This window comes from Leptodactylus fuscus, chromosome 1 (genome assembly GCF_031893055.1).
Source record: "Leptodactylus fuscus isolate aLepFus1 chromosome 1, aLepFus1.hap2, whole genome shotgun sequence".
NCBI lineage: Eukaryota > Metazoa > Chordata > Amphibia > Anura > Leptodactylidae > Leptodactylus > Leptodactylus fuscus.
The window spans coordinates 172,364,866-172,880,940 of NC_134265.1; the positions used below are offsets into that span (position 1 = coordinate 172,364,866).

The following is a 516,075-nucleotide window of genomic DNA, read 5'->3' on the forward strand; positions in this document are numbered from 1 at the left end:
GCTGAAAAATCGCCTGGCCATTAAAACTAGAAAGAAAACTTCTGTCAAACACAAAGATCCTCCTTAAGAGGACGCATCACACGAATGAAATGCTCAGGCCGTAGCACGCCCCTTGTCGCCAGCGACAGCCAATCCTGCAGGCCGAGGAGATACTGCATCTGATGCAGAGTAACTTTCTTCGCTGAAAGAAAATCCTTTACCAGACATAGGAGACGGTCAAGCTTGTCAGGCGGGAGCCTGAACACCATCTTGACCGAATCTATTTCTATACCCAAAAAAGACAGCCGAGTAGAAGGGCCTTCCGTCTTCTCGGCTGAGAGGGGAACACCTAACTGGGACATCAAAGCCTGAAATGTAGCTAACAAATATGGGCAAACGGTCGAACCACCCAGGCCAATGAACAAGAAATCGTCAAGAACCGATGCAAAACCGATGGGATGCCCGTCTCGTACTGCAAGGACCACTCTAACAAAGAACTAAATAGCTCGAAATAATAGCACGAGATGGAGCACCCCATGGGCAGGCACATGTCGACGAAAAAACTTTTCCTAACCATACAACCCAACAGATGAAAACAATCCGGGTGCACTGGCAGCAACCAAAACGCCGACTCAATGTCGGACTTGGCTAGCAGGGCACCCGGACCCGCCCTTCTCACTAACAAAACGGCCCTGTCAAAAGAGGTGCACGACACAGCCGCATCCTCTTTTAAAATGCCATCATTGACTGATGACCCGGGAGGGTATGAGAGGTGATGTATGAGCCAGAACTTGCCTACCTCCTTTTTGGGAACCAAACCCAAAGGAGAGACCCTCAAATTGGGTAAAGGAGGGTCAGGGAAGGGGCCAGCCATCCGGCCCAACACCACCTCCTTCAATACCATCTCCCAGGCCATGTCCTCATTGTCTCTAACTGATTTCAAATTGGGAGAGAGAAACATAACCGAAAAGGGAACATGTGGGATATAAAAACCTACAGAAAAACCTTCAAGCAGAAGGCTTGCCACCCACTTCTTGGGTTACAGTGTGAGCCACTGCCCCAACAGCTGCAAGTTCTCCGGCGTTCTCTGCTTGCCACGCTGCCGGTTACGGCAGAAGCGGCACAGTGCTGAGTGTGACCCGCCACAGATGGAGCACTCATGTCGGAAACGACATGATGCATGGAAGCGGCAGTGGCCCTCATTGTAGAGCCAGCACGTTCCACTCTGACGCTGTGCCGTTGCTGCGGGCTGTTGCCCTGCACCGGCGGCACCAGACAGAAATGGCCGCTGGTGGCATGGAGAAAGGATGAGCTGTATGCAAACGTCGGTGGCCTTAGAGGCTCAACCGAAGGAGGGGGTAAGAGCCAGGTGACGAGGATTTTCATATTCGTATTGCCACCAGGTCGTGCCCCCATGCGATTTATGCGCACTGTATATGGTGTTTATATAAATAAAGAGCTCAGGGCCCTTCGCCGGACAAGCCTGGCATGTAATGTAAGCTAAGGTAGAGAAGGTCTGCAGCCAGTTGCCGAATGTCTTGGCCACCTTTGTCAACAGCAATGTGTTCTGCCGGCAGTAAGAACCAAATGTCCACATTCTCCCCTCTAACTATTCTATCCCTAAGCTCCATCGGGACATGGGTTTGAAGCCAAATCAACGGCCGGAGAGGGAGCGACCCCTCCGGTTGCAGCAATTGTCTCTGAAACCTTTCCGACTTTAGAACTATCCGATGCTTCCAAAGACTGCCTAAGAAAGGATGAGATGTCCTGTCCTGGTGAGGGTGTGGGTGTAATGTGAGGTGCCCAAGCCGGACAGCAGGTGTACTCACCATGTCGCAATCCAAGTGGGACCTGAAGAGGTTCGACCGGAACCGATGCGGTAGGTAGAGGCTGTAGCTCCAGATGTCTCATGCAAGAGGAAGAAAAGGCAGCCCTCTCCGGACGATCAGCCGCCGGAGTCCCCCGACGACTGCCACGGTATGAGAAAGAAGGATGCAACCTGCCCTGCAGCCTTCGGTCTTGACGGCTGTAGCTCCGCCTGGCCCTGGAGGACGATCGACTGCGCGGGGTGCGACGTCTGCTGTACCTCCTGCAACTGTGATATCTTCTCCAGCTATCGTGTCTTCTTGAAGACTCCACGTGGTGCCCACTGCTGCGGCGGCACCTGCTGTCTTCTGATGAAGAAGACTCGAAAGTAGAAAACACATTAGCACACCTGTCAGCGGCACCAGCTCCCCACTCCCTCCCCACAACCCCCGACAACACGCCTCTGCGCCTGTGAGCGGATGGACCTATGCGAGACATGTCCGCATAATTATGTACCACAGCGGCGCTCGTCCGAGTGGGAACAGAAAACGCCGCCCCTGAAATTAAACCACCAGACCCCGCACCCACGACAAGACTGGAGGCTTTGCCCACACCGACCCCAGAACCCAAGCCGCCAGTATGAACCTGCACAATAGCCCCATGCCCACTAGTAAGCTGAGTAGTAGCACCCTCCCTGGAGCCGAAACCTTCATTGGCAGTATCAGGGGGAAAACCTGTCAGGGAGAGAACAGTGTCCTCCCCAGCGTGAACAGCGCCAGGCTCCGCCCCTTCCGCCTCCCAACTTCCGTGTCCATCGCTGACGCTCGGGCCGCCATCAAAGAGGAGAGGGGAAGCCCCGCCCACCGAACACACAGGAACCGCCACCATCATTCGTGCCCGCGTGGAGGCCGCCATATTGGGCCCGCCAGAGCAAGCCTCCGACATGGCCAGGTGCCCCTTATCTGCCCCCACCCCCTGTGACCGCTATTCTGCCCAGCCCGAACGCTCACCTCTCCTGACGACGTCCCCCGCCGCCTGCCACGACCACGGACCTCTTTCTGCTGCCTCACCCCCCCCCCCCAGCACTGCCGCAGGCTGGGGCTCAGACGCGATGGCGGGCGGGACACCCGCTGTGGACGGCCCCCCTGGATGCTGGTTCCCCAACCGCCGCTCCGCTCGTCTGCTGCAGAAGGCCAAGCAACCATCCAGGGCCCTGGCTAGTTACCCGCTCCCGGACCAACAGCTCCAGAGGGTCTGCCATAGCAGGTACTGTACCTCTCACCAGCGTTTTGGTAGAATGTGAGCAGCCTGCCTATGTGCCCCCTTTTATATGGACTTACCAAAACGTCCCCATATTTACTAAATAAACAGAATCTCAGCCAATGAGTCCACAGCCCTTTCCTTAGCCAGTTTAGGTCTTTCTAGTATGACATGGTTATTAGCATCTTATTGACATATACTTGTGTGCTTTGTAACTCGTTCTCCCATCTTGTCACGAAGGAGTTGTTTTCATGTGTCACAGTACAGTCACCAGGCCAGCCCTGCGCTATGTATTCCTCAGAAGCAGCAGAAGAGAAGACGTCATCTGTTTACCAGAGCTCCTCGCAGTATATAGCACATACACACGGCAGAAACCATAGCCCTGACCAAGACACCATTAGGTCATTGTCGTCCATAGTATAATGAGTGTGAAGCAGGACAATACAAGGAGCAGTGCAGCAGCCGGGTCGCCGTCTTAAGGGGCGGGGCCTGGGTACACGTGCTGCTGGCAGGGCAGACTGAGGCACATAAACAGAGCACGGCTCTCATATGACCGCTAGTAACCTCTCTGTACTGCGCTGCTCCGTCTATAAAAGGAACTCCAGCACATAAACCCCGGGCTGCCGCTGCTTTATGTGTTTTCTTTTTCTCTCTCAGGCAGAGAGGGGGAGACAGTGTGCAAGCAAGCAGGGGATGCTGACAGGACATATCCAGTCACTGCACGCCAGGGGAAGCATCACATCTGTTCTGTCCGGACTGGAGTCTACACTAGTCCTATGAATGTGCCTGCTCTGAGGGGCTACAGCGGAGGGGCTTTCTTCTGAGGAGCCATTAAGACTGAGGAGAAGAAGGTAAAGACATTTCCAGCTCTATTCTAAGCAGCATTGTGGACTTTATGGAAGCACTTGGATATACTTGGCAGGTTTACCCTTAGCTGGTGTATGTAGTACAGAGATGTCACCTTATTGTTCTATAATGTCCAGGTCTCCAGGGTTGTCACCAAGGTCAGGGTCGCCTTACCTACTATATATATATATATATATATATATATATATATATATGTATATATATATATATATATATATATGTATACATATATATATATGTATATATATATACATATATATATATGTATATATATATATATATATATATATATATATATATATATATATGTAAACGATTGGCTTCTGCATACAGCATACAGTCTATTTTCCTATGTAGTCTTTGTTTACTTGGAGCTTCTTGCCTTGTACTCATGACTCGAGCCTGGTATTGTATAATCTTGACTTTCATTCTATCCATTTCCACAGATCAGAGATACCTGATCAATAACTACTGTGTATGGACAACATTATTATGATAGAAATGTCTTTCATGTGATATTTCCTCCATTTAGCATATCTCCATCTTAGACTTTACAATAAGGTTTTGGAGTGCAGAAGGAAAGCCATAGACTAACTCCATGCAGATGTTGTTCTTTGTGAGATTCAGCCCCAGGTTCTGCAAGACAACAGCGCTAACTTCTATTTACATGCATTGTAGCCCTGGCATGCACAACATTACCGCCTAATACCAATGTCTATAGGATCTGTTATCCTACCAATATCAATGTAACTACATAATTGTCTAGAAGTGCCAAATATACCCAAATGCTGGAGTGTAGGGACAAACGCAATTCCAAAACATCTCCTTTTGTCGTCTCCTAAACTGAGCATACAATAGTCAGGATTATATACCTCCAACTGCCACCATTTCCATTCATTTTTCAGGATTATGCCATAAGACTGGATGTATACTAATTTTAGTGCTTTTCACCATGGAGATGTGGTGTTTTGTGCAGTAAGCTTCCTTTTAAGAGTCCTTTTGTTGACCCTAGAGCTGTGATTTCTGTTGTCTTACTTGATGTGCTATATTAGGTGTGATCACCCATCTGCAGCCTGTATGATTATGGGCTGCTTACCATTATAGCCAGGCGTTGGAGCTGTTGAGTGCTTTGGAGAGGAATGACCGACAGTAACCTTTCTGAGTCTGAGTAGTCACTGGTAAAAGATAAAGTGCTCAGGAAAAAGTGGAACAAGCTTAAAACCTTAGGCAGAAAATGCTAGCCAGATATGCCTGTCCTCCCTATGTATTCTTTGTCTCCTTATTTACCACCTTGCTTGTACTTCTTGTATATAGGGCCACATGAGCTGTGACTCCCAGATCTTTTTTATTTAAACATTCCCCAAGACACTGTGACATTTTATACTGTTATATATACATGAAATATAAGTTACCGTCATGTCTTATTTTATAGGCAGTGTCATCAAATATAGATTCAGGCTAGACCAGTTTGCTGTATATTGACTCTTATCAGATAGATGATCATCACTGCACAAAATTGCAACACCTTTTGTCTGTAGTGTTTGGGTATGATGTGTGCCACACACTTTCACGCAGAGTCACTTTACTGGAATGTCATAAGATTTGCCTGGTGTAGCCATATGATCTGGTCTATTCAATCTTTATATAGCTGAATAAAACAAACTCAGGTAAGTTAGATCTTTATAGCCTTGTGATTTATATTTGATTCATGTTTCTTATGGTGAGTTAACATACTGAGACTTTGTGCACTTGCAAAGGGCCGTATTATATATATCATATAGGTTCATAGGTCTTCTACCATAAATATTCATACCTCATATTAAATATATGCCCTGTGTGCTTGGACTCTATACAGTATAGAGAAAGCTATAGGGATACTTGGAAAGGTATGTATAGGGATACATAAGAATACTTCCATACATATGAAGAGTGGCCGGTACAGTAAGGACAAGTTGCAACATAACTATGTGTCACAAACACATACAGTGTTATCATTTTTATATATGAGCTGGGGCTGGGCAATTCATCGGAAAATAACCAAAATCGAATGCCAGCTCAGTTAATTGTTGTAAACTTTCTGACATTCATTATTTCAGTCTTTGTCTTTTCATGTCATCCTGCCTCACGCTGACATTTGCTACGGCACTAACTATACACTATCTAACCAGTATTGCTGATATATGAATAACCGGAACCAGAATTCAGTGGCATGGTGTGGCCTATAAATAGGATGTGTGGCATATAAAAAGAGGCATGTCCTAAAATAATTATTCATGAATCCTAATCAAGGTAAATTGTTCAATTAATTTTGACTTGGATTTGGGTCATTTGTCCAGCCCTAATATAAGCCATCCTGTTTACCATTTTTGGTTTTTATTATTTACACCCTGCAATTACTGTTATGACTACTGGTAATTTGCATTTTGTTAATTGCCACATGTAATACACTTATTACTTTGTTTTGTATATGAATGCTGGACAGACAATTCCAGATGGCATTTTATTGGTTTCAGAGGCCATTTAACATGATTTGTAGCTAGCAGAGTATATTTGTGAATCATATGTTTCTGTAGTTTATTTATGGCTAAAGTCTACCTCTAGTAGGGCTGATGCAAGTTACCATCAATTGAACATGATTAACACGATTAATGAATAATTGTTTTAGGACACTCTTGTTTTTTATATGCCATGCCCCCTCTATGCCATACCACATCATTTTGGTTTCTGTTATTCCCATATTAGCAATTCTGCCTGGACAGTGTATATTTAGTGACATATTCTTTAGCATTGGCAGTGTGAAACAAGATAGCATGGGTGTAAAATAATTATTCTATTGGATTGTGAGCACATTCATATCAATTAATTAATGCTGACTTGCAGTTTTGGTTGTTTTTCCATTAATTGCCCAGCCCTAACTTTTAGTAAGTGAAAAAGGATATCCGAAAATTAGTTTGGTTGGGTCCATGCTCTAAGGCCTCCATTATACTCTTGAAAGAAGCATATAGAAGCTCTGGTTCCGGTCAGCTTCTTTTGACTTCATTTGGAAGATGGCAGAAAACTTGCATTATAAGTGCTACAATGTGCTCTAATTAGCACTCTAAGGGCTAGTTCACACGGAGTCTTTTGGCAACGGATTTTGACGCAGAATCCACTTCAAAATCTGCTGCCAAAAATGGCACCCATTGACTTCAATGGGATCCTGTTGCTTCTTTTTTCTGCTAGCTAGTAGTGGAAAAAAGAAGTGAGCTGCTCTATCTTGCCACGGATTCCACAGCGTATGTGGCGGGAGGCTCTGTCCCATTCATTTGGGCCTAATCCGGAGCGGAATGCCGCAATGGGATGCCAGTGAGAGCCTGGATCTAACCATTGAATACTTGTTGTATACCCTCTAGGTAGATTTTAATATACTTACAGTATAGGACTTATTAGTCCTATACAAACTAATGTAGCTTGTATTTCACAGTAAATAGTTTCTATATGTACATAGCCAATTCTAGATTGAACAAATATTAAAAGAGCCAGGTGTTCATAGCCCCTGCAAATCCTTTGATAATATATTTTTTGGCCTCTTTTCCATGGCTTTTAATGCTTGTAAAAGTTCCTATTAAGACATTAAAATTGGCTTTTTGTTGTTCTCACTGGTTTTCCCCATCACTGTTTTTTGGATACTGTATATTCAGTGTTTGTGTATAGAAATCCACCTATTTAGGAAGACCACCACCTTATTCAGACCAGAGTTCAAGTGACAGATTTTCAGTCCCCCCATATGTTATGCTTACTGCGTTCTTTGATAGGAGCAGCACCCTAGACCACCTTTCAGTGCAATTTTGGGTGGTCACCTTATAGAGGTTTGCCAAGGAAAAGACAGTGGAAGACGCAGTATCAGCATAGAACTGCTCTGCATGCAAATAACATGAAGCCCTTTGTCTGCTTAACAAGAGCAAAGGATGTTTTTGTGAACAAGAGGAAGCCCTGAAGGTTGTTGGAATGCTGGATATTTCTATGATTTATTATCATTTTACAGCCATTATCTCTACCTATTTTCCTTAATGGGCTCAGCAATTTCTATACAATGGTGGGAATAGACATGATACTGATACATTTGCACTACAAGTGGTTTTAAAATGGAGTGTCTGTTTACCATAGTGATCCTGTGTTTGACTAGCACACATGAAGCCTCATGAGCATACCTACATGTGATTGATGAATAAATAAATAGTATATACAAATCCTCCTGGCACTTTGTTATGTGCATTTTAATGAGCCATAGGCTGAATGTTGTAATTGTATAGCTTTATTAGAGAACAAAGAGGTTTCTCGTTTTCTAATGTATTTATACTGTATTTAATATATACAGATAATAGTTTTATGGAACATTTCTGCCTGCATACCTAGTGATCACTACAACTCACAGCGTCCATATATACTTTGAAGCTGACACTAGACACTAATAGATATGTCATTTGGAACAAACCCCACAAATGCGAATATGGTGGAAAACAATTGCAGGTTTGACTTGTTTTTTCAACGTCATGTTGCACCAAGTTCGTGGGATAGAGACTGGCTCAAAGTATAATGGTGAACTGTCATTACTAAAACTCCCCCATTGTATTTAAATATACTTCTTCATGCTGAATCATGGGGCCACTGCTGTGTCAAGAGGGGTATATTCATTTTGTGCTTGTGTATGTACATAGACAGGATAAGTGTTCCCATTCTAGCTTACATTCTAAGCAATTTTGCAAGGCCCAAAACATGCTGTCAGGTTAATTTGCTTTACCTTGTGTGTTTAATAGTTTGACTCCATTGCAAGCTGGGGCAGGAATCTATATCTGTTATATATACTTTCCAGGTAACACTGTCAAGTTCAGAGATTTCAATGACACCCATCAACTTTAGTTGGCTGTAGTACTACTTGTGGGTGACAGGTGGCGATATAGAGCCAAATTCTCTTTTCAGTGTTTGACATGGCCCTTGTAGATTGAGTTGAGCTGGTTGCTGAAATGTACTTCGGGGCAAAGTAATATAAGTGTCTAAATTCGGGCCATTGATTCAGTGTAAACAGTAAGGGCCCCTTCACACGGCGTAAGCGCTCGGCTCATTCCGAGCCGTACACGCGAGCGCTTCTAAACACTTCCCATTCACTTCAATGGGAGCGTTCGTAAAGCTCGTAATTACTTCATATCTACTGGGGGTGCTCATTTAGAATACCTCCACTCCCAGACCACATTGCTTTCTTTTATCTGCTGGCTCATGTGAAAAAGGGTATCTCTTGGTAGTAGGCAGAATGGAAGTGGTACTGGAAATCCAGAACTAGAACCAGAGGGGCCGCTTAGTTGTACTACATTATGGTAGAAGGAATGTTGGCAGCAGAGGAGCATGGCTGACCCTTGGTTGGTGGTTTTCCATGAGTATTTTCATGGATTCTGTTGAGTTTGCTGATATTAAGTGACTGAATTTTATATGTGGTCATGGTGGCCTGGATTCTTTGTGACTTTGTTTGGGTAGCTTCTGGGTAACAGACAGTGCTATAGTTTTTGTTTGTAGTCCCCTTTATTTGCCAGACTTTCCCCTCTTTTTTCTTTTGTTCTTTTACTCTGTGTTATGCTTACTTTGTTGCTTCTTATTTCAATTCTTGTAACATTTTAGTGGCTCCAAGAGATGGACCTGATTTCTGTGCTCTTGTGTGATTCTGTCTATGTTCTCCTTTCTATCAGTGACTTTTCACTGGACATATTGCTATAAAGATGGACTATATATGAGCTGTCAATGTTTGTGGTTTGATAAAAATTTTGAAACTTGAATAAAAATGGATTATCTGTACATATAGCCATTAGTCAGTGCATAGCTCTCCCCAATGGTCAGCTAGACACCTGCTTTCTGGCCTGAAATAGCTGCGTTTTGGGCACACTGTTTTGAGTCTATTTAAGACCATTCTTTCTATCAATCTAACAGTGGGAATGGTTTATAGATAAAGTAGCCATGGATTAAGATGCAACAAATTTTGGCATACAATTCTGACACAAAGTAAGTCAATTAATTGGTGGTTGAAACAGACAGTCTAAAGATACATTACATTACACAAGATTTTCTTTTTTACTTTAGGATTCTTGTACAATGTCTTCTCTCTTTTATAGACTTAGTGTTTTCTGAGTTATCCATAATAAGTTCACTGTGTTCTTTTCTTAGACACTGTGACATCACAGACCTGGACTGCCAGGAGTAATGGCCCCATTCCAAAACTCAGTCCATCATGTTTACAAACTGACAATTAAAAACAACTTAAAATGACTCTGACATATCAGATCTCCTGACTGTAAAGGTGTTAATGATCCTACAGTCATCCCAGAAATCTCTCACTAGTATTAGATCTTTTGTCCTGCACAGAATATTGGCTGTTGGAGCAGATTTACATGTTGCATTTTTATCCTTTGTTCACACTCTGCTCTCTCACTTTTGCTGGCACTAGGCCATTTGATATCTATACACAGCAGTACAGCCAGCTCTAGGATATCATTCACCCTATGTACACACACGTGACCAGGCACAGTATGCCACTAGCATTATAGCTGTCCTAAGTTATGGGAGGCATAGACAAAGCCATAGGCAATGCAATAAGGTATTCCCATGTACATAATCATATGTATATTTGTAGATACGGTACTTAAAAGTTAAACATTTTTGCAAATATCAGTAATTAAATATTCTGCAGAGTTTTAAAGATTTTCTCTAACCATCTTAGTGGTGACAGTCTGTTGTCTTGATCAGATGCCATTGGATACGACCACCAATGCAGAAACTTCCTATGGTCTGGGACTTGTCAGGAACCCAGCTATGATTTTCTTATTGTACCTGGGTTATCAGGCAGAGACACTACATGTATCATAAGATATCCCGGCCACAATAAGGAAATCATGGCTGGTTATCTGACCTTAGAAAGTTCCGGCACTCATGGTCGTATCTACTGGAAACTGATCAAGATAACAAGACAAGATATTTAGAGAATATCTTTAAAACTCTGCAAAATGTTTAATTACTTACATTTACAAAAATGTTTAACTTTTAATTATCTACAAATTTAAAAATCATTATGTTCATGGGGATACCCCTTTAACGTAGTTTACTAGTCTATAGTCGACTATAGTAGGTACATATGGTTGATTTTGTTCACAGTTTTGCCTGGACATGTTCTATAGTCACGTAATACAAATTGAAGCCATGTTTACTGGAATACTGTAAGCCTTCAGTCTCTCTAGAGTACTGCTATCTGTTTCCTCCCTAATGACATCCATGAGGGCTCAATCATTATTACTATGTATACTCTGTTGGATACAAATAAATAAAACTGTCTGCTTGCCAGACAACTAGGAAAATTGTTATTTTTCTGCTATTTGCTCATCTCTCATTGGAAATTTAACAAATACTGGACTTTTAATAGCATTATTATTAATACATCTGTAATTGTTTGCATTAGTTACAAAGTCATCAAGTTGTTAGTAGTAATACAATAAGCATATGTATATTACAAGCACATTTTTGTACTAAACACTATAACTGATGATGTGACTCTATATAAGTTACAACTTACCAAGAATGATAGGTATTTGCTTCCTTACTATTTACAGTACACCGCAATGTAGCATCCACTATGGAATATGTGAATTGTGCAGAATGGCCTCATGTAAATTATTTGAAATATTACCCTCAGGCCCGCATAGTTATCTCCTCAGTAATATGAGCTATATGCTCTGTGTTGTAGGTGTACATATGAAAGGAAAGGTGGGTGCACATATAAAATGCACACTCTATTATACTATATACTGTAGTTTATCTTTGCTATTACTTTTCCAATATGCCATTGTATTAAGGTGATTAGGTTATTAAAGGCTTGTCAGCTACTAACATGCAGTTATTTCATAAAGGTATTTTGTAATGGTGTTTGCCTTTCAGTAGACCTCTTTACCACAGATAATATTTCTACTAATTGATGTATAAGCAGTTGGTATTGACCCCATTGTGAGTCAGACATTTATTAGACAGTCACTGACAGTCACATACATGTAAGAGGTTAGGACTGCTTTTTCCTGCTGAGCCAAAACAGTGTTGTTATTATTATTATTATTATTATTATTATTATGTTTACTTGTATAGTGCCAGCATATTCCAGAGTGCTTTAGAGTCAAAATCCCATATAGGGCTCTCACCGTACATTCCCTATCAGTATGTTTTTGCAGGAAGAAACCGTAACATTGCGCTCTGAAATCTGACCTGCAGCCTTGCCTTCTGTGGTCAACCGGCGGGGCTGTATCTGCTAGGCAGTGTTGTAATTGGCGTGTGCCATAAATTTTGGCTTTTAAAAAACACAGAAAAGTGTTGGACTTAATTTGATAAATATGCCCCAAAGTGTTACAGAGTTGTAATGTTCACAATATCAGTTGTGCTAAGTCTGTGGTTATAATGGAATCAAAATACTTGGATGTAATGCAGTAATAATTCTGATGTTTCTCTTCTGCTCGAGTAACATAAAATACACTGAACACATGGGTCTCTCCTCTCTATCCATACTCTACAGAATATCACACACAAAATGCTTCTTATCTCCTCTATTCCCCTTCCTGTCTCCTAAGTAATTGTGCATCACATGCTGGGCAGCAGCAAAGTCAAGTATTCAGAAAAAAAACAAAACAAACCAGAGGTCAGATGCACTGGAGTTATTCTTGATCAATAGCAGATGTAAAGGCAGGTAGAGGAATGAGATATATATGATGTCTACACAGGGTTAAATACTCTTTGGAGAATGGGTTTAGATTATAAGGCACAGGTGACACTTTTCCCAAAAAGAGTGGTAGTGTAGAATTATAATTTGTTAACTTTTTATTTGTTAGTTTATTAAATTCAGGGCAATAGCAATTGTCTACAAATCTTAAGCGGATGCCATCACCACAACAGTATCTAAATTATATGTATGCTGTAGTAGGCGATGTTAGCAACACATGAGGACTAAAAACTTGATTTTCTCAGCTTTTTGCCACTAACTGACCCTATAGCAGCATATAAGTGGTTTAGCATGGACGTAACTACCTGGGTAGCAGACATAGCTGCTTCTATGAGGTCCAACAACTAAGAGGGTCCATTTTCAGTGAGACCTAGGGTGCAATGTGTGGATGATGGAAGGGAATGTGGAAAACTGAATGTGCCTCTATTACTTTACTCTGATATCATGATGTTTGCTTGTGACATGATGAGAATTGTTCTCTTCATATATTGTAATGTCACAGTGTACACAGTGAGCGTTTAGTGTGTGCATTATTCTTGTATAATTATGTTATTGAGGTTACTATCCCTGTACTGTGTCATCACTATGTTTATTATCTCTGTACTGTCACAATACTGTTAGTTACAATATATATATATACTAGCTGGTACCCACGACTTCGTCTGCGGTGATTGTAGAAGTGGGTATATACAGTCGCGGGTAAGGTTTTCGTAATGTGTATAAGGTATGGGATATAAAACGTAACTGTGTATCTTGTTGTTGCTGTAATTCTGAGAGCACATGAGACTTTTGTGTTGAATGTAATTTGTATTTCAGCCGCTATACGGTGTTGGTATAAACTGTACATAGTGACTTTGGGACAGAGGTATTTCAGGTTAATATACTTCGATATACGACATTGTATGATTTGTTATTTTCCGCCAGTACATGTAAGTTTTGGGCACAGGATACTCTTGAGTACGCAACATAAAGTCTGGCCCTGTGCATGACAGTTTAGTAACTCCATGTGCCTCTTATTAATAGCAATTAACCCCATCATGTCCCTCACATTAACCCCAGTGTAAGAGTTACTGATAGAGATGAGCGAGTACTGTTGGGATCAGCCGATCCGAACAGCACGCTCGCATAGAAATGAATGGACGTAGCCGGCACGCGGGGGGTTAAGCGCGCTGGCTACGTCCAAGAGGAAGTACCAGGTGCATCCATTCATTTCTATGGAGCGTGCTGTTCAGATCGGCTGATCCCAACAGTACTCGCTCATCTCTAGTTACTGATATGTGAGAGACTTGGAGGTAATAATTAAGTATCTTCATTACTGAGGTCTTTTATTAGTACCTCCATATGTCTCACATATTAGTAACCTTTATATGGGGCACACAGGGGTTAATATGAGGGACATGATGGGGTTTATTCCTATTAATGTGAGGTACATGGAGTTACTAACACTAAACTAATAACCCCAAATGCCTGACATTAATGAGAATAGGAAGTAAAGGAAGGGAGCTGTGTGCTTCTTACTTTCAGTTTGCTAGCAGCTTCGGCAGGAGCTATCACTATAGCAGGCAGAGACTTGAGCAACTAAGCTCCACCCCCTGGGTTTCCTGCACCCCTCTCACAGGGGAGTGTCCTTATGCCTCAGCTCTAGAAGAGACTTTATTTAACTCTTGCAGGTCCTGTGCTGCTGGCATGCCAGTGAAATATGGCAGGAGTGCCACTCTTGGCATGTGTGCCAGGGGTTGCTGACCTCTGCTGTAGGGGGTAATATGAATTTTGTGGCTTGCTATGGTCCAAAGTGTGTGAGATTGAAGAGATAGTGATGTGAGTTTGGGTTTTGTGGGGGTCCTGGGAAAAACGTATGTGTGCTATTGTGACGAAAAGTAGCCTATTGCGCAATCGAGTGTAGGGACTATGTTTGTGGAAAATTTCAGCCAAATCGGTGGAGCGGTTTTTGCGTGATTGACCGCCAAAGATCCGAACATCCAAAGGGTCCTGGGAAAAACGTATGTGCGCTATTGTGACGAAAAGTAGCCTATTGCGCAATCGAGTGTAGGGACTATGTTTGTGGAAAATTTCAGCCAAATCGGGGTCCAAAGTGTGTGAGATTGCAGAGATAGTGATGTGAGTTTGGGGTTTGTGGGGGTCCTGGGAAAAACGTATGTGCGCTATTGTGACGAAAAGTAGCCTATTGCGCAATGGGGTGTATTAACTATGTTTGAGGAAAATTTCAGCCAAATCGGTCAAGCGGGTTTTGCGTGATTGACTAACAAACATCCGAACACACAAACCCACAAACATCCAAACTCACAAACTTTCACATTTATAATATTAATAGGATATATATATATATATATATATATATATATATATATATATATATATATATATATATTAGTCTATAGGCCACAGAAAAAGCTAAGTATATAGTGTTATTGATCAGCAGGGTGAATGCTGCCCGGAAAATGTTTCAAAATAGAACAGTGAATGTGTCATGTGTGAGAGTCATCTCTTATTGATTTTCCTGGGTGATGTTTGCTGATAACATGTGAATGAGTAATCTACCAGAACAGCATTTTCATAAAAATGTTAAAAAAATTTAAAAAAATCGTAGCATCTCAGCTCAACATCTTTAATTACCTATAGTAGTATCTATTGTAAAAAAAAAAAAAATGGAATGATTTTAGGCTAAGACCCCACATAGCGAAATGCAGCAAAAGACACTTCTTTTTGGACCCCTTCACATGGAGTATACACTGGCTGATTCTGAACGTGTAAACGTTCCGAATCAGCGGCGTTTAAAACAGATCCCATTGCTTTCTATGGGAGCCGGCATACGTGCGCTCCCCATAGAAATGAATGGGCTGTTTTTTTCCATTCATTTCTATGGGGAGCGCACGTATGCCGACTCCCATAGAAAGCAATGGGATCTGTTCTAAACGCCGCTGATTCAGAACGTCTACACGTTCAGAATCAGCCAGCGTATACTCCGTGTGAAGGGGCCCTTTCATTGCGTTTTTGCAGAGTTTTCCTTTGCAGACTTTCTGCACATATTATGGTATATCTATACAAAATATATCTATACAAAAATTACCTAGAAGAAAATTTCTGGCACATTATGTAAATTCGGATGTAATAAAGTTCTATACTATTTGGAAGTTTATACCTTGAGTGCCAGAAATTTTCTTCTATGTATTATGGCTGTGAGAGGCCATTTCTGTGCACCAAAGATTTGACCGAGTGACGGTACATTATTACTATACAAAAATGACCAGCGTTTCTGTAGGTATAAATGACATGCTGCAGCAAGCGTTTTTGGAAATGCACTTTTTTGCTGTTTTTTTTTGCAATGTGTGGATGAGTTTGCCACAAACCCATTTACTTTGCAGGTACTGTAAAATGCAGCATTTTCGCAACATGGGGCTTCTTCTTTAGGCAAATTTATCAGGAGAGAACAACCACTACTATGTAATATATATTTTTTATATAAATTCTTTATTTCTAACAAATATATAAATTAGAAAAACAATACAAAAAGTTCAAAAACAGAACAGGGCCAAACAGCAAGGGCCTGTAAACATGCCAAATAACAGGGAACCACTATGCAATGTTTTATAAAAAGGGATTGTGTTTTAGAACTGAATCTTAGCAAGTATATTTAGCAAGTTTGCACTTGTGCAGAATGCGACCAAAACTTGGATATTATGTAGCGTAAAGTTTTTTCTTTATTTACTGTTTTTGTTTGTGTTTTCTCATCCTCCTCCCCTTGTAGTGTCAGTATAAATGTGAATAATTGTCAAACACTTTCAAGAACTTTAATTGCTGAGTTGAAGGTGCAAAATACCATTAAACATCATTAAGCTATCACATTTATTGCACGTCTGCGGATGTTTAAGTAATATGTCTGACAGGGAATGTGTATATTACGCACTCACAGAATGCATCTATTTATGATGCCTGCTTCATGTTACCAACTTTACATTCTTGTGATGGAACCTTCTTCCCACATACTGTTTACCGCAGATAACCTTTCACTCCCATCCACTTTGCCAGACAAGCAATGCCACTAAGATACAAACTTGCTAGTGTAGTAGAAATTTTGACTATGGCAGTGAAGCTAACAAATGGAAATATTTTTTTTTTAGCTGAAAGGGATATTGTTCTGGAGTTTAATAAGCAGTGAAATATTAAACATCTATCTGAAATAAATGGGATGGGGCAGTAACATGCCAACCACCCCATCTACCCAATCCATGACCATTTCCTCAGTGTGAAAATACCCTTAGGCTTAGTTCACACGCAAATCCGTGTGTGCATATTCTGTCGTAGCATCCGCGACAGGATGCTGGTGCAGTGCATGGCATCCCGTCGCGGCTTTCCGCTCCAGATTAGGCCCAAATGAATGGGCCTAGCCCAAAGGGGGTTGCCACGAGGCTTTAGAGTATACCATAGACTATACCATGAATGGAAGCCAATGAAAATAAGAACATGAAAAAATTCCAGTATTTTAGGAAAGTGAGGCCAGGGCAAAGGCATTAACACCGGAGCAAAAACTGCAGCATTGTACATTCCCAGCAAAGTGGATAGGATTCACATGCTGCAGACATGCTCCGATTTAAAAACACAGTTGCGTTTTTGTAAATCACAGCTTGTCAATTATACATACGGAAATGCTGGTGCTTTCCATATAGATATAATTGGAGGAGAAAGTCCTCAGAGGTAAACTCTGCAGACTTTCTGTGAAAAGCACGTCAGAAAAAACTTTAAGGGTGCAGGTCACGTAAATAGAATATTGAAACAATTGTCAATACCATTTTTATTATTATTAGCATTATTATTATTAGAGATGAGCGAGTACTGTTCGGATCAGCCGATCCGAACAGCACGCTCCATAGAAATGAATGGATGCACCTGGTACTTCCGCTTTGATGGCGGCTGGCCGCTTAACCCCCACGTGCCGGCTACGTCCATTCATTTCTATGCGAGCATGCTGTTCGGATCGGCTGATCTGAACAGTACTCACTCATCTCTAATTATTATTATTATTTTTTTATTTTTTTCTCAATACGTTACTTATTGAGTAAGAAAATGAAAGGTTACAGCATAGAAATGTTTCCAGTGGACATGCACAATAAATGATTAAGACATACCAAAGATAGAAGGCTTAAGACTACATCTTCCAGTTGGTCACAAATAAAGGTAATTCTAGAGCAAAGTGATTAAACAAATTTGTCATATTCTTATAAACTTTACAGAAAAAAAAATCAAAAACTTGTAATATTATTTTCAGTTATTATTATTGACATTATTATTATTCTTATAACTTTGTAATAGTCAAGTCTGAAGTAATTCTTTGGACTGTCTGTATTGAGGTTACCAGTATAAGTGACTAGAATAAATGGCTGAAATAGGTGACCACGTGTAACAGAACAACATTAACATTCCACAGCAGATGTCTCATGTAGCCCCAATAACGTTAATAGGATTTGTGATCTAATCCTTATTAATACCATCCTTACCTGAAATACCTGGTGAACAAGTCTGATGATGAGTACACAATACTAGATGTTGTCATAATGATGATGGTCGGGGCACCAGAACTAAACTAGAGATGAGACATTGGTCATTGATTTTAAAAATGCAGAAATGTTATTTGCTCTTTATAATTACTAAAACAATAATGATAGGCTTACTGAAGCTGAATAAAGATATCCTCTGACCTTTCACCTTTACTGTTTTGGGATATGTACTTGCTTTCAAGGAGATAATCTAAAGTGTTAGGTAGGACTCCCCTTTCTGCTTTACAGTCATTGATAGAGATGAGGCAATACCAAGAGGGCTAGTCAAAGAGAACCTGCGACTAGTATGCAGTCCTTAGAAAGGGTGACCCTAACATAATTCAAGTTAAGACACAAGTCAGGCTAAAGCTACATGGCAAAATGTAGCTGTGGGACCTGAGATTGTAAAGTGGTGCTACCACATTGGGCTTAGTGATTGTATTGTGATCTGCAAGATGTCAAGCCACCACCATGCCGTTGGAAGAAGTAAAACCTTACTGCAATTCCATTTACGAACACTATGTACAATTGGCAGCATGACCGTTGCAACCTCAAATGGGTATTTTAGTAATTTCAAGTTATCCCCTATCTACAAAATATGGTAATATGTCAAATTACTGAAATAACGCTTAATGTTCAGTAGTCGCCTTAGGAAGGGGAATCATGCTGCCCTTCCTGCCAAATGAGCATGTTCATCGATGCCCATTTTATTGTATCTGTGTTTCATACTGTCATGTATGAGATCGTATATTTATAAGGATTCAGCACATGGACAAGTTATATTCCCCAGTTCACATTGCTGTTGAAATAAGAGACTCCTTTACCAGTTACCCAAAAAGTGTGTGGGCATAAATGTAGAATGCAGTTTATAAGTTCACTGCTTTTCTCTTAGATGGTTGGTTTTGCCTGCGTTTCAGCTCCCTGTGCAGTAAAATTATACGCTCTACTGAAGGCTACAAAGTAGGTCATGTCATGTGTCCCACTGCAAAAAATATAAAATTGGTTAAAAAGTAGAAGAAAAAAATCTACATAATATGGTCCTCTATTACTATGGTAACACACTGTATGTCCTTTCTGCATCGAAAGATTTAGATCATCCCAATAGTAGAAGGGAACGTGCATTTTATCTGTGTGCAGTGTCACATGCAGGATTGTGTTTTGTCATGAATGGTATCTTTATTATTGGGATTAGGTATACACTTATATGTACTTAGAAGAACACATATGTATATATAAGTATGTGTTGTTCATATATGTATAAGATGCCTCATGGGATAGGTGACTAGGACTTACAACAGAAGACCTATATCCTCCCATAAGACAGAACTCTGGCGTGTTTTAAAGTTAACACACTGAAGATAGATAGATAGATAGATAGATAGATAGATAGGATAAAATAATCCTTTAATAGTCCCACCATGGGGAAATTCAGTGTGTTACAGCAGCATAGATAACACAATAATAATACAAGATACAAAGACAAAAGCTCCAGTAGAGACATTACAGTGACAGTAGGTACAGATAAAAAGATAAAGGTAAAAAATAGTAGAAGGGATATCACAACTTAAGGCTTCTTCAGTTCTCTGTATGGAATGATCTCCGCTTAGCTCGGTATTGGTTGTACAGCCTAACCATGACGGAGAGGAAGGACTTCCGATAACGCTCCTTCTCACACTTGGGGTGACGCAGTCGGTTACTGACGGTACTGCCCAGGGCTGTCACGGTCTCATACATGGGGTGGGATTTGTTCTCCAGCATGGCGTTCAGCATGCACAGTATCCTCCTGTCACCCATCAGCTGCACTGGGTCCAGGGGGCTCCCCAGGACAGAGCTGGCCCTTCTAATCAGCTTGTCGAGCTTATTCCTATCTCTGTTTAATATGCTACTTCCCCAGCAGGCCACTCCGAAGAAGATGGGTGATGCCACTACAGAGTTGAAAAAGAAGATAGATAGATGTCTCTTATAGCTCACCAGTTAGTTATTCAGTCAATTTTCTTCTTAAGTTTTTTTTTTTCCGTGTACATAAAGCATGTCAGTACAGTACATCACCTAAGGGAACGTCTAAAAGAATGCAGTGCATTTACAGGAAGGGTCTTGAACATGTGTTAAAGCTAGACCATGTCAATTTGACAAATCTTATAAGATGGTTAGTGATGTTATTACCAGTAATTTTTATATCTCCAGCTAAGTGTTTTTATTTTACCCCAAATTCAGTGTTTAAGGTGTGTTCCTTAGCACTGACGATTTTCTGTATTATCAGCACACAGTACATTGCATGGGTGAACAGTGAATTAGCCCAATGCTGCAATGTTTCTATGGTTCAGGTGCATTATACCATAATTAGGATTTTCTTTGATGATATTTTCATAACTATCTCCCCATTAACGTTGACTGTATAGAAGGAAAAAATAAAGGAAATAATTTTACAATGGGACCTATGTATTTTTTTTTGTTATACAAGCTAGAATGCCAATGTTTATAGCTGAAATACTAGGAAACAATTTTGGCATATCATTGCAATTGAGTTTACAGGGCCAAACACAAAAGTAAACATTTCTAATTACTTCTTTATCCAAACTTACATGTACAGTCTTTTATGGCCAGGATATATAAAACACATGGCAGTGAACGGAACTATTCCCTACAAGTAAAGAAAGAACTAGGAATGTATAAAGAATATGCAAATACGTCCCCCATAGTGGAAAAGAAAGACTTGCTCTAGTGCCATCTTTTGGAAGGTAGCTCCCTGCATGATCTGGGATTAAAGTATGAATCCTCTTTTTCATTGATCTATGGATAGTCCAAGATAGAATAGACTCTGAGCAGGCTACAGACCAATCTGCCAATCTGAATATAAGCCAAGGCCCCTAATTTTACCACAAAAAACTGAGAAAACTTATTGACTCGAGTATAAGCCGAGGGGGGGGGGGGGGGGGAATGCAGCAGCTACTGGAAAATTTCAAAAATTAAAATGGTCGGAGTTTTTGGGTGCAGTAGTTGTTGGGTGCTGGGGAAGGGGAGGAGGTGTTTTGGTTGTCTGTCTGCCCCTTCCCTGAGCTTGAGGACTTTTTTTTTTCCCCCACTTGGAATTCAGCCTGGCTGAATATAGGGTATCTACAGTGCTCCTATTAACCCCTTTCCGACGGAACAGGAGCACTGCAGATCCCCTATATTCAGTAGACCGGGCACTTTCAGACACAGGGATACCTAATGTGTATGTGTTTCACAGTCATTTTCTACTTTTATATGTATTCTAGGGAAAGGAAGGATTTAGAACTTTTATTTACATTATTTTTGTATTATTTTTTTTTTAAAGCCTCTTTTTTTTTTCTCTTCACCATTTTATGGGAGATTCTATATATTACTATTGCGGTTGGTATTTTTATTTATTTATTTATTTATTTTTTGCTTGTCTCGAGTATAAGCCGAGGGGGGCTTTTTCAGCACAAAAACTGTGCTGAGAAATTCGGCTTATACTCGAGTATATACGGTACATCCTGTCCTAGTTCATTACCAGGCATTTTCTGGCAAGCCACCAGACTCTGCACACTACAAGGTGGCCGGAAAAGACAGTAGACTTTTTAAGGAGACATAGTACCCCTTCTGACTAGCAGTGTGTGTAACATAGACAGTATCTCTAGTAGTAGCGCTTGTTTGTGCAACTTCTCTATGGTTAAATGTTTCTGATGTGTATTCTTACGTCTTCATGAAGAAACAGCCCCCCTCCACCACCAGATCATCTAATTTGATCATTCTCACAAGAAATTATAACATAGATTTCAGTGTGTGTTAGTGTGTCCGTGCTTACACATTTTATGTGGTCATTTTCCTCTCCAAAGAGCACTTATGACCCAGTCATTTGCATACATTTTGCAGAATTCAGTCCCCTTAAGACACTGTTAGACCATACATGTGTATGTTATCAAAATACGGCTGCCATAAAGTGTCCTTCAGTGATAACCTGTTGTCTATATCTGTTTTATGTTTCCCATCTATTCTGTGTGTTCAATAAAAAGGTCAATGGGAAATAAAGAATACATGACCAAGTACAAAATTGTCTCCAGTATCAGATGGCTTCTTCAGAGTATTGATGTAAAAAAGCAAAAATCTTTTTTTAGGCTTGTTCAATTTGCCAATAGCATTACTGAGCTAAAAATAGTATGTTATCCTATTTCACTGTCTTGGTATGATGTATTACTGGATGAACCTAGCCACTGGACAGTAATGAAAATCTGAGAGTAGGAGCATGGATCACAATGCTTTCATTTTATAATGACACTGTACCATTTGCCGCTCACTCAGAGTTTCATTGAAATGCCATTTACGTCCTGAACCATGCAAGCGGATAGGCCTACTTAGTAAGCCATAGAAAGTAGAAGTGAACCAGGAGAAATAATATTACCTGGCCACTGTATTAAAGGGGACCTTTCACCACATCCACCCATCTCAGGATTTGCATCATTCAATAGGTTCTGATTCCAGTGCAGTTTGAGTTTTTTCTCTAGCCCCTACCATTCCTAAGCAATCACTGCAGCTACTTTTGTTGCCTGATGTAATAATAAGGCTCTTTGGGATATATTTACACAGGGTTTTTTGTCAGGCAAAAAAAAAATCATTTTTAGAATCTTTTAAAAATCGGATCCAAAAAAATTTACTGTAAAAATACCCTTAATGTTAAGTGGACAGTCTTGGGCCAGAGAAGACAAGGGAGTAGCTCGCTTGGCAATAGACAACCAATTTAGCATATCAGCACCAAAACTAACTGCACTGATTGCTCAGGACTGGAGAGGGCTACAGAAAAAAATTCAACTGTGCCAGAATCAATGGAGCAGCACCTATTAAAGCATGCAAAAAGCTGGAATTGGTGGTTGTGGTGCTTATCAATAGAAAATAGAGGCATTCAAAGTACATGGAGATGGTTGGAAGTAGTAATGTTTGTTTAGTGCTACCAGTTCTACAAGAGTTTATTGCACCTTTCTTTTTAGTGTGCTTTGTAAAAAGCTTAAGGAGTAGTTTGATCTGTGACGTCTGAACAAAGGTCCACTGAATTGTTCTTGCAAGCAGATGGTGGATAAATGGCAGACATGAAATCTCCTTATTTCCTAAAGGCAAATGAACTCACCAAACCTCAATAATGAATTTGATTACACTTGGATTGAACTTCCAGTATGATTCAAAATAATTCTTAGTGTCTCTATTAGATCTTATGACCAGCTCATTGTTTTTTTTTAAAGTGAAGTAAATACTATACTGTATACGTTGGGTGTACATTTATATAACCCATGACCTTTTCAAGTTTTACCATGCTGATACCCTGCTAGGCCATATATGACATCTTAAAAATGTGACAAATACAGCGCATACTTACAGACACTCTCAGTATTCCTAGCAAAGTATAGAATGGATGGAAAGCGTTAGACCTTACCAAAATAATCTACCACAGCAGTGTCTGACTTATGACAGAGCAAGCCTGATTAAAGAGAAATGAAATGTTTACTATGTATCATGGCTAGAAAACGTTGTTAAGCTGCAGTTTGCAATGTTTCGGAAAATATTAGGCAATTTAATGTATGAAATGTGGTGCTAGTAGGCTCATTGGTTTACTTTAGTTAGATTCTGCGAATAAAGCAGAAAAGGTTCGATATCTAATATACTGTAAATAAATATATTGTGCAGACAGGGCATCAGTTTTTTGTGTCCCCCACCACTGTTATCTGTACTGTTCATCATTGGGCCTATTGTCGTGACATGATAATGTGTCCCAATTAGCTCTTCTACCTACCAGTGTGCCATGTACCCATTTATATTATATCTGCACAACTGGATACCAGTGATATAGCTGTATCCTGAAAACAGCCAACAATATGTCATTGTTCTCCTGTGAGAAGCACTTAGTGAAGTGACAGATACCATCATTTCCCACTAATAGTGTCCCATTTTCTGGTTGTCATCCAGCAGTTTCTCTACATTGACCGCTGTCATTGTCCTGTATCTGTCCGTACTTGTATGTGTGAAGCTTTGCTTACCTCAGGAAAAAGCTTCTGATCATTTCCCTTTCTGACTCTTCCAGTTAATGAGCAACCTAAAGTCTCTGGTACTGCAACAACTTCTGCCTGAGCTGCAGAGGTGAAGCAGTGTGGACTCTCAGGGAGAAGATGTCGTACTGTACACAACTAGGACTGCTGCTCTGGAAGAATTTCACCTACCGGCGGAGGCAAACGGTGAGTTTATGTCTAACCCTATTTCACTTACAGCTCACAAATGTAAATTCTGGTGAACAGGAGTCTCATTTACTTTATTTTTTTTTTAGCTGAGTGCAAGGGCTTACTCATACAGACCATGCCAGTTTGCAGTTCTGCACCAATGTTTTCCTCTCCATGGCTTGCAAAGGCACAACAGATGTTAAAAAAGACCATGTGAATTAGGCCTTACTCTCTTAATTAATATTGGAAATGGAATTGATGTATTTCTCTCCATCTGCTTTCTGCTCTCGTAACTCCCGAGTCCTCTATACACATGCTTGTCAGGGGATGTGCACATCTGCAGATGGTTGTATTCCCAGTTATGCCATGAACTGCTGAAACTCTGTGTAGTTTAGTACTTTACTAATATTCCTGGAACAATAAGGCTGCTGCTGGCAGAGACATAGTGTCCTTAAAGCTGTAATCTCCATAAACGTTGTAGGATAGCAATTCATGTGCTATATAGCTAATTCCCGGTGTATTATTCTTTTAACGTGTCAACTTGTGCATGTCTGATATCCCATTTCAGCTGGTAGCTTTTCTACTTATACTATAACAGCCGGGATGGCTGAATACAAGACTTGTCCTCCTTGTATATAACAATAATATTATAGCAACACTCTCAAGTGCACCCATTTTACCATTTTGGTATTTATATCCTTACCCCTCATCCCAGATTGGCCTAATTCATAGCCATAGTGCAGTATACTACATGTCTTAAAACATATTCTCTATAATATTAGCGTAAAAGGATTTAGTGTGATTAAAGACATGTCTGGTCTGGTCAACGTGCCATCTGTTTCCAAGATTAGATAAAAAATAAGACCAACTGTTTCTTTGTGAAATACGGAATGGGTCAGTGAGTTGCTCCAGATCTTCATGTATTTGGTATCAGTGTAATATATGGTGGTGGAAAGTCTCTTCTGTCCTTCCTTCGCTTTATTATCATTGCTTACTATATAATATGGATATGGCATCAACGAGTTAGAGCTCACCACCAGACAGCAGTATTGTCACCAGTAGGCAATGTTTTATTTGTTATTGCAGTTTATAAGAGCCTAATGTTAATATGTTTTAGGTTATATTCACACCAACAGTTAAGTAAGGTTTTCTGGGTTATCTTGTTATTGAAAAAAAAAAAAAAAAAAAAAAAAAAAAAAAGGATAAGGTATTTTGTGGTAGCCACTGGCAAATATAAAGTCATCACACGGTAGGTTGATGTATGCAAAAGAAATATATTGATTTATTTTATAATTTTTAAAATGTTTTCTGAAAATGAGAGCTGGATTATGATTGGTACTATGGGTTATTGAGCCTATTTTCTTTTGCACCAGTTTATTGTAGCATTTTAAGGGCCTTTTCCATCCACAGACCTCAATTTTAACAAAAAATTAAATTGTGTGAACGGTGTGGTTTTAGGCACATTTTATGTTTTTTAAACACACATTTTTTTTTTTTTTAAATGGAAGAGAATGAGGTCTTAGGTTATGTTCAAACTATACTTTTTACATTCTGATTCTAATGCATATTCTGTGTTGGAGACTGCCTTCCATTGTTTCTAATAGGAATCTGTTGCAGGGTTCATATGGCAAAAAATTTTCATTCTGCTAATGCTAGATCAGTGGCATTACAAAGAAGTCGGCTTACATTGCTAAAACAGAGGAACTGTGGCAGAAGGTCACACTGTTAGAAGCCCTGCTGAATGGTCATGAGGAACCAGCATGGCAACCTGCGTCAGTTCCTTGCCAGAAACACAAGGCTCAGCTTTAGATTTCTGCTGCAGGCTTGCATTTTCCTGACATGTTTTATTGCTATGTGAACACAACCTGAGGCCAAAGAACCACGTAGCATAAAAGCTGCAATTTTGCCTTCTACAGCCCCTGCAAACTTTGACTGCCATCCACATATTGCAGCTAAATATACACAGCGAACATGCTGTGATTTCAAAAACCATTGCATTTTTGGAAATTATACCTACAGAAACGCCAGCAGTTTCCCTATAGGTATAAGTGAAGCAGAAAGTGTGGAGAGGAAAACTCTGTGGACTTTCTGTGCAAAGTGCTGTAGGAAAAACTGTGATACATTTCTGCTGCAGTTTTGCCTGCATCTCTTTTTGGCTGAAGCCTGATATTTGGGGCCTTAGCAGTAAAGGTAGTCTGTCATTAGAGCCCAGCATATCAACCCAACCCTACAGATAGGTTAGGGTAACCTGAATCAAACAGTGTTTTCTCCTTGTGAATCTGTGCCTCTGTTGCAAATGAGTTATTTGAAGCCATGAGGGCATTGATGTTGTTCCAAAGAGACAACACCCCTGTTTCTCCAAAGAGCTAATTTGCATATTGACAAAAACTGTAGTAACGCAGCGATTTGTGGCGGAAACGCCATGGGAAAAATTGCGGTGTTTTACAGTAAGTGCAAAGTGGATGGGATTCTAGCGAGTCCCATGCCCACTTTGTGGTAAATACCACGGTGCAGACACGCCGCGATTTCCAAAACTGGCGTGGTTTTGGAAATCACAGCATGTCAATTATATCTACGGAAACGCCAGCTGTTTCCCCATAGATACCCATAAATATAATTGTAACAGAAAGTCCGAGGAGGAAAACTCAGCAAACTTTCTGTTAAAAGCGCTGCAAGAAGAATCACAATATGTTGCCGCCGTGGTTTTTCACACAGCACTTTGTTGCTGCGGGATGTCCCATGGAGCCTTAGTCTAACAGAGCCACTGGTTTACAGGAGAAAACACTGATTCTGGTGATCCTAACCTATCTCTCTGCATGGCTGGGTTGTTATCCTGAGTTTTGTTGACAGACTTCATTTAAGCTGGCCATATGCATTCCATCATCATTTGCCAGGTATTCTGCCTGACCTCTGCATGTGCTTGTTGATTCTAGTATTTCTAATATAAATCAATAGATTGATACTGCTTTCATTAGCGTCCAAAGTTCACGTTACACATGGATAGATATGACCATGCAATTGAGTAATACTGTGTTCTATACTTTCCACATTCTTCCTGAATAACCTTTGAAACATTGATGTTAGATAATATTCACAACAGTTCCCACATCCAGCATGCCCACTATATGGATGGAGTTCTTCAATCTGCATATATTGGATGCATGATGCTAGTATCCTCAGATATAAATTAAAGCAATTGGATAGTTTTTAATTAGGTTTGAGAGAATTCTCTTCTAAGGTATAAAAGACTGCTTGAGAAGGTGCCCATAGTAACAGCCACATGTTGGGGTTGGTACGGGTCAGTATTGCAGGGCTCATTATCTATAGGGAGTAGAGATGAGCGAGTACTGTTCGGATCAGCCGATCCGAACAGCACGCTCGCATAGAAGTGAATGGGCGTAGCCGGCACGCGGGGGGTTAAGCGGCCAGCCGCCGTCAAAGTGGAAGTACCAGGTGCATCCATTCATTTCTATGGAGCGTGCTGTTCGGATCGGCTGATCCGAACAGTACTCGCTCATCTCTAATAGGGAGGCAAGTTATTGGACACTGTTGGACCTAACAGCTGCAGTAAGTGGCAGCAGAATAAGCTGCAGTGATACATCTGTAGGCCAGTATGCCCTCACAGCGTGTAGCCAAATGGATTCATACAGCTGCTTTATAACCATGCGTCAGTAGATTGCTTTGTACTGGATATACAAAGTTAAACTGGTATTATGGAAGTTAATGTTAAAAGACGTAAATCCTGAGCCGTATTCACAAATTTAATGAGGTCTATTCCTTTTATTAGTTTCTAGATCTTTGTTTTTTTATGGATTACCTCATCTCCTTACCTTATCTCATTGTCTTCAAAAACTTTCTCAAATTATTCTTGATTATATATTTACTGTAATGTAATACCCTCAACCCTCTGTTATTTTCACGTACCGCATGCCATAGCACTCACCAATATGATAGACTATGAATGTGAAACTGTCTCAATGGAAATTTAGGGCAGGACATTCTTTTCTGAGTGTTTGTTTTGTCTATGTTTTCTGTGTAAAGATAAAGGAAAACGAATTGTAAAAATTGTTAATTCCAAATACAGCAGCCCTGTATCTGCGTTCTAGAAAGCATCGTAGGGAGCAAGTCCTGAAAAACTCTGATGATGGAAATGTACGGAATTAAAAAGGCTTGTAGATTTGTCTATATGTAAGAGGCCACCTACCCTCTGGGTGCACTTCCTGGACAATTGGGCTTTCCTCCTAGAAACAGACCTCTACTTCTGAGCAGCCCTGTGTAAGACATACTTTATGGGCCCAACTCTGTTTCTAGGAGACTTTAGTGAAGTGAATGCAGAGCACAAGAAAAGATCTGAAATGAAATTGGCAGGAGCTCTGCATATGTAAGAGTGCTTTTCTTTTTCCTCAAAAAGTCCCCTAGAGAGATCAGACTAGCTCAGTTAACCTTCACACAGTTGACGGGATGCAGTTCTTGGAATTGAATTATACTGGGGCCCCTCTGTGCTGAATGCTTTATGCCGTCCTCTCATCTTGTTGTTTAACATGTTCATATCCAGTGCATATTATACACATAGTAAAGTAGTGTACGTTTTTTTTTCTTACAGCTGCAGCTACTGGTTGAAATAGCTTGGCCTCTTTTCATCTTCTTCATTCTGATCTCTGTACGACTTTCTTATCCACCTTATGAACAACATGAATGTAAGTATGAGGGCTGAGGAAATACTTGTCAGTTCTTGCATCACTTTCAGTAGTAGTCGTGGAACATCCACCTACTTTTGTCTATTGAAAGTTGAATGTTGAATGCGATGGACCAACCAGAACAACCATTTGTTGTTAAATATCACCTGATACACATTCATTGTAGATGGAATTGCCCATTTTCATCAACTAGTCTGATGTACAGTATATAGACAGGCACCTTTTACTTTATTCATATACTCCCAGTGGATAAAAATAAGTCCATGGTTAGACAATCCATGGCCATGTGATAAACAGTCCATAGTTATACAGTCCATGGTCATGTGATATACAATCCATGGTCATGTGATAAACAGTCCATAGTTATACAGTCCATGGTCATGTGATATACAATCCATGGTCATGTGATGAACACTAAGGCATAACTCATTATAGTCACAGCACATTGATCAGAAATCCGCCTGGTAACGAGCTGTGCATCTGAGTGCTCATCACATGAGCATACACCGTATATCACATGAGCATGGACCGATATACTTTATAAACTATTCTAAATGGCACAAGTTACATAAGGATCCCATTGGGGGCCCAGGATCTTCAAGGTATTCCTGTGATGTTCCTATATGGTTTTATTTGAATGCCAATGCAGACTTTTCAAGAAGAAGTAGTATCCTAGAATATTTGAGACATTTTGATTTTTATGTTAGTATTGTAAAGAGGTGCAATGCTCACATACGTTATTATTTTTGTAGATCTCCAGATGGTTCTTTGGACTACGAGTTATTTTTTTTGCATTTTCTAGCATGTACAGTACAGACTGCTGTTTCCTATTGACTCTGGCACAAAACAGAGGTTTCAGGACATTAAACCTTGACAGAGAACCAAAAAGCACTGATTTCTCTCTCCGTAACAACATGACCTAGTATAAAAACTATTATCTTTATTATCTTATACAGCCACCTGCAGTGTGCCAGGTTCATGGCTCTTTGGTAGGTCATCTGTGTGCCTATCATTTTATGCTATTTTGCCTTTTAATAGCCTTGTAATCCCATCCATTCACCTGGAGTACTCTATATGTAGCAGAGCAGTAGTAAAGAAGTTATTACTTATAGAGGTCCACAAAATACATCAGAAAATATAGTGGTCAAAATGTAAACATTTTTTTCTGTTTTTACAATACTTAGTATCAAATCAGTCTCTTTCCAACTTTTGTCCTTTCAAACAGCTGACTGTCAGGAGTTGACAGTCAGCTGTTTGAAAGGACAAAACTGAAGCCATAGCTGCATGATGGTGTGTAGGTAGATGGACCCATGTAAGCAATGAAGTGGATGCAGAGGTCATCCAAGTGTTTTTTTTGTTTTTTTTAATTCAACAAGTTTTTATTGGATTTTTCGAAAATATAAAACATACAAGTGCAAAAGTAACATTAAGAAGCGTGGGTAAACAAAACACAAAAAGAGAAAATCAAAAACATCGTAAAATTAATATACAAGTAGTATGTGAACTTGTGTGTCATCCAGTAACTGCAGCAATGCATAGCTTCACAGGAATGAGGGGGGTATTATAGCGGGTATTGGAAGGAGGAAGGAGGGTGAATAAGAAGCCTACTAAGAGTGGAGACGCGGGCCCCGCAAGGGTCCCATCAGGTTTCCCAAGTTATGGGAGGGGGGTGGGGTGGGAAGGGAGGGGGGGAGTAGGAAAAGGCAGACGAGAGATGATAATAGGAAGGGGCAGGAGAAGGAAAGGCACATGGGGGGGGCAAGAGGGGGGGAGGGGTGGCGAAAACACATAAGCAAGAAAGGGTAAAGAGAGAGCAGACAGACAAGGAGAAAGAAGGTTGAAGTGAGAGGAGAAAGAGGTCGTAGGTTATAGAGAAAGGAAGGAAGGAGAAGGCCAGAGAGACACAAAAGATGATGACCCAACACGAGAGGAGAGGAAGGGTGGGGTGGGGAGGCGAGATCAAGTCGAGCGATCCAGCCATGATGTTCAGGTTTGAAGAAACTTGTCATGAGACCTGTTGGACCAACTAAGAAGCTCCCCGAACATTTTTGTAATATATTTAATTAATCTCTAACATCTAAATATTCTTTTAATAGAAAACAGGTTATAAAGTTCCACTAGCAATGCTCTAGCAAAATGGATTATACTTGGCCATTAAACAATGGAAAAACTAAATGGATGCAAAATGGAAATTAAAAATGGACATTTATGCCTGTTTTAAATAGCCATTAGATCCATCAAAAATGTCACTTTTATGTGAACCCGTGTGTCTTTCGTGTTTTTCACTGGCCCATACAGTCAAATGAATTGATAGAGTCGCAATTACGGAAAGGTATAGGACCTGCTCCATAATTTGTAGCTCTTCAATTCAGCCCGGGCACTCAGGTACAGAGACTACTCCTGTGTTTCTGTGCCCATTGAAATACATGTCCGTATTTTGCAAATCAAAAGTATGTTCATGTGCATGTGATTTAAGGCCTTAGGGTAAAAAATGATAAACTATTCATGTATTAATATCAGCAAGTTTGTAATGATTGTGATTCTTGTATTGGTACTGGTCAGCGAATGATTAAACTAGCAGGGCAAAGGGTAATACTTTACTTGATGACCAACTTGCTTCATTTCATTTGAGGCTGCCCTATTTGTTTAAGAGCTTTTATCAGTTCTCTGTTCACTCTGACCTGTGTAACCACTAGGTATCAGCTGTTTGTAGAGAAAAAATAATGCTCAAGGTCTATTAGTGTGGTTTATGCAAACATCCTATGCAATAAAGTGCACCTCTTGCATCTTCATGGGGTGGTCCGAGAGTGGAAAAAAAAGCATCAAATGTTCTAAAAGTTAAAAAGTTGAAAAAAAACTGGTGGTGGTCATGTGCCAGTCTTTATGTGCAGATTACCATTTGGCTTCATATTTGCAGGCATTCGCACTTATCCCAGTGATTTTAGGACACTTGCTGATATTTTTCTTTATTTATTTTTTTATTTATTTAACTCTTAGACAACACTTTCACCATCACTTGAGTTGACTGTAACTTGTGCTCAACATTTTTTTTCTTCTGATAGATTTCCCCTGAAAACTGCTTGAATATGCAGTAAAGTTATAAACAGTGGACTTTTCTTAGTAATACAAGTGACCCCAGGTGACAGTGCTAACTCTTTAATCTCAGGTATAGATCTGGTGCTGTCACTTACATACGGATGACATGTGAGTTAGTACTCAGAGGGCAAGAATTTGGCAGCCACTACCTAGTTCTAGATCCTGGGCTGGTCCCTTCTTAGGCTTGGAGATTATGACAGACCTGTTATTATCGGTTAAAAAGGCAAGAAGAAACCCAGCAGAATAAAAATATCTGCAAGTGTTAAAACAGAGCCTCATTACTTATAATAACTCTCTGGTTTGGAGGAGACTAATGTCAAAAGGGTCCAGTGCACAATTAGTATTCCCTTGCGTTTTTAGCAAGCACAGGCAGGAGAATGGGAAATATATAGGAGATACTTGTACTTGTACCTTCTGCTGAAACTACTCCCGGCTGCAAAATCTGAATAAAAAAAACAACTTTGTTTCCGCAACATAGGACCTCAGCCTTAGGCTAAGGCAAAAAACGCGGAAAAAGCCATGGTGTAAACATATCACGTTTTTTTCCTACGCATTTTTTTATAAAGTCCTCTTTGGACTTTCTACCTCTATTATATCTATATGGAAAATGCCAGTGTTTCCGTAGGTATAATTAGCATGCTGCGATTTACAAAAATGCAAGTGTATTTGAAATGTGTGGATGGGGTTAGCCAGAATTCCATCCACTTTGCTGGTAATATAAAATGCTGTGGTTTTTTTTTGCCACAATGTTCTCGCAACGTGGGGCATCAGACTTAAGATGAAATCACATAACCAATTTTTGTTCAGAAATTTTTGCTTCGTCTTACTTCTAACATGCTTGGCACCAAAATCACTTAATTCATATGTATGGAACATATTTTCTGCCATGTATAAACATACTCTTTGGATGGCCATACACTTTAAGCCCCAGGATCCACATTGAGCTGGATTGGAAATGCTGCAGTAAAAAAACACTACATTTTACTGTACCTGCAAAGTGAATGGGATTCTGCCTAATTCCATACACACATGTATTTAGCTACATGGGGCCTTAGCCTAAGGGCCCCTTCACACGGAGTATACGCTGGCTGATTCTGAATGTGTAAACGTTCCGAATCAGCGTCTTATAAAACAGATCCCATTGCTTTCTATGGGAGTCGGTATATGTGCGCTCCTCATAGAAATGAATGGAAAAAAGCAGCCCATTCATTTCTATGGGGAGCACATGTATGCCGGCTCCCATAGAAAGCAATGGGATCTATTTAAAACTCCGCTGATTCAGAACGTTTACACGTTCCGAATCAGCCAGCGTATACTCCGTGTGAAGGGGCCCTGAATGTTGGCTGAATCCAAGCAGGGTCAAACAAGTTTATGGAGCCTGTGGGTAATTGCTTTCTAAGTGGATTTCCATTTTTCTGGGTACCCAAGCGATCCTGAAGAATGGAAAACTGAGTGCAGGTGTAAACCTAGCATCATTGTGCGTAATTTTCAGACATGTTCAAGATAAATATAATTTTACAGGCGGTTCCGTAGAAGCTGACAAGCATAGAACCTAGATAAAATTAAGGAGAGTTATCGGCTGTAGAAGCTGGAGTCCCTGTCTTGTAATGTAAGATTTTTAGAACTGGCCCTCTTTATATGCAGATATTTTCTTCCTTCAGCAGCCTGCAGCGGACATCATGGTAATGAGACGCAGGCCCTTCTAGCTGTGTTACCATGAAGTGCTTTAACTTGTTGTCTCCCTTGTACAGCTGCTATCCAGAGGGGTTATGTATTTTCCTAACAAGACTGTTTATGCCCAATACTATATTTTATATTTAACTCTTTGTATTATTTTGCTTTTCAACAGGCCATTTCCCAAACAAAGCAATGCCATCTGCTGGGACATTGCCGTGGGTACAGGGGATTATTTGCAATGCCAATAATCCATGTTTTCGATATCCAACACCAGGGGAGTCACCAGGAATTGTTGGAAATTTCAATAGGTCCATGTAAGTTTCTGGATTGTTCTATATCATTATTATTACTCTTCTGCTATTTTAACGCTTAAGTACTATCATGGTGTCTATCATACACCACTACCATACACATATCATTATGATAGAAACCATGATAGTACTTAAGGGTTAAGCATGTGTTCTGATATGTCTTGCTTTGCATGGCATTCATACAAACCAAGTTATGTAAAAAAATGTTTTGTGATGTATACAGTATGTCATATTAAATGAATATGAAAGGGCGATCAGATTTTCTAGTACTGTACGTGCAGTTTTGAAAGCTATAACATTTATTTTTAAATTTGGGTTATTTAAGTCTAATACTACTCCTTGCAGAAAAGTCGGTTTTTGTTGCAGTCTTTTTGAGCCTAAGTGAGGAGTGGGCTTAGCAGAAGGAAGAGGTTTAAGGGTCTATTCACATGGAGGAAAATGGCGCTAATTCTGTCACAATAACTTGCGGCAGAATCAGCGCTGATAAAAAGACTCCAATTGAGTTCAATAGCTTCCGTCTTCCGCGCGGAACACATTGAAATCAATGGGAGGCATTTTAACCCATTGATTTCAATGTGTTCCGCGCGGAAGACGGAACCCATTGAAGTCAGTGAGAGTCTTTTTATCAGCACTGATTCTGCTGCAAGTTATCGTGGCAGAATCATCGCCACTTTACACCGTAAGTGTTTCTTTTATATTACCTATTCGGTTTCAAGGCACTCTTGGCTGTGGCTCAAAAAAAAAAAAAAAGCTGCAAAATCAGCAAAAAGAAAAGCAGCTTTTTCGGCAATGTGTCCTCAGCCTGAATGATTTTTTTTATTTTGTTGTATTTCATAATTATTTTTGTATTTATATTATTGTGTTGCCTATAATTTCATATTAGAACTTTGGGAGACATTTTAATATTACATTAATTTTTTGTTGTTGCTGATTTTCCCTGTGATTGGGGCTGACATATTAATCCTAGGAAGGCCATAGATGCTTTCTGAATTCCCCATTGAGCACCATGTAAAAAATGATCAGGAATTCAGTAACGGTAATATACTGCTTTCTCTATGGGAAGCCTGGCTGTCATTGAAAGCTGGTTCCCTTCTCCTACAGCTGCATGATCTCCACAGAACTGCTAGAAATGCTAGACCAGGGGTAGGGAACGTATGGCTCTCCAGCTGTTGCAAAACTACAACTCCCAGCATGCATATTTGCTCTGCTGTCTTTGGAACTCCCATGGAAGTGAATGGAGCATGTTGGGAGTTGTAGTTTCACAGCAGCTGGAGAGCCAAAGGTTCCCTACCCCTGTGCTAGACCATTCTTAACTTCAAGCACCTGGGAAGTATGAGACAAAGACATTTTAAGCAAGCATCTATCAAAGTTATACTAGCAGTGGCTAGCAGTTACAACCATATAGATACAAAAACCAAAGTTTGAAGGTATTAAGCTGAAAATGACATTTGAGTATTGAGAGAAGTGCTCTGATTGTTAGCTCCTTCACCAAATAATATGCCATAGCGAAATGTTCCATTTTTTTGTACATAGTTCTTATGATTTATGTTTGCATTATTTTAGAGTTTCTCGGTTGTTTTCTGATGCAAAGAAGTTGCTGCTATACAGTCAAAAAGACACAAGTGCTAAGGACTTGCACAAGTTTCTGTCGAGTTTGCATAGATATCGGGGTACAGGTAAGTTACCATTTGCCTGCTATTCTATTATGAAAGGTGTACAAGAGTCCTTGTGGAATTGTGAAAATCCGAGAAACAACCTATAGTGTTCTGTTAATCTATTAATTGCTAGATTTCTGGATTATTTAAATAGGTATTTAGTAATCTATTACTGTAAGTAGACTGGTAGAAAAGTAGAAGAAATCCATATGTGAGTAAATGAATGTATATTTAAAGAGATTATCTTGTGTCCTTGGGCACATGTGGTTTTATACACCGCTAGAAAGCTGACAGTGCGCTGAAGAGTACCGGGTGAAGAGATGTTGGTGCACTTACCAATAGTTCTTCACTGTAAGAAGGGCATTCCTGACAGTCTAGCTGGGAACACCTCTCCTGACAGTCTGTCCATAGCTCTGTGCTGTGAGGGGGCATTCCTCACTGCTCAGCCATGACGCTGAGTGGTTGGGAACGTGCCCCTCCTGAAAGTACTCGTCCATAGACGAGTACTGGGGGGTGTTCCTCACCGCTCGGCGTCATTGCAGTTTTTTTCCACAATGTTTTCCTCTCCACACTTCCTGCTCTTATTATACTTATATGGAAAACGCCAGCAATTCTGCTGGTATAGCTGACATGCTTCGATTATAATAATAGAGCTAATTATAATTAATAATAAGTATAGAGTGATATACAGAAAGAGGCAAAGATAGATAGATAGATAGATAGATAGATAGATAGATAGATAGATAGATAGATAGATAGATAGATAGAGAATTTATATGTTTTATGTATTCTTCATCTCTTTGATATTTGGATACGTAGCTCAGCAGCAGTTTTTGGCTTAAGGTCAGCTGAGTTGAATGTCTTTCTTTATCAGCCATTGATAACCAGTTTACAGCAATATGCATACAATGCAGCGTACAATCTGTACAGGGCAAAGGGCTATTGCTGTAACAGTTATAGACTTCAACTACAGTCGTGTTCTTTCCTATGTGTACTCATATAGATTTGTAAGTTCAGTTGAGAAATCTAATTTTACTTATAAAAGTTTTTTTCATAAGCAATATACTGTTGTACATAGCAACACAATAAGAAAAACCTACATTTGTATTTAGGTTGGGTATAAAGGGTAGAATATTGTGGGAAGTTAATCTCAGATGGCATATTATATTTATTTAATACGACACACAGAGGTATATTATTATAAGAATATGAGAATTGTAACTGTACATAGTAAAATATTATAGTAAGCATACTCTAGGGAACTACACCAATGTAGATATTCTTGTGGTAACTAGTAAGGGTTGAAATAAATAGTTAATAAAAACAGCAAAGTTTTGCATTTTGTTTATTATTTTACATATATTGGACAGTTTTGCAGATTCTAAGGTCATTGGTCACACGATAGTTCTGCTGAATGAGATCATTTTCTCTTCTGCTTTCAGTAGACTATTAGGAAATACATTTTCTTTGGATCAGGGGTTACTGCTTCTGAAAACCACAACTCATGTTTTTATGTTAAACATATTTTTTAAAGAATTTGATGGTGATTTTTTTTTCAGTTGTCAATATCTGTATTTATGAAAAAAAAAAGAAGAAAACTAAAATCCTGCAATTTTTATGCTAGCTATTAAGCCCAATCACAAGCTGACACTTTCTGATCTGTAGAGTATTTCTTTGTAGTGGCCACCACAGCCACTCTCATTGCAGTCCTACAACCTCACGTGTGGGAATTCAATGATAGTTATCACCTATATATAGATAATATAGGGATCATCATTAACAATAGTTGATGGTCACATCTTAAAGCATCCGCTCCCTGTGACTGTAACGTGAGCTTTGCTCTCTCTCTCATAGGCCACAATGGACATCTCCAGACTATTGTGTCAATGGTCCATATGGTCACTGCGTTCTGTATTGCTCCTTTGGTTGGTCTGTATTTTAAAAGGAGTCTGTCAGCAGCATACCATCAGCTTTGCAGCAGTACATAACACTTACAATCTTAAGGGTGCATTCACACGGAGTAACGTGCTGCGTGATGTGGCACGTATACAGCGTGTGAGACTTTGCGCGCTGTAAAAGCTCCCATTGATTTCAATGGGAGCCTGGATCGTATACGCCGCAAAATAACGCGGCGTATACGATCCAGGCTCCCATTGAAATCAATGGGAGCTTTTACGGCGTGCAAAGTCTCACACGCCGTATACGTGCCACATCACGCGGCACGTTACTCCGTGTTAATGCACCCTTAGAGAACATGAAACGTCCTCTTTAAAGACTTTTTTATGCTTTTACCCAATGCTTGTCACTCTGCTTTCTTGACTGTGAAAGTGGGTGTGAATTATCTGGAGCAACATGTTACAATGGATTTATAACATGCACCTTTAGGGTAAGTTCATACTGAGTAAATGCTAAATACGCTAAATTGTAGAGTAAAATTACACTTGTAAATTTTGCTATCCCATTGACTTCAATAATATTTTTTACATGTGTAAAAATACGCCTGTAAAAATACGCCTGTAAAATGTCATTGAAGTCAATGGGAGTCTTATTTTTACATGTGTATTTTGCAAAAATACACGCGCGTTTACTCAGTGTGAATGCACCCTTATAACAAAAGGCACGAAAGAAACTGCACTCTACTACATGGGCACCATTAAAAATCATATCTGCCAGCAGTGAAATCACAATTTTATCTTGAGGTGAATTTCACAAGATTTGTACATTTTAGATTTTAATGAATTTATGGAAATACACCGTAAAAAAAAATTCCCCCAGTGTGTGTTTACTTTTTAAAGCAAATCCAATGCTCTTGCGGAGATAGATCAGTGCATAGTGTAGATCACTGGATGCAATTATTCTATTCTCCGTAATTCCAAAGGTTTTATTACTTCCATGTAGTAAAAGACTTTGACTGCCAGCCTTTTAACAGTTTTTACAGGGTTCAGAAATCCTCAATAGGTAGATAATTCCGATCAGATAAATTGGATTCTCTTCTCACAAATAGTTATGAATCTGGAACTGAAGACATGGACAGGATAAGGAGAATTACACACACAGCAGAAATAAAGCTGTGACTCGTTTCATTAGGTTGGCAAATACGGTTTAATTTTTGCTAACGACAATGCATTTTTATTTCCTCCATTCCACATTTTTACACTTTACACATGTTTGGACAGTTACTTAATATGTTTTTTTCATATGCAGGCTTGGAGCTGAGCTGAACAGCATTGCACAACTTTTGCCTTTTGACACATATAACTTTTTGAGCTTTTCTGAAAAAAAGAGTTGTCTGAGGTCATTTAATACCACGCTTTATTGTATTAAGTTTGCTGTTGTCTTAAAGCAAACCAAGACTGAAGAGAGACAAACGGGCAAGAAGAGTCCATGAAAATAAACCTATCTAACACTATGAGACCACACAGTTTGACTTTTTTGGTCAATATGTGGTTTATCTCTACTTTCTCTTTAACTTTTGAGAGCTTTGATGAGCACATAGGTGGCGCAGAGGTTGGTTTGCCTCCCAGCTTCATCTTCAAAGCATCAATTTCTTCCACACTGATCTCCATGCTGTGTGGTTATATTTATGCCTAAATAATGAGATGTTATATGATAGGAAATATGCAAATGGATCGTAAATTATTTTGGAGTTATGTGTGCTGGGTGGCCTTAGGACCTTAATGCATACACAAAGCTACAAGTATATATTTTCTTATGAGAATTAATGGGGCGTTATCGTAGCCCACATTTAATTGCATCACTGAAAAGTAATGTGTAAAGTAGTAATGTGTAAGGGTATGTGTAAGGTAGTAATCTGAAACAATATAGTGATTTTATGATTAGTGGATGAGCATTCCAAATGTTTCATAAAGGAATAATAGTAGTAAGTTCCAACCTAAAGGACAAAGCCTTTTGGGAATACGTTAAAAAAATTGTTATACCGGTTGTTTTTGTGATACAGTGGTGCCTGAAAATTGGTGAGCCCTTCAGAATTTTCTATATTACTGTACACATTTGACCTAAAACTACATCATAGATAAAGAGAAGCAAACCAAACAAATGAATTTAAAATCTTAGATTTGTTCATTCATTTGATCCAATTAAGTCATCCAATTATACATTTCTGTGAATTGCAGAAGTATGTGAACCTTTGCTTTCAGTCTCTGATGTGCAGCAATAATTGCATCTAAATATTTTTGGTAATTGTTGAATACCTGCACATCAGCTTAGAGGCATTTTATCCCATAAACCACTTCAACTAAGTTGTTAGGTTTTCTCCAATGGACTGCTCACTTCAGGTCCCTCTACAATATTTGACTTCTGCAATATTTGACTTTGACTTGGCCACACCAAAATTATAACTTTGAAAATCGGATGGCTCCTCTTCCCTTTCTATTGATTTCCATGGGCAGCATGTAATCTGATCCTTCTGTGAACATCTTATCTTCCATGATGGATTTAGCAGTACATTTAGAGTGAGTTATAAGTGGAGAACAAGGCATTTTTTTCTGAAAAGATACATTGCGTACTTTCTTCGATTCTTTTGTGCTATTGATGTATGCAAAGTTTGTTGAAATGACAGTGACTATTGAAGAATAACTGGAATGCATCTTTCATCTAGAAGATCTCATTTAGTTTCTACATAGATCAATGTAGATAGATCAATACTTTTGTAGTATAGTATTTCCAACCTCAGTCTTTTTGATGACGATGGAATTAGCAATGCACTTGTGTTAAAAGGTCGTAGATTGATCTTGCGGTTTAGATGAGTATGCGGTAATTCTTATTAGATATATTTTAGTCTTTCTCAGCCTAACATCACTTACACATTGAGTACAATGTGTAGCTTCACTTACTAAAATTATTTTGTCATGTGTCTAAGGCAGCATTTAGGTTGGTATTATATTTCCAGTAAGGTATATATATATTAGGTTGACTGGCCAGTTTTGTCTGCCCTACTGGTCTTTCTATGACCTTTCTGATCATCTAAGGAAGAATTTGTCTAGCACAGCAAATATGGACCGGTTTTCTGTTACTTACAAAACAGTACAAGGTCTGTAGTTCAGCTCCCGGCAGCATTGTGAAACAAGTGGCATGCTAGAATGAAGTCTATATAAATGCACATTTGTTTTCTACATACATTTTGCTATGTTTACATATGCTATCATAGTCATGTACATGCTTTTCCAGCAACCAGGTTTGTTTAGGGTTTCACCACTCACCAGTAGTATTGCAGTTTTTCACAGAATGGTGCAGTTCTATGAAGTTGTTACATTTAATGGACTAGTCAAAAAGTGCAATTATTCAAACATATTGAAAAATGTGAAATATCTGCGCTCATCTGTTTCCTAATCTAGTGTTTACTATTTTTGACCCTCATATGTGTGGCTGGAGGGGATATTGTTTTCCCATTAAAGCAATTTATCCCCTATTCAGCCAAGCACTATACTTCGGCTACTTCCAGCACTACCTTATAAACGAATGGAACAGTGGATACATTGTGAAACCACCACTCCATTCAGAACAGGGGATTAAAGTCCTTCATTCTCCTGATGAGTGGGGGTCTAAGTGTTTGCACCCCACTGATGTTCAAGTTATCCCCTATTGATAAGGGATAACCTGAGTTAGTGGGAAAACCCATTTAAAGAGGACCTGTCACCAAATAACTTTCATCATTTGATTCTTGCTGTTGCTCTGAACAATTTTGTGTTGAATCTCTGATTCTCCATCTTGGAGGGAACCTTTTATTTTCTCATATGAATCGGTGGACTGATGTTAAAAAGAAAAACAGCAAATTGATCAGGGGAATAGCAAGGATAGAACGATGAATGTTATTTTTTATTTTATTTAAGCTGACCATATGCTTTAAATACCGTAGCTGTCGACCATACAATGATGACTCCTTTTCACATGCACACTTAGCTTGGCCAAGCAGCACATGTGTGATGAACTAGGAGAGGGGAGAAAGCCACCTGTCAGACACCTTTGCCAGTGGCTTATCTTCCTAACTGTAACCTGTATGTCCTCTGACATTTGCTTTCAGGAGAGAGATAGAAGGCTGCATACACATTACTTAGCCATACCTGACTAAATCAGCAGGTATGGCCCATGCAAGTAAATACACTTCTAGTGCTCATTATTTTGACTACATCACATGTATTTTCCTAGAGTAACAACAACTCTGCAGTTTTTCATATTTAACAGAGTAAAGCAAACAATATTTAAAAAATGGAATAAATATGTGACTAGTAGTAACCCGGTGATCTCACCCATTACAGAAATAATACTCCTATGGCATTTTCTAAATGCATGTGGTAGATCTGATACATAGCCAAACTGGCTGTAAGCCATAAACTGTGTACTCATTTTGTTGTCCTGTCACTCATGTTATAATTGTACATCCTGAAGGGCTCATATGTTCTATTTCACCATTAGACACCGCCTGTCTGCTATTACAACAAGGGGATTATGTAAGACATTTCTCTAGTGCCAAAGGGAGGCATCGACATACTGAACACTTTGTAAAAATAGCACTTATTTGTCTAAGTATATAGAGGAGAAAGAAATGGTTTGTCATGAGCATCAATGGCAATGTTATTGCACTTCAGGATAGATAGTCTTCAAGTACACTATCCAAGCCTTTCAATTGAGAAGCCTTGACCGCAGGAGAAATCTACCATAAAAGACTGGATGTAGACTATTATTTCTCATATTCAGTTTAACTGGAGGATTGTGTGGACTGGAAATCATGAATATGTGCACAATACAAGCCTAAGTCTTAGATCAATGCTATTTAAAGCTCTTCTAATGTGTACATATCATGAGTATATACCATAATATAAGCATTCTGGGCCATCTATTCTTATAACTCTGTGTTGTACCTCTGTTATTCCTACTAGTACTATGAATCTGAATAAATTATTATCCTGTCCAATCACTGCTGACAGTGTCAGACTGTGTAGAGAGACCCTAATAATAATAATAATAATAATAATAATAATAATAATAAAAAATAATAAATTTTTATATGGGGTGGTAACGCCCAGTTGTCAACTTATTCATGCATTTCCAGGAGTCATAACATAGGAACAATACAATGCATAATTCTAAGAAAAGATGCTGCAGAATTGTTTTTATCTTTGGAAATTAAACTACTTAACAGATTTTTCAGTAGTGGTGAAAAGTCTTTTAGAGAGCAGACCAGTTTTATATCTGTTTAACTGTAGCATCTGTAACAATGGAGGTGCAGGATGTGTTATTTGGGTCTCCTGTTTGTCATAAATCATTTTCTATTCCTAAACAATGGAACACTGAAACTTGGGTGTTACACATCATACTTACTAAACAAGTCAAATTGCTAATCTTATTAGCAAACCCTTGTAAAGTCTTTGTTTTCAGCATATAATCTCTGTGGCAACTTGCTTATCTGCATACAGGGTAAAACCAGGTCATTCATGTCATCTGCTGTTTATGAAAACTGCAAATAGGCTTGTTGACACTGAAGCCTGACAGATCTAGTCACAAACATGGTGTTAAAAAATGCCTTTGCTTTAAATCTGACAGACGTGTCATCTAGCTGTAGAATTTTGTCTACATTATAATTTTGTATTACAATGTTGAATAAGTTTGGGCATAAAAATAGCCGGTTACTATTGGAATCCCTCAGACCCAATAGACTATCATGGGAACCACGTGGTTACCATTCAGTTATTGCCCGACTAGGGCGAAAAATGCAGGTAGGGGATCGGAATCCCCTACGGAGTCACAAGCACAGATGTGAACAACAATTTAGATCATAAATAAATTGTACTTTTACTTTACATTCAAGATATGAAATATTTTATAATATCTAATTTGCTAATATCTCATATGATTGGATGATGTGCCAGACCCAAAGCCTGAGTTGCAGGTACCATCTGATTTCCTGTGATGTGTATTACCCCTGATTTCCTACATATACACAGATACATATAACTACCATTATTTAAGCAAATGTACAAAGGATATAGATATTACTTTCTTGTGATTTAGATTAGGAATGGATATTAATAATAGCTGAAACTATTGAACAATGGTTATTTACAAGGAACGCATTTTGTCTTGTCTTCTAAATATTGCTTTTATGCTTATTTGTTAGCAATGCAGAATGGGTCAGGGTTTTGGTAGCGGATTCCACACCCGAATTCATGGCAGATTCCGACCCAAATCTGCCTCCCATTAATAAAAAGATCCTTGCAGGATAAGGAACAAATCAGCATCCTGCTCAAATTCTCCATGGATTCCTTGGCTTGAGAGTCTCTGTTAATCTGGTCCATTCATCTGGGCCTAAGCAGCAGAGGAAATCCGCAATGGAATGCCAATGCCCTCCAACTGCTTTCTGGTGTGGCCATCCCATGACAGAAAATGAAGTCTAATTTTGCTCATTTTCCACTGCATAAACTTTTCCTTAGGGTTTGTTCACACAGTGGAATTTGCCACCAGCATCCATAACAGAGTCCTCCTGGAATCTGTCTCCCATTGTTATCAATGAGAACATACTAAAGTTAAGCCATGCTTAAGCCGTTTCTTGCACCAAATACTGCAGTGACACAAGATTTTCTGCTTAGAATGACCCAGAATTTTGTCTGTCATGTAAGAGGACACATTAGTATAAATGGAAAATGATGGGGCGTGGGGCTCACAGATTTCCATTTAGACCTCTGCACCTTTTCATGCTAGTTTATCCTTCCAGTGTTATCAGGTAGTTCAGAATCATATATATTAGGTGGGGCAAAACCAAAAGAAAGGATAGACAGTGACGTGATTGTCAAGATAAACTTTGTACTTTGTCCTATATGTTATCTTTTTTCTCGGAGAATAGATACTGTTCATCCACCAGTTTCTTGTCCTGAAATGATTGAAAACCTAGGTGTAATTTTTGTTTACCGGTATACTAGGCTACAGTTCTAACCTGCATATAGCCTAATTTTTGTTAGAATGGTTTCAGGACATTCATGAATTGGTTTACCAGTATCAAGACCATGTGGCTGTACACTGTAACAATGTTGCTAATGTGCAATTATAGGATAAGAACCTAATTTCCATACACATCACAAGAGGCATCTGCAAGTCACGTTGCACTTACATGAGTACAAGTAACATTTATTGACCAGAAATTTCTAGGATATCTGAAAGATATATGAATAAAATTGGTGGGACTATTGATCCTGTTACCCTGCTGTTTACCATAACTCCTATAAACTTCATGAGAGAGAGAGAGAGCCATGTACAACCAATTGTAATAGAATGTGAATGATACCCCTTTCGGTAGTTTTATAGAAGTACACCAATTATTGTATTAACTCTTCACAGGTATTAAACTTAGGGATTGCTTATTGGATAATGAGAAATTCACCACGTTCCTACAGCAGAACATAAGCATGCCTTCCATTGTGGTGGAGGAAATACTGAATGCTGACCTCAAAGTGGAGCAGGTAATAATATTCACATCAGCTTTTTTATGATAAGCAGTGGACATGTTTTATGGGTAGATCTTGCAATTTGGCATTTAATACTTAGGATTTATGTAAACCATGCCAAAGAGAGACTCAATAACTTATATCCAAGGTCCCAGCAAGCAGACAATAGGTTACCAACAAATCTATCATTTTTCTATCAGTTTTCTAAGTAATTTTTGTTTCATCTGAAGAGGCTTAAAATAAAAAAGAAATAAAAACATTCATACTCATCTCTTCCTTTGGCTGGAGATCCAGTGCTCAAGTCCTTATGTCAGCCAATCAGCAGCTGAGCCACAATGTTCTGCTTCAAGGGGGCATCTCATCACTGCTCAACAACTCAATTTCTGCTTTGTTTATATGTGGGTCAAAGGTCAGGAAGCCATTGGACTCAAACAGAGAATCTCCACTGGTTCCTTGGTTTTAAGCCTCTTAGCAGATGTATTGGAAATACATGGAACAAATGTATTGGAACAACCATTTGCCGCTATGCATGTGAGCTTGAAAATCTGATAGTTCCTTATTTGTAATATTTAAGGGCCACTTTTGCTAATTTTTAGCACATGCAAACTATGCTTTTCTCACTATGGATTGTGGATGGCTCATTGTAGTCAGTTTGTCAGAATATTTAATGTCCTGTAAAAAATCTCTCAGATATATAAAAATACTAACACTGTATACTGTATCTAAAGAAATCTATTAAATCTCAATGCATTTATTTGTCAACTCAGGTCCTGATATCTGGATTTCAAATACGCTTGAAAGATTTGTGCAATACCTCTAGATTGGAGGAATATGTGACCATTCACAATGAAGACATTGCAAAATTCAGCCAGTCCGTGATCTGTGCGCTTCCTGAAGACAAGCTCAACCTTTTGGAGCACCAGTTTCGCTCAAACATTGACCTTCTGAAGCCAATAACTGTAAGCAAACTAAGCCTGCTAAATATAGATTGGTAAAACTTTAACAGTGCTATACCATCAGTAATAAAGAATATGACACAATATGAAGTCATTTATAGCAAATATTTGCAGCCATTATATTACATGGGGGTACTCTATGCTGCTGAAATCCCAGCAGTTATCTGTGACAGGCTGTTCACTTTTGTATATTGTACCATTGAAACCTGAACCAAGATAAACATGTAGACATGTATTATGTGGTTGACTGTCAGACCCACTCTATGTGCACTTCTATGATATCCGTATACCTTTTTAAGGTAGTTATCCTCTTTAATACCAAAGATCAAGATACATTATGCTGCTCAAAACATTATTTCTACTGTTTGTGAAGTATATCTGTAGAACTACTCTACCGAATGGCAACAAACGTTTGGTCAAAACCAAAGAGCTATTCATTACATCCATTTTGACTATTACAAGTAACTATGTGGAAATGAACTTGTTACTAAGGTCATATGCTTTAGCAATGCTTAGCAGCTTGATAAGAAAAATGCAAAGCTCATGTCCTTCACTGGACATGTGGTATATAAGTGTAAGATAAGCTGGAGTGACAGTGCCAGATATGAAAGCACCAGGTGCATGGAGTGATCCCAGCAGCTCGTCCTGTAATGGCATATCTCACAGTGTTATGTTTATTATGTTACTACGACCCTTCTTTTGCTCATCTGTCAGTGTGCCAGGTATAGAGGAACAATAAGCAGCATGCCAGGGAAATAAGCGTCAGTGCTGTGTATTACATGTGTTTTTTGTCTGCTGATATAAATCTGGCATCCAGTGTGAATCTTGTTACTGGTTTCTCCCCAGTGACAGCTGCATACCGTGACTGTGCTTGGTGACGTGGCCTCCTTCTATTGGATCACCAGGCAGCAGTACATTGACCTACTATATTGTTTTCATTAGAGTTCAATAGCTGGAAGCTTAAAAGCCAGCTTTGTTTCCACATGCGTGCTCTGGGAATTGTCCCACTGAGATATTCAGGGATCTTTAGGAAATAATATAAACATTTCTGGGAATTTACAGCACACAATTTCTTTAGGGTTTAAACTTTTCAAGAACTGAAATACTGGTACAATTTTTCTTGGTGTGAATTTGTGATGCCTTTTGTTATCAGAGAATTTAATATCTGTGATAATACCTCTTTAAGCGGTTTACATTTCACAGCACATTTCTGTTATGGTGGATTCTAACATAACATAATGTAAGATGCCATATAAAGCACACCTCCACTTATAAAACAAATTTCCATGTGTTAATAGTACATGTGACTATAAGAAACATTGTAATATAACTTGTTAAAGAAATCTGTTTCCTTGTCCACTTATTAAGCTGCTCTCCTCCTTCTTATCATCACTCAGACTGTTTATCTGTATAGATCATCTCCATACACAGAAGTCTATGGAGAGGGGGAGGAGAAAGCTGTTAATTGATTTTTTTTGCCTCACTCTGTGCTCTGGTAGACTGTTATGTTGAAACATAGCAGTGTTGAAAGATCTCCCCAAATCACAAAGTAGCAGAGAGCAGGAGCTGCAGTTAACTGTGTGTTTTACAGCCACCACTTCCTCCCCTACCCTCTCCATAGACTAATATGGAAAAAGTAACTCAGCTTGATGAATGGAGAAGAAAACTTATTTCATTATTTTTTTTTTCTTACATTCACAAGTCTTATTCATTTAAGAAAAGTTGTTTTATAATTGAAGTTACTTTACAGATACACATATTTTATAGACAATTTGCAAATGAACAGTAGTAGACGTCTTTCAGCTGGAGCTTCATATATTACAGTGATAATTGGAAGCTGGAAGTGTCAAGCCACTAAGGCATTAGCATTGCCTGTAACAGTTGTGTCTTGTGGTCACTAAATGGCAGATGCCCGCTTAACACCTGCTATATGTTCTGAGTGTTCTGGAAGTTAGAGTGCTTCACTGTTACAAACTGTAGATTACAGTATTGCTTCATATCTATTGGTTGTGTGATAAGTGCACCCCCAACCAATCTACACAGAAAAGTATGGGCAGGTTTGCTGCAACTATAGTTCATACTGATCCTAATATTATCTACACAGATCTTGTGTGACGTCACATATTCATGTGGGTATCATCAGACAATAGGGATATTAGAACCAATAGACATTAGGCAGGAAGCTGGTTATATAATAGATTTATGTGCAGAAATGTATACTATATAACCTATAGATATTCCCAGATAAAAGAATGTTTAAAGCCCTCTAAACATAACCTGAATAATTAGAGTTTATACAGCTAAATTCACAACCTTTTCATTGTCAGTGCATTACACTTTTTCTTGCTTGGTTTTACACCTTGAGATCTAGCCTCCATAATGGTGTTAGAAATATCAGACAAGCGATAGGAGTACATAGCTCCCTATTCATTACAGCACAAAAATTGCCAGAACCACACAAAACTATCCATTTGCTTTGCAAACATTGAAAACTTGTGGTTGTGTCCTTCATCCAGTCACAGTATGTGCTTTGGCGTGTGTGTGAACTGTGATCTGAAGCATTCTTTGACACATTACCCAGAGTTCACTGGGGGAAGTTCCAAGAATCTATAAAGTCACTGTGCTCTGTTGCAGTCAATAATATGAGTGAATGCCATTGTTCTTCCTTCAGAAACATGACCTGATGTAATAGTTATTGAATAATGGCAGACAAATTCTCGTAATAAGCAAGCTTTGCTTCACAGTGAGATCATGTCCAGCTTTGACCTTCATAACACAGTCCAACAAAGGCTAGACTTGTTAAATAACATATATATATTATGGAAATTTAGTGGACATACTTTGTATTTACTGAAGAACAAGTCAGGGTGTTACATGAAGTCGTTTATTTCAACAGAATCAGGCCACACACTATGTATTAGGGCCCCTTCACACGGAGTTTACGCTCCGTGTATTCTGTATACGCTCCGCTCATTATGTTCATTTTACACGTGTAAAAATACACATGTAAAATGTAGTTAGCCATTGAGTTCAATGGCTTTTTCGTATAACGTGCGTCTTTTTGGCTAGCTATATTTTACACGTGTAATTTTACATGTGTAAAATGTTCAGAATACACGGAGCGTAAACTCCATGTGAAGGGGCCCTTATAATGATGTCTAATACTTGCCTTTGATGGAATCAAGGATTGAGTAGTATTTGACCACGCTGACCCTGTGTTCCCCATAGGAGATAAGTGTCATCAGTGGTCTCTAATAGCCGCTTATCTACAGCCTAATAAAATAGACATGCACATCTAGCCTGCCTCTTTATTTTATGGAGTTATGAGAGATTACTGTCAGCCAAATAAATGGCCTCATGTGTATGCCCAGATTCATGTAGTGAACTACTTTACAGGTGATAAAGTAATTATTTTACAGCTCAAAAGGGTTAAAAATAAATAAGATATTCGCATCCCATGAATCCCATGCTAGTCCCATTCTTTTACTGACAAGGTCCTGCACTTATCTCTACTTCTTGGTCCCACCAATCACACAGAAAGTAACTACTTTTCCAGTCACTGACCACAGAAGTGACCTGCTTCAACTAATGTTTATCTTAGCAGCTTTTTCTGTGCATTGAGAAGGACCAGGAAGGAGAGACCGGTGGAGAACCCAGGTAGCATGTGTAAAAGACTCCTATATAGGAACTTATAAGTATATTTGCCAACTCTCCTCTTATAGGCTTCCAAAATAATAGGAGACCTCCTGGACTCCTAGAAGATCTGGCAAATTTTCAAAACCTGATATGTGTCAGGCACGTCATAGAAAGGGGTTGTGGCATCACTCCAAAATGGGAATGGTATTATGGTAGGGATGCGCCACTCATCCAACACATTGTCCCTCCTGGACAACTGCCAGACAATGTTGGCAAGTATGTTTATAAGGCATTTTGTAACTATTGATTACAGGAATATGAAGTATGTTTCTTATTTTACCTTTTTTACCTAAAATGCACTCCTAAATAAGAACAACTTGCGCTTGTAAACATGTATTTTTGTGAAGAAGATTATGGGCTGTTTTTTAAGTAACCAGTGTTTTCTCCTTTCGACTCTTCTAATTACAGAAAGAAATGTCATCAAAGTCATTCCCTGTGCTAAGAGAGGTTACAGAAAACCTACTGCACAGCATGGGAGAACTTGCCAAAGAGGTAAGTATAGGGCGATGCTCTGTCTCTGCTAGTATTCATTTTCTAAGCCACAAAACAACAGCTCTGAACTGTGGTGGACCAAGTTTTGATATTATTTAAAAAGTGCCATCTGTATCTTTTTCTTAAATGCAACACTTACCAGCTTTGTTGAGAAAAATGGTTAAAAAGACTTAGCAGGACTTTTCTTTTAGTTTGGATAAAAGGTAGACAACCAGTCCAGCAGTTGCCAGAAAGTCCTGGATCAAGGTTTGTTTTGAAGGTGGATCAGTATCCATCACCAGAACACAACTGTGTGAATTTGCACCTTTTAATGCCTTATTGTTTTAATGTGCAGAATTCTGTACTGATTTGTTTTTTTATAATTTTTTCTATAGCAGTTAGAGCTTTCATATCCTGATACATACGAGCAACAAAATCCCCTCATGTATAAGATGTATATACGGTATATGAGTTTAAAGATAAAATTGTGTCTCCTGTTCCTGCCACTAGCGGAGACTAAGTTTATTAATTTGTTATTCAAGTCAGTGCATAAACAGTATGTGGTTATCTCCTACACTCCCTCTAGTCATGGCTACAGGTATCTTTTTAGTTAAATGCAACATAATATTCAAGTGTGAATATCCAGTATATCATCTATCTTATTGATAAGTGATAGACGTTTGTATGCTATGGTTGTCCTTTTCATCATCTTTAGCTGTTGCTGGCAATTATAGTAATTTAATGATATCCTTTCATCATTTCCCTAGTAGTACCACTATGTATATAAGCAGAGGTGTGGCATGAAGCTTCTGGGACCCAATACCAGACCCCCCAACTATAATGTATTATTTATAGTACCGGTCTACTCATATTGGGCACAGACTCCCGATGCGACTGTACTCCCTCAAATAACATCCCTACATATAGGTTTTCTCTCTTTCAGTAGACAATAAATTGCACTATTGCAAATTTGTCGGCTTCAGTTAGACCAATTTACACGACAAATGCACATAAAAAGAAAAAAAAGCTTAGAATCAAATATTGACTACATGAGTAGAATTAATTAAAGTATATTGAAGGAATCCATAGAGTGAAGAATTTTCAGAAATTGTGCCTTCTCTTCAGGGAATATCCCCATTTACACTAAGCAGATGCTTAGGGGCAGATGGCTGCCAGGTTGGATGTCTCAGCAGATAAAGGCCAGGCTTCATAAAACTGATTTGCAGGAAACTATTAGAAGTATTTCTCTTACGTGATACACATTTAGCAGTGATTCATATATATGTGTTATCTGAAGTATCTTAGGGAACATCCCTAAACCACAGACTAGCATAAACTTGTCTTATGTGATTTTGCTTCAGCTGCTCCCTTTACTAGGGGGCCCCCAGGTCTGGGGTAAGAAGAATAGAAGTGATCTACAGAGCATGCGGTTCCCATCTTGCTGATGTGGCTAAATAATACTTTAGTAAAATAAAGTTGGCAAAAGTCCCAGTGTGGGCGGCACTCACATTCTCATGCTCTAGAGGGAACCTCAGACTTCTCTTTCCATTGTACAGAACAATCTGTGCTGTTTGCGTCTGGAGTCATACTCCTCCTCACTGTTTGCTGACTTGACCCCTACACAAGTTGTTTTTGTTGTCTTACTGGAAGAAATAGGATGGTTAATGTCTGCAATGTATGATACAGACAGAGCTGTATTTCACATTTTTATGATTTCACCCCTATCCACATGCCCAATTTGCTATGTGCATTTTCTGGGTTAGTTATGTACAAGCTCTGTGTATATCTATTTCAGTGTTTATAGTGGTGCAGAGTTGTATTTTCCCTTCCATTACCATTTATTTGTTCCTAGCATTTACACTCTATTTCTCCACTGATCTGTTCACTTTAGCGTATACATGTTTATTGATAGTTTTATCAAAATTATGCAGTCATTTCAGTTGTTACAAATGTTATATTGTAATATATTCTGGACATTTTCAGTTAAATGACTGTGTATTTTAGTAGCTCATTGAGCTAGTTTTTGAGCATTCAAAGTTTAGTTCACATCTGAACTAGGAGTCCATCTGGCACAAATCCATAATATATTGCTGAACGAAAAAGTGCTTCAAGATTTCAGTTGCAAAAAAATGTACATCAGATGGACCCTATTATAGTCAATGGGGTCCCTCAGGCTCCGTTCTTGTCCACCATAGAACTGACCCATTTTTGCCCGTTTTTTCTCCAATGGGCCAGAAGAGTGGAAGGTAAAATATATGTGTAAATGTAATGCTATACACTATTGACAATGAATCTGTACTTCTTTTGTAGTGATACAGGTTAATGGTGAGTTCCTTTTCACAACTGCAGGTTATTGCTATGAAGAGTTGGGCAGACATGAGACAGGAGGTTATGTTTCTGACCAGTGAGAACTCAACAGCTTCACCAACCTCCTTATATCAAGCCGTGTCCCGAATTGTGTGTGGTCATCCTGAGGGAGGGGGTCTGAAAATCAAGTCCCTCAACTGGTATGAGGATAACAACTATAAAGCACTATTTGGTGGAGGCGAAGGAAGTGAGAATGGCACGGAGGAAGAGTCTTCATCCATCTATGATAATTCTACAAGTATGTGTCCATTCCTCTAACATTATTTAGGCAGTATGAGGATAGTAGTCAAGTGTTTTACATAAGTGAAAAGTAATAATGCAAAGTGCTCATTAATAAAAACACATCTGTGTCTAGACAATATACTTATGTTTTAGGAACATTTGTGAGCATTTCTTTAGCCAGAACAATGTTAAGTATTTGTTTATCTATATATAGTTATGCCTTTCACATGTTGCAGGGTTGCTTTGAAACCTCTTTTTTTATATTTAAGTAGATACTAATACAGTACTAATACTCTGCCTATTCCACTAGCTCCTTATTGCAATGAACTGATGATGACCCTGGAATCCAGCCCTCTGTACAGGATGATCTGGAGAGCACTGAAACCTTTACTCATAGGCAAAATCCTCTATACCCCAAGCACACCAGCGACGCGTGCATTAATGTCTGAGGTAAGACTACACATTGTACACTGGAGACACTGAGGCATGTATGTCAGGAGTTTTCCCAGCACACACTAAACAAGGATGTGAACAAAGACTGATTTGTATTAGCTGTGTATGATATGCCTTGTGTGTATTCATCAAACAATGTCATGTTGACTTCACATACGTTTGTTTGCCACTTCGTGTTATACTAATGCTTAGATCCTGACAGCTGCCTTCTTGTATATAAATGCTGGATGTATATATTATATGTTTGTGTTACAAATCACATGCTTATGTCTGACTTTACCTATTTATTATAGGGCAAATCCTCTATAAGTTCATACATTTAAAACCTGCCATTATTTCCCACCTGTTTTATTTTTAGGTCAATAAAACTTTTCAAGAGTTGGGTGTATTTCGTGATCTTGGAGCAATGTGGGAAGAAATTCGGCCGCAGATCAGAACGTTCCTGGAAAGCAGTAAAGAGATGGATCTTGTTAGGGTTAGTTTATTAGTCAATTATATATTTATAACGTGTATATATCAATAGGTATAGTAGATTCCTTCATGTATGAAATATGTTTTTCATAATACCATTTTGATATTCTATGATTAAAAAGCAGCACACCAATTATGTTCACCTTTCTAAGAACACCACTGCTATCGATCATTGACAGATAACCATTTTTACAAGATTTACATGCTCTTCTATGCCTTAAATTCTGTTACCTGAGACAACCCCTTATAAGAATGTAGGCTTCCCTCCATTATAACTGGCCCTTTGTCCTCTTTCAGCTGAGCAGTATACAACTGATGTCTTAGCTTTTGTTGGTGTTAAGAGTATAGGATATACCACAGACATAGGATCTGATCGCACAACTGCATGACACATCTGATTCTTTTGGAAAGACATGGCTCTATTGTGTCCTGTATCAGGACTCTGCCGAATATAAGTCAATACTGTTAAGTTGAATTCAGAGGCAATCCAGGGATTGGGGTGGTGTAGTAGTGGGGGGCCCGGACATGAACCTACTTTCCCATTGCTCCCTTTCCCCACTATCTATTCTTTCTTTTGTTTTCACTTCTCCTCCCTTTTGTATCTCCCTTTATAGGTCTGTTCTGTTATTCTATCTCTTTACTGGCCTCTTATGGGGCATGATTTTTGTTTGTTTTTTCACTAGTTACAGGGGCTCAGGGCCTCTTAGAATCTGTTACTTTGGGGACTGGTAATATGTACATTTAGTTTAAGGGAAGCCAAGGAAGTGTTTCTGCATTTTGGAGAGTCCTGATTGTGGGACCTCCCATCATCTGTGATGTCCATATACTCTAATAGGGTACATGTACAGGAGTTATCTTCATAATACAATATATTGATCTTCCCTATGAGTTCCAGGACAAATTTCTATTTTTAACTGTTTTTAGCTTTTGGATAATCATTCCTGTGCCTTTTCGTGGAACAACTCTCCATCAAAAGCAGGATATGTTTTTTGCTTATTTACTATGGTAATTTGATAAGTGATAAACACGTGACCATATGATATTGAAGTGAGGCAGCACATTCCAAACACAGGCAGTGTCTGCCTAATAATCACATTGTGTAGCACAACTCCACCCTAAGGATGACATGACTGTCATCGGCGTGATAAGAATGTTGGTTCTTATTTTGGAAGGTAATTCATGTAAGATACATTGTAATTTTATTTTTGTTATAAAACATATCTACAGCAGCTTTGTATGCTATACTGAATAATACATCTGAGCAGTAAGTAGTGGGAATAAAACGCTACTAGGTCTTATTGATTGATACCTTTGCTTGTAGTGAATGAGATGTAGGCAGTTTCTTTGACTGATTTTTTTTTTTTTTTTTTTATCAAATGCTCCTGAATGAGATGAAATACTTGGTTCTATGCAATGAATAAATGCGTTTTTTTAACAATCCTTTTTTAGACTCTACTTACCAATAAGGGCAGTAAACACTTCCTGGATCGCCAACTAAATTCAACAGGATGGACATCAGAAGACATTGCAAGATTCCTGGCCAAAGAATCAGATGGAGAGGGTGAAAATGAAACGTACACCTGGAAAGAAGCTCTCAATGAGACTGACCGCGTTGTATTGACCATGTCACGGTTCATGGAAGTGAGTATTGCAGAATCTAACAATATTGTCCACTTATTTCTCTTTTATTACCTTGTTTTTCATGTAGCAATAACACAAGGGTTCTTTAACAGACACAAGTAACCTCACTATGTGTCCTAAAAGAAACTTAGTCATTTCTGCAAAATGGCTTCTTGCTTCTCAGACAATACTATACATACTGTACTATGGTAGACTGAGAAAGTTTTCCCTGCTGTCAGCTGATAACTTTAACTTAAAAAGTAAAAACCTACACCAAATATATTCCTGCCAAAAAAATTCTTGACAATGTTAGCTGTCACAGTTATAAATGTTAAAACCAACCAAAATCATTGTATTTATTTGTCTCCAGTGTGTCAATCTGGACAAGTTAGAACCAGTGGACAATGAAGAAATCCTTATTGGCAAGTCCATGGAGCTTCTTAATGATAGGAAGTTCTGGGCAGGTGTCGTTTTTTTGGACTTACCCGAAGATGATACCGTACTACCTCAACACATCAAGTATAAAATCCGAATGGACATTGATAATGTGGAGAGAACCAACAAGATTAAGGACGGGTGAGTTGCAAAACTATTTATATTATTTTTCTCTATTTTTATGTACAGTGCCTACTCACAAGTCCAGAGTTCATCTGATCAATGTTTTCCATGTCATTTTACAAGGACTTTAGTAGCAAATAGATAAAAAAAAACAGCTGTGACCTTCAAAGGTTTTTTTTTTTGCAGTTCTCTAATGATCAGAGTAAGTTTTGTGGTTGTTGAAGGACTAGAGTCAACTACTTACACTGATATACTGTTGTTTCAGGACCCATATTACAATCGTGAACAATCTACTAGCCACATAACCTGTCTAGAGGTGGTAACAGTTTGGATAGCTGAGAGTTGTCCTATTGTATTGCTTACATTTTTGGCCTCAATAAAGGGAACATGTCATTTGTACACTGTCTACCAATAAGTATTTGGACACCTGTGGTAGAATAGAAAAACAACATTTATTCATATTCAGTAGTTGGTAGAACCTCTATGAGCAGCAATATGACTGCAGATATCTTCATTTGCATTTGCATGGGTGTCCAAATACTTATTGGTAGACAGTGTATTTTCCACCCTAACCTGATCCCAGGGTGTGCAGCATCAAGCAATACCTTCCCTATGGTTTCTATCATGAAGCTTTCTATAGCTAAAAAGTCAAGTTATAAACTTTTAAATCCTTAGATTGGAATATGTAAATTTACCTAAAGTAGTTTTGGGGGCGGGAAGCAGCTGCATCTAGTCTTGCAAACGCAGCTATGCAACATGACATTTTCCTCAATGTCTGAACTAACTGGGTTTAATTTAGCACATTGACTGTATGACTAGATGAAGCTACTCCCAGCCTTCATGTCTAGGTAAGGTAAATTTGTATATGGCGATCTAAAGTTTTATAAGCTTGACTTTTCAGCTACATAAAGCTTAGTGAGAGACACCATAGTAAGGTCATTATTTAATGCTGCCATTTTGGGATCAGTTTGGAGTGGAAAAACCATCTGAGAGGTTCCCCTTAAGCAGTGCTGCTTTTTCATGAGACCTGTCTAGGTGTAAATCTTTATACATACCGTCAATTTGTCAACAAATGTTGTTCTTCATGCACCAACTAAAGGATGTAAAGTTTTATTTAATGCTTACCCTACAAAGTTGCAAGCTATTTAATGCACTTATTTCTTGTTTCTGCATAGTTACTGGGATCCTGGTCCCCGTGCTGATCCATTTGAAGACATGCGCTACATCTGGGGTGGATTTGCTTACTTACAGGATGTTATTGAACAGGCAATCATTAGAGTACAGACTGGAACGGAGAAGAGGACAGGGGTATATGTTCAGCAGATGCCCTATCCTTGTTACGTAGATGACATGTAAGTAAGATCTTTGTCTCTATAGCATAATATCAACATAATATAATGCTAGAAATGACATCCTAATATTTGATCAAAGACCATTTATAGTAAGTGTAAGAAGTGGCAAAATAAAATGCTAGTGTGAACCTAGCGTAAGTTGTATATTATATGCAGTAGTAATTTAATCTTCTAGCATCCTTTAACCTCATTATTTATTTATAATGTATTTCTTCTTGGATTCAGATTTTTACGTGTCATGAGTCGATCCCTGCCTTTGTTCATGACATTAGCTTGGATCTATTCTGTTGCTGTAATCATTAAGGGAATTGTATATGAAAAAGAGGCTCGTCTCAAAGAAACAATGCGAATCATGGGACTGGACAATGGCATTCTGTGGCTGAGTTGGTTTATTAGTAGCCTCATTCCCCTTCTTATGAGTGCTGGCCTGTTGGTGCTGATACTTAAGGTAAAGCATAACTTAATTCATTATTTTGCTTCTGACTAATAATGGCAGCCATTAACCTAGCGGTCATGGCCATTGCTAATGTATTACTCACAATGTGAAGATGTACAAAATGACCTTCATTAGCCATTATGTAATATGCTAAAAAGTGAACTTTGTTTATTTTTTCAGACTGGAAACCTTTTGCCATACAGTGACCCAAGTGTGGTATTTGTCTTCTTGTCTGTCTTTGGAGTGGTGACCATCTCACAGTGTTTCCTGATAAGCACCATTTTCTCTAGAGCCAATTTAGCAGCAGCTTGCGGTGGCATCATTTACTTTACACTTTACCTACCCTATGTATTATGTGTTGCTTGGCAAGACTATGTGGGCTTTACTCTCAAGATTTTTGCGGTAAGAATTTGATTTTCTTTCAATAGCCTTTCATAAACCCAATAGCCTCTTTCTAAATCCATTATAATTTGTAGACAGAGTAAATTTTACAGTAGATAGTGTTAAAATAAGCCAATGCAATGCTGTGCACCAAAGAGGTGCCACAATAACACCTATCTACATAAAAAAAACTGATGGGTTGATAAATTCCTCCAATGTGTTTTTTTTTCTCTGTAGTCCCAAAATGTCCTGCTCCCTTTCTAGATCAGTAGCATTTGAAATTAATACAAAATGTTTTGCCTCCATATTTTCCTTGCAGAGCTTCTTATCGCCTGTTGCATTTGGGTTTGGTTGTGAAGTTTTTGCACTTTTCGAAGAACAAGGAGTTGGCGTACAGTGGAGCAATCTTTTAGATAGCCCTCTGCAAGAAGATGGATACAGTCTTACTACCTCTTCCTTCATGATGCTCTTTGATACACTTTTATATGGACTCATGACTTGGTATATTGAAGCCGTCTTTCCAGGTAATTTTACATCTTATAATCACTACAACCAGATCGCCTGGCAGAACAGACATTGCCCATAATAACATTAAACTAACTAATTTAGAGCTGTATTAAATGCATAATGAAATGCTACATGATGCCTTGTTTTCTGCAATTTCTTGAGTCAGTCTGAATGATATGTCCCTCCTCTTTCTAACAGTATTCCAATCTAAAAAGGGATTATATTAACATGATATAACTTTGTATAAATGCATATAATTAACAGAAAATTATGGAACAAAATTATCTTTAATGGTTTAAGCATATATATATATATATATATATATATATATATATATATGCATTCTCCATAGTGTTTCCCATAAAGCTGTAATACAGTGTATAGACAATAATAGCAGGTCCATAAAAAATGTAACTGACAGTACATGGATGACATTGTGCTATTTATGATTTCCAAGAATCAGATCAATTGAATAGATGAGACCAAGCTGCAATAACAGAGAGGAATAAGTTGCTCCATAATTTGCAACTCATTTCAACGGCCCACACACAGATCCTTAAAAAATACATCCACATGTCTGAGGCTATAGCAATAAATAGTTCCATTTGTTATCTGTTATTATAGATCTGTAATAGCGGATAGCACACAGACTAAAAATCTGCTCAGGTTCATGAGGTCTAAGGGAGCATTCACACTACCGTTGGTGTCCGCTGCTAATGTCTGTTCAAAATCTTGTGCGGACCCTAGCATCAGACACTAGCTGTGTCCATGACATTTTGCATTGATTTAAATGGACATCCGGTGTGTTCTTTTACAGTCCGTGCCTGTCCTTAACTGTCTGTTCCCAAAGATGTCCGACTTTTCAAGTGGACAGCAAAAACCTACATGTCGGGTTTTGCTGTCCGCTTGAAAATCAGACATCTTTGTGAACAGACACTTAAGGACACCCACGGACAGTAAAAGAACGCACCCGATGTCCATTTAAATCAATGCAAAATATCACGGACACAGCTAGTGTCCGATACTAGGGTCCACACAAGATTTTGCACGGACATTAGCATCGGACACTAGCTGTCGGACACTGACGGTAGTGTGAACGCCCCCTTACATGTCAAGAGCAGTGAATATGATGTATTCAAAATACTGTACCAGATCAAAACTAAAAAGTAAGATATTTACTTTTTTTTTTACAAATCATTGAATAATTGGTCTTTGATGTGCAATTTAGGCCAGTATGGAATTCCCAGACCATGGTATTTCCCATTCACAAAGTCTTATTGGTGTGGAGAAGAACCAAGACAAATACATCACAACAGTTTTTTACATAAGCAATCGTCTGAAGGTAAATGGTTGATTTTATAATTTTATGCTTATTTACAGCCTACAAAATCTAAGGGCTTTCCTTTAAAATACATCCTTAACATGGCGCTTCTTTTTCTAGTTTGTATGGAGGAAGAACCTAGCCACCTTTCACTAGGAGTCTCAATTCAGAATCTGGTAAAAATGTACAGAAATGGTAAAGTAGCAGTGGATGGCTTGTCACTAAGCTTCTACGAAGGACAGATCACTTCATTTTTGGGCCATAATGGAGCCGGAAAAACTACAACCATGTAAGAAGCTTACATTGATTAAAAATATCATAGTACAAAATGTGTTTATATAGTGAGATATAGAAAGGTAAAAGTGCAATTTACCCGTCACTTCTTTATTCTAGGCCATTTTCTAGATACTAAACTCTAAAATGAAGACTAGTTGGTGCCAGTTAGCATTTAACATAATTATAATTTATGAAAGTAAGGCTAAGTTTACATCTGTGGTGGAACCAAAAATCGGCAAAGAGAAAAGTCCTGCACGGAGGACATTTATCTCTCCCAGGTATTAAAATGGAGGACACCCAGTGGACCCCATTATAGGCAATGCGATCCACTGTTGTGCATGTGCAACCCCTGTTGTAGCAGTCCAGATCTCCATCATTCAGGTCCGCCAGGAGCACATGTGAACCTAGCCTAATTGTTAGAGTGGTTAGACATATGATATTGGAGAAAGTAAACCATTTTATATTGTTTTGTCATTAAAGGTCCATATTAACGGGTTTGTTTCCACCAACCTCTGGAACTGCCTACATCATGGGAAAAGACATCCGCTCTGAGCTCAACTCTATCAGACAGGATTTAGGAGTTTGTCCACAACATAACGTCCTCTTTGACATGTAAGTAGTCATGTTAGGACAATTTGATATACGCAATCCTGAAAAATATAGATATAGATGTGAGTGTTGTTAAAGGGAATCTGTCATCAGAACTCAGAATATTAGCCCAGCCCTGCATATAGATGGGTTGGGGTCACTTGAATCAAACAGTGTTTCCCCTTGTGAACCGGTGCCTCTGTTGCAAAGTTATCATGGTTAAAAAAAAGCTTTTTGGAGCAATGAGGGCATTGTTGCCTACCTCTTTTTAGCTTTGACCAGGTCCTCATTGCTCCAAAAGGTCATTTGCATCTATGCGGACCTGGTTGATTGATATGTTGGGCTCTGGCGACAGAATCTCTTTGTGAAACTTTCATTTTGCAATAATAAACATCTGTTTGCACACCGCCCCAAACTGGCACAGTGAATATTTCTTTGACTGCTATGTCTATATCTATATGAATTTATAACGTATTAATGTTGTGCAAACCTAAATAAAAATTTATGTAAACTTTTAGCAGTGTTTAATAAATATATATATTTTATTATATTTCATACAGCCATTTTACTGTAAAATATCAGTGCTAAAGTGTGTTAGTTACATTATAAATATTTAAAGAATGCCACCTATACTTATTTATCCTGTTAAATCATGTTCACTGAAGACCGAGAAGCTCGGGGAAATGTACATTAGACACCTGCATATTTTTCCCATGTCTTCATAGCTGATCATTTGTTTGGCCTTTTTTAAGGTGAATCTGAAGGATTGTGATGAATCAGCAATAAAAGCTCTGGGTTTATCTGTGTCACTTTATAATTTATGCAGTCGGCAATAAACAATTTCTGATAATGCATTGATCTAGAATTTTTATGTAGTGACTGACATCTCATATCAGATAATGAGCTGGTATAAGGTACTAAGTAGAGTACTTACGAAAACACCCTCATAAAACACTATTTTAATGGAGCATAATTTCTGATTTATTTATTTTTTCTGCTGATTTTAATTTAATTAGGAAAGAAATCTGATAGGGTTGTTCATAGTATTATATTGTTGAGGAATTGTGTAATAACTTTGCTTTATTTGTTTAATGTGAGTGGTGATCATGCAGTGTTGTAATAATAATGTGGAATATAACAATAGTATAGAAATAGTATAGAAATAGCCTCCCCATTTGTATCCAGTGCTGAGGACCTATAGGTGATATTTGAGCAGGCGAGTATGGGGTTTTACTGAGGCATGCAGATATGCTTCCTCATCTGTGCCTCTCTACAATTTCCCTCCAGGCTCACTGTTGAAGAACACATCTGGTTTTATGCTCGACTAAAAGGGCTTTCTGAGGAAAAGGTAAAAGCAGAGATGGAGCAGATGCTAAATGATGTTGGCCTCCCCAATAAGAAAAAATCTAAGACAAGTCAACTGTCAGGTAATGCACAATTAATATGTAGATGCATTGTAGGTTCTGCTAGAACAGGGGTAGGGAACGTTCGGCTCTCCAGCTGTTGCAAAACTACAACTCCCAGTATGCATACTGGCTCTGCTGTTCTGGGAACTCCCATGGAAGTGAATGGAGCATGCTGGGAGTTGTAGTTTCATAGCAGCTGGAGAGCCAAAGGTTCCTTACCCCTGTGCTAGAAGGTTCAGTATTCCAAAAAATAGCTTGATCAATATAGTGTTGTCTTTTTATGGAATATTACATAAAGATAGTCGTTCAAGCTATTTTAACCAACATTTAAAAAAAAAACCCAGGGTATTCCTGAAAAATGATGCTACTAAACTCCTACCTGGTACTGGGCTGTAAAATTGTTTTCCTCACTATAAGCTGCACATATTCTATGTACTGTATGTATAAGACCTTTTTGCACTTGTATTGAGTATCATATGCATCACCAGTTGCCTGTGAAATGTGTATGTGTTGTTTATTTCCCATTACCATCTCTATAGATTAGCTTGAAATGTTGAATTACCCATTGCATCAGAATTACAGCAAACTGTTTCATCAGTTATATGGCTTTTGTGTTATAGGTGGTATGCAGAGAAAACTCTCTGTAGCTTTGGCTTTTGTTGGTGGATCAAAGGTTGTCATTCTGGATGAGCCCACAGCTGGGGTTGACCCATACTCAAGGAGAGGCATTTGGGAGCTGCTAATTAAATACAGACAAGGTAAATACTAAATGCCCCATGTCTATGTTTAGTGGGCAGGAAAAAACTTGGAGCAGTGGAGCAATCAAGTATAATAACTTTAAAGTTAAAATGTGATTTATTCCTTTCGACAAAAATGTCAGACTTCTAATATGAGTGTGGACATATTGTGAATTTAGAATATTTTTGTATTTCAGGAAGAACAATAATCCTTTCTACACACCACATGGATGAGGCTGATATCCTCGGAGACCGAATTGCTATAATCTCACATGGCAAATTGTGCTGTGTAGGATCTTCCCTGTTCCTGAAGAACCAACTAGGCACTGGCTACTACCTTACATTAGTGAAGCGAGACACAGACTCTTCTCTTAGCTCCTGCAGGAACAGCAGCAGTACAATGTCTTACTTGAAAAAGGTATGTTCAGTTCTTATGAAGATGATATTTACTAAAATTTGACCACAAACCTACCAGTTTCCAGCACAAGTTTTCCATGAGCTGTAGCGTGGAAGTAGATGGTTAATCAATGAGAAGAATATTATTTAAATTCATTAAAGGGGTTTTCTGGGCTTTTGATATTTATGCCCTTACTTTATGGGGTCTGGCACCCCCACCGATCTGTTGTTCTCAGCAGCCACCAGCCATGGAAATATACCATGGACAAAGCCAAAAGCAAATTGCTCCATCCATTGTGTAGTAGCAGTACCAAGTTACTTCAGCTATTTATTTGAATGATAGCCACTGTGGATAGAGCCAGTTGCTTCCAGCTCTATCCGCCCTATAGATCTGGTGGCTCCTGAGAACAGTTGATTGTGTTGCCAGATGCTAGATCCCCTCCAATCTCATATTGATAACCTAAGGATTACCTTATTACCTAAACTTCATACAGGTGAACTTTTAGAATACAACACTCTAGAACACTCACTATGTTTGTTGTACTTTTTACAGTAACATATTACACATTGTTATTACTGCCTAATTGTTATAGAATAGTTAATGTTCTAAATACCTGGGAATTATCATTAGTTAGATTACTGCCTCATAAAGGAGCTACTTCATTTAACATCTGGGATGACGGTACCCCGTCATTTATAAGCAGGAAAGCAGCAGATCAGCTCTTGCCTGCAAACACAATAGGAGCTCGATGCTGGCAACGCCAACAGGAGCGGGGACCACAGGAGCGGTGATTATTAAAAATAGCAAACATACCAAGGATCGGAAGAGAGAAACCAAGAGTAGGGTAATTATTGTCAATGAGCTCCTTTTCTAATCCTACACCTAACCCTCCATTCTATCCAATCAGAAATGTAACTGTAACTCTTGTAATCACCGCCACTGTTGCCCCTGAGCCTGATATTGGTAGGGTCAGAATCACAAGGCAACCACTTGCATAGTGGCTACTGATTTATATGCTGCTGGATTATATCTTTTTTATGTAAGTGACTTGCTTCCTGCACAGTACACATCTATAAAAACTAACAATCTCCCATTGCCTGTTCTTCTGCTATACAACTACTTAAGTCACTATGTTTGCCGCTGTAAGGAAACTCTTTGCCTCTGCCGCGTGGACATCCTCTTTCACAATAGCCATAGACTCAGGCCTGTTTGTTCACCAATTTTATCTGTATTTATGTTGCAGGAGGATAGTGTATCTCAGAGCAGTTCTGATGCTGGACTAGGCAGTGACCATGAAAGTGATACTTTGACAATAGGTAAATCAAACAGATTTTTCATTCTAAATTACATAGAAGCATATGCATGTTGTGTACTATGTAATCTCTAGTAACATGTACATGAACCAAATATAAAGGTATTACCACAGGCTTTTTTTCTTGTCTTGTATGGGTCTCACAGATGTATCTGCTATATCAAATCTCATCAATAAACATGTACCCGAAGCCCGTCTGGTAGAAGATATTGGACATGAGCTCACCTATGTTTTGCCTTATGAAGCTGCAAAAGAAGGAGCATTTGTTGAGCTTTTCCATGAAATAGATGATCGGTTATTTGATATTGGCATCTCCAGTTATGGTATCTCTGATACTACTCTTGAAGAGGTAACATTTCAGTTCATGGTGTATACAAGTACACTCATTTGGGGCTGAATTTTAGAACACAGATTTCAGAATATATTCTATTTGTGTCTTATAAAACCTTTACTGAGTGTGCTAATAACAGAAAGGTAAATTCTGAATACTACATATAGCATAATAACAGCTGAGGTGGCTGTATTAGGGCCCCTTCACACGGGGTAAGCGCTCGGCTCATTCTGAGCCGTACACGCGAGCGCTTCTAAACACTTCCCATTCACTTCAATGGGAGTGCTCGTAAAGCCGGCTTTATGCACGCTCCCATTGAAGTGAATGGGAAGTGTTTAGAAGCGCTCGCGTGTACAGCTCGGAATGAGCCGAGCGCTTACGCCGTGTGATGGGGCCCTTAGTGTGTCTCAGCTGTGATGAATTCAACCCCAATAAAGTAACAGCAAAGCCACAAATAAAAAAAAGTACATAATTAGAGATGAGCGAGTACTGTTCGGATCAGCCGATCCGAACAGCACGCTCCATAGAAATGAATGGATGCACCTGGTACTTCCGCTTTGACGGCGGCCGGCCGCTTAACCCCCCCGCGTGCCGGCTACGTCCATTCATTTCTATGCGAGCGTGCTGTTCGGATCGGCTGATCCGAACAGTACTCGCTCATCTCTAAACATAATACATCTTTATTGAATACCAATTACGTTAAAAACATACAGATACCTGGAGGAAAAAAAGGGGAGCACAGAAAAACATTTGGATATGTTATCTCAAGTATCTCAGAGAACTTCCCATAAATATAATAATAAGCCTTCTAGTCACCAGAACAAGTTAGCACCTATAGTACAAGTATAACTAGCTGTAGTCTTACTAGTCCATAACAAGGGATTATCTGTGATGAAGATAAATTAAAATCGATGTGAAGTATACTATACATTTTGATATTTTCTGATTTGTTTCGTGATACAGATATTCTTAAAAGTGGCGAACGACACAGGTGTGGACGCAGAAACTTCAGGTAAACAGCAATATGCAGCATGACGTTTTTTTGATTGATTTGCTTATCATATTTCAATACTTCACACATTGCTGTCTTCCATTTTATAGATGGAACTCTGCCTGCTAGGAGGAAAAGATATGCTTTTGGAGACCACCAGAGTTGTCTACGACCATTTACAGAAGATGATAATTTAGAAACCAATGACTCAGATGTGGATCCAGGTAGAAACATATTCTTTTGTTCTCCTTATGTAACATTCAGCTATTAATAAAGTCCAGTTTAAGTTTATCTTCAGAAGGAAAGCATTGTTACTGAAATCATATTGTTTTATTCTAAGTAGAGATGAGCGAGTACTGTTCGGATCAGCCGATCCGAACAGCACGCTCCATAGAAATGAATGGATGCACCTGGTACTTCCGTTGTGACGGCGGCAGGCCGCTTAACCCCCCGCGTGCCGGCTACGTCCATTCATTTCTATGCGAGCGTGCTGTTCGGATCGGCTGATGCGAACAGTACTCGCTCATCTCTAAATCTAAGTTACATCCAGGTTGTGACCTTGCGAGTGCTTTTTCCTGCAGAATCGCGAGAGACAGACTTTCTCAGTGGCATAGATGGAAAAGGATCATACCAACTAAAAAGCTGGAGTCTGATGAGGCAGCAGTTTACAGCATTACTGTGGAAGAGGTTGCTTTATGCTAAGCGCAGTAGAAAAGGCTTCTTTGCACAGGTCAGTAAAAATCAGAAATGAAACATTATGAATGTACGCTCAACAGCATGTCAGCTGTGATATGTTAATTCCAATGGTGTACCTACAGTGGAGGTAGGGAAGGCAATTGGGGCCCCTGGAGGAAGGCTTGCAGGTCCCTCTCACATCACTTTGATCTGTTTTGATATCTGAAATTCCAAGTATCATAAATCATTTCACCCACTGCTCAGTTTACTGAGATATATGATAAAGTTTGTCAGGCATGTCCTCCCTCCCCACCCTGCCAGAGTCTAGCAATAAGAGTATAAGTAAATGATCTGTACTGATAAATATCATATGACTATAATGAACCGGACATGTTAAACACAGTGACATTATGTAAGATGGATTCTGATAATTACTGTATTTTTTGTGGTGATCTTAAATATAGCATAGGACAGGCATCCCTCTGATCAATGTTATAAGGAATTGTTCACAGCTGAATATAGTCACTGTTTATAAACACTCTTCATATTTATGACAATAGTCATAATCAACATACTAATCACATTGCCAGTCAAATCTTGTGTGTAAACTCGATGTTAGATCGGTTGGAGGCAAGTGTCCAGCACCCTCACTGATCAGCTGTTTAAAGAGGCCTCAATGTTCAGGCGATCATTGTGGCCTCTTCACTGTTCACCAAGCACAGTGATGTACATTGTATAGTAATTGACTGAGCTTGGTATGCAGCTTTGCTTCATTCAGCTGAATGGGACTGAGCTGGAGCTACATAGCTAGTAGAGCTGAAGAAAAACATGTCCATGTGACAAAACTGGGTTAGAATTTTTGTAACAGCTATAAGTTTTGTAGCTTTGTCCCATTCACTTGAATGAAGTTCTGGGGAATTTATTATAGCTTCTCTTTAAACAGGACCTTTCACCACCTCCACCAAGTCCAGCCCTTTAGATCAATTGATAGGCACTCTTCCACTGATTCTAGCACAGTTGGAATTTTTTCTCTAATGCAAACTGTTCCCGGACAATCAGTGCTGTTAGTTTTGTTGCTTGATATGCTATTTAGGGTCAGGAGGGCGCTGTCAGGCAGGTAAGGGTCCCTTACCTGACACTGCCTTTCTGACATTAAAGGGCTTAAACAGTGCATCAGACACCAAAACTAACTGTGCTGTTGCTCAGGAATGGTGGGGGCTAGAGATAAAATTCCAACTGTTCACAGATGCTAACATGAATTGGTGGAGGTGGTGAAAGGTCCTCTTTAATATCAGTTCTTTCAGGCATACAGATCTTAACGTATTGCTAGTCATATGTCTTCAATGTAGATTTAACAGCACGGTAAACATGGAGGTGTTTACCATTTCAATAATGTTTTAATTTTACAGAAATTATCTAAGTAACTGACAGCTCCTCTACTTTATATTTGCAGATGTTTAAATATATCTCAATATATATAAGTTTTGTAATAAATTACTAAAGATTCCAGTTTGTTATTAGAACAGACTTTGCATCTAGTGCTTGGAAATGCCTATACATAGCATGAGACTCCACAGCCTTTTCAAGTAACTCAGTATCCCTCTATTTCCAGATTGTATTGCCAGCTGTTTTTGTACTCATTGCACTGATGTTTAGTCTTATTGTGCCACCTTTTGGGAAATATCCCAGTCTTGAGCTACAGCCGTGGATGTATGATGAACAGTATACCTTTTTCAGGTACGTTTGTTTAAATATCAACATTTTTTTTCTTAGCTTTATACTGATATAATGTTAAAGCTTTTTTAGGCTATTTTTTCCTAATAAAAGAACACTGAAGCTTCACTAGAAATAATCACCTGCTGTACTCGTGTCTCTAGTTTATTATCACTGCTGCATGAGTAATGTTTATTATGTATCAGCGCATCTGATATCTTATGAGCTCCGGTTTCTGGTATGCATTATATTATTAGTCATTAGTCTGCCTGTGAGACAGAAATTTTACGGTATATTTATTTGTCAACGATATTGATGCATGATTTAGAGGGTTAGATGACTTGCTGATGGTATTATAATGGCTGGCTGTGAATTACTGACTTTGTGTTGCTCATAGCAATGATGCTCCAGAAGACTCTGACACCCAAGCTCTGTTAAAAGCTTTGCTACAGAAGCCTGGCTTTGGAACGGCATGCATGGATGGACATTCCATTCCGTAAGTATTAACTTCTGCATTTTACATCAAATTTATTTATTTTTCTTATTTTTTTGGGGAAGTAGATGGAAGGGTTGACACTTAATGCAGTTAAATTTGCATTATACTTTACAGGGGTGTTCCTTGCTCAGGAGAGGACCAAGTATGGAGAACTCAGTTTGTCTCACAGTCTGTGGAGGAGCTATTTCTTAATGGTAATTGGTCAATGGAAAACCCCTCTCCAGCCTGTGAGTGCAGCAATGAGAATGTAAAGAAGATGCTTCCAGTTTGTCCCCCTGGCGCCGGTGGCTTACCACCTTTTCAGGTATTTTGTTTAGAATAGCCATAACTTTAGCAATATATAAAATAAAGCACGTTATTTATGATGACTGGTGAAGAGGGGATAAAACTAATATTTAATAAAAATACTAATAAAAAACTATTGTAAAAAATACAATATTAGCAGATTTCCCCAATGATATCATGGCTGTTCATTTGAAAATTCGTGGGTCCTGCATATTGTACTTCATAACAGGGAAATTTTCCTGCAGGCATCAAATGCAGAAATGTTTATATGCAGTGTTTTTTTTTTGTTTTTTTTTGCTGTTTGACCAACATTACTTAAAATTACATAGGTTTAAGTTTATATTGGATTAAGCAGTATCAAGCAAATATATCCGTGTTTGTGGTCACTGGAAACTCCAAGCAGATAGATAACAAACTGGAAATGCATTACACCATATCCTGTTATGTAGTACATTATGTAGGGAACAGACAATTCCCTGAACAATTTGGCACAGCAAGCAGCCATAGATTATTAATGTTATTCTTTAGAAGCAGATCTTAAGCAAACAGTAATTTCATCATTCTAACGGTAACACTGCTAGTCTAGTGGTGCAATAGCTATTTGGTTCTTGTGTGATGTAGTTGGTTATGAAAAGGATGTTATAAAACTAAAGGGGAGCTCTATAAAACTGTCTAAAAAAAGTCTCTTGCCTAGACCAGCCAATCACAGCGCAGATCTCAGTTTCCAATAGGCAACAAAGATCATTTTTGTTTTTGGCAATTTCATAGATCTGCTCCTTTTGTGTGCAATACTAATACTAGGAAAAAGTATGTTTTTGTACCGTGTTAGCCAGTGGATATGAAATATGAAAAAAACAAAAAACTTGAGTCTTCAATAGTTGATACCTTTTTTTAATGGCTAACTAATAATGATGAATCATCACTGATCAAAAAGCAGCCATAAAAGACCACTCTTTGAGCTGATAAGGACCTTGTGCACTGATATTTGTTTCCTTGTATGTACTAATGACCATCCGCCCTCCCACCTTACATTCTATTCTTATATGCCTCTTTGTACATAAATATGCATCCTTCAGAAATTGGTTTTATACTATAGCTGAGGAAGAGGCCGAGAGCTTCGAAAGCTTGTAATCTGTCATCATTATGAGTTAGCCGTTAAAAAAGGTATCAACTACTGAAGACTCTCAAGTTTTTTTTTGTTTTTTTTTATTTATAATACTAATACTGTCAGTCTTTAGGCTTGGTTCAAAAAATCAGTATGCCATCCGTTTGAATTCAGTTTGAGACTAAAAACGGACTGATGCACATACTAATTGTATACTGACAACTTTTTATGCTGATAGTAAACACTGTCCTTCCCCTAGAGGACAGATAAGGGGATTAAAAGTAGAAAATTATAAACAGAGTAGAGATAAGTACATTTATTATATGATATAAGGACAATTATTATATGTCCTTATCTCTACTCTGTTTACAATTGCTACTTTTAATCCCCTTATCTGTCCTCTAGGGGAAGGACAGTGTTTACTATCAGGTGTCAGTATACAATCAGTATGTGCATCAGTCTGTTTTAAGTCTCAAACTGAATTCAAACGGACAGATGGCATACTGATGTGTGAACCAAGCCTTACACTGCACCACATTTTTCACAGTATCTAATGCTTATTGATAAACATGGTGCACCTTTAGACTGTGTATTCTAACTTTACCCCACTTATTACTTGACTTAATTTCAGACAAAAATGTGCCCAGATTTTTTTGAGCATAGTGTTGCATATTAAGTCCAGCTCCTTATCAACAAGCCCCACTTTTTTCCCAATAAGCCTCGCCCTCCTGTTGGTCAAGGTGCATAAACTATAATACTTAGAAAATGATGTGTAAAGCATGTAAACCAGTATTTTGCGACACATTATGGCACAGTTTTCATTAGCTTATCAGCTCCAGTGCAAACACTCCTATGTGCTGTGCAGTTATTCACGGCTGTGATTTTTGTCTGACTTTTTTCAAACAGAAGAAACAAAACACTTCAGACATCCTGCAAAATTTGACAGAAAGGAATATATCAGATTATTTAGTGAAGACGTATGCTCAGATTATCGGCAAAAGGTAAGTGACATCTCAGTTATAATTACTGTACAGTAATCAATTCTTTTAATTAGGCGTCTTCTAATCCTGCAGTGTGATACAGGCTTTCAACACAAACCTTAAAATAATCTGGAAACTCACAAAAACAGAAGCAGGGAATTTAGCAGACATAACCATAGTTATAGATAGTAACATATTTATTGTGTATAATGTCTGCATAATCTATTGTCATGCCAATAACTATTACACTTTAGTAGTATCTTTTGTACTTTCTCTAACAATCCAGATGATTTGATAATTCAACCTACTGTATTCATTTTCATTAAAGGCTTTTTCCAGCCCCAGTGTAATATTTCCTAATGAGTGCATATTAAAATAATAAATCTTTACTCAACCCGGCCAGGATTCCCCATTGCTCTGGTCCATAGAATACCTGGCTCTTAGCTGTTTTCTGGTATCTCCTGATGCTTTATTCAGCATCTCAGATTGTCTCCTGTGGTGTGAATAGACATCAGCGGTTGACCATTGCCCCTATAAAGCATTATTACACTTTATTTTCTCGGGCTGTAAAACCCTTTTAAAGGCTAGGCCCCAGATAAGGCCCCACTTTGTGAAAAAACTAAAAAAGAAGCATTTATGCTTCTTCATTCTGATAAATCCACTCCTGGCTTTGACTCAAAAAAGAAAACAAAGAAACAAAAAAAAATAAATACTGCTTTTCTGCAATGTGGGGGCTATCCTAATGCAAAGGCGCCACACAGCGAATCACTGCCAAAAAAACACTCCAGAACCCCATTTTTCACAGAATATCCACAGTTTTTCTCTGGAGACTTTCTGCCCCTATTATACTCACATGGAAAAGGCCAGCGTTATCGTAACTATAATTGACATCCTGTCACTTTCACAATTGTGTGCGGCTTGTGAAATCACAGTTTTCAACTGCAGAGTTTTTTATGCAATGTGTGGATAGGATATGCCAGAATCCCATCCACTTTGCAGGTAATGTAATATGCTGTGTTTTTCACAACATGGGGCCACAGCCTAAGGGGGCATTCACACGGAGGAAGTTGGCGCTGATTCAGCCATGATAATTTGTGGCAGAATCAGCGCTGAAAAAAAGACTCCCATTGACTTCAATGGGTTCCGTCTTCCGCACAGAAGACATTGAAATCCATGGGAGGCTTTTTAACCCATTGGGTTCCGTCTTAACCATTGGTTTCCCATTGGGTTCTGTCTTCCGCACGGAAGACATTGAAATCCATGGGAGGCTTTTTAACCCATTGATTTCAATGTGTTCCACACGGAAGACAGAACCAATTGAAGTCAATGGGAGTCATTTTTTCAGCGCTGATTCTACCGCGAGTTATCATGGCAGAATCAGCGCCAACTTCCTCCGTGTGAATACCCCCTAAAGATATTTTCTGACTCCAAATCTATAAGATAATGTGATATCATCTGTTGGGGTTCAACATCAGGACCCCGAACAGATCACTTGTTGCATCAGCCTCACGTCGGAAGCTACCAGTAGATGGACACCATGTGCAGTGCCATTCGTAGCCAAGGAATAGGAGCGGTGCTTCAGATCCCCAGAACCACCACTATGCACTGGACAGGGGTGTAGATAGGTGTTCAGGGTCAAAACGTGATTTGGGGATGGAAAAGACCTTTAATGTCAGATTAAATGAATTTCAATGTTTGATAGTGTTCGTTTATTTATTTTATTGTTATATTTGCAGTTTAAGGCTATATGTAATCTGAAACTATTTGTAATACTTTTTTTCTCTCTTCTTTAGCTTAAAGAACAAGATCTGGGTTAATGAATTTAGGTATGTAATTGTTTGTGTTTGTACTGTTTACACCAGGGGTAGGGAACGTATGGCTCTCCAGCTGTTGCAAAACTACAACTCCCAGCATGCATACTTGTTCTGCTGTTCTTGAAATTCCCATGGAAGTGAATGGAGCATGATGGGAGTTGTAGTTTCACAGCAGCTGGAGAGCCGAAGGTTCCCTACCCCTGGTTTACACTATCTGTGTGTATAGTTGGGTGAAATAACATTATTAGTCTTTGTTAACGTATGTGTTACACATTGCCTGTGTTTCTGCTTCTGATATCGTTTAACATTTTTCCTGTTAAACATACTGGTAGGACCTGATGGACATCCTTAAAGGGATTCTACCATTAAAGCAACTTTTTATCTAATTACCACGTCGGAATAGCCTTAAGAAAGGCTATTTGTCTCCTACCTTTAGATGTGGTCTCCGTCACGCCGCTCCTTAGAAATACTGGTACTTACCGGTATGCTATTGAGGTCTCGGCAGAAATGGGGGCTTCCTTCTTCTTCATCTGCCTCCTCCCCTTGTCTGTCGTCTTCTTTCTTTGTCATGTCTGACTCCTGTGCAGTCGGCTCTGACAGCGAGACCCTGTAAGAGCCGACTGCGCATGCTCGGTAAGGTTTGTACAGCCCTCCGACGCGCGAGTGAACTCATCCAGGCGTCGGAGGGCTGTACGGACCTTACTGAGCATGCGCAGTCGGCTCTAACAGGGTCTCAGAGCCAACTGCACCAGGAAGAGGTGTTACAATGGCTGGCGGACAATGCTTCCAGCACGTTCTCCACCAGACAGTCAGCCTCTACCTCAACTCCTCCTCCTACCCAACAGTCTGGTCCTACTTCCTCACAACATGCCCAATCTTCCCAGCAACCTTATCCCACCTTTCCCACCTCCCAGGAGCTGTTTTCGGGTCCATTCACTGTCCCTCTCTCTGTCCCACTACGTCCTGAATCACCAGAGGTAACAGATGAGTTGCTGTGTCCTGATGCACAAACACTGCAGCATCCGTTATCTCCTGTTGTTGTTGTTGACCAGCAATCTGCCCTCAGTGATGACAATGACGACACACAGTTGCCATCAGGGCAGCCTGTTGCCATCGTCTGTGTACAAGAGGAGGAGGATTTGGAAGAGGAGGTGGTGGACGATGAGGACACTGACCCGACCTGGACGGGGGGGATGTCAAGCGGGGAGAGCAGTGTAGATGTGGAGGGAAGTGCAGCACCAAAGAGGATGGCTAGAGGCAGAGGCATGTCCAGAGGCAGAGGACAGCTGCTTCACCGAAGCCAAGCCACAGCCAGCAGGGCCGAAAATGTTCCCTCTTGTAGCCAGCCTAAAAACACTCCCACATCGAGGCCACGGTCTTCAGTGGTGTGGAATTTTTTTAATGTATGTGCGGCAGACAAATATACTGCGGTTTGCACACTCTGCAACTCCAAACTGAGTAGGGGCTCTGAAAAGAGCAACCTTACGACCACTGGCATGCGCCGTCATTTGGAAGGCAAGCACTGGGCTCAGTGGCAGAGAGCAAACGCAGGACAATCATCGTCCGGCGTTGCCGCCACTGCCTCTCCCACTGTTGCCAGTGCTGGCGCTGCAGTCCAGACCAGCAGCCAGGAAACCTCCACATCTGCCTCCACCACTTTGGAGACTTCTCCCTCATCCTCCCCTTTTCCTGCCTCAGCTCTTTCTCCTGCCTTAGCTCCTTCTCCTGTACCATCATGCGCCTCTTCACAGCAACCCATCTCCCAGACTTTTGAGCGCAGGCAAACATACAGCGCTACCCACCCCCATGCACAAGCCTTAAGCGCGCACATCTCCAAACTCCTGGCCCAGGAGATGTTGCCATTCCAGCTTGTTGAAACCCAGGCCTTCCATGACCTGATGGCAAGTGCCGTCCCTAGCTGTCACTACTTCTCCCGCTGTTCCGTTCCAGCTTTGCACCAGCACGTTTCACGCAACATCAGGCGGGCCTTAAGTTCTGTGATTTGCACAAAGGTCCACTTGACCACCGACGCGTGGACAAGTGCATGTGGACAGGGACACTACATTTCACTGACGGCACACTGGGTGAATGTAGTTGAGGCTGGGACCGGGTCACAATCTGGGGCAGTCTACCTCATTTCCCCACCCAACATCCCTGGCAGGGGCTCTGAACCACCACCCTCCTCCTCCTCCTTCGCCATCACATCGACCCCGCTACCTGCTGGAAATGCTGCAGCACTGGCGTGGGGAGATGTCAGCAGGCCGTTATGAAGCTCATCAACTTGGGGGACAGACAGCAAACTGCCTCCGAGGTGAGGGATGCCTCCTCGATGAGACGCCAACATGGTTTTCGCCACTGCACCTGGGCCCAGGCATGGTCGTGTGTGATAACAGCTGGAACCTGGTAGCAGCTCTGGAGATTGCCAACCTCCAACATGGTCCATGCCTGGCCCACGTGCTCAATTTAGTGGTGCAACATTTTTTTAAAACGTACCCAAATGTACCGGAGCTACTGGTGAAAGTGCGGCGCTTGTGCCTCAGTGTGCAGTAGCCGCTGCTAGCCTCCGAAGCCACCATATGCCAGAAAACCGGTTGATGTGCGACGTCCCCACACGCTGGAACTCGACATACCACATGTTGAGTAGAGTGTGTGAGCAGCAGAGACCCTTGATGGAATACCATCTCCAAAACCCAAGGGTTCCTCAGAGTCAGCTACCGCAGTTTCTGCACCATGAGTGGCCATGGATGGCAGACTTATGCGAGATCTTGCGTGTCTTTGAGGAGTCAACCATGAGGGTCAGCTGTGACGACGCACGCGTGAGTGTCAGAATCCCGCTCCTGTGTGTGATGCGAGAATCCCTCATCGCCATCAGGGATAACGCATTGGACGCTGAGGAGTCGGGCATAGGAGCACAACCATCCCAGCAGGATAGTCAGGGCACACTCCTGTCCGCTTCATAGCGTATATTGAGGGAGGAAGAGGAGGAGGAGGATGACGAAGTTGCAGATCTCATTGTAACACAGGAGGCTAGCGGGGAAGTTCAGTGCGTCCCATTGCTGCAGCGCGGATGGGGCGAAATGGAGGAGGAGGAGGAAATGGAGAGTGACCATTCCGCTGGGGGCAGCCAAGTGAGAGTGTAGAGTCTCAATCCACCCTGATTCCCCCCAACTCTGCTGGTTAGAGTCTCAATCTACCCTCATTCCCCCAAACTCTGCAGGTTAGAGGCTCAACTCACTCCAAGGGACAAAAACACTGCCGGTGCAAGGCTGTACTCACTCTAAGGGCCTAAAACTCTGCTGGTAAGAGGCTGAAGTCACCTAAAGGGCATCAGTCTCTGCTGGTAGCTCAGCTTAAGGGCCTGTAACTTAATTTTGAAGGGCTCACATTAAAATAAAGTGTGCCATAAAAGGGCCACACACACACACACACATCCACAATGACAGTTAAGGGTGGGGCTTTTGGATTTCCCATTGCCTATTCTATCTGTGGTTGTCATGGGCAACGTGATTTAAAGGGGTGCTTGTTAAGGTTTCATTAGAGTAAAATTTGGGTTTCTGTCCATACAATTGGGGAGTAAAGAAGGTTTCCGGGTATTTTCCCACTTTGATAGAGGTTTTTTTGAGTGTGGAAATTGTGTAGTTGATGGGCTGTGATAGTGGGGTAAAACTGTGACTTGGGCTTGTTAGATGTCCCTGGGCATGCTTCCCCTGCTGTCCCAGTTGCATTGCAGAGGTGTGATAGTGGACTTGGTGACCCTCCTGAGTCGAATGGTGGTTTCCCCTGAAGCGAAGCATTTTTCCCCATAGACTATAATGGGGTTAGATATTCGATCAAATAGTCGAATATTGAGCGGCTATTTGAAACAAGTAACGAATATCGAATATTTTACTGTTCGCTCATCTCTAATTATTACTTCCTGACTATTACATACTGTTTCTAAGTGAATATGTGTGCAAATCTGAAAAGCTACTTCATTAACTTTGAACCTACTTTACACCATATATTAATATATACTTCTTTATTCCTAAGGTATGGCGGTTTCTCTTTGGGTGCAAGCAGCTCCCCAGCATTACCCCCAAGTGAAGAGGTTTTGGCCTCCATTAAACACATCAAAAGACGACTGGACATAGCAAAGGTACCTTGTGATCTTGTGTTTTTTGTTTCACCATGCCTTCTCATCCTATTTACTGCATGATTGGACCCATTCCAGTAGTGAGTTTTGTAAAATAGAAATGGGTTTTATACAACGCTAATTCAAATCATATTATACTTAGAGGCTCACATAAAGAGCAATTTACTCTTATATGTTCTCATTTTGTAGTTGTGTTTGATTAAATATATTTTTTTATCTAAGTATCATTTACATGTCTCAGATCATTGTACTAATAGTCATGTCTTGCTTTTCCTTGTCAGAATGGGGCTGCCAACCGTTTCCTTGACAGTTTTGGGAAATTTATGAAAGGTCTTGATGCAAAAGATAATGTGAAGGTAATTACCATTTCCATAAGTAAAGGGGCTATCCCACTTCCAACCGTGATCCCCTGGGGGTTAGACCACCAGCTGTCATGGGAATGCTGGTCCTAAATACCCATGGTAATTGGAGTGGTGGTGCATGACCAGTGTTTGATTCATTTCTATTGGACTGCCAGTTGAAATTTTAAATAACCCCATAAGCTGCCATATTTCTCAGTTATTTTATACACACTATCACCCTGGTTCAGTTACTAGACATCTCATAATTGCATGTAATGCTTGAAGAATGTAAGATAATTGTGATAAAATATTAATCTGTGTGTGGTTGGCTGTGTGATTGCACAGGGTATATTGCTTATCACAAGTGAACTGTGCACCTTTAGACCCTGATGGCCTGCAAACCTAGACTTTCCACCACTGTCACACATGTAGTACTTGAAGATAAATGAATCTAGTAACATTACCTGGTTTTATAGGTTTGGCATAATTTGGGATTTACTCAGCAACTTTCAGTATCTTCTGAACATTGTGTGTAAACGTTGGTATGTTTACTTGCAAATTGTAAAGAACTGTTACATCTTTGTTGTATTTGGGCACTATATGGTATACCACAATAGAGAGTGGTAACTGAAGGTTCTACATAGATCAATATTTAACCAATGACTGGCCTAGTTTTTCTATGGGGCATTACCTAAGTGACTGGAACAATTTCTATCTAGTGACATTGTAATTCTGTATCTGGTGCAATAACAAGTTGGTACTCTATGTTTTCAGGTGTGGTTTAATAACAAAGGCTGGCATGCTATCGGTTCTTTCCTAAATGTGATGAACAATGCCATCCTCCGCTCCAGACTACCTGAGGGAAAGGACCCTGCCAAATATGGCATTACAGCCTTCAATCATCCTTTAAACCTCACCAAAGAACAGCTATCCGAGGTTGCACTGTAAGTATTACCCTTGATATTCCTGAGTAACATACAAGTCATTTCAGTAGACTGTACACATGGAATGTTCTTTGATGATTGATTCCTTCATATCTCCTCATCTTTATGTTCCTCAGGATGACCACGTCAGTGGATGTCTTGGTTTCCATCTGTGTCATTTTTGCCATGTCATTTGTGCCAGCCAGCTTTGTAGTTTTCCTGATCCAGGAGAGAGTAAGCAAAGCCAAACATTTGCAGTGTATTAGTGGAGTGAAGCCTGTTATCTACTGGCTGGCCAACTTCGTGTGGGATATGGTAAGAAAACAAAAGTTGTCTGTTGTTTATAGACTTTTGCTGAATATGAAATTAGTGCCCAAAAGCTAATGGTTTATTTTTATTTCCCCTTCTAGTGTAACTATATTGTGCCAGCAACTTTGGTCATCATAATATTCATCTGCTTCCAGCAGGACTCCTATGTGTCTTCTTCCAATTTACCAGTGTTGGCACTTCTACTTTTGCTATATGGGTAAGTTAATTTTTAGATTTCTTTTGTAAATAGGGTGTAACTCACAGAGCACACATGTGATGTGCTGAAAACACTTTATTATGTTTCCTTATGAGCATATCTTTGGAGCCACTTGCTCCTGTCATTGTGGTAATGTTGATAAATGTGTACATTATTATTTTTAGTGCAGTATAGTGTGACAGTCTTTCTACGTGAATACATTTCTAATATTTGGTTTATCTTTCAGGTGGTCCATAACTCCTCTGATGTATCCGGCTTCCTTTATTTTTAAGATCCCCAGTACAGCCTATGTGGTGTTAACTAGTGTTAATCTTTTCATTGGAATCAATGGCAGTGTGGCTACATTTGTACTTGAACTTTTTACAAATAATGTAAGTACATCATTCATATATGTACACCATGTATGTTATTCAGTACAATTGACATGATCGAAAAAGTATTAAAATGGCTGTACAGCTCATTTTTATTGATGGTCTATACGGTACTCAGGAGTGCCGTGCCCCTTCAAACAATTGATTGGCTGGTTGGACCCCAACAATCTCTTATTGATGAGCTATCCTAAAGATAGATCATCATTAAAAATTACCTGGACAGTACCTTTAACCCCTTCCCAACACTCACTGTACTATTATGGCGGATGTCAGGTCTTTAAAGATAGTGGCCGCCATAGCCACCAAATCTCCTCTGTAATGTACAATGGAGATCTGGAGTTAATACCCACAGTCAGAGACCAATCTGATGGCAGGTATTACTAACTGTGAAAATGTACCCCATGGGGCCATTCCTCGCCACCCCCATACTTTTTTCATTGCACGATGGGTCCCACGCCATGAGTTCACAGGAGCCGTCCTGTATCTATGGCATCTGGGAGCCTTATGATGGCTGGGAAGCATATTGAGGCTGGTCTGTGAATAAAATTTGATCAAAAATGATCAAAATATTAGTCCAAAACGAACTAACTAAAAAATACATCTGGACATGCAAAAAAGATGTCTTATGCATCCCTGTACATGGAAATCTTACATATACATAGTTACATAGTTGATGAGGTTGGATAAAGACATTAGTCCATCAAGTCCAACCTATAACCCTACAATCCCCTACAGTGTTGATCCAGGGGAAGGCAAAAAAACCCCATGAGGCTCATGCCAATTGCCCTATTTCAGGGGAAAAAATTCCTTCCCGACTCCAAATCTGGCAGTCAGTACAAAAACCCTGGATCAATGTGTCCTCAAAATCTAGAGCCCATAACCGTTATATTTTTCTCTTCAAGAAAGGCATCCAGGCCCTCTTTGAATCTAAAAAACTACAGGTGTCAGAATATATAGAATATATTTCCAAGAATTCTTTTCTTTTGCAAAGTTTTGTATTTTTTTTATAGAGGCTAAAATGGAAATAAACCTATATAAATTTGGTATCACTGGAATTGTACCGATCCATAGAATACAGGTGATATGTAATTTTGGCAGCACAGTGAACGCAGTAAAAACAAAACCCGTAAAAGTTACACAGATGAAGTTTTTCTCCAATAGTACCCCATTCTGAATTTTTTTTCGGTATAATGTACAGAATAATAAATGGCACCATTACATGGTACATTTTTTCCCACAAACATGAAGAGCTCATGTGGCTCTGTGAATGGAAAAGTAACAAAGCTATGGGGTTTGGAAGATGGGGAGTCAACAAAAATGAAAATTGAAAAATGCATGCGGCAGGAAGGTATTAAATAACTTCTGATGTGGCCATTACATAACAAGATGTTATTTCTTTCCAGAAACTGAACAACATCAATGACATTTTGAAGTCAGTGCTGCTCATCTTCCCTCATTTCTGCCTGGGAAGAGGACTGATTGATATGGTGAAAAATCAGGCCATGGCTGATGCTCTAGAAAGATTTGGTGAGTAGTCTATTGTATACTATGCATAAATACAGGCTGACACCAACCCAAAATCCTGCAGAATTAAATGACTTTTCATTGTGTCAGAATGAAGTATATTAGCAAATATGACAAGCAAACCTAAGTTGATATTTTCTAGACTATTGCATAATGTCACAATTTAGTCAATTCTGCAGGCTTCATGTTGTAGACCAGACTAGAGTGATATATAGTTTTATGGGAAAAGATGCAGAATAAGTTGTTTATAGAGATATAGCTGGTGTCATTGTTAGGACTGCCCACTGAACTCAATTACTCCTTCTAAGTATAGACAGAACACAGAAATTAAGGGATAAATGGTAAGTTATTCTGCATCTATGCCCACAAAACCATATATCAATCTTCTCAGCTCTTTTTGCTCTATATCATCGTGCAGATTAGACCACATTGGTGACAGGTTCCCTTTGTAATACATTCTCAGCGATTGACAGTTATATCAGTACACTCATGGAAGGAAGGCGCTCAGTCCCACTGGACTCCTAAGCATGGAGGCAATGGAGACTTTAACAAATAAATCAAATAAATGACAAGCTAGCCTGAACCTTATTCCTACAAAACTATATCAATCTGTTCTGCTCACTCCTATTGCTGTATAACTTGCTGTCAGCAGATTAGACTGCATTTTCAATTTGATGTTTTGTGTTAATATGGTAGGTTATGTTGGCAGATATTTAACTAACTGGGGCCTTCCCCTAACTTTACAGGAGAAAATCGTTTTGTCTCTCCTATGTCCTGGGATCTGGTTGGGAGAAATCTCTTTGCCATGGCTGTAGAAGGAGTGGTGTTCTTTGTTATCACTTTGCTGATTCAGTATCGCTTTTTCATCAAACCAAGGTAGGTGACTGTAGTATCTCAAATCATTGACTTTCAGCTTTGACTCTGATACTCTGTAGGTATTACTATATTATTTAGTGAATGAAATATCATTTTTTAGCACAGGCACTATTTCAGGAAATGCTAGAGGGATTAAGAGGTCTTAGAAACTTGATAATTTCCCTGCATTATAGTACAGACAAAAAAATGTGATACAAGTATCTGAGCACATGACAAAAAACTGTTTCTCTTCAGGCCAGTGACTGCAAAGCTTCCCCCTGTAATAGACGAGGATGAAGACGTGGCAAGGGAGCGGCAGAGAATAATGAATGAAGGAGGTCGGAGTGACATCTTAGAAATCAAGGGACTGACAAAGGTATGGACATGCTCGCACCTGTTTAGTATAGTGATGCTCCCTGTGGCTGACTCGTGGTTATGTTTCCTCAGGCACATAACAGGCAAGCGTCACACCTGCTGCACATCGTATTTCAAATTCAATTCAGTCTTGGAGGCCGCAAGGCCATACTCTGTACATTTTCTGAATATTTTTATTAGGGCTCAAGCTGGCATTCACAGCTAATAAGTTATGATAGCATGTTTTATACAATTGTAGGAAATAGCTTTAAGCTAGAAGTGAATTCTTCTGTAGCCTGAATCTTTTTGCAGAAGCAGTAGTGTCACACAAGATGGCGTGGTGTCATTGTGCTGTAATTGGGGCCCAAAAGAGAATGAAGTGCCAGAAAGAATTGGGGCAGATTTATTTAGACTTGTATACCAGCTTCTTCATAAATCACCCACACATTCCCAATGATAGAATGGAAATCTATGCCAGTTAGGATCTCCATTATAACTCATGCCAGAAAACTAGCGTGACTTGAATATGTTGGGCCATTTGTGTTGTGCAAGATGCAGAATGGGGGTTGTGGTGCACAATAACGATCTTGTGCCAAATGTCTGCCACATTATCAATAAATCTCCACCATTGTGTTTAGAAAGGTTGTTCTACGGGATAAAACCCTGCCTTGGCAAAATTAAGGAGCTGCTGGAAGGAATGGCTCCTGTTAGGGTCAGCTGTAGGTTCTATCTTAATTTCAGCATCTGGACCTAATGCGTGGGCAGCCTTGTTTAGAGAAGCAGTTGTCTAGGAACAGTATTTTTATAGTTAAGCTTACAGTACAATTTTCTTTTTTGCATTCTGGTGTCTAGAGCTGAGTATTGTGCTGTGAAATATGCCCATATACAATGCATATACATTCATTTATTTAATATGGCCTGGACGTTCTTTGAATCAAACCTTTTATTTTTAGATCTACAGAATGAAAAGAAAGCCAGCAGTTGATAGACTGTGCGTGGGAATACCCCCAGGAGAGGTACTGTTCTATCCTATGAATTATTACTATACCTATCCATCTGTAATACATTTTTGCTACTCATTTTTAGAAAACGTCTCTTATTATTTTCTATTTCAATACTTTATATTCCAATCTACACAACAGACATTTCATTTACATGGTCTCTACGTATATTGCTAGTAGAAAGCATTCCAGAGATTGTGATTAATAAACTTTTCTTTTTTTATTTAAAATAATCATATGAAACTAGTAAACTATAACACACTATCTGTACAGTATAGGTGGCACAGTGTGAACTTTATTACAATAATTATTTACAAGAATATTAATAGACTCTCCTTTGCTTGCAGTGTTTCGGCCTGCTGGGTGTTAATGGTGCTGGGAAGACTACTACATTCAAGATGCTCACTGGAGATACTGATGTAACTGCTGGGGATGCCTTCTTGAAGGGACACAGGTAAATTTATTCCCAGAAAGGAAGTATAGCATACAGTAATTGCAATGAATGAGTCTGTATACTGTTAGCTTACAGAGGTAAAAAGCTAAGGTTCTTTTCAGCAGCATTTTTACTCCACTCTACGCACTTTTCCTGTTTCCACATTATAAGAGATAAGTATTTGCTCTCTAGTGGTGTGACCATTATGTAACCAGCAGCAAGTAAAAAAACAGGGTACTCCTTGTGATTGTAACGGTGGTACACATGCATGTTCACTGTGACAATCATTTTCGTAGATTGCTGTAGATCTTAGCAAGCAGCTGATGACAACCAGTGTCAGTTTTTATCATGTGTGACTGATCGGTCCAGAAATAGTGTTTAACATTTACTAAAATATTATAGTTTTGAAGATAAATTACAGTAGGGTTATGTTATGTAGGGTTTAATACTGATTAAAATACAGCAGCACCATTTTGGCATCCTCTTTTATTCCTTGGATCTATTAGATTAGTGTGTCTGATCCTTCAAAAAGCAGAGCATGTTTGCATCTTTGCACCCTATACCAAGTAAAGCTGGGGTCCAATCACAGGCCTCACTAGTCCCTGACATCAGTCAGCAGGCCTGAAGAGGTTTTGAAGCAACGCCGGGGAGGTGAACACAATTTTTTATCTTTTCTCACCTCCTCTGGGCCTCCACTAATTATATTCTAAGGGCTGAAGAGACCCCAGAATATAATAGCAGTACTGGTTCAGACGTGTTCAGTGCGTACTAAATCGCCGGGCAAACCTTGCAAGATGATTCTCACTAGGTTTGCCCCAATATATATTCATACTTAAAAGAGGGTGTGTTTTAAGGAGCAAGTCCTAATAATCACCATTAATCCGTAATCAAGGTAAAAATCGTCCAACCCTACTATCACTTTCTTCTGAACATTGTCAGTGCGAATAGAGCTTAAGTGAGGGCATTTTGAGATGTAATTTTTTTAAATTATTATAAATTTATATTTGCAGTATCTTGTCCAATATTCAAGAAGTCCATCAGAATATGGGATACTGTCCTCAGTTTGATGCCATCAATGAGCTGCTTACAGGACGGGAGCATCTGGAGTTATATGCCCTTTTGCGTGGGGTTCCAGAAAAGGAGGTTTGCAAGGTAAGATTTCTTGTAGTGTTTCCATGAAATCTGTAATGTTTGTCCACAATAATAAAAATATATCTTCTTTCTTCCAAAACTTCTGTCACACTTATTCAGTTTTGTTTGGTATTGCAGCTTAAAGGGGCTCTATCAGCAAAATTATGCTGTATGAGCCCCACATATGCGTGAATAGCAGGCACTGCTAATGTTATTTTAAACACACACACCGTTTTAAAATAAAACTATAAAAACATATATGTAAATCATACTTATCGTGCACCCTGGGTGATGATGCACGATCCGACGCAATCTTCTGGCACGCCTTCCTCTTCTTTCTTCTTCTTTCGGCGATGCCCTCCGGTCCCGGCTTCATCGTCATCTTCTTCCGGCGGTTCGAATCTGATTGTATCAAATCAGGCACATGCGCACTGCCATTGAGAAAAATGGCGCCGGAGAGTGCACAGTAGCTCCGGAGGGAGCGCTACTGCGCACGCGCCGGATTTCAACCAATCGGATTTGAACCACCGGAAGAAGACGACAATGGAGCCGGGGAAGTGCCAGGATCGGAGGGCGTCGCCGAAAGAAGAAGAAAGAAGAGGATGGCGTGCCAGAAGAGGACGTCCGATCATGAATCACCGCCCAGTGTGCACGCTAAGGTATGATTTACATCTATGTTTTTATAGTTTTATTTTAAAACGGGGGGGAGGGGGTTTAAAATAAGATTAGCGGTGCCTGAATAGCCTTTTTAAAGGCTAGTCACGCATATGTGGGGCTCATACAGCATAATTTTGCTGATGGAGCCCCTTTAACACCAGTCACTTCAATGGAGCTCATCTGCAGTACTAAACTCAGGAATTTTATTTAAAAAAAAAAAAATGTTGGACAACCTCTAAGTATTTACTGTAAACCTTATAACTTGTATCACAACATGAACCCTTGATATTTATCCACTGCTTTATGTTTAGTGATACCCGCTCCTGTAATATCTTATTCACTGTTGCGTACACTCGGTTGTGAACTCCCAATTTGCATGTGTCTGGCAGATTTATATTCTCTGTACTTGAAGCTATTACCTTTTGAACCCAAGTACCATCCTGGGAAATACTAGCAGTCTCTGTATTCCTTAAAAGATCTGTAATCTCTGGTGGCATGTTGTCATTGCAGATATTATCAGCTTTACAGAAAATCCCTGGCAACACATTTCAGAATCACAGTCCACATCTTCTAGCGCCACACTTGAAAAATAGACTAGCCTCAATGTTATTTACTGGATATTATATGTTTCAATTTCTAATAACATGAGGTTAAAATTTCTTTCAACTATGTGATGGATATAGAAACATAGCAGATTGGTGGTAGAAAAAGAGCGCAGAGTCCATTTAGTCTCTCCTTACATTATTACCATTTTATCTTATTATAGACATGTGTTTATCCCAGGCATGCTTACATTCACTTCTTGGAGATTTCTCAATTACATCCACTCGAAATTTGTTCCAAGCCTGAACTACTGTTAGTGAAATAATTTCCAGGCATTGCTTATGATCTTTCCCCAACTAATTTCAGATTGTGCCCTCTGTTCTTGTGTTTAGTCTTTTATTAAAGGGATCATATCATTAAAACTCAATTTTTTCTCACTAACACATTGGAATAGGCTTAAGAAAGGCTATTCTTCTCCTACCTTTAGATGTCTTCTTCGGGCCGCTGTACGGTAGAAATAATGGTTTTCGTCGGTATGCAGCACTGGGGGTGTCCCCAATGCTGCGAGAGAACTCTCCAGCGCCACCGCCATCTTCTTCAGGAACATCCTCTTCATGCGACTTCTTCCGGCACAGGCTTCAAACTTCTAGGCCTAGGGCAAATACTGTGTAAGCGGCGATTTTCTTGTGGCCGGCGGGCATGCGCAGCTGGCTTTGCCCTAGGCCTGAGGCCTAGAAGTTTGAAGCCAAACCCCCTGAAGAAGACATGTGAAGACCCCATTCTTGTAGAAGATGGAGGTGGCGCTGGAGAGTTCTCTCGCAGCATTGGGGACGCCCCCAGTGCTGCATACCGACGAAAACCAGAATTTATACCGAATGGTGGCACAGAGAAGACATCTAAAGGTAGGAGAAGAATAGCCTTTCTTAAGCCTATTCCGATGTGTTAGTTAGAAAAAATTGAGTTTTAATGATAAGATCCCTATAAAAACACCTCTCTCCTGAACTTTATCTATACCTTTTAATATATTCAAAAGCTTCAGTCACATGCCTCCTTTTCCTTCTTACCTCAAGACTACACAGATCAAGTTCTTTTAGCCTCTCCTGACATGCTTTAAGGAGGAGAAGCTTTAGTAATGTGTAATAAGTACCATTTAATAACGCGTGCTTGTTTTATTTCCTCTTCATAGGCCTGGTTCACATCTGCATTCGGTGTTCCGTTCGGGCAGTCCAAACTTGCAGTACTTTTCTGTCTGTATGATTCATGCAGACACATTACGGAAAACACAGGACCCCATTATAGTCTATGCGGTCTGTGTGGTTTCTTAGCAAACTGCTTTTTAATGTGTTCAGTATTCCATCCGGGGTCCCCAAGCAGACTTCCCGAACGGAATACTGAACACAGATGTGAACCAGGCCTCAGGTAATGACCTCATAACTGTTGGTCACTTGGCCAAGCTGCATCTCAGTCCCTTTCAAATGAATGGGACTGAAATGTATCACGGTCATAGTCCTAGACAGACACTTTTTCCTATTAGGTTATTATCATTGTATTAACAATATGCTGAGAGACTTATCTACCACTGCACCAACAGTAGAAAGCTGACAGTGTGTTTTTTTTCCACGTTAGGTTGCCGAATGGGCTGTGCGGAAGCTAGGCCTAGTAAAATACTCTGAAAAATGTGCAGGAGGGTACAGCGGTGGAAACAGGCGGAAATTATCTACAGCTATTGCCTTAATTGGAGGACCTCCAGTAGTGTTTCTGGTAAGTTTCACTGTGCCTTTTACCTACAGTCTTGTTGTATTACTTTCCTTCACAATTTCTAAATACTCTATAGAACATACTACTAAATTAGCAACTATATTTCCAAAATGTTATGTTGAACTCTTAAAGTAATTTTAGAGCATCTCAGAAATATTTAATCTTTAAAATAACAGGATGAACCAACCACAGGAATGGATCCTAAAGCTAGGCGCTTCTTATGGAACTGTGCTCTGAGTGTTATTAAAGAAGGCAGATCCGTTGTGCTAACTTCACACAGGTTAGTGTTATTTCTGAGAATACGTTCCAGGAAAGTGTGGTCAGGAAGTATTACAACTTGAGCCTTATATTTGTGCATTTTCTAAAACAGTCCAGGGCTTATGTAAAAGAAAGATAGCAAGAGATTAACATGTTAATAACAATATCTATCTATAGTAGTACTCATATAGGAGCTTGACGTGAGTAAGGACCTCTATACAAAGGGAAGATAATATAGATTGCTACCGACCATTGCTTTATGTAAAACGCCCTTAACTCTCTCTGCATTGTCAAAGAACCATGTTTATTAACTGCAGTTATTGTTTCTTGCCTTATACAGTATGGAAGAATGTGAAGCTCTCTGCACAAGAATGGCTATAATGGTTAATGGCCGATTCCGGTGTCTGGGGAGTGTACAGCATCTAAAGAATAAGTAAGTCTTTTCTTTTCACATTAACTAACTGTGTTGTTCAAATGACATCATTTTATTAATCCAGTTCCATTTAGTTTTGATTTTTTTTGCATACATTTTTTGTCTACAGTTGGCCCAAAAGACACTAGGCAGAAAGAAATAGATTTATTAAATTTGTTATTTTTCATACCAATTATGCTTCGACTAAGTTCACAGCAGTGCCAGATCTCACACAGAGCACTTTTCTCTCCACTGGTCTCAGTATAAAAACAGCGGACACCAGACAGACACTCGGCAGACTCCATTATAGTCTGTTGGAACCTCCGGTATCTGGGGGTAACCGCCGTATTAGTGGCAGACCTGAATGGCAGAGAGTCATGCACAGATGTGAACCTAGCCGAAGAGTAATGTAAATAAATCATATCATAAAACACATACTAAGAATGCGAGAATAGTAAATGATTTGTTTTGCTCAACAGGTTTGGTGATGGGTATACCATCATAGTAAGAATATCTGGTTCAAACCCAGATTTGAAGCCTGTGGAGGACTTTTTCAGTCATGCTTTCCCAGGGAGCGTATTGAAAGAGAAGCATAGAGGAATGTTGCAGTACCAGCTGCGCTCTTCGCAATCCTCCTTGGCCAGGATCTTCAGCATCCTTTCCAAGAACAAGAAGAAACTTCACATTGAAGATTATTCAGTTTCTCAGACCACTCTTGACCAAGTAAGTGCTTGCAGAATATGCAACAGTAGTTTGGATAATACATAGTATACTGCAGTATGTCTATGGCATATCTTAACAGCTTGAAATTGAATGTTTTCCCTCTTTTCCCCTAGGCCTATAAAATGGACAATGTCTATAAGGGGTTGCTTATTTAGTCCTTGGTTGATATATGATGGTTTAAACCGCCATCTAGTGGTAGAAAAAATAAAGTGTTTCATTGTAAACACATTGGAAACATGCCATGCTACTTTTCGGTCCATATAGATACCTTAATATCAAATAAGATTCTATAATGTAAAGTTAAAAAAAAAAATCCTGTATTTATAATTTTACGCAAGGATTTCTAAATTCATTCACAGGAGAAGCCTGTTCATACTTTATAGTTACTGTATTACTTTTATGTAAAATTGTAAAAATGACCAAATATTCTCTATTCTTTCTAGGTGTTTGTTAACTTTGCCAAGGACCAAAGTGATGATGATCTTTTGAAGGACTTGTCATTACACAAAAACCAGACTGTAGTAGATATGTCCGTCCTGACATCTTTTCTTCAGGACGAGAAGGTAAAAGAAAGCTATGTGTGACAAGCCAAACTGGAGAAATCTGGAGGATTTGTATGAAATTCCTTGCCTGGCAGCAGTTTGGACATAAATGCCAGGGGTGTCAGGTCTCTCGAACCTGAACAGGGAGGCATCGTATACTGGACAACTAGAGCTACCACTCAATGCAATGCAAATCAATGCAATGAAAGACACAATTCCATAATGGAGGCAGTGCCTCTTATGTTGCCTTGTTGTACTGTACGCAAGTAGAAGACTTGAACGTAGAGGCCAACAGTATGACAATGTGAATCTCTAGTGTTGGACCCACTGGATTCTGCTCGAAAGTGGGTGTGAAACAATAGCTATTGTGTACAATGTAAATTTTGTATTGTTAATTGTATTCTTTTCCAGGATCGCAACAATCTTACCACTGACAAATCAGGACTAGTAACTATTTATTAGTGTTTAGGGCTTCTACATGTGTCAGGAGATCCAGACGTGGTTTGCCCAGAAGGACTAGCTTTAATACCTTGTGATATTCTCAGTGGTTCAGGTTATCTTAGTGTTACCATTTAAGCTACCGTGGGTACATTTTGTATGTGCTATTTGTTGAAGCACAGCTTACCATTTTGTAGTAACTCCTATCTGTGTTCATGTATCAGCAATAAGGCCGTAAAAGCAAGTGGCAAAACAAGCCAGGCCAGTGTAAAATCCAGAAAAGAAAAGCCATTGCATCCAGCATTATATGTTATGTTAAAGTTTATATCAAATACGGTGGAGATTACACAATATTACTTTTTTGATTTTCCTCCTGCGGACTGTCCAGCTTTTGGAAATTTGTTTCTGGTAGCATTGTTACACGTGTCCTGTGGTGTTATTTTTGCATTTTACTATTTTCTATAGTACTGTTTGTATTATTTTTGAACCTCAATTAACATTTTAGTTTCCTGCGTCTTAATTTTCAGACTACAAAGCCCATATTTTCATTTAAGGATAATTCTGTACTCCTAAAGTCTTGTCTCACATTCTTTTCTATACTGAACCAATGCACTCCAGGATAATGGGACTCCAGTGCATTTTAATTACAGTTACTTGCCATTGTGGTTGCATTCTTTTCCTCTAGTAAAGCTCAGCTATGAGGACGTTGGGTAATAGATGGCAATATTAGTATAACAGAGAAACTCAACTCCAAATGTCAATGTCTGTAAAACCATATTACTGTTTTGGATTGGCCTGCCCTTTACATTTATTTACATTTGTATTACTTTCTCTATGTGACAGGGCAAAGGATGACTTACATTTACTCTAGAGGATTGTACCAATGCTTTGTTTCAGAGTAAAGAAAAGAAAAAACTAAACTTTGTTAAAAAGTCTGCAACATACTTATTTTGAAGCCATACTGACATTACACCTTCTGTTCTGATGAAATAAAATGTAATTCAGATACAACAATAGAATACAGATGAAGAAAATTTTGTAGAAAGGTATGAGAATGCAGAAAGAGCTGTAACACACAGTCGGCTCTGCTACATGTGTACAGTAACTACATCCATGACACCATGGTATACAGTACTGCCGCAGTGTGCACTTGTTGCACATATACATAAGGAGTGCAGGGAGTGTTACTGCTGTGAGGAAGCATAGACGTGCTAGAAATATATGGAGACAAACAGGTAATGGAAAGTTTACCCCTGCACTGACACCACAGCCCACTCCCTCACTTTCCCAAGTTCAAGCCCATTGCCCAACTTGTCTTCAGATATGTGACCATCACGATTAGAAATTGAAACTTCAACCATTAAATTAATATTTGACAGACATTATATTCTATAGTGACCTGCAGAAACAATGAGAGTGCTGAAGGTGTGGTTTACAGGTACCCTCTCTAAGGGCATTAGTAGTGTGCAAGTCTAGATAATAAAGGTTTTACAAAACCTATCTGAAAAGTGCTTCCTGTAATATTGATAGCAACATTCATGTTACTGACTGTCACTACCAACAAAAAGTGCATGTCCGCATATTGGTTTGTGAAGAGGTCATAACATAGAATTTGTTTCCCTACATTTTCTCACTAGAAATGCCACTAAATCCTTTTCTTAGTAATACAATGACATAAGAACATGACATTGAGAAGCGCTTGTTACACAGACAGTTTGTTGCAGTGCTTGTACCGTCAATAAGCCTTCCCAGATTAATACAAAGTGCTAGGACAAGCTTACCCTACTTATCAATGCAATTTCTGTGGTTTTTACCTCATTCTATGCAAGAAGCTTTATTCCTGTACCTGCCGTGTTACTATTTTTGTTTTTTTTCGGCATTGCCTTACCAGATGGCAATGACATTGAAGAAAATGTCAACATACCATAAGTGATAAATGGGAAGAAATTGTAACTTGTGTTACGTGCCTATATTATGTCATGGGTATGGTGCCAAGTTAGTGATATCTGTACCATACTGGTTCACTGTACTAGATTACTGAAAGATACCGTATTATACGCACATACATGTCAGTGGATATATATCTACATCTGTGCCTGTGGTATGTATCATCTGGAACCTGGTAAGAATAGGACTCAGGTCTTACAGTTTGGTCAAGTTTCTCCAGCTTTTTTTTCCTAAAAGGAACTATTGTAATAGGTAAGAATTCAGACATACATTCATTTTGTGAACCAACATGCTCTCCAGAAATCATGTGCCACTAAGTCATCCACATTCTGGTTAGCTAAAAATCCACAAGTGTTGTAGGAGCTTTTCATGTGTATGCATATTTGTGTAGCTCCTAACTAGAAGCATTTCTCCCATGTGATGTGATGTTTTACATACATTGTGTTTCATTATTTTTGGTCCTTCATTCCAAGCACTTTAAGCTGTTTTTAATGGGATCTATTTTTGCACTGGAATACCCATTAACATTGCAAAAAAATGTAATAAAAGAAAAAGAAAAAAAAAAGTTAAAGGTTTTACAATATAGTAGTTTCTAAGTTAAATCCTTATGTTGAAATTTTCATGACTGAAAAAAATATTTGTATTGTTATTAACTGTATTAAAAAGTATAGACCTAGATCTATGTTAATTGCCTTGTATTATGTCACGTAAAGTAAAATAAAAAAGTGACACCTACAGAAAGTTTTGCATTTTGTTTTGTGTCTTAATTGTTTGGGCTTTCTGTTTTGAGGGAGGCTTATGTAAAAAGTTTATCATTGACGTTATACATTATGGGGCCGCGATGGTCCATGAAAAAGTAGTGTATGCACTACACATTACACTGCGCTACACACGGCCAAGCAGTTCGGTCATGTGAATATAGCCTTAGGCTAAGTCCCAATGTAGCAAAATGCAGCTAAAAGTAGATTTTTTTTTTTTTCTTCTATTAAATCTATTAGGAAACCATTTCGAATTTTGCAGCTAATATTACCATGCACACATTTTTAGAAAAAGCAGCTTTTCCACAGCCTTTGTATCTGCAGAGTGTGGTTGAGATAGGTCACCGCCGCAATTGAAGCATGTAATAAACAGGGTAGAAGGCAGTGGAGTAACTAGGAATGGCTTGGCCCCAAGGTGAACATTTGAGACCAAAGTGAACATTTGAGATGCCCCTCCCCAAACAAACCGCGTTCCTGCACACACTGTTATGCCCCATAGTGACACACACACTATTATGCCCCATAGAGGCCCCTACACACACTATTATGCGCCATAGTGGCCTCTGCACACAGTATTATGCCCCATAGTGGCCCCTGCATACACTATCATGCCCATCAGTGACCCCTACACACACTATTATGCCCCATTGTGGACCACCCATGAACAATTATTATACTCTGGGCTCTTTTCAGACCCCAGAGTCTAATGATTTGAGACCCTGGGAAGGATACAAACATAAAAAACATAACTTACCTCTCCCTGGCTATGGCACACTCCCCTCTACTTTCAGCCATCTTCAATGTTGAACCAGATGTCACGTTAGCCAGGTCGCAACGCATAAGGATGCTGGCCTGACCAGCTTGACGTCTGTGAAGTCACCAAACAGGCTCGAAGCCTGCTGGAGTATAGGAGAGGTAAGTAACAGTGTTTTTTATGTTCTCTCACCTCCCTTGGCCCTCTGATCATTATACTCGGGAGTCTCAAAAGACCCCCCCCCCCCGAGTATAATGTATAATATAATATATACTATAATATATATATCATCAGAGGGTTGGAGTCCGCCCACAAGCCGTGCTCTCCAAGAAGCCTTTACAACATGTTACAGGGTGAGCTGAAACGTTTTTTTTCTTGTTACTTGTATAATATATACACTCACCGGCCACTTTATTAGGTACACCTGTCCAACTGCTCGTTAACAGTTAATTTCTAATCAGCCAATCACATGGCGGCAACTCAGTGCATTTAGGCATGTAGACATGGTCAAGACAATCTCCTGCAGTTCAAACCGAGCATCAGTATGGGGAAGAAAGGGGATTTGAGTGCCTTTGAACGTGGCATGGTTGTTGGTGCCAGAAAGAAAGATTATGAATGATAATCTGTTTTCCCTTAGCCCAAACAGCAGCACAACTGGGGTATTCCTGCCCCTATGAGCTGTTAGGACAGGTGGAATTTTTAATTACCTAACAGCTTTTGACCTCTATAAGAGGCCGGAAGACCTGCTCCTCCCTTGTGTTAGTAACAAGTATGATATACAGAGCAATCTATGCCAAGAGCTACACACATACACAAAATCTGTACAATAGCACCTCTTAGGGAGGGAGCCTTGTGCTGCTGTTTGGGCTAAGGGAAAACAGATTATCATTCATAATCTTTCTTTCCCCCTACGCCCAACAGCAGCACAACTGGGGATTTAGCAAGTATTATCTCCCCTAGGGCGGGACCTCCTGGCAGGCTGATGCCAAGACGGAGTGCCCAAATGCTGTAGCATCGGCCGTACGCCAGTCCAATCTGTAGTGTTTGGCAAAAGTCAGCTGTGAGCTCCAAGAGGCTGCAGCACATATCTGCTCTAGAGAGAGGAACCGTGTCTCTGCCCATGATGTCGCCACTGATCGGGTGGCATGGGCTCGTAGGAAATCTGGAACAGGAAGATTCTGAGCCCGTAGGGAACAGCTGATAGCTTCTCTGATCCATCTAGACAGGGTTACCTTTGATGCTTTAGCGCCTCTATTGTGGCCAAACACATTAACCAGAAGATTCTCTGATCTTCGGAACGGTGCTGTACGGTCTAGGTAAATACGTAGTGCTCTTACCAGATCCAGTGTGTGTAGCTTCTCCTCCTGCTCAGTGGCAGGGGAGGGAAAGAAGCCCGGTAGGGTGATCACTTGATTGGTGTTCTGAAGTGTGGGTACCTTCGGCAAGAATCCTGGGACGAACCTTAGCTGTACTCTGTCAGGAAAGAAAGTTATGAAAGGTTCGGAGGCTGCTAGAGCCTGCAATTCGCCAACCCTCTTGGCGGAGGTTATTGCCAACAGAAAGGTCACTTTAAATGACAGGTACTTCCAGTCCACTTCAGATAATGGTTCGAAGGGGGGCGCACATAGCCCTTGTAGAACCGCGGCCAGGTCCCACCTGGGGACAGGGGGCCGTACCTGGGGGCGGAGCCTGGCAGCCCCCCTAAGGAACTGTTTGACAAGAGGATCTTGTGATAACCGTGTCTCCAGGAGAGCAGATAGAGCTGACACTTGAACCTTGAGGGTGGCAGGTGCTAGTCCTCTCTCCAAGCCGTTCTGTAAGAACTCTAGGACTGCATCTCTGTCTGGATCGCGGTGGCTGCCTGTACACCAATCTCGGAATATCCGGGCGATCCTTTGGTAGCTCTGATTGGTTGCCTCTACTCTTGAATGGGCTAAGGTACTTAGCACTCCCTGGGACAATCCTCTGTCTGCGCGTATGGCGCGGTTAGCCTCCAGGCAGTGAGGTTGAATTTGTCTAGGCCCAGGCACGGCCGACTGTTCAGTGACACCAGGTTCCTGACTGGTGGAAGCCTCCAGTAGTTCCCCCGACTCATAAGGATAAGGTCGGTGAACCATGCCCTTTTTGGCCAGAACGGCATGATCACTATTGCCGAAGTCTGGTCCTGCCTGAGTTTCGCCAATACCTTTGGTATCATCGGGATGGGAGGGAACACGTATGCCAGTTCGAACCTCCATGGTATTGACAGGGCATCCACAGCCAAAGGGTTGTCTTCCCGGTACAGGGAGCAAAACCTTTCTACTTTGGCATTGTGTTGGGTGGCCATCAGATCCACCTCGGGGAGACCCCACCTCCTGGTCAGGTAGTGGAAGATGTCCTGGTTCAGGGACCATTCGCCTGCGGTCGGCCGGCCTCTGCTGAGTTGATCCGCTAGGATGTTCAGGCGGCCCTGGATATGTACCGCGGCCAGCTGGGAGAGGTTTCGTTCTGCCCAGGAGAAGATCAGGTTGGTGACTTGCATGAGCGAGGGGGACCTGGTTCCTCCCTGCTTGTTGATATAGTGGACTGTCGTCAGATTGTCTGATCTTACTTTGACCGCTTTCCCTCGTAGAAGTGGTGCAAATGACAGAAGGGCTCGATGAACTGCGGTAAGCTCGCGCCAGTTGGATGAGTGCGTCCTCTCCCGCTGATTCCATGTACCTTGAACCGGGGTCTCCCCCAGATGAGCTCCCCAGCCTGTGAGGGAGGCATCTGTAGTCAACAGGGTCCAGGCGGGCTGGACCGAGGACTTCCCATCTCGCAGATGGGTCCACCAGGGCAAGGTTTGCCGGGTGCTGATGGTTAACTGGATTGGCTTCTGTAAACCTGAAGGACTGTGATTCCAGACTCTCAAGATCTCGTTCTGTAGAGGGCGCATATGCCATAGGGCCCAAGGAACTGCATCTAGGGCAGCGGACATCAATCCGAGGACCTTCATCGCCGTCCTGATGGTGACCTTCCATGTGGAAGACAAATGATGTGTCGCCCGAGCAATTTTCCTTTTGCGAGGAGAGGGTAGAGAGACCGTCATTTTGAGAGAGTCTAGAATAAGTCCCAGGAACTGAACTCGTGTTGATGGCACCATCACTGACTTCTGCCAGTTTACCAGCCACCCCAGCTTGTCTAGTAGAGCTACGACGGTCTGCACCTGCGTGGTAAGAACCTCCTTTGAATGAGCCTTCAGAAGCCAGTCGTCCAGGTACGGGACTATGAATATGCCTTGAAGGCGCAGGGCGGCAGCGACCGGAGCTATGACCTTTGTGAAGGTGTGGGGGGCGGAGGATATGCCGAACGGGAGGGCTGCGAACTGGAAGTGCGCCTCTTTCCCCTGTATGTCTACGGCAATCCTTAGGAACTTTCGGTGTGCCAGAAAGATGGGTACGTGGAGGTAGGCGTCCTTCAGGTCCAGAGTGACGAAGTGATCTCCAGGGTGCATGAAAGGTAGTACTGACCTTATGGTTTCCATGCGAAACCGCAGCCTGCGGATGAAGTGATTCAGATACCTGAGATCGATGATCATACGCCACTCGCCTGATGGCTTGGGGACCAAGAAGACTGGAGAGTAGACGCCTGTGCCTTGTTCTGCACGAGGAACCATCTCTAGCGCGGCTTGTCCACGTACTCCTGAATCAATCTCTCCAGATGAAGTTGTTTGGGGCCCTGAAGAGGGCGGGTTCTTACCATCTTCTCTGGCGGCTGGGAAACAAAATTAATTTTATAACCTTCCTGGATCATCTGGATGACCCAGGGGTCCCGAATATTCTGCCGCCAGGCCTCCACATAGTGGGAAAGACGACCGCCCACCCCAGGGGAGGGGGGGGAGTAGGAAGGGGGGGGTGTACTGAGAGGGAATTAGAAGGGGGCATTCTTACGGCCACGAGATGAGCCCCGACCTCTTCCTTTCCCGGATCGCCGCCGGCCTCTGGTGCCTCTTCAAGTGCCTCTTCCTCGAAAGGAGGTACTCCGACCTTCAAGGGGCTGTGGCAGGTTCTTGCTCTTAGAGTCGGCCCAGCCTTCCATGATGTGGTCGAGCTCCCTTCCGAACAGCCGTCCGGGCTCAAAGGGGAGACCACAGAGGCTATTTTTGGAAGTAAGGTCAGCCTTCCAGGGCTTCAGCCATAGGGGTCGGCGAGCCACAGTAGCCAGTGCCATGGATCTAGCCGCCAGACGGGTCTGAAAATGGGTAGCTTCTGTCAGGTGATCCACCAACAGCGTGATGTCGGACACTGCCGCGAGGAGATCATCACGATCCATGCCGGAATCAATGTCCTTGGCCAGGGATGACAGTTCTGCGCGTAAGCCAGTTGCTACCTCATTCGCGACCATGCCCAAAGAGGCCTGGGCAGAGGCGGACGAATATACACGCCTCAAAGATCCTTCGACTCGGCGATCCATGGGGTCCCTGAGGCCCGAGCCGTCCTCTGATGGAAGGATGGAGCGCCTTGATAACTTGGCCACGGCGACGTCCACCTTTGGCGGGGGACCCCACGCCTTTAGTTGACTCTCAGAGACGGGAAAAAGTGCCTTGAAGCGTGTGGATGGCGCAAAGGATCTCTCCGGGTGCCTCCATTCGCCCTCCATCAGGCGGAGCATCTCCGAAGAGGGCCTGAAGGTACGAGACCTACGGCTAGAGCCTTCCCCGCCTTCCTGGTCTCTGATTCTTAGGGTCTTGAATACTCTGGACATTTTGTCCAGGGGAAAAATCTCCTTCTCCTCCTCCGTACTAGAAGACGACTCCACATCCCTGAGGCGCAGCTTTTCCAGAGGCCGCAGGGACAATTCGCAATCCAGCCGTGGCCTCTTGGCCAGGGAGACGGCTTCCATTCTTTTCATGGAGTCCTGGACGTACCCCTTCACCCAGGACACCATCTCTCGCATGGGAGTTGTTTCAACAGAGGGGGCCCTGCACCCCTGACAGAAGCGATATTGGGAGTCATCAGGCAGCTGCACTCTACAAGAAGCACACGCCAGATGCTTCCTTTTGGAAGTAGCCTTCCTTCTAGGCGGAACAGTGGAGGAAGAAGAAGACATTCTGAGGAGGAAGAAAAGGGATACACTAACTACTTACTGCACTCAGAGATGCAACCCCCCCCCCCCCTCCCCGGCCATGTCCACCAAACCTTAATCAATGAAGACAGTTCTCCAGCACAGAAATTGACCAGGGAGCTTCACCAACTGATGTGCTTGCAACCGGAGCGACAAGCACTAACTGAAGCTCTAAGGGGACTTAAATAGGCCAGGGGGCGGGGTTTTGCCCGGAGCCCCGCCCAAGGGGTAGGGGCTACAACGGAGCCAGAATCTCATGAAAAAAAGGGGAGGGGAGAAGACAGGGGGAGGGGGATCTGACCCAGGTATGGTCCCCAGGACCGGGGGACCCCCCTCCCGAACTACCGTGCAATGCTCGTGTCTAGGGGTTGTTCTCTTCCCGTCCGCCGCGAGACCCGCGCACTGCACATGTGCGGCGGACCCTGTTAGACGGCGGACCGGAGGAACCTGAGAAAGGTTCCTAGGTCTAGCGTTCCTAGGGGAAAGCCCCGACCCGGCGCCCCAGCCGGACAGGAGCGTGCACGAGCCGGCAGGGTCCCCGCCGGGAGAAGGGGACCTCTGCTGAAAAAAGAGGATGTCCAGAAAAAGATCTTCTGCTGTCAGGTACCGGTGGGGGAGAGTAGTGGACCCCTATAGGAGGTCAGAACATCTGCTCCCCCCCTGACCACCTGTCCTGTCCCACAGGACAGAAAAAAACACAAGGGAGGAGGTCTTCCGGCCTCTTATAGAGGTCAAAAGCTGTTAGGTAATTAAAAATTCCACCTGTCCTAACAGCTCATAGGGGCAGGAATACCCCAGTTGTGCTGCTGTTGGGCGTAGGGGGAAGGGCTGGTCTGAGTATTTCAGAAACTGCTGATCTACTGGGATTTTCACGCACAACCATCTCTAGGGTTTACAGAGAATGGTCCGAAAAAGAAAAAACATCCAGTGAGCGGCAGTTCTGTGGGCGGAAATGCGTTGTTGATGCCAGAGGTCAGAGGAGAATGGCCAGACTGGTTCGAGCTGATAGAAAGGCAACAGTGACTCAAATAGCCACCCGTTACAACCAAGGTAGCCAGAAGAGCATCTCTGAACGCACAGTACGTCGAACTTTGAGGCAGATGGGCTACAGCAGCAGAAGACCACACCGGGTGCCACTCCTTTCAGCTAAGAACAGGAAACTGAGGCTACAATTTGCACAAGCTCATCGAAATTGGACAATTGAAGATTGGAAAAACGTTGCCTGGTCTGATGAGTCTCGATTTCTGCTGCGACATTCGGATGGTAGGGTCAGAATTTGGCGTCAACAACATGAAAGCATGGATCCATCCTGCCTTGTATCAACGGTTCAGGCTGGTGGTGGTGGTGTCATGATGTGGGGAATATTTTCTTGGCACTCTTTGGGCCCCTTGGTACCAATTGAGCATCGTTGCAACGCCAAAGCCGACCTGAGTATTGTTGCTGACCATGTCCATCCCTTTATGACCACAATGTACCCAACATCTGATGGCTACTTTCAGCAGGATAATGCGCCATGTCATAAAGCTAGAATCATCTCAGACTGGTTTCTTGAACATGACAATGAGTTCACTGTACTCCAATGGCCTCCACAGTCACCAGATCTCAATCCAATAGAGCATCTTTGGGATGTGGTGGAACGGGAGATTCGCATCATGGATGTGCAGCCGACAAATCTGCGGCAACTGTGTGATGCCATCATGTCAATATGGACCAAAATCTCTGAGGAATGCTTCCAGCACCTTGTTGAATCTATACCACGAAGAATTGAGGCAGTTCTGAAGGCAAAAGGGGGTCCAACCCGTTACTAGCATGGTGTACCTAATAAAGTGGCCGGTGAGTGTATAGCATATATATATATATATATATATATATATATATATATATATATAGTGTTTGTGGGGTTCGCGGGCCTTACTTACCGATCCCTGCTCCTGATCACAGCCACCTCCGCTTCTGCAGAAGGGGAAACGCTGGCAGCCGTGAGCAGGAGTGAGAATCGGTAAGTAAATATGCTGGGGTTACTCCAGCAGGTAATGGCCTATTTAAAAAAAAACAAAAAAAAAAACAACGCAACAGAGGCTTACTGGGCCCCCTAATATCCCAGACCCTGTGGCAGCAGCTACCACTGCTACGGCGGTATTTACGCCACTGGTAGAAGGTGATGCAGCAGGATCTTCACCACAAGGAAAAGTAATCCAGGTGTCAAGTAGTCATCAAATATCATTAGGTCAATAAGATCCATCAAAGCAAAAATAGAAAGTAATAGAAAAAAATTAGAAAGTATTATCACAGGAAGCGGAGATTCGGAGTGTATAGACATCTCCTGAAACCATAAACATATGTAAAAATATAACCAGTATAAAGATAAATAAATAATGGTAGTTCTATAAACTGCACCATAGAAAGGTGGAAGTCTTCTGGGAACGTTGGTTAGAAGCACATTCCTAACTACATGAGCTAGCTGATAAGTTCACAAGTGTGCCCCTAAAGGGTCAGTGAAATTCACGTATTCCCTTAAGTCCTGCCACCAGCACAATATGGGGTATTTCTGCCCCTGTGTTCTGGTAGGACAGGTGGAATTTTTAATTAGCACAATTAATTGCAGGACAACAAAAGAGACCCCCTCCCCTTGTGTTTTTTTTTCTGTCCTGTGTGGTAGAACAGGTGGAGGGAGACTCTTTTGTCCTCCCATTTTTTTCCTAAAAGGATTTTGAGGGTTAACTACTCACTTTTAGTAATTTTCTCCTCTTCAGTTGCTAATGGTTGTGCCTGCCCTTGTCGAATCGCTGATACTAAGCAGAGTCTGGTCTGGCTGGGCACTTCAGCAGAGCTTTGGCCATGGAAAGTGACGTTGTCACTTAAGTCTCCAGAACCATTATGCAGGTACTTTTTCCAGGGGAGCCTTTTTTTCCTGTTACACTTTAGCAGCCTACTTCCAATAGCACTAAATTGCACTACTAGCCTAGTTTTAAGGCCATTCTCTTTACCACTGTAGTGGTATTAAAGACCCCATTGTTAAGGGTCTCTTAAAGAGTTTGTGTATGTACATTTTATGGGCAAGTATGGTTACTCTGCCCTACCAATTCAAACCTTTCCTCCTTGAGACAATGGTGGCTTGACTCTTAGGGAGCCTTCACATGGAGTAAACGATCGCTTATTTGGGCAAAATACACATATAAAAAATACACGTGTAAAAATAAGATTCCCATTGACTTCAATGACATTTTGAAGTCAATGAAAGTCTTATTTTTACACGTGTATTTTTACATGTGTATTTTGCCAAAATGAGCGATCGTTTACTCCGTGCGAAGGCTTATTCAGCTAGTGTCCGTTGCTAAAATCCTGTAACGGACAATGGCTATGAACATTATTGACGGTCACCAACAGTAGTGTGAACGCCCCCTTAGATATATATAATAAGTGAATAAAAATAAGTGAGCAAAACTTCTTCACCATAAGTACCGTGAACCTATGGAATAGCCTCTCTCAAGAGCTGGTCACGGCTGACAGCTTCTAGAAAAATGTCTTGGATGTCTTTTTACAGCAAAGCAACATGTAAAGATTTCTTATTTTCCCCCACCCATTAGTTGAACGTAACGGACATATGTCGTTTTCAACCATATTTTGATATTAGACATTTTGCCTCCCCCCCCCCCCCCAACCATGTGTGAAATTGACTCTGTATAATTTTTTTTTTTTTTTTTTATGTAGATTGTGAGCCCCATATAGGGATCACAATGTATATTTTTCCTATCAGAATGTCTTTGTAGAATGGGAGGAAATCCACGCAAACATGGGGAGAACATACAAAATCCTTGCAGATGTTGTTCCTGGCGGGATTCGATCACAGGACTCCAGCGCTGCAAGGCTGCAGTGCTAACCACTGAGCCACCGTGTTGCCCCGGCTTTGTATAATTCTTGTTGCTAGTGTTGCACAGTAGTTTGATTCAGATCATTTGATTCACAATTTCTACAGAAAATCTACAATAAATCCTTCATATGTGAATGTGTTCATAGGCTCAAGATATGAGCTTTATGCTTAGAGGACCAAACCGGTTCATATGGGTCATAAAAGTATGATGTGAGGTCTGTAAACAATACTTTCAAAAAAAAGGTCCTTCAACCATAGACAGACTTCTTCCAACACAATACTTCCTTGGGTTCATGTTAGCACTAGTGAAAAGCTAGCAAACCCAGTATAGTTGTCAATGCAACCAGTCATGTGAAATGTACATCCATTACAATTATTATATGCGTACAGTCAAGGAAACCAATTCCTGGAAATCCACAATTTCTGCTTACGCCTTGTTAAAGTCTTATTAACCCTGACCGTAAAATATTACAGAATCTTTTTCAAACAGAAATGCTTTCACACAGTTATCTTGTAAAGAATTGCAAACATTATGCAAAAAGTTTATTTCAAATTTACACAATGTATAATCTGTCCTCATAGCTCAAAATGGTAACAGACTCAAATGTGTCTATATGGTAAGAGTCCATTAATGGCAGTCTGCTCCAATGTGTCCATGAAGAATGGCGGGAATTACTTCAGTGGGGAGAATGGAGCTGGAACCATAAGTACGTTCCTCTGAGAGACGAGAAAGCTCACACTTTCTCTCACTGAAAAAGAAGGCAGAATAAGTGTTTCAGCATATGTGGCGTTAAACCCTTCAAGAGCATTGGCACTACAGTATTCAGAGGCGGACTGGGTGAAGACGACTGAGGCACAATATGTTACAGTGGCATTAGTATTTGCAAGCTAAAGCCACTGTCACTGTAACCCCCCCCCATCCATGATACACACCCTGCACTGTTAAATGCTGAGCTACTTGAACCATGTAAGATATAAAGTTTGTCTGTTAAAAATGCTATCGTGTCCAGAGTGATTTTTTTCTTATGTAGAATAGAAAAGTCCAAAGCAGCACAATATAGACCTTATCGAGGTCAAGGGTGCAAAATCCAAAAGAGGGGGGAGAGGCTACTTCCACCACCTTTTGAAAAAGAAAAAATGGCAGAACTTCAAATGCTTAAGCGTAAAAGTGAATCTTTAATCCAAGGCATTGGATTAAAGATTCACTTTTAAGCGTGAACATTTGGAGTGCTGCCATTTTTCCTCTTTTTTAATTTTTTTTATGTAGAAATAAAGGTGAAAAAAATATAACTGAATAAATCTGCGAAAAATTTTGAGATTTTAAGGAAATAGGTCACCAGAAAATGACCTATTTTTAGTCAAGGTTTATGTAACATGTTTTTTTAAGCAATTTTGTTGAGGATTTTAAACATTTTCCCCATGTTATCTATACTTTAAAATAATTCCTAAAAATCCTACAGTTCTGACTCGGGCCGCTAAACCAATGAATAAGCTGAGAGACATCTTTGCAGAAGTGACCTCACTTATCAGCACACTGATGATCACAGCTATTATGTATATGGAGATAAGACACAGAATCTACCAGTCACAATAAGTACTATCACAGCTTATCTACTCACAGAGGGGGAACGTTATGTATACAGGGACCACTACCCTGTAACATGGAAAATAGGAACCACCAACAAAAAGTCCTATAATATATGTTTAATATAAAAATGTGGCTTAAACATTAGGTTATTTCCTGGTGAACCTTTCCCTTTATGGGCTTACAGTCTTACATACACAATATTACTGCTGTTTATACATTCTTTAAGTCTGGTATTAAAAGAAGATTTTTTCCTTTTATTGGGACTTAACTTACTGAGTACATATGACATTTACAAAATGTGAATAGCCAATTTAGCCAAAACATAGAAATCTACACATTAATCACAAAAAGGTATTTATTACCTGCTGCCACTACCCGGGCATCCTCATGAGCCAAATGTCTTCCTGCAGCACGACTGTCTGCATTCTCATTCCACCACAAGACATGAACTGGGTAGACAGAAAATACACTTGTTAACTCACATATACATATCACATATATCGTATAAAGCTTTCTGCCAGCAGAGAGCTCACTTTCTATGTGCATTTGAGAAGAATATAAGGATGAGGTTCCAAAAACCAAAGCAAACTCTACAACAAAAAAGCTGTGTTTCCGCAATGTAGGGCCTCAGCCTAAACAAGGAAAGTGACAGCTGCTGTGACGACTGGAGACAGGGTGACCACTCCATACTGGAGAAAAGGGAAAGAGTTGCTGAAAAAAACTGAAAGAGGATCTATCAAGTACAAAATGCTAAATCTCATACAGAATTTGATTCTTGTTATGCCCCGGAACAAGTTGGTGTCTTTTTAAAATCCAACCACCCACTGAAAAGATAAGGCCCTGCTAGGTAATAGCTCAGGTTCCCCAAGTGGGCAGTCACCTTTTGCTTTTCTCGGAGAAGATATTAGAGCTAGTTCACATAAAACCTTCCCTACCTTTAGAATGGGTGGGCAGATTTAAAATATAAAAACATAACATTGTTCAGGGGAACAGCAAAAATAAAAAGATGTATGTTATTAAAGGGATTCTACCACTAAAACACTTTTTTTTCTAGTTACCACATCGGAATAGCCTTTAAAAAGGCTATTCGTCTCTTACCTGTGGAAGTGATCTCCGCCGCGCCGTTCGTTCAAAATACCGGTTTGTACCGGTATGCTAATTAGTTCTCTCGCAGCGATGGGGGCGTCCCCATCGCAGGAGCAGCGATGGGGGCGTCCCCATTGCAGCTCCTGCGATGGGGACGCCCCCATTGCAGCTCCTGCGATGGGGACGCCCCCATCGCTGCGAGAGAACTAATTAGCATACCGGTACAAACCGGTATTTTGAACGAACGGAGATCGAACGCGGCGGAGATCACTTCCACAGGTAAGAGACGAATAGCCTTTTTAAAGGCTATTCCGACGTGGTAACTAGAAAAAAAAGTGTTTTAGTGGTAGAATCCCTTTAAAGTAAAGGGAGGATAGAAATGTAGAAGCGGGCACTGAATACTGGGTAAAGGGAAGGATAAGGGGTGTAGCCATAGGGGAGCAAAGGTTTCTATCACAGATGGGCTCTAAAGCCTCATGGTGTCAACCACATAAGGCAATAGTAGTGTTTGTTCTGTGTGCGATGAGATCACTGATGTGTAGATCTTTTCACTTTAATCACATTAAAAAAAACAAAAAAAAACAGCCTTGAGCAGAGTATCATTTAGGAAGATATTCTTTATTATTCTTTAGGGAATGTATCTTTTAATGCATTACCTTGGTTAAGTAATCCATATTCAGTGTTAAAAACACCAATAAGTTTTGTATAGCCAGTATTAACATGAGTAGAAATGGCAGCTCGAAACGCCTGACCCCAAACTGCTGGTCCTCCAGGTTTAAATTGAAAAGACACCAATTCATAGATCCCTAGTATAAAGAAAACACAGAATCATATTATACATTTCATGGCTTACATCTATTGTACCTCATAGCAGTATGTGAGCATGCTGAAATATCCATTGTCTATACGTTTGTGTTCAAAACTGTGCACAAGGAAACAACTAAGAACTGAAGCACCGCATCAAGTGATCTGCTAAAGGACCTTGTTATTGATTACGCTAGGTTCGCACTAGCGTTCGGGTTTCCATCCTTCGGGTTTGCTTGGGGACCTGAAAAACAGAAACCTATCTGCTTAAAAAGTATATAGACTATAATGGGGTAGGCTGTGTTTCCACTGAAAATGGTGGAGAGAAAAGTCCTACTTGCAGGACTTATCTCTGCCTATGTTAAGCGGAATGGGAGACAGAGTCATGTACAGAGACACAAAACGCTAGACTTACACATGTATACATAATACATAATATATATATATATGTACTTTCACCAAGTAGTGCTCTGCTAGGGTCATTTCAAAGCCTTCAGTTGGTGGTGGTTGTTTAGAGGGTTAAGATATGTAAATTAGGGGGGGTTCACACCAGCACCCGTCCTCTGTTATGCAGGTTTCCGTTTTCTGTCAGCAGAAGACGGAAACCAGCACTCAGTGTCTGCCGGTGAGCGTCTTCTGCTCTCCGCGGCGAAACTGATTTTTTTTTTTTTAATCGGACACAAAGTCCTGCATGTCCGACTTTGTGTCCAGTTAAAAAAAAAAAAAAAACACGGTTTCAAATGAATGGGTTTGAAAAGTAACTGCAAGTTTCCGTCTCCTGCCCAGTTTCTTGGGCAGGAAACGGAAACCTGCATAACGGAGATTGGGCGCTGGTGTGAACCCGCGCTTAGACACATTATTTGGATTACAGTATGTATAGAGGGGAAGGAATATTATATTCTTATGGAAAACCCTACTAAATTTGCATGCACAAAATGAGGTGCCATATTTCTTTAATTTTGCAAAGTACATTTTGTTGGCAGAAAGGGGTTTCTTGAGTGTGTACTTTAGTTGCAAATTTGATCTTTTGTGCACTTTTTTGCCTTTAAATTTCTGTGTTGGTGCAAAATTGCATTTGAAATACACAACACTGGTTATTTATGAAGATATGTGCAGGCAGGTATAGGCCTAAGTGATATGTGAACTTGAATTTATAGGATGTGTTGAATATAACCTTGTTTGACTTACACACTTGGCAACCAATATAAATTTTTATTGCATTTTTTAAAGTTAAAGGTTTTTTTTAAATGAACTTTAAACTTTTTTTTGTTTTTACATAAAATATATATATATATTTTTTCTCTCTCCCACAAGAGGACTGGAATCTAGGTTTGGGAGGTAAAGCAATACTTCTCTAATGTAGTACAACAAACATAGCATCCCTATGTACAATCGGGAAAAACAGCCTGGAGGCCACTGATTGACCTCCTGACTGCCAAGGCAACTCATTGGTCTGCACAATCTCATCAATCAATCTCATGCTTGCTACTGATCACTGCATCAGAGAGGTTAAGCTGCTGGAGTTGGGACATTTCCCTGCCAGCGGAAAGGAAGTGGAATTCTTTCTGAAATAACAGCAAGCATTATTGTAAACCTAAATCATTTTTTTTTTTTATATAGGATATGGTTAGAAAGATAATATTATACTCCTATATTACATTGGCAATTTAGCCAGGAGTTGGTAATATTGATTAATTATTAATATTTCTCCTTTTAGATCACTGTAATTAGGAGATATTAATATAGAATATACAGCGGGGGCCAAAAAAACGCACCACCAGTGGATTTTGCCAAATGTAAGTGATGCGTATAAATTGAGTCCCTGCAGATGATATGTCTACCTCCTACTACAAAATCAACTGAAAAATGTCACGTGACATGTACAAAATTGCCAAATACTCGTCATCCAGGAGAGAAGAAAATAGAAATGGAAAAAGACAAGAAATCATTTTCGCTACAATCAATACGTTTTGTGAAATGGTGCAGGTTTTTTTGGCCGCTACGGTAGATACAAATACTAACATTTATTAATATTTTTCCCTTTCATAGTGGTATGCGTACTACCCTATGGGATTCTGCAATATTCTAGGCATACAATGACACCCAATTGCCATAAGGATCTTTTCCTCTTTTTTTTGCCTCCTTATAGAATTTCAGAGTTATCCATCCCAGGCAGTTGGGGTAGAAATCCCGCTATGAGTGTCAGACAGGATACTTATGCCAATCACAAGTACATATTGTCATTGCCTGCGCAATTTACTTGACATATATATCCATCATAGGGCCCTAAATGACCGTTATTGATGACATATTTTTGGCATTGCGCACAAAAAGGGTCCAATTAAAAAGAAAGCTTGTTTTATGAACTGGACTGAGACACAGTACAGGATAAAGGACACTGTTTAGGAAAGTATTTAATCAAACAGTTTGGAAATCTTCAGCAAAATCATGAAAAATGCATGGCACTCACCAGGTTTTTCAGGTTTCTCAAGCTTACACCATGGTACCAAGTAAGCTACCTCATTGTCCTGTGTGTCCATCATGGGCAGTGCTTTAGACATGAAATTTCCCTGCCATAATTTGTCTTGAGCAATCTTGGCGCGTACTGCTATCCGATGTGCAAAGCTATCTGTGAAAGAAGTACTTATATTAGATTTCTATATCAGATTAAGTTAAAACAAGTAAGGCCGGGTTCACATCTTCCAACAGAAGACGGAAACTTGTCAGACAGTGTGAAACAGTTTTTTTTTTGTTTTTGTTTTTAACCAGAGACAAAGTCCTGCATGTCTGACTTGTGTCCGGTTAAAAAAAAAAAAAAAAAAAAAAAAAAAAAAAAACACGGTTTTGCCACAGAGAGCACAAAACGCTCACAGGTGCTCACGGCCGGACAGTTTCCAAACCCATTCAAATGAATGTGTTTGAAAACGGACTGCAGGTTTCCATCTCCTGTCCACTTTCAAGGGCAGGAAACGTAAACCTGCAAAACGGAGAACAGGCGCTGGTGTGAACCTGCCCTTATTAACTGAATTTCTATATACAGAAGTATACTGCACCAAAAATAGACAAAAAACCCAAAACAAAACACACAAACACGCATGCTCACAATAACCAGTACTTGGTTTACTAAAACACCCCTGACTGAACCACCAAGATCATCCCCCCCCCCACGATAAACTCTATATATGATAAATCATCAGCATCAGACTGTGGGGTTTATTGGGTGGCAGAACCCACCAATCAGCTGTTCGATGGGGCTGCAGAGTTTGGACAAGCACTGCGGCCTCTGCACTGCACACCAACATTCCTTTTACAACAACTGTACTTTGTAATACAGCTCAGTTCCATTTCTCTGGCAGCACCAGTTGGACTATGCCCAAATTATAGTAGGATTAAAAGAGGAATGGCATACAATTCAAGTGCTTGCAGACAGTAAGACGGACAGGTCACTGCTAGTAAGATCATTAAAGGTTCTCTTTAACAACACCTATAGATATAAAACAGCTGAAGTAGTGTTATACAACTAAGTAAATACTCATTTACAAAATGCTTTGTCCCTCCCACACATGACCGATGAGTCCAATCATGTGACATTACGACCTGTAACATCCCAGGGTCGTTTCCACTCAGGCCTCTGATTAAGAAAGCAGCTAAGGAAAGCGCCATGGGAAATCATAGCCGGTGAACATTTTCACCGCAAGAAAACATCAGAGCCACAAGAACGTGTTGTGTTGGGAGAAACTGAAGCATTGGGGACAGGAGAGTTTTGGGTTTTTTTCTCTCACCTTATCCTGGACCACCTCTTTAAAAAGTCTTATGGAAGGTTTTATCTATCAACATGCAACAAGCATCGTTTAACTGATAATAACTCTTAAATAGTGTTGAGCGAAGAGTATTCGAATCCTAGATTCCAATACCTCCGCTCCCATAGAATTGCATGGGAGCGGCCGATCGCGAAGGGGTTAAGCGCCAGTCAGCTTCAATGCATTCCTATGGGAGCGAGGTATTTGAAACTAGGATTCGAATACTTTTCGCTCAACACTACTCTTAAGCATGCTCGATCATGTCTGATGTAAACTGACTGAAAAAAAAAAAAAAAAATGTAATGATGATATAGGTAAGTGATTACAATATTACAGCTAAAGGATAGAAGTTTAGTAAGGAAAACTGTACAATTGAAAGGAGGCTCTAGTACCCTGCTGGTCTATCTTTAGCTGGGGATACAAAATGAGATACGGCTCGGTATGGAGATATCTGGCCACAGATATAGCTAAGCTGTTTTGTATATTAGTACTAGGGATGAATGTCATATGTAATGCCACCCCAGATTATCACACCAACAGCTCCATAGCAAAAGCAGAATTGAAGCACTTGCCACAAGACCTACCTAGGCCTATCAAGGCCTATTTTTTATTTATTTTTTGTCAATTATGTAGAAAGAATGGAAAGAACTTTCATAAACCAAGATAGAGGAAAGGTATTGGAATGTATTAAAATACACTGCTCAATAAAATAAAAGGAACACTACAATTTCACATCCTAGATATCAATGAATTAAATCTTCCAGTTTCGACTACAACTAAGGAAGTGTTTTCCGAAATGCGTCAGTCACAATGTGGTTCATTGCGTGAACTAATCAATGCATGATGCTTGTTATCATGAAGCTTGAATTTTAAATAATTTTTTCCATTAAAAGTTATTTTTTATCGAAGAAGGTGATGCTGGATCTTTTACGCTTCAATTTCTCTGTACTACACATGCGCCAATTGTGTTACAGTACAACTAGAAACAGCTTGGCTAAAGACTTTTTGGCTGTGGTCCCGTCGCTTCCGGGTGTACTGTGATACAATGCTTTTCAAAGTATTTATATACAAAGGCAAGAAATTAGATTTTACCCAGTCCCATCATCATTTAGGTTCGCTACTTGAAAGACACATTATGAGCTTCAGCTTCAAGGAGAATAGTTTTGTAGAAACCAACTACAAAATTATAGGATCCACCCTGATCTTAGCTTGAATTTGGAATTATATTTTTTTATTAAACCGATTATATGCAATAGGTTGTAATTCACAACACAACCACTGTGTGACCACAGTATCAGGTTATCATGTGATGCATATATTTGTACAGCAATAAAGGGCAAACCTGTGCCTGTTTTGTTTTTTAATGTGTGTGCAAAAAATGCAAGCAGAACCAATCATGCAGATGTTCTCATTTCGGCCACAGATATACAATGTCCATCTCCTTGACTACAGTGCAATTCGCAATTTTAATCTCAACTTTTATTTTGCTTAGGCAGGGTTCACACTACCGTTGAATTCCGTTATGAAGGTGTCCGTTAAAAAAAAAACAAAGAAAAAAAGGACACCTATTATAACAGATAATTGATGTAAGGGGGCGTTCACACTACCGTCGGTTTTTCTGTCCGCTTGAGAAGTCGGACATCTTTACATGCGGACAGGGAAGGAAGGGCACGGAGTGCAAAAGAACGCACCCGATGCCCATTTAAATAAATGACAGGTGTCACGGACACAGCTAGTGTCCGCTCCTAATGTCCGTGCCAGATTTTGAGCGGACACTACCCGTCGGACACCGACAGTAGTGTGAACGCCCCCTAAATGATGTTGTGTCCGTTTTTTTTAACTGATCCATTTAGTCACTTAGCATCAGTTACTGTCAGTTGGTGTCTGTTTTTTTATACTGTCTTATTTTTTGTTTTGTTTCCAGTTTGAGCATGCACAGAAAAAAAGACAAAATAACGGACAGTAACTGATGACTATCAGTTACTGTCCAGTTTAAGTGTGTTGCCAATAGACTTCAATGTTAAAAAATAACGGACACTTGCTGTCCATCAAGAATCCGTCTTTTCAAATGAATACAAAAGTCCTGCATGTAGGATTTTTTGTCCACTGGAAAAAAAACAAACAGACTTCTGACAGATTGGGTGTAAACAGACACTAACAGACACAAGATAAAATCCCATTGAAATGAATGGAAATTTTAATGGATTACTGATGGTTCAGCTCGTGTCTGTTGCTAAAATCTTGTAACGGACAATAGCTACTGACACTGCTGATGGTCACCAACGGAAACAGAGAAAATAAAAATTGATCAGTGAGTTGGAACAGGGAGAAGTTGTCAAATATATTTCATGTAGTCTTCCTTGTCTTATCACCCATCTGCTGACTACAGTGAACATATTGTTGATCATAGTTTGCAGCAGGCAGGAGAAAGCCTGCGTGGAATATATTGGAGTTCATGGAAGAAATAGTCCAAGTAGTAGAAGCCAAGCTGCAGTGCTCCGGCACCAACAACATAGACTGGAAAAGGCTGCAGGTCCACTCCTATTACTTAAATAGAAGCCGACTGTTTCTGCTTTCCATCCAGCCTGCTGGATGTAAACTGCATTTGGGGTAAGAAACCCCTTTCTGCTATAAATTTGCACATTTGTTTTTGAGTGTGTGTGAAATAATAACTACTTACAACAATTTCACAGTTGCGTAAAATGTACGTTCCCATGAGATCATATGTTAACCTGACTAACTCACAGCTGGGTTCCCAATGCAACAGCAGGGTCACCGATAATACAGACTGCAGCCATCTAAGGCTTTTGCTAGAAAGTATGACACTACAATCAGGACACCCAAGGCTTCCATGTTACTACAACAAAGAGAGTCTCAAACGTTGCTCATCAATTTTGTTCTTAAGGTTAATATACTGTTGGATTATACAAGTGATGCAGTGCCCAAGTGATACGGTACCTTGACTTAGAGAGGCTAGGGGGTGGGGGTGTAAATGGGGTTATCCCATTCTAGACACTTATCTCCCTTTTTCCTCCACGTGAATGAAGGTGCCAGTACACTTGTGCGACTGGTACTTCATTCACTGCTATAGGGTTGCCTGATTCCGCAGTCTCTGGCAACCCCGTAGAAGTGAATGGAGAACCAGTCACACATGCAAGAATATAAAGATAGCTGTCAACCACTATATTCTTAAGTCCAAATACAAAGATTAAGTCCATAAATTCACCATGTCAAATTCCACTGAACACTTTCACACAACCTGTTCAGCTTCTCTTGCCGTATAGCATGCTCTCCACAGGTATTACGAATTCAAGGTGACAGGTTTCTTTCAAGGCTTTTCTTGGTTCAAGAGACAACCTGTTCAAGTAATGATGATGTCTGACAATTTTAGTATATCTTAGATCCCTTAACACATGACAGTCCTTATTCTTACTAAGGCTTGTAGAAAACCTCTGCCAGATAAGGATCCTGCTGTGACATACTAGTTAAACTGGCTGCACTTGAACCTATGACTAGCTTTAATAGATGTAAGAAATAGAAACAAAAGTTCTTTTATATAGCTCGAAATTCCTGCACAGCTGAACGACAAGAATAAAACGCCAGCTGCCTAAAACTTGGCCCAGACAAAACTGAAGTTCTCTTGGTTGGAGGTCAGTTCTTCACAGCAAAAAGGCAACTTGCACAACCACCACCTCTATCCCTAGAAAACACAAGTATTCAGTGCTCAGAACACAAGCAATCTGAATAAATTATTAATCAAATCCATTTAAAGGGATTCTATCATTAAAATCAAATTTTTTGTAGATCACACGTAGGAATAGCCTTAAGAAAGGCTATTCTTCTCCTACCTTTAGATGTCTTCTCTGTGCTGCCGTTCCATAAAAATCCCGTTTTCCGTCGGTATGCAAATGAGCACTGGGGGCATCCCCAATGCTGCGAGAGAACTCTTCAGCGCCACCTCCATATTCTTCAGGAATGGTCTCTTCATGCGTCTTCTTCCAGCGCTGCGGGGGGTCAAGCTTCTAGGCCTCGGGCAGAGGCGACTGCGCATGCTCACAGGCCACAAGAAAATGGCTGTTTACTGTGCAATGGGTCTTTTTTTTTTTTTTTTTGCACGCGGGCATGCAAATTCGGCTCTGCCTTAGGCCTAGAAGTTTGACCGGAAGAAGACGCGTGAAGAGACTGTTCCTGAAGAAGATGGAGGTGGTGCTGGAGAGTTCTCTCGCAGCATTAGGGACCCCCTCAGTGCTGCAAGAGAACTCATTTTCATACCGACAAAAAACGGTTTTTCTACCGAACGGCAGCGTAGAGAAGACATCTAAAGGTAGGAGAAGTATAGCCTTTCTTAAGGCTATTCCTACGTGTGATCTACAAAGAAAATGGATTTTAATGGTATAATCCCTTTAAGGAATTTCACAAAACTGGAAAATCCGAGTAACACGTGTCAAGACTTGGCTTGTGCTTTGTCCGACCAGTGGCGCTTATATAGCCATAGAAAACTAATGAGAAGACGAGGGCTTGAAGTCTCCTCTAGAATATACCAGAGTTTGAATGGAATGGTGCCAATACTGGATTGGCGCAGCAAACACAATTAGGTAGTACTGTGTGCAGTCAGGGACTGTCAAGACTTCTCTACTTAGACCTTACTATAGTGCAATTGGCGATTCTGGGAGGTTTTGAGGCCTAGATGAATTTAGAGAAAGTCCTCTGGAGTGAGGATAAGAGCTCTTTAGGGATCGCTTGGAATAGGTAAAGGAACATACTGCTCAGTTCTCCAGCGAACTACACAAAAATGGCCATCTGACATGCGTAGTACCTTATTATATGCTCCATTCATAAAATAAGGGAGCAGGTTTTGCTGTGAATACTTTTGTCATCTAAGTCTTATTGGGTTGTGAAATTATTGACATTTAGTTTTATGCTGCTTGCAACGGAATATTGGATGAAAGCCCATCATGTCCAAGGTATTTTCAATAACATTGCTGATTCACTATCTCGCTTACAGTTAGGGAAATTTCAGGAGTTGGCTCCAGAGGCGGAAGCTGTCGGAATTCCCTGTCCAATACATCTATGGGACATTATCTGGGATTGATAAAGAGATTACGAAAAGGATCGCTAGCAGAAAGAACATGGGCCGATTATTCAGCTGCATGGAAGGATTTGCTTCAATTTTGCAATACGCGTCAAACTGATTATGTGAAGGCTGGTCCTGAAATATGTTACATTTTTGTTTGTGATTTAATTGACAAGAATCCATCTTATTCTTCAATTAAAATTTTAGCGGGTATTTCATTTTTTCTAAAATTAGCTTCTTGTTATTCTGTGTTATGATTTGTGCCATATGACTTTAGTATAGGGGCACAGCACTCCGAGGAAATCATATTTGATTTTTTTTTACATTTAGGGAGCCTTCACACGGAGTATATGCTCCACTCATTCTGAAAGTAAAAGTCGTTCAGAATGAGCACGTAAAAACCAGCTCCCATTGATTTCTATGGGTGTCGGCATACGTGTGCTCCCCTTTGAAAAACAATGGGAGGCTTTTTTCTCTATTGCTTTCAATGTGATACGCGCATAATAGGGAAAAAAGCCTCCCATTGATTTCAATGGGGAGCGCTTGTATGCCGGAACCCATTCAATGGGAGCTGGTTTTTACGCGCTCATTCTGAACGACTTTTACGTTCAGAATAAGCGGAACGTATACTCTGTGTGAAGGCTCCCTAAATCGACACACCAAACAAAAAAAAGGTTGCCAACCCCTGGTCTAGAAGATTCTGTGGGAGCTACTTATTCCCATTATAAGTAAGGGATTAAGGGATTAAGTAGCTCCCTTTTTGATTAGCTGTCAAGTCAGTATGTTTTCAATGGACTATGCTGGCGGGTTTTTTGAATGAACATAGTAGTGTGTTCATTTGTGTGTCTGTGTTAGAAGTGCGGTTCTCCTTTAAGTCCGCCTATTATAAGGAGCAGAGCAAAAGGTTCTTTTAGCCTGTTAGAGGTTATGAAAAGCTTAATAAAGTTTAAAAAGTTTCAAAGTTTGAAATAAAGTTAGCAATCAGTAAAAAATGTTAATGTATAATGATGTAATGTATTGTGAAGTTGTTTTAACATGTTTTAAATGCTTTTTGTGGTATTTAAATTGTATTTATTTTTGTGGTGATATGGGTGTGCCCCACGGCTGGTATATATGTCGGCTGGTGACAACTGAATTTTGGGAAGCCTGATGAAGTGCATTTAGCACGAAACGGTCGTCGCTTCATTTCTTCTACATTCCATCTACCCTACCCCCGTCTGTATATGCTGTTCAAGTGCCTATTTTTATGGAAGATTATTAAAGTTTGGTGAATTTTACTACTGGCTGGTGAGTGCCCTGATTTTTTTCTATTTTTTTTGCACTATATTGGACTATTTGTTTAACAGTGAGCACCACCTGAATGCCAGATCATCTAGTTTGAGATCCAGTGATTTGGTGTATGTTCACACTCACAGAACGGTGCCGCTGCTTTTGAACTTTTTTGCATTTTTAAAGTAGTGTTATGTATTGTTTATATATTATGGGGTATCCTAATTTGGGGTCTGTGCCACCATGTTCACATGCAGAATTAGGTGATTTAGATGCCCTGCTTAGGACCCTCCCCAGCTCCCATCTATGACCCATGACAGGGAGTTGTCGCAGGTGTGGCTGACTCAGTGACAATGGCTGATCGCTTTGGGTTAGCGAAGCAAGATTTGTGCTGTTTACCTTTTAAGAAGGAAGCTTATGCAGGTTATGTACAAAACCTACATAAAACAACAGTTTAAAATGAACCTGAAGGACAACAAGCAGTCAAAATACATTAAATGGGCCACATCATTGGAAAAAGTCCTTTTTAACTAATCACATACTTCCATAGCCTTTAGAAAGGCTATTTCACACCTACCTTTTGTATGTAAATTGCCTCCGTATATTTTTAATAAGTCCGTTTTTATTCATATGCTAATTAGCCTCTCCGTGCACCCCGTAAGTCTCTTCGGGCACTGTCTTCTGTATATACAGCACAGGCTGCTGCTGACTCCTCCTCCCTGCTCTCATACACAGCACACAGCATAGAGAGGAGAGCTGGCTGACAACGTCCTGTACACAGAGGAGGCTAATTAGTAGAGATGAGCAAATAGTATTCGAAACTCAAGTTTCGCATACCTCGTTCCCATAGGAATGAATAGAAGCAGCCGAACACCAAGGGGTTAAGCGCTGGCCGCTTCCATTCATTCCTATGGAGCGAGGTATTCGAAACTAGAGTTTCGAATACTATTTGCTCATCTCTACTAATTAGCATATGAATAAAAACTGACTTATTCAAACACTACTAAGGCAATTCCCATACAAAAGGTATGTGTGGAATAGCCTTTCTAAACGCTATGCAAGAATGTGATTAGTTAAAAATTACTTTTGCCAATGATAATGCCCCTTTAAGCTCTAAATTTACAAACCTTCTATAAATCTATAGGTTTTTGATAAAGTAGTTGGTACTTACCATATTTCCATATGTGGAAAACCTTATTCATTCCACCCAATTCAAACGACCAGAAGCCAACCAACTCTGAATGTGCAGTACGCAGATGAAGATTCTCATTTGCAAGCTGCATAAATGAGCTCATCATTGAAGGCTTGATAGCATAAGTGCGGAGTTCATATAAAGTAGTGTCATGTTGGCGGGGGCCTGTAGCAAATGTAGCTTTTGCCTAACGAAGAACAAGATATAATATTTGTTAAGAGCTCAAAGAAATCTTCAGGACACTTCCCAAGACAAGCCTAAAGTTTCTAACAAATATGTTGTAACTTGAATAATGGGATGTTTCATATCAATAATATCATCATATGGAATAAAGACTAGAATAAAACTTGACATTTATTGATAATATTTAAATAATGGAGCTCCATGTGAACAAGACACAAACAGACACAAAAGAAAAGGGGTATCAAGACCATGTGTATGTCTGCTAAGGGTATTGATGCAATAACAAATATTGAATAAGACTCAGGGAATTAGGGAAGAAGATCTGGAAGACTTCCAGATACAGATACATCTGTCTACGACAGAAGTATCCTAACTCAGTGGATACTGTCGAATGGGTATTTGGGCTCATTGTAGCACAATTTTCAATTATTCCTTGTAGCGGGGCCACACGGTGGCTCAGTGGTTAGCACTGCAACCTTGCAGTGCTGGGGTCCTGGTGTTCAAATCCCACCAAGGGCAAAAAAACATCTGCAAGGAGTTTGTATGTTCTCCCCGTGTTTGCATGGGTTTGCTCCCACACTCTAAAGACATACTGATAGGGAAAATAAATAAAAAGTCTAGGCCACACCTCTGCGGCAGCTGTGACATGGCGGTCCATATTGGTCATGCCCACTTATGTCACTCATGGGGCGGCGCTGAATGATGAAGTGTTGGTGCCGCCTAGACACTCCTATTGAGTCAGACCGCTTTGACAGGATGTCGGACTTGTCACATGTAGGAAGGATACTCGATCACAGTAAGTATAATTAGAATAGTCAAATGTTATTTAGTCCCACAACACTGCACAGTACGTAGTACAGGCCTCAAGTCTGAAATCCCTACTGTTCTTCCTCAAGTTGACCAATGAGGCGCACATTATAAAGCCTGCTAATACTGTGAAAAGGGAAGGGTGGCAGAGGGGAAGAGGTCATGTTCTCTGATAACCTTCAGTCAGAACTTCAAGGATACCTGTACCTGACCTCAGTTAAAGAACACTGAAGTCACTGGCACAGATTCATGAAGGTAAATAGGACATAGGTCAGATGTTACTACACAACTGCTCTTACACACTTTATGAGGCAGCAAGACCCTGAAACCACTTGTATTACAGAAACAGTATTTAGTGGAAATTCTGTAACATGTACCGTATATTCTCGAGTATAAGCCGACCTGAATATAAGCCGAAGATCTAATTTTACCACAAAAACCTGGGAAAACTTATCGACTCGAGTATAAGCCGAGGGGGGGGGGGGATGCAGCAGATACTGGAAAATTTCAAAAATTAAAATGGTCGTAGTTTTTGGGTGCAGTAGTTGCTGAGTGCTGGGGAAGGAGAGAGGGTGTTTTGGTTGTCTGTCTGCCCCTTCCCCCACTTGGAATTCAGTCTGGCTGAATATAGGGTATCTGCAGTGCTCCTATTAACCCCTTCCCGACGGAACAGGAGCACTGCAGATACCCTATATTCAGTAGACCGGGCACTTTCAGACACAGGGATACCTAATGTGTATGTGTTTCACAGTCATTCTCTACTTTTATATGTATTCTAGGGAAAGGAGTGATTTAGAACTTATTTAATTTTTATTATATTTTAATAAAGTTTCTTTTTTTTTTTTCCACTATTTTATGGGAGATTCTATACATTACTATTTCAGCTGGTCATAGACCCCCCCCCCTCCAAAAAAAAAATGGTTTATTTTTTTATTGCTTGACTCCAGTATAGGCCAAGGGGGGCTTTTTCAGCACAAAAACTGGTCTGAAAAACTCGGCTTATACAATAAGTTGTGGGGGTAACCCTATATTTCCTACCCTTATGGAAAATTGTGTGCATACTCCTTTACTACTTCTTTATGTAATGTACTGTACATTGTATGATTTTGTATAACTAATAGCTACAATCTAAAGAACAAGGCCGAAATGTAGCCACAATGAAACAAGACTTTGGACTAAGAGCTGTCTCGTTGTTAAAAATTACTAGCAGACAATAACAGGCCTACTGAGAAACTGGTTAATACAATTCTACGTATGAGAGTTGGTGGGCAAAGAGAGAGAGTAAACAAATCACCAAGTGTGTTATTGAAAGACAAATTCAAGTATAGGGCTAGTTCACACAGGGACATGGAGGAGGATTTTGACAGCGGAATCCACATCATAATCCTCCTTCATACAAGTCTATGTAGACTGCTAGCTTTTTTTTCTGCTAGCAGTTTTTTCTGCTAGCAGAGAAAAGTAAGTGACATGACCTTTCTTCAGGCGTTTTCTGCCTGAAGAAAGCAATAGAAGTGAATGGGAGGCGAAAAAAAACGTGACGCTTTTTTTTACAGCCCATTCACTTTACAGGAGGGGAAAACAGCCTGGCTTTTTTTTTTTTTTTTTTTGCTGTTTTTACAAAAAAAGCTCCAAAAAAAGCTTGGCAAGGTCCCAAAAAAGCTTCCTAATTAGGAATCTTTTTTTTCCGGTGCCAAAATAAGCTTATTTTATTTGGCACTGGAAAAAAAGCTTCCTAATTAGGAAGCTTTTTCTGGACCTTGAGAAGCTTTTTTTTTTTTGTAAAAACAGCTTTAAAAAAAGCCAGGCTGTTTTCCCCTCCTGTAAAGTGAATGGGCTGAAAAAACCACGTCACTTTTTTTGCAAAAAAAAAAAAAAGTCGCTTATTTTTGCAAAAGAACGTGCAGAAAAAACGCGCGGTTTTCGCCTCCCATTCACTTCTATTGCTTTCTTCAGGCGGAAAACGCCTGAAGAAAGGTCATGTCGCTTCTTTTTCTCTGCTAGCAGAAAAAAAAAAAAGCTAGCAGTCTACATTGTATGGAGGAGGATTATGACGTGGATTCCGCTGTCAAAATCCTCCTCCAAGTCCCCGTGTGAACTAGCCCTAAGCAAGTTATCCCTCCTCCTGCGTGTAGATAAAACTGTTGCAGAATGTTCTGAAAGTCAGGATACTTTGTGTAAAGTTACTGCTGACAAATTAATGTAGTGTCCCACTGGGAGCACTACAAAATAAATAAATAAATATATATATGTTTATTCATACTCTGTAAAATGTGTTTCTCCTGCAACTTGTACATAGTTTGTAAATAGGATAGATTTTTTTTCCCTTGAATAGGATGTGCCACCTTTAGCCTGGGGCACAGATACACAACAACCCAAGCAGATCTGGAACAAGGAGGAGATCAGGGGTTTCTCTAGTCCTTTGGAGAGTAAGAAAGTACATAGAGACTAAGTGGCCGGGAGATCAACCAGCCACTCCAGACTGCACGTAATCGTTCCACAGGAGTATATGTATGCCAACCTAGTATATGAGGATTCTGCCTCAGCACAGAACAGATTGGCACTCTATTAAAGGGGTTTTCTGGGCAGAAGGTCTTAGCTAAGCTATCCTGCCCATTACTAGCCCTTCTCACCCTCCTCCAGTCTCCCTAGCTAAGCTATCCTTCCCACTACAAGCAGAGAGGAAGAGGGGAGGAGCCGTTGCTGGGAGAACTGGTGACGTTTTGTTTCGGAAGCAGTGAAACGGACCATCACCGGATTATCAGAAAGTGTAATTGCACTTTTTTTTTTTTTTTTTTTTTTTTTTTAAATTGAAATAAATTAGAAGTTAAGTGGAGGGAAGGTGTTTAGGGGTTAATTCTTATTTTATTCTGGACAACCCCTTTAACCGATAACCTCAAGAGGGTATTGGCTAAAACTTTGTAGAATTTCTTTGATAGAACCTCCGTTCATTTCCTCCCTCATCTCTGTCTACCGCCCAACCCGTGCTCTCTGTTCACTCAATGACCTAACACTTACACTATTATCAGAACCTCCCACGCTCGTATACAAGACTTCTCCCGAGTTGCACCACTTCTCTGGAATGCTCTATCCCGGACAATCAGATTAACTCCCAATTTCTACAGTTTCAAGCGCAAACTAAAGACACATCTTTTCAGACAGGCCTATCACAATTTCTAATGTAAACCTTTCCGATCTGTAATTAGAAACCCTAAAACAAACCCTCCTCTGTTCCAGCTCCCACACTTCCCCACATGATATGATGCTGTTTCAGGCTAACTTTATATGTCCAGGCACCATTCAGATGTTAAAGGACACGACTGGTGAAGGCTCATACAGCTTTATGTTTGTGTAATGACAGTCACCTCTATTACAAAATTGTCTGACCTCTGTATAAGCAATGTTACCTCCAATGCCACCCCCGCTACCTCTTGTGTCACCTCCTCTATCTCATAGATTGTAAGCTCCTGCGAGCAAGGCCCTCAGTCCCAATGTGTGAAGTGACTATTTCTTTGAAATGGATCTTTTTTTTTGGCACTATATAAATAAAATGTATTATTATGTTATTGTCAATTATAAAACATAAGATAAGATGACTACTTTACTAACACTTTATTTTTACATAATCATCTCACTCTGACAATGCATTCTATACTCAGCATTTACTGACACTATGTTAAAGGGGCTCTATCAGCAAAATCATGCTAATAGAGCCCCACATATGCGTGTATAGCCTTTAAAAAGGCTATTCAGGCACCGCTAAAGTTATATTTAAACTACCCCCCCCCCGTTTGAAAATAATAACCTAAAAAAGAATGTGATTTACTTACGGATCGTGCACCCTGGGCGGGCATTCAGGGTGTGTCTTCTTCATCCCCGCCTCTTCTTCCTCCGATGTCCTCCGGTCCCGTCCTCCTCCGGCGTTCGCGAGCGGACACTGATATTAAAAAATAGCCTGGGCGCATGCACAGTAGCATGCGGCTTCTACTACGGCTACTGCGCAGGCGCCCAGGCTTCTTTTTTTTTATCAACGTCCATTCGCGAGCGCCGGAGGAAGACGGGACCGGAGGACATCGGAGGAAGAAGAGGCGGGGATGAAGATGAAGACACACCCTGAATGCCCGCCCAGCGTGCATGTTCGGTAAGTAGATCACATTCTTTTTTAGGTTTTTATTTTAAAAAGGGGTGGGGGGGTAGTTTAATATAACATTTATGGTGCCTGAATAGCCTTTTTAAAGGCTATGCACGCATATGTGGGGCTCTATCAGCATGATTTTGCTGATAGAGCCCCTTTAAAGAAGCACTCCCATAAAAAAAAATTTTATTCTCTGACCAGTTAGAAAGATCCAAGATGTAACTTGTAGTGAAGGTAATCTTACCTGGGGCTGTATTTCTGGTCCTGTTGGATCCTCAGCTGACACAGAACCTCAGTTAAGAACTAAAAGGGTCACTAAAGGGGCTTTATACGGTGTGGGTGCAAACCAGGGTGTGACTTGGAACACATACATTTGCAGATTTTAGTCCTCTGATAGCTGGGAGGTATAATGAATGTGAGTCTCATAGGCAAACTAGACACTAGCAGCATCAGGGTCCAGTTACACAGAGGAATTTGATGCAGATTCTGACTCGAAACTCTTCGCGTCAGAATCCGTGCGCAAAAATAAACCTCCCAATGACTTCAATGGGTTCCATTTTACGCGCGGAACACATTGAAGTCAATGGGGGGAAAAAAGCCTCCCATTGATTTCAATGGGTTCCGCGTGGAAAACGAAACCCATTGAAGTCAATAGGAGTCTTTTTTTCAGCGCTGATCCTGACGATGGATTCCGCGCCAGAATCAGCGCCAATTCCCTCAGTGTGAAAAGCTGGAAAACCCCTTCAATCCCTTATAAGTAATTATACTGGCAAAATGCACCACATGATATACAATATGGGGGAAAGGGAGGCAGGGAAGGAGTGAGTGGCACATTCCATGCCCATGCCACAACCCCAAATGGGCAGGGCTATACCATACAGGGCCACTATATAACAATTTTCACTCGCTGCATGTGGACTCTAACGTTACATAGGTCACTTCACCCACCAGCTGTCCTAGGAAAGTGCAGTAGAGCATTTTGGCCTCTGGATATGGTTGTGCCCTGTATAGCCCTATTCTGCACTTATGTTCCTGTCACTAAGGAAGACCTGAGCATATATGCAGCCCTGAACTCTTGGATTATGAAGTCACCAGAGCTATACGGATTATCTACATAATGCACCAATAATGTCAGTGCATATGACCTCACCTGTATACTTCTCGTGACGTTACTCCGTGCACAGGCAGGAGGAAGTTTCCCTTTTAAGAACAAGGTCCGCAGTGAGCACATCATCTTATCCGCACGTCCAGCAGCTTCCTGATCCCCTGAGGACACAGACAAGTAGAAGACGCTTATGTTATTGATTAGCAGACCGTAGTGACACCACGTGACAAGGTCACTGACTACAGCGAGCGCTACAACAAATAGACGTGCAGAACTGCCTGCTCTCCGTAAGCCTCTAGCCTGGGTAGACCACACCCCCGGCCTGTACCACCGCAGCGAAGATATAGGGAGTGAAGACTATACCAAACGCTCCACCACAAAACAGTACTAACCATTGCTAGTCCAGACTGTGTGCCACAAATACAATGAGCACAATATATCTCTTAAAAATAGATTTGCAAATAAAGGGATATTCCAGTCTTAATTCGTTTTAAGAAGAGGAAATCATACAAAATATTGATATACATAGCTCTCTTGCATCAGTGTGGTTAACCCCTGTCTGTACAGTGTACACCAGTGTATACTTGAATAGTATACCCATGCTCCAGGTCTCCTCCCACCAAGCATACATCCCAACCGTCCCAATTTCCGCGGGACATTCACGATTTCAGTGTCCTGTCCCGCAGTTCCGGTCGGTGGGAGGTATGTCCCGATTTCAACTCAGATCTGCGTCCAGAGGACGCAGATCTGAGTTGAGTACATACGCAACTGAAGCAAGGAGCTGTCACAGCTCAGCTCCTTGCTTTGCCGCGGCTCTCCGGCTAGTGGATGTGTAAGCGCGATGTGATGACATCAAGGGGGGTTATCCGAAACGCGTCAGTCTGATATTAAATTCCTGTTACATGTGTATGTTACTGTTGTCCTGAAGATTTTTAAACAATAAAGAATAAGATTCTGGTTTTCCACTATGACCTGGCTGGATTCATCTTTTATTTTATGGATTTATCGTTTCTGCTTTGAACCGAGGGAGCTATATTTCTGGGCCAAGTCTAAAAAGGATATAGAGTGGATACTGCGATTGGAAGTCACAATCATAACTGCAAATGGCTGAGTACTTCTCCACTTTCCCCTATTTCCTCATTATGCATACAGTATATAGGGCCTAATGTACGCTCAATATATATAGCCTCTGTGCATACCAAAAAAAAAATTGTATACATCACAAAATGCGTAAAGCTAGCGCTAAGGGACGTGGACGTGCCCGGAGGCCTGGAAATGCAGCTGGGGAACAAGGTTGTGGCATACCTCCCAACCGTCCCAATTTCTGCGGGACATTCACGATTTGGGTGACATGTCCCGCGGTCCCGATTGGGGGGGAAGTATGTCCCGATTTCAACTCAAATCTGCGTCCAGAGGGCCACGGCAAATTGAGCTCCACCCACTTCTCTGCTGACTCCGCCCATTCTCAATCATTTTTCCATGTGCCCTACAAAGTAAAATCCTCCTACAGTCACCCTAACATTATACCCCCCATATTATAACGTTTCCCTCTAAATGTCCCACAGTATTAAGTCCCTCTCCTGGTGCCCCAGTATAAACCAGCAGAAACTAGAGGGGACATTAAACTGGAGCAGCTACCTCCATGGTTTAATATCCTCCTCCATCTGCCCCCTAGTTTAATGTCCCCCCTACATGTGCATAAAATTTAACTGCCCCTAGTTCCCCCCTCTTGCTCACACATACTGTCTCTTCTCTCTATCATCCAGCAGCCTCCATTGCCGGCAGCTTGCAGCAAGCACACAGTCCCGTGTGGCTCCGCCCACTAAGGAGTCATAGCCTATCCTGGTGATAGGCTGTGATGACATCATCACAGGTCCTTGAAAAACCTTCCACTAGCTATGCAGGCCGGACAGAAGCAGTCAGAGGGCCAGATGTGGCCCACGGGCCGCACATTGCCCAGGTCTGTACTAGTGGTATATATACACTCATCAAGCAGTGTAGCTGTGAGAATGTTTCCTGCCTGCCTAGCATAAGCTAATCCCTCTCTAGCCCTCAGCAGCACGTCAGTCCCTATCTCACCAAGCCGCAAATGGCACGAACATGGCGGCCACTATTCTTATATATCCGAGGTCACCTGATTTAGCCAGCCAATGACTTTTTCCTTTTTTTTTTTTTTTGATGCCTACGTTTTCCTGCTTCCTGTCCCACCTTCCCTGCACAGTTATTGGTGCAAAAAAAGCGCCAGGGAAGGTGGGAGGGGATACAAATTCTTAGTGTGTTTACCGCGTGGTATTCGATCGAATATGGCGATTACACTGATATTCGATCGAATACCTACTCGATCGAACCCTATTCGCTCATCTCTAGTCTGCACCGCCATGAGCTCTATGAGGTCCTCAGTGAAAAAAAAAATGAAAGAAATTAAATTCACTGAATCCTGTTGGGTCAAATTTAATCCCTGGGGTGCCTGTGTACTCAGGAATCTGAGGAACATAGTTTTCAGGAACCGAAGTCCAAATGGGGTCACTTTGCACTGGACTTTGTACAGTGCTTGTGTCACCCCATTCAGGGATCTCAAGTGCAGTGGGTCTAGGGCGTCTTCTAGGAGGTCTCTCATCATGATCATGACTTGATGAGGATGATGATATATAAAAACGTGTGGTACCATCAGAAGATTTGCTGTCAGAGGCGAGAAATGCATACACCTGTTCAGTGGTAAAGGAGCACTGAGACAGTTTGATGTGAAATGTAGGTGCGTAGTAAACTGTATATACAGTAACTGTATAAATAAAAAAATATATACACAAACAATTAGGTATATAAATGAAATGTTTGGATTTCTCTACACTACACTAAACTACGCAGGGTCGGACCCACACAGGTTTTTTTAAAATAGGCAGTGGAGGTGTGGTAAGGCCCCTATCCCCCGCTTCTAGCCAGGGACACCCCCCCCCCCCTTACACTGCGCATTACGTAATCACCATGTTATGTGCAGCGAACAGGGCTCAGTTCGAAGCGGGAAGATGAAAGACCGCGAGCAGGAGCGGGGAGAAGGTAAATGATGCAGCCAGGTTCTCCTCGTTTTTGCCATCTGGTTTTAATAGCCTGTGGCCTACAAGCTAATCCCCAATACTTACCTGTCTGCTCCAGTGCCTCCTGCTTCTTCATGATCCGAGCACACATGATATCACATTAGTGCGCCTGGAGCAAGAAGGAGCAAAACCGGGGACTAGACAGGTAAGCAATCATCCAATACTGCTATAGGAGGGACCAGTGAAGGGGCTCCTGTATGGGCAGTACAGTACAGTGACCCCTTTACTATTCCTCTCCCCCATACAGTGGCCAAGTCACCTGCCCATGCACTCCCCATACAGCCCCTTCATTATTCCCCTCCATACACTCCCCCCCCCCCCATACAGTTCCCTTTCACTGGTCCTCTATACTGTATGGGGGCCATTGATGGGATAATATTGTGGGTGAGCGGGGCAGTGATAGAGGCCAATATCCTGGGGGACATTAAAGGGGTTGTCCAAGCAAAAATGGACAGCCCTTTTAAAGTTTAAATAAGATGGGGGCAGTGAAATAAAAAAAAAAAAAAAAAAAAATGTATGCTCACCTGTCCCCATTGCCCTGGTGTCCTCCCAATTCTACTGCTCTGGCAGTGTCTTCCAGTGTTGTCCTAAAGCCGCTGATTGGCCTCATTAGCAGAGGCGGATCCAGAGCCGGGCAACCGCCTGGGGCCCCGCGCTTAGCGGGGCCCCGCAGCGCGGCCCGGACCTAACAAAGTGGTCCCGGTCGGCATGTCCCGATTTCCGTAGGACGCCGATGAGCTGAATACATAGGCGTTTAAAGCAGGAGCTGTCACAGCTCAGCTCCTGCTTTAACGCTGAGCTCCGGCATTTGTAGCCGCGATGTGATGACGTCACATCGCGGCTACAATATGTGTATGAGGGAGAGAGCTGCGGGGGAACGAGGAAAGGTGAGTGTGTGTGTGTGTGTGTGTGTGTGTGTGTGTGTGTGTGTGAGAGATCAGCATGACACTGGGGCAGATGGAGGGGGAGAGAACAGTATGACGCTGGGGCAGATGAACGGAGGGAGAACGGCATGATACTGGGGCAGATGGAGGAGGGAGAACGGCATGACACTGGGGCAGATGGAGGGGGGAGAACGCATGACACTGGGGCAGATGGAGGGGAGAGAACGGCATGACACTGGGGCAGATGGAGGGGAGAGAACGGCATGACACTGGGGCAGATGGAGGGGAGAGAACGGCATGACACTGGGGAAGATGGAGGGGGGAGAAGAGCAGGACACTGGGGCAGATGAAGGGGGGAGAACGGCATGACACTGGGGCAGATGAAGGGGGAGAGAACAGCATGACACTGGGGCAAATGAAGGGGGGGGAGAACGGCCTGACACTGGGGCAGATGAAGGGGGGAGAATGACATGATACTGGGGCAGATGAAGGGGGAGAGAACAGCATGACACTGGGGCAGATAAAGGGGGAGAGAACAGCATGACACTGGGGCAAATGAAGGGGGGGGAGAACGGCATGACACTGAGGCAGATGAAGGGGGGAGAATGACATGATACTGGGGCAGATGAAGGGGGGAGAACGGCATGACACTGGGGCAGATGAAGGGGGAGAGAACAGCATGACACTGGGGCAAATGAAGGGGGGGGGGAGAACGGCCTGACACTGGGGCATGTGAAAGGGGAGAGAACAGCATGACACTGGGGCAAATGAAGGGGGGGGGACGGCATGACACTGGGGCAAATGAAGGGGAAGAGAACGGCATGACACTGGGGCAGATGAAGGGGGGGAGAATAGCATGACACTGGGGCAGATGAAGGGGGGAGAATGGCATGACACTGGGGCAGATGGAGGGGGGAGAACGGCATGACACTGGGGCAGATGAAGGGGGGAGAACGGCATGACACTGGGGCAGATAAAGGGGGAGAGAACAGCATGACACTGGGGCAAATGAAGGGGGGGAGAACGGCATGACACTGAGGCAGATGAAGGGGGGAGAATGACATGATACTGGGGCAGATGAAGGGGGGGATGGCATGACACTGGGGCAGATGAAGGGGGGGAGAATGGTATGACATTGGGGCAGATGAAGGGGGGAGAACGGCATGACACTGGGGCAGAGACGGGGGGGACATGAAACTGTGGGCAGATAAAGGGGGAGAATGGCATGAAACTGGGGACAGAGATAGAGGGGGGGACATGAAACTAGGGGTAAATGAAGGGTGTATATGAAAATGAGGGAGAGATGGAGGGGGGGCATATAATTTACGGGTGACTGTAGGACGATTATACTGTGTGGAATCACATGAAAAATGAATGAGAATGGGCGGAGTCAACATAAAAGTGGGCGGGGCCTAATTTGCTGCGGCGCGCTGCGCTGAAATGACGGTCAAATGCGAATTATAGGCACTTTTGATGAGGCACACCACATGGTACGAAATGTGATCCAGGAGGCCTGGGAAATTCTTTTGGTTGACCCAGCTATAGGCCCCCAGTTAAGCCCCCGACCATTGATCACTTATAGACGGGGGACAAATTTAAGGGACAAGTTGGTGGACAGCCACCTGGCACCTACTGATACAACAACTTGGTTGGATAAAAAGGCAGGGGACCTTGTAGGAACTTATCGATGTGGCTCCTGCAGTGCGTGCCCGTTTATGAATCGCAGTAAGAGCTATGAAAGTACGGCTAATGGACGTCAATTTCAGAATAGGTCTTTCATAAATTGTAAGACAGCGGGTGTTGTGTATTTGATCACCTGCTCCTGCGGAGTACAGTATGTGGGAAAAACCACCAGAGAGCTTCGCAGGAGGGTTAGAGAGCATGTTACAGGGGTGAACAGGGGTGATGACACCACAGTTGTGAGACATATTATTGAAAACCATGGGGGGGATGTGTCCCATCTTACCTTTCAAGGCATTGAGAGGGTATTCCCCTCCTCTAGGGGAGGTGACCTTGACAATAAACTCCTACAAAAAGAAGCAAGATGAATTTTCACATTAGATACGGTGAAACCTAAGGGGTTAAATGAGAACATCTCGTACGCGTGTTTTATCTAGAAGTTAATAGGCACTCCACAATAAATAGGATCTGTCAAGTTAAATGGAGTGATCTTGATGCATTAAGTTGACCATTCCTGTAACTGAGGGACAAGAGCGATATAACGTATCGAGAGGGATGGCAATGCATCATTATGGTTGTCCTGGAATACAGTATGATAGGGAGGTTGTGGACAAATGGTAATAATATTACTTTGAAATAACATGAATATGTGAACACTGAGATAGGAGATCACGGAGTAATTTGTGATATATGCTGAGACACTCTCCCTCGCTGATGGAAGGCTCCTGAGGAGATAGAACGCCGTTCTTAGGCATTGCTGGAATATTCTTACCTGTAATCGATAGCCATGCTGGTTTGTTTGTTGTTACTCGCCGGTGTGGGCGGGACTTGGGGAGGTTTGGTCGTATGGCCTCTCTCTATTGGCCACCGGTCGGCACATGCTCATGGGATTAAGCCTCAGGTGAGGCAGTGATCAAGCTGGACCTTCAAGCTCCCTGATTGGTTAGAGCTTGGATGAGGGGCGGTCCCTGAGCTTTAAAATACTGGGCTCCTAGTTTACTCGCGTGGCTGTTATCAATGCGGCTGGGGGCTATAGGGCTATAGGGCTATAGGGCTATAGGGCTATAGGGCTATAGGGCTATAGGGCTATAGGGCTATAGGGCTATAGGGCTATAGGGCTATAGGGCTATAGGGCTATAGGGCTATAGGGCTATAGGGCTATAGGGCTATAGGGCTATAGGGCTATAGGGCTATATTGAATATACAAAGCATACTCCAGTGTCAGAAAGAAACAATAGAAATTACACCTCTGATGATGTGTCCGATAGTAAAGGGACATTGAAACTGGTCAGGTGACAGATGGAGGTGGTAGAATGGACGAGATAAGAGATAAGTGTCTAGCTTGCCCTATTGTTAGTTCAATGATTCCCTGATAGGTGTGAGTCAGTAAACTTCTCCCTACTCAGCTATACAAACAAGTTATATCGGCAGTGCACTATTAGCATGAGAAAAGGGTTAATACAATAGTGGTTAAGAAGGAGGAATTGGCTATCACTAAGCAAGGATTAGCCTAGCAGTACACCGATACCAGTGAACAGCCAAGTGTTAATGATATGGACACAAGTGCAGTCTTAGGAGTGTTGTGAGATTCCACACAAGTAAATCAGATTGCTCACTGTGGTTCTCTAGTAGCTGCTAGTTGTGAATGCTATACAATTGACATGGCAATTTCAGAGACACGCTACTCTGTCTATTCTCCTTTCCTTTCTTTTTTAATGGGGAAATTTTTGTTTGTTCCTTTGGGTATTTTAATTGAATCAATAAAGGCTATATTTTAAAATGTCCCATTTTGGGTAGGTTATATTCCCCTACTCTGAGTTTACACACTATTAGGGTGCATTCACACTGAGTAAACGCTAGCTTATTCTGAACGTAAAACACGTTCAGAATAAGCGGCGTCTAAAGCAGCTCCATTCATTTCTATGGGAGCGGGGATACGAGCGCTCCCCATAGAAATGAATGGGCTGCTTCTTTCACTCCGTGCAGTCCCATTGAAGTGAATGGGGAGTGCCGGCGTGTACGCTCCGGCATGAGCAGAGCTTGCCGTATACGCCGGCACTCCCCATTCACTTCAATGGGACTGCACGGAGTGAAAGAAGCAGCCCATTCATTTCTATGGGGAGCGCTCGTATCCCCGCTCCCATAGAAATGAATGGAGCTGCTTTAGACGCCGCTTATTCTGAACGTGTTTTACGTTCAGAATAAGCTAGCGTTTACTCAGTGTGAATTCACCCTTACTGGTTCTCTAAGTGCAATTACACCATTATGCACTAGATGGCAGCACCAAGATGTCAAACTGCAAGAAGTCTCCAGTTGCCCGTTCCTTTGCATTGCAAGATACAGTTCATACTCAATAGTCAGGCCCCATTCAGAAAAGAAGTATTTGGGATCTGTATTACATGGATGCAGAGTAGGATACTGATGTATTTTAATAGGGCCATGCACTGTATATATGCACAAAGTCTGCAAAAGAAACAAAGCAGACTTTGTGCATATGTACAACTACACTTTTCCCCCTACGCCAAACAGCAGCACAAGATGGGTATTCCTGCCCCTGTGTGCTGTTAGGACAGGTGGAACTTTTAATTAGCTAACAGTTTTTCCCCCTATAAGAGGCCAGAGCGACCTCCTCCCCCCTGTGTTTTTTTCTGTCCTGTGCGACTGGACAGGTGGAGGAGGCTGTGGCCTTCTCTATGGTTTAGAATAAGGTGTCTTAGATCCTTTCTTCTCTTTCCCTTCTTTCTGAGTGAAAGCTCTATGTTTATACTGCAGTCTTTTGTCTTACCTGCCTTGTGCAGGTTACTGACTTTTTCAGCTGCAGTTCATTTACTGCCCTGCAGTAAGGTAAGCCGTGTCCTCTTTCAGCTTTCCCTCTGTGTTCACTGCAGAGACTAAAAGCACTAATTTCCATTTGCTATGGGCACTCTGTCAACTTCACAATATCGAAGTCGATTCACCGCCATTATGGTAAGATCCAACCAAATTTTTGTATTTCTTGCGGTTTTTCAATGTGCATTTAATTCCTAAGCGGGGACTATATGCTGTGAACCTAAAAGAAGGGTTCATATACCTATGTACTATCATTACTTATTAGGTGCATATTTGCTTATTGCTCACATGATGGTGGATGCTCTAAGGCAATTTGTTGTAAGGTTATGCATGTCTGCACTGCTGTCAGTACGGGGTCCTCCAGCTAGGAGCCCTTCATTTATTGTTGTCATCTCCTGGGTGAAGGAGTACATGCAGATTTCTGGTAAGGTTCCCTCTCCCAGTTTTCATAAGAGGTCTTACTTAGAAATAGAAGCCCTAGTGGCTCAAGCTGTAGGGTTACAGACTTGTATGCCTGAATCCACAGTATCCTGGGTTCAATCCCAGTTGCACTTTGCTTTTGTGATATATATATATATATATATATATATATATATATATATATATATATATATATATATATATATATATATATATATATATATATATATATATATATATATAAAAAAGTTAATAAGGTACTTGTGGTTCTCATGGTCCATTCACATGGAGAAAGTCTCTAAACTTCATGCTGGACTCTGTCTGCTTGAAAATCTCCCTCCTCTAGGTGGGAAAAGATCATATCAGCAGTGCATTATTTATAGGTAATACAGCGGGTTTCCATCCTAACTGCCAAAGGTTACTGGATCTTATGTCAGGGTCTGCAGTTGCAGTCCCTTGGGCCATATAGCGCATGCGGCCTGCAGAAGGTAAGTCTGAGGCCTGGAATCACAACCCGTGGGGCCTGGAGGGGCTTCATTTTAAGGGCTGGATGTCCATGTCTAGATAGTCTGGACCCTGTTGACCACAGAGACAGCCCTCTCCGGTAGAGAGCGCATCTACAGGAGATTCCCATACGGGCAATGAGGAATTGGATGGAGGAGGCTGTGTCATCCAGCTGACAAAAAACTCAGCAGTCTGGGTCAAGCCAATTTAGTTATTCCTCAAAATTTGTCTTTCATCCAGGTGGTGTTCCATCTTAAGGACGGGATGTCCATGGTCCAGCTAGCGCTGGACCCTGTTGACTATAAACGCCTCTCTCACTAGTGGGGCGAATCTAGAGAAAAGTTCCATAGGAATAAAGTGGAATTGGATGAAGAGTTCATGGTCCAGTTTACCTGGACCCTGTTGCCCACTGATGCATCCCTCTCTGGTGGAGAGTGTCCACGGTCCAGCTAAGGCTGGAACCTGTTGACTACATATGTCTCCCTCTCTGGTGGAGAGCACATCCAGATAAGCGTTCCATAGGAGGAACATGAAATTGAATGTAGAGTCCACGGTCTAATTTATCTGGACCCTGTTGACCACTGATGCATCCCTCTCTGGTGGAGAGTGTCCACGGTCCAGCTAAGGCAGGACCCCGTTGACTACCTATGTCTCCCTCTCTGGTGGAGAGAACATCCAGATAAGCGTTCCATAGGACGAACATGTAATTGAATGTAGAGTCCACGGTCCAATTTATCTGGACCTTGTTGACCACTGATGCATCCCTCTCTGGTGGAGAGTGTCCACGGTCCAGCTAAGGCCGGACCCTGTTGACTACCTATGCCTCCCTCTCTGAGGAGAGCACATCTAGATCGGCTGGGTAGGCTATTTGGTCTCATCATATGTCCGCCTGATCACGGCTTATCCAAGATCCATCGGTCCTTCAACTTGTTCAAGCCAGACAAATACGTAAGGACCCTCCCTCTCCAGGGCATCAAGCAACTTTATCTAGACAGCTCTCCCATTCGGCAAATCCTTGGCCCCCCACACCTTCACAAAGGTAGTGGCCCCGGTCGTAGCCGCCCTGCGCCTCCAAGGGATCTTATTGTCCCATAACTAGACGAATGGCTCCTAAAAGCCCGGTCAAAGGAGGTGCTTGCCACACAGTTGGAATCCACTGTGGCTTTCCTAAATGAGCTGGGCTGGCTAATAAACTGGCAGAAGTCGGTAGTGGTTCCATCTACCCCGATTCAATTTCTGGGTTTATCTTGGATTCTCTCAGCATGATGATCTCCCTGCCTCCTCCTTGGAAGGAGAAGATTGGTCAAGCGGCTCATCACCTATCCACAACCCGGAAGGTTACTATCAGGACCGCCATGAAGGTCCTAGGTCTCATGTCCGCAGCCATCAAGGCAGTTCTGTGGGCCCTATGGCACATGCGCCCCTTACAGTGCGAGATCCTGAGAGTCGGGAACCACAGTCCTTCGGGGCTACAGAAGCCTATCCAGTTATCCATCAGAACCCGTCGATCACTGGCTTGGTGGTCCCAGCTCAGAGACGGGAAATCCACGGTCCAGACATCCTGCACCCTGTTGACCACAGATGCCTCCCTCACAAGATGGGGAGTGCTTCTGGGGGAGACCCCGGTACGTGGGACCTGGAACCAGCTTAGAGAAGGCTCATTTGTCCAACTGGCGAGAGCTCACTGCGGTGCACCGTGTGCTTCTAATGTTTGCACCCCACCTGCAAGGGAAAGCTGTGAGAGTGAAACAGACAACTTAACAGCAGTCCGATATATCAGCAAACAAGGGGGGAACCAGATCCCCCTCGCTTCTGCAGGTGACAAATCTAATATTCTCCTGGTGGAGAGGAATCTTTCACAACTATCAGCGGTTCATATTCAAGGTGGGCTGAACATCCTTGCGGATCAGCTAAGCAGAGGCTTGGTGATGACAGGCGAATGGTCCCTAAATCCGGACATCTTTCATCATCTCACTGAGATGTGGGGTCTCCCCGAGGTGGACCTGATGGCCACCCAGTACAACGCCAAAGTGACAAGGTTTTGCTCCCTCTACCGGGAAGACAATCCTTTGGCGGTAGATGCCCTGTCAATACCTTGGAGGTTCAAACTGGCATACGTTTTTCCTCCTATTCTGATGATTCCGAAGGTATTGGCGAAACTCAGGCAGGACCAGACTTCGGCAATAGTGATCATGCCGTTCTGGCCAAAAAAGGGCATGGTTTACCCACCTCATCCTAATGAGTCAAGGGATCTACTGGAGGCTTCCACAAGTCCAAAACCTGGTAATTCTGAACTGACAGCTCTGCCAGGACCTGGACAGGTTCAACCTCATGGCCTGGAGGTTGACCGCATCGTATACGGAGATAGACGATTATCCCAGGCCGTTCTAAGAACGTTGGCCCATTCAAGAGCGGATTCAACTAACAGGAGTTACCAAAGGATCTCGGATAGGCAGCTTAATAACTCTGCTATCGAATCGGTCTTGGAGTTCCTACAGAGTGACCTGGATAAGGGGCTAACTCCAGCTACCCTGAAGGTTCATGTTTCAGCACTTTCCGCTCTTCTAGGGACCTGGTTATAACAAGATCCTCTATTAAAGTAATTCCTTAAAGGGGCCTCCAGGCTCCGCCCTCAGATGCAGCCCCCTGTCCCGCAATGGGACTTGGCTGCGGTTCTTCAGGGGCTTTGTTCTCCCCCCTTTGAACTCTTAACAGAAGTGGACTGGAGATATCTCTCCTACAAGGTAACCTTCTTGTTGGCAATTACCTCTGCCAAAAGGATTGGAGAATTACAAGCTTTGGCTGCCTCGGAGCCATTCATTACCTTTTTCCCTGATAGGGTTCAACTTGGGTTCATCCAGGGATTTTGTCCTAGGGTCGCATATATCTGCGCATATATTTGGATTGTACAGCTTCCTTTCGAAGAACCTGCTCATCAATACCTACGGCCGTAACAAAGGTGTTAAAGCCACCCTGTCAAGATGGATCAGGGAGGCCATCGCTTGCTCTCTTCGCGCTCAAGACCTACCAGTACCGGAATTGGACCAACTTCCCGGTCAGAGAGACGCTCGCTCTCCTTAGAGCAGATATGTTCCGCTGCTTCCTGGAGTTTTCATCTGATGTTCGCCAGACACTGCAGATTGGACTGGCGCAGCTCAGAGGCCACAGCCTTCGGACATTCTGTCTTGGCATCTGCTTGCCAAGATCACCCCCCCTAGTTGGGATTTTACTTGCTAGATCCCCATCTTGTGCTGCTGTTTGGCGTAGGGGGAATGGAAGATTATAAGGATAATCTGTTTTCCCTTAGCCCAAACAGCAGCACAAGGCTCCCTCCCATTGTTTATGGTAATGTTTGTATTGTTATATTGCCTTTTATACTTTTTGACTAACACAGGGGGGAGGAGGTCGCTCTGGCCTCTTATAGGGGGAAAAACTGTTAGCTAATTAAAAGTTCCACCTGTCCTAACAGCACACAGGGGCAGGAATACCCATCTTGTGCTGCTGTTTGGGCTAAGGGAAAACAGATTATCCTTATAATCTTCCATTCTCACATTAGACTCAAAGTGCAGAATGTCGCTCTTATCCTATGACGGATGGGTGCAACAGATTGTAGTAATGGTAGTGTGAACATACATTTAGTGGGTTTAATAAAAGACAAGTTTACCGGCTTTATATCTGAAAACCCCTGTATTACTGACAAAAAAGGTTTTTTAAAAAATTGTTCCCTACTGACTATATGACAAATGTCTGGATCAACATTAATACCAGTAACCCTGAATGTTTTAGATTATAAGGCAGCTATCTATCTCTGTAACTAGAGGGACACTCCGGTGATTTTTTTTTTTTCTTGCGTCATTATATTGTCTGAAAGCCCATCCTCTCGATAGTAATAGTTGTCTACTTATACACTGTCTATCAATAAGTATTTGGACACCCATGCAAATGAAGATATCTGGGGTCATGATGTACGTCACGTCCTGGTCCCAGTGCATGGTCATCTCAGCGCGGACGCCTATTGCACTATTTTAGATAACAGTGTGCTTCCTACATTCCTACATTATGGCGGTTCTATAGGTCGGACCAATGTTACTTCCAGGATGACAACGCCAGCTGTCATGTAGCGAGGTCTACCATGGATTGGTACAGTGACAATCAGGTTAACCAACTGGACTGGTCTGCCCAGTGCCCAGACTTGGACCCTATCGAGCACCTCTGGGATGAGTTGGATTGCTGAACTAAAATGCACCAGCCGTCCAAAATCGGTGAAAGAACTTACCTGTCTTCTCCAAGCTGAATGGAATAAAATACCACTAGCCATCATACAAGGACTTGTGGAAAGCATGCCCCAGTGGGTTGGGGATGTAATTGCTGCTCATGGAGGCTCTACCAATTATTGAATATGAAGAAATATTGTTTTTCTATTCTAGCACAGGTGTCCAAATACTTATTGGTAGACAGTGTATATTTCTGTATCCTGCTTTCACCATCTTCAATAAGCCACATTTTTACTGTTTGACCTCTTTTTTGTAGTATGGATTGCTGTTTCAAACAGGAATTATCTCTCTGCAGATATTGAGCGGAGAACTAACAGATTTATCACAGTCCTGTCCCCTGTTATTATGCCTTATGTGTTTTGTGCAAGTGTCTCCATTCTCCTCCCCCGCCTTCACATAATCTGTTCCCTGCTTTACCACCCGGCCACTGTCTTTTCTCCAGGTGTCCTGCGACTGTTGATCCTTGAAGACTCCAGGACCAGAGAGGAGTGAACAGGGTAATGGGGAAAGGTAAGTGTTAAGGTTTGTTTTTATATAAATAGTGGGGGAAATGAAACTGTGGGGACAACCGGGGGGGGGCGAAACTGAAGGGGAAGTGTTTTTTAATGTACAAAAAAACCTAAATACATAAATACATTATACTCATCTACCAATCACCTCTCTTTTTGTCCACACATCATTGTGACATCATTGCACCACTTGTGATAAGGTACATATGACTTTTTGTCTTCATTGAGTCTCCCTGCCAGAAGATGAGGACCAATTCAGGACAACTCTTCTCCCTGCTTCTGCAAACAAGTGATATTTTTAACAATTGGGTCAGCAGAACAGAGAGAACTGGTTGCATCCCAGCCCTGACTACACAACCTAGAGCTTAAAGACTGCTACAGATGCTGTGGTACATCAGAAGGTGTCTTCAGCTGCCACTTTTCCTGCAGCAATGCACTTCTACTGTATATGGGTATTGCTGTGTTTGTTTATTCTATATATTCACTTGATCAATTGAAGTCGGCTCCACTTAACACAGATAACCTCATGTTGTTAACCCCATCCTCATACGGGTAGCTCCCTCCCCATATAGCTCACATCTAGCGTTGGCACATGTATGAATGTTTGAGAAGCAGTGGAAGTACATGATGTGTTCAGGGGGTGGGCTTCATGTATGGGACAGATTCTGGAAAACTCATGACGCAAAGTGAGCTGATGGGTGGAATTGAGTGAGAAGGAGATGGCAGAAGGAGCTATGTTGTTTCATATGGTAGATACAGTGCTCAATGAGAATAGTTATTGAGTCAGAGGATGGAACGTCACAGCCGCAGTCACATGACCTGAAACAGAATCTGAGAAATGACAGGCTGTAAAATGGAATAATTCTTTTAATAAGGGTTATATTCATAACAGCAGAAATATAGAAGTTTATAATGCTATTCCCTGTTTATATTTGTACATTTTCACACTATGATGGTAACAGTCAGTAACAAGTAGGAGGCCATTATTTATGACTGTGATCCCACAGGGACCTTCCAGGTCATGAGTCACGACTAGAGCAACCAAAGATGAGTCTGGATTAAACATGGTGATGTTGTTCTTGCCTTTATCTGCTACCAGAAAATTTCCATTTACATCCACACAAACTCCAGATGGGTTTACAAAATTGAATTGGTTGCCATACTTGGGTCCAATTGTTTTTTTTATTGCACGTTCATTGTCTATGATCTTGAGGCAACAACCTGTGTGTTGTCCAAACAGTTGTCCCTCTGTCACCAGCAGGTCTTCATCCTACAAGAGAAACAAGTTATTACAGCATTTTATGAACATAGGAATAGATGAGCTATTTACTATTTCCTACAAATCTAGCAGTATGTAGTGTATAATATTTATATATAAAACTGATAAAAGTCCATGGGAAGATTTATCATAAGGGAAATTTGTAAAGTCCACTCGGCTTGAGTGTCTGTTGGTGTAATTTGTGCCAAATTAATTCAATGTTGCACAAAGATTCACACTCCATCACCCCTGGTAGGAGCTGCGCCCCTAGGGGGTATTGACCACCTAAGATGATTGACTGCAGGATCAAGGGGGTTTTAGCACTTTAATATCCCCTTCGCACACCGACCCCACACCCAATGTATCTATGACAGCCTGGGGTCTGATCAGTGGCCAAATAGATTCCACCAGGTACATGGCTCTGGAAGCCCCCGGGTTTCCAGAGCCACATATCTGATTGGTCCTGCCTGGTGAAGAGGAAGACAGCCTATACAACTACAATTCAAGTGTATTGTAGTGTATACTGCTGAACTTTATTTTTTTTAGAATTTTTTTTTTAACTTTATTTTAATTTTTTTTGCATTTATTAGACCCCCTAGGGGTCTTGAACCCCAGGGGGTCTGATCACTAATTCAATACATTGCAATGCTACTGCATTGCAAAAATCTGGCATTTCTATTGCAGGCTACATAGAATATTGAAACAAACCTCATGGAGAATGTCAAAATGGGGGTCAGCCGCAATAACATGAAACACCTAACTCAGAAAAGAAGACCCCAAAGAAGGAATCATCACAATAAGTATAAATAAAATATATAAATGTTTTATTATACAAAAATTACATAGATTAAAATAAGAAAGATAGCAGCCGGGCAGATGATATTACCATGTGACAGAGACACAGAGACAAAAAATAGGTGCCAAGACCAATGTACCATCCGTGTTAATAATACCACATACAAAAAGCCAGTGAGAACCAGCAATTCAAAATGACAGATTAATAATAATTAGTAATAAATACTATTGCTGAGAAACATTACTGTGTAGATGGTGTATATTTGTTCGCTGGAAGCTATTACGGAGACAGGGCGCTTTTTTCATTTCATCTCCTCCCACTTAAACTGGCATTATAAATGGCAGTAGCGTTTCCATGATTGTCCAACACTCAGCAGGTGAATACGGTTAGGGGGAGGTGATAGACTTCCTTTTAATTCCCCTCTTGGGATCTCCTCTTCTGGAAACCTGTTGCATCATTAATAATTTATCATTTGTATTTTATTTTATAGGAGTGGTTTATACTGACTAGAAGATCAAGATGTATCTTTATTGTAGCAGATCCTGACTAAGTCAACTGACCTACACAAGATTCACATCTGCACTGGGCTCTCTGTCGTTGGGTTCACTGGGGAGCCAAATGACGGCGTAGCAAACCACTAAAACGGTGATTACATGCAGATATAATCAATGGGGTCCACCAGGTGTCTGCTGGGTGTCTGCTGTTATCATACTGAAAGTGGCAAAGAGAAAAGTCTTCCATGTAGGAGACTCCTGCGTAGATGTGAATTTAGCCATAGAATCAATCAAATTTCTGCTCCTCCAGTTACTGCCATGCTATGGATGGGAGTGCAGTCAATAGAAGACGGGAGGCTGTCAGAATGAGGATTGGTGGTCCATCAATTGTAATGATAAACAGCAAAAGAGAAAAGAGCACTGCTGAGGAAGAGTCACTATATTAATATAAAGACCCATTGAAGAAAAATTTAAAGTGGGCAACCCATGTAAAGGGACATTCCATTTTTAATCACTTATGGAATATATTAAGTTATGTGGTAAAACTGTATGATAGGAATACCCAATAGATAAATAAGGACTATGTCTTTCTATCAGGGGTCAGCAACTACAACTCCCAACATGCTCCATTCACTTCCATGGGAGTTATAACAACAGCAGAGCAAGTATGCATGCTGGGAGTTGTAGTTTTACAACAGCTGGAGTGCCGAAGGTTGCCTATCCCTGTAAAATGTAATTAGTAAAAGGCAGTCCGCCACTACCAAAAACCACACTAAATCACTTAGGTGCTCTTGATGGTCAGTTAGTGTCATAGTGAACATACACAGTCCAGTCATATTAATGTGACCACCACCTACTTTTGACGTCAACGTTAAATAACCAATCGCAGAAGGTACGTGTTATCAGCCATCTGGGTGCACTCATCATTGTGGAAGCCACGATGGATCAACACAAGTATTCATCTATCCTTGCGGACCATGTTCACCTCTACATGCGAATTGTTTTTCCTCAGGATGATGGCATCTACCGGCAGGACAATGCGACGTAAAGCTAGCAGCGTACGTTCGTGGTTCAAGGAGCACCAGGATGAGTTTATCGTGTTGGCCAACAAATTCCCCGGACTTGAACCCAATCGAGAATCTGTGGGACCACCTCGATCAGGTTGTTCGCGCCATGAATGCTCAGCTGCATAACCTCGCATAGCTGGACACGGCACTGGAGTCGGCATGGCTCAACATCCCACTGAACATCATCACAACATCCCCTCTCTTCCTGCACGTCTCGCAGCGGTCCGCTCTGCCAAAGGTGGTTATTCTGGACATTTATTTTGACAGGTGGTCACATTAATGTGATTGGACTGTGTAACTTTCTTATGTCAAACTGCAATCCTGCAGTAATCAACTTATATTGCTTATGAAAATGACCTGTTTAGTGCACTTGGGGCAGGAAAATCACTGTCTATTGTAACGTGTCATTCTGATGTTGGCACAAGGAGGCGACCACAAACAAAAATGTATGCTCCATCAGATTTGGTCCAGCCGTGAGAGCACAGAACATTTACACATGGTATAAAAGTTTATTTTTTGACCGCAAGATTGCACATTGACATAAAAAAGGCATGTTCACTTTGCCACTCACCGACTCTACGACAGCATACAAGTTTTATTGAGGTTATTTTGGTGGTGGTAGACTTTTTTAATATCAATTCTTCAGCATGGTCTGTATATTGTCATATTCATACATGATGAAGTAGTTAACAGTTTTTTTTTTTTTGTTTTTTTTTTATAAAGCAGGTAACCTACGTTCACAGGTATCACTAGGGCCCAAATCAAAATCTGTAGTAGGGTCCCTTGTCTAACATTTGCTTTTTCTTAATTTTGATGTCTTCATACATATATGTAAGACGAGCCTTTAAGCTACCTCCTATAGGAATCCCACATTCTTCCAGCTTTGCCAATCCTTCCTGTAGCTGTTATATTGTGTAGCAGAGACAACAGTGTGTCTGTTGTGCAGATTTTTTGTTTGCATTTTATGATCTGACTGCTAGAACATTCAGATTAGCATAAGTAATGTATTTCTTCATCATTAGGGAAGCATGTCACATTTTGTATGAGAACACAATACCCACAGGCTTTTTATTGCCCATCCCAAGTATGATCTGCCTTAATAACACGTTTTTCTGCCAAGTTAAAAATGCTATACAAAGCAGATGGTACAAAAGACGCGTTATAACAAGTCTCCCCTCTATCAAGTAGGGACGGGTAAAAAAACAACAGAAAACTGCAAACACTTTAAAAATATCAGTTTGACAACACCCTAGACAAATCATGTAGAAGATATTTGACACTACCTATAAAAACACCAAATACTTTGCAGTAAAGAAAAAATTCAAAATGTATTGTTCAGTTAAATTACCGTAAATGGAATATATGTTCTGAACCTTCTTTCACACATCAGTGATATGCAATGGTGCAATACAATCAGCAGGGTAAGGCTGGGTTCACACCAGCGCTTAAGCTCTGTTTTGGGTTTCTGTCCCTGAACCCTTTTAACCCCTTCCCGCCGATGGCATTTTTTGATTTTCGTTTTTCGTTTTTGACTCCCCTCCTTCTAAACCCCATAACTTTTTTATTTCTCCGCTCCCAGAGTCATATGAGGTCTTAATTTTTGCGGGACAATTTTTTCTTCATGATGCCACCATTAATTATTCTATATAATGTACTGGGAAGCAGGAAAAAAATTCAGAATGGGGTGGATTTGAAGAAAAAATGCATTTCTGCGACTTTCTTACGGGCTTTGGTTTTACGGCGTTCACTGTGCAGCCAAAATGACATGTCCCCTATATTCTGTGTTTCGGTACGGTTCCAGGGATACCAAATTTATATGGTTTTATTTACATTTTGACCCCTAAAAAAAATTCCAAAACGGTGTTAAAAATTTTTTTTTCTAAAAGTCGCCATATTCCGACGGCCGTAACTTTTTTATACGTGCGTGTACGGGGATGTATAGGGCGTCTTTTTTTGCGGGGCCAGGTGTACTTTTTAGTTCTACCATTTTCGGGAAATGTTATTGCTTTGATCACTTTTTATTCAAATTTTTATCAGAATTAAAACAGTGAAAAAACGGCGGTTTGGCACTTTTGACTATTTTTCCTGCTACAGCGTTTACCGAACAGGAAAAATATTTTTATAGATTTGTAGAGCGGGTGATTTCGGACGCGGGGATACCTAACATGTATATGTTTCACAGTTTTTAACTACTTTTATATGTGTTCTAGGGAAAGGGGGGTGATTTGAACTTTTAATTCTTTTTATATTTTTTAATATTTTTTTTTTTTTTTTTTTTTTTTTTTTGCATTTATTAGACCCCCTAGGGGTGTTGAACCCCAGGGGGTCTGATCACTAATGCAATGCATTACAATGCTAATGCATTGCAATGCATTGCAAAAAATCATCGTCTCTTTTGCAGGCTGCATAGACCAGCCTGCAAAAGAGAGAATTTGCAGACCGGCTGGGAGCCTTTAACAAGGCTCCCGGCTGTCATGGCAACGGGGGGTCGGCCCTGGAGCATGCTCCAGGAGCCGGCGATCCCTGCCAAAATGGCGGCGCCCATGCGCCGCCGGGAAAATGGCACCTCTGGCGCCTTTGACAGCAGCGCCGGAGGGGTTAATGCCTCCGGAGGCATCAGAGCCGGTTGTCTACTGCTTAAAGCAGTAGACACCCGGCGGCTATGACGGCCGCCCGGCTCCCGGGCGGTCGCCATAGTTACAGACCCGACACGCGCCGTACTATTACGGCGCATGTCGGGAAGGGGTTAAAAATGAGAGAGAAAGTGCTGCATGCAAGCCTTGTCATCCATTTCAGCGCAGCCTCTGCCTTCTACTCCTGACACGTCTCCTCCTCTTCACTTCTCTTACACGAGACCACTGCAAAATGGCTGATGGAACAGTTGACTGTGCATGTTCTGTTGCCATTTTGTGGTAGTCTTGTGTAAGAAGAGGAATGAAGCAGTGGCATAACTACCAGGGTAGCAGATGTCACAGGGCCCGGGACATTAGGGGCCCAGTGACAGCTGCTACCCCTGCGTTTTTTTTCTTTTCTTAATAGACCGTTACTGGCTGGAGTTACGCCAGCCGGTAACGGGCCCTATTTAATTACCGATCCTGGCAGGGGCCAGGATCGGTAAGTGACGCCGCGGGCCTCACAAGCACTATCATTATACTCGGAGGTCTTTTCAGACCCCCAAGTATAATGATCGGAGACCCCGTAAAGGTAAAGGAATATAATAAACAAAATACTTACCTTTCCACACTCCTAGCAGGCTTCGGGCCTAGTTGTGTGACGTCCCTGATGTCACATGACCGGGGCTTGCGTTCTGGGTCATGTGACAGGAGTACGTCATTAAAGAAGGCCGACACCGCCGAAGACTGCAGCAGAGCGGCAGATAGGTAAGTAATAGTGTTTTTTATGTTTGTATCCCCCCGGGTCTCCAATTATTATACTCTGGTCTCTGATAAGATCCCAGAGTATCATAAATTGTTCATGGGTGTCCATTATGGGGCATAATACTGTGTGCAGGGGCCACTATGGGGATAATACTGTGTGCAGGTGCCACTATGGGGATAATACTGTGTGCAGGGGCCACTGTGGGGCATAATACTGTGTGCAGGGGCCACTATGGGGATAATATGTGCAGGGGCCACTGTGGGGCATAATACTGTGTGCAGGGGCCACTGTGGGGCATAATAGAGTGCGCAGGAATGCAGCGGGGGGGGGAGGTCGAGGTCTTCGGTGTCAATCAGGAAGGGGGGACCCTTGTCAAAAGTTCACCGCGGGGCCCCGCTATTCCTAGTTACGCCACTGGAATGAAGAGTATGAGACGTGTCAAGAGCAGAAGAGAGAGGCGGCGCTGGAACCTATAATGGCCCCTAATACTTTCTGAAGACCAATTTGCATAATGAAGAAAGAAGACAAAACTCAAAAACAGTGGTGCGGACCCAAAAAATTAAGGTAGGAGAAGAATAGCCTTTCTAATGGTTTTTCAGACATGCTTTTAGTTATAAAAAAAAAAAAAAAAAATCTATCTTTTCATGATAGAATCCCTTTAAGAATCAGCACAGATTTTACCCTGATTCAGCTATTTAGTGTGGGAGAGAAAATGAAGAACAATCTGAAGAAGTCTGCCTCATGTTTCTCTTTAATATCCACTCTATGAATATACCCGGAGTGTAAGACCCCACTTAAAGGGGTATTCCCACGTTGCATACTCACCAGTCTTCGTTGTTGTAAAATCTTCTGTCTTCCGGCTTTGTTGCGTCATTGGTGGGCGGGGTCACATATGCAAAGCCAAGCGGCGAGATGCCGCTGGCCCTGCGTGCACGCTCATAGACCAGTCTAGCCTTCACAATGCAAATACAGACCCGGCATCCGCCTCTCTCTATGAGCGTGCACGCAGGGCCAGCGGCATCTCGCCGTTTGGCTTTGCATATGTGAACACAGACCCGGCATCCGCTGTAATAGAGAGGCGGATGCCGGGGAGTGTAGACGCCAGCACAGATGCACAGATGCCAGCAACATCGCTATGCTTCTGCCCTGCATGAAGCCAGCAGCGGCAGAAGCGATGCTGTTATTCCGCTCCTCCGCTCCTCCTCCTCAAGGTAATGCCCGCCAATAATGCTGTGTATAATCATTAAGTTAGCAACAGCTCATTAACAGTTAATGAGCCGTTGCTCATTATATGAGCGTTTGCCTGAGTATATGAACTGTTGGCAGAATACTCAGCATATGAGCTGGTACTTTTTTTTTTCTGACAAACGAGAGGTCCGATTATTCAAAGCTGCTTGCAAGTGATGAGTGGTGTGCAAAGCTGGCATACCTGGCTGATATATTTCAATATCTGAATGAACTGAACACACGGATGCAAGGCCGAAATGAAAACCTGCTTACAAACACTGATAAAATTAACGGATTCCGTTTAAAGGTGCAGCTCTGGCAACAACATGTGCAGGGTGGCAACCTTCAGATGTTCCCGCTCACCGAGAAACTGCATGATGGCAACACTGCTGCAATGTGCGAGGTGATTGGCAGACATTTGAAAACTCTTGAGGAGAAGTTGTCGTTTTATTTCTCTTCAGCCTTCACAGAATGCCTTGACTGGGTTAGGGACCCATACAGGTTATTATCCATTTCTGGAAAGGACATGACTATAAACTTGAAGCAAGAGGAACTCATTGAACTGAAGCAAGATCGCGGTTTAAAGCTAAAGTTTGCTGATCTTCCTTTGGACAGTTTTTGGTTATCTGTTGCCAAGGAGTTCCCTATTCTGGCCTACAAAGCTATTTTGACATTGCTCCCATTTTCAACCACATATCTATGTGAGCTGGGCTTCTCAAGCTTGACTGCGATAAAAACTAAAAACAGGGAGAGACTGAGAACTGTTGAGGAAGAGCTTCGTGTGTGTCTTTCCACCATTCCTGCCAGGATATCCCTTTTGTGTTCATCGAAACAGGCCCAGGTTTCACACTGAGTGAGTATAAATACATTTAGAATCTATATTATTAACTATATGTATAATATGTACTGTTTTAGTGTCATTTTGTGCCATTTTGGTTGGTGGTGTGTCCCGGGATTTTTTAAGTGTAAAAAGTGTGTCACGGCTCAAAAAAGGTTGAAAATCACTGGTCTGAGGTACTGAGAGGGGAGGGGGATGTGAGATGCAGGATGGAGAGAGTGTCTGTGTATGTATGTGTGTATGTATGTATGTGTGTCTGTGTATGTATGTATGTATGTATGTATGTATGTATGTATGTGTGTCTGTGTGTGTGTGTGTGTGTCTATGTTAATACAACATTGAATATGATTAGTATAAGATAAATTAATGCTGCTCTGGATGTGACTAGTGTAAGATGTGTAAATGCTGCTCTGGATGTGACTAGTGTAAAATATGTAAATGCTGCTCTGGATGTGACTAGTGTGAGATATGTAAATGCTGTTCTGGATGTGACTAGTGTAAGATATGTAAATGCTGCTCTGGATGTGACTAATGTATGACATGTGAATCCAGCTCTGGATAAGGCATGTCAAGGGAATGCCACTCTGGATATGACTAGTGCAAGGTCTGTGAATACAGCTCTGGATGTGACTAGTGTAAGACATGTATATGCTGCTTTGGATGTGACTAGCAGTATAAGGTTTGTGTGTGTTTTAACAGTAACCTAGGAGCAGAGATGGAAAGGCAACGTTATACTGAGGACAGAAATGAGGGGGACATGAAACTGGGGACAGATGGAGGGGGATATGAAACTGGGGGAGAAATGGAGGAGCGACATGAAACTGGGGGTAGATGAAGGGGGCACTTAAACTAGGGGGACATTAAACTAGGGACAACTGGAGGGGGCATTAAACCGCAGAGGTAGCTGAAGGGGGACCCGTCTGCCTCTAGTTGCCCCCATTTTATTGTCACCATCCAGCTACCCTTACAGTTTAATGTCTTCTTCTAGCTGCCCAAGTTTAATCTTCCCTTCTAGTTGCCCACAGCTTAATGTCCCACTTCAGCTGCCATTAATTTATTGCCCCCCTACAACTATCCCCACTGCTAACGTCCCCTCCAGCTGCACCAGTTTCATGTCCCCTCTAGTTTCCCCCAGGTTAAACTGGGGCACCAAGAGATGGACTTAATACTGTGGGGCAGTTGGAAGGAAACATTACAGTGTGGGGGCATATAATGTACGAGTGACTGTAGGAGAATGATACTGTGTGGGGGCACATGGAAAATGAATGAGAATGGGCGGAGTCAACACAAAAATTTACCACGGCACGCTATTCCCTCTTTCTGTTCTTCAAAGGTTGGGAAGTTATATATATATATATATATATATATATATTATATATATGGGTTGGGTGCGTGGAGAAGTGAGAGGTCAAAGATGTCTGTGTTTCAAACTTTACAGAGTCAAGTCACAGCTGGAAGAAGAGGTCATGGCGGTCCCAAGGAAAGAGACGGGAACTGTGGGAAGACGTCTCCTTTGAGTATTACTGCACAAAATATTACTGCATTGTATTTATTGTAAAGTTACCGCTAGCACCCAAACCCCCCACTGTCTGAGGCGGATACTCCCCCGGATTCAATAGGGGAAGGGGGGGGGGTGCCATCTTTTGATCCTCCGCCTCAAGTAGCAGAGAGGCTAGGTTCACCACTGCACACAAGATTTGAGTTTATATACACAATACATATATACAGAATAAGGGCAAAAGCTGAAAATTATACCCAACACACAAGTCATGTGACGCTATACTCAATGCATATATACAGAATACATTCAGCATACATTAGGCATCAGACACAACACTCTTATATAACACACAGACTTAAAAAGGTTTCCTCACCTATGGGGTAACTTGCAGATGAGTGGGGGGTTCGACCACTCAAACCCCCACTGATAGAGAACTTGGACTTTCATTCCCCATACTGAATAGAATGGTGGTGGGGCAGAATGTGCACTACTTAGTTCTTTCCATGCCCACTTTGCGGTAAAATACGTGGTACAGGCATGCTGTGATTTCCAAAATCGTTGCGGTTTTAGAAATCGCAGCATGTCAATTATATCAACGTAGACGCCGGCGGTTTCCCTACAGATATGATTGAAGCAGAAAGTCCATAGAGGAAATCTCTGCAAAATTTCTTCGCAAAGTGCTACAAGAAGAACCACGATGTGTTGCTATGGAGGCTTTTCCTGCAGCGCTTTTTTGCTCCGGCGCTACATGGGGCCTTAGCCTAAAAGTATTCTTAATGGGGATTCTTATTAAAGGGATTCTACCATTAAAATCACATTTTTTGTCGATCACACGATGGAATAGCCTTCAGAAAGGCTATTCTTCTCCAACTTTTAGAAGTCTTCTCCGCGCCGCCGTTCAGTAAGTAAGCGGCCATTTTCGGTAAAATCGTGGCAATTTAAAGTACTTGCAAAGTGGATGGGATTCATGTAACATAAAATCATTAAAAAAAACTCTGTGAACTTTCTGTTCAAAGTGCTGCGGGAAGAACAGCGATGAGTTCACGCCATGGTTATTCCCGCATCGCTTTAGCACGGTGTTTCCGGCCTGTGGGGCCTTAGCCTAAAGGTATGTTCACACAAAGTTTTTTTGCAGGCTGAAAGAATCTACTTTATGAATTAGGACATTTTTTTTTTATTACGTTTTTCGTTGTGTTTTTTTGCTCCAGCAGAATGTATGGACATGGGACCTTAAAAAAAAATGCTTCTGGTGTTTGATGTGTTTTTTGCAAAAACCACGTCACATTTTTTCCGCCTCCCATTGATTTCAATAGGTTTTTCATGGAGGAAATCTGCCTGAAAATAGGTCATGTCAATTTTTTTCCCCTCTAGCTTAAAAAATCAGCTAGAGGAAAAAAAACTGCTAGTGAATCCCATTGAAATGAATGTGAAGGCGTTTTTTGAGGCACATTCCACGTCAAAATTCACCTACAAAAAAACGATGTGAACATTGCAGGTACAGTGTAGCATAATGTAAACAGATAGTGTAAACAGCAAACAATGCACAATAAATCCCAGAATGATAGTGAAGACCTCAATATGGACCCACGTGGATGGCACAAACCATCTATACTTTTGAGTAGCTCCCCCCACTTGCTCTCTGAGGCTTTGTCTCACCTAAATTATTACAGAAGAACTAGCAGGAATCATTTTGTGTCTTTCCACAAAAGGACCCAAAGAACAGAAACCCGAACGCTAGCGTGAACCTAGCATAACAGTCAGCATTTAGGGTGTGCAATACAACATGGAGACAGATTTTCCTTAGTAATGCTAAATTTTGTAATATACTTTATTAAACTACTTCATTTACTTTTAATAAAAAAAAAATGGGCTCTAAAGTTTTCCCTAGTAATACTTTATCCAGGTAGGGTAAACCCTGTACTCACTGTGTATTGCCAGTATGCCCAGGTGTAGCAGTTGCCAAAAGGAGGCGGTACTTCAAACTACTTGAGTTCTCAGCTTTCATATGATACCAGCAGGGCCGGTTTTAGACAAAATGTGGCCCTGGCCAAAATTAAAAGTGGAGCTCCAAATCCTGACATACCAACAAGAGCGTCATATTTAGTCATTTCAGAAGTCAGTGCTGCACTTCCAGCGGCATTGATATAGTTTTAAAAGATTAGGGAAAAAAAGTGTAAACATATATATACATATATATACTGTATATATAGTTGTGAAACCACCATACGCATACCGCTATACTGGGGAGAATTACTGTATTACCACTATACAGACAATTACCAAAGAAAACACATGATATAAAGACCTCTAACACCTCTATATTAGGACCAGGTAGCTCACAACTTCATGGAGGTAGTCACCGTGTTGAGGCATTTGTGTACTGCACATCAGTGGCGGATCCAGGGTTTGCGGGGCCCTGGGCAATTGACTTTGGTGGGGCCCTACTTACTGGGGGTCTCGCACTTCTAACCTGTACTTCCCAACTGTTGAAGACTAGAAAGAGGGAACAAAACGTGCGCCGCAACAAATTAGGCCCCACCCACTTTTATGTTGACTCCACCCATTCTCATTCAATTTTCATGTGATTCCACACAGTATAATCCTCCTACAGTCACCCGTAAATTATATCTCCCCCCCATTTTCATATACACCCTTCATCTACCTCTAGTTTCATGTCCCCCCCTCTATCTCTGTCCCCAGTTTCATGCCATTCTCCCCCTTTATCTGCCCACAGTTTCATTTCCCCCCCGTCTCTGCCCCAGTGTCATGCCATCCCCCCCCTTCATCTGCCCCAGTGTCATGCCGTTTCCCCCCCCTTCATCTGCCCCAGTGTCATGCCGTTCTCCCCCCCTTCATTTGCCCCAGTGTCATGCCGTTCTCCCCCCCTTCATTTGCCCCAGTGTCATGCCGTTCTCCCCCCCTTCATTTGCCCCAGTGTCATGCCGTTCTCCCCCCTTCATCTGCCCCAGTGTCATGCCATTCTCCCCCCTTCATCTGCCCCAGTGTCATGCTGTTCTCCCCCTCTTCATTTGCCCCAGTGTCATGCTGTTCTCCCCCCCTCCATCTGCCCCAGTGTCATGCTGTTCTCCCCCCCTCCATCTGCCCCAGTGTCATGCTGTTCTCCCCCCCTCCATCTGCCCCAGTGTCATGCTGTTCTCCCCCCCTCCATCTGCCCCAGTGTCATGCTCCCCCCTCCATCTGCCCCAGTGTCATGCCGTTCTCCCCCCTCCATCTGCCCCAGTGTCATGCTGTTCTCCCCCCCTTCATCTGCCCCAGTGTCATGCCGTTCTCCCCCCTCCACCTGCCCCAGTGTCATGCTGTTCTCTCCCCCTCTTCATCTGCCCCAGTGTCATGCCGTTCTCCCCCTCCATCTGCCCCAGTGTCATGCCGTTCTCCCCCCCTCCATCTGCCCCAGTGCCATGCCGTTCTCCCCCCCTCCATCTGCCCCAGTGTCATGCCGTTCTCCCCCTCCATCTGCCCCAGTGTCATGCCGTTCTCACACACACACTCACCATTCCTCGTTCCCTCGCAGCTCTCTCCTCTCTCATACACATATTGTAGCCGCTATGTGATGACGTCATCACATCGCGGCTACAAATGCCGGAGGCCCGGAGCTCAGCGTTAAAGCAAGAGCTGAGCTGTGACAGCTCCGGCTTTAAACGCCTATGCATTCAGCTCATCGGCGTCCTACCGCCGATGAGCCGAATACATAGGCGTTTAAAGCAGGAGCTGTCAGCTCCTGCTTTAACGCTGAGCTCAGTTGGAATCGGGACATGCCGACCGGGACCATTTTGCTAGGTCCCGGCCGCAGCGCGGGGCCCCGGGCGGTTGCCCGGCTCGCCCGGCCCTGGATCCGCCCCTGCTGCACATACCTCTATGTTAACCAGCATCAGATCAAGTAAGGGCTCGTTCACATCTGCACCTGGCACTCTGTTCTGCAGGTTTCCGTTTCCTGCACAAAACAGGGCAGGAGAAGGAGATCTGCCGGCATCTTTCCAAACCCATTCATTTGAGTTGGACATGCAGTACTTACGGTTTAAAAAAAAAAAAACAGTTTCGCCACAGAGAGCTAAAAACGCTCACCGGCGCTCACAGCCGGACTCAGCATGACAGGTTTCCGTCTTCTGCATGCAGAAGACGGAAACCTGATAACGGAGTCCAGACGCTGGTGTGAACCCAGCGTAAAGGGTTTTTTCCGGCCAATTTTTTTATACTGATAATCTATCCACTGGACAGGACATTAGTAGGTCAGTATATAATTGGTCATGGTTAGACACCTAAACCCCACACAGATAAGCTGATTTAGCAACTTTCAGGTGACATACTGCTTGTGGACAAGATTCTGCGCTACTCCTATTCAAGTAATAGGAGCTGCGCTGCAATTACCTAGAACCACCGCTATACAGTGGGTGGTGCTGCTGTGCCAGTCCTATTACTTGAATTGTTAATGTTTTTGCATTCTGTCCACTACCAGTTATCAGCACATGTAGGGCGCTCGAACAGTTGGCCCCCAATAGATCACATACTGATGTTCTATCCTGTCCCGACAGATCACATTCTGATGTCCAATGTTGTGGACAGGTCATCAGTATTAAAAATCAGTTTGCGGTTGGAAAACCCCTATAAAATAGTGATTTAATAATAGTGTTTTCTGCCCCCAGTAATAAGTCCTCCTTATAAATCCCCACATATATTAGTTCCCCTAGCTCATAGTAAAATTACGTCGGCACTGACAGGTCCTTCCTGACTGCGCTATAGTAACATTATGTCGGGCAGTCAGGGAAGGATTCCCTGTCAGTGCCGACGTAATTGGAGCAGATCTTAGCTGTATCTGACAGCTAAGACCACTCCATAACCCCCCTCCCCCCATCTGAGAGGCTCCGATGGGGTATTTTTTTAACCCCTTCAGTTCCATGATCAAACATGATCACGGAACTGAAGCAGTTCCGTGATGTTGCCGGCATTATCGGCACCCCCTGCGGCGAGATCGGGGGGGTGCCAATATGTCGAACATGCAGCCTGGGGTCTGACCAGTGACTCTGCCTGAACACCCCCCCCCGCCCACCCAATTATCTGGATGATCCTGCCGGGTACTAAGGAAGTCAAGCAATGCGTCTACATCAATTGACTTCCTGTTACAGACTGGAGACACATGCAGCGTGTGTCTCCCAGCCTGTAACTGATTCAACAATGAAATCATTGCTGAATAGAGATTTTGAATAGCATGCTCCCATAGAAATGAATGGATGTAGCCGGCATGCAGTGGGTTAAGCGGCCGCCAGCAAAGTCGGCGTGGCGGCCGTTTCCATTCATTTCTATGAGAGCGTGCTATTCGAAACGGCACAACACAACAGTACCAATAAAAAGAACAGGTTATCCCACAAAAAAAAAAAGCCCTCAACCAACTTTGTCAACAAAAAATAAAAAATGTTACGCCTCTCAGAAGATGGCGATGCAAAAATAACTGATTTATGTCCCCAAATGTGTTTTTATTCTACAGAATTAGTATCACATAAAAAAAAATAATATAAATGAGGTATCGCTGTAACCGTACCGACCCACAGAATAAAGGCCACATGTTACTCATACTGTACGCTGCATGGCAAAAACTTTCAAAACTAAAACGCAATGCCAGAATTGATTTTTTTTGTTTTTAAATCCAGCAAAAAAAAAAAAAAGAGTTAATAAAATGTATTCAATAAGTTGTAGGCACCCAAATATGGTGTCATTACAAAATGCATCTCATCCCGCAAACAATAAGCCCTTATATGGCCACGTCACCAGAAAAATAAAGAAAATATAGCATCTAGCAATGTGAAGACAAAACCCCCAAAAAACGCCAAATCATTAGAACATAACTGGCGTCAGGAAGGGAATATATAAACTGTGCGAGCGAATATCAGGGGACACCCCAGATTTACAGCTTATGAGGGAAAGGACACCAGAAGTGACCTCCAAAGTGAGCCCCAGAGTGACTCCCCCAATCATAGGAGCTACTGGGACATAGTAGGGAATTTGGTGTCTGCAATGTCCTCCGCACCGCTTATATATTCCCTCTTCACCATCCGCAGTGCAGTCACGTCCGGGATACTAATACTCACTACACCCCCTGATAAATTCTTTTAGGGGTGCAGTTTTCAAAATGGGGTCACTCCTTTGGGGAATCCGCTTTTCTGGTACCTTACAGGCTCTACAAACATGACATGGCGTCCAGATACCAAAAATCTGACACTGTACTCCAAAAGCCGCATAGCGCTCCTTCCCTTTTGCGCCCTGCTGTGTGCCCAAACTGCAGTTTATGCCACATGTATGACACATATATGATACTGGTGTACCCGGGATACCGTACGAAATGTCATATGTGAGTATAAACTGATATTAGGGCACAGCCGGACATAGAAAGGAAGATGGGTTCTTGGAGCGAAGACGGTTTGGTTTTTGGATGCCATGACACTTTTGCAGAGCTGAAACGCCAGTAAAGTAGAATCCCCTGATATGTGAGCTTATTTTGGAAACTACACCCCTGAAGGATTTCTCCAGGGGTACAGAGAGCATTTTTAACCCCCAAGTGTTGCTATAACTTATTATCCATAAATGAATATGAAGCTGCTTGTGAAAGGTGAAAATGACAATTTTTCCAGGAATACGTCATTTCAGTGTGTCTTGTATCTTGTACGTCCAACTTGTATCAGAGATGAATGCTCTAAAAGCTGTTGTGCCCGGGATACCCGCTTAGCAGTTTTTGGAGTGTGTATCTCTGCTGACATACGTTGGGCACAACATATCGGACACTAAAATGGCGAATCTCTGGAAAAATTTCATATTTAACTTCTCATTATCAGCTGCGATTCCATTTCTGGAAACTAAATAAAGGGTTAAAAATGCTCGCTACGCCACTTAATAAATGCCATCAGTGGGGTAGTGTCCAAAATGGGGTGACATGTCTGCAAATTCCACTTTATGGACAATTCAGGGGCTTTGCAAAAGTGGCATGGTGTCCTAAAACCAAACTGTGCTCCAAAAACCAAATTAGTGCTCCTTCCTTTCTGTGCCTGGCTGTGCCCAAACAGCCATTTCTACCCACATATGGCATTAAGTACATTATCTGGGGTACACCAGTGTCATACATGTGGGCATACACTGCCATTTGGGTACACAGCAGGGCGCAGATATAAAGGAGCGATATGTGCTTTTGGAGTGCAGATTTAGATTCTTCGTTTTTGGACACCAGGTCACACTTGCAGAGACCCTAAAATTGCCCCTACAAAATGCGGCCACTTCTTGGGGAATTCCAGTTTACTGGCACCTCCAGGGCTCTGCAAAAACAACATGGCGCCCAGAAAGTCCCTCTAAATCTGTACCCCAAAAGCTAAAATGTGCAGGACTCCTTCCTGTCTGAGCCCTGCTGTGTGCCCAAGCAGCAATTTACACCCACATATATAATTTTTTGCCCCTCGGGATGGCCCACTTAATAGTTTTAGGAGTGCAGGTCTCTGACAACACAAGGTGGGTGCAATGTATTGGGCACCAAAATGGCATATTTCTTTAAAAATTTAAATTTTCATTTTGTACATGACTTTTTGGGAAGCGTTTTTAGGCTCAAAATGATAACACGCCTTGATACATTCCTTGATGGGTGTAGTTTTTAAAATGGGGTCACTTTTGAGGGGTTTCCATTGTATTGATACTTTAGGGGCTCAGCAAAGGCGACACGGGACCTGAAAACTATTCCAGCAAAATCTGCCCTCCAAAACCCAAATAGAGCTCTTTCCATTCAGAGCCCCGCCATGTACCCATATAACAGATTATGGCCACATATGGGGTATTGCAGTGTTCATGAGTAATTGTTTAACAAGCTGTGGGGGAGTTTTTCTCCTTTAACCCCTTGCAAAAATGAAAACATTGGAGATAAAGGGACATTTTAGTAATTTTTAACCTACATATCCCAAGTTTAGTAAAATCTGTGAAACAGCTATAGGGTCAAAATGTTCATTATACCCCTCAATGAGTACCTTAAGGGGTCTAGTTTATAAAATGGGGTCATTTATGGGGGGTTTCAATAGTTTTGGTAACTCAAATCTTGTTTGAATGTGCAATGGGCCTGAAACATTTTGAAGCAAAAATTGTGTCTTGAAACCCAGTTGGTGCTCCCATCTTTTTGGGCCCTACCGTGCACGGGAAAAATGGGGACATCTATTTTAGGGTGTTTTTCTTCATTTTCATGTGTTATGTGAAAGAAAACTGCCTATAAAATGACAATTTTGTATTAAAAAAATGGAATTTTTTTGTTTGATGCAAATTTTCTCAAAACCTATGGGGTCAAAATACTCACTATATCCTCTCAATGAATAACTTAAGGGATCTAGTTTATAAAATGGTGTCATATATGGGGGGTTTTTAATTGCTTTGGCAACTCAAATCTTATTCGACATTGCAATGGGCCTAAAATATCTGCAAGCAAAATTTGTGTTTTCAAATCCAATTGGCCCTCCCTACCTCTTAGGCCCTACCAGGGCCGCCACCAGGAATTTTGGGGCCCCATACACCTTAAGTGACTCCCCCCCCCCCCCCCCCGCCATTTTAACACTACTTTATTTTGTGACATATCAATTATGTATTACCTCCCAACTTTTGAAGAGTAGAAAGAGGGAGAAAATGCGCAACAAATTTAGCTACGCCCACTTTTCTGTTGACTCCACCCATTCTCATTCATTTTCATGTGCTCCCACACAGTATAATCCTCCTACAGTCACCTGTAAATTATATGTCCCCCCTCCATCTCTCCCCTAGTTTCATATACACCCTTCATCTGCCCCTAGTTTCATGTCCCCCTCTCCATCTCTGTCCCCAGTTTCATGCTGTTCTCCCCCTTTCAACTGCCCACAGTTTCATGTCCCCCCATCTCTGCCCCCTACCATCTCAGGCTTTAGGCCTCAATAGGGGAGGGGGCGTCTTTTGATCGACCGCCTCAGGCATCAGAGAGGCTAGGTTCACCACTGCTACAGTACCATATAGTATATTAATGTGCAGTAGAATATGAGCTCTCTCTTTAACCCCTTAGCGACCTTTGACGTACTGTTACGTCATGGACGCGAGGTACTTCGCGCACCATGAAGTAATAATACGTCATGGTTATAAACAGCCTCCGTGTCTCAAGACACGGAAATTGTAAGAAGGTTGCTGCTGTCCATGACAGCAGACAACTTTCTTTACATGAATCGGAAGATTTAACCCCCTCCCTGCCACGTGGATCGCTGCAATTGGACGATTGCTTCGCAATGTCCAATTGCAGCTTGCCGGCACAGATCCAATGATCTGTGCCGACAGATCGGTACAAAAGTGACAGTGATTGGAGCTACACCTTGCACCAATCCCTGTCGAGTGTTTGGGGGGCGTACAGTGGTGCGACCCCCTCCAGATGTTTTAATTGGTCAATCTGCCAGCATCATGGCAGATTGACCAATCAATGGCATGCAGGGCAGTGTAAACTTCGGGCACTGCTCTGCTTACATCACTCCCTCTGGGAATTGCGAGCAGAGCAGAACCCGTGCTGCCCTGTGAGCCCTGTGCGTGAGATTGCTGCGTTACCGCTGCGTCATACCTCGATCAGATTCTGCCAGATGTCCTAGGTCCTCTCCCAGCCAGCCCTCTACTGCCCATCTCTCCCCTCTGCCGTCTCCCGTCCCCCCTCCCATCTCCTCTCCACCCTTTCCTGACCGAGGCATCTGAGACTGTCTGGCTCCTCCAGCTTCTGGGTCCTAAACTCTGCATTCTGTGCAGAAAAGAGACTCACCTCCCTCCCCTTTTTGAGAAAGCCCTTTTTGGCATTTCTCCAAATTTTATTTTATTTTTTTGTTAGGTTTTTTTGCATTTTTGCATTTTTTTTTTTCCTTTTCTTTTTTTTTGTTTGTGCACAAGCTTTTTTTTTTTGTAAAACTCGCCACCGCAAATTGACCAGTAATAAAATATACGTTATTGGTCACATTTGTGATTTTTGGCTCAGTTTTTTTTTCTAGTAGGTAGAAAAGAGAATTTTGTTTGTGCACAAGCTTTTTTTTTTGTAAAACTCGCCACCGCAAATTGACCAGTAATAAAATATACGTTATTGGTCACATTTGTGATTTTTGGCTCAGTTTTTTTTTCTAGTAGGTAGAAAAGAGAATTTTGTTTGTGCACAAGCTTTTTTTTTTTGTAAAACTCGCCACCGCAAATTGACCAGTAATAAAATATACGTTATTGGTCACATTTGTGATTTTTGGCTCAGTTTTTTTTCAATCTATATATAGCTCCATTTTTGATAGAAGGGAAGGTTTTTTTTTTTTTTTTTTTACATAAAATACACGTGTTAAAGCACAACACACACCCCACACTGAAAAAGTTTCAAAGAAATAAAGTTTCAAGAAATAAAGTTTTATATACTCAAGTAAAACACCACACATACACAAAAATGTCCCAATCATCCCAAAGAAGGTTTTCAGTAGAAGAGGCGTACGCCATACTGGCCTCTGACACTGATACCGCCAGTGAGGGAGAAGAGGAAAATGCCCCATTCCTTTATTTTTCCTCTTCTTCCTCCTCCTCCTCCTCCAGTGATGAGCAACCCCAAAGGAGGCGCCCCAGAACAATTGCTGAGTTAGTTGCCCCACCTGTAGAGCCCATGTGGACCCCACCCCCAGAAAATTATGAGCCTCAGCTTCCTGACTTTGTTGCCCGGTCAGGAATACAAATTGAGACTGAGGGCTTCAGAGAAAATGACTTTTTCAAAATCTTTTTCTCTGATGAGTTTGTAGATCTTATGGTGGCCCAAACGAATTTGTACGCTGAACAATTTTTGGAACAAAATGCCACCTCTTCCTATGCCAGGCCACAGAACTGGACCCCAGTAAATGCAGCAGAAATTAAGATTTTCTGGGGTCTTATTCTGCATATGGGCATAGTGAAAAAACCTAAAATTCGTCAGTATTGGAGTACAGACGTCTTGCACAACACTCCAATCTATCGAATGGCTATGTCCAGGAAGCGGTTTGAAAGTATCCTAAAGTTCATTCATTATAATGATAATTCCCAGTGCCCGCCCCAAGATGCCCCAAATTTTGACCGCTTATACAAAGTTAGGCCAGTCATTGACCACTTTAGTTCCAAATTTGCAGAGTCCTACATCCCTGATCAGAACATTGCAATTGATGAGTCTCTGATCAGTTTCAAAGGGAGGCTAAAATTCCGCCAATACTTGCCCAGTAAGCGGGCACGGTATGGCATTAAAATGTATAAGCTATGTGAGAGCAGTTCAGGATACACTTATAAATTTAGGGTGTATGAAGGAAGGGACACAAGGATTGAGCCCCCAGACTGCCCCCCAATCCTAGGAGTTAGTGGGAAAATTGTGTGGGATTTGATGCACCCACTGCTGGACAAGGGTTATCACCTCTATGTGGATAACTTTTACACCAGCATCCCACTCTTTAGGTCCCTGAGTTCTAGAGGAACTGCAGCTTGTGGGACTGTGCGCAGAAATCAAAGAGGCCTCCCTAGGGCACATATTGAGCAGCGCCTCAGAAAGGGTGAGAGTAGTGCCGTCTGCAACGAGAATATGCTGCTGGTCAAGTATAGGGACAAGAGGGATGTCCTTGTACTGACCACAGCTAATGGCAGTGGCAGCACCTCTGTCCCTCTGCGTGGCACCAGTACCACTGTCTCCAAGCCAGACTGCATCCTGGCATACAATAAGTACATGGGAGGGGTTGATCTATCTGATCAAGTCCTAAAGCCCTACAGTGCCATGCGAAAAACAAGAGTGTGGTACAAAAAGCTGGTCGTGCACATGGTTCAGATGGCATTGTATAACTCTTACGTGCTATCACGATGTGCAGGCCACACAGGAACTTTCCTTGAGTTTCAGGAGGCAATTATCAAGTCCCTGATATTTGGGGACCTAGAAGTGCCAGGCCCCAGTACTTCTGAAACTCATGGTTCCCGTATTGTACCAGGGCAACATTTTCCCGGTGAAGTCCCCCAAACTGCTAAAAAAGGGAAAACTCAGAAAAGATGCAGAGTGTGTTACAAAAGAGGAATAAGGAGAGACACCACTTATCAGTGTGACACCTGCCCTGATAAACCTGGCCTGTGCATGAAGGAGTGCTTTAGATTGTACCACACTTCCATGGAATATTAATTTTAGAATTTATTTTCCATGGAATATCGCCTCCTTATACCATCACGTATTCTGCACACAATTACTTTCATCCGGTTATGCAGTAATTTCTGGATAATAAATTATTGCCATACAAGCTGCATCCAAATGTTTGCTATACTTCTTGGTAAATTTTTTAAGAGGTGTAATTTAACACTAACGTCACTGAAGTCAAGGGGTCTAGTTTCCAAAATGGGGTCACATTTTGGGGGTTTCCACTGTTTTGGCACTTCAAGGCCTCTACAAATGTGACATGGTAACTAAAACCAATTTCAGCCAAATCTACCCTCCAACTATTGTTCTATCCCACTGTGTGACCATACATCACTTTACGTCCACATGTGGGGCATTTCTGTAGTTGGGAGAAAATGCTTGACAATTTGTGGGGTGCATTTTCTCTTTTAACCCCTTGTGGAAATGCATAATTTGGGGTTAAAGCTACATTTTATAGCAAAAAAATGTCACTTTTCCTTTTGTTGGGCCAATTCTGTTACACTCCTGTAGGGTCAAAGTGCTCACTATACCCCTTGATAAATTCCTTGAGGGGTCTAGTTTCCAAAATGGGGTCACATTTTGGGGGTTTCCACTGTTTTGGCACTTCAAGGCCTCTACAAATGTGACATGGTAACTAAAACCAATTTCAGCCAAATCTACCCTCCAACTATTGTTCTATCCCACTGTGTGACCATACATCACTTTACGTCCACATGTGGGGCATTTCTGTAGTTGGGAGAAAATGCTTGACAATTTGTGGGGTGCATTTTCTCTTTTAACCCCTTGTGGAAATGCATAATTTGGGGTTAAAGCTACATTTTATAGCAAAAAAATGTCACTTTTCCTTTTGTTGGGCCAATTCTGTTACACTCCTGTAGGGTCAAAGTGCTCACTATACCCCTTGATAAATTCCTTGAGGGGTATAGTTTCCAAAATGGGGTCACATTTTGGGGGTTTCCACTGTTTTGGCACCTTGGGGGCTCTGCAAAAGGAACATGGTGCCTGCAATCTATTTTAGCAAAATCTGGCCTACAAAATCCAATTAGCGCTCCATCCGTTCTGAGAGCGACCGTGTGCCCGTACATTAGGGTACCAGCACATATGGGGTATTGCCGTGTTCGGGAGAAATTGCGTAACAAAATGTGGGGTGCAATTTCTCCTTTAACCCCTCGTGAAGATGAAAAATTTGGGGCTACAGTGACATTTTATTATAAAAAAAAGTAATTTTTCATTTTCACTTCTCAATGGTAAAAAAATCTGTGAAGCACCTGTAGGGTTCAAGTGCTCACTATACCCCTTGATAAATTCCTTGAGGGGTCTAGTTTCCAAAATGGGGTCATTTTGGGGGGGTTTCTACTGTTCTGGCACTTCAGGGGCTCTCCAAATGCAACATGGTGCCTTGTACAAACTCAAGCTAAATTTGCCCTCCAAAATCCCAATAGCGCTCCTTCCGCTCTGGACCTTACAGCGTGCCCATAGATCACTTTACATCCACATGTGGGGCATTCCTGTTTTTGGGAGAAAATGCTTGACAACTTGTGGGGTGCATTTTCTCTTTTAACCCCTTGTGGAAATGCATAATTTGGGGTTAAAGCTACATTTTATAGCAAAAAATGTCACTTTTCCTTTTGTTGGGCCAATTCTGTTACACTCCTGTAGGGTCAAAGTGCTCACTATACCCCTTGATAAATTCCTTGAGGGGTCTAGTTTCCAAAATGGGGTCACATTTTGGGGGTTTCCACTGTTTTGGCACCTTGGGGGCTCTGCAAAAGGAACATGGTGCCTGCAATCTATTTTAGCAAAATCTGGCCTACAAAATCCAATTAGCGCTCCATCCGTTCTGAGAGCGACCGTGTGCCCGTACATTAGGGTACCAGCACATATGGGGTATTGCCGTGTTCGGGAGAAATTGCGTAACAAAATGTGGGGTGCAATTTCTCCTTTAACCCTTAGTAAATGTGTAAATTCTAGGGCTAAATGAATATATTAGTGATAGAAATTGAAAAATGTAAATTTGACCTCCATTTTGTTTTAATTGCTGTGAAATGCTGAAAGGGTTAAGAAACTTTCTAACTGCTGTTTTGGATTCTTTCAGGAGTGCAGTTTTGAGAATGGGGTGACTTATGGGGGTTTTTACAAGAGAGGCCTCTCAAGTTCCCTTCAAAACTGAACTGGTCCCTTGAAAAATGTGTTTTGGAAATTTTCTTGAAAATTTGGAAAATCACTGCTTGACTTGTAAGCCTTATAATATCTGAAAAAAATGAAAGGGTGATTAAAATTTGACTTCTACATAAATCAGAGACATGGTTAATTATATTTATCAAAAAATTTGGGTAGTATGGCTTTCCATTTGAAAGGCTTGCAATTTCAAAGTTTGAAAACTGCACTTTTTTCCAAATTTTCATCAAATTTCCTATTTTTTCATAATCAAAGGCAAAAAATATCGACAAATTTTCTACTAACATGAAGTACAATATGTCACAAAAAAACAATCTCAGAATCACTTGTGTAAGTTAAAGCGTCTCAAAGCTATTGCCATTTAAAGTGACACATGTCAGTTTTGAAAAAAGAGGCCTGGTCCTTAAGTCACTTTTGGGCTGTGTCTCTAAGGGGTTAAACTCACCAAATAATATTATATTTGGCAAGGGACAAATTTCCCAATGCTATTGCAGGGTCCCGTTGAAGTCTATAAGACAGTGCTGTAGTATCTAAATCTTCTACTAAACATTGTACAGAAAGTGAGCAGCATGTTAACATTACTGGTAGATACATTGTCTCAAAACAACTGATCTTCTGGGGTAGTGACTGCTACTGCAACATTGTATGGGCCAGCAATTTTGTACAATGTATATATCTTGGTGTGTGGAACTGCATAATCTGAATAGGAGCAGGGCAGCTTTCAGCAGTATACTTAGTATATGTCTGCCAGTGGCCGAAAGAGATGATCAGGAGACGATCCGAGGATGGAAAAGTTATCAGAATCAATATTCCTCAGAGCCTGGACAACCCCTCTAACTCACATAGCATTGTCTAATCTAGACTGGATAGAATTGTATCTACTTATGAGCTGAGAGCAGGACTAGATCTGTACAGTTGTGCAGCCTCCGTTTAGAAACCAGACAGGAAAAGTTCTAAAAATACCAAATATATGGACAAAATGTTTCTACAACTAAATTTAAATCCGTTAACATATTAATTTAAGTATCAAATATCAATAAGAAATAAATACCTTAGTAACTGCGATATACTCTGGTCTTTGAAGACCATCCACCACATTGGTTTTCACAACAGCATTCATTCTCCAATCCACTCCAACAATGTGTACTTTACCCCCATCAGTCCAATCTGTCACAGCAATACTGCTGGATTTTAGTACAGCCAGCCCGTAGGAATGTTTCCAATCTGCCTTAGAAGTCTTCAAAAGTTGGATCATTTCTCCTTCTTTAGAAAAAACTTTAATCCCCTTATATCCATTGGACACCAGTAGTAGACCTTCTTCTGTACACACCACATCTCCAAGGCAGTTGCTATTCTCAGAACCATATGAGAATGTTTGCTTGTGTTGACCTTCAGGAGAGAAGATCTGTATTCTTTGATTGCCACTGTCTTTTATAGCAAAATCACCATCTAAAGTAATTGTTACACTGGTTGGCCAAATAAACTTTCCATCCTCAGAGCCGTAACCTCCCAGCTCCTCAACTAGACTATTGTAGTAAATTCTTTGAATGCCCGAAAGCTTCCAGTCCTTATTAAATTCATGCATGGCTTTCTAAAACACAAATGAATGTTATTGCAATAAAATGCATTTACAAATGATAAAATAATAATTCTGAATCAACACTCTCTCACATGCTTTATAAAGAAAGTGGTACCATTTATAGGTAGTTTACCACCTCCAAGCCTATTCAACTGTCACCTCTATGTTACAGAGCGCATTACAGTAATAAACAACATCGCTTTTCTATGGCATATTGTTTATCACGGTTATGTGCTCTGTATATAGTGGAGAAAGTTGACTCTGCTCAGGGGAGGTGGCAGAGTTCCTTTAAAATGACATGCAAGTATAAAATCTAACATAAACTAGTGCTAGAAAGCATAACAAAATGGAAAATGCATGCAGGAGAAACAATACCTCTTCTTCATCCAATTCCTGCAAATAGTAAGAATCTAACATGGTTTAAGCTCAGCTTCCTTAGGGAGGGCATGAAGAAACACAAAAAAGAAGAATACCAAAATGGAAACAGCAAATAGGAATAAATAAAACTGCTCTAGAAAAAAAAGATACCATATAAAAATATCTCTGGCAAGTATCTATACAATTAAAAAGCATCTTTTACCACCTCTGCCATGTCCAGATCTTTGCTCCAATGATTCTGGCACTGTTGGAATTTTTCTGTAGCGCCCCCCCCCCCCCCCACAACTCCTCAGCAATAAGTTTTTAGTTTTGGTGCCTCATATGCTATTTAGACTCTGTACTGTGAGATGCGCAGTGTCAGACAGGAGCAGATAAGAGGTGTGATTGGAATTCTGAATCCTGCTTCCTTTCTTGTTGCACACACTATTATGCCCCATAGTGGCCCCTGCACACAGTATTATGCCCAAAATGACCCCTGCATACAGTAATTTTCCCCTATAGTGGCTCCTGCACACAGTATTATTCCCCATAGTGTCCCCTGCACACAGTATTATGCTGCATTGTGAACCACCCATGTACAATTATTATATTCTGGGGTCTTTTTAGACCCCAGAGTGTATTAATCGGAGACCCAGGGGAGGATACAAGCATAAAAAACAATGTTACTTACCTCTCCTGGGCTCCTAAAAAGACCCGCAGGTATAATGATAGCAGTGTTTGTGGGGTTCTTTATACTGGAACATTGAAAGACTGTTTGTCTTTATGCCGGAACCGAGTTCTTGCACATTACGGCCCAATTTAAGCACTGGACATAGGAATCAATTCTGTACTACCATTGCAATTGAACATCACATATCAGCATACAGAGCATGCGTGGGATTTCATTCATGCTGATGAGAAAGGCTGCTGATGACGGCAGTGAAGAAGAGGAGGTGTCCACTGTGGAAGAAGGGACTGTCAGGAACAGACATTGGGGATAAAGTGAGTGTGCTCGCAGCACTGGGGTAACGCCTCCTGTGCGCTGAGAAGATTAAATTACATATACCAAAAAACTTTTTTGGGCAAAATGGAAGAATTGATTTCTTTAGGACAGGTATGCTCAGAATAGCCTTTCTAAAGGCTATATAATGGTGTGATTACTTAAAAAAAAAATGATAGACTTCCTTTAAATCACTTAGATTGGTTGAAGTTATTTTAGCATTAGGCATGATAAACCTAATAAATCCCAGGAACTAGGAGGCCTGTGTAGTTAAAGAGGACCTTTCACCATATCTGGGCACAGGCAGTGTTATATACTGCCAGAAAGCTGTCAGTGCGCTGAATTCAGCGCACTGTCGGCTTTCCCGATCCGTGCCCGGTGTAAAGCGCTATCGGTCCCGGTACCGTAGCGCTTTACAGTCAGAAGGGCGTTTCTGACCATTAGCCAGGAACGTCCTTCTGCCTCGCGGCGCCAATCGCGCTGTGCTGTGGAGCGGGGAGGAACTCCCCCTCCCTCTCCTGATAATGCTCGTCTACGGACAAGCTGTGTGAGCAGAGGGAGGGGGCGTTCCTCCCGGCTCCACAGCACAGCGCGATTGGCGCCGCGAGGCAGAAGGACGTCTCTGGCTAATGGTCAGAAACGCCCTTCTGACCATAGAAGAGCTACGGTACCGGGCCGTAAGCTCTTCACACCGGGCACAGATCAGGAAAGCCGACAGTGCGCTGAATTCAGCGCACTGTCAGCTTTCTGGCAGTATATAACACTGCATGTGCCCAAAAGTGGTGAAAGGTCCTCTTTAAAAACCTCCTACTGGTGTCGATTGATGATGTAAAATATATTACTAGCAGGTCAAGGAAAGTGACTGTAGGCCCTGGATTTGTCTAATAGGCTCCTAGTGCCTATAGCCAAACCTTTATTTTACCGTCAAAAGACACAAAATAATAATATGGTTTTATTACATTTTGTTAAAGTGAAGACACTAGAGACAGAATTAGGTGCATGGAATGATGTCACTATGTAATAACTAAAAAGTGTTTTTTTCATTGAGCATATCAAAAGGGAGGGAGTCCTTTTGTTTTTTAACTTAGCATGTGTATTGTAAGGCTAGGTCCACATCTGTGCTGGAGTCTCCGTAAAGAGACTCTGCTGCAGATTCTGCCTAAAACCATCAGAGACTATAATGTCCTCGGGTAGCTGCTTTTTATCTACAGGCTCACCATCTTTTGGGTCCCTGAACGACAGAGCCGAACGCTAGTGTGAACCTAGTGTAGGTGGTAGTATGGGGCGAATAGCAATTAATTGGTATTTTACATTATTTACATACATACATAATATTTCACAACAAACACTGAATGGATGACATGATAGCCCACATTTTATAGGGAAAAATCATAGGGCTATCACAAGGTTAGAATCAGTGAAGGCTATGTCTTTAAGATTCTAATGATGCTTAATAAACCCAAATAACTATAAACCTATAAGAAGAGAGATTGTAAACTTTTGCTACTCTGTCACTATAACATATTACAAGCCAGATCTACAGAGTTACACTGTGCATGATTCTATGTAAATGACTATAATATATTATATTTTATGCTACAATCACTTACCTATTCTGCTGATAACATCACCTGCCAGTAAGAGTTGTGAATGAGCCAGCTCCGACAGTATCTCTGCCTTAACCCAATGCAGTTACCATGGAGCAATACCTAAGAGAATGACCCTGCACGGTGCTGCTAAAGAGCAGAATATCCAATTTGTTCAGCTCAGATATATTTCACATTCCCCGCTGACAGAGTAACAACTTGTTTGTTGTTTCTCTTCAGGTCATGGTTCCCTGGAAACTCACAATGTTGTATTCACTGACAGTATTGTCAATATGGAATTATTTGCACAAAATGCTACTCTTTCTGGATGATGTAAACAATAAGAAACCACAGACAGACAGGGTGTTGGCTTGTTACCATGTGTCCGCTTTATGAATACTGTAAAATACAGTATAGTGTTATATATTAGTCTTGAAATTTACAGAATGCTTATTTCCTCCAGTAGGATTTCAGTGCCATTTGTATAAAAGTTTACTAAGATTTCAAGCATTCAAGGATTGTATATAAAATAGAGAAGGCTGTCCATGGGTTTTGGGGGCTATCCTTCTTTTTGGGGGCTTCTTCCAGTTCCATGCCTTGTATAGTAGAGGGATCAGAAACAACGCTGAACAGCTGATCCCTGAAGGGTCCAACTGTCAGTCCACCCAATCAGATATATATGCCCTATCTTAAAGAGGTTGTCCAGGATATAAAAAAAAATCATACTAGGCGAGGGAAGGTTGAAAAAAACTCACCTGTCCCAGGTGCCCCCAGTATCTCCCGATACAGTCCGGTTTGCCAGAAATTTCTGGTGCACAGTGACAGCCTGTGTCCCTCTCCTTAGGTTACTGATTGGCCTTAGCAGTCATGTGCAGTGGGGAAGAAAACAGGGGAGCAACAGGATCAGACCACACTGGGAGAGAATTAGGGATGGATGAGTATATATATTTTTTATTATTCTTTTTCCCAGCTTAACATAAAAAATATATATATATATATATATATATATATATATATATACAGTGTATATATATATATATATATATATATATATATATATATATATATATATCTCCTGGACAATCCCATTAAAGGGGTATCCCCACGTCGCATACTCACCAGTCTTCACTCCTGTAAAATCTTCTTTCTTCCTGGTTTCTTGCATCATTTGGTGGGCGAGGTTTCACATGCAACATGCCGTTTAGCTCCGCCCCCAAATTTGTGTGTAGCTCCGCCCATCCATATTGGACTATGAAGTACAGGCAGCAGCAACTCCATTCTGTGTTACATACAGAGACTGCCTGTCTCTGCCATAATGAACACAATTGAATTAGCTAGCCTGATAACTGGGAGAACAGAAGAAATGAAAGCAGCTCCTCTATCTGAAAGCAGGAAGCTAGATCACGTGGTGTAGACACAGGAATAGCTAGATACACAGGCTTGCTCCCTGCACTTAGCCCCTCCTCTCTCCCCCCTGAGAGCAGCAGAGACATCACTTGACTCATGAGCAGCTAAGTCAGGGCTGTGTCAACAATGAATTGAATAAAGTAAGATAGTGGACAAACAAAGCAGTTTTGCTGAAGCAGTGTATTTAGGAAAAGTCTTACATCCACATTAACAAGCAGTATAGATAGGATCCTTGTGATGGGACAACCCCTTTAAGTATAGGCAATAAATATATATAATGGATAAGCCCATTAAAGGAGAAGTCAAAGCAAAAATGAACAACCATTTTAAAGTTTAAATAAGTTGGGGGCAGTGAAAAACATTAGGAAATGCATACTCACCTGTACCCGCCTCCTGCTTCATCTGCTACCGCAGCAACTTCTGAGGTGCTGAAGCCGCAGATTGGCTAATCAGCGAAGGGCCTGAATGTCACTACCTGTGACATCACAGGTCCTCTTACTGCGGCTGTGACCACTGAGGCAAGTCAGTAGGTTCAGCACAATGCCAAAAGAGACCCAGGAGAGCAAATGAACCGGGAGGTGAAGGACGACAATGGAGCTACTGGGACAGGTATATATTTTTTATTTATTTCACTGCCCCCATCAGATATAAATTTGAATAGTTTAGACTGGACAACCCCTTTAAGCTCTTCCCAGAAATATCCCAACCTGCCCACTTTTGGACAGAATTTACATAAGCCATATTTATTATGAATTTCTGCCAAGTGAAGATCTGCTAAGAAAGGCTCTTACATTGTATTATCTGGTGCTTAGAGTAAGAACCTTTCCTTGTATGTATTATAGATCTATATATATGACTTACATTCAAACTGCACTTATGCTTCAATTTCATCACCAGATTTTATCAGTTGTAAGCAAAGGGAAGAAAATGCTGAAAATAGCTTACACAATTTATAAAATTGTTACATCTTTACAAGAAATCAAGTAACTGGGCTTATACAGTACAGGTAACACCTGTGAAAAATTATATCAATAAACCCCCAGGGTGCCTCGAGAGACAAATCATAGTTTCTTTAACATCACATTGACAATTGGCTGTATTTGGGTCATTTACCTGAGAAAGAGATGGCACCAGGATACCCTATAGGAAGAAGGAAAGCCAGCGGAGGCAGTGGGATGCTCAGGACAATATTCTTCTGAAATTACTATATTTTAGTGACACAAGTTAGACCTATCTTATATTAGGCAGGCAGTTTTTAAAGAGGACCTTTCACCACATCCACCAATTCACATTCTTAGCATCTGTTAATAGGCGCTGCCCCATTGATTCCAGCACATTTGGAATTTTCTCTAGCCTTCAACAGCTATTCCTGATGCCTGATGTGCTATTTAGGTTGTGTAATGTCAGAAGGGCGGTGTCAGGCAGCGGGTGTGATTCAGAACACCAATCAGAGGCAGCCAGAGTCAGAGCTCAGAATCACACCTCTTATCTACTGCTGCCTGACACCGCCCTCCTGACAGTACAGACACTCAATAGCATATAAGATACCAGATATAGCACCATTGATTGCTCAGGAATGGTCAGGGCTAGAGAAAAAAATTTGAACTGTGCTAGAATCAGTGGAACAGAATTTATTAAATGATATAAGTAGCTGGACTTGTTGGAGGTAGTGAAAGCTCTTCTTTAAGCTGTGGATTTATGGTCTATATACTGTAAATGTATGAGTATATAGAAATATATTCATATATAAAAATGTCCTCTACAGAACAATCTAAACAAGTATTATAGGCAGAGAATTTATAATTTGTCAGTGTTAGAAAAATAAAACTCAATTTCTGATACTAACTTAATATCATGACTAGGCGTAAGCGTTTTCATCCTGCTGGTGGTCGCATTTATGCTTTGCATAGAGTCTCCATACTTTCTACTTGCTGAGTTCTGGACAAAGCTTGTCCCTTTACTAATTTAATATATCAAATGTCAAAGTCAATAAAATTAATTTAAGTATTAGAATTTTTCTCTGTAATATTCCTAAATAGTAATACATACAGTATATCTACATGTACATACACATTATATTGCAATAATCACATTACAATGCAAAAGCCAGTATTTAGTCACCACCATTCAATCAACAAGAAGCATAAGAAAATAACATAATACATTATGTGACCTCAGGATGAAAAGAAATACAGGAGGAAGGAATATTGTAAGTGGTGTGATATCTGTGTACAATGGTGACATTGTATAGCAAGCAGTCATAGGCAGTAAATTATTTTTGACAAGTGGCATATGGCCAGTGCTATTCCAGTTTGCTCTGTTCCATTAACCAAAGTAAAGGCGAAGGTTATCCATGGCTGAATAGATAAGAGGTAGCTAAGTAGACACTATTTAGATGGATCCTATTTGTAAAGCTACTCTAGGTATCTGGTGGCATTTCCCTCCAGCAGTTGAGTTTCTTCTGGTGAGATCATCTGACATTCCCCACTTGCATAAATAATGTTAGGTGATACTTCCTAGAAACCGTAAAGTTTTAATACATCACTCTTTAGTATCTAGCCCTTATTAGGAGGGTACAGTATATTGATAGGAAATATTTATATTTGCATTATTCATATCTATCTCATGCTCTGTAAATATTGATGATCTTCCCCCTGGAAAGTAAGGTGGGATCTGACCCTCTACGTAAGAACATAAATTCTTCAACACTGAAATTGAATGGCCAAGAAGGAAAAGTTTTGGAATTATGTAAATCAAAATAGACATATTAATGATATGCAAATAATATAAACATGTAAATAAAATATTCAACACATCTTGATTTATTCAGTATCAAGCATTGCAAAAAGAAATACATGTTGATTGGCCCTGTTGCTTTGCAGCACGGGAGTCCTGAGTTTGAATCTAGCCAAGGATATCTGCATGGAGTTTGTATGTTCTTCTCTTGTTTGGATAGTGTTCCTCCAGGTAATTTAGTTTCCTCCCACACTCCATATACATACTGATAGGGTGGGAATTTACATACAGATACTGATTTGGGAATATACATTGTGAGCCCTACTTGGGACCATGACTGTTCATAGTATCTGTAGAGCAGTGTGGAACATGTGGGCACTATGTAAGCAATGCCTCGTTCACATCTGCATTGGTAATCCGTTCAGGGAGTCCACATAAGGACCCACAAATGGACTACCGAACACACTGGCAAACGGTGTGCAGTGAAAGCACAAGGATCCCATAGACTATAATGGGGTCCGTGTGCTTTCCACGTGCTGCTCTCACGAATCATGCGGACAGGAAAGTAGATCATGAAGTACTTTTCTGTCTGCATGTTCCGTGCAGACACTAAACAGAGAGCACACGGACCCCATTATAGTCTATGGGGTCCGTGTGTTTTCAGTGCTCATCGCTTGCCAATGCAATTGGTCTCCGTTCGGAGGTGGTCCCCATGCAGACTCCCTGAACAGATTACCAAACGCAGATGTGATCGAGGCATAAGTACAACTTTCACGCCTTGGCTGCTGTCAGTTAAGTTATTTGTTGTCTGAGGAATGTGAAGTCATGCACTTGGACATGCAAATCATCCAAATCATTGATACTGCTGATCAATGACTACCCACAGATGCATAATGGGAGACAATGCAGGCTATAGTAGCATTGCAGGCTTCTCATAATAGCACAAGCAACATGCGGCCTGGGGTTGTCCTGTTGGAAAATGGCTCCTGACTAAAACAATGTAATACTGAGCTATTAGTGTACATGAAATGACGACTAGATGGGTCCGCTACCATACATTATGCCGCCTTACACCATAATTCTGGAAGTGGAGCAGCATGACATTCTTTTGTGAAGGCCTCTATATGGTATTGCCCAAGTGGTCTCCAGACCAATCTTCGGCTACCATTGCATTTGAGACAAAAGCAGTACGTGATGCTGAAGAGATAGTGCCATGTTATTGTGCACCATGATAGGATTGTTATGGTCTGGGGATCTCTGACCAAGGACTGGCTCCTGACTGATAACTTCTCAGTCAGAAAATAAAAGAATCATAAAAGACAAAAAAACAAACAAACAAACAAACAAACAAACAAGAGTAATGAGCAGTTTGGAATAGCTAGTGTGTGATACTCCTATACCCTGTCTTGCACACTAGAAGTAGCCGGGGGGCCAACTAACTTCCCTGACTGAGCGCGGACACAACCGGAGAAATAACTCACCTACCAGTGAAACAGAAACCTGACTAGTTTCACATTTATGAGAGGGAAGATACAGAAAAGCCCCCCACAGATGTCCAGACTGGACAAACGGTGACTATGAGGAACAAAGTATAAAACAGAGAATAAATGTGAAACACAGAATACTGACACTATGCAAAGGGATAGGATGAACAGAACTTAGCATCACACACAAAATACCCTACAAAAATCCAAACCTCCAAACAGAAAGATAAACTAGGGCTCACTGCGCCCGGAACAACTAGGTTTGGATAAGGATCTCAATACTTAACAAAAGATTCAGATAGTGGGAACAGGCAGCTATGGAAGCTGAATGGGCCAGGACTCAGATGCAGATGGAATTGCAGGCGACCGACAGACAGACAGACAGACAGACAGACAGACAGAGAGACAGACAAACAGACAAACAGACAAACAGACATTGGTAGGCACTGACGATTAAGACCAGCAACTGACAAAATGCAAGGCGGAGTATAAATAGCCAAAAGCAGGAGTGAAAAGAGGGCCAATTGGATATCAGAACCACCTGAATGGAGTCCTAGCACAGCAGAGAAACTTAACCCCTTCCGAGGCCAAGACACACTAGCAATGGTCAGCAGTGCAGCTAATAGCACAATCCATGCCAGAGTGCAATCGCTGATACCACATGCCAGTGTGCACATTCCCCTACTGCGCATCGGACAGTTCACACCCAAACCTGACAGGCTGAGATAGTCTAACGCGCGTAATACATTGAAAGCAATAGGGAAAAAAGCCTCCCATTGTGAACGTGTTTTTATGATCAGAATGAGCGCAGCATAACTCCGTGTGAAGGCTCCCTTACTGTAATTTAACATGACTGCAGGTATTCGTGTCTCTGTTGACAAACATATTGGGCACTTAAGTGTTATTTTTGATATTGCTGTTTTTTGTGTGTTCTTGTTTTTTGTCTTTTAGATTACACTAGATTGTTTGGAATAGATTGGACTCCATCCACTTTTTTTTTTTTTTAAATAAAACGGCTACTAAGGTGGGGTTAGTATTAGACAATGAAAAGGCTAGCACTACTATTACCCCCCCCCCTCCCCCAACACACACACACTAAAAAAAGCTAGAAATATTGCCCTGGTACCCAATGCCTTCAGGGATGTTTAGAAAGAGCTGGATATCATCTGAAATAACAACTGTGGTCCTGTCTGCCTGCTGGACTGAACACCCTGCTTCATCACCTGCATGTTTCTGCCACCTGAACCCATTATCTAAGGGCTCTCCTGCTACAATCAGATCTGCTTCTTCCATCTCACTGATGCTTCCAACATAACTCAGCTCTGCTCCATCTCTGCTTGCTGCTATTATCATTCATATTGTTGGCATTCACTTCCTCCCTCCTGCCCCTGAACCCTGTTTGCTTCTTCAGCTGCATACCAAACCATCAGCAGCAGCACAGGAGGCTCTCAACCTGTCAGCTGAGTGACCATGGTCAAGATTGGCCGGGGTAAGGCTGGTGACTCTCCGGAACCAAAGGACAGGCCACTCCAGTCAGTGGGAATGCAAAAATTCCTTAAAAAACAGCAGGCTTCGGGATCTTCTTCTTCTCCAGGGAAGTTGGCACCTGAGGAATCGAGCGGACAGCGTGCAGTGCCACTTGACTCCGACGGGGATGACTCCTTGCAGGATAATTCCTCGTCATCTATCTCTAAGGGGTATTTAAAAAAGACTTTGTCTCAATCTCTCTCGAATGCTATGGCCCCTGTGCTGAAAGAGCTCACTGCTCTTCGCGAGGACTTTGCTAATGTGACCCACCGGGTGGATAGGCTGGAGACCTGTCAGGGAGAATTGCAGCATGTGGCTTCCTCCGTGTCTGAACGCTTAGATACCCATGCTGCTCACTTTAACTACACTTATTTGGCACTGGAGGACTTGGATAATCGCTCCCGCCGTAGAAATCTGCGTATACGGGGTCTCCCAGAAACCTACATTCAAGAACAGCTTCCCTCTATTGCAGCCAGTGTCTTCTCCTCATTGGTGGGTGTGGATGTCGCTTCAAAAATGAAGTTGGAGAGGATCCAGAGAGCTGCTCGCCCCAAACCTAGTGCAGAGGCCCCGCCACGGGACGTGGTGTGTGCCCTTTTTTCCCATATGCATACTGTGGATCTTCTTTGTGCAGCCAGGGATGCAGCTGATTTATCCTATGAGGGACACTTGCTGAAGCTGTATCAGGACTTGGCACCTTCTACCCTTCAGAAGCGCCGGGTGCTGAAGCCACTTTTGGATTACCTGCGAGCTAAGGGGTTTAACTATGCCTGGTTATTTCCCTTCGGCTTTTCGGTTCCTCACAATGGCAAGAGATTGGTGGTCCGTATGCCTCAGGACTTGGAGTGCCTATGGGGAGCTCTGAACATCCCTCCTATCACTGTTCCCTCTTGGATGCCGGTGCAGGAAGAGGCGCTACAGTTACCGGCGACTTGGCAACTTCCACCGAGTTGCTCTGAATCCCTGGATGCTGCGTCGACCTCTGCTGAGAGTTGATAGCTCCGTTTGCCGTGTTCTTTCCAGATGGTTGCGCGGACTTTACTTGTTTTCATATTGGAGTTTTTTCTGGTTTGCGCCTCATTTCATTTTGCTCTTTTCACTCATCTCCCCCCCTCCTCCCCCCTCACTCTTTTTTTTTTACCTTTTCCTTCCTACCCTCCTGTCTGCCTCACCCCCCTCCTTTACCTTTCTCTATTTTCAAATTTTATATTGATATTGTTATTTCTGGCCTCTTTATGCTGAAGCGCATCTTTGCGCTTGGGCCTGGTCCTGACTGTTTTTGTATACCATGGACAGCTGTTATTCTATGGATGGTCATGGTCTTTGGTCTTATGCTCATTTTCTCTGCTGTTCTCTTATTTTGCCTATGGTACTGTTGTTGTTCTCTGTACTTTGAAAAAATTAATAAAGTTTGAATTAAAAAAAAAAAAAAAGAAATAACAACTGTGACTCTTCCCACCCTGGCAATGTCAGATCTTAAGTTTGCCCATCTAGTGTCAAGCTGCTGTTTCTTTTATATCTGTCTGGTTCTGAAAAATTCTGATGGCATTGTTCTTCCCAGAGACCCTGAGGACAACCCTTTTTGACCATTTGATTTAAGAAAAAAAAACCCAAAAAAACCCAATAACAATCAACTATAGAGTTCATTAAATCCATCATAATTCAAGTGATCTAGAATAACAGGAAAGACAAAAACAAAAAAACTGCAGTATTAAAAATAAAAATAAGTCACCTATAGCCTTCTGTTGAATAGAAACGACGAATCAATATATAGCAATCTTCTGACAAAAAAATATACAAATTTTGCTACAACTTTTTCAAAAGTTCATAGTTGGTTTAAAGGGGTTGACCATGATAACTGGAAATCCCTACACTAATCTAAATACCCTCCCCCCTCCTACTTTCTAAATAACATAAGTAATCAAACATGTATAGTGTGACCGCCCCAGGGACATTTCCTGATTATCCAGTGATGAGCCGTTTCCTCATTTCTGGAAAAGGATTGTCACTACTACTTCTCCCATTCACCCCATTATACTTACCCTCCATACTTCTTCCTGTGAGATGGCTCCTCCTCCTGTACTGATTCTGTCTGTGCACACTCTTCTCCAAGAGCTGTGCACACTGCTGCCGATAGTTCTCCTCTACTGCGCATGAGTAGTTGAGATGGATCATTGCTGCATAGAACAGAGCAGAGATGGAGAAGAGCGCACAAAGACAGAATCAGTACAGGAGGAGGAGCCATCTCACAGGAAGAAAAGTGAAGGGTAAATATATACTATGGGTCAGGGGTTGGGCTGAGTAGGTAGGGAAGGGCGGGATAACTAGAGAGACAGGGAGAGGGTGTATGGGAGGGAGGGAGGGAGGAAGGTGGGGGGAGTAAGGTGAGAGGGGTTAGTGATGAAGTTATATAGCAGGAAGCTGATGCAAATAAACAAATGCAGGAGATACCAAAAGCTCCCAGAGACACCCAGAAATCACTCAAAACACAGCTAAAGGTATATGGGTGCATTTATTAACCCATTAATAGCTCTAACAGACATTATTTTTTTTTTAAAGATTTTTTTGCCCGGAAAACCCTTTTAAGTTTTCTGGTGCTCAGACAGGCGAACATACAACACGTTTTTAAGAGATATATGACATGTGAAATAAATTTATTCCACCTTATTAATGCAGAGTTTGGACTAAGAACAGGATATGAGATGGTGGTCTTAGTAAGTTCCCGCTATGTTTTCCCTAAAACTGCATAGTAAAATATATATAATATAGCTCATTAATTCCTGTTTAACTATATGGGAATTACAGTAACTATTTAAAAGAACCAAGTTATTTCCGTTGTATTCTCATTGTTTGGGAATACCCCTTTAACACCAATTTGTGATCATATGTTGGCAGTAGTGAGACGTTAACCACCAATAAATTGTAACAATTGATTTAATTATTATTATGACTAAATTATACAGATACTAGGTGGCATATTAAAAACATGTTTGTTATTCAGCTAGATTCTTCTCTTGTTGTTATATTTTCTGAGATTACATTTAATCTCTATGATTCACCAGAACTAGGTCAACTTCTGTATTCCTAAAGACTTTTTCCTTGTTAAAAAAGTTGCACGTGTAGTAAGTTGACATTCATTATCCCAGCCACGCCCGATACATCTGAATAGTTTACATAGCTGTGACTGGTGATGAATAGTGTTCCTGACTCTCTATGAACCTCCATGGAATGAAGCAGATTGTTCCAATCATACAACAGGGCAGACGCTGACATATCAGCAGTCCACGTCTATGGCTATGTATGGATATGTACTGTCTTTTGTCATTTGATGCAACAAATTTTTACACTGAATAATATATTATTATTCTCTGCTTGTATTTTCATTGTTTTATATCTCTCAAACATTTAATTTCGTAAACTATTAAAAGTTATACATTTTGGTAAATTTAAGTTTAAAAAATCTAACAGTTTGAAAGATTTTTTCTATCTTAGTGATAACCATCTTCTGTGTTAATAAATTGCCAAGGAATACAACCATGAATGCAGGTCTGGTGTAGATTCGCACTAGCTTTCGGGCCTCCATTCTTTGGATTCGCTCGGGGACCTGAAAAATAGAAACCCTGTCCGCTTAAAAAGTGGCTACCCGTGGACGCTCACAGATTCCATATTTTAAGTTGAACAGGGGAATTAACAACAGGGATGTCCCCCGTGTGCTGCCAATACACGGGCCATGCTTCCGCAGCTCCTTTCATTAAATGAATAGGAGTCACAGAAACAAGGGCCGCAGAATAGGACCTGTTCTATATTTTGCGGCCCAGACTGTCGGCCCACACATGGGACTGTGAAATTCACGGTTGTGTGTATGTGCCCTTTGAAATGAATGGGTCAAGTGTACTGTCCGTGAAATACATGGATAGCCACTGAACACAGCCTTGGCCATCTGCAACCGGCCTTGTAATTTTCTTATTGTTACTCTGAAATCTTGGCTGGTTTCTGACAAGTCCCAGTCCATAGAAAGTTAAGTTACTACTAAGATAATTAGAAGAAATCTTTAAAAATCTGCTAAATTCTCAATTATTTAAATTTTCTAAATCTGTTAAATGTCTGTCTACAAATTTAACCCAGGTTAGTTTTTATGTTAATGCAACTTTATTCATACTTTTGTTCCCTGCATCTAAAATTCATAACTTTTTTGTCTGTCAACATAGCTATGTGAGGGCTTGATTTTAGTATGATGAGTTGTACTTTCATTTTGCGGTACATATAATGTTTTGATTAGCTTTTATTAACATTTTTGTGTGAAAAAAAAACCCAATTCTATCATAATTGTTTGTATTTTTACGGCATTCACTTTGCATTAAAAATGATATTACGATTACACGGATACCATATTTATATTGGTTTTATTACGTTTTACCATTTTTACAAATAAAATATCACTTTTGGATTCAGTGCACTGTCGGCTTTCCAGTTATGTAACCCTGGACTGGATATATCTTTCCGTTAGTTTCCTCACCGATCTCTGCGCACCATCAGAAAGGTGTTCCTGACAGTCTAGCAGAGCAGTGAGGAACAACCCCCTGACAGTTCTCGTCCATAGCCCTGTACTGTCAGGGGGCATTCTTTACTGTCCAGTGATGATCCTGAGCTGTGAGGAACACCCCCCAGTACAGTGGCGTAACTAGGAATGGCGGGGCCCCATGGCGAACTTTTGACATGGGGCCCCCCCGACACCGAAGATCTCGACCGAGTCCCTCCTACATATTCCTGTGCGCTCTATTATGACCAATAGTGGACCCTGCACACAGTATTATGCCCCATAGTGGCCCCTGCACACAGTATTATGCCCCATAGTGGCCCCTGCACACAGTATTATCCCTCATAGTGGCTCCTGCACACAGTATTATACCCAATAGTGGCCACTGCACACAGTATTATGTCCCTTAGAGGCCCCTGTACACAGTATTATGTCCCATAGTGGCCCCTGCACACAGTATTATGCCCCATACTGGCCACTGCACACAGTATTATGTCCCTTAGAGGCCCCTGCACACAGTATTATGCCCCATAGTGGCCCCTGCACACAGTATTATGCCCCATACTGGCCCCTGCACACAGTATTATGTCCCTTAGAGGCCCCTGCACACCATATTATACCCAATAGTGGCCACTGCACACAGTATTATGTCCCATAGTGGCCCCTACAGGACTAAATACTGTCACGTCACTCGCTGACCGCTATACCAGGACAATTGTGGATAAAAAAATCTGGTCATGTGCATTACAATTTAGTAACTCCATGTGCCTCATATTAATAGCAGTTAACCCCATCATGTCCCTCACATTAACCCTTGTGTACCTCACATAAGAGTTACTGATATGTGAGAGACATGGAGGTAATAATAAAGTATCTTCATTATTATTACCCCCATATGTCTCACATATTAGTAACTCTTATGGTGAGGCACACAGGGGTTAATGTGAGGGACATGATAGGGTTAACTGCTATTAATATGAGGCACATGGAGTTACTAAAACAAAAGTAATCACCCCAAATGCCTGATATTAATAAGTATAGTAACCCCAGTATGTACCTGTGTATCTTTAGTTTCATTTTCCTGGAGCAGCTTCTTCTTCTTCTCCTCTTGTGTGCAGGACGGCAGGAGCTCGGCAGGGATAAGCCCCGCCTCCTGGGCTCTCCTCAGCCCTCTCGTTGGTGGGCAGAGGACAGGCAGAGAAAGGGAGGGGGGAGGGGGAGCGTCCTGAAGCGTTGAGAGGAGCCAGACCTGCAGCTCCTGTGTGTCAGCCGTTGCTGCTGCTTTGGGGCCCCCTGTTGGTGGAAAGTATTCCACCAACAGGGGGCCCCAATCATTATACTCGGGGGTCCGAAAAGACCTCCGAGAATAATGATAGCAGCGGTAGCAGCTGTCACCGGGCCCCTAATGTCCCGGGCCCTGTGGCAGCTGCCTCTGCTGCTATGGTGGTAGTTACGCCACTGCCCCAGTACAAGTCTATGGATGAGTACTGTCAGGAGGGGTATTCCTCACTGCTCAGCTAGACTGTCAGGAAAGCCCTTCTAACGGTGGACAGAGATTTGATGAAGAAACTAATGGCAACGATATCTCCAGCCCAGGGGCACAGAATGGGAAAGCCAACTGCACTGAATTCAGCACACTGTTGACCTTCTAGCGGTATATAAAACTACACATGCAGGAGGACATGAAAGGTCCCCTTTAATAACTGTACCGATGCAGTGACTCCTATGCATATGGCTGAGTTCAGTCTAGGAAATACAGTCCACGCATGGACCGTTTTCTATGGATGGGGCGGGTTGTGTGCCTTACATGTATTACCCATCCTCTGATTGGAAGTTAAATGTTTTGACTGGGATAACACTTTGTAGCAATCATTTGTGATTTGTTTAGTGAATATTGATATTGTAGATTATATTAATGACTTTATAATCTGGCACTGGAGTGAATGCTGAGAACAAGATTGTTATCAGCGCCTCTGGTGAAGTATAAAACATGTTGGTTACCTAGGAGGCTGCGATATATCACGTACGCATTGGCACAGACACACACAAACATAAGCTTGCTTCCCTGTCGTCCTTACCAGCGGCACAATGTGGGGTATTTCGTGCCCCTGTGTGCTGGTAGGACAGGCGGAGTTTTAATTAGCCATGTATTAATTTCACATGGCTCGTTCCCTTTAAGAGGGCACAGATACCTCCCCCCTGTGTGTTTTTTTCTGTCCTGTGTAAAGGATCGGACAGGTGGAGAGGACTCTGTGTCCTCCTAAAGAGAAAGAAGGAAGAAGTTGTAAGTTGCAGGTTCTCACCTGTTCAAATCATCTTCAGTGAAGCACTCTGGCCTGCTGGACTTCTGTGTCAGTCCTGCAGGGAGAAGAGGGGTAAGTTTAAAAGGCTCCTTTATCTCGTCATATATCCCTGCCTCCCTCCCACAATGTTTGCCTCATGTATCCCCGGCAGTTCCGTCTTGTTTGGGCTTTGTGGAGCCGCGCACCGCTGGCGTGTACGCACGGCTCCAGGAAGGGGAACTTCCGTTTTCGTGGAACCTTCTTTGTCTAGGAGGTTCCCGGCCGGGCGCTCATAGAGGTGACACCGGCACTTCTGGTTTTGGCATCCGCCGCTCCGGGACCACGCAGACAGCGGTGCAGTGCGGCTATAGAGGCAAGGTATGTGCCAAGGGTCTGTTGGCTAGGGAGGGAGCAACTCATAAGGCCTGAGAGTGCTCTCAGGAGGGCAAGGAACAGAGCTCACATATTTTTTTGTTTAGCCACGCCCCTTTCCGGATACAGGGTTGTAAACAGGGGCATGGTTGCTTCCCTCATTGCCTGCTAGTTTAAACCACTAGCTGGTTCCGTGTTGTGGCTCGTGTTATTGCTTCAACTACACTTGTTCTAGTGCAAACTCGACTGAAGTTTGGTAAGTTGTCTGACTGAAGCTGGGTGAGTCTCCCTATATGGTTCCTTGAATGTACTCCTTTATGTTCCATATCCTATGCTTAGGTATCACTGAAAGCTAGTTCTTTGCCATGTCTTCGTCTTCCACCCCTCCCGGGGATCAAGTGAGATGGAAGAAGTCTTCAAAAAGGAGACATCTGGCTTGTATTGAATGTGACGTTCTACTACCTGATAGTAGGTGCGGTCTTTTTCATCTGCTAATTCTCCCAATAGTGGGAGTGTCCTGAATGTCATTTTTTGCCTCTAGGCTATGACTGGTCACGCTGCCAGCAATGCAGGGAACCTCTGCGGGAGGAACCCGTTACCAGTGATCTGGTAGCATGGGTCAAGGAGTACATGGTGAGTACGTTAGCCGCTAAAAGGGGTAGGGTCCCCTCTGGCTTCTAAGTATCCTTGTTTTTGCAGGATGATTCCTTAAAGGATATCCGTACATCACTGGCTCAGCTCACCAAGAAACAGTGTGTGAGAGGCATTTTGTTTCGCTGCCCTCCCTGGAGCGCCTCCAGGTAGAGGATGAGTCCATATCATCGGACGACCAGTCCTCCTGTTCCGGCAGACCCATTTTCATTGTGAGAAGACTAACAAGCTGCTGAAGGCCATCTGGTCGTGGACCAGGTTGGCGAGAGGGAAGCCTCTGCGTCCACCTCTGAAAAGCGAAGGGTTTTTCAAGTGGACGCCTCCATGGCCAGTTGAATGGAACAAGAATGGAAGCAGCCGGAGAAAGCTTATGTCACCACCAGGGCTTTTAAAGCGGTATATTCAATTGATTCCTCCCAGCTGGATCACTGGGGTCCTCCGCCCAAGGTGGATTTGGCCATCTCAAAGCTCTCCCGTCGCACTGTCGTGCCTATCGATGACGGGTCAAACCTCCAAGATTTGCTCAATAGGAGAGTGGATTCAACACTCAAGAAGGCATATTCGTCTGCTTCAGCCCAGATGGCAGTGGGCATCACCTCCACAGAAGTAGCTGATGAGCTTCAAGCCCGGTTGGACCGTCTGGAGCGGGACATCGACTCCGGGGCCAACAGGGACGTCATCCTGGCGTCCATGGGGGAATTCCGTCTCGCTACGGATTTCCTGAGAGAGTCAGCAAGACAGCAGGTGAAACTGGCTTCCAAGGCCATAGCTCTGAATACTGCTGCCAGGAGGCCCTTGTGGCTCAATCCTTGGCGGGCTGATGTCACCTCCAAATTTTCTTTATGCTCCCTCCCCTTTCAACCAGGGAAGGTTTTTGGCCAGGGGCTGGACGACCTGATGGAGGGGCTGGCTGAAGGTAAAGGCAGGTCGCTACCACAAGCGACCAGAGGAAGAAGGCTTTCCCCTTCTAGGGGTCGAGACTCTACATCCCAATACAGGCCTCAGCAAGGTAACCAGAGACGCCCCAGATACTGCCCAAAGGGGCGGGGCGAGGGGTCCCCAAGGAAGACCCTAAGAAGTAGGGGTTTTGAGGAGGCTTCGCTCTCTCTGTGTCCAGCTCTCCCATTGGAGGGCGCCTTTCCAAATTTTTCCGTGGCGTGGCATCTTCACATTTTGGATCCATGGGTCCTTCAAGTCGTTCAGCGGGGGTACGCAATAGAGTTCTCACACCCTCCTGTGGACCGGTTCATCACTACACGGGTTTTACCAGCTCTACAACAGGTCTGCCTGGAGGCTTCCGTGGCAGAATATTTCGCAAAGGGGGACCTGGAAAGGGTCCCTCCCTCAGAAGTGGGATAAGGAGTTTATTCACCCGTATTCCTGGTTCCAAAGTCCACAGGAGGGTGGCGGATGATTATAGATCTTCAGTTCCTCAACCTTTTCATAAAGGGAAAGCCATTCAGGATGGAGTCCATAGACTCAGTAACCAACTTTCTATTGCGCGACGAGGTCATGGTCACCCTGGACCTGAAGGATGCCTACTTACATATCCCCACCTTCCCGCCACACAAGAAGTATCTACGCATAGCCGTTCTTATGGCTAGTCACAGAGAGCACCTACAGTTCACTGCTCTGCCATTCGGCATATCATCAGCTCCGTACGTATTCACCAAGATGGTCGCACCAGTTACCGCCACCCTCAGACTGCAAGGCCTCTTCGTGGTTCCCTACCTCGACGACTGGCTTATAAAAGCTCAGTCTACTTCAATTCTCCATCACTACCACCGGATAGCCATCTCCTTCCTTCAGGAGTTGGGTTGGCTGATCAATTGGGAGAAGTCAGAAATAGTGCCATCCACCCGGAAGAAATTCCTAGGGTTTATTCTGGATTCCCAGAGCATGCAGATTTTCCTATCCCGTCCAAGGCGAGCAAAAATAGAAGCTTCAGTGCAGGGCCTTTTCAGGACCCGGCGGGTCACCATCCGCACCGCCATGCGGGTCCTAGGCCTAATGTCGTCTTCAGCCAAGGCGGTCCCTTGGGCTTCATGGCATTTGTGTCCCCTTCAGATGGAGGTGTTGAGAGCCTGGAAAGGATCTCCACGGGGACTGCACAGGAAGATCTGCCTTTCTCCCGGTACCCATCTTTCCCTCAGATGGTGGAGACACCTGAAAGACGGAAGGTCCTCGGTCCAACCTCATTGGACCCTGTTGACAACAGATGCGTCCCATACGGGATGGGGAGCCCACCTAGACGGCGGGACCGTCCAGGGTCTGTGGAGGAATCCAGAGGTAGGAACCTCCAACCTAAAGGAGCTAAAAGCAGTCTATCTGGCGCTGAAGTACTTTGCCCCTTTTCTCGAAGGGAAGGCAGTCAAGGTCCGGTCAGACAACATGACGACGGTAGTATACTTGAACAAGCAAGACGGCACCAGGATTCCAGCCCTACTGAGAGAGGCGAACTTGATTTTCACGTGGGCAGAGAAGAATCTGTCCCACCTATCCGCTGTTCACATCAAGGGCTCCCTGAACATAGTAGCGGATCAGTTGAGTCGGGGTATCCCTGTATCAGGAAAATGGTCTCTCAATCAAGACAGATTCCAACAGATTGTCCAAGCATGGGGCCTTCCAGACGTCGACCTCATGGCAACCCGACTCAACGCCAAGGTGGAAACCTTCTGTTCTCTGTACCAGCAGGACAATGCCTTGGCAGTGGATGCCCTGTCCATCCCATGGAGGTTCAGGCTGATATACATCTTCCCTCCAGTTTCCATCATACCCAAGGTATTGATGAAAATCAGACAGGACCAAGTCTCGGGAACTGCCATAATCCCGTTCTGGCTGAAAAGGACTTGGTTTGCCCAGCTCATGTGGATGAGTCAAGGCAGGTATTGGAGGCTTCCCCCCTCCCAGATCTGGTGACACAAGGAGAGCTGAGACACCACGATCTGAGGAGATTCAATCTGACAGCCTGGAGGTTGACCAGTCCCTATTAAGGAATAGAGGACTGTCTCAAGGCGTCCTAAGGACTTTAGCCAGCGCCAGGGCCAGCTCTACCAATAAGAATTACCGTAGGGTCGGTAATATTTTCCAGGCCTGGTGCACGGATCACGAAGTGGACTCCTCCGATTCCCCTGTGAGGGCGATCCTGGATTTCCTTCAGGACGGCCTAGACAGAGGGCTTGCAGCTTCTACCCTGAAGGTACATGTGGCCGCTCTGTCCGCCTATCTGGGGAGGCGGTTGTCTCAAGATCCTTTAGTGAGCACCTTTATCAAAGGGGCAACTAGGCTGAGACCAGCAGTATCTGCTCCTGTCCACCAATGGGACCTCAACATGGTCTTAAAGGCACTTTGTGTGGCTCCATTCGAACCTCTGGAGGAGGTGGATCTAAAGTGGCTGACCTATAAGGTATCTTTTCTCCTCGCTGTCACCTCGGCAAAAAGAGTAGGGGAGCTTCAAGCACTCTCATCGGAAGCTCCTTACATTGCCTTCTTTGAAGACCGTGTTCAGTTAAGATTTCTGCCAGGGTTCAGGCCTAAGGTTTCTTCTAGGGCAAATGTGAGTCAGCTCATTTGCCTGCCAACCTTTTTTCCACTACCCACTTCCCCTGAGGAGGAGAGGTGGCATACCCTGGATTTAGTCCGGAACCTGCAGATTTATCTTCAGCGCATGCGCGCTTTCAGGAGATCTGAAAACTTATTAATGAATTATGTAGGTGGCCATAAAGACCGCAAGGCTTCTAAAGCAACCATCTTCCGCTGGGTGAAGGAAGCAATCAAGTTGGCGTTTGTGAAACAGAACTTACCTCCGCCCACTGTCCTAAGGGCCCACTCGACACGGGCAGTGTCAACCTCTTGGGCGGAAATCAAGGCTCTTGCCTTGGATCAGATTTGTGCAGTAGCATCCTGGTCTTCAGAATCGACTTTTGTGAAGCACTACCGACTTGATCGGTATAGCTCAGAAGCTACTGCCTTCGGGCGCACTGTATTACATTCTGCTTGTGTTTAATGTCCCACCCTTATGGGGATTACTTGCTATTTCCCCACATTGTGCCGCTGGTAGGGACGACAGGGAACGAAGGATTATGTAGATAATCTTGTTTCCCTTAGTCCTAACAGCAGCACAAGGATTCCCCCCCTATTGTTGTTTATTTGAAATGTATGTATTACTAGCTGGTACCCGCGACTTCGTCTGCGGTGATTGTAGAAGTGGGTATATACAGGCGCGGGTAAGGTTTTCGTACTGTGTATAAGGTCTGGGATATAAAATGTAACTGTGTATCTTGTTTTTGCTATAATTCTGAGAGCACATGAGACTTTTGTGTTGAATGTAATTTGTATTTCAGCTGCAATACTGTGTTGGTATAAACTGTACATAGTGTCTTTGGGACAGAGGTATTTCAGGTTAATATACTTCGATATACGACATTGTATGAGTTGTTATTTTGCGCCAGTACATGTACGTTTTGGGCACAGGATACTCTTGAGCAAGCAACATAAAGTCTGGCCCTGTGCATGACAGTTCAGTAACTCCATGCGCCTCTTAGTAATAGCAATTAACCCCATCATGTCCCTCACATTAACCCCAGTTACTGATAGAGATGAGCGAGTACTGTTGGGATCAGCCGATCCGAACAGCACGCTCGCATAGAAATGAATGGACGTAGCCGGCACGCGGGGGGTTAAGCGCGCTGGCTACGTCCAAGCGGAAGTACCAGGTGCATCCATTCATTTCTATGGAGCGTGCTGTTCGGATCAGCTGATCCCAACAGTGCTCGCTCATCTCTAGTTACTGATATGTGAGAGACTTGGAGGTAATAATTAAGTATCTTCATTACTGAGGTCTTTTATTAGTCCCTCCATATGTCTCACATATTAGTAACCTTTATATGGGGCACACAGGGGTTAATATGAGGGACATGATGGGGTTTATTCTTATTAATGTGAGGCACATGGAGTTAATAACACTAAACTAATAACCCCAAATGCCTGACATTAATGAGAATAGGAAGTAAAGGAAGGGAGCTGTGTGCTTCTTACTTTCAGTTTGCTAGCAGCTTTGGCAGGAGCTATCACTATAGTAGGCAGAGACTTGACCGATTAAGCTCCACCCCCTGGGTTTCCTGCACCCCTCTCAAAGGGGAGTGTCCTTATGCCTCAGCTCTAGCAGAGACTTCATTTAAAGGGATTCTACCACTAAAACACTTTTTTTTCTAGTTACCACGTCGGAATAGCCTTTAAAAAGGCTATTCGTCTCTTACCTGTGGAAGTGCTCTCCGCCGCTCCGTTCGTTCAAAATACCGGTTTGTACCGGTATGCTAATGAGTTCTCTCGCAGCGATGGGGGCGTCCCCATCGCAGGAGCAGCGATGGGGGCGTCCCCATTGCAGCTCGAAAACTCACCGCAGCGCCGCCTCTCTGGTCTTCGGTGTCCTCCCCTTGCTTCTTCAGCGTACTGTCGGACGCCTGCGCAGTACGCTGTGTTCGACGAAGATTGCCGAACGTACTGCGCATGCGCGAAATTGCGATCCCAGCCATAGTGCGGGCACCGAACTTTTGCGCATGCGCAGTACGTTCGGCAATCTTCGCCGAACAGAGAGCATACTGCGCAGGCGTCCGACAGACGCTGAAGAGGCAAGGGGAGGACACCGAAGACCGGAGAGGCGGCGCTGCGGTGAGTTTTCGAGCTGCAATGGGGACGCCCCCATCGCTGCTCCTGCGATGGGGACGCCCCCATCGCTGCGAGAGAACTCATTAGCATACCGGTACAAACCGGTATTTTGAACAAACGGCGCGGCGGAGAGCACTTCCACAGGTAAGAGACGAATAGCCTTTTTAAAGGCTATTTCGACGTGGTAACTAGAAAGAAAAGTGTTTTAGTGGTAGAATCCCTTTAACTCTTGCAGGTCCTGTGCTGCTGGCGTGTCAGTGAAATATGGCAGGAGTGCCACTCTTGGCATGTGTGCCAGGGGTTGCTGACCTCTGCTGTAGGGGGTAATATGAATTTTGTGGCTTGCTATGGTCCAAAGTGTGTGAGATTGCAGAGATAGTGATGTGAGTTTGGGTTTTGTGGGGGTCCTGGGAATAACGTATGTGCGCTATTGTGACGAAAAGTAGCCTATTGCGCAATCGAGTGTAGGGACTATGTTTGTGGAAAATTTCAGCCAAATCGGTGGAGCGGTTTTTGCGTGATTGACCGCCAAACATCTGAACATCCAAAGTCACAAACTCACAAACATTTCACATTTATAATATTAATAGGATTACTTGTTATTTACACACAGGGGGGAGGTATCTGTGCCCTCTTAAAGGGAACGAGCCATGTGAAATTAATACATGGCTAATTAAAACTCCGCCTGTCCTACCAGCACACAGGGGCACGAAATACCCCACATTGTGCCGCTGTTAGGACTAAGGGAAACAAGATTATCTACATAATCCTTCGTTTACATGCCAGAAAATAAAAGGACAAATAAGAAACTGGATATTATTTATAATCACTTTATTCCTTAAGTAAAAGAAATCTCTGCACGTTGTTGATGTATAAATACTCTATTGTGTAAGGAAGTACAGGTGCAGTAAGGTGACCGAATTACTAATGCACGTGTATCCACATATTTGTGTTATTCATCACCTTTACTTTCGAAATGCATTGTGGGAAATCAGAAGTAAATCCAGATTGATAAGGGCAAGGCTCACGTTTACTCATCAGTCCTGACACATTAATACAATCAAGAAGTTTTCTTCCTTGTAGTATCATTTGGTTCTTGACATAGAGGAACTATTACACCCACTTCTGTGTGCATGACAATGAATCACTGGTATCAAACTATCATGTCCTCTATGTCTCAATAACCCACAAGGTTTTATTGCAGTTTCCATTAGGGCATGTGAGTTCCTTACAAATAAATAAACCAAATAAATTAAAGGGCCTCTATCAGCAAAATGATGCTATATGAGCCCCACATATGCGTGACTAGCCTTTAAAAAGGCTATTCAGGCCCCGCAAGTGTTATTTTAAACTCCCCCCCCCCCCATTTTAAAATAAAATCATAAAAACATATTTGTAAATCATACCTTAGCGTGCACAGTGGGCAGTCCTCCAAGGTCCGACTGTCACGGGATGGTTAGAGTCTATACTATAGGCAATGTGTAATATATATTTCATGTGGAATGTATTCTCTAACCTGTTGTAAACATCAGTGTGTAGTTGGCTGATTCGGGTCTAGTGTGTTAGCACATTGTATGCAAATCCCTCTAACTAGTGAGGACCAGTGAGGACAATGGGTGGAGATAATCTGATCAGTGTCTCCAAGAAGATGTTGGACTGTGCATTGTTCAAAAGAGACAGGGAGTCTGCTCTCCTTGGTATAGGTGAGGGGGGAAGGATCTGTGACTCAGCCCTTCCCCCCCACAGATATAGGTTTAACAGTTTAGTATATAGATATAGCTAGCAGTTAGTATGTGTTAGCCGGCCTGTGCACAGCTCTGCAGAGAGCCAGGACTTAGTTACAGGACCAAGGAACCAAAGTTATCATTGGATTGTGACTTCTGTGGACTTATTGTTATTACGGTTGATGTGACCGCCACCGGCTACTAACTTTGTGGATTACAATAAATTGCTGTTGTCTCCCGACCTCTTGCGTCCGTGTTGATTCAAAAGACCATCCGGAGGAAGACGTATACTTTTGCTCCGTTACAACTGGTTGGCAGCGGTGGGATCAACAGCGGACAGCGAGATGGACTACAGCAGCTCAGCGATTAATGGAGCCACAACCTCAGAATACAGGAACTGGACTATGGCAAGTCTACAAGTAAGGGCCCGGGAACTAAACCTGAGTTACCAGGGAAGAACGAAAGAGCAACTGATCGAGGCACTGGAGGAGATGACCCTGCAAAGCGACCATGAGGAGGGCTGCCCCCAGGAGACAGTAGAGATACGGGAGTGGCAGGTACAGACCCAAAAGAGCAGATGGGTTGTTTTGTATGAGGAGGAATTGGCAGTGCTGGGGCTAGGAGCAACTGCAGAGCAAAGGAGTAGAGCGTTACAGAGGGCTCAGGAAACGGAGAAGGAGGAACAGAGAATGGCGCATGAAAAGGAAAGAATGGCGCATGAAATGCGAATGGCTGAGATAACTGCGCGGAATTATAATCAAACGTCGACCCCCAGCCCAACAGTGAGAGAACCACCATATGTCTCCCATAAACACTTCAAGACCTTTGATGAAGCGGCTGGGGATGTTGATGGATATTTTCAGGACTTCGAACACCAGTGCCACCTGATGGAAGTCCCAGAGAAGGATTGGGTCCGGTATCTGGTGGGGCACCTACGAGATGGGGCTGCGGAAGCTCTCAGAGCCATGGACCCTAGTGATCAGCGGGACTATGAGGCCATTAAAAGAGCGGTGCAGAAGTATTATGCAGTCACTCCAGAGTCCTACCGAGTTCAGTTCCGCTCTTTGTCTTACAATGGGGGAAGCTCCTTCCACATGTTCGCCCACAAGTTGAAGCAAGCATGCAAGCGCTGGCTAGAAGGAGAGGAGGCTGTCACAGTCGATAAGATCCTCCAAGTCATACTTAAGGAACAGTTCTTTTCCCAGTGCCCCGCTGAGATCCGTGAGTGGGTGCTGGAACGGAACCCAGCCACAGTTGAGCAAGCTGCTTCTCTTGCAGATGAGGGCCTGACCATCAAGCCGCAGTGGAAGAGGTTGTTTGCAGAGGAGCGGAAAACTACCACAGTCCGCCAGACACCCTTCAGCCAGCCACCCACCTTTCGTGCCCGGCCTCAGGATTACAATTTCCCCTCTACCCTTGCCCCAGCCCATCGGCCTCCAGCTATGAACAACCCTGTCCCTAGACAACGACCTACTGGAAGAATGCTAGAGCGCAGATGTTTTGGTTGCGGGCGGCCTGGACATTTGCAAGCTAGTTGCCCTGTTAACATGGGGGCACGGGCCACCGTGGCATCTCGGCCTATTCACTACCTGGGAACCACCCCTAGGACAGAAAGTTTGGCCCCATTTCCAGGTGACTCCATGAATGACCCATCTGTTCCACCTCCAGGGGTCTATGGGATTCAGCCTTCTGCCACACATCCCGCAAACCCTCAGCGGAAGCACTTGCAGGAGGTCCTACTGGATGGCCGAACAGTTGTTGGATTCCGGGACTCGGGAGCTTTCCTAACGGTAGCGGACCCCCGAGTGGTTCGACCCGAGGCCCTAGAGGAGGGCCCTGGCATTTCTATCGAGTTGGCAGGAGGTACTCGGAGACGTATTCCTAAAGCTACCGTGGAACTCGACTATGGTTATGGACCAAAACGATGCACAATTGGTGTGATGAGCGGGCTGCCGGCCGATGTTCTGTTAGGCAACGATGTTGGAAATCTACAGTGCCACTTTGTGGGAGCAGTGACCCGAAGCCAAGCTCAGGGAGAAGCCAACATGGATCCACCGGATTTTCTGACAGATGCCAGCCCTTCAACCCTACAACTTTACCATTCAGCACCGCCGAGGGAACCAACACCAGAACACAGATGGGTTATCCCGGCAGGAGGACGTATGAGCTATAGAGACTGATGTGCATTCCCCAATTTACCTGTGTAGGCCAATTGTGTCATGCACATGTTTTGAGAGGGGGAGGGGTTGTCACGGGATGGTTAGAGTCTATACTATAGGCAATGTGTAATATATATTTCATGTGGAATGTATTCTCTAACCTGTTGTAAACATCAGTGTGTAGTTGGCTGATTCGGGTCTAGTGTGTTAGCACATTGTATGCAAATCCCTCTAACTAGTGAGGACCAGTGAGGACAATGGGTGGAGATAATCTGATCAGTGTCTCCAAGAAGATGTTGGACTGTGCATTGTTCAAAAGAGACAGGGAGTCTGCTCTCCTTGGTATAGGTGAGGGGGGAAGGATCTGTGACTCAGCCCTTCCCCCCCACAGATATAGGTTTAACAGTTTAGTATATAGATATAGCTAGCAGTTAGTATGTGTTAGCCGGCCTGTGCACAGCTCTGCAGAGAGCCAGGACTTAGTTACAGGACCAAGGAACCAAAGTTATCATTGGATTGTGACTTCTGTGGACTTATTGTTATTACGGTTGATGTGACCGCCACCGGCTACTAACTTTGTGGATTACAATAAATTGCTGTTGTCTCCCGACCTCTTGCGTCCGTGTTGATTCAAAAGACCATCCGGAGGAAGACGTATACTTTTGCTCCGTTACACCGACGCCATCTTGCTTTCATGCCTTCCTCTTCTTTCTTCTTCCAGCGACGTCCTCCTGTCCTTGCTCTTCCCCGCCTTCATCTTCTTTTCTTCCGGAATGCAGTACGCTCACATGGTTCTAAGGGGTACTTAGAACTACAACAGAAATGGCGCCAATGCGTGCACAGTAGCACTCCGGAAGGAGTGATACTGCGCACATGCGGGATTTGAACACATCTCGCCGGAAAAACAGAAGATGAAGACGGGGAAGAGCCAGGACAGGAAACGTCGCTGGAAGAAGAAAGAAGAGGAAGGCGTGACAGCAAGATGACGTCGGACCTTGGAGGACCGCCCACCATGCACGATAAGGTATGATTTACAAATATGTTTTTATGGTTTTATTTTAAAACGAGGTTTAAAATAAAATTTGAGGTGCCTGAATAGCCTTTTTAAAGGCTATTCACGCATATGTGGGGCTCTTACAGCATAATTTTGCTGATAGAGCCCCTTTAATCACAAAAAAAGACATAAGAGACTTATCATCCTCTAGCTATATTTCAATGAAAGGGATTCTATCAGCAAAATACATTATTTTTGTCCAATCTAATTGCCCTAAAAACTTTTAATTTTTATGCAAATTAGCACTCTGGCCTGCCAGAGCCCCTGATTTTGCTTGTAGTTGCTACAAACCCCATCCTGTAGCATAAGATTGATACCAATGTCAACACCAATTGGTACCAATGTCCTGCAAACACAAGTGAAAAATGAATCTTCTTCGCAGCAAGACTGCACTGTAACATAAAAAGATACATTGCCACTACATACTACACTTACTTAATGGAGTTGTCCACTTTAAGATCAATATTCAGAGACAAATGTTATTGTTTGTATAATAAAAATGTCAGGATACGGAGTTGCCGCGGTCTCCTTGCTGCGCGGCGTCTCCCTGGGAGACGTGTTAGGAGTTCTATTGGGTGTGCTTAGGTCATTAAGGGTTAATCTTTTCCTTGCCTTCAGTCTCCATGCCGTTAGCCATCAGGTGTTTCTCTGCTGCTATTTAAACCCCACCCAGGCATGGATCCTTGCCAGCCATTCACTTTGGGTTTCCTGGTCCCCCTGCTCAGTCTGATTCCCTGTCTGTTTGTATTCCATATGTTTCTTGGTTTTTAGACCCGGCTTGTATTTTTGACTATCCCTTGTCTTTTGATTTGGTACCTTTTATTATATCTCCTGGCTTGACCTCTTGCTCGTCTGACCTCGCCTTCTCTTCTGTGTCTTGCTGGGACTTGTGGTCCTCCCTGGTTCCATGCTGTTTAGTCTTTTGTTTTGCATTGCATTTACACTGTGCTTTCTGTTTAGGTGTGACCCCGTGACTCCAGTCCCTAGGACTTTCAGGGCCTCCTCTCCCCTTATCCTAGCCGCCGGATAGAAGGTTAGGAGCCGTGGTAGGCGCACTTCAATTAGGAAGTGCATTGGTCTGCCTCATCTCAGATATTACAGCATAGTTATAGCTGCAGGGCCTGCGACCCCTTTTGTCATTAGTTGCACAGTGTTGCTTTCCCAGTTGTCATCAATAATGGAACGTCACACAGTAGGATGTGCCAAAAAATTCTCAGTGTTTTATTCAATACTCAAGTAGAGTTAAAGTGGTTTAACTCTACTTGAGTATTGAATAAAACACTGAGAATTTTTTGGCACATCCTACTGTGTGACGTTCCATTATTGATGACAAACAGGGTTGGGACCCTACGCTCACACCAAACCGCATCTCCTACTGTAACCCTCTTACCATTGCTTTCCCAGTTGTGTCACTTTGCACTGCCTGACCCTGACTCCAGTCCTTACAAAAAAGTTGTACAATTTTTCAATATACTTTCTGTAACAATTTCTAGATCTGCACTCGCTGTTATTTTTTCTGCTTACCTCTAGTGGTCATGTGATATACAGTCCATGGTCATGTGATGTACACACAGGTGCACAGCTGATTACCAGGCAGATGTCTGATTACAGTGCTGTGACTATAATGAGTGGCACCTGTGTACTCATCACATGACCATGGACACATTTTTAACCACTAGAGGTAAGCAGAATGAATGACAGCAAGCAGAAACCTAGAAAACTGTGAGGAATAGATACAGAAAGTATGTTGGAAAAGTGTACAACTTTATTATACAAACAATAAGATTTGTCTATCAATATTGGTCTGAAAGTGGACAACCCCTTTAACCACTTCAGTACCAGGCGTATTTCTGGTCCAGGACCAGGCGGATTCAACGTCAAAATCAGCGCCAAAAACTCTGTGTGCACTGACCCTTAAGTTACAGCTGGTTCCTGATTTGTCCACAGCAGAAGCTTCTTCTGGCCATATTCAAACATCACTCAAATGAACCACTTAGCAGTTATAGTATTATCATATTACTAGTTTCCCTTTAGCTAGAGGCTTGTTCGCAAATGGCTGCCTATCAATACCTTTCTAGATATATCACTTACTGTGTAGCATTTGATTAAGGTTGCAGTGTAAAGAAAAAAAGAATGTCATCAGTCATCAATGTTTTTGTACATTTTTACTTATACTGTATATCTTCCTGACGCTGCCTAATAGTAATTGCATCAGTAGCTGAAATAGCGTTCTCTTGACAATTTTCTTAGAGGTCTGGACTTTTTAGATCTGCGAGATTTCATTTACAGTATTCAAAGACCTAATTAATTGTCACAGTATTTACTGATGTTTTGTGGGCAAACACCCATTTCTCTTAACAACAGGTGTCATACTTGAATTGTATGCCCTTCTTCAGATCTAATGTACAACCTTTGATCTATAATTGCAGATGATTCTTGTAACAATGAGAAGATTACAGTCCATAACAGTATTGTGTACTTGCAGCTTTCATGTGGTTTTCTCCTGGAGACACAGAACAACATTATATCTCACATATGGCAATTGGTGGTGATTTCCAATTAATATGGCAAATGTCCCCTTTAGCATTTTATTTTGCTTTTATGTTTTGAGATGATATTTGCTGAAATACAGAATACTGTGCTGAATGCTGAATGTCCAGGGTATGAACAATATGATATAAAAATATAATGTATTATATACAATGCCATAATATAATCAGAAATCAGCAACTTAACTCAAGTACTATCATGGTGTCTATCATAATGATATGTGTATGATAGTTGTATATGATAGACACCATGATAGTACTTAAGGGTTAAGATTGATGGGTTATTGAGCTGCATAAATGTAAGAAAAAAAAAAAAATGCTGAAATGCAAAAATAATCAATTAGGACCTTTGGTCCAAAACTAGTGTTCCTACAGCAGTATAAGTGGTTAATACCTATTTTCAAATGATACTATTTTAGTATTACTCTGTGCTGTAGGTTCTTGAGATCTTCCGTTGTATAAAGAACACCTGCATACAAAGAGAGGGGACACTTTGACCTAGACAGCTAGAGTTTATATTAGCATGAAAGAAGAACAGTAATCCCAAAGCAATTGACAAGCCTGATCTGAGAGCAAGTTTTTCCTGTTTGTGTCATGTAACGTGTTCCTAGCTGGGCTGGGCAGAATGCTTCCTTTAATGTGGGTGATTAGACAACACATGAAATCAGTATGTAGACATCAGTGCGGAGAGATCTCCAAGAGAGGAACAATTGATCATGAGAGGTCAGGCTGGACCCTGCACGGTACCTGCAAATTATCCAGCAGCAAGAAGATATGTCCGAAGCAGGAAGCCCCCACCTATTATCCTGTGGGCTATTGGCATCATTACCTGTTTACTTTTCATCGGCGCCATAGCCATGCTGACGGTAGGATACCTTAATCCTTTTGGAACAGTTGGTCTTGCTATATTAGGAGTTGGAGCAGTTGTCTACTTTGGAGCAATCATTTTTTTAGTACTGTCATGTTTATGGGTGGAAAGGAAATACCCTGGGATGCAGCCACTGTCCTTCAAAATATATTCCAGAAAGCCTAATAGAATGCCTCCTACAACTTTTGCTAATCCTAATATCAGTGGGCAAATGCCAACAGACACCTCACCAACTTATAGAATGCATAATGAATTACCTGCTCAAATACCAGGATTCAATGATGAGGGTGGAAACACAGATAACTCACAAGAGAAAAAAGATAATAACCCTCCAGGTCAGGAGTCCTCATCAGCTTATGATGAAAATTCAAAGGATCAAACTGCAGTTCCAGGTATTTTACATCAAAATGAACATCATGGTGGAATAAGTAGAGATGACAACCCTGATATTCATCATGAGGCTCAGGCAAATAGTGACAGCGTGAACATAAATGAGGATGCAAGAGGAGTGGAAGAAAAAGCTCAATCTCAGCTAAAGACTGCACAGGGTGAGGGATCTGCAGAAGCATCTGGTATGGACCAGAATGAAACCATTCAACGTAAGCAGAATGAAAATAATGACAATGTATCTGCCAGTCCAAAAAGAAAAGTGAAATTTAAGACCCATCATATAGAGGTTCCATTTGAAGACTACACTTCTTCTAACAGTGCTTCTTCTCTGAGTACTCAGAAAGACAAATCTGAAGACATTAAGGAAACTAATGCTAAAGATATGGAAAAGAAAAAAGAGCCATCTCATGCAACAGATGGCCATCCACATCAAAAACCACAAACAGCAGCACATTTACCTGTCAAAGACAATAAACAGACAACATCAAGTCCTTCTAGAACACATAAAAATAGATTTATTGAAAAGAATGAAGCACTTCAGAATGCTCCTCAGTCATTATCAAGTTTTCAACCTACACAGTCTTCTCCAAGCCAAGCAAGAAAGCAAAGTCTTGAAAAACAGCAAACTAAGAGAGGTTTAACAACTACAAACTCTGCATCACCTCCTGCTGTTAGGAAAGCTAGAGAACAAGAAATCCAGGCACTTAAACCTACAAATCCAGTACAAAAGGACTCTGTACGCACGCCAAAGTCCTCTCCTGTAACTGCAAGAAAACTTTTGGATATTCAGAAAAATAATACTTCAAACTCTAAACAAAATCCCGAATCTGTTCAAGAAAAATCACAAACATCTTCTTATTTGAAGACTGAAGAGAATGTCTTACAACACAAGTTTAGACAAGATCAACAAAATATTGCAACATCACCCAAACACTACAGACAGAATCCAAAATCTCCAGGTGGTTCACCCACTCGTGCCCACAAGGTGCATTCACCAGAAAGGGCACAGAAAATAAGGAAGGAAAATCCAGTGTCAAATTCTCCACCAACAAATAGAAGAGCAGAAGTTTCATCATCACCTCCAAGGCATCATCAAAAAAGAACTGATAATGTTCCTAAAGCTGAAAGGACTCAAGAACAATCTATAACAATACAAACTTTTTCACTTAGTGGAAGAAAAGAAGAAATTCATAAGAAAAGAATTATTCACTCTTCACCCTCTTCACAGTCGAATGCCTCCCCATCTTCTTCTTCCTCATCACCTACAAGGCAACGTCAAAGAAGTCCAAACAAATCTCCCAGACTGCCTAGGAATGGAGATCATACTTCAAGAACAGACTTTCATTCCAGCTCTAGGAATGAGGACATTTCTAACAGACATGGTCGTCACTCTTCACCATCTTCAAAGTCAAGTGATGGTCCATCGTCCTCATCATCATCGCCACAAAGAACTCATCACAAAAGTCCTGATCTGTCAGCTAAAGTTCAGAGACATAAAGACATACCTCTAACAAGTATGTTAACATCTAGTAATAAGAAAGATGAACTACCTAAAAGTCTTAGTAAGCCTTCTTCACAATCCAGTGATGTCTCCTCTTTACCTAAGTCCTCTTAATGTAGTGCAAAAGAATTGCTATAAAATAAGAAGTAATACAATAGTCAAAATAAATCTGGACAAAGAAATGACTCATCTAGTTCTAGAGGTCCATATGAGAACCTTCACCACATTCCCACAGAATGAGACCTCAGCAGTCTAAGATTCTCGGACTACATTCTTCTCCATTACATACTATTTCGTAACAGCTGACTTTACATGGATCATCTGCTAATGAACGTAATTGTAAGCTCAAGGTTTATGTTTGTGGATTGTGTGAAAGTACATGTGATTTTTCATGCTATGCAGGTAAGGTGACATATTTTTGATATACTGTATATATGACCTCCAGAATGGACTTTGTAAAGACTTACTTCATATTACGGAATACATGGTCAGAGTTTGCACACCTTTTCCTCAGAACTAAAAGTTCACTATATAGAGTAACTTCATCTTAACTGTCAAACATTACACATACAAATCCTGAGAAATTTTAGCTCTGGATGTTACACAATTGTATTTTTTTTTATTTTAGTCTTTGTTTTATATATAGCCTGACAGTATTATAACTAATGCTTTATTTATATCCTATGCCATGTTGTGCAATAATACATTTATGACCTGTCGCCTTCTACATTTATATGATCATTTTCTATTAGTTTACATAATAATATTAAGTTATAACGCATCCTGCACTTTTCACTCAGAAACAACTTACAGATTTAACCATTTCCTGTGACTCCTCATGTGACCCCAGGTTGTGAAACTAGTTGACTGCTGTCTTTATTTCCTGTATACTGAGCCATATAGTTATACTGTGTCATAAAAGTAAATCCTGTTCAAGTATAATGTAAAATTCTTATAATGCTGTATTATACTGTATATTTTAATATAGTAAATTGAAAGTTTAAGGCCTGGTTCATATCTGCGTTCAGTATTCTGTTCAGGGAGTCCTCTTGGGGACCCCCTGACTGTAATACTGAACACATTAAAAAGAGGTGTGCAAAGAAAGCACATGGACCCTATAGACTATAATGGGGTCCATGTGTTTTCAGCACGGTGTCCACATGAATCATGCAGAGAGAAAAATACTTCAAGCACTACTTTTCTCTCCGCATGATTCATGTGGACACCGTGCGGAAAACACACGGACCCCATTATAGTGTGCTTTCATTGCTTACCACTTTTTTAATGTATATAGGTTTCTATTTTGGGGGTCCCCAAAAAGACTCTTCAAACAGAATACCAAACGCAAATGTGATTATCACTATATCAAGTACCAATAAGGTTCACAGTGTCACTCTTTTGGGGTCTCCTTTTAAACAAGTTGATAGTCAATAATGACATTTTTACATTTTTACAATGTGTTGTGCAAGAAATGTATTGGCCCTTAAAGGCATGATTTGTTTCCATTAAATTAATGGAGCAACATATTACAAAGATGTTACAACTTTGTTTGACCAAAGTTTTTCATTTTACGCTAGGTTCACACTGGAGTTCAGCTTTCCGTTCTTCAGGTCTGCTTGAGGACCTGAAAAATGGAAGTTAGCCCGCTTAAGAAGACCATAATGGGGTCTGACATGTTTCTGCTCGGTTTCCTTCTGAAAAATGCAGAGAGAAAAGTCTCCCTTGCATGACTTTTCTTTCCGCATTTATTAAGCAGGTTTGGGGATGGAAACCCTGAACAGAGTTCAAGTGCTGGTGTGAACCTAGCTTTACCCTGTTTGTTTATGACATGGCTGTATGGTTAGAAAATGACATTTTGCTTAATTCGGCTCCTTTTGCTGTTTAGTCCGATTCTGTCTGGAGTCTGTTTCCTTATTCATTACTGTGAGACTGACTTTGAGCATCTCAAGGAAAGGGAAAACAGGATATCCGTTCACACATAAAATGCAGTGTGTAACCACAAGTCTGTTTTTCGGTCGTGTGAAATTACCAGGCACCAGATAAGACAGCAAAACAACAAAAGGAGATGAATAAGCAAAATGTAAGTTTTTACAGCCATATCATAAACAATGGGGGAATGTGGGGAGCAGTAGTAGAATAACTATGACTGTAAGGCCTGGTTCACATCTGCATTTGGTATTCCGTTCGAGGAGTCTGCTTGTAGTAGTACTTCAAGAACTACTTTTCTCTCCGCATGATTCATGTGGACACAACGCGAAAAACACGCGGACCCCACACTGTTACAGTCTATCCATTTGCCATTTAGTTGCGGTCATAGTCTAGCCACTGATGTCACATTGATGCTGTATATTCAGTGAGAATCCAAGGCCTCATACCCCCAGTTATCAGTTCTTTGAAATGGCAGTGGTCCTGGGTGAACAGTTCATAATATTCATTAATCGCATGGTCTGTTTGAAGCTCAGTCTCATTCAAGAGAGTGGGGATGAACTACAATACTAATCAGAGTTATACCATGTATAGTATTGTGTTTGGTAAGCAATGGAGAAGCCACAGTGCACACCTGACTTTTTATAAACTACTGATCAGTGAAGGTTTTGTGCATCAGACCCCTCCGATCTGGTATTATGTAATATGGCCAATACTGGTGGCCATATAACTGTATGCTCTTATGCACACATAGTGAAGTGATTCCTGCCATACCTTTCATCATATGACAACCCCTTTAGAAAGAGTAATAATTTAAAGTCTGTCTGTATTATTTATTTATTGTTCTAAAGATGACATTTAATTAATCCAAACTATCCAATTAGCCGTTTATTACATTTTATTTTGATCCTGCACATAATTTATTGTATCACCTTAAGGTAAATGACACTGTGTTTGGTGTAAATTGTATATTTGTATACACTTTGTATATGTTTCCTACTGTCTGTTTTTGTATATGTGCAATAATAAAAAGTTACTCTGATAAATTCATATCACCACAACGGTTGATGTAATATTCTGTTTGGGATGAGCCATGGAGAGAGTTTTTTGTGATGTGGAGTAATACATCATAGTTGTGTCAAGTGTCTTTATAACTTATAACTGTATTCCACACAATGTAAAGCATAGGTCATTATGGGGTGGAAGCATTTCCATATAGACTAGAGCAGTGAGGAACAAAATCCGTACTACTCCCAGCTAAACATGGCTGATATCTTTTCCTTAGGAAGTGACATCACGTTCGTTGGTCAAATGGTCAAGCTGCAGTTCAATCTCATTTATTCTAATGGTACTGAGCTGTAGCATTTCCATGTGACTAGACATGAAGTCACTTCTTGTAATAGCAGAATGTGTTATTGTAGAGTTCCTGGAGCAATTCTCAGACAGTAGCAGGATCTGGCTGATAACAGAGAGCAGTAGAAATAGCTGCTTAGACACTATACAGTGCTGAGATATAGGTGCCAGGCACCCAAATGTCTACACCAGTGCCAGCCACATGGCCAGATGGACTTTGCTAAATATGCGGTCCAAGTTTTCACCACAGAAACCATACAACAAATAAACGCTTAACTGTCAGAAACAAGATCCAGAAGCTACGATTAACTTACAAGGCCAGTAGTCAGTTCAAGAGGAAATATTTGCACCAGGATCAGAAGACAATCGGTTTTACGGTCGGCAAGGTAACCTTAAAGCAATAATTGCAGAACTGAAATTCCTAAACCAACTTTTGGCCTAGAATTTGTTTTGAACTCTACCAAAAGTGTCCTTGTAACACTGCTTCTATTCCACCATCCTCCAGTATTCTGTCTCTATTCTGTTGTCCTCCTGAATTCTCCATATATTGTGCCATCTTCTATTTTTCTGTCCTCTTGTATCTTCAGTCCTAGCTGTCTATGCTATGACAGTTGTAGTGGTTTGCACAATGACTATTATGGGCACTGCTATTACCATTACAATACACACAGGGGCGTAACTACCGTGGTAGCAGCAGTAGCAGCTGCCACAGGGCCCGGGCCATTAGGGGGCCTGGTGACAGCCGCTACCGCTGCGGTTTTTTTCAATAGGCAGTTACGGGCCCTATTCACTTGCCGATCCTGGCTGGGCCGGGATCGGCAAGTGACACCGCGGGCCCCGCAGAGGCTATCATTATACTCGGGGGTCTTTGCAGACCCCCGAGTATAATGACCAGCGGATCGGGAGAGGTAATAAACATAAAAAACTGTTACTTACCTCTCCGCGATCCTGCCAGGCCTCCGTCCTACTGCTGTCTGACGTCACATGAACCCGGCATGCTTCCCGGGTCATGTGACGTCCGACGTCATTAACGAAGGACGCGAGAGGAGGACAGTACAGCACAGGAGCCGGGGAACAGGTAAGAAGCAACAGTGGGGTGTTTTTTTTAATGTTTTTATTCCCGATTTAGTCTCCGATTATTATACTCTGGGGTCTGAAAAGACCCCAGAGTATAATAATTGTTTATGGGTGTCCACAGAGGGACACTATTGGGGTTAACACTGTGTGTGCAGGGGACACTATAGGGGTTAACACTGTGTGTGCATGGGACACTATAGGGGTTAACACTGTGTGTGCAGGGGACACTATAGGGGTTAACACTGTGTGTGCAGGGGACACTATTGGGGTTAATACTGTGTGTGCAGGGGACACTATTGGGGTTAATACTGTGTGCAGGGGCAAGTAAGTAAGGGACATAATAGAGTGCGGAGGAGGGGGTCAGTCAAGGTCTTCGGCGTCAGTTGGGATGGGGGGGGGCCCCATGTCAAAAGTTCGCCACGGGGCCCCGCCATTCCTAGTTACGCCACTGAATACACAATTGCTATTTCAGGCTGATGAAATGCATATCACATGAAACGATCATAGCTTGAACTTTTTGTGTCTTCATCCACTTTGTTCTGATGCACTGGAACTTTTAGAAGATATGAAATAAAAATTTCTGTTCCCTGTCGTCCGTACCAGCGGCACAATGTGGGGTATTTCTGCCCCTGTGTGCTGGTAGGACAGGCGGATATTTAATTAGCCAATAAGATGCGTGGCAGGCCCTATAAGAGGGCACAAGAACCTCCCCTCTGCGTGTTTTTTTCTGTCCTGTGTGGACAGAGGACAGGTGGAGGACTTGTGTCCTCTTATTGGGCTCAATAGGGTTACTTACCCTTTGAGCACTTTTCTTAGCTTCTTACTCCAGGGCCCTTCTTGATTGAAGGTCTATCTTCTGGCCCTGTTGAGGGAATTAATGTTATTAGCCTGTAAGTGGCTTACCCCCCCCCCCCCCTCCTTCCTCCATCCTCCTTCCTACCTTCTCTTCTCCTAGGCTGCCTTCTGCTGCTGCCGGTGAACCTGTTTGTTTCATCTTACGCCGCATCCCCGTCCTCCGGCCACTTCGCTGATGCGGTGGCTGTATTAGCTATGGAGCGGCAGCCGGAACTAAGAGTTCCCGGCGATTTTTCGTGGCGACCGCTGGCCGGGTGCGCACTTCCGGTTGGGAAGCTGGAAGTACGGCGGCGCCATTGCTAGTACTGGCGCCGGCGGTCTCCAGGCTCCGGCAGGGCTCTGGCCGCGTTTTGGGCCAGGAATTGGCCTTAGGAGGCTGAGGTAGGTGCCCTTGTTGGGGCTTGCTGAGGGGGGGAATCTTGCCTTTCTAACCCTGTTTGGGTTAGACTTTTGGAGCTGTAGCTCCGCCCATTTCCGGCCGGGTTAAAGGTCAGGCCGGCCGGCTAGCAGTTACCTTCGGCTTCCTAGTGGCGCTGAAGGCTGGGTATTGTGTAACCCTAAAGCTCCTGTTGCTTCTACTGCTGTTTCTACCAACTTGTTGGATGTCACCTTGCTATCCGGTCTTCTGACCTGGTAAGATCTACCCTTTTTATTCTTGACATGTCTTGGTAAAAGGTTTGCATGGTCTGTTCTCTCTGTAGGATATGTCATCCTCTACTACCCCTCTGGGGGATTTTAGGAGGAAAGCTACTGCTAAAAGGAAGCATCTTTCCTGTTTTGACTGTGACACACCGCTCCCTGATGGTAGGTAGCGGCTTAAAGGGTCATCCTCTCTGGGGTACCACTGGTCCTATAACCCGCCTATTATTTTTAGGCTACGAATGGGCCCGTTGTCGCGGTTGCAGAGGCCCTCCACCAGAGGAGCCCTCTCCCAGAGATATGATGGCCTGGGTCAAGGAGATGGTGAGTTTGGGCATCGCTCGGGTAAATGTAATTCCCTTGCTTGTACTCTCCTTTTATTTTTTTGCAGGATGATTCCCTTAAAGGCATACAGTCTACCTTGTCTCAGCTCACCAAGAGACCATGCACTGAGCATCGTTCCTCGTCCCTCCCTCCCCTGGAACATCTACGGGTGGCAGAGGATGATTCCTCCGAGGACGACTCAGTAGTTTCCAGCAGACCTGTGTTCCACTATGAACAAACAGGCAGGCTGCTGAAGTCCATCCGGTCTACAGTGGGCCGAGATGTTGACGGGGAAGCCTCCACGTCTGCCTCTGGGGGACATATTGCCTTCCATGCGGACGCCACGCTGACCGACCTTATGGGGCAGCAGTGGAAACAGCCAGAGAAGGGACACTCCCTTTCCAGGATCTTTAAGACCTTGTTCCCTATGGATTCGGCTCAATGGGATTCCTGGGGGCCTCCCCCGAAGGTGGATCTAGCCGTGGCGAAGTTGTCTCGTAGAACCCTGGTGCCCCTTGAAGATGGATCAAATCTTCAGGATCCTCTGGATCGTAGGGCTGACGCCACATTGAAGAAGGTTTACTCTGCTTCCTCTGCCCAAGCTTCAGTAGCCATAGCCTCTACCACTGTGGGCGATTTTCTACGTAGCCGCCTAGCTACCTTGGAGCGGGATATTGATTCCGGCGTGGACAGGGATGACATCTTGGCTTCCATGAAGAATGTTCATAGGGCTGCAGATTTTTTGGCGGAGTCTTCCCGCCATCAATTAAAAATTTCAGCCAAATCGATGGTGTTGTCTACTGCGACCCGTAGACCCCTGTGGCTAAAGCCTTGGCGTGCAGACTTCGCATCCAAGGCTGCTCTCTGTGCTCTCCCCTTTGAGCCAGGAAGAGTGTTTGGCCGAGGCTTGGATACCATCATGGAGGGATTAGCAGAAGGTAAGGAGAAGTCCTTACCTCAAGCTTCCAGGGGCAGACGTGCCCCCTCTAGAGGCAGAGGTTCGGCCTCCAACTATAGACGCCCGGCTCAGCAAAGGCGTTCCAGATATCGCCCTAGGGGAACTGGACGAGGTGCTTCCAGGGAAGACACCAAGAGGAAGCCGGAGTTTTGACGCGGGGCAGCTCCCTGTGGCCCCCCTTCCTGTGGGAGGACGTCTTTCCGCTTTCTTCAGAGCATGGGTCACCCATATTCAAGATCCATGGGTGTTAAGAATTATACAGCACGGGTATCTTATCAATTTTCAGCTTCCACCTCCAGATCGGTTCGTTGCCACCAGAACCCTTCCACCTTCTCAACAGGCCAGTCTAGAGGCCTCGGTCGCCGAGTATGTTGTGAAAGGCGCCCTAGAGAAGGTCCCAGCCTCAGACCTCGGTCGGGGAGTTTACTCCCCCGTCTTTCTGGTCCCCAAAGTCACCGGGGGCTGGAGAATGATAATAGACCTGAGGTACCTCAATCGCTTTATCAGGAAGAGGTCATTTCGTATGGAAACCGTGGATTCCGTGACTGCTTTTCTCCAGCCAGGAGATGTGATGGTCACCCTCGACCTGAAGGACGCCTACCTTCATGTCTCTATTGCTCACTCCCACAGGAAATTCCTCAGGATTGCCGTTTCTATGGCCGGCCACAGGGAGCACTTTCAATTCACAGCTCTGCCATTCGGCATCACATCCGCCCCCCTGGTATTTACCAAGGTGATCGCTCCGGTCGCCGCGGCCCTCAGATTGCAGGGTCTCTTCATCGTTCCTTACCTAGACGACTGGCTACTAAAAGCTCAGTCTCCTGCTGCTCTCCTCCAGCAGCTCAACCTTGCCATCAGCTTCCTACAAGAGTTAGGATGGATCATCAACTGGGAGAAGTCCGAAATCGTTCCATCCACACGGAGGAAATTCCTCGGGTTCATAGTGGATTCAGAAGCGATGCAGATCTTCCTCTCCAGCCCAAGGAAGGAAAGGATCCAGGCCAGTGCACGTTTTCTATTACACACCCGGCGGGTAACTATTCGCACCGCCATGAGAGTCCTCGGCCTAATGTCATCCTCGGCCAGAGCAGTCCCTTGGGCTTTATGGCATTTGCGTCCCCTGCAGATGGAAGTGTTGAGAACCTGGAACAGGTCTCCACGGGGACTGCACAAGAAGATCTGCTTTTCTCCCGCTACCCGTCTTTCCCTCAGATGGTGGATACACCTGAAAGACGGAAGGTCCACGGTCCCGACATTGTGGACCCTGTTGACAACAGATGCATCCCAGTGGGGATGGGGAGCCCATTGCCAGGACAAGACTGTACAAGGACGATGGAGATGTCCGGAGCTGGGGTCATCCAATCTCAAGGAACTCAGAGCAGTGTACCTGGCCCTAGTACACTTTGCCCCGGAATTGAAAGGCAAGTCTGTCAAGATCAGGTCAGACAACATGACGGTGGTAGTCTACATAAACAAACAAGGGGGCACCAGGTCACCAACCTTACTGAGAGAGACGAATCTCATATTCACCTGGGCAGAGAAGAATCTGGTCCAGTTATCCGCTGTTCACATAAAGGGCTCCCTGAACATAGTAGCGGATCATCTGAGTCGGGGTATTACCGTATCAGGAGAATGGTCTCTCAATCCAGACGTATTCCAACAGATCGTCCAGAGATGGGGTCTCCCGGAGGTCGATCTAATGGCTACCCGACTCAATGCCAAGGTAGGGACCTTCTGCTCTCTATACCAGGAGGACAATCCCTTGGCAGTGGATGCCCTGTCCATCCCATGGAGGTTCAGGCTGTTTTACATATTCCCTCCAATTCCAATCATACCGAAGGTATTGATCAAAATAAGACAGGACCAAGCCTCGGGAATAGCCATAATCCCGTTCTGGCCAAAAAGGGCTTGGTTTGCTCAGCTCATACAAATGAGTCAGGGCATATATTGGAGGCTTCCCCCTCTCCCAGACCTGGTAACCCAAGGAGAGCTGAGATGCCAGGATCTGAGGAGACTCAACCTGACAGCCTGGAGGTTGACCAGTCCCTATTGAGGAATAGAGGACTGTCACAAGCCGTCTTGATGACCCTATCCAGCGCCAGAGCGGATTCGACTAACAGGAATTACCGTCGAATTGGTAACATCTTTAATGCCTGGTGTCTGCAGCATCAAGTGGACTCCACTGATCCCCCGACGGAAGCGATCCTGGACTTCCTTCAAGACGGACTAGACAGAGGTCTTGCTGCGGCCACACTCAAGGTACACGTAGCGGCCCTGTCCGCCTATCTGGGGAGGCGTTTGTCTCAGGATCCTTTAGTGAGCACCTTTATTAAAGGAGCAACTAGGCTGAGACCGGTGGTGAACACCCCTGTCCACCAATGGGACCTTATTCCGGTCCTGAACGCTCTTTGTGACCAACCATTCGAACCCCTGGAGGATGTCTCCCTTAAGTTACTGACCGGCAAAATGGCACTGCTATTGGCAGTTACAACTGCCAAAAGAGTTAGTGAGCTACAGGCCTTATCTGCTGAAGAGCCATATACTATTTTCTTTTCGGACCATGTGCAGCTTAGGTTCCTCCCAGGGTTTCGTCCCAAGATACCATCCGCTGTTAATAGGAACCAAACAATTTCCCTTTCAGTATTTTGTCCTTCCCCCTCTTCACCTGAAGAGGAAAGATGGCACAAGCTGGATGTAGTCAGATGCCTGCAAATTTACCTGCAGCGCACTCGCCCTTTTAGGCAGGCCGAAAACCTGCTAATTAGCTATACGGGGAAAAACAAGGGCGCCAAAGCCGCCAAAGCTACGATATCCCGCTGGGTTTCCGAGACTATAAAGGTCGCCTATACCGCCCAAGGGCTGCCGGCCCCATCTTTTCTTCATGACCACTCAACCAGGGCAGTGTCCACCTCTCGAGCTGAGAGGAGTGCGTTGTCTTTAGATCAAATATGTGCAGCTGCTTCCTGGGCATCCGAGTCCACCTTCATTCGGCATTACCGCCTGAAGGACCAGGTGGCAGATTCCTCTGCCTTTGCCCAGACCATTTTAAGCTCAGTCATGGAATAATCCCACCCATCTTGGGGCCTACTTGCTATATCCCCACATTGTGCCGCTGGTACGGACGACAGGGAACAAGTGATTATGAAGATAATCTTGTTTCCCTTAGTCCTAACAGCGGCACAAGATTTCCCACCCTGGGAATCATATCTTATGTATAAAACTGTGTATAAATATGGAGGTACTTTTGTATTGACACGCAGAGGGGAGGTTCTTGTGCCCTCTTATAGGGCCTGCCACGCATCTTATTGGCTAATTAAATATCCGCCTGTCCTACCAGCACACAGGGGCAGAAATACCCCACATTGTGCCGCTGTTAGGACTAAGGGAAACAAGATTATCTTCATAATCACTTGTTTTAAGACACGTTGCCTGGTGAGTGCCCTGCTCTTTGCTCTATCTGTGTTGAAAAATATGTTGCAAAGTTTGTATCCTTAACTTGCAATATTGATTCATGAGAAAATAAATAAAAGTTTTCTTATGATTAATATCTAGACCTAACCGGGTGGGTAGAGTTGCTTCTAGGGAATAGAAACAATAATTCTAGGCTGCAACTGGTAAAACTGGTTGACACAGGCACATGATGCCTGGGAAAGGTAGTTCAGTGTATTACAAAATGAGATCTGCTGTTATATATTATCAGTAGTAAAATCCTGAACACACTGAATCTAGCCCATGCATTTACTTTATTAGATATATCACTAAAATACAGTACATTATAATAACATGGTTACCTCCACTACTCTCTCTACATTACTGCATCATCAAGTCTTTGAACATTTGGAATGTCTAAACCTATGTTCACACAGGTTATATTTATAATGAAAATTACAATGCAGCACTGGATGAACCAAATGCCACATACTATGTCCTTACAACGGGCCTCATTGACTTATAGTTCAATGTCTCAAGTTGCGTTGTGGTGTCTGTCATTTTGATGGGCACTGTATACATCTGACAAGGCTGAAAGTGAGGGGTACGTTTTCTGGAAGGCACAAGTTAGACATGCTGAGTATGGGTACAAACAAAGCAGTTATTTGTTAACAGTTCTTCTCTGGAACAAAGAGGTCACAGCATAAAGTGGTTGCAAACAGAAAGCAGATTCTGCCTGCAGATCAGGTTGTGCTCACTACTGTAATGGCCTGACTTCTCTATCAGGACCTGTGCTTTCCCTGGGATATTACTCTTAGCACTTTGTTCTTTCGGTCTTCTTACAATTATCACTTTGGTCCTCGAGACTTGACCCTCTGCCATGGGACCAATCTCGACCCCAACTTCTGCCCCTGTCTGCTGGTGGGAAATCATCCACTTCCTAATAAAACTATTTCCACTGCCTCAACACCATCATAGACAGTCTCACTCTACATCCCTAACAACCCCTCTACCCAGTTGCTCAGTGCTCTTCATCTTTCTCCACTGTTAGTGATGAAAAGTTCTCCATCCTTATCTCTAAATCCCACCTCACCTCCTGTGCATTTGACCCGATCCAGTCACGTCTCATCTCCACCTCATTGAAGTATTTACTCCTGCCCTAACCCATCTCTTTAACCTATCCCTAACCAGAGGAGCCTTTCCTTCCACCTTCAGACATGTTACCGTCACACCTATACTTAAGAAACCGTCCCTTGACCCGTCCTCTCCAGACAGATCACCCCATCTCACTGCTCCCGTACGCCTCTAAATTGCTTGAACAATATGTCCACTCTGAACTATCCTTCTATCTGTTGTCCAACTTACTGTTTGACAGACTACAATCAGGCTTCAGACCTCGTCACTCCACAGAAACTGCCCTAAAGTCACTAATGACCTTCTAACTGCCAAAGCCAAGCGTCATTACTCTGTCCTCCTCCTCTTTGAGCTCTCCTCTGCCTTTGACACAGTTGATCATTCCCTCTGCTTAGAAACACTCTCATTCCTTGGTATCTCAGACCTGGCCCTTTCCTGGATCTCCTCATATCTCACAAACCATACATTCAACATTTCCCACTCACACACCACCTCCTTGCTATGCCCTCTTTCTGTAAGTATCCTCCAAGGCTCCATCTTAGAACCCCTCTTGTTCTCCATCTACACCCTTGGCCTAGGCCAACTCATAGAACCCCATTGTTTTCAATACCATTGCTATGCTCAAATATATCTCTCTGGAGCAGACATTATCTCTCTGTTATCCAGAGTTCCAGAGTGTCTAGCAGATGTAGCCTCCTTTTTCGCTATTCCCGCTTTCTCAAACTCAATATGGAGAAAACAGAGTTCATCATCCACCTCGCACGGCCCCTCTACCTGACCCATCTGTCAAAATTAATGGAAGCACACTTATCCCAGTCCCACCGGTCTGTTACCTTGGGATGACCTTGAACTTTGACCTATCCTTCAAGTTGCACATCCAAACCCTCAATGCTTCCTGCTGTCACTAACTTGCGCGTATCACATTGAAACCAATAGGGAAAAAAGCAGCCCATTCATTTCAATGGGGAGCGCTCGTATGCCAGCTCCTATTGAAATGAATGGGATCTGCTTTGTACGCGCTGATTCTGAACGTGTTTTACGTTCAGAATCAGCTCAGCGTATACTTAGTGTGAACGCACCCTTATGGTCCAATTCTGTGAAAGACCTGTAAGGTCAAAGTACTCACTATACCCCTTGATAAATTCCCTGAGGGGTCTAGTTTCATGTGGGGTATTTTGGTAGTTGGGAGAACTTGCATAACAAGTTGTGTGATGGATTTTCTCCTTTAACCCCTTGTGAATGTGTAAATACTGGGGCTAAATGAACATATGAACATATTTGCAAAAGAAAATGAAGAGTGTAAATTTTACCCTCATTTTGTCTTAATTCCTGTTAAACACTTATAGGCTTTAAATACTATGTACATGCAGTTTTGGCTCTTTTAAGGGATGCAATTTTGAAAAAGTGGTGATTTATGGGGGGGGGGTTTTCTAATACAGGGGGCTTTCAAAACCCCTTCATAACTGGATCAGTCCCTTGAAAAATGGGTTTTGGGAATGTTCTTGAAAATTTTGAATACTGTTTGACTTGTAAACCTTATATATAGATTTATGATATGATATAATTTTGGTGTTATGGCTATCTGTATGCAATGCATATCATTTCAAACGTTAGAAAATGCATATTTTTAAAAAATATCCAACAAATTTCCTGTTTTTTCATAAATAAAGACTAAACATATCTATCAAAATTTACCGCAGATATGAAGTACAATATGTCACGAAAAAACAATATCAAAAATCAGTTTGATGAGTTAAAGTGTTCCGAAGTTATTACTGCATAAAGTGACACGTCAGATTTGAAAAATAGGGCTCTGTCAGGAAGTCAAAAACTGGCTTTGGCGGGAAGGGGTCTCGGCATAATAGATTGTACAGATTTCTATTCCAGTTGGAGTAACAGCAATATCTCTCAACACAACATGATAGCATGTCTTCTGTCCAAATAGTGTCAGTGTGTCTGTGTTAATTTAATGGGAAAAATAAATTGTCACGCAATGCCAGCAGTAGTTTATCCCATTGAAACTAAAGATTCCATATCTTTTGCTTGACCCTTCTTTTTTCTCCTGACATGTGACATTAGTGGGCACAGTTGTGAATGCACCATACACATTAGATCCTTGGTCAGTTTTTATCTAATGCAACAGTATTGCTCATGAGTAGGGTTGAGCGATTGTGTTCGGAAAAGATCGGATTCACAATCACGATCGGAATTCCAAACACGATCTTTTCTGGCGGGATTGAGGTCAGAGGTTAAGTTCCAACAATGCTTGGCTACTGGCCAATCATTGTGGGAACAGCTAACATGACGCCTGAAACTCAGGCACCATGTTAGCTGTGGGCAGAAAGCTCATTAGTTGCCGGCAGCATCATCACACCCCTCTATATAAGGGCAGTGATGATGCAGACGCCACCATTTTGCTGCACATACTAGCTAGGGAGAGGATCTCAGTGGTAGCTAGGGTCAGTGTAGGTAGGTGTTTAGCTGTGCTAGTGAGGGTGTTATACTCTATATACCTTTCACAAAAGGCATCCGTTTATTCCTGTCAACCAGTGGCTGTCTATAATCCAATAGGCAGTCCTGTCCTCAGAAAGATATATATATATATATATATATATATACCTTAGCCAACTAGGTATACATCCACTCCTGACAACCATTGGCTGTCTATAATCCAATAGGCAGTCCTGTCCTCAGAGAGATATACCCTGTTTCCCCGAAAATAAGACAGTCTCTTATAATTAATTATCTAACAAAATATATGACCTTTCTTATTTTAGGGGGATGTCTTATGCAGCGGCTGGAGCGGGGAACAATCAGCAGTCATGCTGATGCTTCCTTAGCGGAGCGCCGGCATGACTGCTGGTTGTATGTGATCCAGAAGGTGAAGGGGGGGTGTCTTATTTTCGGGGAAACAGGGTATACATACCTTAGCCAAGAAGGTATACGTCCACTCCTGACAACCAGTGGCTGATATAGTCCAATAGGCAGTCCTGTCCTCAGACAGATATATATACATACCTTAGCCAAGAAGGTATACGTCCAATCCTGACAACCAGTGGCTGTCTATAATCCAAACGGCAGTCCTGTCCATATATATATATATATATATATATATATATATATATATACCTTAGCCAACTAGGTACACGTCCACTCCTGATAACCAGTGGCTGTCTATAATCCAATAGGCAGTCCTGTCCTCAGAGATATATATATATATATATATATATATATATATATATATATGTATATATATATACCTTAGCCAACTAGGTATACGTCCACTTCTGCTGCATTATTTGATCATTCAATGTCCAAGTTCACAGACATACTTCTGTCATCTGACGATGATGAAACACAAATTCAAGATGCGACTGCTTTCACCATCATCCAGGCCAGTCCATGCGTTAGTGTGGAAGATTGTTCTGAAGAGCCAGTGGATGATGACTATGTTGACAAAACTTGGTCTCCACGTGAAGAGGATCAGGGAACTAGTTCTGATGATGCGGTTCAAGTTCGTTTGCCAGTGCCACCAAAATGTCCTCCAATTAATGCACAAATCCCAGTTATAACACGAACACCAGTAAACGCTTCTCCTGCTGGCACTCTGCGACCCAAAGCGCCTTCTCTGAAAAAGAAAGGCTCCAAACAAACTGTGTGGTTATATTTCACCAAAGATGAAAATGACCCAACGAGGGTGATATGCAAGACTTGCAAGCAGTCACTTAGCCGAGGAAAGGACACTAGGCACCTCAATACAAATGCTATGCCTAGGCATTTGAAATCTGTACACCCATCACTTTTTAAAATATTTAATCAACAAGAAAGTGAAGAGAGGGATGTGCCTGTGAACATTGACCCACCACAAGCTTTGGCTAGTTCTTCAACCTACTTGTCCAATGCCAGTGCCACATACACACCAACTTCATGTGCGCCAGGCAGCAGTGCTGGGCAACAGTCAAGCAATTTGTATAAAAGAATTACAGGAACCACTGGCCAAAGAGCCATGTCTGAATTTCACATGCCAATTGCTCCAACATGTTCCTCTCTTTCTGGCTCTAATATTCAGCCCACCCTCCAACAAGTATGAAAGGAAAAAAACCTATCCAGCCACACATGAGCATGCTAAGCTGCTTACCTCCAGCACTTCAAAACTACTGGCCTTGGAAATGGTCCCTTTCCGCTTTGTGGAATCAAAGGCTTTTCGCTCCCTCATGGCCCATGCTGTGCCCCAATATATTGTACCCAGCCGCCATTACTTTTCACGAAAGGCGGTCCCTGACTTGCAGGAACATGTCAAGCAACAGATAAAGCGTGCCCTAAAGCAATCTGTTAGTGCATGTATGCATTTGACAACAGACACGCGGACTAGCCAGCATGGGCAGGGCCATTACCTATCTCTGACCGCACATTGGGTCAACATTTTTGACCCTTGTCATAATATGGACGGCAGTTTCTCGTCTGTTCTTCCAACCTGAAGGAGGGTCCTTCCAAAATTCATTGGGGGTTCCAACTTCCCCTTCAACTAATTCAGAAACTTCATTTCCTGAGAGTTCCGGGGACGGAATGACTTCCACACCAGAACCACCATCACATCATGGGTCTGGAAATGCACCTAATTTGTATCGGCGTGCTAGCGGGAGAAGGCAGCAAGCAGTACTGAAATTAATTAGTTTGGGGGAACTGAGTCACACTGTCAAAAACATCAAAGATGCAATAATTGCTGAAACTGAGTTATGGTTTGGTCCACTAGACCTCAAAATAGGCAACGTGGTCTGCGACAATGGTAGAAATTTGGTGGCGGCCCTGGATTTATTCCCATTGACACATATACCTTGCCTTGCGCATGTATTCAATTTGGTGGTGCAAGCGTTCTTGAAACACTATCCTGATCTTGCACCCCTGATTGACAAAGTACAAACATTGTGTGCCCATATACGGCGGTCCAAGGTAGCTTCATCTCTCATGGCTCAGTTTCAGCGCAAACACCACTTGCCCATTCACAGGCTCATATGTGATGTGCCCACCAGGTGGAATTCGACATTGAATATGTTGCAGAGGTTTGTCGAACAGAAGCCAGCAGTAATTGATCTTTTGATGACAAGAGGAGCCCGACGTACAAATGTTGCCCCAGTAAACCTCCATCTTATGGCTGTGGAGTGGGCACAGCTGCATGACATCTGTTTGGTTCTTCAGTGTCTGGAATACTGCACAAAAGTGGTCAGCGCAAACAACATCAGCGTCAGCATGACTGTGCCACTGCTGTGCACATTAAAGTCAGCCTCATAACTTTGAGGGATCAGGTATGTCCAACAGAGGAGGAAGAGGAGATTTTCTTGGAAGACAGCCAGGACTTGGAAGACCAACATGGCCACCATGACTCCAGGGCTGGACGGATCAGGCAATGGTTGAAGACTTGGTCACAGACTCGAATAGCCTCTGTGCAGGGCCACCATCAGGAATTTTGGGGCCCCATACAGCCCAAGTGTCTGCCCCCCACCCCCCCGCCATTTTAAAACTACTTTATTTTGTGACATACCGATTATGTATTACCTCCCAACCCAACTTTTGAAGAGGACAAAGAGGGAGAAAATGTGCGCCGTGCTCTGCGCGCTGCAACAAAATTTAGCCCCGCCTACTTTTCTGTTGACTCCGCCCATTCTCATTCATTTTTCATGTGCTCCCACACAGTATAATCCTCCTACAGTCACCCATAAATTATATGCCTCACCTCCATCTCTCCCCCAGTTTCATATACACCCTTCCTCTGCCCCCAGTTTCATATCCCCCCGTCTCTGCCCCATTGTCATGCCGTTCCCCCCCTCATCTGCCCCAGTGTCATGCCATTCTCCCCCCTTCATCTTCCTCAGTGTCATGCCATTCTGCCCCAGTGTCATGCCATTTCCCCCCCTTCATCTGCCCCAATGTCATGCCGTTCCCCCCTTCATCTGCCCCAGTGTCGTGCCATTCCCCCCTTCATCTGCCCCAGTGTCATGCCGTTCCCCCTCTTCATCTGCCCTAGTGTTATGCCGTTCTCTCCCCACCCCCTTCATCTGCCCCAGTGTCATGCCGTTCTCTCCCCACCCCCTTCATCTGCCCCAGTGTCATGCCGTTCTCTCCCCACCCCCTTCATCTGCCCCAGTGTCATGCCGTTCTCTCCCCACCCCCTTCATCTGCCCCAGTGTCATGCCGTTCTCTCCCCACCCACTTCATCTGCCCCAGTGTCATGCCGTTCTCTCCCCACCCCCTTCATCTGCCCCAGTGTCATGCCGTTCTCTCCCCACCCCCTTCATCTGCCCCAGTGTCATGCCATTCTCTCCCCACCCCCTTCATCTTCCACAGTGTCATGCCGCCCCCCCCCCTCTCCCCTTCATTTGCCCAACCAGTTTCATGGGCCCCATCATTATGTTCCATCTTAATGTTAAACACAAAACAAACACTTACACTTACCTCTTCCATTGCTCCCCCGACGCTCCTCTCTCTGCTCACTCCACTGACATAATTGTAGGCGTGATGTGATGACGTCATCGCGCCTACACACGCCGAAGCCGGGCAGCAGCGTTTAAATCAGGAGCTGAGCTGTCACAGCTCCTGCTTTAATCGCGTATGTATTCAGCTCATCGGCGTCCGACGGACGCCGATGAGCTGAAATCGGGACCGGCAAGTGCTGGGGCGGGCAAGTGCCGGGGGGCCCCCAGAGGCTCTGTTGTCCCCGGCACTTGCCCGACTATGCCCTGCGCTGACGCCGGCCCTGAATGACTGTTGCGGGCGCACGGTGGCGGGCCAAAACCGGGCCCCCTCCATTTTTCAATTTTGCCGGGCCCCTGATGCCAGTACCAGTAGTACTGGCCTATCGGCGGCCCTGCCTCTGTGGGTACTTATTCAGAGGAGGAGGAGGATGAGGACAATTTGGATCAGGAGATTGATGTCACTGTGGGGGAGTCATTGTAGCAGTCCTAGTCAACAGGCATTGTGCGTGGATGGGGGGATGCAGAAGAGACTATAGTCCGCTTAGATGAGTTGGACACTGATGAATCGCCACCAGGTACATTAGCACACATGTCATTTCATACTTAATTGTCTTCTAAACGTGTGAAAAACATCCTGGCAGATCCTGAATACTGGGTGGCAACCCTACTTGATCCTTGCTTCAGGGATAAAGTTCCAGGCTTCATTTCCATCACACCACAGGCTTATAGGGATATCGATATGTACCATCAAACACTGTTGGACGACTTAATGGACACATTTTCTACAGAAAGCAGTGAGTCAAGATCATCTCCAACTCCTGCACACCTTTCACAACACCGTGGTGGTCCCAGAGACAGAACCACAGCCTGTTGCAAGGGAAGTGTGGGCATAATGGCTAGTGCTTGGCTGTCTTTGTTGAGGCCTACTACAGCAACATTAAATGTAGAGGTATCAGACCGGAGACAGCATTTTTTGTTGCAGGTGCAAGACTATATGAAAACGCACATAGACATCTTTCCACAAGAGTCTTTCCTGCTGGACTACTGGGTGTCAAAGATGGAAATGTGGCCTGAACTTGCCCAGTATGCCCTGGGGTTACATTCCTGTCCAGCAGCTAGCGTCTTTTCTGAACGACTGTTCAGCACTGCAGGTGGTGTTGTGACAGAGCTTCGGACAAGACTCTCTACTGACAATGTCGATCGCCTGAGTTTTATAAAAATGAATGAGGCCTGGATTGAGAAGGGCTATAACACACCATTGGCATTATAAAGAAATCGATGTTGTTAAAAAATGTATCATCGGTTTTCTGTAGCTCCTCCTACACATATTTATTTATTTTTTTAAGTTACAATTTTTCAGACGCTCATGTGCTTCAATTTTTAGACTCCATGCTGTGTAGTGATTAGAAAACAATGTTTTTATGGCCATTTAAGTGTTCCTTTTTTTTAAATGTAGATTGTGAGCTCACATAGAGCTCACAATGTACATTTTTTCCCTATCAGCATGTCTTTGGAATATGGGATGGAAATCCACGCAAACACGGGGAGAACATACAAACTCCATGCAGATGGTTTTTTGCCCTTGGTGGGATTTGAACACCTGGACTCCAGCGCTGCAAGGCTGCAGTGCTAACCACTGAGCCACCGTGTGGCCCCTCCCTTGCTGTTTCTATGCATTCTAAGGGCTCGTTCACAAGTGAACAAAGGGGCAGATTTTGACAGCGGATTTCGCTTCAAAATCCGCCCATTTACAATGGTGGTCTATGCAGACCGCCGGGCTTCTTTTTTGTACTAGCGGCGGGCTGCTGCTAGCGGAGAAAAGAAGCGACATGTCCTTTCTTCAGGCGGAAGCCACAGCGTGCTGGACCACGGCTTCCGCCTAGCGGCAGCACCCTCCTATGTCGGCTCATTCATTTGGGCCGACATAGGAGGGGAAAGCTGCGACCGCGATGGTCGTGGCAGGCGGGTTTTGACCAGAGAGAGACGTGGCTCGCCGCGGCTCTCTCTGTGTCAAATCCCGCGCAGGCGCCCCACGTCTGAACTAGCCCTTAGAACTTGTATGTGTTTTGGGGTACCTTTTTTTTGCTTTTAAAAAACGATCTTAGAAAAAAAAAAATCCCATAGACTTGCATTGGGATCAGAATTGGGATCGAGATCGGGTTCAAATGAAAAATGATCGTAAATTGGATTTCAAAATCGATCCTGAAAAGTCAAGATCGGCTCAACCCTACTCATCAGTGTTTCCATTACCTTTTCCCCAAAGAAGTATATTTGCCTGCCATTACAGGTTGACCATGTGAACTTGTGGTGTTTCTCAGCCAGGTGACTATAGAGTAGTAATGATATAGTGTCTATGGGTTATCATTACTGTGTGATAAATGTGTCTAAAATGTAGTCAAGTATTTTTGTTTTCTTCCCGTACTTAACTTTGACATACATATTATAATGAACACGTTATATGATGGTTCATTGTCCTCTCCTGTCAAATGAAACTTACTATGACTACTAGTAAGGATATGTATTTTATAGCTACCATTTACTTTACTATACTCTTCTCTATGTGCACAACCTGATGTCAGTAGAGAACAGTATTGCTGTCTTTGGTATTCAATAACCCATCATTAAGTCCCATTAATGGACACACTCATATGCTCAACTTATAGGACTTATATGACTTCTAGGAATACTGAGGAGGATTAAAAACTGTGGTGTGCCGAGCATTATCTGTTAAAATTCAAGGAGGGTGGAGTAGGTTTATTCTCACAAAGAATGTCTACAGAATATCAAAATGAATTGTAGTACTGACTTCATCTGAACTTTATACCTTCCTAGTTGTGGCACTATCTCTGATCTTTTTTTATCAATGGGTAAGCCTACGTTCACACTATCATTATTAATGACAGGCAATCAACATTAATGGTAGCTGTCTTCCATCATATCTGTTTACTTTTGTAACAGAAAGAAAAGTCTTTATGTGAATTTATATGATCTGAATGTAAAATATCAGACTACATATAGCTTTTTTATGCCATAGAAAGGTGTTTAGTACATCTGTACTGTAATATCGTTAGATCTGTTGCCTTGTAGCACTGAGGTCCTAGGTTAAAATTCGACAAAGGCTGCCATGTTGCAATAAGTAATGGAGAGTATAAAGGAAGCTCTTAAGTTCCATTCATACTGAGTTTTTTGGTGCAGCTTTTGACGCGGAATTTGCGGCAGAATCCGCGCGGAAAAAAAGCCTCCCATTGACTTCAATGGGTTCCTTTTTCTGCTCGTGTCAGAAACCGCGCACGGAAACTCCATGTGAATGGACCCTTATACTTCTCTCTTCTGTTCAATCCACTCCTACAACTAAAAAAACCCCAGTTTTTCCTACAACGTAGGAACAAAGGGTTGGTCAGATATGAACCTAGGACATCTATGCTATAAGGCAACAGATCTAATGATATTGCAGCACAGATGGACACCTTTCTGAAGGCATAAGAAAACCTATATGTAGTATCATATATTACAAAAGATGATTACGATTATATAAATTCACACTTTTTGGTACAAATCTTAGCCCAAGGTTGAAATTTGCATGACTTTTGTATGTTCTCCTTGTACCTCTTGCGTTGTGCTGTGAGAGCCGGGAGGAACGCCCCCTCCCTCTGCTCGCAGTACTCGTCCATAGACAAGCATTATCAGGGAGGGAGGGGGCGTTCCTCCCGGCTCTCACAGCACAGCGCAATTGGCTGTGCTGTGAAGAAGGACGTCTCTGACTGAGTGTCAGAAACGCCCTTCTGACCATAGAAGAGCCACGGTACCGGACCGTAAGCTCTTCACACTGGGCCCACATCGGGAAAGCCGACAGTGTGCTGAACTCAGCGCACTGTCAGCTTTCCGGCAGTAAATAGAACTGCATGTGGGCAAAATGGTGAAAGGTCCTCTTTAACCGCCTGTTACCATTCCTTAAAAGGGACACAGCTGGTTATGTCACTAACATTTTTCATTGTGATGTCATCATCTCTATAAAGGTACCAACTAATCTGTGTCCCTGACAACCGCTTTAAAAATGTCATCAGCAGTGACATGACCAAGGTTGTGACCACAGCAAGGTCTCAATGTATAGGGTTGTCACCTCTTGTCTTATCACTGCTCAACATACCCCTATGAAGTCATAATGTGTAATTATACCCACATTCTAGGCACTTCAGGCACTATTGTACACCATGCGGTAATTGCATTTTCAGTTAAAGGCTATGTATACCTCCATGGTCATTTTTAAAAAAAAAATTATTACATTAAATCCATTATTGGCTAAAAAAAGAATTCAAATATAGTTTTATTTAAAAAATCTGCTTGCTTTTCCATCTGAAGCTCTCATATAGTGCAAGTTGCTGTCCTCAGTATTGGGGAAAAAACATAAAATGAATGTTTGGTCATTTATTATCAGCAATTTACTGACTGTATTAAAAGCTTCAGTAAAACAGTTTTACGTTACGTTCACACTAGCGTTCAGGAGCATCCACCCGAGATTCTGCCTAAATCGGCGGAGAGAAAAGTTCTGCAAGTAGGACTTGTGTCTGCTGATTTCAGTATAAAATCATTGGAAACTAGGCAAAGGTAACCGATTTTTAAGGCGGATAGGGTTTCCATCCTTTAGGCCCCCATGCAGACCCGAAAGACGAAAACCAAGTCTGAGAAGTGTTTAGGAAAGAGTTTATGACATTAGTTGAGGAGCTCTCCAGATAAGGATGTATTTACTGTACTACTGCGCCATCTGGTGGATGATAATTGTTAAACAAACATCTACAGACCTGTAAATAAGAATTGCTTATAAAGACTAGTTGCCTAGATATTATAGTTTAATATAAATAAATATTATACATTTTTGTTTGCTAGCAGGCTGGATGAATTGAACTTAGGAAATATCACTTTGCTGGAAGGCTTTCGTAAAGCATCATTTTAATACTAAGGTTAGATTAGTTCAGTTCTACCAAACTAGTATCTATTTTGGCCAATGAACAGCACTTAGGCTGACTAAGACCCCATGGAATAGTTGTCAGATGCCATGTTGCATTTGCAGAGCCTGTAAAGTATAAGCAGGGCCACTTTAACCATAGGTTCAATGGTGCACTTGCACTGGGCCCTATGGTAGTGGGGCCACTTTTGGACAGCAAGACCAGGGGCGGACTGGGGAGTCTAGGGCCCACCAGTGGAATTGTTTCTAGGGGCCCACCGTCAGGTCCCTGCAGATCAGCGGTACCGAGACACGACAGCTAAAGGTAATAACATGTTGGGAGCCATGCTGCTCACTCACCATACCATATGCACTACCTAAACCTACTGTTACACCTTGTATGTGATGGGGTAATATCCTGTGCAGAAGGGGGACAATAAACTGTGTGGGACATATTAAAGAGGTTGTCCAGGGTTAATCTTTTTTATGGCCTATGCGTGCGCATCTAAAAACATGGCCTGTTACTTTCAGCTGCACAATCGAGAGAAAGTACAGGGAAGATGCATCAAAACCTCAATGAGGGTCCATTCACATGGAGGAATATGGTGCTTTATTTGGCGCTGAATTTTCAGCGCTGAAAAAAAAAAAGTCTCCTATTGACTTCAATGGGTGCCACTAGCTTTTTTTCCACTAGTGGAATTTTCCACAACAAATTTTTCACTGTTTTCCTCTGTGTGAATGGACCCTTAAAAACACTGTAGAAATATACATTGGGATTCACCGCTATTTTTTCCACAGGGTTTTTTTTTTTTAGCTGCGTCTCACTGTAGGGCCTAATCCTTATTACCTCAATATATTGTAGCTCACACTATAAGGATAAGGCCTAACACAGCGTCCTGCAACAAAAAAAAGGCTGCAGGAAAACCCCCCGGCAACACATCAGTTTTTCCCACAGCGCATAATGGAGAAACTCCACAGAGCTTTTCTCTGAGGACTTTCTGCTTCCATTATACCTATAGGGAAACCGCCGGTGTGTCTGTAGGTATAAGTGACATGATGTGATTTCCAAAACTGCAACAGTTTTGGAAATTGCAGTGTGTCCGCCACGTGTATTTTTCTGCAATGTATGGATGGGACTGCACACACTATATACCTACACACTCAGGCCTGGTTCACATCTGCGTTCAGTAATCCAATACTACTGCTACTGTGCATGCACCCACGCCATTTTTTATCAATGGCAGTTCGCGAGCGCCGGAGGAAGACGGGACCCGAAGGACATCGCTGGAAGAGGAGGCGTGGCTGAGGATGACATCGGACCCTGAATGCCCACACACCGTGCACAATAGATAAGATTAACATATTCTTTTTAGGGTTTTATTTTAAAACGGGGGGGGGGGGGGGGGGTAGTTTAATATAACTTTAGCGGAGCCTGAATATCCTTTTTAAGGGCTATTCACACATATATGGGGCTCTATCAGCATAATTTTGCTGATAGAGCCCCTTTAATATGTAGAATCTATTGCACAGTATACTTTTCCTTTAAGCCAAAGAGCTAAAAACTCAAGACAGAATTGAAATTCATGTTATCTTGCTTTTCACATTCTCTAAATTCTTATCAAGCAATGGACATTCCTTCCTGACTGATGAAAATAGTCTCAGTCATCTGTAGAAATAGAACATATTTCATGCTAGTTTTCAGTTATATGGAGGCAAAAGAAATTGAACTGGTTAATAAAATAAAATACATTTATAAACAGTCACAAATATAATACGAGACATTTTTGAAGTTTTTTTGTTTTTGTCATTGCAGGGTGAGAATTACTAAATGTACATCATAACTTATTCACACAGAAATCTCTAGATATCTCAGGTGAAATGATTACATCTCTCCACTGTAGTCTATGATAGTCTTGGAAATGGTCATACTACTACTACTGCTGTTATTAATGTCCATTGCTCTCATCCATCACATTATCTGCAGAAAGCAGACAAATCCCCCTCCTTCTGGTGTCCATCTGTATTCATTCTCTTGTTAAAAAACATGATGAAATCTTTCTTCAGAAATTCTATATCATGTCTTTTTTACTTTTCTCATGGAAGAAAAAGTCCTGCGTGCAAGCCCTAGTCTTCTCTTACAAAAGTAAACAAACATGGCAGAGTGAATGCAGGCGGACACCAGTTGGAGGGGGGTTCCATCTGTGTCTGTCACTATCACTGTAAAAGTCAATTGCTTTTATCGCATGACAATCCCTTAAGTGTGAATGTCCCCTTAAAACTGCAAAAAAGAACTACATGTGTGTCTATCTCTTCTTGGCTGGATAGGATGGCAAACAGTCATTCCACTCAATTTTCTTGAGGGCTACTCAGTCTTTTCCTATTGGGGCCTTAGGGAGCGTTCACACTACTGTTGGTGACCGTCAGTAGTGTCTGTAGCTATTGTTCATTACAAGATTTTAGCAACCGACACTAGGTGAACCGTCAGAAATCCATTAAAATGTCCATTCATTTCCATGGGATTTTATCCTGTGTCCTTTAGTATCCATTTACACCAAAGTCCATTTTTTTCCAGCGGACAAAAATATCCTACATGCAGGACTTTTCTGTCCATCAGGAAAAAAAAAATGGACAGCAAGTGTCCTTTATTTTTTTAACTTTAAAGTCTATGGGCAACGGACAGTAACTGATAGCCATCAGTTGCTGTCCATATCCGTTATGATCAGTGTCCGTTTTTGTTTTTGTTTTTTTAAACGGACATCTTCATAATAGAATCCAACAGTGATGGGAACCCTACCTTACAAGTCAGAACATGATGGTGCTTTTTTTTGTTGCAGATTTTGCTGTTTTTTTTTTTTAACCAAACCCAACTAGGTGGCTATAAAAAGGAGTGAGAAATATAAAGGAAGCATTTAGACTTCTCCCATGTGCTAAATCAACTCCAGCAAAATCTACAATTTAAAAAAAACTGCTTTTATACAATGTGGGGCATTTACTGTAGCATTAGGCTGATCAGGCTGGGCTCACAGGTACATCGAGGTCTCTGTTGGAAACATTGTTGAAGAAACCACTGAAAATTGGCAGCCTACCAGCACACAGAGGCAGAAATACCCCATATTGTGCTGCTGTAGGACGCAAGGGAATTATAATGCAAAATCCACAGCTCGGTCTACAGAGGAGGAACGAAGTTCCAGGTGCTAATTCAATTGAGGTCACTCTACGGGCTGGTTCACATTAGCGTTTGGCTTCTGTCCAGAAGGAGTCCGCATAAGGACCCCCCCAAACGGAATACCAAGAGATTTGTGCGGGCAGTGCGCGGCAAGCACACGGTTCCCATTATAGTCTATGGGGTCCGTGTGCTTAACTGCACAGCGCTTGCATTAGTGTTAGTATTCTGTTAGGGGGGGGGGGGGTCCTCATGCGGACTCCTTTCCGGACGGAAGCTGAAAGCTAATGTGAACCGGGCATAAGAAAGTCAGATGTGCTGATTGTAGCGGACATTGCTATTCATGATCATCTGAGAGCTTGTCGATCAAAAGCCTTACATTTCCAACAAAGGATTTATTATAACTCACACCAATTTTCTAGCAGCAGTCTTAATAAAACCGAACCAGAAATATAAGCCTAATACTTGGATTTCTGCCACAGATGTGCACCATTCAGAGGGGCTTATAACTATATATCTATTCTGCATGTTTTCTATGTGACTTACAGTCCTATGAAAAAGTTTGGGCACCACTATTAACCTTAATAATTTTTAGTTCTAAATATTTTGGTGTTTGTAACAGCCATTTCAGTTTGATATATCTAATAACTGATGGGCAAAGTAATATTTCAGGATTGAAATGAGGTTTATTGTACTAACAGAAAATGTGCAATATGCATTAAACCAAAATTTGACTGGTGCAAAAGTATGGGCACCTCAACAGAAAAGTGACATTAATATTTAGTAGATCCTCCTTTTGCCTCTAGTCACTTCCTGTAGCTTTTAATCAATTCCTGGATGAAGGTATTTTGGACCATTCCTCTTTACAAAACAATTCAAGTTCAGTTAAGTTTGATGGTCGCCGAGCATGGACAGCCTGCTCCAAATCATCCCACAGATATTGCATTAGCGCCCATAACCACCACTATCAAGAATTCGCTCTAGTAAGGGGATAGGGGACCACGGACAAAAGTTTGTATCCATGCCCACAAAACTTTAGTTACACCAATGACAGCTGCTCTGGGCCCAGGCACCGCCATTAATATACCTTATTTTTAACTAGATCGACTGTGCTGATACACAGACGTCCTGCACTTGGATGTAAAGTTGGCGACTCCGTTCATCAGGATCGCAGGTAGGTGAGTATAACTTTTTTTTTTTTTTTTTTTTTTTAAGCTTAGGTGTGGGTATTTTAATAGTACAAGGGGTTGTTTGGAGAGGGAAATTATAATTATAAGGAGGGAGCATTATGGACATAAGGGGGGGGTCACTTATATAAGGGTTATTAGGAACATTAGGAATACAAGGGTAGGTTATATTAGGAGGCATTATGAACATAAGGGGGTGGTCATTGATATTAGGGGTCATTAGGGGTGCAGTATTTGTCAGGTGGAATCAGGGGCATACTATGAGGGGGCAATTAATTTAATGAATGTGGCACTTGGGCTTTATTAAGACTAAGGCCTCACGTTGCAAACTGCAACAAAATGCCGCTGCAGGAAAAACTGCAGCAGCAACGCATTGTGTTTTTTTCCCGCAGCGCTTTTCACTTTCTGTTTCCATTACACCTATAGGGAAACCATCAATGTTTTCGTAGGTATAAGTGATATTCCAGCGATTTCCAAAACCCCAACGGTTTTGGAAATCGCAGCATGTTCACTGCACATAATTTTCCGCAATGTGTGGATGGGATTTGCTAGAATCCCATTCACATTGCAGGAACTGTCGGGTTTTCCCGTGGTGTTTTCGCCATATGAAGCCCCATCCACACTTTGCGGTAAAATAAGATACAGTCCTATGAAAAAGTTTGGGCACCCCTATTAATCTTAATCATTTTTAGTTCTAAATATTTTGGTGTTTGCAGCAGCCATTTCAGTTTGATATATCTAATAACTGATGGACACAGTAATATTTCAGGATTGAAATGAGGTTTATTGTACTAACAGAAAACGTGCAATATGCATTAAACCAAAATTTGACCAGTGCAAAAGTATGGGCACCTCAACAGAAAAGTGACATTAATATTTAGTAGATCCTCCTTTTGCAAAGATAACAGCCTCTAGTCGCTTCCTGTAGCTTTTAATCAGTTCCTGGATCCAGGATGAAGGTATTTTGGACCATTACTCTTTACAAAACAATTCAAGTTCAGTTAGGTTTGATGGTCGCCGAGCATGGACAACCCGCTTCAAATCATCCCACAGACGTTCAATGATATTCAGGTCTGGGGACTGGGATGGCCATTCCAGAACATTGTAATTGTTCCTCTGCATGAATGCCTGAGTCGATTTGGAGCGGTGTTTTGGATCATTGTTTTGCTGAAATATCCATCCCCGGCGTAACTTCAACTTCATCACTGATTCTTGAACATTATTCTCAAGAATCTGCTGATACTGAGTGGAATCCATGCGATCCTCAACTTTAACAAGATTCCCGGTGCCGGCATTGGTCACACAGCCCCAAAGCATGATGGAACCTCCACCAAATTTTACAGTGGGTAGCAAGTGTTTTTCTTGGAATGCTGTTTTTTTTTGGACGCCATGCATAACGCCTTTTTGTATGACCAAACAAATCAATCTTTGTTTCATCAGTCCACAGGACCTTCTTCCAAAATGAAGCTGGCTTGTCCAAATGTGCTTTTGTATACCTCAGGCGACTCTGTTTGTGGCGTACGTGCAGAAACGGCTTCTTTCTCATCACTCTCCCATACAGCTTCTCCTTGTGCAAAGTGCGCTGTATTGCTGACTGATGCACAGTGACACCATCTGCAGCAAGATGATGCTGCAGCTCTTTGGAGGTGGTCTGTGGATTGTCCTTGACTGTTCTCACCATTCTTCTTCTCTGCCTTTCTGATATTTTTCTTGGCCTGCCACTTCTGGGCTTAACAAGAACTGTCCCTGTGGTCTTCCATTTCCTTACTATGTTCCTCACAGTGGAAACTGACAGGTTAAATCTCTGAGACAACTTTTTGTATCCTTCCCCTGAACAACTATGTTGAACAATCTTTGTTTTCAGATCATTTGAGAGCGGGCTGTCCATGCTCGGCGAACATCAAACTTAACTGAACTTGAATTGTTTTGCAAAGAGGAATGGTCCAAAATACCTTCATCCAGGATCCAGGAACTGATTAAAAGCTACAGGAAGCGACTAGAGGCTGTTATCTTTGCAAAAGGAGGATCTACTAAATATTAATGTCACTTTTCTGTTGAGGTGCCCATACTTTTGCACCGGTCAAATTTTGGTTTAATGCATAATGCACATTTTCTGTTAGTACAATAAACCTCATTTCAATCCTGAAATATTACTGTGTCCATCAGTTATTAGATATATCAAACTGAAATGGCTGCTGCAAACACCAAAATATTTAGAACTAAAAATGATTAAGATTAATAGGGGTGCCTAAACTTTTTCATAGGACTGTACATGCTGTAATTTCCAAAACAGTCTTGGTTTTAGAGTTAGACATTGCAGCATGCCTACGGAAATTCTGTCTGCTTCAATATAATTGAAGCAGAAAAAACAGAGGAAAGCTCTGCAAACTTTCTGTGCAAAGAGCTGCAGGAAGAAACGTGATGCGTCATGGACGCGGTTTTTCCCGCAGCGCTTTTTTGCTGCAGGACACCCCGTGGGGCCTTAGGCTTATGGAGTTTTCCAGTTCATTTATATTGATGATCTATCCTCAGAATAAATCATTAATAAGAGATAGGTGACCCCCTGATCAGCTGTATGAAGGGGCCATGGTGCCTGTGTATATCACATGCTGTCTGTTTATAGTGACCGTGTGGTGTAATTACAGCCTTGTCACATAGACGCTTATAGGACGAGGCTGTAGTTACATGACATGGCCACTATGAGATGTATGATACTGTGTACACAGAGAAGGGGTCATGGCGCTTGCACAGATGCCACGATTCACTCAAACAGCTGATTCATCCCTCATTATTACACCTCAGCCACGGAGTTGTAAAAATTAAAAAAAAACAAAAAACAAAACACACTCGCCTGTCCCCAGCACCCTGTTGTCCTCTGTTGTCCTCTGTTGTCCCCAGCACCCTCTGTCTGTTCGGTCTCATGGAAACACCTCATTTCTGGAAATTCTGTACCCAATTCGTCTTAGCAGTCACATGAGGTGCAGGACTCCCAGCAAGAAGGTGCCAGCACGAGACTGAATGGACACTGGCAGAGGACAACGGGTTGCTGAGGACAGGTGAGTATGCTTTTTTATTTTAAACCTCCAGCCCGGCACATGAGTTGCTCCAATTCCTGGAAAATATCTTTAAAGGATTTATCCATGTTTCTAATATTTATGGCCTGTCCTTAGGATAAGCCATCAATATTACATCTGTGGGAGTCTCACAGCCAGGACCTCTGCAGATGAGCTTTTTCATTACAGTGCGGCTACAGGTAATGGTGACAAGTCTAGGAGCCACGCTGCTCTCTTGCCATACAGGATGTAGCAGTGGGTTTAGGTAGTGCAGTGGTACACATCGTATGGCAGGCGAGCAGCCGGCTCCTGTTATTACCTTTAGCCATCCTGTCTCTGTACAACTCATCTACAGGGGTCCTGGCGGTGGGCCCCTAAAAACAATTCCACTGGTGGGCCCTAGACACCCTGATGTACTGTATATATAGGACGTATAGATGGATGACACTCAGGGCTGCACCTCTAATGAGACGACGTGAGGCAGCCGCCTCAGAGCGGCAGTTTGAGAGGGGGCGGCAGCCACGGGACTTTTTTTTTTTTTTACCTAAACAGTATTAAAGTTAAAGAGGACCTTTCATCAGATTGGGCACAGGCAGTTCTATATACTGCTGGAAAGCCGACAGTGCGCTGAATTCAGCGCACTGTCGGCTTTCCCGATCTGTGCCCTGGGTAAAGTGCTATCGGTCCCGGTACCGTAGCGCTTTACAGTCAGAAGGGCGTTTCTGACACTTAGCCAGGAACGTCCTTCTGGTCTAAATATGAATGGGCTGTTTTTTCCCATTCATTTCTATGGGGAGCGCGCGTATGCCGGCTCCCATAGAAAGCAATGGGACCTGCTTTAAACGCTGCTGATTCGGAACGTTTACACGTTCCGAATCAGCCAGAGTATCCTCCGTGTGAAGGGGCCCTTAGGCTGAGGGTGCCAATACTTTTGTCCGGCCCATTTTTGGAGTTTTGTGTAAAATGATCAATGATTTGACTTTTTTTTCATTCTATTTTATGTTTTTTCATTGCAAGAAAAATAAATGAAGCTATTAATACCAAAGAGTTTGTGCTTGCAATCATTTTCTGGAAGAAAACGAGTATTATCTGACAGAACTGCAGGGGTGCCAATACTTTTGGCCAACACTCTATCTATCTATCTATCTATCTATCTATCTATCTAACTATCTATCTATCTATCTATCTATCTATCTATCTATCTATCTATCTATCTATCTATCTATCTATCTATCTATCATTACTTTGACAAAACTTTTGCTGTTGGACTTAAGAGACCTAGAAATGGACTCCATAGAGTCCTCAAAGCCATGGCAGTGTCAGACACTATATTTAAAGCCAATTTAAGCTCAAGTTCATGCCAAAGTTATTCAACACAAAATAAATCTTTGGACCAAGCCTGAGGGTTGATTATTTGTAAATACCACACAGACATATAGATATTTTTTGTCACAAATCATTAACATATTCCTGGGAACTGGCCAAATTGTACAGTAAGAGTCCAAATTGTACAATACAATGCTCAATGTACCCATTACAGGTACTGAAAGTTGTCTCATTTGTTTCACTTCCGTGTATTCGTATGTCTTCACTGAAAATCTTGAAGAGAGAGAAATGTAATGTAATGTAAGCCTTTCTACCCACATAGGTTTATCTTATTAGACAGGCCCAGCATTTTGTAGAAGCCTTTGAAAAATCGATGCAAGTCTTGACACTCCCCAAGTTCGGAATCCCTAAGTCTCTCACTAAATATCAGTCAGATAGAATCAAAGAAATAAATTTATCTTACGCTAGGTCCACACCTGTGCTTGGGTTTCCGTTCATGGGGTCCCCTTGGTTCAGAGCCAAGGGATCAGAATTAAATGGCATGCTGTCCCACAGTAAAGTTTCATTTTAATAACTAAAGCAAAGAAGAAGATGCCAAGGAAGCACATGAGATACCATTTGGTTGCCATTCTGAAACTGTTGGAGTTTAGGCATCTCCGGGTCATTCCATTCCAACTGCATGCTATAGATTCGCAAGATACATTGTACCAGAAACATGATAAGTGCAACTTTAATACATGAATTTTAGCTCTATCAGAGGGAAAAAAAAGATGGGCCTAGAAATCAAACTGAATGGTGCATGTCTTAGAATTGCCATCATAATGTGGAAGCATTGGCAAATAGAATGTGGGGCCACAAAAAATCAGTTGAGGAAGCAGGACCTGGACTGACATAGATGCAGGCGGCATCTATTGCATACCTCCCAACTTTTGAAGAACCGAAAGAGGGACAAAATGTGCGGCGCGCTAAGCTCGCCGCGGCAAATTTTAGCCCCGCCCACTTTTGTGTTGACCCCGCCCACTCGTTAATTTTTCATGTGCCCGCACACAGTATAATCCTCCTACAGTCACCCGTAAATTATATGTCCCCCTCTATCTCTCCCCCAGTTTCATATACACCCTTCATCTGCCCCCAGTTTCATGTCCCTCTCCCATCTCTGCCCCCAGATTCATGTCCTCTCCATCTCTGCCCCAGATTCATGTCCCCTATCTCTGCCCCCAGTTTCATGTCCACTCCATCTCTGCCCCCAGATTCATGTCCCTCCATCTCTGCCCCCAGATTCATGTCCCTCCATCTCTGCCCCAGATTCATGTCCCACATCTCTGCCCCCAGATTCATGTCCCTCCATCTCTGCCCCCAGATTCATGTCCCTCCATCTCTGCCCCCAGATTCATGTCCTCTCCATCTCTGCCCCCAGATTCATGTCCCCCATCTCTGCCCTCAGATTCATGTCCTCTCCATCTCTGCCCCCAGATTCATGTCCCCCATCTCTGCCCCCAGTTTCATATCCACTCCATCTCTGCCCCCAGATTCATGTCCCTCCATCTCTGCCCCCAGATTCATGTCCCTCCATCTCTGCCCCCAGATTCATGTCCCCACATCTCTGCCCCCTGTTTCATGTCCACTCCAACTCTGCCCCCAGATTCATGTCCCCCATATCTGCCCCCAGATTCATGTCCCTCCATCTCTGCCCCCAGATTCATGTCCCTCCATATCTGCCCCCAGATTCATGTCCCCTCCATCTCTGCCCCCAGATTTGTGTCCCCACATCTCTGCCCCCAGTTTCATGTCCACTCCATCTCTGCCCCCAGATTCATGTCCCTCCATCTCTGCCCCAGATTCATGTCCCCTCCATCTCTGCCCCCAGATTCATGTCCCCTCCATCTCTGCCCCCAGATTCATGTCCCCTCCATCTCTGCCCCCAGATTCATGTCCCCTCCATCTCTGCCCCCAGATTCTTGTCCCCATCTCTTCCCCCAGATTCATGTCCCCCATCTCTGCCCCCAGATTCATGTCCCCCATCTCTGCCCTCAGATTCATGTCCCCCATCTCTGCCCCCAAATTCCTGTCCCTCCATCTCTGCCCCCAGATTCATGTCCCCCATCTCTGCCCCCAGATTCATGTCCCCCATCTCTGCCCTCAGATTCATGTCCCCCATCTCTGCCCCCAGATTCCTGTCCCTCCATCTCTGCCCCCAGATTCATGTCCCCCATCTCTGCCCCCAGATTCATGTCCACTCCATCTCTGCCCCCAGATTCATGTCCTCTCCATCTCTGCCCCCAGTGTCATGTCCACTCCATCTCTGCCCCCAGATTCATGTCCCCACATCTCTGCCCCCAGTTTCATGCCGTCCTCTCCTTCATCTGCCCCCAGATTCACGTTCCACCTCCACATTAAACTTACCTTCTCCTCCGCTCCCTCGCCGCTCTCTGCCCGCCTCTCTCGCTGACACATGCGGCTGAAGCAAGGAGCTGACACAGGTCAGCTCCTCGCTTCGCCGCTGCCCGCCTCTCTCCCTGACACACGCGGCTGAAGCTGCTCGCGTGCTCGCTTCGCCGCTGCGTCTCTCTCTCTCGCTGACACATGTGGCTGAAGCGAGGAGCTGACCTGTGTCAGCTCCTCGCTTCGCTGAACAAGCCAGGAGCCGGCGGCAGCAGCGAAGCGAGGAGCTGACACAGGTCAGCTCCTCGCTTCAGCCGCATGTGTCAGCGAGAGAGAGAGACGCAGCGGCGAAGCGAGCACGCGAGCAGCTTCAGTCGCGTGTGTCAGGGAGAGAGGCGGGCAGCGGCGAAGTGAGGAGCTGACCTGTGTCAGCTCCTTGCTTCAGCCGCATATGTGTTCAACTCAGATCTGCGTCCTCTGGATGCAGATCTGAGTTGAAATCGGGACATACCTCCCTCCAACCGGGACCGCGGGACATGTCACCCAAATCGTGACTGTCCCGCGGAAATCGGGACGGTTGGGAGGTATGGACTAAGGCCTGTTGGACCTCTTTCCTGCTAAGAGAACATAAGTGTTCCCAGAAGATGTCTTGAGAAAACCCATGATAGAAACTCAGTTCTCAATGAGGAATGTCTGTACGATAAGTTAGACCCAAACCTCAAAGAAAGGGCTGGCACATTAGATAAGCTCCAAGAAAACCTAGACCTCCAACATCTACCTAGACAACTAGGACCCTGCCTAAAAAGTCCTGGACACAGACTAACAGATATGATTATAGATAAAATATTGTTTTCAGAATGTACATACTAAAAAAGAACCCAGCTATAAGCACCAGTCGATGAGCTATACACTAGGTAGTATTATGCTGTGTGGACAGCACTAAGGTGGCATTATACTGTATGGAGGGCACTAGGGAGCATTACACTATGTGGGAGCACTAGCTGGGAATTATATTGTGCGTGAGGGCATTGAGGTGCAGTATATGGTGTAAAGGGCACTAGTGGAACTAATATTGTCCCCCCACACAGTATAATGGTCCATTAGTGCCCCCACATTATACACATTTATTACGCACATAGCAAAGTATCCTCTCCCCTGCCATAATCTGACAGATCAGTGTGGGGGAGGGGGAGAGCTGTGCAGATGCACACACAGGTCTCTGATCAGCGCTTCTCCCTATCAAGTAACCATTCAGAAGGGTCTGCCATTCACAGTGACATTTTAGCAAGTTTTTCCTGGCTAAAAAAATGCATCTTATAGTCCAAGAAATACAGTAACCCTAAATGAATGCATTCTACAATACTAATCATATATCTCTCCAAATACAGCTTAGAAAATTCCCGTGCCATGTAAAAGATATTTGTTCCAATATATCAGTGCTGTTACTATCATAACTTCCATGTATCTGAAGTATTATTACTGCTTTTTATGATTGATTTATATTAAAAATATTTTTATATTTATTATTTATAATATTTTTTATTTATTATATTTTATTTAAAAGTTATTCTTTTAGGTGGAGATGAATGTGTTGCTGGGCTGCATTTACCCACCAGGATCATCTTTGTATTGTAACTCTGAAACGCTTCCTGCTAACAAATGAAGGGTCGGTAACAGTAAACTCAAGTAGATGTGACTAGTACAAAAAGAGGGAAAGGAAAGTAGGAGGGAAGTAGATTGAGCTCCACATTCTTGATAGGCGTCTCTTCCTCCTCCCTGCAATACAGTGTAGATTTGCAGAAACTTGTACATTACTCTTAGCTCTATCCATCATTGAAATCTTGCTTCTGCTTTTCTATTACAAAGTAATGGAGGTGGTGACTCTTACTCCTAGAATGTGAAGTGTAAGGACTCCTAAAGAAGTCACATCTGCATGTGGATTGAGATCTCCGAGAACAGAGCACCTCTGCATAGGAAAATATCAAAAACAGCTTGTCCCCCTATAATAGGTAAGTCTATGGAACTTTCTCCTTGTTGTTGTAGCTAGGGAACTGTAAATGCTCAATGTAAAGTGTCATTTCTAAAGTTTTACATCTATCAATCTGTTCCAAAGAGTTAAGACTTCTACGTAATGTGGTCTAAAGTAACAGATCCTGAAAACAAGAACAAGCTGCTGCTGCTGTCACTGACAGGCCCTGTGCCAAGATAGTTTGTAGAGAAAAACAAGATAACTGTAATAGAGGCAAATACAATGTGAACTGGAAACAATTCATTCATCACTGAATATTATATGTGCTTTATTATTATTGTTTTGTACCTTATACACTCAAATCTATTTAAAGAGGACCTTTCACCATATCCGGGCACAGGCAGTTCTATATACTGCCAGAAAGCTGACAGTGCGCTGAATTCAGCGCACTGTCGGCTTTCCCGATCTGTGCCCGGTGTGAAGAGCTTACGGCCCGGTACCGTAGCTCTTCTATGGTCAGAAGGGCGTTTCTGACCATTAGCCAGAGACGTCCTTCTGCCTCACGGCGCCTATCGCGCTGTGCTGTGGAGCCGGGAGGAACGCCCCCTCCCTCTGCTCACACAGCTTGTCCGTAGACTAGCATTATCAGGAGAGGGAGGGGGCGTTCCTCCCGGCTCCACAGCACAGCGCGATTGGCGCCGCGAGGCAGAAGGACGTCTCTGGCTAATGGTCAGAAACGCCCTTCTGACTGTAAAGCGCTACGGTACCGGGACCGATAGCGCTTTACACTGGGCACGGATCGGGAAAGCCGACAGTGCGCTGAATTCAGCGCACTGTCAGCTTTCTGGCAGTATATAACACTGCCTGTGCCCAGATATGGTGAAAGGTCCTCTTTAAAGGAAGTTGCTGGTAGAAACCGTAAAATAAAAATACTCCTCACCTCTCCCTGATCCTCTGTTTTCAGTGGTATCAGGCCATGTGTTGTATGCAGGTCGCCAGTGATATTCTGTTTGTGCCAGGTGACATCTGAGCAGTGGCGAACTTTTGACATGCCCCCTCCCCCCCGAATGACCCCTCCTACGCATTCCTGCGCACTCTATTATGCCCCATAGTGGCCCCTCCACACAGTATTATCCCCCATAGTGGCCCCTGCACACAGTATTGTACCCCATAGTGGCCCCTGCACACAGTATTATGTCTCACTGTGGACACCCATAAACAATTATTATACTCTGGGGTCTGAAAAGACACCCCAGAGTATAATAATCGGAGACCCAGGGGGAGAAAAACGTAAAAAAAACCTCTGTTACTCACCTGTCTCCCGGCTCCTATGCTGTCAGCCTCCGAAATAGTCCATCTTCAATGACGTCAGGGGGTCGGAAAAGACCCTCAAGTATAATGATAGCAGCAGTAGCGGCTGTCACCAGGCCGCTAATGTCCCGGGCCCTGTGGCAGCTGTCTCTGCTGCTACGGCGGTAGTTACGCCACTGCATCTGAGGATGGGGACTGGCTGAAGTGGTCACCTGGCACAAATGGGATGTCAGTGGTGACTTCAGCTAGGGACCTGTAAATAGAACACCAGATCGATCACCACGAGAAGCAGAAGACTGGGAGACATGCTTTTTGTATTTTATTGGCCCTACCAGTAGAACTATTACATTTTTTAAGAATGAGCTGGACATCCCCTTTAACAGTAATGTATAATCCACCAATTAACAATCTCTTTACCATATAGAAACCCCTAGCAACCCCCATCACCAGAAACCCCTAGATCTAACTCTACTGCTGTTATTTATTTTTTGCAGCAGCAGCAGTAGGGCTAACCAAATTCCTAGGGTACCTAGAGATATTCAGGAATATTATTGTAATTTATATTAAATGTTGTAATACTGTATGTGGGATAACAATCTTTGTTGATGCCAGAAAGAATATGGGAATGAATGAGTTAAAGGGGTTATTCAATGTTTATTAGAACCGCTGAAAAATGAATGAACATAATAAAAAAAAAACTTACTCACCTCTCTCTAGGATCTACTTTCAGCAATGACTACTCCAGTCTTCTGTATGGAGGTCCCCAACTATTGTTATCATTGATATCCCATTTATGTTAGGTGACTGTGGCAGCCAATCACAGGCCTCAGCAGTGACTTCATGACAATTCGCCCTATTAAATATTTTAATAAAGGGGTCAAATAATCACTTTAAATACTTTCATGTTCTGGTGATGCCCAAGTAACTTGATAGCAAGGTGCATGTCACAAAGTGTCATAATACTAGAGCAAATAGAAATAGAAATAGGAATAGAATAGAATAGAATAGAATAGAATAGAATAGGAGTAGAGTAGAATAGAATAGAATAGAATAGAATAGAATAGAATAGAATAGAATAGAATAGAATAGAATAGAATAGAATAGAAATGGGCTGGTGCAGGTTATCATGCAGTTTGCATTGGAGTTTCTGAAGGCCGGATCATGTCATGGCTCTTTATAGGTGTAACCAAGCTGTGCATTGTGTTGCATCATGGAAGAAGTTGAGTGTTGCTCTCCCAAAGTGCAACCTACAAAAGTCAGAAGTTGCCCAGGGCTACCCGTGATGGGAAGGAGCAAACAATTTTAGGGCCCAATCCTGTGTTTAAGTGAGTGGGAAGAGGAGCTCATAAAAGTTGCTTAAGAAAAGAGGTAGCTCGATGCTCTTAGCTCTGTACAGAAGGCTTGGTCATCTTGAGGTGAATACATCTCGCAACCCTTGAGATGTCAGCTGGTTCTCAGAACCGGGTCCCCTTCAGAACTCTATCCAGCAGGAGTCGCACCCTCCCCAGTGCTAGCGGATGTGCAATGTCTGTTGCCAGGCCTGGACAACTACCCGCTGGTTTGACTACTATGTTCTCCAGTTCAGCTACTGTAACACATTGTGTGCTGTGCTGTGAACATCTTCAAGAGCATCACAGCAAACTTCTGGTGTCTAAGGTCTTCTTCCCCTTCCTAGCAAAGAGCTTCAGTAGGTGACCTCCTAGGGGTAGGTGAGACAGGGTGGCTTTGACCAGGCAACCCACACATCAACCACAGGAGACTGCAGCCCTGCTTGCCGTCAGATAAACCCCATATTGCTCAGCCTTCCCACATGTGCACCGGTAACATTTGGTGGTTAGTTAACATTTTACTTGGCATGAGGACTGTGAGGGGAACAAATGTCCAAAGGGCTCAAGCCAATTGTCATACAGCATTTGGGAACTTTTGTTAAGAAGTCATTCCATTTTGTTACAAAATATACATAAAAGACAATAAAAATCATGACACAAAATTGATCACAAGAAACTAAATAAGGTTCATTCATTAATATACAAAGAATAAATTGATTGATAGAATTACTATTAATTAATTACAATTAATAGAAACCTAAGTATAATATTTTCTCTCTTTGCAAGTACAGGATGAAGACTTATCTCTCTCTCTATTACCTTATACAATTCTGTGGCCATTCATGGATTTTCACCAATATGACTGCCAGGCTGCTTTTCTTTGGAAAAGGTATGTAGTAAGGTAATCTTATGACCCACTGCCCAAGAAATTATTTATTGAAATGTTGCTCAGTTTCATAACCTCCAATGTACAGGGTATATATTCTACTGACTATAGTTTTACCAAAATAAATGGTCATATTGACAGAATGTAATATCAGGATTACTGTGAAACACAAGATTGTCAGCATGCATACAATACATCCATATAAGAAAGATAAACTCATAGGGGATATATGTGCATACTTCTAACTCACTAATGTGCTCTATTCACACTCAAAGCTTTAAATTACAGAAATATTATGTCTGAATGTTTTAAGGGGTTTTATATAATTATTATTATCCTTATTATTAATCCAGGGCTGCATAGGATAGAGGGGGAGAAACAGAGATTGTAAATATACAGAGGTTTCCTGTAGCTTTTCTTCAGTCATCTATCCTGTCCTCAGACTGGGGAGCATAGTTTACAGGCAGATCTATATCACATGTTTCCAACAAGGACAGTGACTTACATGACATTTGTATGAGATTCAGGCCCTCTGTTCCTATTTTGACTGCTCCAAGTTCCTCTTTTGCTAGATAAAAGCAGAAATCCTGTGTGTAGCTCCAAAACTGTTTGAAGCTGTGTATACACTTACCACTTATGCACTAAATATCCATATGGTCCATACGGGGTACGGTCTGCCTTCACTCCTGAATGAGGTAGATAGGAGCCGCAGGAGCATGTTGTTTAACATAACCTTCCATAAGCTACGACATCAGAGACCTCACCAATGAGCACTTCATTGGAAGAACACAATGATACTGTAAAATCCATTAAAGGGGTTGGCCACTTTGAAACCAATATTAAGAGACAAATATTATTGTTTGTATAATAAAAAGTTGTACGATTTTCAAATATATTTTCTATATCAATTCCTCACAGTTTTCTAGATCTCTGCTTGCTGTTATTTATTCTTCTTACTGCCAGTGGATAAAAATCCATCCATGGTCATGTGATATACAGTCCATGGTCATGTGATATACAGTCCATGGTCATGTGATGAACACACAGGTGCATGGCTCGTTACCAGGGGTCTGACTACTGTGCTGCGACTATAACGAGCTGTGCACCTGTGTACATCACATGACCATGGACTGTACATCACATGACCACTGAGTCCTTATCTAAAAGATTACGTTGCATGATTGCTATATGTTATTTCCTGTTAGCAATGGCAGTGGTTTTATTGGTGGGAACCCCCTTATTATACGTAGTTCATGGCCTATGTAGGTTCCTTCTGTTTCTTGTGCCTAGATAGCTTGGAATAAATTCATTATATTCTATAGTTCGTTTTTTTTTTTTTCCAGAAGATTTAGCCAACTTTAGTACATTTTACAGTTGCATGTACTGTTTAATATAACATAATGATTTATGTTAATATTCTTCCATTATGCTATTAATCATGTCATGTCTTCCAGCTTGAAGCCATAACCTTAATTCTTAGCAGCTCACTTCTATTCTGAAATAAATCTACAATCTTTTGTGAACAGATTCTTTTGCAGATACATTCTATTCCATTGGACTAGTAATGCAGGTCTGCCAGTTACTCTCTGTCCTAGAGCTGCTACATATTTTACTGGGTGTAGAGCAACAATCGTTTCTCCCAAAATTTTCTCAGGTATATAACATTTTATTACCTTTTCTATTTAATACCATAATACATTGCTACATATCAGCTCCATGCAACCTTCAAATTGTACAGATCTATAACAGGGAAATGATAGACTTCTGTAGGTCCCTACTGTACCTTTGTATATGGAGGTATTTTTTCGGTCTCATGTGTCAGTGACCTAACCATGCTGAGCAGAAAAGACCCTAAGACTCAATGCACAATCTATAACAGCACCCCTGCCTCGACAGCACCCCTGCCTTGACAAGCCATTTATAATACTAGTGTCCATATACTGTATGTGGCAGAGAAGTTCCATGACGCATCAAGACCTGGTAGCAGTTCCTGGCTCCAAGTATTGTTTTTGCCTCCTGTTTTAAAACATGACAATAATATATTTTTTATCCTTTTACATGCTGGTACAATGACCTATAGAAGTTCTCATTTTTCCTAACGATACTATAGTCAGATATTATACTGTGGATTCTCATGTAATTGTGCACATATACCCTACTCTTCCTTTACAGGTAACAGAAAGGCTAGTTATCTTATTTTTGGTGATCACCAGCCAAGAAGAAGTGCAGAGCAAATGTATAGTGTGTCTTCTGTTCTTCCTCTGGAATCTGTGGGATGTTATCAGGTAATAAGATTTATCATCAGAAGACAGAGGACTAATCTCTAAAATGATTTACACTGCCAAAAGTGAGCTCGTAGTTTTCAAAGAATGTTTGCAATAAAACACATTTTGCTCCAAGGTGTTCTACATTCAGAGAGACAGTTCCTGATTTCTAGCTCTGCAGTATGCAGCAAGTTTTTGTGTTCTAGAAAAGCAGTGTCCATACTGTAAGTCATCTGCCAGACTTCTTTAGAGAATTGCTTTAGATTATGTTTTGGCAGTAGCTGTCTAAAAGATCATATAGCCATTTCATGCTGATGTTAAAGTGGACCTTTCATGTCCTTGGGCACATACGGTGTAAAACACCGCTAGAAAGCCGACATTGCACTGAATTTACCGCACTGTCGGCTTTCCCATTATGTGACCCAGGTGAAGAGCTATCGGATAGGTCTTCACTGTCAGAAGGGCGTTCTTGATAATCTAGCTGGGAACGCCCCTCCTGACAGTAGAGTCCATAGCTCTGTACTATCAGAGGGGACGTTCCTTACTGCCCAGCCAGGACGCTGAGTGGTGAGGAAGGCCACCCCAGTACTCCTTCTATAGAGGGGGTGATCCTCACCGCTCAGAGTCATAGCTGGGTGGTAAGGAACGCCCCCTCACAGTATAGCACTACACATAGAACTGTCAGAAGGGGCATTCCCAGCTAGACTGTCAAGAATGCCCTTCTGACAGTAAAGACCTATTGGTAATAGCACCGATAGCTCTTTATCCGGGTCACATAACGGGAAAGCTGACTGTGCACTGAATTTAGTGCATGGTTGGCTTTCTAGCAGTATATAAAACTGCATGTGCCCAAGGACATGAAAGGTCCTCTTTAAAGGGATTCTACCATTAAAACCTCTTTTTTTGTGGATAAGACGTCGGAATAGCCTTTAGAAAGGCTATTTGTCTCTTACCTTTAGATATGATCTCCGCCACGCCGTTCCTTAGAAATACCGTTTTATATCGGTATGCAAATTAGTTCTCTCGCAGTGATAGGGGCGGACCCCAGCACTGAAAATGTGATGGAGGCGTCCCCACTGCTGCTTGAGAACACGATCCTCTATCTTCGGCTGGATCCTCCCCTTCTCTGTCATCTTCCTCCTGCGTCACCTCCAGCAGGAAGACGGCGGCCATTTTTGGGAGGCTGCTCCTGCATTGAACTACAAGAGCAAGAGCGGCTTACTAAAAATGGCCGCCGGCCGGCATGCGCAGTCGACTCTACTAGTGTCTCACTGGCAGAGCCAACTGTGCAGCCATCGGAGGTGACACAAGAGGAAGACGACAGAGAAGGGGAGGATCCAGCCGAAGATAGAGGCGTCGCAGGATCGTGTTCTCGAGTAGCAGTGGGGATGCCCCCATCGCATTTTCAGTGCTGGGGCCCGCCCCCATCGCTGCCAGAGAACTAATTTACATACCAGTAAAAACCGGTATTTCTAAGGAACGGCGTGGCGGAGATCACATCTAAAGGTAAGAGACAAATAGCCTTTCTAAAGGCTATACTGACGTCTTATTTACAAAAAAAGAGGTTTTAATGGTAGAATCCCTTTAATGGAAGACAAAGCAGACTGAGTGAGGAGGTGCTGCTTTATTATGGGGTATTGATTCTATTGCTCGTAGTAACATAGTAGATAAAGTTGGAAGAAAGCACAGGTCTATGAAGTCCAGCCTATAATCCTATAGAGTTGATACAGAGGAAGGAAAAAAAAATACCATGAGGCTGATACCAATTATCCTGTGTCAAGGAAAAAAAAAATCATTCCCAACTCCAAATTCGCCAATCAATATAAAACCCTGGATTAACTTGTCATCTACAAAAATTTAAAACCCATAACCTATAAAATTTTTCCTTTCAAGAAATATATGCAGGCTCCTCTTGAACTTACACAATAAATCCACAATACCCTGTGGCAGTGAGTTCCTTACGCTGGGTTCACACCTGCGTTTGGGGTCTCCGTTCTATGGTTTCCGTCTTCTGCATGCCAGAAGACGGAAACCATAGACCGGGTCTGGCCGTGCGCGGCGGTGAGCGTTTTAGGCTCTCCGCCGCGAAACCGGATTTTTTTATCCGGACACAGAGTACTGCATGTCCGACTCTGAGTCCGGATTATAAAACCCGGTTTCGCGGCGGAGAGCGCAAAACGCTCACCGCTGCGCACGGCCGGACATCTCTCTCACCCATTCAAATGAATGGGTGAGAGAGACTCCTGCAGGTTTCCGTATCCTGCCTGTGTTTTAGGCAGGAAACGGAAACCTAAGTACGGAGTGCCGGGCCGCAGATGTGAACGAGCCCTTAGCCTCACTGCACTTACAGTAAAAAAAACTCTGTCTACGGTATGTTGTATAGAGGATGTCCTCATGTCACTGTCACAGGGCTTTGAGTAAAAAGATCATTGTACAGTCTGTTCATGTGTTTGTGCATTGTGATTCTGACTAACTAAGTTTTTTAATCTTTCTCTGTACTCCAATCCACCATTCCCATAATAATGTTGATTGCTCTCCTCTGTACTCACTTTAGTGACCAACATGAACACAATTCTCTATGTATGGCTCTGCTAGTGATATGGATAGTGGCATAAACATATTCTTGCCATAAGCCTGTATAACACTTTTGATGCATCCCATAATTTTATTTGCCTTTGTAGCAGCTGCCTGGCACTGGTCACTAAAGGTAAACTTACTGTGCATCTAAGCTCCTAAGTCTTTTTCAGTGGCAGTCTTACATTGTATTTTATTATTATTATTATTATTATTATTAATAATAATAATACATTTTATTTATATAGCGCCAACATATTCCGCAGCGCTGTACAATTTGTAGGGTTCAAATACAGACAGAAAGATACATTACAAAGAAAGTCATTTCACACAATGGGACTGAGGGCCCTGCTCGCAAGAGCTTACAATCTATGAGGTAGAGGGGGTGACACAAGAGGTAGCAGGGGCGGCATTGCTTATACAGTGGTCAGACAATTTTGTAATTTTGAAAATTTTGTCATTACACAAACATAAAACTTTATGAGCCGTCACCAGTCGTGTCCTTTAACATGTGGATGGAGCTTGGACATATAGAGTTAGCCTGAAATGGCATCATATCATGTAGGGTAATGTGGGAGCTGGAACAGAGGAGGGTTAAATTTTGGGGATTCTAATGACGGTACAGAAGGGTTTACATTAGGAATTGTGATAGGTCTGTCTGAAAAGATGTGTCTTTAATTTGCACTTGAAGCTGTAGAAATTGGGAGTTAATCTGATTGTCCGGGGTAGAGCATTCCAGAGAAGTGGTGCAACTCGGGAGAAGTCTTGTATACGAGCGTGGGAAGTTATGATAATAGAGGATGTAAGTGTTATGTCATTGAGTGAACAGAGAACACGGGTTGGGCGGTAGACAGAGATGAGGGAGGAAATGTATGGAGGTGCGGCATTATGGAGAGCCTTGTGGATGAGAGTGATAACTTTATATTTTATTCTATAATGAATCGGCAGCCAATGTAACGACTGGCACAGACCAGAGGCATCGCTGTAGCGTGTAGCCTGATAGATGAGCCTGGCCGCTGCATTCAGAATAGATTGTAGAGGGGAGAGTTTAGTGAGGGGAAGACCGATTAGTAAGGAGTTACAGTAGTCAAGACGAGAATGAATCAGAGAGACAATAAGTGTGTTTAGTGTATCTCTGGTAAGGAAAGGGCGTATTCTAGAGATTTTTTTGAGGTGGAGGTGACATGAACGTGCGAGTGATTCAATATGGGGAGTGAAGGAAAGGTCTGTATCAAACATGACCCCGAGGCAGCGGGAATGCTGCCTAGGAGTTATAGTAAGGCCTGAGACTGCAATGGATATATCAGGGACAGATCTATTAGATGGTGGAAACAGTAGTAGTTCAGTCTTAGAGAGATTTAGTTTCAGATAGAGTGAGGACATGATATTTGAGACAGCAGAGAGACAGTCACTGGTGTTCTGTATGAGTGCAGGGGTGATGTCATGGGAAGATGTGTATAATTGGGTGTCAACAGCATAAAGATGGCACCGGAAGCTTACCTTTAGGTACACAATAATACATTTTATTTTGACAACCAAAATGCATAACCTTACTTTTGTCTATATTAACCCCATAACACAGTGTGACATAATACTACATCATGGAGTATTGTGACTTTATGCACCGTGACGTACTATTATTATATTGCTTGGCAGTTTACGTGACTTATAAAATTCAAAGGAGAGAGAAGAGCAAATGCATAGCCAGCTCTACTTGGCTTCTCCTCCTGTCTGCACCTGCCTTCTACTGTAACACGTTACTGAACCCCCATTTTTACATCATCAGACCATTGAGACATTAACTCTTTGGTTAGAAGACCTTAGCTGTTTTAGGCTGGGTTCACACCAGCACCAGTTCAGGGATTCTGTTCCCCTCTCTGTTTTCTCTCCACAGTTTTAGTCCTTTTTAGGCGGAAACCCGGTGGACCCCATTATAGTCTATGGAGTACCCGGGTTTATGTGGGTAACCGCTTTTAAAAGTGGATTAGGTTTCCGTTTGGACCCCGGAATGTAAACCCAAACGCAGGTGTGAACCTAATATTCATTTATTAAAAGATATATACTAATTGCAACCATCTTTATAATTGTACTGAATGGATTTGATTCTATTGTACATTGTTTGTATTGTTCTTTGTTTCAGATACCCATACCTTTTGTTATCTGCAGTAGGAATAGACTACCCATCTCTGACATGGCTCTCTCATACATTATGGATTCTAGTCTACCCTTTGTCACTGCTAGCTGAAGGTACACCACCTACTACGTGATCTCATTTCCTTTACTGCATGTGTAGCACAGCAGGTATTTATACACCACAAATAATTATTCAGTCTGTTATACATAATGATATTTCATGAGATCGCACTGGTTCATATTACATTCATACTTGTATTGCATTACTGTAATAACAGGGCTAACACTACAAAATAAGAAAATTACCTTTAGAAAAAAATTAAAATATGATAAAGAGAAAAATCTCATTGCTGAAAGGATATAGAGCTGCAGACCTAGTAAGGGGTAAAATAGTTTTTGGCTGTGCTGCATTGGCAGTGCCTATGATGAATGGAGGCACAAAGACTCGGTATTCCTCATATCACTTATTACTGTATATAAGCTCTGAAGTTAAAATATGGCATGTGGAGTACACTGCAATTTTTTTTTCTTGTGGATTCTTATATATGTATTGTGACGCACACACACAAAAACCCCAATACATTTCCAAAAAAGTTGTAATACTGTAAAATGTAAAGAAAACGAGATTGCAATGACTTGGAATCTTATATAACAATATTATATTCACATTAATTAACTCATTTAGAAATTGATGGCAGAAACACATCTCAAAAATGTTGGGACAGCGCTATGTCTACCATTGTGTAGCAACCCCTCTACTTTTTACTACAGTCTGCAAATTTGTGGAAAAGGAGGAAACCAATTGCAGGAGCTTTGGAAGCGGAATGTTGCTCCATTCCTATCTAGGATGCCAGCTACTCAACAGTCTTGGGTCTTCTTTGCTAGATTTTTAGTTGTATAATGCAAAGAAGAAGCCATATATCAACACAACACAAATGTTTTCCATAAGTAAAAGGTCTAGACCTCAGACGGGCCGTATGAGTACCCAAACTCTACTTAAGAGCCATCAATTGCTGGTCCAATATGTAGTTTAGCATTGTCTTGCTGAAATGTGTAAAGCCTTTCCTAAACATTACATGGATTGGAACATGCATACCTCCCAACTTTTGAAGAACAGTAAGAGGAACAAAATATGCAGCGCGCTAAGCGTGCTGCTACAAATTTAGCTCTGCCCACTTTTATGTTGACCCCGCCCCCATTCTCATTCATTCTTCATGTACCCTCACACAGTATAATCCTCCTACAGTCACCTGTACATTATATGTCCCCACATTATAATGTCACCTCCAACTGCCCCACAGTATTAAGTCCCTCTCCTGCTTCAGATTAAACTGGTGGAAACTAGAGGGGACATGAAACTGGGGCAGCTGGAGGGGGACATTAAACAGTGGGGGTAGTTAGAGGGGGACAATAAATTAATGGCACATAGAGCAGGAGATTAAACTGGGGGTAACTAGAGGGGGACATTAAATCATAGGGGTAGCTGGAGGGTGACATTAAACTGGGGGCAACTAGAGGAAGACAGGTCCCCCTCCAACTACCTCCACAGTTTAATGCCCCCTCCAGTTGTCCCCAGTTTAAGTGCCCCCCCCTTCATCTATGTCCCCCCTCCATTTCTCCCCCAGTTTTATATCCTCCTTCATCTTACCCATTTCATGTCCACCCCTCCATCTTCCCCCAGTTTCATGTCTACCCCTCTATCTGCCCTCAGTTTCATGTTCCCCCCTCCATCTGCCCCCAGTTTCATGTTCCCCTTCCATCTCTGTCCCTAGGTTACTGAGAGACAGACACACACAGTGTTGGACTGGGGTGTTTAGGGCCCCACCATCAGGACCCCTGCAGACCAGCGATACCGAGACAGAGCGGCTAAAGGTTATTACATGTCGGTAGCCATGCTGCTCACCCGCCATACGATGTGCAACAACACACTACCTAAACCTACTGCTACACACTGTACGGAAAGTGATCAGCATGGCTCCTAGAAGTGTTACCATTACCTGTAGCTACGCTGTTCTAGAAGAGCTGATCTGCAGAGGTCCTGGCTGTTGCATCATCACAGATGTAATATTGATGGCCTATCCTAAGGACAGACAATCAATATTACAAAGATGGATAAACCCTTTAAAGATTTGTCCAGGAATTGGAGCAAACCATGTGCCGGGCGGGAGGTGTAAAATAAAAAATAAACAAAAAGCGCCTTCACCTGACCCCGATACTCCATTGTCTGCCACCAGTGTTCATTTAGTCTCGTGCCGGCCCCTCCTTGATGGGAGTCCTGCACCTCATATGATCGCTGAGACTATTTAGGTACAGAATTTCCAGAAATGAGGCCATGAGACTGAACAGACACAGGCAGAGGATAACGGGGTGCTGGGGACAAAAACACTGTGGAAAAAATAAATTGAGATTCACTGCTATTTTTTTCCACAGTGTTTTTTAGCTGCAGCTCACTGTTGCTCCTAATCCTTAAAGAGGACCTTTCATCACTCGGGGCACAGGCAGTTTTATATACCGCTAGAAAGCCGACAGTGCACTGAATTCAGCGCACTGACGGCTTTCCCATTCTGTGCCCCCAGTGAAGAGCTATTGGTGTCGGTACCGTAGCTCTTCACCGTTAGAAGGGCGTTTCTGAATTCAGCGCACTATCGGCTTTCTAGCTATGTATTAAACCGCATGTGCCCCAGGAGGTGAAAGGTCCTCTTTAACTTCTCAATATACTGTACATCACACTATAAGGATAAGGCCTAACACAGCATCCCGCAGCAAAGAAGTGCTGCGGGAAAACCCCCAGCGGCAACACATCAGTTTTTCCTGCTATGCTTTTTGTAGAAACTCCACAGAGGTTTCCTCTGAGGACTTTCTGCTTCCATTATACCTATAAGGACACTGTAAGTGATTCTGTAGGCATAAGTGACGCTGGCAGACAGTGAGCACCGGTGAGCATTTTGTGCTCTCTGTGGCGTCCGATTAAAAAAAAAAAACTGCTTTGCCGCAGAGAGCACAAATCGCTCACGGGCACTCACGGCCGGACATTATTCAAACTCATTCAAATTAATGGGTTTGAAAAATGCCTGCAGGTTTCCGTCTCCTGTCCAGTTTCGGACAGGAAACAGAAACCTGTATAAACGGAGACCCGGGGTGCAGATGTGAATGAGCCCAGTTGCAACAGTTACCTACACACTCATACATATACATTCATATATACTCGCATATATATACAGTACAGACCAAAAGTTTGGACACACCTTCTCATTCAAAGAGTTTTCTGTATTTTCATGACTATGAAAATTGTAGCTTCACACTGAAGGCATCAAAAATATGAATTAACACGTGTGGAATTATATACTTAACAAAAAGTGTGAAACAACAGAAAATATGCCTTATATTCTAGGTTCTTCAAAGTAGCCATGTCAGGATACGGAGTCGCCGCGGTCTCCTTGCTGCGCGGCATCTCCCTGGGAGATGTGTTAGGAGTTCTATTGGGTGTGCTTAGGTCATTAAGGGTTAATCTTATCCTTGCTTTCAGTCTCCATGCCGTTAGCCATCAGGTGTGTTTTTCTGCTGCTATTTAATCCCCACCCAGGCATGGATCCTTGCCAGCCATTCACTTTGTGTTTCCTGGTTCCCCTGCTCAGTCTGATTCCGTCTGTTTGTATTCGGTCTGTTTCTTGGTTTGTATACCCGGCTTGTATTTTTGACTATCCCTTGTCTTTTGATTTGGTACCTTTTTATATCTCCTTGCTCGACCTCTTGCTCGTCTGACCTCGCCTTCTCTTCTGTGTCTTGCTGGGACTTGTGGTCCTCCCTGGTTCCATGCTGTTTAGCCTTTTGCATTTACACTGTGCTTTCTGTTTAGGTGTGACCCCGTGACTCCAGTCCCTAGGACTTTCAGGGCCTCCTCTCCCCTTATCCTAGCCGCCGGATAGAAGGTTAGGAGCCGTGGTAGGCGCACTTCAATTAGGAAGTGCATTGGTCTGCCTCATCTCAGATATTACAGCATAGTTATAGCTGCAGGGCCTGCGACCCCTTTTGTCATTAGTTGCACAGTGTTGCTTTTCCAGCTGTGTCACTTTGCCTGCCTGACCCTGACTCCAATCCTTACAAGCCACCTTTTGCTTTGATTACTGCTTTGCACACTCTTGGCATTCTCTTGATGAGCTTTAAGAGGTAGTCACCAGAAATGGTCTTCCAACAGTCTTGAAGGAGTTCCCAGAGATGCTTAGCACTTGTTGGCCCTTTTGCCTTCACTCTGCGGTCCAGCTCACCCCAAACCATCTCAATTGGGTTCAGGTCTGGTGACTGTGGAGGCCAGGTCATCTGGCGTAGCACCCCATCACTGTCCTTCTTGGTCAAATGGCCCTTACACAGCTTGGAGGTGTGTTTGGGGTCATTGTCCTGTCGAAAAATTAATGATGGTTCAACAGTCACCAGACCTGAACCCAATTGAGATGGGTGAGCTGGACCGCAGAGTGAAGGCAAAAGGGCCTTTCGCCACCATACAAGGGCCTTTCGCCACCATACAATGTGTCCTGGATAAAGCATCTGCATTCCCCTGTAATTTCCCGGATCGGTGTTCGACCTTAAATTTAAAATTTTGTAAGGTAAGGAACCATCTCGTAACCCGGGCATTTCTCTCTTTAGCCTGAGACATCCATGTGAGAGGGGAGTGGTCAGTAATCAACCGAAACTGTCGGCCTAGCAAATAATATCGTAGGGACTCCAGAGCCCATTTGATGGCCAAACACTCCCTTTCTACAATACTGTAATTTTTCTCTGCGTGAGTGAGCTTTCGACTCAGGTATGTGACTGGATGTTCCTCACCTTCAATCACCTGTGAAAGGACTGCCCCTAACCCTACATCTGAGGCATCAGTCTGTACCACAAACTCTTTGGCATAATTTGGAGTGACCAAGACCAGTTGTATACAAAGGACCGATTTTAACTTTTGGAATGCCCCCTCAGCCCCTTCACTCCATTTGATGAGGCCAGTTCTCCCTCCCTTGGTCAGGTCAGTCAGGGGAGCTGCGATGGAGGCAAAATTGGGTATGAACCTCCTATAGTACCCCACAATTCCCAGGAAAGCCCTCACCTGCTTTTTACTTATGGGACAGGGCCAATTCTGGATAGCCTCTACTTTATTCACCTGGGGTTTGATTACTCCTCTTCCTATTGTGTACCCCAAATACCGGGCTTCCTCAAGGCCCAATGCGCACTTTTTGGGGTTAGCAGTTAATCCGGCTGCCCGAAGCGAATCTAGTACCGCTTGGACCTTCGGCAAGTGGCTCCCCCAATCAGGGCTGAAGATGACAATATCGTCATGGAAGGCTGAAGCATACCTGCGATGTGGCTTGAGGATTTTGTCTATCAACCGTTGAAAGGTGGCGGGAGCACCATGTAATCCGAAAGGCATAGTTACGTACTGGAAGAGACCATCTGGGGTGGCAAATGCAGTTTTCTCTCTAGCACTCTCCGTAAGCGGCACCTGCCAATACCCTTTTGTTAAATCGAGAGTCGAGAAATACCTAGAAGTCCCTAACCTCTCGATCAGCTCGTCTACTCTGGGCATCGGATAGGCATCAAACTTTGAATTTTCATTTAATTTACGGAAATCGTTACAAAATCTGATTGTACCATCGGGTTTGGGAATCAGAACAATAGGATTTGACCACGCACTTTTTGACTCTTCAATGACCCCAAGAGCTAACATATTGGTAACCTCTTTTGTTATGGCCTGTCTACGAGCTTCAGGTACACGGTAGGGCTTCAGACTGATTCGTACCTGTGGCTCGGTAACAATATCATGCTCTATTAGATTAGTATGCCCGGGTATCTCTGAAAATACATCAGTGTTTCTCTGTACTAGTTCCTTTGTCTCTTGTGCCTGTACCTTAGACAGAGTCACCGCTATCTGTACATCAGGACAATGATTATCACTTGCACCTCTGCCTTTAATGGCACTCTCTCTAGGGGTACTTAGGGCCGACAAGGATTCCCTCTCTTTCCAGGGTTTTAACAGATTCACATGGTAGATATGTTCAGGTTTCCTCCTGCCTGGTTGGAAGACCTTGTAGTTTACAGTTCCCACTTTTTCAATTATCTCATATGGACCTTGCCACTTGGCTAGAAATTTACTATCTACGGTGGGCACGAGCACTAACACCCGGTCACCTGGGTTAAAGGATCTGAGCTGAGCCTTTCGGTTATAAACACGGCTTTGTGCCAACTGAGCATGCTCCATGTGCTCCTTTACGATGGGCATTACTGCGGCAATTCGGTTTTGCATTTGGGTTATGTGCTCTATAACGCTACGGTAGGGAGTGGGTTCCTGTTCCCAAGTTTCCCTAGCAATATCTAATAGACCCCTTGGATGTCTTCCATACACTAGCTCGAATGGAGAGAATCCGGTGGAGGACTGGGGTACCTCTCGGATGGCAAACATTAAATATGGCAGCAAACAATCCCAGTCCTTACCATCCTTGCTAACCACCCTTTTCAACATTCCTTTAAGGGTCTTATTAAACCTCTCAACTAGGCCATCGGTCTGGGGGTGGTAGACAGAGGTTCTCAAGTGCTTAATACCCAGGAGCTTACACATTTCCTTTGTAATTTTGGACATAAAGGGGGTACCTTGATCCGTCAGGATCTCTTTAGGAATACCAGTCCAGGAAAACATATAAAACAACTCCTTGGCGATTAGCTTTGCTGAGGTATGTCTGAGGGGCACGGCCTCAGGGTATTGGGTAGCATAATCTAATACTACCAATATGTACTGATGTCCCCTAGCCGATTTCACCAGGGGTCCCACCAAATCCATAGCTATACGCTCAAAGGGCACCTCTATAATTGGGAGGGGTACTAATGGACTCCTGAAGTGGGAGACTGGTGCAGTCAATTGGCACACTGGGCAGGAGCTACAGTAATCTCGTACATGTCTGTCCACCCCCGGCCAAACGTTGTAATATACACTCACCGGCCACTTTATTAGGTACACCATGCTAGTAACGGGTTGGACCCCCTTTTGCCTTCAGAACTGCCTCAATTCTTCGTGGCATAGATTCAACAAGGTGCTGGAAGCATTCCTCAGAGATTTTGGTCCATATTGACATGATGGCATCATACAGTTGCCGCAGATTTGTCGGCTGCACATCCATGATGCGAATCTCCCGTTCCACCACATCCCAAAGATGCTCTATTGGATTGAGATCTGGTGACTGTGGAGGCCATTGGAGTACAGTGAACTCATTGTCATGTTCAAGAAACCAGTCTGAGATGATTCCAGCTTTATGACATGGCGCATTATCCTGCTGAAAGTAGCCATCAGATGTTGGGTACATTGTGGTCATAAAGGGATGGACATGGTCAGCAACAATACTCAGGTAGGCTTTGGCGTTGCAACGATGCTCAATTGGTACCAAGGGGCCCAAAGAGTGCCAAGAAAATATTCCCCACACCATGACACCACCACCACCAGCCTGAACCGTTGATACAAGGCAGGATGGATCCATGCTTTCATGTTGTTGATGCCAAATTCTGACCCTACCTTCCGAATGTCACAGCAGAAATCGAGACTCATCAGACCAGGCAACGTTTTTCCAATCTTCAATTGTCCAATTTCGATGAGCTTGTGCAAATTGTAGCCTCAGTTTCCTGTTCTTAGCTGAAAGGAGTGGCACCCGGTGTGGTCTTCTGCTGCTGTAGCCCATCTTCCTCAAAGTTCGACGTACTGTGCGTTCAGAGATGCTCTTCTGGCTACCTTGGTTGTAATGGGTGGCTATTTGAGTCACTGTTGCCTTTCTATCAGCTCGAACCAGTCTGGCCATTCTCCTCTGACCTCTGGCATCAACAACGCATTTCCGCCCACAGAACTGCCGCTCACTGGATGTTTTTTCTTTTTCGGACCATTCTCTGTAAACCCTAGAGATGGTTGTGCGTGAAAATCCCAGTAGATCAGCAGTTTCTGAAATACTCAGACCAGCCCTTCTGGCACCAACAACCATGCCACGTTCAAAGGCACTCAAATCACCTTTCTTCCCCATACTGACGCTCGGTTTGAACTGCAGGAGATTGTCTTGACCATGTCTACATGCCTAAATGCACTGAGTTGCCGCCATGTGATTGGCTGATTAGAAATTAAGTGTTAACGAGCAGTTGGACAGGTGTACCTAATAAAGTGGCCGGTGAGTGTACGTTCTTTAGTTTTCTCATACCCCAAATGTCCTCCCAGTGCATGCTTATGGGCTAAGTCTAGAACCACTTTTTGGAAGGGTTGGGGTACCAACAATTGCTCAATGACATTATCTCTTATTTTGCTTACCCTATACAGTAAATCCTGGTTCATAGCAAAATAAGGAAATTCTTGATCAGCCCCTGGATATTGGGACTGACCATTTATCACCTTTACATTTTCTCGTGCCCGAGACAAGTGTGGGTCCCTGAGTTGGACAGTACCAAAATTGTCATGGGACACCTCAAGTTGTGGTAGGTCAGACACCTCCTGCTGACCTTCAGTGTCACCAGCTAACACAGTAAGTGGCGAGCTAGTTTCTTCTGGGACAGCGGCTATTGCTGGCCCACCACAGTCCGGGTCAAAAGGTTCAGGATCCATTTTTGGCACCCTTTCACACCCATCCTGCTCTTTATCTTGGTTTTTCCACAGGCTCCAGAACCCAGGAAAATCTCTTCCAAGAATGACACTGTGGAACAGGCTTTGCACTACACCGACCTGGTGACGGACTACCCCACAGGTAGTCTCGATGAGGACTTCGGCTATTGGGTACTTTCTGATGTCACCATGGATGCACAAGACCCCCACCGTACGTCCATTGTATTGGGCAGGGTCCACCAGAGTTGCACGTATCAGGGTCACCACACTACCAGAGTCCATGAGAGCAGACACAGACTGTCCTCCCACAGTTACCACACACATTGGAGGATCCTCATCCGTCGGCAGTTCGGCTAAACAGGCAGGTTGAGAAAACAGCAAGACTTGCCGGACACTGCTACAGTCCATTGGCTCACTGGTCAGAGGGCAACGTGCAGCCACATGTCCCATCTCATGGCACCGCCAGCACCGTAAATGGGATTGGTCGCCATTTTGCGTTTTGAATCTAGGGAACACGGTTCCGGCTGCCTGCTCCCCGGGTATACAACCTTCCAGTCCCATCCTCCTCACACCCCTATTGGTGGGTATGATCCTGCCAGATTTCGGGGAGGTTGGCCGGGAGGGGGTCTGGAGGAGTTCCTCAGTGGCCCGATATCTCTCCACCAGGCAAACCAGCTCCTCTGCCGTCGTGGGCCCTGCTTGGCCAACCCAGCGTTGGATTTTAGGAGGAAGGGAGCGGGTGTACTTGTCCAGCACTACCCGTTCTACCATCTTGGCAGGGGACGCTTCTTCTGGCTGGAGCCACTTTTTCACCAGGTAGACCAAGTCATGCATTTGAGACCTGGGTGGGAGACTTTCAGAAAAAGTCCAGTGATGTACCCTTCCGGCTCGTACATTCATGTTTACTCCAAGTCGGGCTAGGGTTTCTCCCCTCAGCTTGGTATAGTCCCTGGCGTCTGTCTCACACAGATCATAATACGCCTTTTGTGGCTCCCCGGTTAAAAAAGGCGCCACGACATCTGCCCACTGTTCTTTTGGCAGCTTTTCTCGTTCTGCAACCCGCTCAAAAACATGTAAATACGCTTCCACGTCGTCTGTGGATGTCATCTTTTGTAGCGAACTCTGTACAGCAGCTCGAGCAGTGGGTCTCACCTCTTGGGACTCAGCAGAAGACGCTCTCCCCAGCTTTTGAGCAGCCAAGGTCTCACTCAATGCAGTCAACTGCTTCATGAACATCAGATTCATTTCTTGTTGCCATTTTTCAGAGGCCTCCATTGCACGCTGTTGCCGCCTCTCAGCATCCACCTGGGTCTGTCCAAGCAACTTAACCAGGTCTTCCATTGCAGCAGCGTTCATCTTTTGATCTACCACCGCCTTCACCCAGGACATCCTCACCAGAGCCCTCATCCAAGCCCTCACTCACCAGACATATGAGAGGACTCTGGGGGAGATATAGCGTCCTTCCAGGACTTTTCCTGTCACTTTCTTACAATATATATTAGCATACATACATTCATATACCATATATGTGAAATATATACATGAATGTATGAATACTATATATACTCACATATATACATACACTCACACATTATTATAGCATACTGTATATACTCACACATAGCTGTATACAAACATACGGTACTCACAGTATACAAGACACATACTTTAACCCTTAAGTACTATCATGGTGTCTATCATAGTGATATGTGTATAGTAGTGGTGTATGATAGACACCATGATAGTACTTAAGGGTTAAACACATGTACACATATACATAATAAATATTATATTTACCAAAATAAGAAAAAAAAATACACTCACATTTGAAGCAGAAAGTGCAGCATCGCAGCAGACTTGTCTCTGTCCCCACACGATGCGATGTAAGGGATAAGCGATGACTCACTGCTGGGAGGTGGAGGAAGTCTGGCCTGCACAGAGAGCTCTTCATAAGATGCAATAGCTTCTGCCCCGGTGTCCTCAGTCCTCCCGATGTATGCCACTGATAGGCAGCCCCTGTGTGTGTGCCAGGGCCCTGGGAAACTGCCGGCAGCCGGCCATCTTTAATCATTACAGCGCTGCCAGCAGCCTGGGGCCCCGAGGTTACTGATCCTGCCCCGTACCACTATCAGTGCTCAGTTTGTCAATGCAAATGCATTGGACAGGGGCCCGAACCAGCCCGACATCCTGATCGGGCCCCTGGCCAATACATCTGCGGCTCATAGGTCACTGTTCAGTCTCCTCTCCTCTCTCAGAGGGAGGTCATGCGAGTGAGAGGTGGGGGGAGGAGACGCAGCAGAGAGCCAGAAGATCGGGGCAAAGTGACTTTTTAAAGAGAAAACACTCATAAGCAGGACAATCTCTAAGCTGTTTGGGACGGCGGGACAGGACTGCAAATGGGGGAATGTCCCACCAAAATCGGGACTGTTGGGAGGTATGGAACATGTGTTGTTCTACTACCTCTATATACTGCTCACCATTGATACTGCCCATGCAATAAACACTAATGCAACCTTACCCTATCAGAGTTGCAGGCTTTTGTATTTTGTTTTGATAACAAGCTGGATGATCTCTCTCCTCTTGAGTTAACAGGACACGTCTGTGGTTTCAAACTTTGATTCATCTAACCAAAAAAAAAAAAGTTTTTCAATTTGCCTCGGTCCATTTTAAATGGACTTTGCCCCAGAGAAGGCAGCTAAATTTCTAGATTGTGTTGGCATATGGCTACTTCTTTGCATGATACAGTTTTAACTTATTTTATTTTTTATCGTCTTTGTGGATTGCATGGCACACTGATAAGTATTCCTGAGTCCATGTCGTGTTTTGCATTACTGATTCATGCTGGTTTTTAATGCAGTGCTGCTTAAGGACCCATAGATTACGAGTAACCAATAATGAAGTCTGCCTTGTACATTGTGTACATAGATTTCTACAGAGTCTATATCTTTTGATGATATAGATGTACTGTTATCGTGGGTTATACAAAGTTTTTGCAGTTTTACATTGAGGAACAGTTTTTGGAAATTATTACACAATTTATAGATGTAGATTCTCATAGATTGGTGAACTTCTTACCACCTCTGCTTTGGAGAGACTCTACCTCTCATGCATTCTCTTTTTATACAAAGGACTTAGGCCTCATTCACATGTTGACATACATGGTGTTCTGCCTGTGGTTGACAAATTTTTCATTTTCTATATTTTGCTTGTCTCTGGGTCCATGAAAAATGGATGAAAAATACAGATTTCACTGATGTGACAAAAAGAAAGGTTTCCCTTTGCATTGAAATGAATGGGTATGTATGGCATCTGTGAAAACTGCAGACACCATGCATATGTGAAATGCGGACATGTGAAAAAAGTCTTAGTTGGCAATTGAACTTCCAGTTTGTTTGTTTTTCAGTAGCATTACTTTTCCAGGCTTTTGTTAACCCTGTCCAAACTTTCTTTCAACTTCTGATATATGTTCTATTTTTTATTGTGAATAAAATATGGCTATATGAGAGTCCCAAATCATTGCATCTTTGTTTACTTTACAGTGTCCCGTTTTTGGAATTGCAGTTGTACAGTGCATTTGAAAAGCCTTCAGACCCTTTCTCTTTTTTCACATTTTCCTTGAAAAGGAAGCCTTGTTGAGGCTTTGTACAAAAAAAGAAATAAAAAAAGAATCACTCAATTTACTCAATAGTAACTTGAAACCAGAATTTTAGAAATGTTTGCAAATTTAAAAAGGAAAAACAGCAATTTCACATGAACAATATTCATACCCTTTAAAACTTAACACTTAAAATTTAGCTCTAGGGGCCACCCATTTCTATTGATCTTTTTTGAGATGTTTTTACACTTTAATTTGAGTCCAGTCAGTGGAAACAGACAATACTTAGCAGAGCAAAAAACAAGCCATGAGGAGAAAGGAACTGCCTGGAGAGCCCAGAGACAGGATTGTATACAGGCACAGATCTGGAGAAGGGTACAAAAATTCTTGCTGAACTGAAAGTTCTTAACAGAACACTGACTAAATGGAAAAAGTTTGAAACCACCAAGACTTCTTCTACAGCTGGTTGTCCCAGCAAACGAAAGTAATTGGGGAAAAAAAGGGCCTTAGAAAGAGAAGCGATCAAGACCCAATGGTTACTCTGGTTTTACTCCAAATGTACTATGTGCAAATAGGAGAAACTTCTAGAAGTCATTCATCACTGCAGCACTCCACCATTCTGGGCTTTAATGCAGAGTGGCTTCTTCTAAGTAAAAGACACATGTAAATTGGCCTGGAGTTTGCAAAAGAATCAACCAATTTACTCATATTTTCTGAAACAAGATTGAACTTTTTGGCCTCAATTTTAACTGTCATTTCTGGAGGAAACTTGACATTGCTCATTACCTGACCAATGTCATCCTTACAGTAAAGAATAGTGGTAAAAGCATGGTGCTGTGGGGGTGTTTCTTAGCAGCTAGGACAGGGTTGAGCGAACGCTGAATTGAGCAAAGTACTGGGACATTCTTGATGAAAATCTGAACCACAAAGTAAAAAAAAAACAAAAAAAAGTAAATGGTCTGAATACTTTCCAAATGTATTGAATACTGTGTATATAAACTCATTGACAACAGTAAATAACATACCTAGATAGTACTGTTGGATTGCTGCCAAACTAAGCATGCAGTTACGTCTCAGGTAGATATGGAAATAACTACAGGTGGGGTCTGATCAGATGCTGGGTCTTGCTAAAAAAAAAAAAAAAGGGCACGAAAGCGCTTCTCCATTTGCACTATAAAATGACTACTTTGGGTAGTGTACCTCTTAGTGAGAAATTGCTGACTGCTATATCTTTGGACTGAGAGAAGAAGCTTTTATTAGGTGTTCGGAGAAGTGGCTACATGGGGGCACAGACATGGCAAACAGGTTCCAGACAGCCAAAACAGGTGAACATTGTGTCTTCCCTATAAGTACAAAGAGCGATTACAGTTTCACTGTACACTTACAGTGACAGTGTACAATTACAGTACAGACACAAGTGGTACGTTCATTACACATCCCTATCTCTTTCCGGTTCTTTTTCATATTTTTAGCATAAGGAAATTTGGTGTCACAGCACTCATTACTTGTCCTACCATTAACAGCCAGCCACCATCATCCTAATTTCCAGTGTTGCTGTAAATGTGAAACATGGGCTGGAACATTATTGTCTTTAGGAACTAATCCAGGTTCTGTTCTGTTTGGTATCCGATGATGATTGGGTTCAAGTATGGAGGACTTATTTTGAGAGTTTCGAACATGCCGTTGCTATGGAGCGACACACTGCTCTAACTGCTGGTGATCTGCCATTGTATATGACAGTCCATCAGCCCTAGTAGTGATAAAATGGACACTAATAGCTCAGTAATATGTTCAGGACATCCAGAAGCCACATGTTGCTTCTCATGGCAGGGCTTCCAACTGAAAATTTTCACATTTTTCCATACACACAGCAAGTGTGTCCCAGATTGCAACACTTCCTTGGCCTGTCTGGTTGTGAGATTTATCGCCAATTGGGCAATTATGGAAGTAACTGGGACACCAACTTTGGCAGTCTCTTTGTGTGCAGTATCTACAGGCACAGCTGCAACATCTGTGGGCAAATGTGCCACAGGAGCCTTTCAGTTGTAAAGTTTTTGTGAATCATTTCATTTTAATTTTATTCCAAAAACTCTTGATATATTATATTTTTTTGTCAATGAGTGTATATAAAATACTGCATGGAACTGCAAATTGGTGATCAAATACAAACATGGTTAAGTAGTACATTATGTACCACAATGATTTATTAGAAAGCACTCATATTAGCAGACTAGGATAAAATGAATTAATCATTTTTTTCTTATATCTACAGTGTATACAGTTTATGAATCACTTCCTTATTTTGAAGCCCTTGGCACATTTTGCTACACAATGTCGCTGCCATTTGCGGTTTCCATTCACTTCCCCTACATTTTGAAAGTATATCTGGTTCTTTTACCTGCAGGTAAAGTATTATTAGAAAAAAATCTGTATGTTGGTATAATGTTACTGGATTATACTTGGCTGACAATATGTTGTCACTTAGGTGTATTGTACACATGCTGCCATTTGTATTCTGAAAGAAAACTTTATGTGAAGCAACAAGAGTTAAAGCTAAAAGTAAAGTAACAGGCAGAAGGTAAGCAACAAACACGCATTGTAACATTTGATATTACATATTCCACAGATAGGGTAGAATATATTCAGCAATCTCTCATAGAATGATTGTCAAATAGAGATTGTCAAAATAGATCCTGTGGCCTCCAGCAATGACATGTAACCACTGGCTGTGGCCAGCATACGTGAACCCGCAGAGGATTACTAAGGTGAGTACTTCTGAGTTTAGTACTTTTATACCATTGTAAACGTTTGGTCAAAAATTGGATAACCCCCTCTTAGTAAAAGCTTTACTTCGTTATATATAAAATCATAGTGCAAGAGAAGACAACTAAATTTCTTACATTTTGTTAACACCTTAAATATATAGGGTAATTTGGACATTAATACAGTACTTTGCAAGTTTTTTATATTTTCCACCTTTCAAAATTCAGAACTTTTAAACATATTTACATGAGGGCTTATTCTTTGCTCATAAAATTGTATTTTCATTTGGCACCACACCACATTTTGGGGTACGTATAATATTTTGATTAGCTTTTTATTAATATTTTTTGTTTTGCTATATGACAACACCCTATAGCTCTGATTATTTTTTGGATTTTGTTTTTACAGCGTTCATTCTGCATTAAAAATGACAGCAACTTTTCTGGTGGGTCAATACGATGATACCATATTTATATTGGTTTTATTATGTTTTACGGATTTCAATGAATCATTGTATGAGATAAATAACATTATTTTTGTGTAGTGCAGACTTGTACGCACATGGGGATACCTAATGTGTTTATTTTGTTTACATTACGCATTTTTTACATTATAATGTTGTTTTTTTTAAACTTTTTATTTATTTTATACATTTTCTTTTATACTTAAAAGGAAAAAAAAATCCAGTCTAACAAGGGGATTGGAACTTGGTATCTCTTAATCCTCATTGTAGTATCTCTATGTAAAGTCAATGGCCTCCTGGCTACCATGGCAACCACTCGGAACCTGGATCTCTAGGGATTGATGGGGGTAGCGATCTTACCCCCCTAACCACTAAGATGCTGTGGATCGCTACTGATATCGGTGGTACTTAAGGAGTTAAGCCATCAGAGTTACCCCTCGTTCACATCAGCATTTGCATTCTGTCTGGGGGAATCCACATGAGGACTCCCCACCCCCTGAATGGAATACCGAATGCAACTGCAAGCGGTGTGTCAGTGAAAGTACACAGACCCCACAGATTATAATGGGGTCCGGGTGCTTGCCGCGAGATCTCCACAGGGATTTTGTGGATAGGAAAGTAGTTCACCATCTACTTTCCTGTCCGCATGATTCGTGCAGGCAGTGCGCGGCAAGCACACGGACCCTATTATAGTCTATGGGGTCCGTGTGCTTTCACAGCACAGCGCTTGCAATCGCGTTTGTGTTCTGTTCGGGGGGGGGGCATGCAGACTCCCCTAGACAGAATCCAAACGCTGATGTGAACGAGGGCTTAGTAGTAATACAACCAGGATCAGGAAGTCTTGCCGCTGGCATGGCTCCTATGGCATGAAAGCGCCATAAACTATACAGCTTAATAGTACAGCACAGACCTATAAATTGCCCATTTCTTCACTTATTTGCCTCCTCCAACCACTGATCACATCAGTACAATGAAAAGTCTTTGGGGAGGCAAGGCAGAAAGAAAAAGAGGAAAGTTCTTCAAAGGAGCGAGACACCTGCACTATGGTTCTCTTTCACAACACAGCTGGGTTATCAGGAATTAATATATAGCCTTCTCCTTACAGAAATGCTGCAGATGGACTTATATCTCTGTCTCTTCCCTCTCCTTTTTATCCTCCCCTCTCTATTGTAAACTGATCTGCTTGTGTATGCAGTACATACTGAAATCACTCAAATATGAAATAGACAGAAATAATACTTAAAGACACAGGCACAAAGTTTGTTCTCTTCACTTGCATTACTGATTTATGAAAAATAAAAGTTTACTTAAGCTTTAACCTTTTTCTTTTAGATGATTATTATATTTGCAAAAGTACCATGTAAACATATTTGCCACCGATTATTACATATCTCCCCATGTTTGATTTACATCAGTTCTTTTCACATATTATCCAAATCACATCAGCCATGTTAAAAAGTAGCCCTTCCTTAAATATAGCAACATCAATAACTATGACCAAGCACTTCTTAGAATTTGACATCAGTCTTATAATGAACGAGAACCTGCCGTTTCTCCACTGCTGCCATTGTCATACTGTACAATAGAAAAAGCAAGGAAGGTAAACACAACACTCAACATAATATAGAAAATCTAAAACAAATTTTTATTGAAAAACATTAAAAAGATGAATACACATAAATACAGGAAAATTTTTCCCAAAGGGTCGACACTGAGTGGATGATCAATTTCAATGTTCATACTAAATACAATATTTATTAATTAGAAGGATACACAACATCATAGCCAAATAAATACGAAGTGCCCATAAATATTATGTGTGAAAAACATTAATAGTAGCCTCATCAAAAAGTTGTTGATCATTTCAATCAACCACATGGGGGCCATGTGGCCATAGCAGCAAAATATCTCCCTAGCTGAAAAAATGTCCTACAAATCCCTAAAAAAGTAACAACCAAAATGCTTCATGCAAAAAGAGTAAATGCATTGAAAGGATCTGCCATATTTTTAGCAAGTGCTAAACCAAATCAATGTTGCTGTATGGCCAAAACAAAAACCTAGTACCATTACTTAATCAGTTAAATGAGGCCAAAAATATTACCAATAGTTTGCTAATGCAAAAGGCAAATAGCCGAAACACATGCGTCAGGTGGTTGACCTGTGGGTGTGTGGATACTCTACCAAAATCAATGTTCATAGGTAGAGTTGGCAGAGACAATCTTTTCCAGTCGTGCTATGTTTTTGTTTTTTTAACATTGTCATACTGTGTAGGGTCCCACTGCTAAGAGAAGGGGAACTTTACGATCCTCACCTTTTGGGTAGCTGTATTTCATTTCATGTCCACCATAGCTGGTTTTACCATACAGCTCTCGCCTAGCTTAGCCCTTTGCTTCTTGGACACTGGCCTTTTCCCCTCAGGTACACAGGTTGTGTTGGGTCAGATAGTGCTGGCAGCGCGGTCCATGATTGCCCGTCAATGGAAATCTGCGCTCTGTCTGACCATTACTGAACTAATCCACCATGTTGATCTCACCTTTGTTTTGGAGCATATGCTGGCTAATGGGAACCACACCTTTGCCAGCTTTCAATCCAAGTGGTCCCTTTGGTCCTCCTACATGGAAACTAGGGAGACGTCCTGCTCTTCCAACTCCCTGTCCGGTTCCATCATGACCCCTTAACTGTAGTGTGGAAATGGGTGGCTTTATGTGATCTTTAAAGTGAAGTTTGGTGGCTGTTATTTCTTTACTTACCTTGCGATTCCTTTGTCTCGTACTCCATATGCCCTCTGTGTCGCCAGGAATTTGACCAGGTATACTGTTCTGATAATGTGTTTTGATTTTTCTTTTTGTTTCTTCTTTTGTTACTCTTACCCCTTCCCTCCCCTTCTGTTATCCTCTCTCTCCCCTTCCCATCTGCTGTGTTTTTCCTTTCCCCTCCTTGCTCCAAATCTTATTTGATCTTTTTACGGGGACCTCATTGGGAACTGCTTGAGGTGTTCATGTATGCTTTGTTCTCTGGTCCTCTCATGCAATTTTATTTACTTATTTTTTATTTTTTGTGGGTATAGGTGAATTTTGTTTCCCGAATACTGTATGGAGCAATTTCCTTCTGTTTATATCTTTCATGTACGATTTCCTGTTGGTTTTTCTTTTTCCTTTTTATATATTGTAAAACCCTTCTTTTTTCTTCTCAATAAAAAACAAATTTAAAATTAAAAAAAAGACAAGGGGAACTTTAACACCAAACTGCCAATAACTACAATAATATTTAGGAGGAATAACAGAAGAATTGCACAATGCAAACAATTCAACGTTATGAGAAAAGATTGTCCAGAATTGTTATATCATGAAGAACACAATTGACTAAGCATAGCAATTTTGTCCCCAAATAAGCGACAAATTCTGTTCTGATTTTGCCTCCCATAGTTTTCAATGAGAGATAGAGATTGCAGCAGGATGCTTAAAAAAATGTGTCCTGCTTGATCTTGTAGTGGATTGAGACTCCCTGTGGATCATACTTATTCATCTACAGGGATCTGGGGGCTGGAAAATGAAGAGGAATATGAGGTGGATATCTTCATTTTCCAATGTCTGAACAGACCCTCTTCTAATGACCACTCATCTACTTTAGTGTAGTTTCCATTCAGACACATTTGTAGGTTTTATGCATGAACAGAGACATACTGGGTCAGATTTATTTAGACTTCATAGATTTCATAGCCTGGATCATGGTTCCTTATAAATGATGCACACCCTCCACCAGGCTGTTTGCTAGCTTGTAGATGCCGTACATTTTCCCCATCATTTACGCTAGATTTCATGTGTAAATGATGGTAAATCTGATGGGGCGCGCTCCTTTTTGGATAGTGGCAAAGGTAGCATGCAGTTTTAAAAAGTTGTAATTCTGTGACAGAAAACTGGAATACAAGTCATAATAAATCTGCTGTAATGTACATTAATGGGATCTTATCATTCAAATGCATTTTCTCTGTCTAACATGTCGGAATAGCCTTAAGAAAGGCTATTCTTCTCCGGGCTGCCGTTTGCCTGAAATCCCGTTTTTTTCTGTATGCAAATAAGTTCTCTCACAGCACTGGGGGCGGGCCCCAGAGCTCAAAGAGCACTGGGGGTTTCCCCAATGCTGCTAGAAAACTCTCTCCAGTGCCGCTTCCATCTTCGTCAGCATTGGCCTCTTTACCTTCTTCTTCCGACGCGCGGTGGGTCAAAATTAAACGCATGTGCAAGTTGGCTCTGCCAGCGGGCCTCGGGCAGAGCCGAATTCACGTGCAGGCGGCCTTTATTTAGTGGCTGCTTACGCGAGCATGCGTAGAACGCTCCTGTAGTTCTATGGCCACCTGCATGTGAAGTCAGCTCTGTCCGAGGCCTGCTGGCAGAGCAGACTTGCGCATGCGTTTAATTTTGACCCACCTCACGCCAGAAGAAGGTGAATAGGATGATGCTGATGAAGATGGAGGCGGCGCTGGAGAGAGTTCTCTGGCAGCATTGGGGTTGCCCCCAGTGCTGTTTGAGCGCTGGGCCCACTCCAGTGCTGCGAGAGAACTCATTTGCATACCAAGAAAAAACAGGATGTCAGGCGAATGGCGGCGCGGAGAAGACAACGAAAGGTAGGAGAAGAATAGCCTTTCTTAAGGCTATTCCAACGTGTTTGTCAGAAAAAAAAAAAGCATGTGAATGATAGGATCCCTTTAATGTTTCTGGGCCCCAAAGCAAAATCTATGACAGGGACCACTAAACACCAAGTTTCATTAATAATAGGGGCTTTTTCTTGTGTGGTAGAGGATCTAGTATGCATCAGTATACCTTTTATTTTGCTGTACAGAATAGTATAGTAGGATACTACTACAGAGGGAAAACATATCCCACACAGGATACGTTTTTTACCCAAAGTATTGTCTTTCTTCTAACAATGGCAGCCTAATACCAATATATGCTGCTGGAATGCCATTTGCAGTATGTATACAGAAATCCTCCCGACATATACCTTTGGGCTGAAAATGTATGTGAACAGATCCTATGAAGTAGAATGTATAGAAATGTATGTACTGTTTTTAAAGTAAGTTACCTACAAGCTGATATTTATTTTGCAGTAATGGATTTGGACGATAAGTGCTGACTTGCTGTCACCGCTATTCAGAAAACCTGCTAGAAAGCTCGCAACTCTCAGGTGTTTGTCAGAAAATGAAAATGGTTTGTCATGTTTAATTTCCAGTACAATAAAATGAAGGTCAAATTAAATGAAGAATTTTACCATAAGTTATATTCACTGGAAAGCTAAAATGGATATTTTGTTCAAAATGTTATGTATAGATGTTGTGTAAATATTATGTATAGTCTATACTATACTATAATCTCTTGCTGTGTGCAAATAAAACTTTGTCCTTAACACAAAAATAAAAATAAAAAAAATTTAGTATAATTTTTATATCTAACATATTATGGAATGACTAATCCTTTGCGTAACTTAAATTTTGTACAAGAAAACTTGCAATAAAGTTATAGAAAAATGAAAACAATGAGTGTTCTGAATAACTACACACAAAATGGATCTTGAAAGATTAGCGATACATTACCTAGGGGAAAAAACAAGCCCAAAAATTTCAAAGAGTATAAGAAAGGTCACATGTCTTCAACAATAAATATTAGAGATGAGCGAGTACTGTTTGGATCAGCCGATCCGAACAGCACGCTCCATAGAAATGAATGGATGCACCTGATACTTCCGCTTTGACGGCAGCCGTCCGCTTAACCCCCCGCGTGCCAGCTACGTCCATTCATTTCTATGCGAGCGTGCTGTTCGGATCAGCTGATCCGAACAGTACTCGCTCATCTCTAATAAATACACCAAAATAAAGAAAGGCCAATATATGCTGATTATTGGAGATTCTCTAATTTAAAAATGAATATGACTTACAGAAATACAGATACAATAACTTAAACTCTTCCCACACTCTACAGTATATTTATGGCAGGGAGAGTTTTAGTGCACCATACCATGTACAGCATTTTGATAGCACCAGCTATACCCAAGACAGCAGATAATTCTGATACTGGAAACTGAGTCACGCCTGTAGTGGGAGAAGCATCTTAGTCTGGACTAACCCCACTAGTGCCAAAGCTACTACAAAGACAGAGAAAGGCCCAGAACACCTGGATTAGAATGAGGTGCTTATCCAAGAGGGCTGCTCCTGAATGAGGAGATGGCGACTCTATTACTGAGCCCAGGGCAAGGGCTAGTAACTTAAGGTGCCTGTGGGAGGAAGCAGGCTGAATATGAGAGAGGCCTGATGTAATGGGTCTGGAGTCAGAGACTTCGGACAATTTGACAGTGTGGTGGAGACAGGAAGATAGGAACAACTGTAGCAAGGAAAGAGTTGTAATGGCATTAAAGATGGGTCCAACGCCATCCATTAGATCAAAACCCTCAAGAGAGCAGAATGCCACCCATACCAAGAAAGTGAGGGCCCCTGAAAGCTTGGATATGAACAGTTTGGAGTGGTGAGGGGAAGCTGCCTACAACCACCTAAAAAGCCCGCTGAGAAACTGTTATGAGTGGGAAAGCAAGGCCCCCCACAAGCCCGCTCCCAAGACAGGTGAAAAGGCATGAACTGTAGTGAAGAAGTGGCATTTACTAAAGGGATGCAGGGCTAAATGCAGCCTGGTCCCAGCAGAAGCCAGGGACTAAATTAGTTCAGTTATGCTACTGCAGGGAGGACTCTGGTGCAGCAGGTACTGGAGAAAAAGAAAGGGGTGGTAAAGTCCTGGGAGCTTCACCCTCATTTGAGGAGCCAAAGGACACCCCAAAAGTGACACAGTAAGGGTACCTACTAAAAGAATATCAGACTAACATGAATGAATGTGTGCTGAAGCCTGTGGGAGCTTAAATGGGGCACAGTACTGCAGAAGGCTGAGTACTCTTAGGTATGTTAGGTGGCAAGAAGCGGGAAAAGGAGGAGGTCCAGGGAGTGAAAGCTTACTCATCCGTCCAATGTCTTCAAGTGATTTCAGGGTCACCCCTTCAGTAAACTCACACTGAAAGTGGGATTACTGTCACTCCATCTGTGACTGCAGACATGTAGAGAAAATGGATGATTGGGGGTGAGGAGAGATGCAGGTCTGTGCAGGGAAACCCTAGCTGCCTGACTCCTAGCGTGCACAGGGGGGTACAACAAATGTGGAGCACACACTGAGGACCTCGTAACCTGAAAGAGAAACGAAAGCAATAAAACTAAAATAACAAGCAGAAGACCTCCTAAGCACACTAGGCTAAAACTGAATAACTTCCTGTCAGTGGAGAGGGTATAGCCCATTTGGGAGTAGCCAACATTTATATTCCTAGAGTCAGCCTCCTAGTGACCCATCCTATACCTTTAGTTTAACTCACCCCTCACTAACAATTGCTCAAACAACTACATGGATCAAAAAATAAAAGAGTACGGCTTTCAAAATGTGACAATGAAAAGAAACTAAAAAAAAAAAAGCAGTGATAAGCAAAACAGTCATACTGGCTTGAAAAGAATATTTTTATTACAGGTAGTGAGTGATACATGCGCTGTAAAAATAAAGACATGACACTATCTTCATGACGTCCGATCCAGCAGTTTGGCAGCAGGTAGCTTTCATATTTTTAGAACAGAATGCTACAGTATGGCTTGATTCAAATCACCAGACTTGTATATAAAAGACATCCCTAAATCACATGCTGTCTAGCTTCTATATGAAACAGCATCACCAGTCATAAGCTCTGGTCCATACTGCTTTCCTCTTAAACTCTGGAAGGCCTCTTAAGCTAAACAGTGAAGCTAAAAAGAAAAAAAAAAAAAAAAGATGTTATCCTATAGTCACACCCAAAGATTTCCAAAGTTATTTTTAAAGGGCATCTGTCTGCATCAAACTGGCTTTTAAACCAGAGTCACTCACTACCTTGTAGTTTACAGTGTGATACTTAGCCTCATATCTTATATTAACAGCAGCTTAATTTTGCAAAACAATTAACCCCAAGTGCAGCGGGGGTTTCTTAGTGTGTGGGGGCTCTGTTTGCTTCCCTGCATCCAAACCCCCATAATAGTTGATAGACACCGCCTTCCATTACCAGGCTCTAAGGCATTTGTGGGGAATTCCTGTCATGCACATTACAAATCCCCAAGCCACCAATAGTGTACATACATAGGGCAGGGAAATGGGGAAAAAATGTGTATGTCAACTGTATAGGAAACGGTACGGAGTAGGATTTTCAGTGGGAATGCAGGGATAGATACAGAGCCCACCCTAAGGAAATTCCCTATTGAACTTGGGACTAGTTTATTAGATCATGAAGAACAGGATGATCTACTAAATCAAGCTACTATTCACTTAATGAAAGGTATTAAGGTGTTTACAAGGTATTGGCCCGGGTTCAATAGTCATTCAATAGTCATTTACAGTATTTGAAAAACATAGTTGCTCTCCTTCAGCAACAATATCACATCTGTCTATGGGCTGTATTTGGTAAAGCAACACAACTTCAATGAATGGGTATAAAAAGTATGGCACTAGTAGTCATGTATTTATAATCCTGAACAAACCACTTTAAGAGTTTGTGCCATTAGACTTACCTCTCAACCGTCCCGGATTCTATGGGACAGTCCCTGATTGTGGATCCTGTCCCACCGTCCTAGTCAGCAGGAGGTATGTCCGCCTTAAGTTGCCTCCAGCTTAATGTCACCCCATTAGCCCACAGTTCAAACTGGGGCACGAGGAGAGGGATTTCATACTGTGGGGCAGTTGGAAGGGAACATTATAATGTGGGGGCATATAATGTTAGGGTGACTGTAGGAGAATGATACTGTGTGGGGACACAAAGAAAAATAGATGAGAATGGGTGAAATCAACGTAGAAGTGGAAGGAGCTAAATGTGCATAGTGCGCCGCACATTTTGTCCCTCTTTCTGTTTTTTGAAAGTTGGGAGATCTGCATTAGAACAGCAATTCCCAACTGGGGTGCCACAACAATCCGGTGGGAAAGTGTCCGCACGTCCCCTTTTAACTACATTGGCATTTTTAGTATTCCTATGTTGTTGTAGAGAATGTTGCAATAGGAAGGCTTTAGCTTCCTGCTCTTTAACTCAGGCATCAGCTAGTGATATGTGCTGAAGACCTGCTGCGTCCATCTGCAAAGAAGTAACAGGTGGATCTCAGAGTTCTGAGGATGGCTAAGGGTTTTTTTTTTTTTTTTAATTTCTATAGCACATCTACAGTGTGGGTTCACTGGGGGGACATTATTAGCTGTCAGGGGGACATTACTACTTGCCTGGGGGCCACTGGAGGTACATGATTAGTTTTCTGGGAGCTACTGGGAGACATCTACTTGACTGGGGGCTACTGGAGAACATTACAACTTGCCTAGGGGCTACTGGGGAGCATTAATAAGTTTATGTGGGGAATTGGAAAGCATTGTTACAAGACCACTAGGGAGCATGTACTGTGTGTTGGGCCACTGGGAACATGATATTATGTGGGGCCTCTAAGGGAGCTAGGTGATGGTAAAAGGTGAATTTTTGTATATGCTGGTTAGAAAGTAAAGGATGGTGTAGCTTTTGAGGCTATATTCACCTGGTGTAGTTGTGATGCTGTTACAATTGCATCAAAACTGAAATGGAAAAATACCTGCAGTTTTGATGTGTTTTTATGTGAGGTTTTCTAAATTTACAATTGAAACAAATGCATGTTCCAACTCTAACTTCAAAAACTGTTATAGAAAAAAACCATGAAAGCTGTAGGATTTTTTTGTCTTTTGGTAAAAATTATTTTTTCCAGGGTGCCCCATGTCTGAAAAGGTTGGGAAACACTGCATTAGAGAGACTTCTCCCCTATCCATATAGGGGAGCATGAAGAAACAGTGCACTTGGGTAACCACAGCTTCATTCACTGCTATGAGGCTACTAAGACTGCAATTTCCAGCAAACTCTGCAGCCCCATAGAAGTGAAAATAGTATTCTGGTATTTCATTCATAGGGAGAATGCATGGTCCCGTTTTCCTGATTGATGGGGGACCAGCGTCTCTAATGGCATATTTCCTTTCACACAATGCATGTCATAAGTTACAGTATACCTCTATCCTGCCTCCTGAACAGTTTCAGTATTTCACTAAAATAAACTATTTAAGTCTGATGGCCTATTTACTGCAATCATACAAACCAACATTAGACTTACCTTTTAAAATGGTTCTTGATGACTCTGATAAGGCGTCTTCTGGACTTTCAAGAAGATTCATCATCCAGTCAATAAACTGTTACAAGAAAAAGCCAAACATTAGGTCTGAAAAATATGAATCATCAACATAAATAAATGAGTAACCAAAAAACTGAACAGTAATAGATATGTCATATTTAAATTCAGCTTCTAGACTGTGATTATATTGCTTAGATAGGAAACTAAAATAATTCTTAGGGTGCGCATTCACATATCTGGTGTCAGGATAAGTTCACATCTACTCCCGCTCTCCGATTGGGGATTCCATTCCCCATTCTACTTTTAAAACGTGGAGAGAAAAGTCCTGCAAGCAGCGCTTTTCTCGACGTATTTTCTGCCATTTCAATGCGGAAACCCGACGGACCCCATTATAGTCTATGGGGTTTGCAGGTTTCCGAAGGTAACTGATTTTTTTCCACGGATTGGGTTTCCGTTCCGGGGTTCCCCAAATGGATGCCCTAGCGTCAGTTTCCCCTTCAGCATGGTACAGCAGTATATTACAGCATTGGACCCATACTGAGATGATACAATTGAACTGTAAAAACATAAAAGAAACCAAGACCTTAGGGCATCACCTCAGTTTCCCATCTAATGGATCAATGAAATTTGAGGATATATTTAGGTAACTGCCACAAAGTTCACCCAGTAATACAATTACAATTTAGGCGAGGTCCCCATCCTAATTGCTATGAAACATTCTAATGGGGAAAGACCTTACAGAGGTCAAAAAGAGTTATGGAAAAAGTCGAAAACTGCTATTCATGTTTTTCCCTATTGCCCATAGAGGTAAATAGGAGTTAAAGAAAAAGCATAGCACAGAGAGCTACAATGTTTCTGTGACTCCAAAACAAACTTCATATTTCCCAAATCTGCGGCAAATTCCTCTGTGTGAACTTAGTCTTAAAGGGGTTATCCAGGGACTTTAATTTAACTGCTTCCTCTTGCCATGTCTTCAAGCTGGAGCTGGGGAATCCAGGCTGGTTTATGATTCTGGGTCATGTGATCACAACCAGCCCCCGTCTTTCTCCACCTCCTCTCCCAGTTTTCCCTAGTACGTACCTGTGATATGGAGGTTGACAGACTATAGTACAGCCACCCCAGATAGCACAGGTGAGAGGTATGAGGGAGAAAGCAGAGCAAATTGGGGGTCAGGTACTAGTTCAAATCATGTATCCTGGTGTCCAGCTTGAACATATGCCTCAAGGAAGTTAAGGTCCTTGAAAACACCTTTAATTCCTATGAAAGAAGTGAGGGTGTACATACTTTTTCACACACTGCTTCTACATTTTGGCACAGATTTTATTAAAACGTAACTAATCTTTAGAACAACTTTTGATTTTCTGGCAGTAAGTATATAATTAATAAATTCTGTAATGTACTTTGTTAACAAATTTTGGATCATTTCTGTGAAATCCTGCATTTTTCACTTGTTTCTGTATTGAGATCGTTTCCTCTCACAGTACTAGAGATATCACTAGTTGAAAATACAGTTATGATTAGGATATTTATATGCAGATGTATAATCTATAGGATATACAAATCCCAATCCTGACTGTGTTTTCAACCAGGGATATCTCTGGAAATAATTTATACAGCAATGCAAATGAATCTCTCCTTTCATATGACACAAAAAACAAGTTTGTACATTTTATAATGTCAGGGATATAACTGTTTAAAGTGACCCTCACCCTCATTTTCTCTACTACACAACCCTATATTTCTGTACACAGGAACATTAAGTGAGAGGCAGAAAAAGCTCTCAATGCAGAAACCAGGGAAAGGGAGCATTCACACGGTGTTACGTGCCGCGAGATTTGGCACGTAGACGCCGCGTGACCCTTTGCGTGCCGTACACGCTCCCATTCATTTCAATGGGAGCGGGGAGCGTATGCGCCGCGCTAGTTTGCGGCCGTGAATAAATGCACGGCCGCAAACTAGCGCGGCGCATACGCTCCCCGCTCCCATTGAAATGAATGGGAGCGTGTACGGCACGCAAAGGGTCACGCGGCGTCTACGTGCCAAATCTCGCGGCACGTAACACCGTGTGAATGCTCCCAAATGTAGGATTTCATAGAAATGACCCAAAATGAGTTAATAAAGAATCTTAGAAAATTTATTTATGATACAAATACTGACAAAAAGTCAAAAGTTGTCTGAATGTTTAATTACGCTTTAAATAAATAATGACAGTGGAATCTGTCATGTGTTGTTGTTTTTATCTATTTCATCTATGGGGACGTTCACACTACCGTCAGTGTCCGACAGGTAGTGTCCGCTCCTAGTGTCCGTTCAAAATCTGGCACGGACATTAGGAGCGGACACTAGCTGTGTCCGTGACACTTGTCATTTATTTAAATGGCGATCAGGTGCGTTCTTTTGCACTCCGTGCCCTTCCTTCCCTGTCCACTTGTAAAGATGTCCAACTTTTCAAGCGGACAGAAAAACCCGACATGTAGGTTTTTTCTGTCCGCTTGAAAAGTTGGACATCTTTACAAGCGGACAGTGAAGGAAGGGCACGGAGTGCAATAGAACGCACCCGATCGCCATTTAAGTGAATGACAAGTGTCACGGACACAGCTAGTGTCTGCTCCTAATGTCCATGCGGGATTTTGAACGGACACTAGGAGCGGACACTACCTGTCGGACACTGACGGTAGTGTGAACGCTCCCTATGATGCAAAAAAACATTTAACTGAAAGAGGGTGCATATTTGCTTTTCTTATGACTATATATATTATTCACCCAGATTACTGTACCAGTGACAGTGTGCTTGATCAAGGTGGAAAGTGAAAATGACGAAACATTGACTTTTTCTTCATCAAAAAGTTATCTGTTTTTATGGGTGTATTTTTCGATTTGAATTTGTTACTGTATATTTACTCTGGACAGGGTAGGGTGGGTTTCCAGCAGTGGCTGTACAGTATGGATTATGAGTGATGGACAAGGAAAGAGATATCCTTCTGTGTAGGAGTAGTAGTAGGGGAACAGTCAGAGCACCAGTACAGTATGGAACATAATGGACAAAGCAGGAGAATTGCAGTTGTGTAGGGTTAGTTGCAGCAGTAGTGCTATATGGAACACAGACTTATGTAAGAATTTAGATTTTTGTTTTTTTGTTATGAAGCAAAATGACATCAGTGGGTGTCCCTGGAGCAACACCGTGACACTACTGTATTTAGACTACTATTTGAATTAAATTATGAGATTTCCTGTGTCTTGTTCTGATCTGTAAAATGGTTTCTGTCATCTTGTTCTAAATCAGGGCTGAATATGGACCAACACATATCTTGCTTAGAACAGGTATGGTGAAAAGAATCCACGCTTATCCAAGACGTCATTGGATGGAATCCTTTATTGTATCACACACAACACTTTTCGGGTGTGTGTGAGGTAATACAATAAAGGATTCCATTTCAAGGCACCACTATTTGATCCTGTGTATCACTCTATATCCATAGCGTTAATACACTAGGTACTGCGCGGTGCTTTTTCTTTTTTTCTTTTCTCTTGCACTAAATCAGCCTCTCTTTTCTAATAGAAAGGTCTTTTATGGAAATAAAAGAAATACCTTCTGAGTATGTTCCTTCCATGGCTCTTTGGCTAAGAGGGATTGTAAGCTTGCGGGTAATGCATTTAAACATTCATTTACAGTCAACATGTCCATAGGATGCTTGCCCAAAGAACCAGGAGTGGATGGTGATCCATTATTCCATGAAGACCAGTTACCACGAATTCCAAGGAGTAAAGGTGTAGCATGATCACCCCAGGCCACTACAGAAGCAGCAAAAACATGTAGCAGGAAGTCCACACCCTAAACAGGAGGAGAAAAAAAATTTAACAACTTTGCCAAGAAAGCAATCCTAAAACATGTTAGGGGACTACTGCTATATTAACTATTTACAAGACAAACTGTAAATGTGCTCTACCTTTCTTAAAGGAACATTTTGCAAAGATGTGGACTTATGAGCTATATTTCTTATGTAACTGATGAAATCCAGCAGCCAGTCTAATCTCTTTAAGATGCCTGAAATAATCAGTAAATAAAACAAAACATAAGATGAAAATAATGCAATGTCATTAAGTAACATTAATGAAACATTCCTGTGATTTTTTTTTCTTTCATTATTTACCTATTCCCTCAATATATAACCTTCATAACCTCTTTTAGTTCTTTTCCATCTGATAATTCATCAGATTCTTCACATGATCTTATGGGGACCCCCTGAAAATGACATGGCTTGCTGTTCACTGCAGGGGGTCACCATAGCAGGCAACAGAACTTTCTGTATGCTTCAGCCTGGATGGACTGTACCACTCACACTCTCCACAGAAGGGAGACAAACTGATATGATTAGCTGCTGCTAATTATAAGACAGCTCCTGTCACGCAGCTATAATTAAGGAAATGGCAGTGCAACCTCTCTGACTGTATATTTATGATATACTAGTTTATTTAGGAGACTATGAAGAAAAAACAAAATTACACTGTTCCTCAGATAGTGGAGACGGTACTGTCTCTAGCTGCCCATGTGATGCTATGCTGAAGTATCATGAAATTGCTGGCAGAGTATGCCAAAAGTGGCATTTAAAACATAAGATGATATATTAGATTATTCTGAGCTGCATGGATATGAGAGACAGTCAGGAGAGGGGGGAAAGGGGAAAACATTTTTTTCACTGGACTGCTTTTTTAAAGTTATTAAAAACAATTACAATGCTACCAACAATAGCTACCATATAGTCATTTTTTCTTTCCTGGTACAATTCTAACTCAAAATGCAAATTTGTAAGATATTGGTCAGTACATGGTTTGGTATATAAAGTGTCTCTGGTTGTAAAATATTAAAAACCTCTTTTTACTCTTTTGACTGCAAGTATCACTAACCTCTACCAATTGCAAACAGACTTGTGAAACTTGGCAAAAACTAAGAAATGAAAGATTGCTGTTTAGTGCTAAATTCATACAACACTTAAGAGTATACAATAGTTAGACTGAGAATTGGGCAAGTGTTCTATTTCTGTTTTTATTGCTCTGCATTTGTTTTTAGGTTCAGTGCACTATAGTACCTGTATTCTGGTGGCTTATCACTCTTGCTTGGTAGAAAGTCTGTAATAACATCCAGAGGATGGTTAGGTTATCTTTGTACTCCACAGCTACATCTATCAGTTCCCTTAAGTGTGACAGTGGTAGACGCCCTTGAGAGATGAGGTACAGCAGAACAAAAGTTGACTTTAGGATGTTGTCCTTCAGGTAAAGCATGGGAGTAAAGCAAATGTGAGAAAAAAAAAAAACGATAAAGGACATAGTTAGCACATCACAATGGCTAATTTGCTGTACACCTACAAAGAACATCAATTATGAATAAAGGCACAGCAACTACTTGCAATTTCTGTTTCAGGAATTTACCTTGGAAACACGGCAAATTCTTTCAACTTCACTATCCGCCAGCTCTGAGATGCATTTTGCAACTTCAATGTGCATTCCTAAATTTGTCTTCTGTGTCAGGTGCATGCATAAAAAAAAAGATGATGAAAAGTGTTACCCGAAGTGTATAGGCTTATACAAGCAATTTCCAAAGTTTTCCAAAGTTCACTCAAAAAAATGAACAGAACCCAATTCCCTCCCTTCTTTGAAACACATAATTAATATTCAACAAAGATGCACAGGAATATACCATATTCAGTAAATATGAGGTAGGAATAGATACTGATCATAGGCTGCCCAAGTATAACAGTTTGTACAATATATGGTTAAGAATTGCACATTGAGAATAGTTTACCTGAACCTCATCTGGTAAGAGCTGATATAGTTTTTCAATGGTTTTACATAGGAAACTCCAGCAATGTTGTGGAGGATTAGGAATCTTCATAGCCTGGGTCAGACCCAGAAGAATATTATTTGACATCTCTACATCAAATGTTTGACTTTGGGTCTCAAACTGTGAAGTCATGAACACATCAGCAAAAGTCTGGAGCTTATCCTCAGATACATGTTTCATCCAGAGTGACAGAGACATAACCAGGTATGAGCGGGTTCTGACCTGCAATACAAACAATTACCTAGATGCAAGAGCTAGGGGCAACAATTCAACAAAAACATGCATATCTAAAATCAGGCCAGATTGCATACAATGACATGAGTGATGTTTTCCAACACTAGGTTCACAAAATATACTAAAATTTCAAGCATGACTGCAGTGAAAGTATATTCATACTGTGTAGATGGGTGCAGTTAAAGGGGTTGTCCAGGACCTGGCAAAGAACGGATTGGCCAGGGTCCTATACAGTCCTATGAAAAAGTTTGGGCACCCCTATTAATCTTAATCATTTTTTGTTCTAAATATTTTGGTGTTTGCAACAGCCATTTCAGTTTGATATATCTAATAACTGATGGACACAGTAATATTTCAGGATTGAAATGAGGTTTATTGTACTAACAGAAAATGTGCAATATGCATTAAACCAAAATTTGACCAGTGCAAAAGTATGGGCACCCTTATCATTTTATTGATTTGAATTCCCCTAACTACTTTTTACTGACTTACTGAAGCACAAAATTGGTTTTGTAACCTCAGTGAGCTTTGAACTTCATAGCCAGATGTATCCAATCATAAGAAAAGGTATTTAAGGTGGCCAATTGCAAGTTGATCTCCTATTTGAATCTCCTCTGAAGAGTGGCATCATGGGCTACTCAAAACAACTCTCAAATGATCTGAAAACAAAGATTGTTCAACATAGTTGTTCAGGGGAAGGATACAAAAAGTTGTCTCAGAGATTTAACCTGTCAGTTTCCACTGTGAGGAACATAGTAAGGAAATGGAAGACCACAGGGACAGTTCTTGTTAAGCCCAGAAGTGGCAGGCCAAGAAAAATATCAGAAAGGCAGAGAAGAAGAATGGTGAGAACAGTCAAGGACAATCCACAGACCACCTCCAAAGAGCTGCAGCATCATCTTGCTGCAGATGGTGTCACTGTGCATCAGTCAGCAATACAGCGCACTTTGCACAAATAGAAGCTGTATGGGAGAGTGATGAGAAAGAAGCCGTTTCTGCACGTACGCCACAAATAGAGTTGCCTGAGGTATGAAAAAGCACATTTGGACAAGGCAGCTTCATTTTGGAAACAAAAATTGAGCTGTTTGGTTATAAAAAAAGGCGTTATGCATGGCGTCCAAAAAGAAACAGCATTCCAAGAAAAACACATGCTACCCACTGTAAAATTTGGTGGAGGTTCCATCATGCTTTGGGGCTGTGTGGCCAATGCCGGCATCGGGAATCTTGTTAAAGTTGAGAGTCGCATGGATTCCACTCAGTATCAGCAGATTCTTGAGAATAATGTTCAAGAATCAGTGACGAAGTTGAAGTTACGCCGGGGATGGATATTTCAGCAAGACAATGATCCAAAACACCGCTCCAAATCCTCAGGCATTCATGCAGAGGAACAAGTACAATGTTCTGGAATGGCCATCCCAGTCCCCAGACCTGAATATCATTGAACATCTGTGGGATGATTTGAAGCGGGCTGTCCATGCTCGGCGACCATCTAACTTAACTGAACTTGAATTGTTTGTCCAAAATACCTTTATCCAGGATCCAGGAACTGATTAAAAGCTACAGGAAGCGACTAGAGGCTGTTATCTTTGCAAAAGGAGGATCTACTAAATATTAATGTCACTTTTCTGTTGAGGTGCCCATACTTTTGCACCGGTCAAATTTTGGTTTAATGCATATTGCGCATTTTCTGTTAGTACAATAAACCTCATTTCAATCCTGAAATATTACTGTGTCCATCAGTTATTAGATATATCAAACTGAAATGGCTGTTGCAAACACCAAAATATTTAGAACAAAAAATGATTAAGATTAATAGGGGTGCCCAAACTTTTTCATAGGACTGTACCAGAAGCCTATGCCAATCAACTGTATTGTCTGCCAGAAACCATATACCAGGTATATGGTTGGAAACAGTTCTGCTCCTTTTCAAGTCAATGGGAACAGAGCTGCAGTTCTCAGTGCCAAAGCTACAGTGCATGAACAGGAAGCCATATATAGTACATGGAACTCCAGGAACTGCAACTCTAGTACCATTCACTTAAAATAGATGCAGAGCTGCCTCCAGACATATATCTGGTATCTGGCTTTTAGCAAATGAGGCAGCTGATCAGCAGAGAGTCTGTGTATTGGACTCCGACCAATCTGATACTGGCGACTCAGATGACAACCCCATTAAAATGACATAAAAATATGTTTTGCCATGGTTTTCAACATACCTGGCTCCTCCTTTCTGTGAAATCCTGTGCTGAAATTCACTTATATTCCTTCTTTATTCTGTACACTGCTGGTTACTGGAGTATAGGTGTGTGTGGTATCTTTTTTAATACAGGGAAGCTGAAGATTGGGAAAAGAGGTGGTCACTTCAAACTGTTGTATCTCAGGCATTATAAATGCTTATGGTGTCACATGAAAGATGAGATTCTGAGATGACATACAACTGTTCGAAGTGACCCCCACAGCCTCAGCTTCCCTGCATTATACAATCCACAGGATTTTACAGAAAGAAACCAAATTATACTGCAAAATTTATTAAAGGGTTTCCTCTGAAAAGTTGTAAAGTTTTGTATGCTTTTAAGACAATGATGTATAAGTGGTTATATATTTAACACCCCTTTCATATTCCATGTATTCCCACAAGAGAGAAAAATCCATACAAAAAGATTTACACAAATATTTAAAAGCAAACTTTTTGTATTTAGGTTTAAGTAAAGCTGGCATTTAGTGGCATTAAATAAATGTTCATTGGGGGAATTATTTATGAAATGCATTAGTGAATTGGAACAATGCACAAAAATCCATGTAGAAATGTGTGCCACATCTTTGGAGAGAAAGAACAATATTTGCAACTAGTTAGCACACAAAAAAAATGTTTTCAGGGCACATGGGTAACTGGGTAACTGTGACTTTTACAGAAAAGCAAATTTACGATCAAAGGAGGAACAAGATAAGTATGAAAGCATAAAAACAATTAAATTTACACAGACTTCCCCCTATATCAACATTTTCATCCACTATTAAAGATTACTCATAATATGCATCGGGGTCTGTGTGAAAACGTAAACATGTCTAACATTTATATATTGCATTCATGTAGCAAAGACCGTTACTTGCATTAAGGCTGTAAACCAAGGGTGGTACAACCCACATTCCAAGTAGCACAGCTGCATTTGGAGAGGTCTGCGCCTGAGTCACTGCTATCTGGACACAGAGTTTTTGGATTTCCTCACCTAGGTAAAAAAAAAAAGAAAAGCCATATACATAATGGTATTAAAAAACTATAATTATATTTAAAGGGGCTCTATCATGCTGATAGAGCCCCACATATGCGTGAATAGCCTTTAAAAAGGCTATTCAGGCACCGTAAATGTTAAATTAAACTACCCCCCAGTTTTAAAATAATACCCTAAAAAAGAATGTGATCTACTTACGCATCGTGCACGGTGGGCGGGCATTCAGGGTGCGCAGTCTTCTTCATCCACGCCTCCTCTTCCTCTGATGTCCTCGGGTCCCGTCTTCCTCTGGCGCTCGCGAACTGAAATTGATAAAAAAAAAAATGGCCTGGGCGCATGCGCAGTAGCATGCGGCTTCTACTACGGCTACTGCGCATGCGCCAAGGCCAATTTTTTTTTATCAATGTCAGTTCGCGAGCGCCGGAGGAGGACGGGACCCGAGGACATCGGAGGAAGAGGAGGCGTGGATGAAGAAGACGGCGCACCCTGAATGCCTGCCTACCGTGCACGATGTGTAAGTAGATCATATTCTTTTTTAGGGTATTATTTTAAAACTGGGGGGTAGTTTAATATAACTTTAGCGGTGCCTGAATAGCCTTTTTAAAGGCTATTCACGCATATGTGGGGTTCTATCAGCATGATTTTGCTGATAGAGCCCCTTTAACAGGTAAAGTTAATTTACTTGAATTGAATTTAGTTTGCAAACACCCCTTTAAAAAATGTCACAATCTGAAACATTTCATAAAAAGTGTGGCACATAATGGAGTATATTTGTCAAATAAAGTACCATACTTTTCTGTCAGTTTTTTGTGCCAAAATATACAACGCATATCAAATACTATCAGGTACATTAATTATGGTTGTATTGTTGTCATATGACTGCAGTGATTGTTTATATCATCTCTACACTATTAATAGAATAATAACACAATCCTTATTTGAAGAATATGACGTATGGAGCACTAATATGCATATTGTTTGAGGACTATGTCTTTACATTTTTGTATTTTACATGACTTAATTGTATATTTATGTAACCACTTCACTTGATGATTGTATCAGTATAAAACTTTGTATATTTTGATTTGTGTTAACACCTACTAATTCAGAACGTGAGACAGATTTTTAGCATATTGAAAGAAGAGATAGATTTTTTTCGAGCATTGGAGCGTGAAATATAATTTTAGGGCATCAGGATTATGAAGGTCTTTATCACAGAATCATAAATATGTCTAAAACTACTAATGGGATTTGTTGTATTAGACAGTACAAAGATAAATGGTATTGATAAATATGCCCCGATGTCCTAAAAATGGCTAGTACATGGGGCCCACCAAATTTATTGTGTGTTTGACAATTTTTAAATGTACCCAAACAGTTCTGAAGTAGTTCTATAAAAGTAGTGTGGTTAAGAGTCATAAATTGCACTGTATGTATCATACTGCTTACACTATATCCACCACCTAGTCATGTTTATGAATGTTTATTTAATTTTGTTTTCTGTCCCTTATAAGCACAATCCAATGCAATGTTTGTATTGGTTGTCCATGAAATGCCCCACAATATACCTGTTAGGTCCATGTGTTGCATGCTAATACATACATGAGACTCCTATACTCTACAATACAATGGAGAGGACTCAGATGTTGCTTTACCATGTGCACCCTATGTAGGCTGACTGTGGCTGAGCGAATGCCTCCAAGTTCCCAATATAAAAAAACAAAAAACTTGAGAGTCTTCAGTAGATGATACCTTTTTTAATGGCTAACTAATAATGATGACAGAATATAATGTTTCAAAGCTCTTTGGCTTCTTCTTCAGATATAACTAAAAACAATTTCAGAATTTTTAGTTGTATCTGAATAAGAAGCCAAAGAGCTTCGAAACGTTATATTCTGTCATCATTGAGTCAGCCATTAAAAAAGGTATCACCTACTGAAGACGCAAGTTTTTTGTTTTTTATATTTCATACCCACTGGCTAACATGGTACAAAAACAAACATTTTCTTCTTTATTCCAAGTACCCAAACAGAAATTTCAGGTTTACAACTATAGTTTTCACTTACTCAATTACAGCAGTTTCTGGGGCAAAAAGACATGTTTACAGACCTTTGGAGCTGACAAAGCTACAATAGAGTTGAATAGTATGAAACTGAAATGACTTGCCAAAGTTGAGTCGCATTAAAGGAGCAAGTATGGATGCCCAGTTAACTGGTGGGTACTGGTGAGTGTCAGAAGCTGCAGCAATGGACGATACACACACCTTGACCAAGGCGGGAGGAATTGCTTCAGGACCTGCAATAAGAGAAATTAATATTATGTGACTTTGTGCAATAACATTACACTTTAATTTATTTTTCACATAGCAGGTATCCTAAGGGTAAAATGTTATCGAAGTTACTATACAACATGAGTGTCATGATAGTACTTTACATTAAAAACATATTGCTTAATGTTACTGAAATGCAAATAAATCCTCCTTGATGGAAAAAAAACCTTTCTTTATCACCACCTTTTGAAAGGAATCTCTCTATAGATCAATGCAGGATTCCCCAGAAACTTAGTAGCATGATCTGGGTTTAACGCTAAGGCAGAACATCTCCTCCAAAACGAGGAAAGACTCATCCTGGCAGAGACATTCCTGTGTGGATGAGCATTATTCTGTTATAAAACGTCAGCTGGAAATTCTAACATGATAGGAAACACATGTGCCTGAGGGTGTGCAGCATATATCACTGAGATGTTAGTATCCCTTGTATCAGTACTAGGGGTGACCGACTATCATGTGCAATGGCTTTCCAGGTCATCATACAGATACTTATGGCAGTGTGCTGATCGACAGTAAAGGCAGATTTGAACACTCACAAGGCCTCCATACTCAAACCTGTTGTTAGATGCCAAACAGAACCTGGATTTATTGCTAAAGATGATACAGTTCCAGTCCACAGCTGTCAAGGCGTATCATTTAAGACCCCACTGCGAGCAAGACATCAGTGGCTGGCTGTCATAGCCAGACAGCCAGGACACATAGTGGTTAATGTGACACTAAATTTCCTTCTGCTAAGTACCTGGAAATGGTCCAAGCAGAGGAAGGCAGTGTAATGAAGGTGCCGCAGCAAGAGGAACCGCTCCACTCCACTGATATGCAAATATATTGCGACCCAGTCAGATTGCATGGAAAACCCACGACTGTATAGGGTAAGCAAAACCACTGTTTCAAGAAAGATTTTTTCCAGCAAACTTTTAGGTATAAAACATGGAGATTACATCACCATTTGGAAGAACACGAGCATAGTTGAACAGCTGATACGTTTCGGGACCGAGATATTATGGTCCCTTACTCATAGCCATAACGTCAATGAATATCTAGACCGGATATATAGGATCAAAAAGGAAACCACATTCAGCTGGTCTCCATTAACCCCTCTGATACAAAGACCAATTACAAAAACAACACACAAATTGAAACATAACATAAAATAGGAAAAAATCAAAGAGAGAGAAAAAAAACACAAAAAAACCCCAAAAAACAACATGTAATATAAATGGTGAAACGCATGAAAAACAAAAGTATATGCAATGCTGTATATCGATCCATCACATTAAAGAAAGTGAATCGTATTTCAATCCATGTATCAAAATCAATGTTAGCATATAAAAAGAACATCAAATCAGTCTGTGCGTGGAAAAAAGGTAAGGCGTTACAAATATTGCTTACTCTCCATGTAAATGTGACTTACCCTCCATGTAAACAATAGCTATCCATGATGAAAGGTAGTCCATAGTGATTGCACTGGACTTCCGGCTTTCCCGATTATGTGATGAATCACATGATGTACTGAGTCATAATACTAGCCGGCAACATACATTGACACAGAGTGGAAGCCCCGCTCCCCAAAGTATAATTCAACCAATAAAAGTGTTGAATTGAAATGTAACACTATGTGGATAGTTAAACAAATGCAATAAACTCCTAATAGACTACAAAATTCATATTAACTAATAAATAAATGTTAGGTTTTGTCTTATGTTTAACCCATTAGGAACTCTAGTATGGAGTCTCCAAATCCAATATGCCTCACGTTTGAGGAGTAAAGATCTCCTATCTCCCCCACGTATTGGAGAATAGAGTCCCTCAGGGTCTTAACCCAATCAGGCGTGGAGGTATAAGGGAAAGTGCGCACAAGACCAATGATCAGCTTATTAACTTCCAATAGATTTATTCGTTAAAAATACAAGCACGACGCGTTTCGGGCTATCCGCCCTTCCTCAGGTGCAATTAAAACTCGGCTGGCAGCTCTCCGAAGTTGGTACCGATAGGTGTAGACCACCTATAGGTGAAGATCTCCTATCTCCCCCACGTATTGGGCGTGGAACATGATCAATTACAAAATACCTGAATGAGGAAATGTTGTTATTATGACAAAAAGAAAAATGTTTAGAGGTATTTGATGTGTTATCTGTAGATGTACGTCCGATATCCGCTAAATGTTCTGATATATGTATCTTCACTGAACGTGTAGTGCACTTTACATAAAAAAGTGAACAGATGGTGCATTCTATAATGTATATCACATATGAACTGTTGCAATTGTAATAATTAAGAATTTTATAAGATTTTGTCCCTCGTGACGTGTTGAAAGTAGTAGTTTTTTTTTTTACAGTATTGACAAATGGTACATCAGATTTGCGGGGCCCCTATGGGGTCCCCTTTTTCCCCTTCCTTAGCAAATTTATTTATGGCATGGTGGGAGGAGAGTTATATTTTTGTTGACTGTAATCCATATTTTTCTTTTATACATTGGTATGGGCGCTACATAGATGATATTTTGATTGTCTGGAGGGGCAGTGTAGCGCCCATACCAATGTTTTTAGATTATGTTAACACCAATAATCTTAATTTTTGTAATTGGTCTTTGTATCAGAGGGGTTAATGGAGACCAGCTGAATGTGGTTTCCTTTTTGACCCTATATATCGGGTCTAGATATTCATTGACGTTATGGCTATGAGTAAGGGACCATAATATCTCGGTCCTGAAACGTGTCAGCTGTTCAACTATGCTCGTGTTCTTCCATATGGTGATGTAATCTCCATGTTTTATACACTTTTTTTTAGTAAAAGTTAAGTTTTATATCTAAAGGTTTGTTGGAAAAAATCTTTCTTGAAACATTAATGAAGGTACCAGTGTCTGAATGGTGAACAAGGAAACTGTGATTGATGATTCCCTGTAGTGGTGATCTGTCTAAGTTGTCCGGAGCCTTTGCGTGTGTCTTCACTTAACCACTGCTCCCAACTCTTCCTAGGTCTGAACAGCCTAGATGCCGGGCAATTTGTCAAAATTTGTTCAAGTGTGTCACAGAGGTAAGTCTAGTGATCAACAATCTCTCACCGAGAAGTGACATCTCAAAAGTAGCTTCTGAGAATCCTTTCACTGGCACAAAGGGGGAATCTGTCTTGTGAAAAGACCCAGTGTTTAATCAAACCTCACTTCTATATCTGTGGTTTATAGCAATCTGACATGTCTACCTGCATAATTATTTTTGTAGCTTATACAGTGATTTAACTTCAGAAAATCAAATGCAAAATATTATGGACAATGCATGGTTTAGCTATTGACAACTGTAAGTAAAAAAAAGGTTATAAAACTAAATAATTGAAAATGAAAGTATTTGTAAGTTACATTCAGAAATTAAATGGTCTATCTGCTATTTTCTGCAGTACCACTATCAAGAACTGCGCCTTAAATTGTGGTCAGACAGAGGAAGATAAAATGTTGCTGACTTCCTTCACTGCAAAATTAAACACTTTGAAAGTTGAAAGAGGAAATCCAAACAAACTGAACTTCCGATATGTCATGCATTGCTGGGGTCTATGAGCGAGATCCTAAATGTGTCATATTAAAAACTCATAGCCTCTTAAAAACAAAAAAACAAAACATTTTCTAAATATAACTTTAAAAAATGTGGAAAAATGGAATTTGTACTTATCAAAAACAATAGACAAATGACCTTTTAAGGGCTACCGGCATGCCTGGTGGTGCTGCAATAACCCTTTCACTGACTTATTGGCATACAGTGCCCAGAGTATTTATATTTCAGCTACCTGTGTATATATAAACAATCTACAGACATCTGAATAGGCATTATTTGCTGCCAGCGAAATAAAGGTATGTTCACATTTTCGCCGCGGTCTATTCGCAATGGGATGCCAATGCAGTGCATCAGCATTCTGTTGCGGCATCCCACTCCTGATTAGGGCCGGATAAATGAGCCTAATCAGGAGGGAGTCTCGAGCTGCAGACTCCACGGATTGAGCTTCTTTTTTCCGTGTCCTGCTGCGATTTCTACCTCCCATTGAAAACAATGGAAGACGGATTCTGGGAGGATTCTACTCCAGAATCAGGGGCGAAATCCGCTCTCAAATCTGTGGCAATTTCCTCCTGTGAACACACCCTTATAAAGGAGTGGTTGAAAATAACAGGTGCCCAGTGAATAGAAAAGCTGATCCAAGTCCTGCTGAGAGTCGGGTCATTTGCTTAAGGGGCTTTCACACTACCTCTTGATGTTCGTTACAAAAAACGAACGCTTTTCACACTAACTGATTTTTCTGTTTCTTTTAACTGATTCATATAATCTCTTCAATGACCACAACACTATGCTTCTGCTGCTACTAAAGTCCCTACTGTAGATGGGAACAATTATTGGCATGGCAAGAGACAGACTTCCTTTAAAGATAAAAGATTGAACTCAATGGAACCACATGTAACAATGAAAATAATATAAATAATACCTTTCTTTCCAGCTGAAATTAGGAAATCTACAAGAGCTCGTATTAAACTTCTTTCAGGCAGATAACCAAAATCTGGGGGAACTGAAGTAAAAAACCACATGATTAGGTAGGCAGCATTCATACTGACAGATTAGTGCAATCAGATACTGTTTTCATGATTTAGGCTCTGTTCACATTTGTATTGTCACAAATTCCATAATTTGTGACAATACAAGGACCCTGTCAAAATACATGGATTAGACCACATGTAAAGCCTCTCAAGTGACAGTGGTATACAAGAATCCTTTACAGAGAAAAGAACTAGAAACTCAACAGTATAGTCATATGAACTCAAGAATAAGGAATAAAACCAGCCATTTACTTTAAAAACACCAAAAATCCTCCTTACAATGCTGTCATCCTACTATTCCCACTGTAAAGCACCAACCATTCCCAGTCCTAAACATGTATTATTACTCTTCGTATTACCAGTGTGATTTATGTGTTAGTAATATGTTGTTCTGACTAACCTGGCATCAAATTGGCCAAATAGTATAAAATTAATACCCTCAAAATACAATATAGTATAAATACACACTACTGTGACATCACTTCAATATACAGTAGCAATACCTATAAATACACATTACTGTCACCATATCACAATATGCAGTAGAAATACCTGTAAATTCACACTATTGTGGCATCATCTCAATACACAGTAGCAACACCTATAAAAATATACTTTGAACTCATCTGAATATACAGTAGCAATATGTAAACTCATACACTATTGTAACATCACAGTAGCACATTATTATTTATGACAATTGAGCTAACAAACACACATACATAAAACACCAAATATGTATGTAGATGTTGTTACACAAATATCAAAACTCAATTACTTTACCCAAGATCTTATATACTTACCAGAAGTTCTGCTCTGTGACGAAGATAGAGTAGATAAGTGAAGATGTCCAAGGATCCATGCCGCATTAGTCTGAAGGCCAATGACCCCAGAAAATGTAATAATCTGCAGGAATGATAATTCTATTTTAACTGACACTGGTGAAGAATTCAACCCCAAAGTGTTATTCTTAGTTCTGAGACAGACATTTAAAGTTAATTCCAATATTAGACTATTTTAAGTACTCTGTCAACAAAAATACCAAAGATAAGAGTCCATTTCTGTGGCTTTGAACATGTGACATCTATTGGGAGGAATTTATCAAAGCCTACAATCCACAACTCTGGCGTCACACACATTCAAAACATTGTATTGTGGCTTACTGGATGTATCTTGCGACTTTTAACATTTTTATATCACTCACTCCAAATCAGAAAAGTGGATATAGTTGGCCTGTTAAACTGATGTACATTAAATTTATCAAATGTAACTTTTTAAATGTCAAAAAAACATTAATGTTATCTAAAAATGTAATCTCACTCCAGTAAGTGAGTGGCAAATAAAGTGGAGTAACATCTCAGAACACAAGTGTTAGTCTTAAAGATGCAACAAATTTATCAAACATTGAGTAACATCTGATAAATTTCGTGCAAATTATGGCAATGCAAACTCAATCAAAACTGCCATTCTCTTCCCATACCTGAGTAATTGTTTTGACTACTTCATTCAGTTTGCTTTGGTAAAGGGATGACTGAATAGCTTCAGATTTTAACTGAAATGAAAAATTTTATGAACAATTAGTAATTCTCTTCAGATCAGGGGAGGTGATTAAACATAAAAAAACAGTGTTACTTACCTCTCCTGGGCTCCGCCACAACTCCTTGTTTTCTTTGGCACTGCTGCCTGTTATCAAGGACCGCTGAGGCCTGTGATTGGGCTTCAACGGCATGTGGTACCAAACACTTGCATCATTGCATCACCAGGGTATAATAATTATAGTTTAAATTCGGACATGTTCCGTCCGAACAACACCACAAGGCAAACTTGCGAGGTTTGTCCAACACATAGACATACTATGAAAAGGCAGTGATATAAAAGGGGCATCACCTAAATAATTGCCATTAATCAAGGGTAAATGCCTGATTAATCACAACTTTTATTTAGATCATAATCTCCCAAACCTACTATGAGCCAAACCTGGCCATTACCTCAAATAATCCATTTATAGACTGAGGCCGGGTTCACATCTGCGCCCTGGCCTCCGTTATGCAAGTTTCCGTTTCCTGCCCGAAACCTGGAGACGGAAACCTGCAGTCAGTTTTCAAACCCATTCATTTGAAAGGGTTTGGAAACTATCCGGCCATGAGCGCCGTTGAGCATTTTGTACTCTTCGCAGCAAACCGTTTTTTTTTTTTTTTTTAACCGGACACAAATTCGGACATGCAGGAGGTTGTGTCCGGTTAAAAAAAAAAACTGTTTCGCCGCGGAGAGCACAAAACGCTCATCGCCGCTTATGGCTGGACACCGTCTGTCGGGTTTTCGTCTTCTGTCTGCAAAAGACGGAAACCTGACAGACGGAGTTCGGGTGCAGGTGTGAACAAGCCCTAAGAAAGCTTCTTTTGTTGTTCAAGTAATAGGGCAAGGGAGATATAAGAAAAGCATAATGTAAGTGCATTATAAATGTTGACATTTACACTTTACACTGAACAAACGCGGTCTTGCCATTGCTACAAATACTTAAAACTGTTGACATTTTAAAAAAAATGTGCTTACTTGAATGACTGCTGATTCTGATCCAACCAATGCTACAAGTCCATTGAGCGCAGCTAAGCGCTGCATTGTAGGACAACCCTGAAAAAACAAAACACTATTTTAGCAATTCTATCCAAAATGCTACAGCAGACCATGAAATATAGCACTGTGTACCTCTGCAAGCAGGATTTTCACCCAGGCAGGCAGCAAGCGATTGTTCAAGTCTTCAGCTTTCCCATGGCCACAAACTGACAAGCCATGAACAATACTTCCAAGTGCCAGAGCTAAACCTGGTGTCTGTAGTATAAAAGGTAAAGATGTTAGTTTAAAATCTACTGAAAATAAAAATACAAAAAAGATTCAATATTATTCAATATAATCATTATATTAACAAATTTCTAACTAATACTTACTGTCAAACAAAGAAAATAGGTCAGGAAAAGACCGGGTAGTTGCCCATTGGGCACACAAGTTCCTTAAAGCGATTCTACCATTAAACTACCTTTTTTTCGAATGAACACGTCGGAATAGCCTTAAGAAAGGCTATTCGTCTGCTACCTTTAGACGTGGTCTCCGCCGTGCCAGCGGCCATTTTTGGGTAGCCGCTCTTGCAGTTCAATACAGGAGCTGGCCGGCGGCCATTTTGGGGTGGCCTCTCTATGCTCCTGTATAGAACTACAAGAGCAAGAGAAGCCAGAAGAGGCGGAGTTGCTGCAGAAGAAGGAGGCGGCGCAGGAAAGAGCGCTCGGGCAGCAATGGGGATGCGCTCATCGGCCTTTCAGCGCTGGGGCCCGCCCTCAGTGCTGCGGAGAGCTCATTTGCATACCGGTTAAAACCGGTATTTCTACGGAACGGCGCGGCGGAGACCACGTCTAAAGGTAGGAGACGAATAGCCTTTCTTAAAGAGGACCTTTCACCATATCCGGGCACAGGCAGTGTTGTATACTGCCGCTGACGCGTTTCGAGGTAGTGTAACCTCTTAGTCATAGCGATAGCAAACTAAGCATGAACGTTCCTTATATACCCAAAAACATCTGAACGTAATTAGACAAAAATGCACAACACATGAAACATGACACATGAGAACACACGGTAAACATTGAATGCAAGAAAGAAAAATAGGACTGGAATGTTAAACCCACACAAATATGTAAGTACATCTAAACATGTATGCAGGAATTATAACACAAAAAGTTCATAGAAAAAAGAGAGAGTTAGCATATTTTAGAATAAATAAATAAATAAATGACTGACTTACTCTACAATGAAAAATTGTTGCTATGTCCATGGAACAAATTGTCAAAATCATGGTGGCATATATGGAAGGAGAGGAGAGGACTTGAGGTAAGTATATTAAAAGATCCCATTGAACTATGTCCTAATTCACATACCAAGAATTTCCAACCCGAGGGAACATATAACCGCATCATACGGATGAAGACTCTTAACCCGGAAATGAAAATACAATTCCGGGAGCCCGATCACGTGAATTGTCACGTGATAGAAAATACTAGTTCATGTGATGTTGCCTAGACTATAGATGTAATGAATGGATTGAGGGTAACTCCTCCAGACACATGATGCATCACATGATATCCTCTTGCCCTTAATCTATTAAACACCTGTGTTTTTTGAACCTTGAAATCTCCCTCCTTAGAACAAGATCTTTTTGTCCTAGTGATTTCTCCTAAAGGTATTGCCTTAATGGTGTGTGCTGGATGACAACTTGATGCATGGAGAATAGTGATACCGGCAGTTCCCTTGCGATATAGTGTTGAAATTACTTTATTAGAGGATGTGTCTCCTTCGAGTGTGAGATCTAAAAATTGAATAGAGCTCCTATTGACAACATGAGTGAACTCCAAATTCATGTCATTATTGTTAAGATACTCCAAAAATGATGGTACGGCCGATATATCGTCCGACCACACTAACAGGAGGTCGTCGATATATCGACCGTACCAATGGATGCAGTTCGCGTATGGGTTGTGAATGGAATAGATATACCTCTCCTCCCACCAAGACATGTATAGATTTGCTAATGACGGTGAAAAACGGGCCCCCATTGGGGCACCGCATATCTGTAAATAATAAATGTTGTTGAAAACAAAAAAGTTATGTTTGAGTAGATATTCCGTAATCATGATAATAAATTCACAGAATTCTTCTGTGTAGTTGGAGTAACTGTACAAATGGTGGGAGAGGGCAATGAGAGCTTTATCATGTGGGATACATGAATAAAGCGATTTGACATCGCAAGATACCCAAGAGAACGCATCCTGCCAATTGAATTCCTCAAACGTCTGGAGCACCTGTTTTGTATCCCGGAGGTATCCAGGTGTGCGCAAAACCAACGGTTGAAGAATTCCGTCTAGCCAATCACATGTGCGCTCGTTAAGGGAGCCAATGCCCGATATGATCGGATGTAAAGGGGGCGAGACGGAATTCTTGTGTAATTTAGGTAGTCCGTGGAATATAGCTGTTATTGGTTTATCCACGAACAAATATTCCAAATCCCCAGTATTTAAGATACCCAACTCTAATCCCTCGTTGAGAATTTTTTTGAGGCTGTTTTGAAATTCTGTAGTGGCATCTGAGCTCAAGACTCTGTATGTGTTGGTATCTTTTAAGATTACCATAGCGGATTGTATATATTGTTCCCTGTCCATCACCACTACTCTGCCTCCCTTATCCATATTTATATTGTTAAAGATTGGTCCTGCATGAGTGTTTTAAGAGCCAATCTTTCTTTTCGAGTTAAATTGTCCCTAGTAACAGCTGATGATGTCTTGGAATGTAAAGATCTAAGTTCTCGTTCAACGGCCCCTCCCTCTCCTGATAATGCTCGTCTATGGACGAGCTGTGTGAGCAGAGGGAGGGGGCGTTCCTCCCGGCTCCACAGTACAGCGCGATTGGCGCCGCGAGGCAGAAGGACGTCTCTGGCTAATGGTCAGAAACGCCCTTCTGACCATAGAAGAGCTACGGTACCGGGCCGTAAGCTCTTCACACCGGGCACAGATCGGGAAAGCCGACAGTGCGCTGAATTCAGCGCACTGTCAGCTTTCTGGCAGTATATAACACTGCCTGTGCCCGGATATGGTGAAAGGTCCTCTTTAAGGCTATTCCGACGTGTTCAGTAGAAAAAAAGGTAGTTTAATGGTAGAATCCCTTTAAAGGAAACCTGTCCCCATGAAAATGCAGTGTAATCTATGGGCATCATGTTACAGAGCAGATCTATTTTTGTGGGAAAACATTCTGTATGACTTGTCATTTATCCATATATTTCTGTTCTTTCTATTCTTAAAAGGAGTAATTGAGTCCAGTGGCCACATCCTATCAAATAAATGGATAAATGACAAGTTATACTGAATATTTCCCCACAAAACTATATATCATACAGCTTAGCTCATCATGCTTTATAACATGTTGCCTGCAGATTACCCTGCCGTTTCATGGTGAGAGTTTCCTTTTTAAGGGTTAGTTCACATGTAAATAACGTGTGGCTTATTTTGGCACTGGAAAAAAAGGCTTTTTTTGGACCTTGCCAAGCATTTTTTGGCGTTTTTTTTTTGTAAAAACAGCTTAAAAAAAAAAAGCCAGGCTGTTCTTTTTCCGTTTTTTTCCCGCGCCGTATTTTGCAAAAAAAATAAAAAAAGGCGTTGCTTATTTTAGCAAAAAAACATGCGGAAAAAAACGCGCAGTTTTCGCCTCCCATTCACTACTGTTGATTTCTTCACGCAGAAAACGCCTGAAGAAAGGTCATGTCGCTTCTTTTTCTCTGCTAGCAGAAAAAAAAAAGCTAGCAGTCTCCATAGACTAACATTGTATGAAGGAGGATTATGACGTGGATTCTGCTGTCAAAATCCTCCTCCATGTCTCCGTGTGAACTAGCCCTAAGTCAGACACATCACACTGGCAGCTGCTCAGCACATCAGGGATCATTTTCTAAAATGTGGTTTAAAAAAGAAACAAAAAAACCCTATCCCAGTTACATGTATAAATAACTTCCTATATGCATAAAAGAAAGAGGCACTGAAATACACTGGTGCACTCCTTTGGTCCCGCTCCTCCCCCTCACTTACCACCCATCCTGGGGCCCACCCATTTCACACAGGCAATTTGGATTACTTGCTCTAAGCTATTACCTCTGGCCAACGCTCCTCTATAATATCATTCCTGCATAACCCGCTTCTCCTGGAGAATTGACTCCATCTATGGTGCACCCGTGGAGCAGACTGGACCTGTTCTATATTGCAGATTTGGTCAATCTTTTGACCATGGAGCTCAGGCTTTTTGATTATTTTACTTCAGTCTTACACTTACCCACTACAGAGTGGTTCTATTATCAAGAAATAATTCATTTAATTCTAGCTCAATTTGGAGCCACACAGGTCTTGCTCTCCACGGCCTTTGAAAGACTGTGCCGAGCTGGCACCTCTACCAGGGGCTCACCTCTGGTATCTACAGAGTCCTATCTTCCCCAGTGGGGTCCAAGCGTACATAAAGGTACTCAGTTGTCTTTATTCATTCATATAGCAAACATTTACAGTCCTTTTTTAAAAAAAAAATTCTATACTTCCGGAAAACCCCTTTAAATATTACATATTCCTGATCTTTTGTATCCTAAGAATGGAGATCTATAGTAGTGAAAATTTGCTTCCATTCCACTGCTATCAGACATCTATCTGACGGAAGTATGCAAAGTATTAGTTTTGCCGATAATTTTCTTATCTGTCCTGATGGGACATTCAATACATAATCTTTGAGTGGGAGAAGATAGAGACTCCAGTTATTTTAGCCGTTACTGTCTGTACCCGCCACCAAAACAGGAGGATTTAGGGACAGAACCAAAAAAGATTTGGGAGCGAGCCTCCATCATCTCCACAATGTCAACAAATATTCATTAGCAGAAAATATCTAGTGAAATTGGGCAGAAGTATAATACCAAAACATTAACAATTCACACCGTTTTTTTTATACGTTGTGCATAAAGATGTTTTAATTGGTCATTTCTAAATCATCTGCCAAGTGTCATATACAGTATAAGAGGTTTCCCTAAGGTATACATAAGTGTTGTATGGGGAACTCTGGCATGTGATCTAGAATTTTTTTTCTACGTAAGTCCCCTGTTGGATTTGCCTATTTTGCGTCAGTGTTCAAAATCAGTGGGTCCAAAGACAGACCCATAGGAGATGATTGATTTGAAGATAATCTAAGTAACAATATTGAAAGAGTAGGTGTTGTCGTTTCTTATGCTCTATAAAATTGACAAATCTGAAAAGACCTTTGTCACTCCAGAGTTTGGACATACATCCTGTCCGCCCTACAGGGTAACTAGGGCTATACAGAAAGGCCAAGGGAAAATCAGCATTGCATATTCTCCGGTGAAAGACATGGATAACACATCTGATTTCTATATTGACATGTTCCGACAATATACCTTAGCTTACATGTATAACTGAAGGGAATTACAAAGGATGAAAAATTGTGAACCTCTTCATAACGAATTGAAAGGATACTGTATAAAAAGAAACCCATAGCACCACTCCAGCAGGGTATGGAACTGGGAAACGTAGCAGACAGGAGCATGATCACAGAATATCGTATGAAACAATAGCAGTACAATATAACATAGCAAGCCCTCAAAAGGCGAATAGGACAGATAATTTGGTTCCTCACCTGCTGATTTTGCTCAGTCAAAGTCCTCAGTTTATTCATATGCTGTTCTGCTTCCTCAGCACCTAAAATGCCTGCACTGAAAGCAGACACGGAAACACCAGCAACGACATATGACAAGACCTACAAAAAGTTGTTTGAATGCTCTGTAAATAAAGACTCTCGTACAACACATATTGTAGCTTTGCAGTAACTGGATTCTGAGGTCACGTATATGTAATGACACCATTGCAGCCCATTAAACAAAAAAAATAAAATAATCAGGGTGTGCTGGAACAGAACTGCTGGAATGGTTGGGGGCTTTTCATGTACAGTAAAGATTCTTCTACTGTTTATAACAATAGATGTCTTTGCCTATGTTATCTGACCTTGGACAACTCCTACTTGCTCTCAGATGCTACATATACAGTGAGTCTGTCAAATAATTTGTGCTGCCCTTCTCTGCACAGCCAACTGCCAATGCTGCATAGCCCTGCCATTAACACCTGCTGCACTAAGACATAGCAATAGGAACTTAATGACAACTTTCCATTAACCTTACTCATTCTGTAGACCCTTGCACCCAAACCTGATTTCTATATAGACATGTTCAGTTAATACATCTTAGATATACAACTGTAGGGGATTATATATGTGAACTGTGGACTCCTGGATACCTAGATAACGGAGTAATGTATGTTTCAGGAGTCCAGTCAGGATCTACCTATATATCACAGAGCTCAGGCATCTGACAGATTCATTTTAAAATGTAAGTGGTCCTGAACTGTTCTGTAAACAGGAATAAGGAAGCTAAGATGAGTACCCCCCGCCCAAAAAAGAAAAAAAAAGTTAGAGGGGTTGTCCAAAAATTTGATATTAATGAGCTATTTTTATGATCAGATCAGTTGTGGCCCAAAACCCGGAACCACCACCAATCAGCTGTCTGTGGCCATGCTAGGTTCCTGCAGCTCAGCTCCATTTAAGAGAACTGAGAACTGTGTAGTTCTGGCACGTGCTGCAACAACTGATTCTTTATCATCTGGTGTCAGCTACTGCAGAAAAAACCTACATGTCGGGTTTTGCTGTCCACTTGAAAAGTCGGACATCTTTGGGAACGGACAGTTAAGGACACCCACGGACAGTAAAAGAACACACTGGATATCCATTTAAATCAATGCAAAATGTCACGGACACAGTTAGTGTCCGCTGCTAAAGTCCGCACAAGATTTTACACGGACATTAGCAGCGGACACTAGCCGTCGGACACCGACGGTAGTGTGAACGCTCCTTTACATATGAAAATGTGAAAAGACTTGAAGAAACTTTAGAAAGAAAGAAATATAAGCTAAACAGTCATGATTAATATCCATGACATCTCACCTCTTGCACAGCTCGGCTCTGGTCAGAGCTGTTTTCCAGGCACTCATATAGTTTGCGTACAGTAGCTGAGACATGGACTCGGCTGTCAGTCTGACTGTTCTGACTCATGAAAGAAAGTACCAGGCCCACTCCTAGGATGCAGCCAGTGCTGTGCCAATGAATAAAAAGTCAACACACTTTCATTGTAGAATCATCCTATTCCTAGTCATACAGTATTTGGTTTTCATGCTCTTATTTATATGTTACCCCATTAGTGGTCAATGCATACTCATGCTCTCTTTACATCACACAAAGGGAACACTTCTTGCACACCAAAGACAATCTCTGTGTGATCTGACTAGGAAAATGCTCTTTTGAGGCTGACACCATGTAGTAAAACTGAATAGCTTGAAAATGATATTAAATCAAACAAGGCACTGAAATAAACATAAAGCATAAAATTAATTAATTTCTATGCTATGTTCACATTTCATTTTTTCTCTCCACTATATTTTGATATATAAGCCCATGCATCCAGTAAATATTATGAAACTAAAGTGTGCCCCAAAAAGAATGTCCTTTTTTCATAGATTTGGGAGGTATGCCTTGGCATACTTATTTTTTTATTTCTTTGTGGAAAGCTGCAGGCTGCTGTACTTTTACACACACGTCTGCCACAAAACAATTTGAAGGGTGATGTACGTAACTACATAGAATATGTCAAGGTCCTACATTAGCATATGGCATATACACCAAACATAAATAGAACACAAGCAGTAACAGACCATTACACCGTAGTATCAGTCCAACAGTCTCAATGTCTATAAATGATTAAGAACTGCGATCATCAATAAGTGATATATCAAAGGTCCAAGAAGAGCTTGTAACCAACTTCTCTAGGGAATCCATTGTCAGCCATAAGCACCTTTTTTCGTTTAAACCATGATATTGAGCACATTTTTAATGAACAAAAGATTTTATTTATTAAAGTAATTTCTGAAAAGACCCGTAGGTGGCAGTATAACAAAGCTAAATAATGGACAACAAAGCAAGTGTTCTTGTTCACACGTACCCATAGTCACCTGCATACACATACAAGGCAATTTGCTTAAATTGCTACATTCAGTGTGCCAAACGGGACTATGTAAGCATTAGAGCAGAAATACCCATGACACACAGGTGGCAAGAGCTATATTTACCATGACAGATGAATTAGAGATAAATGGCTAGCACATGAGCATGTTCTGGTTCATTGTTTTTATATATGTATTTATATGTATCAAGGGACCTGATGAAACAAGTGCACGTTCTGCAATTTTAAAAAGTGCTATGTCAACCCTAGCTGGTGGTTACTATTAAGACAGGGCTCAAAGGGACTTTACTAGGATTGTGAGCTACATGGTAAATTACACCTTGCTTCGTTTACTAATTGTTATTGTCAAGCAGCCGTGCCATTAGTTTTTAGATATATATCAATACCATGTACTATATTTAGCAAAGACTGCGAACTTACACATAATGCATTTATTAGCTTCATGCCTCATCAGTAACGTTGTTCATATTTGCTCAAATTTGGTAAAGGGGTTGGCCAGTTTCAGCAACTAAATGTTATTGTTTGTATAATGAAAAGCTCTACAGTTTTCCAATATTCCTTCTGTATCAATCCCTCATGATTTTCTAGATTTCTGCTTGCTTTCATTCATTCTGCTTACACGCACTGGATAAAAATCAGGCCATGGTCATGTGATGGACACACATTATAGTACTAATACAGTAGTCATACATCTGCCCGGTAACTAGTTGTGCAAGCGTGTATTCATCACATGACCACGAACCGTATATCACATGGCCATGGACAGATTTATATCCACTAGAAAAGTACACAGAAGGGGCAACACGGTGGCTAACTGCTTAGCACTGAAACCTTGCAGGACTACAGTCCTGGGATCAAATCCTGCCAGGAGCAAAATCTGCAAGGAGTTTGTATGTTCTCACCGTGTTTGTGTGGATTTCCTCCCATACTACAAAGACATACTGATAGGAAAAAAAAATGCACATTGTGAACCCTATATCGGTATCACAATCTACATTTACAAAAAAAAAAATGTACACAAAATGGATGACAGCAAGCAGAGATCTAGAAAACGGAGAGGAATTGATACAAAAAGTATATTGAAAAATTGTCTAACGTTTTATTATACAAACAATATAATTTATTTGCTGAAATAGGACAACCCTTTAACAGACTCCAATTTCTCATGAAACCAATGGAAAACAAAAATGTGTCAGGAAATGCTAAGCTAAGAGGGAAAGTAAGGATGAATATATCTGTATATTGGTCATATTATCTCTGGTCAGAATATACAGGAGAACCCTAGCAAATCATGAGGCTATTCATTATAGCATTGGTATCTACATCATTTAAGTTTGCTACAACGTACACACTTGTCTTCAACAGGAATTTTTGAATGGGAAACAGTAATCTGTTTCCGCTATTATTTTAACCTTTATACCATCAGGTTTCCACTGTTGTGAAGTTACTCTACCCAGTATAAAAGAAGATAAAACCAGACACTGAATACATTGCATTAAAGTAAATGAATCTTTCCTTTTTACCATCTCAAACATGGAAATAGGTAATTAATACCTAGGTCAATAAAAACAATGATCCTAGTAATAAAGAAACAAATGCCCCATTAAATTTTGCAAAAAAGATCCTATCAAAGAAAAGACAGTAAATCTTTCCTATAGAAAATCCCTATTTATCTGCATTTATAGGAGCACATAGACACAACTACGTTGTAACATGAAATATACATACTTGTATTCCAGGCTAGGGTCAAAGCTGCAGCTTTCCAGTGCATCCAATGACTTCATTATTAGCAAGTTCATCTGCTGTCCAGAAGTATCACTGTACAGAAAACAGACAGTAAAATGAACGACAGATTGAGAGTTTGGCTCCACTGATATATGCAAACTAGGGAAAGCATGAGGCATAGTCATTTCTACACAGAAGTTACTGTTGACAGCATTCTTATTACGTAGAAACATGCACCAATAACAAAGACAATTTATACAGTTTCCATTGTGTACTTTATGATACTTAAAAATATTTTTGATATTTTACTTATTTATTTGCCTAGATACAATCATTTGCGAGAACAAGCCCAAAGCCTGTAGTGTACAACAGTTAGGCTGCATTCACACTGAGTAACGCTGGCGTTTTTTGTGCTTATTTTTGCACATAGCGCCGCGTTAACGCCGCATAGCGCCGCGTTAACGCCGGTCAACGCCACCACAAAATAGCGCGGCGTTAACGCGGCGCTATGTGCAAAAATAAGCACAAAAAACGCCAGCGTTACTCAGTGTGAATGCAGCCTTAGATGACAAAATTAAAGGGGTATTCCCATGTACATAACTATTTTTAAATTTGTAGATAATTACAAAACATTTTTTGCAAATATAAGTAATTAAATATTTAGCAGATATTTAACCCCTTCCTGCCGATGGCATTTTTTGATTTTCGTTTTTGACTCCCCTTCTTCAAAACCCCATAACTTTTTTATTGCTCCCAGAGTCATATAAGGTCTTAATCTTTGCAGGACAAATTTTTCTTCATGATGTTGCCATTAATTATTCTGTATAATGTACTGGGACGCTGGAAAAAAATTCAGAATGGGGTGAATTTGAAGAAAAAGTGCATTTCTGCGACTTTCTTACGGGCTTCGGTTTTACAGCGTTCACTGTGCAGCCAAAATGACATGTCCCCTATATTCTGTGTTTCGGTATGGTTCCAGGGATACCAAATTTATATGGTTTTATTTACATTTTAACCCCTTAAAAAAAAATCCAAAACTGTGTTAAAAAATGTTTTTTTCTAAAAGTCGCCATATTCTGACAGCCATAACTTTTTTTTTTTTTTTTTTATAAATTCTTTATTTATGAAAACAAGGTCACAGAGGAGAGAAAATAAAAGATATATGAATCAAAAACAATCACATAACAAAACACGGGGGACCCTACCATAACGAGGGTCGCCCGACAAATTCAAAGGCCGGACCTCACCACAACCAACAATACGGGGGAGGAGCGGCCGACACTGCGTCACTACATAAAATGAAAAAGGACGAAGGGGGAACGGAATGAAACAGGAGAAGACCATCTGGAGGGGGGGGACAAGAGGTAAGCTAGGGGGGGGGGGGGAGGGGAAAGAGAAACGGGGGGAAGCCAACAGGGAGGAGAAAGGAATAGGGAAAAAGGGGAAAAGGGGGGAGGGGGGGGAGTCCCGGGACAAACCCACTCCAAGACCTCACCCACAGCCCACAATGGACCTATATTGGTCGGAGCCCTGGAAGAGGATCCAAGGGGTCCAGGCCCCAAGGAAGACATCATAGGCATCTCGTAAGGACGCCGTGAGATCCTCCATAGCTTGGAGGTCCTCCACCTTGCGAACCCAGTGGCAAAGAGACGGAGGATTAGGGGATTTCCACAAGGCCGGGACACAGGCCCTAGCTGCGTTAATCAAGTGTCGAACTGCAGACTTCCGGTAGGCCTTGCGGGAGACCCCAGACAGATGAAGGAGGAAGCAGGCCGGGGAATTCGGCAGATCAGTCTGAAAAATTTGGGACGTTAAACGATGGACACCATCCCAGAACTCTCTCAGAACTGGGCAGCTCCAAAAAACATGGAGAAGTGTCCCCTCCTCCGAACCACATCGCCAGCAAAGAGGAGAGGCAGACGAGAAAAATTTATGTAGAAGGGAAGGGACATGGTACCACCTAGTGAGGATCTTGTAGCCCGCCTCTTGGTATTTACAGGCCAATGAGCTCTTGTGAGCAAGCTCCAAAATTCTAGAGCAGTCCGCGTCCGAAAAGGAAAGGTTAAGGTCAGCCTCCCACTTGGAGAGGAAAGAGGGTCTGTGGTCCGGAGGAGGGGAGACCAAAAGGGCATAAAACTCTGACAGGGAGTGGCGTTGAAGGCCAGTGCCAACACAGGCTTTCTCAAAGCTCGTAAGAGATCTATCAAAGGAGGTCGGGTCAACGAAGGAGGAGAGAAAATGAGTGAGCTGCAGCCCTCTCCAGGGCCCCAAAGCAGGGAGAGCCATGTCTAATTGAATGTCGCTAAGGGGGCGCCACTGACCATTGGCTCGGAAATGGAAGACCCTCTGCACACCAGCCCTCAACCACGAGCGAAAAGGGCCTGGAGAAAACCCCGGAGGGAAGGACGGAGAGCCCAAAACAGGAAGAAGGGGGGAAGGGGAGGGAGAAAGGCCGTCCTTGCGAAAGAGCAGTCGACACACCCGGAGGGTAGGCCCAATCGTGGGGTGAGAGGAGAGGGCAGGGGTGGGGACCAGGTCCAGCCAGGGGAGCAGGTGCAACGGGACATGTGAAAAGGAACCCTCCAAGGAGATCCACTGCTTGAAGGAAGAGTGACGGCACCAATCCAGAACCCGATGCAAAAGAGTAGCCTCATAGTAGCGGCGAGGATCAGGAAGACCCAGGCCGCCCCGTTTTTTCGGGAGGGTCAGGGTGGTACGCGCCAGCCTGGCGCGCTTACCCTGCCAAACAAATCGGATCAGATCAGAGTAGAGCGATTTGAAGAAACTAGGAGGAATATGGATGGGCAAGGTTTGTAGCAAATACAGAAATCTGGGCATGACATTCATTTTATAAATGGCACAACGGCCGAACCATGTATAAGTGCCTCTGGACCATTTTTTCAGATCAAGGCGGACCGTCCTAAGTAGCGGCAGGTAATTAAGGGAGAAGAGTTCGTCAAGAGAGCTAGGGATCCAAACGCCGAGATATTTTATGGCAGTTTGAGACCAACGGAAGGGGAAAGCAAGGGTAAGAGCTGCCCTAAGGCCCGGGGGGAGCGAGACGTCGAGCGCCTCCGACTTTTGGTAATTAATTTTAAAATTAGCCAAACGGGAAAACACCTCCAATTCCGACATCAGGACCGGGAGCGAAGTCGACGGGTCGCGCAGAAAAAACAAGAGATCGTCCGCGTAAGCCGCTATTTTCACGTGTCTGCCCCCCATCTCAACACCTAATAGGGCAGAATTAGCTCTGAGTGTCCGGAGAAGGGGCTCCAAAGTGAGGACAAAAATCAAGGGGGAGAGCGGGCAACCCTGGCGAGTGCCATTTCTGATCTGAAAGGGGGAGGACAAGAACCCATTGACTCTCGTGGATGCGGAGGGGTCAGTATACAGTGAGGAAATCCAGGACTTCATAGAGGGGCCAAGGCCAATATGGTCCAAAACCGCAAAGAGGAAGGGCCAACCCACCCGGTCAAACGCCTTCTCCGCATCAGTGGAGAGAAGACATAGCGGGCGATTGCGGGAACGGGCGAAATGAACAACATTAAGGACCTTAACAGTATTGTCCCTGGCCTCCCTAGAGGGGATAAAACCGACCTGGTCAGAATCCACCAGGTCAAGCAGGAGGGGGGCTAAGCGTGTGGCCAGGACCTTGGAGAAAACCTTTAGATCAACATTAAGGAGAGAAATGGGTCTGTAACTGGAGCACAGGGTGGGGTCCTTACCCTCCTTGTGTATGACCGTGATGTGGGCCCTGGTCATATCTGGGGGCAACGGCGCACCGTCAGAAACCGCATTAATGGCACCCGTCAGGGGACCCAAGAGCAAAGGCGCAAACTTTTTATAGTAAGAGGCGGGGAGGCCATCCGGGCCGGGGGCCTTACTAGGCTGCATAGATCCAAGGGCCTGCGCAACCTCCTCACCGGTAATAGGGCTTCCAGGGAAGCCAGAGCTTCCTCCGAAAGACGAGGTAAACCCGATTCGCAGATATACCGATCAATCAACCGAGGGACCGGGGGACTCGAAGGAACCGCAGAGTGGGGAGACAAGTTATAGAGGCGCCGGTAGAAGTTAGCAAATTCCTCCGCGATGCGATTCGGATCCGTGATACGCGTACCCGAGGGCCCGGTGACGAGGGGGACAAAGTTACGAGAGCGTTGTTCCCGGAGGGAACGGGCTAAAGTTCTACTACATTTGTTCCCGTATTAATAAAAGTGTCGTCGCCCCCTAGCTAAGAGACGACGGGTTCTAACGTCAAGTCTCTCACGCAATTTCCTGCGAGCCAGAAGGAGAGCCGTGCGAACATCAGGCGCGTGCGAGCGTTTGTGTGACTGCTCCAGAGAGACCACGTCGGCTATCAGTGCAGCAAGTTCCCTAGACCTCTCCTTTTTCAAGCGAGAGCCATGTTGGATCAGCACCCCCCTGATAACACACTTATGAGCCGCCCAAAGCATAACAGGGGAGGTGTCAGGCGTGTTATTCTCCTTGAAGTAGAGTTCAAGTGCGGAAGTGACTGCCAGGGAAGTCGGCACATCCTGGAGAAGCGACTCATTAAGGCGCCACTGCCAGGATCTAGGCCTCTTCGAGGGGGATGACAGATCAACATGGACCATCGCGTGATCAGAGAAAGTTATAGGGTCAATCGTGGAACCCCGCAGCAATGGGACATCCGAATGACGGACGAAAAAATAGTCCAATCTGGAGTAGACATCTCGGGGGTGTGAGTAAAACGAGTAGTCCCTACCATCTGGGTGTATCGTGCGCCAAGCATCAATCAGTTGGTGGGAATGAAGAAGTTTACAGACCCGGCATAAAGCACGAGTAGACATGTGCGAGATACCTCGAGAGACATCCAAGGAGGGGTCTAAAGCCAGATTGAAATCCCCTCCAACCAAAAGGGTCCCTTCAGCAAAATCGGATAATTTATCTAAGATGCGCTCTAGGGAACCAATCTGATCCGAATTGGGAAGGTAAAGATTAGCAAAGGTGAATAAGGTGCCCGTCAATTCCCCCTTAACAAACAGGAACCTACCCGAGTGGTCCGAAAGAGCTGCTCGATACTTCCAAGCCACTGAACGCCCAATTAAAATGCTAACTCCCCTAGACTTGGATTCAGAAAAACAGCTATGATATACGTCAGGGTATCTTAGAGAGGAAAGAGAGGGGACAGAGCCCTCCCTAAAATGTGTCTCCTGCACGAAAGCCACAGCCGTTCTCTTACTCCAGAGCAATCGCAAGAGGGAGGACCTCTTTTCAGGAGTATTAAGCCCATTCACATTAATGGAGGAAAAGGTCAAAGAATCCATGGCAGGGGGCCCGGGACCACCCCCAGGGGGAAGGGAGAGGAGGGAAGGCGAGGGGGGAAACAGAAGAGGGAGGGGGAGGGAGGGAATCAGGGAAGAGAAGCGGAAGGAATGGGCGGGGGGAGGGGGAAAAGGAAGGGGCAGCGAAAAAAGACGAGAGGGAAAAAAGTAGACAAACAAACAAAAACAGGAGGACAAAAAGCAAACACCTGCTAGAACCGAGCTTAGCTAGCCCAAGCTCGGGCAAACACCAATCAGTGGGAAAAAACCCACTAGAGCAGGTCTCAGGGGCACGCCGCAGAATGCGCCCAGAGAGCCGCTAGAACTAACTAAGTGGGGGAGAGGTAGATCAGAATTCAGAGCTACCCATTCCCACACCGGCAACACAGCAAAAATGAAAAAAGAAAAGGGGGTCGCAATTGAAAGCCAGCTGAGGGGGCCAGCCACAATTATAGAGAAGCAAACAGCCCACACCCCGGCCAACCCGGGCGCCCCGTGGAAGAGGCAAATAAAAGGAGCACTCCCAAGCAGGCCACCGTACGGCGAAGCCTCAAAATGTAGAGACAACGACGCAGGGAAAGCATACACGGAGCAACCCTGGCAGGCCGGGGGGCAGGAAAGAGGGCGGGCAACACCGTGAACACACAGGGGGGAGGGGGGGGACAGGAATCCACCCCATGCACCCCCATGGCACAAAACTTAGCATGAGGAACAAATCGCGGGAGAGACAAAGATACAATAACGATGAAATACAAAAGAGCATAAAACAACGAAAGTCAGGTGGCCTCAGAGGACCCAGCACAGTCTAGACTATCGACCCAGATGAAACGTTCTCCAGAGGGGCCCCCAAGGGGTCCATTCCACGGCGTCCCTGTCGAGGCAGTGGGGGTGAGGAAGGGCCAGCAGCAGATAGAGGGGACGGGAGCGGGAACTCCAGCCAGTCCGGCAAAGTTAAGTCAGAGATGTCAAGAAAATGGGCGAGATCCTCCACCTGGTCAGGGGAATGTAAAGCGAAGTTGGCGCCATTTCGGCGGATCAGGAGATGAAAGGGGTGACCCCAGCGATAAGTAGCTCCAGAGTCCAGGATTTTGCGGAGAGTAGGCTTCAGAAGACGCCGCATCGCCAGAGTGCGGCGGGAAACATCAGGGAGAAGGGTAATAGAGCTGTCTAGGAACGGAACCGGTCCATGGCGCCAGGCCGCCTGAAGAATGTCCTCTTTCTCTTTGTAAAAATGCACCCGGCATAGGACATCCCTAGGATCGGAGGAGGAGGTTCTTTTAGGTCCGAGCACACGGTGGATCCTATCGATATTGATCTCTGTATCCATCGGTCGGGACAGAACGGTGTTGAAAACCGAAACCGCAATAGAGCGGAGCTCTTTGGTGGCAACAGCATCAGGGATGCCCCTCAGTTTAATATTGTTCCGGCGACCCCGATTCTCCTGATCGTCTACTTGTAGGATGAGATGGCGATTAAACGTGCGTTGAGTAGATAAAGAGTCCTCCACTGCAAGGAGTCGTTGATCGATAGAATCCGTGCGTTGCTGTTGAGACGTAACAGAAGACGAAAGGGAGTGAAGGTCCGCCTTAAACCCTGTCAGAATCTTGTCTTGTTTCTCCTCCACTCTGCGCACCATAGCCTCTATGTCTTGTTTAGTGGGCATAGCACGGAGCAATTCCAAGATATCCGATAACTTAGGGCGTTTGGGTCTCCCCTGAGACAGGGAGGCATGTGAGGAAGAACCAGAGGAATCAGAGTCCACGGGGGCCCGAAGGGCCGCCGGAGTAGAAGAAAAATCCAAATCACAGTCCGGGGGTCGCTGAGGCCTATGGGGGTCATCCCAGGTGGATAGGGAGGAGTGCAGAGTTAGGGAAGCTGACCCAGGGGGGGTCCCAGGAGGGAGAACCGCAGGCAGAGTGGAGGAGGCCTGGAAGGTCAGAACCGGGGCCACCGGAGCCAAGGGATCATCAGGGCCAGGGACCAGAGCTGAGGAGGGGGCCAGGAGAGGAGGCAAACCAACAGTGTCCAGAGGGAGAGGGGAGCCATGTTCCTGGGGCATTCCACCACACTGGGGCACAGGGGCAGCAGGGAGCGTCCAGGGACAGCCAGGGCCAGGCACAGTGGAGAGTGAGTGGGGGAGGGGGGCCGCCATGCGGTCAGAGGAGACAGTCCCAGATGTAGGGCATACCTTGTCAGTAGCAGCCCCAGGAGTCCCCATGCCAGGGGAGAGCAGAGCGGAGGCAGGAGAGGAGCCGGACAGGTCCATAGCTGGAGCCGACCCAGACGGACGGAGCGAGGAGGGAGCCGGAGCTTCAGGCTGCAGGTAGGGGGCGCGCGCCGGCGCCATTTTGGAAGTCCCCGCCGGAGAGCTGGAAGAGGCCGCAGCGATGAGAAACCTCGCTATCGGAGGATCCATGCGGGCCGGAGTGGAGGATTTTCGGCCCGCCCGTCGGACCATCGCGTGGCAGGAGTCAGGAGAACGTTGGGACCGGAGAAAAGAGGTGAGTTGCCGACGGGGTCCGGGAGCTCAGAGAGACCACGTCTTCACAGCGCCATGTCCTAGGCCACGCCCCCCCATAACTTTTTTTTTATACGTCAGTGTACGGGGATGCATAGGGCGTCTTTTTTTGCAGGGCCGGGTGTACTTTTTAGTTTTACCATTTTCGGGAAATGCTATTGCTTTAATCACTTTTTATTCAGATTTTTATCAGAATCAAAACAGTGAAAAAACAGCGGTTTGGCACTTTTGACTATTTTTCCCACTACAGCGTTTACCGTACAGGAAAACTATTTTTATAGATTTGTAGAGCGGCCGATTTTGGACACAGGGATACCTAACATGTATGTGTTTCACAGTATTTAACTACTTTTATATGTGTTCTTGGGAAAGGGGGGTGATTTGAATTTTAAATACTTTTTAATAATATATATATATATATATATATATATATACACACACACACAGTCATGGCCAAAAGTTTTGAGAATGATACAAATATTAATTTTTACAAAGTCTACTGCTTCAGTTTTTCTAATGGCAATTTGCATATACTCCAGAATGTTATAAAGAATGATCAGCTTAACAGCAATTACTTGCACAGTCAATATTTGCCTTGAAAATGAACTTTATCCCCCAAAAAACATTTCAACATCATTGCAGCCCTGCCTTAAAAGGACCAGCTAACATCGTTTCAGGGATTGCTCCATTAACACAGGTGTGGGTGTTGATGAGGATAGGGCTGGAGATCAATCTGTCATGATTAAGTAAGAATGACACCAGTGGACACTTTAAAAGGAGGCTGGTGCTTGGCATCATTGTTTCTCTTCTGTTAACGATGGTTATCTCTAAAGAAACACGTGCAGTCATCATTGCACTGCACAAAAATGGCCTAACAGAGAAGAGTATCGCAGCTAGAAAGATCGCACCTCAGTCAACAATCTATCGCATCATCAAGAACTTCAAGGAGAGAGGTTCTATTGTTTGCAAAAAGGCTCCAGGGCGCCCAAGAAAGACTAGCAAGCGCCAGGACTGTCTCTTAAAAGTGTTTCAGCTGCGGGATCGGGCTACCAGCAGTGCAGAGCTTGCTCAGGAATGGCAGCAGGCAGGTGTGAGTGCATCTGCACGCACCGTGAGGCGGAGACTCTTGGAGCAAGGCCTGGTCTCAAGGAGGGCAGCAAAGAAGCCACTTCTCTCCAGAAAAAAGATCAGGGACAGACTGATATTCTGCAAAAGGTACAGGGAGTAGACTGCTGAGGACTGGGGTAAAGTCATTTTCTCTGATGAGTCCCCTTTTCGATTGTTTGGGACATCTGGAAAACAGCTTATTCGGAGAAGACGAGGTGAGCGCTACCACCAGTCTTGTCTCATGCCAACTGTAAAGCATCCGGAAACCATTCATGTGTGGGGTTGCTTTTCAGCCAAGGGAATCAGCTCTCTCACAGTCTTGCCTAAAAACACAGCCATGAATAAAGAATGGTACCAGAATGTCCTCCAAGATCAACTTCTCCCAACCGTCCAAGATCAGTTTGCGATCAACAATGCCTTTTCCAGCATGATGGAGCACCTTGCCATAAAGCAAAAGGTGATAACTAAATGGCTCAGGGAACAAAACATAGAGATTTTGGGTCCATGGCCTGGAAACTCTCCAGATCTTAATCCCATTGAGAACTTGTGGTCAATCATCAAGAGATGGGTGGACAAACAAAAACCTACTAATTCTGACAAAATGCAAGCATTGATTGTGCAAGAATGGACTGCTATCAGTCAGGATTTGGTCCAGAGGTTGATTGAGAGCATGCCAGGGAGAATTGCAGAGGTCCTGAAGAAGAAGGGTCAACACTGAAAATATTGACTTGCTGCATTAACTCATTCTAACTGTCAATATAAGCTTTTGTTACTCATAATATGATTGCAATTATATTTCTGTATGTGATAAAAACATCTAACAAACACACATAAAAACCAGAGGGCAGCAGATCATGTGAAAATGTAATATTTGTGTCATTCTCAAAACTTTTGGCCATGACTATATATATATATATATATATATATATATATATATATATATATATATATATACACCGTATTTTTCGGACGCACTGGACTATAAGACGCACCCAGGTTTTAGAGGAGAAAAATAGGGAAAAAAAATTTTCAGGCAAAAAATGGTAAAATATTTAATATATGGGAGTTGTAGTTTTGGAACAGCTGCAAGGCCACATTGACAGGTGACCCTGCAGCTGTACGGGGATGTATAGGGCGTTTTTTTTGTGGGGCCAGGTGTAGACCGGGCATTTTCAGACACAGGGATACCTAATGTATATGTTTCACAGTAATGTTATACTTTTATATGTATTCTAGGGAAAGGAGGTGAACTTTTATTTATTTTATTTTTTATTATATTTTTAAGTGTTTTTTTTTTTTTTTTACTATTTTAATATCCCCCGCCTAGGGGGCTTGAACCTGCAATCATTTGATTGCAAGTCCCATAGACGGCAATACAAGTGTATTGCCGTCTATGGGAGATTCTATACATTACTATCGCGGAGGGTCATAGACCATCACTAAAGGTATGAGGCCGGGGGGGGGGGCTAACTGACTGCCGGGACCTGCGGAGGAGCAGTGGGTTTGCAGCATGGCCGTGCTACTGCCACCGCTGGTTTTCTTCAGCGGCAGTAGCGCGGCAATCCGCAGGCCCCGGCAGCTAAGACACTCCCCGGCATCCGCCGGTCTATTACAGCAGATGCCGGGGACTGTCTTAGCTGCCGGGGCCTGCGGATTGCCGCGCTACTGCCGCTGAAGAAAACCAGCGGTGGCAGTAGTGCGGCCATGCTGCAAACCCACATTCAGACTATAAGACGCACCCTCATTTTCCTCCGAAAAATACGGTATATAATTTTTTTTTTTTGCATTTATTAGTCCCCCTAGGGGTCTTGAACCCCAGGGGGTCTGATCACTAATGCAATGCATTACAATGCTAATGCATTGCAAAAAATCATCATTTATTTTGCAGGCAGCATAGACCAGCCTGCAAAAGAAAGAGAAAGCAGACCTGCAAACATGACGTCGGCCCTGAAGCATGCTCCAGGCACCGGCGATCACCGGCAAAATGGCTACTAATATACCTGCTACTAATAAACCAGGTAGGATATAGATATTTTACAGCATTAACCGATTTGCATCTAAACCAAGATTTCCCTGACCAATCTACAAGTAGGACAAATCAGAAGGGACGTGTCATCAGGATTCCCATTTCTAGCTTTGTACTTGAGACATATGCTAAATAAAGTACCTGACTTTCTCCTCGCACAGGCGGGAAATAAACATCCCAAGTGCCAGTCCCATATGAACTTGAAGGGCTTGAGAATCATCTACTTCTGGTCGTCCAGGTAATCTTGCTGTTAAAAGGTTAAGAATTTCCTCTATTTTTTCCTTGAATGACACAACAAGTACTGGAACCAATAGAGACAGTGCTGTAGCAGCACAAGAGCGGGCAATGACACTCGCAGTGTTCTCACCGGAGTAGGATTTCTGTAATATAAAGAAGTAACTTTTGTAGTGTTGTTTTCATCTATAATACGAATGATAAATAGAAAATGACAGTTAATAAAGCATAGTAATTGTAATAAAAAGATACAGTCATTCTTATGGTTAGCTGTAGTCAGAAATTGCATATTTAACCCATATTTTTTTGACTTTTGTCATATATCTGCATGTCTTGTGAAAATGCACATTTTCTCTCACCCTTCTGTGATGTAGAAACTGTGCATTTTCTGCCATTAAGGGGGCGTTCACACTACTGTTGGTGTCCGCTCAACAGTGTCCGTGCCTATTGTCCATACAAGATTTTAGAAACAGAGACTAGCTGGTCTGTTTGCAATTTCCATTCATTTCAATGGGATTTTATCTTGTGTCCTTTAGTGTCTGTTTAAAACCATGTCCGTTTTTTCAAGGGGACAAAAAAATCCTACGTGCAGTACTTTTCTATCCATTTGAAAAAACGGATAGTAAGGTTCAATTTTTAAAAAAATCATTTTCTTAACATTGAGGTCTACGGGTAATGGACATATAACGTACAGTAATAACTATCAGTTACTGTCCGTTTGTGTCCGCTATGATAGGTGTCCGTTTTTTTTTTTTTTTTTTAAATGGATACCTTCTGAGCGGACACCAACGGTAGTGTGAACCCTACCTGTGATGTCCTTCCTTAGTACACCCCGCTTCCCTGTAACTGATTGGCTCAGTGGTTAGCACTGCAGCCTTGCAGCAGTGGAGTCCTAGGTTCAAATCCTGCCAAGGGTAACATCTGCAAGGAGTTTGTATGTTCTCCCCGTGTTTGCGTGGGTTTCCTCCCACACACCAAAGACATACTGATAGGGAATGTAGATTGTGAGCCCTATATGGGACAGTGGCTGACAATATCTGTAAAGCGCTGCGGAATATGATGGCGCTATATAAGTAAGCATAATAAATAAACTGATGATGTCGCAAATAAACTACACAGACAGAGAAATTATATCCTCATCCTCCTCGTAATCCTAATCCCACAGTATCTGGTTACTGGTGTTTTAACTGAGAATGGCTGATGTAAGCCGATGGCTGGTCAGGTAATGGAGGGGGTGTACATCTCACCCAGACTACTAAGGTGGGTGAGATGAGAAAACTCCAGAACGAACATTTCTCAGCAGATAACTGGGCTGGATTTTTAGGAATGTCAGGTAAGTTGGTAGTGGGACCTGTCATTCCACCCCTCTCCAGTCCACACTTTGGGGATGTTCCGGCAGCGACTCAGCTGCAAAGAGTCTCCTCGTCAAGGAAGCTTAAGAAGTCAGCTCCAGCAGAAGACTGTGGGCATAGCTTGGCTGGAGTGCCAAACAGAAAGGTCGTTTTTTTGGAGCTGCCCCCTGAATTATTCAACTGGCTTTTGAGTTCTGTTATTATAGGTGAGGTAACCTATTCTATATGTTCAGTTAGAGCCTAGCCGGGCAGGTATTTATTTTTGTATTGTTTTCCTTTTGTTGCTGCACTATATTTTTTGAGTGAAAATAAATCTTTACTTTTGTTTTGGACTAAAGCAGTGGTGCCCAATACGTCGATCGCGATCTACTGGTCGATCGCAAAGGAAGTATGGGTTGATCGCGTGACATTTTTTATTTTTATACCTTTTTTTTGTTTGAACCAGCGCAAGAGAGCTACCGCTCTCCTTGCGTTGGTTCAGATGTCTACGTTTCAGCATAGGCAGACAAAGCTAAGCCTAAGCTGATACGCAGACGTCTGCCAGGAGAAAAGTATGCAGCAGCGGGAGCAGGAGCAGAAGCAGCATTGAGGTTGGTAAGTATGAGAACTTTATGTTTGTTTGTTTTATAATAGGCCGCTACCTGCTGAAGTATTCCCAGCAGGTAGTGACCTATTTACCAACCTCCCCGGACCTGTTCACTGCCGCCCCCGCTTCCCCTTGTACTATAGGTGCGGCGGGTGGTAGTGAATAGGCCCGGGCCAGGCCACGATCCCACTACTGCTATTATTATATTCGTGGGTCTTTTCAGACCCCCGAGTATAACAATCGGAGCCCCAGGGGAGGTGAAAGGACATAATAAACAATGTTACTCTACTCTCCAGGATCCGATGTTAATTTGACAATGCTGCGGCCCAGGCTCCGCCCACAAGAAGTGGGTAGTAGATTTTTTGACTTGGTCATTTCATAAGTAGCTCGCATGCTGAGAAAGTGTGAGCACCCCTGGACTAAAGAAACTGGACTTGTGTGTCTATGCCACCCCACCTAGCAACCCCAGACTCTGACACTGGCTACAGGGGTCACATGTCGTGTTGACATGTCATTACTAAGACTGGCAAGGAACCCTGAAAGTGCAGCACCATACTCCTTTACGTATTTTATAGTATTGTAAGATTTAAAAAATAAAAAAAGTCATGTTGGAAAACGTCTTTACTGAGCCAGGAAACTCATACTGAACAATGTTATAAATTCCTCCCTGGCACAGAACGCTACCTTACATAGAACTGTGAGAGGATCGCAAAATACTGAAAGTGTTTTCCAGAATTCATTAGGGAAGGACATAGTGGTACTAGTGGCAATAGTGGTACTAGAAAAACAAATAATTATTGTTGGATTCGCCATTATTGTTATGCCACATTTGTGGCATAAAATAGATGAGAACCAGTGATTTGTCACTATTTAACTCCACTTGTAACTAAAATAGACGCAAGCAGCATTTTCCGCCTATCTCCCCACTTTTTATAAAGGGGGCATGGGAAGTGCCTTATCATGAATTAGGGGTGCCCTCCATTAGCAAAGGGGACATTAAGACCAGAGTACAATATTCCAGTCTTGAATCCTCTCCAATATACTGTGCTGGAAGCAGACAGCTTCATGCACTGCATACTGGCCAAGCCAGATTCCTGCAATTCAGCTAACTTCTTCCTGTAAGACAGGCAAGGTATTAGTTCACATATGTTATTACAAAATTGAATTAAACTACTAGATGAGAAGCTTCAAAGGAATTAAACAACAAATGGGTAAGAAACGATAAATTAATTAAATCAAAGTCAGATCTCCGCAGATCCAGAGCAAGCAGAATTTGTTTTAGAGACTGGGGAACGGAAGTGTAAATACTGAGACTTCATGAATAAATGATATTAACAATAATATACCGTATATACTCGAGTATAAGCTGAATTTTTCAGCACAGTTTTTGTGCTGAAAAAGCCCCCTCGGCTTATACTCGAGTCAGCAAAAAAAAAAAAAAATGACCAGCAGCAATATCAATGTATAGAATCTCCCATAAAATAGTGGGGGAAAAAAGGAAGCTTTAAAAAAAAAAAAAAAAAAAAAAAAATACATAAAAGTTCTAAATCCCTCCATTCCCTAGAATAGACACAAAAGTAGAAAATTACTGTGAAACACATTCACATTAGGTATCCCTGTGTCTGAAAGTGCCCGCTCTACTGAATATAGGGTATCTGCAGTGCTCCTGTTCTGTCGGGAAGGGGTTAATAGGAGCACTGCAGATACCCTATATTCAGCCATGCTGAATTCCAAGTGGGGGGAAAAAAAAGCAGTCCTCAAGCTCAGGGAAGGGGCAGACAGACAACCAAAACACCCCCTCCCCTTTCCCAGCACCCAGCAACTACTGCACCCAAAAACTCATACCATTTTAAGCAGAATGCCCATGATCAGAATGAACTAGACTCTACAGCATAGACCCGATAGTTATGGCGGCCGCCATCTTTAAGGACTCAGTATCCGCCATATTATTACAGTGGATGTCAAGAAATAGTTAAAGAACTCATCAAAAAATATACATAAAACTTGAGTCAAAAAATAGGTTATTCTCTGGTGACACATTCCCTTTTAATAATAGTATGAATCAGGCACTCAATATAGTGATATGAGAGATAAAGTCAGGCAGAGTGTCAGTGGAAATGCCACGGTAGTAGAAAATACCCAGGTAGGAGTTAAGACGCTAATAGATATCTATTGGCATCTTAACTCCTACCTGGGTATTTTCTACTTCCGTGGCATTTCCACTGACGCCCTGCCTGACTTTATCTCTCATATCACTTTCAAAAACAGCAATCCCGGTATGATGAAGGTCCAACACAGGGCCAAAAACGTTTAACCCATTCTTTTTTATGGATTGCATGTTCTATTAATAAAATATAACCTTTTTTGCACCACTATATTGAGTGCCTGATTCATACTATTATTGGCTACTGGGTTGAAACCCTATCAGTTCACCTTTTTGTGCTAATAGGAGTGCTGTGGCTCTCTGCCAATCTAAATTCCCTCTAATAGTCTACTATATACAATACAGTGTGTACACATTTAGTTGAAGAATAGATAATATGCAAAGTACAAGTCCAGCTCAGAAGAGTTTGACCGGATTGGTGACAAATGTTAGATTGGTGAGCGTTTTACTGCTGGTCCACCTTCATCAACCATACAGAGCAAGGAATTCTGACATGAGAAACAGGTACCGACACTGTGCTGCGGCTATGGAGGACTCACTGGGAATGGTCATGTCCCCGACATGTCGGGTTTTTCTGTCCACTTGAAAAGTCGGACATCTTTACATGCGGACAGGGAAGGAAGGGCACGGAGTGCAAAAGAACGCACCCGATGCCCATTTAAATAAATGACAGGTGTCACGGACACAGCTAGTGTCCGCTCCTAATGTCCGTGCCAGATTTTGAGCGGACACTAGGAGCGGACACTACCTGTCGGACACCGACGGTAGTGTGAATGGCCCCTAAGTGATAAAAGGTTTAGGTTGGAATACATAATACTTTTATTTTTCTTGCAAAAAATAACTACAAAACGGCATAGGAACACTAAAGTATGGAGCTATTACTCGTCCTTATTTGAAAGGATTGCGCTGTAATGAAAATGTTCAATACTGGAGGTGAACAACTAGGATGTTACGTTATGAGGAAAACATTTTTTTTTAAATGACTTATTACTCCACTTAAACGTAGTTAAAAAAAAATCTCAATGCAGAATATGTGCCTGCAAACAATAGCAACGGCAACAGAACTTAAAAAGGCAATAATTAATTCCTTATATTAAGCAATCAAGAAAATATGATTCTCTTTCTAAAGTACAGTAGGCGCTGCTGCAATACTCCGCTGGCGGATGTCCAGTGTTATTACGGGAAAGAGGCTTTCAGACAGATGGATTATTTCCGTGGGGATGAAATAATCTGGAGTAGTAATCTGTTTTATGAAGAGGAAAATGAATCGCAGTTTTAAAATGATAGTTATTGTGACCATTAACCTTTCCTCTTGCCTTCGGAATATTTATGAGTAAATATGGAGGATAGTTTGCTTGAGCAGTGTTAAATTACTACTTTTTACTGTGGGGAATTTTAGAGCACGGTATAAATTTAGTAGAGATTAAATAAGAAATGCTCGTGAGGGTTTAGTAAAGGTTTCTGGTTAGGCTTGTAGAGATGTACTATGACACAACCACACAGTTTAAATACAGACATTAGTACCTTAGTTATCGTAAGGTCTTAACCTATCCAAAATCCATAAGAACCAAGTATCTGTCATTTACATATGCAAACATGCTCAAAAACACTGCAATTGTTGTAAGCACCAAGACATAAGTGGAACATGGAATACAGTCCTATGAAAAAGTTTGGGCCCCCCTATTAATATTAATCATTTTTAGTTCTAAATATATTGGTGTTTGCAACAGCCATTTCAGTTTGCTATATCTAATAACTGATGGACACAGTAATATTTCAGGATTGAAATGAGGTTTATTGTACTAACAGAAAATGTGCAATATGCATTAAACCAAAATTTGACTGGTGAAAAAGTATGGGCACCTCAACAGAAAAGTGACATTAATATTTAGTAGATCCTCCTTTTGCCTCTAGTCGCTTCCTGTAGCTTTTAATCAGTTCCTGGATCCTGGATGAAGGTATTTTGGACCATTACTCTTTACAAAACAATTCAAGTTCAGTTAAGTTTGATGGTCACCGAGCATGGACAGCCCGCTTCAAATCATCCCACAGATGTTCAATGATATTCAGGTCTGGGGACTGGGATGGCCATTCCAGAACATTGTAATTGTTCCTCTGCATGAATGCCTGAGTCGATTTGGAGCCGTGTTTTGGATCATTGTCTTGCTGAAATATCCATCCCCATTGTAACTTCAAATTCGTCACTGATTCTTGAACATTATTCTCAAGAATCTGCTGATACTGAGTGGAATCCATGCGACCCTCAACTTTAATAAGATTCCCGATGCTGGCATTGGCCACACAGCCCAAAAGCATGATGGAACCTCCACCAAATTTTACAGTGGGTAGCAAGTGTTTTTCTTGGAATGCTGTTTTTTTTGGACGCCATGCATAACTCCTTTTTGTATGACCATCTTTGTTTCATCAGTCCACAGGACCTTCTTCCAAAATGAAGCTGGCTTGTCCAAATGTGCTTTTGCATACCTCAGGCGACTCTGTTTGTGGCGTGCATGCAGAAACGGCTTCTTTCTCATCACTCTCCCATACAGCTTCTCCTTGTGCAAAGTGCGCTGTATTGTTGACCGATGCACAGTGACACCATCTGCAGCAAGATGATGCTGCAGCTCTTTGGAGGTGGTCTGTGGATTGTCCTTGACTGTTCTCACCATTCTTCTTCTCTGTCTTTCTGATATTTTTCTTGTCCTGCCACTTCTGGGCTTAACAAGAACTGTCCCTGTGGTCATCCATTTCCTTACTAAGTTCCTTACCGTGGAAACTGACAGGTTAAATCCTTGAGACAACTTTTTGTATCCTTCCCCTGAACAACTATGTTGAATAATCTTTGTTTTCAGCTCATTTGAAAGCGGGCTGTCCATGCTTGGCGACCATCAAACTTAACTGAACTTGAATTGTTTTGTAAAGACGAATGGTCCAAAACACCTTCATCCAGGATCCAGGAACTGATTAAAAGCTACAGGAAGCGACTAGAGGCTGTTATCTTTGCAAAAGGAGGATCTACTAAATATTAATGTCACTTTTCTGTTGAGGTGCCCATACTTTTACACCGGTCAAATTTTGGTTTAATGCATATTGCACATTTTCTGTTAGTACAATAAACCTCATTTCAATCCTGAAATATTACTGTGTCCATCAGTTATTAGATATATCAAACTGAAATGGCTGTTGCAAACACCAAAATATTTAGAACTAAAAATTATTAAGATTTATAGGGGTGCCCAAACTTTTTCATAGGACTGTATATGAATTATTTTGATGCAACTGTGCTATATTCACCATATATTAACATGGTTCTGAGGTTCTTATAAGACATTTTGATCAAATTCTGTGAGCCTATCTGTATTTGACAAGGTGATCTCCTCAGATGAGGTCCAACACTAATCGGACTTACTTCTCCGGGGCCTAGACCTACAAAATGATCTCAGGACAGGTAGGTCACGTCTACATTTTGGTCAACTGAAACCTTGGACAGTTTTGAAGATGTACGCCAAAGAAATGCAGCTGTGTTAGGGTCCCATTTTAAGAGGTTGCCTTGTTGTAGCCTGTTTCAAAGATATTATCATTAGTTTGGGCTACTGTGAGTGCAATACGCTCTAAGTATCACTGTATTGAAGTCCAAATTAGTACAGTTGATATATGAGATGGCTCAGGGAATGACACACACAGACACACACAGAGTTAGATATTGCGTGTATAATGGAGACTAATCTATAATGGCAGATAGTTTAGGTTTTTATACAATGTAGGTATGGTTATACATTGCATAGACAAAGAGAAGGTGCCATTAGTATAATTAACATAATATGGGTATAAGGCCCCGTTTCCACGGAGTAATACGCCGCTCATTCTGACACGTAAAGGCGCTTCAAAACAGATCCCATTGACTTCAATGGGTGCCGACTTATGCGCGCTACACATTGAAATCAATGGTTTAAAAAGTCTCCCATTGATTTCAATGTGTAGCGCGCGTAAGACAGCACCCATTAAAGTCAATGGGATCTGTTTTGAAGCGCCTCACTCTGACACGTGTTTACGTGTCAGAATGAACGGCGCATTACTCCGAGGGAACAGGGCCTAAAGTTGTAACAAATTTTATCACATAACTATTGGATAAGATGAGAACAAGCACAAGCTGGCATCCTCCACACTACCAACACAGGTGTATTGTCAACTGAACAGTATCTACTGTCTCACATGGGCATAACTACCAGAATAGCAGAAACAGCATTTGCTATGGAGGCCAACAACTAAGGGACCAATTTCCACTGAAACCTAGTTTGAAATTAGTGATAACAATGGATGACACGGGGATGGGGGAAACTGGCATCATGATGCCTGCATGTGACATCACATGTGATGTCACAATGTACATCGTTATCTTTTTGTGTGTACATTATCCATGTTTTATAATGTCATAGCATTATTTCTGTACTGTGATATAACTGTTCATTATCACTGTACTGCGACATCACTTGTTATTTTCCTGTGTTGTGACACCACTGTGTATTTTATGTACTGTGATGATGAGACCCTCAGTTATGTATATCTTTTTTTGAAATGTATTATTACTTGTTCATATTAGTCCTATTCATCCCTTTAGGAATGTTGTGTTTAAGCTGTGTTTACCTTGATGGTCAATTCCCTTCAGTGGTTTAAGGGCTAGTTCACATGCAATTACACGTGTGCATATTTAATCGCGGCTGCCGCGACGGGATGCTGGTGCAGTGCATGACATCCCGTCACGGTTTTCCGCTTTGGATCAGGCCCAAATGAATGGGCCTAATCCGGAGGGTGCTGTCGCGAGGCGGACACCGCGGCTGATTCAGCCACGGAATCCGCCTGAAGAAAGGGCAGCTCATTTCTTTTTTCCGCTAACGGCAACATGCCACTTGCGGTCTACATAGACCACCATTGTGAGGGGGCGGATTATGACGTGGATTCCGCGCCAAAATCCACCCCCTCTTGCCCCGTGTGAACAGGGCCTAAGGGTAAGTTCACACAGAGTTTTTTGGTCAGGATTTTGATGCAGAATACACCTCCAACTCCACCTCCCAATTGACTTCTATAGAATCCGTTAGTTTTTTTTCCCGCTAGCAGAAAAAAGAAGTGAGCTGATCTTTCTTTAGGCGGATTCCGCCTGAAGAAAAAAAAAACGTGAGTCAATGGGAAGTGGAAAAACCGCGTTGCGGATATTTACAAAAGCCGCTAACATGCACAGTAGCATGCGGCTTCTACTATGGCTACTGCGCAGGCGCCCAGGCCATTTTTTTTTATCAGTGTCAGATCGCGAGCGCCGGAGGAGGACGGGACCGGAGGACATCGGAGGAAGAAGAGGCGTGGATGAAGAAGAAGACACACCCTGAATGCCCGCCCAGCATACACGATGCGTAAGTAGATCATATTCTTTTTTAGGGTTTTATTTTAAAACGGGGGGGGGGGGGGGGGGGGGCTAGTTTAATATAACATTTACGGTGCCTGAATAGCCTTTTTAAAGGCTATTCACGCATATGTGGGGCTCTATCAGCATGATTTTGCTGATAGAGCCCCTTTAACCTGTATTTCCTTGACCATCCATTGATGTATATTTCTGTATATGTTAGTGGCTAATACTGACCCACTCAGGTTAATAAATACAGTGGAGCAAAAAAGTATTTAGTCAGTCACCAATAGTGCAAGTTCCACCACTTAAAAAGATGAGAGGCATCTGTAATTTACATCATAGGTAGGCCTCAACTATGAGAGACAAAATGAGAAAACAAATCCAGAAAATCACATTGTCTGATTTTGTAAGAATTTTTTTTCAAATTATGGTGGAAAATAAGTATTTGGTCACCTACAAACAATCAAGATTTCTGGCTCTCACAGACCTGTAACTTCTTCTTTAAGAGTCTCCTCTTTCCTCCACTCATTACCTGTAGTAATGGCACCTGTTTAAACTTGTTATCAGTATAAAAAGACACCTGTGCACACCCTCAAATAGTCAGACTCCAAACTCCACTATGGTGAAGACCAAAGAGCTGTCAAAGGACACCAGAAACAAAATTGTAGCCCTGCACCAGGCTGGGAAGACTGAATCTGCAATAGGCAACCAGCTTGGATTGAAGAAATCAACTGTGGGAGCAATAATTAGAAAATGGAAGACCTACAAGACCACTGATAATCTCCCTCAATCTGGGGCTCCACGCAAAATCTCACCCCGTGGGGTCAAAATGATCACAAGAATGGTGAGCAAAAATCCCAGAACCACGCGGGGGGACCTAGTGAATGAACTGCAGAGAGCTGGGACCAATGTAACAAAGCCTACCATCAGTAACACACTACGCCGCCAGGGACTCAGATCCTGCAGTGCCAGACGTGTCCTACTGCTTAAGCCAGTACATGTCCGGGCCCGTCTGAAGTTTGCTAGAGAGCATTTGGATGATCCAGAAGAGTATTGGGAGAATGTCCTATGGTCTCATGAAACCAAACTGGAACTGTTTGGTAGAAACACAACTTTTCGTGTTTGGAGGAAAAAGAATACTGAGTTGCATCCATCAAACACCATACCTACTGTAAAGCATGGGGGTGGAAACATCATGCTTTGGGGCTGTTTCTCTGCAAAGGGGCCAGGACAACTGATCCGGGTACATGAAAGAATGAATGGGGCCATGTATCGTGAGATTTTGAGTGCAAACCTCCTTCCATCAGCAAGGGCATTGAAGATGAAACATGGTTGGGTCTTTCAACATGACAATGATCCAAAGCACACCGCCAAGGCAACGAAGGAGTGGCTTTGTAAGAAGCATTTCAAGGTCCTGGAGTGGCCTAGCCAGTCTCCAGATCTCAACCCTATAGAAAACCTTTGGAGAGAGTTGAAAGTCTGTGTTGCCACGCGACAGCCCCAAAACATCACTGCTCTAGAGGAGATCTGCATGGAGGAATGGGCCAACATGCCAACCTTGTGAAGACTTACAGAAAACGTTTGACCTCTGTCATTGCCAACAAAGGATATATAACAAAGTATTGAGGTGAAATTTTGTCACTGACCAAATACTTATTTTCCACCATAATTTGCAAATAAATTCTTACAAAATCAGACAATGTGATTTTCTGGATTTGTTTTCTCATTTTGTCTCTCATAGTTGAGGTCTACCTATGATGTAAATTACTGACGCCTCTCATCTTTTTAAGTGGTGGAACTTGCACTATTGGTGACTGACTAAATACTTTTTTGCCCCACTGTATACAAAATATATAAAGCTTGTTTCATATTATCCTATGACATTCATGGGGCATGAGGGGAAGGGAAGAAGGGTAATCGCAGGTGTGTCAAGTGGCTTGCTAAGGCGATATTCCTCACAGCTGCATTATCCCATTTCTGTGTAACCAATGTGTATATTACCTCTGTACTGTTATATTACTGCGTGAACTATCCCTGTACTGTGACATCACTGTGTGCATTATTTCTGTATTGTGGCATCACCATGTGCATTATCATGGTATTGTGATATTACTGTGTGCATTATCCCAGTATTGTGACATCACTATGTGCATTATTACAGTATTGTGACACTATTGTGTGCCTTATCTGCACTGTGAAATCTGTGTAAAAGAGACCAAAATACTCGTACACTTTCAAGTTCTGAATTTGCTGTTTAAGGTGGTTAGGGTAGAGTGGGGTCCTATTACAAGTTTTGCCATGGTTACTTGATATGCCTCTGCAGTGTGCAGTGATGGGCAGTGGAGATCACCCACTTGACAGTACAGTACACTGGTATTGGTAGCTAAAAGTAATGACACAGATACTGTGCCTCTGGAATGGGGGCTAGCAGGACCTGTATATGAAACTAAAGGGACTAGAAGACACAAGTGGTCCCTTTTAAGTGTATTATATTTTTTAATCAATAGGAAGTTGATTAGAGAACAATATAGGTGACAACCATAATACTAGCAGACACTGAAACCTAATGCCTGCACCGATTTATTTATTATTTTACAAATCATGGTCAGAAATTATTTTCCACATAACAGAGAGTAGTATAGGATGCATGGTGTAATTCTATACTGGGGTTATAAGAACAACAGAAAAAGGGAGACACAATGCAGCAAAAATGTGCCTTTTACCACCAACACTACATAATGAATTTGGTATGACTCACAATTTGACTCACAATACTTGACACACTAATAACACCTGACTTTCATTAATATACAGCAGGATTTTGTACATATCAAACATGCCATTTTTCTAAGGCACATTATGCCACTTCCAGCACATTCTATTTGATAGATGTGTGCCGGCACAATTACATGTGCTTGTATGAGTGCAGAATTACTGGGTCCCAAAGAGAATAGAATGGAAAACAAAAGGAAGGCAGAGAACAGGAAATGAAATGAAAATGGAAAAAAAAAATTATTGCCGATTAAACAGAATTGGGGCAAAATTTAACAAACAAAAGCAGTATAAAATTAGTACACACATGAAAACACTTGAAGATGTTCTTTAGCTTTAAAGTAGGTGCTATTACTTTCAGTACTTAATATGCTAATTAGGCTCTTTATTACCTGGGAGGCCTCTACTGGAGCAGACGGACAAGGACCGCCCAACTGACAGTAAAGAACCAAATTAGCATATTGGGTGCTGAAACTAAGCAAAGGGAAGACAAAGGTAATGGATGAGGCAAGCAAAATAAAAAATGTAAAATGGATACAGTGCATTGTTTAAAGAGGTTCTGTCACAGAGTACAAAATGCTAAGTGACATACCTCATTTGATTGCTTTTGTGCTCTGATGAATTTGTTGTTTTTAACCCCTTCCTGACATCCAACATACTATTACGGCAGAGGTTGGATCTTTAAAGATGGCTTCCGTTCTGCTGAAGAGTGGCGGCCATAGCTACCAGATCTCCGCTGTATATCCAGCGCTAATGCCCGCACTCAGGGTCCAGTGTGACCAAGAATGGCAACTGGGCTGGTCCCTAGCAGTCCCATACATATATTGGTGCAGAACGACTCATGTACAGTGAGATCAAAGGAGCCACCCTGTTTCCTTGACAGCCTAATGATAGCTCCCAGGCTTTTCATTGAATTATAGACAGCTATTGAGGCTGGTCTCAAAAGCGCCAAAACGTCGATTTTCAAAACATTATTTTTTTATTAATGGAGTTAATACGTAAAAAAAAAAAAAAAAAAAAAGATATCCCTGGAATCGTACTGACCCATAGAATAGAGATGACATGTGATTTAGGCTGCACAGTGAACGCCGTGAAAATAAATCCCATATGAAAGTCACACAAATGCAGTTTTTCTTCAATTCTAATTCTAAATCTTTATCCAACTTCTAAGTACATCATACAGAATATTAAATGGTACCATTACAATTTCCAATTTGTCCCGCAAACATTGAGCCTTCATATGGCTCTGTTAAAAGAAAAAATAACAAAAGTTATGGGGTTTGGAAAACAGGGAATCAAAAGCAAAAACTTAAAAATACTTTCAGCGGGAGGGGGTTTAAATCTAATTACCCATTCAAAAGATCCTGCCTCTGCAAAATTATATGTAAATTAACTCTTATTCACCAAGTGGTAACATTTATTTATTTATTTTTTTTAGAACGGCAAAAAGTTTCTGTCCACTTAGAGAATAAAGGCTAACTTTTGAATGGGTGGATGGATTTAAAAACAGCAGATTTATCAAGAGCACAACAGAAATCCAATGAGGCATGTTATTTAGCATTTTTGACTTTGTGACAAATCCTCTTTAAGGCTGAGGTGCCATGTTGCAGAAACCCAGCTTTTTTGTTACAGATTTTGCAGTGGTTTTTTTAAGCCAAAGCCAAGAATGGCTACAAAAGGAATGAGAAATACATAGGAAGTAGAGATGAGCGAGTAGTATTCGATCGAGTAGATATTCCATCGAATACTACAGTATTCGAAATATTCGTACTCTATCGAATACTACTAGCTATTCGCAGTAAATATTCGATTCAGAACCAACGTTGATTGGCCGAATGCTATACAGTGTATAGCATTCGGCAAATCAACGCTGGTTCTGCAGCAGGCTCGTCCTTGCTAGTTGATCGGACCACAGCAGTCTCCATTGTGGTCCGATTTTAGACTCCGCCTCCTCACAGATGAGCCTCCGGCAGAACCAGTGTTGATTGGCCGAATGCTATACACTGGCCAACCAACGCTGGTCAATTCATTCCTATGAGAAAAAGTCAGCTCCCTCGTTAAATTTTAATGAAAATGGAGCTGCAATGCAGAATAAGGGTAAGTTCACATGGGGTTTTTTGGACTGAAACCTGAGGCCCAAATGAACAGGCCTAGTCCAGAGAAGAAAGTATCTCGCTTCTTTTTTCAGGGAGCCGGAAGAAACGGCTCCCAGAAAAAACTCCTGAGAGCAGTCTTTTTGTTCAGGATTTTGAGGCGGATACGGCCTCAAAAGCCTGACCAAAAATCTCCATGTGAACTTACCCTGAGAAAGATATTTTTGGAAAGTGTAGCAGCTTACAAAGTACTGTCTTTAGTTTGATACTGAATTTCCTGCTGACAGACTCCCTTCATGGCACTACATTGAAAGTTTAAGTATTCAAGAACTGTAGTTTGTCATCACAAACTACAAAACATATGCAAACTTTTGAGACCTATTGATGAATCTTTATTCTCACTCACAGATGAACAGGAAAACAACCGCTATTTTGATTATGGCAGCACACTGGCTTACAGCGCTGACGTCCTAGGTTCGAATCTAACCAAAGACAACATCTGCAGGGAGTCTGTATGTTCTCCTTGTGTTTCTGTGGGGGTACTTTTGTTTCCTCCCACACTCCAAAGACATACTGATAGGGATATGTAGATTGTGAGCCCTATATAGTTCAGTGATCGACAATGTCTGTAAAGCGCTGCAGAATATGTAAGTGCTATATAAGTAAAAAGAAAAAATACTTGGTTACTACTTTTACCAGTGTAAATCCATGTGTAAACAAGTTATGTGATGCCAATATAATGTAAGAGAAGGACGTGGGTAGGAGCAATTACATAAACAATTGCGGGTCCTTCTACCTTCTTTAAACAGTGAAAATGGGGGCTATAATGAGCATTTATCAACTTCCATAGTGTCAACTGGCACTTGTTGTAGGCACTGAATCTGCAAATGTAAAAGAATCCTTTTTTCAAGCACACCAAAGAATCCAGTATTTTTACTGTGCACACAGTTAAAAAGATATATAGACTTAAAGGTTTTAGTTACTTTATAGAGATCGGGGATCCTGGAATAACTGCAAAGAAATGTGTTGAAGGCGATTGAGGTCTTGAATAGAACTCAGTGTAATACAAGAATTAGTATGCTATCAGACTGCATTGAATATAAACCTCTTGGAACTCTGTGTTTTGATGTATTTGAAGCAAGGTATCCTGGGACTTGTCTTCCTTGTTATTTATGTCTTGGTATCGTTCATTAAAATGAATTAACCCCCTATAGGAAACAAGCCATCTGCTGCTACGTTCTCCCACCAGGGTCTGATGGAAAGCTGCCAGCTCATTTTCTACTAACCAAACTTCACTACTTGGCAGGGCATCAAATTAGGCGTTAAAGGTATAGTGTGAATTTCTAAGACATAATTGATGCCTGGCAAATTGTAAAGCAACAGAAAGTCTTTAATGCCATTTTCTGTGTAAAAATAACAAAAGTATTTTAGGTGACTTTTAGGTGGTTGTCTAGTCTTTCATTTCAATAACCGTGGAATAGTCAAACCTTTTTTCCACAACATGGCCCATCATTACATATAATATTCGATGAATACAATGTGAGAAGGTGACAGATGAGATTCTGGAAGAAGGTCGCTATAACTCCCCAGATTCCTCACTTATGTGTGGTAAGTGAGGTTACAGTTCAGGTAACACCTTAGTTGTGAGATGGCTCCTTCTGTTAACCTCTTCTTATCCCATTAAGGAGGAACCTTCAAGCACAGGTGGGACTTGGGCCTCATTAAAGGCATATAAAAGGTTGGCAAATTCTCACCTCTGAGCAGTTCCTAAGGAAGTAAGGAGGAGCCGAGTTATGTTACAACCTTTGCAAACTGTAAGAGTCCAGGTTGATCTGTTATTCACCTCAAGAAAAAACTCATGGACCTCAAAAACACCCTAACTGTAACCCCAAGGGGAAATTGACATGATGGAACACGGCGGTCCCCTGAAACAAAAACCGGGTTACTTACCGTGATTCAGATGCCACACAGGAGAACACTAATGACCAGGTGGAAGTGCACACAAGTAGGAGAGCCCAGAAGGGAATAAATGGTTTGAGATAACAACACAAAAGGATTAAACAAACCCTATGATTCAAAACAAGGACGGGGCTGTGTTGACGCTAGAAACCTATTTCAGGATCACCACCCTGATTAGCAAGTGCCCTGACCAGAACCTGTCCCTCAACATAGAGAACCCTAACTGATCCTCCCTAAAAAGATGATAATATGCGATATGGAAAGAAAAGTTGGCTAGAAAGCCACATTCAACACATATAGCCAAACCTGACATGCATGTTTCGTCTGCAAAAGGCGTTCACACATTAATGCTGACTCATCAGGGGATAAGGCCAAAACACAGCATACATGTGCAACAATCAAGCCCAAAAATAAAGCATATACATCAATATAAACCTTATATCCTGATGAGTCAGCATTAATGTGTGAATGCCTTTTGCTGATGAAACATGCATGTCGGGTTTGGCTCTATGTGCTGAATGTGGTTTTCTAGCACTTGATAATTAGGGCGGTGACCCTGAAATATGTTTCTAGGGTCAACACAGCCCCGTCCCTGTTTTGAATCATAGGGTTTGTTTAATCATTTTGTGTTCTGTTATCTTGAACCATTTATTCCCTTCTGGGCTCTCCTACTTGTGTGCACCTCCACCTGGTCATTGGTGTTCTCCTGTGTGGCATATGAATCTCGGTAAGTCACCCGGTTTTTGTTTCAGGGGACCGCCGTGTTCCATCATGTCAGTTAGGGTTACAGTTAGGGTGTTTTTGAGGTCCATGAGTTTTTGCTTGTGGTAAATACATGTTAATATTGTAATACATGTATTTTATTGGCATGATATATTGAAAGTTATGTTTTAGGATTTTTGTTCTTTTGGATTTTGTGCTCAATTTGGTGATCACTTTGTGTTTTCCTATCTGCTATTTGTTGGATTTCAGTCTGAACTGTTGCCTTTACTGTGCTCTGTGTTGATTGTGTGGCTGAAGCAAGCCACACGTATAGTTAGGACACTACCTGTTTAGTTACAAGCTCAGACGAGCAGGAGTTTTTGTTGTTTTTGCCTGACTGTTAAGGCTTGTTTTTTTTTTTCATACCAGTTTTTGACAAATAAATATACAGGGTAAAACCTGTATATAACTGACGTTTTGTGTCTGTCTCTGACTGTCTGGGTCTGCTGCTGCTACCACTGAGCCAATCCTTCCACAACAAATAAAAAGAAATAAGTCTTATAAATTTACATACCATTGAACCTTTGCCGACACCCCACTTTTTCATTTTAGTACTTTTGTTTTTTTACTCCCTGCGTTCCAAAAGCTATAATTTTTTTTGTAAAGATTTACTTTTGTGAGACAAATTGTACTTCATAATGATATAATTTAATATTCCATACCCTGTATTGGACAGCGTGAGGTGGGACAGAATGGGGTGGAATGGGAAAAATTGTGCCATTTACTTATAGGTTTCATTTCCTTATGGCATTTACCATGTGGTAAAAATGACATTTAGATCAATATGATCATAACAGTATTCTGTAGATCAATATGAATGCAGCAATATCAATATCGATGATGGACTGACAGGTCAGATTTGGCTTACTGCTCCCCTGAATATACCCCCAGAGATTTTTTTTTTTTAAATTAAATGTAGATTGTAAGCCCACACAGAGCTCACAATGTACATTTTTCCCTATCAGTATGTCTTTGGAATATGGGATGGAAATCCATGCAAACACGGGGAGAACATACAAACTCCTTGCAGATGGTTTTTTGTCCTTGGCGGGATTTGAACACCAGGACTCCAGCGCTGCAAGGCTGCAGTGCTAACCACTGAGCCACCATGTGGCCCCCACATACCCCCAGAGATTTGGGAGGAACGCAGGTGAAATTGGAATTATCTAGTAGTCCCCGGGGCATCTCCTACTTAGTTCTATGTTGGTCTTAGCTCTAGTAGGCAATGGTTTATGGTTTTAGCTGACTATATTAAAAGTTATGTATTATGCTAATTTGTTTAAGTTGGTTTAATGTGTAGCAGTTCAGTACCCATTAGACTAGGGCAATATCATTTTATATAGATTTTGTTGCGTTTTAATTAAACGGGCTCTATCATTGGGAAAAGTCATTTTTAACTAATCACACACATGCATAGCCTTTAGAAAGGCTATTCCACGCGTACCTTTTGTATATAAATTGCCTCAGTGTTTTTTGAATGAGCCCGTTTTTATTCATATGCTAATTAGCCTCCAGTCAGCACAGGAAGTTCCCAGCAGCGCTTCTCTACTATTCTCTACTATCTGTTTGTGCAGACAGGAAGCAGGAAGTCATCAGCAGCAGCAGCAGCGTGTGCTATATACACCCATAGGAAAAAAAAAAAAAAAAAGCAAAGAGGGTGCACAATGAGACTTCTGGAGTGCACCAAGAGGCTAATTAGCATATGAATAAAAACAAGCTCATTTAAAAACCACTGAAGCGATTTACATACAAAAGGTACGTGTGCAGTAGCCTTTCTAAAGGCTATACAAGGATGTGCTTATCTAAAAATGACTTTCCCCAATGATAGAGCCCTTTTAAATAAATAAAGATAGATAGATAGATAGATAGATAGATAGATAGATAGATAGATAGAACCTTTATTTGCATTGCCATATTCAGACACCTGTAACTCTTTATATTTCAGTACAAGGGTCTTTTTTGTGGAGCAGGTTGTATACTTTTTATAGATATCTTTTTGGGGAATGGGTAATATTTTATTCAAAAGGGACTATAATGTGTTTGCAAAAAAATATGAAAATAGTTATTTTCTTATGCTAGAAACACAGTAAATTGCCTGAAACAGTTATTCAGAACCAATGAATAACATGAAGCATAGCACAGCTACATTAAATATGTATATATTTTTTTTTTTTTTTCAAGGATTTAACTAAATTAGCATTATAAAGCAGTGCTAGAAGAGCGACACACTTGTACAATCTGCTGCATATGGGCTAATAAACCTTTTAAGCCAAAATATATTATCAGCAGAGTGTCCACTGTGTCAACAGTGTACAGTTGAGACCTGGACACTGTACATTCAACTCTAATGGTATATACATGATGCCTTTTTATCACTTCTATACTAAATTACGGTATATTTGGTATCAAGCAGGTTGGCCACACTTTCTACCCTATTTAGGGATCCATTTAACTAAATCCATTCATAATCTGTATTCCTGCTGTCATAACTATCTTAAATTATGTTAATCGATTAGATAAGATCTAAAATCCAGAGATCTCCTACACATTCTGCGTGCTCTACACAGAAAATGTATGGTCAAAAAACTAAAGTGTAACTTTTATTAGGTAATGTTAAAAGGCAAAAATATATCTAAATACTTATAGACACAGTGCTATAAAAATAGAAAAAGAGGCAAATCAGGGCAGACAATGTGTATGGTTACATTGCTCCTTAAATATGAAAGAGGACCACACCCTATTCATTCAAAATTTGGGAAAGGGGGTCAGTGAGCAAAATGACATCAACAATTCACAGGAGATAAAGCATTATTCCTCCAGTCATTCCTATAAAAAATGTCCCCCAGCCCCCATTTCAATATCACTCAATAACATAGTTAAATGTGAACCATAGCATGCATAATTCCCCATCCCCATAGATTTCCTTCCACAGTGGGCCAGACATATATGGACATAGATTTCCTTCCACTGTGGAAGGAAATCTATGCACTTGAGAAAGGGCTTCCAGCCAGAAACGCGTTGTGTGTGTGTTTTCAATAAAGAAGGTTTCAATCATCTCTATGGGTGAGCGCTATCTATCTTTGGCCTAATCCTGTTAGGAGGCCGGTCCGTGGTTTCCCAGTATCTCCACGTCTCTGTGACGTCCACAGCTGCTGCCCTGTATCTACAGGCCATTATACTCATTTAGGGTGTTGTGTCATCACACAACCCCACCAGATGAGAAGGCATTTGTCTTATCTTTTATTGGCCTGGTACTTTGGTTAATGCACGAGGATCAGCTCGGTGTGGCTTTTTTTTTTGTTTCCTATGGGGGTTAGTATTCTTGTTAGTCATTCTATCCCCTAGAAGTTTAAGGCGGCTTCCATGGACGGCTTGGGCAGGTACTTATTTGTTAAGGGGGAGCTGGTGGGCAGCTAATGTTTATCTGGTGGGCAGATAATGTTTATCTCCCTAATTCCAATCAGGTTAATGCGCTGGAGAGAATTCTATCTACGTTGGCTGATTTCACTGAAGGGATCTTGTTGCTAGGGGTGGGGATTTTAATCTCGCTTTGGATCCGTCACTTGACGTCTCCAGGGGCTCTTCGCACCTGTCGGGGAGTGTGGCATACGGTCCACCCCGATGCCAGGGATTACTTGTTTTATTCCCACACTCGAGATATGTACTCCAGACTCGACTATTTTATCTTGAAGCATGCTGATGTCCCCCTGTTCAGGGACCCCACGATCTATGCCATTACCTTTACTGACCTTTACTGAAGCATGCTGTGCTTGCCTCTCCGGCGACCAGACCACGGTCCTGGCAGTGGCGGCTCAATGAGCCACTGCTTCAGGACGTTCCTACTTCTCAGGCAGTGTTCTTGGCCCTGGACAATTATTTCAGGGAGAATGACACCCCTGATGTTTCTCCATTGACTATTTGGTCCGCTCATAAGTGTGTGATCCCGGGGTGTTTGTACAGCATGGTACCCAACTCAAGAAAGAGAGGTCACGTAAGGTAGTGTCTATGATTGTGGACGTGGTTTCCCTGTAACAGGCACACAAGCATACACATGCCCCCCGATACTCAGGCTGCTCCTCTATTGGCCCATAAAAAACTGAGAGAGCGTGTTGACATTCGTACCAAGTACCTTCTTGCAAGGGGTCGCAGGCACTTTTACGAATTTGGTAACAAGTGTAGTCATGCTTTAGCGAGGTCCTCAAGGAGCAGAAAACCCGTAATTATGTCCCTACGATATCCAACTCGACAGGCGGCCGCTTATCGGATCCGCACCATACTGCGTAGGAATTTGCCTGGTTTTATCACAATCTCTATAACCCCCCCTGCCTATGACCCTGATGCCCCCCTGCTGAATGATGCGCTTAAGCAATCTATTGACAGTTTGGGTTTGCCTACACTTCCCTCAGAGGCCCAGGTCACATTTGAGCTCCCCATTACCGGAGATGTGGTTGCTCTGGTACTACAGTCGATGCAGCCTAGTAAAGCTACTGGCCCGGATGTTCTCCTGGCTTTCTATAACAAGAAATAGTTCCAGACTTTGGTGTCTCCCTTGATCTGTGCCTTGAACTCCTTGTCGGCGGGTGGAACCCCTCCTCCTGACTTTACTAGGAGGGTAAGGACCCTGCGTTATGTGCGAACTATAGGCCCATTTCCCTCCTTATTGTTGATATGAAGATCTTCTCTAAGATCTTGGTGTCGAGGTTGGCCCCCTTCCTCCCTGACCTAGTACATTCTGATCAGGTTGGCCTTTTATGTTTGCAGTACTGGATCATATAGGTATAGGTCAGTCTATGCGGTCCTGGATCTCCTCTTTGTATTCTAATCCCTTGGCCTCTACGAGAGTTAATGATGTACTGTCTTCTCCCTTCTCGATTGGGAACGGTACGCATCAGGGCTGTTCCCTTTCCCCTCTGATTTTTGTTTTGTCATTGGAGCTCCTGCTTCGTAAGGTTAGGGCTAGCCCGGGTATAGGTGGTTTGCGTATGGGTACTCGGAGACTGAAGATTGCAGCTTATGCAGATGATCTTTTGTTTTTCTTACAAGACCCGGCAATCTCCCTCCCTGCCTTGATGTCCAAACTGGATGTTTTCTATCGTCTTTCTAACTTTCAAATTAATTTTCAGAAATCTGAGGCTCTTAATGTCTCGCTTCTGCAGAGTCTCCAGTATTCCCTTGAGACTTCCTTCCCCTTTAAGTGGACCGGTTCGGCTAGCAAGCACTTGGGAGTCTGGATCTCCGGGAATCTGGGGGAGTTGTACAACAAAAACCATCTGCCCATCCTTCGGACAGACAGGTCTCACTTGAGACGTTATGGGACGTACATATGGTTCGGGCGCTGCGCTATCTATAAGATGAACGTAATGCCTCGCCTATTGTAACTTCTTCAGACTATGCCTATTCAAGTTCCTCCTGGTTTCTTCAAATTGTTGTATAGTGACCTCTGGCAGATTGTCTCGCTCTACCTTGACGCTGCCTAAACAATGGGGTGGGTACTATGAGGCGTCCATGCTTATGAGAGTTCTGGATTGGTGCTGCCATTTCCCCTTCAAGCAGTGGGTCTCCCTTGAGAACTCCTTCCATGGATCTCCTTTGTGCTTGCTCCCTTGGTTGGATGCCCCGTGCCCGGCCTCTCTGAGGTCCCACCCTACCATAGGGCCCACCCTCTATATGTGTAGGCTGCTTTTCCCTAATACTCAGCTCTGAACAGAGACTAGTGGTTCTGGTATACACTCCGAAGAGGTCCACATCAATGATGTAAACTGATGGGGCAGATCTGTCAGTAACTTTTACTAGTAGTACAGTCAGTTTAGATATGATGTCATAAATAGCGGATATAACTTCAGATTCAGCTCTGACATATATTTATCAACAGGATCATGCTCATAGCAATATATATGGCGGCAAATGTTACAATGACAACATGAATGAAAAGAGAAGCCTAACTCTGTGATGATACCTGTAGCTACCGTGTTTCCCCGAAAATAAGACGGTGTCTTATATTAAATTTTGGTCCTAAAGATATGCTATGTCTTATTTTCAGGGGATGTCTTATTTTATTTTTGTGTGCTGCTGCTACCACTGAGGTACGCCGAGATGTGCTTGCTGTGCAAAGACTGTATGAAGAAAAACATTGCAGCTGGCTGAATGCTGTGTGCAGTGCTCTGTGTGCACAGGAAAGCCGGCTGCTGCCACTGCTGTGATACCATACGTTGTATCCACTGTTCCTGCTGCTGTGGGATGAGCTGGGAGAGTGGACCCCCGGCCGCATACGATGCTTATTGTATGCACAGCGGGCACCTCCCAGCTCATCCTACAGAGGCAGGAACAGTGGATACAACGTATCGCAGAGGCGTCAGCAGCCGGCATACCTGTGCACACGCATCGCGCACAGTGTTCAGCCGTGTTTTCCTTCATACAATCTTTGCGCAGAAAGATTATTATTATTGGGGGATGTCTCATATTAGGCAATTCTACAAAACCTCTGTTATGTCTTACTTTCGGGGGATGACTTATTTTCGGGGAAACAGGGTATATACTGGTGCAGTCTAAAAAAATGAAACAAGTGTGGATGTCTGTTCTATTTTCATGTGCCAGCAGGGAGAAGATTTAGCTGAGTAGTATTTATTTTGCCATTCATTATTGTAAATGGTCAAAATGGTCAAACACCCAGGTCTCCTGCAGATAAGCTAGTTAAAGAAGCCACAGCACTTTCTGAGCTCTGTGGCCTCTTCACTGAGTATTAAACACATTGTCCTACATATTGCAGAGTCTATACTTGATACAGCATCTCAGCCCTGTTCACAGGAGTGGGACTTGGCTACTGCTGCACCAGGTGATCAAACTTAAAGTCATTGGCACAGGGAAGAGATCATCATGCTTATGAGCACAGCAGCTTCTTCAAACAGCTGATTATTGGGAGTCCTGGGTGTTGGACCACCACCAATCAGATATTGACAGCCTATCGTTAGGTGTAAAGAGAGCTAAAAACTTGGGATATAACATTAACTTTTTAGAAATCCTTTATGAAACCATTAGGGTATGTTCACAAGGACATTTTTGCAGGCTGAATTAAGTTTTTTGCCGCTTCGCCCCCCTTTTTTTTTGCCAAGGTTATTTGCTCCAGCACACTGTATGGACCTGGAAACTTCCCTTTCCCTTTAAACACTTGTGACCCTCTAAACACTTTGAACACTTGTTGTTTTTGGAAAAAAACTAATCAAAAATTGTGTAAAAAAAAAACCCCAAACCATCAGCTAGAACAGGGGTAGGGAACCTTCGGCTCTCCAGCTGCTGTGAAACTACAACTCCCAACATGCTCCATTCACTTCCATGGGAGATCCAAGAACAGCAGAGCAAGTATGCATGCTGGGAGTTGTAGTTTTGCAACAGCTGGAGAGCCGTACGTTCCCTACCCCTGAGCTAGAAGGAAAAAAAACTGCTGACACTCACTGAAATAAATGGGAGGCGTTTTTTGACGTGGATTTTGAGGCAGATCCTGCCTCAGAATCAGCCTGAATAAAATTTCCATAAGAAAATACCTTTACTAGCACTGAAAATAAGGTTTGGTAACACTTAACTTTTATTATGTTTATTAAAATTCATATAAACCACATAAGTCTCAAGCTGTATAAATATATGCTAGCCAGAAAAGAAGAAAGGGTCACTATTCTCTGGCGGGGAGACAAATATGCAAAATCTAGTCAATACTCCAAGGAAATTGTTCCATTTGAAAAATTCTAATAGAATAGAATATCAAATATGTGCCAATAGGCATATTGGTTGGCTAAGGAATAGATACTAGAAATAGATACATACTCTGCCTGCCTACCACTTCTGTCTGTATTAAATACTCAACAGGGAACTGATCACAATATTATGTAGGAGGTTAAAGATTCTAATGACAATGCCTAATGGCGGTCTGTTATCAACTGCCCTAGCCATAAACGCACCGATACGTGGAGCCCAGCAATGGCACACAGAGATGTGTCCCCAGAAGCCGGACCAATCAGGGCTGGAACGTCTGTGACGTCAAAAAGTCCCACCTGAACTTGCACATAGGCAGTCGTGCTTGGAGACACAGCTGAGGTAAGTGGGCAGAAGCCATCTGGTGCTATAGAAATTCTGAATAGCACCCATGGCTTCCCTCACAACAAAACACACAAGCAGTGCTGAAAGATACACACATCTGCGGGTGATGCAACATCTCAAAGTCTATCTGGTTCATCTCACAGAACATATAATCCATCAGCGGGACAAAAAATAGACAGGTTTATCATATTATGCAGTATTAACTGACTGCAATCTAAATAGAGGGACGGAGATCCACAGATACGCTCTAAATTAATATATATTTTTTCCATCAGAAAAGGTCATTCTGATGGAATAATGGGAATAATGAAAGGTGAACAAGAATTACAAGAATAGATCAGGCAATGCAATCCATGATATAGATCATCATAGAAGGAGGGATCACTAGTAGTGATCCATTGTAGTAGTGTGAAGAACTGGCATGTAAAAGAGCATTGGTCGATGTCCTTCTACTAAAAGTATCAGTGGAAATCATGCCACCAGATTCTCTCTCAATCAAGATGACTAAAAATTCAACTTGTGTCTGACTATAATTTAACAATTAGCCGTATGTTGAGATCATTTTGGTTGAGTGAATTGAGCCAACAGACAAAGGAGGGAATGTTGTGATCTGGCCAACACATATACAACATTTAGACAAATTAATAACACAGATTGCTGCCAGAGGCTACCACAAGATCCCATACCTCAGTTGAAATGTGAATTAGATGACATTCTTAAACAAGCGCCCTAGGTTTCCACCATTTATCTCCTCCCCAAATTCCACAAGAATTCCAACATTCATCCAGAACGCCCCAGATGGATTAGATTTCAGGGTAACAAATACTTATTCTGGGTGTACTTACCCTTCAGTTTTACATCCTCTGTTGCAGAGACAGTCATTCATTTCAGAATAAGCAAATGAGCAGTCTCGAGCACACAAGGCGGCTCTGTTGCTCCAAACTAGTATGCACAATTCTGCTCTAATACACGGGCATAGAGAATAAAGGACCTGCAGTGTTTTTACCTTAGCTCCTTGACCCTGTCATTCAAAGAAAAAAGGGGGCAAAGAGGGCATAGTATAGCAGCGTGGAACGTAGTAATCTTGAGCAACTGAGCCGCTCTTGGTACTCCACACTACTCATTTACATATTGCAAAATAAATGAATATCTTGGCAACAAAGGCACACATTTTTATTAGGAAAATAATGTTACATCCAGGTGAACATGAACTATCTATGTTGCTGATGACAGAGATCATGCATATTAAACTCTTTCACACATTTAAAAAATAAAAATAAATTAATAAAAAATACTCAATGAAAAGTTAGTGAACTAAGTTGTCACACCTCAAGTCTGTTATTCAAAGATATTATAAAATGTAATAAACAAACATTCACAACCAACTTACATGTTGGAACCAAGGAAAGATTCTACCCTTGGGATGGTAGTGACTGTTGACAATACTCAGTAGGGTATCAACCACCATACCAAGCCATGCGTTGGTAGGCAAAATATCAGGTCCAAGCTGCAGATAAATAATTATAAATATCAAGATCTATTACATTTCTTCAACGTAATGAATATAACAATTTACAAACAATATATGCAAATAATAAAAGCCAATTACAATGCTTAGTTAAACTTTTGGTCTTTGTAGCAAAAAAACCCCAAACAATTATATTTATAATTTATAAAAAATTAAAAAGGTAGGAAAGAAGGAAGGAAAACAGAGTCCCAGTCACAGAAAGCGATCAGCAGACAGGTAAGTATGCAGTACATAAATCAAAATTGTGGAAATAAATGTGGTAGTAAAGCAAAAGTCTACTATGTATAGGATGGCTATGAACAAGATTATGTCAAAGAGGTACATAAACCAAAACTGGGATAAATAGTGTAAGTGTAAATAGCCAAACTATATATAAGGGTGGATATCACAAAAACTAGCAGATAAATCACCAATAGAATAATAGAGCAATACAGACCAAATCTAGCTGATGAACTCCAACACGGGCTTCGCCTAGATGGCTTCATCAGCTAGATTTGGTCTGTATTGCCCATGGTACACTACACATAAATGTAGAGAATAAAAAAACAAATCAGACAAATATCAACAAAATAAAACAACAAAATGCCCAACTGGAAATAAAAAAAACCAACAACTGGGAATTATAGGAAAGGTTTGGATTAGAGATGAGCGAACACTAAAATGTTCGAGGTTCGAAATTCGATTCGAACAGCCGCTCAATGTTCGTGTGTTCGAACGGGTTTCGAACCCCATTATAGTCTATGGGGAACATAAACTCGTTAAGGGGGAAACCCAAATTCGTGTCTGGAGGGTCACCAAGTCCACTATGACACCCCAGGAAATGATACCAACACCCTGGAATGACACTGGGACAGCAGGGGAAGCATGTCTGGGGGCATAAAAGTCACTTTATTTCATGGAAATCCCTGTCAGTTTGCGATTTTCGCAAGCTAACTTTTCCCCATAGAAATGCATTGGCCAGTGCTGATTGGCCAGAGTACGGAACTCGACCAATCAGCGCTGGCTCTGCTGGAGGAGGCGGAGTCTAAGATCGCTCCACACCAGTCTCCATTCAGGTCCGACCTTAGACTCCGCCTCCTCCGGCAGAGCCAGCGCTGATTGGCCGAAGGCTGGCCAATGCATTCCTATGCGAATGCAGACTTAGCAGTGCTGAGTCAGTTTTGCTCAACTACACATCTGATGCACACTCGGCACTGCTACATCAGATGTAGCAATCTGATGTAGCAGAGCCGAGGGTGCACTAGAACCCCTGTGCAAACTCAGTTCACGCTAATAGAATGCATTGGCCAGCGCTGATTGGCCAATGCATTCTATTAGCCCGATGAAGTAGAGCTGAATGTGTGTGCTAAGCACACACATTCAGCACTGCTTCATCACGCCAATACAATGCATTAGCCAGTGCTGATTGGCCAGAGAACGGAATTCGGCCAATCAGCGCTGGCTCTGCTGGAGGAGGCGGAGTCTAAGATCGCTCCACACCAGTCTCCATTCAGGTCCGACCTTAGACTCCGCCTCCTCCGGCAGAGCCAGCGCTGATTGGCCGAAGGCTGGCCAATGCATTCCTATGCGAATGCAGACTTAGCAGTGCTGAGTCAGTTTTGCTCAACTACACATCTGATGCACACTCGGCACTGCTACATCAGATGTAGCAATCTGATGTAGCAGAGCCGAGGGTGCACTAGAACCCCTGTGCAAACTCAGTTCACGCTAATAGAATGCATTGGCCAGCGCTGATTGGCCAATGCATTCTATTAGCCCGATGAAGTAGAGCTGAATGTGTGTGCTAAGCACACACATTCAGCTCTACTTCATCGGGCTAATAGAATGCATTGGCCAGCGCTGATTGGCCAGAGTACGGAACTCGACCAATCAGCGCTGGCTCTGCTGGAGGAGGCGGAGTCTAAGATCGCTCCACACCAGTCTCCATTCAGGTCGGACCTTAGACTCCGCCTCCTCCAGCAGAGCCAGCGCTGATTGGCCGAATTCCGTACTCTGGCCAATCAGCACTGGCTAATGCATTGTATTGGCGTGATGAAGCAGTGCTGAATGTGTGTGCTTAGCACACACATTCAGCTCTACTTCATCGGGCTAATAGAATGCATTGGCCAATCAGCGCTGGCCAATGCATTCTATTAGCGTGAACTGAGTTTGCACAGGGGTTCTAGTGCACCCTCGGCTCTGCTACATCAGATTGCTACATCTGATGTAGCAGTGCCGAGTGTGCATCAGATGTGTAGTTGAGCAAAACTGACTCAGCACTGCTAAGTCTGCATTCGCATAGGAATGCATTGGCCAGCCTTCGGCCAATCAGCGCTGGCTCTGCCGGAGGAGGCGGAGTCTAAGGTCGGACCTGAATGGAGACTGGTGTGGAGCGATCTTAGACTCCGCCTCCTCCAGCAGAGCCAGCGCTGATTGGTCGAGTTCCGTACTCTGGCCAATCAGCGCTGGCCAATGCATTCTATTAGCCCGATGAAGTAGAGCTGAATGTGTGTGCTTAGCACACACATTCAGCTCTACTTCATCAGGCTAATAGAATACATTGGCCAATCAGCGCTGGCCAATGCATTCTATTAGCTTGATGAAGCAGAGTGTGCACAAGGGTTCAAGCGCACCCTCGGCTCTGATGTAGCAGAGCTGAGGCTGCACAAGGGTTCAAGCGCACCCTCGGCTCTGATGTAGGAGAGCCGAGGGTGCACTTGAACCCTTGTGCACCCTCAGCTCTGCTACATCAGAGCCGAGGGTGCGCTTGAACCGTTGTGCACACTCTGCTTCATCAAGCTAATAGAATGCATTGGCCAGCGCTGATTGGCCAATGTATTCTATTAGCCTGATGAAGTAGAGCTGAATGTGTGTGCTAAGCACACACATTCAGCTCTACTTCATCGGGCTAATAGAATGCATTGGCCAGCGCTGATTGGCCAGAGTACGGAACTCGACCAATCAGCGCTGGCTCTGCTGGAGGAGGCGGAGTCTAAGATCGCTCCACACCAGTCTCCATTCAGGTCCGACCTTAGACTCCGCCTCCTCCAGCAGAGCCAGCGCTGATTGGCCGAATTCCGTACTCTGGCCAATCAGCACTGGCTAATGCATTGTATTGGCGTGATGAAGCAGTGCTGAATGTGTGTGCTTAGCACACACATTCAGCTCTACTTCATCGGGCTAATAGAATGCATTGGCCAATCAGCGCTGGCCAATGCATTCTATTAGCGTGAACTGAGTTTGCACAGGGGTTCTAGTGCACCCTCGGCTCTGCTACATCAGATTGCTACATCTGATGTAGCAGTGCCGAGTGTGCATCAGATGTGTAGTTGAGCAAAACTGACTCAGCACTGCTAAGTCTGCATTCGCATAGGAATGCATTGGCCAGCCTTCGGCCAATCAGCGCTGGCTCTGCCGGAGGAGGCGGAGTCTAAGGTCGGACCTGAATGGAGACTGGTGTGGAGCGATCTTAGACTCCGCCTCCTCCAGCAGAGCCAGCGCTGATTGGTCGAGTTCCGTACTCTGGCCAATCAGCGCTGGCCAATGCATTCTATTAGCCCGATGAAGTAGAGCTGAATGTGTGTGCTTAGCACACACATTCAGCTCTACTTCATCAGGCTAATAGAATACATTGGCCAATCAGCGCTGGCCAATGCATTCTATTAGCTTGATGAAGCAGAGTGTGCACAAGGGTTCAAGCGCACCCTCGGCTCTGATGTAGCAGAGCTGAGGGTGCACAAGGGTTCAAGTGCACACTCTGCTTCATCAAGCTAATAGAATGCATTGGCCAGCACTGATTGGCCAGAGTACGGAATTCGGCCAATCAGCGCTGGCCAATGCATCCCTATGGGAAAAAGTTTATCTCACAAAAATCACAATTACACACCCGATAGAGCCCCAAAAAGTTATTTTTAATAACATTCCCCCCTAAATAAAGGTTATCCCTAGCTATCCCTGCCTGTACAGCTATCCCTGTCTCATAGTCACAAAGTTCACATTCTCATATGACCCGGATTTGAAATCCACTATTCGTCTAAAAAGGAGGTCACCTGATTTCGGCAGCCAATGACTTTTTCCAATTTTTTTCAATGCCCCCGGTGTCGTAGTTCCTGTCCCACCTCCCCTGCGCTGTTATTGGTGCAAAAAAGGCGCCAGGGAAGGTGGGAGGGGAATCGAATTTTGGCGCACTTTACCACGTGGTGTTCGATTCGATTCGAACATGGCGAACACCCTGATATCCGATCGAACATGTGTTCGATAGAACACTGTTCGCTCATCTCTAGTTTGGATTACAATTATGAAAATCTCTAAAATGTCAGGGAATCGGTTGCAGTATTTCTAGGGCCTGGGATGATTCTGCTGACTGGAACTTACTCATGTGATCAGAGACACGGACTTTGAGGGCATCCCTATATAACTGAAACCACAGGGCCAAGTGGTATAATAGATGACAGTCTGTGTGTTACATGTATTATAGGAAGTCCTAAAGTTTATCACCTGAAGAGTCGCATAATGTTGTAGATCGTCACATATAGCAAATCAGGCTACACTTCCCACATGGATAAAAGTTCAATTTACGACTTTACTTCTAAAAATTAGTTTGGGATTTCGGGGCATAATAACTGCCAGTCACAATATCACAAAAGTTCTTAGATTTCCTTCAAGTGATACTTGCGGACTCAGTCAAAAAAGGGACAATATCATTGTGTGTCATCAATATTGGCCTGCTCTCAGGACTTTACTCTCTGCATTTTTCAAGCGGATTCGGGTAAGGAAAACCTGAATGGAGTGCGAACTCTGGTGTGAATCCAACCTTACTTAGTTATTTTTTCTATCGGAAAGTTCTGGGTCTCTTTTCCCCATTTGGGTCTTGTGATCTCAGGGTGACTCCGTGACAATAACATAACTTTCTGTTCTCTCAAGGGGTGACCAACTCAGGCAAAAGACCTTTCTGTATAATGAACAGCATGGAATGTACAACACATGCTGTCCACCTGGGGAGAGGATGAGTATAAGACAGCACGTGTGACACATCTATAATGGAGAAGATCACAGTACAGTCTCCCTGACTGGATATTTTTGGTCTCTTCAATTATTTGGGAGAGTATGTAAAGGATAATTCCACTGTTTTGAACTGTTAGCAATCTAGTCATGAACTATAAACATTTCTATGTATTTTATTTTTTTAATTAACCAAAGCATGTAATGACTTTACTGCACAGCAGTGAAAAGGGTTATGAAAAAAAATAAATCACAAATATACAACCAAAAGTGTAAGTTTATTAAGTCAAATAACTACAACCAACACTAGGGAATAAGTGTTTCAATGTCAGGTTGCTATTTGCTACCAAACATTGTATGCAATGCCAAGTTTTAAGGGTATGGAGTGCAAGAATACGAATATCAAGTAATTAAAGATCAATGGTATACCGACCTCTGGGGCACCTTCACTCTCTGAAGGAAGACTGCCTTCATATTTAGATACAGCAACTGCTAAGCCGGTGAGTGCTAAAAGAGCATTTCCCTTTACCACAGGACTATCTCTGCAAAAAGAAATAAAAAATAGCAGGAGTAAGATTTAGCAGAATAGGTTTTAGTTGGCTTCTGCCTACTTAATCACACAGGACTTTATTGGATATGATGTAACAAGGTGTAACTTGACTGTCAAAGGGGTATTCCCATGAACATAATCATATCTATATTTGTAGATTATTAAAAGTTAAGACCATAAAAACATAAATACAAATCATACTTACTATGCACGGTGGGCAGTTCGTGCACTGGTGGACGCCATCTTCGGTCCCGCCTTCCTCTGGTGTCTTCTTCTAGCGACGTCCTCCTTCTACATCTTCATCTTCTTTTCTTCGGCGGGTTGTGTTTAAATCCCGCGCGTGCGCAGTATCACTCCCTCTGGAGTGCTACTGCTCACACGCTCTGGCGCCATTCTTGTCATAGCAGTTCTAAGGGGAACTGAGCATGCTCAGTATTCTCAGTTCCCCTTAGAACTACGTGAGCGTACTGCACATGCGCAGTACAGTTGCGAACTTCCATTGACAAAAATTGCGCCGGAGCGTGCGTAGTAGCCCTCCGGAGGGAGCAATACTGGGCACGCGTGGGATTCAAACACAACCCACCGAAGAAAAGAAGATGAAGGTGTGGAAGGAGGACGTCGCTGGAAGAAGACACCAGAGGAAGGTGAGACCACCAGTGCACGAACCGCCCATCATGAATGGAAAGTATAATTTGCATATATGTTTTTATGGTCTTCGTTTAAAACGGGGGTGGGGGGCTTTTAAATTACCAACAGTGGTGCCTGAATAGCCTTTTTAAAGGCTATTCAGACATATGTGGGGTTCATACGGCATAATTTTGCTGATAGAGCCCCTTTAAAAAAAATTTTGCAAATATAAGTATTTGAAAATTTTGCAGAGTTTTAAAGATTTTCTCTTAGTGGTGACAGTCTGTTGTTTTGATCGGTTGCCAATGGATATAACCACAAATGCAGAAATTTTCTATGGTCTGGCACTTGTCAGGGACCCAGTCATGCTGTCTTTATTGTAGCTGGGTCATCAGACAGGGACACTACATATATCAGGGCTCGGTCTCCGTTCATGCAGGTTTCCGTTTCCTGCACAAAACTGAGCAGGAGACGGAAACCTGCAGGACTCTTTCATACCCACTCATTTGAATGGGTTTGAAAGATGTCCGGCCGTGAGCGTTTTATGCTCTCCACCTCAAAACCGTTTTGTTTAAATCAGACACAGAGTCGGACATGCAGTACTCTGTGTCCGATTTAAAAAAAACAAAAACGGTTTAGCAGCAAAGCGCATAAAACGCTCACCGGCGCTCAGAATGGACTCCGGCCGCTAGTGTGAACCTATAGTCAGAAGATATCCCGGCCATAATAAGAAACTCGTAGCTGATTTTCTGACCATAGAAAGTTTCTGCATTCATGGTCGTATCCACTGGCAACTGATCAAGACAACAAGACTGTGACCAGAAGATATTTAGAGAAAATGCTTATAATTCTGCAAAATGTTTAACTTCTAATTATCTACATTTTTAAAAATGGTTATGTACATGAGAATACCCCTTTAACATGATGTTATTAAGTGCCTTGACCCTGCTGGTGACCGCCGTGGGCACTGCTCCTCGTCGCTTACCAGTAGCGTGTTACTATTTTTTATTTTTTGGTCCTCTCGGACCGACCTCTCTTGTTTTTGGGCCTGGCCCTCTCGTTCTCCACCCTTTTTACATTTTGTTTTGCTGCTTGGGGAATGAGTAGCTTCACGTTTCTGAACTACCTCTCCCCCTTGTTAGTAGGTTTGGCAGCTCTTTGGGGGCATACTGCGGTGTGCCCCCGAGACCTGCTTAAGTGGGTAGTTTCCCACAGTTTTTTGTTGTCCGATCCGGACTAGATTGAATCAGAAGAGCTTTTTCCTCTTTGTCTTTCTCCCTAGTGTTTGTCCAGTTACCCGGTGTTTGTCCTGATTCTTTTCCTCTTCCGGCCTTCTCCCCACTTTCCTTCATTCTCTCTCCCCTCCCCCAGCTCCTTTTGCCGTCCTTGGACTCCGTAGCCTTTGTTCTCTTCCACTCCTACGGTCTTCATACTCCGGGTAGCGTCCCTCTTTGCCTCGACTTCTCTGCTCTCACCTACGTCTACAGTCGAATTACTCCGGGGTAGCGCCCTCTTTGTCTCGTCTTCTATGGGGAATGTGTGTCGCCTTTTTTCAAGATCCGCATTTTAAGGAGGGATTGGCCTCTGTCCTGTCGTCCTTTAGTTCACCTGATTTGTACCATAGCTATTGCCCTGACTCCACGCTCAGTGGGGTCGATGTTCCAATTACTCGCTCCGTCGCCAAGTAGCTTAATGCGGTTGTCATGGATACTTCGGGTAGGTTCCTCTTTGTCACTCTCGCACTCCCTCATCTCTTTTCCGAGGTTCCCGAGTATTGATTGTCCACTGCACGAGAGGCCTGTGTGGTGGTTTGGCCTCATGGATTCTCTCTCAAGGTACCCATAGATGCAGAGACCTGGTTGGTTGTTACGCCTTGCGCGATGGCTAGTTGCCTGGCGGGTGCTTGGAGCTGTGCCCCATTCCCCCTTTCCTCTGCTTTTTTTTTTTTTCTTTCTTCTCTATTCCCTGAGATTAATAGGTAATAGATTTAGGAAGTGCATTTAGCTGCTGACCTTGAAAAGGGCTAAAACAGTGTTTAATCAGTGGAGAGGAGACAGGAAACCAGGTGAAACCATAAGTTGAAAAACCCATTTAATGAAGAGTTAAAGTAACACTTGCAGCAAACTTTTACTTGACTTTTCACACTAAAGGAGGTTATATATTTCAAGTTAAATAGTGCAAAACAAACTTTTTGGAGAAATTACTTTACTTAAATAATTTTAGGTAGGTAGAGTAATACCGCTAAAAATCCGGAAGACCAACAAAGTAATAGCTAATAATGTATGTAACATATATAACAACAAAGAGTAAGTGTGGAAAACATGCAGCTAAAAGTTTTCCATTGCTACAGAATATATGCATGAAATAATCTAGTGTTATAGCTTACTTGACTGCAGCCCGGATGACTTCTGTAAGAGCATCTCTCACCCTGTAACATGCAACAGAAAGGCCATTTATTGCAATGAAGAGAAATATAGCACACAAGTTTGATTATATGGTCAACGCTGATATCGAAGCAGAGCGTATTAACAACACAACAAGAAGTTTGCTGAATCCCCTACCATTTATATGATAGTCTATGTTGTCAAAAGAGTTGTTAAATCCTTAGTAAAATCAATGAATGTTTTACAAATCTGGAAAAATGTTGTGCTGCACCTTTTCAATGTCTCATTGATTGGAAGCAGTCATATTTACATTGACATGCTAAAAAAGCATAAACACCTAATATTTCTCACAGGTGGGCTTTGCTATATTTGCCAATTACCTATGTTTACCAATTTAATAGAAAACTGATATTTTGAAGTTAAAATTATTAAACAAAAATACTATATATGAAATAAAATTATCCATAAAGGAAATAGCATATAGAAGCATAAAGAACTTAAAGCAAGTCTTTAAATGGATATTTATATTTCATGCATTTATGGCATATCTATAAGGTGAGACAAAAACATGCAATGGATAGTAGAACATGCTGGTCAGCAAAAACTGTCATTTCCAGTAAGTTCCATTTTTATTTTCTATTTTTTTTTTACCACAGCCAAGCTGTAAAAGTCTTGTAATGAAGTTCTTGTGGGTCATCTTTTCCATGCTTCAGCTGCATCTCCAGTTCTGCTTGTCTTCCCTACAAATATAAAAAAGAATATTAAATACAGGAAAATAAACTGATGCACGGAAATGCATCAGTTTGTATGTTTGACATTTTATCTGAATAGGACATCAAGTGTAGTCTATCTTTTTTAATGCACTAATGAGGCCTATATTTACATTGTTGAGGCTTTATCTCAATAATTTCTTGCCAAAAAAAAGGAAGAAAGTGCATGAAAAAGTGTGTGGAATAAAAACAAGTAGTTGAGCTTCAACCATTTCAGTACATTTTAACCCTTTCACTGCCAAGGGTCTCTGGAAATTTAGCATCTCCAGTAGCCAGAGCAATTTTCACAGTTTTGACATGTTTGAATAAAACACATATTTCTAAATTAAATATTTGTCCAAGACCCCCATACCAATAGATTTTCTGAAAGCAGAGAGCCAGGGGAATATAACTTGAACAGTTTTATCTTGGAATGCTACATTATACTTGTATACATTTGAGTTAAAGTTTTTTTTCTAAAAAAAAAATCCAAAATTCCAAATTTCTGACCTAAACTCTACCACATGTAGGGATATACTGACATAATTTCTTTAGTATACTAAGTCTAAGGTGTCTTTAATTCAACAATACTACATACTGTATATGTGACTAAACTTCCTTTAAGACCCTAAAAAAGTGCACCTCAAAATCTTGATTTTGGCCTTAAATGTGAAAAAAATAGTAGCATGAATAAAACATGCCATATACATTAGAATCAATGACTAAACCCCATAAACCTATATATTTCCAAACAGCAGACACCCTGGCGATCATAAAAATACCATCTAGCTTATTATACTCACAGCCACCTTCATGCAACTTTTTATCAAACATTGATTTTTTCAAAAATTACACAAAAGTTCAGCTTTGAGACTAAATCTCTGAGACAGTTTGAACTACATATACAGAAAATGGTCAAAGCTGAGTTCTTTGTGCACTAAGCAATACTAACTTTTAACAGTATATAATTGCTTAAATTTAAAGGGGCTCTATCAGCAAGCAGAGATCTAGAAAACTGTGAGGAATTGATACAGAAAGTATATTGGAAAATTGTATATCTTTTTATTGTACATTTGTTTGTCAATATTGGTCTGAAAGTGACCAACCCCTTTAAAAGGGGTTGTCCAGGATAAATTGCTGATTAAAAATTAAGCTAAACGCCCCCTTCTAAATTACTAATTGTTCCAAAAATCTATATTAATCTAGATTACAGGGGCGGTCATGTGACCTCCCCAAGCACATTTTATGAGTTAGCTGGGAAGGTCTAGTAGTGAGTGGGCTAGCTAGGGAAACAGGGAGTGGGTGCTAGTGAGTAGGGGGACTGGAAAACTCCTTTAACCCACAAACTGCTAGTACGGGGATAGGGAGACCATGCACCACTGCTCCTATTTAAGAATTAGGAACAGAACTGCATTTCCAAGAACCACCGCTATACAGTAAACAGGGCTTCTATGCTGCACCTATTACATATGAATAGGAGCAGTGATGCATGCACTGTCTGTTCACGCAGATCACATATTGATGACATTTCCTGGTGATGTGCCATGGGTGAGAAAAAATTTTTGGCACTGGAAAAACCCTTCAAAAATACCCCTATTCAAAAATTAGCATGTGCAGCCAGTCACTTTTCCTCTGCTACATCTGCTGCAGGGTACATTAGGCAGTACATGTCAGACATGCAAATGAATGACCTTCTATAATGCATAGACATGTCTGGCCCACCATCGTGGGTGCTGTGATTCCACACTACTTGACATCAAAAGTGTGTTCCTAAATTGAAGGAACTAGTAGTTTTTTTTTTCAGTTCACCTGCAATACAGCATGGTACGTCCTTGTCATGAAGCCAAGCCAAGACTGTGGAAGTAGGATGGATCTATGCCATTCAGAGGACTGGATATTTACCTACAGAAAAAAAACAAACAACAGAACATAATATTTTCATTTAGAAAAAACATTTAAGAAAAACTAGTTAAAAACTAGGATTTTAGTAGACATATCTTAAACTACAAGTTCAATGAAAGAAGTGACATTATACTTGTCATCAATTAATTCATCATATATACGTGTCTGTCCTGCAACACCTTCCTGTGGTTAGCCTCAACCATTACACTATTCTATTCATCATTGATCTAAACTACAGCTTGGTTATTCTGTAAATGCTTGCTAGTATTTAGGATCCCTCTGATAGTAACATGATAATAATAATAATAATTAGGCTTACTTTTAGGGTGGGTTTACACCTGCGCCTGTGTCCGCTTTAGGCAATTCTGCCAGTTTCTGTCTTCTGCCCAGACAAACTGGACAGGGGACGGAAACCCGGCAGTCAGTTTTCAAACCCATTCGCTTCAATGGGTTTTTTAAAGCGACCGCCCATGAGTGTTTTGTGCCTGTCCGCGGCGAAACCGTTATTTTTAACCGGACACAAAGTCGGACATGCAAGACTTTGTGTCCGGTTAAAAAAAACCCGGTTTCGCTGTGGAGAGGCACAAAACGCTCACGGATGCTCACTTTGCAAACCCATTCAAGTGAATGGGTTTGAAAACTGACTGCCGGGTTTCTGTCCCCTGTCCAGTTTCTCTGGGCAGAAGACAGAAACCCAGCAGGATTGCCTAAAGCGGACACGGGCACAGATGTGAACCTGCCCTTACAATAGATTTATGTATAATAATAAGAATACATTGTATTTATATAGTGCCAACATATTCCGCAGCACTGTACGATTTGTAGGGTTCAAGTACAGACACAATAAGGCACTACAGAGTAATAAGTCAATTCACATATTGGGACTGAGGGCCATTAAAGTTTAATTTTAACATTGCAGTTGATGAGTCATACAAATAGAAAGTGCTGTTTATGTATCTGTCAATTAATTAATTGATTAATTAATTATTGTCCATTTTTATGAGCTTCAGAATAACAGACATAAAGACCAAAGTGTGATACTACCCTTAGAGCTGGAAATTTTGAGTTATATAGCAAAGTTGAACGGTGAATTAATCCGTATCACCGTGTTTAAAGCGAGTCTGGCAGCAGGAAAGGAAGAATAAGAAAGGCATCTTTGCGACGTATAGAATCCGCCCTACAAGGTACTGTTATTACTTTGATACAGAATTTCCTGCCAACAGACTTCCTTTAATGGGGGAAAGAATCCCTGCTTATACCTGCTTTGCCAATTGTAAACCCCCCCCCCCCCCCCCAAAAAAAAAAAAAGAAAAAACAAAAACAAAAAAAACCTTATTGCTCAAAACCTTATTAACACATTGCATAGTAATAAGTTTGCAGGTTACCTCATGTATAAGGGCTGTTAACATCTGCTGGTAACTGCGGCCCCGACTGGCAAGAAATCGATTGATGGGTCTGCCATCTCTGTCTGTCTGAACAGGCAGGTCATAGCACAGCAGCATGCCGGCTGTAAAAAGTTACATTTGGTAAAAAAGAAAAATATATATATAAAAAAAACACACACAAAAATGTACAAAAAACACCAACACTGACGACCCAGTGACACTACTGTAGGTTATGCTGTGAACCATTGGATATTATGCCAAGAACAGTAGTAAGGAATAATTCTTATTTCTATTTCAGCTGTTTGATATAACAATGATACAACCGCGATATTATTGCTGTGTCTTCCATACAGAGTGAACGTAGGGGGATGTTTATTATGGATGATTCATTTACTGCTGATTCCATATGTCTGCCACAACAAGATTGCTGCCAGCGATACTCCGAAAGAACAATCTTTGCAGTATATACTGGGTATAAATCTTCAGCATATCTAATCAAACTTAGATGTAAATTATAAGATACTGGGCAAGTGTGTGCATATCTTAAATTATAGATTATGCAGTACTTGCTGAAGCAAAGGGAGTAAGGTATTATGCCATAACACTTTAATCTTAGTAGCAAAAGACCGGGTCCTGTTCTATTACTGCTGCATACAAATGTAGTATAGTTATGACTGCAAGGGAGTATTACCATATAGCACTCAATGCCATCGTCTGACCCTTACTTCATGACCAGAAGCAACCACAGCAGGCAGGCACTGTATGACAGTATTCTGCCCAATTGGTTGGGCTCAATGTACAATTAGTTTACTCAAAACAAGACAGTGATCAGGGTCGGACTGGCCCGCCAGGCAACCCGGGGAATCCCCCGGTGGGCCCCGAGCCTTGACTGTCAGTCCTCATTTCCCCAATGCAGAAGCATTGGTCAGAGGCCCGATCGGGATGTCAGGGGCTAGTTCGGGCCCCTGTCCAGTGCATTTGCATTGATAAACTGAGCACTGATAGTGGCAGGGGCCGGATCGGTATGCTCGGGGCCCCAGGCTGCCGGGCAGCGCTGTAATGACTAAAGAAGGCCGGCTGCCGGCAGTTTCCCAGGGCCCCGACACTTACACAGAGGGGCCTCCTGCCAGTGGTATACTTTCCCTATTAATATAGGGAAAGTATACATCAGGAGCACACCAGGGGCACACCAGTACCGGCACCGATAGCTCTTCACCCGGGGCACAGAACATGAAAGCTGCACTGAATTCAGCACACTGTCGGCTTTCTAGCGGTGTATTAAACCTCATGTGCCCCAAATGACGAAATGTCCTCTTTAAGGATTAGGCACAACAGTGAGACGCAGTGTTTTCCATTGAGCTTTTGTCCCCAGCACCCCGTTATCCTCCTGCCTGTGTCTGTTCAGTCTCATGGCCTTATTTCTGGAAATCCTGTATCTAATTGGTCTCAGCGGTCCCATGAGGTGCAGGACTCCCAGCAAGGAGGCGCCGGCACGAGACTAAATGGACACTGGCGGCGGACAATGGAGCAATGGGGACAGGTGAAGGCACTTTTTGTTTATTTATTTTTTATTTTACACCTCTCTCCAAGCACATGGGTTGATCCAATTCCTGGACAAATCTTTAAAGGATTTATCCATCTTTATAATATTGATGGTCTGTCCTTAGGATAGGCCATCAATATTACATCTGTGATGATACAACAGCCAGGATCTCTGCAGATCAGCTCTTCCAAGACACTACAGGTACAGGTAATGGTAACATTTCTAGGAGCTGCGCTGTTCACTTTCCATACAGAATGTAGCAGTAGGTTTAGGTAGTATGTTGTTGCACTTCATATGGCGGGTGAGCAGCATGGCTCCCGAGATGGTATTACCTTTAGCTGCCCTGTCTCAGTATCACTGGTCTGCAGGGTCCTGGTGGTGGGCCCCTAGAAACAATTCCACTGGTGGGCCCTAGACACCCCAGTCCGACCCTGACAGTGATGTTCCCTTTGCAGAACAAGAAATTATGGACATGCTTAAACATGGAGTTACCATATGTTATGTGACTAGTTCTATATATTTACAGATTAAGAGAATTGTGATAAAATAAGCAATGTTTGGCAAATAGGGCTGCCCAGTCAACCATTCCGCAAACTATAGTCTGCTTTTTTGTGTTATCTACCATGAACCTTGTAGATTTTATTCAGCAACTTATTTCACACATTTAGATAACTGGTCAGCAGATGGTTAATGGCTGAAAGGCCAATACACTTAGCCAAGATAAGCAGATTTCACATGGAAAAGATAGAGGAGAAGAGAGTTGCTAACAACTAGTCAGGGGACTTGGTTATCAGAAAAGAGGGCTATGGATATCATGTTTAAAAGTGCTACAATAAACATTTATGATATTGTACCTTTGACTGTACATATATAATATATAATGGAATTCTTGCCCCAAATACACATTCATGTGAAAGGGCATTTAAGGAAGAATGAAGATACCTTTCTTCTAATGTCCATCAGTTACAACCAATTTAAGTGTATGAAGCATATTCACCTGCAAGTCCTGGTTTTAGGCCAGGCTGTTTGTTTTTCTCATACATTTTTAGCATAAAACTTGGAATTCCAGCTACTGTTTTCCCCTGGTCAGATTTTATAATGCCACCTCTGAGGGCATTATGATATATACCACGTGGCATGTGATCCATTTCCTGATTCACCAGTGAGGAAAGGAACTCTTCATAGGCTGAAAGGACAATTATATTAGATTATTAAAAAGAGAAAAAAAGAGTTATTTGCTCTATATATCCCTGGCATCTGTGGCATATAGAATATCTACTAGAAATAATAAATCAACATGGAACCTCAATAATGTATGTGCATCCTATCATAGTGTTGTTGTACTGCCAATTCATTCAAAGTTATAACAAAATAAAAAAACAACTTAAGAAAAAGCACACTGATGTATAAAAATGGCACCGCTACCATTCATAAAGCTTTGTGTGGCCATTTCATCTCTTTAGACACATAGGACCGAGTAGTAGTCTATAACTGAATGATAGCAGATCAAAGTAGTCACATACCAAAACTCGTTTCCAAAAGTAGTGATGGTTAAACTAAACATTAGCTGAAAGCTACACTAAAATATTCAGGATGTGTTGACTGATGTGAAATCTGAGAAATATACAAAGACATTAGTTGTATTGAACTGGGCATAGTCTTGGCAATGACAAAGAATAAACCGGTTCAAAAGTTTAGCAGCTTAGGTATCGAGTTTGGCACGACTGGTTTAGAAATGCAAGGTAGTGTGGTAGACACATGGGAGTACCTAAATGGAAAAATGAATAACATGTCTGTATATGTAGGGCTCTAACCTATACACTGATCTTAATATACAGGTACACTAAAAAAGGGGGAAAAAAATTTATCATTATTTTTGTAACCGTGATATGTATTTTCATCCAGTTTGAACTCAGGACTCTGTTTCACAAATCTATTTACTCTGCACCAGCAGTATGTATTGTGTGATTCTTCATTTATTTGCTGAGCAGCTCCCACAAGGTCCTTTTATGGTTAACCTATGTGTGATCTTGCATCACTCTCTGAGCCATACTTTAGCTCTCACAAGGTCCTTTCATGGTTGACTTTTATACACTATATCACTCTGATGACTATATCATATAGAGGCTGTGTTGATACTAAAAGCATTTTGTGTGCATTTTTGCCGCATTTGGTATTGTACCCTGTACGATTTTGTGTATGTCCTTGGACATTTGATATATTTTTAACATTTTGTGTAATTTAATAAATATATATATATGTGCTGACCAGTTATATATGTGTTTGATGTTGAGTGTTATACTTACCTCAACCCCTTTGGTGTTTTGTGTATTGTATAGAGAGTAAGAACACGCCACTCTTTAAGGGCCTAAGTTACATAGTTGGGAGCTATACTGGTGTTGATCACCCCTTCAATTGTGCTATGTTCCTATTTTTTTCATTTGTCTGTAAAAGGTAGATTTTTCACTATAACAAATTTTGATGTGTGCGTATGTACCAGTATATTCTTTTCCTCTTTTTTGATTTTTATATGTGTGCTATAGAACCATTACACCTGAGGAAGGGTGTGTAATGCCCCGAAATGTGTTGTGTTGGAATTTTTGTCTTGCCAATAAAGTCGTTCTTCTGAAATCCACGGTGGGAGCGCAGTTCCTATAAATCAGATCCTTATTGAGAGTCTGCCTGTTGGTCTTTCGGTTAACTCTTTTTGCACCCGGAGGGGTGAGGAACCTTGCAGCTGTACCCCGCCCAGAGAAGGGACCCTCTGGGAAATTGGTCCCTATGTGTTTTGCAGTGTTGTGACCATTTCACAACACCACAAGGTGAGAGTTTTTCCTATCTTTTTTCACCTTACATTTAGCCATTACTTTACCGAATTATGCTATGTGCCACTTGGTGTTTTTCTTCTGTTGTTTTTGAGATTCTGTTAATTTCACGGTCTGTGAATGTGGGCTAATCACATGACCAAAAATTTGGTGGTTATTGTAACGGACTGCCAAAGTATAGGTCATGCTCTATTTTTTCACCAATCCTTCCATATACTACAACGTATGAGGGGTCCATGAAAATGGGCACCACTGCAAAATGGCCAGTATAAATGCTACAGTTATGTAAATGTAGGATACATGCTGCTAGGTAGCTTATTGTTCAGACTTTGTGCTTTTTCATTGATTTTCAGACAGATTGTGCACTATAAAATAGCAATAATTTATTGCTAATACGTGGAAATGGGTCAGCATTAGGGTACGTTCACAGAAGCTTTTTTCCATCCCGTTTAGTTTTCTAACAGAAGAGATGTTCCTCCAGGATTTTTCTTTCCTCAAAAAAAGGTAATCAAACAAGATGGAATAAAGCTTACATCTTGTTTTTAACATTAAATTGAATGCAATTGGAGGGTGCTCCATCTGCACCAGTCACTCTGTATGCATTTCAGTCTGTTGCTCTTATCCTTTGATGGGTCAGATCAATACAATACAATGTTAGCAGTGCGAACCTACCTTTTACCCTGCATGCATCTCTACTAGACTTCCAGAGGTTGGCAGATCTGGAGGTCACACCAACCACAAATATAATCACAGGAGGGTGATAGAATGACAAAGGGAGACCACTCTCTCCGTAAACCACTTATATGCTGGGGTCTACATGTGAGAAAAGAATAATCCCGGTCCCTGCTGTCAGATATAGCCGGGATCCCATTGTCATAGCTCCTGTATCCCTGGAATTATCTTTCCTGCTTATGATGTACATGTATGTTTAATGTGCAGAAGGGGTTAATTTTTCTGTAGATTCATTACACAGTGTCCATTTAAATCAAGGTCCTTGCGCTGTAATGCATGGACATATCAGCTCTTCCAAAAACATTTGCCCTTTAAAAACAGATTTTTTAAATTGTTATTCTTATAACTTGCAATCTTGAGTTTCTTACCAGGTAATACTGAGGAAGGTGTAAGAGCCATAAGTTTTATATAAGAAGAACCTGGTATAGATAAGTCCACCTCTTTATCTTCCTCTTCTTCAGCTTCTTCAGACTCATCTGGTGGAATAATTTCTGGTCTGGCCTAAAATCCAATTACACAGATTGTATTAAAGTGATGAACCTCTAAAGCAGGTCATGACATATTCATCATATAGTTTACAATCAAAATACAAACAATGGGTGTCATACATCCAAACTCAAAATGAAACTTAGGGTAAGTATACACTGTGGAAAACTTTTCTGCCGTGTGGCTTTTTTGCGCAGCTAGCCGCGATGGGATGCTGATGCACAAATTACACCAATGAGAGTCATTGTTGATGAAGAAATTGGTTATGTTGTCTCCTAGTCGGCTAAATGACACTGTGGAGTTGTCCTTCTGAGCTAAATATCGGATCACAGATAAGTTCACTTATCATTTATCTGCCATTATGTATATAATGTGTGGAGGAGGCAGCTCGGTAGCAGCAAAGGTGCAGATCCAAACAGTCAAAGACAGGGACAATAATATGCAGCAAACAGGTTTATTTAGAAAAAAAACAGGAAAATAAATAAACCTCGACTTCAGGCACAAAATTAGCAAAATAAAATACACCCTTAACTTCAGGCAAAAACAAAACACAATCCTGCTCGCCTGAGCGGCTAACTAAACAAAAATGATAATCTAACTATACGTGTGGCTTTCTTCCAGCCACATGAGCAAAACAAGCACAATATTGTCTCACCGGACTCAGGGATACTTGGCAGACCCAGACACCTCATCCCACTCCCTGGATCTGCACTGGAGTGCAGGATCTGCAGCCTTTTCTGGCCCAGTAATGAGCCAAGGACTCATACCTGGGGCTGAGGCCTACTCAAGACCCGCACTGGACCACACATAAGTTAGCGTATGTAAATTAAAGACTTTTCCTAAATATATTACTTTAGAAATTCTGCTATGTTCCCCTGCTATGTGACCTTATTTCTCCCATTGTTTACACAGCGTTGCTATAACCACGGACCTATAGGACAAATGACATCACTTACTCACTGCTCTTGCTGGCAGGACAATCATTCAGGTAATTGCAGTTTGCTGATAAAGCCAAGTCTGTTATCTCTCTATGTAAACACACATATAACATTCTGTATAAGCATCTGCATGTTATCTGATTTGTATAAGTATTGTGTATCCTATTCAGCAAGAGGGAGGAGGGGGAAGAGAAATAGAGGAAGTGAGAATTTTATTTTATTTTTTTGCTTTTGTCTCCTCTTCTATTCATCATACTTTTAGACATTTACATACAATATACAGACCACTTCCCATTTTATCAATTCCTACATATTGATATAATTCTAGCTACAACCAATATCTCCCTTAAACTCTCCCTGTCCTATATTATAACTTTTCTAGTTTGAATATATATTTTTCAAGTTAGTTTATATTTCAGTAGTTCTTTCTGATTAATCATGTAAGTCAGAACTCAGAAAATAGAAAATAGATGCCTAAAGTAATTACCTTTATTGATAACACATATTAAAAATACTCCTAAAAGTGATAAACACATACAGTACACAATTGGCTCATACAAAAATATGACTAAAAGTATTAAAAAGTAGCTCATAATATATTGTTTTTCGCTACTATTCCCATAGTCAACTACAGAATTGCCCAAGGGTGACTTTTGGTTGTTACGCTCTGTGATTAGTATACCACTTCCTTTTGGCCTGGAAGTGTATAGTGTATTCTGAATTGAGCTGGCAAATATCAGCCTTATATGTACTACTGCTAATTCGTATCGCTGGATGGACTTTACCACCTGTAGCGATTTAGATTTGATCTTGGAGTGTCTCTTGTCATTATCACCCGTTTATTAACGTTTTTGGTCTCCCCCTTTAGAAGCCTCTCTATTTACCCTATTTTTTGTTATTCATTTATTAGTGAGTACGCTATACTCTTTTCATTATATTGAATTTTTTGCCAAACATTATGAATGCCACACTCCTCCATCTGTGCTACAGTGCCCTGCTCTTAGCAGAAAAGAAAAGGAACAAAAAAAGTAGAATGCACCAGTTTATATACTGAATGAAATGAACAATCTTGCACACAAAAAAAAAAATGGATGGTGAGAATCTGCTGCAAATACATAACTCTGTATTGTTCAGTTCCTCTGTTATTCCTTCTGAAAATGTGTGAATACACTGACAACTGGGTGTGATCTATCCAGGGTTTGTTCCTAGATGCTGTTACACTATTCAATCAGGGCTGAGCTCACAATGAACAATGGTACAGTATTCAGAAGGATGCATCTGAAAACACTGCAACATATACAGTATGTCCCTGCTAAAGTTATTTATGCTCTAACTTCTAGTCCGATCGTGATCATTGAACTCAAAATCACCTAGAAATTCCCCAAATGCAATAAGTCGACGGTTTAATGATTTATTTCTTCTAGCTGAATCCATTATTCTGAAGCAAACAGACTGCAGGCATCTTTCAATTTAATCTCGTATTTTAGATCTGCCCCTAAGCAGGTTTGCTGAGCTTGAGCTAGACTACAAAGAACAAGCAGACAGGGCTATCCCATATACTTCAGCATTTCACTGCAATGGAAATTTCTAGTACTGCCCACTTAGCAGTGTGGTACATAAAAAGTGCTGTTTTATGAATACCATATGTAGGCTCTCCTCTGTATAATTATTTAATATGCTAGTTATTTCCGAGTTTGACCTCCACAGCTGCCAAATAAGTGCTTCATGTAACATATCGCATTACAGTGAACTGTTCCAAAATATCCCATGTGGTTTAACTAGTAAACTATTGTGTAAAAAAAAAAAAAAAACAATAAAAAAAAACTATAGTGGATTTTTCTTTTCATTTCATACAAATTTCCAGACTTAAAGAATAGTCTAGTCATCAAAGAAATGGAGGCCAATTAAAACAAAAAACATTACTAGCTATATACAGAAGGTCTGTGCCATGACACGTATTAAAGACATAGCCCATCTCTACCATTAAGGGAATCATGTTGCCATTCTCTCCTGTACGAAGCAAAAACCGCAAGAAAAAAAATGCAAAACCTGCAGTTCAGTTCCAGACACTTTATCTTGTGGCTGGGTATAGTCAGTCAATATCTGCCGCCATGAATGGAGCAAATTTATCAGAAGAGATATTGCACTTCACATTATTTGCTGACATGGCTAAAATAAGGAATACAAGTAGTAACCATTAATGTCTGCAGTACCCTCAGACCTTATCAGAAGGAGATATAGCTATATTACAAGTTATCAATAATTTAGAGGCTTATTGATCTGCCATCCTGTGATTATGCCAAAATGTCATTAAGCAAAAGGAGTTTCCACAATGGACAGTGCAAGAAAAAGTAAGTGAACACTATGGAACATTCCTGGACTTCTTCATTGATGTTTAATAAAATACAGTCTGTTGGTTATCCAACTCACAATTATAGATAAATACAATCAAAACTAATAATGCCTCTTTAAGACAAGTGGGAAAGACATGCAGACAGAATGTTAGATATTCAATGACTTAAGATACTACAGGCCACTCCCACTTTGTCCTTAGGTGATATCCCAGTTATACTTGTTACGCAGGGTAAACAGGACTCCCCCATATCTACATTAAAAAAAGAAAACCTGAATGTGTTTGGGAGTATTGCTGCTTTGTAGACATAACTTATATATGTATGCTATTATATTTTAAAGTAGTTAGTTGTGGGGTTAAAATAAAGCTTACCAGTGCATTGCTTTTTTTTTTTCTTTTTTTATTGAATTGCTGGGCAGGCTGGAAATCTTATTCCTCTGCTTCCTCTTCTGATACCCCAACTCTCGGTCACACGTCTGTCTATGCGCTACTCTATGGACATTCAGCACTAGATTGGAGTCAGTGCCATCACAGACAGCCAGAGCAGAAGCATGCAGAGGCTTCCAGCACTCAGATTCTGCTGATGTAAAGCTCACAGCTTCAGGGGACCTGCTTATATTTTAGTAATAAAGCTTACCCAGTGCAGAGCATACACTGGATAAGCTTTATTTTTCGCTGCAAATCATTCAAATACACATCTCAGATTTACTAGTCTGAAAGTTATATTGCCATTAGAGAAGCACTTTCTAATATTCACTGAGGTGAGTCCAAGAAACCTCGTATTGAGCACAGTAAGATGAATGAAAGTCACTTCATCATAGTAAATTATGATGCACTAAGCCTCAGAACAGCTGGATCGCTACAGTACTGAACTGACAGCTTTATGTAACATACTAAGATGATAGTAAACCAATAAAACCATCATGTTATAAAGAAGGGGCTGAGCAGAGCGCTGTATGACTTTATCCATTGAAATCTCGCTCTTTCTATGCTAAGAAATCAAGGGGGCAGTTTTATCAGTTATTGACACTACCCTCTATAAATATCTTGCTGCCTTCTTGACTTCTCAGCATAGAAAGAGCAAAGATGTGAATGGACAAATGATAACACTATATATCAATCTACTCAGCTCCTCCTGCTCTGTAACATGCTGTCTATAGTTTAGGCTGTGTTTGTCATGTCACAGGTTCCCTTTAATAAATCTGTGGAAGAGTTGTAGATCTGTGTGTTCTCTTTTGCGATCAGAAGATTAAGTAATTGAATGAATAATATTTAGGTAAATGAGCTGTAGTACAGGTAAAGAGTAAGCCATGAGAACGTCAACATGTACCCGATTAGTAGATGCAATGATCCTATTTGGAGTGTTAAAAGGCACATTACAAAGCAAACTCTTCAAGTGAATTGAGTCTGCTCACTGTCTGCAGAAGGTGGCGGCTGTGTGGCAAGGTTAACATTGCAATAATTACAAAGGAATTATGATGGAGGAGGCCATTGAGATAACCAGTCTTTCAGAACAATTCATCTACTTCTAGTCCCTGTGAAAGGCTGCCACCGGTCTATAAGCAGCAAATACATTCCCATAATTAAGAACACTATTGTAGAACAATGGCTTTCTGACAGCAGCTCAAGACCTGTTTACTAGGCAATGAAATAGTGCCTTTTAATGGCTCAGCATTTCAGCACCCTCCTCCAGACACATCAAGATCATTCATTTATTGTGCAAGTAGGAATGGAGTTTCCTGGAAAGCAGAATCAAAACTAAACACATCATTGCACATAGTATTATGTGTAATACTACATATAACGCATATAATGATGAATAAAAGCAAACAGAGCGTTTCATACTAAATAGCTAAATCTTACACAGCTAAAGATTCATGATAAAGTAGCAGTCATCAGCATTAATACAATGTGGATCAGGCTCAGCACTGAACAACTGACACATCCATGTTATACTACAGTACAGATATCAGCTTGTTTTACACATCAGCATTGACAGATATGCTGGCCAATAAATGTATTTTCCTTATGAAAGAGCAGTAAAAATCCCAGAAAGAAGCTGGATTTCAGAGAGGTGTGTTTATCATTAGACTGTCAGCGTGGCTACTAACAAGTGCCCAGGCCTCAGCAGAGTAGTCCGGGATGTCTGACACAGAGTCAGAATGCTGCACATCTGTGACCCTCTCTGACCAAATTCTCTGTCTGACTACAATTGACATAGGAAAAGATAGCCTCAACCAAAGACCTAAAAAAAAAATTAAAAAAAATTGTGGGGCCCACATTTACTGCATGCAATCTTTAATTCTGGTGTCTTCTTTCATTCCCTTAAGCACCAGGGCCCAGTAGCGATTGCTGACTCTGCACCCCGCCCCCCCATGGGTACATCCCTGGCCATATCCAAGTGACTGCTGAATGACTGAGTATAGCATTAGAGAACACTACAGGACCATAGAAGAGGCAAATTGCTGAAGCACCAGAGAAATAGAGATGGCATATATCTATATGGTATACATATATGGGCACTGCTGTCTGAGTAACTACCCAGATGGCTATGTCATTCTGACTGTTTGTGGACACTACTATGTGGCTGAAGGAATGAAAAAAAATGTGAGTGGGCAAGTTTTCATCATTGTAATGTTCTTTCAGCAACAAACTGACATTGAGGAGTAAATGAGTATCTGGGGCAGCAATGAGCAGAGCTGTTGTTGGGGCCATTGCAGTCTGAAGAGCCAAGGGTTTGTGTTTCTTTTACATAAGCTGAAAAAGAAAGCACGGTATTTGTAAATTTCACTGTGATTTTGGGCTGGCCCATCATCTTTTTAATGCGTATAGATTTGGGGGGTCCCCAAGCAGACTTCCTAAACAGAGACCCAAATGCAGATGTGAACAGGGCCTTATATCCCATAGAGACTATAAAATGTAATATGCACCTTCTTAGTATTAAGGGTATATTAAGTTTTAAGTGTTTTCTGCAATTTTTAAATGTCTTTTGCTCTTATCCTGATAACAGGCTATCTGGTGGTTGACTGTCTAGGCACTATTTTTTTTTTTTCTGAAATTTTCATTGTTCTTGGTGCTGGACGCGACATAATACCTACAGCATATAAACTTTGATTTAATCAGTTGCTAACCTGCTCAGGAAGATGAAGTATTGTGTGTTCATTGGAACCAAACTCACAGAGAGACTTGTAAGCAGACATACACACTACAGGATCCTGCGAGAAAGGAAGAACAACAAATTTAGCACAAAAGATCTAAAACTGTAAAAATACATTCTGTCTATCAAATGTGCATATATATATATATATATATATATATATATATATATATATATATATATATATATATTAAAGCCAATCACCTTAAAAAAAACCTTAACCTCAATGTTGCAACAATGTATTAGACTGTTGAAATCTAACATATAATGAAAGGAATATTTCCAAAGCAAAGTCATTTCCAACTTTCCACTCCTTGATACTAAGGTTGGAAGCTTTTGCAAATAGTAATCAAAGAAATTGTGTCAATTAAATAATAAACACATACATATTGCTGTAAGTCAAATGCAGATGTAAAAGTTAAGCTACCTCTCGAGCTCATGCACTGTTATCCTTGCAATATTCTCTATCCTAATGTAATCTCTATCCTCCCAAAATCTCCTTGCCAGGTGAGGAAAGGCATCTGGACCTCTCCAGTATTACTTGATAGCCAAATGAAAAAAAAGAGGGAAAGGAGAGTAGCATGGATCATGCTACATGGCTCCACAGATGCAGATAAACTGAAGAAGGGGAAATATGCCAGGATCACAGCCCCACTACCAGTAACCATACAAGCCAATCCTGTGCACTCACCTGCTACAACTGTGGGGGAACATAGTTCGAGACAGATTTATATACAAATGGTATATACAAATGGTGGAAAAAGTTCTTTGGGGCATGTTTTATCTTCCCAGGTATTTGGTTTCACCTGTAGATTCCCAGGCAAAGGCACTTTTCCCTCATGGCAAAGAGGGTAGTTTTCTATAATGTAGTTGGCAGTGGAAGGCTGCTTTTCTTTCCACTCCACTTTCTGTAGCTTTCTTGCAGGGGAGTAACTGCTCTCAAGTAAAACTACACATCCGACAAGGGAGCCACCACACTGGGCTATTTGTATAAATGTGACTGTTTAGGATTATAGACTCTCATGGTCGAGTTTGTATGTGTACTGAAGTTATTTATCAATGCATGGAACTAGATACAGTTTTGTAAATTCTCATTTGCAGTGTGTTCCTTCTCCCTCCCTGTACTGTATTGTGTGTGGTGAAATGATGATATGGCCTCCATACACCCCTGATCTAATTTGTGTGGGATTACATGAAAAAAAACTGAAGGATTAAAGCAAGTCTAAATCTATTATTCATTTTTTAAGATATTTAGAACAACTTCCCTACTGAGTTCCTTAAAACACTTGTGTGCAAATTTACTTAGAATAATTGGTGCTGTTTTGAAGGCAAAACGTGTTCATTCCCTTTGTATTTTGTTAATTGACAAAATTGAACTAGTAATACTTCTTTTTTGGAAATAATTCTTACTTGCAGCATTTTCTCCACACCTTCCTAAATAATTTTCACAATACAGTAACTCTGCTCATTGATAAATCCAATGCTCTGGAAAACAGACTTTGACAGAACTATTTTTTGCCTGGTTTACATCTGAAGTTGGTATTCCGTTCGGGGAGTCTGCTTGGAGATAGTCGAATGGAAACCTATATGCATTAAAAAGCAGTTAACTAAGAAATCACACGGACCCCATAGACTATAATGGGGTCCGTGTGGTTTCTGCTCAGTGTCTGCACAAATCATGCAGAGAGAAAAGTACTGCAAGCACCACTATTCTCTATGGATGTTTTGTGCGGAAAACGAGTGAAAACCACATGGACCCCATTATAGCCCATAGGGTCCATGTGGTTTCTTAGTTAACTGCTTTTTAATGCGTATAGGTTTCCGTTCAGGGGTCCCCAAATGGACTCCCCGAATGGAATACCGAATGCAGATGTGAAACGGGCCTTAGACTCATCAGTCCCTGAAAAAGCAAAGGGCCAAACTGTCAGGTTTAGGAGGAGTGCTCTAATTACTAGAATCAGGTGCCCATCTTCCCACATTTCCCCTTATGAAGTACAAAAGAAGAGACTGTAGCATGTTAATATAAAGAAAGGGACGTGTGAGCTTCAGGTCTTTTACATTGTGCTGTACCCAGCTAAACTGCAATCTGTGGTGCTGGGGAAAACTCACGCTTCGTAATCCTGAAGCAGCTGCACAGTTGGTGGATCCTTGGACCAAAATGAGTCATCTGAAAGTTGGATGTGTACCTTGCTGATCAATATCATTAACTCCATTCTCCTTATAGATTCCTATTAAATTGACATATTGGGATTTTTTTCTCTGGTATCAGGTGACTATCTCAATATCCAGAGGAAGTACGAGTCTCCTGCTGTTTTTTCCCTGTTATAGAATCACACAGCACTACTATAATGTTCATATACGTCTCTAAGGCCATGTTCACACCTCCGTTCTGCAGGTTTCCGTTTCCTGCACCAGTTTCTGGGCAGGAGACGGAAACCTGCAGTCATTTTTCAAACCCATTCATTTGAATGGGTTTGAAAAGTATCTGGCCGTGAGTGCCGGTGAGCGTTTTATGATCTCCGCGGCAAAACCATTTTTTTTTTTTAACTGGACACAGAGTCGGACATGCAGTACTCTGTGTCCGGTTTAAAAAAAAAAAAAAAACAGTTTTGCCGCGGAGATCATAAAACGCTCACCGGCGCTCACGGCCGGACTCAGTCTGACAGATTTCCGTCTTCTGCATGCAGAACAGAGACCTGAACGCTGGTGTGAACCCAGCGATAGTCTGTATTGTTTTCTCAACTGCTAAAAATCTAATATAACTATTATAAACTAAAGCAACACTTAAAATGAAAACCATAACTTACTTTAATCTGTGTATGTCTCCAAAGGATGCTGAGAATTTCAGCTTTGAATTTCTAAAACAGAAGAAAGTGGACATTAAATACAGTAAATGATTCTATTTATTCAGAGCAGGATATTCATCAGTATCTCTTTCTGATCCACCTTGTGGTGCAGTATGCATGATGTCCGTAAATTAAAGGAAATTTAAAGTTTTTTTACTTCTCATTCATTCCTACAGTATTTTTAACATCAGTAAACAGAAATCATTCCTAACACTTGGTTCAATACAACCATATGTCAATTTTTTGTCAAAATGATTATAATAGATTCTATTCAATGTGTTAGACGACAAGTAACCAATATCGGTCTTCATGCCACTTGCACAAATAGGCCATAAAATTCAGCTATTCATTGCAATCGCAATGACAAATAATATGTCACTGAAAGAATGTTACATACCTCATAGTCTTCTGACTTTACCACTAAAGAAGGAACCAAGGAAAAGAACTCATGTAACACCTTCAACACAAAGGGTCGCTTGTCACAGCCTAACTTAGGAGACAGAGCATTCCAAGTAGACCGAATATCTACCACCTAAAAATAATAGTACAAATAAACATAACTATAAAAGGCTTTTAAACAGATTGTTATTGATCCACTATTTTATGCGACTATTCATGTTCCTTATATATAAACACTATTGGGAATTTGTGCTTCCCCTACACCAGAAAAATTTTGATAAAAAATTTGAAAGTTTTTGTGCAAATCTGTTTTTGAATTAAAATTTGCAATATTTTATACTGTTCCAAAGCAAACTTGCCACATTTCTGAAAGTAGGCTGTGATAGGGCAGGGCTTCCAGACATCGAAAAAATGTATAAATCAGAAATTGTCATGAATTATGGTATGGAACAAATGCACCATCTAGTTAGCATAGATTACCTGACCACAGTGGGCTTGGTAAAGGGAGTAATATCTGGAATGCTATTTGATATACTGGTGCATGGAGGGCCGGAGTTGCATTGATATCAAATAGACTCCATTCAGATAACGGTTTTTTTTTGTTGTTGTTGTTTTTTTTACATTCCTTTACCACATCTGTTTAACGGATGCAAATGAATGGTCATCATTTTACAGACATCAGAGTTACAAAAAAACCTAATCTGTTTCTATCTGTAGTAAACCATATGTTTTTATCTGTCCAAAAAACAGACAGAAACAGATGCCATTTTTCTTTTTCTTTAAAGAGGACCTTTCATGGGTTTGGGGCACAGGCAGTTCTATATACTGCTGGAAAGCCGACAGTGCGCTGAATTAAGCGCTATCGATACCGGTACTGTACAGCGCGAAAGGCGCTGCTGTAGAGAAGAACGTTCCTGACAGACTGTCAGGAACGCCCTTCTGACTGTAAAGAGCTACGTTACCTGGACCGATAGCTCTTTACCCGGGGCACAGATCAGGAAAGCAGACAGTGTGGGGTAAGAAAAGAGGGGTAGAGAGGGGGAAGGAAACGGGGAGTGAACAAGAAACAGGTAAATGCTCTGACGCAGCAGAGCTGGCAAACAAAACATCTCAAAAACCTGGGACAGTCGTGTGGCAATTGTTATGTAAAATTAAAGGCAAAGTTTACAAACAAAACACATAGGGAGACATCACACAGGGGACACAGAAGGAAAGAGGGTACGGAAGTCAGCGGAATAGTAGAAGTGATTCCAAAGGAGCCACGTCTGTCGGTGCTTGTCATCATTCTGGTGGAGCTCAGCCACCAGGGTTTCCATAGTACGTAAGGCAAGAACCTTGTTCAACCAAGAAACGAGCAAGGAAGGGGAGGGGGGTTGCAGACTTCCACAGCCTGGGAATGCTGAGCCGAGCGCGCCGCCACTAACAGAAACCCGAGGAGTCTACGGGTAGACTTACGAAACTTCCGGGGAAATATGTAAAGAAGCAGCGGAGCAGGATCATCTTCCTAATCTATATCTGTCACTTGTAGAATAACCTGTCTGACCCCAGTCCAGAAGGGACACAAGAGGGAGCAATCTCACCAGATGTGGGCCATTGTACCTCGGTCTGAGAGGCATCTCCAGCATATGTCAGAAGAGGAGGGATAGATGTCGTGAAAGAGGGCAGAGACCGTATACCATCTGGAGAATATCTTGTAATTGGTCTCCTGCGCTCTACATGAAATGGAGAATTTATGACACGAACCGAAGGCCAACGACCACACCTCCAGAGGGAAGGAGACCCCCAATTCCCTTTCCCAACCAGCTGTGAATGATGGAAGTGAATCCTCAGCCCCGTCCATCAGAAGACCATACAAAAGAGAAACTGTGTGGGAAGGAGGGGAGGTGGAAATGCAGAGACGTTCGAATGGCAACAGGGGTCTATGGAGGTCCCAAGAAGACCTCGAAGAAGAGTAAAAGTGGGAGAGTTGGGAATATTGGCAGTGATAGGGGAGTGTATCAGGGCAGGAAGTTTGGGCTAGGAGCTCAGGGCGGGAGAGGAGCGAGGAGGCCGATGTGAATTGTCTGAAACAAAAAGTAGGAGAACCCGCCCGGTGGCACATAAAGGAGGAGTGCAACGCCGCAGGAAAGTCCGGGTTACCTGAGATAGGAGTCATAGGGCCATCGTTTGTAAAGAGCAGGCGCATGGCACTATACATGCGACATACTCCCATTGTCTGGCGCGCCACAAAAGGGAGCGGATATCGTTTGTCATCAGTCCAGAACCTCTCATGGAGCCAGGGCAGTTCTGTGAGAGGAACAAGGCTCATTGAGTCCTCAAGGGCAACCCAGAGCTTAGTCCGAGCCGAATAGTGCCAGTCCAGAATGGACGTAGCCACCGCCACAAGAAAATATCTCGAGCAGTCCGGGACCGCCAGACCTCCTCCTCATTTAGACCGGACCAGAGTGTTACAAGCAATGCGAGGGGGTTCGAAGCCCACACAAATTTGTTGAAGGTTTTATTAACTACTGAGAAGAAACATGAGGGCAGAACCACAGGAACAGTCTGAAAGAGATATAGTAATCTGGGAAGAATATTCATTTTCAATAGATTGATGCGTCCCAGCCACAAAAGGCCCTTGGTGTCCCATCGCTCAAGGTCAGATCTCAAAGTGCGTAGGATTGGGAGGAAATTCAGGGCATACGTATCTACAAGGTTTCGAGGAAATTGCACCCCTAAGTACATAATGGATTTCGGGGACCACGTAAATGGGAAAAAAGAGCGCAGAGCACCAAGGGTCGACAGCGTCAGCGAGACATCCAGGGTAGCGCTCTTCGTCAGGTTAATATTATAGTTACTAAAAAAAGCTATAGGCATTTATCTCCTTGAGTATAGACGGGAGCGAAGTGAGAAAGGTCCTCTTTAACATTGATCTGTATGTAAACTGATGTCCATCCATTTATGTGTCCATTTATTGCATTCTTTTCTCCATTCATTGAATGGATCTTCAAAACAGATATAAAACAACATCATCTGAATGGAGCCTTAGATGTAAATCACTCCAGGGATCCATTTGTCTGTATTTAACATAAGTCTTGAAGAATCCTCTTATAACCCCTTAAGGACACAGGTTGGTGCGTTTTAAAAAAAAATGCACAGATTTTGGCAGCTTTCAGATCGGCGTAATACTGGGGGGAAATGGGGGGTTTCTTTGCATCCACAGACCAGACAAAACACTCGGACTTACAGAAGGTCATCAGATCTAGAATTATGGCCCTCTAACACCAGTAATGATGAACCGCAAGAACTTCAGAGGTTGCGTCCATAATATGCAAGCAATAAAGAGGCCAATTTACGCCAATCTGAAACTGGTTCTAGTGATCACATTAGTTAATTTAAGATATAATAATTATTCACTAGAGTTACAACTTTTATTGGGGGATTGAATATTATATTCTTATGTAAATCCCTATTTAATCTGCACGCACAAAATTGGTTGCTGCATTTCTGCGACTCTTGGCGTTTCTTTAACACCTACACCTACACTATATATTAGTGTAGAATGTATGAATTTCTCACATCTTGTAGTTTTTTGGAAAGTACATTTTGTTTGTAGAAAGGGATTGCTTGAGAATACACTTTAGTGGCAATTTTTTTTTTATGTAGATTGTGAGCCCCATATAGGGATCACAATGTACTTTTTTTTTTTTCTAAAAAAAACCAAAAAACACAGGGAGAACAAACTGACAGGCACAATACATTATACCACCAAATGCTGGCTTAACATATAATGCTGTGGGGATATCTGGAATTGTTGCCTGTATATTTATGCGGACAATCAAGCTTTTTAGAGCATATTCACTGAAGTTACTTATTAAAAGTTAGGTTTTACTTTATGGTTTAAATCTATTTTGTCTATTTTATTTTGGGATCTATTTTTTCTGTGATTGTTGAACATTATTTTGGGCCCTGATCATCTTCTGTGACCTAAAATTATCAAAGATCATCTTCTGTGACTTCTACTATACCTAAAATTAGGGATGTAAAAATATCAACAACTAGCCTCTGCCCACGAATTCGTCTTTGTTTTCATTCCTGTGACTTTAGCTGTTTCGCAGAGAGCACCACCATACTCTGAATAGAGCAGCGTTTATCATCCTCTTTACTCCTGGTCATATTCATAAGAATTTCTTTGATAACAAGGAATTGAATAACCTACACAATAGTGCCACCGTTGTTTTTTTCTATTTGTATCTGGCGTTGATAATCCGCCTGCTGCGGCAATTCAGCAGCTGTCAAACTGGCCTGCCACTGAACTCGGTTCTCGCGCTGTGCCCGTAATTTTTCCGGCATTTCAGCAGCTCGCTGGAAAGCCATATAATGAGCGTGCTGTTGGCGCCGATGATCCACCTCAGCTCCCTTCATAGCTCTCGTTGTTTTAGAATTTTGCGTCAAATTAGATTTGCTTTTTCCCGACAAACTGTAGCAAACTGCCAATTTAGATTAAAGGTGTTTGCTCATACGGTGTGTCAGCATGTTGCCTGGAGCAGATCAGATAATATGCAAATACATGTACAGAATCGACTGAGGGTTAGCTGAGTGTTTACATAGAGAAATAACAGACCTGGCTTTATCACAACCTGAGATAAGATGCTGCAAGTGCAGTGTAATATAGTATGTGAACATAAATTCATAACAGTTGTGAAGCCATGTCATTTACCAGAATAAAAAGTAGCCTATGTGTTAACCGAGATTACAAACTATCTATGTGCCAAATTTCATTCAAATCCGTTCAGTCGTTCCAAACACATAAACTTTCACATTTATAATATTAGTAGGAGGATAGGATAAAATATATACTTTCAAAACTTAAAAAAGAATAACTTAAAAACACCCAAACTCCAAGAAAACACATACTTTTATATTGTTTCATCGCAGGGAAGATACAAAAAAATATACACTGAAAGATGATAATAATTGTTAGAAGGATAAAAAGGGATGTCTGCAGTGAAATCACCTCACCTCAGCTTGACATAGAGCATGAAGACCCTGCAGGACCAAGGCTGCAGGAGTAGCCTGGTCAGGTTTGGTATATTCATTCAATACTTGAGTAATAGCAGCCAGCATGTCTGCCCCATGCTGATATGGCCTGAGGGATTAGAGAATAAAAATGTTTATAGGTTCACGTTCATAATAAATTATACATATGCATATCATAGTATATGTTCTCCTTAGAAGCATGTAGTCTTGGCAATGGCAAAAAAAATGCAGGTTTTAAACAAACTTTATGCAACACTTACTGTTGATTTTATTATCATTATTATTAAGCTAGGGTAAGCACAAAGAATGAAAAGTAGAAGATAGGCTTACAGAGGATCCATTGGTAAAATGCTGAATACCATAACAAGAACCCACCGGACCTTTTATAGTCAATAAAGTCCATCAGGAGCAGTGGGTATTTCTCATGAGACAGTCCAGTAACTATGTTATTTTCATCCTCTGTTCCTATAACGGCAAAAAAAAACAAAAAAAAAAAACAAAGTGCGTGTACCCTGCCTTGAAGGGGTTTTCCATGAACATAACTTTATTTAAATTTGTAAACAACTAAAAGTGAAACACTTCGGTGGTCTCTGACATCAGCAGAAATGCCAAAAAGAATAGGGAGCTGTGTTGAAGTATGGGGGAGGTGAGTAACATTGTTTGTTATGTTTGAGCACCTCGCCTGAGCCTCCGTTCATACTTTGAGGTCGGATGTATCAAGACCATTATAGCACATTACATTGTGTGGAAGTGGCCACTATGGGACATTATACTGTGTGAAGGGGCACCTATATACAGGTACAGTTAGGGCCAGAAATATTTGGACAGTGACACAATTTTCGCGAGTTGGGCTCTGCATGCCACCACATTGGTTTTGAAATGAAACCTCTACAACAGAATTCAAGTGCAGATTGTAACGTTTAATTTGAAGGGTTGAACAAAAATATCTGATAGAAAATGTAGGAATTGTACACATTTCTTTACAAACACTCCACATTTTAGGAGCTCAAAAGTAATTGGACAAATAAACATAACCCAAACAAAATAATTTTTTTTTCAATATTTTGTTGCGAATCCTTTGGAGGCAATCACTGCCTTAAGTCTGGAACCCATGGACATCACCAAACGCTGGGTTTCCTCCTTCTTAATGCTTTGCCAGGCCTTTACAGCCGCAGCCTTCAGGTCTTGCTTGTTTGTGGGTCTTTCCGCCTTAAGTCTGGATTTGAGCAAGTGAAATGCATGCTCAATTGGGTTAAGATCTGATGATTGACTTGGCCATTGCAGAATGTTCCACTTTTTTGCACCCATGAACTCCTGGGTAGCTTTGGCTGTATACTTGGGGTCATTGTCCATCTGTACTATGAAGCGCCGTCCGATCAACTTGGCAGCATTTGGCTGAATCTGGGCTGAAAGTATATCCCGGTACACTTCAGAATTCATCCAGCTACTCTTGTCTGCTGTTATGTCATCAATAAACACAAGTGACCCAGTGCCATTGAAAGCCATGCATGCCCATGCCATCACGTTGCCTCCACCATGTTTTACAGAGGATGTGGTGTGCCTTGGATCATGTGCCGTTCCCTTTCTTCTCCAAACTTTTTTCTTCCCATCATTCTGGTACAGGTTGATCTTGTCTCATCTGTCCATAGAATACTTTTCCAGAACTGAGCTGGCTTCTTGAGGTGTTTTTCAGCAAATTTAACTCTGGCCTGTCTATTTTTGGAATTGATGAATGGTTTGCATCTAGATGTGAACCCTTTGTATTTACTTTCATGGAGTCTTCTCTTTACTGTTGACTTAGAGACAGATACACCTACTTCACTGAGAGTGTTCTGGACTTCAGTTGATGTTGTGAACGGGTTCTTCTTGACCAAAGAAAGTATGCGGCGATCATCCACCACTGTTGTCATCCGTGGACGCCCAGGCCTTTTTGAGTTCCCAAGCTCACCAGTCAATTCCTTTTTTCTTAGAATGTACCCGACTGTTGATTTTGCTACTCCAAGCATGTCTGCTATCTCTCTGATGGATTTTTTCTTTTTTTTCAGCCTCAGGATGTTCTGCTTCACCTCAATTGAGAGTTCCTTTGACCGCATGTTGTCTGGTCACAGCAACAGCTTCCAAATGCAAAACCACACACCTGGAATCAACCCCAGACCTTTTAACTACTTCATTGATTACAGGTTTACGAGGGAGATGCCTTCAGAGTTAATTGCAGCCCTTAGAGTCCATTGTCCAATTACTTTTGGTCCCTTGAAAAAGAGGAGGCTATGCATTACAGAGCTATGATTCCTAAACCCTTTCTCCGATTTGGATGTGGAAACTCTCATATTGCAGCTGGGAGTGTGCACTTTCAGCCCATATTATATATATAATTGTATTTCTGAACATGTTTTAGTAAACAGATAAAATAACAAAACTTGTGTCACTGTCCAAATATTTCTGGCCCTAACTGTATATGGTTGTGTTCATGGAAAAAATCCTGTAACAAAACGTATTAACAACTCAATCATTCAGTAAGATAAATCTACATTATCTGTTGTACCGAAGTTTGATGAAACCTATCATTGACTGAATTATACATAAAGTTACCTTTGTTTGCAAATGTCTCTGATAGTTGCTGCTTTAGCAACAGTTTTTTCCCACTGAATCTCTTTCCCAGTTGACAAACATTGAGAATCAACCTTAGCAATCAGTTTCTGAAGTTCTGGATAGACTCGATCCTACAATGCAGAGTAACGTGACAATACCGAAATTAAAGAGGTTGTTTGTGATAACTGGAAAGCCCTACACTAATCTAAATACCCCCCTCCTACTTTCTAAATAACATAATTAATAAAAAATGTATAGTTACCCATATCCTTGGGTAACATTTTCTGATTATCCGGTGACGATCCGTTTCCCCATTTCTGGAAACGGATCGTCACTACTACACCCCCTCCCATTTCACCCAATTATACTTACCCTCCACGCTTCTTCCTGTGAGACAGCTCCTCCTTTACTGATTCTGCAGGGCATACGTTCTTCTCCAAGCGCTGCTGTTAGGTTGGGTCGGGACCTCCGCTGTGCTGTGCGGAGGCACCTGACCCAATCCTTGTCCAATGCCAGAGTCACTGTTGGTTCCGGCGCTGGGTAGGCAGGAAGCCTGCGCTTGAGTGTGCAGGGTTCTGCTTTCCCCCTAGCGCCAGGGGGGGTCAGCGGTGGGCTATTTAGGCTGGTTATTCGTTTTCCCCGCGGTATCAACTCCCTACCGAAGAGCCTCTCCTGCCTTCTGCCTCATGCTCCATGTCCCCTGAGCCTTTATTGGATTCCCTGGATTTGTTGACCTGGTTTGCCCTGCAGACCTCCTCTCCGTGATCCTGACGTGGCTACTCCTCTGATCTCCTGTGCATGAACTTTTGGCTTTCTCCTGACCTCCCTATTGGATCCTTATTTGGCAACTCCGTTGTCCTCCTGTGTATGACCCAGCTCCTGCCTCTTCCCTCTGCTACCACGTGACCTCCAATTGATGACTTGGCTTGTGTGCCCACAAATACTCTTTTGGTTGCTGCGTGTCTTCCTTGGATTACCTTCCTGCACTCCTGCCTTCCTGAACCATCCTGCTCTTCTGGATTTCACTCCAAGGTTAGTGTATGGGTATTTCTGGGTCCTCCTACTTGGGGTTCACTGGGTGTGTATCGCTCTCTGGGAAGTTGCGGATCTGGGACCTGGACTTTTACCAAGTCCAACTCCACCATCAGGAGCTCTGGCGAAGACCTCCGGGGCCTGGTTCTGCTCAGGTTAGGAGAGCGTAGCACACCCAGGACTGTTTCTGCCTCTATGTTTGGGGATTCTAGTTGCCCAGGACCTTACTGAGTTGTTTGTTGCATCAGGTCCCTAACAGCTGCTCTGCGCTGTGCTTCCAATAATCCACCTCTACTGGTCAGCTTTTGCTCACGCAATGGAAGTGGATCATCACTGCAGAGAACAGAGCAGCGATGGAGAAGAATGTGCCCTGTGGAATCAGTAAGGAAGGAGGAGCTGTCTCACAGGAAGGTAAGTATACTGTATAATAGGGTCAGGGGTTGGGCTGAGTAGGTAGGGAAGGGCAAGATATCTAGAGAGACAGGGTGGGGGTGTAAGGGAGGGTGAGAAAGGAGGGGGGAGTAAGGTGAGAGGGGTCAGTGTGGAAGTTGCATAGCAGGAAGCTGAACCACATAAACAAATGCAGGAGATACCAGGACCGCCCAGAGACACTCAGAAATCACTCAAAACACATATGGGTGCATTTATTAACCAATTAATAGCTCTAACAGACATTTAAAAACAGAACAAAACATTTTTTGTCCAGAAAACCCCTTTAAACATGAAAAAACAGGCAGTCATAGAATACTGACTATCTAATGTTTACCATTATGTCATTTTTAATGTTTTTTTTTCTTTTTATTGTGACTTGCACTTAAACTCATCCGAACTGATACAGAGTAAAAGAAGTCTATAAGAATCTTGAACACTGAGATGTTATCCAAAGGCTAAGAAATCAGGACCTCCACCGCTGAAATCACCACTGTATCCACTATTCATTATCCTATTCCCATATCCCCTTTAGCGACCATTAAAAGGTCTCTATCATTGGCAAAAGTCATTTTTAGCTAAGCACACGTGCACAGGAAGTGGTCAGCCAGCTCTCCTCTCCCTGCTGTGTGTTAGAGCAGGGAGGAGGAGTCAGCAGCTGCCAGTGCTGTATACACAGGAGAAGGCTAATAAGTATATGAATAAAAACGTCTCATTCAAAAACTACTGAGGCAATTTACATACTATAGGTAAGTGTGGAATAGCATTTCTAAAGGCTATGCAAGTATGTGATTAGTTATAAATGACTTTTTCCGATGATAGAGCCCCTATAAAGTTTAAAGGGGTTTTCCCATCTCAGGGTTTCACCTACTCTCCTTACTCATCTCCTAGCCACTTCCTAGTTTCAGTGACAAGTTGGTAGATGGGTTTAGCCTGTGTGATGTAGTGTACTATGTCTATTACTGATCTATTAGCCATCAATTACAGTGAAGAGAAACTGGGACTGATGATACTAGCCCAGCCACTGCTGCAAGATAGTGAGGCAGTCTGCAATATAAGCAACAAGCTGTAAACACTGAGGTAGCAGTGACACACAGTATTACATACACTGGTGAGGGTGCCACTGGGAAAAGCATTATACTGTGGGGGAAATGGAGAGTATTACACAACTGAAGAGTACTAGGTAAAGAACTATACTGTGGGGGTGCTACTGGGGAGAACACTATACTGTGTGAGTGGCTACTGGCGAACATTATACTGGTTAGCAACTAAAAATTAGTTTTGACTCCCAAATTTTTCCATTTAGTAACCAATGGCTCCTAGTTATTCTTTTTTTAGTCTGGAGCACTGGGGTGGACATTCACTTTAAGAATATTTGTTTAACTTTGCTATGTATAGTGATTCCCATAAGCAAGTGTAATATGATTTGAAAAACCTGACAAGTGAAATCAAAGTATAATTTCTCATTTTCACTTTAAAGGTAAATATCAGCAAACATCTTTACCTGTTTTTCCCACAAAGATGTCATCAAGCGCAGAGTGATGGATTGAAGTTGTGATGCATTGCCTATCATCTGCAAAGCCCGCAAGATCTGTGGCACACACACCTATAAATTTCAGAAGAAGAATATTTAGGAACAGCAAAAATACTGACAATTTTGTCATATAAAAAATTTGGAGCAAATATGAATAAAAGGAGTCACCTTATGTGTACCCAAGGTGGGCAGCGTGTACAGAATTTCAAGGGACAATTCAGGATCCTGGGTACGACCAAGTCTGAACATCAAAACTGGTACCAAGTAAGGGACCTAAAAAACAGAGGATTTTTTATTTCTGGTGTACAGGGTTTTAAAGAGGACTTTTTTACCACCTCCACCTACTCAAAATCTATGCAACAGGGGGGCAACACGTTGGCTCAGTGGTTAGCACTGCAGCCTTGCAGTATGTTCTCCCCGTGTTTGCGTGGATTTCCTCCCATTTTACAAAGACATACTTAAGTGAAAATATATATATAATATATCTATATATCTATATATATATATATCTATATATATATATATATATATATATATATATATATATATATATATACACACACACATACATTGTGATCCTTATTTGGGGCTCACAATTTACATTTTAAAAAAATAAATCTTTGCAACAGAGTCAGGCACTGTTAGAATCTTTTCTCGAACCTTACAGTCCCTGAGCAATTGGTGCTGTTAGTTTTAGTAATAAATATGCTAATTAAGCTTTTTACTGTCAGGTGGATGGTTCAAGGCTGAAGTAGTCTGGGTATTGCCCACCTGACAGAAGAGAAAATATTGGTTACAGAAACTAACTAAACTAAATTTGATAGTGCAGGGACTAAAGAAAAGAATTCCAACTGCTCCAAAAATTGGTGGAGTGGCAGCTATTGAAGAAGTCCTTTCATATGAACATGATGGATCAAGAACAAGATAAAAAAATGAGATTACATCTTATAAGTGGATACAGTAGAAATAATTTCTGCTAAAATTAAATGTTGATTTATTCACATTATAATAGCATTTAGCATAGGGAGAGGCCATTAATTGTCAGTTTAAGAGCATCCCTTTAAAAAGGGTCTTACAGGCAATTTTTTTAAAGGTATGTTAGTGCTATTAATAAGGTAATAAGTGCACCCAAATACCTTTTGCAGATGATGTGTGTGATTTCTGGGTTTCTCAGAGTGCTCCTAGTATCTCCTGCATTTGGTGAGATGGTGCAGCTTCCTGTTCTTTTATTCTAACTACCATAATGCATTGCTATTCACTCACACTACCTCCCCCTCTCATTCCCTCCCCCTCCCTCTCTTCACACCCCCCCCTCTCTGTTTTCCTTGCTGCCCACCCGCTACTAGCCCTTCCTAACTAACTAACTCAGCACACCCATACTTATCTCTCTTCCTGTCCAGATCTTCTGGGGATAGGAGATCACATCTTTCTGCAGGGCCAGCTCCTCCTTCTCTTACCATCTGCTGGTGCCTGCACAATAGTGCCAGCAGCTGGCAATCCAGTTCTAATGCACAGGCGTGGGAGGTCGGCAGATGTCAAGAAGAGGAGGAGCTGATCTTCCCAGAAAGAAGTGATGTTTCATGCCCAGAAGATCCGAATGGGAAGACAGGTAAGTATGATGGGCTGGGGTAGTATTGGTGTTGTTCCGTTTCCGGAAACGGAGAAGCGGAACATCACCAGAAAATCTGAAAATGTGCCTGGGGCAGTCACATGATTGCCCCAGATATATGAGCAAATATATAATTTTGGTGAAGTTAGTAGAAATATGATTTTATCCTGGACAACCTGTTTAATGTCAAAGAAATGAAATGTACAATCTAAAAAGCTTGTTTTCTGCCAATATCACCTCAATACAGGAAGAAAAGTACAGATCTTCATCAGTTTTCCAATAAATAGGCAGTGTTCACTCACATACTGTATGCAAGGTAGGTGACCGGTGACACAAATAATTTATGAACAAAAAAAACTTACAAGTCTGTATTCCACTGCAAACCAGACTTAAATGGGAAATTTGTGCTGTACTGCATTTTAACATGAACGCTGTGCTGTTTATTCAGAGATACATGCTATTTTGTAAAAATACAACACAGAGAGCAAAAATATGGAGAGGAAATGTGTATTCTGTCAACCAGAGAAAACCATGGTAGAGAAAGGGTAAACTGTAGACACTCACAAGCCCTGAATTATCCAACAGCTGGATAAGTGCACAGGACGAATCATTAGTTTCAGACATAAGTGGACCGCTCAGGAGACAGTGAAGCCCGTTGCTAAGCAACTAGGGGCATTTTGCATCCCAGCTCCTTCCTAAATATTCAGGAGCTAGGTCATCTGTCTAATTAATATTGTGGAAGTGTGCTTTATCCTCACATTCTCCTCTCTCGTTTAATTGCATGCAATTTTCCACTGTCCATTGCTTCATTCATTTTGTCTAGAGCTGCTGTCCCTGAGAAAAAGTTCATACTAGTGGGAATACTGACACATCACCTTACAGTCTAACAATAGAGGGATCTGCATTGTAGAGCACAGAGCGGGTGGCAGGGGTTGTAGGTCGAACAGAAAAAGTAAATGATTCCAGGCTACCATATATAAGGAGAAGTATATTGAGTCTGGTGGCTGACCTTTATAAGTAATCTCTGTATCTGTTGCTAAAATAAACTTGTAAGGTAACTAACATCACCAAGCAAAACACAGGAGTGGATTTATTAACCCCTTCCCACCGATGGCATTTTTTGATTTTCGTTTTTCGTTTTTGACTCCCCTCCTTCTAAACCCCATAACTTTTTTATTTCTCCGCTACCAGAGCCATATGAGGTCTTAATTTTTGCGGGACAAATTTTTCTTCATGATGCCATCATTAATTATTCTATATAATGTACTGGGAAGCAGGAAAAAAAATCAGAATGGGGTGAATTTGAAGTAAAAATGCATTTCTGCGACTTTCTTACGGGCTTTGGTTTTACGGCGTTCACTGTGCAGCCAAAATGACATGTCCCCTATATTCTGTGTTTCGGTACGGTTCCAGGGATACCAAATTTATATGGTTTTATTTACATTTTAACCCCTAAAAAAAATTCCAAAACTGTGTTAAAATTTTTTTTTTCTAAAAGTCACCATATTCCGACGGCCGTAACTTTTTTATACGTAAGTGTACGGGGATGCATAGGGCGTCTTTTTTTGCGGGGTCGGGTGTACTTTTTAGTTCTACCATTTTCGGGAAATGTTACTGCTTTGATCACTTTTTATTCAAATTTTTATCAGAATCAAAACAGTGAAAAAACGGCGGTTTGGCACTTTCGACTATTTTTACCGCTACGGCGTTTACCGAACAGGAAAAATATTTTTATAGATTTGTACAGCGGGCGATTTCGGACGCGGGGATACCTAACATGTATGTGTTTCACAGTTTTTAACTACTTTTATATGTGTTCTAGGGAAAGGGGGGGTGATTTGAACTTTTAATTCTTTTTATATTTTTTTATATTTTTTTTTTTGCATTTATTAGACCCCCTAGGGGTGTTGAACCCCAGGGGGTCTGATCACTAATGCAATGCATTACAATGCTAATGCATTGCAATGCATTGCAAAAAAGCATCCTTTCTTTTGCAGGCTGCATAGACCAGCCTGCAAAAGAGAGGCTTTGCAGACAAGCCTGGGAGCCTGTACAAGGCTCCCGGCTGTCATGGCAACGGGACGTCAGCCCTGGAGCATGCTCCAGGAGCCGGCGATCCCGGCCAAAATGGCGGCGCCCATGCGCCGCCGGGAAAATGGCGCCTCCGGCGCCTTTGACCGCGGCGCCGGAGGGGTTAATGCCTCCGATCGGTCCGGGGACCGATCGGAGGCATTAGAGCTGGTTGTCTACTGCTTAAAGCAGTAGACACCCGGTGGGAAGGGGTTAATACTAAGTTTAAGACATTATAAATTTAGACTACATGGGTCTTAAACTGAGCCGGATGTATCAATTTTGTATGATAAATTTAGCATATATTTGGACTTTTTAGTGCATGTTGCCATAACTTAGTTCACCACACTTTCTGATAAGCCACGCTCCTATTTCATACTATTCATAAATGTGTCAAAACACTTGATAAATGTGGCACAGAGCATGCTAGTTTTTGGTGAAAAGTATGCCACTTTTTTTCTTAGCAGAGATGAGCGAGTATATTTGATCGAATACCTCCCTGCATAGTTTTTGGTGTAAAAAAAAATTGAATGTTTACCGCGTGTTATTCGACCGAGTACACCGATAACTATCCAAAGGGAGGTATTCGATCAAATACTACTCGCTCAACTCTATTGCTTAGCAACAACTACTACTGCATGCAGAAGACGGAAAGCTGTCAGACCGGGTCCGGCCGTGAGTGGCGGTAAGCGTTTTATGCTCTCCGCCGCGAAACTGGTTTTTTAAAATCGGACACAGAGTACTGTCCAACTCTGTGTCCGATTTAAAAAAAAAACTGTTTCGCGGCAGAGAGCATAAAACGCTCACCGCCGTACATCTTTCAAACCCACTCAAATAAATGGGTATGAAAGAGTCCTGCAGGTTTCCGTCTCCTTCCTCTGTTTTGTGCAGGAAATGGAAACCTGCAGAACGGAGACCGGGCGCAGATGTGAACGAGCCCTGACTCTAGACATGTTAGACACTTTTCCTAATGCCTTCACTTAGTTTGCTTACTTTAGACCAACACTTTCTGCCAAAATATTGCTGCATACCATTAACCTAAGGCATTTACCAGCACAGTACTTTGTTAGTAACTTCCCATAATTGTGTAGGCAAGTGCAAAAAGTATCTAAAACACATGATAAATCTGACATTTCATGCAGCATGGTAAAAACATAAATATGGTGAATTGACCAGATCAGATCGGAAGACCATTACAAACCCAGTATTTCTCATACCATTTATTACTGCTGATGTATTCAGGTCACTGAGGATTGCCTTGGCTGGATACATTCGTAAGAAACATTCTCCGATATGAGAAATATTAGTTATGTCTGGGTTTTCAGCTCCACACACAGACCGAGAGTAGAAACTAAAACCCAAGTATCATTAGAAAGTTGTATGAGCTGTCATTACTTTAAGTATTATGTGAAAATCACACATTGACAACTTTAACAGCTTATCATCTTACTGGATGCAATAGGTATTCATTGATAAATGTACTCACTATGGGTATAGGGTAGTGAAGACACATCACAAGATTTATTTGTCTGAAACTCAACCCAGCTGTCTGATTCAAACCTCTCCTACATTTACCTTTATAGCGTAATAAGACGACTACTCTCCAGAACCCCTTCCAGTGCAATTTTGGGGGAACATCTCATAGTTTCGCTGCATTATCACACAATTTTAAATTTACATTAAAGGCCTGTGTATCCCAATATAAAAACAAATTAAGATTATACCACAATGAAATAAAACACCGTGAGTACCTGAGAAGAATCCGTTTTCGCAACTATAGTGATGACTTTAAGAACAGTTCTTAAATTTTGTCCAGTCTCATGGATTAGTAGATATCCCAGAAGCAGTGACACGTGTGTGGGAACACAGTTGGCAAATGGAAGGACTGAAGAAAGAGAATCCAGCCAGTTGTAGGATGCTGTGCTATCATCTTTAAGCATGTTTATGACATTCAGGGTAACAGTCACTGTGCAGTGCCAGGTAACCAGGGGAAGAGGCAACATCACACTGGGCTAAAAACAAAACAAAAAAAAAACACATTATGAATAAGCGCTATAGAATTTTTCTTCATATGTTTATTATAATAAAAGTTGACAGGGGACACTAGAGGACATTATTACTTGACTGGAGGCCATTATTACTAGTCTGGGGGCCACTGGGGGATAATATTATGTGTCTGGGAACTACTGGAGAACATTACTACTTGCCTGGGGTGGCCGCAGGGGAGCATTATTAGGTGACTTGGGGCAACTGGGAAGAATTATTAGTTGTCTTGGGGTCACTTCGAAGCATTATTGTTGTCTGAGGGCCAGTGGGGAGCATTATAAGGTGTCTGGGGTCCAGTGCGGAGTACTATTATGTTCTATAGACCACTGGGGGACATTATTACTTATCTAAGGACCACTGGAGAACATTATTACTTGCCTAGGGGTCTCTGAGGACATTACTACTGGCCTGGATGCTATGGAAAAATCCTACTTGCTTATGGGCCACTGGGGAGAATTAATAGCTGTCTGGGAGCCATAGGGAACATTATTAAAGGGGTATTCCCATCTACTTAATTATTTTTAAATTTGTAGATAATTAAAAGTTAAACATTTTTGCAAATATAAGTAGTTAAAAATTCTGCAGAGTTTTAAAGATTTTCTCTAACTTTCTTAGTGGTGACAGTCTGTTATCTTGATCGGTTGCCATGGATACGACCACCAATGCAGGAAGTTTCTAAGGTCAGATAATCAGCCATGATTTCCTTATTGTGGCCAGGATATCTTCTGATACATGTAGTGTCTGCCTGATAACCCAGATACAATAAGAAAATCATGGCTGGGTTCCTGACAAGTCCTAGACCATAGAAAGTTTCTGCATTGGTGGTCGTATCCATGGCAACCAATCAAGATAACAGACTGTCACCACTAAGAAAGTTAGAGAAAATCTTTAAAACTTTGCAGAATTTTTAACTACTTATATTTGCAAAAATGTTTAACTTTTAATTATCCACAAATATAGATATGATTATGTACATGGGAATACCCCTTTAAGTTCTGGGTCCACTGGGAGCATTAGTTAGTGTCTGGGAGCATGGAGTGGTGGGTGACTGAGGAACATGACACTGAGCAAGGTTGGTGATAGCAAAAGGTGAATTTTTGTATGTGCTGGGTGGAAAGTATAGAATGATGTAGCTTTCAGGATGTATTCACATGGCACAGTAGTGATGCAGTTACAACTAAATCAAAACAGAAAAATGCATGCAGTTTTGATGTGGTTAAGATGTAATTCAAAAACTACAAAAAGTCGGCTCTACTAGTGTCAGAGCCGACAGAGGTGAAGCCGCCGAAGAAAGAAGGGGAGGATCCAGCAGAAGATAGAGGCGGCGCAGGATCCTGTTCTCAGTCTTTCTTCGGCGGCTTCACCTCTGTCGGCTCTGACACTAGTAGAGCCAACTGCGCATGCGCGGCCATAGTTCCGAGACCGCAATTGTGCGCATGCGCAGTCGGCTCTACTAGTGTCTCAGTGGCAGAGCCAACTGTGCAGGTATCAGAAGAAAAACGAAGAAAGAAGGGGAGGATCCAGCAGAAGATAGAGGCGGTGCAGGAGCCTGTTCTCAGGCAGTGGTGGGGACGCCCTCATCGCATTTTCAGCACTGGGACCCGCCCCCATCGCTGCCAGAGAACTAATTTACATACCGGTAAAAACCGGTATTACTAAGGAACAGCGCGGCAGAGATCCCATCTAAAGATAAGAGACGAATAGCCTTTCTAAAGGCTATTCCGACAGAAAAAAGATTTTTAATGGTAGAATCCCTTTAAGAAAGGCTATTCTTCTCCTACCATTAGATGTCTTCTCCGCGTCGCCGTTCGGTATAAATCCTGGTTTTTGTCGGTATGCAAATGAGTTCTCTCGCAGCACTGGGGGCAGTCCCCAGTGCTCAAACAGCACTGGGGGCGTCCCCAATGCTGCGAGAGAAGTTTCCAGCACCGCCTCCATCTTCTTCAGGAACGTCCTCTTCATGCGCCTTCTTCCTGCGCAGGCTTCAAACTTCTAGGCCTCGGGCAAAGGTGACTGCACATGCCTGCCGGCCACAAGAAAATGGCCGCTTACAATACTGTGTAAGCGACCGTTTTCTTGTGACCAGCGGGCATACGAGGCGGCTTTGCCTTATGCCTAGAAGTTTGAAGCCTGCGCCGGAAGAAGCCGTGTGAAGAGGACGTTCCTGAAGAAGATGGAGGCGGCGCTGGAGAGTTGTTGGCATGTCATCCCATTTTTCTGTTTTACTGCATTGCATTTGTTTTCTTGTTCATTAACTTTTGCAAAATCTCTAATAAAATTTGATTACACCTAAAGGTAGGAGAAGAATAGCATTTCTTAAGTGTTAGTGAGAAAATATTGAGTTTTAATGATAGGATCCCTTTAAATCCACATAAGCTAGCAGTATAGATAGGATTCTTGAGATGGGACAACCCCTTTAATCATCCTTTCATTTATTTTGGACTTGAGAAGGTATAAAAGTGTAAAGTGATTTTCCAGAACATTTCCCAAACTAATTTTTTTGTATTCTAGAGCTCCTAGAGTACCAAAACAATGGAAACCCTCCAAAAGTGACCACATTTTGGAAACTACACTCCACACAGAATTGATCAAGGGGTATAGTGAGCATTTTGAACGCCACAACAGTTTCACAGATTTTATTAACATTCAATGAAGATATGAGTAAGGAAATGCTATGAGTAAGGAAAGTTGTTTCCGAAACACAAGCCCAGTTCTGCTTCCCTTTAATACTTAGCATTTTGTATTCCTGCTTCACCATGAATTTAATAAAAGTTACGTTTTAATCAATTGAGACACTCTGCTTTTTACTTTTTGAGAGTGCTTCCAATAAATTAATGCACAAAGTTAAAATTTTTAAAGAAATATTCCATTCCAGTACTGAACATCTTGTGCCCACTTCGTGTCATCAGAGACACGCACTCCTAAAACTTTTAAGTGGATTATCCTGGGTACAAAAATGTTGCATATCTTAGCGCAAACTGCTGCTTGGGTAAACAGCAAGGCTCAGACGGGAAGGAGCACTGCACTTTTTAGCTTTTGGAGTACAGATTTAGCGGGACATTCTGGATGCCATGTTGTTTTTGCAGAGCCCTAAAGGTGCTAATAAAATGGAATTCCTCAAAAAGTGATCCCATTTTGTAGGGGCCAACGTGATATGACATCCAAAAACCAACAATCTAAATCTGTGCTCAAAAAGCACATAGAGCTTTTTAACATCTGTGCTCTGCTGTGTGCTCAAACTGTAGTTTATGCCCACATCTATGACACGATTGTATCCCAGATAACGTGCTTAATAATGCTGTATGTAGGTATAAACTGCTGATTGGGCACAGCCGGGAAGGAGCGCTATTTTGATTTTTGAAGCATAGTTTGTTTTTTGGATTTCATGCCACTTTTGCGTATGTGACCCCACTTTGGAGATTACACCCCTCAAGGGATTTATCAATTACTGTAGCAAGCCTTTCTATTCCTTGAGCATTGCATTAATTTAATTTCCAGAAATCAAAATACAGCTACTAATGAAAAGTGAAAACTGCAGAACTACACCATTTTAGTGCTCGATATATTGCACCCATCTTGTATCAACAGAAACGCACACTCCAAAAACTGTTAAGGGGTTTCCTGGGCAAAAATTTTTTTTTTTTTTTTTTTAGGTCTGTTAATGCTATTAATTGGCTAATAAGTGCACTCAAATACCTTTAGCAGAGTTTTGAGTGATTTCTGGGTTTCTCTGGGAGTGTCCAGCATCTTTACATTTTCTTTCGTGGTGTAGTGTCCTTCTGCCTTAGCTGATGCAATGCATTCTGGTAGTTGTAGCCTCTCACACTATTTCCCTCTTACTCCTACCCTTTTCCCTCTGTAACACCCCCTCCCTGTCTCCATAGCTATCCCACTACAAGCCCTTCCAAACTAACTCAGCCCACCCCCCTACCACATTATGATTACCTATCTTCTTTCTGCCCAGACTTCCTTCTGTGGGGAATGGCTCCTCGTTTTTGGGGACTCTGCCAGCCCTACCGCAGCAGTTCCAGAACTGTTCTGTAGCCGTCACTCCATCTCTACTGCCCAGACAGCTACTTCGGGCTCCCACGCTTCGCAATAGAGATGGAGTGTTGGATTCAGCACAAAGCTGGGACTCCGGCTCTTTTGCGCATGCGTGGACAGACGTCACTGAAGTAGGAGGAGCCATTTCCCGTAGAAGTAAATCTGGACAGAAAGAAGATAGGTAAGTATGATGGGGATGATGAAGGGGGGGGGGGGGGAGTAGTAGTAATGTTCCGCCTCCAAATCTTCACATGACTGCCCAAGGGATTTTTGCTTAAAGAGGACCTTTCACCATATCCGGGCACAGGCAGTGTTATATACTGCCGGAAAGCTGAATTCCTCCCCACTCCACAGCACAGCGCGATAGGCGCCGCGAGGCAGAAGGACGTTCCTGGCTAATGGTCAGAAACGCCCTTCTGACCATAGAAGAGCTACGGTACCGGACCGTAAGCTCTTCACACCGGGCACAGATCGGGAAAGCCGACAGTGCGCTGAATTCAGCGCACTGTCAGCTTTCCGGCAGTATATAACACTGCATGTGCCCAGATATGGTGAAAGGTCCTCTTTAATTATGTGATTTAAAAAGTAGATGGGGGGGGGGGGGGAATTAGTGTAGGAATTCAATTTTATCCAGGACAAACCTTCTAAATGGGAATACCGGTCACTACAGCTTTTGGGGCATTCGTCTCTGATACAAGCTGGGCAAAACATATTGCGCACTAAAATGATGTATTACTGGAAAAATGCCTATTTTCTCCTTTCACCATCTGCTTATTCATTTCAGGAGAACACTCGGGTACCCCTGGTTGTCACATACAACCCCCACCTGGAGACGCTGAGAGGAATCACACGCAAATTACATCCACTACTGCAAAAAGACAACCGTCTAAAATCCATATTTTCTGACCCCCCTCTCCTATGCTACAGACAGCCACCAAACCTCAGGAATATGATTATTAGCAGCTCTCTGTCACCTCCAACTAACAAAGGAACATTCCCATGTGGACAGAAGAGGTGCAAAACCTGCCCCCACATACTGACCACTGACAAGATAGAGATACCAAACTCTAACAGGGAATATAAAATCCCAGGTACGTTCACCTGTAACACACCTAATGTGGTGTATTTGATCATTTGCACCAAATGTTCCACTGAAAATCTGTATGTTGGAGAGACTGGTCAGAAACTCCGAATGAGAATTAATTCACATCGCCATACAATCAAACAACAGAGAACTGATCTTCCCGTGCCAAATCATTTTTGCCAGGAACACCACAGCATCATCAATGACATGAAAATCTTGATCTTAAAAGGGAACTTTAAATCAAGGAAACAGCGACTGATTTATGAGTACAAGGCATGACCCTATTCCAGACGTTGGACAATGGGATGAACATCTCACGTGGGTTTATGTCTTTTTATACACATCATTAAGACAGCCATTAAGATAAGAACTGCGGGATCTGGCAATTGATTGTTTGTTGTTATAAGTATATAGTAACTAGCCTCTTCCCCCCCTCCCTCCTGTAATTCTAGCCCTGTGTCCAGTTATAAATATGCAGCCTCTACAGAGTGTTTTTTAGTTATATCTGAAGAAGAAGCTCAGAGGAAAGCTTCGAAACGTCATATTCTGTCATCATTATGAGTTAGCCATTAAAAAAGGTATCACCTACTGAAGACTTGCAAAGTTTTTTTTGTTTTTTATATTTTATAACCACTGGCTAACACGGTACCAAAACAAACATTTTCCTTTTACCAAATGGAGGATACCAGAATCTACCGGAAATTTAAGGACCTGAAAACACTTCTGAAGAAACGGGCACAGCTGGACAGCGATATCTTTTTCCTATCTAATTGCAGAAAAGAGAAATTAATTCCTAAAGGACTCAGGCTCACAAACCCCATCGCATGTACATACAATACTCACTATGCACAAAACTTGTGTTATAGAACTTCAGAGAGACTGCGGAATCACCTCATACATCTCTTCTACAGCATCAAGAGTAAAATCCAAATGGAGATTAAAACAAAATGGAACAATATCGAGGAGAGCTCCAGGATAACATTACTACAATACTATGAGAAACTGCAGAAATCTCTGATCCTCAATAAGCGAAAGAAACTCCACAGACTGAGACTTGCTGCAGGATTCTACAAGAATACACACAAAGCAAAATATATATCTAACAACAACCGGGACCACTCACACGTGGATTTGGAAACACAGAACTGTGTTATCAATCTCTCCACCTATGAACCCACCAAAGCAGAATTTGGGGTACTCTCCAGGGGACTCTCATTTTGTCCTTCTAAAACCATGGATAAAATTGAACTGTGCAGCGACATGGAGGATTTTTTCAGGAGACTGCGCCTGAGAGAATATTTTCATGACACAGATGACACAGAGGAGACTCAACCTACCCCTTCAGAGATTCCAATCTTAGCAAAAAAGGAGACATCTGATTGGACACCTCCAACTAGACGAAATTTTGATTTGGATAATTACATAGACTGTTTCAGACACATGGTCAAATCCACTATACTGGATACAAATAAAGCACTGCCATCTAACATCACTGCCCAGGAAAGAAGGGCCATAAAATCTCTGAGAAATAATAACGACATCATCATTAAACCAGCGGACAAGGGTGGCGCTATAGTCATGATGAACACATCAGACTACATACAGGAGGCACACAGACAGCTGAATGACACACACTACTACTCCAAGTTGGATTCAGACCCCACAGTGGAGTACTCCAAAAAACTAAAAAAGGTTATCTCCGGCCTATCTGATGGAGCAATAAGCCTAAGCAGCCTCATACCAGCAAGCCCTAGGACAGGGACTTTTTATATGCTTCCAAAACTGCACAAACCTGGGAACCCAGGGAGACCGATCATCTCATGTGTTGGGACTCTCACTGAACAAATCTCTGGATGGGTGGAGGGCACTCTGAAACCCCTAGTGAAGGATACAGCCAGCTACCTACAGGATACTACAGACCTATTAAACAAACTATCCACTATAGGTCCCCTTCCAGATGGAACCATCCTGGCCACCATGGATGTAGAATCCCTGTACTCCAACATCCCACACCAGGACGGTATAAATGCCTGCCAGTTTTTCCTGGAAAAGCGAGGTATGAACGCTGAATCGGTGGTGAAACTGACAAAATTCATCCTCACTCACAATTACTTCTCCTTTGGTGACTGCATCTATTTACAACGGACCGGCACCGCAATGGGGAGCAAAATGGCGCCACAGTACGCTAATCTCTTCATGGCCAAGCTTGAGAGTGACTTCCTCTCCACCTGCACCATTAGGCCTCTGGCCTACTATCGCTTCATTGATGATATCCTAATCATTTGGACCGGGTCTGAGGAACAGCTGAAAACCTTCCATGAACAGTTCAACCAGTTCCATCCCACCATCAACCTGACGCTCAATCACTCCTTCTCCGAAATAAACTTCCTGGACGCAGTCATCAAGATACAGGACAACAAAATTGAGACATCGCTGTATCGGAAACCAATTGACCGCCCTACGTACCTAAGATGGGATAGTTTTCATCCTAAACACATAAAGAACTCCATTGTATACAGCCAGGCCATCAGATACCATCGCATATGTTCAAACCCTGCAGATAGGGACGAACACCTTGGGGGCCTCAAAAACACATTCTTGAGGCAGGGTTACCATCCAAGAACAGTTGATAACCAAATCACCAGAGCCACCAGGATACCAAGATCGGAGTTATTAAAATACAATACCAAACAGGAGAACACTCGGGTACCCCTGGTTGTCACATACAACCCCCACCTGGAGACGCTGAGAGGAATCACACGCAAATTACATCCACTACTGCAAAAAGACAACCGTCTAAAATCCATATTTTCTGACCCCCCTCTCCTATGCTACGGACAGCCACCAAACCTCAGGAATATGATTATTAGCAGCTCTCTGTCATCTCCAAGTAACAAAGGAACATTCCCATGTGGACAGAAGAGGTGCAAAACCTGCCCCCACATACTGACCACTGACAAGATAGAGATACCAAACTCTAACAGGGAATATAAAATCCCAGGTACGTTCACCTGTAACACACCTAATGTGGTGTATTTGATCATTTGCACCAAATGTTCCACTGAAAATCTGTATGTTGGAGAGACTGGTCAGAAACTCCGAATGAGAATTAATTCACATCGCCATACAATCAAACAACAGAGAACTGATCTTCCCGTGCCAAATCATTTTTGCCAGGAACACCACAGCATCATCAATGACATGAAAATCTTGATCTTAAAAGGGAACTTTAAATCAAGGAAACAGCGACTGATTTATGAGTACAAGGCCATGACCCTATTCCAGACGTTGGACAATGGGATGAACATCTCCCGTGGGTTTATGTCTTTTTATACACATCATTAAGACAGCCATTAAGATAAGAACTGGGGGATCTGGCAATTGATTGTTTGTTGTTATAAGTATATAGTAACTAGCCTCTTCCCCCCCTCCCTCCTGTAATTCTAGCCCTGTGTCCAGTTATAAATATGCAGCCTCTACAGAGTGTTTTTTAGTTATATCTGAAGAAGAAGCTCAGAGGAAAGCTTTGAAACGTCATATTCTGTCATCATTATGAGTTAGCCATTAAAAAAGGTATCACCTACTGAAGACTTGCAAAGTTTTTTTTGTTTTTTATATTTTATAACCACTAGCTAACACGGTACCAAAACAAACATATTCATTTCAGTAAAAATTAAAGCAACACTTGGAGGTTAAAAATGCTCACTGCACCCCTGGATAAATTGCTTCAGGGATGTAGTTTCCAAAATGGGGTAATGTGTCCATGGATTCCACTAAACTGACTTTTCAGAGACTCGCCAAAAATGTCATGGTGTCCAAAACAAACTGTCTAAATATGTGCTCCGAAAAGCACTCCTTTCTTTCTGTAGCTAGTTGTGTGCCCAAATAGCAGTTTATACCCATATAAGACATGAGGTATTTTATCCTGGGTACAACAGTTTCATATATGTAGGTTGTGTTTTTACAACTTTCATTGTGTACGGTAAATATTGCTTCAGCTTTATTGCATGGGTTGTTACAGACACAGCGATACCAAATATGATTTGTTTTATTAATTTTTAGATTTTTTTGTATAATTTATTTGGAGCTTAATTCATTTATTAACAAACTTTTTTTTTTTTTTTAATACACTTGTAATAGGCCTTAATTTGCATTATTCCTACAATCTTATGATACCTTTTCTGTTTCTGCAATAGCTTTAGTCAGTCTTGAATGCTATTGCACTTCCAAATCACCACAGGCCACAAGAAAATGGCTGCTTACTTACTGTATAAGCGGCCATTTTTCTTGCGGCCGCGGCATGCGTGGTTGGCTCGACAAGTTTTACCGCCTGTGCCGGAAGAAGACACAAGAAAAGGACGTTCCTGAAGAAGATGGAGGCGTCACTGGAGAGTTCTCTTGCAGCATTGGGGACGCCCCCAGTGCTGTTTGAGCGCTGGGGCCTGCCCCCAGTGCTGTGAGAGAACTCATTTGCATACCAGCAAAAACCGAGATTTCTACAGAACGGCGGCGCGGAGAAGACATCTAAAGTTAGGAGACGAATAGCCTTACTTCAGGCTATTCTGTCGTGTTAGTCACAAAAAATTCTATCTGAATGATAGGGTCCCCTTAAAGGGGCTGTATCATCACATTTTAGTGATTTGAGATAAAGATATATGGAGAAAGAGAAAAGAAACCAAGTAGGGCCGCACTAACAGGGGTTTGACATATAGTCCGTATAAATGTCTTTATGAAATTCTACCGTCAAAACACTCGTTGTATGTCTTTTCTTGAAAATACACAAAAGTGCCACAATACTGTACTTGTATGGCAGCGTCTTCAGTGGCACGGCTCAAGGCCGGGAAAATATATATATATATATATATATATATATATATATATATATATATATATATATAGAGAGAGAGAGAGAGAGAGAGAGAGAGAGAGACTGGGACTTAATCCCAGGCTAAAGAACCAATTGCGCGCTCTATACGGTAATCACAATGTTGATGCGTAAATAGAATTAAATGGATTTATTTAGAGATAACGCGTTTCGGAGTATCTCGGTACCTTACAAATACCACCAACAAGTTTGACATAAAAAAACATATTTAAAGAGGACCTTTCACCATGTCCGGGCACAGGCAGTTCTATATACTGCCAGAAAGCTGACAGTGCGCTGAATTCAGCGCACTGTCGGCTTTCCCGATCTGTGCCCGGTGTGAAGAGCTTACGGCCCGGTACCGTAGCTCTTCTATGGTCAGAAGGGCGTTTCTGACCATTGGCCAGAGACGTCCTTCTGCCTCGCGGCGCCAATCGCGCTGTGCTGTGGAGTCGGGAGGAACGCCCCCTCCCTCTGCTCACACAGCTTGTCCGTAGACTAGCATTATCAGGAGAGGGAGGGGGCGTTCCTCCCCGCTCCACAGCACAGCATTGGCGCCGCGAGGCAGAAGGACGTCTCTGGCTAATGGTCAGAAACGCCCTTCTGACTGTAAAGCGCTACGGTACCGGGACCAATAGCGCTTTACACCGGGCACGGATCGGGAAAGCCGACAGTGCGCTGAATTCAGCGCACTGTCAGCTTTCTGGCAGTATATAGCACTGCCTGTGCCCAGATATGGTGAAAGGTCCTCTTTAAAAACATACACAGACCATCAGACACTAATTCCAAAAACATTATATAAATATCCATCATTTCAGAGGTATTGGTGTAATATCTACATATTCCACATCGTGCAAAAGAAAATCAGACAGATTGCATATCAGACACTAGTTCCATGATGTAATACAGTGCCTATAAGTAGTATTCAACCCCCTGCAGATTTAGCAGGTTTACACATTCTGAATTAACTTGGCATTGTGACATTTGGACTGTAGATCAGCCTGGAAGTGTGAAATGCACTGCAGCAAAAAAGAATGTTATTTCTTTGTTTAATTATTCAGAGGGTCATTTATTATTCAACCCCTCAAACCACCAGAATTCTGTTTGGTTCCCCTAAAGTATTAAGAAGTAGTTCAGGCACAAAGAACAATGAGCTTCACATGTTTGGATTAATTATCTCTTTTTCCAGCCTTTTCTGACTATTTAAGAACCTCCCCAAAACTTGTGAACAGCACTCATACACGGTCAACATGGGAAAGACAAAGGAGCATTCCAAGGCCATCAGAGACAAGATCATGGAGGGTCACAAGGCTGGCAAGGGGTACAAAACCCTTTCCAAGGAGTTGGGCCTACCTGTCTCCACTGTTGGGAGCATCATCCGGAAGTGGAAGGCTTATGGAACTACTGTTAGCCTTCCACGGCCTGGACAGCCTTTGAAAGTTTCCTCCCGTGCCGAGGCCAGGCTTGTCCGAAGAGTCAAGGCTAACCCAAGGACAACAAGGAAGGAGCTCCGGGAAGATCTCATGGCAGTGGGGACATTGGTTTCAGTCAATACCATAAGTAACGTACTCCACCGCAATGGTCTCCGTTCCAGACGAGCCCGTAAGGTACCTTTACTTTTAAAGCGTCATGTCAAGGCTCGTCTACAGTTTGCTCATGATCACTTGGAGGACTCTGAGACAGACTGGTTCAAGATTCTCTGGTCTGATGAGACCAAGATCGAGATCTTTGGTGCCAACCACACACGTGATGTTTGGAGACTGGATGGCACTGCATATGACCCCAAGAATACCATCCCTACAGTCAAGCATGGTGGTGGCAGCATCATACTGTGGGGCTGCTTCTCAGCCAAGGGGCCTGGCCATCTGGTCCGCATCCATGGGAAGATGGATAGCACGGCCTACCTAGAGATTTTGGCCAAGAACCTCCGCTCCTCCATCAAGGATCTTAAGATGGGTCGTCATTTCATCTTCCAACAAGACAATGACCCAAAGCACACAGCCAAGAAAACCAAGGCCTGGTTCAAGAGGGAAAAAATCAAGGTGTTGCAGTGGCCTAGTCAGTCTCCTGACCTTGACCCAATTGAAAACTTGTGGAAGGAGCTCAAGATTAAAGTCCACATGAGACACCCAAAGAACCTAGATAACTTGGAGAAGATCTGCATGGAGGAGTGGGCCAAGATAACTCCAGAGACCTGTGCCAACCTGATCAGGTCTTATAAAAGACGATTATTAGCTGTAATTGCAAACAAGGGTTATTCCACAAAATATTAAACTTAGGGGTTGAATAATAATTGACCCACACTTTTATGTTTAAAATTTATTAAAATTTAACTGAGCAACATAACTTTTTGGTTTGTAAGATTTATGCATCTGTTAATAAATCCTGCTCTTGTTTGAAGTTTGAAGGCTCTAACTTATTTGCATCTTATCAAACCTGCTAAATCTGCAGGGGGTTGAATACTACTTGTAGGCACTGTATATACACATTCCACATAATGCAATAAATTCAGACAGATTATATGTATTTCTCAGGCACTATTTATAAAACGCTAATAGAAGCATATTCCCTTTCCATATAAATGAGAACAACTATTGGTTTATAATACACCTGGCTGCACATCTATATATCTTATCTGCATGCCGTATTTACCTTATGCCAACTATTCAACTTATTACCGTATATACTCGAGTATAAGTTGAATTTTTCTGCCCAGCTTTTGTGCTGAAAAAGCCTCCCTCGGCTTATATTTGAGTCAGCAAAAAAAAAAATAATTTATTTTTTAGGAGGGTGTGTGTGTGTGTGTGTGGGGGGTCTATGACCAGCCACAATATCAATGTATAGAATCTCCCATAAAATAGTGCAAAAAAAAAAAAAAAAGATTTAAAAAAAATAAATAAAAGTTCTTAATCCCTCCTTTCCCTAGAATACATATAAAAGTAGAAAATGACTGTGAAATACATTAGGTATCCCTGTGTCTGAAAGTGCCCGATCTACTGAATATAGGGGATCTGCAGTGCTCCTGTTCCATCGGGAAGGGGTTAATAGGAGCACTGCAGATACCCTATATTCAGCCAGACTGAATTCCAAGTGGGGGAAGAAAAAACAGTCCTCAAGCTCAGGGAAGGGGCAGACAGACAACCTAAACACCCCCTCCCCTTTCCCAGCACCCAAAAACTCCGACCCTTTTAATTTTTGAAATTTTCCAGTAGCTGCTGCATTTCGCCCCCTCGGCTTATACTCGAGTCGATAAGTTTTCCCAGTTTTTTGTGGTAAAATTAGGGGCCTCGGCTTATACTCGAGTATATACGGTAGTTATTGCCGTACTCTCTTGTATATCTTGAGGATAAATTAGTCACTCACCTTATTCTTTCTGCTTTCACATGTCTGTATGCTGTATGCGGCAAGCCATATTGCTATATACACCTCGGGAAAAGCCCAAGAACGTGTGTGTAGGCTATGAGATAAAGATATGCCGGAATAGCCTTTAAAAAGGCTATTCAGGTACTTTTAGTCAGTTTCTATTGAAATTTTGCACATGCGCAGTAGCGCTCCCTCCAGAGTACTACTGCGCACGCTCCAGCACCATTTTCCTATAGAGAACATTGCGAGCAGGCGTTGGAGCGTGCGTAGTAGCACTCCGGAGGGAGCGCTACTAGGCATGCGTAAAATTGCAATAAAAACCGCCGGGAAGGACAATGCTGGAGGCAGTGAAGAAGGAGGAGCAGGAGGAGTTATGCAGCAAAAGCAAGATGACGCTGGGGAGTACACGCAGTGCCCACTGTGCACGAAGACAGTGATTTACATAACCATTTCAGCGACATCTAAGAGGTTAAAAGCCCCAGATGGAGCTCTGATAAGTTACAGCTAACACCCGCTCCAGACTTGAACAGGCGGGAAGCTTTCACCATAATAGTACAGCGGCTGTCCTCTAGAACCAGACGCGTATCATCTAAGGATTAAATGGGTTGTCCAGGCTAAAATTTTATTTTTTAATTAGGCCAGGTGAGATTAAAAAAACAAAAAAACAAACAAACAACAACTAAACATACTCATCTGTCTCTGGTGCTGCGGTGCCTATCACCAGGGTCCAGTCTTGCAGCTTGAAGTGGAAAATTCCGCTAGTTGAAAAAAAGCTAGCAGAATCTATTGAAATCAATGGGAGGCTTTTTTTCAGTGTGGAAAATTCCACACCAAATTCCTTGCCATTTTCTTCCATGTGAATAGGGCAGCTGTACCCGACTTTCGGGTGTGTAACACAGCCGAGAGCCAGTAGTAATGCCGTGGGCACAGTTTCTGCACAGCACAGTAACAGTAGTAACTAGTGCTATGTATAGACCCAATCACTGCTGAATACTGGCTCACCTACAGAAATTTTCTCATGTTTGCCTTATCATTGACCATTGTGACCCTCTAACTATTGGGCATACCATTACATCCAACTGCATTAAGTCCTTGACAGCCAGGACATAATAATACTAGCAAAGGGGTTAAAAGATGTGATTGGTAGTTAAATGCAGCATGACAATAATGACATTATAGGCTGCAGCTAAATACTGTGATGAGAATCTATCAAATCAGTATAAATTATGCACCCTGGCAATCCAACCTGCACAGTCTTCAGCCCTATTCCATCAACAAAAAAAATAGAACTTCCATCAGATTTCACAGGAGCTGAGGTTTTGTTTTTTTTTTCTTTTAAAAGCCTTTGTCGAGTGAATGGGTCTGTGGATGAGTTTATGGAAATTTCTTTGTACATAAGGAAAACCAAAAGCACCATAAGGAAAATGTGGTGTGAAAACAACCTAATCATTTTATATATTTCAAGAGGATCTCTTTGAAGTACAAAGTACATATTCATTACATTAAATGGGTTATCAACTTGCATTGCTCACTCACTGTGTTTTTAGTAGCGGAGGTTATAGATACTACATCGATGTCCCATAGACTTGAAATGGACACCACTGAAGCAGAAGCGTCCAGCATGTAAACAAAGCCAGAAGCTGCACACTCAAGGAAACAGCTGATGTGCAAGGGGTTCCTACAGTTAGACCCCCACTCATCTAAAATTCATTGTCTATCTTAAGGATAGACTTTCAATTATGTAAAGGTGGATAACCCCTTTAATTATCGCCCCTTAGCTAAGAGAAAAACTTTCACATTTTTGATAATAGATGACAAAACTTTTTTATGACCTTTTTTTAAAATCTTATTTCAACATGAAAAAACTCTGTAAAACTCCATAAATTAAACAAACCTAAGAAAAACATCAATATATGCCAAAACTGCACCTAAACATTAACCATCTATATTCTCAAACTTGAACACAAAACCACCCTTTTCTCAAAAATGTCAGCACTTTGCTGTGCTTTATCATCATGACAAATGGTGCCATAATTACTTCTCAAAGAAAGAAAGGGAACCTTAGCTAACAGTTTGCATAAGAGCAATCTGTCAAATAATGAAACAGCTTGGCATATTCATCTTAGCATTTTTTCTTAGCAACAATCGCAGTTATCGTGCTACAGATTATCTTTCGTGGTTTAAGCATTCCTAATAAACATATTAGGATTTTTTTTTTCTGCAGGGATACCTCTTGTATTAAGGAAAATGACTTCTAAGATTAGATTTACACTCCTGTCTCTAAAGGGAAGGCATTCTCATAAAAGTGAGCTGTTTAAAACTACGGTGCTATTACCGTAGCTCTTCAGTGTCAGAAGGGTGTTTACTGCGCTGTACTGTGAGAGTGGACAAGTACTATGAGGAGTAGGGGAGGGGACGTTTCTCATCGCTCAGCATCATGGCTGGGTGGTAAGGAACGCCCCCTCTCACTGTACAGCGCAGTAGACGTTACTGTGAGGAAGGGCGTTCCTGACTGACTGTCAGAAACGCCCTTCTGACACTGAAGAGCTGCAGTAACGTCTCTGATAGCTCTTCACCAGGACACAGAACAGAAAAGTCAATAGTGCGCTGAATTCAGCGCACTGTCAGCTTTCTACCGGTGTATAAAAACGCATGTGCCCAGAGGATGTGAAAGGTCTTCTTTTATAGTCACAACGGGGAGAAATTTCAGTGTGTTACAGCAGTATGGTAATACAGATACAGGATAATAAACAGTAATATATTACAGAAGGAGACACACATAAGCTGAGAAAAATACTAGGAATCCATAGCAGCTAAGAAGAAAAGAAAAGGAAGGGAAGGAAAGAGGACTTCAGGATCTCTTAGCTCTCTCTCTTCGCTTGGTCTGATGTAGATTATGTAGCCTGACAGTGGTTGGGAGGAAGGACCTTTGATATCGCTCCTTCTCACACTTGGGGACAAGCAGTCGGTCACTTACAATGCTGCCAAGTGCCGTCAAGGTCTCTTACATGGGGTGGGATTTATTCTCCCACATGGAGCTCACCACAGACAGTATCCTTCTGTCACCCACCACCTGTACTGGGTCCAGGGGGCTCCCCAGGACAGAGCTGGCCCTCCTGATCAGCCTGTCAAGTCTATTTCTGTCCCTGGTTGTTATACTGCTCCCCCAGCAGGCCACACCGAAAAAGATGGCTGAAGCAACCACAGAGTTGAAAAAGGCCTTAACAAGTAGCTCCTTATTGTTTTAAGACGCTTTTTGTGGTTTTATCTGAATTTATTAATAAAAGTTATAATTTTAGAATTGGTCACCTATTCTGTTAGGGAATCAGTTGTATCATGTGACTGACACTTCAACTCTTTAAATGATACATCTGCAAAAGTGTGACCAAGAAGTCAGCGTGGACAGAGAAACGGACTCCCTGCCTGCACATATAATGTAAAATTACCTTCACCGCAATTTACCTCAAGTACTTTTCTAACAGGCCAGAGAATAAAATTGTTTGTAGGGCTGCTATTATAAGAACACAACACTGATGTTCCAAGGGCTGTGATCACGCAGCATTATAACTATCCTGTACAAAACAGATCGGTTAAAAGAATTACAGCAAATCATGAAAGATCCTTCACAGATGCTGTAAGCTGCCATGATGCCAGTGTAAGCAGAGTCTTATAGCTGTGTGAAGTACTAGTAAACTAATCCATGTAAAACAAATAAACACATGAAGCCTCTGATAAGGGACATAACATGAAGCTTTATCTATATTACCACTTTCTCATTCCCTTTGTCTGTGTCCTGAATTTTCTCCAAAATGGTTAGTGCCAACTGCTGCAGTGACATTTCCTTATTCTTCTGGCTGAAACTGTCCACCAAAGCTGCTGATGATAATACATGTAATAATGGCATAACCAAAACTTGAGCAATGGCTGGAGCTTTGCTTCCATCTGGTAACTCCAAAATTTTTAGAGCTGTCAAAAAAGAGAATAATAAATAATACAGGATCCTTTTCTCACTTTGTACTGCAATACTAATACTGTTGCATGGGAGTATACACAGATTTTGAAGAGCCTGGAACTTCTTTATAACTTAGGAGCAACTCACACAAGCTGGGAACTTGATTAAGGCTAGGTTCACACTTGCCCTGGGCTCTATATCAGAACCAGAACGACGAAGAGCCAGTCCACTGAAACAGCAGTAACCCGCGAACCCCATAGACTATGGAATGGAGTCGGCTGGGTGTCCATCTGGATTTTGCCCTTTTTATACTGAAACCGGCAAAGAGAAATGTCCTCTGTGCAGGACTTTTCTCTCCATCTAATTGTACAACAGCAAACAATTAGCTGAGAAAAGTCCGAGTGGCCATAGTATAAGGTATCCAAGAACACTGAACTGCAAGTATAAGGCAGATATATGCAGGTACTCACTCCATTCTAGCATCTACCATGCAGGCATGACACAGGAAATGAACAATTTATGAGTACAGTCAGTAAAGCAGATTTCTGTCTGTGAATGATATCCCATCTGTAACCACACAAGTACATAGAAGACTTTTCTTACATTGCAAGCTGCGAGTTTCTGCAGAATCTTCAGTTTCAGCAGTTTGCAGAAATGCTGTGAGGAGTCTGTGATTAGAAGCAGCCCCTCCCATCTGCATTCACTGTGTGAAGTGAGAAACCCCAATTCCCCTTCAACTAACTCTGATCCGTCTTGCATCTATGGAGACTAATCTAGCCTAGCAACAGAGAGTGAACTGTAATTTAGCTAAAAGGAAGACACCTAATGGCAAGAACTTTAGAAGGGGTTTTCAGGCAAAAAGAAGCCAAATTTTTAATTAAAATGAATTACATTTTGGTCCAGAATGACATGCTCTGCAGAAAGCAGGAAATGTCAACTGTATGCTCTACCTTGCTTTTAAAAGTAGAGGAATGAAAAGAATGTTAAAATCCCTTATAGTGTACACTAAATTGTGCAAAAAGGTTTATAATGTAACTATGCTGAGATATAGATCCATAGCTAGAACTGCATTCCTATTACACCATGGCCTGTTCTAATATATTAATTTAATAGAAGCAGTAGGTACACATTCTAAGAAATGAAAAGTTTCAAACCTACTTAGATTTAGAATTTGTTCATGGAGATTGCATGGGCATTGCAGCAGAAGCAAGCCAAGTCCGGTTAAAATTTGCTCTCTAGGAAAACCCTGAAAGACAAAAAATAATGATGAATAGTTAATAAAAGCCAGTTTGAGTCACCCTTCTCTAAAATGCAATCAATGTACATGAGGCACACTGAAATCTATTCTGTTGTTTCAACAAACTCTGCACAAATGAATAGTATAGGCAATTACAAGAAAAGTTGCCATATAATATATAAGAGAAGAAAGCATCCTGCTATTTTTTCACTATCTTCCTGCTGCCCTTCACACTGTTATGCTGACTTTCACTGTGAAAATCATCGTTATATCAATCTCAAGACAGACTTCTGGTAACATGACTCATATAATATATGTTTTTATGGAGTCTACCGAGAGGAGGGGGGAGTGAACTGCAAAAGACAGGCTTAGACTGATACTTGACCAGAATAGAAGCTTTCTACCACAGTCAAAACACAATATTCAAATCAGTACAAGTCACAACCTCTCTATCAATTGGAGCTATTTCTGAGGAGAGACAAACACATCTACTTATTCTGTGCAATATGGAAGCTATTCTGCAATCACTAGCTCAAAGAGGAATGAAAACTATAGATTCAGCATGCAAAGGGAGAATCAACTAAATAATCCAAAATATAAGTCATATTAATACTCCCCATGCTCTCACACACATCATAACAGCTAAACCTAAAAAGTCAAATAAAACAACAGGCATGCTTCAATGACAGCTGAAAAAAAAACAGTTGCCTTTTTTATCACTCACTTCTTTCAACAGGTCCACATCTTCTTCCAAAATGTGTAAGAGTGTGGAGCAGTCGCCAGTGATTTTTAAGCTGTATTCACAAGCACACAACACCTGTAGTGACAGCAGACGAAGTTCATTTCTCCAAAAGTCGGGATATTCACAAAACTTAACAAACAAATCCTTCATGTACATGGTACATTCTGTCATTTGTGTACAATCCGAGAGCTGTAATACAAGAAAGAAACAGTGATAAGGAAAGAATAAGGTTAAATAAAAATCAGATGAATTATACACAAGTAACCTAAAGTTGGCCATAAAAGCTGGAAGAGCCTGCATAATAGGTCTACAAATTACTGTTAATTAAAATCAGAGGAAAACATTTTTTTTATTTTTTTTTTATTTCTAATTCTCTTGAAGAGAATGTTTTTTTTAATTCCCCTAAACTGGTACAGTTTGTGCAGCATCAAATAATAACTTTTCCCAATGTAGACCCTTGCTAAGATTTTCACATAATTTTTATATATAAACATATATTATATATTTATACACATACATACATACATACACATACAAGCAGACCCCAGGAACGGAAACCTGAATGAAAGTGTGAACCTAGCGTAAGTCTGGGACAGAATCTAGCTAAGTGCGAAAAAATTCCCCTGACACCCCAAAGATACTTCCTACAACCTCCCACCTGTGATGTCATAACTTATCTTAAATTGGTGTACTAAGAATGAGAGGGGAACCATGCAGATAATCATGACTTGTGCTGAGGATTAAAAATGAAAAGGAGAGCCATGTTGGTCACTAAGAATGAGAGGAATGCTTGCAACCAAGGATGATGGGGCTGTCTTGAAATAGGAAACATGCAGGTCACCAAAGGCTCAAGAAAGAAATGGGGCCTACTATGGTTTTTTGTATGCATTGGAGTGACTTGTGTATAGCACAATGGCTGTTTATTGGCCCCAGTCTAGGTCTGGATCTCTGTGATATGCTAAGGTGATACCTTGTTCTAATATGTTGATTCATAAAATAGAGTACATCATATTTGTCTCTCTCATTACTATTTTGGGGTTTGGAAGGACTGGTTATGCATAGTGACTCCATTAGACACTTTAGCCTGCACTCTGCATACTTTCTTTGCGAGGACAGCCCCTATAAAAGGCAATTTTTCTGCACGTTTTGGTGGTTGGCTCAAAAAGGTAACTGTACTGAGGGTTATTTCTCGTAACTATCTATGTATGAGGGATGCTTAGTACAAGTAGCATATAATAAAAACTTCAGACTAAGGGGGCGTTCACACTTGCACCCCTGTGCAACCTGTGTCATTCCGCAGGTTTTCCATCCTAAGCCCCGGCAAAACGGGACAGGGGACGGCTTCCTGGTGGTCAGTTTTAAAACCCATTCACTTCAATGAGTTTTAAAAGCAAACCACCAGTGTCCACCTGCAGCCTCTAGTCGTGGGGAAACTGTTTGGCCGGAATCAAACTCAGACATGAGTCGTGCGGGCAGTGCGCGTCAAGCACACGGACCCCATTATAATCTTTGGGGTCAGTGTGCCTTACAGCACAGCGCTTGCAATTGCTTTTGTATTCCGCTCAGGGGGTCTCCATGCGGACTCTCCACAGACAGAATAAAAAAAGCAGATGTGAACCAACCCTAAGCATACAGTGTTGGCCAAAAGTATTGGCACCCCTGCAATTCTGTCAAAAAAAAAAAATGATTGCAAGCACAAACTCTTTGGTATTAATATCTTCATTTATTTTGCTTGCAATGAAAAAACACAAAAGAGAATGAAAAAAAGTCAAATCATTGATCATTTTACACAAAACTGCAAAAATGGGCCGGACAAAAGTATTGGCACCCTCAGCCTAATACTTGGTAGCACAATCTTTAGACAAAATAACTGCGAACAACCGCTTCCGGTAACCATCAATGAGTTTCTTACAATGCTCTGCTGGAATTTTAGACCATTCTTCTTTGGCAAACTGCTCCAGGTCCCTGAGGTCTGAAGGGTGCCTTCTCCAGACTGCCATCAAGAGATCTCTCCACAGGTGTTTTATGGGATTCAGGTCTGGACTCATTGCTGGCCACTTTAGAAGTTACTAGTGCTTTCTCTCAAACCATTTTCTAGTGTTTTTTGAAATGTTTTCAGTCATTGTCCTGCTGGAAGACCCATGACCTCTGAGGGAGACCCAGCTTTCTCACACTGGGCCTTACATTATGCTGCAAAAGTTGTTGGTAGTCTTCAGACTTCATAATGCCAGGCACACGGTCAAACAGTCCAGTGCCAGAGGCAGCAAAGCAGCCCCAAAACATCAGGGAACCTCCGACATGTTTGACTGTAGGGACTGTAGAAGTTTGATTCAATCACAAATGTGTAGAAGCTGCAGTTACTCATGGCATTCAGACAGGGCATAAGACAGATCAGCTGGATTATCACTCCAAAAAACGTGTAAGCTTTTAATACAATTGTCTCACCATGTTCACTGGATGTCTTTTTATTCTATTTGCTACTTTTTCGCAAACTTACAGCTCATTCCCACATCTTGTTACCTCTATATACATTATTCCCTCTCTCCTTCCCTCACCTATGTGCAGCTCCAATTCCCTGTTTACCTTCCTCAAGTATCTTAACCCACCTTGTACTTCTGTGAAACAAATTAGATGATCTCACAAGTCACTTAACCATCTGTTGTCTCTCTCCAATCTCCTGCTATTAGCTGCTTGTGACACCTCTCCAAACCCTGGTTCTCCTTCTGCTAACCTCAACTTCATACATGTCTCACCAAGAAACCCTGATAACCATATTAATATTTGCTGGCTGTCGTCTCCTTCTCCTCCACCAGTCTCTTTCTCTTGTGCTCTCTGGAATGCCCGCTCAGTCTGCAACAAACTTGACATCACTCAAGATCTCTTCATTTCAAAGTCTTTCAACCTGCTGGCTATCATTAAAACCTGGATTAAACAGTCTGACACTGCGTCCCCTGCTGCTCTCTGTTATGATGGCCTTCAATTTTCACACAACCCTAAACCTGAGAATAGGCAAGGTGGAAGGGTAGGTGTCACATCACCACAATGCACTTTTCAGGTCATTCCTCCAGTACCATCGCTCTCTTTCACCTCTTTTGAGGTCCACACTATCAGACTCTTCCACCCTTTCATCTACCACCCCCCTGGCTCACCCTAACCATTCTTAGATAACGTTACTTCATGGCTTCCCAATCTCCTATCCTGTGAAATTCCTACGCTCGCTCGTTATGGATGACATTAACATTCCCTGTCTGTCCCATCTGCCTCTCGTCTATCACTAACCGCCTCTGTTGGTTTCTATCAGCTTACTTCTTCTCCCACACACAAAGATGGTAAAATCCTTGATCTGGTCTTCTTATGGCTCTGTTCTGTCTCTGACTTTACTAACACTTGCTACCACAGTTTCTGACCATAACATTCTTTCCTTTACAAAACACACTTAGCTACTGCATATACAGAAATCTATGGGCTGTAAATGCTCAGCGCCTCTCAGACACACTACAGTCATCACTGTCTCCCATCTCTTCTCTCTCGTGTCCTGAATTGGCCACCACAACACTACAATGAGACTCTCAAAATCACCCTAGATAAAGTAGCACCCTTGACCATCGAAAATTCCCAAAACAGACACTGGCAATCTTGGCACACTCTTCAAACACATTTTCTTCAGAGATGATCAAGATGTGCCTAAGGTCTATGGCGAAAATCTAACACATCTGCAGATTTTTTTCACTTCACATTTATGCTCAAATCCTATCATTCTGCCTTTCGCCTTGCCAAACAAGACTACTTCACCTCTCTCATGTCTTCTCCCTTCAATAACCCTAAACGGTTCTTTGACACCGTCCAGTCCCTCCTCACACCAAAGAAGCAGGTACCTGTCACAGATCTCAGTGCTCAAGACATGGACATGTACTTTAAAGATAAAATCAACAACATCCATGGGCGGATCCAGGGCCGGGCGAGCCGGGCCACCCAGCGGGGCCCCCGCGGCGCGGACCTAACAAAATGGTCCTGGTCGGCATGTCGCGATTTCAACTGAATACATAGGCGTTTAAAGCAGAAGCTGTCAGCTCCTGCTTTAACGCTGAGCTCCGGCATTTGTAGCCGCGATGTGATGACGTCACATCACGCCTACAATATGTGTCTGAGGGAGAGAGCTGCGGGGGAGCGATGGAAGGTGAGTGTGGTTTTTTTTTGTGTGTGTTAAACATTTAGGTGGAAAATAATGTAGAGGGCCCATGAAACTGGGGGCAGATGGGGGGGGAGAACAGCATGACACTGGGGCAGATGAAGGAGGGAGAATGGCATGACACTGGGGCAGATGAAGGGGGGAGAACGGCATGACACTGGGGCAAATGAAGGGGGAGAGAACAGCATGACACAGGGGCAGATGAAGGGGGGAGAATGGCATGACACTGGGGCAGATGAAGGGGGAGAACGACATGACACTGGGGCAGATGGAGGGGGGAGAATGGCATGACACTGGGGCAGATGAAGGGGGAGAATGGCATGACACTGGGGCAGATGGAGGGGGGAGAACAGCATGACACTGGGGCAGATGAAGGGGGGGAGAACGGCATGACACTGGGGCAGATGAAGGGGGAGAGAACAGCATGACACTGGGGCAAATGAAGGGGGGGGGAACGGCATGACACTGAGGCAGATGAAGGGGAGAGAATGGCATGACACTGGGGCAGATGGAGGGGGGAGAACAGCATGACACTGGGGCAGATGAAGGGGGGGAGAACGGCATGACACTGGGGCAGATGAAGGGGGGGAGAACGGCATGACACTGGGGCAAATGAAGGGGGAGAGAACGGCATGACACTGGGGCAAATGAAGGGGGGGAGAACGGCATGACACTGAGGCAGATGAAGGGGGGAGAATGGCATGACACTGTGGCAGATGAAGGGGGAGAAAGGCATGATACTGAGGCAGATGAAGGGGGGGATGGCATGACACTGGGGCAGATGAAGGGGGGGAAGAATGGCATGACACTGGGGCAGATGAAGGGGGGGGAGAACGGCATGACACTGGGGCAGAGACGGGGGACATGAAACTGTAGGTAGATAAAGGGGGAGAATGGCATGAAACTGGGGACAGAGATAGAGGGGGGACATGAAACTAGGGGTAGATGAAGGGTGTATATGAAAATGGGGGAGAGATAGAGGGGGGACATATAATTTACGGGTGACTGTAGGAGGATTATACTGTGTGGAATCACACGAAAAATGAATGAGAATGGGCGGAGTCAACATAAAAGTGGGTGGGGCCTAATTTGCACCGCAAGTTTTGTTCCCTTTTTCTAGGCTTCAACAGTTGGGAGGTACAGGTTAGAAGTGCGAGACCCCCCGGTAAGTAGGGCCCCGCCAAAGTCAATTGCCCAGGGCCCCGCAAACCCTGGATCCACCACTGACAACATCTGTCAGAAAATAACCAAATCTCCCGGCAGTATTAGTCCCCTTCTCTCTCTTGCTCCTCATTATGAACTCTCATTATTTGACACAGTAACAGAAGAAGTCTCCCAGCTCCTTTCTTCTTGCCATCCTTATGGTGAAGATACCAAACTATATACCTCATCCCGTGACATCACACCTACACTACTACAGAAAACCAATGACTCTTTGCTGCTTTAATATCATGTCTTCTCTTTCTATGAAATTCAATCTTTTAAAAACTGAACTTATTGTGTTCCCTCCATCCACTAACCAACCTAACACTGATATCGCCATTTCTATCTTTGCCCTTACTATTACACCGAGGCAGCATGGTCGCTGTTTGGGAGTTGGATTTGATACAGATCTCACCTTTACTCCACATATTTAGAAACTTGCACGCTCTTCCCACCTGCTCCTCAAAAACATCTCTAGAATTCACTCTTTTCTCACGGCGGAAACATCAAAAACCCTCATTGTCACTCTGATTCTCTCTCATCTTCACTATTACAATTCTCTTCTAATTGGGCTTCCTCTTACTAAACTCTTTCCCTCTACAATCTGTCCTGAATCCAGCCGCCAGACTCATCTTTCTGTCAAACAAGTACAAAGACATATCTACCTTGTGTCAGTCACTGCACTGGTTGCCCATCCATCACAGAATACAATATAAAATTATCACACTCACCCACAAATCAATCCATAATGCTGCGCCCACCTATATCTCCTCAATGTCTAATGCCCTAACCCTTCTCTCCATTCTACCAATGACCTTAGACTTACATTCTATGTTACCCGTACATCCCACTCCCGTTTCCAAGATTTTTCTCAAGCTTCACCCATGCTCTGGAATGCTTTACCCAGAAAATCCAATTAATCCCCACCTACAGCAGATTTAAAACTGAACTAAAATCACATCTGTTTGGTCAGGCTTATCACATGACCTGATCATAGTATAGAGTGCAGAAGTGTAGAATAACACTTTTTATCCTTCTTCCTCTGTTCCACAGATTCTGTCCTCTCCATCTAGAAGTTACACTGCACTGCTTGTCCTCTGATTTGTAAAGTGCCACAGAATAAGTTGGAACTATATAAATAAAGTTATTATAATTAGTTTATCAAAAAATGCTTTCTAATCCTTTATTAGTACCACCCAAGATGCTAAAGTGATGTTCACTCTGAACACTCTGGTATCATGAGGAAGACCACGAGTCACATGTATCAGACTACATGTGTCAATAGAAGTCTATGGGGTGGGGGTGGGGGTGGGGGTGGGGTGAGAAGTAGCTGAGGCAGAAAGAAGCAGATTGAAAATTCTTATTTAGCTGTCAATCACAGACCAAATACTTTATTCACATGAATATGTCAGCACTTCTCTGTACATGTCCTGTTTGATCCTGGGTTGTTTCTGAGTGAGAAACAAATTAGAAGGTAGTTTCTTCCCTACGTACTGCATGCAGTGTGTGGCACCTAGTCTCCACCCACCAGCTCAGGGAGAACATCAAACTACACATATATCCTGTAAGAACTGCTAGAATTATTGATGTAATATAATGAAAAGCACACTTTAAATCTGCTCATTCTGGGCTTAGTAGTCCAGTAGGTGGGATTTCTCTCTCTGTAAACAACTTTAGTTGTCAATCACTCAGCAGGACTTCCTAATGTGCAAGACTACTAAGGGCGGGTTCACACCTGCGCTTGTTCTCTGCTTTGTGTGTTTCCATCTTCTACCCGAGAAACTGGACAGGAGTTGGAAACCTGGTCGTCAGTGCCTGCCCGTGAGCATCTTCTGGTCTCCGCGGCAAAAGCGTTTTTTTTTGTTTTTTTTTTAACCAGACACAAAGTCCTACATGTCCGACTTTGTGTCTGGTTAAAAAAAAACGGTTTCACCGCGGAGAGGCAGGAGACGCTGACGGGCGGTCACTTTGCAAACCCATTCAAGTGAATGGGTTTGAAAACTGACTGTCGTTTCCGTCTTCTACCCGAAAAACTGGACAGGAGACGGAAACTGGCAGTCAGTTTACAAACCCATTCACTTGAAACCTGCAAAGCGGAGACTGGGTGCAGGTGTGAACCTGCCCTAAGCAAGACCTTTTCTAACCTAACTACGCAACAATTTGCTCATCCCCTTCCAGTCTCCACAGCATTTTATTGTGAATGGTTTGCTTTAACAGAGTCCAGTTAAAAAAAAATAAAAATCAGTTAAGTGAGCTTAGGGAATTATGCCTAAATATCTACCATAAAATATCATCTAAAATGTTGTGAAATTCACTACATAAGGAGAGGAACCTGAGACATTAAAGTTTTTTCAGATAAGCAGATGTGAAACTTCAGGGGCATCACAGACAGATGTCAGCGAGCAGCAATGATTTCTCCAAACAACTGCACTTGTTGTACATATCTGTGAACTTCATTATCCAAGGCTTAACATCTGGCCTCCAGTGTCTTGTTCCAATATCTGTGTCTCTGTCTGTAAATAGTAGTACGCATCAAGTATCGTTATATTATATTTATGCTGCCAAATTTGTGAGTCGAGTGTATGGCATTTCCCACACTACAGATCTGATTATTTCTGCATATGTTACACACATGTACGTATACATTATAAGTATATGCATACTAAACACTAATTGTAGTAATTCCCTGCACTAGAGACATCAGCAATTTGGCAAGCACGGAAAGTTCCAGACTACAGTTTTTCTTATGCTGATTAAAATGCTTGAAAAAAGGCTGAGAATAGTGAAAAATAATAAGATAAGTCATACCCAGCAACCCATGCTGCTCTCATTCCAGCACTTCCCAGTCCCTCTCTAGTCCTCATTTTCTTTTCTATTGTGACATATAGAAAGTGCTACTCAGCCAGTCACTGGCTGTGGCGGATTGTGCTGTGGACAGTCATTTCTCATGTGTTATCAAGCAACTATTCCCAGCCATTTTGGCAAAATTTTAGTTGGCCCTTTAATTTTGTTATAAGACATGATAGCAAAAGCAGAGCTATCAATGAGCTTAGACTGTTAAAAACTCCAGGAGCCAAAAGGAGAAACATTTGTAAGTGCTCTGGAAGTTTACTCAGTAGTTGTGGACATCATTCCACAGACAGGTAGTTACTCAAAAAGGGAAATTGTCACTGTGAAAGTAGCTAAAACTTAACATTTAATTGATAACAGATAAAAGACTATGCGATAAAAGAAATAGTACAAGAAAAGAAAAAAGATAAAAAAATTGTGGGGTAATCCTCACCCCACTGGCTAACAATTACGTGCCCACTAGTCAGATATTCAATTATTTGGTAACTAGAGGATATCTACAATTTCATCAGCAATCCTCACTGCCTAAGGGGAAGTAGATATAAATATAACCCCTCAATGAGAGCACTATTGGTAGGACTGGGCATAAATATAAGCCCTACAAAAAACATTAAAGAAAGCATCAAGGCAAGTATCTGGTGCTCCCTAAATAAATACAGCTGAGCTTCTCAACACGTTTCGCTGCGTTGCTGTAAGCGCAGCACATCCAGAGGAGATGATTTCAAAGAAAAAATACAGAGAAGTTGGTAAAAACCGCAGTTCCCGTGTCCTGTATGGTACATAATGCCTTAGTTACTTTCACAGTGACAATGGACATCATTCCAGTATCAAAATTATCATAGAAATCTGCTAAGATGGGTATTCACAATACTATAAACAATGCGATAAGGTGTTATAAGGCTGTTTTCACAACATGTTTTTGTACCAATTACTGTAATTGCAATAGTGTTTTACTTCAGTGGGCTTTCGTAGAAAAAAAATGCATTCCAAGAGGGTAACTGAGAGAGGAAAATGTGAATGACTATGAATACACCATCCAGAGGAAAAAAAAAAAAAAAAAGATGGCTAATGAGACATTTTTAATAATAATACAGCTAATCATAAGTAGATTGGTTAGGAAACCTTCCTAAATTCAGCATAAGGGTGCGTTCACACGATGTAAAATTGAGCGTGATCTGGCATGTATACGGCCCCCCCTCCCCGAACGGAATACTGAACGCATTGACAAGCAGTGAGCTTATGAAAACACAAGGACCCCATAGATTATAATGGGGTCCGTGTGTTTTCTGCGCGCTGTCTGCTCAAGTCACACAGAGAGGAAAATACTTCAGGAACTACTTTCCTCTGCACATGACTCGTATGGACAAGGCACGTAAAACACATGGACCCCATTTATTCTATGGTGTCTGTGTATTTTCATAATGCTTGTCATTGCATTCGGTATTCCGTTTGGGGGTCCCCAAGCGAACTCGCCGAACAGAATACCGAACGCAGATGTGAACCAAGCCTAAGACAGAATGTCATGGATGCAAAATAATTGAAACAAACAATATCAGCAAGTTGATATTGATTACTGGAGCTGACTTTCAATTTTGGTTATTTTCTGATTCATTTCCCAGCTTAGAGATTGATAATATTAACTCACTTGGAAAGAGATGGCAGTTGCTCGTAATTACAGCAGATATTTGGAGCTCCTGGAACAATTAACTGTAAACTAGCCAGTCCCAACTTTTATATTACCAGTAGTTTATCTAGATACTTGCACTCCGTTACAGATTTGATAAAATGTTTTCTCATTCCCCATTATTAATTTTGAGAATTCTTTCCTTGTTCTCTGATAATATCCATCTTATCTCAAGAAAACTTGATCTGCAAGTGTTTAACTCTAATTGTTTGTACATGATACTGGCAGTGACATTTTATTATTCTTGTAAGTTACTGTTATTGTTTCTACTTCCTTGAGTCCCCCCTTTCCTATTCCCCCTTTTCTCTAAAAATGTAAAGGGGACAAATTCCCCTAATCCAATATTTCTGATTTCAAAACATAAATAAAAAATTGAGCAAAAAAACTTTTTTGTCTATGTTTTACTAAAATACATAAAACTACATTGATAGCTTATTTACAGAGGCAAAAGAATATTTTTTCAAATGTTGTTCTACCACATTACATATTTCATAACATAATGGGACATCATAATAAAGCGATAGACAAAAATATTAGCATGGTAGAATTGTTACGTCTTCTTTTGGCAACTAAAAGAGCTGTCAAATTGCAATTGTGCAACAATACTGCTCTAGAATATAATTGTGCATTATCACCACGGTATTTCAGCAAACATAATTCTAAAGGATAATATACCATTTACGCCACAGTGACCATCTGAAACATAACCCCGAAAAAACTGGATCTATTTATTGTGATTTCAGCGGTACAGTTTTATACTGCACAGATGCCACTTTCCATGAAACAGTTGCTTTGTCTAGAGCTGTGCATGTTTCTTATGCAGTTGGCACTGGAGAACAGTCAAAGAGATGTTTGGCAAGGACAACCATTACACCAATATGCTCCACGGTAAAATCAACGTTTTCCAAGTTGAACTGCTCAATATGGGACCAGCTGCTGGGAAATCTGGAATCGATACTATGCACTCTTTACCCAACATCTCCCTTCGTCTCAATAAACATTAACTCTTGATATAGCACTAAACAATGATAAAAAGAAGAAATGCTCGCTCTAATCTGCAGTCAATGCTGCTTTGCATCAGACTTCTCACCATCACCATACAAGAGTGGAACGTAATAAGAGACTTGCACACTTCCCATGCTCAATAATGGCAGTCAACAAGAGATTTGTGTTAACAAGCTGAAGAAAGATCATGCTCTAGATAAAGTAACACCAGATATGTTACATATGTGTTATCCATTACTACCTCCTTCACATATAACTGCTCAGGGATGAAGATTAAATTACATAAAGGCTTGGAGCAAGAGACGGCACCACTAGGTTTTGCAAAAAAAAAATTAAATGAATCCCTGAATATTTTTTTCAGTCCTTTAGCACAGGTCCTTCATTGTTTGAGGTAGTCTGACTTCAGATGTCCTCATGTACCCTATGTTACACAGTGCTGTGTGTAAGAATTAGAGTGATCATAAAGCAAACACCTTGGATTAGCATATACAGTATTCAGTTAGACAACAAAAAGCCACTTACTTGCATATAGCTTATTAAATCAAAAAACAGGCGAATGACTTGTATTTCTGCAGCCAATGGTCTCTTAGTGCTACTGGAACGGGGATCGACATGAAGTAAAGCTTTCCTTAATCCTAATCGAAAGGCACAAAGATCCTGTAGCTGTAAAGGCTCACAAAATAAGTATCGTAGAAATGGTGTCAGTGTGTTTATTGTAAACGGTTCATCCCTGCAAGAAACAAGAAACACATTGAATGAATCCTACATCTGAGGTACAACATATGAAAAGCGCTGACAATACATTTAAAGGGTATAGACAGCTTTGAACTGATGTTTTTGTTTCCTAAATGCACAATTAAATAACATTTTAATTTTTATTAAAAATTTCCTACAACTTTGCTAAGGAATGTGTGCAACTCATTTACATAGCTAGCTACCCTGCTACTTTTGACATAAATTCGACAAGACACAAGCTCTCTCTCTTCTCCATCGACCTTCTCTTAACCCATTAAGGTAGTTTGTATGTTAATGCTCGCCAACTTTATTCATATTTTCCCTAACTTTTTTTATTTTTCTGTTAACATATCTATGTGAAGGCTTGTTCTTTCAGTGATGAGTTGTACTTTCATTTGTCGCCATTTTGGGGGTTCACAATGTTTTCATTAGCTTTTATGATTTTTTCGGGTCCATGTGACATAACACATTTCTATCGGAATTTTTTGCCTTTTGTCTTTATGGCATTCACTAGTTCATTACAATTACAGCGATATTTATGCATTTGGGCAGCGTACAGCATGTGCGCTAGATTTTAATTGCACTGATGCTACTAGCTGTTGTGGAAGCAGTGAATGGGTGGAGAGGGAGGGATCATTTAACCTCTCTCTTCTGGAATCTTCCCATCCTCCTTCAAGCATGCTGTTATAACCCCACTATTGAAAAACCCTCCCTGGACCCATCCTGTGCTGCTAACTATCGACCCGTCTCTAAGGGGGCGTTCACACTACCGTCAGTGTCCGACAGGTAGTGTCCGCTCCTAGTGTCTGTTCAAAATCTCGCACGGACATTAGGAGCGGACACTAGCTATGTCCGTGACACTTGTCATTCATTTAAATGGCGATCGGGTGTGTTCTTTTACACTCTGTGCCCTTCCTTCACTGTCTGCTTGTAAAGATGTCCGACTTTTCAAGCGGACAGAAAAACCCGACATGTAGGTTTTTTCTGTCCGCTTGAAAAGTCGGACATCTTTACAAGCGGACAGTGAAGGACAGGCACGGAGTGCAGAAGAACGCACCCGATCGCCATTTAAATGAATGACAAGTGTCAGGGACACAGCTAGTGTCCGCTCCTAATGTCCGTGCGAGATTTTGAACGGACACTAGGAGCGGACACTACCTGTCGGACACTGACAGTAGTGTGAACGCCCCTTAACCTCCCCTTCATCTCTAAACTCTTGGAACGCCTGGTCTATTCTCGTTTAATCCGATATCTCTCTGCTAACTCTCTGCTTGACCCCTTACAATCTGGCTTCCGCGCTCTGCACTCTACTGAAACGGCTCTCACAAAAGTCTCTAATGGCTAAATCCAATGGTGACTTCTCTCTTCTTATTCTTCTGGACCTCTCTGCAGCTTTTAACACTGTTGACCATCATCTCCTCCTTACTATGCTCCGCTCAGTCGGCCTCAATGACATTGCGCTCTCCTGGTTCTCCTCTTATCTCTCAGACCGCACTTTCAGTGTATCATTCGCAGGCTCTGTTTCTACCCCTCTTTCTCTTGCTACCCCTCTTCCTCAGGGCTCAGTCCTAGGCCCCCTGCTCTTTTCTCTCTACACAGCCCCCATTGGACAAACCATAGCCAGATTTGGCTTCAGGTACCATCTTTATGCTGATGACACCCAATTATACACATCTTCCCAGGACATCACCCCTGCACTCATACAGAACACCAGCAACTGTCTCTCTGCTATCTCAAATATCATGTCCTCGCTCTATCTGAAACTAAATCTCTCTAAAACTGAACTACTACTGTTTCCACCATCTAATAGATCTGTCCCTGATATATCCATTGTAGTCTCAGGCCTTACTATAACTCCTAGGCAGCAGGCCCGCTGCCTCGGGGTCATGTTTGACGCAGACCTTTCCTTCACCCCTCATGTTGAATCACTCGCAAGTTCATGTCACCTCCACCTCAAAAACATCTCCAGAATAGTCCCTTTCCTTACCAGAGATACACTAAAGACACTTATTGTTTCTCTGATTCATTCTCGCCTTGACTACTGTAACTCCTTATTAATCGGTCTTCTCCTCACTAAACTCTTCCCTCTACAATCTATTCTGAATGCAGCGGCCAGGCTCATCTATCAGGCTACACGCTACAGCGATACCTCCGGTCTGTGCCAGTCGTTACATTGGCTGCCTATTCATTATAGAATAAAATATAAAGTTATCACCTTCATCCACAAGGCTCTCCATAATGCCGCACCTCCATACATCTCCTCCCTCATCTCTGTCTACCCCCCAACCCGTGCTCTCCGTTCACTCAATGACATAACACTTACATCCTCTATTATCAGAACCTCCCACGCTCGTATACAAGACTTCTCCCGAGTTGCACCACTTCTCTGGAATGCTCTACCCTGGACAATCAGATTAACTCCCAATTTCTACAGTTTCAAACGCAAACTAAAGACACATCTTTTCAGACAAGCCTATCACAATTTCTAGCGTAAACCCTTAACCCTCCTCTGTCCCCACTCCCACATTTCCCCACATGATATGATGTCATCTTATGCTAACTTTATAGGTCCAAGCTCCATCCACATGTTAAAGGACACGACTGTTGACAGCTCATAAAGTCTTATGTTTATGTAATGACAGTCACCTCTATTACAAAAGTGTTTGACCTCTGCATAAGCAATGCCGCCCCTGCTACCTCTTGTGTCACCCCCTCTACCTCATAGATTGTAAGCTCTTGCGAGCAGAGCCCTCAGTTCCATTGTGTGAAATGACTTTCTTTGTAATGTATCTTTCTGTCTGTATTTGAACCCTACAAATTGTACAGCGCTGCGGAATATGTTGGCGCTATATAAATAAAATTTATTATTATTATTATTGGGTTTTTTTTAAGAAGGGAGCTATGAGCAAGTCCTAACTTCAACTGTAGTTGGATAAAATGATGGAGCATGAACCTATTATAACTACTTGTACCACTATACAGATCTGGACTATTGCTGTCTCAGGCAGGGAGGCACAATGACTGCCAGGTCTGAGACAGCACTACGGCTGGAGACTGCAGAGAGCTCCAATAGAACAAGTCCAGGTGAATATAGCGATATTGGTTTTTAAAGGGGTTGGCCACTTTCAGACCAATAATGAGAGACAAAACTTATTGTTTGCATAATAAAAAGTTTTAAAATTTTTCCAATACATTTCTGTATCAATTTCGCACAGATATCTAGATCTCTGCTTCACTGTACTAGTGAACAATATGCCCAAGATTGTTAAGGCAGTGTTGGAAAATAATGGTAACCACACAAAATATTGACACTTCGGGCACAATTTGTTCATTTTCACTTAGGGGTATACTCACTTTTTTGCCAGGGGTTTAGACATTAATGACTGTGGGTTAAGTGATTTTGATAGCACATCATATTTACACTGTTATACAAGATGTACACTGACTACATTGTATCAAAGTGTCATATGTTCAGTGTTGTCCCATGAAAATATATAATGAAATAATTACAAAAATGTGAGGGGTGTGCTCGCTTTTGTGAGATACTACAAATCTGAAAATTGTGCAACTTTTAAGAATAAAAGCAATAACATTTGTCTCTGAATATTGGTCTAAAAGTGGACACCCCTCATACTTTTATTTGATATAATGACTGAATGGAAACTGAGGGGACAGGTGACATTGTGTGGAGGCCACATTATATTATGTGGGGATCTCACATCGCAAACTTTGCACAAGCTTTGTTAAAAGGGCCCTGATGTAAACATGTCTTTATTTCCCAGAGCACATGTCATGCTTATATACTTATCGCGCTGTACTGTGAGACCGGGGAGGAACACCTCCTCCCTCTGCTCACAGTGCTCGTCCATAGACGAGTATTATCAGGAGGGGGGCGTTCCTCCCCGGTCTCAGAGCACAGCGCTATTGGCGCTGCTGTGCAGAAGGACGTTCCTGACAGAGTGTCAGAAACGCCCTTCTGACTGTAAAGAGCTACAGTACCGGGACTGATAGCTCCTCACCCGGGGAACATATTGGGAAAGCAGACAGTGCGCTGAATTTAGCGCACTGTCTGTTTTCCAGCAATATATAAAACTGCCTGTGCCCAAACCCATGAAAGGTCCTCTTTAAGGCTGAGGCCCCATGTTGCTGAAACACAGCTTTTTTTGTTGTAGAATTTGTTGCAGTTTTTTGAGCCAAAGCCAAGAATCACTATGAAAGGAATGGAAAATATAAGGGAAGCTCTGATATTTCTACCTTATACTCAATCCACTCCTGGCTTTGGATAAAAAAAAAAGGGCAGAAAAATCTACAACAAATAATGCTGCATTTCCAAAACTTGGGGCCTCGATCTTAAGGGTGAGTGCTATGTAATGCAAAATTTTCCCTTTAATTGTCATTGAAGGTCTCGCCGTCAGCAGTCTACACCAGAGATGGCATATCACTCCAGCCTCCATTTGTAGAGGAATATCTTCATGCCTTTAATTAACCTACATTATATATAGTTTCACAGTGGATCTGATGAAAATAAAAAGATTGCAGCACACACTCAATCACCATCTCCATTCAAGAAATACACCAGGAAAAAGTCTATGTAATTTAGAAATCTATCTTGATTGATGTATAACCTTTTAGTAGCTCTCAAGTCCTCAACATTACTCAGCTCTAATATTTCACATGTTGTCATGCAGAGAAGAATGATGCCAAGACAGCTCTCAGCCTGCTTTGTAGAGTGTGCCAATTTGTACAATATATGTGGAGTTGATTTTGGCAGCTTGTGACAATAACACGGCAGTAGCTTTCAGGGCCCCTCCTTGATATCCCCCGGCTGTGTACACTATTCAGGCTGTCACTGTTAGCTGTGTAGATGAAGTTCTGACAAGGAAAATGAAGCCAACGGTAACAAAGCCAGACATGCAGTGTTTTGCACAGTGAACATTTCATTCTAAATAAACATACCCTAATATAATGGTGTTAAAAGTAACGTATTTGTATATGGCACCTTAGTGGAAGTTTAAATGGCGGATTTTGCAGCCATGCAATATCTGCTGTGAAAATATTCCTGCCAGTGACAGAAAGATTTCCTACTCCCATTCACTATAATGGGAGGTTCAGAGTCTGTCCGAAGATTGAGCACCTTTTTTCTATTTTTTTTTCAGCTAGCAGAAAATGAAGAATCTGCCTTGAAATGAGTTCTGTCATACAAATTCTGTAAATCTGTAAATGTATCTTACCACCTTATCGTTTACGTACCGTATCTCACATGGTAGAGATGAGCAGTTACAAACAAATACAGTATGTCTATGTAGAAAAATACAGATATAGCTATAATACAGATATAGCTATAATAATATATGTTAATAAAGGTTGGTTTCGACTTCTTGAGAGAATAAAGAAATACAGTTAAATCTCTAAAGAAGGATTGCTGCCACTGATTTTATTCTCATGATAAAGGAAACAAAAAAATTATACATTATGCAATCTGTGACCAAAACACCAGCGGGGTTGGCGTTTTTGCGACTGACATGTTTCAGTTGCCTCTGCTGAGGAGATTATCACCACAAACTCCAAAGTCCAGCTCTCTAGTACTCCAAGAGGAAGAATAAAATGATTTCTCTTTATTGTAGTGGTGCAGAAGGCTGAAATTTGTTAGAACAAGGTTGCTTTTCTTGATTTGCATATAAGAGCTGATGCAGACAAGTCACGCACTCCCCACACAGAGGGATTTCATTATCGCCGAATTGTCCACTTTGCATTCTTTCTTTTTTGTTCCTTTACCAAAGGCCTTATTTGTGATACTTATCAACTCCTATCCTCTCCTAAGGGTCGGCCTCCTCCTACCCACTGATATGTGACCAGATGGGGCGGCCAATTTTACCTGCTCAATGGCAAATTATATAGTTGTGGGCATCCAAATCCTCTACCTGTGTAACTTTTAGGGAAGTACAATATAAGATTGTCATACATTGGTACCATACCTCACCACTTTTACACTCCCTGAACCCCACGATTCCCTCCATTGCTGGAGATATAATTTGTCCCTAGGCTCGCTATATCATATATTTTGGGACTGCCCCCTGAAACAAAGCAATTGGAGAGAGGTCAAGGCAGTCCTGGATAACCTCTTTTTACAAGCAGTGCTGCTGGATCCTTTTACTTTTCCTCATTTACTCAACTTACCACTGAGGCAAATAAAACCCTACATGTCGGGTTTTGCTGTCTGCTTGAGAAGTCGGACATCTTTACATGCGGACAGGGAAGGAAGGGCACAGAGTGCAAAAGAACGCACCCGATGTCCATTTAAATAAATGACAGGTGTCACGGACACAGCTAGTGTCCACTCCTAATGTCCGTGCCAGATTTGGAGCGGATACTAGGAGCGGACACTACCTGTCGGACACCGACGGTAGTGTGAACGCCCCCTTACCCTTCACACAAATGGGAAAAAGAATTGCAAAAGTGGTGAGCTGAAAACTTCTTTTACATTTCTGATTGCGCCCTTCAATCACTCCTTTATGCAGATGGTACATGAAAACTGACTAACATCTCACTTCACACCAAGTCACTATTCTACCGATTCATCCAAATCATCTTTGTATTTAATGATAGATCTAAAAATATTTTTGTTATCCTCTATAAAATGTTAACTGCATCCCTATTTTATGTTTGTTGATATGTAAACTTTGCATATCTTTCCTGTATTTGTCATACTTTGTTACTTAAAAGAAAAAAAACGAGACTATATTCACAATCATTACTTGAGATGTCGCAATGATACCTTGCAAAATTGTCTAGCTCTACACTACTCCTAAATTTATTGGCAACCTTTGAATTCCATTCAACACTGAAGCAGTCCAGTACAAATTCCCGTTGACATCCAAACACTACATTCAATTTTATCTCCTTACAGTCTGCAATAACAGACCTAAACAGGTCTGTTTCATTGACCTTTCAACATAATGTACAAGCATATTTATCAGTGATCATATTTATTAATGATTGAAAACGTGACTTCTAGTGACTTCCAAGGCATTGTATTCTCTAGGGACCAACAATCCAACTTCATTAGCAACATACTATATCCTCAGTTTTGGTGATATCAAGGTCAATATATCAGCTCCACTGCATTTCAGAAAACTAGTGCATGGTGTTGGAGCGGTTTATGGTGGACTTGTACCCTAATGAAATTGACACCAATTCAACAGATAAAGAGCTAATGATCCCACAACGGAGATACTTAGCGCCATGGAGATTTTGCTGTCATTGCCAACATATGAATCAGTGATGAACAGGTATACAGGTCAACTCTGTATACATGCATATGTTTCTTAGTGTGTGTTCAATAAATAAGATAATGTTCCAATTCTGTTACTGCTTAGCCATGTCATATTTTAGAAAAATAAGAAAACTGTTCACTCTATTAGTATCTTAGCGAAGGAAAGGGATGAAGTAATTTATTTTTAAGTATATTCTTCTTATAGCTGTTCACACTTTTGTTGTGTAGATTGATAAATTGTCTCATGTGTCCAAAAGTAATAGGAACAGTAAATCTTCAATATCAACCAACTTTCTATTGTTTAAAAATCTTGATTTATTTTTAATATCAATTTATAACAAGTGTACTTTCAGGTGTTATTACCATTCTGGAGACCATGGAGACACAGGAGAGAGCTGCTGCAAAAGGACAGGCCAACAGTTAGGTCTGTTTTCAAGCATGCTGATAAATGGATGTGGAGGGTTCCTAAAAATAAAGAAAAAAATACATTACCATGACATGAATGCATTTACATACACAGCTTGTATCAGATATACCTATAATACACCATTTCATATTAATCTTACCTATTAAAGGCAGTCTAGCACTTTCCGAATCGCCACTCACGTAACTCCAGTGTTATATAAAACCCAGTAATAGGTTTCCAGACTTTCCTTTGATGTTGCTAGATGATCTGGTATGTTGCACAAAATGTACTTAACATCCATATGGAAATTAATTTCTTGGTACAAATGGGACATGGCAGCACCTCCTGATGCACTCCATTTTCTGCTGTCTATGCTACTTATCTCCACCCCCTAACAGACATCCTCCAGCTGAAGCCATGGACATGGTTTTCTTCTTAAATCTCCCACAGTCTCTCTGTCCAGAATCTAATGCAGTAGTAGGTTTACATTAAGTTTGAGAAGGGTTTGATACTGGATAGAGCAAAGGGGGGGGGGTCAATTTTCAGTACATCTACTGATGTACTTGATTATCAGTCCCACTAACTTTAAATGGAGCATCTACATGCAGGACCAATCCATCCAAATGCCCCTGGAACTCCGTGGAAATCCTGCTCTAGTAAACTGGGGGACTTCTAGTAATCAGGCCCTCACTAGTCACTCTATTATCACCTGTCCTATGGGTAAGTGATACATTTTTGTTATACGATAAGCCTTTTGATCATGCAAGAACATCTTTCTCCCACATCTCCCCTAATTGACATTTATTTCCTTTAATAGTCAATAAATTATTGATACTTGAGTCCATCAACCACAAATATCATAGCTGTTTTTTTATATATAAACTGCTTACAGAGGAACATCAAAGTTTACATGAATGGGTTAATCTGTCTAAAATAGTAAAAGAAAAAAAAATTGATGAAAAGCTAAAAAGCTATTCTAACAAACAAAACACAGACCAAATCAGCCTGCAATCACTCGGCTGGAGATGCAAAGAAAGCGAGCATTTAACTGCATGGCACAAGGGATAATTTAGTAGAGCAGCCGGCCTCTTTGTCCAGCAGATAAAGCTTTTCATGGGAGGAATGAGACTGCTCCATACAGGGAAGAGGAGAAGAAAATCTCCAAAAAAAAAGCAGTAAGGAAAGCAAGATCTTACACTAGATTAGCAACTCAGACAAAACTAAACTAAGGTGTGTACCCTAAATTGAGAGAAATGTATGTGTACTGTCAAGCTCAAGTTTATACCGCAGGAAGACAATCTGAGACACTTTCAGGTTCACTTTATCTTTATTCTCCATAGAAGTAATGGATATGAGACTGAACTGAACTGACTGTGGTTTCAGGCTGTGATAAACATGTAATGGCCTTCAAGAGGTAACAGTGCCAGAAATGGTCATTTTAGCTAATGCTACTCTCCAACTGAATTGATGTTCTCTTTGTATATATCTGACAAGAATAGAGAGTAAAGCACAAGCTACACTAACTGAAGTTCTTTGTGTCTACTCTCAGCTTCGTGCCACTTCATTGTAACCTTCCAGTAACAGTCTAAGCTGGTGGAAACGCTGTACTATAGAATTTATCCCTGTGTCACTAAACATACCCAGCAAACTGACATAGCATTCTTGTAAATTAATACAGCTTCTCTAAGGACTATTGATCTCAGACATAAATCCAACATGCTTAGTTTCCTACACTGCAAATTGTTATAGGAAATACTGTTACTACTGTATCAGGTAATCTTTATGTAGTCACAGTGATAACTGATTTTTACAGTGCTCAAGGAATTATGCCAGTTGGACGCCATTTAAGACCTCCAATATGACATCAAGGGGAAATGAATCTAAGAAGCAACAACAAGGCTTGGGCTACATGTACAACAGAAGTTGCACCAAAGTCATGCAACAAAAAATTCAATGCATCTCTATAGTGCTGAAATACGAAATGCAAGGTGACAGTCAAAGACACTCTATACCATTTGGATTTTGATGGCAAGTCACATGCAACTTTTTTATCTTTCACTTCAATACAAGTGGCATGCGACTGTGCCTGCAATATGTCTATTACTTAGCTGTGTTTTTACAGCCAAATTACAGCTACAAAAAAAGTTGCACAACTATTTTAGTCAAACAACTTCTGTGCGACTTTTTGGGATACAACACGTCACCATGTAGCCCTAGCATAAACATAGAAAGACAACAACAGCATCTGAACATGTGTACAGGTCTTAATGAGGATAAATTAAAAGGTTATTCTCATAATGTAAAGTGATGGCACATCAGTGTAGCCCCTTTATTCTCAGGATCAGTAAGAGTGCAAGAGGTTAGGCATCCATCAATGCAGAAAATGAAGGGACCTGGTTGCTGTTATTTTACCCTGCATAGGGGTATCTGCTGAGGAGGCAACACCAGCTAATCCCACCACGAAAATTTCCTGTATAAAAGATAGCCTTAACTTCAATGCACAGGGAAATCAGTGATGATGATATAGTGCTAAATAAGAGGACCAGTATGCCATAACTTGATTGATCATATAATAATTTCATATCCTTATGGGAAAAAAACTCTAAGGATAACCTGTCTTAATTTGGTAAGTATGAATTCCCCATTAACCGGTAATTGAGGTGTGCCAATGCATTGTCAGTGACAGGAGGCCTCCCCGTCACCCTTCTAAGCATACCTATCAGACATTACTAGAACTTTACAGATATTCTTTCACTTTAATTTTACAAAGTAGAGTACATTGCAGTGCAGAAGCAATGTCTGATGGCCTTTTTGGTGTAGCTCACTGGAGAACTGAGCATACTGCTCGGTATGCCCAAGATTTGAACTGCCACAGCGAGATTGGAGGGCGGCACAGTATGCAGGGAGGAGGAGGGCAAGTGGAGCACAAGCTCTGGAGGGGCGGAATGAAAGGTATGACGCAGAGAGGTGCTCGGAAGCCTTGGGGAACATCCAGGGTGCTCCGTTGGGTCATTTGCATAAACTAATTAACTGGATTGCAAAGGAATGGTGGGGACAATCTAAAAGGAAAGGGTAGTAGTAGAAAAGCCTTTTCAAAGGCTATTCAGGCATGTCTTTATCTCAAAACCACTGATACCAATGATAGACTCCCTTTAATAAAATATTATGTTTCATATTATGTTTGAGTTTAAAATTCTTTTGGTATAATCATGTAGGTTGTTCTAGTTAAACTGTGTCTGTAATTAATCATTCTATATATGGATTGATAGTATTTGTCCCCATAACTGGAGTTGATCGCAGATTGTACACAGTTGACCATTACAATACATCTCTGTTAAGTTGGCAAAAATGGAATTGATTTAGTATGCATATTTGTGAAATATACCTAGTTATCCCCTGCACAACAAGCATAGATTTAAGTGCTACAGTGTTTTGATTCTTGCCAAAAATGCCACGATATGATACTTTTAGCTTATTTGTTTTTGTGAATATACTTACTTGGTGACAGCACAAAAACCACTGAATTTGTAGTTAGTTTAACTACTGTAAGCCAATGGCTGGTCAGGTAATGGAGAGGGTGTACATCTCACCCAGACTACTAAGGTGGGTAAGATGAGAAAACTCCAGAAAGAATGTTTCTCAGCAGATAATTTTGTCTACTGAGTGTTATTTCAAAGTTTCGGTTACTGGGCTGGATTTTTAGGAATGGCAGGTAGGTTGGTAGTGGGACCTCTCATTCCACCTCCTCCATGCTAGGGTTACCAGGTGGTTCCTATCCTTGCAAAAATTTTCTTTCAATGTGGAGCATAGACCTGGGAAATTATTGGGAAATGCTGATGCCCTGTCAAGGGTCCATTGTATGATAGCCACAAATGCCCAGCCCTCCGGTCTGGAGAAGAGGAGGGGGGGATATGTAAGCCGATGGCCGGCCAGGTAATGGAGGGGGTGTACATCTCACCCAGACTACTAAAGTGGGTGAGATGAGAAAGAATGTTTCTCAGCAGATAATTCTGTCTGCTGAGTGTTATTTCAAAGTTCCGGTTACTGGGCTGGATTTTTAAGAATGGCAGGTAGGCTGGTAGTGGGACCTGTCATTCCACCCCCCTCCAGTCCACACTTTGGGGATGTTCGGCAGCAACTCAGCTGTTAAGAGTCTCCTCGTCAAGGAGGCTTAAAAAGCCAGCTCCAGCAGCAGACTTTGGCAGAGCTGGGCTGGAGAGCCAAAGAAAGAGGTCCTATTTTTGGAGCTGTGTCCTGAGTGATTCTACTGGCTTTTGATTTCTGTTATTCTAGGTGAGGTAACCTAATCTATGTTTAGTTAGAGCCTAGCCAGGCAGGTATTTATTTTTGTATTGTTTCCTTTTGTTGCTGCACTACCTTTTTGAGTGAAAATAAACTCTACCTTTGTTTTGGACTAAAAGAAACTGTACGTGTGTGTCTATGCCAACCCCAGACCCTGACACTACCAAGTGGAAACTCGTCAGGTCAGGAGAGAGCAGAAAATCTTTTGCCTGGAGTCCTCAGATACGCTATAGGTCTAGTCAATACTAGCCCACTATGAATGTAGAGCACCCCCCTGGAAACATACTTTCCAGGGCTCTGGGAATTCAGTCTCCCCCTTTTTATCTGTGAGGGATAGAAAGGGGGGGACTATAAAGCATTTATAAATAGTATTTGTGCCATATTAATGTACAATTAAAAGTTAACTTTTAATGTTCTAATTTTTATGCTACTGTAAATTCTATTGAGGGGGAGCACATACGTCATCATTTTCCTTTTCAATAAAGTTTCATAATAATTAGTGAATGCATAAAGTCTTACCAAATCTTATAAGGGCTCATGTAAGTCTTTTCTCCAATTTTCTCTGCATTCTTAACTTCAATTTGAAGCAGCCGCCAAACACACTTTACCAATCCCTGCAAATTCCTAGAGCAGATAAATACAAGGACGAAGCAGGTATACAATAAATTGATTGTAATAGAAAAAATAGTCAAAAAATTGTATAAATTTTGAATAAAATAATATTTATCTTCATGACAGTGTATTTTCACTTTAAAACAGTCTATTACCTTCAGAATTCCCAACTGTAGACATGAGATATTAAGCTGTTATATTTCATGATATCACTATACTACTATATGATAATACATTTTGGAATAAATTAACATGCATAATTTTGGTTTTATTAATTCATTTTCATTTTCATATACAATCTGTTAAAGGGGTGTTCCAGTTCTTTTTCTTAACCACGAGTGGGGTTTGAAATAATAAACACTGCATACTCACCTTCTACCTGTAGAGGTGTGTGTCATCCAATCAGTGACTGAGCAGTGAATTTTTGTTCAGAGCATCGATGCTCAGCCAATGATTGGTTGACACATTTCTGTGCAGGCAAAAGGTAAACAAAGATCGGGGATTCAAATGGAGATTTTCCACTGGATCTATAGCCAAACAGAGAGCTGATTATTATTTTTATTATTTAAGCCTCACTAGAGGTTAAAAAAAGACCTGGAACACCCCTTTAAGTAATGTGTATATTACATATACACAGTTTCCATGATACTAAAATAAGGTTTCAGGACAGAGGTTAAGAGATCGTCAAAAATATCAATATTATGAAATAGCATGATGTATATATAACGATAAATAAAAATGTATATGAAAGTGGACCTTTCACCACCTCTGGAAGCTCCAGTTTTTAGCATATGTTAATAGGAGCCTCTTCACGGATTATAGCACAATTGCAATGTATTCCTCTATCTCCCACTGTTCCTGACAAATCAAAGCTGTTAGTTTTGGTACCAAACATGTTCTACTTAGGCTCTGTACTGCCAGGAGGGTGGTGTCAGAGAGAAGCAGAAGCAGGCATGATTCTGAGTTCCAATTAATAGTGTATAGTGTCAGAGCTCAGAATTACACCCCTTGTCTAGCCCTGCCCACTGGACAGTACAGAGCTTAAGTAGCATAAGAGGTAGCAAACCTAAAAGGAAATGAATGCTCAGGAACCGTGGGTGCTATAGAAAAAAAATTCCATCTTTGCCAGAATTAGTGGCGCTGATGTAAATAGCTGGACTCAGCAGAGGTGGTGGAAGTGTCAGAAACAGGGGCCTTTGTGGTCACCTGTTCAGCAACTGTGAGTGATTATGGCTGGCCAAATTCAAAGACTTAAGTTGCTAGAAGTAATGAAGGCTCCACTCCACACAAGAGTTTGGTATAAGAACTTCTCTCTTAGCCTCAGCAGTGCACACAAAGAGGGCTTTATTACAAATGTGCAGATTTTTATATCCAAATACAGGAAATAATCAGCAAGTTCTATCATGAGTCTGATTGGTTGGTTGGGTTATCCGCCTCCTGTGATGTGGCTTCCTGTGATGTCGCTTCTTGTGATGTCACTTTCTGTGGGTGTGCCAGGTCCTCCCATGCTCTGATGGGAAACCCTGTATAATCTCCTTGTGTCCACATGTTCAGGCCTACACCTGAGCACAGTATAGAGGCCATCTTGTCATGAGGTCTGGTACATTGTCAAAAGCCCATAACACACAGGAATGTCTTTGCAGCCTAAATCTTCACAATCCCATGCGTGTATTACAGTATACAGTATACATATGGTCTTAATCTTTAGCTTAGCTCTGAACTCCATCCACTAGGTGTGTGAGGGGCTGTGGGTTAATTGAATTTTATCTGTTCATGCTCTGACAGCCTAACTGGTTTTTCCACCTTTGTTTAGAGATGTTCTCTTGAATTGTCTATTGTATTGGCTCTTTGAAATAGATGTCCATTGTCTCCAGCCAAATGGAGATGGCTCAAATCAGCTGGAGTGAGAGACTGTCTCTCCAGACAACAATAGATTACAAGGTGCCAGCATGGACATATGATTTTAGTTTCAACCTGGGACAAAGAGGCATATTATAGCTATATCCAGAAATTGCTGGCGTCATCTTGTCACATAATATCGTATTTCGTTTGAAACATAACTAGTTATGCTGCATTTAGTTTTAAGGATAACAATGTTTTTGTGATCATATATTTACAGCCTTCACAAAAGTCCTATTTAATCAATTTTCAGTTTCAAAGAAATATTAAGTGATGTATATACATTTAATATAGATATAACGTCCTTAATAGACTATGAAATGGATGCTTCTTTTGTAGTACATACACTTAATAGAATTAAGACAGCAGTATGTAGATTGCAACATCAGTACAGCAGTTTGTATACATAGTATTTAGCATCACAGCAACAATTGGTCCTGTTGGACAAAGTCAGCCTCTTTATTATATCCAGATAAGTGTCAGGGTGGTACCACATCTTGTCTGTGTGCAACCTCATCTGATATTAGTACAGGACAAGGGCTCAAAAAAAGACCTGCATTAAAAACATGACTTTTGATCACTACACCTCCCACCTCCATCATATTCCATACTTCTTTTATGCATCCTATACCCACTTTCACTTCACTACAGTTCAGTCAGGATTCTATCATTAAAATCACATTTTTTCTCAATCACATGTAGGAATAACCTTAAGAAAGGCCATTCTTCTCCTACCTTTAGATGTCTTCTCTGCACCGTCTGTATGCAAATAAGTTCTCTCGCAGCACTGGGGGCGGTCCCCAATGCTGCGAAAGAAATCTCCAGCACCACCTGGAACGGTCTCTCTGAGCGTCTTTTTCCATAGCTGGGTTCAAACTTCTACGCGTGCTCAGTCGGCTCTACCATTGGGATTCGAGCAGAGTCAACTTCACATGCACGTGGCCATTTTTTTGTGGCCGCTTAACCCAGCTTACTGTGTAAGCGGCCACAAGAAAATGGCCACTTACACCAGGCGAGCATACGCAGTCGTCTCTGCCCGAGGCCCGACGGCAGAGCCAACTGCGAATCCGTAGAAGTTTGAACCCAGCTCCGGAGGAAGACGCGCAGAGAGGCCATTCCTGAAGAAGATGGAGGCGGCACAGGATATTTCTCTCGCAGCATTGGGGACAACCCCAGCGCTCAAATAGCGCCCAGTGATGCCAGATAACTAATTTGAATACAGACGAAAAACAGGATTTCTACCGAACAGCGGCGCGGAGAAGACATCTAAACGTAGGAGAAGAATAGCCTTTCTTATGATCTAGAAAAAAATGTGATTTTAATGATAGAATCCCTTTAAATGTTACATTTCCTGTGCTCTCTTTCTTTGTCTTTTGCAGTCAATCACACATTGACTTAGTACATCATCACAAGGGGCACTAGCGATAGTACCATCTCTGCCAGTTGGGTAGTGTCATTATTCACCCTATTATATTCTCTTAAACCACAAGTATATCACCATGGAGGCGGATTTCTCATCTTTTTGATTAAAACTGTGTCAAGACCCAGTAACTGTGATAGAATTTTGTGCTCCCCTATGAAGACTATGTGGACAAGTAACTAGATTCAAATTGCCGCTATCCAACAGCTCCAGCGTAACGAATAGAGATAAAAGCAGTAAGAAACAGAACAAAAGAGAGACCAACGCAGGAAATTCTATAACAGAGCAAATGGGAAACTTTAATTTTGTGGAGTTTACCTTTAAATGGGGAAAGGTGATGGAGCTAAATACTAAGGAACATAACTGTTTAGCTTCACTGAAGTCAATGGACATGAACTATAATACCAAGCACCACCTGTACACATAGGGGTGATGTTGCTTGGAGCCTTGTTTTTTTTATTTTTTTATCTCATTCAATCATTTTCTCTCCTAGCACAAATACAACAAAATATAACATAAAATAAAACAACTTTTCATCAAAGAATAGTACATGTGAACATAAGAAACTTTGTAATATATCTTACTAAGGAAATTGGTTTCCTTCTTCCCTGCTCTTCTCCTCTTTATCTTCGCTCAAGTTGAATGTTTACAAAAGACTCCTGTCTCCATATCCTCCTCAAAGTAATCTATGAAGAGGGGAGGTGATAGGAGGCTGTGCAGTGACAGGCTTATATCTTGAAACATAGCAGTGTTAAAGAGTTACAAGACTCACAGAATAGCAGAGTGTAGCAACTACTGTTATTTGTATGCCTTTTCCAGAAGCCTCTTCCACCTGCCTCACCTGTCCATAAACTAATATATAGCAACTCAGTTTGAAAAACAAACAAATATGAAATAAAATATATATAGTCTTTAATAATCATCTGAAGTATTCATTTATGAATATTATGTTTTATAATATACATTAATAAGAAATTTTAGCAACACAACAATAGATTCCAATAAAAAGAAGCCATTAATACAATTATACTAACCTGGCAGAAGGGATAAGGTTTAGAAGACCATTAAGAACATAGGTGAAATCTGCATGTTTCTGTTCTACTAAAGAGACCAAGGCATCACAACAGGCTGTCCTAACTGCAACATTGTCACAGCAGCACTTCTCCCAGAGGACATTCAGGGACGGGGTCTAGAAGCAAAGATTTTAAAAATTAAGAATTTTGCTCTTCATTCACCCATTGTTGACCCATTGTCAACCCTGTAACTTTAGAAAATAAAAAAGCATAAAAAATGCTGGTGGAAAGAGGATTATAATAAACTATCACAACAGTGAGATCTTTAATACCTTTTCGACCTACCGTATTGTTCTGTTAGAAAGAAACCTCAACATTACAGATTACATACATGTGTAACCTATAAAAAATAATAAAAAAGTTAAAAAGGGTTTTCTGAGATCCTGGACGTCATCGATCTGCTGTTCTCACCAGATACTATATGCCAGCCAGAGTTAGAAGCAGATAATTCTGTTCTCTTTTTAGTGACTTACTGAGGTACTGCAGTTCAACATCTATACATGTGAACAGGCACTGTAGTACATCGGCACAGCCGCTACACACAGAACAGATACATGGTTCTGTTCTTCTTCTAACAGCTGGTCGGCTGGGGTACTGGATGTTAGATCCCAGCTCATCTAATGTAGATGACCTACCCTAAAGATAGTTCATCAAGATAATTTGACGACCCATCAAAAACCCTTTTAAAGGGGTTGTCCATTATATTTTATTACTGTGGCAGGAAGCCATGTAAGGTGATATTTAAAAAAAAAAAAAAAAATCACCTGTTCTCGGTGCTCTAGTTTTCCACACCATTGTACATTTCCCACGGCACTCTGGGGCTTTTCTGGTGGAAGTCCCTGCTGCACGTGACCACTGAGTTAATTATTGTTTTTTAGATCTGAATGCTGTTAGCATTATGCTGAGTATTCGATGTTTCATCTATGTCTGCAACGGAAAATCTATGACACATCATCTTACACTATATGTGTCTCTATTAACAAAAATTTAGATGTGTATTGATATTTTTGTTACAAAAGGGTATTATCGATAATACCTGTGCATGGGATCATGTGAGTGCACCACATAGTAGAGCACGACTTGATGTCTTGTAATTTTCACTTATACTTTTTCCTGGGGTGAACTTGGTATTCATCATACATTTATAATTATTTTTACGGTGTGTGATGAACCGACCCTCAGTTATGTTTACTTTTACTTTTTGGTAGAGTTGGAAGGGACCTCAAGGGCCATCGGGTCCAACCCCCTGCGAGTGCAGGTTTTCCTAAATCATCCCAGCTATATGTTTATCCAGATTCCGCTTGAAGATTTCCATTGATGGAGCGCCCACCACCTCCCGTGGCAGCCTATTCCACTCTCTCACTACCCTCACTGTCAGAAAGTTTTTCCTAATGTCTAATCTGTATCTCTTTCCCTTTAGTTTCATCCCATTGCTTCTTGTACTTCCTTGTGCTAATGAGAATAGGGTAGATCCCTCTGCACTGTGACTACCTTTCAGATATTTGTAGACTGCTATTAAATCTCCCCTCAGCCTTCTCTTCTGCAAACTAAACAATCCCAGTTCTTTTAGCCGCTCCTCATAGGACATGGTTTGCAGACCTCCCACCATTTTGGTTGCTCTTCTCTGGACTTGCTCCAATATATCGATGTCTTTCTTGAATTGAGTCGCCCAGAACTGTACACAGTATTCCAGGTGTGGTCTGACCAGGGAAGAGTACAGCGGAATAATGACCGCTCTTGATCTAGATTCAATGCTTGTCTTAATACATCCCAGAATTTTATTAGCCTTTTTTGCAGCAGCACCGCTGCTCATGCACCGTTGGCTCATGTTGAATTTGTGATCTACTATTATGCCCAAGTCCTTTTCCCCTATGCTATCACTTAGTTCTATTCCTCCCATACTATATATGTTTTTTACATTTCTGTTACCCAGATGCAGAACTTTGCATTTGTCCCTGTTAAATACCATTTTGTTCGCCTCAGCCCATTGTTCCAGTGTGTCTAAGTCCTTTTGAATACACTCTCTCTCCTCTCTAGTGTTGGCTATTCCTCCTATCTTCGTATCATCTGCAAATTTTATGAGTTCCCCAATAATTCCATCGTCCAGATCATTTATAAAGATATTAAAAAGTACTGGGCCCAGAACAGAGCCCTGCGGCACCCCGCTTTTGACTTTCTTCCAGTTCGATGTGTAGCCATTTAGTATTACTCGTTGTGCCCGATCATTAAGCCAGTTGTGAATCCACCTAACTGATTTTTTGTCAAAGCCATACTTAATCATTTTTTCAATAAGAAGGTTATGCGATACTTTATCAAATGCCTTACTGAAGTCAAGATATACTATGTCCACGGCATTCTCTTGGTCCAACCATTCAGTGATTTTGTTGTAGAAGGAAATCAGGTTAGTCTGACAAGATTTATTGGTCATAAAGCCGTGCTGGCTCTGGTTAATTAATGCCTTCCCTTCCAGGTACCAAAGTAAATGTTCCTTGACAATTTGCTCAAAGATTTTTCCTGCTATCGAGGTCAGACTTACCGGCCTGTAATTTCCTGGATCGTCCCTTTTCCCCTTTTTGTAGATGGGGACAACATTTGCCCTTTTCCAATCTAAAGGGACCACTCCTGTTTCCCATGACTTACCGAAGATTATAGCAAGGGGTTCTGTTATTTCCTCTGCTATCTCTTTCAGGACTCTAGGGTGTAAATCATCTGGTCCTGGGGACTTGGTTTCCTGTAACTTGGCTAAGTGCTCTCTTACCAGACCTTCGCTTATAGTCAGCTTGGAGTCCTCCTTCCCCTCATCTCCATCACCATTAATGTCGATATTTCCATTAGTTTCTTGGGAGAAGACGGATACAAAATATGAATTTAGTAGCTCCACCTGCTGTTCCACCATGTTAACTGTTTCTCCTTTGTCATTCTTCAGGACTCCAATGGCCTCCTTCACTTTTCTTTTGCTTTTAACATATCCCCAAAATCCTTTTACCTTACTCTTTGCCTCTTTTGCAAGCTTCAATTCGTGTTCAGCCTTAGCTCCTTTGATGCTTGTCTTGCAGAGTCTGCAGACTGCTGTGTACTCTTCCTTAGGTATAGTTCCCATCTTCCACTTTTTGTATGTTTCCTTTTTCCTTTTTAGCAGGTTATGTAATTTTTTGGTCATCCATCCTGATATTTTTAGGTGCTTCCCATTTTTCTTCCTTCTAGGTATTGTTAGTTCCTGTTCTTTAATGATTTCCCTACGGAAGATTTCCCACCCTTCATGTGCATTTTTGTGCTTAAGAATTTTGCACCATGGAATTCTGCTAACCCTTGCCTTCAGGCTCTTGAAGTCTGCCCTGCTAAAGTCGAGCCTTGAAGTCTGTGTCTTCTCAGGTCTTCTTCTTCTTGCGACCCCAAACTCAAGTATAGCATGATCGCTGAATCCCAGTGTCCCTGCTACCCGTAGTCCCTTAACCATGTGCTCTTTGTTGGTTAGGACTAGGTCCAAAATGGATGTTCCTCTCGTGTTTTCTTCTACTAGCTGGGCAATGAAGTTGTCTGCTAGAGAGGATAAAAATTTGATGGAGCCTTTACTCTTGGCTGTGTGGGTTTCCCAATGAATGTCAGGGTAATTGAAGTCTCCCATGATCACTATTTCATGTTTCTTTGAGAGCGTGGTCATTTGCTGTGAAAAAATCTCATCCATGTCTTCTGTCTGTCCTGGTGGTCTGTAATAAACGCCTAGTATGATGTCCTTATCATTGTTTTTCCCTTGAATTACTACCCAAATAATTTCCAGTAGATTATCATTCTGTAAAACTGTAATTTCTGTGGAGATGTGTTCTTTTTTAACATACAATGCAACTCCACCCCCTCTTTTATTAGTTCTATTCTTTTTGAATAAGTTGTATCCTTCCATCTGTATGTTCCAATCATGCATGTCGTTCCACCAGGTTTCTGTGATGCCGATGACGTCATAGTTTTCCTTGTGTATCATCAGCTCTAGTTCTCCTTGTTTGTTTCCCATGCTTTGTGCGTTTGTGTAAAAACATTTCAGATTGTGCTCTGTTGTATCCTTTTTCGTAATTTCCTTCTGAGTATCCTGTCTTGGGTCCTCTTTACCACATCTATTAACCTTGTTTAGTATGTCTTTTAGCTGCATGTTCTTGTCTTTCTTTTTTCTTCCCATCCCCTCTTCTTCTAGTTTAAAGCCCTTCTGATGAGTGTGGCAAGTCTTCTGGCAAATATGTTTTTCCCAGGTTTTGTGAGATGTATCCCGTCTCTAGCAAGGAGTCCATCGTAGAGGTAATTCACGCCATGGTCCAAAAATCCAAATCCTTGCTCTCGGCACCACCGTCGAAGCCAGGTGTTTACCTCTAGTATTCTATTCCATCTCCTGATGCCATGACCATCAACTGGGAGGATTGATGAGAATACTACCTGCGCATCCAGTTCCTTCACTGTCTTCCCCAAATTTTCAAAGTCTTTATAGATAGTTGGTAAATCATTTTTTGCCGTGTCGTTTGTACCCACATGTATCAGTAGGAATGGGTAGTCGTCCTTGGAGCTGAGGAGGCTTGGTATCCTATCGGCCACATCCTTGATTTTTGCTCCTGGGAGGCAGCATACTTCTCGTGCGGTTAAGTCTGGCCTGCAGACAGCTGCCTCTGTGCCTCTAAGCAGTGAGGCACCCATAACCACTACTCATCTTTTCTTCCTTGCAACACCATTTCTTGTTACTCCTGATTGTCTCTGGGTGACTTTTGTTTCTTCTTTTGCTGATAGGTTATTTTTGTCATTTTCATCCGCCTGCATGAGAGTTTCATATCGGTTACTTAGCTATGTGAGTCATGTGTGAGTGTCTTTTCAGTCATGCATGTGTCTTATGCATTTGATCAATTTTATGCATTTTATGAGAAGAAACTCCACCGATCCAACTGGGTATTATATCTCTTTTTCTGACCTTTTATTCTCCTTTTATTGTACTGTACCATGCTATTGTAACCGTATTTGTTTGTCCTCCTCTAATATATGTCTCTATGTATGTTTGTGGCTAGTACCAACTCACTTAGGGTTAATAAATATATAAAACTAGCATGTGCCCGCGACTTCGTCTGCGGGTTGGCGTTGAGCCGCGTCCATGTATGCAATTGCTGCTGGTTGTGATATGCCGTGTGTGTGCCGGCGGGACCCATCAGCAGCCCCCACTGCTGTGGCACCCCCCTTTCCCACGCGCCACCATGTTTTTCATCCTGCAGCCGGGCCGATGGCTCCGCCCACATAGCAGTGGTGGCCAATAGGGCACCGGGACAACGACGTGATCTCAGGTCCTGCAATTTCGGTGGAACGGCAATTTAGCGGTCGTGGTCGCGCAGCCCGGGAGTGTAGGCGAAAAGTAAGTAGCCTATCTTTTAATCCCGGACCCAAGTAATGTGTGTGTCAAATTTCAGGCAAATCTGTTCGGCCGTTTATGCGTGATAGGATTTATAAAGCTTGTTTCGTATTATGCTAGGAAACACAGACACTCTCAGGATGAGAGGGATCCGTAAGGTAAGGAGGGTGACCACAACAGTGCTGATCGAATCGGCGAGGTGGTACGATCATCCACACGGTGATTATGTGTTTATGATATTTTTATGTATTACGATTTATTAGTTATATATTAATTGTGGATTATGCTATATCAATAGTTATGTTTCTGTTGGGATATACAGTATTTGTAAGCTATTTTTGATCACACACTTACAAGTGCATCTCAATAAATTAGAATATTATCAAAAAGTAATTTTTTTTTTAGTAATTCAATTGAAAATGTGAAGCACATTTTGTGTTTCAGGGTCAAAGCCTTCCGGAGGCCATGCAGAAGGGAGACCTCCATGTTACCCTGGAGCCAATCTTCAATACTATCTTGCAGGAACCTGCCAATCACAAAATTGAACATGATTATGCTCACAGAGCCTTCCTCCCTAAAGGAACTGGTCCTAACGGAAGAGATGTTGTATGCTGTGTTCATGATTATTCTGTCTAAAGGTCGACGACTTAAAGACTTTGATGAAGCAAAGATTCAGCTTTACCAAGACCTATCTTGGGTCACTCTGCAAAAGCAGAGACAACTTCATCCTCTATTTCAACTTGTGAGAGATCGCCAGATTCCCTACCGTTGGGGTTTCCTTTTTGCCTTACCGCTAAACACAATGGTTGCTCGGGTACTCTACGTTCTTATGACAACCTATGGCCCTTCTGTGACTCTCTGAACATTCCTATGCTGGAGTTATTTGACTGGGGCTTTCTCCCCCCTGCAATGTATCGGCATCTTCAGAAGTCCAAGGGACGCCAACTGCCTTCTCCCAGTTCCTCAGCTAAGAGATCACAAGTTTAACTGCTACCCCAGTGCTCCCATCCACTAACCTCCTTTCTTTTTATTGGTCCCTGGTTACCTCTGTCCTAGAGACTGATGATCCAGACCCACATCTAATTATGTTTTACTGTTTGCATTTACAGTTACTTGATTCCCTCTAACTTTGATAATAATGGGCGTTTATGTTGGTGGGCAAGGCGGGATGCTTGGTCCAACAGTGGGTGTTTGTAGTAGGAGCTACTATATACTCCAGCGATGTAACTTGGCTGGATCAGCTGTATATCCGTGATATGGTTGCATTCGGTCTTCCTTATGTATATTAGTTTTAACATGTGCTCTTTGGTCCCAGCCAGGAGATTTAGTCCAGCCCACAATACACTGTTTGTTCATTTGTTTTGTACTCTGTGTCCAGGTCCTCTGTCTGTCTGACTGTATTGCACTGGCACTATGCCTTAAGAGATCCCAGGAAGCTCGAGCGATCACTTTTACTGTTCAACTTCGTACGCTTACTGACCATTTAGCGGCTAATCCTTCCTTGTTCCTTTTGCGTCAACTAGTGGCAGTTTGAGAAGACCTATGTGATCTAGCGACGCATGCTCCTCTATACATGACAGCATTACTGTGAACGGGGCAACAAGGCACATACGCTATTGCCCAAAACGTTGCTAGATAACCAGGCCTGTTGCACCCCTCATGCAACGTGTAATGCCTTGGGCTCTCTTCAACACCACCCCGACGCCATTGCTTCTGACTTTCAAAGTTACTACACCAAACTGTATAATCTTCCCTCATGAAATCTGTGAGGCCCACGTTCTGATCCTTGGAAATTGAGGGAATTCTTAGATGCATGCCAACTCCCTTCCATCATCGGCCCTATGCCCAATCTCAGATGAGGAGCTTACGGGAGTACTTAAAGATGGGCTCACCTACCTCTACTACAAAACCTTCCCAGCAGACTTGTTCCCTCTCTTATCCACAAGGACGAGGTTGGTTTTGTGCACTCCTGTCAGGGGGGAAACAACACCAGAAGGGCTGTGGACCTACTCTACAACTCAGCCTGTATGATGAAAAGGCCTTTCATCTGAACGGGTCCAGGCACTGAACTCACTACCCAAAGGAGATGGAGTGTCATCCTTGGTGTCTACATGATAAGGACCTCACTATGAACCCCATCATACCTCTGGCCTGGCCCTATGATCATCTGGTGAGGAATTATGACTGTTCTTAGTTATTTGGTTTCAAGAATGGAGGGTTGGACTACCTCCCTAATGACATCATTCTGGGAGGAGACTAGGGAGAGATATATTGTTTCCCATGAGGCTAGAGGGCACGTGAGTTGGCTAAGAATCTCTTACTGGATAAGCATGTGCCCTGGAGACTAGGAGATAAGCTTCAGAGATTCATTCGGTATCGTTTCCATTTCTACCTTTTAATCCCATTTATTTTTATGTATTGTATTGTACTTTATCTGTATCTACTTGTCAGCCACATATACATATTTCTGTATATGTTAAGTGGCTAGTACCGACCCATTCAAGGTTAAAGGGGTTGTCCCATAACAAGGATCCTATCTATACTGCTAGTTTATGTGGATATAAGACTTTTCCTAAATACATTGCTTTAGCAAAACTGCTTTGTTTGGCCGCTATCTTAATTTATTCACTTCATTGTTGACACTGGCCCGTGGGATTATCTACTCATTTGTCAAGTGACATAGCCGCCTGCTTCTGCCTACTCTCAGGGGGGGGGGGGGGGGGGGGGAGGGGCTGACAAGCAACGGAGCTCCTCATATAGGGGAGGTGAGAGCTCCGGGATTACTGTGCTGTCTATCTTCAGCTTTCCACTTATCAGCTGGTTTAATTGAATTTGGCTGATAAAGGCTGAGATAGGGAGTCCGTTACCTCTGTATGTAATGCAAGCGCACTCAAAGCCAACTCTGCTACATCAGTTTCCACATCAGTGTCATACTGTGGATCATAGCAGATAGCAGAGCAAGTGAAACCCCGCCCACCAATGTGCGAGAAATCCAGGAAGTGAAGAGAGTACAAAGCCTTCAGGCTTCAGAACAAGAGTTATGGGAATACCCCTTTAATAAATATATAAAATTTAGAACGCTTGTTTTGTATTATCCTATAAGGTCTGGACACACTCACGATGCATGAGTGGAAATTAAGGAAGAAGGGTGATTGCCAGGTATGCCAAGCGGCTTGGTTAAGCGGTATCCTACACACTCTCAGTTGCAGTTCAATTCTCTGAGTTACGTTCCCTTTTAAAAAAAACTATTTTCCATTTCATTTGGTATGCAAAACATGACTGGATTCCAAACTCTGTGATGCTGGCTGGAAAGAAAGGGGAGGATTTGCGGTACCACATAGTCTCCACTATTACTGGGCGACCCATTTGCGCTGCATTCCATTTTGGGCAGACCCACAGCCCTATGCAAAATGGGTAAAAATTTAAAAGCTTTGGCTAGCGCCTGTAAACGCCAATGCTTTCTTGTGGTCCCATCCCCACTTTGCCTGCCAATCCCCGTCCCATCCGTTTCACTAGAAAGATTTGGATCACGTACCACAAGCTTTTCCCCCTAGCCTCATATAATTCCTCCATGGTGTCTTTCCTCCTTAAATCCATTCCTCCCAGGGAGACTCACAGCTGCTATGGAGCGCCACTGGAGTCGAGCCGGCTTGTTTCATGCTGCAGACTTAATTGATCCGTTGACTTTAAAGCTCAGACTTTCTGATTATTTCATTTCGACTTTACAATTACCTGCCTTTGAATGGTTTCATTACCAGCAAATAATCTATTTTTTTTTTTTTATTACTCTCCACGGAGCCCTACATGCCTCTGCCCCTACTGTGTTTGAGAGGTTAAGCTGAGCTAGTACCACTAACAAAGGACTTTATTTAACCAGATATAGGTTCCTCTGATCACCGAAGGGACGGACCCCATTCAAAAGTACATCTTGAAATGCAACAAGGAACTTGGCAGGCAGAGCTTACTTGGTCAGTAGCAGCAAAGTAGCAGCAAAGTACAGTAGCAGCAAAGTCTTCTGCATGTGTCACTTTCCGTGAGTCACAGTACAAAATTATAATGCACTGGTATCATACCGCTACTTTGTTGCATGCCCTCAACCCTGCAATCCCCTCCATCTGCTGGAGATGCCGCTCAGCATTGGGAACATTGCATCACAATTTTTGGGATTACCCTCTGATCTGACCTTTTAGGATGGAGGTAAAGGAGTGGACGGATGCCCTCTTTTTGCAAGGTGTCCCACTGAACCCACTTACCTATTTGCTTTACCACCCTCCCAGGAATCGTGATTTTTTTTTAAAAAAAAACAAAAAACACAACTCTTCTTTTACCTATGTAATGCCACTAAAAAAAAAAAAAACCTTCATAGCTCTTCACTGGAAAAGTGTTTATCCTCCTATGTGGCATGAAAGATGTCCACAGGCTGGAATTCTTGATAGCTACTAGAGATGAGCGAGTAGTATTCTATTGAATACCTCGCCGCCATATGAATGCGTGTAAGCGGCCGAATATTCGATGCACTTAACACCTTGGTGTTCGGCTGCTTACATGCATTCCTATGGTGGCGAGGTATTCGATCGAATACTACTCGCTCATATCTAATAGCTATGCTTAATGGCACCGGGGATGCTTTACAATCTATTTGGCCTCCATGGGATACCTATTGCATCCTACAAGGTCTTTTTTGTTTTTTCTTGATGTTTTTGTTCTTTAATTATTATTAATTATTAGTAGTAGTAGTAGTAGTAGTAGTAGTAGTAGTAGTATTTTTATATGTTGATATAATGGAAAACTGAAACTTTACAGTTAAAAAAAGGCAGTGATTGAAGTCTTATGAAAGTAATATGTAACAAACTTTGCATCCTTGCTGTCATGGGCACTTCATAAAAACATTACTGACAACTGATTTAATGGGTCTGCCCAGTTTTAATTGTTAGTCAAAGAGATCTGACAGGATCTGTCAAAACATTATGGCTCCAATAACATCAAAAGCTATCATGCTAGTGTGCACAGAGCATTATAATGCTAATAGCACAAAGGCAAATCACATGAAAATGTATTTAAACACCAAAACAGTATTTTAAAAAGGTATTCCCACCTGACATTTTGATAGATATGGATCATCTATCCCTCAATCCATATCCTACCCAGTAAGGTAGCCCCCATATCCAAGTGGAGAATGATTGGAGAGCTTGCTGTGCATAAGCCATAAATGCCAAATGTTGTAACATCCAGGCTATACTAGGACAACTAAACCTTTAGAGCACTGAATAAAGGTAGTTCTGCATATACCACCAGCGCTATAAGCACCTCATTACACTATTATATACCCATGCAGAAGCTATAACCATTAAAAAAAAATAACAGGTCCCGGCTGTCTTGTTTTGTTATGCTTGATTAAAATTAAGTAGATATGGCGCTGTGTGCAAGAAACATCCGGAGTTTTAAGCATTGTGCAAGTCTTACACAGTAAATGCTTTCTTTTGTATCTGAAAGTCAAGCTCATATTTCATCCTCAGACAGAAAGACGCTGGTAATTTTCTCTAGTCATGCCATCACTGCAGAGGTACACTTTACTTTGCTATTTGTACTTTGTTCTATTAGAACATGGTTTTCCTCCAAATTTCTAAGTGTGTCTACCTGCATTATCTTCTAGAGAAAGAACATAAATCAATGTATATTACATCAGTACCACTGTTCTCTGCCTACTCAACACTTTGAATTAAAGAAATCTTAAAGGGATTCTATTATTGGGAAACCCTACTTTCACTAACTCTACTTCGGAATAGCCTTTAGAAAGGCAATTCTTCTCCTATGTTTAATCTTCTGGTCCACGCAGCCGTTTTGGAGAATTTTCTTATTTCTTCTTTATTCAAATGAGTCTTCAGAAATTACAGGGTGCGTTCCCTGTGCTCAAAGCACACACTTTTCCGAAGATCCAATGCCGTCTCTCTTTTCTTGTGCTGAAGCCTCTCTGCTGCATCAGCACCCACCAAGTCTGTGTTCAGAATCCAAATCCTGTGCATGCTCAGTCAGCTGTACCATTTCGCGTTGGACAGAGCTGACTGCGTATGTCCAGTCAGCCATTTTCATTTGACCAAAATCAGAGGGGTTCCAATGCTCAAGTTTTAGTTCCGAGATCTATGTAATAATTCAAGACACTATACATTTTTATTTGTACATAGATCCTATAGTCCAAATCTTCCAAGTCATACTGACAGTGTACCAGAAAAGAGAGATGTGGGTGGCTATATGGGTTTCACAGAGTCTTGCTTAAATGTTATGTCCACCTTTGTAACCATTTTTACATTGTTTTACTACATTTCTAATAAAAAAAAACTTTATAAACATCCTATTGTTTTAAGACCACAACTCCTATTCAGACGTCTGTCACTAACGTATAATGTGCGTTAAACACAAACCCTTCAACACTAGCCAATAATTGTAAACCAAACTTGCCTAAAATTTCTAATCCCGGCAGGTTAAAGTTTTCCCTTTTCATGGACCAATTAGGGGAACAGTCCCAGAACTATCAAGACTGTTGGCAAATATGATCTCATGTAGTCCAATACTGAAGGCATAATAAAGTTAGCAAAAAGTAGGGGTCAGAATGAAGAGAATGGGTGGTACCATACAGATATCATACAAAGTTTCTTTTTATTGCCGATATACTGGAGCAATAAAAATGGTTGTAGGTGCAAACCTTACCTATAAAAATGTCCTGTCACCAGATTTGAAAAGCCCCATGACATACATCATCTGAAAGGCTTTGTCACCCTGAGTATTTTGTAGTTTTGTTTATCCAAATCGGTTCAGCCACTCCAAATAATGATAATGTATACTAGTTGAGTGAGAGGTAACACTGTGGCTGAGGACTCTGCGTGCTGTAAGTCATACAGTGTTACCATGCAGTTGGCTAGTATACTCTTTACATGCATGAAAAAAAAAAAGTCAAACACTAAAAATGCACAAAAAAGAATGTGTTGTCACAGAAATCAATGAAAAACTGGGGGGAAACACGGTGGCTCAGTGGTTAGAACTGCAGTCTTGCAGCGCTGGAGTCCTGGGTTCGAATCCCAGCAGGAACAACATCTGCAAGGTGTTTGTATGTTCTCCCTGTGTTTGCTTGGATTTTCTCCCATTCTACAAAGACATACTAATAGGAAACAAAAAAAAATGTACATTGTGATCCCTATATGGGTCTCACAATCTACATTAAACAAAAAAAAAAAAAAAAAAAAAAAAAAAGAAAGAAATCAATGAAAAACTATCATTGTGTAGGTCAGAATGATTAATAAATAAGTAGTTTCACCATCAATTGAAAATCCCTCCCAATGAAGGCCCCTTGCAGAAAACCATAGGTGAGATGCGTGTGCTATCCTTGTTTTATTTCGGATAGCACACTGACCCATTCATTTCTATAGGCACATTTAAACGACCATGTTTTTCACAAATCAGTGTACGAGCCGTGATTCCGCATGGCATCAGAGAGAACAGGTTATATTCAGGTTTAGCGGAACGGACTCGCCAATAGAAGTCATTAGGAGACTAAAAACCTAGGACCGCAAGCTGATGTACTCCGTATGTCATCAATGTGCCGTCCATTTTCACGGACAAGCTAGGGATACAATTAGATGTTTTTATGGTGGATCCACAAATTAGGATCACACACTGATGGCACACTGAAGACACTGTCAGTTTTTGCGGACATACTTCACTGATGCTGAAGAAACACTGAACACACAGAGAAGACACTCTGTCCACAAAAACTGAAGGCTAATTACTAGTTTGCTGATCGCATAATACCCCAAGTCTGCTTGAACATGGTCAGTGATTTTCATCAGTGTTTGTGTGACAAAACTAGGGGTGGGTAGTCTCCACTCCTAATTTTGTCTCACAAACACTGAACAATATCACTGACAAAACACTGTCGTGTGAGAGCAGCCTAAAATTGCAGTTTTTGTAGCGTTACTTTTACCTGATTCGAAGACTGTTGTATAATTCCAGCTGACGCATTTTCTTTCAGTACAGAAGTAATTAAATGGGCAACTGCCTGTAAGAGATACAGTACGGTCAATTTCACGATAGGACTGAAAAAATATTTTATTATTTTTAATATGAACATTTTCTGATTTTGTATGATAAGGTCATTCTAGTCAGCTATTCACATTTGTGTTGCCTCTCAATGTCTTTACCTGTATGCATTGTGAAAAAGTGACAGGTAAAGTCCTGGAAGGACACTATATCTCCCCCAGAGTCCTCTCTTATGTATGGTGAGTGAGGTCATCACATAGCTGTAGCAAAACCTCACCTATGAGCTTAACCACTTCTTATCCTACAGCAGGAGAAAGCTTTCAAACACAGGTGGGAGCTAGGCCTCATTAAAGGCGTATAAATCCTGTCAAGACTTCAGTTCTGAGCAGTTCCTGGGGGAAGTGGAGAAGCCGAGTTCTGTCCCTACAGCCTGATATCTGGTGAGAGACCAGTGTGCACCACATCTTCTTTTGTTTTGATTTTCCCTTGTTGCTGAAGCAACCACACATGTAGTTAGAGTACCTTTGTTTAGTTAGTTGCTCAGCCGAGCAGGATTTGTTTTATTGTTTTTGCCTGAAGCTACGGCTGGTTTATTTTCTCTGCCAGTACCTTTTTACACTAAACACATATGTTTTAATATCATGGTATCCTACCTAATAGGAACGCTGAGAGAATACAATAAATTCATAGGTACGTATTCAGAAGAGGAGCGCCCCCATCTGCCTTGCTCTGCCCCAAGGTGGTAACTGCCAGGTTCTAATGTATATGTACATACACAACAGTCTGTCAGTCAATGTCCTATGGAGTGAAGGAGATACAGTGGTGTTCTGCTTATCAATACCTTGGATAAGAATGAGTCCACTGTATTCTGTCAGTGCTCTCTTTAACCAAACAACATGTTTTTGTGCCATTTTATCTTCTAGGAATACACATCAGCAACTGTAATATGCTGCTTTTACTTAGAATAGTATAATAAAGGGAGTCTACCACCACCCCAAGCATATTCAACTGTCTACACAGTCTTACAAAACACATCTCAATACCTGTTTTGTGTGTCACTTTTGTAGATTTAGAGAAAAACAACTTTCAAGTCTTATGCAAATGACAGCTGGTGAACTGAAAACGGGCCTTCAGCTCCCTAGATCACCCTTAGTACTCTCTACTAAGACCCGTACCTGCAACACTCCATGCACTGGATGATGATACTCCATATCATCTATCCTATTTAAGCATCAAGAGCAGTGCTCCCAGGGTGAATGCCCAGTGCACTAACTGCCTCATTTGGAAAAGGTGTTTTACCTAATCTGCAACTGAGAGATACATAACAGAGGTATGTTGCTTATCATTGCAATATGCGCTGTAATGTGGTGATAGTACTTAAATATGCTTGGGGGAAGAAATAGACTTGGCAATACACTGTCTAACAATAAGTATTTGGACACCCATGCAAAAGAAGATATCTGTGGTCGTGATGTACGTCACGCCTTTTGGCGTTAAATATCGTGTAAATAGCATTGGCATTAGTCGCATGCAAGATGCCACGAAGTGCAGAGTTGTCCAATTTTGAGAAAGGGGTAATTGTTGAGTACCACAGAATGGTTGATTCTTAAGGGACATAGCAAGCAAACTAAATTACCCAAAATCGACAGTGGCCTACGTGTTTACGAAATGGAAGGTGAACAGTGATTGTCGGAATGAGCCTCGAGTCTGCAGACCCTTGAGATTGCAGCCATCCAAAATCAGTGAAAGAACTTACCTGTCTTCTCCAAACCGAATGGAATAAAATACCACTAGCCATAATACAAGGACTTGTAGAAAGCATGCCCCAGATGGTTTAGGCTGTAATTGCTGCTCATGGAGGCTCTACCAACTATTGAATATGAATAAATGTTGTTTTCTATTCTACCATATATGTCCAAATACTTATTGGTAGACAGTGTAGAAGTTGAGAGACCCACTTTCAATGAGCTGCATAATTATAACCTGCATTCTCCTGCAGCCTTTTTCCCCACCTCAACATCATCCCATTGGGGGTTCCATACATGTTACACTGCCAGTGATCCCGCTGAAACTTACTTTTGTCTAATAATATGTGTAGACAATTTGAATACAGGGATGGAAAAGGCTAACGCTGGGTTCACACTAGCGTTCGGGTCTCCGTTCTGTGGTTTCCGTCTTCTGCATGCAGAAGACGGAAACCTGTCAGAGCGGGTCCGGCCGTGAGCTGCGGTGAGCGTTTTATGCTCTCCGCCGCAAAACCGCTTTTTTTTAAATCGGACACAGAGTACTGCATGTCCGACTTTGTGTCAGATTTTAAAAAAACGGTTTCGCGGCGGAGAGCATAAAACGCTCATCGCCATACATCTTTCAAACCCATTCAAATGAATGAGTATGAAAGAGTCCTGCAGGTTTCCGTCTCCTGCCTCTGTTTTGTGCAGGAAATGGAAACCTGCAGAACAGAGACCGGGCGCAGATGTGAACGAGCCCTTAGTTGAACACTTCAGAAATAAATTAGATTGTTCCTATTGGCCAGACAGTATTGGCAGTAGCTATACAACAGTAGTTGGTTACTAGGTGCATTGGCAAAGAAGCCCAATGTTTTTGTCCACCCTACAACACAGCAAGGCTAGGTTCACATCTGCACACGGGTTCTGAATGACAGAGTGTGTGACTGCTAAAACAGTGGTCACCTGGGATCCGCCGACTCTTCTGTCGTTTTCATACTGAAACTTGTGGAGAGAAAAGTCCTCTGTGTGTTATGTGTATATATTATATTATGTACTTATACACACAAATATACATACATTTTATATAACTAGATATAAATGCCGTATATACTCGAGTATAAGCCGAGTTTTTCAGCACAGTTTTTGTGCTGAAAAAGTGCTCCTCGGCTTATATTCGGGTCATTAAGGTAATTTTCTGGTAGCAGGCCAGGATAGGATAGCAGACCCCGCCCCCCCCCCCCCCCACCACCACTCCATCACACGCCGGGCTCAGGCCCGCACCCGGCGTGTGTCTGCTTCCTGGCCTGTTAGCAGAAGTACTTCTGCAGATCTTAATGTACAGCATTGCCGCGCTTCTGGCAGGAGCGTGGCGATGCTGTGGGCCCCGGCACCCGCCCCGGTGTCTCAATGCCGGGTCCTGATGCCGGGTCTGTAAATGTAATGGCGCCGCTCTGCAGAGCGGTCGCCATAGAAACCGGCACCTCCGCTGCAATGCTTACAGCAGAGATGCTGAAGCTTATGCCTGCGATTTCTGATTGTAGGCATAAGCTTTGGCATCTCGCTGTAAGCGTTACAGCGGAGGTGCCCTACGGAGATGTCCTCCCCCCTTAGGCCTGCCCCATATCTTTAAAGTTGCAGGCCGGCTCCTGCGCAGCGAGCTCGCAGGAGCCGACCTGTTTCGATGACAGCCGGGAGCCTAATGAAGGCTCCTAGGCCTGTCATCGCTATATTACTATTGCGGCTGGTCTATGACCAGCCATAATAGTAATGTAGAGAATCTCCCATAGACGGCAATACACTTGTATTGCCGTCTATGGGACTTGCAATCATATGACTGCAGGTTCAAGTCCCCCAGGGGGGGGGCTAAAAAAAATAGTAAAAAAAAAAAAAAAAAAAAAAAAAAAGTTTTAAAAAAATATAATAAAAAATAAAATAAATAAAAGTTCTAAATCACTCCTTTCCCTAGAATACATATAAAGGCGGGTTCACAGCACCTGATCTCAGTTATGCAGGTTTCCGTTTTCTGCCCATGGCGAAACCGGTTTTTTTGGGGGTTTTTTTTTACCGGACACAAAGTCCTGCATGTCCGACTAGAAAAAAAACAAAAAACTGTTTCAATGCGGAGAGCAGAAGACGCTCACCGGCGGACACTTTTCAAACCCATGAATGTTTCTCGGGCAGGAAACGGAAACCTGCATAACGGAGATTGGGCGCTGGTGTGAACCTGCCCTCAAAGTAGAAAATTACTATGAAACACATACACATTAGGTATCCCTGTGTCTGAAAGTGCCCGGTCTACTGAATATAGGGGATCTGCAGTGCTTCTATTCCGTTGGGAAGGGGTTAATAGGAGCACTGCAGATACCCTATATTCAGCCTGGCTGAATTCCAAGTGGGGGTAAAAAACCCAGTCCTCAAGCTCAGGGAAGGGGCAGACAGACAACCAAAACACCCCCTCCCCTTTCCCAGCACTTACTGCACCCAAGAAATCGGCCATTTTAATTTTTGAAATTTTCCAGTAGCTGCTGCATTTCACCCCCTAGGCTTATACTCGAGTCAATAAGTTTTCCCAGTTTTTTTGTAGTAAAATTAGGGGGGTCGGCTTATATTCGAGTATATACGGTAGATGGTTTCATAAGGGACATAGTAATATTATGAATTGCCATATTATTGTAACTTAAGACAATCGAAGTATTTTTGCTTAAATCTGCCTTATATTATTCCATAATAAATTAGTGGCAAATGACAATAATAATAATAATAATAATAATAAAAAAAATACTACCTGGGTCTGAATAAGTGAGTTTGGAAACTCTAGTCTTTTCTTCAAATCTTCTGACATTTTCTGCAGTCACTGAAACAATACAAAAGGGGCACTTTATTTTACATAATTCATATCATGAAAATGTGAGCTGCAAAACACTTGAGTATGAAAACAATAAGTAGTTATCCAATGAGGAGTAAGGGAAATTGTTAAAAGTAAACTGGGTGTGTGTTAGCAGCAGGATGATGAAACACTCCCTCTGCAAATGCTTATCTAAATACCACAGCATGGGCGTCTTCACTTTCATGTATATGCCACCCACTACTTCAGTGTCTTTTTACAAAAAGGGTTAATTAGGCAGCATTGGCCTTTTGTCTACAGAGCATAGAAGAAGAGGGCACTCAGACTTGTATATCCAACTGTGAAGGAGCAGCAGCTGTTAGAGCATCATGCACACTACACCAAAGGAATTTCAACCATAGTGAGTATTATTTCATAATGCGTATTATCATGCTATCTGCCACTGATCATACAAAAACACCCCAAAAGTGAAAGAAAAAAAAAAACAGCAGAAATAACAGCTGTTTCCAGAATGTTTCAATATTTCCTATTTCATTATAGCTAACATGAGATTAAGGTTTTGGTTTTTTTGCAGAACAAAATGCAGGGAAAATAGCAAAAAATGCAACGTTTTTTTCCTGAAAACGATAGATATGAAATCACCTCTACTGTATGTGAGCCACTAATAAAAGATAAAATATGTATAGTCAGACTTCTGTTTAACCCCTTAGTGACCAGCCTGTTTTGGACCTTAATGACCAAGCCAAATTTTTTAAATTTGCCCTGTGTGACTTTATCAGTGAATAATTCTGTAACAGTATAGCGCATCCAAGCGATTCTGATATTATTTTTTCGTGACATGTTGTACTTTACTGAGAAGGTAAAATTAGACTGATATAACTTGCGTAAATTTATTAAAAAACTCGCAAATGCTGAAAATTTTGAAAATTTTTCAATGTTTTCCATTTTTAGCTGCGATATCTCACATATACACAATAATACAGGGCAAAAAAGTTAGTAGTTATATATTTCCAAATGTTCCTTTTGTGTTTCAAGCATATTTGAGATAATTTTAGCATATTTGAGTAACTTAGACAATTTACAAGTTTATCAAGTTTATAAGCGAATTTTGGAAATTTTGAGTGTGTGATTTTTTTTTTCCTGTACCAAGCTATGTTTGCAGACAGGAATAGGTGACATAATGACAGAACCTCCCATTAAATGACCCAATTTGTAAAACTAGACCCCTTCAGGTATCCTTTGAGGGGTATAGTGAGCATTTTGATCAAACAAATATTGTTTTGCAAGAATTATTACAAATGACGAAAAAAATTGCATTTTCATTTTCTTCAAATATATGTCATTTTAAAGCCAGTTTTTTTGCACACAACAAATCAAAAAGAAGAAAAACACCCCAAAATATATCACCCCACTTCTTCCGTGTTAAAAAATGTCCATTTTGTGGCCTTAGTCCTATGTACGCACATACAGTAGGGCCCAAGAGGTAGGGAGGGCCAAATGGATTTCAAAACACAAATTTTGCTTGCAGATATTTTATGTCCATTGCACATTCAAACAAGATTTGAGTTACCAAAGCAATTGAAAACCCCCATAAATGACACCATTTTATAAACTAGACCCCTTAGGGTATTCATTGAGGGGTATAGAGAGTACTTTGACCCTATAAGTTTTGAGAAAATTTGCGTCAAACAAAAAAAATTTCATATTTTTTACACAAGTGTCATTTTATAGGCCGTTTTTTTTTTTTGCACATAATACAAGAAAATGAAGAAAAACACCCCAAAATAGATGACCCCATTTCTCCCATGGTCAAAAATGTACACTTTGTGGTCTTAATCCCATGTACGGACGCACAGTAGGGCCCAAAAAGAAGGGAGCACCAACTGGATTTCAAGACACAATTTTTGCTTCTAAATGTTTCAGGCCCATTGCTCATTTAAACAAGATTTGAGTTACCAAAATAATTGAAAACCCCAATAAATGACCCCATTTTATAAACTAGACCCCTTGAGGTATTCATTGAGGGGTATAGTGAGTATTTTGACCCCATAGGTTTTAAGACTTTGCGTCAAACAAAAAATTCTCATATTTTTTACATTAAAGAGTAATTTTAAAGGCAGTTTTTTTGCACATAACACATGAAAATGAAGAAAAACACCCCAAAATAGATGTCCCCATTTCTCCCGTGTTCAAAAATGTACACTTTGTGGCCTTAATTCTATGTACGGACGCACGGCAGGGCCCAAAAAGAAGGGATCACCAACTGGATTTCAAGACACAAATTTTGCTTGCAGATATTTTAGGCCCATTGCACATTCAAACAATATTTGAGATACCAAAACAATTGAAACCCCCCATAAATGACCCCATTTTATAAACTAGACCCCTTAAGGTATTCATTGAGGGGTATAGTGAACATTTTGACCCTATAGCCATTTCACAGATTTTACTAACTTAGGGATGTGTAGGTTAAAAATTACTAAAATGTCCCTTTATCCCCAAAGTTTTCATTTTCACAAGGGGTTAAAGGAGAGAAAGCCCCCCACAGTTTGTTACACAATTTCTCCTGAACACGGCAATACCCCATATGTGGCCATAATCTGCTGTATGGGTACATGTTGGGGCTCAGAATGGAATGAGCGCTATTTGGCTTTTGGAGGGCAGATGTTGCTGGAATAGTTTTCAGGTTCCATGTCGCATTAGCTGAGCCCCTAAAGTATCAATACAATGGAAACCCCACAAAAGTGACCCCATTTTAAAAACTACACCCATCAAGGAATGTATCAAGGGGTATTATCATTTTGAGCCTAAAAATGCTTCCCAAAAATTAATGTACAAAATGAAAATTGAAATTTTTAAAGAAATATGCCATTTTGGTGCCCAATACGTTGCCCCCACTTTATGTTGTCAGAGACCTGCACTCCTAAAACTATTAAGGGGCCATCCCGGGTAGAAAAAGTTATATATGTGGGTGTACACTGCTGCTTGGGCACACAGCAGGGCTCAGAAGGGAAGGAGCAGTGGGCTTTTTAGCTATTGGGGTACAGTGTTAGAGGGACTTTCGGGGCGCCATGTTGCTTTTGCAGAGCCCTGGAGGTGCCAGTAAACTGGAATTCGCCAATAAGTGACCCCCATTTTGTAGGGGAGATTTTAGAGTCTCAGCAAATATGACATGGTGTCCAAAAACCAACAATCTAAATCTGCACTCCAAAAGCACATATCGCTCCTTCACATCTGCGCCCTGCTGTGTACCCAAATGGCAGTGTATGCCGACATGTATGACACTGGTGTACCCCGGATAACAGACTTAAAGGGGTATTCCCACCTCACATACTCAGCAGTCTTCACTCTTGTAAAATCTTCTTTCTTCCTGGTTGCTTGCATCTTTGGTGGGCGGGGTTTCACAGGCAACCTGCCGTTTAGCTCCGCCCCCAAATTCGCGTGTAGCTCCACCCACCCACATTGGACTATGAAGTACAGGCAGCAGCAACTCCATTCTGTGTTACATACAGAGACTGCCTGTCTCTGCCATAATGAACACAATTGAATTAGCTAGCCTGATAACTGGGAGAACAGAAGAAATGAATGAAAGCAGCTCCTCTCCTCTATCTGAGAGCAGGGAGCTAGGTCACATGGTGTAGACACAGGATTAGCTAGATACACAGGCTGGCTCCCTGCACTTAGCCCCTCCTCCCTCCCCCCTGAGAGCAGCAGATACATCACTTGACTCAGGAGCAGCTAGGTCAGGGCTGTGGCCACAAAAAATTGAATAAAGTAAGATAGTGGACAAACAAAGCAGTTTTGCTGAAGCAATGTATTTAGGAAAAGTCTTACATCCACATTAACCAGCAGTATAGATAGGATCCTTGTGATGGGACAACCCCTTTAATGCCATATGTAGGTAGAAAGGCTGTTTGGACACAGCCGGGCACAGAAGGAAAGGAGCGCTATATTGGTTTTTGGAGCACAGTTTGGTTTTAGGACACCATGCCACTTTTGCAAAGCCCCTGAATTGTCAATAAAGTGGAATCTGCAGACATGTCACCCCATTTTGGACACTACCCCACTGATGGCATTTATCAAGTGGCGTAGCGAGCATTTTAACCCTTGAGGGTTGCATTTATTTGGTTTCCAGAAATGAAATTGCGGCTGATAATGAGAAGTTAAAAATGAAGTTTTCCAGAGATTCGCCATTTCAGTATCTGATATGTTGTGCCCAACTTATGTCAGCAGAGATACACACTCCAAAAACTGGTAAGCGGGTATCCCGGGCATAACAGCTTTTAGAGCGTTCATCTCTGATACAAGTCGGGCACAACATATTACGCACTGAAATGACGGATTCTTGGAAAAATTGTCATTTTCACCTCTCACAGACAGCTTTGTATTCATTTATGGATAATATGTTATAGCAACACTTGGGGGTTAAAAATGCTCTCTGTACCCCTGGATAAATTCTTCAGGGGTGTAGTTTCCAAAATAAGGTCACATATCTGGGGATTCCACTTTACTGGCGCTCAGCTCTGCAAAAGTGTCATGGCATCCAAAAACCAAACCGTCTGTGCTCCAAAAACCCAATAACCCTTCTTCCCTTCTGTGTCCGGCTGTGCCCTAATATCAGTTTATACCCACATATGACATTACGTCCGTTATCCTGGGTACACCAGTGTCATACATGTGGCATAAACTGCAGTTTGGGCGCACAGCAGGGCGCAGAAGGGAAGGAGCACTATGCGACTTTTAGAGTACAGATTCAGATGTTTGGTATCCGGACGCCATGTCATGTTTGTAGAGCCTATAACGTACCAGAAAACTGGATTCCCCAAAGGAGTCACCCCATTTTGAAAACTGCACCCCTCAAAGAATGTATCAGGGGGTGTAGTGAGTATTAGTACCCCGGACGTGATTGCACAGGGGATGGCGAAGGGGAATATATAAGCGGTGCGGAGAACATTGCAAACACCACATTCCCTACTATGTCCCATGATTGGGTGAGTCACTCTGGGGTCACTTCCGGTGTCTTTTCCCTCGTAAGCTGTAAATCTGGGGTGTCCCCTGATATTCGCTCACACAGCTTATATATTCCCTTCCTGCCGCAGCCAGTTGTATTCTAATGATTTGGCGATTTTGGGGTTGTTCGTCTTCACATTACAAGATGCTATATTTTCTTTATTTTTCTGGTGACGTGGCCATATAAGGGCTTGTTGTTTGCGGGATGTGATGCATTTTGTAATGACACCATTTTTGGGTGCCTACAACTTATTGAATACATTTTATTAACCCTTTTTTGCTGGATTTTTTTTAAAGAAAAATCAATCCTGGCATTGCATTCTACCTTTTAAATTTTTTGCCATGTAGCGTACAATATAAGCAACATGTGACCTTTATTCTGCGGGTCGGTACGATTACGGCGATACCTCATTTATAGTATTTTTTTTATGCGATACTAATTCTGTAGAATAAAAACACATTTAGGGACATAAATCAATGTTTTTTGCATCGCCATCTTCTGAGAGGCGTAACATTTTTATTTTTCGGTTGACAGTGTTGGTTGAGGGCTTATTTTTTGCGGGACAATGTGCGCTTTTTATTGGTACTGTTGTGGGGTGCATATGACTTTTTGATCACTTTTTATAGCATATTTTGTAAGGTGAGATGGCGAAAAATCACTACTTCCGGCGGGTTTTTTTCGGGGGGGTTTTCCGACGTTCACTGTATACATTAAATATTGTTGGAGTTTTATTGCTCAGATTGTTACGGACGCAACGATACCAAATATGTATTGTTTTTATTAAGTTTTAGGTATTTTTAAATATATATTTATAATATATATTTTTATAGAAAAAAGGAAATTTTGGGGCTTTATAAGTTTATTCATTTTTATCAGACACTATTTATTTTTCACTTTTTTTTTTTTTTTTTACTTTTACACTTTTTACTTTAGAAAACTTGAATTAGTGATGCCTTGATAAAAGCATCACTAATTCTCTATTAGACGCTGCAGGACACAGCTGTCAGTGTCTTGCAGCGTCTGGAGGAAGTCAGACGCAGGGGCTGCCTGCGTCTGACTTCCTCTTAAAGCGGCAGGATCAACCAGGTATTGGGGGTCTCTTGGAGCTTGGGGTCACTGGCCAGACCCCAGGCTCCATGTTAGAGACATCGGCACCCCTCGATCTCGCCGCGGGGGGTGCCGATTCGGCCGGCACCGTCACGGAACCGCTTCAGTTCCGTGATCATGTTTGATCACGGAACTAAAGGGGTTAAAACCCCCCGATCGGAGCCCCCTCCGATGGGGGGTAATGGAGCAGGGTCTTAGCTGTCAGATACAGCTAAGATCCGCTGAAATTACATCGGCACTGACAGGGAATCCTTCCCTGACTGCCCGACGTAATTTTACTATAGGGCAGTCAGGAAGGACCTGCAAGTGCCGACGTAATTTTACTATGGGCCGGTCGTTAAGGGGTTAAAGAACATTAAAGTTCAATATTGTAAAAACTTAAGATACTTAGTTCTGTCAAAATCTCACTCTCTCATAGATAGATAGATAGATAGATATTATATACTAGCTGGTACCCGTGACTTCGTCTGCGGTGATTGTAGAATTGAGTATATACAGGCGCGGGTAAGGTTTTAGTAGTGTGTATAAGGTATGGGATATGAAATGTAACTTTGTATCTTGTGTTTGTTGTAATTCTGAGAACACATGAGACTTTTGTGTTGAACGTAATTTGTATTTCAGCTGCTATACGGTGTTCTGAGAAACTGTACATAGTGTCTTTGGTACAGAGGTATTACAAGTGAATATACTTCGATATACAACATTGTATGATTTGTTATTTTCTGCCAGTACATGTAAGTTTTGGGCACAGGATACTCTTGCGCAAGCCACATAAAGTTGTACATGTGAGAAGCATGGTGGGGCCAAATGTATTCCTGCTACTTTCAGCGTTTGTCCTTGGGATTTATTAATGGTCATTGTAAAAGCCAAGTTAAGGGGAAATTGTAGTCATTTGAATTGAAATGGGAAATGATTTGGTATAATTGGAATGTGTGGGGTTAACACACTGTCACCTTTAGCTGCTCCTGTAAGAATAGTGGCTTCAATGATATTTGTTCCTAGTTGTGTGACACGTAGCCTCGTGCCATTACACAATCGGGGTGCATCGAGATTACGCATGAGTAGAACAGGGAACACGTTCTGGAAGTGGCTAACATGCGCATGCTCCTGTCAACACAGTGGAGTGGCTGGGTGGGCGGTGTCACGGATCGTCAGAGCGGTGGGGGTCAGCCAAGATGGCTGCTCCGCAGCGTTGAAGAGGTAGTCTCCTGGAGTATCGTTAAAGTGAGGGGCAAAGTGGTAAAGTATATGTATATGAGATTGTGTGGGGTTAGGGGATAGGCTGTAGAAGGTAATATGAATTTTGTGGCTTGCTATGGTCCAAAGTGTGTGATTGCAGAGATGGTGATGTGAGTTTGGGTTTTGTGGGGGTCCTGGGAAAAACGTATGTGCGCTATTGTGACGAAAAGTAGCCTATTACGCAATCCAGTGTAGTAACTATGTTTGTGGAAAATTTCAGCCAAATCAGTGGAGCGGATTTTGCGTGATTGAGGACAAACATCCAAACACACAAACTTTCACATTTATATATATATTTGTTTCTGGGAAATCTGGATGACAACCAAGGCAGCCACCATTACAAGCTGCATGGAAGACGTCTGTTTTCCTTGTGTCATGACTGAAAAACTCTTTATTGTAAATATGGGAAGTGGTGCACTATTGTCACATAAATAGGTAGATATACCATTCAGAACTCTAAAAATTCTGACCCACAAGTCAGCGCACTATTTTTTTTTTTCTAGCTAAATTACGTAAAACTTTAGATGTGTACTGAGCATAAAGGGACTATTACCCGGTCCAAATTTTAAGAACAAGTGTTTCTAAGCAATATAAAAGATGAAAGAGTGTTGTCACCACACTGTTCTCTGTAATGCCCTGTTCACATCAGCGTTTGGATTCCATCCAGGGGAGTCTGCATGGGGACCTCTCCCCCCGAACAGAATACCAAACGCAAGTGCAAAGTGCTGTGCTGTAAAAGCGCACAACCCCATAGACTATAATGGGGTCATTGTGCGTACCACCAGATCTCCACAGGGATCGTGCGGACAGGAAAGTAGTTCACAATCTACTTTCCTGTCCGCATGATTCGTGCGGGCAGCGCGTGGCAAGCACTCGGACCCCATTATAGTCTATGGAGTCCGTATGCTTTTACAGCACAGCGCTTTGCACTTGTGTTTAGTATTCCGTTCGGGGGGTCTCCATGCAGACTCTCCCCAGACGGAATACAAAAGCAGGTGTGAACCAACCCTAAACTGGCAATAGAAAACCTTCCTCCCCCATGTACTTTACATGGGCCTGTGCTCCACCTAAATATCAGATCTAATTAACAGTGAGTTTTCTGCATTTATAGTGAATAACGGAGATCAATAAATGTTTGACAAGGCCCACATTTACTATTGGGATTACAACTGGACTCTGCCACAAATGCTATCTATATTATTTCCAGAGATACCTCTGGTTTAAAACACTGTCAGGATTGGGATATTTATTTATATCATATTTATTATGCAGCTGCATATAAATACCACAATTCAGACTGTCTATCCACCAAGGATATCTCCAGAAATAGATAGCACTGCAACCTTAGTGTCATGTAAAAGAAGAGAATCTATTGTTTCATAGAATAACAATATGCTTTATAACACCGGAGGTATAACTGTTGACCCTCCCTCCCACTCTCTACATATTACACAGCCCTGTACTCCTTACACAGCAACATTCAATTCGAGGCAGGGACAGCTCTCAATACTGAAGCAAGGGGAAGAATGAAGAGTTCAGGATTTCAGAGAGGAGTTAAAAATGTGATAATTATATTAAAAAGATTATTACTGATACAAATACTACCAGGAAATTAAAAGTTTCCTGAAAGCTTAGTTACGCTTTAATGGAATTCTTATAACGTTGTAGACAAAGTGAAGATGTCTGAAACTGGTATTTAGCTGAAATCGGCAGTCATGGGCTCAGATAATAAGTGCAAAATGATTTCCTGCCCTGTGCTTATAAGTCTGGCAAGTGTGGTGAATTCAATACATCTTCATAGTATCCTGTGATTCTTCGTCTTGCCACTACCGGAGTCAGGGGTCTCATACTATATCCACCCCTCTCTCTCCTCCCGTCTCCTCATTACTCCCCTCTCCGCCATACTTACCTGTCCTTCCTGCTGTCTCCTGTTAGGTTGCGTCATCAGTGAGGCGCAGCGAGCGATTGTGGACTATTGTGCATGCGCGAGCTGCCGTCATAGAGATGGCTGCTGGCGGTGAAGTGGATGGCTAGATCGGGAAAAAGGGAGAGGTAGTGTTTTGAAAGGGAGGGGGACAGTGAGTGTGAGAGGGGGTGTGGTGATGGATATCGAGTACTCTAATAATGGCTGCTGAGGGTGTAGTAGGCGGGCTAGCTAAGGAAACAGGGATGGGGGAGTGTGTGTAAGGGAGGGGGTCAGTCAGTTAGAGATATAGGAGAAGTGAGGCAATCTGGAACTTGTAGGGAACACAGAAGAGGAAGACAGGGATATAAACAAATGCAGAGGATGCAATGAGCTCATTGAGAACCCCAGAAATCATTCAAAACACTTTTAAAGGTGTTTGGTGGTATTTATTAACCCATTAACAGTCCTATTTTGTAAAATGTTTTTTTTTGCCCGAAAAATCCCTTTAAACGCCAACATGTTAAATGCACGCCTCCTAGTATGTAACTTACCTCTTAAGCCCTGCAAACATCTGTCTATCTCGTCAACACCAGCAGGACCTAGTGAATGTAGCCCCCTAATGTTGATCACTGATTTCTGGCCACAAAACTATGACACAACAGAATAGGTGGCCTACACTACTAAACCAGAGTATGGTATGCGTAGTATACTGTGTAGATGTCCTGTGAAATGCTGAGACAAGCTATCACAATGCTATGCTTCTGTCAAATGCACTTCAATGATGGCAACTAAGCATTGTATTGTTCTAGTAGCTGTACATTGGAAATATCACTACTGACCCCCTTTACAATGTATTTAAAAGGGGCAGCTCATGTGGTTAAAACTGGATCAAAATCTTGCATGATATTTGTTGCTTTATTGGATTTTTGTGTCACGGCGATCTAGATAAACATAGATTTCTGATACACCAGGAGTGCTCACACTTTTTCAGCATGTGAGCTACTTTATTATCTGACCAAGGGATAAGACCTACTACCCACTTCTTGTGGGCGGGGCCGGGCATATGGGCGGGGTCAGGCGGAGCATGAGAGCAGGAGACAGCGGCGTTCAGGGATCCCCGATGTCTGCTTGTTCACAGCGCAGGCTGAGAGTTATCTCTGGACACTGGCAGGCTGGGGCTGCGGCAGCCCTGCCTGCCAGTGTCCGGAGATGACTCTCAGCCTGCGCTGTGAACAAGCAGCTCCCTTCATCCCTAAGAGCGAGTCATCCCCCGGAGCTGCTGCTGCCTGGCCTGCAAGTGTCCGGAGTGCTTGTTCACAGCTCAGGCTGAGAGTCATCTCCGGAGACTTGCAGGCGGGGCCTGCAGACACCGGGGATCCCTGGTTGCATCCCGCGATCGACCCATACGTCCTTCGCAATCGACCGGTAGATCGCGATCGACGTATTGGGCACCCCTGTGATACACTAAGTAATTTAGAAGGTAGGCGGTGGGTTTAGCCTACATTAGAAATATCATTTTTATTCCAGATTACCCCTAAGTGAAGATTTTCAACATTGGGAAAACGATGGATCCTACATAAATCTACAATGTTCATTCCATATAGCCAAATAGCGGTTGTGTTGGACATTTTTGGCGTCTGCTGGCTGCAATTGTTTGTGTGTGTGATTTACTTACACACCTGTGGGGGATTTGTGTATTGTGGGCATGTGATTTCAAAATACAAATGGTCAGAAACCCTGTGGATTAGGGGAAACGTTTGTAGAACAAACATGATTTTGTATCACAAACATGTGCGTCATATTCTCTTCATGCAAAAAAACAAAGCATATAAAAATGAATCATAAAAAACCTTTTAACGCTAGGTTCACACCTGCATTCATGTCTCCATTCTATGGTTTCCGTCTTCTGCATGGCAGAAGACGGAAACCATAGACCGGGTCCGGCCGTGAGCGGCGGTGAGCGTTTTAGGCTCTCCGCCGCGAAACCGGATTTTTTAATCCGGACACAGAGTAGTGCATGTCCGACTCTGTGTCCGGATTATAAAACCCGGTTTCGCGGCGGAGAGCGCAAAACGCTCACTGCCGCTCACGGCCGGACAGCTTTCTCACCCATTCAAATGAATGGGTGAGAAAGTCTCCTGCAGGCTTCCGTCTCCTGCATCTGTTTTATGCAGGAAACGGAAACCTGCAATAAGGACAGATGAACGCTGATGTGAATGAGCCCTTAGTATAAAATAGGTTTTATTTTACCTTATCACATGAAAGTTTCATAAAGCTGACAATTTTATTTGTTTCATTTCCACGTGAAGGCTGGATCTGGCTAAGCCACAATTACCTTGGTTCTAGCACCCTTTAGACCTCCAACTGTTAATAGTCACTTAAGACTCGCAACCATGTTTGTTTGGGTTTTTTTTAAATGTAGATTGTGAGCCTCATGTAGGGGCCTCATTTTTTTCCGTATCAGTATGTCTTTGTTAAATGAAATCCACACAAATACGGGGAGAACATACAAACTTCTTGCAGATGTTGTTCCTGGTGGGATTCGAACCCAGGATTCCAGCACTGCAAGGCTGCAGTGCTAACCACTAAGCCACTGTGTTGCCCCAAACTCACAACCATGTTGTGACTATTGGTTGAAAGGAAGTTACCTGCTATAGGCCAGGAACCAATAGGCAGACCAAAGTGGATATTTGGTCAATTGGGCTAGTAACATGCCAGTGACCTCAGATATGGTGAACCGTAGATAACTATACATGGGTGCCCTGGGAAGAATAAAAAGTTGGACTACAGGCCCTATTGGACCTGCTCTGGTATATCAAAGGGACTGTCTCCATACATCAGTTTTTTTTTTTTTGTTTTTTTTTTTGGGGGGGGGTATACACCTAATGGACATCTTGTGGTATTTTAAGACTCCGCACAATAAAAGTAAAGTTTCATTAAGATTTTCATCAAGACTCTGTGAATTCTGTACGTCAGAGAGGACCAGAGAAAAAAAAGAGGATCACCACCCTCAGTCCAACGTCAACAATAGGTAATCTTTATTTGTATCGAAAGACACTACACGTATACTGCCCTTTTTTCAAGTGTATAGACTGTCTTTCGTCAAGCTGGATGCTCCAGCATGTGACAGTGAGGAGATATCTCCAGCACAGGGGAAATACTGAGAAAGCAGAAATTAAGTGCCCTGTCAGTTTTCTAGTGGTATATAATGCCGTACATCGATAGGAACATCAAAGGTCCACTTTAAGTGTCAACTTCCTATACATGCATAGTCAACGGGTGATCAGCAACCAGTTAAAGGGAGTCTGGCACCAGAACCCAGCATATCAATTCTAACCTATCTGTTTTTCTTTTGTGAATCGGTGCCCCAGTTGCCAAGATATCACCGTTTTTATCAATGTCCAAATGACACCGTCACTGTTGCTTCAATTAACTCTTTGCATATCGACAACAATTGCAATATCTTGACAATGGGGGCACCAATTCGCCAGAGCTCCCCCTGAGAAGGCAGGGAAGGTTTATTACCGTCCCTGCTTTCCCGATCACTGTGTACACATCTCTCAATGAGCACTGTATACACACAGCTATGGGAACTGCCATGATACAGCTCCCCTCTGATTGAGGCCAGGTTCACATCGGCATTCGGTAATCCGTGCAGGGAGTCCGCATGGGGACCCCCCTGAATGGAATACCGAACGCATTGGCAAGAGGTGAGCTTATGAAAGCACACAGACCCCATAGACTATAAAGGGGTCCGTGTGCATTCTGCGCAGTGTCTGCGTGGAACATGTGTCCAGAAAAGTACTTCATGATCTACTTTCCTGTCCACATGACTCGTAGGGAGACTGTGCAGAAAGCACACAGACCCCATTTATAGTCTATGGGGTCTGTGTGCTTTCACTGCTCACCGCTTATCAGTGCGTTTGATAGTCTGTTCGGGAACTCCCCATGCAGACTCCCCGAACGGATTACCGAATGCAGATGTGAACCAGGCTTTAGTGGTCACGTGATCTGCTGGTATTAGGGCCCGTGCACACGGAGTTAATGCGAGATCATTTTAGCACAATATACGTGTATAGAATACACGTGTAAAAATAACACTCCCTTTGACTTCAATAAAAAATTTTACACGTGTAAAAAATGAGTCAAAATCCGCGCCAAAAACCGCAATGCATATTTTAACACGTTTTTATACACGTGTAAAAAATTTCATTGACGTATTCTATACACTTGTATTATGCTAAAATGCGCTCGCGTTAACTCTGTTTACACGAGCCCTAGGGTGCATTTACACGGAGGAAAAAGGTGAGGAATTTGGTGTGGAATTTTCCACGCCGAAAAAAAACAAAAAACCTCTCATTGATTTCAATGGGTTCTGCTAGCTTTTTTTTTTTTTCCGCTAGCAGAAATCAATGGGAGGCTTTTTTTTCAGCGTGGAAAATTCCACACCAAATTCCTCACTACTTTCCTCTGTGTGAATGGACCCTTAGGGGCTGTAAGAGCTGTTGGCTCCTACAGAACCCATATCAGCTCTATAGTTGTGGGCAGGGGGCTGAATTCCTCCTGCAACCGGAGCTAAATGTATCAGCCCCAGTTACAGGGGAAATCATCCTCACCCATCAAAGAAAAAAAGATCAGATGTCCCCAAAGGTCTATTATTACTTATGGGGGCACAGTATAAAAAAAACAACTAATTTTATAAAAGTAAAATAACTTGTCAATTACAGGTTGTAGATCCACCCCCAACATACAAAATAAAAATTACTGTTGGGGAGAGGAAAAAATATTTTATAAAGTTTTTTTTTTTTTTTTTTAATAGCACTATGTGCTATTAAATGAAAAAAAATAAAATTAAAAGTGAAAGACACGTTTTTCCTCCTATGTTTATATTTTCCCATATATTAAAAAAATAAAGCCCTATGTGCCACTCAAAAAAATACACAGAAATTAGTTGAATAACCCAAATGATAAGATTGTTATAGATCTCAAAACCGCACATACAAACAAAAAAACAACCAAAAATGTGTCTGGTCCTGAACCAGAAATTGGCCTGGTACTGAAGAGGTTAATAATGTGCTGTACAATTTTGTTGCACTATATATATATATATATATATATATATACTAGAGGGAGGACCCGGCTTTGCACGGGTATATTACATTTTATGTTTGTGTACTGGCCCCATAAGAAATGTCCAATTTTGCACTGGTGTATTTTGTATGTGGTTTGTGTGTATGTCCATAAGCGTCATGTGATTATGTGGATCTCATTTTGGATATCAGTGAAAAACCTATGATCAGTTGTTATGGATACCTGGAGTAAAGCTGTATCTAATCCTTCCCCGTGTAGTACTGTGTTTAGACTCAAGTATCTAATCCTTGTTGGTGTGGTACTGTTTGCAGATGCACATATCTAATCCTCCGGCGTGTGGTACTGTGTGCAGATGTGTGTATCTAATCCTCCCCTGTGTGGCATTGTGTGAAGAGGCACGTATCTAATCCTCCAGTAAGTGAAACTGTGTGCAGACGTGCATATCTAATCTTACGGTATGTGGTACTATGTGCTGATGAGCGTATCTAATCTTCTGGCGTTGTGGTACCGTGTGCAGACAGGTGTATCTAATCCTCTGGCGTGAGGTACTTTGTGCAGATGCGCGTATCTAATCCTCCCCAGTGTGGTACTGTGTGCTGAGACGCGTATCTAATTATCTGGCATGTGGTACTGTGTGCAGAGGCATGTATCTAATCCTCCAAAGTGTGGTACTGTGTGAAGAGGCGCGTATCTAATCCTACGGCGTGTGGAACTGTGTGTAGACACGCGTATCTAATCCTACAGCATGTGGTACTGTATGCAGACGCATGTATCTAATCCTATAGCGTGTACAACTGTGTGAAGACGTGCGTATCTCATCGTCTGGCATGTGAAACTGTAAGCAGACGCGTGTATCTAATCCTACGGCATGTAGTACTGTGTGCAGACGTGCTTATCTAATCCTCTGGTGTGTTGAACTGTGTGCAGATGTGCGTATCTAATCCTCCCTTGTGTGGTATTGTGTGAAAAGGCGCGTATCTAACCCTACGGCGTGTGTAACTGTGTGTAGACGCGCGTATCTAATCCTACGGCATGTGGTACTGTGTGCAGACGCGCGTATCTAATCCTATGGCGTGTGGTACTGTGTGCAGATGTGTGTATCTAATCCTCTGGCATGTGGTACTGTGTGCAGATGTGCATATCTAATCCTCTCCTGTGTGGTACTGTGTGCAGATGCGCGTATCTAATCCTCTGGCATGTGGTACTATGTGCAGATGAGCGTATCTAATCCTCCCCCGTGTGGTACTGTGTGCTGAGACGCGTATCTAATTCTCTGACTTGTGGTACTGTGTGCAGACACACGTATCTAATCCTCCCCTGTGTGGTATTGTGTGAAGAGGCGCGTATCTAATCCTACGGCGTGGGGAACTGTGTGTAGACACACATATCTAATCCTGCGGCATGTGGTACAGTGTGCAGATGTGCATATCTTATGCTCTGGTGTGTGGAACTGTGTGCAGACACGTGTATCTAATCCTATGGTGTGTACAACTGTCTGCAGACGCGCGTATCTAATCCTCTGGAGTGTGGAACTGTGTGTAGACGCGCGTATCTAATCCGACGACATGTGGTACTGTGTGCAGACGTGCAAATCTTTTGCTCTGGTGCGTGGAACTGTGTGCAGATGCGTGTATCCAATCCTTTGGCATGTGGTACTGTGTGCAGACGCATGTATCCAATCCCCCGGGGTGTGGTACTTTGTGCAGACGCGTGTATCTAATCCTTCGGCATGTGGAACTGTGTGCAGACACACGTATCAAATCCTTCAGTGTGTGGAACTGTTTGCAGAAGCGCGTATGTAATCCTCTGGTTTGTGGGACTGTGTGCAGACGCATGTATCCAATCCCCCGGGGTGTGGTACTTTGTGCAGACGTGTGTATCTAATCCTTCGGCATGTGGAACTGTGTGCAGACGCACGTATCAAATCCTTCAGTGTGTGGAACTGTGTGCAGAAGTGCGTATTTAATCCTCTGGTTTGTGGGACTGTGTGCAGACGCATGTATCTAATCTTCTGGAGTGTGATACTGTTTGCTGATCTGTGTATCTAATCCTCTGATGCGTGTATCTCAGCTTGGATATCAGTGTTGTATTGTGCATGTGGAGTGACCATGTGTATTGCAGTTGGAATAGGAGTGAAAGTCTTGCAGGTTTGTATTGGCTAAGGGGGGGGGGGGCACTGTGTTTGAAATGCTGTATCTCAGCAACGGTACATCCGAGTGAGTTGGAGTCTCGTCTTAAACCTTCCCGGATACCTGAAGTATCTCTGTACCAAATTTGGTGAAGATCGGTCCAGTCGTTTGGTTCGCATTAGAGCACAGACAGACAGACAGAAATTCATTTTTATAATATAGGGAGATATACACACACACATATGTTAGCATGATAAAGGCCTTAAGGTGTATAACAAGAAATGAAGTGAGAATCATTTTATTTCCAATACGTAAGACCATTCCTAACACATTCTCACCAGTGAAAGAATAACAATTCCTATAAAGATTGTGTGTGAGGTAAACTGAAACTAGCAGAGCAATGAGCTATGCTAACATCGAAAATAAAGCTACCAAAGCATCATCACTGAGGACACACTACAACGGAACCTACCAAAATATGCCATACCCGCATATGTATCAACCCTAACCCTAGCATAAAGCATGACATCACACACCTGCCACTATCGTCATGTAACCCAGTCATCACGCACACATCATTACACAGTGCACACGTTACCTTTTACTTCCAAATGAACTCCAGGATGCGGCAACTAGTGAGGCCTGGACGTGACGTCACCACACGCTCAACTCCAATTGGCCTTAGCCCTGACGCGGGAAATAGACGGGGCGGACTTGCTTTGATTTTGTGCGCGGTGATTGGCCTGGGCGAGTGAAGGAAAGGAAGTAGAGGAGAACGTGTGCAGCTCCACTAGAGAAGCGCAGTGAATGATTTGCAGCGCTAGCCCCTCGGTTTCTATGTACATGTATTGTATATCTCGAGGTTGATTCTCTGTCAGTAGTTCAGCCTGAGACCTGAGTAAATGCCGACAATCAATCAGGGCATGCAATTCAGTTCTAGAGGGAAAGAGTGTACGAATAAATATGTCCTCAGCATGGTTAGTGAGCTGAAGTCCAGCCGCCATTTGCCTGGAGGCAAAGCTCTTATTCTGCAGTATTACGCAGCAGTAGCATTAAAAGGCCAGGTGTGATGAGGTCTGAGCTGCCCTGCGGTTTATCCCTGACTACCTATGTGGAAAATGATAAACTGTATCGGGAACTGCAAAATACTAAGTGGGGGTGGGGGGCTTTGTATGCACAGCAATGGAATGTATTGCACTACCTAAAGCCTATGTGTAGCCTGACAGAAACTGCAGCACAGCATGTTCTAACTAATTTATTTGTCACTAGCTGGTACCCGCGACTTCGTCTGCGGTGATAGTAGACGTGGGTAAATACAGGCACGGGTAAGGTTTTGTGTGAAAAACTGTACATAGTGTCTTTGGGACAGAGGTATTTCGAGTTAATATACCTCAATATACGACATTGTATGATTTGTTATTTTCCGCCAGTACATGTAAGTTTTGGGCACAGGATACTCTTGAGCAAGCCACATAAAGTTGTACATGTGAGAAGCATGGTGGGGCCAAATGTCTTCCTGCTACTTTCAGCGTTTGCCCTTGGGATTTATTAATGGTCATTGTAAAAGCCAATTTAAGGGGAAATTGTAGTCGTTTGAATTGAAATGGGAAATTATTTGGTATAATTGGAATGCGTGGGGTTAACACACTGTCACCTTTAGCTGCTCCTGTAAGAATAGTATTTGTTCCTAGTTGTGTGACCCGTAGCCTCGTGCCATTACACAATCTGGGTACATCCAGATTACGCATGAGTAGAACAGGGACTCCAATCTTGAGTTCTAGTTTATGTGAAGGGACTCCGGGTAATTCTATGGAGTTGATGAATTCCACAGGGTAACTTGTAGTCTCTTCAGAGGTTAATATTGTGTCAATTGATTTGTAGATTGACCAAGTAACTGTTGTAATATCTTTTGGTTGATTTTACTTACGGAGTCATTTTTGGGTGCTAGTAGTGCTCTTTCGCATAACCATTCTTCGTTGGTGATATTTGTTTGCAAAGATGGGAAAACGTGTAATAAGTTGTTCTTCAGTGGTGACGGGATGGCAAAAATCGTTAGTAAGTTGAATTCGGCCATCTAAGGGTGCATTCACACTACGTTTACGGCAGCTTATTCTGAACGTAAAACACGTTCAGAATAAGCGGCGTATAAAGCAGTTCCATTCATTTCTATGGGAGCCGGCATACGAGCACTCCCCATAGAAATGAATGGGCTGCTTCTTTCACTGCAAGCAGTCCCATTGAAGTGAATGGGAAGTGCCGGCGTATACGGCAAGCTCTGCTCATGCCGAGCCGTACACGCCGGCACTTCCCATTCACTTCAATGGGACTGCTCGCAGTGAAAGAAGCAGCCCATTCATTTCTATGGGGAGCGCTCGTATGCCGGCTCCCATAGAAATGAATGGAGCTGCTTTATACGCCGCTTATTTTGAACGTGTTTTACGTTCAGAATAAGCTGCCGTAAACGTAGTGTGAATGCACCCTAAGTCTGTTTGTAGTCGGCCGTCTCCGATTTCCATCAACTTTGAGGCAAAGGCACCTGATTGTAAATCATTGTATAGGTGGACACGCATGTTGCATGTTAGGTGTAGTTTTTGTACTTTTGACCAGAGTGGTGATGCTTTTATACATGCATTCATCTCATCCGCTGGTGTACCTCTTTCGATGACGGGTAGGGTTTGTCTGAAATCACCAGCAAGTAAGACGACCATACCTCCCATTATAGCTTTATTGGTGCGAATATCTTGAAGCGTGTGGTTTAATGCTTCGACAGCGCGCTTATGTGACATGGTGCACTCGTCCCATACAATTAGCTTACACTGTTGTAAAAGAGTGCCGCGGCTGTTATTTTTGGTGATGTTGCATGTAGGAGCTTTGTCACTGTTAAGATTGAGTGGTAATTTAAAAGTTGACTGGGCTGTTTGACCACCATTGAGCAAGGTTGCTGCAACACCTGAGGAGGCTACAGCTAGGGCTATGTTGTGGTCTTTGCGAAGGGAGGCCAGTAGGAGGTTGAGTACAAATGTTTTACCAGTTCCTACTGGAGCATCAAGGAAGAAGAGTCCTCCATTGCCACTATTTACGCAGTCGATGATTGAATTATAGACGTGACGTTGCTCGTCTAGCAAACGCGGCGTCATTTCATTGACAAAAGCATGCAAGACTTCTGTATTGTAATTCAGTTCTTTGAGCACTTCGCTTGTTAATTCTCCAGTTCTTTGTGGCGTTGGCAACCCAAAATCTGTTTTTTTTCCCCGATAAGCTAATTATTTTGTCTTCTAGTAATTTCAGCGATTCATTGATGATAATGTCTTGATGCGTTGTTAGGATCGGGTCTCGCAGGGTTCCAGTCCAGCGCATAGCGCCACCTGCGGGCCAATCCGAACCTCGCCCTCGGCGTTGTGCAGTAAGATGTCTGGAGTCTAAGTCCAGTTTTCGGCCCATTGAGCATGCTCAGACATTTTGGAGTTGCTCAGAGGCTAAGTGCCATTCTCTCCCTACTGAGCATGCTCAGACATTTTGGGTTCGCTCTGAGGCTAAGTCCCAGTTTGGCCATACTGAGCATGATCGGTGACGTCATGCCACCGCCCCTGTTGGGCGGGGACTACCCTTTAAATAGTGTGAGCCGACGCCTGCCCGGTGCTCACACTTTGCTTAATATACGTTTAGACAGGAGGTTAGGGCCAGGTTCCAGCCAAATCTAGGAGCTGAGTAGGGATCCAGCTAGTATTCCTTGGCGCTGCCCTTTGGAACCAGTCAACCCATTCCTAATCCAACTGCCTTGTATCTCCTTGCAGGTTTAGGAGTTCATTGTGTGACTGACCAGGAGTGAAGTTAACCCCTGGCAGTCTTTTGTTTGCAGTGTAGTGAAGCACATGCTAAGGCCTGGTTCTCCTGCTGTAAATAGCAGGGGCTTCTGATAACTTCATTTGCTCCACTGCTATACATAGGCACACTCTCCCAGTGACATTAACTAGAGAGAGACTATTGCCGCCTGTTCATTTGTGTTGCACAACATCACTGCCAGTGCCGTTCAACTGGTGGTGAATAATTCAGACGTACGGCTGCCCATCTGGGCCTGTGGACCTCGCCGCAGTGCTTTGCGGCTTAGCGGTTCTGGTTGTGTTATTTATTATTTTTGTATATACACACAGAACCATAACATGCGTGCATTGTAGCCTATGTGTGATATCCTCAGAGAGCGCATCTTTGTATTTATTCCATAGCTGAAGTGGGTTTGAGAGTCCGCAAGCGCATAGTAAAATAGCAAAGAGCTCTCTGAGTTTTGCGACAGAGGACGGCTTCTTCCATGGTTTTGTCCCAGTGATTGTCATTTTCTAAAAACCCACGTGCTTCACATGCTTCTTTGAAGGTGCTGCACTGTAGGCCATCAATGGTTTTGAGTATGTCAAAGTTGGTGGAACCTCGCACCTCATTGAGTAGCATCCGCAAGCAGTAGCATTCAAAGTTGGTAACGTGTATGGTATGCATACGGCCTAGTGTGTCGCCAGATTTAATACCTGGCCAGCTGTGCCCTGGAGACGGCGCTTCCATTCCTTCTTTGATGTATTCCATGTGTAGTATTTGGGGACTTCAGCATATAAGTGTTTTGGCAAATTGGTCAGTTTGACACAGTTGGGAAAAAAGCAGTTAATGTTGTCTTAGGAGGTATGGCAATTTTCTCTCTGAAATTGTGTTCAGTAAAGTAGATGCGTGCGCCATTGGGCAGGTGGACCGCTAAATGGGTGACAGCGGGGTGTCGTTTGTGTAGTGGTAATCCAAAGATCCGCCATACTGCCTCGTTACTGCTGACGTAGCGTGCTGCTCTGAATGTATTTCATTTCTGGGGTCTAGATTGGCGGGGTTTGTGTGTGTCATATTGAACACTGCCTGATCTGTTCTTTTGTTGATGTATTTGCAGATATATTTGATTGCTTGTACCGAATTACAGAATTCGACATTAATATGGGCGTTGAATATTTTTGTGAGAAGGGGAGAATAGGGTACAACCCACTTGTTATCTACTATGACATTTTCATTGTTCCCGCGAATTGTTAGTGTAGTTGTGTGTCCTCCATCGTCAGCTGCTCTGCGGCAGTACAGCGGATATCCATTTTGGTTTGTTTGTGTGTCTTTGAGTAAGGGGCGGGGGTATTTTTTTGGTATACTTTCTATCTTTCATACACGGAGCTGATATATTGAGTGCACCACATGGCCCATGGATCAGATTTTTCACAACAGTGTCGTATAGTTGTTGGTCAATGTTGGGATTGGGTATTTCGGCACTAATGATGTCGTCAATTTGGTTGGCCCGTAATTTTTGCTTCAGCCACAGTAAAAGATGAACATGGGGCAAGCCTCGTTTTTGCCACTCAATGGAGTACATGAAGCACTGGGTCTCTCCAAATATTTGTCCTTTTGTTAGAAGAGCTAGTAACTTCTGTACTTTAATTTTAAAGACTCTGGCAATGAGGTCATATCTATCGGCTTTTTGTCCAGGCATAAGTTCCCGTGTAATCTCAGGCCAGGTGGAATTGCATGTGAAAGTGATGAATAGATCTGGCCGTCCATAGTTGTGAACATATGTGAAAGCATCCTGTATGTACTCGTGGAGATATCTTGGGCTGTTGACGACAGAGGAGGGTAGTGTAACTATTTGGCCCACATCAGTGGCGCTAAGTTGGGCGTCTGTTTTGATGGCATATTGCAAATGAATGTAGTTTTCTGCGCGTAACTTTGTTTGATTCAAAGCAATGTATCTTAAGCGCTCACTTTCCATTTTGACATATATGTCAACTAAAAATTGGCGCAGGAGCAGATTAAAGTTGTGTCGAAGCATGAGGTGGTAAGAATTTAGAAATATTTGCATGACACAGTTTTAGTTAGCACAGGAGACTTAGTCTGTGGATTAGTCTGTGGTATGTGAAAATTATATCCTCCTTGTCCTTTCCAAAAAATAATGGGGTATTGTAGAGCATCATAGAAGCGATGGGTGTCAGCTATGTGGCAGAGCTGCCCATCTCGTGCATGCAAGACAATAGCTCTGGTGCTGGTCTGTTCGGAGATGGCTACCACTGCTGCAATGTCATTGGAAGTGGAAGCATTGTAGCGGCGCTGGTGCTGGCCATGTGGTACGCGGTCTGGATGGATGACAACTTTGAAGCTTTCATTTGGCATGTTTTCAAGAGCGGTTTTGAATTCTTTGATTAAAATATTGTGAGTGTTCAAAACGGTTTGTATTGTCTTAACTATTTGTGTTTGTACTTCTTGCACAATAACGGTGTGCCGATGTATTTGTGCTGCTTCATCGCCTATAAAATAAATTTGTAAGAATTGTGGTTGGCTATGGGAGACTGGAAGGAGTGATCCAATTCTATGATACACTTGGCCTTGGACAGTAAATGTTGGGCAGAATCCTGGCATGGAAACAACTGTATCAGCGTCAAAGGATGTCATGTGCAAGCAGGCATTGTACTTTCTTATATTTTGTAAAAAATGTCGGGATTCTTCAGTGTCACCTATAAATAATTGGTTCAAGGGTTCAGTGGGCTCTTCTAAAAGTGGGATATGAACTTTTCCCCCTCTACAACACATGCCAGGTGGTGCTTCTTTCCATTTCTACGCATTGCAAAACCTACACGTTGTGCTCATGTGGCCGATTGTTAGGAGTCTGTGTGCGCTATAGTTGAGAGTGGGATCGTACTCCAAGGCATCATGATGGAAAACACTCCAAGAGTTTTGAGTGAAATGTGTGCGGCGCTGGGCAACTTTTTCAGCAACAGCGCGGCGCCGAATTTGTGCTTCCTCCATACTCTCATTAGCTCGTTGTGATGCCATATAAAGAGCGGTTTGTTGTCGTTGACGATTCAGCTGTTTGGCTAGCTCGTAAGTTGGCCTGACGCTGAAGTTGTTGTTGTCGCCGAGTTTTGTATTGTTGTGGGCTTTCCTGAGCTCTTTGTGAGGCCATGTAATGAGTGTGTGCTTGTCTTCGAGAAGTTGCCTGTTGCAGGGTTTCAGCAGCTCGCAAGGTAGCTTGACGTTGTTGTTGTATTTTATTTCGTAGTTGCAATTGAAGTGGAGTTTCAGCAGCTCGCTTGGATGCCAAATAGCGACTGTTGATTTTTCTGTCTTGTCGTAGGCGTTTGTGCTGTGGTGTTTCGGCAGCGCGTAAATTGGCTTGGCGTCGAACTTGTTTGTTGCGCCGTGTTTGTTTGTTCTTCTGGCATTTCATGTGCTCGTTGGCATGTTAAGTAATGTGCGTGTTGTTGTCGTCGATGTTGGGTTTGGTCTGTAGTTTCCGCAGCTCTGAGGCGTCTTTGGTGTTGTATTTGCTGTGTGCGTCGGGCCTGAGTTGTTGGCTGCATCTCTGCAGCACGTTGGTATGCCAGATAATGAGTATGTGTTTGGCGGCATAGATTGCGTTGGTGCGGTGTTTCTGTGGCTCTTTTGGAGGCTTGGCGTTGAGCTTGTGTGTTGCGGCGCACCTCGGATTGTTGTGGCAATTCGGCAGCACGCTGGGATGCTATATAATAAGTGTGTTTCTGGCGTCGTTCATGCACCTGCTGCTGTGTTTCCATGGCGAGTAACTTTGTTTGGCGTTGCCGTTGCTTGGTGCAGCGGGCATGTGACTGTTGGGGTAGTTCAGCAGCTCGCTGGGACGCTATATAATGAGCATGTTGTTGTCGTCGTACATCGGCTTGTTCGGGTGTTTGAGTTTCTCGAAGACATGACATCTCGGGGACATGACAGTGCCGAAAGGGTCATTTCTCCGATTGCTGTGCCCAGCAATCGGGGACATGACGGCGCCGAAAGGGTCATGTCCACGATTGCTGCGACCAGCATAGCCAGGGACATGATATCGAGGACATGATGGCGCCGAAAGGGTTGGCCGTTATCGTGAAGCTGCCATAGTAGAACGGCGCATGTCGGCAAAGGGTTAAGTAAGCGGCAGTAGAGACAGATGCTGGGTACTATTGCTGTACTATGCCAGGGCCTCAGGGAGGGTGGCATTTTTGCTTCCCTAAGCCAGTCCAGGACAAGCTGTCCTGGACTGGCTTAGCACCGAGCAGTGGTTTGGGGAGGCCACTGGAGCAGCGCTGCTCAGGCAGAGATCAGGTCATCTCCGTGCTTGCTCTCTGCCTGCGAATGGCGCTAAGCCCCGCCCCCTCCGTTCGGCCATGCCCCCTCCTCCCGGGGGGGGGGGGGGCGGCTTTCTGTAGTTCGCCTCGGGCGGCGAAAAGGGGAAGGTTTACCCCTGTGCTGTGGGCAGCAATCGGGGACATGACGGTGCCATGGTGCAAGGGTTATGTCCATGATTGCTGCGGCCAGCATAGCTGGAGGCATGATATCGGGGCCATGATGGCGCCAAAAGGGTCGGCTGCCATAGTGAAGCCGCCGGCATGCGCCGTAGTCCAACGGCGTATGTCGGCAAAGGGTTAAGTAAGCGCCAGTACTGACAGAGGCGTGTATAGCCGGCGCTTGGTGTAAGAGGCCAGCCGGCATGTGCCGTAGTAGTACGGCTTATGTCTGCAAGGGCTGAAGTCGGTTTTTAGTGAATGTCTCTTGTTTTGTTGGGGGGGGGGGGGGGAGTGATGGATATGGCAGATTGTGCAGATGTTAGGGGCCCTAAGGTGTGTATGGTGTGTGGAAAAGGTGCAGCGGAGTGTAGAGGAGAAGCAGTGATTGTGGCTGTGGAGCCGAACTTACCAGTGTGGAATGTACAGCTTGGGAATGTGGATGGATGGTAAGGAGGAAACAGCAGGGTGGTCACAGTGCCGTCGGGGAGTGTAGCTGGTTGGAGACAGTATGTCAGGTGCTGCGGGCTCCGTTGTAGGCGAGAAATGGTGGCGTGCAGGAACACGTTGTGTCGGTGGGTAACATGCGTATGTTCCTGGCAACACAGTGGAGTGGCTGGGTGGGCGGTGTCGCAGAGTGTGCAAGGGGTGGAGGGTCCGCAAACATGGCTGCTCCAGAACATGGAAGAAGCAGCCTTCTATGGTTAAGGTGAGGTTTAAAGGAAACTAGGAAAAATGTATGTGCGCTATTGTGTCGGAAAGTAGCCTATTGCGCAATCCAGTGTAGTAGCTATGTTTGTGGAAAGTTTGAGCCAAATCGGTGGAGCGGGTTTTGCGTGATTGAGGAACAAACATCCAAACACACAAACATCCAAACTCACATACTTTCACCTTTATAATATTACTATCTGGTACCCGCGACTTCGTCTGCGGTGATTGTAGAAGTGGGTAAATACAGGCGCGGGTAAGGTTTTCGTACTGTGTATAAGGTATGGGATATGAAATGTAACTTTGTATCTTGTTTTTTCTGTAATCCAGAGAACACATGAGACTTTTGTGTTGAACGTAATTTGTATTTCAGCTGCTATACGGTGTTCTGAGAAACTGTGCATAGTGTCTTTGGGACAGAGGTATTTCAAGTTAATATACTTCGATATACGACATTGTATGATTTGTTATTTTCCGCCAGTACATGTAAGTTTTGGGCACAGGATACTCTTGAGCAAGCAACATAAAGTCTGGCCCTGTGCATGACAGTTTAGTAACTCCATGTGCCTCTTATTAATAGCAATTAACCCTATCATGTCCCTCACATTAACCCTTGTGTAAGAGTTACTGATATGTGAGAGACTTGGAGGTAATAATTAAGTATCTTCATTATTGAGGTCTTTTTATTAGTACCTCCATATGTCTCACATATTAGTAACCTTTATATGGGGCACACAGGGGTTTATATGAGGGACATGATGGGGTTTATTCCTATTAATGTGAGGCATACAGGGGTTAATAATGAGGGACATGATGGGGTTAATTGCTATTAATGTGAGGCACATGGAGGTACTAACAGTAAACTAATAACCCCAAATGCCGGACATTAATGAGAATAGTAATCCTATGTACCTGTGTGTTTTTCAGTTTCACTTTGCTAGCAGCTTCCTCTCCTCCTCGGGGAATCTTTGCAGGATGCAGACCACTATAGCAGGCACGGACTTGAGCGATTAAGCTCCACCCCCTGGGTTTCCTGCACCCCTCTCAAAGGGGAGTGTCCTTATGCCTCAGCTCTAGCAGAGCACTGAAGGGACACTCGGACTTCATTTAACTCTTGCAGGTCCTGTGCTGCTGGTGTGCCAGTGAAATATGGCAACAGTTGCTGACCTCTGCTGTAGAGGGTAATATGAATTTTGTGGCTTGCTATGGTCCAAAGTGTGTGAGATTGCAGAGATAGTGATGTGAGTTTGAGTTTTGTGGGGGTCCTGGGAAAAACGTATGTGCGCTATTGTGATGAAAAGTAGCCTATTGCGCAATCCAGTGTAGTAACTATGTTTGTGGAAAATTTCAGCCAAATCGGTGGAGCGGGTTTTGCGTGATTGAGGAACAAACATCCAAACACACAAACTTTCACCTTTATAATATTAATAGGATAATAGGATATTCTCCCATTATTTAAAAGGGTTTTACCATTAAAACCCTTTTTTTTCTCATTGATGCAACAGAAGAGCCTTAAAGAGGACCTTTCATCAGACTGGGCACAGGCAGTTCTATATACTGCTGGAAAGCTGACAATGCACTGAATTCAGCGCACTGTCGGCTTTCCCGATCTGTACCCCGGGTAAAGCGCTATCGGTCCCGATACCGTAGCGCTTTATAGTCAGAAGGGCGTTTCTGACAGTTAGCCAGGAACGTCGTTCTGCCCAGCAGCGCCTATCGCGCTGTACAGTGGAGCGGGGAGGAACGCTTGTATATAGAACTGCCTGTGCCCAATCTGATGAAAGGTCCTCTTTAAGTAAGGCTATTCTTCTCCTACCTTTTACCTTTCTTCCAGAAAATGATTGCAATCACAAATTCTTTGGTGTTATTATCTTAATTTAATTTGTCCTCAATGGAAAACCACAAAAAGAATTGTCAAAAAGCCAAATTAGATATAATTCCACACCAAACAGAAAAAAGGTGGTGGACAAAAGTATTAGCACTGTTTGAAAAATCATTTGATGCTTCTCTAATTTGTGTAATTAACCGCACCTGTTACTTACCTGAGGCACCTAACAGATGGTGGCAATAACTAAATCACACTTGCAGCCAGTTGAAATGGATTAAAGTTGATTCAACCTCTGTCCTGTGTCCTTGTGTGTACCACATTGAGCATGGAGAAAAGAAAGAAGACCAAAGAACTGTCTGAGGACTTGAGAAGCAAAATTGTGAGGAAGCATGAGCAATCTCAAGGCTACAAGTCCTGAATGTTCCTGTGTTTACCGTGCGCAGTGTCATCAAGAAGTTTAAAGCCCATGGCACTGTGGCTAACCTCCCTAGATGTGGACGGAAATGAAAAATTGACGAGACATTTCAACGCAAGATTGTGCGGATGGTGGATAAAGAACGACTAACATCCAAACAAGTTCAAGCTGCCCTGCAGTCCAAGGGTACAACAGTGTCAACCCGTACTATCTGTCGGCGTCTGAATGAAAAGGGACTGTATGGTAGGAAACCCAGGAAGACCCCACTTCTTACCCAGAGACATAAAAAAGCCAGGCTGGAGTTTGCCAAAACTTACCTGAGAGAGCCAAAAACGTTTTGGAAGAATGTTCTCTGGTCAGATGAGAGAAAAGTAGAGCTTTTTGGGAAAAGGCATCAACATAGAGTTTACAGGAAAAAAAAGAGGCCTTAAAATAAAAAAAGACCGCGGTCCCTACAGTCAAACATGGCAGAGGTTCCCTGATGTTTTAGGGTTGCTTTGCTACCTCTGGCACTGGACTGCTTGACCCATGTGCATGGCATTATGAAGTCTGAAGACTACCAACAAATTTTGCAGCATAATGTAGGGCCCAGTGTGAGAAAGCTGGGTCTCCCTCAGAGTTCATGGGTCTTCCAGCAGGACAAAGACCCAAAACACACTTAAAAAAGCACTAGAAAATGGTTTGAGAGAAAGCACTAGAGACTTCCAAAGTGGCCAGCAATGAGTCCAGACCTGAATCCCATAGAACACCTGTGGAGAGATCTCAAAATGGCAGTTTGGAGAAGGCACCCTTCAAATCTCAGGGACCTGAAGCAGTTTGCCAAAGAAGAATGGTCTAAAATTCCAGCAGAGCATTGTAAGAAACTCATTGATGGTTATCGGAAGCGGTTGTTCGCAGTTATTTTGTCTAAAGGTTGTGCTCCCAAGTATTAGGCTGAGGGTGCCAATACTTTTGTCCAGCCCATTTTTGGAGTTTTGTGTAAAATGATCAATGATTTGACTTTTTTAAATAATAATAATAAATTTTATTTATATAGCACCAACATATTCCAATTCCAGTACAATTTGTAGGGTTCAAATACAGACAGAAAGATACATTACAAAAAAAGTCATTTCACACAATGGGACTGAGGGACCTGCTCGCAAGAGCTTACAATCTATGAGGTAGAGGGGGTGACACAAGAGGTAGCAGGGGCGGCATTGCTTATGCAGAGGTCAGAGACTTTTGTAATAGAGGTGACTGTCATTACACAAACATAAAACTTTATGAGCTGTCAACAGTTGTGTCCTTTAACATGTGAATGGAGCTTGGACCTATAAAGTTAGCATAAGATGACATCATATCATGTGGGGAAATGTGGCAGCGGGGACAGAGGAGGGTTAAGGGTTTACGTTAGAAATTGTGATAGGCCTGTCTGAAAAGATGTCTTTAGTTTGTGTTTGAAATTGGGAGTTAATCTGATTGTCCGGGGTAGAGCATTCCAGAGAAGTGGTGCAACTCGGGAGAAGTCTTGTATACGAGCGTGGGAGGTTCTGATAATAGAGGATGTAAGTGTTAGGTCATTGAGTGAAAGGAGAACACGGGTTGGGCGGTAGACAGAGAAGAGGGAGGAAAAGTATGGAGGTGCTGCATTATGGAGAGCCTTGTGGATGAGAGTGATAACTTTATATTTTATTCTATAATGAATAGGCAGCCAATGTAGTGACTGGCACAGACCCAAGGCATCGCTGTAGCGTCTAGCCTGATAGATGAGCCTGGCCGCTGCATTCAGAATAGATTGTAGAGGGGAGAGTTTAGTGAGGGGAAGACCGATTAATAAGGAGTTACAGTAGTCAAGGCGAGAATGAATCAGAGAGACAATAAGTGTCTTTAGTGTATCTCTGGTAAGGAAAGGGCGTATTCTGGAGATGTTTTTGAGGTGGAGGTGACATGAACGTGAGAGTGATTCAATATGAGGAGTGAAGGAAAGGTCTGCGTCAAACATGACCCCGAGGCAGCGGGCCTGCTGCCTAGGAGTTCTAGTAAGGCCTGAGACTACAATGGATATATCAGGGACAGATCTGTTAGATGGTGGAAACAGTAGTAGTTCAGTCTTGGAGAGATTTAGTTTCAGATAGAGTGAGGACATGATATTTGAGACAGCAGAGAGACAATTGCTGGTGTTCTGTATGAGTGCAGGGGTGATGTCACGGGAAGATGCGTATAATTGGGTGTCATCAGCATAAAAATGGTACCTGAAGCCAAATTTTTTTCATTCTCTTTTGTGTTTTTTCATTGCAAGCAAAATAAATGAAGATATTAATACCAAAGAGTTTGTGCTTGCAATCATTTTCTGGAAGAAAAAGCGTATTATCTGACAGAATTGCAGGGGTGCCAATACTTTTGGCCAATACTGTATATATTCCTACCCTGTTATTGGTGTCAGGTCTGTTTGCAGTTAAAATTAAAAAAAAAATAAAAATAAAATTGCTCATTAGAAAGAGGTTCTATTTTGATGCTGTATGCCTCTTAAAATATATCTTAAAGGGGTATTCCCACGTCGCATACTCGCTAGTCTTCGCTGCAGTAAATTCTTCTGTCTTCCAAATTTGTTGCGTCATTGGTGGGCGGGGTTACATATGCAAAGCCAGCGGCAAGAAGTTGTCGCTTCTATGCCGCTGGCCCTGCGTGTGCGCTGTCGATGCACTAGGCATCGGACGTACAGCCATCACAATGTAATACAGACCCGGCATCCACTGTAATAGAGAGGCGGATGCTGGGGAGTGTAGACGCCGACACAGGTGCCTGCAACATCGCGATGCTGCTATTCCGCTGCTCTGCCCCCCCCTCCCCTCCGGAATAGCAGCATCGCTCCTGCCACTGCTGGCTTCACCTGTGCCGGCGTCTACACTCCCCGGCATCCGCCTCTCTATTACAGCGGATGCCGGGTCTGTATTGACGGCCCCTTCCCCCCTACCAAAGTGTAAACTACCCCCCCCCTCCAGGCCCTGCTCCCGTGCACTTAGCCCCTCCTGCCTCCCCCCTCAGAGCAGCAGATACATCACTTGACTTATGACCAGATAAGTCAAGGGATGTGTAAAAAAAAAAAAAAGAAAAAAAAAAAAATGAATAAAGTGATATAGTGGACAAACAAAGCAGTTTTGCTGAAGCAATGTATTTAGGAAAAGTTTTACATCCACATTAACAAGCAGTATAGATAGGATCCTTGTGATGGGACAACCCCTTTAATAATTGAATTTAGGACAGAGACGCGGACCGAAAGAATTATCCAGGTTTCCTGTGTCTTTGGAGGAGGATACTCTCCCTCACATGGGTGATATCATGGGTTCAAGGAAACTTTCATTTTTAGCAACCAATGACACGCTGCTGTTGCTAAGTCAAATAAAGACATGGCATTCATAATTTTGTCTATATACAAATCAGTGGTCAGTCTGCATATGGAATACTGTACACAGCGTTGGTTATCTTTGTTTAGGAAAGACACAGTTGAACTACAGTGGGTGCAGATGCGGAAAAACAAGGTAATTATTCCTTTTCCGCCAACGGCATTTTTAAATTTTCGTTTTTTGTTTTTAACTTCCCCTCTTCCAAATCCCATAACGGCAGTTTCGAATAGCACGCACACATAAGAATGAATGGGTCTGCGTGTCGGCCAGCTCCATTCATTGTTATGGGTGCGTGCTATTCGAAACTGCTGTTTCAAATAGTACTTTTTAGTTATACCATTTTGGGGTATTGCTATTGCTTTGATCACTCTTTATTCAAATTTTTAACAAAACAGTGAAAAAAACGGCAGTTTGGCACTTTTGACTTTTTTCCCGCTACGGCATTTACCGGACGGGAAGAATATTTTTATAAATTTGTAGAGGCGGCGTTTTCAGACACAGGGATACCTAACATGTATGTGTTTCACAATATTTACATACTTTTATACGTGTTCTAGAGAAAGAGGGGTGAATAGAATTTTTATTATTTATTATTATTTTTTTTACTTAAATGCATATATTTTTTTTTTATTAGACCCCCTAGGGGTCTTGAACCCCAGGGGGTCTAATCACTAATGTAATGCATTGCAACATATCGGGCTTCTATTGCGTGCTACATAGAGTGTTAGGGACCCTTCACACAGAGTTTACGCTCTGCTCATTCTGAACGCAAATTTGTTCAGAGTGAGCCGCGTAAAAAACAGATCCCATTGACTTCAATGGGTGCCGGTATACGCGCGCTACCCATTGAAATCAATGGGAGGCTTTTTTACCTATTGCTTTCTATGTGATACACGCGTATCAATGGAATCTGTTTTTTAAGCCGCTCACTCTGAACGAGTTCACGTTCAGAATGAGCGGAGCGTAAACTCTGTGTGAAGGCTCCCTTAGGCTACATATTGCAGGCTACATAGAGTAGCCTGCAATAGAAGTCAGTGAATGACAGGCCGGGGATCCTTCACAAGGCTCCCTGCTGTCATGGCAACATGATCCCGGACCCGGAGCTTGCTCCAGGTGCCAGCGATCGCCAGGAAAATGGCACCTTGGTCAGCTTTGACCGAGGCGCCAGAGGGGTTAATGCCCCCGATCAGTGCAGACACCAACCGAGCATTAGCGCTGGGTGTCTACTGTATAAAACAGTAGACACGCGGTGGCTATGGTGGCCGCCATAATTAAACACCTGCATCCGCCGTACTGGTACGGCGGATGTCGGGAAGGGGTTATAGGGTAGTTTAGAGTGCAAAGACAGGTTCGGGTTGTTTTGATTGTAAAAAAAAAAAAAAAAAAACTGGGGCACCTAGTTACTGTGTACAAATAATCTTCTGACTGTCATAGTAACAGGAAAATTGCAAGTGCAGGCACTAATTGCAGTCATTGCCATGGGTTCTCTGCATTGCAAAAAGATGACACTTCTACTACATGTTGCATACTGCAGCTTATCCTATCCTACTAATATTATAAATGTGAAAGTTTTTATGTTTGGATGTTTGTTCCTCAATCATGCATGAATTTGCATATTATCTGATCTGATCCAGGCAACATGCTGGCACACTGGACGGGGAAACACTGTTAATCCAAATTGGCAGTTTGCTACTTTTAAACATGCCGAGAAAAAAGAAAATCTAATTTGTTGCAAAATTCTAAAACAATGACAGCTATGAAGGTAGCCAGAAGTCAACAGAGTTCTCCTCAAGTGGAGCTGATGGGGATCATCGGCGCCAACAACACGCTTATTAAATGGCATCCCAGTGAGCTGCTAAGATGACAGAATGATCACCGCTACAGCACGAGGAATGAATTCTGCGGCAGGCCAGCTTGACAGCTGCCTAAGCAGGTGGATCATCAATGCCAACAACACGCTCATTATATGGCATCCCAGTGAACTGCTGAGATGCCGGAACAATCACAGGCACGGCATGAGGAACAAGTTCAGCAGCAGGACAGGTTAAGAGCTGCTGGAGCAGGCAAACCATCAACGGCAGCAATTTGTTGAATATAGGCGGATCATCGACGCCAAGAACATGCAGACGAAGTCGTGGGCAGAGACACACAAATGACATACAAAATACACAAGTGCAAAACTAGGCAATTCTTATAGGGCCACTACACAAACAAAAATTAAATCTACCCATGTGAAGCCGGGCCCTCCTGCTAGTAACAGAAATAAATATGAGGGGCAACACGGCGGCTCAGTGGTTAGCGCTGCAGCCTTGCAGCGCTGGGGTCCTGGGTTCAAATCCTGCCAGGAACAACATCTGCAAGGAGTTTGTATGTTCTCCCCGTGTTTACGTGGATTTCCTCCCTTTCTACAAAAGACATACTGATAGGAAAAAAATGTACATTGTGATCCCTATATGGGGCTCACAATCTACATTAAAAAAAAAAAAAGTATGAGACAAGCCTGGGAGTCTTCAATAGGTAATAGAACAGAAACTGGAAAATGGGAGTGCCCAGGGGAATATGGGAAAATGGAGACTTGGTCAGCTTTGAACTCTGAACTTTCAGGTATTTTCTGGACGTTTTTGAAGCCAAAACCAGGTGTGCATTATAAATGGAGAGATAGTACTTTTACCTTTTTTTTCCCATCTGCTTCTGATTTTGGCTTCACAAACTTCACGGAAACTCAGCCTTTGATTGTTCTCACATGTCAGGATTTTGCATCATTGACTGTGAGCCAAAACCAGGCTAGGGCTGAAAACACATTACAGGTGCAAATCTTTCCATTATACATTACCTCCTGATTTTGGGCTACAAACAGTGATACAAAACATTGAAGTGTGGATAAGGCCTAAGGCTTTATTGAAATGACAACAGTGATTTGCATCTTGTGTGGAATATGCTTTATTTTCATGGACATATTCATATTATATGAGAGAGTCACAGACCCCACACATCTGAAAAGAGCCTTACAGATTTTACACACAGCCTTGTGTGTATAAAGCTTTGTTCTTTGTAGTGCCACAAATGATATGAGATCTTATCCTAAAAGGATACCTTTGGGCTGGTTCAGCAAACATTTTTGTGTTGTTTTCCACAGAGTGTTTTTAATTTCAGCACCAAAATCTCTCCACTGTCAGAAGGGCGTTCCTCATAGCTCAGCCTCATCGCTGTGATACTAATGCTCACTACACCCCTTGATAAATTCTCTGAGGGGTTCAGTTTTCAAAATAGGGTCATTGCTTAGGGGATTCTACTTTACTGGTACGTTAGAGGCTCTGCAAACATTATATGGTGTCCAGATACCAAACATCTGAATCTGCATTGCAAAAGCCACATGACAGTACTTCACAAGGCGTACCATTTGATTTTAGGAGCACAGCTTTAGACGGTTTGGTTTTTGGATGCCGTGACACTTTTACAGTGGTCCTAAAATATCAGTTAAGTAGAATCCCCCGACATATGACCCCATTTTGGAAACTACATACATGAAGGAATTTATCCAGGAGTGAGCATTTTCAACCCCATAAGTGTTGCTATAATTTATTTACCAGAAATGAATATGCAGCTGATGGTGAAAAGAGAAAATGGCAATTTTTCCAGGAATAAGTCATATGTTGTGCCCAGCTTGTATGAGTGATAAATGCTCCAAAAGCTGTTGTACCCAGGAGACCTGCTTAAAGGGGCTCTATCAGCAAAATCATGCAGCTAGAGCCCCACATATGCGTGCATAGCCTTTAAAAAGGCTATTCAGGCATCGTTAATGTTATATTAAACTACCACCTCCCCCCCCCCCCCCCCGTTTTAAAAAAATAACCTAAAAAAGAATGTGCTCTACTTACGGATCGTGCACGCTGGGCGGGCATTCAGGGTGTAGCTTCATCTTCTTCCCCGCCTCTTCTTCCTCCGATCCCGTCTTCTTCCAGTGCTCGCTCGCGGACACTGATATGAAAAAACGGCCTGGGCGCATGCGCAGTAGCATGCGGCTTCTACTACGGCTACTGCGCATGCGCCCCGGCTATCACTGTCCGTTCGCGAGCGCTGGAGGAAGACGGGACCGGAGGAAGAAGAGGCGGGGATGAAGATAAAGACACACCCTGAATGCCCGCCCAGCGTGCATGTTCGGTAAGTAGAGCACATTCTTTTTTAGGTTATTATTTTAAAACAGGGGGGTAGTTTAATATAACATTACCGATGCCTGAATAGCCTTTTTAAAGGCTATGCACGCATATGTGGGGCTCTAGCAGCATGATTTTGCTGATAGAGCCCCTTTAACAGTTTTTGGAGTGTGTGTCTCTGCTGACACAAGCTGGGTGCAATATATCAGGTACTGAAATGGCGTATCTCTGAAAAAAATAGCAATTTTCACTTTTCATTATCAATCTAAGACTGGAGCAAAGTTTTAGATTGTTGGTTTGTGGACACTGTGTCATGTTTGCAGAGACCCTAAAATTTCCCATACATAACGGTCATTTTTTGGATCTCTGCAAACATGTTCCTATTTACTGGAACCTCCAGGTCTTTGCAAAAACAATATATCGTCCTAAAAGTCCCTTTAAATCTGTACCCCAAAGGCTTAAAAGTGCAATGCTCCTTCCCGTCTGAGTGCTGCTGTGTGCCCAAGCTAATTAGCATATGAAAAAAAAACTGGCTCATTCAAAAACCACTGAGGCAATTTACATACAAAAGGTAGGTGTGGAATAGCCTTTCTAAAGGCTATGCCTGTATGTGCTTAGTTAAAAATGACTTTTCCCAATGATAGAGCCCCTTTAGTTGTGTGGAGGGGGCTGTTATTAAAGGGATTCTACCATTAAAAAACTTTTTTTTTCTAGGTAACACGTCGGAATAGCCTTTAGAAAGGCTATTCGTCTCCTACCTTTGGAAGTGATCTCCGCCACGCCGTTCTTTCGAAATACCGGTTTGTACCGGTATGCTAATTAGTTCTCTCGCAGCGATGGGGGCGTCCACCAGCACAGGAGATGCGATGGGGGCGTCCCCATTGCTGCTCGAAAACCGACTCCAGCGCCGCCTCTTCTGCATCCTCCCCTTCCTTCTTCGGCTTGACGTCGGACGCCTACGCAGTACGCTCTGTTCAGCGAACTTGCGGTGTCGGCACTATGGCCGCGGGCGTATGCGAAGTTCGCGCAGGCATCTGATGTCAAGCCGAAGAAGGAAGGGGAGGATGCAGAAGAAGACAGAGGCGGCGCTGGAATCGGTTTTCGAGCAGCAATGGGGACGCCCCCATCGCTGCGAGAGAACTAATTAGCATACCGGTACAAACCGGTATTTTGAACAAACGGCACTTCCAAAGGTAGGAGACGAATAGCCTTTCTAAAGGCTATTCCGACGTGTTACCTAGAAAAAAAAGTTTTTTAATGGTAGAATCCCTTTAACTGAGGGCGGCACTATAACTGTAATAGGGCACTATTAAAGTTAGTGTTATTAACTGTGTGTGAGGGGGCACTATAATCGTCACCTCACATACTATAATTAAATTATACTTACCTGGTCATTATTGCAGCTCTTCAGGGAGCTGTCCTTGCACACAGGATTTGTGCATTTTCTATTCTGTTCCCCAGCCCCAGCGGCACCAAAGTGAAGGTTCCACCCCGACAGTAACATAGAATGTGCACACATCTTGTGTATCAGAACAGATCCCAGCAACTGCAGTTATAGTAAGTAAATGGAAAGTGAACCACTGGTGTAGGCTACACCAACAAATCACTCTCTAAAACAGGTTCTGTATCAGGTGCCTGATATTACACACAGTATGGGAGCTTCAGCAACACCTAGTAGCCAGACAGAGATCCCCAATGACTGGGCTGGCCCAGCACCAAGTGATAGATGGCCTGGTACTGGTCCGCGACTCGGTGGTTGGGGACCTCTTTTCTAATGGACCCTCCATTGCAGATGTGACCATACTCAAATCAATCAAGACTTTGCAGATTCCTTTCTGAATTTCATGTCAGGACCAGTGTTTAGTGTTCTGAAGGTAGGTAATGCCAACATTTCATTGGAAGTAGTAAAAACTATTGCAGGTATAAACGAAACTCACACATGTCTTATCACACTTTGTTGTTTATCACATCTTTGCCACAGTTACATTGAGCACTTGGCAATAGGCTTTGGCATCTGTGCTCCACATTAATAATTGTGTATTTATCAAATATTTGATCCCAATTCTCTCTATACCTATGAGGTGAAAGGAAAGTGTGTAGACGTCTAGGATACATTAGCCAAGGTATAACAATTTACAATCACTCTGTACCAACTGCAACAAATTATATACAAATTATATTTCTCTTATAATAGTATTTCTAAAGAAAGGCTTATTTTTTTTCCATTGTTGAATTTATTTAATTAGTAATAAACATTACGTGTGTGAAACTCCTACAAAGCAATCTTCAGAAAATTCTTTGTAATGCAAGTAGCCGTTTTTTTGTTTGATTGTTTGGTTTTGTAAAGGTCAAATGAGGGCATTGATAAAAGGCCTTGTGCACCCTCTGGTGCTTAGAAAAAAAAAATTGTCTGGCCTAGTTCACACGTAAATTACGTGTGCCTTATTTTGGCACTGGAAAAAAACGTTTCCTAATTAGGAAGCTTTTTTTTTGGACCTTGCCGCACTTTTTGGAGCGTTTTTTTGTAAAAACCGCTTGAAAAAAAGCCAGGTTGTTTTCCCCTCCCGTAAAGTGAATGGGCCGGAAAAAAAATGTGCGTTTTTCGCCACCCATTCACTTCTATTGCTTTCTTCAGGCGGAAAACGCCTGAAGAAAGGTCATGTCGCTTCTTTTTTTCTGCTAGCAGAAAAAAAAAGCTAGCAGTCTAAATAGACGACTATTGTAAAGGGGCGGATTTTGAAGCGAAATCCGCTGTCAAAATCAGCCTCTTTGCCCCCGTGTGAACTATCCCTGAATGTTCATTTTTGCACCTACTGACCAGCCTCAAGAATTGTGCTAGTAATGTCTGTATATTGACTAAATGAGGTTGGTGGCATAATGGCACAAATTATACTGTTCATACTATGAACCCTTGCTACTACCCACACACCAGCTGTGGAGCCTTGTTGGATTTACTATTGCCTATTTCTACCATCTGCATCCATTTACTTTGGTCATACTGTGTTATGCCTGATGAAGGGCATTAAGAACTCAATGAACACTGTTTACTACAGTATCAAGTATCCCAAAAAAATTGAGAAATTCCTGTTCATCTACCTAACACCTGGAGAATCATTTTAGTAAGAAGATATCCAAAGGCTTCTCGAGAGCTGCTTCCTTCACCCTGTTGCTGCCATGTAGGATTATGTACTTAATAGTAAATTACTGGGTAAGACTGCAAAAAAAATAAAATAATTGGGGATTGTGGTGGACCACAAGCTTACCTTTAGTGACCAGTGCCATCCAGCTGCTGCCAAGGCAAATAAAATTATGGGATGCATCAAAAGAGGTATAGAGGCTTATGACAAGAACATAGTTATGCCTCTATCCAAATCACGGGTACGGCCACACTATTCCATTTTACTGGAATAGATTTTGGGTGCCATGTCACATTTGCAGAGCCCCTAGAGGGCCAATACATATAGAGAATACTATTCTCTCATCTCTAATAATGATCATTTTGTCCCAAGAGATAGTTTCCAAAAAGAAAGTGGATGGTGCAAAATAAAAATTGAACTGTTCCCAGATATATGCTATTTCGGTGACAGATGTCATGCTCACCTTGTGGCACTGTGAAAAGTCAGCTCTCCAGTTATTACACTCTGGTACAGTTTCCTAATTTTGGAAACGCCCTATATGCAGCACTAATCTTTTGCCTGGAGATTCAACAGGGCTCAGAGATGAGAGAGCACCATGCACATTTGAGACCTAATTTGGAATGCATTGGTGGACATTTGCAGAGACCCTGAGATAAAATAAATACTTCTCCCCCAAATATGACGCCCATTTTAAAAGCACCATCCCTCAAAGAGTTTCTCAAGGGGTATTATCATTTTCAGACCAAGAGTGCTACCAAAAAATGAATGTGCAAAGTGAAAATTTATTTATTTTTTAAATAAGCCTTTACTGTATTGAAAAGAATACAAATTCATCCAGCACCCAACAAAATACTACGTAAAAAATATATATTAAAAATTTACTTAATCTTCATAAGTAAAAAATGGTTACAAACCAACTTAGGTCCACATGATAACTGAGCTGACGCGTTTCAGGGATATCGACTAAGGGGAGAACTATCCCTGAAACGGGACAGTGAGTTATCATATGTACCTAAGTTGGTTTGTAACCATTTTTTACTTATGAAGATTAAAAGTTAATTTTTAATATATATTTTTTCAGAGTATTTTGTTGAGTGCTGGATGAATTTGTATTCTTTTCAATACTATCTCTATGTCCTATGAGGTCAGGACATTTTTCTGTGCCACAAATGAAGTCAAACCGCATCCGTAGTGATGGTTCATTCAATTAAAACATCCTGTTTATTAGTCCATAATTAAAAATAAACACAAAACATGAAACCAGTGTAAAAAACATGTAGCACTTACACCATGACTAGACAGACGTGTGGACGACGATGAACAGCGACAAACTGGGTGCCTAGGCGTTTCAAGGCACTCCTTCCCTTGTGTGCCTGGCGATGTCCAAACATCAGTTTATACCCACATATGACATAAGTATGTTATCATGGGTACGACAGTGTCATACATGCGGGCATAAACTTTAGTTTGGGCACACATCAGGACACAAATGTGAAGTAGCAATATGTGGCTTTTGGAGTGCAGATTTAGATGTTTGTTATTTGGATGCCATGTCACATTTGCGCGCTCCTGATGTGCCAATAAAGTGGAATCTCTTGAAAGTAACCCCATTTCGAAAACCTGCACTCCTCAAAGAATTTATCAAGGAACAAAATGAGCATTAGTTTTTAAGATGTGAATGCACAGCAAATATGTATGGAACATGCCAGAATGTCACTGTTTTAATTATTTGTCTTTTGTGCCTCTGGGTTATGTTGCTATGTCCTGTCGTTTATGTTCTACAGTGGGGCAAAAAAGTATTTAGTCAGTCACCAATAGTGCAAGTTCCACCAATTAAAAAGATGAGAGGTGTCTGTAATTTACATCATAGGTAGACCTCAACTATGAGAGACAAAATGAGAAAACAAATCCAGAAAATCACATTTGTCTGATTTTGTAAGAATTTATTTGCAAATTATGGTGGAAAATAAGTATTTGGTCAGTAACAAAATTTCATCTCAATACTTTGTTATATATCCTTTGTTGGCAATGACAGAGGTAAAACGTTTTCTGTATGTCTTCACAAGGTTGGCACACACTGTTGTTGGTATGTTGGCCCATTCCTCCATGCAGATCTCCTCTAGAGCAGTGATGTTTTGGGGCTGTCGCTTGGCAACACGGACTTTCAACTCCCTCCAAAGGTTTTCTATAGGGTTGAGATCTGGAGACTGGCTAGGCCACTCCAGGACCTTGAAATGCTTCTTACAAAGCCACTCCTTCTTTGCCCTGGCGGTGTGCTTTGGATCATTGTCATGTTGAAAGACCCAGCCACGTCATCTTCAATGCCCTTGCTGATGGAAGGAGGTTTGCACTCAAAATCTCACGATACATGGCCCCATTCATTCTTTCATGTACCCGGATCAGTCCTCCTGGCCCCTTTGCAGAGAAACAGCCCCAAAGCATGATGTTTCCACCCCCGTGCTTTACAGTAGGTATGGTGTTTGATGGATGCAACTCAGTATTCTTTTTCCTCCAAACACGAAAAGTTGTGTTTCTACCAAACAGTTCCAGTTTGGTTTCATGAGACCATAGGACATTCTCCCAATACTCTTCTGGATCATCCAAATGCTCTCTAGCAAACTTCAGACGGGCCCGGACATGTACTGGCTTAAGCAGTGGGACACGTCTGGCACTGCAGGATCTGAGTCCCTGGCAGCGTAGTGTGTTACTGATGGTAGGCTTTGTTACATTGGTCCCAACTCTCTGCAGTTCATTCACTAGGTCCCCCCGTGGTCTTGTATGTCTTCCATTTTCTAATTATTGCTCCCACAGTTGATTTCTTCAATCCAAGCTGGTTGCCTATTGCAGATTCAATCTTCCCAGCCTGGTGCAGGGCTACAATTTTGTTTCTGGTGTCCTTTGACAGCTCTTTGGTCTTCACCATAGTGGAATTTGGAGTCTGACTGTTTGAGGGTGTGCACAGGTGTCTTTTTATACTGATAAGTTTAAACAGGTGCCATTACTACAGGTAATGAGTGAAGGAAAGAGGAGACTCTTAAAGAAGAAGTTACAGGTCTGTGAGAGCCAGAAATCTTGATTGTTTGTAGGTGACCAAATACTTATTTTCCACCATAATTTGCAAATAAATTCTTACAAAATCAGACAATGTGATTTTCTGGATTTGTTTTCTCATTTTGTCTCTCACAGTTGAGGTCTACCTATGATGTAAATTACAGACGCCTCATCTTTTTAAGTGGTGGAACTTGCACTATTGGTGACTGACTAAATACTTTTTTGCCCCACTGTATATGTATTGGCCCTATGGTTAAATTATTATTATTATTATTGTTTATTTATATAGCACCATTAATTCCATGGTGCTTTACATTAAAGCAGCCCTGACTGAGACAAATGCAGATGTGAACCTAGCTTGATACAATAATTTTTGAAATATTCAGAAATTATGAAAAAAATGAATTTATTTTTGCATTTTTAGCTGCACTGTCACATATAGACATACATACTGTCCAGATCAGTTACATATTTCCAAATGTTTATTTTGTGTTTGAAGCATGCTTGAAATAATTTGGGCACGTTTGAGTAATTTACACAATTTTAATCACACTCTTTTTTTGCATTATTACAAATCAGATAAAAATGTAATTTTCTTTTTTTTTCAAACCATTATTTTTTTCTTTAAACAAAAGTGCAAATTTTATAGACAGCTTTTTCACACAACATACATGGAATTGAAGACCTCCCCAAAAGATATATCACTGTTTCTCCCATGTTCATAAATATGCCTATAGTTGCCATAGTAGTGTTGAGTTTGCCTCTGTAGTTCTACACCGGGTGCCTGTCTCTGTCCAAATTAGGAATCTACTGAGTGCATGCGGCGAAGAAATAACATCAGACACAGAGCTTTGGTATGAGTTCCTCTCTCAGTTAGAGATGGAGGCGCAAATGTTCTTTATTGAGGAAGCCAGGGTTTATATAGTTGACAGAAATATGCTGTGTGAGGGGCTGGGGGTCATTTGATTTACTGTCTTTGTTAGAATTTTATCTGTCCATGTTTTATGACAGTCCAGCTGGTTTTCCACATTTTGTTTGGATATGTCCTTGGGGTTAGGTCCTCTTGAAGTGTCAATTTATTGTCCTTGTCTATTGTATTGGCCCTATTGAAGTGCTTATCCACTTCTGGCACCAGACACCTCAGGGTCCATTGGTTCCAGCCAAAGGGAGTCAGCTCACATCAACTGGAGTGGGACCATTGTCTCCCCCAGCCAACAATGGATTACAAGATACCAGCATGGACATATGAGTTTAGCTTCAACCTGGGGCAGAAAGGTACATCATAGCTTTATCCAGATATTTGCTGATTTTCTATTTCTGGGCCACCTTCACCGAGATCCCAGATGCAGGTGTCATCTTGTCACGCAATATGTTCAATTTCAAACATAACTAATTATACTGCATTTAGTTTTAAGGGTAACAATGTTTTTGTGATTCATATATTTACAAAAAGAACAGAGTGAAACAAGATGTACCTCACTCTGTGTTGATCCACAGACCAGAGGGGGGATCCGGTGTCTGGCGACCACATGAGTTAACCAATCAGTAACAGTAGAGAAACTTAACTTTTAAAAAAAAATAAAGTAAAAGAATACTCAAACAATTGTTACCTATAGCGGTAGTGCTAGTGAAGTGAAGTAACATGTACTTCACTCTATGATGATCCGCAGACCAGATGAGTGATCTGGTGACCAGATAAGTCTACAGTTAGAGAAACCTCACTAGATTTTTTTCTTAATAAAAAAAAAGAAAGAAAATAGGTAAAACTACAGTCCTATGAAAAAGTTTGGGCACCCCTATTAATCTTAATCATTTTTAGTTCTAAATATTTTGGTGTTTGCAACAGCCATTTCAGTTTGATATATCTAATAACTGATGGACACAGTAATATTTCAGGATTGAAATGAGGTTTATTGTACTAACAGAAAATGCGCAATATGCATTAAACCAAAATTTGACCGGTGCAAAAGTATGGGCACCCTTATCATTTTATTGATTTGAATACTCCTAACTACTTTTTACTGACTTACTGAAGCACAAAATTGGTTTTGTAACCTCAGTGAGCTTTGAACTTCATAGCCAGGTGTATCCAATCATGAGAAAAGGTATTTAAGGTGGCCAATTGCAAGTTGTTCTACTATTTGAATCTCCTCTGAAGAGTGGCATCATGGGCTACTCAAAACAACTCTCAAATGATCTGAAAACAAAGATTGTTCAACATAGTTGTTCAGCGGAAGGATACAAAAAGCTGTCTCAGAGATTTAACCTGTCAGTTTCCACTGTGAGGAACATAGTAAGGAAATGGAAGACCACAGGGACAGTTCTTGTTAAGCCCAGAAGTGGCAGGCCAAGAAAAATATCAGAAAGGCAGAGAAGAAGAATGGTGAGAACAGTCAAGGACAATCCACAGACCACCTCCAAAGAGCTGCAGCATCATCTTGCTGCAGATGGTGTCACTGTGCATCGGTCAACTATACAGCGCACTTTGCACAAATAAAAGCTGTATGGGAGAGTGATGAGAAAGAAGCCGTTTCTGCACGTACGCCACAAATAGAGTTGCCTGAGGTATGAAAAAGCACATTTGGACAAGGCAGCTTCATTTTGGAAACAAAAATTGAGTTGTTTGGTTATAAAAAAAGGCGTTATGCATGGCGTCCAAAAAGAAACAGCATTCCAAGAAAAACACCTGCTACCCACTGTAAAATTTGGTGGAGGTTCCATCATGCTTTGGGGCTGTGTGGCCAATGCCGGCATCGGGAATCTTGTTAAAGTTGAGGGTCGCATGGATTCCACTCAGTATCAGCAGATTCTTGAGAATAATGTTCAAGAATCAGTGACGAAGTTGAAGTTACGCCGGGGATGGATATTTCAGCAAGACAATGATCCAAAACACCGCTCCAAATCCTCAGGCATTCATGCAGAGGAACAAGTACAATGTTCTGGAATGGCCATCCCAGTCCCCAGACCTGAATATCATTGAACATCTGTGGGATGATTTGAAGCGGGCTGTCCATGCTCGGCGACCATCTAACTTAACTGAACTTGAATTGTTTGTCCAAAATACCTTTATCCAGGAACTGATTAAAAGCTACAGGAAGTGACTAGAGGCTGTTATCTTTGCAAAAGGAGGATGTACTAAATATTAATGTCACTTTTCTGTTGAGGTGCCCATACTTTTGCACCGGTCAAATTTTGGTTTAATGCATATTGCGCATTTTCTGTTAGTACAATAAACCTCATTTCAATCCTGAAATATTACTGTGTCCATCAGTTATTAGATATATCAAACTGAAATGGCTGTTGCAAATACCAAAATATTTAGAACTAAAAATGATTAAGATTAATAGGGTGCCCAAACTTTTTCATAGGACTGTATTTAAATAAACTAGTGCTACCAACAGTGGCAGCGTAATTAAAAAAAAAAGAAAAAAAAAGAAAAAAAAGAAGAAGAACAGTGTGATGCAGGACATACACTTCATTCTGCAGCAGATATCTACAGATCATGGGTGATCTGGTGTGGTCAAGGGGGTGATGAGATGTGTATTGGGTGTGTATTCAGTGTTTTTCACAATATAACAGCCACAGACTCTCAGCATAGTGTCTCTCTTCTCACAGTGAAGGGAAAGAAAAAGAAAAAAAATCCAAAATTTACCAAATCACATACCATCACATACACTGGGATCAATGAAAAATTCCCTGATAGTTACTATGTAACAAATGCTGCCTTAGAGGAAGGGTCTGGCTCGTTGGCTGGGGGGAATTTTATTATGTAGCGGAGGGTGTGAGGTGGCCCTGTATAAAATTAATTGTGTTCTCTCACCCACTGTCCGCAAGGAGGACATGCGGTGGGGATCCCAACTGGAGGGAGTATATGATCATTAATGGTGAGAGGAGATATAAAATGCAGAAAGAGACCCTGAAAATTGTATCTATGGGGATCACCATTATTCACTGAATAAGCACAATCATGTAAGGGCTCATTCACATCAGCGTTCGGGTCTCCGTAGTTCAGGTTTCCGTTTCCTGCCTAAAACAGAGGCAGGAGACGGAAACCTGCAGGAGTCTCTCTCAGCCATTCATTTGAATGGGTGAGAGAGATGTCCAGCCGTGAGCGGCGGTGAGCGTTTTAGGCTCTCCGCCGCGAAACCAGGTTTTATAATCCGGACACAGAGTCGGACATGCAGTACTCTGTGTCCGGATAAAAAAATCCGGTTTCGCGGCGGAGAGCCTAAAACGCTCACCGCCGCTCACGGCCGGACCCGGTCTGAGCTTTCCGACTTCTGGCATGCAGAAGACGGAAAGCTCAGAACGGACAGGAGAACGCTAGTGTGAACCTAGCGTAACCAGTTTTTTTGCTGTTGTGTGGTAGTGCTTGGTGAACATTTATTATAATATATTTTAAGAGGGCCTTTTACCAACTCCACCATTTCAAGTCCTTATCACCTGTTAATAGTTAATAGATTCCAGCACAGTTGGATTTTTTTCTCTAGCCTCCACTGTTCCCAAGTCACAAGTGCAGTTAGTTTTGGTGCCTGATGTGCTATTTAAGAGCGCCAATCAGAGGTAGCCAGTGTCAGAGTTCAGAATCACATCCTTCGTCTGCTCCTGCCTGACACCACCTTCCTGAAGGTACACAGTAGTATATCACACCTCAAAACTAATAGCATTTATTGTATGGAAACAGTGGGGTCTAGAATTAGTAAAGCAGCAACTACTAATTAATGGAAAAAGCTGGACTTGTTGGAGGTGGTGAAAGGTCCTCCTTAATTAACCAATTTTACTTACCGTATATACTCGAGTATAAGCCGACCCGAATATAAGCCGAGGCCCCTAATTTTACCACAAAAAAACTGGGAAAACTTATTGACTCGAGTATAAGCCAAGGGGGAAAATGCAGCAGCTACTGGAAAATGTCAAAGATTAAAATGGCTGGAGTTTTTGGGTGCTGTAGTTGCTGAGTGCTGGGAAAGAAGAGGTGGTGTTTTGGTTGTCTGTCTGCCCCTTCCCTGAGCTTGAGGACAGGGTTTTTTTTCAGCCTGGCTGAATATAGGGTATCTGCAGTGCACTTTCAGACACAGGGATACCTAATGTGTATGTGTTTCACAGTAATTTTCTACTTTTATATGTATTCTAGGGAAAGGAGTGATTTAGAACTTTTATTTATTTTAATTTTTATTATATTTATATATTATATATTTTTTTTTTAAGCTTTTTTTTTTTTTTTCCACTATTTTATGGGAGATTCTATACATTACTATTGCAGTTGGTCACAGACTCCCCTCTCCCCCCCCCAAAAAAAAATAATAATAAATATATATATTTATTTTATTTTTTTGCTTGGCTCGTGTATAAGCCGAGGGGGGCTTTTTCAGCACAAAAACTGTGCTGTAAAACTCGGCCTATACTCAAGTATATATGGTACTTTTAATATAAATAGGTTCTAATGGAGAACAATTCTAACTAAGCATTGCCAGAGAGAGTTTGTTCTTTCTACCTGTACAAACCTGTATTAAGCTAACCTAACTATAACTCCAGAGCTGATCGGGGGAGGTGTGGGGGAGCGGCATCATGGTGGCTCCCAGAGCTGTATTAGGAAGTCAGGGACATTAAAGGGGTTGTCCTGTCACAAGGATCCTATCTATAATGCTTGTAAATGTGAATGTAAGACTTTTCCTAAATACAATGCTTCAGCAAAACTGCTTTATTTGGCCACCATCTCACTTTATTCATTTTTTTGTGGCCACAGCCCTGACCTGAGTCAAGTGATGTGTCTGCCTGCTCTCAGGGGGGAGGGAGGAGGGGCTAAGTACACGGGAGCGAGCCTGGAGGGGGGGGGGGTAGTTTACCCTTTGGGGGACAGGTGAAGCCAGCAACATCGCTATGTGCCTGCCCTGCATGAAGACAGCAGCGGCAGAAGCGATGCTGCTATTCCGGGGCGGGGCGGAGGAGCGGAATAACAGCATCGCTTCTGCCGCTGCTGTCTTCATGCAGGGCAGGCACATAGCGATGTTGCTGGCTTCACCTGTGCTGGCATCTAACTCCCCGGCATCCGCTGTAATAGGCGGATGCTGGGGAATGTTAGACGCCGGCACAGGCACATCGCTATGCTTCTGCCCTGCATGAAGACAGCAGCGGCAGAAGCGATGCTGTTCCGCTCCGGGGTCACATATGCAAAGCCAAGCGGCGAGATGCCGCCGGCCCTGCGTGCAAGCTCATACACCAGTCTAGCCTTCACAATGCTAATACAGACCCGCACGGTGTCGGATCTGTATTCGCATTGTGAAGGGTAGACTGGTGTATAAGCGCGCACGCAGGGCCGGCGGCATCTCGCCGCTTGCCTTTGCATATGTGACCCCCCCCAACAATGACGAGACAAAGCCGGAAGACAGAAGATTTTAGAGGAACGAAGACGGGTAAGTATGCGACGTGGGAGTACCCCTTTAATAAACTGTCTCTGCCATCTTTAGAGGAGCTCTATCTGTAGTTACAGCTGGCTCCCTGGTTCTGCAGCTGTACAGGTTCTTGCAGGATTAAGAGTGGACTGCCTATACTTATATAGTCAACGGGAAGTCCAGAACCATTTTTAGAACCAAGGCAAACGTTGAAAAATTGGAATATGTTAACATTTTTGGAACTACCCTTGTAGTGGTTTTGTATATCCAGTTGACATTGTTTTATTGTGACATGTCGTATTATATTTTAGTTAGAACGATATGGTTTGCAGTTTTTATTAAAAAATGCAAAAAAATAAAGACAATTGTTAAGAAAAAGCCATTAATTTTTAAGTTTAAGTTTTAATATTTCTGTCAATGCTATACCAATATGTTATGAAATACATATTTTCATACGGCTACTTTGTTTTTACAGGAATATATGTAAAACATTTTAGTTTTTAAATTTACTACAAAGCTTAAAAGTTGCAAGGAAATATCGAAACCTAAAGAGGACCTTTCACCTCCTGGGGCACATGCAGTTTTATAATTCAGCGCACTGTCAGCTTTCTCTTCACTGTCAGAAGGGCGTTTCTGACAGTCAGTCAGTCAGGAATACCCTTCCTCATAGCAGCATCTATTGCGCTGTACTGTGAAAGGGGGTGTTGCTTACTGCCCAGCACACTCACAGTACAGCATTATAGACTCAGCTGTGAGGAAGGGCGTTCCTGACTGTCAGAAACGCCCTCATGAGAGTGAAGTACGGGGCACCAGGGGCAAAGAACGTGAAAGCCGATAGTGTGCTGAATTCAGCGCACTGTTGGCTTTCTAGCGGTGTATTACACCACATGTGCCCCAGGTGGTGAAAAGTCCTCTTTAAACTGAAAGTTAGTGCACTTTTATGCCCCAAACAAGGTTTGCAAAGGCTCAGAGGTGCCAGAACATAATGAACCCCAAACAAATGACAAAAAACTACACTACCCCAAAACTATACCTCTTAAGGTATTTCATGTTGAGGTTAGTGAGTATTTTGAATTCACAGGTTTTTTTGCATACATTGTTAGTAAGAAAATTATTTTTTTTCACAAATACAAACAACACCTACCTGGGGCTGGAGCTCAACCAATCAGGAAGCTTCAAAGCAGCAATAGAAACCCTGAAAGGAAAAGCCTGCAGAACCTTCTACGCCATCAGAAGACAACTGTACCACCTCAAACCACCGGTGAGGGTCTGGCTGAAGATATTTGACGCAGTTATCGCTCTGATCCTTCTCTATGGCAGTGAGGTTTGGGGCCCAGCCACCTACCCAGACCAGTCAAAGTGGGATTCCAGCCCAACAGAGACCTTCCACCTGGAGTTCTGCAAGTACCTCCTCCATGTCCACCGCAGCACCTCCAACATGGCCTGCAGGGCAGAGCTAGGCAGTCTCCCCCTATGGCTCACCATGCAGGAGAGGGCGCTATCATTCTGGACTCACATACAGGGCAGCAGTCCTGGCTCTTACCACCACAAAGCCTGGCAGAGCCACAGAGCCCCGAGAAAAACTGATACCCCCGAACCAAGCATCAGCCATCTGCCAAGCCAAAACCCCCAACATGCCCTGAACAAGGCTCAAATAAAAGGAGTAATTGAAAGAGACAAAGAGCGGTATATCGAGGAATGGAGAAGCGCAATAAATAACTCCAAGAAACTCACCATGTACCAGTCATTGCAAAGAGACTACACCATGGCCACATACTTGGAGAGAATACGCCACCCCAATCACAGACAGACCCTGAGCCGGTATAGACTGAGCGCCCACAACCTGGAGATGGAGACGGGGCAACACAGGCAGACGTACAAGCCACGGGAAAACAGACTGTGCCAGCACTGTGACCAGGGGGCCCTAGAAGACGAGACCCACTTCCTGCTACACTGCACCAAATACTCAGCTGTGAGGGCCGTCTACTTCCAAAGACTCTCTGCCCACATCCCAGACTTCATATCTACAGAAGAGAAGAGGAAACTCTACATCCTACTGGGAGAAGAAGAGGCCACTGTGGAGATTGCTGCCCAATACATGTCCAGCTGTCACCAAACAAGAGGAAGATGAGACTCCATGGACTGTTATACCCCAAACCACCCACTCCACCTCCCCATATAGCGGCCACCAACTAAGAGGAAGATGAGACTCCACAGACTGTTATACCCCAAATCAACCACCCCACCCCCCCATACCCACCACTCCCCCCTTCCCCGACTCCAACTCCCCCCCACACTTTACTAGCATTGGCAATGCCAAATATCTATTCAGACGTGCCAATAAAGCCTGTTTGATTTGATTTGACATAAATAGTACAACTAACTGAGGAAATGCACCCCAAAATTTATTAGCCCATTTCTTCCATGTTCAGAGGTACCCCTGACTTAGGCTGTAATTTAGTCATTCCGGTCTCACAGTGGATACAAACAATGAAGTGTGAACCTAGCCTGAATGTGCCTTGGCACTGCATCCTATGACATACCAGTATGCTATTTTGGGCTAGGTGGTTAAAGAGAAACAATTGTTTCAATCTCTTCATACATCCATAAAACCGATATAATAAGAAAATTTGTAATGCATCTTAATGGTGTAAAAAGCCTATTCTACACTTAACAGGCACTTTTTCTTAGTTTACCCTTCCTTAAAAACTACTCAATTCATTTCGCAAATACATTTTCTGTGAAGATGTAGCAGGTGCTTACAGCCAGGTTGGGTTACATAGAGGCCTACTGAGTGGAAAATGGAGAGAAGCAGATGTGCCCAAGGACATGAAAGGTCCTCGTTAACTCTGGCGGCCACTCTGCTACAACAGAAACTGTGTGTGGTGTGCACCCTGCTTTGTGGATGTCAGCCGTATGTTACAGCTGACACTATCCAGTAACACAGCATTCCGACCGGCCACGCCCACGACGTTTTCGATGGTGTTCCGGTGTTCCTAATGGGCAGCCTGGGGTCTGATCAGTGACGCCAGATCTGCCCTACATCTGTTCCTCCATGTACCTAGTTGATCCTCCTGAATGGAGGCTGTCAGCCCATGTGTCTGCATGGGCTGACAATCTCCTATACACTGCAATACATGTGTATTGCAGTGTATATGTATTGAACCAGTAATCAGAAGATCACTGTTTCAATCCCTTATGGAGTCAGAAAAAGAAAAGTTACTGTATATACTCGAGTATAAGCCGACTTTTTCAGCACAGTTTTTATGCTGAAAAAGCCCCCCTCGGTTTATATTCAAGTCAGGGTCCAACTCAGCCCTGAGCCCCAACTATTAATCCCCATTTTGTTAATATAAATGCATTGGACAGTGGCCCTGATCATTCCACTCACCATCCTGATCGTTCCATTAACCAATGCATTTGCATTGGCAAAATGAGGCACGCAGCACAGGACAGCAAGAACCTGCATAAATTAAGTGAAGGGGGAGTGTCCTTCAGTGGTTGCTACAGTAATGATATAGGACACTCCCCCCTTCACTAGCAAAAGAGATGAAAGCCCTGGAGGCGGCAGGTCCCTGCTCCTGTGTCTGCATCGAGGAGAGCTCATACAGTAAAGTGAAAGTAAAACACACAGTTACATACTGGGGTTACAATTCCTATTAATTTCAGGCATTTGGGGTTAATAATTTAGTTTTAGTAACTCCATGTGCCTCACATTAATACCAGTTAACCCCATCATGTCCCTCACATTAACCCATGTGCCCCATATAAGGATTACTAATATGTGAGATATATGGAGGTAATAACAAAGTGCCTTAATAATGTTTAATGTAATAATTAGTACCTCCATGTCTCTTACAAATCAGTAACCCTTATGTGAGGCACACAGGGGGTTAATGTGAGGGACGTGATTGGGTTAGCTGATATTAACTTGAGGCATATGGAGTTACTAAACTGTAATACACATGACCAGACTTCATCTGCAACGGTGGATAAAATTATGGACTATTACATTTCAATGGGCCCGAATATATAGATGCCATTGCTTTTGTGGCTGTGTGTCCGGGCCAAATAGAAGAGCTGCAACTTATGGAGCAGGTCCTATATGTGTCCTATGCCTGTCCTATATGTGTCTGCATTTGCAGCCCTATCAATTCATTTTTAATAAAAAGATCGGTGATCAGTTAATGTAATTTTATTGGTGTCTATTTTAATTTTTGAAAATTTCCAGTAGCTGCTGCATTTTTTTGTGGTAAAATTAGGGGCCTCGGCTTATATTCGGGTCGGCTTATACTTGAGTTTTTATTGGTACCATGATGGGGAATATATGTTGTTTTGATCACTTTTTATTCCATTGTTTTAGGGAGGTAATTTGGCAAAAAACACTTCAACCATTTTGATTCTTTTTCCTGCTACGCCGTTTACCATATGGGTCAAATGTTTTTATATTTTAATACCGTAATTTCGGACTTATGCCTAATTTGTTAATGTTTACTTTTATTTATATATAATTATATTATATGTGATCTAGGGAATGGGGCTGATTTAAGCTTTTCGGTTTTTTTTTAAAAAATATTTTTTAAAACTTTTTTTTAAAAAAGTTTTTGCCCCCTTGAACATGTGATCTTTAGATCACCTGTGCCATAGACTGCAATACTATTGTATCGCCGTTTATGGCAAATTTCCTATGTATCTATTGAAGCCTGCTGCATGCAGGCTTCAGTAGTTACAATACTATGGCAGTGCTGAGAGCCTTCACAGGGCTCCAGATTCCCTACTATTTCAACAGTACCTCCTGTGATTAGGGGGAGGGAGGGGGGGTCACTTCTGGTGTCTTTTCCCTTGTAAGCTCTAAATCTGGGGTGTCCCTTGATATACGCTCACACCTCTTATACATTCCCTTCCTGCTGCAGCCAGTTGTATTCTAATGATTTGGTGATTTGGGTTTTTTTTGTCTTCACATTGGTAGATGCTATATTTTCTTTATTTTTCTGGTAATGTGGACATATAAGGGCTTGTTTGCAGGGTGAGATGTATTTTGTAATGACATCATTTTTTAGTGCCTATTAGAGATGAGCGAACACTAAAATGTTCGAGGTTCGAAATTCGATTCGAACAGCCGCTCACTGTTCGAGTGTTCGAATGGGTTTCGAACCCCATTATAGTCTATGGGGAACATATACTCGTTAAGGGGGAAACCCAAACCCAAATTCGTGTCTGGAGGGTCACCAAGTCCACTATGACACCCCAGGAAATGATACCAACACCCTGGAATGACACTGGGACAGCAGGGGAAGCATGTCTGGGGGCATAAAAGTCACTTTATTTCATGGAAATCCCTGTCAGTTTGTGATTTTCGCAAGCTAACTTTTCCCCATAGAAATGCATTGGCCAGTGCTGATTGGCCAGAGTACGGAACTCGACCAATCAGCGCTGGCTCTGCTGAAGGAGGCGGAGTCTAAGATCGCTCCACACCAGTCTCCATTCAAGTCCGACATTAGACTCCGCCTCCTCCGGCAGAGCCAGCGCTGATTGGCCGAAGACTGGCCAATGCATTCCTACGCGAATGCAGAGACTTAGCAGTGCTGAGCCATTTCTGCTCAACTACACATCTGATGCACACTCGGCACTGCTACATCAGATGTAGCAATCTGATGTAGCAGAGCCGAGGGTGCACTAGAACCCCTGTGCAAACTCAGTTCACGCTAATAGAATGCATTGGCCAGCGCTGATTGGCCAATGCATTCTATTAGCCCGATGAAGTAGAGCTGAATGTGTGTGCTAAGCACACACATTCAGCTCTACTTCATCGGGCTAATAGAATGCATTGGCCAGCACTGATTGGCCAGAGTACGGAACTCGACCAATCAGCGCTGGCTCTGCTGGAGGAGGCGGAGTCTAAGATCGCTCCACACCAGTCTCCATTCAGGTCCGACCTTAGACTCCGCCTCCTCCAGCAGAGCCAGCGCTGATTGGCCGAATTCCGTACTCTGGCCAATCAGTGCTGGCCAATGCATTCTATTGGCGTGATGAAGCAGAGTGTGCACAAGGGTTCAAGCGCACCCTCGGCTCTGATGTAGCAGAGCCGAGGCTGCACAAGGGTTCAAGCGCACCCTCGGCTCTGATGTAGCAGAGCCGAGGCTGCACAAGGGTTCAAGCGCACCCTCGGCTCTGATGTAGCAGAGCCGAGGCTGCACAAGGGTTCAAGCGCACCCTCGGCTCTGATGTAGTAGAGCCGAGGGTGCGCTTGAACCCTTGTGCAGCCTCGGCTCTGCTACATCAGAGCCGAGGGTGCGCTTGAACCCTTGTGCAGCCTCGGCTCTGCTACATCAGAGCCGAGGGTGCGCTTGAACCCTTGTGCACACTCTGCTTCATCAAGCTAATAGAATGCATTGGCCAGCGCTGATTGAAGCAGAGCTGAATCTGTGTGCTTAGCTCAACTACTCCACCGGTGTAGTTGAGCTAAACACACACATTCAGCACTGCTTCATCACGCCAATAGAATGCATTGGCCAGCGCTGATTGGCCAGAGTACGGAATTTGGCCAATCAGCGCTGGCCAATGCATCCCTATGGGAAAAAGTTTATCTCACAAAAATCACAATTACACACCCGATAGAGCCCCAAAAAGTTATTTTTAATAACATTTTCCCCTAAATAAAGGTTATCCCTAGCTATCCCTGCCTGTACAGCTATCCCTGTCTCATAGTCACAAAGTTCACATTCTCATATGACCCGGATTTGAAATCCACTATTCGTCTAAAATGGAGGTCACCTGATTTCGGCAGCCAATGACTTTTTCCAATTTTTTTCAATGCCCCCGGTGTCGTAGTTCCTGCCTCACCTCCCCTGCGCTGTTATTGGTGCAAAAAAGGCGCCAGGGAAGGTGAGAGGGGAATCGAATTTTGGCGCACTTTACCACGCGGTGTTCGATTCGATTCGAACATGGCGAACACCCTGATATCCGATCGAACATGTGTTCGATAGAACACTGTTCGCTGATCTCTAGTGCCTATAACTTATTGAATAAACTTTATTAACTTTTTTTTAGTAGATTACAAAAAAAAAACAAAAAAAAAAAAAAAAACAACCCATCAATTCTGGCATTGCCTTTACACTTAAAATTTTTCGCCATGCAGTGTATAGCATAAGTATAAATTACCTTTATTTTGTGGGTCGGTACGATACGGCAATAACTCATTTATGTTATTTCTTTATGCGTTACTATTTCCACAGAACAAAAACACATTTGGGGACATAAATCAATGATTTTTGCATCACCATCCTCTGAGATGCATAGCATTTTTATTTTTTGGTTGACAGTGTTGGTTGAGGGCTTATTTTTTGCGGGATAACCTGTGTTTTGGGAACTGTTTTGAGGTACATATGACTTTTTAAATCACTTATGATGGGGAAAAATCATGACTTCCAGTGGGTTTTTCTGACGTTCACCATGTATATTAAATAATGTTTCAGTTTTATTGTACAGGTTGTTACGGACGCAGCAATACCAAACATGCATTGTTATTATTAATTTTTAGATTTGTTATATAAATCATTTTATATATAAAAAAAGGGAATTTTTTGGAGCTTTATGACTAATTTTTTCAAACATTTTTTTTTTTTTTTTAACTTTTTCTACTTTTTCAAGTGTCCCTTTAGGTTGCTGATTCTGTATTATATGCTGCAAGACACAGAATGCTTTGTGTCTTGCAATGTATACAGGAAGTCAGCCTGAGGTTCATCCAAGTAATGTGGAGCTTAACGCAGCCTGGGGTCACTTGCCAGACCCCGGGCTACTGAAAATGCATAACGGAACCCCCTGATCTCTTTGCGGGGATGCTGGGGGGTCTTTTTAATGATGCAACACCTTGGATGCCACGGTCATGTTTGACTGCTACAGCCACGGGTGTTACACATGGGTGTCAGCGGTTGCTTATAGCTGACATCTGTTCTCGATGTCACCTGCTCAGCTTCTGAGCGGGTGACATTAAAAGGATGTGATGGTATGTTGTTAGGCTGAAGGTATTCCTCCCAATGATGTACCTTTACGTTGTTTTGAACCAAGGGGTTTAATATGTAAAAAAAATAAAAAATAAAACCCTAAAAATCTCATTTTCCCTTATAAAATGTTTTATGTACAAGGGAAGAAAAATCCCATATTTGGTATCACCGCATTCGTAAAACTTGAACAATAAAACTAAAGCATTATTTAACCCACACACACTGAACAACATTAAAAAAAGAGAAAAACACACAAAATAATGATTGTTTAATAAAAAGTAATCAAATGGTCAGATGAAAACCAAAATGGTACCAATAAAAAAGCACAAGTCGTCCTGCAAAAAATAAGCTCTCAACCAGCTGTCAACAGAAAAATAAAAATGTTTTGCCTTTAAGAATATAGCAAAGCAAAAATAATTGATTTTTGCAACACATTTATAAAGAATATGAATGAGGTATCACGTAATCGTACAGACCCTCAGAATAAAGATAATATGTTACTGTCACGGAGCAAAGGTATACGTCTTCCTCCGGATGGTCTTTTGAATCAACACGGACGCAAGAGGTCGGGAGACAACAGCAATTTATTGTAATCCACAAAGTTAGTAGCCGGCGGCGGTCACATCAACCGTAATAACAATAAGTCCACAGAAGTCACAATCCAATGATAGCTTTGGCTCCTTGGTCCTGTAACTAAATCCTGGCTCTCTGCAGAGCTGTGCACAGGCCGGCTAACACATACCAACTGCTAGCTACAACTATATACTAAGACTGTTACACCAATATCTGTGGGTGGGAAGGGCTGAGTCACAGATCCTTCCCCCCTCACCTATACCAAGGAGAGCAGACTCCCTGTCTCCTGTGGACAATGCACCGTCCAACATCTTCTTGGAGACACCGATCAGATTATCTCCACCCATTGTCCTCACTAGTTAGAGGTATTTGCATACAATGTGCTAACACACTAGACCCCAATCAGCCAACTACACATTGATGTATACAACAGGTTAGAGAATACATTCCACATGAAATATATATTACACATTGCCTATAGTATAGACTCTAACCATCCCGTGACAGTTACTTATGCTGTACACGAGAAAAAAAATAAATGCTAGAAAGCAATCCCAGAATTGATGTTTTCTTTTACATCCCATCCAGAAAGAGTTAATAAAATTTAGTCAATATGCTACAGGCATACCAAAATGGTGGCAATGATAAGTACATCTCATATCGCAAACAACAAGCCCTCATATGGTCACGTTGCCATAAAGGAAAAAAAAAATAAAAAAAAAAATATATATATATATATATATATATATATATATATATATATTAGTCCTATGAAAAAGTTTGGGCACCCCTATTAATCTTAATCATTTTTAGTTCTAAATATTTTGGTGTTTGCAACAGCCATTTCAGTTTGATATATCTAATAACTGATGGACACAGTAATATTTCAGGATTGAAATGAGGTTTATTGTACTAACAGAAAATGCGCAATATGCATTAAACCAAAATTTGACCGGTGCAAAAGTATGGGCACCCTTATCATTTTATTGATTTGAATACTCCTAACTACTTTTTACTGACTTACTGAAGCACAAAATTGGTTTTGTAACCTCAGTGAGCTTTGAACTTCATAGCCAGGTGTATCCAATCATGAGAAAAGGTATTTTAGGGTGCATTCACACTGAGTAAACGCTAGCTTATTCTGAACGTAAAACACGTTCAGAATAAGCGGCGTCTAAAGCAGCTCCATTCATTTCTATGGGAGCGGGGATACGAGCGCTCCCCCTAGAAATGAATGGGCTGCTTCTTTCACTCCGTGCAGTCCCATTGAAGTGAATGGGGAGTGCCGGCGTGTACGCTCCGGCATGAGCAGAGCTTGCCGTATACGCCGGCACTTCCCATTCACTTCAATGGGACTGCACGGAGTGAAAGAAGCAGCCCATTCATTTCTATGGGGAGCGCTCGTATCCCCGCTCCCATAGAAATGAATGGAGCTGCTTTAGACGCCGCTTATTCTGAACGTGTTTTACGTTCAGAATAAGCTAGCGTTTACTCAGTGTGAATTCACCCTAAGGTGGCCAATTGCAAGTTGTTCTACTATTTGAATCTCCTCTGAAGAGTGGCATCATGGGCTACTCAAAACAACTCTCAAATGATCTGAAAACAAAGATTGTTCAACATAGTTGTTCAGCGGAAGGATACAAAAAGCTGTCTCAGAGATTTAACCTGTCAGTTTCCACTGTGAGGAACATAGTAAGGAAATGGAAGACCACAGGGACAGTTCTTGTTAAGCCCAGAAGTGGCAGGCCAAGAAAAATATCAGAAAGGCAGAAAAGAAGAATGGTGAGAACTGTCAAGGACAATCCACAGACCACCTCCAAAGAGCTGCAGCATCATCTTGCTGCAGATGGTGTCACTGTGCATCGGTCAACTATACAGCGCACTTTGCACAAATAGAAGCTGTATGGGAGAGTGATGAGAAAGAAGCCGTTTCTGCACGTACGCCACAAATAGAGTTGCCTGAGGTATGAAAAAGCACATTTGGACAAGGCAGCTTCATTTTGGAAACAAAAATTGAGTTGTTTGGTTATAAAAAAAGGCGTTATGCATGGCGTCCAAAAAGAAACAGCATTCCAAGAAAAACACATGCTACCCACTGTAAAATTTGGTGGAGGTTCCATCATGCTTTGGGGCTGTGTGGCCAATGCCGGCATCGGGAATCTTGTTAAAGTTGAGGGTCACATGGATTCCACTCAGTATCAGCAGATTCTTGAGAATAATGTTCAAGAATCAGTGACGAAGTTGAAGTTACGCCGGGGATGGATATTTCAGCAAGACAATGATCCAAAACACCGCTCCAAATCCTCAGGCATTCATGCAGAGGAACAATTACAATGTTCTGGAATGGCCATCCCAGTCCCCAGACCTGAATATCATTGAACATCTGTGGGATGATTTGAAGCGGGCTGTCCATGCTCGGCGACCATCTAACTTAACTGAACTTGAATTGTTTGTCCAAAATACCTTTATCCAGGATCCAGGAACTGATTAAAAGCTACAGGAAGTGACTAGAGGCTGTTATCTTTGCAAAAGGAGGATGTACTAAATATTAATGTCACTTTTCTGTTGAGGTGCCCATACTTTTGCACCGGTCAAATTTTGGTTTAATGCATATTGCGCATTTTCTGTTAGTACAATAAACCTCATTTCAATCCTGAAATATTACTGTGTCCATCAGTTATTAGATATATCAAACTGAAATGGCTGTTGCAAATACCAAAATATTTAGAACTAAAAATGATTAAGATTAATAGGGGTGCCCAAACTTTTTCATAGGACTGTATATATATATATATATATATGAAGAGCTCAACGGAAAATTGGCCTAAGTCCAAAAATCAATATTGTGAGAAAAACGAAATTTAAAGTTTTAGCCTAAAGCAAACGGGCATTATTGTGGAATATATCTATCCAATGTAATCAGCTAATGAACACCGTTAATCCTAATCATAAATTGTATTATTTATTAAAAAAATTGCAGCTTCATGTATAAATATATATATATTATTTATTTAATATTATTAATTAATTACTACTATTTATTATTATTAATAATTATTACTATTATTTATTATTATTATTAATTATTAGTTTAAATTATTGATAGTTTCTAAAATGGAATTTTATTATTTATAGCACTAATGCTGTGGCTCTGAAGGAATACAGCTACTTCTATTCTAGATCTTAGATCTATTCTAGACTTAGGCCATTATTCCATTGAATGTAAATTCTTCTGCATTGAAATATATGGACTTAGGTCATTAATCCTAGGTACCTTGTAAACCCAATGCATAGAACGAGGTACAAAGAAGCTTTCTAGGTAATAATTTGAAATATGACAAAATGTGGACTTAGGCCATTTTTCCGTTGAGCTCTTCATATATATATATATATATATATATATATATATATATATATATATATATATATATATATATTTCTTCAGTAACAATAAAACACACAAAAAAGGAATAAGCATATAGCTTCACATATATATATTCTTGTACAGTGTGAAGACAAAACCCCAATAATCGACAAATCATTAGAGCATAACTGACTGCAGCAAGAAGGAACTGTATAAGCTGTGCGAGCGTATATCAAGGGACACCCCAGGTTTACAGCTTATGAGAGAGAATACACCAGCGCTGATCCACCAAGAATGCCACCCCCTGTCCGTGTCATAGGAGCTAGTGAAAAAAGAGCATGGTATTTGGTGTACCAATTTACTCCGCACAACTTACATATTCACTTCTGGGATACTAATGCTCACTACACCACTTGATAAATTCTTTGAGGGGTGCAGTTTTCAAAATGGGGTCCAATTTACTGGCACCTCAGGGACTCTACAAACATGGTGTCCAAAAATGGTGTCCATCTAAATCTGCGCTCTGAAAGCTGAACAGCGCTTCTTCCCTTCTGTGCCTTACTGTGCGCATCAACAGCAGTTTATGCTCACTTACTTCACATTGTTGTACTCAGGACATCCCACTTAACCAATATATGTTAACCAAACTGCTGTTGGGAACACAGCGGGGTGCAGAAAAGAAGCAGCACTATTTGGGTTTTGGAATGGTTTGGTTTTTTGGATGTGACGTCACTTTTGCAGAGTTCCTGAAATGCCGATAAAGTGGAATCTCCTGACAAGTGACCCCATTTTGGAAACTACACCCGTCATGGAATTTATTCAGGGGTACAGTGAGCATTTTTACCCCCCTCCCAAGTGTTGAATTAATTTATTCTCTAGAAATGAATGCACCATCAGCTGTGCAGAGTAAAAATGACAATTTTTCCAAAAATACGTCAATATCATTGCACAATATGTTGTGCCCAGCTTGTGTCAGAGATAATCACTCCAAAGGCTGTTGTACCAAGGATAACCCACTTATCAGTTTTTGGAGTGTGAGTCTATCACAACATAATCGGGCACTGAAATGGTGTATCTCTGGAAAAATTACAATTTTGATTGCATGTAGTTCTTGAAATCTAAATAATGCAATAGTCAAGGGTTAAAAATGCTCGCTATGCCCTTTCATACATTTCTTGAGGGGTAGTAGTTTTCAAAATAGGGGGTGCATTTTTTATTTTTGCCTAAGACTTTCTACAATGGCTCACCAATACAGTGCAAATAACCAAATTAGGCTTCAAATAAGTATGGTGCTTCTTCATTTCTGAGCCTTGCCATATTTGTAGACAAAAGATTAGAACCACATATAGGGTGTTTCTGAAATCACGAAACAGAGCACAATAACTGGAGAACTGACATTTTACAGTGCCTTGATATGGGCAGGATCTATTGGCTGCTGAAATGGCCTATCCGGGAAAATGTAAATTTTCATTTTGCAACATCTACTGCATATTTCTTTTGGAAAGCATTTTTGGTGTCAAAAATATCAGTATACCCTTTGAGCGGTGCAGTTTCCAAAATTAAGTCACTTCTTGGTACTCTCCAGTGCATTAGCACCTTAGGGGAAAATGTGTCATGGCCCCTGAGAATGATTCTGCCCTCCAAAAGCCTAATGGAGCTCCTTGCCTTCTTTACCCTGCCGTGTGCCAATACAGTAGTTTTCCTCCACATAAGGGGTATTTACATAGTCAGGAGAAATTGTGTAACAAATTGTTGAATACAGTTCCTTTTTTAACGCCTTGTAAAAGTGAAAATTTTGTGGCTAAAGCAACATTTTATTGCAAAACATATAATGCCCAATGTTAATAAAGCTACAAAACAGCTGTTGGATCAATTCTTTGAGGGATACAGTTTTCACAAAGGGGTTCAATTTACTGGTACCTCAGGGACTCTGCAAACATGGCGTCCAAAAACAAAACCAAAACCAAAATCTAAATCTGCACTTTGAAAGCTGAACAGCACTTCTTCCCGTCTGTGCCTTGCTGTGTGCCTCAACAGCAGTTTAGATCAGTATATAAATTCCTTGAGGGTTGAAGTTTACAAAATGGGGTCATGTTTTGGGATTACCATTGTTCTGGTACTTTAGGGGCTCTGCATTGATACAAAAACTATTCTAGCAAAATTTGCCCTCCAAAAGCCAAATAGCGCTATTCCCATTCCAATCTCCACCATGTACCCATACAGCAGTTTATGATCACTTATGGGGTATTGCCGTATTCAGAAGAAATTGTGTAAAAAACTATGGGGTGCTTTTTCTCCTTTAACCTTTTGTGAAAATCAGAAATTTGGGTCTAATGAGACATTTTACTGGAAAAAAAAAAGGAATTTGTAATTTTCACAACAAATTGGTAGTAAATTTGGTGAAACAGCTGTGAGTTCCAAATGCTGACTCTACCCCTTGCTAAATTCCTTGAGGGGGTCTAATTTCCAAATGAGGTTAATTATTTGGGCTTTCCACTGTGTTGGTACTTCAGGGGCTTTGCCAATGTGACATGGGGCCTGAAACCAATTCCAGAAGAATCTGCCCTCTGAAAAGCTCAATGGTTCTCCTTCCCTGCTGTTTGCCAAAACAAAAAGTTATACCCACGTGTGGGTGACTTCTATGATTGGACGGAATTTCTTAAATTGTGGGGTGCATTAAACCCCTTGTAAAAATGAAACATTTTGGGTTAAAGCTATATTTTATAGATAGAAATGTAATATTCCATTTGTATGGCCCAATTCTGTGAAAGATCTGTAAGGTCAAAGTACTCACTATACTCCTTAACCTTTTCGCTGCCAAGGGTCTCTGGAAATTTTGCACCTCCAGTAGCCAGAGCAATTTTCGCAGTTTTGAGATGGACAAATCAAACCTAAATTGCAACATTAAAAAAGCATCCAACCCCCCCATACCTATATATTTTCTTAAAGTAGACACCTGCAGCATTGTCAGAATGCCACTTGGTACTTTATACGAACAGGCACCTTCATGCAATTTTGATTTAAAGTGAATGTTTTATGAAAAAATGCAAATAAATGTTTATTAGTTGTTAAAAGCGGAAACCAAACAAAAAATTAAATGCACCAAACCTCCTAAAAATAAGAGTTCAACATGTGCAGAGTTCATACATATCACTATGGCCTCAACCCGCATGCACGTGTCTTCAGAAAATCGCTAGAACTGGAAGGAACATAAATCTGCTTTGAAGCTGGAAATGTTAAAAAAGAATTATCCTATAAAATGTAGGGATTACACACCATGAAAAGTAAGTGAACCCCTAAACCCTATATATTTTTTGAAAGTAGACAACCTGAAGATTACAAATGTCTTAATGGGTCATCGATAGCCACATCCACCTTCATGCAACTTTGCGACCAACACAAATAATTTTTTGAAAAGATACGCTAAAACACATATTTGCACCTAAAACTCATGTTCAATCTCAGATTCATATACAAAATACTTTTAAAATAATAGCTTATGGTGTATACAATGTGTAAATATACTATATGTACCGCAAACATCAACTACAAGAGCTTGGACTCCCAAAAACACGAATACAGAAGACAAGCAGGATTTTGCTGTTGTTCACTAATATGTTAAAAAGCTATACTGCACCTACCAAACTGTGACTGTGATACCAAAATCTAATTTTTTTCAGAGTACACAGCATACCGTATATAAAAAACACAATTTCATAGTTCATATATACAACCACCTTCATTCAACTTTGCGGCAGAGATTGCTAGCAAAAATTGCGCAAAAATTCAAATTTGCCACTAAAGTGCGGCTCAAGGAATCCCTTTCTGCAAACAATGTACTGTACATAAAACTGCAATATGTGAGGCGTTCATACATACCACACGTATATATTTACAGGAGTGGGTGTTAAAGAATCGCCAAAAATCGCAGAAATGCGCCATCCCATTTTGCGCATGCAAATTAAATAGGACTTTACATAAAAATGTTATTTTCCATCCCCCTATAAAACTTTTAGCAATCTATACGTTCATCTCTAGTGATAATCGTTATTACTATTATTTTAGTGTGTAACGGACATCACTAGAGACGTATTTTACTGTAAAAAGCTCAGGTATAGACATGACAGGGATTGGGTGAAATGTAAACTTTGAGACTTTATGTATATGTTGTGTAAGTGTTTGGTGCGACTTTTTTTTTGGCGCTGTGACCTGGACAATGGTAAACGTCTGGGTCACAGCGCCAATAAACTTCCTGGTTATGTTCAGGAGGTATAACATAAGAATACCCCACTAGTAAAGCTCAGGGGGGAATTACATTATAACTGTATGTGACAATCAGAGACAAATGTATAGTATACGCTCTGATTGGCAGGAGAAGGGTTAATAGGGACAATAGAGTCCCTGCCACCCCCCTCCTGCTGTCACATACAAGTTATGCAGAGTCAGATTGTTTCACTGTCTCTCTCTCTCACTGCTGAACTGCTCGTGTCCCTCTTCCTTTCTTGTTAAAGATCGCAAATTGCTTGCTTAGACAGGAGGGGGGGGACACTTTGGAGCTCTATATCTTTTGACTGCATCAACATATCTTGATGCTTTCAATTGCATTTTAAAGAGAAGAATCTCATCTTTAAAATGATATCAAGAACTCGATGATTGGATGTACAGTTTTGGAGCAATTCACTGTTAAAACGCTGTCAGGAATTGAGATCTGCAGTTGGATCTCAATGCCAAATAGTGTTTTCAACAGTGAATCCCTCCAAGACTGTAAGTAAAATCATCAAGTCCCTGGTATCATTTTAAAGATGAGAGAGTCTCTTCTTTAAAATGCATTTTAAAGCATCAAGATATGTTGATACAGTCCAGAGATATCGGCATTAGCAGGGAGGACGTAGTAACTACGTCCTCCGCTACTGAAGTGCCACCTTGGGAGCACGTATAGCTACGTGCCTGGCGATGAAAGGGTTAATAAATTCCATGAGGGGTCTAGTTTACAAAATAGGGTGATTTTGCCACCTCAGCGGCTTGCAAATGGTACCTGAAAGCTATTCAAGGAAAATCTATCCTTCAAAAGCCAAATAATGCTCTTTCCGTTTCAAGCAAGCACTGCCATGTGCCTGTACATCAGTGTACCAGCACATATGTGGTATTGTCATGTTCAGGAGAAAAAAGTTAGTTGGTTATTCTCCTTTAACCCTTTTTGAAGATGAAAAATTTGAGGCTAAAGCTACATTTGATCGGAAAAAGGGTAATTTTTCATTTTCACGTCCCTATGGCAATAAATTCAGTGAAAACAGTGTAGGGTCACAATACCCCTTAATAAATTCCTTGAGGGGTCTAGTTTCCAAGATGGGGTGACTTTCTAGAAGTTTCCACTGTTTTGGCACCTCAAGGGCTTTGTAAATGCGACATGGTGCCTGAAACTGATCACAGCAAGATCTGCTCTCCAAAAGCTCATTGGTGCTCCTTCCCTTCTGTGTCTCGCGGTGTGCCCATATATCAATTTACACCCACATGTGGAGTACTATAGTAGTTGAGAGAACTTGCATAAATTGTGGGATGCATTTTCTCCTTTAACCCATTGTGAACGTGTACATTCTAGAGCTAAATGAAAATATTAGTAAAGAAAATGAAATGTGTAAATTTTTCCTCCATTTTGTCTTAATTCCTGTTAAACACTTATAGGATTGAAATACTTGGTATATGTTGTTTTAGCTTATTTAAGGGGTGCAGTTTTGAAAATGGGTTGATTTTTGGGGCTAATATAGGAGGCTTTCAAAACCCCTTCATAACTGGATTAGTCCCTTAAAAATGGGTTTTGGAAATGTTCCTGAAAATTTTGAATATTGTTGATTAACTTGTAAACCTTATAATGTCTGAAAAAAAAAAAAAGGTGATTAAACTTTGATGCCAACATACAGCAGAAATCCAGTACAATAGATTTATGATATAATTTTGGTGGTATGACTGTGTATCCAATGCACATCATTTCAAACATTTTAAAATGCATATTTTACAATATTTCCACCAAATTTCCTAATTTTTTCACAAATAAATAAAACATATCAACCAAAATTTACCACTGAGGGTGCAATTCACACTTGCGCCTGTGTCTGCCCTTTGTCATTCCACTGGGTTTCTGTCCTCAGCCCTGCGAAACTGGACAGGGGATGGCTTCCTGGCAGTCATTTTCATTTGAATGGCTTTTAAAAGCAAACCGCCGGTATCCGCTTGCTTCCTCTCACCAGGAGATGCATTATTTCTCTTAGGGAACTTGATCGTGCCATCGAAAGGAGGAGATCCTTACTTAAAGTGTATCCCTTTTCTCTTGGGGAAGAAATGAAGTCAATAGCTGGGAATCCTGGAGGATACACAAGAAGATCTTCTGCCTGCTGGTAAACAAACTGGACTTCTGCTAGTTTATTAACCATCCTAGATCTGCAAAAATAGGTCTTACCTGATCCAGGTGAGTGAGATGCTGGATCTCTGATGGAGCGGATATCAAAAAAATCGTCCAGATAAGGGACAATCTGGATTCCCATTAGATGCAGAAACTGCATATCTCTGCCATAATCTTTGTAAAAACACGAGGCACTGCTGAGAAGCCAAACGAAAGGGCTTGAAACTGAAAATGGATCAGACGACCTCCTCTGGGAAAGGCAATCCTGAGGTATTTCTGCGAATTTGGATGGATCGGAACATAATATGGTAAGGAGATTTATTGTGGATCGAATAGACTCCATTTTGAACCTCTTGTATTCCAGGTAACGGTTGAGAGGTTTTAAATTCAGAATTGCTCTGAAGGAACTGTTTGGTTTCTGGACCAGAAATACAGGAGAATAACCACCCTCCCCGACCTGGGATGAGGGCGCCAGAATAATGATCTCATTTTTCGGACGTAAATCCAGTTCTTGATGCAAAGCTGTACCCACCATCGGGGAGGAGGCTCTTATAATGCAAAATCTTGTACAAAGAAAAAATTTGAATTCCAGCTTGTAACCTAGAAGAATTATACTGAGTATCCAAGGAGAAGCTGTTATCCTCTGCCAGGCCAGATAGATGTCCTTTAGCCTCCCCCCTACTTAAAGACTGTCGTCATTGGCTGGACTTGCAGTCGGAAGCAAGGGGGGGGGGGGGGTGAACAGAAACACTTTCCCCTTACCTATTTGTTGCTGGGTTCTATCGCCACCTCTGTTCAGCAGGCCCTCTTTTCGGATTCCAAAAGGAACGCCTCTGATGGTAAAATCTGGACTCAGAAGGGAACCCTTTCTTCTGGTCTGAGGCGTTTTCCAGAACGTCGTCTAGACCAGACCTGGGCAAAGCTCGGCCCCGGGCCATATCCGGCCCTCTGACTGATTCAATCCGGCCCGCACAGCTTGACTAGGGAGGCGTGTCTTAGTGCCGGCAGAAGATGGAGACATGTGGTGTGTGTCATAAGGTACTGAGAGATGTAAGGTGAGATGCAGGGGGGAGAGTGTTTGTGTCTATATGTGTCTGTCTATGTGTGTCTGTCTGTGTGTGTCTCAGTAACCTGGGGCAGAGATGGAAGGGGAATGTTATACTAGGGCAGAGATGGCAGATGGAGGGGGGGGGGGGGGACATGAAATGGGGCAAATAAAGGGGATATGAAACTGAGGGAGAAATGGAGGGGGGGACATGAAACTGGGGGTAGATGAAGAGGGCACTTAAACTGGGGGGACATTAAACTGGGGACAACTGGAGGGGGTATTAAATCGTGGGAGTCGCTGGAGGGGACCTGCCTGCCTCTAGTTACCCACAGTTTAATGTCATCCTCCAGCTACCCCTACAGTTTAATGTCTGCTTCCAGCTTCCCGATTTTAATGTCCCCCTCTAGTTGCCCCCAGTTTCATGTCCCGCTCCAGCTGTCAATTTATTTTCCCCCTCCAACTACCCCCACTGTTTAATGTCCCCCTCCAGCTGCTCCAGTTTCAATTTAAACTGGTGCACCAGGAGAGGGACCTAATACTGTGGGGCAGTTGGAAGGGAATATTATAATGTGGGGACATATAATGTACGGGTGACTGTAGGAGGATTATACTCTGTGGGGGCACATGGAAAGATGATTGGGAATGGGCGGAGTCAATGTAGAAGTGGGTGGAGCTAAATTTGCCATGGCGCGTCCCTCTAGCATAGTTTCAATTTCTTATGCAGCCCCATGGGAAAATTAATTGCCCACCCCTGGTCTAGACCAAACAAACAAATGGTCACCTTCACACGGTGTTTGACAAATCTTACCCTTTGAGCCTGTATCATTTGACTAAAATCTCAATCAGACAGTCCTTCAAGTAGCATTAGCCAGAGGAGCAGATCCAATTTAACAAAGTCCGCCAAGGCATCAGCCAAAAAATTTGAGGCTTGCTGCAGAACTGGAAGGGAGGCTAAAATCTGTTCCTGAGGGGTTCCCGAGGCCAAGTGCACCTGAAGCTGATCCAGCTAAATACCCAAGGAACGGACAGTACAAATAGCAGTGATGCTCAGTCTTAGCACGGAGGCTGAAGAGTCCCAAGCTCTCTTGAGAAACCCCTCTGCCTTCTTGTCCATGGGATCACGAAACAACTCCCTGTCTTCAAAGGGTAGGGTTGAAATCTTGGTCACTGGGGCATCCACTTTAGGAACACCATCCCAGAGTGCATCCTCCTCCTCTGAAAAGGGATACCTCCTCTTGAACATCTTGGAAGAGGATACCTCCTCTTATCTGGATCCCGCCATTCCCTGTCAATTATCCACTTCATGTTTTCATGGACCGACAATACTGAGCTTTCTTTCCACCAGAGCCTGAAACATCTGGTCAGAGATGGACAGGGGTTCTCCAAGTTCCTGCAGACCCATAGTGGAGTGGACAGCTTTAAGGATGGAATCCGTAGCCTCAGCAAAACAGAGAGGACACCCTGCTGTATCATGAGAGGAGCTGAGGAGAGTCCTCCAGTTCCCCCTCTTCTTTGACCAATATTTTATCAGGAGGATAAGGATGAGCGGTTGAGGTAGAGGGAAATACTGGACCGAATGTCACCGGGGTCAAGAGGCGCTGAAAGGGGCCCCAGAGAGACTTACTGGGCTAGGGGTTGCATCTCCAGGCTTACAAGACTCAGCAGAATCTGACATGATAGAAGAGAGTCAGCAAACAATATAATATCCAACCAACACTGCTACCTAAGAAAGGCAAGCAGCAGCAAAAAACAAAAACACCCCCCCACACACACACACACAATATAAATGGCA

At 42.1% G+C, this 516,075-nt stretch overlaps 4 protein-coding genes across 5 annotated transcripts; 2 read left to right on the forward strand and 2 right to left on the reverse strand.

Moving 5' to 3' along the window:
* Window positions 1–3,623: 3,623 nt before the first annotated feature.
* ABCA1 (ATP binding cassette subfamily A member 1) lies at window positions 3,624–92,820 on the forward strand. Its single transcript, XM_075279861.1, has 50 exons — window positions 3,624–3,896; window positions 24,311–24,461; window positions 29,047–29,140; window positions 34,086–34,227; window positions 35,788–35,900; window positions 45,228–45,349; window positions 46,102–46,293; window positions 50,395–50,478; window positions 52,807–53,062; window positions 53,357–53,496; window positions 53,858–53,974; window positions 55,420–55,611; window positions 55,961–56,166; window positions 57,324–57,500; window positions 57,726–57,948; window positions 58,117–58,338; window positions 58,637–58,841; window positions 60,053–60,166; window positions 60,266–60,434; window positions 60,902–61,033; window positions 62,297–62,436; window positions 63,036–63,173; window positions 63,350–63,570; window positions 64,793–64,865; window positions 65,008–65,210; window positions 66,156–66,204; window positions 66,294–66,407; window positions 66,765–66,913; window positions 68,471–68,595; window positions 68,969–69,067; window positions 69,182–69,371; window positions 71,364–71,458; window positions 73,231–73,263; window positions 77,281–77,386; window positions 77,665–77,739; window positions 78,499–78,668; window positions 78,785–78,962; window positions 79,058–79,173; window positions 79,400–79,544; window positions 80,948–81,071; window positions 81,815–81,944; window positions 82,179–82,299; window positions 83,231–83,293; window positions 83,626–83,732; window positions 84,722–84,863; window positions 87,669–87,803; window positions 87,977–88,080; window positions 88,399–88,491; window positions 88,950–89,193; window positions 89,637–92,820. The coding sequence occupies exons 2-50, from the start codon at window positions 24,396–24,398 to the stop codon at window positions 89,775–89,777; spliced, it is 6,789 nt and encodes a 2,262-aa protein (XP_075135962.1). The 5' UTR covers window positions 3,624–3,896; window positions 24,311–24,395; the 3' UTR covers window positions 89,778–92,820.
* Window positions 92,821–103,094: 10,274 nt separating this feature from the next.
* NIPSNAP3A (nipsnap homolog 3A) lies at window positions 103,095–123,932 on the reverse strand. Its single transcript, XM_075280341.1, has 6 exons — window positions 123,674–123,932; window positions 117,381–117,588; window positions 108,537–108,695; window positions 105,919–106,068; window positions 104,539–104,625; window positions 103,095–103,337 (listed from the first exon to the last, which is right to left on the reverse strand). Exons 1-6 carry the CDS (start codon window positions 123,755–123,757, stop codon window positions 103,261–103,263), a joined length of 765 nt encoding a protein of 254 aa, XP_075136442.1. The 5' UTR covers window positions 123,758–123,932; the 3' UTR covers window positions 103,095–103,260.
* A 110,249-nt stretch (window positions 123,933–234,181) lies between these two features.
* Window positions 234,182–265,515, forward strand: HACD4 (3-hydroxyacyl-CoA dehydratase 4). Of its 2 annotated transcripts, XM_075280342.1 has the most exons (9): window positions 234,182–234,398; window positions 237,789–237,886; window positions 239,410–239,537; window positions 240,056–240,168; window positions 244,862–244,968; window positions 259,324–259,455; window positions 259,537–259,629; window positions 260,223–260,259; window positions 265,385–265,515. In XM_075280342.1, exons 2-7 carry the CDS (start codon window positions 237,790–237,792, stop codon window positions 259,617–259,619), a joined length of 660 nt encoding a protein of 219 aa, XP_075136443.1. In that variant the 5' UTR covers window positions 234,182–234,398; window position 237,789; the 3' UTR covers window positions 259,620–259,629; window positions 260,223–260,259; window positions 265,385–265,515. The 2 variants fall into 2 exon arrangements, with proteins under 2 accessions (XP_075136443.1, XP_075136444.1); XM_075280343.1 differs by lacking the exon at window positions 260,223–260,259.
* A 2,293-nt stretch (window positions 265,516–267,808) lies between these two features.
* FOCAD (focadhesin) lies at window positions 267,809–464,267 on the reverse strand. Its single transcript, XM_075279906.1, has 44 exons — window positions 464,135–464,267; window positions 446,994–447,062; window positions 442,426–442,500; window positions 429,041–429,195; window positions 424,595–424,699; window positions 419,731–419,832; window positions 411,882–412,089; window positions 400,411–400,617; window positions 399,608–399,695; window positions 398,264–398,463; window positions 380,848–381,108; window positions 375,586–375,690; window positions 375,388–375,489; window positions 372,423–372,553; window positions 369,816–369,942; window positions 364,813–364,947; window positions 364,377–364,427; window positions 361,544–361,627; window positions 355,004–355,136; window positions 352,076–352,264; window positions 349,536–349,657; window positions 348,058–348,150; window positions 346,151–346,239; window positions 345,502–345,543; window positions 342,372–342,480; window positions 336,821–336,937; window positions 310,164–310,402; window positions 299,072–299,161; window positions 296,272–296,419; window positions 294,916–295,035; window positions 289,411–289,533; window positions 289,258–289,335; window positions 288,185–288,256; window positions 287,508–287,610; window positions 286,596–286,676; window positions 281,972–282,100; window positions 279,687–279,802; window positions 276,303–276,563; window positions 275,930–276,019; window positions 275,590–275,767; window positions 274,450–274,547; window positions 274,092–274,334; window positions 270,485–270,560; window positions 267,809–268,096 (listed from the first exon to the last, which is right to left on the reverse strand). Exons 2-44 carry the CDS (start codon window positions 447,048–447,050, stop codon window positions 268,023–268,025), a joined length of 5,406 nt encoding a protein of 1,801 aa, XP_075136007.1. The 5' UTR covers window positions 447,051–447,062; window positions 464,135–464,267; the 3' UTR covers window positions 267,809–268,022.
* Window positions 464,268–516,075: the final 51,808 nt, after the last annotated feature.

Coding starts and splice junctions, on each gene's coding strand:
- FOCAD (XM_075279906.1), bottom strand. CDS start 447,050: ATGTCAGAAGATTTGAAGAAAAGACTAGAGTTTCCAAACTCACTTATT. Junction 429,196..442,425: donor TACAACAGTCTTCGAATCAG/GTAAAAGTAACG, acceptor CTTTGCTTCTAG/ACCCCGTCCCTGAATGTCCT. Junction 375,490..375,585: donor CCACCTTGGGTACACATAAG/GTGACTCCTTTT, acceptor TGAAATTTATAG/GTGTGTGTGCCACAGATCTT.
- NIPSNAP3A (XM_075280341.1), bottom strand. CDS start 123,757: ATGATGTGCTCACTGCGGACCTTGTTCTTAAAAGGGAAACTTCCTCCT. Junction 106,069..108,536: donor TGAGAAACCTGAAAAACCTG/GTGAGTGCCATG, acceptor TCTTTATACTAG/GGATCTATGAATTGGTGTCT. Junction 103,338..104,538: donor TGCCCGGGTAGTGGCAGCAG/GTAATAAATACC, acceptor CTTCTTTTTCAG/TGAGAGAAAGTGTGAGCTTT.
- HACD4 (XM_075280342.1), top strand. CDS start 237,790: ATGAAGACTTATCTCTCTCTCTATTACCTTATACAATTCTGTGGCCAT. Junction 239,538..240,055: donor TTCTCCCAAAATTTTCTCAG/GTATATAACATT, acceptor CTTCCTTTACAG/GTAACAGAAAGGCTAGTTAT. Junction 244,969..259,323: donor TTTGTCACTGCTAGCTGAAG/GTACACCACCTA, acceptor TTATATCTACAG/TGTATACAGTTTATGAATCA.
- ABCA1 (XM_075279861.1), top strand. CDS start 24,396: ATGTCGTACTGTACACAACTAGGACTGCTGCTCTGGAAGAATTTCACC. Junction 35,901..45,227: donor GCATAGATATCGGGGTACAG/GTAAGTTACCAT, acceptor AACTCTTCACAG/GTATTAAACTTAGGGATTGC. Junction 58,339..58,636: donor TTACTCTCAAGATTTTTGCG/GTAAGAATTTGA, acceptor TTTTCCTTGCAG/AGCTTCTTATCGCCTGTTGC.